The sequence below is a fragment of the Ambystoma mexicanum genome, chromosome 1p, assembly GCF_040938575.1.
Source record: "Ambystoma mexicanum isolate Mex_15411 chromosome 1p, UKY_AmexF1_1, whole genome shotgun sequence".
Lineage (NCBI taxonomy): Eukaryota > Metazoa > Chordata > Amphibia > Caudata > Ambystomatidae > Ambystoma > Ambystoma mexicanum.
This window is the reverse complement of record NC_090921.1, coordinates 240,855,619-241,432,334: the sequence shown is the minus strand read 5'-3', so window position 1 is coordinate 241,432,334 and position 576,716 is coordinate 240,855,619. Positions and strand designations below refer to the sequence as shown.

Sequence of the window (576,716 nt, the reverse complement as noted above, 5' to 3'; positions counted from 1 at the left end):
TGTCTACTGTGGGCAGAAGGGATACTGTAATACCCAAATCCACGGCCGCAGAATGTTTTGGATGAAGCACATGTGTGACCCAAACCACTCAGGCACACACACCCTCACCTGGCACTCAATCAGAACCCGTCACACACACAACATACACATGGATTACACACACATGCATGGGCACTCACCGGACAATGCCTCGTAATCTGGTAGTTCTCCCACACCTTGGATCTGTTCCTCTGTGACGTAGGTCCCAGCAACATACTCATGTACAGTGAGTTTGTTGTCCTTTGGTGGAGACCCACCGCCAGTCACCAGAGTAGCGGCATGATTTGAGGCCAGCTTTTTCTTTGCCCTGCGTTTCAGGTAATTCCACCGCTTGTAGCAATCATTAGCTGTGCGTCTCACAAATCCAAGGGCACTTATGCAGTCCGCGATGGTCTGCCAATGTGCCCTACGCTGACCAGGTGTGGTCTTGCACCCTGCAGTAATCAACATTTCGCGGTCATGTGTCGACACATAGTCCACAAGTGCATCACGTTCGGCCTCATTAAAGCTAGGCTTCCTTGACGTGCCGGGCTGTGTAGCCGTGTCTGGGGTATCAGCCTGTAGTGGATGAGCACTCTTCTTCTTTCTTTTCGAAGGTGGTGGGGCTCCTGAGTGGCTTACGCCGCTCTGGTCACTAGGGGCAGGAGCACCGGTGGACTGGGTAGTAGGAGTGTGCGAATGCACACTGACCATAGGACTTGGTGCAGGCATTGGCTGAAGTGTGATGTTGACAGGGGGAATGTTAGCATCATGGACCAGGACCAACACTGTCCTGGCTGGGAGAGTCAGAGCTGGGGTGGATGGAGCTGCAGCTGCCCCTGCAGCCTCCCCACCCTGCCTACTCGGGGCAGCAGATGACATAGCTGCCCCAGATCCACGTGGCCTGGTGACACCAACTTGCACCGCCACACGTGGCCTAGACTTGCTGACCTGGAAGTCAGCCTGGGATTCATCCTGTGCCAGGTCAGGTGCCACAATGGGCCGGTCCAACAAGGGCTGAGCTGGGATGGTGTCAGCCACGTTTCCCTCAACCATGGGGGGGGGCATGGGTGTCCCTGATTGGTCCTCCACAGATGGGGTGTTAGGGGCACCCTGCAAATCCCGGCCACGTCCCCTACCACGCCCACCACACCCACCTTTTGAAGCTCGCCCACCTTTGCCTCCCTTACCGCTTGGTCGCCTCCCAACCATGGCACTGATGTTGTTGTGCGTATGGGAGTTGCAGTAAACTATTGTCCTGGGCAATTGGGGGTCAAAGGGGTAGGGTACTAGATGTAATTCATACCCTGGTGCTCTAGCAAGGCTGTCTGTGACCCCTGGGGGAAGATGACGGGTCACGGAACGCACAGGCACCCGAAAAACAGAAAATAAAGTGCAAGCAACCCTTCGTAGACCACGTGCGTGTAAAAATGAACCCGCTCTACGCTGTGGCACCCAGAAACATAAAAATAACTGTACGCGTGTTACACGCAGCCTACAATGACCTCTGAAGGGGTACGCGACACACGGGGCAAGCACATTTGGTAAATACGTGCGCGACTCACCGTCTGCCTGGAAAATGAGCGTGAAAAAGACACGCGTGTGCGCGTTGGCAACACCCCCGCCAAAAGAAGAATTGTACGCTGTCTGAGGTGACAGGACAAAAGAAGAAGTGAACGCTGTTTGAGGAAACAGGCCCAAAACACTTGTAACGCGCCTTGAAACACTTGTGTATAGGCGCGTTACAAATGCCATATCATATCATATCATATCCTAAAAAATAGCAATGAAAGCTGTCAGAGGTAACAGGGAGTACGAACTCGAAACGCTGTGAAGTAAATCGCGTGTGAACCGACAAGAAGTACAGAATTCACCCACTCGCTCTCCACGAAAAAAGCACGTACAAGGAAATGGCGTCCTACACATCCGGCCCACACATCCAACGTCACTTCCGCGTGTACGCGCTAAGGCCCTTCCCTCCAATTACACGAGCTGACACTCGGACGTGCAGTTTTTGCACGTGTACGATGAACATGAACCTGTGTTCAGGGAAACGCCCGCGCACGTCATGTCACAGACGTGCTTACGCTCTAAGGGCATTTGGTCCAATGAAATCACGTACGTGTGCTGACGCCCTTACACGCTAAAGGCCTTTCCTCGAATTACACGCTGACGTGCACTTTTTTCACGTTGCAAATCACTCCGTATCAAGCTGGCCACGCGAAAACACACGGAAGACCACGCTCCTGCCCTGAAGGCCATTTTCCTGACCCCCAGTGCCCCGAGAACGCTCCCACCTGCCATCTGCTACTGCCTGACTGCCTGCTGCCCACGTGTCCTGCTATTTGGTGCCTGCACATGAGCCATCTGCAGGGGTCCAGTTGCTGTGTCCACCCCTGCTGGAACAGAAGACTCCCGACTGGGATACCATCGCTCCACAGCCCAGCCCCAGGACACAGTTGCCCACCCACGCCTGCCTCGGGGGTCGCCATGTCGGGGCAAACACTATCTGAGACCACTGGCAACCCCCAGCCAGAGGGTCAGAGGGCCACCAGCTTCAGTCAGGGGGAAGTTGGTGTCCTGGTGGAGCATGACCTGGGGCATTATGATGCCCTCTTCGGAACATCATGCGCCAACAAGGCAGGACGGGATAGGATCTGAGACGATTTTGTGGTTGCCATCAACGCGGAGGGGGTGGCAACCCGCAACATCAAGCAAGTCCAGAAGCGCTGGGAGTACTTGAGGTCCAGGAACCTCATAAAGGCCTGGCGCCTCGTGGAGGGGGGCCAGGGCAGCATGAGTACCATCCAGATGAGGGTCCTGGAACGCGTAGGCCCAGTGCTCCACACCCAGATCCTTCGGAGGCAGACCCGTCTGGAGTTGAGCGGTAAGTGGCCAAGCATTGCTGTGTGTGACAGGGCATGTTGCAGGGTGCTGGTTGTCTGATACTTGCCTGTATGTGTGACATAGGCCATGAACGTGTGTGTGTGTGCAGGGACAACATGGTCATGCATGTGAGACCAGTAATGTGTGAACCACATGCTTGGTGCATGTGTTACAATGCAACATGCCGAGCAGCATGCGGAATGCACACATGAATGCATGCCTGTCTCTGTTATTGGACATGGATGGGGTGTGAGAGATGGGTGCTGGTGTCATGGACATGTATGGTGTCCATGTCTGTGTGTCTGACTTGCGTGTCTGTGACTTGTAAATGCCATGGATGCATGATACATGTCTGTGACAATGTTCAGGTTCACTGATGCAGCCTAGTCATCCTTGTATCCACTGTGTCTGGGGTGTACGAGGCCAGATGGATGAAACTACGGTGAAGTGTGTGCATGTGATAGGCATGACCCATGATGCATGTGAGTTTCAAACCAACATTTTATGTTTCAAGAGTCCCTTGGACATGTATGCTTTTTTTTTTCTTTATCATTTACTATGATCTATTTTCCATATTTATTTCTTATGTTTTCTTTACTTCGTTTTGTGTATATCTATCACACTTTTGTCTAACCATACACTAAAATATGTTTTGTTTTTTGAAATTCAACATATATATTATATTATACTGGCATTTAACTAGTATATGGCATCTGGCGTGTATATAACAAATCCTACTTCTGGGAACAAGAACTATGTACCAATATGAATTATGCCTCCTCTCTGAAATATATCTATTCGCAAAAAAATGTTTCCATGATTATCAAATTCTTAGCCTATCCAACTTTGTCACGATGAGATCTTCACGGCTTTTACAAATCTAAATTTAGTCATATTTACCTATAACATTTAGTTTCGTACCATAAGGAGGCTTCGGTTTTGGCCTCTGTGTTTATTCATATCTAATTTAGATACTTTTTAACACAACATACTCTTTAATCAGAATATACCATTGAATACATAGGTGGCCCTGGGTTCTTTCCCAATCCAACATGGCGTCATGTTAGCTGTAGCACGTTGAGAGTTCATGTGATATATGTGTGAGAGTTTTTTCTCACGTGATCCGATCCAAATGCGATAGCGCGAACCACAGTTTGCTAGGCAATCGTACCGCTGGAGTATACGCTGTACACACTACAGGATTTTGGGAATACATAGGTAAGATGCATCCAATCTTTTCAATAGTTACTTGGATAAGCACAATAACTAAACATTTATCTTCCATAAATGGAGATTCTAAAAACGTTTTGTTTCTATTTACCTACATATTTTAGACTTGTTATGGAGACACCATGTCAGAAACAAATTTGAGATTTAAGAAGTACCACATTTTGACTTACAGACTACACATGTAAGTCTATTGACCTTTTTTCGCTCGACCACTTTATTACTTCTAAAAAGCAGCCGTGAAGTTCACATCATGATTGTATTTGAAAACATTTACAGCCTCTTATTCATTTGTTTTTCCATTTCTTTTTTGCTCCATTAGGATTGCAATGTCTAATTATCAACCTTTATGCAAGAGAATAATGAGTATGATATAGTGAGAACCTTCAGCCATTAAAACCCCTGAGGAACCGCTACACAATAGGCGGGGAAACACGTGTCGGGACAAGGCTGGTTAACAGAAATGTTATTATTATTTCTCTCAAGTTTGAATGAGCCTTTGAATTCAATTTGAAGTGACTTTCTTTCAACTAATAATAAATCAAGGCCTGGAAGGCTAAGAAAACCAAAACAGTTGTTGTATTCAAGAGTTTTCTGTGTCTATCTGGACATATACAACGAGTAAATTTCCAAAATTTGCAATTTCTGTTTTGAGCGCAGGCTAGAATGAGGTCTAGTTTGAAGCAGTACTAATTTTGTTCTCTCTGCAGTCTGAGAGATTTAGACCTATGCCTTGCTGCCTCTACACGCACATTAAGTTCAACTCAAGAGTAGCGCCGGAATCAGCTGAAGACTGTGCTTTGTCTGTTTAATGTTCATAGCATGCACCATGCCTGTTACTGTATGTGTTTTGCCTGCATTGACCCATGTGTTTTGGAGGGACATGATGGAAGTGATGTTTGACAGTGCCACTCATCTGCTATTGCTTCCTGTCTAGGGGACCATTGTACAGTACCCTGATGCTTGTGTTCTATGTCTCCCTCTACACAGCTGCAAATGTAGAAGAGGGCAGAGACGGTGCTGTGGAGCAAAGCGGCGGGGATGCCCCCACCAGCCGGTGACGCAAGGCCCAGTCACCCTCCCAGAAATTACCATCGTCCGGGAGTGAGGGGACTGGTGCTGCGTCTGCCCCCAGAGGGGCTTGCAACGGCGTAAAACGGTGTGGAGCCATCCAGGTTGGTGGTTTCCACAGAGGAGGAGGAGGCTGCTACTGAGCCGCACATGGGTCCTGGTGGGGATGGTACCACTGGTGCAAGTGGTGCAGTCCAGGGGCAGGGGCAGGGGGCAGCACAGGTTGCCGTGGAGGGGCCTGTGCATGTCACTGTCCCTGATACTGTGACTGCACCACCATGCACCAGCAGGGATGCCCCATCCCAGGCCCGTCCGCAGGTAGGGGGGATGTCCATGTCATCTGACACTCCTCTACCTGCGGACGAGGGGACCCCTGACCCGATTGGTGTCGCGTTGTGCATGCGTGACATTCGTGATGACGTGTGTGCTTCCCGGGGGGAGCACGCACGTCACCACGAAGAGCAGCGTGCTAACGTGGGCCAGTTGGGAGTGGCCATGGTGGGGGGTTTTGCACATGTGTCGACCACCCTGGCGGCCCTCTCCTCCTCTGTGGAGACTATTCGCCAGTCATTCTCCATGCCGTCTTCTGGCCCAGATGCCACCAGGGCCCCCTGTGGACCTGCCCTGACCAACGCAGCCAGCTCGGTGGGGATCCCATCCCTGCCACAGTCGGGAGTCGGAGGTCCAGCAGGGGTGGACACCCCAGCAACTGGACCCCAGCAGATGGAGGTTGTGCCGGCATCATCGAGCAGGGCACGTGCACGACGGCGTTGGTGGATTCCATCAGCCTGGATGCCGTCGTGCTGGCACAGGCAGTTGCGTCGGAGGCAGCGGCAGGCTCAACATGGGAGGCATCATGGCTCAGGGCCATCTACATCAGAGGGGCAGGCATCGGCCGGAGGGCAGGAGGACCCTGGAATGGGAGTGTCTTCCGTGCGGCAGCGGTTGGGCCAGCGGATAGGTGCGGAGCGGCGGCGGGCGGAGGAGGCACGGCTCACAATGGTCAGGGCGGAGCACTCCATGCGCAGGACGCTGAGGCAGGCTGAGTGCCTCGAGGGTGGCGTGGGGTGGGATTTGGGTGGCCATCAGAGCCAGGGATCGGGATTGTGATGACGTGTTGGCTGGGGGACATGAGTGGGGGCCTGCCGGCAGGTGCCCCTGACTGCTGGGTGGTGGGGGTGCTGTGGGACATGAATGGGGGCCTGCTGGCAGGTGCCCCTCACTGTTGGGGGGTTGGGGTGCTGGGGGACATGAGTGGGGGCCTGCTGGCAGGTGCCCCTCACTGCTGGGGGTGGGGTGCTGGGGGACATGAGTGGGGGCCTGCTGACAGGTGCCCCTCACTGCTGGGGGGCATGAGTGGGGGCCTGCTGGCAGGTGCCCCTCGCTGCTGGGAGGTGGGGGTGCTGGGGGACATGAGTGGGGGCCTGCTGGCAATTGCCCCTCACTGCTGGGGGGTGGGAGTGCTGGGGGACATGAGTGGGGGCCTGCTGGCAGGTGCCCCTCACTGCTGGGGGGTGGGGGTGCTGGGGGACATGAGTGGGGGCCTGCTGGCAGGTGCCCCTCACTGCTGGGGGGTGGGGGTGCTGGGGGACATGAGTGGGGGCCTGCTGGCAGGTGCCCCTCACTGCTGGGGGGTGGGGGTTCTGGGGGACATGAGTGGGGGCCTGCTGGCAGGTGCCTGTCAATGTTGGGGGGTGGGGGTGCTGGCGGACATGAGTTGGTGATCATATTGCAATGTGACATGTGGCTTGGCTGGGGGGCATGCCCATGGTGGATGGGCTGCCTGCGGGACATGACCAGGGGTGCAAGTATTTCACTAAATACAACTCACTAAAGCAGCAACAGAACAAACTAATTCTCAAGACACATTGTTTACAATACTGTGTTTAGGAATTGAATAGTAGCTATTCTTAATGAAATTTTAGGACTAGCAAATAGCTCATGCCATAATTCATCATTTGAACGTGTGATCGTGTTAATTTATTAATAACAACTTCTCTCTGTTTTCCCAAGGAAACACACTCAATTAGTATGTCTTAGTGTTTCTTTGGTTTCTGCTACTTTACAAAAGCGACAATGCGAATTTTCCACACGAATGAGACCTCTTCTCAATAATATTTGGTTTGTAGGCCATAAATTCAGACGAAACCTTAATATCTGATTTAAATGAAATGAAGGACATTTCAATAAGTAATCACAGCCTGCCGAAATTCTTTATGTCCAAAAAGTGCTCTGTCAAAATCGTTCAATTGGAGACATCTTTTTTGAGTGAGATGCCAATCCAGTTGATATAATTTGAGTTTGGCTTTAGTTGAATTGCCAAGCAAGAGATCCAACAAAATGTTTGCTTCAATCATATCTGATAATACCGCAGCTCTCCATTTCAGTGGGAATGGATGCTCAGATCGCATTAAGTAGTTTGCTAATACTGTAAGCAGGTTATTATTATCTAGACCCAAAACACATTTTTGGAAAAGACAACATCTTTTCCACGACACTTGCATATGTATAGATAAAGTACCCTCAAAATGAAGAAGAACAGTTGGAACCGAGTTAGGAAGATTCAGTACTTTTTCCCAAAACTTTGCTTCGATTTTATTCCAATAGCAAAGATTTGGGGGAAGCCAAGCCTCAGCCCCATATGTAATAACCAGTCATAATGTTTCCTTTGCTTCATTTGTTTTTTTCCCAACTCCATAATTTGAGTTTTCTCCAAATTTAGAGTTAAGTTGTTTTTGACGACATAATGGTCTAATTTATTAAGCATATTCTGCAGGCCACTCGGCGTCTGCGATATGAGGACCAGATCATCGGCATAGAGAAGCCATGCAATAACCTGGTTTCCAAGTTTTGGCGCATCATTCGTTACTTCCACAAATTCAATTCCCAAATCAAATATGAACAAATTGAATAGGGTAGACGCAAGTATGCAGCCTTGTTTCAGGCCGCATTCAGTATGAATTGTTTCAGATAATAACCCGTCCAGATTCATTTTAACCTGCATGGAGGTGTTTGAGTGGAGCAGGTTTATTATTGATACAAGTGAAAGAGGACAACCAAATCTTATTAGTTTTTGTAAAAGTAAATGACGATCTACAGAGTCAAATGCAACTCAGAAATCTACGTAAGCTAGATAAAGAGGTTGGTTTTTCATTGCATAAAGCTCTTTAATTGCATTAAGTGTCGTGATGTTAATAGTGGTGCCAAGACCCGTAACAAATCCAGTTTGGAATGGATCACGACGGTTCTCATTCTGCGCCCAGGTATTAAAGTCTCTTAAGATAATTCTACTATAGATCTTCCCAGGGGCATCAAGGAGAGCTATCGGTCGATAACTTGCAGGATTTGTTCGGTCGCCTTTTTTGTATATCGGCACCGTTATGGCTTTACACCATGATGGCCGAATACTTTGTTTTATTTGTATGGCTTGAAAGACAGCATATAAAATAGATGCCCACAACACCGGGTTCTGTTTCAGGACAACATTTGATAAGCTGTCTGGGCCAGGAGCTCTTGAAGAGCTGGCCTTATTTATATAGAATAACACATCTTCTTGATCGAATTTAAAGGAAAAAACAGTGTTAGCCAGGTCAAAAGACAATTGTGCAGTGCTATTTTGTGGAAGAGCATAGATATTTGTAAAATAGCTAACCCAGCTCTTTTCAGAAACACCATTAAGCTGTGATATTATCTGTGGGCGTGTTGAGCCCACATTTAACAACTTCCAAATTTGAGAGGTTTTTTTATTCTTAATTGCTTGAAGCCACTGTTCGCCATCATTTTGTTTCCGAAATAACATCTTCCTGAGTCTAACAGATTGATCAAATATATGGACACATGGGTGATTAGGCTTGTTGATACCAGATGCAGAAGAGGATGCAGATAAATGTATTTTGTCATTATACTCAGGTGGAACAAGGCCTCTCTCTAATAGGTATTGATCTTCTACTAAACTGCAAGCAAAAGCTTCTAGCGCAGGACTAGTCCAATGTAATCTGTTCTTCTGAGGGTTTATTATTACATTTCTCCGCTTTTTTTGTTGAGGCCGAGAATTATTTCGGGAGTGAATCATAAATTCAACCGTCAACATCAAATGATCACTAAGGATAGTTGGCAATATAGAAAACTTGGTGATTTTAGCGAATAGTTCTCTATCCAAATACACATAATTGATAGTTGCCCTCTGTGACCCACTTATCCATGTATGAGAAGGTGGATTGTCAGTCTCCAAAGCTCCATTTAGCATTATTAAGTCCCATGTCTGAACATACTCAAGCCACTGAGTGACCCGTTCTGAATTTCTTTTTTTAACCGGTGCTAAAAGATGAATATTAAGTCACCGGCTAGAATAGCATGCTCAATGTTAGGGGTAATGATTATCTTTTCCATAAGTACATTAAGGTGTTTAAAAAAGGTAGAGGTTAGAATCGCTATCAGATTCCAATAAATGTTAACTATTGCAAATCTTATCTTTTGAATCACTATTATCGAACATTGTAAAAAAGAATTCGGAGAGGGCCAGTCTGCTATATTGCTTGTAGTAGTTATGTTAGAAATGATTGCAAGACCAGACATTGGTCTTCCTTTTTGACCTTTTACAGCAGGAACTAGATGAACATAATGATTATCCCACGATAATAGGATACTTAGCCATGTTTCCTGCAAAAGCACTAGATCATAGTTTTTTAGAGCACAGTTGGAATTGTTCGATAAGTGTTTATGTCCTCTGGTATTCCAGCTCACAATTTCTATTTTGTGAGTCAGAGGACAAGGTTCAACAGGTTCTAGTTAGGTTTTCTTGCAATGACAAGCTGGAGCCGAGGTACAGTCACCAATATCACCTTGTTCTCCAGACTGTTGTGAGATCTCACTTGGAATGCTCTCTTTTGTAGTTGGAATTAATATAAATCCCAAATCATAGAGAGCAGATCTTGCGGACCAGATTGTATTGAAAATAATACAAGATTTTATCCAAAGACAGGATACAGTTGGATCATTATCATCTGGAAATTCTACCTGCTGGATGTCTCCTGTAGTTAGATCTTCCAGACTGGAAATGTCAGAAAATAGCTGCAGAATACTCATTCTATTCATGGTGTAAGATGGAAATGAACCACCACGGCAGCTGAGAAATAATGAGTACATTTTAGGCAGCTTTTTATTCTTAATATTCATTTTGGAGCTTGCCTCTTTTTTATTACATGTAGTATTTGTATGCAAACTGCAATTCTTTTCTTCTACTGGTGATTTGAATGAAACATTCTTGGAATTCACTCTCACATCGGGAGCAATTGTAGAGTTATATTTATTACTAATAAAAGTTTTCATAGAGGATTTAAGTATCTTTTGTTCCGTAGTTAAAGCTACTAAGCAGTTGGGGGCGCTGTTGCGCACGAGAGAAAATGGTCGCTCTCGTGTGAGCTCCGGCGTGGACCAAGGCTGTAATGCCGACATAAGCGTTTGCGATGACCGGTTCCTGACAGAAACTGTATAGAATGTGCGGCAACATCGGCGGAACAAACTGGGAAAGTTTGGTGTCTGGCAATTGCAAAATCTCAGAGGAAAACCGGTATCCGTATCCCACGTGCGGAGAGAAGCGGCGCCTGAGGACAGCCGAGGAGCGAGAGGAGGAGCCTGGCGAGCGGCAACGCGGATACTCGCTGGCAACGGATGGCGCAACAATCAGCTTGGAAGGCCGTGGGCGCTCCGCGCCTTGTTGTGCGCCCGCGAGTGGCCCCCCTCAATACCCCCTCGTCCCAGGCACTCAGCGATCATCAGGCTCCTGCGGCCACGGCCCGGGAGGGTGTCACACGTGGAGCGCACGCGGGAGCTGTGGTGTCCGGCCCGTGCGTACTGTGGAGCCCCCGGGGAGTGAACTGCAGAAGACCAGCCAAACTCGATCAGATAAGTGGGGTGGCCATAACGGGAGGGAGGCACAGCGAGCAGTATAACCCCCTGTGTGGGTTTATGCGTACCCCCAGAACGCCGGTGATCCTCCTATCTTACCCTCCTCCAACAATACCTCCGTGATGCACACGGATCAGATTCAGGCCAACACGGACTTTCCGTGGACAACTGTAAATAACAGACACAACTCCCTATAACCACGTAACTCGACGGCGAGGCGCGGGCTGATCTTGTTGGTGCGGGGCCATGGGATCACTTTATAGGGGGGCGAGCGGCACTCCTCCACTCGGCGCGCTCCGCCAGAAGTAAATCAGTGTATCACGCCACAGATCCGACGCGTAGAAAAGGGCACATTGCAGTTCATATCACAGACTAACTGGCCCGAGAGAACAATGCCAAAGGGCTTCGGCCCAAAGAAGAGTAAGGGTTCTATTGATAAGTTCACGACACCACTGCAGAAAGAACCTGGTGTGATGATGGCAGAGAGCACGCTCCCACACGAACAACAGACCCCCCCGGCAACGATGTTGGAACCCCAAGCAGTCTTCATCGCCATGCAACAGGGCTTTTCGGCCCTCAACGACAAACTGGATGGGATAACGGCGAACGTGGCGGCCATCAAAACGCAACTGGACAAAACTACTTCACGCATGACCGAGGCCGAAACAAGAATCTCGGCCAAGGAAGACACACTTGAAACCCTGAAGACCACGGTCTCGAAGATGGCAATCGACCTGGGGACTGTGAAGTCCAAATGCGAGGATTTAGAAGCGAGATCAAGACCCAATAATATTCGAATAATTGGTGTTCCAGAGGAAGCGATAAAAGCGCCCATGGAAAAGACAGTGGAGGAGCTCTTGCGTGCCCTCCTGGGTGACCCGGGATGGTCACCGATGTTCATTATTGAGCGGGCCCACAGATCCCTTGCCCCGAAGCCAGGAGCCTACCCTAGGCCTATAATTGCCTGAGTGATGAACTACAGGGATAGAGATTTAATTCTGAAGGCTGCAAGAGAAAAGAAAGAATTACGTTGGGAAGCTAATACTATACGCATTTTTCCAGACTTTACCCTTGCGGTGCAACAGGAGAGGAAGCTCTTTACAGGGGTCAAAAAACTGCTACGGGAAAGACAGATTCAGTATGCTATGTTGTATCCAGCGACACTCAAAATCCATTTCCAGAACAAGATCCACTTTTTTACGTTCCCAGAGGAAGCTGCACATTTTGTGGAAACACATATTCCTGCTTTGACTGATCATCCCAGGATAGGGGAAACTTAACGAAATTTGTGATTATGTGAAAATGGGCATGTTTCTGCGATGTAATGTACAATTCCCGAAGCAATAGCCGCCCCCCCGGGGACGGCCTTTATAGGGGGTATATATGACCGAATTCACAGGATTTGTTAAATTGTGATGCCCCCACAGGTTTCAATATATGTGTGAGCAACCAAGTTGAACCGGTCTACCTTTTACTAGCCTCAAGATGGCATGGGCACTGGAACATGCCGCAGGCCCCCCCCCCCCTGCAGCAGGTGCACAACCAGTGATGGGAAGGGAGGGTTGGGATCCTATGAGCACCGTTAAAGTTGGGGGAACTGAGAGGGTGGGGGGAGGGGACAGGTTGGGAATGTTGGGTTATGGTTATGTTAAGGATGGTAGTAAAATAAAACGCGCACAGGTAATGAACATGATGACCAACAAGCTCCTAATAGAAACATGCTTCTTTGAACACATTGATAACTGCTTCATAGGTTATGGCTGGAAATAACGATGAAAGTATCAAAGTACTAAGTTGGAATGTCCGAGGCCTGGGGTCCAGAGTCAAGAAGAGGAAAATCCTGGCATATATCAATAGACTGGGCACTAAGATAATTTTTCTACAGGAAACTCATGTGGGACCTCAACAGGGGGGACAACTAATTCCGAATTGGGTAACGCACCAGTACTTCACAACATACTCTAAACGGGCAAGGGGGACCGCGATTCTAGTACATAAAACCCTCCAGTTTAAATGTATAGAAGTGAAATGTGATCCTGAAGGGAGGTTTGTCCTACTCCATGGCACACTTTGCAATAAGGAGATAGTTCTCCTAAACATATATGGACCAAATGTGGACGATCCAGAATGTTTCTTCCAAATATTCGAGAGGTTGGCCGCCTACCCCACGGCGCACTTGATATGCGGTGGGGACTTTAACACTATTTTAGATGTCCATAAAGACCGCACATCGACACAGACCAGGGCACTGACCAAAGCAGCGCAGACTATAACTACACATATGGTAGACCTAGGTCTGAAAGATGCCTGGAAAACATTAAATCCTACTAAGAGGGAATATACATATTACTCGACGGTGCACGATATGCACTCCAGAATAGATTTGTGGTTGGTAGATAATGTAGTCCTTTCCTGGGTCCTAGCAGCACAGCATTATCCCAGAACATATTCAGATCACTCCCCAATCCAGTTAACATTACGAATTCCAGGCACTGTAGTAACGCGACCAATGTGGAGATTTAAACCTGCAGCATTGCGTGACTTGGTCTACAGGAACGCTATGGAACAACAAATACAGGAATATTTCGAAATCAATGAAAACTCGGTGCCCAGTCAAGCAATAGTATGGCAAGCATTTAAGGCCTATATAAGGGGAAGCTCCATATCGACAGAAAATGGAATTCTTAAAGACATCAGGGGTAGACTGAACAGATTGGAATCGCAAATAGCGTCACTGCAATCTCAATATGCACAAACCCCATCAGCTCACCTCAGTTCCGAAATGAAAGCCAAACTAGATGAATACAATGAGGCAGCAGATCAAGATATCCGATTTTTTGATAAACCAGTTGCAGCACGCCGATATGGGGAGGGTGAGTGCCCCGGGATGTTACTGGCCAGGACAGTGAAGGGATAGAGGGGACCAACGATCATACCGTGCATGCAAAGCCCAGATGGTTCGGTTACCACTGACCGAGACAAGATTGAAGAAACGTTCCATACATTCTATAAAAATCTTTATTCCCCGCAATCTGAGTCCACAGACGATGAAATTGATCGATACCTGTCACAAATACCGACAACTTTGCTGGCCAATGACACTAGGGAATTGTTAGAGATGGCAATTACCAAGGCGGAAATGTTAGAGGCGATAAAGGCATTACCCAACGGGAAAGCACCGGGCGCTGACGGTCTGGGGGCTGAGTTTTATAAGGAGTTTGGTCCCCTACTGGTCCCCAGATTAATGGCAGTATGAAGTGAGGCCCTACATAAAGGAGAACTCCCCGAAACCACTAGGGAAGCAGTGATTACACTGTTACTCAAGCCGGGGAAACCCCCTGAGGAGTGTGGGTAATATAGACCATTGTCATTAATAAACACCGATGCAAAGATCCTGGCAAAAATACTGGCAACAAGACTAACACCTTTGATGCCGTATATGGTCCATGAAGACCAGGCAGGGTTTATTAAGGGAAGGTCGACTACAACCAATGTTAGAAGGTGCCATAAAATTTTAGCCACAACACCCCTTGAGGTCCAGGCCGTGGCTGTTTCCTTAGATATGCATAAGGCCTTAGACACGGTTTTGTGGCCCTTTCTCTTCGGGGTTCTGCGCAACTATGGGTTCGGCCCCAATTTTCTGAAATGGATAAAAATACTGTACACATGCCCACATGCAAAAATAAGAATCAATGGGGTTTTAACAAACAAACTGGAACTGAAGGGGGGAACACGACAAGGATGCCCATTATCGCCATTATTATTTGCATTAATAATTGAACCTTTAGCAGACATCCTTAGGGCACGGTATAGCTCAGCAGGACTCAGGCTAGACGGTGAATTACACATTATAACTTTATATGCAGACGACATTCTGTTATATCTAAAAAATCCGGATCGAACCTTGGGCAAGGTACTGGCTGAGGTTAAACGGTTTGGGGAACATTTGGGTCTACGTCTTAATTCTAGCAAATCAGAGATATTCCCAATCACAGAAAATACACCGCAACCACATGACCTATATGGTCTCGTCTGGAGCCCTACTCATATACTTTATTTGGGTGCACACATTGCCAGAACAGCACAGCTCTCCCGCACCTTGAACTATTGCGTTCTCACTGATACCCTGTGCGTGAAAATAAAACGCTGGGGCGCCCTCCCCATATCATTGATGGGCAGGATAGCACTAATTAAAATGATCATATTACCAAAGCTTTTTTATTTATTCAGCACTATACCTGTCTGGCCGGGCCGATCTTTATTTACCACACTGACTGGTGCGTGCACCTCGTTTGTATGGGGAGGGCATCCGAGAGTGAGCTGGAAAAAGCGGACTGATACACACTCTAGAGGGGAGATGATGGCACCTGACTTGGAGTTGTATTATCTGGCTGCACAGGCACACTACGCCTCCCAATGGGCTACACAATTCCTCAACCCTGTGACCCCGATGCCCGGTTATAAAGAGCGCGAAGCGATAACGGCACTCCACAAATTGAGCAGATCAACCCCCAAGCACTATAACACTATAGAACCAGCGAAGGTGACGACCACTGCATGGGCCAAAATAGCCGATATGTTCTAAACCAACAGGCATACCATCCGAGTATGCCACTCTGGGGAGACCCACAAACACCCTTCAGTGCAGATAGTCAAATTGCGATGCATTGGACATCCAAAGGGATCACCCAGTGGGGACAACTCTTCCCTGAGCAGAGCTTTGTCCAGTGGATAGACATCAGAGAGGTTGTGGGAGACACGAATAGACATAAACAGCAGTATACCCAAGTGCGAATGGCCATACAAGAAGCATGCCCCACATTCCCCAGCGAACCAGCGATAAATATAGGTCTGGGCTACATATTCACAGGGGGGACACAAAAAGTCTCGGCGCAGCACTGTATATGCTACTACTTCAAACGCGCCCTGCAGAGAATACCGCAGCTAAGAGTCAATGGGAACAAGACCTGGGACAGCACTTTGATGACCAGGAATGGGCACAGATTTGCTCGCTCACCAAGCAAATATCATGTAATTCCAGATATGAGGTAATTCACTACAAAATAGTGTAGAGAACACATTATACCCCAGCAAAACTTAAACGAATATATCCCAACATGTCGGGGACCTGCTCTAGATGTCAGACAGAGGATGCAAATATTTATCATATGCTATGGTCATGTATAAAGCTAAGGGGCTACTGGGAAGAAATCTGTGCCGCCTTAGATGAGATGGCTGACCGACCACTGGAATGGTCACCCAGGATATGTTTGCTGGGAGAAGTGGGGAAAATGAATCCGACTTGGCGTAGACTGTTGAATTTGAGCCTACTAATGGCCAAAAGGGCAATTTTGATGAAATGGAAGAGCGCATACCCCCCAACTAAGGCTGATTGGGATAAGGACATGGTGTGGACTAATGATACAGAGGAACTCTACATAGACTTGGTGCTACCCCAATCCAGATCAAGGAACATATGGGGACAGATACCTGTTTGATAAGGCAGAGCGAGATGACTCAGGATCGGAAGCTAATTGAATTTGTAAAATGTAATGAAGCAATGTGCAATATATGTAAACATTGATGTTACCTGTGTGCAAGAAAAATAAAGTTTAAAAAAAAAAAGCTACTAAGCAGTCTTTAATTGAGCTTAGAATGTTGTTTTGCAGATTATCCTGAATATCAGTGAATGCTGATTTTTCAGGCAATTTTTTATTCGGAACCTTAATTTCAGGAGTAATTGGTGTCCTCGCAGAATTTACTTTTGTTTCAGTACCCAGTCCTGGCTTTTTCGCAATTGAAGAAGTCAATTGCGTTAGCGGATAAATCACGATCGGAGCTGGATGAAATTGACTCATATAATCATCTACAGCTTTCCTAAGTTCTTGTCTATTAAATATAAGTTCAGATTTTTCACCATTGTTCACTGGCTTGATTTTAAGTGTGGGAGCAGGTTGAGTTTTAGACGGTAGACTCTCCAGGCTATTTTCCAAATCCTCTTCAACCTGCACCAACTTGTCCAATGGAGAATTCATTAAGACAACTTGAGGAATACTGGCTCCATTTTTTACATTTCTTTCTCTTTCTTGAGTCTGATTTTTAGATATGGTATTAGCTGCCAACGTAGAGCATCTCACTGGTTTGGACAGTGATTTAAAAAACTGTCTTGTTTGTCCACTCGAAATCACAGCTTTGGACTTTTGGTTTTTAGATTTCTTTGTATTTACATTATATTCAGGAGTTTGGATTTTGGTATTTTTCGCAAAAATCGTATAGACGTCTTTGCAAAGATGTACATTTTTTGACTTAGATGGAACAACATCAGAAACCGCAGCTGACATCTCAGCAGAAAAAGACTGAGGAGGCAAAGGTATTATCGCCGCCACTTCCAAAGGTAGCTCGCGTATAATACCTTCAACACAAGGAACCGCAGTCTCAGAGCATTACAGACTGCCTGTGATCCCAACTGCAAATTCAGTTGTTCAGTTAGACTCTTGTACATTAATAAAATCTCTGCATATTGTTTTGACACAAGTGCCAAATCTCTATCATCAGACACTTGTCTCTTAGCCAAGAAATCGCTGCATGTTTTTTGCCAACCTGCCATATTTTCTAAATTAGTGTGAATTAGATTAACCTTTGAATCCAAAGCTTCAAATAATTTGGGATGTGACATTAATGCTGTATTTATTATTTCAAATGTTATCAAAGGGACTTTCTTGAACTGAGAACCCGAGCTTACAACCAAATTATTTCTAATCGGTCTCCTAGGAGTTGGAGGGATGAAAAATATAGAAGTTTCAGATTCTGAGACATTTCCGTTTTGAAATAATGCCGGCGATTTAGGGAAGTTAGATTCATCTTCCTTGGCCGAGAAACAAGAGTTCGATGATTCCAGATCAATAACCGCATCATCTATAACATTATCTAGCTTAGACTTATTCAGCAATGATCCAACAATTCCAGATCGAGCATTTTGTAACATCATAGTATCTGATAAAGAAATGTTACATAGTTGTTTGACTGCCTCATTACCATTGTTCAAGTGCAATGCAGTCGGTGAGCTCATTAAAGGTTGCTGTACCGCTAAACCATCTTGATTAATGGGGAGAGGTTGTGCCTCTACATTCTAGACGCTTAAGTTTGTCAGTTCCTGCATGAGTGCCACAGAACCGGGGGAATGCAGTGCAGCAAACCCAAAATCTCGCAGATCACCAGTTAGAATATTGGAGCGTGTCCGTTTTTTCGCCGGGCATTTGACCCAATGTGCGCTCTTCGCAAAAGGACGTGCTGATTTTGGCGTAGATGCAGGACTATCTTTAGATGTGAAATCAAAAAGGGCACATAAGCGTCCAGGACAAGGCATGTCTGTACATAAAGTGCACATTTATATCCTTTATTCCCACACAATATAGCAGAGTAAGTAAATAGTAGGACTTGTACTCCACCAAAGATGGTTGTATAACGCTGAGGCTAACAGTTCAAAAATAAAAAGCAAAATAGCCCTCGCTATGCTATGCTTCCCGCGATGCCGCGGCGAAGCGGCAAAGCGGTACTTAACTGGGCTTCAGTGGTGTGCGCGCGGTGTGCACGCAACCACGTATATATAGCCCCTCCCCAGTAAGCGTATAGCAATGGGCCTGCTGGGTCTTGCAGTTTGTGAATAATCCACAATAGCGCTGAAACCGGATCAGTAGACAGTGGCTTAGAAGTCACCTGCGGCAAAGCAGGACTTAACAGGGCTTCACGGGTGCGCCCCTATGGTAATCTTTATCATATTGTGGTCTCTCCATTTCTTGGAGAAAAACACAGTCTCTCTGCTAAAGGCAAAAAGATTGAATTAGTTGAAAAGTTGTTAAAGAACCAAAGTCTAGGGAATGGGTCTTTGATGCCTGACTCTCTAGCAAATGTGGAAAGTATTGAGGATTTTGCTATGTCTGTTAATGATGAGTTGGAAGAGGTAGATGTATCTCTTAATGTAGGCCTCTCTGCCCCCTTGCCTGCTCAGCAACCTCAACCCTTATCCACTGGGACCCCCACAGGTCCTACACTCAGTCCTGAATTCATTGCTCTGGAGGGAATGAGGTTTGAACTAGAATTCAAACGTTTAAATGCTCAAACTGAACAAAAACACCAAGAACTTAAGCTCAGAGAAATGGAGTTGAATCATGAAGTTGAAATTAAAAAATTGTCTCTTGAAAATGCTTCTCTCCCAGAGTCGTCTAGGTCTTCCAGTCCTAAGAGACCCCGTATGCCTAAAGAAATTGTGGGTATGTATGAAGTTAAGCTTGATATTTTAGATTGGTTGGTAATGTTTGAATATAACCATAGTATTCAAGGTCTCTCAGAGAAAGAATTGCTTCCCTGGCTCTTTTCTAGGCTACCCACTGTTGTATCTGATGTTGTGCTGGAGTTGGGGGAGGTGGATAGGATGGATTATGAGTGTGTGAAGCTAGTTGTAATTGCTAGATTTGGGAAGACCCCTTCTCAGTACCTTAAGAGGTTTAGGACCCTCAAAAAGCATGATGGTACCCCTTGGGCTACCTGGGTATGTGAGTGTTTGAAAAACTTAGATGGTTGGATTAAAGGTTAGAGAGTGAACACTTATGAAGGAACGATAAATCTTGTACTGTTGGAGGCTATTTTTGATGTCTGCTCTCATGAGTTCAGACAGCACTTGGCTGATGCTAAGGCGATAGATCCAAAGAAACTAGCTAAGGCTGCTGACTTGTGGGTTGCCAACAGGGCCACTCACAAGGATTTTGGGGCTACTCAGAAAAAGGATGAGGGGAAACAGCCAAAGAAAGACATCAAAGAGAATTCTAATATCTCCCATCCAGAAGAGGTCCCCAAACATAACCAGGGTAAGACACATGGGAGACCAAATAGGGCTAGTGAATCCTCTGGTGCTCAACCAGAGGGAGGTTAGCAGAAGCCCCCATTCCAGAGACCATTTAGTAAATGCTATGTCTGTGGGTCAACTGACCATATCAAAGGAGATCCCAGGTGCAAGGGTAAACCTGCAGGGATCAGCACTGCCTCCTTAGCCTTCTCCCCAGAGGATGAAGTACAAATGGCTAGTGCCCACTGTGAACTATTTGCTGAAGCACCCTTGGGTCTTCAGGCCACTGTATCCTTAGAGTCCATGGGTCTGGGTAAGAAACAGAAGTTAGATGTCTATAACTCCATTCCAGAAAACTCTAGAGAATATTATATGGACAATGTTCTTGTCAATGGCCAGGGTACTCCTGCCAGGAGAGAGACTGGGGCCAGCAGACCAGTAGTGGATAAAAGCTTTTTCAAGCCTGAGGATGTTGCTAAGGCACCCAAAGGTCCCACTAAATCCTCTGGAGGCCTTGTCCAGTTCGTTCCAATTCTGCCAGCTCATTCAGTGTAATAATATGACAGTGAGGATCCCTGTCAGTGTCCAGAATGAGGTGCCTGGGTTAGTCCTGCTGGGGAATGATCTAGAAACTCTAGGAGTAGTATCGAGTACCCCCTAGACCTCCCAGTGAGAGAAAACAGAACCACAAGAAATTGGCTAGAGGGGCAACCTTAAGAGACCCCTCTGAGCCTGTGGGAAACTCTACAGAGAACCCCACTACAAGCCCTGGTGTTACTAAGTTCATCTCTAACCCAGGCAAATCTGATGCTAGTATAGTAGGGAAATGGGCGTCCCAACCAAGCTCCATCATTGCCCATCCAATTGTAAATCCTTGACTCCCCCTGCTTCTGAGGAAGATGTGGATAGACAAATTGGACCCCTCTCTAGGCCTGTGAGAACCGGTAATTTTCAAAGCTGGTGGACAACCAGGAAAAATAGGTCTAAGGCTAAAAACCTTAAGACTATTGGAGCTTCTACTGAATACCCCAATGAAAATCCTAGTATTAGGAGAGAAACTTCTAAAATAGGTAAGGTCAGATCTCAAAGGAAGTGGCAACATGTACCTTGCTTAACCACAACACCTCCAAACAAGATACCTGAGACCCAACCTGCTCTGGTGAGAGAGGTGGTGAGGAACCATGGTGGCCCCACCAGATCTAAGGGATTCCTTTCCAAGGGCCCCTTGAAAAAGCCTATTGTAGGTTCAGAGGTTGTTGCAACTTCTGAGGGACTGTTAGAACAGATCCCATATACAGTTAAAAAGAGAGATGTACCACAACAGGTTTGTAGGTCATATAGTCTACAAATGAAAAACATTGGAAAACAATGTCCTAGCAAGGGTTACAAAAGGTTGCTGGTGTACTCAGCAGGCCATTTAACTGACTTGCAACAGGAGATCCATCCTGGTGGGTATTAGATCCTCCTGACCCTTAGTCCGGGGCGGGGGGGAGAGTATTAGGGACAATTCTCATAAAAGGCTAATTTCCCTTACCTACTGAGTCCCTCAGCAGCTTTGCTGGATTTCTAGGATTTATTTTTTTCACCTGGTAACAGTGTGAACCTTTTTCCCACTCTTACATGTGTTTTGACATGTGTGTTTTTACCATTTTGTGTGTTCTTGGGCTCTGGAGCCTCACCTACTCCATGAGTACTACTTTTCATGTGTGTTACACAGCACCTTCAGTGCAGTAACACAGGGTTGTCTTTTAGACTTCCCTCTGACTCCATTTTTCTGGGACTGACTACTGTCTCCCAGAAACATGTAAAGTTCCATTAACTTTATGTAGTCTCTTTAAACCACGGATCCAGTACACCCCATCTTACATGGAGTATTTGAAAGGGTTAGTTCTTATCCCTTTATATCTGTGCCTCTTAGAGTCTTGTTTCGCTTGGCTGGTGGCAGTGGTAACTACCCTAACTTTTCTACCGCGATTATCTTATATAAACGTGGTTTTGTTTTAGGCTATTATAGTAGTATTGAACATAAACCCGCTTGACCAAACATATTTGATTTTGGCTCTGGCTTGGTTTATTCACCATTTCTTTTTGTTAAAGTCTATCTCGTGTTTTTCTCTGCGCACCAAACCGGGGATGATTCCTTTGTTCGCTTTCTTTTCGCAGGCTTCTGCAAAGAAGCCCTCCTTAAGGCGCCTGAAAGTCCAGGTAACTGGATGTGAAGGAAGGGGTCTTCGGACCTCTGCCATGGGTTACCTTGGTAACGCAAGTCGCACTCTTGTCTGATTGGCTTAGGGGACTGGCCTTGCCAGGCCAGCCACCCTGCTGGGTGATTGACAGCCAGGCTGTATGAATGGGGGAAAACTGCATAAAAAGCAGGTCTTTGGGATTGCAAAGGCAGAGTCGCCACTGGAACGAAAGAACCAACGAGGAACTGGAAGAAGAGGACCCCTACAACGAGTGAAGCCCCGCTGCAGGTCCGAATCTTCAGAATCCGACGACAGAGAAGATCCTCCAGGAAACTTCTTCCCTTGAGCTGGTGGGACCAACCAGTTTGCCCAAACTGCAAGCCAGGACCCCTCCTCTGGTCGAATTCGCTGTACAGAGCTACAGTGGGCCGGATAGCCAGGAAGGTCGGACCCTGCTTGGTTTAAAAGGAGCGCACCTTTTTTTGTTTGGCGCTGCTACTGGCTTCTTCCCTGGGTGGTGCAGGACCCTCCAGCCTTCTTACTTCATGTCAGTCCGACAGTCGCTTCAGGAACCGTGAGCCTGCAGGAACCACCAGGAACGTCCGCCGCAGCTACAGCTCCCTCTCTGTTTTAAGGTACTGTGCAAATCCGGTTGTCCGTTTTGTTCAACCGCGGTGAAAGTGCTTGAAATCTTTTGCCAATCCGAGGGCTTGTCCTTCTCTTCTCTTTGAACTAACTTTTTTTAAATTAGGTTTTTAAAACATTGTATTTGAAATTTAGTAAAAGTTTAATAACTAATTACAAATAAATATAACAAAAAATATGGGATACATTACTCACCGTAATCGTATTTCTGATGCTTGTATCTGCTTAGATTCACATGCTGTGCATAGGCCAACATATATTGGAAGCTGCTGAGTACTACAGTTTGTTTTTCGAAACTCGAAAATGGGCGTCAACACAGGGCGTGCCAGTAATACTATCCCTAGTGTGACGTCCACTGTACCCATGATCCCTCACGCGTCTAGGACCCTCAGATTGTATTTTTTCTGACATGATGTAGCATGAGGAGTAGCGTGAGTACAGATAATCCAAGCAGATAGATAGAAAGGTAAGACTACAAACATCCATGCGCCTTCTCTCAGAGGGGAGGAAGGGTGGGTTGCATGTGAATCTAAGCAGATACAATCATCAGAAATACAATTACGGTGAGTAATGTATCCCTTCTGAGGCTTGTGGAATCTGTTTAGATCACATGCTGTGCATAGATTAGCGAGCAGTACCTGAAGAAGGAGGTGGGATGTGAGAAGGGTCATGAGCAAATAAATGTCTTAGAACCGCTTGTCCCACTTGCGTATCTGTCTTGGAATGGGTGTCAATGCAGTAGTACTGAGTAAAAGTGTGAATAGAGCTCCAAGTAGCTGCTTTGCAAATGGTGTCAAGGGGTACATTTGCAATGAAAGCCAGAGTGGCCTCATTGTAGAGTAGGCTCTCGGCGTGAAAGGCAGAGTTTTTTCAGAAAGGGAGTAACACAGCTGGATACAGTTAATAATCCACTTAGAGATGGCACCTTTAGAGACACGATCCCCCTCTCTGCCTGTAGCTACGGAGACAAACAGCTGGTCTGTTTTCCTTAGCGGTCTGGTCTTGTTTACATAGTAGAGGACCACCCTACGCACATCTAGGGTGTGTAGTTTCACCTCAGCCGAGCTTTGTGGATCTTGGAAGAAAGCCGGAAGCTCGATGGACTGGTTCATGTGGAATTTGGAAATAAACTTAGGTGAGAACCTAGGGTGTGTGCATAAAACCAGTTTATCTTTATGGACAGTAAAGAAGGGATCTTGCACTGACAGAGCCTGAATTTCACTGACCCTTCTTATAGATGTAATTGCTACTGAGAAGGCCGTCTTATAAGTCTGGTGTTTGAGACTGCTTTTATGCATGGGTTCGAATGGGGGGCCCATGAGTTTAGATAGCACCACGTTAAGGTCCCATCCTGGTGGTGGGTTTGAAACAGGAGGGTGAAGTCTCTTTACTCTTTCCATGAAGGCTTTAACTACTGGTACTCTCCACCACAACACCTTGTTATGGAAGTGGTGTATGCCGACAGAGCTGCCAGGTGTACCTTCAGTGAGTTAAAAACCAGTCCTGCATCCAGCAGGTGGAGCACGTATGTAACAATAGTGGAAGGAGTGCAATCAACTGGGTTGATTTCTTTATTCTGGCACCAGATAACAAATCTCTTCCATTTGTCAAAGTAGCAGTGCCTCGTGTTTGGCTTCCTAGATTCTTTTAGGATGTCCATACACCTCTGTGGTAAATTGAGATGTCCGAACTCTATGACCTCAGGAGCCATGCTGCCAGGTTCATTGAGTTGGGTTGAGGATGCACTGTTTGACCTTGGTGCTGGGACAGTAGGTTGTACCAGCCCGGAAGTTTTATGGGGTTGCACACTGCTAACCTTTGTAAGTGTGGGAACCACGGTTGTCTCGCCCACATAGGAGCAACCAGGACGAGCGTCATCGATTCTCTGTTCATCTTGTTGACACCTTCCTCATGAGGAGATTTGGTGGAAAAGCGTACGCAAACATCCCTGACCAGTTCATCCACAGGTTGTTGCCCTGGGAGTCTGGTTGGGGGAACCTGGATGCAAATCCTGGGCATTGTCTGTTTTTGCTTGTGGCAAATAGGTCTATAGTGGGGAAACCCCACTGAGAGAAGATATCTTCTATGACTGCTTTGTGTAGACACCATTCGTGTTCCTCTGGGAGGGGGTCTCTGCTCAGAGCATCCGCTAGAGAATTGAGATCCCCTGGAACATGTTGCGATGACAGGAAGATGTTCCATCTGAGTGCCCATATCCACATTTTTTGGGCAAGCTTGGACAGATTTGGCGAACGAGTCCCTCCTTGCTTGTTCAGGTAAAACATGGCTGTAGTGCTGTCCGTCCGGATTTGCACTGTCAGACTTAGCAGGTAGGGCTTGAACGCTTGAAGCGCTCTGAATACTGCCAGAAGCTGTAGCAGGTTGATGTGATTCTTGGCCACTGAGTGAGACCAGAGACCCTGAGCTGTGTGGTGGATATGGTGAGCTCCCCACCCTGTCAGGCATGCATCGGTAGTGACTACCGCCTGTATCTCGGGATCGTAAAAGCGTTTCCCCTTGGACAGATTTTCTCTTGTCCACCAGTGAAGGCTTTGTACAAATGTTGGCGAAACGACCACTAGACTTGCCTGAGACCAATGTTTCGCCAGCCATTCCTGCATGGGACGCATGTGCAGGCGTGCGTGGGGACCAGGTAAATACATGACGCCATCATGCCCAGCAAACGCATTGTTTTGCGTACCGTTATCTGGCGACCGGACTGATATTGCGGAATTTGCAGCAGTATATTCCAAATTCTTTCCTCGGAAGGAAAGGTCAACCCCTCTTGAGTGTCTAGGATAGCTCCTAGGAACTGTTTGGAGGTTCTTGGCATCAGACTTGACTTTTTCTCGATTATTGAGAAGCCCAATTCGAAGAGGAGGTCAATTGTCCTTTGAATGTTTGTTCTGCAAATTACTGGGGTCTCCCCCGTGATGAGCCAGGTAAGGGTACACCGGGATTGCCTCCCTGCGAAGGTGTGCTGCCACCACTGCCAGTACCTTGGTGAATACCCTTGGAGCCGAAGCTATCCCGAAGGGCAGTACCTTGAACTGGTAGTGCCGACTGTCCACCTTGAAGCGCAAGTACTTTCTGTGCGCTGGGAACATGGAAATATGAAAATAGGCATCTTTCATGTCCAATGTTGCCATGTAATCCCCCTTTTTTTAGGAGGGGGATTACCTCCTAGAGTAGTCATGCGAAACATTTGGGGCTTGAAATACTTGTTTGCAGGCCGTAAGTCCAATACTGGGCGCATTGTTAAATCTTTTTTTGGCACAAGGAAATAAGTTGAATAAATATCCTTGTTTACCTGGTGTCCCGGGACGAGTTCTATCGCGTCCTTTGCTAGCAGATTGACGATCACCTCGAGGAGGATCTTCTGGTGGTCCAAAGAATGTATTTTTTGTCATGGAGGAGTGTTTCGGGGACGCTCTAACAGTTTTATGCAGTACCCTGCGGATACTGTGACAGCACCCATCTGTCTGATGTGATCCCTTCCCAAGCTTGGGTGAAGTTGGAAATGCATCCCCCTACTGGGGTTGCGTGAGAAGGGACCATGAACGAGCGTCACTGTTTAGGTGGAGGCGTGCCACCTCCTCTACTGGGGCTGCCTCTACCTTTACCACGTCCTCTTTTATTACCCCTGCCGTAAGCCTGGGTAGACTGTTGGTTATTATTATTCCATGGTGTACCCTGCCCCTGGGAATAGTTAGATCCTCTCTGGGAATTTTGGCCATGTGGGCAACGAAAATTGCCATTCCCTCTCTAATTAGGGGGTTTATTGGTTAGTGGGCCTAGGGATTTGAGTGTCTCATACTCGTCCTTGGCATTTTTCAGTGCGTCCTCGACCGCCTTACCAAACAACAGATCCTGCTCCACCTGTTTATCTAACAATGATGCTTGGGTTTCAGCTTTGAATCCAGACTGCCGTAACCAAGCGTGTCTCTTGATAACAGTTCCTTCTGCTATCAATCTGCCGGCGTTATCTGCAGCATCAAAGGTTGCTTTTAAAATGCAACCGGACACGGCTCTTCCCTCTTCCAAAACTCGTGCCAACTGGCTCTTTTTGGGGCGGAGTCTGAGTGCTGCGACTTCTTTCCACTGATGACAGTTGTAGCTGGCCAACAGGGTGGTGGAGTTGGCAATCCTTGCCTGGTAGGCGGAAGTGGAGGCTACTTTCCTGCCCAAACCATACAGTTTCTTGCTCTCCTTGTCTGGAGGAGCTTCGGACGATGACAAGGGTGTTCCAGCCCTCTTACGGGTGTTTGTAACAACCAGGGAGTCCGGCTTCAGATGTCCCCTTATATACAGTGGCTCTGATTGGGCTGCCCTGAAAAGTTTCTCAATCCTGGGGTTCACTGCCCTGGTGAGGTTAGGATTTACAAGTGACGGGTCTATTCTTCTCTGAATAGACTTAAGGATAGGGATGGCCTGAGCAACAGGCCTCCTTTCTCCCACTAACTCCTCAGCGAAGTCCCTCTCCTCTTGAGCACCCTGGGTGTCAATGTGGAAATGTTCTGCTGCTCGAGACAGAACTTCATTCAGGAGAGGTTGGCTGTCGACAGGGGAGTCGGTAACCAGGGGTTCCTTCTCTACCGGGGAATCTACTCTGTAGGTTTCAGGGTCTTCCTCTTCCTCTTCTTGGTCCTCATCATCCCCATAGTAGCCCGTACCAGTTTGCTCTTCCAACATGCCCAAATCTGGTTCCTCACAAAAGGATGTCTCTCCTTGATACTGAGAGTAGGGCTGTACATAGAAGGGGTCCGAAGACCGTGTTGGTGTTTCAAACCGGGACTTTTTACTTGGAGGTATTGGATCCTTAGAGCCTGAGGATGCTCACCCGTCAGGAGTATAAGAGAGAAAGTGTTCAGGGTTTTTTGCGTAAAAATCTGCCAATGAAGACATCCTTGACATAACCCTGTCTATGTCATCACTAGACCATTTTCTAGAACTGGGAATGACCCTTTCTGTGATTTTCTCTGTTTTATCCTGACTAGACTTACTGGTTTTAGCAGGGGTCTTAGGAATAACAGAGGACTGGGACTTGTCTGTCTGTTTGTGTGGAGTGGAAAGTTTTAGAGGTATGCAAGGATGCTGAGACTACTTCCTTTGATGTTTTCCCCCCTCCCCGTGGGCGGAAGAGTGTTTCCCTGCCCTTTCGCCCCTTCGGAGCCTTCCGACGCCTGGTGTCGAGGTTCAGGGGTAGTGTCCCTATCTTTAGAACGTGGAGGTAGGGACTTGGGAGCCGCCGTTACGCAGTTTGCGGGCGCCGACTCCTGGAGTGCAGTCTGGGGATGGAAGTCGGCTTCGTCTTCCGACGATCGAACTTCCATTTCCTTGCGGAGCGAAGCACTCTTGGCAACAGTGGATGACTGCCTGGAGTCATGCGGCGATCTGGATCGAGAACGCCCAGAGGACACCGATTCGGAGTGTTCTCCATTTGCCTCTTTCCAAGAATTCGACGTGCGTGTCGAGTCTCGGTTGGACTTCATGTGCTTTGTGGAAGTGCTGTGGGTAGCGCTTGTGTCGCCGGGGGTCTTCCCCATAGCCGCCCTGCCGGACGACCTTCCGAGGTCGGGGACTTGCGCTCGGCTGTCTCTTGACGCCACGTTACCCTCGCCGTCTGAAAGCACGGCGTCGCTGCCATCGCTGAAGGCGCCCTCCGCTGCCATGGCCTCCTGATACCTGGCGTGGTGGGCCCAACGCTTGATTGAACGGTCCTTAAGTGTTTTTAGTTTAAACCTATTACACGCTCTGCAATTCGCCTCGGGATGGTCCCTCGGCAAGCAGAGATTGCACGTGGCATGCCTGTCGACCCAAGGGTACTTGCGGTTGCACTTGGGGCAGAATTGGAAAGGGGTACCCTCCATACGCACCTTGTGGCAGCGGGCTGATAGGTGTAGGAATATATAACAATGTACCTATATACCAAAAGAGTGTAGAGTATGTCCACCCCCCACTCTCCCTACTTGCAGGGCCGAGGCCAGAGGCTTTCCAAGGCCCGGGCTGAGGCCAGAGGCCTTCCGAGGCCCAAATCCATCGTGCAGCTGTCGAATTCTTCTCCGGGCCGACGTCGAGTGTGGAAGTTCGGTGACTCGACGTTTGGGTGGAGAAATGGGTAAATATAACAATATTTAGCAAAAGTATGCTTAAGGCCAGGGAACTCCGCGAAATGCTTCCGACCATTATGGCGGAAAAAACAATCTGAGGGTCCTAGATGCGTGAGGGAGCATGGGTACAGTGGACGTCACACTAGGGATAGTATTACTGGCACGCCCTGTGTCGACGCCCATTTTCGAGTTTCGAAAAACAAACTGTAATACTCCGCAGCTTCCACTAGATGTCGGCCTATGCACAGCATGTGATCTAAGCAGATTCCACAAGCCTCAGAAATATATATATATATAGTAATAAAGGATATGCATGCAGCTCACAAATATATATTTTTGATGAAATATGGCAGAGCACACTTGTACTACCAACACCCGGCATATCTGCAGCACCTCTAATTTTCATCCTGAATATACACACGTTCACATACCACATACACACAAGCAACAGCAACATTTTAGGGATGCAAAGTCACACAGGCTAACAATGGAAGTGAATTGTGGTGTCGCCAAGGGGGTCGTGTGCTGCCACAAGTTGTGTGATGCTGGGCCCATGGGCAGTAATGTGATTATCCCATGGCTTCTCCCACCATGTCATATAAATATGCAGGTTCTCATTTCAATAAGGCATCCCAGGATGCTATAACGTTAAGACAGAATGTTCTAAATCTCTTTGCCAACAGTGTTTTTTCACTGTAAGTACAGTTGCCCCAAAGGGAAATACACAGACAGAATGACAAAAATGTATTATCACATAGTAGCTCAGACATTGAAGGGAAGCTGGACGGTTGCCATGGACCCCTCTTATGCACAACAGAGCTGTGCTACATGGGTGAATAGTCTAAATCCAAGGTGATGGATCAGGGATATGACAGCTTGTTATGCAAAAGAGAATGTTGTTGAGGTAGGGTCTCCGGAGTAACCGCAAACTACCAGAAAGAAACCAATCCCCTATTGGGGCATCTAAGGGCTGACACCTGAAGGTTGTGGGTCGGGGACTGCCCCAGGGGGCGTGGGTAAGCTTGTACATAAAGGAATAAGGTGCAGAGAGACTTGTAGGTGTTTGTACAAGGAGTAAAAAGTGGTTTTGAGGCAGTCGGAGAGACTTGGAGCAGGAGATAGCAAAAGAGGGCCTTCAAGGATTGGACAAGAAGAGAGAGGAGAGAAGATGAAAGGAGGAAAATCAGAAATTAAGAGGAGAGGAGCAGGGTGAGATGAGGGGAGTAAAGGCGGAATATCTGACTCGAATAGAGAAGGAACAGTGGGACATGAAGAGTTAGAACAAGAAAGAGGAGGTTGAATAGGGAGTAGTTTGTAGGAGAGGGCATTTAATGCCCTAAGAAGACCAAGGTGTTAGAGGTGAAAAAGGCAAGCATAACCCTTAAAAGAGCGCCCCTGTGGAGGATGGAGGAATGGGAGAGCAGGGGAGCTTCGAGAAGGTGCAGGTGACCCATCAAGTTAGTGAGAAGGGGATGAGAAGAAACACCAGGAGTAAATGGGAAGCAGATGAAAAAAGATGGTAGGCAGTTGAAGGAGAACAACGGAAAAGCTGAGCGAGGGAATCACACCGGTTCCAAGGTGGTGTGACGGAAGGTTGGGTGTTGGTACGAGAATGCGGAAGAGGATTGATATAGTGGAAAGGAGTGAGGAGAGAATAGGTGGTGCATGAAAGCTCACCTTAGGTACGAGACCATTGTAACTCATCGAGGAGGTTGACAAGGATGGTGCATTGAGGACTAGAGTCAGGACATCAGCTGGTTCTTATGGACTGGAGCCTTGTTATTATGTTTTTTCCACACTGTAATACCTCATAAAGTAGGCAAACATTAGTGTATCAAGCAGCATGGAAACGGAAGAAGCTCTTGAAAGCAACATTTTAGAACTGTCTAACCAACTTATATAGTTCCACCACAGTGTCACCACAGCGTCTACAAAATGGCCCCATTGCTCCAGAGTTGTTACAATATGCACTATTTCCACATCATGGAGCAGCTGATAGACACCAGGGCCACTCTACAAACATTTCTGATTAGAGAACGGTACAATTAAATGAAAATGATCGCATTGGTTTAACCCTGATTTACTGGTCCTGCAGCAGACTTATAAATAGCATAAAGCTAAATAGAGAAATTCATGGGTTTTATAGTTCTTGTGACTATTAAAGCAGGTCCCCACTTCTTACAAAAAAGCTATTTATCAGCTAAGAAATGCTTTTTTCACAATACAATAATCACAGCTATTCATAGCCCATAAATTGTTTGAAGTCATCCTGTATTTTCTCCAGTCTTCTTATATGATATATGATATGATATGATATTTTCATAATAATCCAACTCTCTGGGCCAGGTTGTTAGAAATATATTTCTGAAAAATTCTTAAGTCTGGCTTAATACCTGACAGTTGGTGTCAGTCTATTCTGATGCCGATTCGAAAGAAAGGGGATAGACTCATCCCATTTTCTATCGCCTTCTGGCAATGATGGATACAAGCCAGAAACTATTTGCCAATGTATTATTAGAACAGCTAAATACCTGAATAGAAGCAAATTACATTCTGAGTATTTTCCAGACAGGCATTAGGAAAAAATACACCACGACTTCTAACATCGCCACATTACAGTACCTGAGGGCTTTGAGGCCCAAAGGGAAGAGTAAGCTATATTGCTGATATGTTGACTTTTCAAAAGCTTTTGACTTGGTTTCTAGAGCTTAGGACAAAACTTAAAGACTGGGTCATCGATCCTGTCCTGCTCTACTATATCCAACTGCAATATACGAGTACATCAGTAGCAGTTTGTCTTAGCCAAGAGGGGCGCGTCTCAAAATATACATTACTTACCAGGGGTTAAAACAGGATTGTGTCTTGGGACCTATCCTGTATAATTTATATACAGCTGACATGGAACATGCTTTCAAGGCTACAAAAATGATTCCCTCAAGCATAAATGGTGTCAACATTATCTGCATGTCATATGTTGATGACATCATAATATTTGACCGAACACAGGTTGGCCTTCAGCGTACACTGGATGCCCTAAATCAATACACAAAAGAAAACCTTATGGTCATAAATAAAACCAGAACTATGTGCCTGGAGGGTTCACAAATTGCGGCTAGAAAACCACAGTGGTATTTGGATAAAACAGCCTTAGTGAATGTAAAAGAAGTCCTGTACTTGGGCTTTCCTATATGGTCTAGGCCATCCGCCTCTCATTATGATGATCACATACATACAAAAGTAAGCAAGAGATCGCTGGCCATAAAAACCTATATTGAGCAACGTGGCAGAAGCAATGTAGAAGGATTTGCCGAAATATATAGTGCTAGCATAAGCCCGGCTATTCTCTACGCTGTTGAGGTTTTGCCAGACACGGAAGTAGCCTGGCTAGACAAAATGGAGGCTAAATTGTTACGCTCAATCATCAATATGCCCAAGGGGGTACCAGTTGAATCCATGAGATTGAAATATGTTTTACAGTCCCTGTCCTCATGTTGGTCGGTCAAGAAGGTCCTATTATACTTTAAATTAGACAGGGGGTTTCCGGTTCGAAGAATTTATTACAGCCATTGAGCAAAGATTTCCAGAAAGTGTACCCGAATAGGTTTTTTGAAAATCTTGTAATTTTTACAAAAAAATACTTGCGCAATTTGGGCTTCACCCTCCAAGTGGTTTGCGACCGCTCTGACCTTGAAATACTCAAAGAGAAAAGCAATTGAGTTGGATATGGTCAGGGCGATTGACAAATTGTATGGCTTCAAGAGTTACAGAGAATATGCTACTCAGGGTTTCAAAGGTGGTAAGCCTCGGTCCAATCTGACTAAATGGTCTAATCCTGGGCTCAGGCGATTTACAATGCAACTCTGCTTGGATATACTCGAAACAAAGGAGTTCACAAGCAAATGGAAAAAAACAGAGGTGCAGGATGAAATCTGTTGGCACTGCACTTGTGAAGTCGAGACAAGTAGAAACATGCTTACCTCCCGTGCTGCGCTGACGGATCATTATGTAATCAATTGTTATGAACGCAGCAGCTTTTTATATCTGGAAACAGGTAATGTATTAGGTAACTGCACCTAATTGTTTTAATTTTGCATTGTAATGTATATTTTATATCATTTAGGCTTTTATTTTACTTTTTTGTGTATAAAATGTGAATTTCTTTTTCCTTAAATGTGCACAAAGTTGTTATTGTATTGGAAAAATAAACTAAATGCACAATAAATAAAAAATATAAAAGATGATATTTTATTTATAGCGCGCCTATACACAGGTGTTTCAAGGCGCAACGAATTATGGGAAGGGAACAAGGGGGAACAACACAACTATCTTACTAGGCCAGGTGACATTGAGATTGTGCAAGAGCAGGGGATAAATAAGGGAGAAGTGCCAGGGGAAGGGGAAGGGGAGGGTGAGAAGTGCAGGACATATTATCTACAAAACACGACAAAGCAAAAGAAAATATAAATAAAAAGGAAGTGCGGGCAGCAAGTGGCAGTGCAAAGGATAAGTGCAGGCAGCAGGTAATTGGAAAGTTCAGGTAAGGGGACTATAGGGTACAGTACAGCCTCAAAGTGCAATGTTGCCAGGCGTCAGTGCAGGTGTGCAACTAGGGGGCAGGGACCTGGACCCGAGGTTCTGAGGGTAGCCAGGTGACCAATGCATTGACAGACAGGAGATCAGCAAGGAAGAGGAAGAGAGAAGGCAGAAGCAAAGAGGAAAGTCATGAGCAGCTTCCGGAACTTGAGATGGTTCTGCTCAAGTTTCAGAGAGGCAGGGAGGCTGTTCCAGAGGGAGGTCGCCTGCCGAAGAGAGAGATCTGCCCCCAACTCGTTTCTTGCAAAAGCGACTGACCCTCAAGGAGGTGGAGGAGCAAAGTGCTCAAGAAAAAAGAAACCTCAGAACAGAAAGCTGGAGATATTTTGGTCCTAGGCCCCAGTAGGCCTTGTGGACAATGCAAAGGGTCTTGAACTCAATCCTTGCAGACACTGGGAGGCAATGGAGATATTTCAGTGCTGGAGAGATACGATCCCTGGGCTTGAGGCCAAGGACAAGTCTCCCAGTCCTGTTCTGGATGAGTTGAAGAGGTCGGAGAGTAGAAGCAGGAATATTTAAAAGGAGACAGTTAGAATAATCAAGCCTAGAGAGAACCAGAGGTCTAGATACAGTGAGCTTCTGGGGGAAGGAGAGGAAAGGAAGAATACCTCTGAGGAGGTGCAGTTAGACTTCTTAAAGATTTCAGAAATGTGAGGAGAGAAGGAAAGAGAGGAGTCAAAGATAACACTGAGGTTCTTAGCCACAGAGGTGGGAGCAGGAGGAGGGCCAAGGGAGGCAGGCCAGTGAGTGGCAGGAAAGAGGGGTGTGAGTGTGCCAATGAGGAGGATCTCAGTCTTGCTTGCATTCAGGCAGAGACCATTGGCGGGGCACCACTCATGGAATGCAATCACACAATCTGGGATGAGAGCGGGAGAGGAGAAGGCAGAGGGGAGCCTGAAGGCAAGCTAGGTGTCGTCCGCATAGCACTGGAAATTGGGGCAGAGAGCAGCAATGCAGTGGGCTAGAGGTGCCAGGTATTGGTTGAACAACCAGGGAGAGAGATGAGACGCCCCTGAAAGTCTACAGGTGGAGAGAGAGATAGAGGACAGGAAGGACCCAAGTTGTACCCGGGAGGGTCGGTCAGAGAGGAAAGATGTCAGCCAGGTCAGTGATAACCAGGTTATCACGAAGCCGGTTGAGCAGGATGGCATGGTTGACTGGATCAAAGGCAGAAGAGAGATCAAGTAGGATGAGGACAGAGGGGAGATTAGAATCAAAGTTAGAGACCAGGTCTTCACAGATGTTCAAGAGAGCAGTTTCCTGCTCTGAAGCCAGACTGATGGTCATGGAGACAACCAACAGATTCAGTGTGAAGATTTAGCTGGGAGATGGCCAGCTTTTCCAGGAGTTTGCCCAGGAAGGGAGTGATGGAGATTGGGCGGTAGTTAGCTGGAAGGGAGGGGTAGGGTGAGGGTTTCTTGAGAAGAGGGTGCACAAGAGAGTACTTCAGGGGGGAGGGGAAGGTCCCGGAGGCAAACGAGTGGTTGCAGAAGTAGGCCAAGGCTGAAGCGAGGGTGTCAATGTGGTCCTTGATGGTTTTTGAAGAACAGGGAAGAACCTGTTTAGAAGAGGTTTTCATAGATCAGACTTGTCTTGAAACCTTTGTTAAGGACTTCAATCAGGCGGCACACACCTTGGTCTCAGCCTAGTATGTAGCGCACAACTGAGATGCCTTTCTCTTTATTTTATGCAAATTCAATTTGAGATGGTACACAACTCGTATCAGAGCTCCTTTTTCAACTACCCTGGGTCACAATGGACCATGAACCAGGCTGGTTGGTGAAAATGCAATATTTATTTATTTTTTAAAATCAAATGAAATCAGACAATTTTAATTTGGGGCAGAAATCACCAATGGGTGATAATTACAATAGAAATGTAAGCAATGCACTTAATTAACCTTCTCCCAGAACATATACATTGCACAATTGAATAGGAGCACTTTTTGATTTTAGGAAAGGTAGCACCCAAGTTAAGGCTTCCCCCTGCAATGTTTCATTAGCCCACAAATAAATCGAATTCTGAGTGGATAGAAAGAAGCATAATTCAGTCAGGAATAAGAGGCAGAAAACAGAATCACAATCCGGCCTTCCCTCACAGAATAAGAGGCAACATTAAACCCTTTGCAAAGGCCTAAAATAACACTCAAATTTTACAAATAATTAATTCATGTGTGGTTAAATTATAATATACATATGTTTTATAACAATAGCAGCTATGTTATATGACTGGCAATCACAAGGCAATGGATCAGCAAAAGGCATACAATTCGAAAATGAGTGGAAAGTTTAGAGCATGCTGCAGCCAAATGACCCGTTGGATAACTTGCAATTTTCTCAATTCCTGCTTTAAATTACCCAAGCAGTTTTTAATAAAAACGGGTGATATACTCTGATTTGGAGTGCAGTCTTTGGGCTGGGGAATAGATATATATCACAGGGACAAAATAGAGGTGAAAATAGGTCTCTAGCTGGTGAATTGAGAGAGATTTGGAAAGTAGAGAGAGGTTCGTTTTTAGGAAAATAGAGCAGTTAAAAGTGAGAAAATCGGTTTGAAAGAAAGGAAAATGTTACTTATACTAAATTATCTAGGCTATATTGTTAAGGAGGAACACAGTAAGCTCCAAGGTTGATTCGCGAGGTCAACCTTGTCTCCCCAGTGCTCGGCCCCAACAATAAAATATATGGCAATTAGTTTGATTACTCCAGATATAACTAAGGGCTTATAATTTACACCAGACAAAATTGAAAAGAGATGGCGCTAGCACTTAAACATTAAGGACAGGATACGAGGACAATTCTAACAGTTTCAACAAGTTACCAGGGTATAAATATGACTACTTAGAGAGTGGGATAAGGACAAAGGCAAGACAAGATAGGCTATTTGTTTCTATGGGGTGGGGATTATACTCAGTCCACTTTTTAGATTTGGGATTTTTGGACAGTCAACAGGATCTGGTCACCACACGGCGGCGTGCCTGGCAAAAGTCAGCTGGGTAAGGTCTGGTCACCGGGTAGCAAACAGCTGGGCAATTTGGGTCACTGGATGGCACAGGTACCGCTGGATGCAGTTAGCAGGCAAGCAGTTAGTGGGCAGCAAGCCGTTCTGATTTCAGGATGCAAAAGGTACCACAGCTCTCCCCTTTTTAATGGGAGATGAGTGGGTTGATTCTGGATCAATGGCCTTGCTGGGAATAGTATCAGCAATGCTTTCGCCTTACAGTGGGGTCTGGAATCTGGCAGGATAAATGCAGAAGATCAGGAACGCAGGAGCAGGTAATTCAGGAACAGTGTGTCTAGAGTCCTGTCATGGACTCTTATTTATTATGCATAGTGACATCTGTTAGGCAGAATCCTGTGCAGTGCCCTTAGGGACCACTAAACACAATTAAGACTACAGGTGGCAATACAAGTTTTACCTTTGGTACAAGCCTGTACTACTATGTTAAAGTGGTAGCAGTAGCGGAGCAGCCAGGCTTATCTCAAGAGTATATGAGCAGTAGCAGAGATTACACAAAGGGACCGCAATTACTGTGACTCAAGCAAACACTGACTCAAGGTTTCAGGTAAAAAATATAAGTACATTTATTTTTAAACCATTTGTTATCAACATGACACTTTTATTAATTCAAAAACCACATGTAAAATACACTACAACTAACCAATTCACTTTGTACGGTATTAATCAAGGTAAGTACCCTGTGTTTGAATGGACCGGTGTTATGAAACAAGACACGTTACCGTCAATATGATTGCGATCACTTTTTGACAGTTCGGTCTACTAAATAAACGCGTATCCGCGGCAAGAAATGCTACCGGGGTAAAAATACACTTAGCACCTGAGATACCCAGAGAGAGTTGGGGGCAAAAATCATAGGCAATACAAGTTAAGCAGACAGAATCGGAGAACACTCATAGGCAGGAATTCAAGAGTCAAAGGGCCAGAGCCAAAGTCAAGTGACACCGGGTGTCTGTTGTCGAGGATCACACAGTCAGACAGTTCACGATTCAACGTAGCCAAGAGTACTTTGATATTGTCAATGTTCGGAAGCAAAAGTTATAAGAAGGAGGGAAAAGTAAGGACAAGCCTTAAAGAAGAGAAATAGGGATTCGCCCAAATTCCTCAAGCATGACACAGTACCTTTGTCAAAGAACGAAGCTGGTGCCACGGCAGTTGTTCCTGGTAGTTTCCTGCAGACCCACGATTCCTGGAGCTTTGGCACGAAGGAGGACGATGAGGGGGTCTGCACCACACAGGGATCAGGCCAGCAGCAGCGACAATGAATAAAAGGTGCGCTCCTTAAAAACAGGAGAGGCTCTTCAGGTGGCTATCCGGACCACTATAGCAGTGTGCAGCGATTTCGACCACAAAGGAATTCCTCTGACTGAAGAAGACGAGCTGGTTATCCCCACCAGGCTCACGGGAAGAAGACTCTGGACTGGATCTTCTCTTAGTCGTTGAAGGGTAGATAGCTCAGGACTGCAGCATGGCTTCACCGGTATGGGATAGTTGCAGCAGTTGACCTCTGCTCCGCTTCTCTTTGGTTCCTTGTACTTTCAGTGGCGACTCTCTGACTTCCAGCCCAAGAGACCTGCCTTTTATGCGAAAATCCCCCATTCACACAGTCTGGCTGTCAATCACACAGCAGGGGGGTTGTCCAGCCCGGACAACCACCTTGGCCAATCATGAAAAAGTGTGACTTGGGTTTCCAAGGATACCCTGTGCAGGGGATGACTACACCCTCCCTCACATTCAGCCACCTAGACACCCAGGCGCCTAGAGGAGGGCTTCTTGGCAGAAGCCCGCCAGAAGACAGTGAACAAAGAAGGCAAACCTGGTTTGTCGCGCAAAGAAAAACACAAGAAGGAGTTTAACAAAAGGAAATGGCGAATAAACCGCACCGGAGCCAAAAGAAAAAGTATTTGGTCAAGCGGGTTTAAGCTCGAGGCTAATACAATAGCCTACAATACTACCACGTTTATATAAGATAACTGCGGTAGAAAAAGTTTAGGGTAGATACCACTGCCACCAACCAATTCTAAATGTTAACAGAGCGAAACAATGCTCTGGGAGGTACAGATAAAAAGGGCTAAGAGTTAACCCTTCCAGTACTCCATGTAAGATGGGGTGTACTGGATCTGTGGTTAATTTGACTAAGTAAAGTTAATGGCAACTTTACTCTTTTCTGGGGGACAGTAGTCATCCTCAGAAATGGAGTCAGTGGGAAGTCTGAACGACATCCCTGTGTCACAGCACTGAAGGGGCTGTGTAACACACAAAAGAAGGAGGCTACTGAAGTGGTGTACTCCAGAGTCCACAATCACAAAAACAGATGAAATACACATGGCAAAACACAGGTAAGAGTGTGAAAAAGAGGTACACTCTTACCAAGTGGAAAAACAAACTCCAGAAATCCAGCAAAGCTGCTGGGGGACTCACTAGGTAAGGGAAATTAGCCATAGAATGAGAATTCTCCCTAACACTCGCCCCCCCGCCCCCAGACTAAGGGACAGGAGGATTGTCATGAAGCCCGCTCCCGGGGAGCCGGTTCAAGCCCTGCGTCCCCGAAAGCGGACATCCAACCCCATATAGGGGCCCTTTGGACAGTGTCCTGGCGCCTATGGCGCCAGGCTCATAAAAGACATCAGTCCTGGCGCCAGAGGCGCCAGGCTCATTATGGATGTGCTTGGGTGCACTTACCTGATGCAGACCATGCTGCAGGATCCCGGCCTCCTTGAGGCCTGAAAGGAACTACTTTACCTGTGGGACTAATTTACCATCCGGGCGTGGTCGGGGAAGGATACATAAGTGATTGGAGGAAGGATACATACCTGGAACTTCTTCCAAGGCTATTTAAACCCCACCCGAACAGCCACACGTGCTTCGCGTTGTTCTGCATCTAGCAGCTGGACGCTCACCGTGTCTGCTCCTGCATCCTGACTTCTGCCACGCCTGCCAGCATCCTGGATCACCTGCAAAGGAAGAGAAGAAGAGAAAAGAAGAAGGAAAAGTCCTTACCTGCTAAACCCGCATCCCGGAGACATCTCGCCGACAATCCTGAAAAGGAAGACTTTTATTTAAAAGCTCATCGCGTCGATCGCTGCAGCGCCGCATTCCACTCACCTTTACTGGGCGCCTCCATGTTCAGCAGCGATCATCCAGATTCGCAGTCACGCCCCAGCGCCTAGGGAGAAAAAGACCAGAACAAAAGGTGAGAGAGAGAAGGGAATAAGGAAAGCTAAATCTCCATGTTAAGACTTACCTGTTGATTCATTCCCTCTTCATTTTGGGTCCGCGCCGCATCCTGGCATTTCCGGACCCCGGCCCCTAAGGGGAAAAAGGGACATCAGCGTTAATGAGCGAATGAAAAGACATTACCAAAAAACGCTCATTAAAGACTTACCTGATTTCTACAAGGATTTCACCTCTCATCTCGGGTCGGTGCCTGTTCCCCGGCATTCCGTACCCCGGCCCCTATGGGGAAAAAGACACTAGCATTAGTACATTAATGCATGGACACAAGGGGAACCTCTTATCAAAAAACTTACCTGGAAGCCAAGCAAGTTTGGTTCTCACCAATCCGAAAATCCAGTGAAGTAACTGGATACCAACGCGCCCCTGCATCAGAAGCAGGATGGAGAGCTCGTCCTTCCAGACCCTAAGGTGAGACAATACGAGGAATCACAAAAGGGTTTTGAGGAGGGTGAGAGGGGAAAGTGGGAGGCTGATTGCATTACCCCGCAGACAGTAATCCCCTATTTTCGCCTACAGAAGCATACTTCTGCGAGCCAGACAAGCCAGATTTGGGGGCCCGGTCTAGTCCGTCTTCCGAACCCTGCGCATCACCTTAGAAGAGGTCAAAGCAGTGCGAACCAGGCCAGCGCCTCCGTGGGAGTCAGGTGAGCGTTACAGAACGCGAAGCCTTCCTACAAATTCCCACCCAGGCGCTATGGAAAGTTCTGAGACTGATCAGTTGGCCCAATTACTGGGGGAATTATGGGCCAAAGTACATGCCGCTCGTCAAGAGACTAATGCCCTCAGGAGGGTATTAATAATATCAAAGGAAAGAACTGATGACCTGGCCAGACAGCTTTTGCAAGGTCAAGCTGGGCAAACTCCTCTACCCGGTTCCGGAGGGAACCCCGCTCCTGTGGTTTCCAGTAACCCTGTGCAGATTAATCTACCTGGAAACATGCCGCTGGCCCCACCCGAACGCTTTGCTGGGGACCCCAAACGATTCGCTGTATTCATGAATCAGTGTCGTTTGCACTTCCTATGCAGACCTGGGGCCTTCCCTAATGATCAGACCAAGGTAGCCTTTGTATTGTCATATCTCAGAGGCTGCGCTGCCGATTGGTCAGTTCCACTGGTTACTCAAGATGACCCGATTCTCCGTGATTTTCAAAGGTTTCAAGCAAGCATGGAAAGGTTATTTGCTCAACACTCTCAGGGGCAGGCTCTGGATGACGAACTTCTATCCCTGCGACAGGGCAATCAGGACCTCCTATCCTATATTGCAATCTTTAATAGACTAATTGTGGAAACGGGATGGCCAGAGGATAAAAGAGTCACGTTGTTTTATCGAGGCCTACGCGGAGAACTTAAAGATGTCTTTGCCCAAGTTGTAAATCCGCTCCAAGAATGCACAGAGTATATAGACTTAGTGGTCCAATTGGATCACAAACTTCAAAACAGAAAAGCAGATCGGTCCAGGTTTGAGACCCGGGTGTTCGTCAAGACCCATGCTAATCCCAAGGGAGTTGATGTCTCTGAGCCTATGCAAATTGGAGGGGTTAAAGGACCCTTAACTCAAAAGGAACGTGAAAGGAGGCGGCAGTTAAAATTATGTCTTTATTGTGGGAATTCTGGACACTTTCTACGAGATTGCCCAGCAAAACCGCCCCGAAAGGCGGTAGGAGCCGCTGATAAAAACCATGAAGACTCTGTTTCGGGAAACGACTCCGCCCGACAAGTGTAGGGGTCCGCTTGCCGAGCATGAAGACTAACTCTCAGACCTCGCATTTCATTGTGCCAATGGTTCTCGTAGATCCAGAACAGCCTAAGCGGTTGCATGCAATAAAGGCATACATCGATAGTGGGGCTATTGGAAACTATGTGGATCGTGAATTGGTCTCTAGGATTAACCTCCCTCTCCGTCCTAAAACCAGCAAAGATGTCATCACCACAGTCGATGCAACTGAAATTGCCTCTGGACCGGTAACACATTCCACTACTGAGGTGACTCTTATTGGTCCCGACGGCCATCGGGAGGGTGTTGTGTTTGATGTAATCAAGGCTCCACAATTTCAGGTTATTCTTGGAATCCCTTGGTTAGAGACACATAATCCTGGAATTGATTGGCGAGCTAAGAGAATAACCTTCCCGGATTGTACACAAACCTGCTACCCAGAAAACCTGAAGATTAATCTAGCATCTGTAACCTCTGCCTCCATGCAACTACCTCCGGAATACCAAGACTTTCAGGACGTCTTCCAAAAGGAACAGGCCAACACAATACCTCCTCACAGATCGTACGATTGCCAAATCGATCTGGTGCCCGGTGCACAACCCCCTTGTAGCAGGATTTATGCCCTTACCGAACCTGAGAATCTGCATTTGAGACAATATTTGGATCAATACCTAGCTAATGGTTTTATTCGCCCGTCAAAGTCCCCAGCATCCTCGGCTTTGTTCTTCGTGCCCAAAAAAGAAGGCGACCTTCGAACTTGTATCGATTACCGCGCATTGAACCAGATAACGGTTAAAAACCGTTATCCTCTGCCTCTGATCCCTGAACTCCTTGACCAGGTGAAGGACGCTTGCATATACACCAAGTTAGACCTCCGGGGGGCTTATCATCTGGTACGAGTTAAAGAAGGCGACGAATGGAAAAATGCCTTCCGTACTAAATACAGATTATTCGAGTACCAGGTGATGCCTTTCGGATTGTGTAACGCGCCGGCTGCCTTCCAATACTTCATGAATGATGTCCTTCGGGAACTCATCGATGTTTGTGTTGTCGTATATATCGATGACATTCTGGTGTACTCCTCTTCGGAATCTGATCACAGAAAACACGTCAGGGCAGTACTTGAAAAACTGCGCCAACACAAACTATTTGCTAAATTGGAGAAATGTGTTTTCCATACCACAGAAGTTGAGTTTCTAGGTTTCCTCCTGACACCCAAAGGAGTCCGAATGGACTCAAGAAAAGTGATGCCATCCTCAAATGGCCATCACCTAGCTCTGTAAAAGGGGTTCAAAGCATGCTCGGCTTTGCCAATTTCTATCGCAGGTTTATCCCGGGATTTCCACGCGTGGTACAACCCATTACTGCACTCTTGAGGAAAAATAAACGTTTTGAATGGTCTGAAGAAGCCGAGCAGGCCTTTCAGGATTTAAAAGCTAAGTTTACCTCCGCACCTATATTGAAACACCCGCGTCCAGATCTCCCTTATGTCGTCGAGACTGACGCATCCAGCCTAGCCATGGGAGCTGTCCTGTCCCAAAGAGATCCCGAAACCAACCAACTGCATCCCGTAGCATTTTGGTCCAGAAAATTCTCGGCACCCGAGGTTAATTATGCAATCACGGACAAAGAACTGTTAGCCATTAAGTCAGCTTTTAAAGCCTGGCGGCATTATCTGCTTGGCGCTCGACATACCATCACAGTGATCACTGATCACCGGAATTTACAGTATTTGAAAACCGCCAAGGCTCAGTCATCACGGCAGCTCCGATGGGCTTTGTTTTTCGCTGAATTTGATTTCGTGATTACCTATCGACCTGGCTGCAAGGATGGCAAAGCAGACGCCTTATCCCGAATTGGAATGGGAGAATCTGATACAAACTCAGAACCAGTACCAATAATTCCCGAACAGAGGATTCTTGGCATGATTTTGTTACAGACGCTTGAAGACATTCAAGCCAGAGTGAAACAACTTCTGGACACTACAACCTTACAGGATTGGATACAAAAGGGATCAGACTTTACCATAGATAATGGTTTACCTTATTTTCAAGGACGCTTATTCCTGCCACATAAGGAATTACACAAACTAGTTATTTCCGGTTATCATGATGCATTAATAGAGGGACACCCCGGTATTGCCAAAACAGAGGAAAAGGTGAAACGACAATTTTGGTGGCCCTCTTGGCGAAAAGATGTTAAATCTTTTGTGATGTCCTGTGGTGTTTGCGCCCAAAATAAAAGTCAAAAGAAAAGACCAGCCGGTCTCCTTCAACCTCTAGACATACCGCCAGCACCCTGGCACACCCTATCAATGGATTCTATTACGGACCTGCCTCCTTGTTCGGGGTACAATACTATTCTGGTAATTGTGGATTTGTTTTCCAAAATGGCCCACTTTATTCCTTTGAAAGGTTTACCTTCAGCTTCTGTCCTAGCCAAAGAATTCCTCGAAAATATTAGTCGGCTACATGGATTCCCATCTATACTAATCTCTGACCGGGGAAGCCAATTCATTTCCCACTTCTGGCGCAAATGTTGTCAAATGGCGCAGATCGACGTAAGATTATCGACCAGTCACCACCCTCAGACCGATGGTCAGACCGAGAGGACAAATCAGACCCTTGAGCAATACTTACGGTGTATGTTACAGCAATCTGAAAGCAACTGGAAAGACATTCTTTGGATAGCCGAATACGCATATAATAATTCGGTACACTCTGCAACTGGCCACAGTCCTTTTTATACTTTGTTTGAGCATCACCCTCGAACCTCAAACCTTGACTCTCCTCAGAACCTCGGAATGCCTGCAGTAGAACATCTGCATTCTACAATTACCCAAGCCTTCAAAGAGGCAACTACGCATTTACAACAAGCCAAGAGAAAATACAAGGAGAATGCTGATCTACATCGGAGTGAAGCACCTCCGTATCAGATTGGGGATCAAGTGTGGTTAGCTACCAGACATTTACCACTCAAAGGGCCTCGAACTTTTAACCCAAAATATCTGGGACCTTATTCTATTTCGGCAATAATTAACCCAGTGGCTGTTAAACTTGATTTACCAGCTAGTATGCAAATTCACCCTGTTCTTCATGTGTCACTTCTGAAACCAGTGGTACCCGGAACCCGACTACTCAAACCTCCAGAACCTATTCTAATAGATGGGGAGCCCGAATTCGAAGTGAAGAACATTTTAGACTGAAAAATGTTGAGGTCAAAACTGTTCTACCTAATTGATTGGAAGGGGTACGGACCTCAGGAGAGGTCGTGGGAACCCAGCGACCATGTGCATGCACCTCGATTAGTCAGGAAATTCCACCGACTCTTCCCAGACAAACCAAAACCCCCGGAGGGAACAACCTTGGTAGGGGCCTTGGGGGGGAGTGCTGTCATGATGCCCGCTCCCGGGGAGCCGGTTCAAGCCCTGCGTCCCCGAAAGCGGACATCCAGTCCCCAAGGAAGGACCCAGCAACCCCATATAGGGGCCCTTTGGACAGTGTCCTGGCGCCTATGGCGCCAGGCTCATAAAAGACATCAGTCCTGGCGCCATAGGCGCCAGGCTCATTATGGATGTGCTTGGGTGCACTTACCTGATGCAGACCATGCTGCAGGATCCCGGCCTCCTTGAGGCCTGAAAGGAACTACTTTACCTGTGGGACTAATTTACCATCCGGGCGTGGTCGGGGAAGGATACATACCTGATTGGAGGAAGGATACATACCTGGAACTACTTCCAAGGCTATTTAAACCCCACCCAAACAGCCACACGTGCTTCGCGTTGTTCTGCATCTCGCAGCTGGACGCTCACCGTGTCTGCTCCTGCATCCTCACTTCTGCCACGCCTGCCAGCATCCTGGATCACCTGCAAAGGAAGAGAAGAAGAGAACAGAAGAAGGAAAAGTCCTTACCTGCTAAAACCGCATCCCGGAGACATCTCGCCGACAATCCTGAAAAGGAAGACTTTTATTTAAAAGCTCAACGCGTCGATCGCTGCAGCGCCGCATTCCACTCACCTTTACTGGGCGCCTCCATGTTCAGCAGCGATCATCCGGATTCGCAGTCACGCCCCAGCGCCAAGGGAGAAAAAGACCAGAACAAAAGGTGAGAGAGAAAAGGGAATAAGGAAAGCTAAATCTCCATGTTAAGACTTACCTGTTGATTCATTCCCTCTTCATTTCGGGTCCGCGCCGCATCCTGGCATTTCCGGACCCCGGCCCCTAAGGGGAAAAAGGGACATCAGCGTTAATGAGCGAATGAAAAGACATTACCAAAAAACGCTCATTAAAGACTTACCTGAGTTCTACAAGGATTTCACCTCTCATCTCGGGTCGGTGCCTGTTCCCCGGCATTCCGTACCCCGGCCCCTCTGGGGAAAAAGACACTAGCATTAGTACATTAATGCATGGACACAAGGGGAACCTCTTATCAAAAAACTTACCTGGAAGCCAAGCAAGTTTTGTTATCACCAATCCGAAAATCCAGTGAAGTAACTGGATACCAACGCGCCCCTGCATCAGAAGCAGGATGGAGAGCTCGTCCTTCCAGACCCTAAGGTGAGACGCTACGAGGAATCACAGAAGGGTTTCGAGGAGGGTGAGAGGGGAAAGTGGGAGGCTGATTGCATTACCCCGCAGACAGTAATCCCCTATTTTCGCCTACAGATGGATACTTCTGCGAGCCAGACAAGCCAGATTTGGGGGCCCGGTCCAGTCCGTCTTCCGAACCCTGCGCATCAACTTAGAAGAGGTCACAGCAGCGCGAACCAGGCCAGCGCCTCTGTGGGAGTCAGATGAGCGTTACAAGGATTTAATCCACTCCTGGATAGTTCTCATACCTCTAGTCGGTTACAAACATCCTAGAGAGATCATCAGCATTTGGTGGTGACTTCCTGCTCTGTGCTCAATGGAAAAATCAAATCCTTACAGGCAGATTGACCATCTGAGTAACTTTGGGTTTTACCCTTTCATTTGCATCAGCCATCTCAAGGGTTGGTGGTCAGTCTGAATGATGAAGGTAGATCCATACAAGTATGGTCTAAACCTCTTCAGTGACCACACAATAGCAACACATTCACGTTCTATTGTTGCCCACCTTGTTTTAGGATCCTTTAACTTCCTGCTAATGAAACAAATTGGGTGTTCCCTACCTTTCTCATCCAGTTGAATAAGGACTGCACCTATACCTACATTTGAAGCATCAGTTTGTACAATGAAGGGTTGGTGACAGTCAGGAGCTCTTAGGACTGGAGCTTGAAAAAAGGGCTTTCTTCAGCACTTCAAAGGCTTGATTGCACTCCTCATTCCACCTCACCTTTTAAGGGAATTTGGGAGAGGAGATGACATTCAAGGGAGAAGCATATTTCTTTATGAAGTTCCTGTAGTACCCAGTGAGATCTAAGAAGGCTCTCACTTGGGTTTGAGTAGTAGGGGTGGCCCAGTTTTGTACAGCTTGTACTTTGCTAGGCAATGGCCTTATTTCACCTCCTCCTACCTCATGTCCAAGGTAGACCACTGTACTCTGACCAATCTGACATTTGCTTGCCTTTATGGTCAGCTGGGCCTGCAATACATAACCTAGGTGTTCTTTCCATGTAGGGCTGAACACTGCAATGTCATCCAAGTATGCCATGCAGAAGTCCTCCATCCCATTCAGAACTTGATTAACCATCCTCTGAAATGTAGCAGGTGCATTCTTTAGTCCAAAAGGCATTACCTTGAATTGTTAGAGGCCAGATGGGGTGGAGAATGCAGTTTTCTCCTTGGCATGGTCTGTCAGGGCTATTTGCCAATAGCGTGACGTTAGGTCAAATGTGCCGATGTACTTGGCTGCACCAAGTTTGTCCACCAGCTCATCTGTCCTAGGCAAAGGATGGGCATCAGTCCTGGTGACTGCATTTGGAGCTCTGTAGTCCACGCAGAATCTCAACTCCTTGGATCCTGCCTTTGGTACAAGCACAAATGGGCTAGAACATGGACTAGTAGAGGGCTCTATAACCCCGAGATCAAGCATCTTGTTGACCTCATTCCTTATATGGGTTCTTACATTGTCTAACATCCTGTACCCACTGCTTTTGACAGGCAAACAGTCACTAGTGAGTATATCATGCTGTCCCCAAGGGGTTAAGCCTGGTGAAAGTGAGACCAGATAGGAAAACTGATTTAACAGTAATTTGCACTCATCCTGCTGGTCAGATGTGAGACTGGAAGAGAGATTAACTCCTTCCACTTGCTCAGCGAAAGGTAAGCCTCTGAGGAGGTCAAGCAGAGGTTCACTCTCCTCCTCCTCCTCCTCCTGAGCTGAAGCTAGAAGCAAAGCTCCTATATCAGGTCTAGAGACATAAGCCTTTAAACGGTTGGTGTGAAAGACTCTGGGAGCCTCCTTAGGATTGCCTAAGTCCACCAGATAGTTCACCTCTCCAAGTTTACCCACAACTTTGAAGGGTCCTATCCATTTGTCCTGCAAGGCCCTCTGCCTTGTGGGGATCATAACAAGAACAAGCTGGTCTTGAGTAAGCTCAACCATGTTAGCCGTCTGGTCATGCCAATGTTTGACAAGCGCTTGACCAGCCTTCAAGTTATCAGTTGCCTCTGCCATCATGTGTGACATTCTCCTCCGGAGACCTATCACATAGTCAGTCACTCTGACTGGCTTGGGGGAAGGAGCACTCTCCAACCCCTCCTTAATCAGGGCCAATGGACCTCTGACTGGATGGCCATAAAGAAGTTTGAAGTGACTGAATCCTACTCCCTCCTGAGGGACTTCTCTATATGTAAAGAGAAGGCATGGCAGTAGAAGGTCCCACTTTCTTTTAAGGGGTTCTTCTAAAGCACCTATCAGGCTCTTCACAGTTCTGTTAAACCTCTCCATCAACCCATTGGTCTGGGGATGGTAGGCAGTTCAGAACGTGTAGGTAACTCCACAGGTTTTCCACATGGCTTGCATGCAGTGGGACATAAAATGTGATCCCCTGTCAGATATCACCTCCTTAGGAAAACCTACCCTAGTAAAAATACCAAGTAGGGCCACAGCCGGAGCCGTAACAGTCCTCATAGGTATGGCTTCAGGAAATCTAGTGGCATGATCCACTACAACCAGGATAAACCTGTTGCCTGAAGATGTGGGAGGGTCAAGAGGACCAACAATGTAAATCCCAACCCTCTCAAAAGGAACTCCCACCACTGGGAGAGGCACCAAGGGTGCCACATTCTTGGCTCCACTCTTGTCAGAGGTTTGGCAAGTGTGGCAGCTCCTGCAGAATTGATCTACTTCTGAGCCCATTTTAGGCCAGTAGAAGTAAAGAGAGAGTCTTTCCTTGGTCTTTTTAAAACTTAAGTGACCAGCCAAAGGTATCTCGTGGGCTAACTGCAGAAACTGGAGTTGGTTCACTAGAGGTACTACAAGTCTTTTGCAGTCTCCAGGGGTTGACTCAGTTGGTTCACTGTAGAAGAGGCCATCTTCCCAGTGCAACCTATACTTCCCAGGCTCAGTCCCATTGAGCTGAGAAGCTGCCTGTAGGCGAAGACCTTGCAAGGTAGGACATTCTCTCTGTCCCTTGCTGAAATCCTCCCTGTTGGGTCCACCTTCTGCCAGTAAAGACTGCAGCTCAGGATGGTCAACAGGGTCAAGATCTCCTACCAGAGTAAGATCTTCTTCTAGATCTGATTCCTCAGTATCTAGTTGAACCATACAGGGTTGAACCTCACACTCAGCCTCAGCTGGTGGAGGAGTCACTGATGTGACTTTGGACAGTCTTGGAGATGTCCTTCTGGGCACAGGAGTGCTTGCTGGTTTCTTGCTGGCAGACTTGGGTTCCCCTTTGTCTTTTCTTTCCCTGCAATGGCAGTAAGTAAGTCCTGTGGTCTTGGGGTGATAGCTTCCTCTATCATGTCCCCAGGAGAGCCTCTCAAGGTTCTCTCCCTTGCAGACCTTGTGAGCTCCTGCTGCCATCTGCTGGGGGTACCAGACACAACTCCAAGAGATTTAAGGTCATTACCCAGCAGGACCCTCCCAGGTACGTTATTTTTCACACTTACAGGTATCCTGACAGTCATGTCATTACACTGGATGAGAGCTGGTAACTGGGGATCCATTTGCACAGGGCCTCCAACTAACTTGGCTAAGTGTTTAGGTGCCTTAGCAACATCCTCCAACTTGAAAAAACATTAATCAACCACAGTTATGCTGGCTCCAGTGTCTCTGATAGCAGGGGTCTCCTGACCCCATTCACAAGCACACTATCTTTGTAATACTCTTTAGTATTATCTGGGATTGAGTTATAGACATCTAAGTTCTGTTATTCCCAAAGACCCAAGGACACTAAAGAAACACTAGCTGAAACTCTCATTGGTTCGTCAGCTAGTAACTGAAAGTTTCCACTGGTCATAGATACTTCATCCACCTGGGAGAAGGCTAAGGAGACAGTGTTGACCCCTGAAGGTTTACCCTTACATCTGGGATCTCCTTTCACATGGTCAGGTAGCCCACAAACAAATCATTTTCCAAATGCTCTCTGGAATGGGGGTTTACTCTGACCTCCATCTGGTTTGGGATTCGGTTTCCCTTGTGGCTTACCCTGGTTATGTTTGGGGCCCTCTTTTGGATTGTAATTAATGGAATTCTCCTTGTTGTCTCTCTTTGGCTACTTTCCCTCATCCTTCTTCTGAGTTGCCTCAGAATCCTTGTGAGTAGCCCTGTTGGCAACCCACAAGTCAGCAGCCTTAGCTAGTTTCTTAGGATCTATCTCCTTTGAATCAGCCAAGTGCTGTCTAAGCTCAGGGGAGCAGACATCAAAAATAGACTCCAACATTACAAGATTCCTTAAACCTTCATATGTGTTCTCTTTGTAACCCTTAACCCAACCATCTAAGTTTTTCAAACATTCACACACCCAGGTAGCCCAAGGGGTACCATCATGCTTTTTGAGGGTTCTAAACCTCTTAAGATACTGGGAAGGGGTCTTCCCAAATCTAGCTATTAATGCTAGCTTCACACACTCATAATCCTGTTTATCCTCCTCCCCCAATTCCAATACAGCATCACTTGCAACAGGGGGAAGCCTGGAGAAAAGCCAGGGAATCAGCTGATTCCCTGAGATACCTTGAATCCCATAATTGTACTCAAACATTGCTAACCAATCCAAAACATCAAGTTTAGTCTCATACATACCAATCATTTGCTTTGGCATACAGGGTTTCTTAGGGCTGGCAGACCTAGAAGACTCTGGGAGAGAAGCATTTTCTACAGACAATTTCTTCATCTCTAGATCATGATTCAGCTCCATTTTGTCTGAGCCTTAACTCTTGATGTTTCATGGCAGTGTGTGCATCAATATGTTTCCCAGTGGACTGAGGTTGTGCTTTCTGAGCAGGAAAAGGAGTTGTAGGGTTTCCTAACAAGGACTCATCTACTTCTTCAAAATTAACACTCTCAGAATCAGAAACATCAGTATCCACATTTGCTGGTGGAGTAGGCCCTTCTGACCCACTCTCCAGACTTTGTTTTCTCATTAACTTTGCAATCAATTCAGATTTCTTTCCTTTACCAGAGAGACCCCTCTCCCTACACATGGTTCTCAAAACCTCAGCAGTGTAGTTCAAGAGACCCTCTTCAGTGTAGGTTTCCATATTTGACATGATTTCTTAGTTAAATAGAATTAGTGGTGTTAGCCTTGTGGTTAGTTGAACCCAAGCAATAGCAGCACTCTAAGTGTAATCACTCTACTTCCAAATCCTCACCGCTGTACACCAGTGTTATGCAGAATCCTGTGCAGTGCCCTTAGGGACCACTACACACAATTAAGACTACAGGTGGCAATACAAGTTTTACCTTTGGTACAAGCCTGTACTACTATGTTAAAGTGGTAGCAGTAGCGGAGCAGCCAGGCTTATCTGAAGAGTATATGAGCAGTAGCAGAGATTACACAAAGGGACCACAATTACTGTGACTCAAGCAAACACTGACTCAAGGTTTCAGGTAAAAAATATAAGTACATTTATTTTTAAACCATTTGTTATCAACACGACACTTCTATTAATTCAAAAACCACACATAAAATGCACTACAACTAACCAATTCACTTTATACGGTATTAATCAAGGTAAGTAACCTGTGTTTGAATGGACCGGTGTTATGAAACAAGACACGTTACCGTGAATACGATTGCGATCACTTTTTGACAGTTCGGTCTACTAAATAAACACGTATCCGTGGCAAGAAATGCTACCGGGGTAAAAACACACTTAGCACCTGAGATACCCAGAGAGAGTTGGGGGCAAAAATCATAGGCAATATATTAGTTAAGCAGACAGAATCGGAGAACACTCATAGGGCCTCATTACACGGACGGCGGTAAGGAAATAACGTTACCGGTAATTGAATACCGGTAATGCTAAATTTCTTATCCAATTACGACCTGGACTTGCCGCTATTAGCGCCATCATTAAGTACGGTGGCACTAATAGCGGCAAGTCCGTGGGCGCGCGACCCCCAGGCCGGAAATAGCGGCATGCCGATAATAGCATCCCATCACAAGGTAGGCGGACATGGCAATAGCGGCATGGAAAAGACCCCAAAACCCCCTACCGGCATGGCGCAAATACCGGCATCGCGAACCACCCGTTAAGAGACCTGAGCAGTGTGTCCACCTGCCACAGGTGGACACATCCAGCACAGGTGTAGTCGATGGAGACTGTGGCAGCACAAAAGGGCACACCACACCCCTTCCCACACAAAAATGCTTCCAATACTGCCCGCATTACATGGCCTAGAGGATATGATTGCAGTGCGGCAGCATCAACAACAGGCAGCACAGAGGTGATGCAGGAGGAGTATGAGTAGGGCAAGACAGGCGCAGCAAGCACCAGCAGGGCACCCAGGAATACCACAGAACCAGCAGGAAGAGGACAAGAAAATTGCACATAGCTGTACCAGCGCTGTGATGGACCAGGCATCTGGCCTCTACAACACACAGCACCGGTCCCTAAGCGTGCCGGGCGAAGCCCTCCTGTACGGCCATGACAAAGTGCCGAAGACAACCATGGCATGTGTGATGCGAGACTAAATTTACATCAGACGGAATGTGCCTATGCCACCTGACATGCAAGCGCAAGATGAGGATGATGTGGATGGTGATGAAGATGGCCGAAAAGGCCCGCAGGGACATGCAAGTGGCAATGTCCAGGAGGCACACGATGTGCGTCAGCATCTGATGTATCAGATTCCATGACATCCAAGGTATGACCATTATGCATAAAGATGGGTATTACTGCCCTGATACATGTGGTCAGTCCCACAAAGAATCATCTCCCCAATACAGTACACAGACACAATGATGAAAACCAAGCCAGTGTAAACTTTTCAACAGTGTATTGTGAACAAAAGACAACAATAAGTGCATGGGCCCAACTGTGAAAACACCCATACCCCCCTCCCCCCACAACACTCCCAAAAACACCCCTACCCCACTCCCCCCACAACACTCCCAAAAACACCCCTCCCCTCTCCCCCCACAACACTCCCAAAAACACCCCTACCCCCCCCACAACACTCCCATGTGACCCTCATGGTGTGAACGTGTCCTTCTCAACATGTTGCACCTAGTCCTTGCCCTAATTGTCAGTTCCTGCCCTGCCATTTGGTGGTTGTGATGTGGGGCGCCTCAGGTTGCGCAGAGACCAGCGTAGGGGGCTAGTTTGCCGGGAACACCCAGAGGAGGTGGTGGCCGGTTCATCCTGGGTTGTGAGTGGGCATCGGCGCTCAATTGCGTCTGCTATACGGTGCATGGCGTGCCTGAGTTAGGCCATTTCGTTGCAGAGCCTGTCGGTGCATGCCTCCATGCCCTCCCTTGTCTGCTGTGCAAAAATACTGAGGTCCTCCCTCAGACGGCCTACCTCAGCCACATGCTGCCCTACTAGCCCAGTGATCTCCGTCTGCATCTGAATGATGGCTGTGAGGTCATGTTGCATGGTGGGTGCTGGTAGGATGGCTGATGCGCCTTGTTCCATGGCACTGGCCTCAGGTGAGAATACCTGGGGGCTCCATGACCCTTCAAGGGTGGGGGTGGGGGTGGGTGCCCTCCTTGGCTACCCGGACCTGTAGACAACCTCGGGCTTGCCAGTATGGAGCGTGTTGGTCTGGGGCTCTGGCTTAGATCCACAATGCCAGGTGCCTCCTCCTCATCCGAAAGTGGGGCAGTGGCTGCTGCCTCATCCGTTGAACTTGTGGCAGCAGAGTGCATTCCCTCAATGCTGCCTTCACTTGCTGGGAGACACACTCCCGGGGGTGCCGCGACGGCAGCAGGCATGGCCTCTGGCTGTGTTGAACTGGTGCCCCTGCTGCCTTTGTCCCTCTGGTCATGGTCACTCCTCCTGGTTCCCCTTGAGGATGTGGCGGTGTCCCCTGTGGCATCCCTCCTGGCTTTTTTGCTGGATGTGGGAGCAGGTGTCACAGTGCGTGGCTCATCAGTTTCTGTGTGTGATCCTGTAGGGGTGAGAAATGGGGATATTCATCATTCATGGGTCGACCTGCCTTATGCTGAATGATTACGTCATGACGTTCTATGCATTTGGGGCTCTTTAGTGTGGATGCAGGTAATGGGGATGTTGGGTGGGTCATGCATAAATGGATCTGGGTTGAACGGATATGTGGTGATGCATGCATGTCTGTTGGTGGCTGGATCCACGACATTCATATGGACACATGATTGGGGGGCCCATCACACTTCACTGTGCATTGTTGGATGCATACACTCACCTCCATCGGACGAAGTGGGCACGCCATGCTCCATTTCTCCTACTCCCTCTATGCATTCCACTCCGATTGTGGATGCACAGGTCTCCTCCCACTCACAGAGCTTAATAGGCGATTCGCTGCCTCCTCCTGTGCCTGTAGCCAGGTTGCGGTTTACGGCCAGGATGGTCCTCACACGTAGCCGCAGGTCGTCCCACCTCTTGCGGCAGTCTTTAACTGTGCGAGTGGTGGTGCCTACCGCGCTGACCTTGGTGGCTACCTCTGCCCAGATGGCCTTCTTCTTCAGGACGGCCTCCCGCCGCATGTCGTTGCAGAAGACCACCTGTGCATTTGCCGCCAGTGTCTCAGTCAGCATTACAAGCTCCTCCTTGCAGAATTTCTCCTTGCGTTGCTACTCTGTAGATTTTTTCACGGCCTTGGACAACTTTAGGCTGTTCTGGAAGGAGTTTTGTTCGGGTTTTCTGGTAAGGTGTCCTGGATAAGGAGGATGGCAATGGATTTTGTTTTTAAAGATGGCCGCCGTGCTCTTTCCCGTTCCTGTGCGATGACGCTATTTCCGGTTCTGCAAAATAACAATAGCGGTGACCACTAATGGCGATGACTGCTATTTGCATGTGGCGGCAGGTCGGAAGTGCTATCAGCGCTTTCGACGATGCCGTTAAGGGACTTTTTGGGGACTTTTGCGGCATGGCGGTAAGGTCATTACCGGCATGGCGCTATGCTCGTGCCCGCGAACTCGTAATGAAACGCAATTGGCGGCCTCTTGCGAGGGCGGACACGCTAATTGCGCCATGCCGGTAATTGCCAATTTTTACCGCACAACGTGTAATGAGGCTGATAGACAGGAATTCAAGAGTCAAAGGGCCAGAGCCAAAGTCAAGTGACACCGGGTGCCTGTTGTCAAGGATCACACAGTCGGACAGTTCACGATTCAACGTAGCCAAGAGTACTTTGATATTGTCAATGTTCAGAAGCAAAAGTTATAAGAAGGAGGGAAAAGTAAGGACAAGCCATAAAGAAGAGAAATAGGGATTCACCCAAATTCCTCAAGCAGGACACAGTACCTTTCTCAAAGAACGAAGCTGGTGCCACGGCAGTAGTTCCTGGTAGTTTCCTGCAGACCCACGATTCCTGGAGCTTCAGCATGAAGAAGGACGATGAGGGGGTCTGCACCACACAGGGATGAGTCCGGCAGCAGCGACAATGAATAAAAGGTGCGCTCCTTAAAAACAGGAGAGGCTCTTCAGGTGGCTATCCGGACCACTACAGCAGTGTGCAGCAATTTCGACCACGAAGGGATTCCTCTGACTGAAGAAGACGAGCTGGTTATCCCCACCAGGCTCAAGGGAAGAAGAATCCGGACTGGATCTTCTCTTAGTCGTTGAAGGGTAGATAGCTCAGGACTGCAGCAGGGCTTCACCGGTACGGGATAGTTGCAGCAGTCGACTTCTCCTCCACTCATCTTCGGTTCCTTGTAGTTCCAGTGGCGACTCTCTGAATTCCAGCCCAAGAGACCTGCCTTTTATGCGAAAATCCCCCATTCACACAGCCTGGTTGTCAATCACACAGCAAGGGGGTTGTCCAGCTCGGACAACCACCTCGGCCAATCATGAAAAAGTGCGACTTGGGTTTCCTAGGATAACCTGTGCAGGGGGTGACTACACCCCTCCCTCACATTCAGCCCACCTAGCCACCGAGGCGCCTAGAGGAGGGCTTCTTGGCAGAAGCTTGCCAAAAGACAGTGAACAAAGAAGGCAAACCTGGTTTGCCACGCAAAGTAAAACACCAGAAGGAGTTTAACAAAAGGAAATGGCGAATAAACCGCACCAGAGCCAAAAGAAAAAGTATTTGGTCAAGCGGGTTTAAATTTGAGGCTAATACAATAGCCTACAATACTACCACGTTTATATAAGATAACCGCGGTAGAAAAAGTTTAGGGTAGATACCACTGCCACCAGCCAATTCTAAATGTTAACAGAGCGAAACAATGCTCTAGGAGGTACATATAAAAAGGGCTAAGAGTTAACCCTTCCAGTACTCCATGTAAGATGGGCTGTACTGGATCTGTGGTTAATTTGACTAAGTAAAGTTAATGGCAACTTTACTCTTTTCTGGGGGACAGTAGTCATCCTCAGAAATGGAGTCGGTGGAAAGTCTGAATGACATCCCTGTGTCACGGCACTGAAGGTGCTGTGTAACACAAAAACGAAGGGGGCTACTGAAGTGGTGTACTCCAGAGTCCACAATCACAAAAACAGATGAAATACACATGGCAAAACACAGGTAAGAGTGGGAAAAAGAGGTACACTCTTACCAAGTGGAAAAACAAACTCCAGAAATCCAGCAAAGCTGAAGGGGGACTCACTAGGTAAGGGAAATTAGCCATAGAATGACAATTATCCCCAACAACATCATGGAAGTATATGGCTGGGCAGGCTTAGCTAAACACACCTCTACCCCGATGGATTGGTCAGGGGTGCTATTCCCCGCCTCGCCTGCAGCTGGTTTGATTTCAAGGGCAGGATGTCATATTTATGATGTGAGTTTTACAATGTTCAAAAACCTCCCACAGTTACTTTAGCTAAAATCCGATTTTTCCACAAATGGTACATTTATACAGTTGAAGGCTCTTAGCAAATTACATAAACAGGTTACATATTTTATGCAGACCATTGCAGTCCAACTCTGCAATCTGTGAGACATTGTTTTGTATGTTTAATAATCTTTGGTCATTTTCAAGGTGAAATGTTCGGCCTAAAATACTGTGACTATACACGTTCGTACATGCTATCATTGGGCCTATTTCTGTTAATTTTTAACATTCCATCATGTGTCCTTTCCCCATGATTCACATACTTCTGGCGTTCGTGTCCCATACATGCTATTGACAGCCAAGACCTCTTATTTGAAAGCCACAAAAATCACATTTAAACTACTACATTTTTACATTTTTCCAAATTCCTGTTGCAAAGATAACCGTATTCAAAGTTTCTTAATAAAATAGTCTTTTGAAACAAAAGGGCATCCTTTGTCCTACACTGGCCCATTTTTTTCCTTTTCAGCTACCACCAACTGTCACTTCCCCCAGAGGGAGGATGGGGTTTTCCCAGCTTGATTGAAGGTTTATTGCCCCTTATCCACTTTGCACATCGGTGTCCTGGAAGTTCCATTGTTAGAGGGGTCAGCCCAGACCAGATTCTGTCCAACCTAGTTATTATTACTGGGGTGTTAGTATCTACTGAGAGGGCCCCTTTTGTTTCTGTCATCCTCTCAGCAGAAACCTGTCTTGGGCTCATTCCTCCCCCCTTGCAGCCACTGAAGTTCGATTTAATTCTATTTATTTTCTGAATTGGAAGAAAACCTGCTGAACAGAACCATCTAATCCATGTATTGTCTCGCCACAATCCCCTTTCACATTGTTAGGCAAGAAGAAGTTTTTGTTCAATATAGTACTCTCAAACAAGCATTTTTCTTCTTTAGTTTTCACAGCCCATTTTTACACATGTGGTGCAAGATGCTAGCACTTTCAAATTCGTTTTTTAACTTTCCATCTGGATTCCAACACTGTTTTGCAGCTTTAGTTATTTTCTTTTAGGCAGTAGTTTATTTGAACCACCTATGCACTGAAATTGACATGGCACAGAGCTGGAGTTTCTGATCCTTGACACTTTATAACTTAAAGGTGAAGCTTTTTCTCGTGCGGCGGAAAATGAAGTTTCTTTGTTGACTCTTCTCAGATTTGGTTTGACAGAGCCTGTCAATCAGGGGTCATGCTTGATTTTGCTGAAGCACAATGGGGATAGGAATGGGCATGGCAGGGCCTTATTACTAACAGTAGTTTGAGGAAGAACAGATGAAAATAGCATCAGAGCAGCATCATTTTAAGGTAAAATACCCCCTTTTCAATGGGGACTTTGGTCTGGCAGCAAAGCAGCGCTGCTTTTTCACTCTATTTCTTTTGTATATGTAAGAACATACTAGAAAGCTCCCTCAGTGTGACCCCTTGTTCCATCCTGCCCAATATGTGCTTGGCAAGGTGGTGGAGCCATGTTTTTGTTGCTGCAAAACGCAGTTTGGGTGCAATGGTGCTTACTGGAGCCAGCACAGCCATTTTGCTGTTTCTGCTGAAGCACAGCTTGGTTATGGAGAAATTCTGTTCAGTGAATGTAGCCCACAAATTCCACCCCCCCCCCCGATTCATCTGAGATCCTTGTTGAGGGAGAGTAGGGCAAAGTGGGCTTCATCAGTTAGGAGTCCTTCTTCCATCAGGGAGCGGTACAATACGATCCTCCCGCTGTCTCTTGTTGGAGCGTGGAACGACACCCACAGTTTTTCCTTGGCTCTTTACTTTCCCGGTCCCCGGGGAGGTCCTCCTTGGTAGTGAAGGTGCAACCAGTACAAATCTATGAAATAAACACAAACCGGTTACTACAATTTCCCACTAACTGCCCTCCAATGGGGTTGACAGCAGTGGGACACGCATGCATTCAATAATGACAATTGATAGTGACGAAAAATACTCCATGTTACATAATTATACTTATAAATCCATCGTTCCCTTCTGATTCTTCTTTTTCTTATTCTCACGCTTCAGATGTCTCTCTATTTGATTCTCTCTTGGCTCCTCAATTTGTTGCAAAGTGTACCTACGGTGACAACTCTTTAGCTGATTAATATGGATCCATTTCTCTTCTGTCAGTTCGCCTTTAGGGATGCGGATTCTGTAGGCGACAGGTGACATTTTCACCATGTCACCATGGTGCTATTAGCGCCATGGCTGCCTCCAAAATCGGTCCGGGTTCTCAGAATGGGGACTTACCGGGTCATTCCAACCTTGGAGGACCCGGTAAGTCCCCATTCTGAAAACCATTCCCCATTCCCATTTGATCCCCCATTGGGCTCAATGGGAATGGGGAAGGAGCTAATAACGGGCCCGCAAATAGCGAGCCCGTTATTAGCTCCCTGATCCCTTAGCAGCTCCCGCTAAGGGGGGCTGGTAAAACCAGCTGGCCTTAGTGGGACCCGCTAAGGGACCTCGGAATGCGGCAGTAAGGGGTTAATGGCACCGGCATCCTTACCGGTGCCGTTAACCCCTTACCGCCAGGGTCAGAATGAGGCCCTTTATCTACAATTTGAAAAGGACCCCGCCAGCTTAGCAAAAATGTACGCTCTTTGGTCTGATTCCTATGGAAATTGTACAAGTAGACCCTGTCTCCTACTTGGTATTCCTTGTTGGTTGTTTTTAAATCATATTGAGTCTTCATACCCTCAGCAGATCTTTACAGATTCTTTACAGATTCCGCTGACCGTACGCAAAAGCATGTTGAAGGTGTTTATCAGTGTTAGCACCATCCTTCGCCCAGTCATCAGCTCAAATGGAGACATCTTGGTAGCAGAAGAAGGTGTAGATCTGATGGACATCAGGACAAGCGGTAATCAGATGTCCCGACTTGGCCCAGAGTCTGCCACAAACATTTTTAGAATGCTCACAATGGTTTTATTGTACCTCTCAACTACACCACTAGAGGACTTGCGGTATGCAATGTGAAGTTTCCTTTTTACCCCAAGTATATCCCACATCTTTGTCATCACTTCACTGGTGAAGTGACTACCTCGGTCTGACTCAATCCTTTGGGGTAGGCCAAAACGTGAGAAGATGTGGTTGATCATGAGGGCAGCTGCTGTTTCTGCCTTGCAATTTGGGGCTGGGAGACATTCCACCCTTTTGGTAAACAAGCATGGTACGGTTAACATGTACTTGTTCCCCCTAGAGGAGTGAATCACGGGCCCAATGAAATCTACTTGTAAATCTGGCCAGGGCAGTGTCATCCCCCTCTTCTGGAGGGGAGCTCGGTGTGTGAGGTAAGTTGGCTGAAATTGTGCACACACAAGACACCCCTTCAAGTATAAGTTGAGGTCCTGCCGCATGTGTGGCCAGTATGCAACCTCTCGCAAGATTTCTAAAGTAGTGTGAAAACCCTGATAACCAGCTGTGGCCGCATCATGGGCGTGACTTAGCATCAGGCTTCAGAATGAGGTAGGGACCACCCACTGGTCACAGCCAGATTTGGATCTCCTTACCAACAAGCCATCTTGGGTTCTGAACATTTTTGGACTTTTCATCAACACCCTGAGGTCCTCTTTCCCAATGTAATCGATATCCGTCAGGGGAAAGTTCTTAGGGTCCTCAATGTGTTGATAAAATGTACTAATAATTGGATCCCCTTTTTGTGCCGTGATGAAATCAGCATATGGGGTCTCCTTATTCCACTGGGCAGTTGAGAGTTAATTGTGAACATTTGTCTGGGACCTAGTGATAGCAGTGACCTGGATTTCCCCCAACAGGGACTCGATCTCAAGGAGATCCCCCTGGATGGCTCCGGTTTTGGGATGGCTCTGGTTTTGGCCAACTGATCAGCTAAATTGTTTCCAGTTTTGTCTGGCCCCTCTATTCTGGAATGACCTTTGATCTTCTTCCAATAGATGGTCATCCCACTAGAGGTGACCAGATCATCAATATTTTGGATTAGCTTGCCATGTTTAAGCTATTTGTTGTTAGCACATACCATGCCTCTGGTTTTCCAATTAACCAGGTGCTCCACGAACCCGTTCCGGACATAATCTGAATGAGTGATTATGACCACTTGGAGTTGGTGTTGGACGGCAGTGAGGATGGCCTGGTGAACTGCCATCAACTCCGCCACCTGACTACTGCGGGGACCGATTTTGTACCCAGCGGAGTGTTCCGGGGTATCATTCACCCAGGCATTCCCAACGCCGGCCACCAGTTCCTTTTCACCGTTGTTATCACCATGGTAGGAGCACCCGTCCCATAAACTGTGGGTATTCCCTCGCACTTGGCCTCTTCATAGACTTTGTGTGGGGAATTCAGGTACGCCTCCATGTTGTCCTGGGTTTTAAGGCTTTCGTCCTCGAGACAGTTATCTCTTGCACAATCATGCAAGTCAGCCAGACCTTGCGCTAGGGGACTCTTCTTGTTTTGGCCATATCTGATCTCCACAGGAAAGCCTTGCATTGACAGAATCCATGAAGTAATTCTGGAATTACTCACATTTCCGGCACAGATTCTGTCACTTTGGAGGTATTGCAAAGGCTGGTGTGGAGTCTCAACTATGATGTGTTCCCCCTGGATGAATGGACAGTAATTCTTCAAAGCCCAAACCGTTGCCAGGAGTGCCTTCTCACAATCATTGAATTTTTCCTCCACAGAGGATAAAGTCTTGTTGCATAGGAGATGACTTTATTGACCTTGTCATGCTTTTGATATAATACTGCTGTCAAGCATGTATTCGAGAACCCAGGCTCCAAGAAGAACTCTTTGTTTTTGACAGGGTAAGCTAGACAAGGCGCTTGTGCGAGGCTTCTTTTGAGTTGCTTTACTGCTTCTGCTTGTTCTGGACCCCACTCCCACTTGACCCCCCCGTTCAACAGATGGATCAGGGGTCTTGTGATCTCTGCGTAATCCTCAATGAACTTCCTACTGTAATTAGTCAGTCCAAGGAGGCTTCTTAGCTTCCGCAGAGTTGTGGCGTCTTTAAGTTTCAGGAGTGTTTCCACTTTCTTCTCCTGGGGACAGAGACCCTCAGGAGTTATCTCATGCCCCAAGAAGTTGACACGGGTCCTGCACCACTGCGCCTTTTGGAAGGATAGTTTTGCTCCGGCAACCCTCAACTGTGTCAGAATATAACGGATTTCCCCTATGTGTTCCTCCACAGTTGAGCTTTTTATCAGGACATCATCCACATAGGCCAGGTTATCCCTTTCACCCAAGTTGGGCATGGCCTTATGTAGGAAGATGTTGAATTTGTTGCCGGAGTTGATGTATCCAAAGGGAGTCCGGGTCCACGTGTACTGCTGCCCCCCAAAGGTAAAGGCCAGCTTGTATTGGTCCTCCCTACTGACAGGCACGATCCAGTACCCATTGGTCAGGTCAATGGCAGTGTATACCTTTGATCTCTGGATCTGGGCCAGCCCCTGGTCAATATAGGGGAGAGGCCATCGAGACATGTGGACCCATTTATTCAACTCCCTCAGGTCAGCACAGAGCCTCCACTGGCCGTTCGGTTTTAAAATCCCCAGCACCGGATTATTAAAGGTGCTGTGGACTAGACAAATTATCCCACGGTACTGAAGGTTTTTGATGATTTCCGTCAGGGATTCCATGGATGCAAGAGCCAAGCAGTATTGCTTCAAAAACACTGGAGTCATTCCAGGGTCCGTGGGAATTGTTGTTGTATGGATTTCGGTGCGACCACAGTCATACGAGTCCACCGCAAAGAGATCTTGAAAATCTAAGAACACCTTTTTCAACTTTTGCTTTTGCTCCGGAGTCTCATATGCATCAGCTAGGTTGACCCTCTCTTCAACCATTTGCCTGAAGCCTGGAAAGACTTCCGGTTTTGCTATCTCAGCGGCCACCTCCAGCTGGGTGGAGAGGTCTCTGGTTAGAGTATTGATCTGGACAGAGGGTTTCAGGTAGGAGAGGCTGTCATTGTGGACCTGGAAGATCACCTCATCCTGCCTGATGTCACAGGTCACCTCTTACTCACTGTAAGGGCAGGAAGAATACACCAGGAAATTCCCCCCTTGCCGGGTGAAGATCCTGTCTGGTGGTAAGTCATTGTCACTATCATTGTCAAAACAGTCGTTGGGGATTGGTCCTATCTGTTCATTTCCTAGATCCATGGAAAAATGTCGGTCATCAACCGCCGTTCCAATAATGGTGCCTGCGCCCAGAGTGATACTCTAGGGTCGCTGTTATCCATCAACATTGGAATGGTGTTGTGTTCTACATTGACTAATGGTGTTGGGTTTAACCCCAACCCCTGCTGTTGGAGATGGGCATTGAGGTGTACATATGCGTCAAGGATTTTGCAGTTTCTGTCCTCTTTTAATTTTTAATTCAAGTGGGAATAGTCGTGTCTGCCGTGGGATGGTGACCTCCTCTCCAATTTGAACTTCAATTGCATACGGCAGCAATTGGGCTGACCAAAATGCATTTTCTGAATCATCAAAGCCCATGAGATTGCCCTCTGGTCGGGACCAGGCTTTGTAATTTGTCAGGTCCAAATTAATGGCAAAACGATTGAGAATGTCACTGCCTAAATAAAATGCAGCAGGGACATCTCGCACGACCCAACAATTATGTTCTATGCTTTTGTTACCTATAGGAATTTGGAGCATACACCTGCTAGGCAGGAGATGTTTGGAATTGGGCGTTTCCAGGCCCATTTCCCACTTATCGATCAATTTAAATGTGGGAATGGCTGGATCTTTTGGAAGCTTTCGGAACAGGGCTTCGCTTATGAAGCTCTTACCGTTGTTCCTTTCCCTCATTTAACTGCATAGGGATGAACAACTGTTCTCTAATTTTCTGAATATCAGCTAAACTTTGAGCTGGTTCCTCATCACTTTTGACTATAGAATTGGGGTTTTCCGATTGTGAATCAGTATAAAATTTCAAAGTATTTCCTTCCAGTGTGGAATTCCACTTGAACCTGGAAGGAAGGTTGATTTTCAAGAATGGAGAGGAGTTTTCATCACCAGTTTGTTGTCCTACAGCAATTATTGTCACGTCAGGTATTTGATTGTTCAGGAAATGAAACTCAATATGATCAGGTTTTTGTTCAACCATGTGGCATGTGCCATTTAAACTAACATGGTTGACACTCTGTTTCAATTTGATTGACCTGTTAGTCTGAGTGCAGAGGACCTTATTCACACAGTCTATTAGGGGGGACAACCTACGCAGGATGTCATTCCATTGTAGACAGTGTGTGCACTCTGGAGTCACGACTATGACTGGGTGTTTCACTTTGTGTCGGCAAATTTATATTTCTAAATCCGCTCTCCCCTCGACAGGAATTTCATTCCCGTCGAAGTTTTGGAGTTGTCCAGGAAGAGGGGTGAAGGGGATCTGGTATCTCTCCCCCCTTCCTGAATTTACCTGATCAAAGGCCCTTTTTGACAGAAGAGTGCTTGGGATCCAGTGTCCACCAGCGCTGCAAATGTACATTGCCCTTGCACTTGGACCGGGGCATAAAATCTACTGTCTTTCTCCTCCAATGGGCAAAGGTAATGTGCATTCCGGGCAAGCTGGGTGGGCAATTTGTTTATTTTAGACTCTGACACAGGGGTAGTTTGGGCCTAATCCTGTGTTGGAGTTAAAGTTTGGGAATCTGAAAGAAAAATTTGACATTCTGATATTAGGGGACTGTTGGGCTCCCCTTTTTCTGATTCTGGGCTGCCCCCACCCGTTTTGGAGGCAGTCACCAGAATTGATTCGGGAAATTTTGGAATCCTCTTTTAATGCTTGATTCCCTTGATGCTCATTCTGGGGTTCCAGGATGGGCTGTTCTGAATCAGCCCCCACATCCACCCAGTCTTCATTTAGATCTCTTGGGACCCATTTTTCTTTGGGAGGAGTACCCCATCCCTGAAGGAGAAGATTTTTTTTTCTGAATCCTCAAAGGATTCTTCCCCTTCAAACTGGAGGAAACTAACCTCCTCCACAAAATGGGCCTTTTTGCTGTCTTTATTTCTCCTACCCACCCTCTGTTCTCTGGGTTGCAGATTTTCGGGGGCAAGAGATTCGGGGGCAAGAGATTTTTGTTCCAGTTCCTGGGTGTCCAGGGGCTTTTCACGAGTGAGGAAGGAAGCTTCCCCTAGGGCTTTACACCCCCTTCCCCCTGTGCCTCCTCCCCCGGAACCGGTGAGTTGTCAGGGTTATATAATCAGGGGAGTTAGGGGTCCCATTGGTGGGATTACCTCCCTGACCGCCACCTGTTTGTGATTGGCCAGAAGGTCTTCTGGGTCTCTGATTTTGCTGATTTTGTGTAGGTACATTTTTAGGCTCCCCTGTCTCTAGGTCTAAAATGGGGGCAACCTTCACCTCCGCTACCTTCGCAGCAGCAGGGGTGTTGGCTGGTTTGGGGTTTTTGGCCAGATTTGTATTTTTGGCAGGTTTTTGGACTTCATAAATGCAGGTCGCCTGTTCTATGACCCAGTCCAGAGATCTTTTATCGTGGAAGTCCCTCACCAGCTGGGTCATAATATACTTTGGGAGCGCATGAAAGAAAGTAGTTATAAACTCCCTGCTATCAGTGCGCCCCCTCCTAGTGGTTTGTGCGAAGGTACGTTTTAGCTCCTGCACAAATTCTCGTGGGGCCTGATCTTCCCCACACTGCAGATTGTAGGCCGCTTTGCGAGCCTTTGGGGGTTTCTGTGGGTGGAAAAGTGTTTCAAGATGGCCGCCCTGTAGGTGGAACATCTTGAATGGTTCTGGTCCTCCAGTCCAGCAAAGAAGCTGGAGTACTCTTGAGAGAAAGTCCATTTAACATACCCTATGCAGTTCTGGTTGTCTTTCAGGTGGAAAGTGGCCATCATCTGCTTATAGAGTTCCAAGTGTTCCCAGACAGAATATTTTACGTTTTTGTTGTATGGGGTTATGAAACTCCTAATGGCCTTTTTCTGCCTAATGGGGTCTTTTGTCATTACTCTCTTGAGTTTATTTGCCTTCTTTGGCTTAATCACCCGAGTCCACCCGCCCTCAGACTCAGAGGCGCTGCTACTTGAGGTCCCCTCATGATCATCTAGACGCTCCCTGATTCTTTGAGCTTGGGAGAGGCTCGCAGAATGGTGGGGCCTAGTTTCTACTCACCTGTGGCACACAGGAGAGTAGTCTTCTGACTCCTCCCTGCTTCCAGGGTTGGTGGAGGATCCCCCCCACTGCCCTGATTGGGTTGAGATATTCAGGATGCCCTTATGGGGCCTCTTTTCCTGTAGTTCCTGAGCAAATGTAACCAACCGGTCCCTTTTAAAGGTAGTGCTCCTGTAGGTCTGATTCCCTGACTCTCTCCTCATAGGGGGTTTCCCCGTCAGAGACATCAGCCTTTATATTTTTGTACATGCATAGGGACACCCTTCTATCAATTTCTGGGGGGCGCTGACCTGTCAGTTCCATCATGCTTGGCCTATTAAATTCTGATGGCCTCATGGATTCCGGCTCATATGAACCGGTAGCCATGAAGTCAGTAGTGCGCAAAAGATTAAATGGGTGTGTGTCCCTTAGTATAGAGGTCATCATGCTATGATCAGGGGTTGCCCTGTCCCTCTCTACCTGTTCAGGGTCCCTCCAGTTTGTATTAAATCTAGCACACTCTTTCTCCAACCTCGCTAGTTTTTCTTTTTCAGCCCCTATCTCTTGATAATATGCTAAGGTCTGAGCCTTTTGTTCAGCTATCAGGGTTTTACTGGCCTCTATGACCCACTCTTGCGCTGCCACTTGTTTATGGAGCCCATCATTCTCTACACAGAGGGCCTTGTTGTCTCTTTGTGTTGCCTGTATAGTTTGAGCAAGCTGAGCCAATTTTTGTTGCAGGAGACTCACCTCCTGAGTTTATGCATCTTTGGTTTGGGTATTCTCTTCCAGAGCACCTTCTATCCATCTGGCGTGCTCCAGTGGATTCCCATATTCTGTTTTGAGTTCATTTAATTTCTGGAGGCCTAACTCACTTCCCTGTTACTCTGTTTTTAATGTACTTACTTCTTGACATAGGGCATCTTTCTCCTGATTTAGGGTGCCTCTCTGTTCAGCCAGGTCATCCCTTTCTTGTTTGATGGTATTTAATTTTTGGCGCCCTTGATCAAATTCTGCTTGAGAGTGGAGGTCTCTCATAATTAATTTATTATTTTCCTCTCTCTATCAGATCTTGTAGGGTAACTATCTGCTCTGCGCAGGCTCTATTATAATTTATTTGTTGATTTAACTTCTGTTGACTCTCTTGCAGAGAGTCAACCTTTTCCCTACACTCCTCTTTCAATGCCGCTAATTGGGTGTCTTAATCTGCATGATTCTGCTGTTGGAGAGCCAAGTCCTCTTTTAATTTTATGATGTAATTTCCAGATTCTACCTCCAGCTCTTGGTTCTTTTGTAATTTTTTTCTGCTAAATTTAGATCAGTCTGGATTTCATTTAATAGTTCAGATTGATTCTGCGCCAGAGTTGTATTTTCCTCATGCTTTCCCTGCATCACTACCATGTGGAGATACATGTAGGCTGCGATTCTGGCAATTTTAATTTGCTCCTCTTTAATTTTTGGGGTCATATATTACTCACTCAAAGCTTGAGGTAATAGGCCACCGTCCTGCCATGTATCCAGGTTCATGGCGGTGACCTGTTGTGTTATTTCTTGTAGCCAGACTTTTTCATCCTGTTCTGGGCATTCACCTCTGACAAATAGCCTGTGCAGAAGGTGGTCCCTAGCCATATTGACTTCTACTGTGGTCATTTTGGACATGTTCTTTCTTTATTAATTTATTTATGTAAGGGTAACCTGTATTCTATTGCTTTTAGTCTATTTTGGGGTTGATTTAGCTTTAATTTTTAGATACAGGCCTGGTACTTAGAGTATTTGTTTTTGGGGGGGTGCGCTACAGCGTAACACAGTGTTCCAGCCACCCAAAGTATTCCTACCTTGGAGGTTAGTCTGCTGTGTTAGGCTGTCACGGATGAATAAACAAGCTCAATCCCCGATTCGAGCCCCCAAGTTTGTTAAGGATTTCAATCAGGCGGCACACACCTTGGTCTCAGCCTAGTATGTAGCGTACAACTGAGATGCCTTTCTCATTATTTTATGCAAATTCAATTTGAGATAGAACACGACTTGTATCACACCCCCTTTTTCAAATAACCCGGGTCACAATGGACCATGAACCAGGCCGGTTGCTGAAAATGCAATATTTATTTATTTTTTAAAATCAAATGAAATCAGACAATTTTAATTTGGGGCAGAAATCACCAATGGGGTGATGATTACAATCGAAATGTAAACAATACACTTAATAAACCTTCTCCCAGAATACATACATTGCACAATTGAATAGGAGCACTTTTTGATTTTAGGAAAGATAGCACCCAAGTTAAGGTCTGCCCCTGCAATGTTCCCTCAACCCACAAATAATCGAATTCTGAGTGGATAGAAAGAAGCAGCAGGTAGTCAGGAATAAGAGTTAGAAAACAGAATCACAATCCGGCCTTCCCTCACAGAATAAGAGGCAACTTTAAACCCTTAGCAAAGGCCTAAAATAACACTCGAATTTTACAAATAATTAATTAATGTGTGGTTAAATTATAATATACATATGTTTTATCACAACGCAGGTATGTTGTATCACTGGCAATCACAAGGCAATGGATCAGCAAAAGGCATACAAATGCGAAAATGAGTGGAAAGTTTAGAGCATGCTGCAGCCAAATGACACGTTGGAAAACTTTTTCTCAATTGCCGCTTTAAATTACCCAAACGGTTTTTAATAAAAACGGGTGAACTACTCTGATTTAGAGTGCGGTTTTTGGGCTGGGGAATAGATATATATCAAAGGGACAATATAGAGGTGAAAATAGGTCTCTAGCTGGTGAATTGGGAGAGATTTGGAAGGTAGAGTGAGGTTAGTTTTTAGGAAAATAGCAGTTAAAAGTGAGAAAATCGGTTTGAAAGAAAGGAAAATGTTACTTGCACTAAATTATCTAAGCTATATTTTAAGGAGGAACACAGTAAGCTGCAAGGTTGATTTGCGAGGTCAACTTTGTCACCCGAGTGCTCAGCCCCAGCAATACAATATATGGAAATTAGTTTGATTACTCCAAACATAACAAAGGGCTTAAAATTGACACCAGACAAAATTGAAAAGAGATGGCACTAGCACTTAAACATTAAGGACAGTATAGGAGGATAATTCTAACAGTTTCAACAAGTTACCAGAGTGTAAATATGACTACTTAGAGAGTGGGATAAGGACAAAGGCAAGACAAGATAGGCTATGGGCCTCATTACGGCCATGGCGCTCCCGTAATGAAGGGTGCCGGTACGGGACCAGTACCCTTCATTACGGGACACCCTATTACAAGGTTCCCTTGTGGGACCCGGTAACGACGCCTGGTAAAACCAGGCGTTCTTAGCGGGTCCCGCGAGGGGACCAGGGAGCTAAGAACGGGCCCGTTATTAACAGGCCCGTTAGTAGCTCCCTCCCCATTCCCATTGAGCCCTATGGGGGCTCAAATGGGAATGGGGATGGGTTTTTCCAATGAGGATTTACTGGGTGCTCCATGGTTGGAATAGCCCAGTAAGTCCTCATTGGAGGAACCCGGTACTGGGACCCGGTATGGAGGCAGCCATGCAAGTCCATACTCATAATGAGGCCCTATGTGTTTCTATGGGGTGGGGATTATACTCACAGTCCACTTTTTAGTTTTGGGGTTTTTGGACAGTCAACAGGTTCTGGTCACCACCGTGTAGCGAACAGCTGTGCAATTCAGGTCACTGGATGGCACAGGTACCGCTGGATGCAGTTAGCAGGCAAGCAGTTAGTGGGCTGCAAGCCGGTCTGATTTCTGGATGCAAAAGGTACCACAGCTCTCCCCTTTTTAATGGGAGATTAGTGGGTTGACTGGATCAATGGCCTTGTTGGGAATAGGATCAGCAATGCTTTGGCCTTACAGTGGGGTCTGGAATCTGGCTCGATGAATGCAGAAGATCAGGAATGCAGGAAATTCAGGAACAGTGTGTCTAGAGTCCTGTCATGGACTCTTATTTATAATGCATAGTGACATCATAGAAGTATATGGCTGGGCAGGCTTAGCTAAACACACCTCTCACCCAATGGATTGGCCAGGGGTGCTATTCCCCGCCTCGCTCTCAGCTGGTTGGATTTCAAGGGCAGGATGTCAGATTTATGATGTGAGTTTTACAATGTTCAAAATCCTCCCACAGTTACTTTTGCTAAAATCCGATTTTGCCACAATAGGTGCATTTATACAGTTGAAGTCTCTTAGCAAATTACATTAACAGGTTACATATTTTATGCAGACCATTGCATTCCAACTCTGCAATCTGTGAGACATTGTTTTGTACGTTTGATAACCTTTGGTCATTTTCAGTGTGAAATGTTCGGCCTAAAATACTGTGACATGGGGCCTATTTCTGTTAATTTTTAACATTCCATCATGAGTCCTTTCCCAATGATTCACATTCTTCTGGCGTTCGTGTCCTATACATGCTATTGACAGCCAATACCTCTTATTTGAAAGCCACAAAAATCACATTTAAACTACTACATTTTTACATTTTTGTCCTGTTGCAAAAATAACCGTCTTCAAAGTTTCTTACTAAAATAGTCTTTTGAAACAAATGGGCATCCTTTGTCCTACACTGGCCCATTTTTTTCCTTTTCAGCTACCACCAACTGTCACTTCCCCCAGAGCGAGGATGGGGTTTTCCCAGCTTGATTGAAGGTTTATTGCCTCTTGTCCACTTCGCACATCCGTGTCATGGAAGTTCTATTGTCAGAGGGTTCAGCCCATACCAGATTCTGTCCAACCTAGTAATTATCACTGGGGTGTTAGTATCTACTGAGAGGGCCCCTTTTGTTTCTGTCATCCTCTCAGCAGAAACCTGTCTTGGGCTCATTCCTCCCCCCATGCAGCCACTGAAGTTTGATTTAATTCTATTTATTTTTTCTCTGAATTGTATTTGTATTTGTATTTTATTTATTTGATAAGTGCACCAGGCCCAAAGGCATCCGGGCGCTTCACTTCAGTTACAGCACAGTATGAGCAAACAGAAACATTTACAAGATTTACATAATTATATACATAAGCAATAGTACAAAGCACTTAATTACATATTTACAAAAGAGTAGATAGTAGGCTATCATATAGGTGGTAGCTAACGAGCGGTCTGAGACAGGGGCAGGTCGTGAGCGGACAACCCATTTTTGGCCATGTTTTTGAAGGTCTGGAAAGATGGTTCAGCTCTTAGTAGGTTGGGAAGCGAGTTCCAGAGTTTCGCAGCCATGACTGGGAAGCTGATCCCGCCGGATCTCTGAAGGTTAAAGCGGGGTATGGCTAGGCAATTGGTCTGGGTGCTTCTGAGGGGTCTGTTAGAGGTGTGGATGGAGAATCTATTGGCCAAGTAGCTTGGCGCTTGGTCGGTGAGGCATTTGTGAGTCAAAGCAAGTGTTTTCAGAGAGATTCTTTGTGTAACTGAGAGCCATCGAAAGCTTCGTCTGGTGTCCGAGATGTGTTGGTTCGTGGGTACATTTAGTGCAGCCCTAATGGCATTATTTTAGATGATCTGTTATTTATTGCTGTTGCAGAGGTTAGTGCCAAGATAAAGGGTGTTGCAGTAGTCTATATTTGACATCACCAAAGTCCTAGCTAGTGTGGTACAGTTGACTGGAGATAGAAAAGGACGGCAGGCTGTGATGAGCTTACAGGTGTAAACTGCAGCAGAGGAAACTGCGTTAGTTTGTCTGGCTAGATAAGGTAGAGGCAATATAGATGCCTAGCGTTTAAGTCTCCTTTGAAACCTTAATGGTGTTGCCATCAATAATGAAAGATTCAAACAGAGGGTCTAGTTTGTTGAGTCTTTGGTGAGAGCCTATGATGAGGAGCTCTGTCTTTTCGTCAATCAGACAAAGTTCGTGTTGCACCATCCAAGCTTGGATGAATTGGTAGATGGCATGAACAGCATATTGGTAGATGGCATTAACAGCATGGGAGACAGTTGTATTATCACCTGTGATAGGGATGAGTATCTGGGTGTCGTCTGCATAATTAGTGTAGGTGACACCCAGATAGTACAAGATATCGAATAGTGGCTTTGTAAATACGTTGTACAGAGTAGGGGAGACACACGATCCTTGTGGTACCCCACAGGTGACTGGTGAAGGTTTTGCAGCGGCCGAGGGAGAGAAACCCCTCATGGATCTGTTGTTCAAAAATGATTTGATCCAGGCCGTTGCTTTGTCAGAGAAGTGGGCAGCTAGTTTGAGGTGCCAACAGAGTATTTGGTGATGACAAGGTCAAATGCCGCAGATAGATCTAGTAAGAGTAGTAGGGCAAATTTGCCCTTATCTTTTAGGTCTTCAATCTGGGTTTTAAGATCCATGAGGGCAGTTTCAGTACCGTGCCGTGGACAGAACCCGGATTGCCTCAGTCCCAGGAGTTTGTTGGATTCCAAGTAACCTTGAATCTGCAGGTAAGCAGCACGATCAAGCATTTTTTTAGCAGAAATGGCACCCTTGTGAAGGGCTTGTAGTTGGTTGGTATGTTAGGATCCAGTAAAGGTTTTTTAAGGAGTGGGATGACCCAAGCATCCTTCAGATTGGCAGGGACAATCCCGGAGGTGAAGGAGGAGTTTATGAAAGTAGTAATGAAGGGAGCTAGACCGTGTGAGGCCTCCTTAATAATGTGAACGGGGCATAGGTCACCCTGACAGTTAGAGGGTTTGAGGCTGTTGATGATATTTTCAACTTCAGTGATAGATAAGGGTGTGAAGCTGAATGGTTTCAATGAGTCAATATTAACGTTGTTTTTGACTAACAGGGTATTAGGTTGCGGGTTACTCAGCAGACTAGTTTTTTTTATCATTGATTTTGGTTTGGAGAGAGGCTATTTTCCCAAGGAGGGCATTTTGAATATTGGAACACTAGGTGCTGTCTTTGGTGCAGGTGTCAGGTGGGGTGACAGGGGATTCCAACTCTTTCAGTATTCTAAACAGCTCTTTGGTATTGGATTTCGCTTGTTTAATGCGCTTGTTATATGTGTCTTTTTTTGCCTGAAGTATGGCTTCTTTGTAGTTGAGAGTGGCTAGGGTAATGCTGGCTTTATTTATTTCAGTGGGATTACTTTACCAGCGCGCTTCAAGGTTCCGTTTTTCTTTGCGCAAGGTTCTCAACTGGGGTGTAAACTGGGGTGTAGATTTCATGGGTGCAATGTGGTCGAGGGCATTCAGCATGGTCTGATTGAATGTGTCGACCAGGACAGTTGGGTTGGTGCATGAGGATGCGTGTTCCTTGAGAACTGGGACAATCAGAGGGAGTAGTTTCTTGCAAGTTATGTCACGCTAATTTCTTGTGGAAACCGCAGGTGCAACATCTGGGATGGTACTGATGATTCTAGCAAGGATGTTAAAGGTGATTAAGTGGTGGTCTGTCCAAGCACATGGTTGGTTAGAGTCCACGTTAATTTCGCAATTAAGGTCAGCTATCCAGTCAAGGATTCTGCCCTTGGAGTGTGTAGGCTCGTTAATATGTTGCGTGAAGCCTGAGCTGGAGAGCAAATTGTTAATATAGTGGGCAGCGGTGTCATTAGTGTCTAGGAGACCCAGGTTAAGGTCACCTTGTACGATGATTTGAGATTTGGTTTTGGTGTTGTCGGCAAGAATGTAGGATAGGTCTTCAGCGAAGGTGGCCTATAGAAAAGATGGGGTTAGAGCTAGTTTAGCTGTCAGTACTTCTGCTGATGAGATTTGATGTGCATGGGAAATGCAAAAGTTAGTCAAATGTATATGAATGATGGCAATACCGGCTCCTTTCGATTGACTGGTATTACGATCACATCTGATGATAGTGTAGCCTGAGGGGATAGCTAATGAGAGAGGTGGCCCTGATGCAGTGTGGAGCCATGTTTCTGTGATGGCGATGAAGTCAAGATTATGTGTTATGATAAGGTCAGCTATATCCAATGCATGAGCCGTGAGGGATCTGGCATTGATAAATGCCTCCTTGATTGTGTTTTTAGGCGCTGGTGGTGGGGAGCTCTCATCTGGGTTTACCCATCCAATGATAGGTGTAAGTGGAGTGGTGGTGTCGGTCGTTGCCGTAACCAGAGCATGGTTATTAAGTCGAATAGAATTCAAGTGTTGATGGGAGGCGTGAGAGAGTTTAGAGCCCAGTCTGGAGTTCCTAGCTGGGACCGTGCATGGTTGGTTAGGTGTAGGTCTGGTAGCGAAGTGTTGGATCCAGAGGGAAGGGAAGTTGAGGTATGGGTTGGTAGAGTTAGTGAGGGTGGCCATGACGGAAGTAGTGTGATGATGTGGTTTAGTCAGCGGGGCAGTGCTTAAGTTATGCGCATGTGAAGTAGGGGGTGAGAGATGTAGACAGGATATCTGAGTTAATATGAATAACTTGAAGAGGAGTGGCAGAGCAGAGAGATTAGCCACTATGGTAGGGCTTAGTCTGTGCATAGTGACCATGCCCTCAGGTGAGTCCACGGAAGGGTAGGGGCAGCGTACAAAGTATTAAGGTCTAAATGAAGCAGTAATACCAGTAAATATTCAAAATTATTGATTTGACTGGGGAACTAAGTGGCAGGCAGATCACAAGATTGCAGGGTAACGGCAAGTTAGCTGGCACTTTCGTGTCGCGGGTACAACAAGGAGGTGTGACATTAAGGTAAGCAATAATACACTTATAGAGTAAAATGATAAAAATGCAATTCAGAACAAGCTAACACTGATCAAATATTAAATGCATATTTGAGCTAGTGACACTGGTCAGATCAGATGCAATTCATGCTAGGTAGCACTGGTCGGATGGAAATACAGTTATATGCTAGAGGGGTAAAGTGTGCAGGTAGCTGGTAGTATATCAATGCTTTCGGAGTACAGTAGTGAACAAGGGCTATCTGTCAGTCTGTGCTTGGGGGCTTAGTGTTGCAGAGACTTTTACCAAGAGGGCAGGGGGCATGAGGCCATTACGGAGGCGACTAATATGGGCTGGTAATAATAATGACCAGTCAATTGAGATATTGGGCATCTATGAAACAGATATTAAGGCAAAGGAGTCACAGGCATGATACCATGTAACGTGGGCAATTTATAGTAATGATCAGCATGTAAAGCCATAGGGAGTAAGCAAGCGGCTACTTGATAGAGTCTCGAGTCGTTAGGTGGAGTACACAATATAGTGGTACCAGGCATACATGTTGTAGTGCGGGTGCAATAAAATAGGCCTTCTTCTGTGGGCTGGCGAGTAGAGATTGGCTATGAAGGGGCAGCCAATCCAAATGGACCTATGGTTGTTGGCTCTGGGTGGCGGAGGTCACAAACAGGAGGTGGCCATCTTGGAGAGGAGTGCACCTCGTGTGCTGAGATGGCAAACGGGCTCAGATAGCGCAGGTGGGCACGTAACTTCAATAAACAGAGCAAGTAGATGATCCTGGTGCTATCCAGCGGTACAGCATAATAAAAAGAGAATAAACGGCTGGATGACGCACGATCATGAGGGCCCTGGGGGCAGCTGCAGAATATGCCCAGATTGGAAGAAAACCTGCTGAACAGAACCATCTCATCCATGTATTGTCATAGCGCAATCCCCTTTCACATTGTTAGGCAAGAAGAAGTTTTTGTTCAATATAGTACTCTCAAACAAGCCTTTTTCTTCTTTATTTTGCACAGCCCATTTGTACACATGTGGTGCAAGTTGCTAGCACTTTGCTTTCAAATTCAGTTTTTGACTTTCCATCTGGATTCCCACACTGATTTGCAGCTATAGTTATTTTCTTTTAGGCAGTAGTTTATTTGAACCTATGCACTGAAATTGACATGGCCCAGAGCTGGAGTTTCTGATCCTTGACACTTTGTAACTTAAAAGTGAAGCTTTATATCGCGCGGCGGAAAATTAAGTTTCTTTGTTGACTTTTCTCAGATTTGGTTTCACAGAGCCTGTCATTCAGGGGTCATGCTTGGTTTTGCTGAAGCACAATGGGGATATGAATGGGCATACCAGGGCCTTATTACTAACAGTAGTTTGAGGAAGGACAGATAAAAATAGCATCAGAGCAGCATCATTTTAAGGTAAAATACCCCCTTTTCAATGGGGACTTTGGGCTGGCAGCAAAGCAGTGCTGATTTTTCACTCTATTTCTTTTGTATATATAAGAACACACAGGCAAGCTCCCTCAGTGTGACCTCTTGTTCAATCCTGCCCAATATGTGCTTGACAAGATGGAGCAGCCATTTTTTTGTTGCTGCAAAATGCAGTTTTGGTGCAATGGTGCTTACTGGAGCCAGCGCAGCCATTTTGCTGTTTCTGCTGAAGCGCAGCTTGGTTATGGAGAAATTCTGTTCAGTGGGTCAATATAGCCCAAACTTTATCAGGGGAGAAGAGAGGAAAGACAGAGAAGGGAGTGGGGGCTGCCGCAGTGGGGGCAGAGGAAGGGGAGAGGGTGAGGGGGAGGCAGGAGAGGTTGAAATGGTGGACAGGATGTCCTGGGTTTTAGAGATGAAGAGAGAAGTCAGGGCCGTACAGAGGGCCTGGGAAGGGAGAGGAGAGATAGAGACTGCAGCACTTTTGTGGATCTTACACCTTATGCAGAGAATATTGGGATCCTGAATAGTTTCTTCATAAATAACCTTGTGGACGCCCCCCCCGCCGGAGTGGTGTCCTCGAAGCCACAGCAGAACCTATCCCTTGGCCGGATCATGACTTAGTGAAGGTTAAGATTGAGGAACTCCCTCCACACAAGCCGGAATCCAGGTGGTCTTGTAATGACCTACTGCTTCGGGACAACGAATGAGCGCTAGTGGTACTGAAAGCGATTAGGGACTTCTTTGACTTGAATGACAACGGGGAGGAGGAGACCCAGGGAGTCTGGGAAGCCTTTAAAGCCACATTGAGGGGTATGTTGATAGGTATGGGGGCCAGGAGGAAAAAGGAAAAGGTAGCAGAGGAGAACGCACCGAGCAAGAAAATTGAAGCCCTGCAGCCGGGTGGGAAATTGAAAACCCAGTTGTTCCCAGGCGACCTGAGAAAACTCCAGGAGCACAAGGCCAAACGTAAAGCCTTACTGTTCAGTCAAACAGAACGCAAGCTTGCTTTCCTCAAACAGAATTATATGGAGAGGTGGGAGAGGGCTGATAAAACCCTGGCCTGGCGACTACGGGAACAGAGAAACAACAGAAGGCTGGCAGTGAACCATTTGATAGGGGGTAGACGGCTTCTGGAAGATGCCCACATCGTGGAAGAGTTTAGAGTTTACTATGAGAGCCTCTACCTGTCTGAGTACACGGGTGACGGATCCCACATAGACCGATTCTTAGAAGCCCTGCCAATTCCCAGGCTGCCGCCTGACAAGGCAGCAACCCTGGAAGCACCTATATCTGAACAGGAGATCATTGTAACTATATCTAGCATGAAAAGGGGTACTACCCCGGGAGATGATGGCTTTATGGTTTATTTTTACAAACGATTTTGATCTATGTTAGTCCCTTTTAATGGGCAAACATTTAACAAGGCGCTGGTATCGGGTTCCCTCCCTAGGTCAATGCTCTCGGCCCTCATCGTAGTAATTTCCAAGGAGGAGAATGATCCTGCTCAGTGCCAGTCCTACCGTCCCATTTCCTTACTCAACACAGATGTTAAGATCTTGGCTAAGATACTAGCCAATAGGCTTAGTCACCATATGACTTCCCTTGTTCACGGAGATGAGGTGGAGTTCATACCGGGGCGTCAAGTCGCGGATAATGTGCGTAAAACAATCGACCTGATGCACAAAACCGACGCCAACAAGCAAAGGCCTACTTCGTCTCCATAGACTCAGAGAAAGCATTCGACCGGGTTGAGTGAGACTATATGGGTAAAGTCCTCCAAATAATGGGCTTGGGTAATAACTTTAGGTGGTGGATCGCAGCCCTCCTCGATGGCCCCACAGCAAGAGTGGCAGTAATCGGTACGATCTCTGGCCCCCTCCACCTCTCAAAAGGTACGAGACAGGGTGTCCCATTTCCCCTCTCCTTTATGCCCTATTGATGGAACCCCTGGCTATCGCGATTAGAGGGAACACAGACATCAAAGGAATCCGGTGTGGGGCAACATAATTCAAGCTCTCCCTGTTTGCCGATGATATCCTTTGCTACTTAACGAATGTGTAAGTGGCCCTGCAAGTGGCCCTCCCCGAACTCCTCAACCAGATTAATACGTTTGGCGTGTTCTCAGGCCTGAAAATTAATATTGCCAAATCCAGTGTCATGCCAATAGATGAGAAAGACGCCACCATCAGCGGTAGAAAGACCCTTTGGGGGAGTTTGAATCGAAAACTCTGACAGCCCATATCTGAGAGTCCATCTGCCCAACAACATCTCACGACTTGAGGAGGTAAATTTCCCCCCTTAATGGAAAAAAATAGGACTGGATCTGGCATGGTGGGTTCCCCTTATGCTGTCATGGTTTGGACTAATGGTGATGGTTAAAATGAATGTCCTCCCCCACCTGCACTACCTGTTTACTGTGCTCCCGGTACCGCTTCCGCAATCTTTCTTCGATAAACTGAAGTGCATGATTCTAACATTCATATGGCCGGGCAAAAGACTGAGAATTAAATACACAACTTTAACCCTCCCTAGAGACCAGGGCGGATTCGGCCTCCCTGACATCTGGCTTTATTACAAAGTGTCCCCACTACGGGTTCTCCTGGAGCATCGGAGAGATGAGGGTATGTATTGGACCTACTTAGAGGATGATGATGCTACCCACCCGAAAAAAGGAAGAGACCTTTTGTGGTCCCAAAAAAGAGCGATCCCAAGCCAGGTTAAAACTCATCCAAGTTTAGCCGTGCGGTGGCTTCTAAGGAAAAAAACAAAGCCAACCTACTGTGGAGGAGCCCCTCTACTGAGGACGAATGTGGTTCAAATAACCTGTTGCATGGGGTGCACCCCAGTCAGGAAGATCTACAACCACATTCACCTCACTGATGTGGCCCAACAAGGGGCTCCCTCTCCTTTTGTAATATTTTTAAGAATACCTAAAAATTCTTTTTAAAAAGATATTTTCCGATCTTATCAATTTTCCATTATTTTCATCCCCCCAGCTCGGCTCTGTGTGTGGCACACGTGACTTCCTGTTTATTATATACTTCCATGGTTGTCTAATTAGATCTTCTCCCCATACTTGCTTCAAATTTGGCAACCATATGTGGAGCAGATCTTACTAGCGCAACATTGCTTTTTACTTTCTGAGCACTCCAGTCCTCTGAATGATCCAGCCTACGCCCTATGTAGTCACATTCTTTAACTACCTCTATCTGCACCCCTAACAGGTCTAAGGTTAACGGTTTAATTTTCTTATTTTACGTGCTGCAGACCATAGGTTTGGATTTTGCCACATTAATCTCTAGCCCCTTCATATCATATACTTTTTGAAAGGAACTTCTCTAGTCACACTGGGGTTTTAGAGATAAAATGGGCATTATCGGCCTATATTAAGATACCTATTTTCTTCCCCTTTTTAACCATGGCCACCGTCTCCAATCTACTGATTTTATATAATTGATATATTAACTGAATAATGTAAGCACCACAGTACCTTCTTGCGATGCGCCACTCTGAACCGGAAAGTCATTTGTCACCTCCCCTTTTGAGCCATATCTGACACATGCCTTATTATTATCCTACAGTTCTTTAATATTTCTTAAAGGATCTGTGGGTAATTCTATGAAAGCCTGGCATTACCGTAACGTTGATTGAGGTACACTGTCAAATGCGTTTTTCAAGTCTAAAAATGAAGGATTCAGCACTTCAACTGGTGTACATTTTTCTGGATTAATAATGTAATTTTTAATATTTGCTCCACACAACGTATCCCTTTTTTTATATTCTATCTGGCCCTGGGGCCATAACCCTTCTTTGGAAACCCAAGGCTTTGGATATTTCATCTATTTGAAATAAATCATCATCTAGAACAATTTCCTGACCTTTGCTTCCTAGAATTTCAGAGTTTACCTTTTCTTCAGTGTCCTGATATATGGTACTTGTGTAAGTAATCAATGCACTTCTTTACTCACACTATCCTCTGGGCTTGTCCTAGGCCCAGAAATAGTTATTTACTAACCTCCAAAATGCTTTGGTGTCTTTATTATTGATGACCTGTAAAATTAAGTTACATTTTGACTCCTCAGATTTCTGCTTTTTATAATCAATCATTACTTTAAATTCTCTTCTTGCTTTCTGGATTGCCCCTGTGCCACCCATGTATTTTTTTTGTTTAAGGCACTTCGTATCCTTTTTACAGTCTTTGCCATACCAGGAATTACTAGCTTTGATATCCCTTCTTTCTGAGGTGGAGGAAACAGTGAAGAGTGGATATAGTACTTTTACAGCAGCTTCATGCATCTTAATAAATTCCATTGGCCTAATCTCACGACTCATCATTACTGTCTATATATATCTATTCACCATGTTATTTATAACAGGTTAATTGCCATGAACCTTTAGTCTCTCCCAGGCTACTCCTCGCCTAAGGTCATGGCAGTTATCTCCAGAAAAGTCTTCATCCAAACCATTTATTGCATAAACGTCCAGCCACACGATCCCAGGGTCATGGTCACTTTCCTCTCACTCTTTAATGTAACGTTTTTTAATATATGCCTATGTAGGCTAACCAGTATGTAATCAATAAGGGAGCAATGCTTACAGTTTCCAAAATTATTTTTGGCCGGGTTGCCATTATCGATCCTCCCATTACAGGCTCTTAATCCAAGCCTTAGTATACTAATGGCACCTCCTGTCGCCTGGACATGTATCCTTTCTGCCACCATAGCACTAGAATTGGGGATATTCTAAAGATGATCCTCTGCTTGAGCAAAATCAACAGTAATGGGGTGTGGTTCATATTGTAAATTAAAACCCCCCTACTACAATAATAAGCATTTATCTCTCCTTTGTATTAATCATTGTATAGTCATTTATACATTGTTCAACTGTTTTGACAGTGGTCAGTTTATTACATCCTGACAATCTATTGTACATATTTACTGGGTAAATATTTCTATTATTTTTTAGGTTGATCCTGAGAGCTTGTATATCAGGGGTTTTTACTTCTATTACATCTATTTTTAACATCTAAAGAAATCTTTCTGTAGATTGATTTGCCACCACTATGTCTACCCCTAACTCATTTCATGGCTAGCTTACAATACCCCCAGAGATCCATCCAAGTGCTGATCACTCCAACTCCAGGTTTCTTGCAGGCAAATTATATCTACAGCACCCATATAATCTAAGAATAATCTGTCCAGTTACTATCCTCCAAATATTTACCCACCACTGCAATATTCCAAGTCATGATCTTGAGATAGAATTAATATCTTCCTGTGCTGTGTTTATTGTTTCCTGTTTGGTTATTTTACTCTGATGTTTCTCAGAGTGCATAATTAACTCTTATCTTGCACGAGGACGTTAGATTATGCTAATGTGCCTGGCAGGGAAAGGAAAAGGGTTCTAAACACCTCAGGTACACAGGCTTTTGGTTGTAGTGAAAAGACCCATTGGGAAAGGCTTCTAAACTCTATTGATAGTTAATAGGGATCAGGGAGACACAAACAGATGCAGTCATAAGGACCTGTAGGGCCAGGTACACACTGGACATCTATGATGTCCTGCCACACTATCAGCAAAGCCTTTTAAATGTCTTAGCCAATGTATGGTTTTATTTTTGAGGGATTCCTTGTTTTCATATAGGTTCCTACACAGTCTGTGTCCATTTGTCATAAATACAGCATTCACTCGTGCCCTCCTTGCAGCATTAGAGTCCTGGCCACGTCTATCTGGTAAATTATTACTGAACCGAGTCCCCCTTCCAGTAAGATATCTATCCCTTGCATATTCTCACCTCTCCTAGGTCTTCTATCACTAGTCATAGGAAGCACATTAGTTGGTTGGGTGAGCGGGTGGTTGGAGTTGTGTCTATCAATTAGCTTCCATTGTATTATTTCTGACATTCACTGCCTTTTCTGGATCCATGTTATTTTGCGTCATGATATCTCTATTCCTCTCCAGCACCGTGTTCACCTACTGATGCAGCCCATCTTTCATCTGTTCTCTCCAGTGAATCATTGGTTTTTATTTCATTTACATCTGTTCCAATAGTCGCCATTATAATTATAATAGTTATTTTATAAAACGCTTAATACCGGAGACCAGTTTCTAAGCGCAAGACCGGGAATCGACCCAGTTTTGCTATGCATTGTCGTTGCCCCTAATCTATCCTTCCCGTCCATAAACTTTTTTTTATCAGCCTCAGTATTTTTACAGGGAGCAACTGTCCATATTTACCCCATCAGTGCTATGATAAGTTCTATAAATCATCCCAGAAGGGTGGTTCTGCACTGATGGGCATACGTCCCTGGGGACATCCTGCTCCATAAGGTGTGAGAATCTGTTGGCAAATACTAATCCCTCATCAGCTGGAACCGCCGGCAGGCGGATTACGCCGGCGGCCAGCTCGAAGGCCATTCTAAGGCCTGTTGGGTGCCTGCTAACCCCCCACTCCACCCTTCCTCATCGTGGGGCGAGGGCAGGAGCCCCCCCAGCACCACCAGCCCAGCAGAGGAACCACGCGCCGAGCGGGGAACTCGGACAGGGACTGCCTGACCCTGTCCCCACACGGCGCCTGACTCGCCCATGCCGGGCGCAGCGCGGCGTGAAACCGAGGGTAAGCCTCAATTTCATCAGCTGGAACCGCCGGCAGGCGGATTACGCCGGCGGCCAGCTCGAAGGCCATTCTAAGGCCTGTTGGGTGCCTGTTCGGAGCCATAGGAGCCAGGGGCCAGAAACTCTGCCCTTACCAATCCAGAGCCACCATGAGCAGGAGCTCCTTCCATCTACTGCTGGAGCTGCTGACACCAGGTATGTCACGAGTCCCTAGCCACAGCACGAGCGTGCGTCTTGAAGGCAACACGCGGCAAATTATTTAGTAATATCCGCACTGCTCCAGCGTTGCCCAGTGCGGCCTTTCCTGCCAAGATCTGCCCCATTAATGCACTCAAAGTGCATCCAGCCACCAATCGAAGCCCCGAGGTCCACACCATTTAAAGATGGCTGTCCGCCGCATCTTTAGCCCTCCATCCGGCCCCGCAACCCTGCAAACATCGTGATTGGCCCCTCTCCTCTATTGGGAGCCAACCACAAGCCAGCAGGTTCCGAACCGGCCCACCTCGAAGGCACTGTGCACTGTGCCTATCTCTAGCCTGTATACGCCACCAAGCATAGGGCTAGATCCCCTGCCCATCTCCTCTGGGGTAAACATACCGCCCCTTACAGCAACCTTTTTTTAACTGTTCCAGCCAGCAACCTGAACTGTTTCAAGCCTTCACTGAACCCTGTTCTCGCAGTACGGTATAACACAGACTACTGCTCACATTGTGTAGTGCCTTATGGTCGCTTAGAGACCACTGTGACCACTTGTGTTGTACCTTATGGTCGCTCAGAGACTACTGTGACATTGTGTAGTGCCTTATGGTCGCTTAGAGACTACTGTGACATTGTGTAGTGCCTTATGGTCGCTTAGAGACCACTGTAACATTGTGTAGTGCCTTATGGTCGCGTAGAGACCACTGTGACCACTTGTGTTGTGCCTTATGGTCGCTTAGAGACTACTGTGACATTGTGTAGTGCCTTATGGTCGCTTAGAGACTACTGTGACATTGTGTAAGTGCCTTATGGTCGCTTAGAGACCACTGTAACATTGTGTAGTGCCTTATGGTCGCGTAGAGACCACTGTGACCACTTGTGTTGTGCCTTATGGTCGCTTAGAGACTACTGTGACATTGTGTAGTGCCTTATGGTCGCTTAGAGACTACTGTGACATTGTGTAGTGCCTTATGGTCGCTTAGAGTACACTGTGTATTAGTACTGGGTATCAGCACTGTGCACTAGCATTTCTCCGATTCTCTGCGCTAGTACCCTCACTGCAGCACCATTGTGTACTAACATTGCGCACTAGCTTCTCTCTGACGATTTTGTGCGTCAGTTCCCTCTAAACTCAGACATGATAACCTGGACCTTCCTCATTATGTTCCCATTCTGCCTGGTCCCCCATGACACCCCTTGTACAGGGCCACACTTTCGCTTACACCCCAACGGCCTCAGCAGACTAGCCTGCCCCAGACATTATCCCATACCCTGCCCCACCCCCTTCCTACCCAACATCAACCCCTTCCAGCCTACCTCCTCCATTGACTCTCATCGCATAGCAGACACCCCCAGCCCCCAAGAAGCATCACAAACTACTCCCATCGGCCAACCCACTATCACGAACCTCACTACCAGCAGATCCTATCCCTGCTCAGGATTATCGAGATTCACCCGCCTCAGATCCAGAACACACACACCCGCATCCTTCCCCAATCTAGGCAACAAACAAAACATAACCTTAACCAAATCTGCCCCTCACTGCACACGCCCTACACTTCCGACAGACCAGATATCACACGGCCTGATCGCACCCTCCCCCCGCACCAACACCAAAAAATCATGCATCACCACCGAAACCATTAAAGGTGCACTCATCAATGCGAGATCTGTAGTCGCCCATGCCTTAGACATTGCCGACATTATTACCGTCAATGATCTCGACTTCATAGCTATTACAGAGACCTGGCTCCACCCAGCATCTGGCCCCTCTCTATCACTCGCTATACCCAATGACTATACCATCTACCGTGCAGACAGACAAACAGCTAAAGGTGGTGGAGTAGCCGTTATTGCAAAAAGTTCCATCAACATTAGACACATACAAAACCAATCACTGACATCAGCGGAATTACTCACCCTCAAACTATCCACAACGCACACAAGCACTATCACCATCCACCTCATTTACAGACCGCCAGGCCCCATACTATCCTTTAATGACGACATAGCCCTTCTACTCTCTAACAATATCAAACCTAACTCTCGACTACTCATCCTAGGAGACTTTAATCTAGGTCTCAATGATGAGAAAGATGACAAAGCTCACACTATCGCCAACACTATCTCAGAATTAGGACTCACCCACCATATCGCACAACCCACACACAACAAAGGCCGCATCCTTGACTGGATAGCTGACCTCAATTGCAACACTACCATCCTCTCCAACACTCCATGCGCCTGGACCGATCACCACCTTATTACCTTCACCATCAACAAAGGCACTCAAACACCAGTGCCCTCCTCCAATGCCCCACCCACACTCACAAGAAACAACAAAAATATCACACTAGAGAAACTCCTCCCGCTACTCCAACCCATCATCGACTTCTCACCCACCATGACCAACCCTACTGAATTAGTAGATTTATACAACACAACTATCCTTAAGGCCATAAACACCATAGCACCACTCAAGCTTCGGAAAGCCAAACCACGAGCACACCTCAATTCCTGGTTCACCCCCAAACTAAAAACACTCCGCAAAGCCAAAAGACAAGCTGAATTAGCATGGAAACAGTCACCATCCACTATTAATAAGACATCCTACGCACTGGCATCGAACATCTATAAATCAGCCATCATCCAGTCTAAAAAAAAACATGTACAATGAAAGAATCAGCAACGCCAAATCTAATACCAAAGAGCTCTTCAATATCCTGAGAGAACTCGAATCACCCTCCCCCATTCCAGACACTTGCAACAAAGACATCCACTGGTGCACGAACATCCAGGAAGCACTCCTAGGCAAAATTGCCACGCTACAAGCCAAAATCCTGACAAAGAAAGAAAGCCTCACCCTCTCCGATAACACCACCCCCTCTACACACACCCACACCACCCCCCAAAATGATGACAATAACCTCTTTGAGTTTTCCACCATAACCATTAAAGAGGTTGAAGAAATAATCTACTCTCTTAAACCGTCCAAATGCCAAGGCGACACTTGCCCAGCCCCTATCATTAAAGATGCAGCCAAACAACTTGCTCCCTTCATCACCTCCCTCATCAACGCATCTTTCACTTCCAACATAGTGCCCAACAACCTCAAGGACTCCTGGGTTCTTCCTTTACTTAAGAAGCCCACCCTTGACCCTAATGTCCCCACCAACTACAGACCCATAACGACTGTACCCTTCCTACTAACAATCCTCGACAGAGCTGCCTATCTCCAGATACAGAACCACCTTGAGAAAAATAACTTACTAGGACTCAGACAATCAGGATTCCGCCCCAAACACGGCACTGAGACCGCCCTGATTGACCTTAAGACACAGATGGACAACATTAAAGACAATGGTAAACTAGCCCTCCTTCTCCTCCTTGACTTATCGGCCGCCTTCGACCTGGTCAACCACGACATCCTCTGCAAACATCTATCCTCAGCAGCCAAATTTTCAGATAACGCCAACGCATGGATCCATTCCTTCCTTAACAACAGATCCATGAGAGTCTTCGCACCCACAGCCTCTGCCATCCCAGCCCCAGTCACTTGCGGTGTCCCCCAGGGCTCCTGCGTCTCCCCCACTCTATACAATGTATTCACGAAACCCCTCTTTGACATACTGGACCGCTTGGGTGTCATCTACACCAACTACGCAGATGACACCCAAATACTGATCCCTTTAACAGGCGACTACTCCACCGACCTCACTGCTCTCAACAACATTTATTCCATTATCCAAGAATGGATGGCCAAGCATGGCCTATGCCTTAATGACGACAAGACCGAGCTTCTTCTCCTAGGTTCCCAACCCAGACTTAATAAACTCGACAAACTCTATCAAGCATTCACTATAGACGGCAATAACATCATCGTCTCTAACAGCGTCAAAACCCTAGGAATCTACCTCGACTCCTCCCTCACATTGACAAGACAGATCAATTCCATCTCATCAGCCACTGCTTACACTTGTAAACTCATCAATGCCAGCAGACCTTACCTCTCACCATCCAACTGCATCACCTTAGCCAGAGCGCTAGTCCTTTCCAAAGTTGACTACTGCAATGCGCTATACTTGGGAACCAGTCAGAAAAACATCAACAAACTACAAGTCATACAAAACAACGCCTTGCGAGCAGCCCTGAACATACCCAAACATGAACACATCTCGGACGCCAGACGCACCTGCCATTGGCTATCCATACCACAAAGAATTGAATATAAAACCATCTCACTCACACACAAATGCCTAGCTAACCAAGCACCCAGATACCTATCCGACAACCTCAAGCACCACACCCCAGCGCGCCCTACCAGATCAGCTCAAACACACTGCTTAAATATCCCAAGATTTAAGCTCCAAAAAGCAGGTGGCTCCAGCTTCCCCGTGCTTGCCTCCAAACTTTGGAATTCACTTCCACTCGAGCTGAGATCAGAACCGTCCTTTCACAGATTTAGTCACAACACCAAAACTTGGCTTCTATCCAAAGAAACTGCCTAGCCCTACCTCACTAGCATGCACCAAGACTGTAAATTTGTAAATATGTAATCGATTTGTACATTTCTGCTGCATTATTCTTGTTGTATTAATTATTCTTGTTGTATTCACCGCAAGCGCCTGGATGCCCTAGGGCCAGGCGGCGCTATACAAATAATAAACTAAACTAAATCAATTAGGAAAGTATTTTGTACTAATTTTGTACATTGATTGTTCTTGTTTGAGATACATATTTTTGGGTATGTAGTGGGTATTATGATGTTTGAGCAGCACCCTATCAACCGTGAAATGTTCCTTTAGCTCATGTTGCTGAAGGAACAAGTTACTTACATGCAACTTACCTGTAACTCTTGTTCTCCAGCATGGGTCTTGCATGGATTCACATGCTTCTGAGTATTCCCTGTCACCAGGCTAGGAATCCTTGGTAAAAGAAAGCAGTTTTGTTTTATACTGAAACTGCTTGCCTCATTTATATCCTATCATTCTCCTTTGGGTCATACTGCCGCCAGCCAACGGCACTCGTCCTCCTAAGCTCCACCCCTGGTGGCCCTCTACGATTACACAGCAGTACATATGGACTCCCACGGGAGATGGCAAGGCTCACAGAAGCAATACACATACCCCTGGAACAGACTCGCCTCAAACAAACAGGTTGCGTATCACCGCCTGGCCGACCTGGCACTCGTCCCTGGAATCCCTGTCAACGCAGTAGAATTTCGTGACGGTGTGAGTAGACATCCACGTAGCAGCCTTGCAGTTGTCGAACAGGGGAATACCACAGAGAAATGCTGTGGTCCCTGCAATGTCTCTGGTGGAGTGGTCTCTCGGACAACATGTCTGAGAAACATCAGAGTACAATAACCAAACAGGAAACAATAAACACAGCACAGGAAGATATTAATTCTAACGACGACCATACAGGTAACAATAAACGCAGCACAGGATACTAACAATTCTAACCACAGTGATGTGGAGCATGATAGGAGGAATTGACAAGCTCTTTTGCTATGCTCAGCTACAGGGAGTATAGCTCACCAAGTACCTCCTTAGGAGAAGGCTAAAGTGCAGAATAAATATCTCAAGATCATGACTTGGAATATTGCAGTGGTGGGTAAATATTTGGAGGATAGTAACTGGACAGATTATTCTTAGATTATATAGGTGCTGTAGATATAATTTGCCTGCAAGAAACCTGGAGTTGGAGTGATCAGCACTTGAATGGGTACCAGATCTGACTCGACCATGAACTAGATAGGCAGAGAAGGTCTGGGTACCAGATCTGTCTCAGCCATGTCGGCATGATAAAAATCATCCTGCAGTTGCAACATCTGACTGTGTTGATCACACGTAGCAGTAGAGGAAATGGAGGGAAGGCATACAGGAAGATCCCCTCCCAGGGGAAGGAGAAGGCATCTCCGATACTCCTTGGCTGAGGGTATCTGCTGACAAATTGCAAACACTTGGAGTTGGCAGCCATCGCAAAGAGGTCAATCTGGGGAAAGCCCCACTCGCTGAAGAGGCGCAACACTTGCGCTTGCTGCAGCTTCCACTCGAGGCAGGACCACAGCTCCCTGCTGAGAAAGTCTGTGATGGTGTTCTTTACGCCTGTCAGGTGAAAGGGGATGAGAAACATGTCTTGAAGAATGGCTCAGCATCAGAGGGACTGGGCCTTCAGGGAGAGAGCAGGGGATGCCCCATCCCCACTGTTTACTGATGTGGTCTCCATGGTGGTGGTGTTGTCCATGAAGATCTGCACCACCTTTCCCTGAAGATGAGGTTGGAGTGACCGGAGGTCCCATAAAACTGCCCGTTTCTCCACGGCATTTATGTGCAAGTCCTTCTCCTCTGGAGTGGGAATGGCCTGTGTGGGCTCCCCAACTTTCCAGAGAGACATTCGTAGTGACTGTAGCCTGGTACAGGCAGGTCTGGAAGGGAGCTCCTTGAGTGTGATGAGGCCGTACCGACAGCCATTGAAGAGGGTGATTCTGTCTGTTCATCCGATAGTGATCTCACATCAAGAAATTCCTAGAGGGGTTGCATTTGGAACATCCAAAAGGGGACCAGATGGATGCCGGAAGACATCATCCCCAGCAGGAATTTGATGGCTCAGACTGTTGCAACAGATGCTGTCGACAGCTGGTGGATCTTTCCTAGGATGGCTTTCACTCTTTCTTCTGAGGATGTTGCAAGATACTCTACTTTGCTGAGCTGGGCGGCCAGGAACAGTGCATTCTGCGATGGCACTACACAGGACTTTGAATAGTTTATTGAGAATCCTAGCAAGGTCAGGAGTTGGATGGTCTATGCTCTGTGCTGGGTTGCCAGTGCATGGGAGTGAGACCGGATGAGGCAAATGTCCAGGTAAGTGTAGACATGAATCCCCTTGCAGCGTAAATGCACTGCTACTGGGGCCAAACATTTGGTGAATACCTTGGGTGCTGATTTGAGGCCGAATGGAAGGGCCTTGAGTTGTTAATGCTGCCCCTGGATGAGAAAACACAGGAACTTCTGGTGCTTGTGATGTATGGGGACGTGGAGGTTTGTGTCCTCCAGGTTGAGAGTTGCCAGAAAATCCCCTTGCTCCAGTTGGTCAAAAACCTGCTGTAACGTGACCATACTGAACTTTTGGGATTTCAGGAACTTGTTTAGGTGTCGCATGTCTAGGATTGGCTGCCACCCTCCCGACTTTTTTCTCACCAGAAAGGACCAGCTCTATTGCCATGCATAGCATGGCCTAAACATCCCACAGCAGCTGGGCCATGTGTAGTTATGTTATGTTAGTTACATTTGTAGAGCGCAAGTTCACCACAACGGTATCATGGCTCTGACCGACAGGAAGGCAGAGGGTAAAACGAATTTGAATAGGTAGGTTTTTAGGGAACCGCAAAATGCCAGATGGTTGGGTTGTGAATGCAAGACATGAGGAAGAGTGTTCCAGAGAATGGCGGGCGTCACAGAGAAGGCGCACCCCCAATCTGACAAAGCCTGACCCGGGGGACTTGCAGAATACATGCCACTGCACACCGCAAGGCACATCCTGGGACATACGGGTGAAACATGGCCTGCAGAAACTCTGCACCAAGACCAAAGAATGCCTGATGAACCAGGCAGTCAGACTTAATTAAGACACACTGTTTTACCAGCAACCAAGGAAGAAGATGTAAAACAGGGGAAATGTGAGCACAGCGAAGAGTAAAAGCAAGGTGAGCAGACTAGTTTTGAAGAACCTGAAGATGCCGAAGATGATAGAGAGGCTGAAATAAAAATAATGAATTGCAGTAATCAATAGCATAAAGCAACGCTGCCACCACAGGAGTACTAGTCTGAGCCGGGAGGAATGGCAGGACTTTCCAAAAAGGTTTAATCTGGAAATAGCTGCGTTGGCAGATGCTGCTAACCTGCTGTTCCATAGAGAGATAGAGAGGGTAGAAGAAATGTTTACCCCCAGATCCTTCACCACCATGGTGGGGACAGGGAGAGGACCAAAGGAAAGAAGCCAGAAATCAGAAGTCCATAGGGCAGAGGCAGAAGGGGGGCCAACCACCAGCACCTCCATTTTTCCCTCATTCAACTTGAGCCAGTTGTCTGCCTCCATTCGCCACAGCCTCCAGACAAGCCCTGAACCTGGTGGACAACTCAAGAAGGTTATGGCCAAGGCGCACCAGAATCTGGGTATCATCAGCATAAGTATTACACATGAAACCATGGGAGAAGATCAGCTTTGACAGAGGTTGAACGTAGACATTAAACAGAACATTTCAGATGGAGGACACCTGAGGGACACCAGAAGTGATGGCCATGGTCTGAAAGAGAAAGGGCGGTAGGGAAAGGGTTTGGCAGTGGTCAGAAAGAAAGGAAGAGAACCAGGCCATGACAATCCCAGAGAGGACGGCCCCAGACAGGACGCGTGATCAATGGTGTCAAAAGCAGCAGAGAGGTCAAGGAGAACCAAAGCGCCAACTCCGCCTTGATCCTGAAGTCGAGTCACATTGTCTACCACGGAGACCAATACACCCTTTGGTGCCCCGTCCAGGAAAGTACTTATCAAAGGACAGACCAGAGATTCCAAGAGTTTCATAAGATAAGGGAGCAGTGAAATAGGCCGGAAGTTAGCAGGGAGAACAGCATCCAAGGAAGGATTTTTGAGTAGTGAGATAACAATAGGATAACAATAGCATGTTTAAGAGAGGCAGGAATAATTCCAGCCCTAAAAGAGTGGTTGACAGAAGCCTGGAGCAAGGAAGAAATATGAGGCAGTATTTCTTTCAAAATACCCAGATGGATAGGGTCTTTAGGAGAGGCTGACTTGAGTTTAAGGACAAAGAGAACTGGTGGCCAAAGTCACTTAAAGTCCACTGTGCTTGCAAGTTCAATTGGGGGTCACTAAGGCTGCAGGCGACTGTAAAGGTATGGATACTTAGTCAAAGTACACCATTGAGTTTAAGACAGCAGCAGAAATATCATCGGCCGAAAAAACTGTAAAAATTGACCAAACGTGTTGAGCGGGAGACAAATGCCAGTACGGACCAATGCCAGTACGGATTTACAAAGAAGATGGCCAGAGTCACATAGACCCTTTGAAGGATGGATATTCTCTGGATGAACCGGAGAAAGCGTGTGCACTAATTTAAACAACTACTTGTAGTGGTTAATGGAACCTACAATATGCAATGGGAAGTGGGCCGACTTGGCTAAAAAGATAGCATTGTGGTAGTTGGCTGAGGTATTCTGAAAGGCCACTTTGCCAGCCTGGATATAGTTCCAGAGCCATTTACGCTCGGCTTGTCTGCGTATAAGCCACAAGGCATGCAGTTCATAGTTTTTGTCGTGCGACAGGAGGAATGCAGGGGCACCTGATTTGGAATTCTAAAGTGTCCCCCTGCTGAAGAACGTCCAGCACCCATTGGCCCGTGGTGATTTACCACCACTATTTGACAAAGTTTGATAGTCGGCCTCCCACTCTGGTGCGAAAGTAGGGGCGTGAGTCCTGGCCCGGATCAGGCTTGCTTGGGCACCTGTGTCTTGAATGAGGGGCGATGATGACGCTGGGTGCCATTGCCTTACGAGTGGTAGCAACCCCTTTAAGCTTCCTGGGTGGTGGAATGGGACGGGTGACGATAGGGGGTGGAGTACCCCTTGGACAGTCTGGAGGTTCTCTCTCTCTTGAGGAATGAAAGGATGATCTCCTCTGTTGCAGGATCCCCAGAGAGCATGCTGTCTCCATGTCGGTCTTAATGGCCTGGAGTGTGTAATCTACCGCCTTCCCAAACAGGTTGTCCCCATCGAACGGCATGTCGATGACTTTGGTTTACACGTCTGTGCAGAAAGAGTGGCCTTCACCCGTCCTTGGTGTTGGAGGGCCACACCATTCCCCATTTGGGAGAAGTCGGGGTCCGCTATGTTGAGCGTGACAGTGATGGCGTGGTCCGAAGCCACTTCTCCTTCCTGGAATAATGTAAAGGCTTATGATTTCTTTTCATCAGGGAGGAAGTCCAAGATGGGCCCTAGCTTATATCACAGCTCCCTGTCGCACCTTGACAGGATGGCAAGGGCATTGGCAGCCTTGATGGTGAAGGCTGCTTTTGTAATGGTCCACTTGCCAGCAGAATCAAGCCTCCTGCCTTCTAGGTCTGGAGGCACCATGGATGAAGAAGAGGGGTTGGATGAGCTCTTCCTGGCGGCCCCTGACACCACAAAATCTGTCAAAGGCAGAGACCTGAGGCAACTGGGTACCAAATCTGCAATGCAGCATTTCTTCTCCACATGGTCCTGCTTGGCAGGCGTGGTATTTGGAGCCTTCATGGCTGCCAAGCCCTCCTCTCATATGTTGTCTAACAAAGGGATAGATACAGCGGACTTCCTTGTGGACTCCTGCAGCAGGAAAATTAATTCTTCTTTCTTCTTCTCTTCTGGCACTAGCCTGATGAGCCCGTCACTATCGACATCATTGAGTAAAAGGAGCTTATTTCGTCCAGCGGGCTGATCCACATCCGGGGGTTCCCATCCATGGGAACGTAATCCTCAAACTCATCTATGTGAATGCTGGTGCTGTTGGTGCCTGTGGTGGTGTCAACTGACTCCTCTGCCACAGGGGGCAGTTCCCCTATCACTGGCTGAGGGGCCGCAAGTGTCCTATTTGGCAGTTTTGGCTGCTGCCGAGGAGGCCTTGAGGGACTCATGGCTGGAGCAGGCATTGGGGCAGCGGGCATCCGCTGTTGTATCTCTGCCACCAACATATGCAGGGTGGTTAGGATGTCCAGTGATATGTCCCTGGTCTAGTTGGCCTCCTATCTGGGCTTCTTGGAGTTCCTCTGCACCCTTCCTGTCTGGGCTACTTGGAGTCTCTTCTACTTGGTTCTGTGTTTCTAGTTTAAGCTGCTCCTGCACCCTTCTTCTCCAGGCAATGAGGTGACAAGAACGTTGCAGGAAACTCAAGATTGAAAGGCTCTGCCATTTTTCCTGGTTGTTGACCACCTCTATATCTGCTCTGATCCTACCCCCTCAACATCACTCACACCATGTGCTTGTTCCTCATCACACCATGTCCTTTACTTCTCTAGGACAGGGTCTCACTCCTAACCCTAGCCTTCAGCCAAACATGTCCTCTCATGCTTTCCTGATCGTGATAGCTATGACCCTGCTAGCCATCTCCACTTTCTCCTGACGTTTCTCCAACATCCTTCTGGGGTCTCAACCCAAACTCCTCTTGATGTCTCTGAGCAACCACCTCCTGATGTCTCCAGGAAAGCTCCTCCTGATGTTGCCAATTGAAATCCTGATGTCTCCAACCAACCTCCTTCTTATGACTTAACCTGATCTCCTCCTCCTGATAACTAAAACTAACCTGCTTCTGATGTCTTCACCCAACCTCCACATATTGTCTCCACACAGCCTTGTCCTGATCTCTCAACTAACCTCCTTGTGATCTCTCCAGCCAAACTTCTCCTGACATAATTTCCCTCTTGCGTCCAAACTCCTTCCTGCCCCACTATCCACCCTGCATCCAAACTTCTTTCTTGCTCTCCATATTCCCAGTACCAGCATCTACTCAAAACACCCACACTGCATGACTGGCACTTTGAGCTTATACAGCCCTGCAAGGGCTAGGCTAGGCTTCATGGTTGTGTCTGCACCTGTGGAAGTGAATGATTGAGAAGCCTTGTTCGAGTAATTTTAATTCATTTACCTGGGTGTAATTTAGAGTATTATAGCCTGGCCAAACCTTTAAAAGGTTGATCCGCCATTTTGGATTTAAATTCCCTGAACTCTGCAGGCCCAGGTACTCCATGCAGTGCTTCTATTGCCAGGTGCAAGGGTGTGGCTGCTCATGCTCCATGGGCGTATCACAAGAAGGTGAGCTAATTAAAAGAAACATTTTGACTTTGGCGATGTTTGCCCACTTTTGTTCTTTCACTTTGTGCAAAGTTGGTGTTGGCTATGAATGTTGAGTTTAAATCCTTTGCAGAATGGTTTCCTTCAGTCGTAGAGCGCCACCCCGTTAAAGGTGCAGTACTTAAAACATCTGATCTGATAAAGATCTTGTGTTTAAGGACAGGAAGTCAATGTATCCCTGAGTCCATTCTTATTTAAGTCCTCAAGTGTGGGAGTGGGCTCCCTTAGACAGGCATTTACTACTAACAGAAATAGTTACCATAAAGTCGATCGATGATACCCTTCACATCCTTGAGAATGGTAATTAGTGCCTCCTGGTTCTCCTAGAGTTCTCAGCTGCTGTAAAAATAGTAGACCACCAGACACTCACCAACATTCTACTTTGTCGCATGGGGATCAATGAGACCCTCCTCAACCATGTACTTCCCCCTATTACTTGTGAAGCACTCCCGAGCTTCCCGAAACTAGGTCCACGCTCAGTAAATAAAATAATAATAATAATAATAATAATAATAATAATAATAATAATAAAAGAGCATCTAAGGGAGAGGAGTAGGAGATAGAGACAACAAAGTAATAAGGAGAGCAAAAGGTAAGGAGGATTGCTGTGCCATTTCCTGGGATGATATGTTAATTACCTTGAGGTGGGTGGGTGTCAGTTAATGATCAAGCCTGGGGTTACAGGCTGCTTACAGGGCCATGAGGAGATTTGGCTTGAGTTTTGGATAGGGAAGTACTGAGAGCGCCTTGCTGTTCTGTTGGCCAGCAATCTGCCACCTCCCTTCTACTATGCACCATACACTACTGTTTGCTCTGACTAGAATGCACGGATGGCATACCCTGAGCATGCAGCCCAGGGATGGCCAGAATCCTTTTCAACTGGACGTTACCTTTTGGTGGAATCTCTGTCCTACAGGAACACACCTGACTTTTGTGGCCCCTTGGTGAGGCACGGTCATATGCATGTAGTTGGGAATGGGAATAGTAGTTTTGGGGCAGGGGGAAAAGTATGAATAAAAAAAACAGAGGGGTTTTGGGAGGCTGGGGGCGAGAACAAACAAAGAAAAAAAAGAGTTATTTATTTTAGGTGTTTTTAGGTCGTAAAAAATTAATTTGTTGTTTTGTGATTTGTTAAAATCACCTGTAACCGTGCGAATTGTAGCCTTCCTTCCCTATAATCTGTGATTGGAATTATCCAGAGATATTCGAGCTGACCTTCACCAAGGGAAGTTACAGTTTCATGAAATGGCTGTGGTCAGCTCTCCAGGATGAGACTGATAGATCGATTGAACAAACTGGTGAAATATTCAAATCAAAAGACAAGACTCTCCAGCTTTACAGTGGGTCCTGTGTAACAGGCAGTCTAGCATTGGGCCCCTGTGCCCAGTGGCCTTACAAATGCAAAACAAATAATTATTAATATACAATATCCCTTCTTGCTGTGATGAAGTGCCATCAATGAAGACACTGCCAGCACCATAGTGTAATATCCATAAAGTACTACATACCTCTAAATGCCACATGAAAATGTACTTCTTCTAATGTAGATCTATTACCTGTAATGGCCAGGGATCAACAGAAAACATGAGACTCAGAAAGTGTACTGCAAAGAGGTTTCTTTCACAACATAAGTATGCCACGGATTTATGGTGGACTGGACTCAACAATGGGGCACATTCAAAGAAACTAAGCTTGTGCATTCCTGCATGCTTAGGGACTGAAATCCCTCTCTTCCCTTAAAATCCGCCTCCTGGCAGGCAAGTAAAAGCCCCTCTTAGTGCTTAGGGTTTCAAGTGTCTCTGCACTTCTTTTGTGGACTGGCTCAGTTGTCACTCTTTCGTTACTTGGTCAGGACTTTGAACTTTTTGGTGGTTAATGCCACCTGTCAGAGATTGAGGGGCCATTGGATCGTCAGACAGGATTCCAGATTTTCTGGGCAACATCTCTCTAGGCTTAGCAATGGTGGGGTACAGGTACCACAGTTCTGTTGCTAGACATTTCCTCAGTTTCAGCAAGAACATGGCAGCTAACCAGGCAGGTCTCCCTTGGGCTGGACTCCTGTCTCCCATGCTTTCTTCTCTCGCTGCCTTACAACAACCATGCCCTCTCCACCTCCTCTCTTGACATCTTGCACAGTCTTCATACTTCCTCCTCTTTCTCTCGTTTAACCCCATTCTCCTCTCCAGATGCTTTAGCACTAGTAACTCTGTATCAACCGCCTTTGCTCTTATGACATCTTTTCTCTTCCTCTCCTCCTCCATCCACTCAAATATCCACAAATTATGTAAAGGTCACCTTCACTGGTGTTCAGAATATATTTATATATTTCCTTAATGTGACTTCAACAGTATATTAACCTTTAACATACTGCTGGAGTATCTAAAATACAGCTGAAGACACATTACGGAACTGGCACCGCATTTCCTATGAATACATGCACATTATCGGATCGGTTTAGTTATTAAACTGATCAGAAAATGTTCATGTATCCATAGGAAAGTGCTGCTCCATTTCCATTATGAGCCTCCAGCAGTATATTAACTTTTAATATACTGCTGGAGACAACATGTTTCGAGATAAGTGTCTCAGACATGCCAGTTTATCCTCTTCACCCTATATTTTCCACTATTTCCTTTCACATTTTCTATTTGTGCATTCCATGAGGGATAGTTAATGCTCAAACTACTTATTGTGGCCACTTTAAAAGTGTTCTAAATTGAGGGAACAAGCACATCCAGAGTTCAGGTGAGTTCTAGTTCAATGCTACAAAGAAGAGAGTGTGCAAGAAGAGTGGCGAGATTAAGGTATTGGTGAAGTTAGAGTTCCTGACTCTTTTTATAGGTCTGTTAGCGAAAAGATTTCTTTGGGGAGAAGGGGGACTTGACAGACCTGTCCAGGCAAAAAAGGACAAGGAAGTGTTAGGCGGAAAAAATGAGTTTTGGTAATGTTTGATGGGTGAGGTTGTATGTGTGGATGGAGCCATGGGTGTGTCCGACAATGTGGGTGGGTGATTGATTCATTGGTTTAGGTTTGGGCTTTAACATAGGGGGGATAGCTCAGGGGCAACGCGTTTGTCTTGGAAGCAAGATAACACAACACAGGTTCAAATCTCGATCCTGTGCTTAGAAACCAATCTCTGGTATTAAGCGCATTATTATAATTATAGTTGAGAAATTGAGACGCCAAGCTATTGTTGGTGCAGTCTGACTTTCACTAGTTTGCAGAATGTATTTTTGCTGACAGAGGGTCTCCAAGGATAACATCAGTAATCAGCACACCAGTGAAGGTGGCGTTTACATAAAGAGGCTCAGAGGCACGTTATGTAAACACGCCTCATGGAGGATTTGCTTTAGAGAAGCTCCATGAGCAAAATACATTCAGCAATCATCACACGAATGAAGGTAGCATTTACATAACATGCCTTAAGCAGAGGCACCTAATGTAAACACCACCTTCACTTGTGTGCAGAATATATTTCCATAAGGTGCCTTTAACAGTATATTGAGCTTTAATATACTGCTGAAGGCAACGTGCCTGTTGCAGTATCTATACTGTGAGAGTCACGTTATGGAAATGGCACTGCATTTTCCTGTGGATAGATGCAGATTTTCTGATTGGTTTACTTATTAATTAAACTTTCATTGTAGCAGTGGGGTCAAGAACCACAATTTGGCCCATAGTGAATTATTTGGCTGCCTTTTTGGCTTTGGCTGAATACTTGGACCATCTATTCGGTATTCGACCGAATAGTGATTTCACTATTTGGTACACCACATCAGTTGCAACAGGGGGTAGCCTAGAAAAAACCGAGGAATCAGCTGATTCCCTGTAATGTCTTGAATACCATGGTTATATTCAAAAGCAGCCAACCAATCCAAAATATCAAGCTTCACCTCATACATACAAAAATCTGGGTGTAATTCTATCGGCGTCTCTCTCAGTGGCTAATCAGGTTGCGACTGTATGCCAGACGGGGCACTTCCAGCTGAGAACTTTGAAAAGGGTTCTTCCCCTGATTCCTGCGACCCTCCGCCCCCTGTGGTGGCGGCGCTGATTATTGTAACTCCTTGTATTTATCCCAACCCAAAGGCCTTATCCAAAGATTACAACGCCTGCAAAATCTGGCTGCTCGGATGGCTACTGGCACTCCCTATGGAGCCCACATATCTCCAGTCTGCGTTCACTACACTGGCTACCTGTTAGCCAGCGTATAAGATTTAAGGCCTTATGCATAGTGCACAGAGCCACTCATGACCTAGGCGCGGAATTCTTATAGGCTAAATTTGTGCGCTATCATCCTAATCAACAACTTCGCTCATTCTCTTCTGACATGCTCATTGTACCCCCTTACCTCCGCATGAGGATTGGCGGCAGAGCTTTTTCTGTGGCCGCAGCCAGACTATGGAACGACCTACCTACTTCCACAAAGAAACTCCCGAATCATATAGCCTTCAGGAAGGCGATTAAAACACTTCTGTTTTAGCTGTTGGCTTTTTTCTGGCTTCATCTGAATGGTCCTTCACTCTCCAGCGCCAAGATGCTTTCGGGCGAACATTGCGCTTTAGAAATGTCAAAATCAATCAGTCATACTTACTGCATCTTTGGGCATGCAAGGCCTCTTAGGACTGGAAGACCTAGAGGACTCTGGGAGAGAACCAGTTTCAAGAGACAACTTTTTCACTTCAAGTGCATGATTCAATTCCTTTACTCCAAGTCTAAGCTCTTGATGCTTTGTTTCAGTTTCAGCTTGGATTCTTTTAAATTCTAACTCCAGTCTCATCTTTTCAAGTGAGACGAATTCAGGACATAGGTTTGGACCTGATGGGGTCCCTGTGGTCAAAGGTTGAGGCCTATTAGCAGGGCCTACATTCTGAAACTCTTCTGCCTCATCTAACACATCCACAATATTAGAGCTGGGCTCTGACATATTATCATCCACATCAATATTTTCCACATTTGCTACAGGTGTGGGGGTTTCAGACCCGCTCCTCAGACTTTGGTATTCTAACAACTTTTCAATCATTCAACCTTCTTGCCTTTTACAGTGAGATTCCTAGCTTTACACATATCTCTCAATTGATCAACAGTTAAAGTCACTAATGTCTCCTGTCTATAGCTTTCCATAGCAGTCATGATAAACAATTGCTTTACTAGTGTTGCTTAGTCTTGGGAGGATTATTTGAACAAAGGTAAAAGTAGCACTCTAAATGTAACAAGTATACTTTATCCCACCGCTGCCACCAGTGTTTGGCAGAATCACCTGCAGTACCCTTGGGGAACACTACAGGCAATTAAGACTACAAGTGTCAGTACAATTTCACCTTTGGTACAAGTCTGTACTATACAGTTATGTGGTAGCAGTGGCTGAGCAGCCAGACTTATCTCAAGAGTTGAGTGAGCAGAAGAACAAGTTACACAACCAGCTAATACAGTGATTCAAATATACACTTACTCAAGGTTTCTTGGTAAAATAATATACATTTATTTACTCAGTCAGTTAGAAAACAACAAGGTTATAAGAAAAGACAGCCCAAATACATTCATAGACAGGGTAAAGGGTTTCAGTTAAATACAACCAGCAATTCTTCTCAATAGGCCGGGGCCAAAGTCAATGGTTCAGAGTCTTTTGTATAGGATAGCACAGTTCTGGTATGTAACGGTTAAGTCTTTGCCACAGATATTTAAAGGATTTGGCTAGGCAAAAAGTTTGACGAATGTTTAGGGAAGAACAAGCCTTCGAGTTTGAGGAAAGTTCCACGAACTTTCGCGATGGCCGAAAAGATTTACAGACCGCGTTTGCACAGTACCTTGTCAATGAAGAAGAGCTGTAGCTGAGGCAGTTGATCCTGCAGACCTCGCTGTTCCTGAGCTTCAGTCGTGGGGACAAGGAAGAGGACGTCGGGAGGTTCCTGCACTGCCCCGGGAAGAGGCCAAAAGCTGTAGCAAGACGTTGGTTTAAGGTGTGAGTGCCTTAAAGTCCACGAGCTGGTTTCCTTCCCTCTGGCTACCCGGTTTTCAACAGCACCGCTCGGGCGGTTGGGCCGGCAATTTATGATGGATAGATGTCACGTGATCCGTCGCCTGTCCGGAATAGGGACCGCCCCCTCCAGGAAGCAAGTGGAGCAGAAAGAGCTCTGCTCTGCTCGCAGTGCTGCTGTCAAGTAAGTAACTGCAGGCAGGAGCAAACGTTCACAGGATAGAGCGCTCCTTCAAAGTATCACAATACATCAAAGAATACATATTTATTTACTCAACGGTTGTATAACATTTCACTATTCTAAGCAAGATCAAAATCACAATCATAAATACACCACCCCACTTCCCTTAAATTCCAGACAAGTTAAGCTCACAAAAATGAAGTGGGAGCAAAATGGCACTCCAGCAATTTAAAAGGGAGGGAAAAAGAATAGAATTTAGGCAAAACCAACAGGTAAGTACTCTGGGCAACTGAACATGAGAGACTACAGTGAGGAGACCAGCTAGAAAAGGCTTAGGGCCAAAGTCAATGGGTCAAAAGTCTTTTGCTCAAGATCACACAGTTCAGGGTAGGTCGTGGTAAAGTTTGTGGCACAGATTCCGGACGAGGTTGGTTGGTAGAAAAGTTAGTTCAAAGAGAAGAGAAGGACAAGCCCTTGGATTAGAGAAAGATTTCAAACACTTTCACTGCGGCTGACTGAAACGGACAACCGGATTTGCACCGTACCTTAAAACTGAGACGGAGCTGTAGCTGAGGCAGATTTTCCTGGTAGTTCCTGCAGGCTCACGGTTCCTGAAGCGACTGTCGACTGATCAGAAGTAAGAAGACTGGAGGATCCTGCACTACCCAGGGAAGAAACCAGCAGCAGCGCCAAACAACGAATAAAAGGTGCGCTCCTTAAAACCCAAGCAGGGTCCGACCTTCCTGGCTATACGGCCCACTGTAGCTCTGTACAGCGAATTCGACCAGAGGAGGGGTCCTGGCTTGTAGTTTGGGCGAACTGGTTGGTCCCACCAGCTCAAGGGAAGAAGTTTCCTGGAGGATCTTCTCTGTTGTCGGATTTGGAGATTCTGACCTGCAGCAGGGCTTCACCGGGCAGTTCAGTCGTGGTAGGGGTCCTCTTCTTCCAGTTCCTCGTTGGTTCTTTCGTTCCAGTAGTGACTCTGCTCTTCCAGTCCCAGAGACCTGATTTTTATGCAGTTTTCCCCCATTCATACAGCCTGGCTGTCAATCACACAGCAGGGTGGCTGGCCTGGCAAGGCCAGTCCCCTTAGCCAATCAGACAAGAGTGCAACTTGGGTTACCAAGGGAACCCATGGCAGGGTCCGAAGATCCCTCCCTCACATCCTGCCTACCTAGACTATCAAGCGCCTTAAGGAGGGCTTCTGTGCAGAAGCCTGTGAAAAGGCAGAGAACAAAGGAGTCATCCCCGGTTTGGCGCTCAGAGAAAAACACGAGAAAGACTTTAACTTTAACAATAAGAAATGGCGACTAAACCCAGCCGGAACCAAAATAAAATGTATTTGGTCAAACGGGTTTATGTTCGAGGCTAATATAATAGCCTAAAACATTACCACGTTTATATAGGATAATCGCGGGAAGAAAATTTAGGGTAGATACCACTGCTACCAGCCAAGTCTTAATGTTAAGGGAGCGAAACAAGGCTCCAAGAGGCACAGACAAAAAGGGATAAGAGTTAACCCTTTCCAATACTCCATGTAAGATGGGGTGTACTGGGTCTGTGGTTTAAAGTGACTATATAAAGTTAATGGCAACTTTACCTGTTTCTGGGGGACAGTAGTCAGCCCCAGAAAAATGGAGTCAGGGGGAAGTCTCAAAGACAACCCTGTGTCACTGCACTGAAGGTGCTGTGTAACACACACAAAAAGTGGTGCACATGGAGTAGGTGAGGCTACAGTGCCCAAGATCACACCGAAAGTAGAAATACACATAGCAAAACAAATGTAAGAGTGGGAAAAAAAGGCTCACACTCTTACCAGGTGAAAAAAATAAATCCTAGAAATCCAGCAAAGCTGCTGCGGGACTCTTTAGGTAAGGGAAATCAACCATTTATGAGAATTCTCCCTAACAATATAATTATAAACATTTCATAGTTTCATAGTTTTTTATTGATATACATATAACAAAACAAATGTTTTATATATCATTGCTTTCGCATGTACATTTTAAAAACAGACAGTTGATCTAACATTATTACAGTTAAAAACATCTCAGTTGCTATTACATTAGCAATTCAAAAGTGCATTTGGATAGTACGAAATACATATGGTGTCACTTAAAATTGTCTCACATGATCAGACAATACACTGTATAATTAAAGCAATTTTAGTATAGAATAGCACCATAAAATACATTAGGTTTATATTGTTTCCACTCATAAATAGTGACCATAATGTCTCAATTTCATCAGACTTAAAAGTGTTATTATATGATTTCATATGTCGATACCGAAGGGCTTGTAAACTTTCACACACAATTAACAAGTGGTGTAACGTCTCTGTGACATTATTACCACATAAGCGGCAATATCGCTTGTCACGGGGAATACCCAATTGAGAGCCTTTTACTTCCAATGCCTCGGATATATTGAATTTCAATAGGAGGTATTGCCGTACTGTTTGTGGATTGGGGTAGGCATGGATGTAGTTTGGAGTCTGACCTCGGGACATGCGCTCATTGCAAGTCCCGCTGTGAGTTTTAGTCAATAGGTCTGACAGCTGTCTGACAGCTGTTGTTCATAGCTTACATCTTTCAATATATTTTTCAGGGTGGATTTCACAGAGTACAAGCTCATTTGGCTAAATGAGGGAATTGAACTAGTCCACTTATTGTGAAGTTGTTTCAACTCACCCATTATTCCAAAAGCATTGATGTTCGCGAGTTTCATGTATGCTTTCACATATCGACAAGTGATTGTATCAGTCTTGATACGTAACAACTTTTCGTAATTTAGTACACGATGGTTAATGAATACATGCGATAGACCTATCAGATTGAATTCTAGGTACATATATTCGACACTTAAACATTGTGGAAGACGAAACAGTTTCCGAAGTAACAAGGCTTCAAATCGCACAACCAGTTTAATCAAGTTGTGCCCCCATATTATAATGGCGTACAGTAATATTGCTCTAATCTTAGCTATGTAAATGGTCAATATCGCAGATACCGAGTAGCCGCTATTTCTTCCAATGAAGATACTCAGAGCGTTGGTAGCAACCAGACAGCGGGCCTGTAGTGCGGACCACTGAGCGTGCCATGCTAGGCGATCATCAACGATGATGCCTAAATATTTATAAGTTTTAACTTGTTCTAAAGGCTCACCGTTCATTGACCACACATATTTTTTGGGACAGCGTTTCTTAGTGAAAACCATTACCTTACTCTTGTCGATATTAATCAGCAAACCATTGAGAGTGCAGTAACTGCTGAGTGCCTCTAACATTAGCTGGAGACCAGCAGGTGTATAATCAAGCAAAATAAGATCATCGGCATATGCCAGCCATCCGATAATCACCTCCGAGATCTTTACGGGATTTGCTGCGGCAATATTGAATACATTATCCATATCAGCCAAATACAGATTGAATAATATTGCCGCAACCATACATCCTTGTTTAACACCACTGGATGTCGGCATTGGCACTGACAGTCTACCTGCAGCATTCAAACGGATGCGTACGGTGGTGTCTGAGTGCAATAGCATCAGCATCCTTAATAAGCCCAACGGTATACCCCAGTCAGACAACTTTTTCCATAACCTACCTCTCTGCACGGTATCGAATGCTGCAGAGAAGTCGATATATGCGCAATACACATTAAGGTTACGCCTAGTCCATGAGTGTTCAATTGCAGTAGATAAGAGCAAGAGCCCATGCATTGTACTAGAATTTGCACGGAAACCGATTTGATTCGGGGGTAGTATTTTTTTCTCAGTAATCCACAGATTTAATTCTAGTAGTAGGACTTTTGCAAATATTTTCGATGAAGTATCTAACATTGCAAGCATCCTAAAATTACCTGGACAGTCCCATGCTCCTTTTTTATGGACAGTTAGTATGTGACTAGATTGCCACGACGGAGGTATTACACCTGATGTACCTATATGGGTAAATAATTTGTATAGAGCAGCGGCCCATAGGTCAGGTTGTTATTTTATTAGTATGTTACAAATCCCATCAGGGCCAGCAGCTCTTGAGTTCTTCAGCTTAGATATAATCACTATTATATCTAGTACATCGGCTCGACACTGCCACGGCACAGTAGGAATGGATATTACGGTCTCTAAAGAGATGACCCGACCTAAAGTGTTGCTAATATTACATTGCCATTGTGCTTCGGTAATACAGTTAATGGTGAGTGGGCGCTTTTTAGACTGTTGGAGTAATTGCCATATACCGACAGTGTCACCAGATTTAGCTTTTATGGCAATCTGCTGCCACAAGTGGGCACCACATGCCGACCTGTGTGCAGATAGCCATTTTTTATATTTCCTTTTGACAATTTTAATTTGCGAGGAAACGCCCTGTGGTTTAGGATAAGTAACATTCTCCATTAACGCAGTCTTGATCTCAGTTCTCATTTTTGTTTTTGCCGCGCTAATTGCGGCAACAAAACGACACGTCGCTTAAACGGCATATTGGATTGCTCACTCATACTGATGTGTCTACGTTTCTCGGTTACTTCTGCTGACATAGTCGATATGAGCGCAGAGAAGTCGGACAACAAGTCTCCAGAGTTATCACCACCATATATTGTCTGAATAAAACCAGGTAAAAGGATTACTGTGACATTATTGGCTTTGTCTATGTTTCGCGGGTGCCAGAGAATACGATTTCCACCTTCATTAATTAATATTTGTCCATTTTCATCATGGTCGTTTTCCAGCTCCTTTGAGTTAGGCAACTTTGAGAGCCAACACATGGGGAGATGATCACTCTCATCTCTGACTACTACGCCCATATCTGTAATATGTACAAGTCCACGATTATTAGAGAGGGCATAGTCGATGGTGGATGCAGAGCGACCATCAACTCTGGTAAATGCCATATCGCGATCACTTGGCGTGATACCATTTAGTTTCACAATTCCGTGAGAGGCTAACATAGTATGCCATTTAGTGCCTTGGCGGTTAACTTTCTGTGCAGCAGCTGCTAACGGAAGAAAATTACAATTGCCCTCATTCCCTAGTGGAAGGTTTCCAATGATACCATTAAAGTCACCTACAATCCATACTGGTAATACATGGTTATATTGTGATAGTATTGTATTAACAATCCCAATGTTCACCGTTGACATTACCATGTTAGGGGGATCATACACATTTATCAGGACAATATCCATTGTAGATATGGATATCTTCGTGGCTAAGATGTTATCAGAAGAATATTCGAGTTTTACAATCCGCCATGGGAAGAGGACAGATACTAGAAGCCCTCCCGACATTTTTCGATTCCAACGTCATTTGTGCTTCTTTCGGGTAGAGGATCTGTTTAAGGTCTTTTTGATTCAGATCCAATAGTTAGTAGCAGATTGGAGGACTGGCATCCGATTAAGTCGGGGGAAGGAAGCCTTTACCAGTTAGTTCATTTTCTCGAACCCCTGGAGTATATCATGTGTCGTGAAAACGGCAGTGTTTTGAGGCACAATCTAAATATTCTACTCCAGCTTCTGCCATCACATCTCTTCTCCACTAGGAACATGCTTTAATTTTAGGGTTTGTATATAATACCCAAACACTTTATCCACCACAGTACATGCAGTCTAATAAAATCCTCACAGAGCCAAATACTCTAAAAGATACCTCATCTAGATTTATACTGTCCATAAGGATCTTGACGAGGGCACTCTTGTACATATTTTTATTTCTATGGAATACCCCTTTAAAGGTACAAATAAGGCTTGTTTTCCTCCATTCATCCAAAGGATCCCGCCTCGAGGTAGAAAGCAGTACTTGCCCTTGCTCCATTATCTTTACCTGTTTTAAGGGTGAAAACTCTGCACACGTGAAAAGGAGGCTGAGCTTCAGCAGCCCTTGATATACTGTTGGTGTTAACAGTAGGAACTTTAACATTTCTCAAAGTCTCCTGAGTGGAGGAAGATGTTGCTCATGATTCCACAGACAGATCTTCACAATTTTGACCAGGCCCTTCCAAAAAGATGTGTAGTTACCACAAATGCTATGGTCTCCAGAGACTGAGCTAAACCTATATGGGTTCTTTCTAGAACATATATACATCCGCCAACATCTTGGTTTGCAGCAACCTGACTTCTTAATTCCCTCTCACTGTGCTTAGAGAGGCATCAGCTTCACCTCACTGATGATCCCCAACAAGGGTGAAACACGTGTATGGGGTTGCTGGTGGTACTCTCGTTCAGATTGGAATTGCCATTGTATTTCGGTGCTGGACTGCCCCTGGGCAGGACAAAGACTGATATGCAAATGGATATTTCCCATCTGTGAAAGGCACAGTGAGTAAAAGCAGTGGCTGCGAACTCTCAAGTGGTTAATAACCACTGAACAGGTTATCATGTCTGTTCTTGCGAGAGAGGGGCGCCCGCTACCTTTGTAAAACTATTTGTTAAGGAACCTGGGATTGGTAACCCTAGGTCTCCTGGGGGCAACCAGACGTGGTCTCCCTCTCACTGTGCTTAGAGAGGCATCAGCTTCACCTCACTGATGATCCCCAACAAGGGTGAAACACGTGTATGGGGTTGCTGGTGGTACTCTCGTTCAGATTGGAATTGCCATTGTATTTCGGTGCTGGACTGCCCCTGGGCAGGACAAAGACTGATATGCAAATGGATATTTCCCATCTGTGAAAGGCACAGTGAGTAAAAGCTGTGGCTGCGAACTCTCAAGTGGTTAATAACCACTGAACAGGTTATCATGTCTGTTCTTGCGAGAGAGGGGCGGCCGCTACCTTTGTAAAACTATTTGTTAAGGAACCTGGGATTGGTAACCCTAGGTCTCCTGGGGGCAACCAGACGTGGTCTCCCTCTCACTGTGCTTAGAGAGGCATCAGCTTCACCTCACAGATGATCCCCAACAAGGGTGAAACACGTGTATGGGGTTGCTGGTGGTACTCTCGTTCAGATTGGAATTGCCATTGTATTTCGGTGCTGGACTGCCCCTGGGCAGGACAAAGACTGATATGCAAATGGATATTTCCCATCTGTGAAAGGCACAGTGAGTAAAAGCTGTGGCTGCGAACTCTCAAGTGGTTAATAACCACTGAACAGGTTATCATGTCTGTTCTTGCGAGAGAGGGGCGCCCGCTACCTTTGTAAAACTATTTGTTAAGGAACCTGGGATTGGTAACCCTAGGTCTCCTGGGGGCAACCAGACGTGGTCTCCCTCTCACTGTGCTTAGAGAGGCATCAGCTTCACCTCACTGATGATCCCCAACAAGGGTGAAACACGTGTATGGGGTTGCTGGTGGTACTCTCGTTCAGATTGGAATTGCCATTGTATTTCGGTGCTGGACTGCCCCTGGGCAGGACAAAGACTGATATGCAAATGGATATTTCCCATCTGTGAAAGGCACAGTGAGTAAAAGCAGTGGCTGCGAACTCTCAAGTGGTTAATAACCACTGAACAGGTTATCATGTCTGTTCTTGCGAGAGAGGGGCGCCCGCTACCTTTGTAAAACTATTTGTTAAGGAACCTGGGATTCGTAACCCTAGGTCTCCTGGGGGCAACCAGACGTGGTCTCCCTCTCACTGTGCTTAGAGAGGCATCAGCTTCACCTCACAGATGATCCCCAACAAGGGTGAAACACGTGTATGGGGTTGCTGGTGGTACTCTCGTTCAGATTGGAATTGCCATTGTATTTCGGTGCTGGACTGCCCCTGGGCAGGACAAAGACTGATATGCAAATGGATATTTCCCATCTGTGAAAGGCACAGTGAGTAAAAGCAGTGGCTGCGAACTCTCAAGTGGTTAATAACCACTGAACAGGTTATCATGTCTGTTCTTGCGAGAGAGGGGCGCCCGCTACCTTTGTAAAACTATTTGTTAAGGAACCTGGGATTGGTAACCCTAGGTCTCCTCGGGGCAACCAGACGTGGTCTCCCTCTCACTGTGCTTAGAGAGGCATCAGCTTCACCTCACTGATGATCCCCAACAAGGGTGAAACACGTGTATGGGGTTGCTGGTGGTACTCTCGTTCAGATTGGAATTGCCATTGTATTTTGGTGCTGGACTGCCCCTGGGCAGGACAAAGACTGATATGCAAATGGATATTTCCCATCTGTGAAAGGCACAGTGAGTAAAAGCAGTGGCTGCGAACTCTCAAGTGGTTAATAACCACTGAACAGGTTATCATGTCTGTTCTTGCGAGAGAGGGGCGCCCGCTACCTTTGTAAAACTATTTGTTAAGGAACTTGGGATTGGTAACCCTAGGTCTCCTGGGGGCAACCAGACGTGGTCTCCCTCTCACTGTGCTTAGAGAGGCATCAGCTTCACCTCACTGATGATCCCCAACAAGGGTGAAACACGTGTATGGGGTTGCTGGTGGTACTCTCGTTCAGATTGGAATTGCCATTGTATTTCGGTGCTGGACTGCCCCTGGGCAGGACAAAGACTGATATGCAAATGGATATTTCCCATCTGTGAAAGGCACAGTGAGTAAAAGCAGTGGCTGCGAACTCTCAAGTGGTTAATAACCACTGAACAGGTTATCATGTCTGTTCTTGCGAGAGAGGGGCGCCCGCTACCTTTGTAAAACTATTTGTTAAGGAACCTGGGATTGGTAACCCTAGGTCTCCTGGGGGCAACCAGACGTGGTCTCCCTCTCACTGTGCTTAGAGAGGCATCAGCTTCACCTCACTGATGATCCCCAACAAGGGTGAAACACGTGTATGGGGTTGCTGGTGGTACTCTCGTTCAGATTGGAATTGCCATTGTATTTCGGTGCTGGACTGCCCCTGGGCAGGACAAAGACTGATATGCAAATGGATATTTCCCATCTGTGAAAGGCACAGTGAGTAAAAGCAGTGGCTGCGAACTCTCAAGTGGTTAATAACCACTGAACAGGTTATCATGTCTGTTCTTGCGAGAGAGGGGCGCCCGCTACCTTTGTAAAACTATTTGTTAAGGAACCTGGGATTGGTAACCCTAGGTCTCCTGGGGGCAACCAGACGTGGTCTCCCTCTCACTGTGCTTAGAGAGGCATCAGCTTCACCTCACTGATGATCCCCAACAAGGGTGAAACACGTGTATGGGGTTGCTGGTGGTACTCTCGTTCAGATTGGAATTGCCATTGTATTTCGGTGCTGGACTGCCCCTGGGCAGGACAAAGACTGATATGCAAATGGATATTTCCCATCTGTGAAAGGCACAGTGAGTAAAAGCAGTGGCTGCGAACTCTCAAGTGGTTAATAACCACTGAACAGGTTATCATGTCTGTTCTTGCGAGAGAGGGGCGCCCGCTACCTTTGTAAAACTATTTGTTAAGGAACCTGGGATTGGTAACCCTAGGTCTCCTGGGGGCAACCAGACGTGGTCTCCCTCTCACTGTGCTTAGAGAGGCATCAGCTTCACCTCACTGATGATCCCCAACAAGGGTGAAACACGTGTATGGGGTTGCTGGTGGTACTCTCGTTCAGATTGGAATTGCCATTGTATTTCGGTGCTGGACTGCCCCTGGGCAGGACAAAGACTGATATGCAAATGGATATTTCCCATCTGTGAAAGGCACAGTGAGTAAAAGCAGTGGCTGCGAACTCTCAAGTGGTTAATAACCACTGAACAGGTTATCATGTCTGTTCTTGCGAGAGAGGGGCGCCCGCTACCTTTGTAAAACTATGACTTCTTAATAAGCAAAGGATCATCAGCGATCGTGGCTTTTCCAGAATATAAAACAGACTTTAAGTCACATGTAGAGACCGAGCCAGACATTTCACTCTCTAATTGTTCTTGTATCATGCAGGTATGATTTACATAACGCAGTGGTAGTAAAGAATTGATCACGTCAAAGCTTTTCTCAAGAAGAATTTGATCTTTAATTCGTTCCTCTCTCTGTTTTATTGCCACTTCTAACCAAAGAAATTGCAGGTTGGATGTTTTCATTGAAGATGATGATAGCTCATGGAGGCTCATATCAAAAAAGTGATGGGGTCATCATGAGTTAGCTTTACAGGGATAGAGAGAAGGGAGTTAAGGTTTTTACTGTTGACTGACTGTACAATACCCTTATCACTCATTAGCGCTTGACGAGCTCCTTGGAGTAGCAGCAAGGCATCTGATTTTATATGCCCTATTGTTTTTTGACTTAAAAGCAATGTGTCCCAGGTTTTGCTTTGTGCTATAGAGATCACCAGATGGTCCAGCAAATCCTCCAAATAAAGCGAAGAATAATTGGCTGCAGTATTGGAATCACTTGTAAATAGTGGAGCAGAGATCAGGCTATCATCAGGTAAAAGTGAAGCAAGCTCTATTCTTTGTAGATAGATTCAACTGGTAATAATGGGATATTGCAGATGGACAGTTAGCTGTAGAAAGGGGCTTTGCCTATGGTAGTCATCAAGTTTATAGTGGTGTTTTGAGAGGGAACCTGTGGAGTATTGCCTGAGACTAAATGTGCAGATGATAGCAAAACAAAGCTGATAGCATCTACCCCCTCAGTAAATGGGTTATCTTTTTTAGAAGAAACCACAAGAAAGTTGGAATATTCAGCTTCATCAGGGGCTTCCTCTAGAGATGAGCGATAGTCTGTCGTGAAACCTTCCCAAGTCCCTCACATCCACCAATAGTTGCATTTACATTGTCAGGCGCCAATGAGTTTCTTGAACTACTCAGAACCCAACGTAGGAGAGTGTGCTTTTCCTTGGATGGGGAGGTAGTTGTGCCAGCTTCTTTGAGCATGCTTATCATTTTGATCAGTGCCCACTTCGGCTTCTTCAAGAGGTCTTAGTCTCTGGTAACTAAAAGCTTGAGGAGAGCCATCTTCCCTAATTTGGACAGACTATATAGCTTTTGTGCAAAAGGGTCACAGTAACTGCAAAAATATCTGTGCCTCCCGAGTGGACACCAGTAAGTGTCTGAACAGTCAAGGAGGGCAATAGGTTTTAGTTATTAGTTGCTAGGAATTAAAGATACCCCTGAACAGACTAAACAGAACAAACCTCACAGGCATCTCTAATTAGACCTCATTGAAAATGTATTGCTGAAAACTCTTAAAACTAACTAAAAAGAAAGGAGGGGCTGCAATCTCCAGCGGGTCACTGGGGTAACTTCCTTGTTTGAAGTTCCTCTCCTCAGATAGCTGGTATGTCATGCTCTTGGATAGGGAAGGAGAAGGACAGAGACTGAGGCCCTTAGAGGCACGAAAACAGCACAAATGCCTGACTCAGACGTTGCTGTAGGGAACCATAGTAAGGAACCGCTCCAGCACAGGACAATGAGAATCCGTCAGGCTGTCAACAGCAAACCTCAAGCTGATTGGCCACCACTGACCCCCTATGAACTCTGTCCACTTCCCCCATGAGCCTCCAACCAGATGCCCCACTGCTCAACGTTGCTCCGATGATTTTGCCAAACCTTATGCCCAAAGGTGAGACACAGCACACTGCATGTCTTCTCTTACCATTTTGGGAATCAGCCACAGCCAGCTACTAACTACCTCGACACTAGGGAATCAGTTGCCCAGTTGGGCAAAATAAGCAAGGAACTCTCAACCCACCAATTGGGAGATATTTCGGAAATAACCTCAGAATTATTTCCATGCTTCCACCAGATGGTTGAAGAACAAATCAGTATGGCTGATGCCTGTGAGACAGAGGTGCAAAACCAAAAACTAACACAAGTATTTTTAGATTTTCAGAAAATGTCCTATATGGCACCAGTGTTTGCTAGACCGTACCAGTTATAATTAGTGTCCATGTAAAAAAATGTATCCTTCTGTGGCATTATTTAACCAATTCACAGTTCCTTTAACAAAACAGTACCAGAAATGTTTTAAATTGAAACCCAATGCGCAATGGAGACTATGGGCCTCATCACGAGTTGGGAGGTAGCCCTTAAATGCGGTGCTAACACTATTACTGCTGCATTTAAGGGTCCACGCAATCTCGAGTTGGGTGGAAATTTAGGAGTTTTAACTCAAATTTTTTGCTGGAGGTAAAATCCAACTTTCCACTCGATTTCAGCTGTTTTGGGCACTACTACTGACTCTTAAAAAATGGGGAAGTACAGCTTTACCACTACTCGTGATCTGATGCAAATTGCGTCAGACCGAGTAGCAGTAACGCTATTTGTGTTGGCAGTATCCTGGCGTTATTTCCGCGGGGATACCGCCAAGGTCATAATCGAACCCTATGTGTAGAGCTAATGGAATTGAATAAGTGGGTACACATGTCAAGGTGGGCTTGTCTTGAGATCGATAAGAGCCTGGCACAGATCCAGGGTTCAAAAGTATATACTGCCCTCTAATTGACTAATCGGTATTGGACTGTCTTTGTACTCCATTAACACCCATATAAACTTGCATTTACATTTTGGGGAAACAATATGCATTTGGCAGAACTCCATTTTGCTATATGAATAGTGAAAATTAGTTCAATATATTCCTAGCTAAAGACGTGCCTGATCTTGTGAAAAAAGAGAATTTGGCTTTTGTAGATTATCTCCTTATCAAAAGTGAAACTGTAGCAGAACGCCTGGAGGAGAATCACCACGTATGGACTCAACTAGGTAATGCAGGTGCAAAGTTATCACACCAGAAAGGAGAGTGGTGCAGAACCAAAGTCAACTTTTTAGGCCATTAAATCATAACCAAGGGTCTCAATCCCCAGAGAAAGAAAGTTGAGGCTCTAGTTGAATTGCAGAACCCCACAAACCTTAGTGAATTTCGAAAGTTTCTTAGGATTGACTAACTAAATTTGTAAATTCATGGTGAACTATGCATAGATCAATCAACCCTTGGTCTATTTTTTTAAATCAGTGGTTGGTCTATTTTTTTAAGGCAGTGGTGCTTGTTTTATCCTATCAAGAACAGGGAATGTTTCTTGGAAAAAGGATTTTCCAAAACCTATTTATCTCTGGCCTTATATCAAAAACATGACCAGGTTAATAAAGTGATCTCTTATGCAAGCAATTTGAGATCAAATTTAATAACTGTGGGATATCACTCCTGGCAATGGTATGGGTGTTGAAAACCTACTATCTGTTAATCAATGGAGTACACACAATGGTTGAGACCTCCCACCATCCTCTACAATATTTGCAGAGAAACCGAATACCAACTTTCAATGTAGGGTTATCCTGTATAAATCAGAGATAGTCAAAATAAAGAGTTTGATGGCAAAATGATTAGTCGATCTACATGATTGTGTCCAAGACAACTGTCTATATGAAGAAGAACTCAGAACAGATAGCTGTTCCTACCATGTAAAAGAATATGAGGAAAAGGAATTAGTTGATGTTGTCAGGAATGCTTGGGTGAATAACATCCCTGAACACTCCACTGCTCACAAAATTGGTCCCAGGTGTAGTGAGGTGGTAGAACTCATTGCAATGCCAGGCCTGTGATCCACCAGAAACAAGGAAATGTGCTGACTTGAACTCTGACGGTGCAGAAAGAAAAGAACCAGAAGACAGGGATTTTCTCTCTATGCTCCAAGACTCTGGAGCCTTCTCCATGTCAACATCAGACTTGCCCCATGTCTTCTACAGTTCAGGACAGAGCTCAAGACCTTCAGCTTCAAGGAATGGCTCTTGCCTAATGCTTAGGTCCACACACCCTGCATTCCCCACCCTATTAGAGATTCAGTGATCTGCTTCCCACTGTCTGCGCCTCTGTTTTTCTGTAGATCCCTTGCTGCCAATTGCCCAGCCTCACCCTCCTCTGTTAGCTCTCTGCTTCAAAACACAAGGTGAGATTTGTGCAAACAACAAATCCTTGAAACACTGGAGGTTAACGCAAACAATAGATGATTTAGTGACATAAAAAGATATGACCATATTCTGCAAAAGACAAAGTTTTATTCAAAAGTTGAATATCCAGGTAAGGCAGGAAATGTTTCCAATGATCAATCAGCCAAAACTGGATCTCTCCAAGAGGAATGCATTGATATGGAATATCACTTTGGAAATAATACAGATAACAGCCGTAACTCGATCACAATCCCAAGCTACAAGTGAGCATTTGACTGAGCAATGAAGTAGAAATGCTCCAGATCAAGATCTAATTACTGCACAGAAGGAAGCCAATACAGAAAGATTCTACCAATATCTGTAAGACTCCGAAAACGTTCCCTTATTTGAACCAGATTGGTGGGGAATAGAAGATCTTCAAGTTTTAATGAAATTCCACAAAATGTTCAAAATTCCAGATGGACTTTTGGTTAGGAACCCCCAATATGGTTATGATCAATATGTGGTGCCTACCTAGTTTCCAAGCATGTTAAATGATGCCAATGACATAGTGACAGTTGGTCATCATGGATTTAAAAAGATAATGTAGATCGGTTACTGGCCTCACATGGGTCAAGACTTTAATTAATATTATAATTAGTTATTTATAGAGGGCGCTAGAGGGCCAACCAAGAGGGCCGCACTCTAACAAGCTCCTGCATGGCCTACAATTAATCCGCAAAATTCCTGCTTGATTCGGCATTCCAGCGCCTGAACCGCATCCCATCTCAACTACGTGTGCCCCACCGTACCACCTGGCGAAGTTTCAGCTAAAATCGGGCCCCAGCAGCCCCGAACACATACACCCGGGCCTTATCCCCCTGAGACTCCAAACCGGCAACCGAGCCCTGCGGTTGGCGGGGCATGACAGGAGCCCGCATGAGACCCAACGAGAACCGGGCGAGAGGAAGTGGCCGGGCCCTCACTCACCCCCGAAAGAACAGATCTGTGGGTGTACAGGCGAACTACAACTGTGAGCGGCAGAGGTAGCCCTCCCCCCATGTCAACCAGCTCGCAACGCGGCGCCAGCAGCAGAGGCGGCCGCGAACAGCCAAAGGCCCCTGACAGCACCAGAGAGCCACGAGTGATCCTGGACCAGCCCTGATTGCAGCGAGCGAGAGAAGAAAACGGGACATTACATAGACATCGGAGCCATCCTGACTCACTCTCCACCCTGACATCCAGCCCTGCACGGCACGCGAAACCCGTGGGCCCCCTCCGGATGGCAGAGCACCACAGAAGCGCCGGAGAGTGAAGCAGAAGGTGGAGGCGGACCCCCCACAGCCCTTCCATCTTTCAGGTACGGGGTGTGCCAGGGGGAGCCAAAACCTATCATCACCAGAATCTCCTCCCCTGCCCAGCATCAACCTCCAGCTCCTCACCGTAGCCCCCACGCACCTGCCACAGGGGATCCCCAACTTGACGAGTGCACAACGCTGAAAATATCCTGCGCTCAGCAGAGGGAGGCAGAAGGCACCCACGGCGCACGTACCTCTGCCCAATCATCCGGAGGAACAACTCCTTGTGCCCCGCCGCCTGAGAGCGACTCTCCTCGCTCCCTCACTCAGCCTCCAGAAACCGTCAAAACAGCGCGTGCAATCAGGGAGGAGAAGCCAGAGCCCCATTTTGATCACTGCAGACACTATCACTTCACTGATCATTCCAGCACAACGCATACAATCCCCATATCAAGGATTCAACCGGCATCTAGGCAGCCACCTATCAGTATTACATCCCAAGCGGCGACAGCCACCGCGCCAACTCAATGGGGAAAACGGACAGATCCCAAAGAAAGCTGACATTTGAATCGGGTGCACTCCCCAATACCCCTAGACTTCAGGAGGACTCGGAACCCATGTCTGCCGACACTCTCCTGACAGAGGAAGGAACCACCTCCACAGACATTAAAAGCCTCCTACTAGATCTAAAAGCTGACATAGGAAGCCTTAACAGCAAAATGGACGGTCTCGCCTCAAAGGTAGATCTCCTGCAACACAGAATAGACACCCACACAGAACGCCTTAACAGGTAGAACAACATGTATCGAACCTGGACGATGGCACGACATCCCTGGCAGCCAAGGTCAGCCAACTGGAATCCCAAATGAAAGCGGCCAATGCCAAATGTGAACATTTAGAAGGCCGCTCCCGAAGGAAAAACATCAGGATTGTCGGGGTGAGGGAACATCAAATGAAATCTTAAATGGAGGACTTCGTCGAGGAGCTCTGTACCACCTTCTTCAGTCGGGAAGCCCTCTCCCACCTATTAGTGGTGGAGAGAGCGCACAGAATACCAGCCTCCAAACCCATTCCAGGAGCACCCTCCAGACCAATAATAGCTACGCTGCTCAATTATAAAGATCGAGACACAATTCTCCCCCTAGCCAGAGAAAATGGCGAGTTGCATCATGATGGAGATAGAATTCACTTTTACCCGGACTTCTCCCCAGCAGTCCAGTCACAAAGGAGATCATTCACCTCCGTCAGACAAAGACTCAAAGACAATCAATTCACTTACTCTATGCTTTTTCCAGCTTGACTCAGAATCCAACACAAGGGGAGGGTCCATTTCTTTCAGTCACCTGAGGAATCCAATGCTTTCCTAGACGGAGCGGGATGTCCCGGGCTAAACCCCAACCAAGCACGGGCACAGAGGGAGAGAGCACACAGAAATCCTCCCTAACCGGCATGCGGTTACCGGCACGGTATCCGTATACAAAAACACTGCAATCTGAACGAAATATATGCAAGAGTAAAGCACTCTAAGGCCTTGCATCTTGGGAGGCCCCTAGCACCCCTTGCACAGCAAAGTTATTTGAACAGTTCACAATTAATGGGTGGGAAATCAGGAGACGATCACGTGCTGTTGCGTTTCCGACTCTGATAGCATAAGCCACCGGGCCAGTTGGCGGTTGCCTGTGCAAGGAACGAAGTAAGAGAATGGGATTGGGAAAGTGCCTCAGATCCACTACCCCCAGCTACACCTTCCAGTTACCATGCCAAACTAACCCCCCCCGAACACAGCGGAATCCACCGGCAATCAGCAAGATGCGCCACACACAACACCCAGAGACCCCTCAAGTCGAACATAACAACATCAGCCTAAATATCCACGCCAAAAGAACAATTCAAAGTCGCCACATGGAACATTAGAGGAGGCAACCTCCCCTCTGAAACAAGAAGGATCCTCCAATATCTGAAGCGCCACGAAGTGGATGTGGCTATGATTCAGGAAACACACCGGCTCCCAAGAAAAGAACATCAATGGGCCAGAAACTGGGGGTGTCAGATATTTCTCCTAGTTCTCGTCATATGCCAGAGGAGTGGCGATCCTGATCAACCGGTGGACCGGCTTTCGAATGATAAACACCGAGAAGGACACTGAGGGTAGGTCGCTGTTAGTGAGAGGGATTATTGCAGGCAAAGAAATCACTTTCATCAACTCTTATGGCCCCAACGTCGATGGAACAAACAACTTCGACTGGGTGATCATACACCTTTCGACCCAAACCTCACCAACGATCATCTGGGGTGGCGATCTCCACACTGCCCTGGACCCTGTAAAGGACAGATCACGGAGCACGACACTACCGATCTCCAAAGCCAGCCTCCAGGTGCAGGAAATATGCAGAGCCTACAACCTTGTAGACGCCTGGAGACACAGCAATGGGGCGCAACGAGACTACACGTTTCACTCGGCAGTCCACAACACCAGTTCGAGAAGAGACTATCTGATGGTCTCCGCTAGCGGCCCCCACCAATGGGAACAATGTAGAGTTCTACCTAAAACCTTCTCCGATCACTCGCCAGTAACTCTCATATGTAATCCGTCTATTACCAAATCTAGCTTGATGCACTGGTGCTTTAATGCCGGATCCCTACAAGACCAAGTGTTCTCATCCGAACTCCGAGATGAAATTTCAACCTTTCTAGACATAAACATGGGCACAGTGGCTTCTCCAAGCACGATCTGGGAAACACTAAAATGTTTCGTGAGAGGTGTCTGCCTAGCTAAAGAGAACGGAATCCTCAAGCTGATCCGTCGGGAACTCTCCACGAGTGAGGAAAGATTAAAACACCTCAAACTCAAGCTCTCCACCACGAACGACCCACTCACTCAAGCAGCACTCAAGGAAGAGCTACAAATGTTCAGGACCTCAGCGGAACGCGAACTGAAGTTCCTGGGCCGAAACAACCAAGTCCGGCAGTATGGCGAAGGCCAAAGACCCGGAGCCCTACTGGCGAGACTGATCCAAGCTGACAGGAAACCGACGACGGTCGAAGGGTTACGCTCCAAACAAGGCACGATGGTGCACACAGATGAAGAAATAGCTGAAGAATTCCAAACCTCTAGCAAGACCTTTACGCCTCTAAATACAACTCGGACACAGATGCCCTAAACAGTTACCTCAGTGACACTGAACTCTACTGGGTAGAGAGGGAGCTACGCAAACCTCTTAACGAAATCATCAGGCCAGAGGAAATAGTGGAAGCCATAAAAACCCTTCCAAACACCAAAGCCCCAGGGCCGGATGGTCTAACAGGAGAATTTTACAAGGCTTTTGCAAATACCCTTACCCCCTTACTTGCAGAGGTATACTATGAAGTGTTCCTTCCACGGTCATTACGCGAAGCCAACATTATACTTTTACACAAATCGGGCAAACCCCCAGAAGAGTGTGCATCCTATAGGCCCATATCCCTTCTTAACCTGGATAACAAAATTCTGGCAAAAATACTTACAAATAGGCTGCTACCGCTGATGCCGGCCCTCGTGCTTGCAGACCAGGCCGGATTTGTGCCCGGACGCTGCACGACGTTCGGCATCAGGAGACTGTTTGGCGTTATAGAGGCCCTCGACCCCACCAGCCAGGCCGTCACGGTCTTACTCGATGCCGAAAAGGCCTTCGACTCTGTGGAATGGCCCTTCCTTTTCGCTGTACTCACACAAATGGGCCTGGGCTCCCGCGACATTAAACTTGTCTCCCTACTGTACAGTAAACCCAGGCTACCATATTAATAGGGTCAGCAAAGTCCTCCCCTATTAAATTACAACGAGGCACCAGACAAGGGTGCCCGCTCTCTGCATATGTTTTCGTATTAATAATGGAGCCCATGGCGTCGAACCTGCGAGCCCAGCAACTCCACAGGGGCCTCACCATAGGTCAACACAAGCTGATTATATCCCTATATGCGGATGATGTAGCGCTATTTGTACGTGATCCCATAGACAATCTCAACCCATTCATGAGAGAAGTGATTAAATTCGGAGCAGTATCAGGACTAAAAATCAATCACACAAAATCAATTATATTCCCACTCACCCCAGTCACCAAACCATTCACCGACGATTATAACTTTGTTTGGGAGACCTCGAGGGTACGTTACCTAGGGATATTGATGTCACTAAACTACACCATGTATTCCAAGATAACTACGAGGGAGTAGCAAAAACGTTACAAGAAAAAGTAAACCGATGGAAGTCCCTCCCATTAAGAGGGGTAGATCCGCACTTGTCAAAATGGTGATACTGCCGAAACTACTATACCTATTTTCTAATATCCCAATCTTAAATCCGCAATCCTTCTTAAAAAGAATCAAAAGCCTAGTTTTAGACCTACTATGGGCGGGCAAACCAGCCAGGGTCGCCCATTCAACACTGATACTTCCAGTGTCCAGCGGTGGACAAGCCCTCCCAGACTTAGAGAGATACTTCTGGGCAGCCCAAGCATAGTTCCTCAGCTTTTGGTATGCTACGAACTTCATTAGACCACACATGCAAATAGAGCGGGCACTAGCTACCCCCAATTTATTAAGAGCCGTCATCAGTAGTCAGCTCCCTGTACCTGTCAACACTATGAATGTGGTTCTCGCGACATATGAGATATGGAAAAAACTAGCACAAAAATACAAAGTTCAGGTGAGATACTCTCCCCTTCTTCCAGTCAAATTTATCCCTGGGATCCCCCTGACATCTGAAAGAGTCTTCCACCAGTGGGTCGAAAAACTACAGATAACCTTGCTTGGAGACCTGTTTGACGCAGGCACCTTCATTACACCCAAACAAGCAACAGAGAGAGGGGGCAGCACACCCCTAGACAAGTTCATATACTTCAGAACCAGATACACTCTGCAGGCTCTATTCCCCACTTTCCCCCAACAACCTCCGACATGGCAACTGCTACACAATGTGATCCAAGTCCAGGGCGAAGGCAGACTAGTCTCACTAACCTACAAAGCCATCTTAACAGACACGGTACCCATGAACACTTGCACAAAACTAGATGGGAGAGATCCCTCCAGATAACGATCCCGGATGAGGAATGGACTTATATACTACAACAAACCCAGAAAATAGCCCTCAACGCACACCTCAAACAGATACACTTTAATTACCTACACCAGACGTACTTAACCCCTGTTAAAAAGAACAAACAACACCCGGACCAACCAGCAAAATGTGAAAGGTGCGGAAACACGATGACAGACTTCGTCCACCTCGCCTGGGACTGCCCCAAGCTGACTCCGTTCTGGTCCCAGGTTCTTCAGACCACAGCGGCAATAATAGGTGAGGAAGTGCAGCCCATCCCAACGGCGGTACTGCTTGGAATGACGAAACAACTTTCACCGGCAATAAGGAAACTAGCAGGGTTACTGCTGATCCTAGCTCGCAGGAGAGTCGCCATGTCTTGGGGCAGAGGACCAGCCCCGTCGGCGGCAAAATGGCGTAAAGACATCCTCTACTGTCAAGATGTTGAATCAGAGTTCATCAAGACACTCCCCCAACATGCACGGCCCCCCGATATTTGGGGGCCACTTGTGACATTTCTACTTAATGAGACAGATGAAAATGCATCTACTTCGTCGGGAAGACGCAGTTCTCAGAACTCACAATGCTCCAGAGAATAGAAATCAAAGAATAGGCGGATACACACTTAGGTGGTGACACTACAACAATGACCTGAGTAACCTAGGGAGGGGGAACAGACAGGGAGGAGGGGGAGAATGGGTTGGGAAGGCACAGGGGTTACTCACCCCAAGATGGGAGTGATTGTTCTGCAACTGTTTTTCTTTTGTTCTTTGTTTTTTGTTAACAAATTCTAAAAATAAAGTTTTAAAAAAAAAAGAAATTAGTTATTTATAAGGCACTTAATACCCAGAGGTTTTTAAACACAGACCTAGGGATCGAACCTGCATTGCTCCACATCGTCTTGTTTCCAAACCGAGTGCATTGTCCATAAGCTATCCTGCTGAGATAAGTAAATACTTATCTAAAATGGTGAGTGGTGTGTACTCAGCTCCAACTGAGATCTCCCACTCACTGGGCTCCTCTACAAAAAAGAGAGGAATGACATTACTATGGTTGTATCTTCAGTTTGACTTTATTTGACCAGTTTTTCATTCCCCACGTGTTAACAAATATATGTTGATTAGGATGTGGAAAATAAAATTGTATATTTCCTACCACCGTGCTTCTAGTGGGGTGGTATGGGTGGAACAATATAATAAGATAATCGTGGGAGGTTTGTGGTGGATTCTGGATCCAGTAGGTACTTATGAATACCATTAGTCCTGATGGCTCTGAGGTTTACCCCTACTGCTAAGAATTCCACTTTTGAACTCATGACCACTAAAAAAATGGGCTTGCCTCAACATCTGTTGTATCAAACACAGCAACAGACATTGATCAACGCCTCTACCACTCATGAATATGTAGAAAACCTCTGAAAACACCTCCAACATTCCTCTGTAAAGGCCCAAAGGAATCTGGAAACGTCTGTGGTAACTACAAAGACCTACTATGACCTCTGAATGTCCAAAAAGGTCTGTAAGGTGTAATCACGTTTAGGAATGTCCAAAGGCATCAATCTAAACAGTGCAAATTCCTTCCCAGCTGGGACAGGGCTTTAGAGAACACAGATAAGATCTCCCCCAGTGCCGATCTCATTAAAATACCAAAAAGGGAACAGACAAAGGTTTGCTGGATCCACATGAACAGGCTGAAAACTGTCATCCCCAGATTGACCTTCATATGATTGAGGAATCAGTTTCTCCTTCTGATGATACAACCTCTGAATGAAAAGGAATTGCGTAAAATGGTAAGTACAGATATTTGGATGAAAGGATGAAAGTTTGTGTAATGTTTGAAATAAAATAAAAATTATATATGTAGTAATATTTGTGGAATTCTATTTAAAGATTAGAGTAGGAGATAGGAAGCATGAGGAATATATGAAAAGTATAAAACCCTGTAATTAGGCTATATTAAGCCAGCCTTTTGGCACCTCTCGTCTAGTAACTTATCCAAATTCCTTCCAGCCTCCCCGGCCAAAAACAGGAAGAGGGAAGGGAAAATGGAGGAAAATGTGCCAATGAAGGAAAAGGACTTGATGCCCAGTAAAAATGCAGTAATAAAACATGTTCAGACTGGTTGCACCAATGTAGGGCAATCTAACCATGTAATACCACGTATAATGTTTGCTTTATCCTTGATGCGCAGTAAAGAAATGCAATGCCACACTAACAAAATATAACCAGACCAGCTGACCAATGTAGGCTGGTCTAGTCATGGAATAACCCCTATCATGTTTGTTTTACTTTTATTGCCTAGTAAAAACATTCCATGCCACAGTAAGAAAACATTCCCAGACTAGCTGCACGAAAGAGTTCATTCTAGCCACATAATGACAGTTATCATATTTGCTTTACATTTGATGCAGAGGAATAAATGCTATGCCATAGTAAAATACCATAACAAGACAGCCTGGACTGGTGCAGCCACTGGTTCAACCATATAACATACACTGTCTCAATCACACATGGGACAATACACCCTACACTCTTTCATTCACTCACAACCATGCATGCATAAAGACATTACATAATTTTATTTTCTATACCTGCAGTCCCCATCCAGAATCTGCTCTGCCTGCTCTCACAGTGGCTATTCTTTTCTGGCACAGCATGAACAGGGACCAGGAAGCAAAGTGGGGATCCTCCTGGTACATGCACATGATGGTGGATCCTGAACAATATTCCCCAGGCTTTTGAGTTTTTGTAGAGATGCAGGAGCACCCCGTATGGCCATTCAGGTGCAAGGGACCTGAGTCAACCTCCTCAATGGATAATGCAAGGCTAAGGAATCAGAAATCCTGGGCCTTGCATGGTCTTTTTGACATGCTCGCTTCGGTCCTAGAACATTCAAAGGGAAACAGTGTTTTTCTTTGATAGTTAAAGCCAGCCCAGGAATGCTCCCTTTCTGAAGCTAGGGGAATGCTCAGTGTTTTTTTACTGGGTTGGCTTGGCTGGTCCGTAATGTGTCATTGTGCTGTAGCACATTAGGAATGAGCCATCACTGAATGGGTGCACTCGACTGACTGAACTCCGACTTGACCGATTGAAAAGTGCTAAGAATCTGGCTCAATGCTGTTGAGCCACCTTAGAAGAAGAAAAATGTACTTAGAGTTTTTATTTTCCCTTGGTATGAGGGCCCTAAAGAAATTTAGGACCACATTTTCTACCTTTTAAAGACATATCCTTTGAAGATGAACATTACTGCAGAGACTATTGCCTGCCTACCTATTTCTTCAGACCCAGAGTTCTGCCTTTCATTCAAACATCAGCATATTCTTTGTCTTCATTTATTTTGTGTGTGTTTTTTTTGGTTTTAATAGTGTGCTTTATATTTTTAGTCTCATTAAAGACTCCTTTTTTTTATTCTGTGTGGGCATTTCGGTTATGTTGGTATCACAGTACTTTTGTTATTCAGATGATTCATAGCTAGCTGGCTGTCCTGAAGAGTATAGCTTGCCCTCGGTCGACATGACCACAAGAAACAGAATAGATATACCTGTCGGGTTGTGCCTGTTTCACCTTTATGACTGGGATCATCGATGGATTAGTAGTAGTGTAGGGCCAAGTAGGAATTTCAAACACCACTCCTCTCTGTACTTTTGCAAAGCGGTATTTTACAAAACCATAATTCACACAGCAAAACAATATAACAATGCAAAAATGAGAATTGGCAAAGTGCTGTGCCAAGTGCAGTTGGGCTGTAGACCTCAAGGAGAAAGCCGTTTTGTCTGGTTGGAGCAGAGAGGTGGAGCACCATCGAAACAGCGCGTGGTGGCTTTAAAAACCACCTTGTGCGCAATGTGGTACGTCAAGTGCAGTTGGGCTGCAGTTTGGCAGTAAGATCGGTGAGCTGAAGAGTGCACAACAGCAAGGTAATATCTACTGTCTCCTTTCTAGGGCTTGGGTAATTTTCAGGTGGAGGGAAGAAGGATAATGAAACATTAATAGGTTCATCAAGGAAACATCCCCAAGAGGCACTACAATCTTCTGCTATCCTCAGGACCATTAACATTGCTGGCACTTCGTTTAACCATCATGACTCTTACATCAATGAATATAAAAAATAAAATCCCTGACTTTTTCAAAACTCACAGTGCAAGTGTGCACTTGCGTTCTTCCATTCCAGCTCCTAATCAAGTACTTTTAGATGTTAATTTAGGCAACAGCATTTCAATAATGGAATCCTTACTGACCTGCTACCACAGTCTCGGTAGGAAGGTTCAGGGCTCCCAGAAAAACCCACAAAATGTACTCATTTGCTGAGCACCCTATCAGATAAACATGCCCTTTTCATGACTTAACCAGATGAATTAATGGGCTCGTCTTTCGACCCTTTCCTCCCAGACAAATTATCAGTACCCTATTTCCAAAGAAACAAAATATCTGAATGTATCATCCAAATCATGTCTTAACTTTGTTCTTATTCCACTTGTCAAGCTTTATGACCTGATAAACATTGAGGTAAAGTCAGACACCAGCAAGCTTAATTTAATTTGGGAAAAAGTATGCGAATGTCTGGAGACCATAAAGATAATTACATCACAAGACACATGCTATCCTGTCGAAATTTTTTCCCGAGACACGAGGTGCACATACAAAATTTGTTTGATCATCATATCTCAGTTATTGGGCCTGACACAACAACCTTAAAGGAGTTTTTGAATGAATTTGAAAAACTAAGTAAACTCCCATGTGCCGATGAAGCGTGCATGTAACACTGCTTGCCTCGCTTATTTGTATTCAGTCAAATAAAACTGTACCAAAGAAAAAACAGCAGTTATGACAACTAAGCCAAATATTTTTTTAAAAGAACAAGCAAGTGAACCAGAGCTCATCATTGACATTTTTCAGAGCATTGTCTCTAAATGAAAAGTAGCTTCCATCTCAACGGCACAGTTACCAGCAGTAAGTGCTGAGGCAGAAAACAATAGTTGTGGGAAAGAAGCTTTCTCTTACTTGCCCCAAAAAGGGAAATAGAATCAAGTTGAAAAGAATGACAGGGTTGGTTAAGGAGTCCCCTAAACAACAGAGCTCCAAGGAATCTATGGATGTTAGCTCTCAGACAGAGACCCAGGGTTTACAAGACTGTGAGCAGTGTCCTTCGAAATACATTTGAAATCTGGGTGAGATGGACGTCAACGTCACTTCGCAAACAGTTGCGTGGGAAACCAAGTCCTGGACGCCTGTATTAAAAGAGGCTAGAACAAGCTCTAATGATTGAAATCAAGCACTATATAGAGGAAATAACATTGGCACTGAACTGCCTAGCCCTGATACATTTTCACAGAAATCACATATTTTAATACAGTCTGTTTTCCCCCTGCAAGGGAACCCGGTTCTGAATTTTGGAAGAAATTTGACCCTTTTTCATGAAATACCTTCCTTGTACTTGATCAGCTCAAAGGACATTGAGCAGGTGGAATTTATCAACGATTACAGAACAAATTTGGTGGCTAAAAATTTCCTATTGCGTATAAGTGAGATTCTACTAGCTGCAACTGATGGCCTTCAACAAAGGAGTTTAGATGTGTAGCGGGAACAAAGGTGGATCATTTGCACTTACATTTTCACTTAGGGGGATAGTCAAAGAGCTAAGTCACTTCCTTCTGAGCCACTTAAAATAACATGTGGGCTAGGCTCTCTACAAAGCCGTAAGGTGCATGTAGCGGGCTCGAGTCTGTCCCAGGAAGACCAAACTAAAACATTGGTTATGGAAAATGAGAGCTTTAACTAAGCCAACCAAGCAAGCAATGGTCATGTGACTAGGTTGTTTGCAGCACTTCCACTTTGGGGGTCATTTCTTGGAACTCGAGAGAGCCTGCAAATCTATTACATGACTCAGGTGTATACTATATACTTAGGAAGCACAATATTATCTTTATACACGAATCGTGACTTCTATAAGAAGTTACTTTAGATGGATATTTTATTAAGTTCAACAGGCTACCTGAGGCCTTAGAGTTCCCATCTTTGATGATAAAATCACAGGCATTTTAGCTTTACATATAATTTCATTGAGGGATCGGATGGACGTTGTCTTAGTCAATTTATATTAGAATGATGCTTGATCCACTTTAAACATGTTAATTTTTAATCTTGCTAATGTTTTTATTAGATGGAATGACCAATTTCATAATAGCTAGTAAGATACTTTTGAGAATAAAATCTATCAAAATGAGGGTGAACCAATCAGTGATCCAAGAAAACCTGATTTTTGAATCACTTTGGATACATTAAATTTCAGACATATTCGGCACAAGCTAATGCTGTAACAAAAGAATGGCGTTATGATGGCAAAAAAAAAAAAATCAATTAGACAGAGAGGTTCCAAAGTTCCAGACATTCTTTTAATATGGTGGACAGTCGACACGTGTTTCGACCACTGGTCGTTCTCAAGGCAGCCTAATATAAGTATCGAGAACACGCGTCCTAGGTAAATTATCTGGAAAATGGTATCATTCCTAGGAGTTTACGGATTCTGATAATTCCCAACTTTGAAAATAATGAAGATGCAGATCTAGCAGAAGATTGGTAAAAAAATCTTAACCAAAGCTCTAAGATTATTTTGGAATTACTCATCACACATGCCACGAGAGAACACAAAAGGATTATAGCACAAATTAATGCACTAAAAGAAGAGATTAAAGGTATGCCAAATGCAGAGACCACTAAAGATAAAAATTACGAAATGATGCATGAAATTCTGTGTGATTATCAAGATGAAATTAAAATGAGGAAATTAAGAACGTTTTTTAGGGATGATAAAGACTATAGGCAGGATCGGGTCTATACTTTCCAGCCTAAGTATGACAATGTAACTCCAAGAACCAAAATTAGTTCTAAAAATACTGCACCTGCCAGTGCAGATCCGGAATCAGAAGAAGATACTATTGACACTAGCTCGGCCAATAATGATATAAACCATGCAGATAATGTTACTACAAACCCCGCGGATAATGATACTACAGAACCCACCTTTAAATCAGGCAGGAATTTTTTAGATCAAATACGCAGACACAGAAAAGGAAATGCCCGCTCAGCAAACTTCAAACAGGTCAGATATACCCACGGGTCCTATAGTAACACCAGGTGTCACACCAGGGGCAGGAGAGGGGGGAAACAGAAGTGGTAGTAGAAGTTCCAACGAGGACCAGGGCCGACTGGGAATTCTGACCAGGTCAGTAACGAAGAAACGGCAAACCAATTAATGCAACCTGATCTGGTAACAAATCTGTCTGATAGACATCTAACAAATGCAGAAATCTCTGTGCTCAATATAGGTTTTTCTTTTGCACCAAGTGTGGGTACGAATTATGTCAACTTCCAAATTGACTCATTTAAATTTCTAAGAAAACTCAAATTGAAAAAATTCTTTTCAACACAAGTGCAATTTTTTAAGCCTAAAATCACCTTGAACCCGCTTATCACATATTCTCTTGCAGATGTTATTAATATTGAAACCTTAACAACATTGAATCAGGAAGTAGTCACGAGCTTGGATACCATATGCAAAGATTTAGATATGAGACCAAGACATTTGCCAATAAAAGAACTCAGAACTAGATTTAATTTCACACCGCAGTTGGGAACAGATATTGTTATAGAAACCTTTCACAAAGCAATCACTAAAGATATTCACAAGTATTTGGACAGTAACCCCAATAATAGGAAGAAATGCAGATTGAACCTCACTAGGGATGAATTACAAGCTTTAGAAAATCTGGGTAAAGATAAATCTATTACAATTAAAGAGGCTGATAAAGGGGGAAACATTGTAGTTTTGAACAGAAAGGACTATATCTCTATGGCTAAGACACATCTGAATACACCTGACTGTTACATGCCCTTGAAATCGAATCCAACCAAATAAATTGTGGGAGATTTACTTACTCTGATTCAGATGTGGTATGAAAAAGGGTTTTTAAGTGAGGAAGAAAAAGCTTTTCTGACCAATACGGATAGCACTGTACCCACCCTTTATTTCTTACCTAAGATACATAAACATTACGATACTTTTTCATCAGTGAGACCAATAATGAGCGGTATAGGATGGGTGACGGAGGGTCTTTCTCAATATTTAGATGAGGCACTTAAACCCCAAGTTCTCAAAATGCAATCACATATCAAAGATAGTGCACACGTATTGCAATTCTTCAAGACACTAAGATGGGAATCAGACTACTTGTTGGCTACACTAGATGTTTCAGCATTATACACAAGCATTGAGCATGACATGGCAATTCAAACAATAGATTATGCCTTTAAAGATGTATCAGCCTCATACTTACAGCATGTCCAGATGCTTAAGAGTTTTCTGAGATTTACATTGGATAATAATGCATTTATTTTTAATGACCAGTATTATGTGCAAGCCAAAGGGGTGGCAATGGGCGCAAAATGTGCCCCTCTTTGGCTAACTTGTTTATGTCACAATATGAAGAAACTCATATCTTTAATCAAGAATCGTTCAAGACAAATCTCATTACATGGAAGCGTTATATAGATGATGTTTTGATTGTGTGGAAAGGTACTTTGACATCATTTGATTATTTTGTTATGCATACCAATACAAATCGTTTTGGTATTAGTTTCACAGGTTCAGCGAGTGCTAATGCAATTGATTTTTTAGACTTACATATTTTTGTTGAGAACGGATCAATTCATTTACGATCATTTGAGGTGACAAACACTATTGGAAGCAGTGATTTTCGGTTTGGGCCCTTGGAAGCCATAAGACAACTGGTATAAGGAGAAGAACGTAATTTCTCATGGGCATCCACAGTACTTTGTGGATAAATTTCTAGAATAAACTGCTACACATAATTGACGACAATTAGCTATTTTACTCAGTCTACAATGGGAGTTATAAATAAACAGAATATTAGGCTGCCTTGAGAACGACCAGTGGTCGAAACACGTGTCGGCTGTCCACCATATTAAAAGAATTTCTGGAACTTTGGAACCTCTCTTTTTGAATGATTTCTTTTTTTTGGCATCCTAACGCCATTCTTTTGGACTTTATTAGTTATTAGGGTTTGAGCGCGGGTTTTGACAGTCCTCCCAACTTCTATTGACCATGTACCAAGTACAGAACTTTGTGGGAAGCTCTGTAGGAGCGGGTTTTCCACAGCCACCCTTTCTTTCTTTTCTCCTAAACCTATACAATCCCACATCACATAGATATAGGTAATGCTGTAACAAGGGATGCCAATTGACCTTTGATGTGGAAGATATAGTATCCATGATCGATCTCTCAAGACACAGGGCCAAATGGCTTGTGTGATAGGATTCTTAAAAATAGATCAATTATATGGGCTAATACCCTAAACATATTATTTAGAAAAATGCTGAATCAAAGGCTAACCCTAAATTCATAAATTCATGCAAGACTTCACATGTGGTAACAATTTTTAAAAAGGGAGAAAAACTTGTCCAGTTATTTTTGGCCCTAATTTTAAGGGAACTTGACCGATGGGCAAACGAAAAGGGGCATTCTAAGAAACAAACAAATGCAGTAACAAATTTAAATGGTTATATCATCAACCAACAATTAAGATCCTACGGGAAAAAGAATTCCCAGTCGGTTTTTATGGCAAGTACATATCTTTCACTTACATTTGATAAATAGATAATAGAAATCTGTTTTGGGCAAGGTTGAAGCATTGGAGTCTACCTAACCACCTATTGAGCATTTTAGTCTACTTTCATACAGATACAAGCCTAAAAATAAGACTGAATTCACAAAGACACTTTACAAGATAAAGCAGCACTTAAGTCAGATGAAGACAAGGTTGCATTTTAGCACAGAGTTTCTTCATTTTATATTTAGCAGATATGGGTGAGACACTAGAAACAACTGCTTTCATTTACCCAAAGGTGGACGGGATCAAGTTGTTTGGGATTTTTTAAGCAGATTATATTGTATTTGACTGTACTCGAATAGAACCACAAAGATTATTGACCACATTCTAATACTATATGTGCACTAATGACCTATTAATAGGAATAAAACATTTTCCATTTTTCATCAGGCCGGTCAACGACTAGTTACAAGTGGTGGCTAGGAAACCAGAAGTTTGAGAGTCAGAAATTTGAAATATCTAGGCTTTAGAATTACTGATAGACTGATTTAAAAGTAATTATTGATAACCTAAAAAAAGCACACACACATACTAAAACTAAGTCACTTCCTTCAGTCCAATCTTCTTACAGGGAGGCAGCGACATTTACAGGCTGCCCTATCCGATTTTAGAGGTATGTCTAGCTTAGTTCTGCCCACATAGTAAAAATCCTTTAATGTCATCCGGCCTATATAAGGTGGAGACATTCAAAGTTCAGGACATTCAAAAATCCAGACATTCAAGAATCCTTCATTCAAAAATCAACATCCAGAGATCCAGACATCCCACATTCACCCTGCAAGATTCCAGATTCCAGATTCCAGTGCCAGGCCAGAGGTAGCAGATCCAGGCAGAACCACTGATCCAGAATCAAAACCCTACAAAATCCCAATAATTCAGGGAGAGCCCAGCTGATGGACCCCGCTGTCTATTGTGACCTGACCCAGTTGCCCTGCTGTGTCCCTAGAGGAGAGCCCAACTGTTGCCCAAGTGACGTGATCTTCGTCCCGTGTCCCGAGGACCGGCTGGTTGTCCAAACTACCCCATTCAAGTGCTTTTTGAAAGTATTACCCCTCCCCATATCAGAATGCTGCATCCTTTACTTTGTTACCTTGCCATTTGTCCAACCCTATAAGTAACCCTATAAGAAATACTATATGTGTCCTAGTAACTTCTTAAAAAATTGTTAGACTCCTCTGTGTATCCTGTCCTTAGAAAATCTGAGTTAGTCTCTATGTGTTTGCAATTCTTCCCAACTCATTCAGTTATCTGTGTAAGTCCCTAGTACTATTTGAAGTAAATCAATTAATGTCCCAGTTGAAAATTCACGTTAATTATTGTTGCTATTCTAAAACAACAATTTTGTCGAGTGTTTTTACTAACTATAGTCACTAAAATATAGTAACAATGGAATAAATCCTTTTTTTCTGACCAAACCGAGTTGCCCGCAAAATTGTTTCCCTTTTAAAACCCGGTTTTCTTTTCTTTAAAGAATCCCATACTGTCACCCATCAAAAGTCACCCTTCCACTTTCATATCATACCTGTCATGTGCCTTTGTACCTTAGCATTAAAACCGCATTCCGATTATGTCTTTTTAGCTTATTTTTCAAGCCATTTTGCTATTTTAATCCCGTGAAACGAAGCAACTGCTGTTTTGCCACGTGTGATTCTTGCTGCACTGTTTTTCCTTCCAAAGTCGATTTTCTACACTGTATGCCCGTAGTTTGGTACATTGCCTTGTAGTTTGCGAGTTTTCTTGCTTCTTTGAGACAGCCATACACATTCTTGCCTTATTCATTCAACCGCACATGTAAAATCACCATTCTGTAAATCCGAGTGCCATTTTTCTCATTTTTCAAGGGAGCTCAAACCGATTTTTGCCTCCGATTCAGGGGTGGTAGGTCGGATTTCCAATCCGATTTTTGCATATTATACCTGACTCCTTGCTACTCCTCTCCACCCACACACAATTTGGTTAACAGGGGTTTGAGGGAGTGTTGCAGGGTGAATGCCTAACTGTGGTGCTATCTGAAAATACTGCCTGAAAAGTAACCTTGCTTTCATTCATTTGTGCATTGTGTATGTTATGTTAGAAGGTTAAACTAAGTATATTCTATCATTTCACAGTGTAATTATCAACACAATGGTGATTGCTGCCTATATTGAATGGTTTTATTCATAATTAAAAATAAATAAATATTCAATTATTACACACCGGCCTGGTTCACGGTCCATTGCGACACGGGGTGTACGTTAAGGGGGTTGTGAGACGGGTTGGCTGCCTTCTCAAAGCTGAATCCAAATTCATAAATTTAAAAGCATTTTTAGTGTGCACCACATCCCTTACCGAAAAGAAAAGAGTCCCGGTCTGGAGTGTGAGGCCTCTTTAAAATCCTTAACAAATTGCATGCAGAGTACTTATGTACTTGCATATTCTTTGCTCTGGCTGTCTCATACACAATCATGCTTTTGGGAAAGGATGAACAAAGGGAATTCTACTGCTCTCCCTTATGCACTTCTGTAATTTTTGCACATACTTAATGTTATACATTCATGAATTGAAACCTATTTATGTGAATTGAAATACCATATTAGTAATGCATTTAACTGTGTGAAGTTCCTATTTTAGGTGATCGATTTTCTGGAATAATTTGTTAGTCATTTTGATGATTTGTGTATCGAATTATATGTGATATTTTAAACATATATTGTTAATGCCATGTCGATACCATAATAATGGATTGTGTGGATTACGGGCTTGATTTTAAATTGTAAAAGATTTGTATTGGTTTATCATGTTTGGTGATTTAAATGATGTGTAATGATAGTGTATTTTGTGTATGGTTTGTTGTTAAACCATGAGCACAAATACATACTTTTTTAAAGAATGAGAATTGTACATATTCACTTAGATGTCCACATGGAAAATAGAAAAAAATGAAATTTAAGAAACCAATTATACATACTCCAAAAAGATTTTTGTTCATAAATGAATTAATTATATACATTTTTATAATCTTACTTCAAATACAAAGATCCATTCATCATCATTCATATCACAAAATACTGGGGGCAATAATCCCATACCATTCATACAAATTCATAAGAAATATTGAATTTGGAATTATGAATTAAACGTTTAGGGGTATTTGTATGAATAGTTAGGGATTATTGTATCCTGATATATTTGTGAAATGAATGTTGATAAATTGATCTTTGCAGTTGATGACAGATTTTTAACATTTTAAAACATTACACTTTTTGTGAGAATGAATAATTAAATTAAGAAATACATTTATTTTGTTTTATTTTAATTGTTTCTGTGTGTTGCTTTTTTACACTTGGGCAACAAAGGGAATATGTAAAATGTATATTCTTGTAGTTATTTAGATTATTTTGCCATGTGGGTTTTTGTTATGGAAAACACGTTTGGATGCCTCTTAACCTAAACGAGGAAAAGTTTGCATCCCATTATTGGAAATGTCTCCTGCAAAGCAGCAGTCATTTCGTCACACACAGGTCACCATACTTTCCCCTTGTAAAGGAACACAAGACAAATCACCTTGGCAAACTTAGTGCATTTTGTCCTCCAGTAACTAGTAATGATCGCTACTAGTGAGCAAGAGCCTCTATCACTAATTCCAAAAGAGGCGGTCAACATAATGATAAACCACCACACTTGCTTTAAAATAGTTTTTATAGAACAAGCCCAAATGGAACAGTGGGTAACACATCTTTACACATCTTTACATCGTGCATTTGGCTTGGTAAAAATACCCTGGGCCATAACTGGAACACACTGGCACCACCCACCATCCCAGACCAGCTGAGGCACTGTGCAACCTGCAAATAAAATGGTGTATACAGGAGATGGGCTACACCCTGAGGTCTTAGATGACCAAAGGACACAGACACCAGAGTGACCCCTCTTTTAGTAATCAAGCATATTTGTTTTTGTTTCTCCCTCAGAGTCCCCTGGCGTGAGCTCCATCTAAATGGGGCCCGCTATGACAGCTTACCCTTCCTTAGAGGGGGTTCAGGAACCCTTAGGGTGAGTCTGCCTCAACTGACCCCTTACCTAACCTCAGGTATTCCATATAGTGTGAGGCCAGAGGGTGGCCTCTGTGAGTGGTCCCAAAATGCTAGGTGGCTTCAGGCACACTGCCATACCATCCTGCTACCTCACATCAGATCGACCCCCCCCCCTCTACCGCCATGTAAACAATGGCCATCTGTATAATTTCCTATTCCTACATAACATTTACACTACATAATATTCCCCCTAATTTACCCAACTCCCTAACTCCACCTACTTACCAATTAACCTACTTAACAATAAATAACTATATACATAACATACATATATATGTACATAATACATAAATACGAAATACATTATGCCACAATGGGGTGACTGCTGCAGTCAGTCACCCCTTCACAATACCTTGCTGACGATACATTGGGTGCAGGCTTCATGCAGAAAGCTGGTTAGGGGTAATGTTGGCTTCCCCACTGGCTGATGAAATGTCCAGATAATGCCTGGGGCCTGGCCCACTCTTCTCTCCGGGTGGCCCCGTCCACCACGTGGGATCACCACACTCACGTGCAGCTCGCACTTCACTGACTGTCCTGGGTGGCCCCTTGCATGCGTGGAGATCTGCTCACAATCACAGCCATACCTGCGGTACTGATAATATTACAAGAGGGCCCCATAGGCTGGGGGCCCACCCAACCTTACTGCTGTGCCCTGTGGCACGTGTTGATTACACTGTGTGGGCCCTGTTGGCTGGGGCCCACCCGACATCAATGTCACAACCCGGCCACCATCTTGTATTCGGACAGCTCCACGCTCACCGCTGTGTGCCAAGGCCTCCTCCTGGCCCGCCCCCAAAGCAATGCGTGTTGAACACAGTGGTTGAGCTGCGTCTTCACCCGGGCCGGTCCTCTGGGCTGCCTGGGATTTTCTTCACCAGGCCGTTCAAGGGAGAGAACCCAAGACTTCACTGCCTCCTTCACCCGTGTTGCCCACTGAGGTCAACCCAGGAATTATACTGGGCTTCCGCTGTGCCACTCTGTTTCACCTACCGGGCTGCACCTAGCATTTGCAGCCCGGAGGACTTTATTGATGACAGGCCCTGCCTCGCTGACAACAAGGCAGGCATTTGAGGGCACGGTTGGGCAGCCCGGTCACTCCCCACACGATGTCCTGGCCAGCCTGTTGGTAATGAGTCTAGGCAGCCACCGCCATACTGCCTATGCCACAAATGTCTCTGGACCTGACTGGTCTGGATCTTGGGTGGGCCAACAGGTGCCATGGCCCCAAGCCACTGTGCTGCCCCTGACGACCCTCCACAGGTAAGTCTCCTCTCTCCTTTCCTTTTTCTCATTCCCAGCTGTCTTACATGTCTTTTCTCTTTTTATCTCCTCTGGGTTCTTCTCTTCCCCTCCAGTCCATTCTTGGGCAGGGGAGTTCTTTTCTATTGTTCCTTCTTTTTCTTCTTTCTCCTGGCATTCCACCCAGCCCCCTGGGGCGCTGGATGGACTCCCCCAAACAAAGGTCCACACACGGAACACAAATAAACACACAACACATAATCAACTTTTTATTTCCCTGGTGCCTGTGTCTTTCATTTCTGTCAGTGTGTTCCCTCAAAGGGGCAGCATGTTGCCCCGCTAGCCAGGCCTCGTGGAGCCACGGGCTACATAGGGGTATAGAAGAAATGAAAAGGCTGATAGAAGAATGCAAAATGCATAAATGCTCATTCACAGATGCATGTGCAGAAAGCACGTGACATCAGTCCTCTAGATAGTGATGCATGTGCAGAAAGCTGTAGCTGCACAGATAGTGCTGTTTTGTGGCAGTGACGTAGTTGCTAGGTTAGTTTAGAAAAAGGCAGTAAACTTGTGCCTGACCCGACGTGACCTCCCATTGCCAACAGATTCACTATGAATGAGGGTGTTTGTTGGCAGTGCAAAGTGACTTTGCACCACTGCGAAGTCACTTTGCACGGCGCAAAAGAATTCCATGAATCAGCCCTTAGTTAACTATATTTTTGCTCGCCTAAAAAATACTCCTGTTGGAAATCGCAATGACTTTTTTACTTACATATTTGTTTTTATTCTCCACTTCAGATAATACGTAGTTGAATACTCCAGCTTTAAAAGTGAGCCCTGCCTACAATATTTGTCAAATACAGGAACGGCGACTCCTCTGGGTCCGTTCCAGAAATGTGTCCCAATAAACACTGTTTGAGAACTGGGCCAACCCCCTGGGAGGGAGGTGGGGGGGCAGTGTAAGAAAGCACCGTTGAGCTCCTTGGCGAAGTCAGAATCCTGCTCGCCATCAGCCCGCAGCTGCTGAGACATGGCTCGCTACACAGTGCAGGTGAAGACGGGCTCGTTCCTCGCAGCCAAGACACGTGACAACATCTCCATCACCCTGGTGGGAGCCCTGGGGGAGAGCAAAAAGAGGACTCTGGACAACTTCGGCGTGGATTTCCTGCCGGGGGCTGTAAGTGCAGTGTGTATGAGTGCGTGTGTGTGTAGAGCAGAGCTTGCGAGGAGGTAAAAGGACCACGTTCCGGGGTGCATGTGCACTCAGTGTATAATCTGCATTATGCTTTGGGTGTGGGGCCCGCTGCCACGGCCGTCAGTGCGTGAGGCTGAAGGCGTAGGGATACAGAGTTGAACTTCCAGCCATCCACGCATGGGTTCCGACTCAATACCAGTTGAAATGAGTGGCAGGGTCAAGGGTCTACAGGCTCTTTGCCCAGGGTGTACCCTGGATTGTGTGGGGATTGCAGTCTTTAGATCAATTCCTTCCTTCATGTCCATAGACTGAGTAGTGTGGGTTCCCCTTTGCTCTTGTTCCTAGTACCCTGGCTATGGAAATAACAGGACAGACAGGTTTTTGTTCGAGGAAAAATTATAGGCCGTAGGCTTGTTTATTTTCTACCGAAAATAACACCAAACAATTATCACAATAACAAAAAATAACACCAACTCGCTTTTGGGCACTTCGTGTCCAGGGGTTGTAGATGCCCAGCCTTCTCCTCGGCTAGTCTTCGTTACCCTGGGGCATCCGTTCCTGGTCACGTGCCGCCGCCTACGACTTTCTTCTACCGTGTACCGAAGAAAGTACTCGGCGTTCTGGTTCCTCCTTCTTTCTTTTCTCTGCCTTTTTGCTGGGTGGGTTGGGTGGCAAAACGTTTCCTTCTCCCCCTTTTCCAGGCCCTGGGAGCTTACCCGAATGAGGTGAGCTCCTTACCTGGTCGTGCTTTCCTTGGTTTCTGACGGGATACTTATACACCCCTGCCCCTTTGTTGTACCCCTGGGGGGGCCGGACTTCCTATTGCCCCCCTGTTGCTTTTTCCTCACACCTTTCCCCGTTTTTGTTGTGTCCTCTTGGGCAACGCCGGGGGTGGGGGCGCCGCTTTGGCTGCCCCTCCCCTTGTTTTTCGCGCCGTTTGTCTCCCCCACCCCGTGCCTAACCCCCCAGGCCCTCCATCGTGCCGACGGCATGGGGCCTGGGACATTTCTCACCTCAAAAGTTCCTTAACATTTGTGTTATCTCTTTCTTTCCTCTGCAGTCCTTCCACTCGCTGAAGCGTTTCTTCGAAACACGTGCCTCTCAGGTGGTCTCCCTCTCCCTGTTGTCATTTCTCTTGCCAGCACTTGACACAACAGCAGTTCCTTCATTCAGGCCTGACGGGACTCTGGAGACTGCACTGTAGGCGTCTGCACCCTGGGCCTATTTGCTGAAAATGTGCAGCATGGGGCCACTTTGAACATTATTTCCACCCCTGCCTTCATTCACAATTTCCACCTAGCCATGCTCTTCTTTCCTGCCTTCTTGCCAAGGGAGGGTTGGCGTCTTCCCATCAAAGACACCAACAGTATAACCACTTCACCCAGTTTCCAATTTCTTAAACACTGTGGAGAAATCTTTCACCCATCAGCTCTAGCATTGGACCTAAAAACTGTCAATCACGCATCCATCCGCTCAAGTGATGTGTTACTGGTACTTGACTAATGCATGTGCCATTGGTATGAACCCTATGCCTACATGCTCTAGATAAAATGATGTTCATTATAGTTGCCCACACTGTTCTCCATCTCTGGGCTTCCTCTGGCACCATTAACCCCACCCACTGGAGCCAGGCCCTCATTAAGTGTATATCCTTCAGGGGAAGGCCTACAACTAATCCCATGTTGTATGCATGGGTTATCCCAGTCCCGGGACCCCCAAGAGTCCAACCTTTCAGCTCTCAGACTTTCCTTTCCTCCTTAGTACCTTTATCCCAGCCAGCAGACAGTTGATCAGTGCACACATAGACCCTCCCTCCCCCTCATACCTCAACTGCCTCTTGTGATTGCTGAAAATATCAGATACAAGCTTTTTGGGTAAAATCAAAATACGATTAACAAACTGGCCCTACTCAGAAACACCACTTGGCTGTCGACCGGCTCGTTTCCCCTGGATGCTGGAGATCTGCATCCTCTCATTCCTCTCCACCACATGTCGCTTGTTCATAGACGAGGCCCTGTCAAACCCTAGATCTCCCCTCCCACACGTATCAGAAGCAAAGTTAACCCTGTGTGCCTTACACAAGACCCCACCCCCCAACATTGAGTGCCCCACCTGGCAAAATAAACCACCTCAATACACAACTGCTGTATGGACAGCCTTATCCTTTTTTTTTAAAAAGCTCATTATGCCAAAGCCACCAATCCAATGAGAAATGTTCTAAAGCAGTGAGAAAAATCGGTTGGACTGGGTGCAAAGCTTATGGTTTCAAAAATGTCAAAGAATTCTGGATGAGGCTAATATAAAGGTGGAGACTTTAGTAGCGAATCCAGATGCAGCAAAATAAAAACTATGGCTCTGGGATTGGACCCAAACAGGAAAAAGACAGAGCCCGATATAAGCTATATGAAAATCTATCAGTGAAGGTCCTCCCTAAATACCTGCGCAAATTTCCTAGCGCTCAACATCGCAATCTCTTCATGCACAAATGAACTCTGACGGAACTGAGGCCGGTACACTTTGCAAAGCCACAGAAGAGACATTAAAACATCCTACACTGTGTTGCTCGAAACTCAGACCACTAAGAACTAAATATCTAGGGCCTCTAATATCCGACATGCCCTCACGGGGCACCTCTGATTGTTGGGGGCTCATGTGTAGAGGAAAACGTTATAAAATGACATTTGCATTGACGATCTTTTTAGACATTGTATTTCCCCAAGCGTAATGATTTTTCCTTTATTTTCTTCTCTTAAACCTAACACACTATATGCAAAGAATTTAATATTGTAATTGTATCTATGTTTCTTATTTTTCAAAAATCTTCCTTTTCTATTATTTTGTTCTTAGTTATTTATATCTTGGTTTCTGTCTTTTATTTGTGTAATTTGATAAAATGGTAAAGGTTTGAAATTAACCATATAGCAATAAAAAAAGTTTAAAAATATTATTATTATGATGGTATTTATTGAGTGTGGACCTAGCTTCGAGAAGCAACGGAGCACTTTTCAGAGGTAACAACAGAACAGATATACAGCAGGAGGTGGGATATAGAAGGACACAGAGGAGGGGTGTAGATGTACCGGGTGGCAGGGAGAAAAGGGGTGGGCGGCATCTAGCGAGTTAGGTGGAGCGAGGGGCGATGGGATGGCATAGGTGTTGAGACAGAGAGATTCCTTGAAGAGGTTGGTCTTGAGTTCTCTTCTGAATTGTAGGAGCGAGTCTGATGCTGACAGGGAGGAGGTTCCCTATTCTTGGGGCGTAGGCAGAGAAGGCTTGCATCTGGTCTTTGCCTTTTTGCAGTGGCGGATTTCAAGTCTGCACGTATCCCAGCTTCTGGTGGTTCACTCTCCACCAGAGATGCAGATTTTCTCCACAAGGTAACTGGGTGACTTGAGGGTGACTGCCTTATGGATGATGCAGCCAGGCTTGAAGGTGATTTGTGCGTGAAGTTGGAGCCAGTGAAGGCCGATGAGGGCTGGGGTGATGTGGTCGTATATGCGTAGACCCACCTTATAGTCATAGTTTTCACACATCATGGTGGTCGGTATGCCACACCCGCACACGTCTAATCACCCGACATTTGCACTTCTTAATGGGAATTCCGCTATCGATAGTCTCTCCCAATTATTCACTCTCTGCTTTGTCTGCAGCCAATTCAAGTTAATCCTTTCCTGTGCAAAATGTTCAGGAGAAATAAAAATGTTTCCAAAAAGCGCACCTGAAACACCCTGTGCCACAATTGTCTTTCTTTGTACTTGAAATGCAAAGGATCAAACACAAACAATCAGGAACAGTGCTCTTCCAGTCTGAGTTAGTCTTTTGTGCGCACTGGCAACATATGGTCCACACCCTGAAAGTACCAGCTCCCTAAGAAGGTGCTTTCAGCCATCCAAAGAAACGGCTCTTTGCATTTTACCCTTTGTATGAAAGGGACTCTGGCCCACACTTCACCACTTCCCATTCCAAAAGACCTAGCATGAAGAGGCTGCTAAAATGGCAGAAGTTGTGCTATACAAAATCACTTCGTTACATCTTGCTTAATGGTAAATCCTGACACATTCTCCCAACCGGTCAGCGTGGACAGCAAATGCCCACACGTTTGCTATACAAGCAAAGAAAGCAGGATTGAGTTACCCTGTGGCCATATAGAATTCAATGTAAGGGGCTGTATGATACAAATGTGCCTCCCAGTGTTAAATTGGTTAAAAAAGGTTCGGACAGAATGAAAAAATGTGGCACCGAACAAAGCAGCACAGAACATGGTTCCCTTTCCTAAATCTACCTTGGCTTTCATGAGTGTGGCAGTCATGCTGCAGCCACTCTTGTACATATGCCCATATTGGTGGTGGTCAGAGTTGAGCAACGCCTATCACACTGTGGTGTGTGAGCCTCCTTGTGTCCGTTCAGTGACCATCACCAATCCTCCACATTGAGTGTGCTTGGGCTGAGGCATTGTGACCCGCAGATGGACATGCAATCACTGGCTCAGGCACGGATTTGTAGTATATGACACTGTTTTGAAAGCAGCAATATAGATAAAGTAGCATAATGCTTCGCATAAGAACACAAGTAAACGTTTAACAATCTGAGGGACCACGACGCGTGAAGGACCATGGGTACAGCAGATGTCCCACTAGGGATAGTATTACTGGTACGCCCTGTCAACATCCCCTTTCGAGTTTCGAAAACAACTGTAATACTCTGCAGCTTCCACTAGATGTCGGCCTATGCATCACATGTGAATCTAAGAAGATAGGAGCATCAGAAATACGATTACGGTGAGTAATGTATCCCTTATTTGGGACAAACTGTAAATAAACATTGGGACATATACATATTTATAAGACATTTAAAGCATGACAGGTCATTAATAAGGGACAAATTATAAGTTTGCATTTTATCTGGAAGTTAGATTTGCGGAACGCTATGCACTAGCACCTCGTGTTTCAGTGGTAGCTCCTGGTCACTGGTTAATGGTGGATACCCAAGAGCTGGTTTTAATTTCTGTTTATCCGGTCTCAATTTCGGTCCCTGGAAAAAGTATCAAACTTTGCAAGATACTCATCTGGCTACATTCAAACCCGCATGCCATGGATGTATTTATGTCATGTGAAAAATAGAGTTTTCCTGTATTGAGTTTTCTGTTAACCCCAAAAACGTCCTTTTGAGTATTTAAAGGAGTCGGTTTACCATCTGGTGTGTGTACTATTTTGTTGTGACTTCTTCCCTTGTCCAGAGAGGGACACCAGTGCCTTTGGAAGTTTGCCGTCGGGCGCCAGAAAAAGGGGCAATGACTATGGCCCAACTTTGCTTTAATAGATTGGCGAATGTTCTGCTTTTTAATATGGTGATATGCCTTTGAGGGCCTGTTGAGGCGACACAGTCATCTTTACATCACATGCAGCCTGCTGCCGTCCGCTGCAGGCGGAGAAAGATGCTTTCAAGGCCATGGTGCTTGGATGTACCTGCTGGCGGCTGTGGCCCAGCCTTATCATTAGAAGCAAGCACTCAAGGTTTGCATTCACCAAACATTTTCCAACTGATTCCCCAATGCTCCACAACCTTTAAGCTGGGCCACCAATGGTCCCTGAGCCATTGATGAGTTTCAAAGGACTTCTATGAAGACAATCGCTAGAGGTAAGTTGATCAATGCTAGCTTAATTTCATTCCCCACAGCCATGTGACGTATCCCACTCCCCTTTTCTGAAACTTTAACCCTCAGCTAGGAATCCATTTTACAGCCTCTTAAAGAAACAGCATTGTGTGGTGCTCATTTTTCTTGCAGCATCCTGTTTTTAGTTTTAGATATGAGATGGCAGTTTAGCACCACTAATAAACCAAAGCTATTGCACAGTGTACAGCTAAGAGGGTGAGAACACGTGAGTAGGGGCTTGGGATTGTTTGGTCCTGCCAGAGTTCTTTCTAAGGGCTTAATTGCACCTGTAAATCACTACTGGTGTAATGTTTTGTTTTGTTAACTTATACCGCTCATCACTACCACCCAGGGGCAGTTTCCAGGTGCTCCCGTGGCTATGCAAGTTAGGATATTTCCAGAACCAGGTGAAACTGGCGTTTGTGTGTGTTGGGTTGCTTGTATGCACTGGCTTGTATCCATAAGGGTGGGGCCCGGTGCCTGTGTTGTTTGATGTATGTGAATGTATGTTATGTTTGGTGTGTGTTTTATGTGTAAATTGGCTGGTATTTAAACATTGGCTGGTGTTTAAGGTTATGGTTGCGTGCACTGGCGTGTTGTATCTGTAGGGGTAAGGACCAGTGCCTGGGATTTTTGTTGTATGCAAGTGTTAGTTATGTTGGGTGTGTGTTTGTGTGTAGTTTGGGTAGCCCATGGGCATGTATAGTACTTGGGGTGTGTGTAGGAGATGAGCAGGAGGAGGTGGGTTAGTACACTGGGTACTCTCAAAGTTCTTCTCGATGGCTAATCTTCACGATTCTATCTGAATGTGACGCATGGCTAATCTTCACAATTCCATCTAAATGATACTCATGGCTAAACTTCACAACCAAGTGTACCTTCAGCCACTTGATGTATACCTGTCCCTTGCCCTGCGGTCCTGTAAGAAACAAGCATTGACAAAGCTAACATTTTTTGATTCTGTATAGCTAATAGGCATGTACAGGAGCACAACACCATGCCCAGGTAATCAAAAGTGTCCAACTGTTGCCATCGTATAGTCAGTTTGCACCATTAATGCAGTGCCTGGCAAATACTATGTCATCCCTACACAAAAGCCAAAATAGTTGACGTTGCCAATGTTTGTTTCCAAGGCTTTTTTAAAGGGCATTGTTACCGCCACCTGTAAGTGTAAATGTTTTGGAGATCCTGCTCAATGCAGGGGGGTTGCCTCGCCCAGTGTGCCGGCTATGAAAACCGAGCAGTGGGGAGCTGTAGCTTTATGCTCTTTGCTGGACACTAGTCGAGCGTGCCTTAATTCCTTGACATCCGCATTTTGACCGGATGTTGACCTTTGAGGGCCCACTTCTCCAACCATCAATCTCGCTGAATCAGCAACAGGTACACAGCCTCTCAGCCCTCACCCCTCCCCGACTTGCAAGCCCCAAATATGTGCCATTTTATGAAGGTTGCACAACAGCACCATGGCATGCTGCCAGGAGGAGAGTGTGATTGCAGCAAACACGCCCGTATCCACCCTGTTTGCCCTGCACCAGCACCAGCCAGCTGCAGCACTTTGCATAAGGTATTAACTTCCTCACCTATCAGCTCCAGGCAGGTGTTGATACGCCCGCAGCAGGTTTAGTTTTCCTCCACTGCGTTTCAGCATCAAAGGCGCCAACACAGAAAATCAGAGTACATTTTCTTCATAAGTAAAAAGTAAATATCAGAACACAGAGTATTGTTGACACATGGGGCCTCATTACGAGTTTGCAGGCAAAGGAAAAAACAAGTTGTGGCAGAAACACCCCGAGGCGCATTATGAGAATGGCCAGGTATAAAAATGTGGTGCTAAAGGAATAACTGCCTCATTTATCGCACTGCTATACTACGAGTTTGGCAGTAACATGGAGGGCATTCATCAAGCACTTGGCTGGAGGTATTGCCTCGACATGCATTAGCAAAGTGGAGGAATCACTGAGGCAGAATTAGACACAATCCTTTAAAATTCCCATAGGATCCCGTGGTACCAAAACTGGGGATTAACACCGCTGTCCTGCGGATGTTGCCTGATTACAAGTGGCTGTAACAGTAATTGATTTTGGAGGTCATTTTATATTCTATCAAGAGGAATCCTGGTAGAGTTGTGTTAATTATCTATCATGTATAGACGTGGACATTTGCAAAGCACTCTTAGCGCTGAGGTTTGATACACATTGTGTAACACAATATGTTATTGTCGCCGGGCTGCTTGTCAGTCACTACTGACCTTGGCCATTTTGCTGTGCCTGATCTTAGTGAGCACAGTACCAGATTAAAGGTCTACCTTTTCTGAGCAAACATGTCCTGATCTACGCTGGTTCGATTTGAATGGCTTTGGCTCCTTTGGGAGTGAGCCTATTGTTTATTAATCAGTGTATTGCATTTTTTTTTAGAAAATATGATCCATTGCTGTATATTTGCACAATACCTTGAAGGTACATTTATATGAGAGCTGTTGTGCTTTAACAATAGATGAACGACATTCAGGGAGGAACCGTTGGGGGCTGGTACATGCTGCTGCCATGGGAGTGAGGGGGACATCCCAGGTGAAAGGGGGTGCAGAGGAGTGGGAGGACATTTTGCCATAGGAGAGATGAATGATACTACCAGAGGTGTTTATTAGTTTGGCACAGGATGGCAGTCTAGCACCAACTTATGCCAAAACAGATTTTCACAGAGAAGAGCAGAGGTGTTAATAACCAAAATGTTGATTGGCTTGGAAACTGGCAAAGCAGTTGGCATGTATTGGATGCATCCCACATTGTTATTTTGTGTGTCCTTAAACTCAACATTCTTTCCTTTCGTCTTCTGTTTTAGTCTTTCTGATCTATCCATCTACCTAGTCATAATCCTTTGTCATAGTCCTTTTCCTTTGACATTCTCCTTTGTCATCGTGCTACTTTTGACATATTTTTAGTCATAGCCATCCTCTTCATCATAGTGTTTTTCCACTGTTCTAGTCCTTTCTAATCGTCATAGTCCTTCCTACTAGCCATTCCTCTTTGTTCCAGTCCTTCTCCATTATCTTAGTCCATCATAGTCCTTTGTCTTATTCCTTCTCTTACATGTTAGTCCTTCATTGTATCCCTTCCCCAAAGTCATAATTCATCATCACAGTCCTCCTTCTTGTCCTGGTACTTTTCCTTTGTCATAGTCCCTATTTAAACAAAGTCCTTTGTTATAGCCATTTTACTTCCTCATAGTACTTTGTCTGAGACCTTAGTATTTCCTGCGTCATAGGCCATCTCCTATGTCAAGTCCTTCTACTTCATCATACATAATCTCTTTCAGTATTAGACTTATCCTTATCCATCATCATGGTATTTCATGATATTCCCTTGTCATAGTACTTCCCATTTGTTACAGTCCTTTGCCATAGTCCTTCATCAGTCCTTCACTCTAGTGCTTTTCCCTAGTTCTTCACCCTAGTTCTTTGTCCAAGTCTTTCAACCTATTCCTTTTCTATTATGATAGTCTTCCATCATAGTTACACATCGCAGTCCTCCATCATTGTCCTTTTCCTTCATCACAGTTACAAATGTTCATCATAGTCCTAATCTGTCTCCTTTGTAATAGTTATTCTCCTTCACCATAACCTTTCATCCTAGAAAGACCTACTCCCTCATCCTACTCTTTCATCATAGTCCTAATGTTCATTATAGTCCTTCCTCATAATCTTTCTACTTCAATATAGTCCTTTTTCCTAGCTCATTGCTTTCTTTCTAGTCATTCACCCTATTCCTTTTCTATGGACTGTTAGGCAGAATCTTGTGCAGTGCCCTTAGGGACCACTACACACAATTAAGACTACAAGTGGTAATACAAGCTCACCTTTGGTACAAGCCTGTACTACTACGTTAAAGTGGTAGCAGTAGCAGAGCAGCCAGGCTTATCTCAAGAGTATGTGATCAGCAGCAGAGATTACACAAAGGAACCACAATTACTGAAGCTCAAGCAAACACTGACTCAAGGTTTCAGGTAAAAAATATAAGTACATTTATTTTTAAAATATCAGTAAAACACAACACTTCTAGAAATTCAAAAACCACACCTAAAATACACCACACACAACCAATTCTCTTGGCACAGAATAGCTCAAGGTAAGTACCTTGTGGTTAGGCAGACTGGTGTTGTGAAACAAAAGCGTTACCGTGAATACAGATGCGATCACTTTTTGACAGTAATGACAGGTCTGTCTTACTAAAGATACGCGTATCCGCGGCAAGAAATGTTACCGCAGAAAAAGCACACTTAGCACCTGGGCTAACCAGAGAGAGTTGGCGGCAAAAATCATAGGCAATACTTTTGTCAAGGCCGACAGAATCAGAGAACACTCGCTGACAGAAATACAAAAGTCAATAGGCCGGAGCCAGTGTCAAAGTGGAACCGGGTTCCTGTTGCCGAGGATCACACAGTCAGACAATTCAAGATTCAACGTAGCCAGGAGTACTTGGATATTGTCAACAGAGGAAGCAAATGTTATAAGAAGGAGGGAAGACAAGGGCAAGCCTTGGAGGCGAAGAAAAGGGATTCACCCTAATTCCTTAAGCAGAGCACAGTACCTTATTTCAAGCAGAAGCTGGTGCCACGGCAGTTGTTCCTGGTAGTTTCCTGCAGACCCACGGTTCTTGGAGCTTCAGTCATGGAGATAAGGAGGACGTCTGGAGGGATCTGCAGCACACAGGGATGAAGCCAGCAGCAGCGACGGTAAATAAAAGGTGCACTCCTTTAAAACAGGAGAGGCTCTTCAGATGGCTATCCGGACCACTACAGTAGTGTGCAGCGATTTTGACCACAAAGAGGATCCTCTGGCCGTAGAAGATGAGCTGGTTATCCCCACCAGGCTCAAGGGAAGAAGACTCCGGACTGGATATTCTCTAGTCGTTGAAGGGTAGATAGCTCAGGACTGCAGCAGGGCTTCACCGGGACGGGGTAGTTGCAGCAGTCGTCATTCTCTCCGCTTCTCTTCGGTTCCTTGCAGTTCCAGTAGCAACTCTGACTTCCAGCCCAAGATTCCTGCCTTTTATGCCAAAATCCCCCATTCACACAGCCTGGCTGTCAATCACGCAGCAGGGGGGTTGTCCAGCCTGGACAACCACCTCAGCCAATCATGGCAAAGTGCGACTTGGGTTTCCTAGGATACCCTGTGTATGCGGTGACTACACCCCTCCCTCACATTCAGCCCACCTAGACACCCAGGTGCTAAGAGGAGGGCTTCTCTGCAGAAGCCCACCAAAAGACGGTGAACAAAGAAGGCAAACCTGGTTTGCCGAGCAAAGTAAAACACAAGAAAGACCTTAACAAAAGAAATGGCGAATAACCCCGACCGGAGCAAAAAGAATGGGTATTTGGTCAAGCGGGGTTATGCTTGAGGCTGCTAAAATAGCCAAAAGCAATACCACGTTTATATAATATATTCGCGGTAGAAAAGTTAGGGTAGATACCACGGCCACCAGCCGATTCTAATTGTTAAGAGAGCAAAACAAAGCTCAGGGAGGTACAGAAAAAAAGGGGTACAGATTAACCCTTTCCAGTACTCCATGTAAGATGGGGTGTACTGGGTCTGTGGTACAAGTGACTATGTAAAGTTAATGGCAACTTTACCTTTCTCTGTGGGACAGTAGTCAGCCCCAGAGACATGGAGTCAGAGGGAAGTCTCAAAGCAACCCTGTGTACTGCACTAAAGGTGCTGTGTAACACACAACAAAGGGGCTCCTGGAGTGGTGTGTTCCAGAGCCCAAGATCACACAAATAGCAGAAACACACATGGCAAAACACATGTAAGAGTGGACAAAAAGTGTACACTCTTACCAAGTGAAAAAAAATAAACTCCAGAAATCCAGAAAAGCTGCTGAGGGACTCACTAGGTGAGGGAAATTAGCCCTAGAAGGAGAATTCTCCCTAATATGGACATAGTCCTTTGTCATTGTTCTTCATCATAGTCCTTCTCCTTCCTTCACTCCTTGTCATAGGCATTTCTCATTTAGTTATGTATTTGCTTGCATACATATATACAGGGAAACAAGCTATTTTGTTCACAAAGGAGCACACAAAATACAAACTTAGAACAAGTAAGTGTCAATGGGTAGGCAGTCTAGCCAGCTAACCATCAACTGTGACCTCAAACTATTAGGTGCTTTTGTGTGGGGGGCATAAAGGAATTGTCTGGTTAACGATAGGGAGGATGTAGGTAGTAGGCTGGAGAGATGAGTCAAGAACATAGCTCAGAAGCAAGAAGGTGGGCTTTCAATATTCTTTAAATACATGGATTTGGACCGTGTTTCAAATTGCAGAGGGGAGGGAGATCCAAGTAAGCGGAGCAAGAAGAGTGCAAGAGCAGAGACGAGTGGAAGCACATGGTGGGTGAGGTGGAGAAGGGAGAGCGAAGTGTGTAGGGGTTGATAGAAGAGGATAGATACAGCAGTGACTTACTGTGGATGGATTTATGCACTAGTGGGAGAAATTTGAAATTGACCCTGTTTGTATAGTAAGCCAGCCAGCCTGCCGGTGATAGGAGGAAGTAGGATTAAAGCGAGGGAGTTCAATGAGAGTCCTGGTAGCAAAGTTAATAATCTTGTCAACAGGACAGAATGCATAGGTTGGAAGACCAAAGAGAATACTGGCACAGTAGTCCAGATTAGAGAAGATAAGAGCGATTCGGAGATGTTTGGTGGTTTTAAGGAGGTGCCTGATTTTCTTGATATTTAAGAGGATGAGGTGAGTCACCATTATAGTTTTAGAGATGGGGTAGAGAATGCGCCTGAAGGGTCAGAGTGACACAAAGGTTTCTAGTTGAAGAGAGGTAGGGAAGAGTGCCAGATGAGAACTGGATAGGCAGCAGAAGAAAAGAGAGGGATATTTTGGCAGGAAAAAAAATCACCTCATAAGTCTGTGGTCGTCCAGTATTTAATAGCAGAGAGATAGTCAGAGGTTTTAGTAGATAGGTCAATGGAGAGTTCAGGGAATGAGAAAAAGACTTGTGTGTCATCTGCCAAGAGTTGGTATGAGAATCCAAAGGAGGAGATAGGTGCCCCGAGAGCATAGGTGTGCATTGCGAAGAGTTGGGGGACCAGGACAGACTCTTGCAGAACACCAACAGTAAGACTAGTGAAGTGAGAGGCTGAGAGATGTTGCTGTTCCAGGAAACAGAGAATTGATGCGGTGCAATGTAGGACAAGAATCAGGCAAGTGCTTGATCATGAATCCTAAGCAGAGAGTATTGAAGATATCAGAGTGATTGACGGTATCAAATGCAGCAGATAAGTGGAGGAGGATAAGGTTGAATGTTTAGCAGAGGCAATGCAGTTGAAGACATCCATGAGAGCAGTTTCAGTGGAGTGGCAGTTGGGGGAACGAGCTTAAAGGGGGTTCCTAAGGCGCTAGAGTAATGAGGAAGAAGTGACACAGGTCGAATGTTGCCATGAGATTGTGCCCCATATGTGTGTAACCCCCAGACATCCCCCATGTACTCCCTGCCATACTTGCTACTTTCTATGTTTTACCCTTCTTCCTGCCCTGCATCCTGACAGAATAGTAGTAGCAGGAAAGAAAGTACTTCTGCATTAGAAGAATAAGGAACAAGAAAATGATCAGACATCCAAGATTTGATGGACAGGAGACAAGATATTAAGGTATCATGAATAACAGAAGAAAAGGAAGAGAAAGATAGAAAAAGTTGTTTTGTTATCAGCATAGAAATGGTGAGACAACCCAAATGAAGAAAGGATAAAAGCAGGAGAAGTGTGAAGAGAAAATAGAAAGGGTCCCAAGATAGAGCCCTGGGGAACACCATGTGGAAGACGGAAGTGCATTTGCCAGCCCAGGAAAGCGAGTAAGTACGGTTCAACTAATAAGATTGAAACCAAGAAAGTACAGAGCTGGAAAACCCAAAAGTGGAAAGAGAAGAGAGAAGCAATATATGATCAACAGTATCAAAAGCAGCCGATACATCCAATAGAAATAATAAAGAAGAATACTTAGAATACCATGCTGAAAGTAGCAAGTCACAAACCGAAACAAATGCAGTCTCAGTGGAATCAAGAGAATGGAAACCAGATTGAAAACGAGGAAGAATAGAGTTAGCAGAAATAAAGAGCGAGACTTGAGAGTAGACCAGATGCTGCAAGAGCATAGAAAGAAAAGGGAGAAGAGATATAGGCCTACAATTGGAAGGAAGAGAAGGGTCAAGGGAAGGCTTTTCCAGGATAGGGAGAATGGTAGCATACTTGTCGGATGAAAGAAAAGTCAAAGATTGAAGGGAGATATTAAGGAGAGAAGTAAGATAAGACAGCAAGGAAAGATCGACCTTACATATAAACGAGGAATGTATAGGGTCACAAGGTATAAGATCAGAAAGAGCAGCAGTAGGATGGGCTCTGGCCAACAGGAGCACAGTATCAAAGGTAGACAGAGGAAGAAAGGACGATAAGACGAAGAATAAGGCAGAACAGGAGAAATAGAAAAATGAACAGAGCAGAGCAAAGAACAGTAACATTCAAAGAAAAGTTAGAGGCAATGTCAGTTGCCAAAAGTTACAGTTTTTCAACACAGTCCTGCTCCTTCATCACAGATCTGTGGCCTAGTGGTACTCCTCTTTCATCATAGTCCCTCTCCTTCAGGATATTTCTTCATCATAGTCCTTTTCCTTCTTTATAGTATTACATCATAGTTATGTTCCTTCATCATGGCTCTTCGTCCAAGTTCTTCTCCTGGTTCATCAAAGTCCTTCTCCTTTGTTATATTCTTTCATCATAGTCTGCCATCTTAGCCAGTCCTTCATCATGCTCTTACATAGCAGCCCGTTATCATAGTCCTAATAATTTGTCCTGTTCCCTCTCTTTTATCACAATCTTTTATCTTCATCATATTCCTTTGTCACAGCCATGTTCCTTCCCATTGTCCTTCATGATAGTCCATATCCTTCATCAGAGCCACAGTCTATATATTTGTTACAGTGTTTCTCCTTCATATATCACAGCCGTCCTTCCTTGTCTTTATGCTTCATTGTAGACTTTCAATATAGCCATTCTCCTTTATTTTAGAGTTCTCCTGCTTTTATCATTTCCTCCTTTGGGTTGTCTCACCATTTTTATGCTGATGACACCCAACATTTTCTATCTTTCTCTTCCGTTTCTTCTGTTATTCATGATACTTTAATATCTTGTGAAGGAGAAGCATTAGAATGAAGAAGTTGAACAATTATGAAGAACTATGAAAAAGGGATTATGACAATGGATAAGGTCTTTGATGAAGTTATATGATGAAGGAGAAGGACCGTGATGAAGGACTAGGCCAAAGGACTACGATGAAGGAGAAAAACAAGTGTGAACATTTCTAATAAAGAAGAAGAAACATAGACATTCATTAAAGTCCTTTTTCTTTGTCATATTACTTCCTCACAGTCTTTCTCCTCATCATAGTCCTTCTTTGTTGTCATAGTCCTCCATCAACGTCCATCATCCTGCGCCTTCTCCTTTGTTCTCATCCTTCTCCCTTGTCATAGCCCTTCATCATAGTACATTTATTTAGTCACAGTCCTTCTCCTTTGCCATGGTACTTTGTCCTAGTCTACCTCCTGCATAATAGTCCTTAATCTGAGTCCTTCACTTTTTTCATAGTACTTAATATTTTCACCCTAAACATTAATCCTTGTCCATCTCCTTCATCATAGTTCTTAATCATAGTCTCCCCTTTGTCATAGTCATTCTCCTTCATCATCATAATCCTTATCTTCATCATAGTACTTTGGAATAGTTATTTATATTACTTGTCATCCTTCATCGCAGTCCTCCTACTTCGCCACAGTCTTAGACCATCTCCTTGATCATATTCCTTTCCCTAGCCCTTCATCATGCGTAGTAAGTGGGATGAAGGACCATGATTAATGGGAAGGATTTTGTCAAAAGAGAAGGCGAAGAACTAGCATGAAAGACTAGGAGTAAGGACTACGATGCTGAAGTAGGACTAGGACAAGGACTAAAACTTAAGGACTAGGACTAAGGACTGAAATGTAAGAGATGGACTAAAATGAAGAACTAGAACAAAGGACTAAGAAGACAGAGAAGGACTGGGTTGAAGGACTAGGACCAAGTATTAGGAGGAATGAGTGGGAAGACCTAGGATGCCACACTGGGATGAAAAAGCATTAGTATGAAGGAGGAGGATGAAGGACTAGGATAAAGAGAAAGGGCTAAGATGATCAAGAAAGTCTGGGATGATGGACTAGGGAGAATGACTAGGATACAGGACTAGAACGAAGGAGTAGAATGAAGAACTAGGAAAACGAAGTAGGACTAGGGAAAAGGAGTAGGGAGAAGGAGAAGGACTTTGACAAAGTGCTATGATAAAAGAGAATGGACTGAAATAAACAAACATTATGACGAAGGACTATAATGAAGGAAGGAAGAGGACTATGATAAAGGGCTGTAATAATAGAGAAGAAGCACTAGACAAGGACAAAGGACTATGATGAAGGGGAAGGAATGGCGAAGACTATGGGAAGTAATATGATAAATGAAAAGGGCTATTATGAAGGACTGTGACAAAGAAAGACTATGACAAAGGAGGATATGGGTTGTTTGACCTAAAATAAACACTTGACCTACTGCCCATTTGACCTAATTTATTTTACCTAATTCTTTTGGATCTACTGCAGAAGGAGACCCCCTGCAAACACCACTAAAACGGGGGGAGACTGCCCCACACCCCCGGAACCCCGCACCTCAACCTATTCCATTTCCCCGCCCCATGATGAAATAGAAAGACCATGACAAAAGACTATGATGAAGGTCAATGACCATTGGCTAAGATGAAGGACCATGATAAAAAAGGACTAAATTAAAAGATGAACATGATGAATAACTATGATAAAGGACTAGAATTAAAGACTATTATGAAGGGGAAGGATAATGATGAAGAACAAGAATTATCATAAATGACTATGATGGTGGTTTATAATGAAGGTGAAAGACTGGGCTGCTCTATGGCTGTACTACCTTTTAGGTTTACACAAGGCAAGCATGTGTGATAGTTAACTGCTTGTAGAGCTTGTTTGACACAGGAAAGTGCCTTGTTACTCTGCACATTATGTATTCCATTTGTAAAGCTTACAAACAATCGTATTGACCCTTTTAACAGATGGCCAGTTAAAATCTCCTACTACTCAAATCATTGCAACACTTTATTTGCCTTTGTTTTTAGCTGCAGAGCCTTTCTGCAGAGGCAACCATTGCTTTCCTTTGTATCAGAGGGTGCTATGTGAGAAAGGGCTTAATACAAATGGATGTGCAGCGCCTGTGCACACTTATAAATTGCAGAACAAACGGCTATAGTCCTGCAGTCAGAGAAGGAAAATACTGGCCAAAAACATGAAATTCAAACCCAGCTATGGCATGTACAGAAACAGGTATGAACATTGCATGTCATCCAGGTGTGTACTGGGAACAAAATGAGGCCCCGCAAATAATTTTCAAAGTGGCCCCATATAACACATTTTCAGCAAGCCCAACCCTTTTCCTATGACAAAAAGTAGAAATAAAAGAGGTTACCACACAAAACAGTTTCCTATAGGCCAGTCCAGTCCTGGTGTCATCTAATGGAGGAAGCCTGGCTAAAGACTGAATCCTGGGGCTGATTGGACCCCTGATTTCATGTTCTCCTTCCCCCACTGCTGCTCCCTGTGTGACTGTGTCTTACCTTCGTGAGTGTTTTAGATTATGTGTACACTCTGTGAGCAGTTTTTTTTTTAACATATGAACAGCAGCAACTGCTTGCTTAACGCTCATCCCCGCCCCCTTCCCTGCAAGTTATGTGGCAAGTTGAGCCCAGCTGAATTGAAGACAGGCCTTACTCAACTGGCCACATCCTATCTATGCCTTTGCCGTTGTTCTTGTGTAACTGCCAAACTGCTGCAGACTACCTCCTATCAGCCCATCACGCATATGAAGGCACGCATGTTTACCAAATATAAAAAATAGCCATTTATTGTGCCATTGTGTTCTATACTAACAGGCATCGACTGGCTCTTGCAATCAGCAAGTAGGTTAGTTATAAAGATGCCTCTACTTAAGTTCCGCTTCATCTCACTTTTAAATGTCATTGGAGGTCATTACCTACCCTGGCGGTAAGGGGTTAACGGCGCCGGTAAAGGAGCCGTAGCCGCCAACCCCTTACCTCCTCATTATGAGTTCTGCTTGCGGGACCCGCTAAGGTCGGGTCCCGCAAGCAGACCAGGGTGCTAACAACGGGCTATTGTTAGCACCCTCCCCATTCCCATTGAGCCCTATAAGGGCTCAATGGGAATGGGGATGTACCGGGTCTGGGTTCCTTGAATGAGGAATTACCGGGCCCTCCAACGGATGGCCCAGTAATTCCTCATTCAAGGAACATAGACCCGGTACCCAGTATGGGGGTAGCCATGCCGCTAATAGCGGCATGGTTACCTCCATATTCGGAATGACCCCCATTGTGTTTTTTCAGAGAAAATGGGCCTCATTAGGACCCAGGCGGAATAGTTTACACGGCAGCGGTAAAGGTGCCGGTGCCGTTAAACCCATTCCGCCCTATTATGAGGTTCCCTTGCGGGACCCGCTCTGGACGTCTGGTCAGACCAGACGTCCTTTGCGGGTCCCGCAAGGGGACCAGGGAGCTAACAACGAGCCCGTTATTAACGGGCCCGTTGTTAGCTCCCTGCCCATTTCCATTGAGCCCTATGGGGGCTCGAATGGGGATGGGTACATTGAATGAGGAATTACCGGGTCCTCCGAGGTTGGAATGGCCCGGTAATTCCTCATTCAAGGAACCCGGACTCGAGTTTGGAGGCATCCATGCCCTTATTAAGGGCATGGCTACCTCCAATCTCGTAATGAGGCCCAATGTCTCTGTACTGCAATTTGTAATTTATATTGTCTTTGTTCGGTGTGCCCCAGGGGTCGATACGGGAATTTGTTTGACCAGAAGCAGAAATAAGCTCCTGTGTGTAAGGCCAGGTACGTCATTTCACCAAAATGCCAGGGGTGGTGGAAGTGACATCACATGACCCTTGGCCTCTGAGGACATCACAGGAAGTGATGTTATTTGACCAGCAAACCCAAGCGACATCACAGGCAGTGATGGCACACAACCTTTCACCCATTGACAAAACAGGGGGTGGCATCACATTGCGTTGTTCCTCAGTGCACTAAAAACAAGCACTGGCAATGCGAACAGTTTGGGCTTTTGTATAAGCATGGCAAAGGCATTTGAAAGGCACTGCCATAGTGGCATTAACTGGTCATCAGTGGTTGCAGCTGCAAAATGGTGAAAGTACCAGGGGAGATAATAGCAGTGCCTGGAAAATGGCTAATACTTACATGCAGCGCCTTGAAACACTTGTGTATAGGCGCGTTACAAATGCCATATCATATCATATCATATCATGCCAAAACAGTTGGCTTTGCCAATAGCCGTTTGTAATAAGACTACAGTAAAGGGCATGATTGGTGCTTATGAAATAGACTGGTTGAAGGCAGACCTTGTTTAGACATTATTATTACACCAGTAGCGCATTAACAGCTGCAATTAAGTTATTAACTCCCAGAAGACTGCTTTGAATAAACACTGGCAGTCACTTCGAGTGCAAAGTTTGATTGTAAGTCTGTGTTAAAACGAGCTCTAATTGTTCCCATGAGGAGGTGTTTTGGGCAGGGAGGGGCAGGGACTAAGTGGGAATGGCCTTAGGGATTTGCATGGCCATGGGCAGTCAATGTGTGGGTAAATAACCAATTAACATCCACAAGCGTCATGTCCCTTCTCATATGCCCGTGATCCATCATAATTGACTGTGCCTGCTAGGCTGTAGGAGCTGTGGTCTAGAACATCTGGACAACCAAAAGGTGGCAGGCTCCGGCACTGCTTTCCAAATGCATGTCTGGGCGCAGCTTTGGGTTATACTATAGTATGGTCCCTAGTTGAAGACCGAGCTGGATTTTCTCAGATTGCTATTTTAGTCTCTTGCCCACTCATTGCTTCATGCATGCTTGGCCATGTTCTGACACAAATCAAGTTGAACAATTCTTCTTGGGCCTGCTTTGACCGACTCCTATAGGGATCCTTACGAAGCCGGCACCAGATGCAAGAAGACCTGAATTCTGGTTCTGATCATTGAAATGCTCATTCAAGGGAAAGGTTTGTTTACCTGCCAATATTACAAATGCACAGAGATACATCTCCACGACCATAGTGCTTTGGATGCCTACAGGTTGGCCATCCACCGTTTTTTCTCTGTTCCCATCATATCTTAATCATAATTGGTTATTTTTAACACACTTAATACCCAGAGGTTTCTAAGCTCGGACTCAGGGATATAATCTGTGTTTCTCTGCATCGTCTTGCTTCCAAGGCGAGAGTGTTTCTCCTGAGCTATTCTCCCAAGACCAATGGTAGAGTAGAGCACAGGGTGGAGGGAGTGGGCCAGGCTATGATCTAGCTCATCCCAGAAGAAAGAGTTGTTTCACAAGCTGTCACAGAATCTCCTGTACCAGAAACAGATCAATTCCCTGCATAAAACACTTTGGCAGCCTGCTTCCATTCCTTCCATCACCAACCCCCCCCCAGCGGTATACACGCATTTCATCGATGTACTTTTCATCGTGGGACTTTTCATTGCCAACATTTTCATCGACCAAAACTCGTTTTTAAAAAAAATATTTTTTGGTGGGTGTTTTGTTCGGCTTGGGGTATGATTATTTAATTAAGGGGGGGGTCTGGGGGGGAACCCCCCATAAATAAAAAAAAAAATAAAAAAAAGTTTTGGTCGATGAAAAAGTGGCGATGAAAAGTCCCACGATGAAAAGTACTTCGATGAAATCATGTAGAACCCCCCCAGCTCCACTACTCGCCTCACAAAGATGATACCCTTTCAATTTCAGAGAATGGGGAGCTAAACAATGAGTTTCTACAAGAGACCCAGAACACATAACAAGGTACTAGATCATATTCTTTAAGAATCTGTTACAAATGCTGGTGCGCTGTGACACTGGCCTGGCACCATTTCCTTTGTTGGTGCGCAGGGAGGGAGAGGGTGTTTGTGAAATCTCTGCTGTGTGATCAGTGCAGAAAAAAGTTGTGCATAGGAAGAGCCATATGACCTTGTCCTGCCTAAGCAGGGTTATGTTCTCACAATCCAATTAATACGTTACTCTTCTCGGGTTACCTTACAGAGCACAACCAGAATTCATTTTCCGGCTTCGTTGAATTCCTTCAACAGCATGGTGAAGGCTCTGGAAAAAGCTACTCGCCATAAGAGCATAGCATCGGAAGCGGCTGCAATGCAGCGTGGCTTGATGTGTTTCCATTGCCTTGTAGGTGCTGGTGGGTCCTTTCTTCTAATCAGCCCGGCGTCTGTGTCCCTCCACATTGCTCGTATCCTGTTCCTGTGGCCAGCGGCAGAAGGTCTGCACTTCATTCGGCTTTTTATCATCTGATTGTCGATTGGGCGTGCAGTCCTCTGGGCTTCCTGTTTCTTCTCCGGTGGCGAGCTGGTTCAACGGCCCGTCCCATGGTGTGGGGGGCCACATTTCACCTGATAAATCTGACCTGCAGATACTCGCATGTTTGGTTTAGCGGAGTAGTCCACTCCATTCTTGCCTCCTCTGCAGTGGCTGATTCTACAGTGGCTGTGCCCTTCTGTGTCAATTGTTTTCTATTTATTTCTCCTACGTTATAAAATCATCCAAAATTACTAAACTCTTAATCAATATTCTTTTTCTACATCTTGATATTGTTTAATCTGAGATCCTGAACCCAAACCTGATGGCTGCGGTGTCATCTTCAAAGGGGGGGCCGCCTGTCTGAAGTACTGGCTTTAAGTACTCGCAGAAGGCAGAGAATTTGCGCCAAGGGAACGGAATTACCACCTGATATTAACGGCCACTGACATGCTTAAAATGCTTGCTGATATGGCTCAACCAATGAATACATCCATAGCATTTGGGGTTACAAATCTGAAAAATCTCTTAAAAAGTAATGGTGTACCCTTGATTTTGACCTCTTCCGTAACACAGCCACGAGAGGAAGGGTGGTCCAAGTCTAATGTTTCTTCTCCCATACATTTCCTGACTGGGTTAGATAGAAGCAGTACCTCAGGGTCCTGGAGGCAGGCCAGGGCTACCATCATCAAAGAACTAAATAGATGTGATACCTCCCATGACTTTGATGCGTGGCTGGCCTCCTTTGTTCCACTTGTTAAAAGATATAGGGCCTCATTACGAGTTTGGAGGTAGCCATGGTGCAATTAGCGCCATGGCTGCATCCATACCGGGCTCCAATACCGTGTTCCTGCAATGAGGAATAACCGGGTCATTCCGACATAGGAGGACCTGGTAATTCCTCCTTGCAGGAACCATTCCCCATTCCCATTTGAGACCCCATAGGGCTCAATGGGAATGGGGAGGGAGGTAATAACGGGCACATTACAAGTGGCCCGTTATTACCTCCCTCTTCCCCTCGCAGGATCCGGAAAAGACGTCTGGTTTTACCAGACGTCTGGTCCGGGTCCCGCAAAGGGAGCCTCGTAATCGATGCTCCCGTAATGAAGGGTGCCGGGCCCGTACTGGCACCCTTCATTACGGGAGCGCCACCCTTGTAATGAGGCCCATAATGTCCAGAATACTGAAAAATGTAGCCAATCAGCTCCGTTTGATTCACCTATGGCACTCCCGATCATTGTCAAAGCAAACTGTTTCTCCCAAACAGCTTTGCCACCTAAGTGTATTGATAATGAATCTCAAACTACATGGGTTTTACTCTTGCAGCAACACTGGCTCCGACCACTTCAAGAAGCCTGCAATTAAAGATCATAATGTGTATCTCCTGCATCTGATTTCTCCCTTGTTAAACCTCACCTGGATAGCTTCCTCAGACCTATAAACCGTGGATCTAAATCAGCTAACTTGCGGACTCTTCGTTTAAGAAATACTCATATGTCACCACCTAAGGATGGATATATTAGAGATCTGGTGTTGGACCACAGGAACTTCATCATTACAAATGTGGCGAAACCTACTGGAAAAGAACCACGAGAAGCCTTACGAAATAAAGTACTTTCATGGCTTTGGGCTAGATCTGGGCCATGGGTAGTGCGATGTTCTGATCTAAAGTTCCTGCGCAGAATAGAACTCGATGACTGGTGTTCTCAGAGGAACCGGGACTGTGTGCTGGTGGGGTGTGAAAACAGTAACCTGCTCAACTTTCTAAACGTGTGTAAATATCTACCTATGGGTTCCTCTAATTTAAAACTAGTAGTTTGACACTTATTCTTTGGGGGTCATTACGAGTTTGGAGGTAACCATGGCGCTGTTAGCGCCATGGCTGCCTCCAAACCCTTACCGACTCCGCCCTGGTGAATGGAGCTATTACTGCCCCATTCCAAGGTTGGCGGGGGCGGTAATTCCCCATTCACCAGGGCCCTTCCCCATTCCCATTTGAGCCCCCATAGGGTTCAATGGGAATGGGGTAGGCGCTAATAACGGTACCGCAACTTGCGGTACCGTTATTAGCTCTAAGGTCCCTTTGCGGGTCCTTAACGCCTGGTAAAATCAGACGTTAAGGGAGGACCCACAAAGGGAACTTGTAGTAGGGTGGTAAGGGATGACCGGTACTGGTGCCCATAGCGGTTAGCTCCACTGGCTCCTTCCAGTGTGTAAGTTGTCATTTGTAACTGTTGTTTTCTTTGTAGTGCTCTGAGGCCTGTGGGCATGTAGCGCTTTCTAAGAATTCTAAATAAATAAATAAGACCTTTCCTAGGATGCTAGTATCTCTGCTCCACAAATGCATGTGTGCAGGGAGTGGGCAAGGGTAAATATCCAAGCACTGTGGATTTCATGATCATGATAAACGGGTGGTGGGGGGAGGGTTGATTATCTTATAAGCTTGCAACAATTTTAAAAGCTTGTGATCTTAAATGCAACCTTAGTGCACCAACGACCTCTGACCTGTGGGGAGGCGGGGAGCTGGAGAGGGGGAGAGATACTGTAGCGCGTTCCGTATGAAGTATCAGAAACTGGGCATGAAGGAGATTGTGCGCCCTGAGACCTAGGAGTGTGCAGTGCGTTATCCTTAGTTGGATACATTCTTAAGTTGGACCTTCCTGGCAGAGGCAGCATTTCATTTGATGGTCTTCAATTCAGCCCATCTACCGAATACTTTTTCTCACAAGTTCGATGATTGGGGTATTTGAGATTGAGATATTTTGCTGCATAACCAATGGTCTCACATTTACACCTAAACACTTTGCATTCAACTTCAAAAGGCTGGTCTTCGTTAAAATAAAATTAAAAAAAGTAAAGCCTTTAACATGGAAATGTTTGGCAGTAAATGCGGAGCAAAGTAGTAGACACCCACATATTCATTGTGTGGTGAAACGGTTGCATTTATTATAGTTAATTTCACAGTTTAAAGATCGAGACACATATAAACTTGAAACAATTTTCAGCTGCACGCTGAGCCCCAAGATGCTCACGAAGTTCCCAGGGTCCGCAGGAGACACCCTGCTGCAGGGTCAGCTTGTTCATATTATTCCACGATCACTTCCGCCATGGTGGCTGTCACACTTGGGTTATTGCATGTGTCGGGGAGAAGCAGCATCTGTTTTTGGGTCGGGGGATAGAGGGATATGACACCTAGTTCTCTCCCAGCTTACACAGCACGGGCAGGCAAGCACTTCCGACTTATGCTCTGGTCCGCTCGGCTCATACTGCTGCTGCCAAAGAGCGCCTTAGCATACTTACAAGATGGTGTCCATTAGTAATGCTATGAACTCAACAAAACAGGGTTTCAGAAAGATTATTTAAATTTCACATGTGGCTTTTTGAAAATGATAGTTCCCTTTGGTGCAAAGAATTTTATTAATAGGTAAATACATCAAGCACATTGTAAGTTAATACAAATAAAAATAAAATCTGCTGCAGTTCGGGACACATTTACTTAACACAGCAGATTTCTACTTTTGTGAAATAATCTTCATTATTATATCCAATACGGGAAATAAATAACTATATAACCGGCTGCACGGTAGTTGCCTTGCAATGTGCATGTGTGAACTGTATCCAACATGGCCGTCACCATGGAAGAGCTTATAGTTCAAAGAGTTCCGAGATGGGCAAGAATGGGAGGGATCAATAACCAAACAACACTTAATACACTGTGTGTCCTTCCTCAAATGTGATTCTTGTGTACCCCTTGTCAGAAGCACCATTCCCTATGTAGGTATGATTCAGTATTTGAATGCAATAGTTTGAGCTATTACAGATTTCGCAAGCTGCCCAAACTAAAAATATGGTTACGATATCACTGTAATATATTAAGAATAGATCACCAAATGTAGCATTAATATCAGTGTGTATAGGGCCAGATTACCAAATTATTTTGAATATAAGCATTTGCACCTACCTTGCATTGCCCACAGTTATGTTCATCTCGAGCTACCGGGCATGCCAATTTCTTTTTTTTTTTTATTGCAAACGGTTTAAATTAAACCTTTATAAATTGATATTAGAAAAAAACAAACTAACAGTTAGAAACAGGACACATCAAATAGGAAGCAACCATATTACAATATATCAGAACATATTCCAAACAAATTAAAGTTGGACAAAAGACGTATCATAAGTTCATGTGTTTACGGGGTAAAAAGTCAAAATGGACATTCCATCATTTCATTGTTGCAACACGGGGCTTACCCAGAAAAAAGTAAGAAGGAAGACATTTTTTTTAAATAAACACATGTACATAACTCAAGAGGGTAGGTACCAGGTCACTGAGGAGCTTTCCCCAAACAGGCCGAACCAGCTATTGGGAATTTCTTTCTCAGATCTTCAAAATCATAAGGCTTTTGATAAAGCCTGATAAAGCCAAACCTTCATGTACATTCTGAATGCTAATGCAGCGTTTACATACAGTATATTCACTAGAGCCTATTGGTAGTTCTGCAGAGCCAGCAGATATTTTGACCTTAATAATATGCTAAGTGAATCACACTCCAGCACTAGATGTTTTAACGACTCAGGTTTAAAATTGCAGAATCTACATCCCACTTCATCATTAGCTATTTGATTTGTCCTAAGTAAAACTTCCTTGGTTGGTAGTAGATTCCACCGTAGCCTGAGTAGCAGCCGAAGATAATAGCGGTTGGGAAATTGTAGAAGGATAGAGGAGAAGGATCCTCAACGTGTGTGCTCATGAGAAAGGTGGCTCATGGATGCATATGAATGAAAGGCATCCATTGTCAAAGTCCAATCAGAGTCAAGCAAAGACCTTTTTATTTACAGGGGATTCTTAACCAAGGTCTCCAATTTCGAGCCAATATTGAGTAGAATAAGTTCACATTTTCCCTTAAGGTCAGACTTATCAACAGAGGAGTTCACATTGTCGCCCAACATCCGATATAAAGAGTCTGCAATTGGGGCCATAAGCTTGGCAAATAGTGTCAATGGACGCCACTGCACACAGGACCATAATGATATGGCCCCTAGTTCGTACCTTATTGCTGCTAATGGCACTGCATTTGGGACGCCAAGGATCCTCCTCCAAATCCTGCCCTCAATTTTATCCAGAGTTTTCGATATTCTGTCCATCATCAATTCAAGGCTGTAAGTTATTTTGGGCACAATCTTCCCTTCAAAGAATATTATGGCCGGCTTAAGTGAGAACCTGCCAAACTTGCAGTACATTTTTACCATCTGGAATTCTAATAGCTTGGCCTTTTGCATTAGAGCATCAGTGCTGAGTTTTGACCCTTTATGCGCTCCGAAATTGAATCCCAGGTGTACAATGCTCTCAGATAGCTTAACGGGCGTCCCTTTGATATGCCACATTCTATGGTTGCTCTTTATTCCCCTCCCCATAAATGCCAAGATTTTTGTTTTTTTGGGATTTAAAATTAGGCTGTTCTCTTTAGCATATCCCGCAAATATGTTTAGCAGCCTCTGCAGACCGCCCCTTGTCAGATCAAAGATCAAGAAGTCGTATGCATAGGCCAGTCATGCAATTTTAGACTGCCCAATTTAGGGGCTATCAATCCTCCTTTAGCCAGGCTGATTGAACAGCCACGGAGCTAGAAAGCATCCCTGTCTGACCCCCTGATAAGAGCAAATTCTTTGAGAAACATCCCCTTTTTGGCTTAGACAGACTTGGATCACACAGTTCTCATAGATCACACAGTTCTTATAGACCCCATTAATGAGCCTCAGAAGGCCAGCAGGCATTCCCCGTGCAGACAATGTGGCCCAGAGTTTACTGTGGTCTACACAGTCAAATGCGAAAGGTCGATTGAGGCCATGAACGTGCAGCCTTTGGGCCTCCGCCACGAGTCTTTCTGGATACATTTGACAACCAGCCCATTAATGTTGGTCGGATGGCCTTTCGAAAGCCTGTCTGTAGACTATCAAGGGGTGTACAGTCTCAGCCCACTCTTCCAAGTGTGTGAGTAGGAGGGCCGAAAAATTCTTACAATCGGCATCTATTAGAGAGATTGGCCGATGGTTCTTTTGGTCGGACCTACTTCCACTCTTAAAGATCGGAATCTCCTGGCCCGTGCTCCAAGACGATGGAGTAATTGCTGTGCGAATGATATCTTTAAATTCCCAATACAGAAGGTTCACCCAAATATTCCAATCAGCCTTAAAGGTATTATTAGTTAGGCCGTTAGGTCCAGGTGCATGTGACTTTTTGCATTTTGTTAGCAAAGTGTGTATAGTACAGAACTCTAAGGGAGGTTCCCACTTACTAGTGTCCAACATCCCAATAGTCTCTTGTTCTACCTCATGATCTTTTGTTGGGGATCCAAACCTGCCTTCAAAGAACTCAATCCACTCCGACTCAGGGATCGCATTTAATTGGATAACTGCGTGGTTAGGGTCTTGGCCATTAACTAGTGACCAGAAAGCACTCACCTGAGCGTTGATCAGTACCCCTAGCATAGTCTCAGCATCCCGCTGAAATAGGATATGTTTTACTGATTTGCAGTAGTTGTCATATTTCTGCCTGATTTTCCTAGTGAGCTCAAAACGAGTGACCCCCATCTAAATTCAGTCCCCGAATGCATCTCAGTTTCCTATGCCATGCTGACTCATTAGTTTTTGGGCACGACTTCCCAACCAGAGGTTGCAGGCCAAGTGCCCCCAGTCCCACATGCCAAATGTTCATTGCCTGTCGTTTCAAGGTAGCACCTACAGAGTCCAGATGCAAGGCACAATCAGCATTTAAATCACTGAGAGCTATGATTCTGCCATTCAAATGCATCGCAGTCCATTCATCTATTGTGTGACACACTTTCTCCACAAAGGAGTCAACCGCTGAGATACCTTTATGCCAATAGATGTTGACTATCAATATCTTCACAGAGCCATCCCGGGATGTAAGGTCCAACTCTAGTGCCCCAAAGGGTAGGCTTTCAAAGGTAGTACCACTGAGGCCCAGAGCATTTTTCACTGCAATAAGCAAGCCACCTGACGGCCTCCCGCCGGCGCTCACTTTTCCCGGATGAGAGAACATTTTAAAACCATCCAAGATAGGTACAGATGTCAACCAGGTCTCTTGTAAACAGACACAGCTGGCCTCCCTTAAATTGGGCAGACAGATTGGGTTGGTAAAGAGATGTGAACTACCACGGTTGCTCCTGGATTTTAGGCACAGGGAGATCGTTCTCTGCTCAGTGCCGACACCTTTTGGCCATTTAAGGGACTGGTTTCCGCCACAGAGTTGAGGCAGCCCAATCTATTTTTTTCTCATACACCAGCTCAGCCACTAGTCCCATATTTTAACTCAGATTTTCCATTGATCGAACTAAAATTCTCAGATTTTCTCTTTGGCCCAGAGAGCCCCCCTCCTCCATATGCACCTGCTTAATATCAAACCCCAGGTTCAGTAGGTTAGCTCGCTGTGAGAGGACAAGCTCTTTTACTAATGTAGATTTCAGGTAAATAGTGCAGATACCTGGATGATCTCTATCAGGAAAAGCCATTCTCACAATATCAGAAGAGCTTATCAAGGCCAAAGCTGGGTTTTCTGCATATATCGTCAGAATATTTGATCAATTCAACATGGAACACCTGGCTCAAAGACGTGTCATTCAACCTCCTAATCGGAGTACTCCTCGCCTTTGCCACCAGGGGCTCAGCTCCTCATGCATTATGTAAAATACTACAGTTGCCCCAAGCTGGGGCATATTGATCACTAGGGTCGTACCTTGGTACATAGATTGTAGGCGAGTGAAGACGATGCAATAGATCCTATGCTTCCGAAGCAACATTTGTATAAAGAGACTTCGGGAGCTGTTCCTGGGCTCTGTAATTCCCAGTCCCACAACCCTCTCCACAAGCCATCTGCCCCAGACCGGCTTTAGCAGTAGATTGTTTTAAGTTAGACACTCTCTACGGCTAGAGGACACCTCCTCAGTGCACTTCACGCCCAGCCATACTCCCTCCACATTCATACACATGATAGTTATTTAGAGAATGCTCATCCCCCTGAGTGTGAACAGCAGAGAGTAGGGGTAATACCACTCCTCCCCATTGTAGGTGGGAGCTGGTGCCCAATTACAGGCTGGGCATGGATCCCCAAATGTACCCCACCTTCAACCAATCCCAAACCTGAGGGGGATTCCTCTCGGGTATTGCCCACCCCAATAGAGGTTTGACCAGGGGCCCACAGCTCCCCCTGACTAAGGTTTGGTTCAACCTCAGGGAGGCAGACCAAAGAGGCCTGATCATTTTGTACGGTGGAATCAACAGTTATTACTTAAGTAGGCACCGCCACCCTTGGGTTTCCAGCTGCAATAACTGGAGACGAGTTTGCTCTAAATAGGGATATTTGGGTGGCTCCAACACTTATTATGAGCCGTTTGCGACACTGGTCTCCTCTTTTAGTTTAGCTTTTTCCCCTTGATTTGGGTTTTTTGGAGGTTGCTCCACAGGAGCGTCTACTATGGCAGGCAAGCCCCCCCTCCTCCCAGATCAACAGAGTCACCCCTCCCGATAGAGACTGATCAAGTGTCAAATCGATTGGAGGACCCTGCACTGTGTTCACTTTCATCAGTGAGCTTGCTGGTAAGAGCCCCAGATTCAACCTTAATGATATGATGTTAGTTGGGCAATACATTTGAGTCAGAGATTTCAGTTATTTCTGAATGGCTTTCAACATTAATAGGTTTCAACTGTTCCCCCCGTCCCACGTTGGCAACCACTTTAATTGGCCCAAAGCGCTGCTCAGACCCAATACCATCTGATACCATCTGATTTACTGTTCACTTCGGCCATCAACAAGTTCGTAGATTTCAGCTCTGCCCAGATATTGTCATATAACAAAACAAACGAACTCAAGACCATGAGTGCAGAGACCGTTGGATGGGTCAGACGTATTCTCTCATCGATCACCTAAGGGTATGGTGTAATGCAGGGGAATCATGTTTGTCGCCAGGTTCCCCTGCGCCATCGGATTGCATCTGAACATGGCCCAATGTCATACCTGTCAATTAAATTAGTAAGATCGGTAGGTGAGTCCTGCAGCAATGCATTGCAGGTTTGCTGTACCACACTGTCTGCATTATCACAGGCAACCAGCTCTCGATTTACCTCCAGCTCTGCTGCCTGGTCGGCAAATTCAATGATGCTGATATCAGTAAGATCTTTTGGACCAGCAAGGTTTTACAGCGCGGTCATTACAGAGTGATCCAACATTGATTTTCCTCTTACTGCAGGAAAGAGTTTCAATTCCGTACTAGTTGTAGCCGATTTTACAAAATAGTGGTCCATGTCGTTCTGCCCTGAAATCGGGCAGGACAAAGAATTGCCCCTATGCGTTTTAAATGGGGCTGGAGAGTTGTTAAGTGAGTTGCTAGCAAATGCCTTCCCAGCACTGGCTAAAGCGGCTAGTGGCCGTGCTGGCATAAGAGGTAAGGGTGCCGGGTTGAATTGATCATCCATTTTTAATGTCAGTTGTGACACTAGATGTCCATCATTATTGCCTACCTCCTGACTCTGGCTCTCCCCAGTTCTGTTTGGAGGAGAAAACCTGCATAGCAAAGTCGACACTAGCGGTAAAGCTTGGTTATGGCTACCCAGCACAGCAGAACACCCAGTCAGGTTCAAAGGTTCTGGGATAATAAAACTTCCCGGTTGACATTCTTGTCCCGATTCACTGCGTAGGCCAGAGTGCATTTTGACAATTGGTTTTCAGTAGGCAGATAAAAAACTCCAATCGAAGTGGCCTCAAAAAATACAATTGTTACCAACCAGTGTAATCCAGGACACATCCAGAGCAGATGCTGCCTAAAAATCAGTAAACTGCTGACACTGACCAGTATCTTACCCGCGAATGCAGAAAGAGGGCACACCGTTCCCAGGGCGCTTAGCAAGATAGAATTGAAATAACCAGATCAAACGGCAAACCGCCTAAAGGCAGCCCCACAGTCCCTGGGGAGGCAACTGGCAACTAAGCTTTACGCCGTTTACCAGAGCACACACCAAACAGAGATGGCCCCCAATCCCAGATCAAAGTGAAAGCCACCTAGTGGCAACCCTGCATTCACTAGGGGAGGGCGGGGGCAGAGGTGGCACTTAGTCTGTGCGCCTTTTTTCAGTGCCATTACCAAGTAATGGTAGTCTCCTGGCTCCGTTCAGAGGATACAAACACTATAGGGAAAAAGACAGAATATAGCTGCTTGCTGGCCCGTAGAAAGAAGAAAAAAGTAAGCGGAAAACCAAGTCTTTATTCGTATCGTCACGTAGCTTCAGGGAGGAATATTAATAAGAGTTTGCCATCGGCAGTCAGACAGACGTAAGCAGAGTACCAGGATAGGGGAAATCAGTGCCGACCTGCTACTTACCAATGCCGCACGTACCAGTGTCCCGTGCTTCAGGTTTGGTAAAGCGTGTCAATATAGCAGATTGTGGCTCCGACTCTAGCTTCGCGCCACGCACTCGGTACTGCAGACTGCTCCCTTAGCTCCTCACTTCGTGACCCGCTTCGAGGGGAGAAGTAGTTTAAGTGAGTTTGTTGCAGTTACGACCCGCCTCCAGCACAAAGAAAAGAGCAGAAACACTGCCAAAATCCTCTGCATACATTGCAGACTGCTCTCTTAGCTCCTCGCTTCATGACCCGCTTCGCAGGGAAAAGCAGGTTAAGTGAGTTTGCTGTCGTTAGGACACGCCTCCAGAACGAAGAAAAGAGTAGAAACACTGTCAAAATCCTCTGCATACACTGCAGACTGCTCCCTTAGCTCCTCACTTACCGGGCAAGGCAATACAAGTTGCTTCTGTTTGCTGTTGGTGTGCTCTGGCCGTCCTGCTCCCAGTCCTGTACAAAAGGATGCAGAAAACTTACATAGATGAAAATGGCACTGCTTGGTCAGGTTGCACAATTACACTTAAACTAATGCATCTTGCACCTACCTAACGAAGAAAAGAAGCAGGGCAGCATGCAGCAAAAACGACAGCAAATCTTGACTATCTGTAACCCCTTGGATTTGGTAGGGAATTTTGATTACAAAGGGTTCTGGTGAGTCCTGGTTGACACGTACAGCAGCAATACTCATAAGATATTTAGATAACAAAGGAAAGTCAAATTAATGAACAACTTCCCACCGGACCCTGAGATAGCCTAAAACCCCCAGGATTCAGCATCCACAGGACAGACAGGACAAACACCCAAGGAGGCGGAGTCGCCCTAATAGCTAGAACCACCTTGCAAATCAGAACCTGCCAAATGGAACAAATACAGGGCAATGAACTACTACTAGTAAAATTCACGTCCAACCCTAAAACCACCATCAATTTCCTGGTTGTGTACAGATCACCGAATAAAAACACTCATCCGAATTTGGACATCCTTCTACTATTACCACCCATTATCAAGCCTAACACAAAATGTATCATTCTCGGAGACATCAGTTTAGGCTTCAGTGATCCCCTAAATCTTGACGCATCAGCCTTCCAAACAGCTAATTTAGATATGAATTTCGCACAGCTGATAAATGAACCCACCCATTCCAAAGGAAGAACTCAGGATTGGCTCTTCACTCTTAACTCACAAGTCACTATTGACTCTATCCTCCCTGTTGAGTGGTCAGACCATTTTGTTATCAATTTTACACTGAATAACAACATCACAGACCACACTATCCCCAAAAAACCTGATACCTATGAAACCAGAAACATCAAAAAGCTCTCAGCAGATAACCTCTCCAAAGCCCTGAACGCTGCACTAGCCAATACAACTCCAGGCACCAACAATCCTGCTTACCTAGCAGAATGCTACCAACAAAGTCTCACCCACACTATTGATCTACACCAAAACTCGAAGGCCAGATAAAAGATATCGCTTCTGGCTCAACGAGGAACTAGTCTCCCTGATACGCACAAAGAGATCGCTCAAGCACCTCCACAGGAAAACTAACACCCCAGAATCAGCAAAAGCCTTTGATGAAGTTAACAAAAAATACAAATCATCTATATTCACCCAAAAAGCCAATGCCTTTAACCTTTGCATCACCAATGCTTCCTCAGACAGCAAAGAACTGTTCTCTATCCTTCGAGAGCTAGAAAATCCATGTCAAGTTATAGCACCCACCAATGCCAGTAAAGCCTGGTGCACCACAATGCAAGACACCCTAGTATCTAAAATCCTACTACTTCAAAAGAAAATTGATAGCAAAAAAACACTCAAAAAACTCCACCCACCATCACATCTAACCCATCTAACACCACTCCTGGCACTACATTTCACTTCACATGGTCACACACAAAGAAGTGTCAGGTACCATAGCCAAACTCAAAGCCTCTTATTGCAAAGAAGACCAATTCCCATTTCATCTAGTCAAACTCTGCGCCCATACCCTCACACCTATCATCACCAAATGTGTTAATGCTTCCTTTCACACCAACACAGTCCCCACCAGCATTAAAAAGGCATGGGTGACCCCCCCTCCTAAAGAAAACGACCCTAGATCCATCAATCCCCACAAATTACTCACCTATCACAACTGTCCCGTTCCTCCTGAAAATAATTGATAAAATAGCTTACTCCCAAATACAAAACCAACTAGAACATCACCAACTACTAGGGGACTGACAGTCAGGATTCCGCTCTAATCATAGCATGGAGACAGCCCTTCTCAACCTGAAGATCCAAATGGATGCCACTAGAGAAGCAGGCAAACTCTGCCTACTAATGCTACTGGATGTCAGGAATCACGGGTGGAAACTATGGAACCGATGGAGGCACTAGCAGCGTTGGGCTACTCTATAGTCCTCATCCAATATGGCGGAATCCTCTATAAAGGCTGACTCTGCCCCAATTTCCTGCGTTGTATCTGTGTGATTACACTAACGCTCTGTTACACTTTGTGTGTTTGTTCCTGCTTTTGGCTTTTAGCCGCCTTCTTGACCGCCTGAGTTTTTTTGCCTTCTACGTCCGTTTTCAGACTGCCGCTTCCTCCCTTTGTCTTTCCTCGTTAGGGCTCCGCCTGGCTTTCTCTGTACTTTCGTACCTTTAGTTCCGCCTTTTGGTTTCACGGTTCGCTTTACCTTCTGCGTCTTACCTGTGTCGGCGTCTGGCCATCTCTGCTTCCTGCTTACGGTCTTCTGCCCATAAACAGCTCCATCCTTCTCTTTCTGCTCGGCTATCTGCCATTCAATTCCTTCCGCCAGAAGCCTTCTTCTGTGCGCAGCTTTAAATTACTCGCCTCATCTGCTGTCCGCGTTCTGGGCTGCCTTTCGGCTCCGCCGGCAGTTGGAACGCGGCACCTTTGTTCTTTCACTCTAAAGCTATTATCTCAGCACCGCGGTATCTTGCATTTCTCTATTCCACCTGGATGCAACTAGCTAATTTCTTTCTTCGGTTATCAATCTAGAAATTCCTATTTTCCCCTGGCAGTTTCTCTTCCTTTAGATCCTTTCTGTGTGTCCTTCCTCTATTTTCTGCTAGTTTCTAACAGACCCTTCATTTTTGTCAGGGTGTTTTCTTTGAATTTCCAATACCACACCCTTCTACAACATCAACCACTGTCAGTGCTAACTTCCAGCTGTTGAACTCTTGAAAAGTGTTTCCTACAACCTGCCTGGGTTCCCAAGACTGTCCACCTCGTCTCCTCAATCAAGAACTACAGGGTTTTTTCTGCCTTTGGCTTTTTCCCTGGTTGTGAGGCTGGCCCCCCTGGAGGCGTCCAAGACAGGTTTCATCAGCTGTCACAGTGGCCTCCGGAGGGGATAGACCTTATCTACACGAGAAGAAGGTCCGGATCTCCAAGGACAAGACATCCAGCAAGAAGAAGAAGCTACCAAGGACCAAGTTTCCCTTCCAAGGGCCATCCTCAGAAGAATCAGGTGAGGAGCAAGGGGAGGTGGAACCGGAGTATGACAGAATACAACGCCATTTATTAACCATGGCGTCCTTGGAGCAGTACTAAGAATTGGTGGCTGCAATGCAGAATCTTACTGCGGAAGTCCAATCTCTACGAAGAGAGAACATTGCTCTCCGACAGCAGGTCGTACTGCACAGAGATGATCACGGGGATCTACCTGCTATGCCACTATCTTTTGGTAAATACGATGGCCATCCAGGTGGGTTTAAAGATTTTTTGGATGCCTGCAAGGTTTACTTCGCCTTCAGACCGCACGCTTATGGAACAGATAGGTCCCGAGTAGGTTTCATCATAGCCAATCTCATTGGAAATGCCTTGTCATGGGCCACACCGTTAGTCTCTAACAAAGATCCATCCCTGAATAATTATGACCAATTCACTTCAGCGTTCAAGGACAGGTTTGACAGACCTGAAGTTTTGTACTCTTCCTTGGACGCTATCCTAGATGTACGCCAGGGAAATACGGACGTCCAGACGTACATCTCCCGATTCCTGAGACTTGCCGCCAAGGCGGATTGGCCGGACTCGGCACAACAGACGATATTCCGAAGAGGACTTCAAGACGAACTTAAGGATGAACTAGCTCGAGTGGATCGTCCTACCTCTTTTCGAGACGTGATGACACTAGTCCTCCAGATTGAATTCCGGTTACAAGAACGTTGTCAGGAAAGAAGACGATTTCGCGGAAACCAACAGGTCACTGGTTTACCCACTCAGACTCCGGCTCAGAGAACGCCCCCCCTTAGCAGATAAACCCATGCAGATTGGAGCTGCTCGTGGCACTCTTACTCCGGAAGAGAGAAGATGTCATAAGGAAGCAGGTTTATGTATGTATTGTGGTTCTTCAAAACATCTTTTACGGAACTGTCCTGAGGTTCCTCCCAGGCGGAAGGAAAACTACAGTCCCCGAACTGCGGCAAGAGAAGTGTCGGGGGATCTACCAAACACCCTTGCTACCACGCTGGATCAATGGAAGACACAGAAGCTAATAGTTTAATGGTGTTCAAGGTCTTCCTTTGGTTACCTGATTCCAATCCCATCAAAGTAATGGCTATGCTGGACTGCGGAGCAGCTGGAAACTTCATGGACCTCAACTGGGCCAAAGAAAACCTGGTTCCCACAAGACCCAAGTCAAGGCCCATTCCAGTAGAAGGAGTGGATGGAACACCCTTGTCCTCAGGACCCATTGTAAGAGAGACAATTCCTCTGCAAATGGTACTGGGCCACCACCAAGAGATTCTGGTCTTCGACCAGATCAGAGCGGCTCATTTCCCTTTGGTGTTGGGCATTCCGTGGTTAAGGAAGCATAATCCATATATAGATTGGACTGCTAACAGAGTCAGCTTTAACTCCCAGTTCTGTAAGACAAATTGCATAGATCCTTTTGCCATTAAAGAAGCAACTAAGGAAGGGATGAGAGTCATCGGTCCTTTAATCGTGTCATCTATTCCTACTCAGTATCAGGAGTATTCAGAGGTGTTCCTGGATACCATACCTAGACAGCTACCTCCAAACAGAGCCGAAGACTGCGGTATTGACCTGTTGCCAGACTATACCGTACCCTTTGGTCGTATGTACCCTTTGTCTCTTCCTGAACGAAGTGCACTCAGAGACTATCTTGATGCCAATCTCCAAAATGGTCTAATCCAAGAATCCAAATCATTTTGTGGATCCTCATTATTCTTTATACCCAAGTAGGATTCCACTGAGTTACGCCCATGCATAGACTACAGAGGGCTCAACAAGGTTACCATCCGAGACCAATACCCTATGCCCCTGATCAGGGACATCTTGGAAGCAGTGCAAGGTGCTAAGTATTTCACTAAACTCGACCTCAGAGGTGCTTATCACCTCCTGAGAATAAGACAAGGAGATGGATGGAAAACGGCGTTCCAACCCCCTTTGGGTTGTTTGAATACAAGGTAATGCCGTTTGGCCTTGTGAACACACCGGCAGTGTTTCAGAGATACATGGACACAGTGTTTTCAGACAGGTTATTCTTGTCGGTCGTAGTCTATTTAGACGACATCTTGATATTTTCCAAAGAACTAACAGACCATCTGCAGCAAGTTAAGGAAGTGTTACAACGACTACAGTTCCATCAATTATTAGTAAAACCTGAGAAATGCCAATTTGAAGTCCCTTCAGTGTCATATCTAGGGTTCATCCTATCCCAAGAAGGTATTAAGATGGATCCCAACAAGGTCAAGGCAATAATGGAATGGAGGGAACCAGCCAACATGAAGGAGCTACAGAGCTTCCTCGGATTAGCCAACTTTTACAGAAGGTTTATTCCCAACTTTTCCAAGATGGTACTCCCACTGACTTAGCTACTAAAAAAGGGAGTCAAGTTCACCTTCGACAAAGAAGCCCAAGAGGCTTTTCTTTTTCTTAAGAAAACGTTCTCCACCGCACCCATATTAGCACAACGTGATCAAACAAGACAGTTTATTCTAGAAACAGATGCCTCGGTAGGAACGGTGGGAGCGATTTTACTACAACGTTCCGAGGATGAATATGAACATCCAGCTGCTTATTTCTCCAAAACTTTGACCTGTAGTGAAAGGAACTACTCTGTATTAGAAAGAGAACTGTTGGCCATTAAGTTGGTTTGCCAGGAATGCGGTCATCTCTTACAAGGCGCCACTCACAGCTTTATCATCAGCACTGATCATCGCAACCTTAAGGTCCTACAGCAGATGGAATGTTCCAACGCACGACATGCCCGATGGGCTTACTTCGTTCTGCAATATGACTTTGTAATTACTTACATTCCGGGAACAGAAAATAAGAAGGCGGATGCTTTGTCAAGGAGTCGTGGGGAAGGATCAGAGTTCCTTCAAGGACAAGATTTGATGTTTCCAGGACTTAAGATGCTGGCATCCACTACTTCCTTCCTCGAAGAGTTGATACCACATTATCGCTCTTGCACTGAGTTTCCTTCAACCATCGTCCAAGGAGACGACGGGTTGTACTATCACGAGAAGGCTTTATACATACCTACTAAGACACTCCAAAGCAAGGTTCTTTCTTGGTGCCATGACACACCCTTGACAGGTCACCCAGGTATAAGAAAGACTTGTGAGCTACTAAGGAGGGGCTTCTGGTGGCCAACTCTCAGAGCTGATGTATACCGGTATGTGTCTACTTGTGTGGTTTGTGCCTCCAACACATACCAGACAGGCATACCGTTCGGAGTGTTGCAACAACCTTCCATACCTGAACGCCCCTGGGAACACATCTCCGTGGACTTTATTAGAGATCTCCCCCAATTGTATGGCATGACTGTCATCATGGTGACTGTTGATTCTTACAGCAAGCTGGCTCATTTCACAGCCTTCAAACAGGTTCCGTCAGCTTCCGATATGGCAGTTGCCTTTCTGAGAGACATTGTCCGCTTGCATGTGTTACCCCGAACAATCGTGTAGGTTCGTGGATCCCAATTCACCTCCAAACTTTGGGCCACCCTCTGTCGCATCCTGAGCATCCAAAGGGCCCTTTCCTCAGGATACCATCCCCAGAGCAATGGCCAGACGGAAAGACTCAATGCTAGCCTGGAACAATATTTAAGGTGTTTCTGTAGTCATCAGCAGAATGAGTGGTATCACTTCCTTCCGCAGGCCGAATTCGCCTATAATAATACTCTACACACCTCGATTCAGATGAGTCCTTTTCTGTGTACTTATGGGTTTCATCCGCAACATCTACCCCATATTACTCCACCTACTACCAAGATTCCTGCTTTGGATGGAACGTTTAAAGACCTGCATGAAGTGCAGGATCTAGCAAAGAAGGCTCTATTGGCTAGTCGTCATTCATAAAAGAAATGGGCAGATAGAAGCAGGCGTTCCAACACAGGTTGGAAGCCAGGACAATTAGTCTGGTTGTCCACCAGATTCCTTCCGAAATGGGTCCATACCGGAAAGTTTTCCCCATGTTTCATCTGGCCTTTTTCCATTGTTCAACAGATCAACCCAGTGGTGTACAAGCTAAAACTCCCTAGCTCTTTAAGAAGAGTACATCCTGTCTTCCATGTCTCTTTACTCAAAGAGCATAAGGAAGACCCCTTCCAACGACCATTTCATCGAAGGCTTACTCAAGTGGAAGAGATACCAGATAAATACGAGGTGGCTCGGCTAATCGATTCCAGGTACCACAAGGGCAGACTACAATACCTGGTCCATTGGAAGGGCTATCCAATAGAAGAGAGATCTTGGGAACCAAAAGGCCACATCCATGCCCCTCGTTTGATAAGAAGATTTCATCAATTACACCCGGGCAAACCCGGGGAATTCCGAGGAAGAGGGGGTATACTGTCAGGAATCACGGGTGGAAACTATGGAACCGATGGAGGCACTAGCAGCGTTGGGCTACGCTCTAGTCCTCATCCAATATGGCGGAATCCTCTATAAAGGCTGACTGCGCCCCCAATTTCACTGCGTTGTATCTGTGTGCTTACACTAACGCTCCGTTACTCTTTGTGTGTTTGTTCCTGCTTTTGGCTTTTAGCCGCCCTCTTGACTGCCTGAGTTTTTTTTGCCTTCTACGTCCGTTTTCGGACTGCCGCTTCCTCCCTTTGTCTTTCCTCGTTAGGGCTCAGCCTGGCTTTCTCTGTACTTTCGTTACCTTTAGTTCCGCCTTCTGGTTTCACGGTTCGCTTTACCTTCTGCGTCTTACCTGTGTCGGCGTCTGGCTATCTCTGCTTCGTGCTTACGGTCTTCTGTCCGTAAGCAGCTCCATCCTGCTCTTTCTACTCGGATATCTGCCATTCAATTCCTTCCGCCAGCAGCCTTCTTCTGTGCGCGGCTTTAAACAACTCGCCTCATCTGCTATCCGCGTTCCGGGCTGCCTTTCGGCTCCGCCGGCAGTCGGAACACGGCACCTTTGTTCTTTCACTCTAAAGCTATTATCTCAGCACTGCGGTATCTTGCATTTCTCTATTCCACCTGGGTGCAACTAGCTAATTTCTTTCTTCGGTTATCAATCTAGTAATTCCTATTTTCCCCTGGCAGTTTCTCTTCCTTTAGATCCTTTCTGTGTGTCCTTTCTCTATTTTCTGCTAGATTCTAACAGACCCTTAATTTTTGTCAGGGTGTTTTCTTCGAATTTCTAATACAACATCCTTCTACAACATCAACCACTGTCAGTGCTAACTTCCAGCTGTTGAACTCTTGAGAAGTGTTTCCTACAACATGCCTGGGTTCCCAAGACTGTCCACCTCATCTCCTCAATCAAGAACTACAGGTTTTTTTCTGCCTTTGGCTTTTTCCCTGGTTGTGAGGCTCGACCCCCTGGAGGCGTCCAAGACAGGTTTCATCAGCTTTCACCCTGGCCTCCGGAGGGAATAGACCTTATCTACACGAGAAGAAGGTCCGGATCTCCAAGGACAAGACATCCAGCAAGAAGAAGAAGCTACCAAGGACCAAGTTTCCCTTCCAAGGGCCATCCTCAGAAGAATCAGGTGAGGAGCAAGGGGAGGTGGAACCGGAGTCTGACAGAATACAACGCCATTTATTACCCATGGCGTCCTTGAAGCAGTCCAAGAACTGGTGGCTGCAATGCAGAATCATACTGCGGAAGTCCAATCTCTACGAACAGAGAACATTGCTCTCCGACAGCAGGTCGTACTGCACAGAGATGATCATGGGGATCTAACTGCTATGCCACTCTCTTTTGGTAAATACGATGGCCATCCAGGTGGGCTTAAAGATTTTTTGGATGCCTGCAAGGTTTACTTCGCCTTCAGACCGCACGCTTATGGAACAGATAGGTCCCGAGTAGGTTTCATCATAGCCAATCCCATTGGAAATGCCTTGTCATGGGCCACACCGTTAGTCTCTAACGAAGATCCATCCCTGAATAATTATGACCAATTCACTTCAGCGTTGAAGGACAGGTTTGACAGACCTGAAGTCTTTTACTCTTCCTTGGAAGCTATCCTAGGTGTACGCCAGGGAAATACGGACGTCCAGACGTACATCTCCCGATTCCTGAGACTTGCCGCCAAGGCGGATTGGCTGGACTCGGCACAACAGATGATATTCTGAAGAGGACTTCAAGACGAACTTAAGGATGAACTAGCTCGACTGGCTCGTCCTACCTCTTTTCGAGACTTGATGACACTAGTCCTCCAGATTGAATTCCGGTTACAAGAACGTCGTCAGGAAAGAAGACGATTTCGTTAAACCAACAGGTCACTGGTTTACCCACTCAGACTCCGGCTCAGAGAACACCCCCCTTAGCAGATGAACCCATGCAGATTAGAGCTGCTCATGGCTCTCTTACTCCGGAAGAGAGAAGACGTCGTAAGGAAGCAGGTTTATGTATGTATTGTGGTTCTTCAAAACATCTTTTACGGAACTGTCCTGAGGTTCCTCCCAGGCAGAAGGAAAACTACAGCCCCCGAACTGCGGCAAGGGACGTGTCGGGGGATCTACCAAACACCCTTGCTACCACGCTGGATCAATAGAAGACACAGAAGCTAATAGTTTAATGGTCTTCAAGGTCTTCCTATGGTTACCAGATTCCAATCCCATCGAAGTATTGGCTATGCTGGACTGCGGAGCAGCTGGAAACTTCATGGACCTCAACTGGGCCAAAGAAAACCTGGTTCCCACAAGACCCAAGTCAAGGCCCATTCCAGTAGAAGGAGTGGATGGAACACCCTTGTCCTCAGGACCCATTGTAAGAGAGACAATTCCTCTGCAAATGGTACTGGGCCACCACCAAGAGATTCTGGTCTTTGACCAGATCAGAGCGGCTCATTTCCCTTTGTTGTTGGGTATTCCGTGGTTAAGGAAGCATAATCCACATATAGATTGGACTGCTAACAGGGTCAGCTTTAACTCCCAGTTCTGGAAGACAAATTGCATGGATCCTTTTGCCGTTAAAGAAGCAACTAAGGAAGGGATGAGAGTCATCGGTCCTTTAATCGTGTCATCTATTCCTACTCAGTATCAGGAGTATTCAGAGGTGTTCCTGGATACCATACCTAGACAGCTACCTCCAAACAGAGCCAAAGACAGCGGTATTGACCTGTTGCCAGACTCTACCGTACCCTTTGGTCGTATGTACCCTTTGTCTCTTCCTGAACAAAGTGCACTCAGAGACTATCTTGATGCCAATCTCCAAAATGGTCTAATCCAAGAATCCAAATCATTTTGTGGATCCTCATTATTCTTTATACCCAAGTAGGATTCCACTGAGTTACGCCCATGCATAGACTACAGAGGGCTCAACAAGGTTACCATCCGAGACCGATACCCTATGCCCCTGATCAGGGACATCTTGGAAGCAGTGCAAGGTGCTAAGTATTTCACTAAACTCGACCTCAGAGGTGCTTATCACCTCCTGAGAATAAGACAAGGAGATGAATGGAAAACAGCGTTCCAACCCCCTTTGGGTTGTTTGAATACAAGGTAATGCCGTTTGGCCTTGTGAACACACCGGCAGTGTTTCAGAGATACATGGACACAGTGTTTTCAGACAGGTTATTCTTGTCGGTCGTAGTCTATTTAGACGACATCTTGATATTTTCCAAAGAACTAACAGACCATCTGCAGCAAGTTAAGGAAGTGTTACAAGGACTACAGTTCCATCAATTATTAGTAAAACCTGAGAAATGCCAATTTGAAGTCCCTTCAGTGTCATATCTAGGGTTCATCCTATCCCAAGAAGGTATTAAGATGGATCCCAACAAGGTTAAGGCAATAATGGAATGGAGGGAACCAGCCAACATGAAGGAGCTACAGAGCTTCCTCGGATTAGCCAACTTTTACAGAAGGTTTATTCCCAACTTTTCCAAGATGGTACTCCCACTGACTTTGCCACTAAAAAAGGGAGTCAAGTTCACCTTCGATAAGGAAGCCCAAGAGGCTTTTCTTTTTCTCAAGAAAAAGTTCTCCACCGCGCCCATATTAGCACAACCTGATCAAACAAGACAGTTTATTCTAGAAACAGATTCCTCGGTAGGGCGGTGGGAGCGATTTTACTACAACGTTCCGAGGATGAATATGAACAACCAGTTGCTTATTTCTCCAAAACTTTGACCTGTACTGAAAGGAACTACTCTGTATTAGAAAGAGAACTGTTGACCATTAAGTTGGCTTGCCAGGAATGCGGTCATCTCTTACAAGGCGCCACTCACTGCTTTATCATCCGCACTGATCATCGCAACCTTAAGGTCCTACAGCAGATGGAATGTTCCAACGCACGACATGCCCGATGGGCTTACTTCTTTCTGCAATATGACTTTGTAATTACTTACATTCCGGGAACAGAAAATAAGAAGGTGGATGCTTTGTCAAGGAGTCGTGGGGAAGGATCAGAGTTCTGTCAAGGACAAGATTTGATGTTTCCAGGACTTAAGATTCTGGCATCCACTACTTCCTTCCTCAAAGAGTTGATACCACATTATCGCTCTTGCACTGAGTTTCCTTCAACCATCGTCCAAGGAGACGACGGGTTGTACTATCACGAGAAGGCTTTATACATACCTACTAAGACACTCCAAAGCAAGGTTCTTTCTTGGTGCCATGACATACCCTTGACAGGTCACCCAGGTATTAGAAAGACTTGTGACCTACTAAGGAGGGGCTTCTGGTGGCCAACTCTCAGAGCTGATGTATACCGGTATGTGTCTACTTGTGCGGTTTGTGCCTCCACCAAATACCAGACAGGCAAACCGTTCGGAGTGTTGCAACAACCTTCCATACCTGAACGCCCCTGGGAACACATCTCCATGGACTTTATTGTAGATCTCCCCCAATTGTATGGCATGACTGTCATCATGGTGACGGTTGATTCTTACAGCAAGCAGCCTTTGAACAGGTTCCGTCAGCTTCCGATACGGCAGCTGCCTTTCTGAGAGACATCGTCCGCTTGCATGGTTTGCCCCGAACAATCGTGTCGGATCGTGGATCCCAATTCACCTCCAAACTTTGAGCCACCCTCTGCCGCATCCTGAGCATCCAAAGGGCCCTTTCCTCAGGATACCATCCCCAGAGCAATGGCCAGACGGAAAGACTCAATGCTAGCCTGGAACAATATTTAAGGTGTTTCTGTAGTCATCAGCAGAATGAGTAGTATCACTTCCTTCCGCAGGCCGAATTCGCCTATAATAATACTCTACACACCTCAATTCAGATGAGTCCTTTTCTGTGTACTTATGGGTTTCATCCGCAACATCTACCCCATATTACTCCACCTGCTACCAAGATTCCTGCTTTGGATGGAACGTTTAAAGACCTGCATGAAGTCCAGGATCTAGCAAAGAAGGCGCTATTGGCTAGTCGTTATTTATAAAAGAAATGGGCAGATAGAAGCAGGCGTTCCAACACAGGTTGGAAGCCAGGACAATTAGTCTGGTTGTCCACCAGATTCCTTCCGAAATGGGTCCATACCGGAAGGTTTTCCCCACGTTTCATTTGGCCTTTTTCCATTGTTCAACAGATCAACCCAGTGGCGTACAAGCTAAAACTCCCTAGCTCTTTAGGAAGAGTACATCCTGTCTTCCATTTCTCTTTACTCGAAGATGAAAAGGAAGACTCCTTCCAACGACCATTTCATCGAAGGCTTACTCAAGTGGAAGAGATACCAGATGAATACGAGGTGGCTCGGCTAATCGATTCCAGGTACCACAAGGGCAGACTACAATACCTGGTCCATTGGAAGGGCTGTCTAATAGAAGAGAGATCTTGGGAACCAAAAGGCCACATCCATGCCCCCCGTTTGATAAGAAGATTTCATCAATTACACCCGGGCAAACCCGCAGGAATTCCGAGGAAGAGGGGGTATACTGTCAGGAATCACGGGTGGAAACTATGGAACCGATGGAGGCACTAGCAGCGTTGGGCTGCGCTCTAGTCCTCATCCAATATGGCGGAATCCTCTATAAAGGCTGACTCCGCCCCCAATTTCACTGCGTTGTATCTGTGTGCTTACACTAACGCTCCGTTACTCTTTGTGTGTTTGTTCCTGCTTTTGGCTTTTAGCCGCCCTCTTGACCGCCTGAGTTTTTTTTGCCTTCTACGTCTGCCGCTTCCTCCCTTTGTCTTTCCTCGTTAGGGCTCAGCCTGGCTTTCTCTGTACTTTCGTTACCTTTAGTTCCGTCTTCTGGTTTCACGGTTCGCTTTACCTTCTGCGTCTTACCTGTGTCGACGTCTGGCCATCTCTGCTTCCTGCTTACGGTCTTCTGTCCGTAAGCAGCTCCATCCTGCTCTTTTTACTCGGCTATCTGCCATTCAATTCCTTCCGCCAGCAGCCTTCTTCTGTGCACGGCTTTAAACTACTCGCCTCATCTGCTGTCAGCGTTCCGGGCTGCCTTTCGGCTCCGCCGGCAGTCGGCACGCGGCACCTTTGTTCTTTCACTCTAAAGCTATTATCTCAACACCACAGTATCTTGCATTTCTCTATTCTACCTGGGTGCAACTAGCTAATTTCTTTCTTTGGTTGTCAATCTAGTAATTCCTATTTTCCCCTGGCAGTTTCTCTTCCTTTAGATCCTTTCTGTGTGTCATTTCTCTATTTTCTGCTAGTTTCTAACAGACCCTTAATTTTTGTCAGGGTGTTTTCTTCGAATTTCCAATACCAACACCCTTCTACAACATCAACCACTGTCAGTGCTAACTTCCAGCTGTTGAACTCTTGAGAAGTGTTTCCTACAACTTGCCTGGGTTCCCAAGACTGTCCACCTCATCTCCTCAATCAAGAACTACAGGGTTTTTTCTGCCTTTGTTTTTTTCCCTGGCTGTGAGGCTGTCCCCCCTGGAGGCATCCAAGACAGGTTTCATCAGCTGTCACGGTGGCCTCCGGAGGGGATAGAGCTTATCTACACGAGAAGAAGGTCCGGATCTCCAAGGACAAGGCATCCAGCAAGAAGAAGAAGCTACCAAGGACCAGGTTTCCCTTCCAAGGGCCATCCTCAGAAGAATCAGGTGAGGAGCAAGGGGAGGTGGAACCGGAGTCTGACACTGGATCCCTTGGCGGCATTCGATTTGGTTGACCACGACAAACTCTGAGGCACACTAGCCAAGAACTTCCATCTATCTAATGATGCAACTGACTTTTTAGCAGACAGGACATCAAGAGTGTCCATCGGTAAAGAATCAGTCGACCCCATACCAGTTCCTGTAGGCGTCCCGCAAGGTTCCTGCCTATCCCTCACCCTGTACAATGCCTATACCAAGCTGCTCTTTGCAGCCCTGGATGCCATGGGTGTCATCCACACCAACTTTGCAGATGACACCCAGATCCTCATCCCACTAACAGGCAACTACGAGCAAGACTCACTGCTGATCAACCAAATCTACTCACTTATCCAAAACTGGATGGCTAACAATAGCCTTTGCCTCAATGATGATAAAACAGAGCTACTCATATTAGGCCCATCCTCCAAAATTGACTCTCTTCAGCCTGTTAACAAATCATTTATCATTGATGGCACCACACTCCCAGTACTAAAACAAGTCAAGACACTAGGTGTCTACTTAGACGCCACCTTAGCTATGTCAAAACAAGTAAACACCATAGCCTTTTCCACCTCCTATACCTCCAAACTCATCTCCATAAGTCGTAAATTCTCCCACCTGATAACTGCGCTACATTAGCAAGAGCGCTTATACTTTCCAACCTCGACTATTGTAACATCCTCTTCCTTGGCACCTCCAAAACCAATATAGCCAAACTTCAACTTATGCAGAATAAAGCTCTCTGAGCTGCCCTAGGCATAAAAACATCTGAACACATCTCCAACATCAGGAGAGACAACCACTGGCTCCCCATCCAAGCCATGATACTATTCAAAACCCTACGCATTACACATAAATGCATTGCCAACAAAGCTCCCAAATACCTCATCAACACAGTCGTGATGAAATCTCAGACCAGACTCCTTAGATCCAAGAACAACTCGTAACTCGAAAGCTCACGATATAATAGAGAGAAAGCGGGGGAAGCAGTTTCAAAGTCCTTGCTCATAGACACTGGAATTCCCTACCTCTATCAAGAATGAAACATCCTACCCACAATTCAAAAAATCATTGAAAACTTGGTTATTCAACCAATATTAAATTGAGCCAAGACCCATCCCGGCTAGACCTCCACCCTCCTCTTGTATATACACTGTATGCATCATTAACATTGTTTTATTGTGTTCTTCTGTGTTAATATATAGATTGTACTTTTATTGTGCTCTGCTGTTATAATATAAAGATTGTACTTACGCACTGTCTGTAACTACACCGTGATACCTCCGGGTCTGGGCGTATTATAAATGTAATAAATAAAATAAAATATAGCTACTGGTTCCATGACCGTCCAGCTGTTCAGGACGTATCCGTCCATTTTCTGGGCTAGCCATATGAAATGGGATGTGGACGCCTGCACTGTACAAGTATTTCACTACCACATTAGAGCAGTAAAAGCTCAGGCATAATCTAACAATGTCACTGCCATATTTGTGGTACTCGGGCTTGGACTGGCCTGTAGGGCCAGGGCTGAAGTGCAGGCCCAACATGCTACAGTGAGACATTTTATTTTGGTCGGAGTGGGACAGTTTTTTGGGCCAAAGTTGGCCAGGTTGATGAGTTACTTTTGCAGCTATTCGCTTTCATTCAGTATTACCAAACCCATTGTCTTTAAAACGCACAATTTGTAATACATTCATATCAACAACACCTTCTTGGGTACTGCTCAAACTGTCTATCACAAAAGAAATTGATTTCCATTTGCGAATGTGGGCGAAGCGAATTTTTCACTGGTGCACGAGCCACTGGTATGCCCCAGTCCAACCCTGGTGATAGGTTGTGTTTTGCCCTGCTATAAAGCTATGCAGTTGGAGTTTGCATTCCGCATGATCTACCTTGGTCAGATTGCACCTGATTTTGTCAGATTGCATGGTTATTGTGGCCTGTCCGATGTTGTTAGTTTTATTCAGCCCGATGAGAAGTCTCATCCCGGCTCAGTTTGTGGGCAGTTTCTAGTACGTGTTGTTTGGAGACGGATTGACATTTCCCGACTTTCATCCTGTGGTGACCCATTTCTCACTTCAGGGGGCAGTGTGATGTTAGTGAAGTTGTGCAATAAGGGAGGGCTGTTTGAGCGAAAGTTGGAGGTAAAAGTTGACGTGGGAGGAATTCAACAGTTGATGCAGACAGTTATGTATACCGTCCAGGGAGTTGGTGACTGGAACCAAAATATAGCAGATTGTTTCTGGTAAGAGGCTACTGAAGATGTGCCAAGACTAAGGGGATTCCTCAGCAAAAACTCTGGAGCGGAGCCCCAATATACAACACATCCATGCTGTGTCTTAGCTGTGTGGCTTTTTAGTTTCTCTGTTGTGACTTTCAAGAGGAAGCACACTTGTGGCTTAGCACACCTGTATCCCCTGACGAATTTCTGGCACCTGTGAGCTGAAAGTATGATGTTGAGAGACTCGCTGGCTGAGATGACTGTGGAAGGAAGAGCCGGTAGTTGCCTGGCCTTGCTTGCTTAAGCACCTGGCAGCGGCGCAATCAGTGTCTCCCCAGTGCTGCTTCCTGAAGAGCAGGGGTGAAGAGAAACCTCTGGGTATTAAGCGCGTTATAAATAACATATCATATCATATCATTACACAAGCGCAAGGGGACCTCCACCCCCCTACAGAAAGCCTGCAACTTAACTTCCTTAACCCACCACTACCTGAGGAAGGATAGCTCAGGGGCAACGCATTTGTCTTTGAAGCAATACGACGCAGTGTAACATTATAAAAGAACAATTACAACAATGACATGCACTGAGAAACTTACATGGTTGCAGAAGTTGGTAGATTACACCTGCTATTCAAGGTCAAAGTATGTCTAAATGCTGGTGCCACATTAAGAAGAGTGACCAACTACAGGAACAAATACCCATTCACACCAAAGATTAGCGAGGGTGTGTGTGTCACACACTGCATAATACCACACATAATAAAAGTCCTCGAAAGCCACCTGGAGAGACAGCTTGTGGGATACAATGCACTTGAATGGTTCAAATACTTGCCCTAGACTTCATGCTTGCAGGACACCTGGCCATGGTCATGGTCTTTCAGTAGGTTGGAGGCAGATTTGGTACTTGAAGACTCATGTGGGGGCACTGGTCAAACTTTGTGGAGGGGTGGGTGACTCGTGGAGGTGGGGGTAGTTGCCTCATGGAGGTGGGGGTGAGTCCACAAACTCCCCACCTCCCCAGGTTGTGCTACTGAATCTAAAGCTGCAGACCCATGTTCCCCAAATACATACTGTGTGTGACAAGAGGGTAGAAACCCGTCAAACACAGCGATCAAGCCTCTCCATGTCAGTATAAGTTGCTCATTCTGTCCTATGATACATTGCGTTCTGGGTCTTGGATTATCCATGTTTAACTTTGCCTTGAGGTCCTTTCTGATGCTCCCCGCTCATGTTTGCTGCAATCCCGTCCAGCACTTCAGGCTGAAGCCACAAGCAAAATTTGTTTTCCCATTGAAACCTATCCCGATTTCGAAAGGTTTTACCACTTAGGCGCTATATAAATAAACAATACCATACCATACCATACCATACATAGCCAGTCCCTGGTGGCCATGCCCACTTTAACCCCATTCCCGGTCCCTCGTGGTCATGGCCAGGAGCCAGATTGTCTGGGTTACGGTGTCCTGGACAATCTGGCCACTGGCCACGGCCACAGGCTATACCTCAGTCACCAAAGGTATATCACTATTTTTTGTATCTACATTTTGACACTTTTCAAAAAATAAAACAGACCCATCTGTGAAACCATGCTTGCGGGTCCTTGCCAATGCTCCTTGTACAAGTTTGCTGCAAATCCGTCCATGTTTTATTTTTTGAAAAATGTAAAAATGTACGTACATAAAATAATCCTACAATTTAGCACCCACTTGACAATATGCATTCAAACTTTGCACAAACATTCAAGGGTGGATCTATAAGGTGTCTGCAAATCTTTGTGCATATTCGTCAAACGGCACCAAAAGTATAAGCCATCTAAAAATGTTAATACCCCCCTCTAAGTTTGCCCCCTCTGGACAAAATCCCACCAAACTTTGCAAGAATATTGTACTTCAGGTCTACAATCTGTTTGCAGACCTTTGTGCAGATTCATCAAACGGCACAAAATGTATAAGCCTTTCAAATACTTTGGGCCCCCCTCTAATTTTGCTCCCTCTTTTCGAAACAGCACCAAACTTTGCAGAACATTCAGGGTCGGGTCATAAGCCTTTAAAATAATTTGGGACCCCCTCTAATTTTGCTCCCTCTTTTCGAAACAGCACCAAACTTTGCAGAACATTTGGGTCTAAAATTATAATGCACAATTTCATGTAGTTTCATTGAGTGGCACCAAAGTTATAAGCCATCCAAACATTTCTTTTCACCAACCCTATAATGCAGAAATATGCAGAAATATGCATGGATGTCCTCGAACATCTGAGATGTCTTCGAATATCTGAGATGTTCACGGACATCGGAGATGCGAAAACACCCAATTTTGGGCTTTTTATGGCCATATCCCTTCCCATCGTCATTAGCCCTCACCTCCCCAAAGAGTGTTTCATTAGCTTGACAAGTTTAATATTGTGTTTTTTAATATGTTTTTACTGCGATGTCAATAGACTATGGGCGCAGTTCATGAATCCAAAATGGCATCCATTTCAAGTTTTGACGCACTTCACATTTTTTATCAACCAATCAGCAAGCACGTACAATTGCTGCGAATGTCACTTCGCTCTCTGATTGATCCAGAGGTGTCAGCGGACTCCGAGTCAGGAAATGAGTCCGTGGACGGACCCAGATATATTTTTTTAACTACGTTTTGGCCATTTTAAAAAAACACCTGGACGGATTTACACCAAATTTGCAAACTTTCAGGACCAAGCCCCCGCTCCTCGCGCAAGTTTGGTGCAAATCCATGCAGCAGTTTGGTCTGTAGGGGTGAGCAAAATATTTTGACATTATGTCTATGTGGATTTGAAATCTTTTGGGACACCCCATAACTTTGCCCCCCTTGACAAAACCGCACCAAACTTTGCATAATCATTCAGAGGTGGGCATATCATTTTTTTGCAAAGTTTGGTGAGGATTCATCATATTGCGCCAAAGATATAAGCCACCCAAAAAGAGCTCTTACGCGGCTTCCGACAGTGGGTGTGTAGTGATGGTTAAGTTGCTCAACTCATAGGAAGAACACTTTTTGCGCGGCTTATAACTTTGCCCGTGCTGGATGAATCCTCACCATCCTTGTGGGCCGTTCCCTCAAGAATCTGGTTGCTCGCCACATAAAGTATGGAAATATGTGTATAGTTATTATTGGTACTATGAGGAGTATTCCATATTTGTAATATGGTGGAAGGATATAATTGAAGTGTATATGGAATTTATGATAGGACAATTGAGGATAGTGCTCCTTGATGTCTCCACCGCCTTTCACACGGTCAACCATTCTATCCTCATTAAAAAGTTACATGATACATTTAGCATTATGGACTGGGCACTAGACTGGCTGACCTGTTTTCCTCACTAACCACGCATCCCAGCTACAACTGGGCCGTGACTACTGCACCACCTCACTCTCTACCAGCAGCCTACTCCATGGTTCTGTCTTATCATTGTGGCTATTCAAAACTATCTCGTCCCTCTGGCTCACCTGATGTCCTTCTACTTTTCTCATTTCCAGTGTTATGTTAATGACACACAGCTTTCCTTGAAACTTTCCTCTACTAATGTTTTCTCTTCGTTTTTTATCCCCGATTGTTTGATGGTCATCCATGCATTGTGTACAGCTAATCATCTCTGTCTCAATGTCAGTAAGATGGAGGTCCTTCTTATTGTGACACAGCTGTTTTCCTCCTACCCTCTGGCCGCTTTCTTTGGGCCCTCTACTCTCACATCCTGTGAGGCCAAAAACCTTGGGGTCATCTTCAAGGGCTCTCTCGCCTTTACTCCTTAGATTTTGGAACTTGTAAAGAAGGCCCTCTTTCAGCTTCACCTCCTTACAGGCATTCCACTGTTTCTCACCTTCCCCTAGAAGCTCAACATTTCTAGAGCCCTGGTCCTCTGTAAGCTGGACTACTGCAACAGCCTCTTACTCAACTTTCCCCTTTGTTGTTTACGCCCTCTTTGGCTGATCCAGAATAGGGCTGCAAGACTTATCCTCGGTCTGAAGCCCAGATATTGTATCGCTGTAGTCCAACAATGTGGACATTGGCTCCTGGTGGCTGCAAGGATGAAAATAAAGATCATCTGTATCATTGAAAAGGCTTTCTGGGGCCTGGGACTGCACTATTTCCAATTTATGCTATCTCCAACTTTGTCTCCCTAAATACTCCACTGCTAGAGCCATCCACTCCTTCTAACTCCAATTCTCTTCTTGTCAAATGCTTTTCAAAACAGGGAGCTGGAGGCATGTATCTCTCTTCAGCCGGTGCCTCTCTTTGGAACTGCCTTCTTGCTCCTCTTAGACTTGAGCTGGCCTTTCCTAAGTTCTGGAAACTTCTGAAAACTGTGCTTTTGTTTGTCTTCCTGTTTCACTTAATCTCTTCTCTGCTAACTGATACTACTGACACTGAGACTGGTGGCCTGGTCCCTCAATAACCTCAGTGGTTCCAGGCCCTATACCTAGTTGACACCAATACACATCTCCCCCCCTTCAGCACTGCTCTTGTGAGTCTACCACCTGCCGACTATGTACCCCACCATTGGTACTCCTCTGCCCCAGCAGTTAGCCAGTGCCTTCCCACCTTGGCATTCCTTGGCACTTTCCTCCTGGGCCCCTATCCGCACATGGCAATCCCTACTCTCTTTCCATTCATGCTCTTCTCTTACTGCACAATGCATATGTGCATTTATAGCAGCAGTGTGTACAATTTGTTGGGATAAGCTATGGAAATGTAGATGCAAAAGATTTCGAGAACGTTGTTAAGTGTCAATTGGTGTGTGGAAGTTTAATATGCTGATAGGGTTATATGTAGAGTTTTTGGAAGTGATTGGTGGCTAGATGTGTCACTGTTTTAAAACAGGCAATGAGGGAGTGTTCCAAATTTAGCAGTAACAAGGGTAGAAGGGCTGTCCTGTGCAATGGCGTGCACATGAAATCCGGGTCTTTTAATGATGCGTGGCCTGGAAAGGGGACTGTGGAGACCGCGGATAGTCATAAAGGTGCACAGTTTCATCTACTATACAATTGTCCATTATTTCCACTAGCATCGTACAAAAATGCTAATGGAAATGTTGGAGAATCTTTTTGAGTCTAACTACTTTACTGAGAAATGTAAAGTAGATAGAGTCTACATGCATATTTCTTTTGTTCTATTTTCTTTATTTAAAAGGTGGTTCCTAAAGGAACCTTTTTCGTTAGTGTTTTTTGGTTTTGTATATTTTTTCGCAGAAGCCAGAAAGTAAGTTGGGAGAGGGAAATGGGGTAAGAGGCACCAACCGCAGATATGGAGGGGCAGGTGGACAGGGGATGATGTTGGTTGTGTGCTAAATCGAATGTAGGGGGCAGTGTTTCTCATGCTCCTTGATTACAGCCTCAAAATCAATTCAAAACTTCTACCCGCTGCAGAGTAGTGTGTTGCAGTATATACAGAGTACTGTTGTCTTGGAAAGATATGGATCAACAGCCTCTTTTATGACTTATCAGGTAGCTGGTGGTAGTTTGTGCCCCACAGGAGTAGCCTGTGTGGCCTCGGTATTGGTTAAGGAAGATGAGGTAGAGGAAGACAGCCTACTACTTGCTGAGAAAGGAAAAATCTTCCTGAGAGAATCCCGGTGGTTGTATTTAGTGTGGCAGCACATGGAGGTGGTCCCATAGGAGTACTGCCTAGTTTCTCTACGACTCCCAGCACATTTCACCTTGGTAGCCTTAGCCTTAAGTACACCCCCAACAATGGTAAAGAACAACCACACCCATGATTCTCTCTGGGTGCTGGAGGTAGGCATTTCCTCTATCTCATTTTCCGGGTCCACTTGATTCTTTTGTGCATCATCATGCTTTTCCGTTGTCCAGGCCCTCCAGCTGGTGGTGGTGGTGGCTCCTGGGGATGAGGGATGCCCATGGCTGGTGCCATTATTTAAGTTAAATAGCAGCTGTGCTAGTTTTCTTCCAAGCATGTGCTCTCTCCTGGATTTCAGGTGGAAAATCGGTAAGAATAGGTCTAGAAGCTGTGCAAGGGTACATTTTCAGCTTGAAACTTCCTAGATCAGCTGAAAATGCAGTTTTTAACTGTTTGCAAAGAACGGACCTGCTCGCTAAGCACAAATGCGTTCGTGAACACGTCATGACGATGCGTGCATTGTCACGTGACACTGTCCTGAAAGCCTGCAGTGACATCAGATGTTCATGAACATCGGCGGACAAAAATACACTGCAAAAAGTTGCAGAAAGTGTAAAGAAGTATTAAAATTTTTACCAGGAGGTGGGGAAAGGCACAGTTTTAAGTTTAAACTTTCTAGATCGGCCGAAAATGCTGCTATATTGGGGGTAAGTATGATATTAGGAAGTCATAGCAAATTAGAGTGCACTGGTAAAAACCCATGAAATTCAGTGGAAAAACATTGTTAAAGGGACGTTATGGATATAGTTTGGAGCCAAGTGTGCCCAGTTTTGGCGACAAGTAAAATCAAAAACACCCAGAAATTCGCCAGTAATGGTAAGCTAAGCACCCATAACTCAGACCACCACCGTGCACTGCTAACACTAACACATTTGTGATGTCATCTTTGATGTCCTCGGTGTTAGTGTTAGCAGTGCACGGTGGTGGCAGAAGTTATGGTTGCTTAGCGGTTTTACTTGTAACCATAACGTTCCTTTAACAAAGTTGTGTCACTGAATATATATGTAGCTGTTAGGGAGAATTCTCCAGAATGGCTAATTTCCCTTACCTACTGAGTCCCTCAGCAGCTTTGCTGGATTTCTAGGATATATTTTCTTTCACTTGGTAAGAGTTTGAGCCTTTTTTCCCACTCTTACATGTGTTTTGCTGTGTGTGTTTATCATTTTCTTGTGTTCATAGACTGTGGAGCCTCACCTACTCCATAGGCATCATCTTTTTACTGTGTGTTACAAAGCACCTCAGTGCAGTGTCACAGGGTTGTCTTCTAGACTTCCCAACTCAGACTCATTTTTTTGGGACTGACTACTGTCTCCCAGAACATGTAAAGTTGCCATTGACTTTATTAGTCTTTTTAAAATCTACAGACCCAGTCCAAACTATCTTACATAGAGTACTGGAAAGGGTTAATACTTATCCATTTTTGTCTGTTTGTCTTGGAGCATTGTTTCGCTCCCTTTTCATCAAGACTTGGCTGGTGGCAGTGGTAACTACCCTATTTTTCTACTGTGGTTATCTTAAATAACCTTGGTATTGTTTTAGGCTATCTTGGTAGCCTCAAACTTAAACCCGCTAGACCAAATACGTTTTTATACGGTTCCAGCTGGGGTTATTCGCCATTTCTTTTTGAAAATGTCTTTCTCGTGTTTTACTCTGTGCGCCAAACCAGGTTTGGTCCCTTTGTTCACCGTCCTTTAACTGGCTTCTAAGCAGAAGCCCTCCTTAGGCGCCTGAAAGTCTGGGTAGGCAGAATGTGAGGGAGGGGTTTTATTACCCCTGCCAAGGGTTCCCTTGGTAACCCAAGTCGCACTCCTGTTTGATTGTCTGGGTGACTGTCCCGCCAGGACAGCCACCCTGCTGTGTGATTGACAGCCAGGCTGTGTGAATGGGGGAAAACTGCATAAAAAGCAGGTCTCTGGGTCTGGAAAGGCAGAGTTGCCACTGGAGCGAAAGTACCGACGAGGAGCTGACAGAAGAGGACCCCTACAAAGACTTAACCGCCCGGTGAAGCCCTGCTGCAGGTCTGAATTTTCAGACTCCAACGACAGAGAAGATCCACTAGGAATCTTCTTCCCCTGAGCTGGTGGGACCAACAAGTTCGCCCAAACTGCAAGCCAGGACTCCCTCCTCTGGTCGAATTTGCTGTACACAGCTACAGTGAACCGGATAGCCAGGAAGGTCGGACCCTGCTTGGGTTTTAAGGAGTGCACCTTTTATTTGTTGCTTTGCTCTGGTGCGGGTTTCTTCCCTGGGCAGTGCAGGACCCTCCAGTCTTCCTACTTCATGTCAGTCTGACAGTCGCTTCTGGAACCGTGAGCTTGCAGGACCTGCCAGGAACGTCCGCCTCAGATACAGCTTCTTCTCCATTTAATGGTACTGTGCAAATCTGGTTGTTCGTTTCGTCCAGCCGCGGTGAAGGTGTGTGTAACCTTTCACCAATCCGAGGGCTTGTCCTTCTCTACTCTTTAAACTAACTTTTCTACCGACCAACTTCATCCGGAACTCTTGGCAAAGACTTAACCGCGAACTATCTGAACTGTGTGATCTTGAGCAAAAGACTTTTGTCCTACTGACTTTGGCCCTAAGCCTTTTTGATTTGATTCCATCACTGTAGTTCCTCTTTCTAGATTGCCCTCCTTACTTACCTTTTGGTGCTGCTCAAATTTAGTCTAACTTTGTCTTTCCCTCCCTTTTTAATTACTGGAGTGCCATTTTGCTCACACTTCATTTGGAGCTTAACTTGTCCAGAATCTATTGAGAGCGGTGTGGTGTATTAAGAGTGTGATTTGCCAAATGCTTTACTTTAGTGAAATGTTTTACAACTGATGTGTGAATAAATAAAACCATAAAAGCCCACACCAATCAAGAATAATAAAAATCTAAATGATGTATATACATTTCAACCACCGTAAAAGTACTTCCCTAACAAATGTATACAAACTATAGATGCAACTCATCTATCCACAAATTCATCCTAAGGAACAACACATCTGAATAGCGCCTAACGTTATGTGACATAAAATGGGGTGTTACACATTTACTATGCAACTCAGCATAACATTTACAAATCAATAGACAATGACTCAGATCTTCAAAAACATCTTTTTTCCATACATCTCTTTTCCCATTTCCTTGGCTCGTTATGAAGAAACGAAGTTCTGGACAGCTTCTGCCTCTGGCCCCTCGCTATAGGAAAGCGGGAGACAGGCAATAACGCCACAGGTGCCTGGATACAGTTTGGAGCCAAGTCTGCCCAGTTTTGGTCAGGGCTCATTTTATAACACATATGTCACGCAAAGTGGTTACCGAAAATATTCGGTTTGTTCACAAGGTGCGCTGTCGTTGTATATTTCGTAAGCCTTTCTTGGTAGCAGTTATAGCTATCAATTACAGGAAAGTATGATCACACAGGAGAAGTAACGCTGTCTAGTTTCTTAAAATGTTTCTCCTGAACACGGCTGAGAGGAACGGTCCCTGGTTTCACAACATTTCTCCTCTGAACAGTATTGCAATACTTGCTACACAGTGCCCAAAGGCAAGTGGCAGGCATGGTTAGGAGGCCGGCATGTGATAGCAGAGAGAGAGAAGGGCACATACAGGAGTATGGGGCACAGCTGTGCAAGTTAAAGGGAGCATATTCAGGTGGGGCACCAATACTAGTCCCCAACACCTGCAGATTTCCTTTCGCACAATTCCCCTCCTTGCACCATTTTCATGCAGAGGGAGGCATACATTTCCAGAGAGAAAAGGGTGTACCTTGTGTCTATTCATAGCCCTCTCTAGTATGATGCTTTCTGCTTAACGGTACCATTTAGATGGTTTTACAAAGTAAACCGCATGAAAGGGGCACACACAGGGATAAGAAGGCGAGGCAGGCAGTGTTCTGGAGCCCCTCAGTGCCGGAAGCAGAGCCCGCAACTCCAGGCTGACCCGGAAACGCTGCATACTGTCATTCTCTTCTCTGCTCCCCGGCAGCAATAAGCAAAAGCTACCCGTGAGAGCTAACCGAAACACAGGCAGCTGGTTTATTTTAGGAAATGGATGCCTCCTAGTCATAGAAAATCAGGACTTTGAGCATCATTTGCAGAAAATGTTACATAGGAACTTTTTGGAAAAATAATGGCAATTTATATTTTTTATAACGGGCAATATTTTTGAGCGACCCATCCCTTTGAGGGCATTAAACAGTATAACACCCCAACTTGCTAAAATGTTTCACCATTCCCTGTACCACACGTATGTATTATTTGTAGGTGAACCTACTATTTCCCGCAATGATAATGATGTGTTATTGTAAAAGCGCTATTCATAGAAACATTTTACATACAATATCACCCAACCGAAGTTGGTACTCATTTATCAACCCCAGACAGATGAAAGGTTGCATTGGCCATGCCGGCATTCAGACTTGTGCCCTGCAGATCACACACAGATCGTAGCAGCGAACAATCAATCTGCTGAGCTATTTTACCACAATACTTTAATCATATTAGGATTTTCTGAATATCCTAAATATATCTTGAGAAAATAGGAGCCAAACATCAGTTGTGCCTGTGAATCTCCAATCCTTAATGTACAGCACAGTTGGGTGTACCTGGCGGAAGGTCTAATAATCTTTTTAAATGTTTATTGTGTGTTACCTCAAGCTGAGAGCAATTTGAATGACCCCAGATCTCACTACTGTACAACAATAAGGTACACAACTTGGCTTTACAAAGAGTGAGGCACCCCCCGCCCTCCGCCCCCAACCTTGCTAATGCTTTCTCAGCAGTCATTTTAACAAGATTAAACCACATCCAATCTTTTGAGAAATGGAGGCCCTATAACATTATGAGTCCACCTCCTCAATATGTTCCCGCTTTAAATACTAAGAATGGGGATTAGGTTGGGGGTGGGGTGGTAAGGTAAAGTGTCATGTCTATCACAGCCTTGCACTGTTCTCCCTCTAACTTCCTTGTGTTCTCCTCTCACTACTCCCATCCTTCCAACTCCACCCTCCTCCACTCTTTTACTGCCTGCATTTGCCAACTCTGTCCCTCCGATGTCTCGTGCTCTTTTTAAGCCTCTTCTCCACCCTTTGATGTTACTACTGCCTCCCTGATGCTACTAAACCCTCCTCCAGATGACTACTGCCTCCTATACACTACTACTGCCTCCCTGATGAAACTAAACCCTCCTCCAGATGACTACTCCCTCCTATACACTACTACTCCCTCCTCCACACTTCTACTGCCTCCTCCACACAAATCCCTTATCACGCTACAACTATCGCACTGTCCACCCTCCTACTCAAAGACCCTTCTCTCACTCACAAACACTTCACATACACTCCCTACACTTTCCCTCCTAGCCGCACTTGCCACCCTCTCTAATGCACACGCAGAATGCAGTGCCACTTGCACTCACTAACCACCACTTGACCTCTAAATACCATCCCCACACTCCTCCCTTCTTCTGCTGGTCTCTTTGCCTGCCACCTCCTGTTTCTCTGACTTCCAGCTTCCTGTTAATCTCCTTTATGCTCCCCTTCCTCCTGCCATTGGTTCTCTTGCCCTAACCAATCTGAAATAACAAAATTGTTGAATATTGGGCGCAGCCATGCCTCTTTTCTCCGTGCAGTCCCGCTGTGGAATACTAATGGCAGCCTGAGGTGTTCAGAGCCTAAGTTCATGTTAAGGGGCTTAGTTCTGGGCTCCCCTACAGTAAATGTAGTCTGTTTGTTGGTCAGGGTCCTGTTGTTTAGTCCTTGGTGGTCTAGGGAATTAACCGCCAGCTGGTGTGGCATGCTGCTGACAGTAGAGGGCGTTGCGCAGCTTCTCTCTCAGCTTTGTAGTCGCTGGCATGCCAGTTCCCCCTTGACCTCCTGGGTCTCTACCTCTACCTCTAGCAGCGCTGGATGCTGGAGGCTGCTTTCACTTATTCGTGTCCAGGCCTCAAATGAGATGCTGCGAATTGTATGTGGAGCCAGAGGGCTGCACTCTATTTGGTGCTGTTTGTCCTGGCTCAGATCATGTATATTGACTCTAAAAAAATCAGGAAGAGCCTTGAAAGCATCTGGTTCCTCTGGCATGGTGTGAGACAAAGAGGTACTGCAAAACAGCATGCTGGCACAACAGAGAAATATGATATGATAAGGCATTTAAAGGCGCAGCGAGGCAAGGGGAGGGAGACGGAGGGAAGACAAAAACAGCGATCTTATTAGGCCTAGTGACATTGAGATTGGGCAAGTGCAGGGGAGCGGGAAGGGGAGAAGTGTGGGGGGGAGGATGGGCAAGTGCAGAACAAGGAATCAATACAAGTAGTGCAGCCAACAGGTGGCAAGTGTGAGTGTTAAAAGTGTAGACACCAGGTTTCTAATAAGTGCAGGAAAGGGGACTGTAGGGTTACAGATAGAGACACAGAGCAGGGGATGCCACGAGGCAGTTCAGGCATGCAGCTGGGTGGGCAGGGACCTGGGCCTGAGTTCAGAGGGTAGCAATGCAGTTTCAGAAGGAGATCAGCAGGGGAGAGGAAGAGAGAAGGCAGAAGCAAAGAGGAAGGTCTTGAGGTGCTTCCGGAACCAGAGATGGTTCTGCTCAAGTTTCAGAGAGGCAGGGAGGCTGTTCCTAAGGGATGGGCCAGCCGAAGAAAGAGATCTGCACCCAACCCGTTGCTTGGAGAAGCAACTGACCCTGAAGGAGTTGGAGGTGGAGGAGCGAAGAGCTCAAGTAGCAAGCTATTTCCAGAGAGGACAGAGAGTAGAGACAGGTAGATTTAGGAACTGGGACTCTCTCAACTGTCACTCTCCCCCTCAGCGGAAAGACTGGCTCTGGATTTCTCCCTGGTAGACCTCCCACCATTGTCTGAGAGGAGTTCCCATGCCCTCTTGATAACGGCAGGGCATCTTGTCATTGCCACTTCTATCCTAAGTCCAACCTCCATGCAGCCCATGTGAGGCATTTAGTGCTCACCAAACCCCAGCAGGCACTGTCCCGCACATGCTGTGTCTCTAACCTAATGGCTTCTATGAGCCGGTGATTATAAGCAGCATATTCTGCTTTCATGCTTAGGGGACCGTAGGCAGAGGGTGGTTTTGGTTGCAGAGCGATCCTCAACAGCCTGACTTGGGACCTGGCAGGCCCTGCACATCAGTAGAGGTCTAAACATAATGAAAGGCATTCACTGACCACTAACAGTGGTTTAGTGTGCTGTAATAAAACATGGCTCCTCAATATGGAAATATGAATTTCTACCCCTCTTTTAGCAGGGTCTATGAGAGGAAAGCCATCTGTCTCTTGCAGATCCTCACCGCAGTTTCCCTATTCAAAGCATTAGGATTAATTGCATGATAAATATGCACAATACTAACATATGGAGGGTATTATGTCTTGCTTCTCTCCTGTCCCCTGTGTTGTGAGCTTGTGTGCCTGGAATGTCTGTGGAATGTTTGTGTTTGAGTGTTCCCTGAGTGTCACTTGAAATCGAGCTGATTGGATGAGAGGGTGCCGGCGGATGTCTCTATATGTGTCCTAGTTAATGTAACTACCTGATACCTGCAATACTATTTACGTGTAACTTAAGATAATAAGCTACTTACCCCAGCATGGTATCTCTATGTCTTGAGTGAAGAACACATCTTTTCATTGGCCACAAGATGGCTGTGTGTCCCAGGACCCACTGCAAGAAGAAAAGAACAGAGAAGTTGTCACCAAGGGGGACAGAGAAGTAGTAAGTAGACGAGGAGACAGACACCCTCAGGAGAGAGACATCCAACGTCCACCAACCCCAAAAGAAGGCACTTTCTCCATCTTGAAGCAGCGGTCAGGTATAGCTGCTAGCAGTGCAACAGGCCGTTAGGGGGCCTTGTCAGGCCAGCAAGTATTGGAGGTGGCAGCAGTGAATGAAGCAAAGCGGATCTGTAAGGGGCGGCAAGAGTTGGGTCTGCAGGAGGCAGATCCAGAGGATGGGTCTACAAGGGGCAGATCAAAGAGGTGGGTCCGCGAACCTGCCATGCGACTCTGGCTGCACAGTTGGAGTGTTGCTGACTTTGGAGGGCATAATTAGCCGTAGAGGAAAGGACCGGATTGCCGGTGACGGATACAGGCACAACTTGAAGAGTGGTGTCCCTACCAGATTGACCAATAGTGAGGCGTGGAATGACAGAGTCAACCGGAGGCCCAACTTTGGAGCGTTTGGAGTCATGGCGAGGTCTGTTGGCCTCGGAGCTCTATACTGGACAAAGTTCTTTTACTAATGATAACGTCCTGGAACGTCAATGGGCTGAGCATTTGGCAGTGAGCCTGGCAGCAAGTATGGAGCATCTGCACGGTGCTGTAACGTTGTTGGGTCCTCTTTTCTCAACTTGTGTTGCGGCGAGTTCCAATAGAGAGTCTCTATGCGAGCCGCTCCATTAGGTAACAGCACTTAGCATGGCAGTTGGCCAGCATGGCCATGTCATGTCTCGTGAGGAAGAGCAGGGGTTACCCTAGTTTAAGGCAGTGAAGTGCTGTGTGAAGGAGCCGGGTCCTCTTCAGTAAGAGCCAAAGACAAAAATAGGAAAGTGCTCTGAGGCGGTAGTTGTTACATTCTGTGACAGTTGATTTGGCTTTGCTGAATCTCACCAGTTGTCTGTTATGGAGGATAAGTACTGGCGTTTATGTTTGGTGGGCGGTGCCATATTGAATGCCCTGTGTAGTAAGACTCTGAGGTCCTTCAAGAGCTGGACCCTTAACTTTTAGCATTTTTCCAGGACATATCAATTGGATCCAGGGAGGTGTAGTGATGTGAGACCTGTTACTAGAGATGGATGATTATCAAATGGGCTTGATGGAATGGTGTGTGGGGTGCCCTCGTGTGTTTGCATGCCATGTCCTCTGTTAGTTTGGAATTATCGAAAGCTCAATGTACATTTTGTATGTTTTGTCTAACTTGTCCCTCAACAGTTACCAACAGCTATGGTAGACTTAAGGTTAGGGCATGGACGCGGAATGAAGCAGGGTTGTTCAATTACTGTGTTCCTGTTCTTATTTACTGCAGGCTGTGTGGAGAGGTTTCAGGTGTGTGTGTGTGTGTGTTGTGTTGTAGGCTTGTCTGGTGGCTTAACAAACCACCAGGTTGGTCGGGCAGCCTTTGTTTCTGTGTGTGGTGGAGCAGTGCCAACCTCTTTGGGCACCAGCCTACCTACGCGCTGCCTCAGGGTTGTTGGACACCCGCCATGTTATGGAGTTCTGTGAACCCATGCCAACAATGAAATGTGGTATTGTAGAGGTGTTGGACACCCCAGTGTTGTGGTATTTTAGAGCTGTTGGACACCCAGTGTTTAGAGTTTAGAGCCGTTGGATACCGCACGTTTTGGTTTCAGTGGTGTTGGATGCCATATATTCACTTTTCCACCTGTGCCTTTGTGCTTTGGCATTGTGTGTAGGGGGCACACCCGCTACTCTCCGTGGGAGTGTTGTTTCCGGACCTTGGCTGTGGTGGTCTTAACACATGTTCTGTTGTTGATGTTTTTGTGCTCAGGTTTTGGGAACTTGCGGTGCATTATACCCAGCATGCGTTTGTGCGCTATCAATTTGTGTGGTTCTCTGCTGAGCCGTGGTGTAGAGTGTTGTTCATCTGCTGTGCTTTCAAGTGCTGCCAGAGTTGCAGTTTGGAGCATGGTTAGAGAGATGGTTTCAAGGAGACTGTGTTTGCCTAGTGCAAACAGTGCTTTTTGACCCTCCATCCCAGGTACTGATGGTACCCTCATAAATAAATGTCTGGAAAAAGCAAGGTACTCCCACATCCCTGACTATGTTGTCATCTGCACATCTGGCACCAGTTAGCAGGTTGTTCCTGGTTAGTGCTAATACTTGTTTTTCTTAGACATTCTAAATTAAATGGCAAGAGTTCTACACCCAAGTGTCTTCCACGTGTCCCTAAAGCACATCCGACTTGATACTTCATCAGGGACATTCCCTCTGTGGGTCAAAAGCAGCGAGTCCCCACTGGAGCAAACACATGAGTCAGCCCAGGCACTGTTGCCATATTGCTGCCCACTTGAGAAAGGTCCTGTTAATAAGCTCCCAGAGAAGGTATCTCCTCTGAAATCTGATTTCTTTGATCTCTAGATGATATAGCATGATAGGTTATTTCAGAGGTTTCTAAGCACGGACTCGGGGATCGAACCTGTGTTGCTCAAAGCTGTCTTGGTTCCAAGGAGAGCATGTTGCCCCTGGGCTATACTCTCGGGATGGTTAGAGTAACTAAAGAACTGAGGGAGTGTGTACCTGACAGCACCCCCAACTTCAAACACTGCAGGAACATATAGGCAAACGGTGTAGGTACTGAGGAGGATCCTTGCTTGGACTGCTCACTCTTGGCAACTACATTAGTGCACTCCTTGACTTCATAATCTGCCGTAACTCATTTTGCGATCACTCCCGATGCCCCTTCAATTTTCACTTTTCCTCCCAACATCTCTCTGCTACTCTTCCCTCCCCCTTTCACTCTCCCCGTTTCAGCATTTGGAAGCTACTATCAAGTGGTGTAAGTCACTGAAAATAAATAAATAACATAACAGCCAGTAAACATGGGTTTGAAAGTTAATCTTCCAAATGAGGATCAAGCGCAATCATCCTATTGGTTTCCAGGTCCCTGGTGAGGAAGGTAGGTGGTCAGAGCAGGTGTACAAGACCTTTTTTCAGTGGAAGCAGGTTAAGGAGCAACTCTGACAAAGGTCAGGCATTTCCAACCCTTTCCGGACACGCTGTTGCATTATTTTCTGCAATATCTCACAAAACAACTGTAGTTAGCCCAGTACAAAATGTATCATTTTTAATCACAAAATCAACAGGTTTCTTCAATTCAATAGATCCGCAGTATCCCAGACGCTCTTACAATCAATTAAATGAAAGAAAAAACGTACATGATGTATTGGTAGATATGATAATCATCCAAAAATACGTTTTGTGCACAAGGCAATTTAAAGAAAGTCCATCGACTAAAGAGGCACATGGTGGAATTGCAGCCTTCCTGTTAAAGAAGCAGAGGGCATGTGTCATTGACGGTCAACCCTCTACCTGGGATCTGCAACCTTTGGCTCACCAGATGTTTGACAACAACTCTCATCAGCTGTAACTGACATAGTCAATGGGGAGGGATCGTGGGAGTCATTGTCCACAACATCTGAAGAATGCAAATCTAGTGTATCAGCCACTAAAGGATTTGATTACCATGTTGCCTTTGAAGCTGGATGATATGGTGGCGAGTAGACTCACTCTGTCAATCTTACTGGAAGATATTCAAACAGTCAAAGAGTTACTCTTAGATAGAAAGGCAGATTGAGTAGATGGCCTACCCATCAAATTATAAAAAACGTGTGTGGACTCCTTGCCTCATTACAAGTAGGGCGGTAAGGCATCAACGGCGCAGGTATTGCTACTGGCACTGTTTCAACCGTACCGCCATACTAGGAGTTCTGATCGCGGGTGCCTTTGCAGCCACCATGTCTAACCTGGTTTGCCTGTACCGGCACCTGCGAGCAGAACATGATGGTTGCACCGGTACCGTTATTAACGGTACCAGTGCTACTACCCTCTACATTTGCATTGAGCCCAATGGAGCTCAAATGGGAATCGGGATGTACCAGGCCCGGCAGCCGCGAAAGGGCAATTACCGGCAATTACTGGATGCGAGTTTGGAGGTAGCCTTGCCGGTAAAAGCAAGGCTACCTCCAACCTCGTAATGAGGCCCTTGTCTACCATCTCGTTCTTGGTTTAGTATGAGGCACTTGAAGGAAGCTGTATTCCTCTGTCTTGCAGTCTGCCCACATTGTTAGTCATGTCCAAAGAAAAACAAAGAGGTGATATGATCCTCATTTTACCCAAGTTCTTCTCCCATTTCATCTGGAACGTATTCTGCATAAATCTGTCTCAGGCAAAAGGCTGACCCCCTTTCACCGACAAACAGCACAGCTTTAAATCGGGCCATCACTCTATGGGCCATGTAATCACTTTCTATGCTAACATTTCCAACTCTTGAGATCCGAAGCACAAAATCAAAGTATGAAGAGCGGGGGCACCCCATCCCATACATGCTGTTTCTTGAGGCTGAGAAGACCTTGTGTGAGGTGCCCACAAACGCGAGCAGCATTATGTGAGTCCTCTTCCACTGACTGCAAGCAACACTTTGCAACGTGTGAACCCAGGTATGGGTCTTCACCATTGCAAGGCTGCTAGTTCTCCGTGGCCACAAGGTAGAGCTTTAACAGTAAAAGGAGTGGAAATGTGACAGGGGCACAGATTGGGGTGTTAGCAAAGAGGAACTTGTTGGTTAAAGGGTTGGTGGAGAGTTCAGGTAGATGGGCAAGTGGGTGGGATCAGGAAACGAATGGGGTACACCTGGAATTGTTTTGAATTTGTTCTCTTTGCAGTACCCTCAAGAATTACACAACAGGCTGGCCTAAACCAGGTGTGTAGGAACCTTAGAGAGGATGTAGGTGATCGATCCCATAAATTCTCTGTTTTATGATTTTTCCACATCCTCACCCCTCACAGGGACGTAGACGGCAGGGGTGAACGTATGGGGCTTTTCTTTTTCATGTCACTATCCTGTGAATAGGGCTGTTTTCAGCAGTTCCAGCCTTGAAATAAAGACTGTGGCGCTCATTCAATTTTCGTGGTAATTCGGGAGTAATTCCACCAAATTAATGACAAAATCGGATACCATTATGCCACTTGGTCCCGTGGGTTCACCACAGAAATACAAGTGGTGGTAGGGCAGTGTTGGTCCGCATTTATGGGGATTCCGTCAGAATTACCACCATCTGCATTGCTGAGTGGCAATTCCACTGATTTTTGGAGGAAAAGTGGAGGACTCACTTCAAGTTGGAGGCGAATCCTCCACTTTTTCTTCAAAAATTGGTAGAATTACCTCTCGGTAATCACAACGATGGCAATTCTGCCAAAACATGTAATTTGGCGGTGTGGGAAAAATGAAGGTAACATAATTACTTCTACTTTTTTACAGCACCGCCAACCTCGGAATGAGCCCCTGTGTATTTAATTTGATTTATGTATTTATTTATTCATAGGAGGAACAATGCTCTTTTGATCACAAAAGAGCATACAATAGATCAGTGAGCTTCTTACAATGGGGTCAGGTTGAAGGGCATTCTGACCAGGTTATGGCGGGGAGCAAATGGAATAGTCAGGGGGGACAAAACTTAAGTGGACATGTATAGATTAAGGACAACCAACATTGGACATTTTTAAGTGCAGGTAGGGGGTACCGGCTGCTGTGCTTAGGATGTGACCATGGTGGGTGAAGTGCTAGAGTGGAGGCAGAGCAAGTAAGGGACAGAGGCAGGTTAGAGGCGAGGGAAAATGTTAGTTAGCAGGTGGGTTAAGAGGGTAGCTCAGAGGCGAGGAGTAGGCTTTTGGTCTGGTTTTGAACAAATCCATGTGGACTGTTTCTCGGATGCCAGGGGGAAGAGAATTCCATGAAAATGGAGCGAGAAGAGAGGAAGAGCGGAAGCGAGAGGAAGCACAGGGAGGGTGAGGAGCCACAAGTGTAGCCGAGGAGGCAGAGCGGAGATTACGAGAAGGCTGCTAGAGTTGGATAGAGGAGGATAGATACAGTGGTGTCTTACCGTGAATAGATTTTGTAACCAGGAGAATACATTTAAATCTGGCCTTGTTTTTTCAACTTTGACAATTAACGTCCATTTATGAGTGTTTGTGAAGGCCTAGAAGGGAGTGTCAAAGTTGGGAAACTGTGCTTACCACTATTACGGATTGACTTGCTGTGCCCACATTTAACAACGTGAGAATCACACTCCTTTTACCACATGCAGGCCATATTCTGCATGCATGAAATTGGAGTAAATATGCCAACCTGGTGGTTTTGGAAAGGAAGTCCTCTTTTGCAGTTTTGAGTAAATAAAGTAACCGCAAACAATTGCTTCGTTAAGTATCTATTACTTGGTTTCTGGAGGGTGCTCTATTTTACAAAATACACATATGCATTTTTTATTTAGTCCTGCTCAATTGATGTTGTGTATACAGGAGACAGACATACGAACAGTAGCAAAATAATTCGCTATATGCACTGAAAGATGAAATAAGTTATATTTTTAACAAATATGCATAACTCCTGCGAAACATGCTAATCACACACTGGAGAAAGACTGGACAGAGAGACATGGAGAGAGGCGAGCCAAATAGCAATGCAGTACTCAAATACCTAGGAATATGTACATGTTTATGAGGCCCTGGCACATGCAACAGACATGCACATGTTGTGTTGTGTTGAAGTGAGATCATTGAGTAGTCTTTGGCAAGTTTAGCTCTTCAACCCAGTGGAAGCTGGCCCAGTGGTCCACCTCCCATCAGCCACTGCCGTTAGAGGAACAAGGTGTGTGCTTATATGTGCATATATGTGAGTTTGTGTGTGTGTACTTGCATGTGGAGGAAGGCATACATCATGTTTACAGGACAATGCTACCATATATTGTGGGCACAGGAAACATGAAAAGGTTGTTTTACAATGGCATGCTGCCATATATTGGGCACAGTCAGCTTGAATGTGTTCTTGCAGTGAAAAGCTGGTATGTTCTGGGCAGAGCTAGCAGGAATGTGTTCGTACAGTGGCATACCTATGTGTTCGTACAGTGGCATTCCTGTATGAATTGGGCATAGCTAACATGAAGGTGATCTTACCGTGGTATGAAGGCATATATTGAGCACAACCAGCATGAAATGTGTTCTTACAGAGGCAGAACTAGCTTGTAATGTCTTTTATATTACAAATGATGGTGTATATTCTTTAAGCAGTTATCATTGTTTCCTTTGTATGCAGTCAGCATGAAAATGTGTTCCAGAATGCTCCCTCCTGTTTGGTATTCGTGAGATGACCTGGTATCTATTAGACATTTCACAAAATTGATTGTAAATTATTTGCTTTTTTACCCATATTCCTGAAATGTGTGCTGTAAAATGCACAGTTCAATCTCAATCTATTATGTAACGCACAATCCTGAGAGGAGAACCCCTCAAATCTCCCTAAAGAGTTTCTGCTATGCTTTTGCAAATAACAGGAACATATTTATGCAAACTTAATTTTGGGATCCCCCCACAGCAGAATTTGAGTGGCTTCTAACCCCTAGCCTAAAAAACAGAATTTATCAAGTTCTTGAAAGTGCTTTGCTACTCACCAGTTCAGCAGCTACCCAGGAGAAGCAATTATCTTAAGAAAACTCATCAAGTAAAATTAAGAGGCATGCTTCAATTTCTAAATAACACTTTTGGAAATGTGAAAGTCTTGTGCAAATTAGTAGAGCTATTAACAGCAAACGTGGTTCTTTCAGGTTTCCCACTGCAATATTAATTTTAAAAGTCACTGCTTTGGTTATTAATATTTTTGAGGTTGTCTGTGTTGAAATAAATCAGTAATGTCAGGTCAGATGCTGGATCCTTACATTTCCTCGCATACCGGATAAAGAAGTACATGGCATCCTAATGCGTGACTGGCCTTTTATTTCTCAGGAGGACGAGTATTACATCAAAGAGAAGACTGATCTTGGGGCGATTGTGCTCATCCGTGTCTACAAGGAGCGATTACCACTCTCACTCTTACCTCCGGACAACTGGTACTGCAGTCATTTTACTGTCATATCCCCTGGAGGAGCGACCTACCGCTTTCCATGTTACCGCTGGATCGAGGGCTTCGGGACGGTGGAGATCCCGGAAGGGACAGGTAATGCTACACTCTTACTATGCCCAACCAAAAAAGTTCTAACACCCATCTCCTCAGGATGTCAGATCATTTTCTTTTTTTGGTTTTGAAGTTTCTAATTTTCTTTGATCTTAGGGAAAATTACAAAATCCCTATTTTGATAAGTTTCCTGTGTGGTGGGATGTGAACGCAGAGATTATTTTTACCACAGTTTCAGGGGAGGTGATGCAGAAAGACATCACAACACGGATGATACCAACATGTGCTGAGCTGCTTTGGACGAGACAAACATCCACGGCTTTCACTTTAAGAGTGCTCTGTGGCAGCCATATTTGAGGTTGTTGGGTTGAGATCAGAGGAGGTGATAGATTTTATTACACAAAATCTTTACTCGTATCGGGCCTAATAATTGGAATTTCATTGCACAGCGAAAAGGGGGAAGCGGTTGTGCATGGCAGCGGTTACATACCAACAAAAGAGAATTTATGTGCAAGCATAAATACAGCATTGCTCAGAAAGAGTTCTAAAATATAGTAAGTCCTGGAACTAAACCTGCATTTAGAAAATGCCCAGCCCACATTAGCAAAAATGGTGACCTTCAAATTCCATGGCTACCTTGTCTGATATCTCCTTTTAAGGGTCGTATCATAGTACCATGAAGCACTTACATGTATCTATGTAGAATTGTACATACACACACACTCTGGCACAGCCATTGGGTTTATGACTAGATTCCCTGTATTCCTATTCCTTTAGAAATACAAGCTGCCATACTCCAATAATCTTTTCCACCTCTCTTGGCACTACTCCCAGATTCCATTATGCCAATTTATCCAGAACTCTAACATGATACAGCCCTGCTAATTTCCTCAATTCTGATCACCCACTTCCATCATTCCATTGGCACTTAATGAGTAAGCATGGGCGAATCAGTTCAAGCTATTCTTGGATCGCTTGAACTTGAGCCAATCTGAGCTAGTCATACTTTTACATTTGTGTGGGGATGTTCAAGTAGAAGAGCTTTGAGTGAGTTTAACCTTGCATTTACATAAAAGCAGATGCTCCAAAGTGCAGTCCTGTCTGTGCCATGTGATCTGTGAAGGAGGATCTGCGTTACCATAGGTTGGGCGCAAAAGAAGGGTAGGGAATGTATGTGGGCTAGGAGGAGAGTAGGATTAGAATTGCAGTAGAAGTAAAATTACAATAGGGTTCTAGATAGGGCTTTTTTAGGAAATGGGGATGAATTTTAGCATATATTTTGCATGAGTTAACATACAACAGGCTGTGCACATACATCAGGGGTGAGCGCTTAATTCGCTGTGCTATCTGACCAGCTTCATGCACATGGAGGAGAAACAACGCAAGAAATAGAAGAGTCCCCATCTCGAAATTCCAGCGAGTCACGACACGATGATGACCAAGATAGGGATTGTGTCCCATTCTCTGTCCCAAGGATACGAGACCCCCAAGGACAATGACACAGACCCAGGGCATGGAGGGAATGATGCAGTTCTGGAAAAGGCTGATCTGGAACAGTGCCAGTGAAGCAAGTGACAGACTTTTTGTCAACTTGCAGTGTAAAGTTTCTTCAGAAAATGGCATCAAAGACCTCCCAGTGCCCGTAGTCCGTGTGTGACATTCACATTACCACCACCATAAGAGTGTATGCACAAAGCAATGAGGGGACTTAAGCGGCCATTAGAGCAAAGAGACAAAGGCCATTTGTCGCCCACAATGGATACCTACTGTGTGGAATTACTTCACAATGGAACAATGGCAGAATGGTGCCACCTGTTCTCTGTGCAAGAAGGTGTACTGAGGACGACTGGATTCAATGTGTGTACCTCTGCACTGCACACCTATAAGAGGCAGCATTATCCACTTGTTTGAGAGCAAGGGGCTTCTACAACAGTCACCATATGACCAGCACTACCACCAGCATCCTGCAACATCACTATGAAAACGTCTGATGCCCCAATGGCGTACCCTGTATCTACCCCAATGTCACAACCCACAGCATCCAGACCTCCTTCCTGTGAGCCACTCTCCCTAAAGCATTAGCCCACTACTAAAAGGCACAAAAGATGGCATCCAAATGTAAAAGCCCATCTGATGATTTCTAATCTGGCAGTAAAGTTATCGATAGAGTTATTGCTCTAGTTGTTTGTTTGTTCAAATACCAGGGTTGAGGCAGGGGCTGAAAATAGGCAAACCCCATCTGGAAATTCCCAACCACGGGTACTTTTCATGGACTTCTGCACCCTTGTTAAACAATCAGTTTATTGATGCAGACAGAATGGCATTTGAACAGTATGAGGGAAACAAAGTCCACTTCATCGCAGACATGTGGACCAGTGGCCAAAGCACTGGTTGCATGGCCATCATTGTACATTGGGCCACCGTAACAGCTTCTACCATACATCAGTAATCCCTTGAGCAGCTATAGGAGTGTACTGCTAGCCAACAGGCTACCCTGAGCATTGATGAGCTTGATGGAAAAGCCCACGTGGGAGTTCACTCCCTGAAAGAAAGTGCAGAAGATGGTGGAGTTATGGTTTGCACTCCTGCATTTAGAATTGGCATTTGCGGTGGCTTCTTTGTTGCTCCACTCCCATTTCAGCATGTCCCAAATGCATCTGGAAAAGCGTAGGTGCCATCTAAAGACAGCTGCTCTGACCCAATGAAAGTAAAGTCTTCACATTTTGTAGTGTCCACATGAGTAGATCAACGCAGTGGCTGACTACTGCGACAGCTGCAACTCAGCATTGGATGGTATATACTTTACAGCTATTCAGTCGCAGATGCTAAGTGATTTGTGAGAAATGTGAAGGTGTCTCCCTGTTTAGTACCCGAGGATTTGGCCAGGACATGGGCCATCGCTTTTGGATCCAGTTCCTGGGGGTGGACCAGTGCAGGAGGATCATCTGGATGGGGGTCGTTGGGGAGTGGGAGTGGGACACCGATGGGTGAGACGCGGTATCCCCCTTCTTTAAACACCTTTTCCCCATCCTACCACATAGGATATTCCAAAACACTGCCTCCCCCTTTTCCGACAACAACACTTTCGCACGAAAGACAACAGACTAACACCAGAGCCGTTTACCTGACATGTTCCAATACAATGGTCAGGCAAAGTCAGGCAATTGACCAGTAACATACACACCTGAAAGCCCTTTCCCTTCCCCACAGGGATAAAAGATGGAGCACAACCGCACACTAGCCAGTGAGTCGAGGGGAGAGCCGATAAAGAAACCAAACTGAGTTGAACGGAAGTAGCAAGTGGCTAATTGAACTTTGAATGAACTAAGAACTATTGATATAAGGGAGGGGGAAGCCAGCACAAATCAAACACCACGTGGGTGTTCACTTGAGAAATAATGGGCGATTACCCTGTTGTTAAATTACAGTAACCAGAAGGCCTTACGAAAAGGCGCAAGGGATGAAAGTGGTCATGCTGGGGTATAGTCCGTACAGTCATAAATCTTCGATCGGCAGATGATTGCGAAACAAAGAGAAACAAATCCTGCATGGTAAAAAGAACTGTTAAAGGTTGGCAATAGTGAACCCGGCAGAGGGATGCTAACAAGAGGGGACGAAATCTGAGGTTCCGTGAACATTGGGTTGACAGAAGTGAACCAGAAGGGGGGAAGATGGCAACTGAAAAGGGTCAGAACCCAAAGGAGGGAGATCCAGGGGTGGAAAGTCATCACCCTAACCACTGTATAAAAGACACTGGCCCTCATTCCGAGATTGGAGGGAGCCATGGCGCTATTTGCGCCATGGCTGCCTCCAATACCGAGTCTGGCACCGGTCTGGTTGAATGGGGACTTACCGGGACATTCCGACCTGTGCGGACCCGGTAAATCCCCATTCAACCATCCATTCCGAATTCCCATTTGAGCCCCCATGGGGCTCAATGGGAATGGGGAAGGCGCTAATGACAGGCCCGCGAATAGCAGTCCCGTTATTAGCGCCCTGGCCCCTTAGGGGAACCCGTAAAGGACGTGTGGTCAGACCACACGTCCTTTACGGTTCGCAACTAAGGGACCTCGGAATTGGGCGGTAAGGGATTACCGGCACTGGTCAATTTACCAGTGCCCAGTATCCCTTACCGCCCAACTCATAATGACCCCCACTGTTTAATGGAGTTGTCAAGTACGACTGTGAAGGTTCTGTGCCCGGAAGAGGGGATCTAGGGGTGAAGCCATCACCCAACGCCATACGAGGAACAGAACATTTGTAGTTGTTTGTTGAAACTATCAGGCCCTTGAAGGCAAGAGACTTTTTATTGGAAAGAGACTTTAACCATCGAAGATCCTGATAGCTGGAGTGGAACTGTCGGCTTGTGCTGGGAAAGTTCAAGTGTGTGCTGTGCTCAGGAGACAAAATTTGCCCCATGCTAAACACGGGGAAAGGAGGAGACCCCTGGCAATCGCATCCTGCCTTATTATTTGTGAACACTTCTTTCTTTATTGAAAACCATATCCCACACTCTTTCTATATTTAGTTGTAAGGATTTGGCAATAGTTCTTTTAATATAGGCCTTTTTAGTTTGACAAGACGCCACAAGGACATTTGATGGTCGTAGCTTGCTCCCATCTTAGATTTAGGCTTAGGTTAAGCCTTTTTCCACCCTACATTTACAGTTTAATAAACACCCTTGAACTGTGATTACTTGTGTCTGTCTTTACTGTTGCCACCATGTGCTCCTTACAGATGTCTGTTCTCATAGGGAGTCTTTTGAAGAAGCACCTTTGCATTTTTGTCGGTTTGCTCCATGACTCAGTGAGGTACTACCACTAGTGTACCTGATGGAGTTGGCACTCTACAACTCAACAATAAAAATACTTTTCTGGCAAGGCATTACTGATTTAGCTGCTAAGGAATCTGCTCACAGCCTTTCGCGGGGTTAATAATAAAGGGCAACATTGAGTGCCTTCTGGCTTCATTCCACAACCAACTCTTTAAACTCATCTTGAGAAATTTCCACCAGCGTGTCAGTGGGGAAATCCTGGAAAACTCAGAGCAAGTTGTCCTCACACATTGCACAGATGCAATGATGAGGCAAGTGGAAGTAGAAATATCATAGTACACACTTTGTGCAGTGTACTCAAGCATAGCTGACAACATCAGGCAGTAGCAGCCCATTCCTATGTGCAAGTGACTGTGGTTTAGGAGATGGGAAGAGGAGACCTTTAGACAACCTTCTCTTCCACCTAGTTATGCTGAATATATTAGGGCCTACACCAAGGCAGTGGAGTTACTTTGCTGAAAATGTTGGGGGGGACATGACATCTGAAAAAAAGGTACCCCAGCCAAATGAATGGGGACAAAATGGTGTGCCATGAAAGTTGGGCGGACAAACACCCCTGTACCCCCCTAAAATTATGCCCATGCACCAAGGCGCTGCAAAGAGACAACCTTTGCACAAAAGGTGGATCCATGTTTCCATGGCACATGGTTGTTGGGGAGGGATGATGGTTTTGGGCTGGATAAGTGGTCCATGTGGCCATGACTATATACTCATTTGAGCACTGAGGGCCTGAGCTGCCCCCCTACCGGCTACTATACAGTTTGCAAGAATGTTTAGTGTTGCCAGAGCCATTGTGCCACAATGCAGGAGACGCGTCTCTTAGGCCTGTGTCAAACAATTGATATCAGAGATAACCAAGAACCCATCCAAGGTGACCATGCCAATAAATGTGCACATTGTAGTACAAGGCACTGGCTAGATGCGTTATGGATTGAAATGATGACACAGAAGGCACTGGGTGGTGGAAGTGGAATGGCTGTGCTGCTGTGTGGTGGTGAGTGACACTGAAAGCAGTGGGTAGTGCTGATGGTGGAGGAGCACGAGAAATGGACCGAATTGACTGAGGTGTTGGATACTGAGGTAGGCTTGGTAACATACATTGATCTTGAGGCAGCTTAGAAGCTGAAGCATGAACAGGACAGATGCATCATTGATTGATTGATAGTTTATTTGTATAGCGCCTTTACTCAATGTGTTTCAAAGTGCTTCAAGGCAGGGGAGGAAATAAGGGAAAATACAATAACCTTCTTACATTTGGCCTTGAGACATTTGGGAATTAGTCAAAACTATCGTACTAGGCCTGACGACATTTCTGCCAGTGTAAGTGCATTTGACAATCAATGAGGGAAAAGAGGGACGGGGTGCAAGGAGAGGAACAGACAGTGCCTATTGTACTAGACCTAATGACATTTCTGATAGTGCAAGTGCATAGTTAATAGAGAAGGGAGGGGGGTAGAGAAGTGTAGTATTTGGGTTCCTCATGTATGCAGGAACCAGACTGGTGACAGGTATGTATAAAAAGGAAGTTACTTTATTTAGTTACAGGGAAAGCTATAGTAAGGAGGTAGGAGCTCAAGGTATATACATCTTCTCCAGTATCTCTCCCATCCTGTCTGTCCTAACTGACACTACTGGAACCTTGGTGTAGTGTAGGATTCCAGGCTACTAGGCTACATTCTGATACTTGCATTTGTGCACTCAGCACAAGTCACATACTACAAGAAGATAAGCAGCGGATGGGAAGAAAGACAGAGACAGCGGGTAGGTGAGCAAAGGAAACAGATGGAGTGAACTCTGCCATGAAACACAAGTCAGAAATGAGACACATATGTTGCGAGAGTCCTGCAGGACATGCCATGATGCAAAGTCCTTGATGAGCACAATAAGATCCAAAGTCATTGTGATTACGTGATGGGCATGACAAAGACAAGGCTCCGGATGGGTGAGCAACTTGTGTCAACAGGCATTGCGAAGCATGAGCAAAAGGTGGTGAAGGTGCATCTATGGGTGGCTGCTTAATTGGACTGTGGGCATGGCGGGATTCAGTTGAAGCGGAAGGCATAGCAGCTGTGGTGTGCAGAGGTAGGGGAATGAGAACAGCTAGATACAACTTTCACACAGACAGGCACATACAGACAGGAGAGGGGGACAGCTAGGTACGACTTTCACACAGACAGGTACATACAGACAGAAGAGGGGGGATGTCATGACCCACATCCGAAAACCATGGGCCAGGAGAGGTCTTGGCTCGGGTCTCCAATAAACCTTGGCATGTACTGCCTAGGCCCTCCTGGAGCCAGTCCTGGCGCCAGGCTCATACACAGTAAAGACATGTGTTTGGGGAACTACCTTATCTTGAAGCTGCCAGCCAACATGGAGGCATCCATATAGCTTGGCTCCTAGGAACCAAGCTATGCGGTATAGTGTTTTGGGTGTGGTAGCCTAGGAACTATTTTACCTGGACTACTTTCTTGAAGCTATTTAAACCACACCCGACTTGGATAACACGCTATCACACGGGGTTACTTTGCTATCCTCCAACGTGACGTTCACCATGTCCAGCTACACCCGCAAACCTCAGAGAAACAGCACCTGTAAGGAGACAAAAGGAACATTGTTAGCAGCAGCATCTTACCTGCCATTTTCATCTTGACTGCCCACAGCTCCTGCGAATAGCTTCCTAGGATCAGCGCGTCTCCCGGACTGACAAATCTGCAAAAAAGAGAAGAAACAAGGTATTAGAGACATTATAACATAACGAATTGTGCCAAAAAGTCCACCAGCATCGCCTCGGAATTCCAGACCCTGGGTGAACACTGTGATATGGGAATAGAAAAGAAAACAGGTTAGCAAAGGCAAGGCATCACTACGCTGTGCATAGCGCTTACTTACCGCATCATAGCGCTCATTACACGCCATCATTTACCGGCGAGACCCAATTCAGCCAATGCATCACATTGGACTTCCGCATATCTAAGGAAGAGAAAGAGACATTATTAAACCAAGAAAGGCATGCAGGAATAACAACAATATACAACAGCAATAAGACCTACCTGAAAGACTTCAAACGGGCTGGCATCAGTGAAGTAACTAGATCGCATCCGCCCACAAAGGACAACGCGTCCCTGCCAAGAAGGCAGGACAGAGAGCACACCTGAATCAACAATAAGGTGAAGAGAGGCCCCAGAGGGGTTGAAGGCACACGGGGTGGTGGGAGGCTAATTACCCCAGTTGGCCAGTCTTGAACATAGCCCTCCTGTTTTACAAGCAGAACCTCCCCACTCGCCACGTCTGGGAACTGCAGAGAAGGATACCAGTGACCATACGGCTGGGTGGCGTCCCCGTGGATACCAGGTGAGCATAACAGAACACGAAGCCTGTCAAACCAATCCACCTGGGTGCCATGGAGACATCAGAATTAGGCCAATTGGCCCAATTGTTAGGGGAACTTCGTGCCGAGGTTCATTCTGCCCGACAATAGACTAATGCCCTCTGGAGAGACCTATTAGAGACCAAAGAGCGCACTGAAGAGATTAGCAGGCAATACTTGCAATCACAGGCAGGACAGACGCCTCTACCAGGAAGAAATCCAACGATGCAAAAACCACACCATACCATCCACTACCTCCACTCCGGTACAGATCACGTTACCGGGAACAGTTCCTCTGGCACCACCGGAGAGGTTTGCAGGCAACCCACGGAAGTACGCAGCTTTCATAAATCAGTGTCGCCTTCACTTTCTTTGCAGGCCAGGAGCAATCCCAAACCAGCTCGGGTAGCCTTTGTTTTATCATACCTGAGTGGTAGTGTAGCAGATTGGTCGGTGCCATTGGTGAACCATGATGATCCTTTGTTACATGACTTTGGGGGGTTTCAGAGGGAAATGGAAAAGCTTTTTGCTCGCCATACCCGAGAACAAGCAGTAGACAATGAACTCCTTTCCCTCTGACAGGAGAATCAGGACTTGTTAACGTGCATTGCTACTTTCAACAGATTGGTTGCCGAAGCTAGGTGACCTGAAAACAAAAGAACCACGTTGTTTCATCGGGGCTTACGAGGCGAATTAAAAAACGTTCTGGCTCAAGTGGTTGATCCTCCCAGAGACTGTTCTGAATTCATAAATTTGGTTGTGCAACTAGACCACCGGTTGCAAGACCGGAAAGCAGACTGTTCCAAAATGGACCCTCGGGCCGTGTATGTTCGACCAAGAGACAACGCAACTCGAGTGCAAGAAAACACTGTGGAGCACACGCAAATTGGAGGGGTACGACCTCCACTAACAAAACAAGAGCGTGATAAAAGAAGACAACAACAACTATGTCTGTATTGCGGAAAACCAGGACATTTCCTGAAAGACGGCCCAGTAAAACCCCCAAGGAAGATCGTCGGGGCAACAGAAAAAGATGAAGAGAAAGAATCAAAATCGGAAAATTACCCAGCTCGGCAAACGTAGAGGTCAGTTTGTCGAGTGAGAGGAAAGAGTCACTGACCTCACACTTTGCAATACCAGTGATCTTAATTAACAACCAACGGTCGTCAAGAATGCATGCCGTTGAAGCATACATCGACAGCGGAGCAGTTGGGAATTATGTAGATCAAGACCTGGCAGCAGAGATGGGGCTTCCCCTATGTTCCAAGCCAACTACCGACAAGGTAACCACGGTGGATGGGACAGAAATTGCTTCCGGACCGTAACCCAATGCACAGCCGTGGTAATCTTGCTGTGCCAGGACGGACATCGGGAACTTATTTCATTCGATCTCATCAAGGCACCTCAATTCTGGCTAATACTAGGGATGCCATGGTTAGTTGCTCACAACCCTTTGATTGACTGGCGGGCACAGAAATGAACTTTCCCCAGCAACTGCTCCCCACGCTGTTATTATCAAGAACAGAAACCTGCCTTCAGTATCTCTACGACTCGCGCAGCAACGGCATCAACCCTGGGAGTAACTAATACCTTGCCTAAGGAATACCACAATTTCCAGGATGTATTTCAGAAGGACCAAGCAAACACGCTGCCGCCGCACAGGCCCTATGACTGTCAGATTGACCTTGTTCCAGGTGCACAAGTCCCTTGCAGCAGAATCTATGCTCTTACAGAAACTGAAAACCTTCATCTGAAGTCTTATTTAGAGCAGTAGCTTGCAAACGGATTCATCCCTCCATCGAAGTACCCTGCAGCCAGTCCTTTGTTCATCGTACCGAAAAAAGAAGGGGACTTGAGAACATGTATTGATTACCGCGCATTAAAGCAGATCACTGTGAAGAACCATTACCCCTTGCCACTTACTCCTGAAATGCTGGACCAGGTCAAAGATGCCCAGATTTACACCAAATTGGACCTTCGAGGAGCATACCACCTGGTCCGAGTCAGAAGTGGAGACAAATGGAAAACTGCTTTCCGTACCAAATACGGTTTGTACGAATATCAAGTCATGCCCTTTGGGTTATGCAACGCTCCTGCAGCTTTTCAATATTTCATGAATGACGTCTTGAGGGAATTGATTGATGTCTGCGCCCTAGTGTACACAGATGATATCTTAGTGTACTCAACCTCGAAACAAGATCATATCAAGCACGTACGTTCAGTTCTCACCAAGCTCTGTGAACATCATTTATATGCAAAGCTTGAAAAGTGTTTTTTTCACATCACTGAAGTTGAGTTTCTTGGTGTTATCCTTACTCCAGGAGGCAGCAGGATGGACGTGCATAAAGTAGACGCCATTTTGAAATGGCCATCACCAACATCATTGAAAGGGGTGCCAAGCATGTTGGGCTTTGCGAACTTCTATCGCCGGTTCATACCAGACTTCTCTCAGGTTGTACACCCGATCACCGTATTGTTACGAAAAAACAATAAAAAATGTGCCTGGACCGAAGAAGCAGAAAAGGCTTTTCAGGAACTCAAGAAAAGGTTCACCTCCGCGCCAATCCTGTGACATCCTCACCCAGATCTCCCTTATATCATGGAAACTGATGCTTCCAGTATGGCAATGGGAGCTGTCCTCTCACAGAGAGATCCAGAAACTGGCCAGCTACATCCAGTGGCCTTCTGGTTGAAATAATTCTCACCTCCGGAGATTAATTACGCCATCACTGACAAAGAACTTTTGGCTATCAAATCTGCCTTTAAGGACTGGCGGCACTACCTACTGGGGGCCAGACACACCATTACAGTTATCACGGACCACCGAAACCTGCAATATCTTAAAACAGCTAAAGCCCAGCCCTCACGTCAATTGCGGTGGGCCCTTTTCTTCGCGAATATGATTATGTCATCACCTTTCCACCAGGGGTCAGGAATGGAAAAGCTGATGCACTATCTCGCATGGGTACTGATGACATAGTATATACAACTCCAGACCCAGTACCCATTATACCTGAAGACAAACTCTTGGGCCTCACGACAGCATTAACTCAAGTAGAACTGAGAAACGAGATTCAATGGACCATGAATCCTGATGCTTTCCTTGCATGGCAAGCACAAGGGGAACAATATTCCATCAAAGACCACTTACCCTACAACAACATATCATTTCAGGTTATCACGATTCACTGATCGAAGGGCACCCTGGGATCACCAAGACTCTAGCTAAGTTAAAACAGTATTTTTGGTGGCCTGCCTGGCGTAAAGACATCATCCAATATATTCAGTCCTGCGGGGTCTGTGTACAAAATAAGTCGCAAAAACAAAAACCATCCGGTCTTCTACAAACTTTAGACATTCCTCTCACCCCATGGCACACTCTTTCCCTCGACTTCATCACTAATCTACCTCCCAGTCAAGGGTTTAACACCATTCTTGTAGTCGTGGACTTATTCTCAAAGATGGCACACTTTATTTCGCTCAAAGGCCTCCCAGAGGCATCCACTCTAGCCAAAGTATTCCTGGAAGGTATTGTTAAACTACATGGCTTCCCATCAGTCCTGATCTACGATCGAGGTAGCCAGTTCGTCTCTAACTTCTGGAGAAAGTGTTGTGCAATGGCGCAGATTGACGTCTGGCTATCTACCAGTCATAACCCCCAAACTGACGGTCAAACCGAGAGGACCAATCAGACTCTCGAGCAGTATTTACGGTGTATGTTGCACCATGAACAAAGAAACTGGAAAGACTTACTATGGATAGCCGAGTATGCATATAACAGTTCCTTGCATTCAAGTACGGGACAAACACCCTTTTATACCCTTTATGGTAGACACCCACATACCTCTTAACTGGATCTCCCAGCATGTTTGGAAATGCCAGCAGTGAAAACTCTTCACACCACCATCACTCAGGCTTTCAAAAAGGCCAAATAACATCTTATGCTCATCAAGGAAAAGCAAAAGCAGTTTTCTGATCAACACCGGAAGAAAGCCCCTGACTATCAGGTAGGAGACAAGGCTTGGTTAGCCGCTAGATTCGTACCCATCAAGGGAACCCGGACCTTTCAACCCAGATACTTGGGCCCTTATACCATCAAGGCAATTACCAATCCAGCGGCCGTCAAACTAGATTTCCCACCTAACCTACAAATCCATCCGGTATTGCACGTGTCCCTTTTAAAGCCAATGCAGCCCGGTACACGGATTGGAACACCACCTAAACCCATACTTTTTAACGGAGAACCAGAATTCGAAGTCAGAGGTATTCTGGATTCCAAGTATTCTAGGGGCAAGCTATACGATCTAATCGATTGGAAGGGATTTGGACCCCAAGATAGATCCTGGGAACCCTGTGAGAACATTAATGCACCACGTCTGATCAATAAATATCATCGAAACTTCCCAACTAAACCTGGGCCGGACAAAAGAAACACCATGAGAGGGGCCTTGGGGCGGAGTGCTGTCACGACCCACATCCGAAAACCCCTCTGGCAAGCCCATGGGCCATGAGAGGTCTTGGCTCGGGTCTCCAATAAACCTTGGCATGTACTGCCTAGGCCCTCCTGGAGCCAATCCTGGCGCCTATGCGCCAGGCTCATACACAGTAAAGACATGTGTTTGGGGAACTACTTTATCTTGAAGCTGCCAGCCAACTTGGAGGCATCCACATAGCTTGGCTCCTAGGAACCAAGCTATGCGGTATAGTGTTTTGGGTGTGGTAGCCTAGGAACTACTTTACCTGGACTACTTTCTTGAAGCTATTTAAACCACACCCGGCTTGGATAACACGCTTTGCGTTACTTTGCAATCCTGCAACGTGACATTCACCGTGTCCAGCTATACCTGCGAACCTTGGAGAAACAGCACCTGTAAGGAGACAAAAGGAACATTGTTAGCAGCAGCATCTTACCTGCAATTTTCATCTTGGCTGCCCACAGCTCATGCGAACAGCTTCCTAGGATCAGCGCATCTCCCCGACCGACGGATCTGCAAAAAAGGAAAGAAACAAGGTATTAGAGACATTATAACATAACGAACTGTGCCGAAAAGCTTGCTTAGCAGGTCGCCCTTAGACCAGCATCGCCTCGGAATTCCACACCCTAGGTGAACACCGCGATCTATGGGAATAGAAAAGAAAACGGGTTAGCAAGGCAAGGCATCACTGCGCTGCGCATAGCGCTTACTTACCGCATCATAGCGCTCATTACACACCATCATTTACCGGCAAGACCCAATTCAGCCAATGCATCACATTGGACTTCCGCACATCTAAGGAAGAGAAAGAGACATTATTAAACCAAGAAAGGCATGCAGGAATAACAACAATATACAACAGCAATAAGTCCTACCTGAAAGACTTCAAACGGGCCGGCATCAGTGAAGTAACTAGATTGCATCCGCCCACAAAGGACAACGCGCCCCTGCCAAGAAGGCAGGACGGAGAGCACACCTGAATCAACAATAAGGTGAGGAGAGGCCCCAGAGGTGTTGAAGGCACAAGGGGTGGTGGGAGTCTAATTATCCCAGTAGGCCAGTCTTGAACATAGCCCACCTGTAAGCACCTCCCCACTGGCCACGTCTGGGAACTACAGAGAAGGATACCAGTGACCATACGGCTGGGTGGCGTCCCCGTGGATACCAGGTGAGCGTAACAGGGGACAGCTAGATACGACTTTCACACAGACAGGCACATACAGACAGGAAAGGGGGGCAGCTAGATACGACTTTCACACACACAGGCACACACAGATTGGAGAGGGGGGCAGCTATATACGACTTTCACACAGATAGGCACACACAGACTGGAGATGGGGGGGCAGCTAGATACGACTTTCACACAGACTGGCACATACAGACAGGAGAGGGGGTGCAGCTAGATACGACTTTCACACAGACAGGCACATACAGACAGGAGACATGTTTCCTGCTCCAGCATAAATCAGAGGAACTCTCCACCCAGAAACAACTGAGGACAAAATCACTCCTGCAATTTTACAGGTTTACCTACAAAGATCTCAACAGGCCAGAAGTGAAAAGTATATATGTTTTGGGGTCATGTCCCCCAATAATGGCAATATAAAAGTTGGGAAGAGGTGGTGTTATTTTCACGCCCCCAGAAATTTCATCAAAATATACTTACAGTGGTGGATTGTTAAACACGTTTTTCCAACTATTTTGGGCCGCAAATCTATACGTATTCAAGGCAATTGTGGTGGCTAGTTCTTGAAGCAATCACATTCTTTACCATCTATCACTGCTGTATCCCTGCCCTAATTCACTGCAACACAAACTACAGTTATTTACATGTCCGAAGAGAACTGTGCTCAGTGTATCTATCTGAGTTACATGGGAACCGTACCAAAATGTCGCCCTCACAATTACGACGGCCGAAAATGCCGACTTTTTTTATTGGACTCCCCCCATTACACCACATATATAGTGGGGGGGTATGGTATATAATAGTAATATGGCGGGGACTGCGGGGTTCTCCCCCACATATATATATATGTGGTGTAAAGGAGTTTTAAAACAAAAGTCGGCATTTTCGGCCGTTGCAATAATCACATAGATCCGAGTACATGTGCTAGAAGAAAATGCACACCAGAAAGAGTGTACTCGCGGATATGGCAGGTAGAATACCTGCATTTCTGCTATGCCCATCTGAGTTACTATGGCAAGCACAACATACTGACAGCACGTGTAGGTGATAGCATCATGTAAGAAAGCATTATGTACACATGAATGTCTAAATAAACATATGAATACATTACTCTCACGTAGAATGCAATTATGTTCACGCCCAGACACTCTCCCTCCTCCTTCTGAATTTCTCGGGACTAATTGCACAGAATGAAATGACTGTGGAGGAGGTGGCAGCATATGGCAACAGGCCTCATATGAATAGGTTACACAGGATGCCCTGGGCACAGGAAGCTTCACATATTCAGTAAAAGCTCATGGAAGAAGGTTTGCGAAAGAAATGGGGGTCGCCCTACAGATCTCTATGTGCTGGTGACACATAAAAGCTAATGAGCTTTCCTCATGTCTTACTTGCAATTGGGCTCCTCCTGTGGACACCAGCTGAGCAATGTAATTACCAGCCTCCTGCTCGTGAGAAGTGCTGTGAAGTGCACAGAGGTTTGGAGGGAGCGGCTGTCTTTTCCTCACGTCTTACTTGCAATTGGGCTCCTCCTGTGGACACCAGCTGAGCAGTGTAATTACCGGCCTCCCGCTCGTGAGAAGTGCTGTGAAGTGCACAGAGGTTTGGAGGGAGCGGCTGTCTTTTCCTGAAGTCTTACCTGCAGTTGGGCTCCTCATGTGGACACCAGCTGAGCAGTGTAATTACCGGCCTCCTGCTCGTGAGAAGTGCTGTGAAGTGCACAGAGGTTTGGAGGGAGCGGCTGTCTTTTCCTGAAGTCTTACCTGCAGTTGGGCTCCTCCTGTGGACACCAGCTGAGCAATGTAATTACCGGCCTCCTGCTCGTGAGAAGTGCTGTGAAGTGCACAGAGGTTTGGAGGGAGCGGCTGTCTTTTCCTCACGTCTTACTTGCAATTGGGCTCCTCCTGTGGACACCAGCTGAGCAGTGTAATTACCGGCCTCCTGCTCGTGAGTAGTGCTGTGAAGTGCACAGAGGTTTGCAGGGAGCAGCTGTCTTTTCCTCACGTCTTATCTGCAATTGGGCTCCTCCTGTGGACATCAGCTGCACAGTATAATTATGGGCCTCCCGCTCGTGAGAAGTGCTGTGAAGTGCACAGAGGATTGGAGGGAGCGGCTGTCTTTTCCTGAAGTCTTACCTGCAGTTGGGCTCCTCATGTGGACACCAGCTGAGCAGTGTAATTACCGGCCTCCTGCTCGTGAGAAGTGCTGTGAAGTGCACAGAGGTTTGCAGGGAGCAGCTGTCTTTTCCTCACGTCTTATCTGCAATTGGGCTCCTACTGTGGACATCAGCTGCACAGTATAATTATGGGCCTCCCGCTCGTGAGAAGTGCTGTGAAGCGCACAGTGGTTGGGAGGGAGCAGCTGTCTTTTCCTCACATCTTACTTGCAATTGGACTCCTCATGTGGACATCAGCTGAGCAGTGTAATTACCGGCCTCCCGCTCGTGAGAAGTGCTGTGAAGTGCACAGAGGTTGGGAGGGAGCAGCTGTCTTTTCCTGAAGTCTTACCTGCAGTTGGGCTCCTCATGTGGACATCAGCTGAGCAATATAAATATAATTACCGGCCTCCCGCTCGTGAGAAGTGCTGTGAAGTGCACAATGGTTTGGAGGGAGCGGCTGTCTTTTCCTCACGTCTTACCTGCAATTGGGCTCCTTTTGTGGACATAAGCCGAGCAGTATAATTGCCAGCCTCCCGCTCGTGAGAAGTGCTGTGAAGTGCACAGTGGTTGGGAGTGAGCAGCTGTCTTTTCCTCACATCTTACCTGCAATTGGGCTCGTCTTGTGGACATCAGATGAGCAGGCCGGTAATTACCGGCCTCACGCTCGTGAGAAGTGCTGTGAAGTGCACAGAGGTTTGCAGGGAGCAGCTGTCTTTTCTTCACGTCTTACCTGAAATTGGGCTCCTCCTGTGGACATCAGCTGAGCAGTATAATTACCGGCCTCCCGTTCGTGAGAAGTGCTGTGAAGTGCACAGTGGTTTGGAGCGAGCAGCTGTCTTTTCCTCACATTTTACTTGCAATTGGACTCCTCATGTGGACATCAGCTGAGCAGTATAAATACTGGCCTCCCACTCATGAGAAGTGCTGTGAAGTGCATAGTGGTTGGGAGGGAGCAGCTGTCTTTTCCTGAAGTCTTACCTGCAATTGGGCTCCTACTGTGGGCATCAGCTGAACATATAATTACCAGCCTCCTGCTCGTGAGAAGTGCTGAGGAAGCGCACAGGAGTTTGGAGGGAGCGGCTGTCTTTTCCTGAAGTCTTACCTGCAGTTGGGCTCCTCATGTGGACACCAGCTGAGCAGTATCATTACCAGCCTCCTGCTCGTGAGAAGTGCTGTGAAGTGCACAGAGGTTTGGAGGGAGCGGCTGTCTTTTCCTGAAGTCTTACCTGCAGTTGGGCTCCTCATGTGGACATCAGCTGAGCAATATAATTACCGGCCTCCCGCTCGTGAGAAGTGCTGTGAAGTGCACAGAGGTTTGGAGGGAGCGGCTGTCTTTTCCTGAAGTCTTACCTGCAGTTGGGCTCCTCATGTGGACATCAGCTGAGCAATATAATTACCGGCCTCCCGCTCGTGAGAAGTGCTGTGAAGTGCACAATGGTTTGGAGGGAGCGGCTGTCTTTTCCTCACGTCTTACCTGCAATTGGGCTCCTTTTGTGGACATAAGCCGAGCAGTATAATTACCAGCCTCCCGCTCGTGAGAAGTGCTGTGAAGTGCACAGTGGTTTGGAGCGAGCAGCTGTCTTTTCCTCACATCTTACTTGCAATTGGGCTCCTCCTGTGGACATCAGCTGAGCAGTATAAATACTGGCATCCCACTCATGAGAAGTGCTGTGAAGTGCATAGTGGTTGGGAGGGAGCAGCTGTCTTTTCCTGAAGTCTTACCTGCATTTGGGCTTCTACTGTGGGCATCAGCTGAACATATAATTACCAGCCTCCTGCTCGTGAGAAGTGCTGAGGAAGCGCACAGGAGTTTGGTGGTTCGTTGAGGCAGTGAGCATTTGTATGGACTTGATAATTTGAAGGTTACATGTGGTGTAGACTAAGCAGTGGTCTAACGATTCAACTGTGCTTTAGTTATACTAAAGAATCTGGCTACAATGGTGACTAGATCAAAGACCCGGAAATCAAAAAATAACATGCCAAAATGAGAAAGTGGCCTTTAAACTGAAATATGAGGGTGTTGCCAGCGCTGTAGTACCAGCAGAGCAAACACTGTCTAAGCAGAGCGAACTGAAAGCGAGAGTGGGGCCTGAGGTGATAGGAAAATCACGTCCTCCTTTTCAGTAGAAAAAGGGCACAATTCCAAGCGAGTAGAGGAAAATCCAATTAACACAGTATTGACAAATGTACAAGATACGGTCCCCCAGACATTTTTCATAGGGTTGGCCCAATGAAAATCTTGGGCTGGCACACCAAAACAGACACATAGAGGCAGACGGGCCGGTCGGGCAGGGGCTTTTTAATAAGGTTGGCGGTGGGCCCCCTTGGCCCCCCCTCTGAACACTCATTAGAGGTTGATAACAATTTGCTGCTCAATCTGTGTTACTCGCTTCAGCCGGAAATTGCTGCACAAGTACTAGTACCTCCCATGACTGATTTAATTACATCTATTACGAGAGTCATACACAATGAAGACTTAATATTGCTCTAGGATGAGACTACAGTGCCTTGACTAAGTGCGTCTTCAGTACTGCACACTAAGGGCCTCATTACGAATCCGGCGGTAACCGCGGCGGTAAAACCGCCTGGTTACCGCCAGACTCGTATTACCATTCCGCCTCAATGATCCCGGAATTACCGGGGCATTATAACCCTGGTTTTCCGGGAATCACGGAGGCGGAATGGTGTTAATCCCCATTCCCATTGAGTTCTATGGGACTCGATGGGAATGGGGATCATGGAAACACCGGCAGCATCTCGTAATGCTGCCGGTGTTTCCTCGTCCGCCTGCAGGCGGGCGGTGTTAAACCCGCCAGGTCAGACCTGGCGGGAACATCACCTCCCGCCTGCAGGAGTTGTGATCGCCCGAATGGAAACAACGGTGGCTGCGGGTTTACCGCCACCGTTGTTTCCATACCGGGCGATTTGTAATGAGGCCCTAAGTCTGTAGGAGAGTTAAACGTGAGCGTAAACACGACTCAGGAGACATCTTGCCAATTTCTACGATGCAACTTGCGTTAAATATTCTACTGAAATTGGGTTGCCGCCTGAATGAGGAAATGGCCCGTATTGGCGCTGCTTTAGCAAAAATTGAATTTAACATGCCACAACTATGTGAAAACCTTCTGTTGGGTGACCTGTAGCCCCCAAAGCTAAGAATCAACAGGGAACCGCAGAGTAAAATAACTCCAAAAATAACTAAATTAACGGAGATACAAACAGAATCTTTTTTATTTTTTAATTTTTTTTATTTGTATTTAATCGCTACGGATTTTTACAAAGAAAAAGGAACAAATGGTTAGTGTTGAAGGAAGTTTCAAGGACAATGTCTAATGTTCAAGTAAAAAGATGTTTCTCCATATCGATGAAGGATGAAGAAGGGTTGACCAAGGTGGTCCAGTGGGAACGACGGAGTCTCACCAAACGTCACCATGTAGACGCGTTCCAAGGTTTAGGCGATTTCGCCAGTTTGGACCCATGTGTAAACAGTCGGTGGGCGGGGATCAAGGATCGAAGCTTTTTAAGGAGGTGTCGAGTTGATGATGTGTTGCATGATGTTAACCGTGGCTAGGGCCCAGCCAGGTTTGTCGCCTGCGATCAGCTTGTTCCAACAGTTTCCCTCGTCTAACGATACAAAGTCAGAGATGATGCTCTTCAAGTAGATGGCACGGATGTCACGTGTCTTTGGACAGTTCAAGAGGAGGTGGCGAATTGTCTCTTTTTCTGTAGTCGATTTGCAATACCGGCATCGATTAGTTTCCGATAGCCCTCTGATTGCCAAGATTTCGTTTGTCGCCAGAAGATTCAAACGTATTTTCAAAAAATATAGACGCGCTCGTCTGCTTGGAGAAAGTTTGAGATAAGTTTGCAGTGAGTCCAACTTGTTGAAAAAGGGGGGAAGGTGACTGGTGAGCTTATATTTGTTAGCAGTTTCTATGGTTTGTATCCAGTCCCACTCTTTAATTTTTTTCGAGGTTTTGGCAGGGTTGGTTATCAGTTCTTCTTTGCTACTTTCAGCCAGGTGTAGCAGGTTGTGCATGTTTGATTCCCATTTCTGGAGTGAGTTACACGATTTCGATTCGAGTTCCTGGTTTATCAGTTGATAGGCATATGGCGACCCAGGCGTTATGCATTTCCTGTATAGTTGGACTCTGTTCAGTGCGACAGAGGTTCCCAGAGATAGAAGGCCTAATTCCCTCCTAATCGAAGCTATTGGAGTTGATTTAGGGAGACCAAGAATTTTCCTCGAGAACAGGGCTTCCAATTTTGGCCATAACTCTGACGGAAGGTTAAGCATGGCGTCAGTTCCATAAGTGACCGAGGGAATCACCTTCTTTTTGTAGAAGTCTCTTACAGGGATTAAGGAGTAGCGACCGAATTTGAGGTCGATTGCCTTTCCCTGTGTGGATAACTTCTTGACTTTGTCAATGAGGATTTCTTGCATGGCTTTGTCCTTTAAGGATGAATCTAGCGTGGCTCCCAGGTATTTAAAGCTAGAGACCATTTCGATTCGAGTAGAGCCAAGATAGAGGTGGAATGTTTCTGTTTTCTTAGGTGTTTTTTGGAACTTCATCATTTTAGTTTTGGACTCGTTGATTTCTAAGTTGTTTTCCGTCATGTACCTTTGTAGGCTGTTTAATTGCCGTTGGAGACCTATAAGGGTGTGGTCTAATAGAATGAGGTCGTCGGCATACAGCAGGCGACTAATCTGGGTACCTCCTAGCTTTGGAGGGAACGAACGGATTTGTTTTTCAAAGTCTTGAAAGTCGCCTAGATAAGTCCAGAATAATGCAGGAGCAAGTGGGCAACATTGCTTAACGCCTCTAGCTGTTTTTATCTCTCCCGAAAGTGACCCTTGTTGGTTTAACCTCACCCTCATTGATGTACAGGAGTGTAAAGCCTTGATTGGGTTCAGAATCTCGGGTGGGCATTTCCAGGTCGTTAATTTCTGCCATAGTCTAGCGCGATCCACTTTGTCGAAGGCCTGAGTTAGATCCACGAACGTGATGTAAAGTGTGGGTTTACCTTCCAGGATCTTGTTTTTCAGTGTGTTTAGTATCAAGATATTGGCGTTCGTGCCCAGGTTCTTCTTAAAACCTGTTTGGAGGTTATCATGACAGGGGGCGTTGTTAGCCCACTTAGTGAAGTGTTGTAAGAGAAGAGATCCGAATAGTTTGCCTATTGAGTCCAGGAGGGCTATAGGGCGGTAGTTGGCTGGGTCGGCCCTATTTCCTTTTTTGTAAATTGGAACTATGTTCGCTTTGGTCCATGATGGAGGTATGGATCTGGATGCTACACAACGGGCAAAGATGATACTCAGAAGCTGGGACCACGCTTCAGGATGGGTTTTTAGATCTAGGTTTGTTATCCCGTCTGGGCCAGGGGCGCGGGAGGGTTTTAGCTTCTTTATTTGTATTTGGATTTCATCCTGGTCAGTAATGTCTATCCATGGGGAGTTGGTTTCGATTGTTTTACCCTGAACGGGGTCTGTTTCTTTGAATAGGGCTTCGAAGTGGGTCTCCCAAACTGAGGCAGCAATCCCGTTTAGTTGGTCGGGGAGAGTGCCTGGGGTCGCTGAATGAATGAGGGCCCAAAAGTCTCTTGCGTGGTTGCCGTTTATTGCCGTGAGGATGTTTTCAGCGTCTTGTTGGTATAGGTTGTGTCGATGTCCTCTCAGCCAGTTTTTATAGGCTTTAACAGCTATAGGGACGGCTAATTGCATTGCGGGGTCTTTGCTTTTTAGGGCGAGTCTTTTGATTCTCCTTAACTCTTTCTTTTTTTCTTGGATTAGTTTGTCAAAGGTATGAGATCGTTGAGGGGGGTTCTGACTGGTCTTGCCACGTGGAACTCTATATACTGTCAACAGCGGAGTATAGTCGTTCGTCGACTGCTGGTTTCGTAAGGTGAGATCTTTGTAGGCAGTAGTTAAGGAGGTTATTGCTTTTTTGGTCATTTTTAATCTTGTGCCTTGCGTTGTTAACTCGAGGCTGGTTGGAATCGAGATGTTGTTTGGAGCTACCGAGACCCAGGTGGTTTCTAAAAGGTTATGGTCACTCTCCTCTGTTCTTTGGACGTTGAATGATGTTATTAAATTTAGCAGCTGCCGAGAGACGAAGATATAGTCAATAGTGGATTTTGAGTTGGCTCTCTCCCAGGATGGGAATCTCTTTGGATCGTGGAAGGTATGGTCAAGATTTGAGAAGGCTCTGGATTCCATTAACTTCTGCCATTTGGACGCCCTTAGGTCGGTGGAAGGGCCTTTCGGTTTGACAGCGGGGGGATTTTCCGGGTTGTGACACTTAATGTTGAGGTCACCACATATAAGGATGTGGTCCACTTGGTGTTTTAGGAGGATCCAATCAATATCTTGTTCCATTTCTTTGATGAATTTTGTTGTGTTTGTCGTGGCCGGGTTCCAATATACTGTAATAATGATCATCGGCTTTGGTTTAGTTGGGAGGGTCTCTGCAGTCGGGGACCAGTTTAGCTTCATCATTAACGTGTTGTCAGACTCTTTTAGTTTTTCTATGTTCGTTAGACCTCGGCAAGTTCGGATCGCTACAAGTAGGCCGGCGGTTGGTCTGCCTGTTGAGCCTTTCTTGGCCGCGACTATATTGGTCACGTACCCGTCTATAGTCGGTGGTTGAAGGAGCCATGTCTCTTGAAGGCAGATAATGTCGTATTCGTGCCAGTCTGCGGAGCTCTGGGAGAATAAATGGTGAGAACCTCTAGTGTTCCATGAGCACAACTTTATACGGTCGCTCGTCAGGCTGTGCGTGTCTTTGGTGATATCTCGGTAGAGCTTGGGTTTTGATGGCTATTTTATCCGCCGGGGCTTCAAGGCCTTAGGAAGCCATGACCACACTGTCTCGAGGGTGGAGGCTGGAGTGGGTTTGGCCACGTTAGAGTAGAGCTCATTTTGTACCGTCTTTTGGATTTTCATTGGATCGACCGTTTGTCGTTGTTTAGACTTGCCTCTTTGAGGAGCATGGGGGAGCTGCGTGTTTGAAGGATGGTCGCCTAACGTGGTCGAGTAGGCGATTTGTTTTATGGATGGCGTCAAGTGCATTTTATGAGAGGACAGATTGGCAGTTTCTTCCCGTAAACGGTTATCTCGGACATTTTATGTCAGACGATATTGGTATTGACTAGGTTGCTTTGATTCAATTTCTCTCTTAGAGGAGTTTGCAGTAAGCGTTGGTTCCTCGTTTTTAAGTGTTTTTATTTTCCTTGTCGATTCGCTTAGGCTGTAGCCCAGTATTAGCAGGTCTTCGGCCGCTGATCTTAGTAATTTGTTCGTAGACGAAGAGGAGATGTACAGATGGGAAATCGCCTTGTGGTGAATGTGGCTTGGATCTACTATTCGGATGTCCGCAGATTTAACTGCGCGTAGTTTTGGGATATAGCTGAAGAGGTCGATGACTCCTCTTCTATTCAGGGTTACTCTGTCTCGGTTTTCTTGGATTTGTGCTAGCTTAAGGATCCATCTAATTTGAGGTCTTTTTTGTGAAGGATCTCTGATTGTTCTGTTGTTTGTAGGAAGTCTATTTATGGATCTTTGCGGGTGGTTGGATAGTCGACCGGGATCAAGGGTAGAGCGTTTAGTGTCTTCGTGATGTTCTTTCGAATTGCTCGGACAGTTTCCACTTTTTCTAGCTTCTCTCTGTTGATGAGAGGATCTTTTCTTGGAGTTGTGGTTCGGGTAAGGAGAAGAGTGCTTTTTCGTGTCGTCCTGTCTCCTGATGGCTGACTTTCTACGGTTCGCCAGGGTGAGAAATGGCGAGTCGGAGTCAGAGTCTACTGGATTAAACCTCGTATGTTTGTGAGTAGATGACGTAACTGGATCTGGTATGTAGGTTTCATTCATTGAGTTGAGTGTCGACCTCTCTGTTAAGTGCTGTGTTAAGTTCATCAGGTCTTCTTGGTCTAAAGGTGCCTGGGCCCCTCTTGGCGAGGGGTTGATAGGGTCACTTTCTTCGCGTGTCGTCCTTTGCTTTGCTTCAGTTTTGGATGTTGAGGGTGGTTGAGTCTTCGGAAGTTTTAATAATGGTGAGAGTTTACCTCTGGTCGGGGCCTGAAATAGAAATACTGGTTTGAAAGTTTGAGCTGTCGTGGGTCGTGTAGTGCTCTTTGGAGGGTCTTTTGTGAGTTTTTCTGACCTGGTTAGTGGGTTGGACGTGATTGTTAGGTCGATTAATGCTGTTGTTTGGGTTGCTGTAGATTTTTGCAGGGTATGATTTGGCCGCAAGACCACTACTGTTGTGTTATCCTTTCCTATGACTGTCGGTGATGTCGGAGGGTGAGATCTGGAGGCGTCCTCCTGCTTTTGTTTCAGGTCTAGGGCCATTATGTACCCTTCAAGGAAAGTAAGTTTGGTTGACATTGCCGCCTGAATTGAGATTTGGTCTTTCAAGGTGTCTCCAATTGACTCGTAAAGTTTGGTAAAGGGGGCGAGGGCGATTGTCAGGGCCGACATCAGGGTACACATGTCGAGTTTTTTAGGGGGGGATCTTTTAAAGCTGTGGAACTTTGAGAAGAGGAACGGTTTCGTGGAGGGGATAATAGGCGGGTGGGGGTAGAATCTGTATTTATCGATCTGGTAGGATGGTCGAGCGAGAGTCTTCTTTGAATGTTGTAGTTGTTGAGGTTTGAGTAGAAAGAGTCTATGGTTCTCTCAAGTGGGGGGTTTGGTTTAGGCGGATGAGGGGTCATCTTGTTCCGAAGGCTGTCAATTGGTGATTTATTTGTTCTGTTGTGGGGGTCCCGTGCCTCAGGAAGGGACGTTTTTGCTGGTTCGTTCTTGTTGGTTAACTCCACGACTGAAGGGATGTGATTGTCTTTAGAAGTAAGGTCCTGAGGTAGGGTTTGGGAAGCCATTAGACCGTAGTTTGAGGATGTCTCGTGAAGCTCTCTTTCCGGTTCCATAGAGTCTGAGGAGGCAGATTCACTCTCGTTGCTGGACAGTATTTCACTATCTACCCGCTCTGGGACCGGGGCGTCCGTGGTGATGGCGGTGTTATTTGTGCGCCCAGGCACTTTATCAGGCACTATGTCAGCTGCGTTGTTGGGAACTAGGCCCGTGGACTGTGGAGCAGTTGTTGGTGCAACAGTTGCAGCTGAGAGTATGTATGCGCATGGCCCCCTTTCCTTGGTTTGGGGTTGCGTGGGGCAGTCAGTTCCTTTAGGGTTAGACAGCAAAGAGGGTTGATGTTGCCGGCACAGTCTACGCTGTTTAGTAGGGGGGGAGCATTCGCTGGCCGCTTCTAAGATTTCCTCGTCGGTCAAATCTTGGGTATTCCTTGGAGGACCTTTGGGTGCTTGAAAAAAAAGTCAGATAAAAGGCTCAATGGTTGTTGATGTTTCTCTGTTGTCTTTGTAGAGATTTTTGTTAGAGCCAATCTGCTTTTCTTATTTGTTTCACCACGGTTAGTATTAGTAGCTTGCTTCGTCAATGGGGTTGATGTTTTCTTTTTCTGTTTTTGGACTGTGTTTTTTTTTGTAGTTGGAAAGGCACTAGCAAGTCGTGACCTTTTTTTCAGGTTTAGCGTTGTACCTTTGCCGTCTGAGGTGGTGAGTGATGGAGGTTTCGATACGGCAATGAGTAGAGGCTGTGGGTTAGCCTCTTGTATTGAGGCTTGCTTTGCACTTTTGTGAATCTGGGCTGTTACCGTTAGTACGGTGGGGGGAGGCGCTTGGAACTGTGTTCTCTCCTGGGAAGCCATGTTGCGTGCGGCTTCGTGCAGCTGTGGTTCTGGAGGCGCGGTTTGAAGGCCCCTAATCATTGAGTCCGTCGCGACCGAGGCCCCACTCCCCTTCTGGGCGGGGGTGGCCACTATGGGCGTCTCGGCCTCGGCACCCGTACCGACGCGAGCGCCCGTCAGTCCGTCCAGAGATCTCGACGCCGTCTCCCCTCTGGGTGACGGCGGAGCTCCGGTCTCGACTGAAGGAGGCTGCGGGCGGGCAGAAGTCGCTGGTGGTTCCGAGCTTTGGCTTGAAGGCGAATGAACGTCGTTGAGGAGCGAAACCACAGTCATCGTCTCGGAGGGCGGAGGAATGGCCCCGGGCGAGGGACGACTGGGAGGTCGAACTGGTGTTCTCTTTTCTCGAAAAAGTGGAGTTGGTATTTTAAGTAGTGCCGAGGTTGTAGTCGCTGCACCTTTTAGGGAACGTTGGTGCGTGTTCTCAGAAGTGGAAGAAGAGCTGGACTGGTTCTGGACGGCGGAAAAGTCTGTGAAAACTGGTGCAGTGCTTCTTATGGTGGCCGTTGAGCTTCTCAAACAGCAGCCCAAGTCGACCTCTTGATTGACTGGTGTGGTTGGTGGAGTGGTAGTCCTTGCAGGCTTAGCCGGCTTGCCTGGCATGACTGCAGGACTGCCACTCACCGCCACTCCGCGTCCGCTCCGCGGAGACAATGAGTTTATGTAGTAAGTGGCTGGAAACACACCTCTCAGTAGAAGTTAGCACTGTAGAAAGACTGAAGTGATGATAGCAAGCTGCAGGACTGCCACTCACCGCCACTCCGCGTCCGCTCTGCGGAGACAATGAGTTTATGTAGTAAGTGGCTGGAAACACACCTCTCAGTAGAAGTTAGCACTGTAGAAAGACTGAAGTGATGATAGCAAGCTGCAGGACTGCCACTCATCGCCACTCCGCGTCCGCTCCGCGGAGACAATGAGTTTATGTAGTAAGTGGCTGGAAACACACCTCTCAGTAGAAGTTAGCACTGTAGAAAGACTGAAGTGATGATAGCAAGCTGCAGGACTGCCACTCACCGCCACTCCGCGTCCGCTCCGCGGAGACAATGAGTTTATGTAGTAAGTGGCTGGAAACACACCTCTCAGTAGAAGTTAGCACTGTAGAAAGACTGAAGTGATGATAGCAAGCTGCAGGACTGCCACTCACCGCCACTCCGCGTCCGCTCCGCGAAGACAATGAGTTTATGTAGTAAGTGGCTGGAAACACACCTCTCAGTAGAAGTTAGCACTGTAGAAAGACTGAAGTGATGATAGCAAGCTGCAGGACTGCCACTCACCGCCACTCCGCGTCCGCTCCGCGGAGACAATGAGTTTATGTAGTAAGTGGCTGGAAACACACCTCTCAGTAGAAGTTAGCACTGTAGAAAGACTGAAGTGATGATAGCAAGCTGCAGGACTGCCACTCACCGCCACTCCGCGCCCGTTCCGCGGAGACAATGAGTTTATGTAGTAAATCGCTGGAAACACACCTCTCAGTAGAAGTTAGCACTGTAGAAAGACTGAAGTGATGATAGCAAGCTGCAGGACTGCCACTCACCGCCACTCACCGCCACTCCACAAACAGAATCTCAAGCTAATTTCATGGACAGAAATAACTGACGAGTTTTTATCTCTAAGAAAGCGTGTTCTGTGAAAGTCCAGCCACATGAAAAGAAAGTTAGAATGGACACTAAAAAACAATTCCGTTAATGCAATTGACAAAACTGGCACCCTGCTTGCCGGGAGTCGGAGATCTAGAAAAAAGAGAAATCGTCAGAGAAAGAGGGAGGAGGTGAAGAAATGGGGCTCAGATACTGGATGGTTGATTCAGGATCATTTGCAAGCAACAGCTCTCATACAAGAGCCAATGGAGGTCTCTGAGAGCAGTCTGAAAGATGGCATAATAGGGGCGTGAAGGATAAAATGGTGCAAGAAAGCCATAACATCCACCTGCCCACCGTTGAACCCTTGATCATATTACTGACCAGCATTTACTCAACTAAAAGTGAGAATATGATCAATAGGGCGGTGCTTTTAAACATATTACAACAAATTCCTTCCCTTGGAGTCTTTGGCTCAGTGGACTTTGATTTTGTCGAGATTATGAAAAATTCTATAACATTCTCTTCGTGTGTCCATTGCATTTTGAAGGAGGTGGCGGACTTGCTCAGAGATCACAAAGCTCACTTTTTAAAAATGGGATTTCTAATTAAAGAAGTGGAACAGAAACCTTTGACATTCATGGAGCCCAATAGACCGCGGACTGGTCCTCGGTTGAATCAAAATAAAAAGGCCGATCCCTGTGGAAAGGCAGAGGCAAAGAATGACATCCAGGGCTGGGAGTGATTCACTATCCTGCTTCCCAAAGTCTTAATGAATCGAGAGTGAATCAAATTACTACCTCGGAACTCCCGCAGATTCACTCATCTGCTGGCTCATACTGGTTCACTGTCCCTGTTGCAATCCTCATCAATCTATCTATTAGAGGTAGCCCAGACGACTGGAGACTTGTTAGTCGAAGGGATTTCTATTTACCAAAAGAAGGAACTGAAAGGCCCTCTGGGGTGACCATTTGGAGGCCTAGTAAACAGCATTAAAAACAGTACCTGTACGAGTACGAGAGATGAGATGTCCCACAAGTAATAACAATGTTCTACCAGTTGAAATACGTCTGAACAGTCTAAACTGTGAACATAGAATTCTTCTTATAAATATCTATGACCGACCTCTCCCCCCCCCACTGATGGAATATTAACAATTCTAAAAATAGAATTAGTTGATCAGAAAAGAATCTGCACTGTATGTGCAATTATATGAATAAAAATTGGGCCATTAGAATTAAGTGAGCTGCGCGGTAAGAGTCCTGATGAGATTGAAATATGGATTGCACAGTTAACATGTAGGTTTGCCAGTGTACATTCATCTGTGGCATTCCAAATTAAGAATACTCAATGTGCTAAAAAGTTTGACATTAGCATCATGAAAGCCAAACACACCCTGAGATCGAAGATCAGGGTCATTTGCCATGTGAAGAAAGATGAGCAGTCCCGTTGCATTTCAATTAGGCACGCTAACAATGAATATACTAACTGGCTCAGATGGCAACAATATTCCCTGAAAAACACACAATGGCAACATTCCATTAAAATCCTGGCTGGTGGGAATATTAGGAAGATATGGGGTTCCCTGAGTGCATTTAAAATAAATGGCAAAAAAGTCTCTGTCAATCCTATTTCTGTTAATGACTGGACCTCATATATTGAAAAGACCTTTAAACGCAAGACTGCAAAGGTTATGACTCAGCAAATGCATCGTATTCCTTTTGGATTGACATATGACAAAGACAATTTTAAGAATGATGTAACTTGACTTAAATATTCACGTGCCCCTGGCCCAAATGGTCTTGCTAACGTTGCTTTAAAAGAAAATCCGGTTCAGTGGGCAGCCTTACTCAAAATATTCTTTGACAAGGTCGGTCTATCAGGGCAGATTCCTAAATCTTGGTGACGCTCCATATTAATTCCAATCTATAAAAAGAGAGGCTGTACCAACCCTGCCAACTAACATTTGTTATCAATGCTAGATCTTACTGGAAAGATTTTTGCAACATTCATATCAAAATCATTGCAACAATGGGTGAGGGCACAGAACATCTTGAGTCCGTTTCAAACGGGATTAAGGCCAGGCTCATCAACTACCCACAACCGTTTACTGTATGATGTAGTGGTGAGAGGAGCGTCCTCACGCAATATGCCCCCGTTCAATATTCTACTCATTGATTTATGGGTGGCATTCTATACGGTGGTCAGAGCAAGGTTGTGGGAGAAGTTATGCTTACTCGGAATACCGGTGGGTACTCTTGTCGGCCATTATAGACAGTAACATGAGCAAACCCAGGTGTCAGTACAGTTGGACGGCGGCAATGCCAGCACGGTACCCATCCCCACTGGATGTGGGGTTAAACAAAGTTGCTCCTCTTCAATCTCTACTTGGATCTTGTCCGGGGTCCAGCGATATTCCGCAAAGATCGGGAATACCTGTGTCGATTGACTGTCCTACGCAATGATATTAGAATATTCGACTACACATTTGTAGGTCTGCATAGGGCAGCCAGTGTTTTGGTGTCCAATCTAGAGGAAAACTGTCTGATTATAAACTGTGATAAAACTAAGTTCATGAGGTATGGTAAGTGTGGAATAATACCAACCTTAAGATTAATAGGGGGAGTGATAGAAAAAGTCACTACATACAAATATTTAGGACTTGAAATGGACATTGGTAAATAAGAGACAATGAGGGAGGGAAAAAGATACACCCATAATTCATACCCCCCCCCCCCCTTATAAAGACATTTGCATTGAATACTGCTGGGTAGAGATATGCTGGAATACTGAAGCTCTACAGACAAAGCCTCTGCCCAGCTGTATTATATAACTTAGTGGCAATACTTACGAAGGATCTGTAGTGGGTTAATAAGCTTAAAGGATGATTCTGGTGATCTCTTTTAGGCCTTCCCTGCTCGGTACCCATCGAGCGTATTCGTTTGGAATTAGGGTTGTTTGCACTAAGGTCTGAAGTTCTTAGGAGAAGAAGGCATGGAAATCTCCAAAGTGCCCACTACTCGCACTGTTGGGCCAGGAGATGAAAAAGGACCAGGTAATAACAGTGTATATGGTTGGGTAAAATTATCCTTGCCTTTTTTGAGAGTATCAATTGGTCACCAGATTTGGCTTTAGATTACTGGAAATTGAAAGACGATTTTACAAAAAAAGTCAAGGCATGGGACTGAAAATATCTTGAACGCCTAAAAAGGTATCAAAACATTACGAGATGAATTATACATTAATTTCCCCTCAGCAATATTTGATTAAATTTCCTGGTATTTGAATAAGACATTTCTACCTATTGCTCAAGCTTGATCAACTCGCAGTCTTGTCTGTAACAGATCCGCAACTGGGTGTGCCGAGAGAAATGCGCAATTGCCATATTAGTTTAAGGTTGGGTGTACAAGAAACCGTGCATCATGTAATGACTGGCTGTACTCATTTGGCTAAGACCTATGAGAAATGTATGGGGTCGTTTTGTCGCTTCATTGTCCAGTTTAGGTGAAGATGCCTTTTGGATCTATTGCATATATTCGGTTAACACAGCTTTAATGATCGCGCTATACAATGTTTGGAAGATTGTTGAGGATAAACTGGTGAAGGGCTTGACAGGCTGATTTGGATGCTATGTCATTTGTATGATTCTAAGTTGGTGTGTGGTATATTTTATTTTATCCAAATGTACATTCTGATTTAACAATAACTGTGTGTACAGGTTTTTAGTTTGTTTTATGTTTTTATGTTTATATGTATATGTGAAATAGTTCATTTGAACTAATATACACATTAAATTAAATGTGAAAATAAGCTACTGATTCTGGTGAACCAGAAAACCATACATAATATAGCATTAAATATACAGGACACAATCCACCTGGCAATAATATTAGTCACTTTGTATTTAGATGTAACTTCACCATGAGTAACAAATACATTATTAGTGCAGAGGAAAGGTCTTGTCTGGCCTAAGCAAAACTTCATAGTACTAGCCACATTCAAATTATACAGAGCTCCTTCTGCTGGAGAATTGTGTGGCCTGAGCTGACAACAGACATAGATGTCATGGTTTAAATAGTTTAGTTTAGTTTCTTTATTTATACCGTGCGCCGAACCCTGAGATAACTGGGCGCCAGAGACTTTGAGCGGGTTCAACAAATTACATGCATTTTCATATTATAGGACAATAACGATAAGTGCAAATGACCAGGTTACATGATGGTCCTAGAAATGAAACAAGGTGAAGTACAGTACACGTGAGAGACCGTGATAAGTCAAGCAGTTGAACAGTTCTTGTTAGCAAGCCAGGACTTGGTTTTTGCTCTGAAGGTCCAGAATGATGCTTCCATTCTGAGTTTGAGGGGTATAGCATTCCATTGTTTGGCTGCTAGGACCGGGAAGCTAGAACCAACTGCTTTTTTTAGGGTGAATTTGGGAATGGTGAGGCAGTGCGAGTACATTGTTCTGGTTGGTCTGATCGATAGACGTTTGATGAATTTATCTGCCAAGTACTTGGGAGCGTCATTCGATAGGCACTTATGAATGATGACAAGTGATCTAAGGGTGATTCTGTCATGTACTGGGAGCCAGTGGGCGTCCTGTCTAAAGCTGGAAATGTGGGAGTACCGTGGGATGCTCAGTGCAGCTCTGAGGGCATTATTCTGCAGAACTTGGAGTTTGTTCAGGTTACGCTCCGAAGTGCCAAGGAAGAGGGTGTTACAATAGTCAATTTTGGAGAGCACTAGCGCCCTGGCTAAGGTGATATAGCTATTGGGCTAGAGGAATGCATTACAAGCAGTGATGAGCTTGTTAGTGTAGGCCGTGGAGGAGGCTGTGGTGTTTTTGATGGAGAGAGTGGAATCCAAGTAAACCCCTAAAGTTTTAATTTATTTGGCCACTTTGACCAAGTTTCCATCTATGTTGATGGAAGCGTAATGAGGGTCAAGTTTGTTTAGTCGTGGTTGGGATCCGACGACAATCTCAGTTTTCTCGTTGTTGAGGCATAAACCGTGTTCAGCCATCCACGCCTGGATCTCCAGGTAAAGGATGTTAATCAATTTGGGGTCCTCTTTGTAAAATCCTGATAGCGTGATGAGAACCTGGGTATCATCAGCATAGTTTGTGTATGTGTCACCCAGGTTGGCGAGGCGATCGAACAGGAGCTTTGTGAAGATATTGTATAAAGTTGGCAAGACGCATGAGCCTTGAGGGATGCCATAGTGGATGGGGATAGGGTGAGCTGATGCCGAAGGTGAGAAGACCCTAGTGGTGCGGTTATAGGGGAAGGATTGTACCTAAGCGGTCGCCTCGCTAGAGAAGGCAGCTGCTGATGCTAAATGTTCAGTGAGGATCCGGTGGTCAACGAGGTCGAAAGCTGCCGAGAGGTCAAGCAGTAGGAGCATGGCTAGTTTGCTGCTGTCGTTTGCCTCGTCCAGAAGGGCTGTTTCCGTTCTGTGACTTGGCCTAAAGCCCTATTGTCTGAGGCCCAGAAGGTTGTTATCTTCCAGATGTTTTTGGATTTGTAGATTGGCCACTCTGTCTAAGATCTTTAGGATGTAGGGGACAGTGGTGATGGGCCTATAGTTGGTAGGTTTGTTAGGGTCTAGGTTCGTTTTTTTTAGGAGGGGCATGACCCAAGCCTCCTTGAGGCTTTTAGGTACTGATCTCTTTTCGAAGGAGGTATTTATTAAGGCTGTTATGAAGGGGCCAATTCGTTGGCAACTTCTTGAATGATAGTGACTGGGCAAAGATCCCCTTGGCACCTGGATGGCTTGAGGCCTTTGATGATGTTTTCTACTTCTTTGGCCGAGACTGGAGCGAAGGAGAAAGGAGGGCAGGTAGGGGTCTTATGGGTAGGAGGTGGAGGAGAGTTTGCGTTTTTAGCTAGACAGTTCTTTTTTTGCTCAATTCTTTGATTGGAGCAGGGCAATGTTGTCTGCAAGAGCTTTTTGGATTTTTTTCACACCAGTCTGCAACTTTCACATAAGATTCTGCAGGTGTAGACTGCGACTCAAGTTCTGTAGTGATATTAAAAAGCTCTTTTGGTCTGGATTTGGCATTGGAAATTCTGTTGTCATAGGTCTCTTTTTTGGCGGTGAGGATAGCTGTTTTATAGGTGGCAGCAGCTGCAGTGAAGAGTGCTTTGTTGGATGGGTTGGGCTTTTACTCCAAGCGGATTCCGCCGCTCGCTTGGCATTCCAAAGGAGTTTCAATTCAGGGGTGAACCATTTGTTGAGGTGGGCTGCCGGTTTAGCTTTGGTGAGTTTGATGGGAGCGATGTTGTCTACTGCTGCTTCAAGCATTTTGTTATAGAGGTCAACTAAATTATTTGCATCTAGGTCTGTGTAGATTACAGGGCCAAGGGTATTGTGGATTCGAGGGCGGAGGCTTTGCAGCGTCATGTTCCGGTCATTCATGGTCAGGGTTTGCGGTGCGGTGGCTGGAGTACTGTTGAAGTGCGCATTTCCTTGGATGGAGAAGGAGATGACGTGGTGGTCAGACCAAGCAGTTGGTTAATTTTTAAGGATGTGGTGGCGCAGTTATAGTCAGCCAACCAACCCAGGGTTCTGCCTTTATTGTGCATTGGGGTTGTGACCCTTTGTCTGAGACCAAGTTGGGAGACTGTATTTTCAATAGATAGGGCATTTGCGTACTTGCGACCACCGAGGCCTAGGTTGAAGTCCCCAAGCAGGATGATTTGAGATCCTAATTTGGTGTTGTTTGTCAGGAGGTCAGAAATATGTTCCTTGAATGAGGAGATGTGTCCTGGCAGCCAATAGATAAGGTGCATGCGAATTGTTTGTGATGCTGAAAGTGGGATCTTAACTGTCAGCAGTTCAGAAGACGCTGGCCGACGGGATAGCTCTGAAGCCTAGAGATGTTTTAGCAATGACGGCTACTCCGCCTCCTTTGCCTGTTTCCCTTTTGTTCCTTATTATTGAGTAGCCATCTGGGATGGCAAGGGAAAGAGCCAGGCCTGCTGCCTGGTGCAGCCAGGTTTCGGTGATAGCCAAGAAGTGTAGGTCGTTGGAGGAGATAAGGTAGGCAATGTCAAGCATGTGGGCGACTAGCGAGTGTTGATGAGAGCGCCTCTAGTCGTGGGGCGTTCAGCTATGCTGGGAGGTGCTTTTAAGGTTTTATCTGTATTGGGGTTTAGACTGGCTGGAGGCCAGTTGGGAGATGAGTGATGAAGGCGTTTTCTGTTGAGAGCCCTACAAAGAGGGAGCCGGGAGCAGAGTCTCAGGTTTCTGTCTTTCACTGGGCATGGATTCCAGGATGTCGGGGTGAGGCAAATCGGCGAATCCATTCTATAGGGCTAAGCAGTAGGTTGGCCGCACAAGCCGGTCTAAGGTCTTCACGACCCATAGTCACAGTGTAGGTGTGAGGAGGTTGTGGTGGCGCTGGTGGTTGCGATCTGGGAAGGAAGTAGGATGGTGTGCTAGAGTTAAGTAATGGTAGGAACGTTGCCATGGTTAGAGTGGTTCTGTAGAAGGCTGCCATGAACGCACTGTAACGTGCACTAGGTGTCTTGCGAAGTGTCAGAGCACTCAAATAATTCACTTTAATGCACTGAGCACATTCACTGGGGGCACAGTAGGCTACTTCAGTACAGTACAGTTCAATGCAATGGGCAGGTTTACTAAGGCACAATAGGCTAGTTCAATTCAATACAGTTCAATGCAATGGGCAGGTTCACTAAAGCAGAATAGGCTAGTTCAGTTCAGTGCACTTCTGTGCAGTGGGCAAGTTAGCTAAGGCACAGTAGGCAAGATCAGTTCAGTATAAATCACGTCAATGCAATGAGCATGTTCACTGTGGACACAGTAGGCTGGTTCAATTCAATACAGTTCAATGCAATGGGCAGGTTCACTAAAGCAGAATAGGCTAGTTCAGTGCACTTCTATGCAGTGGGCAAGTTAGCTAAGGCACAGTAGGCTAGTTCAGTTCAATACAGTTCAATGCCATAAGCTAGTTAACTAAGCAGAACAGTGGTCTAATTCTCTTCAGTAGGGACAGCCCCTAGGAGGCCTAATGCTAGACTGGTGCGAAGGGTAATTGGGTTAGAGATAGTGGCAGGCATATTACTATAGTTCAATAAGTTCAGGGTAGCACTTGAGGCATGCAGAAGATAAAGTCCTTTAAGCCGCTTCAGGATTTTGAAAAACTGCAAAGGGATACTATAGGGAGAATGGCTGTAACTTGGTCACTTTCCTCGCCAATGTCACTGTGACCAAGAGGGCAGTTTACCAGGAAGACAAGGTCCCAGAAAGCCATAAACTCAGAGGTTTTTCGCATAAGAGATTCCAAGACAAAATCGAATTCCCTCTATAAGAAAGTATCCTGACCAGCTTGCAAATCCAAGAAATTGTCAGTCCCGTAACCGGTCAGAATCTGATATAGAAATATTTAACCTTTCCACCAACTCAGTTTTCTGCTCTGCATTATTTTGAAGAAGTCCTGGAGAGGTCTGGTACCGAAAACCCAGGAAGTTGCTGTCTCAAGGACTGAACGCTAGTCAAAAACACAAAGGATACATACAGGTTGTCGTGAAGGTGACATCACGTGTACTGTAGAGAGGAACTCAACAGGAAACCAGGAAGAGAACCTAAAAATCCAATAAGGATTCCACACCTTCTTCAGGAATAACACTGTATTCTGTACTGGAGCGGAAATGAAAACTGTCAAACACAAACAAGACCACTTGTTGGTTCTGTATCTCCTTTTTATACTTTCTTTTCACATGGGAGACCATGGGCTTCTGGGGAAAGGAGAGGAAAGGAAGCGTACCGCTGAGGAGGTGCAGTAGGAAGTTTTACTTTGATGTGGGTGGAGAAGGAAAGTGTGGAGACACAGATGACCTGAGGTTCTTAGCCTCACCAGTGGGGGTAGGAGGAGGGCCAAGGGAGGCAGGGCAAAGAGTGAGGGGAAAGGATGGTGAAGGTGTGCCAATGAGGAGGATCTCTCTTTTGCTGGCATTCAGACAAAGATCATTGGCGGCACACCAATCTTGAATGGCATTTAGGCAACAGAGATGAGAGAGGGAGAGGAGGTGGCCGAGGGCAGCCTGAAAATGAGTTGAGTGTTGTCAGCGTAGCACTGGAAATTTGAGCAGAAAATGGCAATGCAGTGGGCGAGAGTTGCCAGGTATTGGTTGAAAAGCCATGGCGAGAGGTTAGGCCCCTGGGGAACACCACAGGTAGAGAGGAAGACAGATGATAGGAAGGACCCAAGTTGTACCTGGGAGGGTCGATTTTAGAGGAAAGAGGTCAGCCAGGCCAGAGCCTGATACCCAGGGTGTCACAGAGACGGTTGAGCAGGATGGTATGGTTGACCGTGTCAAAGGCAGAAGAGAGACCTAGGAGAATGAGGACAGAGGGAATGCTAGAGTCAAGGTTGCAGAGCAGATCTTTACGGTTGTTCAGGAGAGCAGTTTACGTGTTTCTGGCAGCTCTGAAGCCAGACTGGTGGTCATGGAGACAGCCAACCGAATTGGAATGAAGGTTAAGCTGAGAGATGGCCAGAAGACTGCAGCAGGGTTGGCCAGCTCCTTGCAGATTTTAAAGAGTTTGGTTGAGTTGTTAGATGCTGCAGAGAGACGGACTCAGCCTCAGTAATGTACTCAGGCTGGACTCAGCCTCAGTAATGTACTCAGGCAGACAGTTAAAGTGAGGATGTCGGTGGGCGGAGGGTGCTTTTCGAGACCGAAGGTGCCACTAGTAAATGTGTCCCTGTGTGGGTCAGGTAACCTCATCTTGCGCAAAGCAGGCTCCTTGTCTGTATTTATTTTGCAATGTGGAGTTCAGTGTAAAAACTGGGATATAAAGGTAATGCCAAATACTTATCCCACAAGGTTAGACTGGGTGGAATGCTAACGCTAGATGGGGGCTATTCCCATTGCTGGTAAATGTACATTTTGCCTCTTTTATTATTAAACATGAGCTGCGCTGAGTACATCCACGACTGAATAGCAGAAGACCGTCTATTCAGACAGTGAACTTCATCCATGGTAGAAACGTTTCGCAACGCTAGGTGCCGTGGAGTTCTGACCAATAGTGCTGCCCCACAGCTAGTTCCCCCTACCGATCCATAATGAGAGCTACCCCTTGCGGACCGGGTTGCACGCTTTCATTAAAGTATCTTTCCATATTCTGTTTTTCCTTTTACCTTTGTAAATGTCACAGTCTCTTTTTTTGTGCAGGGGAGCTGATTTCTGCAATCCCACCTAACACCATACTCCTGAAGCAGCGAGAGCTTGAGCTGAAACAGAAGCAAGAGATCTACAGGTGAGGAGTCCTGGTGTGGGTTACACCACGTTCATTTCCATTACACCGGAAGCCTACTCCCGGAAGTCAGTAAAGGAAACATCACCGTGCAAGCAGTTGAATGTGTCACACGTAGACCTCCTTCTCCTTCGCAGTACAAGGAGATATGTGCGTGTCTGTGTGTAGAGGCGTGGGGCAGGCTGTCTATTGGGTTTGTGCTGGGTTATGACTGAGGGTGTGCTCACTGATATGCAGTGAAATAGCTCCCAAGTGCTCGACAATCCGCATCTCTCCAGATATTTTGGACTAAGAATACCATGAGTCTTCAACATTGACCATACTGCTAGGGCAGATGGGAAATGCATTCCTAAACATCTGAAGAGCCATAGGTTGCAGACCCCAGAGAGGCTGGGTGGTGGCCGGGTCTAGGGACGCACTTAGGGGCATTTGTGGAAGTTGATGGAAGTTTCTCCTTGTATTCACTTTCAGTTAAGTTTCTTGCAAGAACAAGGCCCTCTGAGGTCAAACCCGCTTATGAGAAGGATAAGCAGATGCACGTTCAATCAAACACATCAGCGTGCAGGATAATTCTGTACCAGATCAATCAAACCAAGATGGGGCTGTTGCTAGGAGCACAATGTTTGGAACTAAAACCAGTGCTCTTAAAGGAAGTAATAAGCACATGTTAACAACTTCTCAAAACAATGTGTAGGCAATTGCAGCCCTCCTTGCCATAGTGGCATTCTTTTGGCACTAAAAAATACTGAACGTGGAAAGGTTTCAAATCCCTAAACCTAGGATTAGATGGCAGCCCTCCAAATGAGGATACTCTACTAATCAAGTAGAGGAACCAGACTAGAACTCAATATTAATCTAATTCCTTAGGCGGGGATAGGTTGAAGGAAATATTACACATAGCTACAATGAAGCTGAAAATCCATAAGCAAGTTATCTTCTGTATTGTTGCCTCATTTGTGATTGATTGCTATCAAGTTGCGAACATAAGTAGTGGAGGCATTTGATTGAACTCTCCCCCCGTGTGATGTTGCTTTTTTTTTGTATAATTTTCCCCTACCATGTGTCCAATGACCTCACTCACATTTGTCTTCTCTTTTAATACTAGGTGGAAGGTATACCACCCAGACTTTCCCAGGTGCCTTGATGTGGCCAACAGCCTGGAATTAGACTCTAACAGCAAATATTCCCTCACCAAAACAGTCAATTTCGTCAATAACATTAGTGGTCCGTAAGTATCTTGAACTTTTACTACAATGAATAGACCCCACCAGTATGAGAAACCTCATTTTTTAGATGGCTAAGTTGATCTGTCGAGAAAAAGACAATTCTTCAAAGTAAGTACTTGACAATATTGTTCTTTTACATTTCCAATTCGCACCAACTGAGATGAGTGAAGTAAGCATGGTTGTTAATTAAATGAAGAAATAGGTTACTTTGTGCTATCACAGAACTAAATAAGGAATATGTTACCTGTAACTATACTTCCCCATCATTGATATCTTTCAGAGATTTGCGTTCTTAGGATACTTCCCTGTTGTCAGTTGGGGGGCCCTCAGAATGCATTTTGCCACAGAAATTACACAGGAAGAGGCTTTCCATCTCAATAAGATTCAATTAACCCTTCACAGAGATATGTGGGTTTCCATCTCAATAAGGTTAATTTTACCCTTCCCATAGATGTGTGGCTTTCCACCTCATTAAGGGTCAGTTTACCCCTCCCAGAAGTGCACCTAGCATATGCACGTCCACAGTGGGCCGTCTTCAGATTTTGTAACAAGCAGTACAGAGTATTAAAACATCTATCCTGGGGAAGGGCAGGCGCATGTGAACCTATGAAACGTCACAGGAAGAGGCTTTCCATCTCATTAAGGTTCATTTTACCCCTCCCATAGCTGTGTGGCTTTACAACTCATTAATATTCATTTTACCCTTCCCAGAGATATGTGGGTTTCCATTTCATTAAGGCTCATTTTACCCCTCCCATAGATGTATGGCTTTCCACCTCATTAAGGTTCATTTTACCCCTGCCAGAGATGTGCGGCTTTTCCTCTCATTAAGGTTAATTGTACCCCTCCCAGAGATGTGTGGCTTTCCATCAGTTTAGGTTAATTTTACCCCTCCCAGAGATGTGTGGCTTTGCATCTCATTAAGGTTCATTTTACCCCTCCCAGGATATATGGCTTTCCATCTCATTAAGGTTCATTTTGCCCCTCCCAGAGATGTGTGGCTTTCCATGTCATTAAGGTTCATTTTTTTACCCCTCCCAGAGATATGTGACTTTCCATCTCCTTATGGTTCATTTCACCCCTCCCATAGATGTGTGGCTGTCCATGTCATTAAGGTTCATTTTTTTACCCCTCCCAGAGATATGTGGCTTTCCATCTCATTAAGGTTAATTTTACCCTTCCCATAGATGTGTGGCTTTCCATCTCATTAAGGTTAATTTTACCCCTCCCAGAGATGTGTGGCTTTGCATTTCACTAAGGTTCATTTTACCCCTCCCAGAGATGTGCAGCTTTCCATCTCATTAAGGTTAATTTTACCCCTCCCAGAGATGTGTGGCTTTCCACCCCATTAAGGTTCATTTTACCACTCCCAGAGATGTGTGGCTTTGCATCTCATTAAGTTTAATTTTACCCCTCCCATCGATATGTGGCTTTCCATCTCATTAAGGTTCATTTTACCCCTCCCAGAGATGTGTGACTTTGCATCTGATTAAGGTTCATTTTACCCCTCCCAGAGATATGTGGCTTTCCTTCTCATTAAGGTTCATTTTTCCGCTCCCAGAGATATGTGGCTTTCCATCTCATTATGGTTCTTTTCACCCCTCCCATAGATGTGTAGCTTTCCACCTCATTAAGGTTCAGTTTACCCCTCCCAGAAGTGCATTTAACTTAAGCACGTCCACAGTGGGCTGTCTTCAGATTTTGTAACAAGCAGCACAGAGTATTAAAACATCTATCCTGGGGTGGGGCGGGCGCATGTGAACCTATGAAACTTCACAGGAAGAGGATTTCCATCTGATTAAGGTTCATTTTACCCCTCCAATAGATGTGTGGCTTTACAACTCATTAAGGTTAATTTTACCTCTCCCAGAGATGTGTGGCTTTCCATCTCACTAAGGTTAATTTTACCCTTCCCAGAGATATGTGGGTTTCCATCTCATTAAGGCTCATTTTTCCCCTCCGAGAGATGTGTGGCTTTGTATCTCATTAAGGTTAATTTTACCTTTCCCAGATGAGTGTGGCTTTCCATCTCACTAAGGTTAATTTTACCCTTCCCATAGATGTGTGGCTTTCCATCTAATTAAGGTTAATTGTACCCCTCCCAGAGATGTGTGGCTTTCTATCAGTTTAGATTAATTTTACCCCTCCCAGAGATGTGTGGCTTTGCATCTCATTAAGGTTCATTTTACCCCTCCCAGGATATATGGCTTTCCATCTCATTAAGGTTCATTTTGCCCCTCCCAGAGATGTGTGGCTTTCCATGTCATTAAGGTTCATTTTTTTACCCCTCCCAGAGATATGTGACTTTCCATCTCCTTATGGTTCATTTCACCCCTCCCAGAAATGTGTGGCTTTGCATCTCATTAAGGTTCATTTTACCCCTCCAAGGATATATGGCTTTCCATCTCATTAAGGTTAATTTTACCCTTCCCATAGATGTGTGGCTTTCCATCTCATTAAGGTTAATTTTACCCCTCCCAGAGATGTGTGGCTTTGCATTTCACTAAGGTTCATTTTACCCCTCCCAGAGATGTGCAGCTTTCCATCTCATTAAGGTTAATTTTACCCCTCCCAGAGATGTGTGGCTTTCCACCCCATTAAGGATCATTTTACCACTCCCAGAGATGTGTGGCTTTGAATCTCATTAAGTTTAATTTTACCCCTCCCATCGATATGTGGCTTTCCATCTCATTAAGGTTCATTTTACCCCTCCCAGAGATGTGTGACTTTGCATCTGATTAAGGTTCATTTTACCCCTCCCAGAGATATGTGGCTTTCCTTCTCATTAAGGTTCATTTTTCCGCTCCCAGAGATATGTGGCTTTCCATCTCATTATGGTTCTTTTCACCCCTCCCATAGATGTGTAGCTTTCCACCTCATTAAGGTTCAGTTTACCCCTCCCAGAAGTGCATTTAACTTAAGCACGTCCACAGTGGGCTGTCTTCAGATTTTGTAACAAGCAGCACAGAGTATTAAAACATCTATCCTGGGGTGGGGCGGGCGCATGTGAACCTATGAAACTTCACAGGAAGAGGATTTCCATCTGATTAAGGTTAATTTTACCCCTCCAATAGATGTGTGGCTTTACAACTCATTAAGGTTAATTTTACCCTTCCCATATATGTGTGGCTTTCCATCTAATTAAGGTTCATTTTACCCCTCCCAGAGATGTGTGGCTTTCCATCTCATTAAGGTTCATTTTACCGCTCCCAGAGATGTGCAGCTTTTCATCTCATTAAGGTTAATTTTACCCCTCCCAGAGATGTGTGGCTTTCCATCTCATTAAGGTTCATTTTACTCCTCCGAGATATGTGTGGCTTTGCATCTCATTAAGGTTAATTTTACCCCTCCCAGAGATATGTGGCTTTCTATCTCATTAAGGTTCATTTTACCCCTCCCAGAGATGTGTGGCTTTCCATGTCATTAAGGTTAATTTTACCCCTCCCAGAGATATGTGGCTTTCCATCTCATTATGGTTCATTTCACCCCTCCCATAGATGTGTGGCTTTCCGCCTCATTAAGGTTCAGTTTACCGTTCCCAGAGGTGCATCTAGCTTAAGCACGTCCACAGTGGGCCGTCTTCAGATTTTGTAACAAGCAGTACAGAAAATCAAAACATCTTTCCTGGGGAGGGGCGGATGCATGTGAACCTATGAAACTTCACAGGAAGAGGCTTTCCATCTCATTAAGGTTCATTTTACCCCTCCCATAGATATGTGGCTTTCCATCTCATTAAGATTCATTTTACCCCTCCAGAGATATGTGGCTTTCCATCTCATTAGATTTCATTTTACCCCTCCCAGAGGTGTGTGGCTTTGCATCTCATTAAGGTTAATTTTACCACTCCCAGAGATATGTGACTTTCTTAATGAGATGCATTTAACTTAAGCACGTCCACAGTGGGCTGTCTTCAGATTTTGTAACAAGCAGCACAGAGTATTAAAACATCTATCCTGGGGTGGGGCGGGCGCATGTGAACCTATGAAACTTCACAGGAAGAGGATTTCCATCTGATTAAGGTTAATTTTACCCCTCCAATAGATGTGTGGCTTTACAACTCATTAAGGTTAATTTTACCTCTCCCAGAGATGTGTGGCTTTGCATCTCATTAAGATTCATTTTACCCCTCCAGAGATATGTGGGTTTCCAACTCATTAATGTTCATTTTACCCCTCCCAGAGATGTGCAGCTTTCCATATCATTAAGGTTAATTTTACCCCTCGATGTGTGGCTTTCCATCTCATTCAGTTTCATTTTACCCCTCCCAGAGGTGTGTGGCTTTGCATCTCATTAAGGTTAATGTTACCCCTCCCAGACATATGTGGCTTTGCATCTCATTAAGGTGCATTTTACCCCTCCCAGAGATATGTGGCTTTCCATCTCATGAAGGTTCATTTTACCCCTCCCAGAGATGTGTGGCTTTCCATCTCATTAAGATTAATTTTACCCCTCCCAGAGATATGTGACTTTCCATCTCATTATGGTTCATTTCACCCCTCCGATAGATGTGTGGCTTTCCACATCGTTAAGGTTCAGTTCACCCCTGCCAGAGGTGCATCTAGCTTAAGCACGTCCACAGTGGGCTATCTTCAGATTTTGTAACAAGCAGTACAGAGTATTAAAACATCTATCCTGGGGAGGGGCGGGCGCATGTGAACCTATGAAACTTCACAGGAAGAGGTTTTCCATCTCATTAAGGTTCATTTTACCCCTCCCAAAGATGTGTGGCTTTACAATTTAGAAATATTAATTTTACCCTTCCCAGAGATATGTGGGTTTTCATCACATTAAGGCTCATTTTACCCCTCCCATAGATGTGTGGCTTTCCACCTCATTAAGGTTCATTTTACCCCTCCGAGAGATATGTGGATTTGCATCTCATTAAGGTTCATTTTACCCCTCCCAGAGATGTTTGGCTTTGCATCTCATTAAGGTTAATGTTACCCGTGCCATAGATGTATGGCTTTCCATCTCATTAAGGTTCATTTTACCCCTCCCAGAGATGTGCAGCTTTTCCTCTCATTAAGGTTAATTTTACCCCTCCCAGAGATGTGCGGCTTTCCATCAGTTTAAGGTTCATTTTACCCCTCCCAGATATGTGTAGCTTTGCATCTCATTAAGGTTCATTTTACCCCTCCCAGGATACATGGCTTTCCATCTCATTAAGGTTCATTTTGCCCCTCCCAGAGATGTGTGGCTTTCCATGTCATTAAGGTTCATTTGTTTAACCCTCCCAGAGATGTGTGGCTTTCCATCTCCCTATGGTTCATTTCACCCCTCCCATAGATGTGTGGCTTTCCACCTCATTAAGGTTCAGTTTACCCCTGCCAGAGGTGCATCTAGCTTAAGCACGTCCACAGTGGGCCATCTTCAGATTTTGTAACAAGCAGTACAGAGTATTAAAACATCTATCCTGGGGAGGGGCGGGCGCATGTGAACCTATGAAACTTCACAGGAAGAGGTTTTCCATCTCATTAAGGTTCATTTTACCCCTCACAAAGATGTGTGGCTTTACAACTTAGAAAGATTAATTTTACCCTTCCCAGAGATATGTGGGTTTTCATCACATTAAGATTCATTTTACCCCTCCAGAGATATGTGGGTTTCCAACTCATTAATGTTCATTTTACCCCTCCCAGAGATGTGCAGCTTTCCATATCATTAAGGTTAATTTTACCCCTCGATGTGTGGCTTTCCATCACATTCAGTTTCATTTTACCCCTCCCAGAGGTGTGTGGCTTTGCATCTCATTAAGGTTAATGTTACCCCTCCCAGAGATATGTGGCTTTGCATCTCATTAAGGTGCATTTTACCCCTCCCAGAGATATGTGGCTTTCCATCTCATTAAGGTTCATTTTACCCTTCCCATAGATGTGTGGCTTTCCATCTCATTAAAGTTAATTTTACCCCTCCCAGAGATGTGTGGCTTTGCATTTCACTAAGGTTCATTTTACCCCTCCCAGAGATGTGCAGCTTTCCATCTCATTAAGGTTAATTTTACCCCTCCCAGAGATGTGTGGCTTTCCACCCCATTAAGGATCATTTTACCACTCCCAGAGATGTGTGGCTTTGAATCTCATTAAGTTTAATTTTACCCCTCCCATCGATATGTGGCTTTCCATCTCATTAAGGTTCATTTTACCCCTCCCAGAGATGTGTGACTTTGCATCTGATTAAGGTTCATTTTACCCCTCCCAGAGATATGTGGCTTTCCTTCTCATTAAGGTTCATTTTTCCGCTCCCAGAGATATGTGGCTTTCCATCTCATTATGGTTCTTTTCACCCCTCCCATAGATGTGTAGCTTTCCACCTCATTAAGGTTCAGTTTACCCCTCCCAGAAGTGCATTTAACTTAAGCACGTCCACAGTGGGCTGTCTTCAGATTTTGTAACAAGCAGCACAGAGTATTAAAACATCTATCCTGGGGTGGGGCGGGCGCATGTGAACCTATGAAACTTCACAGGAAGAGGATTTCCATCTGATTAAGGTTCATTTTACCCCTCCAATAGATGTGTGGCTTTACAACTCATTAAGGTTAATTTTACCTCTCCCAGAGATGTGTGGCTTTCCATCTCACTAAGGTTAATTTTACCCTTCCCAGAGATATGTGGGTTTCCATCTCATTAAGGCTCATTTTTCCCCTCCGAGAGATGTGTGGCTTTGTATCTCATTAAGGTTAATTTTACCTTTCCCAGATGAGTGTGGCTTTCCATCTCACTAAGGTTAATTTTACCCTTCCCATATATGTGTGGCTTTCCATCTAATTAAGGTTCATTTTACCGCTCCCAGAGATGTGCAGCTTTTCATCTCATTAAGGTTAATTTTACCCCTCCCAGAGATGTGTGGCTTTCCATCTCATTAAGGTTCATTTTACTCCTCCGAGATATGTGTGGCTTTGCATCTCATTAAGGTTAATTTTACCCCTCCCAGAGATATGTGGCTTTCTATCTCATTAAAGTTCATTTTACCCCTCCCAGAGATGTGTGGCTTTCCATGTCATTAAGGTTCATTTTACCCCTCCCAGAGATATGTGGCTTTCCATCTCATTATGGTTCATTTCACCCCTCCCATAGATGTGTGGCTTTCCGCCTCATTAAGGTTCAGTTTACCGTTCCCAGAGGTGCATCTAGCTTAAGCACGTCCACAGTGGGCCGTCTTCAGATTTTGTAACAAGCAGTACAGAAAATCAAAACATCTTTCCTGGGGAGGGGCGGATGCATGTGAACCTATGAAACTTCACAGGAAGAGGCTTTCCATCTCATTAAGGTTCATTTTACCCCTCCCATAGATATGTGGCTTTCCATCTCATTAAGATTCATTTTACCCCTCCAGAGATATGTGGCTTTCCATCTCATTAGATTTCATTTTACCCCTCCCAGAGGTGTGTGGCTTTGCATCTCATTAAGGTTAATTTTACCACTCCCAGAGATATGTGACTTTCTTAATGAGATGCATTTAACTTAAGCACGTCCACAGTGGGCTGTCTTCAGATTTTGTAACAAGCAGCACAGAGTATTAAAACATCTATCCTGGGGTGGGGCGGGCGCATGTGAACCTATGAAACTTCACAGGAAGAGGATTTCCATCTGATTAAGGTTAATTTTACCCCTCCAATAGATGTGTGGCTTTACAACTCATTAAGGTTAATTTTACCTCTCCCAGAGATGTGTGGCTTTGCATCTCATTAAGATTCATTTTACCCCTCCAGAGATATGTGGGTTTCCAACTCATTAATGTTCATTTTACCCCTCCCAGAGATGTGCAGCTTTCCATATCATTAAGGTTAATTTTACCCCTCGATGTGTGGCTTTCCATCTCATTCAGTTTCATTTTACCCCTCCCAGAGGTGTGTGGCTTTGCATCTCATTAAGGTTAATGTTACCCCTCCCAGACATATGTGGCTTTGCATCTCATTAAGGTGCATTTTACCCCTCCCAGAGATATGTGGCTTTCCATCTCATGAAGGTTCATTTTACCCCTCCCAGAGATGTGTGGCTTTCCATCTCATTAAGATTAATTTTACCCCTCCCAGAGATATGTGACTTTCCATCTCATTATGGTTCATTTCACCCCTCCGATAGATGTGTGGCTTTCCACATCGTTAAGGTTCAGTTCACCCCTGCCAGAGATGCATCTAGCTTAAGCACGTCCACAGTGGGCTATCTTCAGATTTTGTAACAAGCAGTACAGAGTATTAAAACATCTATCCTGGGGAGGGGCGGGCGCATGTGAACCTATGAAACTTCACAGGAAGAGGTTTTCCATCTCATTAAGGTTCATTTTACCCCTCCCAAAGATGTGTGGCTTTACAATTTAGAAATATTAATTTTACCCTTCCCAGAGATATGTGGGTTTTCATCACATTAAGGCTCATTTTACCCCTCCCATAGATGTGTGGCTTTCCACCTCATTAAGGTTCATTTTACCCCTCCGAGAGATATGTGGATTTGCATCTCATTAAGGTTCATTTTACCCCTCCCAGAGATGTTTGGCTTTGCATCTCATTAAGGTTAATGTTACCCGTGCCATAGATGTATGGCTTTCCATCTCATTAAGGTTCATTTTACCCCTCCCAGAGATGTGCAGCTTTTCCTCTCATTAAGGTTAATTTTACCCCTCCCAGAGATGTGCGGCTTTCCATCAGTTTAAGGTTCATTTTACCCCTCCCAGATATGTGTAGCTTTGCATCTCATTAAGGTTCATTTTACCCCTCCCAGGATACATGGCTTTCCATCTCATTAAGGTTCATTTTGCCCCTCCCAGAGATGTGTGGCTTTCCATGTAATTAAGGTTCATTTGTTTAACCCTCCCAGAGATGTGTGGCTTTCCATCTCCTTATGGTTCATTTCACCCCTCCCATAGATGTGTGGCTTTCCACCTCATTAAGGTTCAGTTTACCCCTGCCAGAGGTGCATCTAGCTTAAGCACGTCCACAGTGGGCCATCTTCAGATTTTGTAACAAGCAGTACAGAGTATTAAAACATCTATCCTGGGGAGGGGCGGGCGCATGTGAACCTATGAAACTTCACAGGAAGAGGTTTTCCATCTCATTAAGGCTCATTTTACCCCTCACAAAGATGTGTGGCTTTACAACTTAGAAAGATTAATTTTACCCTTCCCAGAGATATGTGGGTTTTCATCACATTAAGATTCATTTTACCCCTCCAGAGATATGTGGGTTTCCAACTCATTAATGTTCATTTTACCCCTCCCAGAGATGTGCAGCTTTCCATATCATTAAGGTTAATTTTACCCCTCGATGTGTGGCTTTCCATCTCATTCAGTTTCATTTTACCCCTCCCAGAGGTGTGTGGCTTTGCATCTCATTAAGGTTAATGTTACCCCTCCCAGAGATATGTGGCTTTGCATCTCATTAAGGTGCATTTTACCCCTCCCAGAGATATGTGGCTTTCCATCTCATTAAGGTTCATTTTACCCCTCCCAGAGATGTGTGGCTTTCCATCTCATTAAGATTAATTTTACCCCTCCCAGAGATATGTGACTTTCCATCTCATTATGGTTCATTTCACCCCTCCGATAGATGTGCGGCTTTCCACATCGTTAAGGTTCAGTCCACCGCTGCCAGAGGTGCATCTAGCTTAAGCACGTCCACAGTGGGCCATCTTCAGATTTTGTAACAAGCAGTACAGAGTATTAAAACATCTATCCTGGGGAGGGGCGGGCGCATGTGAACCTATGAAACTTCACAGGAAGAGGTTTTCCATCTCATTAAGGTTCAGTTTACCCCTCCCAAAGATGTGTGGCTTTACAACTTAGAAATATTAATTTTACCCTTCCCAGAGATATGTGGGTTTTCATCACATTAAGGCTCATTTTACCCCTCCCATAGATGTGTGGCTTTGCATCTCATTAAGGTTAATGTTACCCTTGCCATAGATGTATGGCTTTCCATCTCATTAAGGTTCATTTTACCCCTCCCAGAGATGTGCAGCTTTTCATCTCATTAAGGTTAATTTTACCCCTCCCAGAGATGTGTGGCTTTCCATCAGTTTAAGGTTCATTTTACCCCTCCCAGAGATGTGTAGCTTTGCATCTCATTAAGGTTCATTTTACCCCTCCCAGGATACATGGCTTTCCATCTCATTAAGGTTCATTTTGCCCCTCCCAGAGATGTGTGGCTTTCCATGTCATTAAGGTTCATTTGTTTAACCCTCCCAGAGATGTGTGGCTTTCCATCTCCTTATGGTTCATTTCACCCCTCCCATAGATGTGTGGCTTTCCACCTCATTAAGGTTCAGTTTACCCATCCCAGAGGAGCATCTAGCATAGGCACGTCAACGGTGGGCCATCTTGAGATTTTGTAACAAATAGCACAGAGCATCAAATCAACTATCTGGGGAGGGGCGGGCACATGTGAAACTATGAAACTTCACAGGAAGAGGCTTTCCATCTCATTAAGGTTAATTTTACCCTTCCCATAGATTTGTGGCTTTGCATCTCATTAAGGTTCATTTTACCCCTCCCAGAGATGTGTGGCTTTGCATCTCATTAAGGTTCATTTTACCCCTCCCAGAGATGTGTGGCTTTGCATCTCATTAAGGTTAATTTTACCCCTCCCAGAGATGTGTGGCTTTCCATCTCATTAAGGTTCATTTTACCCCTCCCAGATATGTGCGGCTTTGCATCTCATTAAGTTTAATTTTACCCCTCCCAGAGATATGTGGCTTTCCATCTCATTTAGGTTCATTTTACCCCTCCCAGATATATGTGGCTTTGCATCTCATTAAGGTTCATTTTACCCCTCCCAGAGATGTGTGACTTTGCATCTGATTAAGGTTCCTTATACCCCTCCCAGAGATATGTGGCTTTCCATCTCATTAAGGTTCATTTTTCCGCTCCCAGAGATATGTGGCTTTCCATCTCATTATGGTTCTTTTCACCCCTCCCATAGATGTGTAGCTTTCCACCTCATTAAGGTTCAGTTTACCCCTCCCAGAAGGGCATTTAGCGTAAGCACGTCCACAGTGGGCCGTCTTCAGATTTTGTAACAAGCAGCACAGAGTATTAAAACATCTATCCTGGGGTGGGGCGGGCGCATGTGAACCTATGAAACTTCACAGGAAGAGGATTTCCATCTGATTAAGGTTCACTTTACCCCTCCAATAGATGTGTGGCTTTACAACTCATTAAGGTTAATTTTACCTCTCCCAGAGATGTGTGGCTTTCCATCTCACTAAGGTTAATTTTACCCTTCCCAGAGATATGTGGGTTTCCATCTCATTAAGGCTCATTTTTCCCCTCCGAGAGATGTGTGGCTTTGTATCTCATTAAGGTTCATTTTACCCCTCCCAGAGATATGTGACTTTCCATCTCATTATGGTTCATTTCACCCCTCCGATAGATGTGCGGCTTTCCACATCGTTAAGGTTCAGTCCACCGCTGCCAGAGGTGCATCTAGCTTAAGCACGTCCACAGTGGGCCATCTTCAGATTTTGTAACAAGCAGTACAGAGTATTAAAACATCTATCCTGGGGAGGGGCGGGCGCATGTGAACCTATGAAACTTCACAGGAAGAGGTTTTCCATCTCATTAAGGTTCAGTTTACCCCTCCCAAAGATGTGTGGCTTTACAACTTAGAAATATTAATTTTACCCTTCCCAGAGATATGTGGGTTTTCATCACATTAAGGCTCATTTTACCCCTCCCATAGATGTGTGGCTTTGCATCTCATTAAGGTTAATGTTACCCTTGCCATAGATGTATGGCTTTCCATCTCATTAAGGTTCATTTTACCCCTCCCAGAGATGTGCAGCTTTTCATCTCATTAAGGTTAATTTTACCCCTCCCAGAGATGTGTGGCTTTCCATCAGTTTAAGGTTCATTTTACCCCTCCCAGAGATGTGTAGCTTTGCATCTCATTAAGGTTCATTTTACCCCTCCCAGGATACATGGCTTTCCATCTCATTAAGGTTCATTTTGCCCCTCCCAGAGATGTGTGGCTTTCCATGTCATTAAGGTTCATTTGTTTAACCCTCCCAGAGATGTGTGGCTTTCCATCTCCTTATGGTTCATTTCACCCCTCCCATAGATGTGTGGCTTTCCACCTCATTAAGGTTCAGTTTACCCATCCCAGAGGAGCATCTAGCATAGGCACGTCAACGGTGGGCCATCTTGAGATTTTGTAACAAATAGCACAGAGCATCAAATCAACTATCTGGGGAGGGGCGGGCACATGTGAAACTATGAAACTTCACAGGAAGAGGCTTTCCATCTCATTAAGGTTAATTTTACCCTTCCCATAGATTTGTGGCTTTGCATCTCATTAAGGTTCATTTTACCCCTCCCAGAGATGTGTGGCTTTGCATCTCATTAAGGTTCATTTTACCCCTCCCAGAGATGTGTGGCTTTGCATCTCATTAAGGTTAATTTTACCCCTCCCAGAGATGTGTGGCTTTCCATCTCATTAAGGTTCATTTTACCCCTCCCAGATATGTGCGGCTTTGCATCTCATTAAGTTTAATTTTACCCCTCCCAGAGATATGTGGCTTTCCATCTCATTTAGGTTCATTTTACCCCTCCCAGATATATGTGGCTTTGCATCTCATTAAGGTTCATTTTACCCCTCCCAGAGATGTGTGACTTTGCATCTGATTAAGGTTCCTTATACCCCTCCCAGAGATATGTGGCTTTCCATCTCATTAAGGTTCATTTTTCCGCTCCCAGAGATATGTGGCTTTCCATCTCATTATGGTTCTTTTCACCCCTCCCATAGATGTGTAGCTTTCCACCTCATTAAGGTTCAGTTTACCCCTCCCAGAAGGGCATTTAGCGTAAGCACGTCCACAGTGGGCCGTCTTCAGATTTTGTAACAAGCAGCACAGAGTATTAAAACATCTATCCTGGGGTGGGGCGGGCGCATGTGAACCTATGAAACTTCACAGGAAGAGGATTTCCATCTGATTAAGGTTCACTTTACCCCTCCAATAGATGTGTGGCTTTACAACTCATTAAGGTTAATTTTACCTCTCCCAGAGATGTGTGGCTTTCCATCTCACTAAGGTTAATTTTACCCTTCCCAGAGATATGTGGGTTTCCATCTCATTAAGGCTCATTTTTCCCCTCCGAGAGATGTGTGGCTTTGTATCTCATTAAGGTTCATTTTACCCCTCCCAGAGATGTGTGGCTTTGCATCTCATTAAGATTCATTTTACCCCTCCAGAGATATGTGGGTTTCCAACTCATTAATGTTCATTTTACCCCTCCCAGAGATGTGCAGCTTTCCATATCATTAAGGTTAATTTTACCCCTCGATGTGTGGCTTTCCATCTCATTCAGTTTCACTGTACCCCTCCCAGAGGTGTGTGGCTTTGCATCTCATTAAGGTTAATGTTACCCCTCCCAGAGATATGTGGCTTTGCATCTCATTAAGGTGCATTTTACCCCTCCCAGAGATATGTGGCTTTCCATCTCATTAAGGTTCATTTTACCCCTCCCAGAGATGTGTGGCTTTCCATCTCATTAAGATTAATTTTACCCCTCCCAGAGATATGTGACTTTCCATCTCATTATGGTTCATTTCACCCCTCCGATAGATGTGTGGCTTTCCACATCGTTAAGGTTCAGTTCACCGCTGCCAGAGGTGCATCTAGCTTAAGCACGTCCACAGTGGGCCATCTTCAGATTTTGTAACAAGCAGTACAGAGTATTAAAACATCTATCCTGGGGAGGGGCGGGCGCATGTAAACCTATGAAACTTCACAGGAAGAGGTTTTCCATCTCATTAAGGTTCAGTTTACCCCTCCCAAAGATGTGTGGCTTTACAACTTAGAAAGATTAATTTTACCCTTCCCAGAGATATGTGGGTTTTCATCACATTAAGGCTCATTTTACCCCTCCCATAGATGTGTGGCTTTGCATCTCATTAAGGTTAATGTTACCCTTGCCATAGATGTATGGCTTTCCATCTCATTAAGGTTCATTTTACCCCTCCCAGAGATGTGCAGCTTTTCCTCTCATTAAGGTTAATTTTACCCCTCCCAGAGATGTGTGGCTTTCCATCAGTTTAAGGTTCATTTTACCCCTCCCAGGATACATGGCTTTCCATCTCATTAAGGTTCATTTTGCCCCTCCCAGAGATGTGTGGCTTTCCATGTCATTAAGGTTCATTTGTTTAACCCTCCCAGAGATGTGTGGCTTTCCATCTCCTTATGGTTCATTTCACCCCTCCCATAGATGTGTGGCTTTCCACCTCATTAAGGTTCAGTTTACCCCTCCCAGAGGAGCATCTAGCATAGGCACGTCAACGGTGGGCCGTCTTGAGATTTTGTAACAAATAGCACAGAGCATCAAATCAACTATCTGGGGAGGGGCGGGCACATGTGAAACTATGAAACTTCACAGGAAGAGGCTTTCCATCTCATTAAGGTTAATTTTACCCTTCCCATAGATTTGTGGCTTTGCATCTCATTAAGGTTCATTTTACCCCTCCCAGAGATGTGTGGCTTTGCATCTCATTAAGGTTCATTTTACCCCTCCCAGAGATGTGTGGCTTTGCATCTCATTAATGTTAATTTTACCCCTCCCAGAGATGTGTGGCTTTCCATCTCATTAAGGTTCATTTTACCCCTCCCAGATATGTGCGGCTTTGCATCTCATTAAGTTTAATTTTACCCCTCCCAGATATATGTGGCTTTCCATCTCATTTAGGTTCATTTTACCCCTCCCAGATATGTGTGGCTTTGCATCTCATTAAGGTTCATTTTACCCCTCCCAGAGATGTGTGACTTTGCATCTGATTAAGGTTCATTATACCCCTCCCAGAGATATGTGGCTTTCCATCTCATTAAGGTTCATTTTTCCACTCCCAGAGATATGTGGCTAACCATCTCATTATGGTTCTTTTCACCCCTCCCATAGATGTGTAGCTTTCCACCTCATTAAGGTTCAGTTTACCCCTCCCAGAAGGGCATTTAGCGTAAGCACGTCCACAGTGGGCCGTCTTCAGATTTTGTAACAAGCAGCACAGAGTATTAAAACATCTATCCTGGGGTGGGGCGGGCGCATGTGAACCTATGAAACTTCACAGGAAGAGGATTTCCATCTGATTAAGGTTCACTTTACCCCTCCAATAGATATGTGGCTTTACAACTCATTAAGGTTAATTTTACCCTTCCCAGAGATATGTGGGTTTCCATCTCATTAAGGTTCAGTTTACCCCTCCCAGAGGAGCATCTAGCATAGGCACGTCAACGGTGGGCCGTCTTGAGATTTTGTAACAAATAGCACAGAGCATCAAATCAACTATCTGGGGAGGGGCGGGCACATGTGAAACTATGAAACTTCACAGGAAGAGGCTTTCCATCTCATTAAGGTTAATTTTACCCTTCCCATAGATTTGTGGCTTTGCATCTCATTAAGGTTCATTTTACCCCTCCCAGAGATGTGTGGCTTTGCATCTCATTAAGGTTCATTTTACCCCTCCCAGAGATGTGTGGCTTTGCATCTCATTAATGTTAATTTTACCCCTCCCAGAGATGTGTGGCTTTCCATCTCATTAAGGTTCATTTTACCCCTCCCAGATATGTGCGGCTTTGCATCTCATTAAGTTTAATTTTACCCCTCCCAGAGATATGTGGCTTTCCATCTCATTTAGGTTCATTTTACCCCTCCCAGATATGTGTGGCTTTGCATCTCATTAAGGTTCATTTTACCCCTCCCAGAGATGTGTGACTTTGCATCTGATTAAGGTTCATTATACCCCTCCCAGAGATATGTGGCTTTCCATCTCATTAAGGTTCATTTTTCCACTCCCAGAGATATGTGGCTAACCATCTCATTATGGTTCTTTTCACCCCTCCCATAGATGTGTAGCTTTCCACCTCATTAAGGTTCAGTTTACCCCTCCCAGAAGGGCATTTAGCGTAAGCACGTCCACAGTGGGCCGTCTTTAGATTTTGTAACAAGCAGCACAGAGTATTAAAACATCTATCCTGGGGTGGGGCGGGCGCATGTGAACCTATGAAACTTCACAGGAAGAGGATTTCCATCTGATTAAGGTTCACTTTACCCCTCCAATAGATGTGTGGCTTTACAACTCATTAAGGTTAATTTTACCCTTCCCAGAGATATGTGGGTTTCCATCTCATTAAGGCTCATTTTTCCCCTCCGAGAGATGTGTGGCTTTGCATCTCATTAAGGTTAATTTTACCTTTCCCAGATGAGTGTGGCTTTCCATCTCACTAAGGTTAATTTTACCCTTCCCATAGATGTGTGGCTTTCCATCTAATTAAGGTTCATTTTACCCCTCCCAGAGATGTGTGGCTTTCCATCTCATTAAGGTTCATTTTACTGCTCCCAGAGATGTGCAGCTTTTCATCTCATTAAGGTTAATTTTACCCCTCCCAGAGATGTGTGGCTTTCCATCTCATTAAGGTTCATTTTAATCCACTGAGAGATGTGTGGCTTTGCATCTCATTAAGGTTAATTTTACCCCTCCCAGAGATATGTGGCTTTCTATCTCATTAAGGTTCATTTTACCCCTCCCAGAGATGTGTGGCTTTCCATGTCATTAAGGTTCATTTTACCCCTCCCAGAGATATGTGGCTTTCCATCTCATTATGGTTCATTTCACCCCTCCCATAGATGTGTGGCTTTCCGCCTCATTAAGGTTCAGTTTACCGTTCCCAGAGGTGCATCTAGCTTAAGCACGTCCACAGTGGGCCGTCTTCAGATTTTGTAACAAGCAGTACAGAAAATCAAAACATCTTTCCTGGGGAGGGGCGGATGCATGTGAACCTATGAAACTTCACAGGAAGAGGCTTTCCATCTCATGAAGGTTCATCTTACCCCTCCCATAGATGTGTGGCTTTCCATCTCATTAAGATTCATTCTACCCCTCCAGAGATATGTGGCTTTCCATCTCATTAAGTTTCATTTTACCCCTCCCAGAGGTGTGTGGCTTTGCATCTCATTAAGGTTAATTTTACCACTCCCAGAGATATGTGACTTTCCATCTCATTAAGGTTCATTTTACCCCTCCCAGAGATGTGTGGCTTTGCATCTCATTAAGGTTAATTTTACCCCTCCCAGAGATATGTGACTTTCCATCTCATTATGGTTAATTTCACCCCTCCCATAGATGTGTGGCTTTCCATCTCATTAAGGTTCAGTTCACCACTGCCAGAGGTGCATCTAGCTTAAGCATGTCCACAGTGGGCCATCTTCATATTTTGTAACAAGCAATACAGAGTATCAAAACATCTGTCCTGGGGAGGGGCGGGCGCATGTGAACCTATGAAACTTCACAGGAAGAGGCTTTCCATCTCATTAAGGTTCACTTTACCCCTCCAATAGATGTGTGGCTTTACAACTCATTAACGTTAATTTTACCCTTCCCAGAGATATGTGGGTTTCCATCTCATTAAGGCTCATTTTTCCCCTCCGAGAGATGTGTGGCTTTGCATCTCATTAAGGTTAATTTTACCTTTCCCAGATGAGTGTGGCTTTCCATCTCACTAAGGTTAATTTTACCCTTCCCATAGATGTGTGGCTTTCCATCTAATTAAGGTTCATTTTACCCCTCCCAGAGATGTGTGGCTTTCCATCTCATTAAGGTTCATTTTACTGCTCCCAGAGATGTGCAGCTTTTCATCTCATTAAGGTTAATTTTACCCCTCCCAGAGATGTGTGGCTTTCCATCTCATTAAGGTTCATTTTAATCCACTGAGAGATGTGTGGCTTTGCATCTCATTAAGGTTAATTTTACCCCTCCCAGAGATATGTGGCTTTCTATCTCATTAAGGTTCATTTTACCCCTCCCAGAGATGTGTGGCTTTCCATGTCATTAAGGTTCATTTTACCCCTCCCAGAGATATGTGGCTTTCCATCTCATTATGGTTCATTTCACCCCTCCCATAGATGTGTGGCTTTCCGCCTCATTAAGGTTCAGTTTACCGTTCCCAGAGGTGCATCTAGCTTAAGCACGTCCACAGTGGGCCGTCTTCAGATTTTGTAACAAGCAGTACAGAAAATCAAAACATCTTTCCTGGGGAGGGGCGGATGCATGTGAACCTATGAAACTTCACAGGAAGAGGCTTTCCATCTCATGAAGGTTCATCTTACCCCTCCCATAGATGTGTGGCTTTCCATCTCATTAAGATTCATTTTACCCCTCCAGAGATATGTGGCTTTCCATCTCATTAAGTTTCATTTTACCCCTCCCAGAGGTGTGTGGCTTTGCATCTCATTAAGGTTAATTTTACCACTCCCAGAGATATGTGACTGTCCATCTCATTAAGGTTCATTTTACCCCTCCCAGAGATGTGTGGCTTTGCATCTCATTAAGGTTAATTTTACCCCTCCCAGAGATATGTGACTTTCCATCTCATTATGGTTAATTTCACCCCTCCCATAGATGTGTGGCTTTCCATCTCATTAAGGTTCAGTTCACCACTGCCAGAGGTGCATCTAGCTTAAGCATGTCCACAGTGGGCCATCTTCATATTTTGTAACAAGCAATACAGAGTATCAAAACATCTGTCCTGGGGAGGGGCGGGCGCATGTGAACCTATGAAACTTCACAGGAAGAGGCTTTCCATCTCATTAAGGTTCATTTTACCCCTCCCATAGATGTGTGGCTTTACAACTTATAAAGATTAATTTTACCCTTCCCAGAGATATGTGGGTTTTCATCTCATTAAGGCTCATTTTACCCCTCGGAGAGATGTGTGGCTTTGCATCTCATTAAGGTTCATGTTACCCCTCCCAGAGATGTGTGGCTTTGCATCTCATTAAGGTTAATTTTACCCCTCCCAGAGATGTGTGGCTTTCCACCTCATTAAGGTTCATTTTACCACTCCCAGAGATGTGTGGCTTTGCATCTCATTAAGTTTAATTTTACCCCCCCCATAGATATGTGGCTTTCCATCTCATTAAGGTTCATTTTACCCCTCTGAGAGATGTGTGGCTTTGCATCTCATTAAGGTTTATTTTACCCCTCCAAGAGATGTGTGGCTTTGCATCTCATTAAGGTTAATTTTACCCTTGACATAGATGTGTGGCTTTCCATTTCATTAAGGTTCATTTTACCCCTCCCAGAGATGTGTGGCTTTCCATCTCATTAAGGTTCTTTTTACCCCTCCCATAGATGTGTGGCTTTCCATCTCATTAAGGTTTATTTTACCCCTGCCAAAGATGTGTGGCTTTCTATGTCATTAAGGTTCATTTTACCCCTCCCAGAGATGTGTGGCTTTGCATCTCATTAAGGTTAATTTTACCCCTCCCAGAGATATGTGACTTTCCATCTCATTATGGTTAATTTCACCCCTCCCATAGATGTGTGGCTTTCCATCTCATTAAGGTTCAGTTCACCACTGCCAGAGGTGCATCTAGCTTAAGCATGTCCACAGTGGGCCATCTTCATATTTTGTAACAAGCAATACAGAGTATCAAAACATCTGTCCTGGGGAGGGGCGGGCGCATGTGAACCTATGAAACTTCACAGGAAGAGGCTTTCCATCTCATTAAGGTTCATTTTACCCCTCCCATAGATGTGTGGCTTTACAACTTATAAAGATTAATTTTACCCTTCCCAGAGATATGTGGGTTTTCATCTCATTAAGGCTCATTTTACCCCTCGGAGAGATGTGTGGCTTTGCATCTCATTAAGGTTCATGTTACCCCTCCCAGAGATGTGTGGCTTTGCATCTCATTAAGGTTAATTTTACCCCTCCCAGAGATGTGTGGCTTTCCACCTCATTAAGGTTCATTTTACCACTCCCAGAGATGTGTGGCTTTGCATCTCATTAAGTTTAATTTTACCCCTCCCATAGATATGTGGCTTTCCATCTCATTAAGGTTAATTTTACCCCTCTGAGAGATGTGTGGCTTTGCATCTCATTAAGGTTTATTTTACCCCTCCCAGAGATGTGTGGCTTTGCATCTCATTAAGGTTAATTTTACCCTTGACATAGATGTGTGGCTTTCCATTTCATTAAGGTTCATTTTACCCCTCCCAGAGATGTGTGGCTTTCCATCTCATTAAGGTTCTTTTTACCCCTCCCATAGATGTGTGGCTTTCCATCTCATTAAGGTTTATTTTACCCCTGCCAAAGATGTGTGGCTTTCTATGTCATTAAGGTTCATTTGTTTACCCCTCCCAGAGATGTGTGGCTTTCCATGTCATTAAGGTTCATTTTACCCCTCCCAGAGATATGTGGCTTTCCATCTCATTATGGTTCATTTCACCCCTCCCATAGATGTGTGGCTTTCCACCTCATTAAGGTTCAGTTTACCGTTCCCAGAGGTGGATCTTGCTTAAGCACGTCCACAGTGGGCCGTCTTCAGATTTTGTAACAAGCAGTACAGAGAATCAAAACATCTTTCCTGGGGAGGGGCAGGTGCATGTGAACCTATGAAACTTCACAGGATAAGGCTTTCCATCTCATTAAGGTTCATTTTACCCCTCCCATAGATGTTTGGCTTTCCATCTCATTAAGGTTCATTTTACCCCTCCCAGAGATGTGCAGCTTTCCATCTCATTCAGTTTCATTTTACCCCTCCCAGAGGTGTGTGGCTTTGCATCTCATCAAGGTTAATGTTACCCCTCCTGGAGATATGTGGCTTTGCATCTCATTAAGGTGCATTTTACCCCTCCCAGAGATATGTGGCTTTCCATCTCATTAAGGTTCATTTTACCCCTCCCAGAGATGTGTGGCATTCCATCTCATTAAGATTAATTTTACCCCTCCCAGAGATATGTGACTTTCCATCTCATTATGGTTCATTTCACCCCTCCGATAGATGTGTGGCTTTCCACCTTGTTAAGGTTCAGTTCACCCCTGCCAGAGGTGCATCTAGCTTAAGCACGTCCACAGTGGGCCGTCTTCAGATTTTGTAACAAGTAGTACAGAGTATCAAAACATCTATCCTGTAGAGGGGCGGGTGCATGTGAACCTATGAACGATAGCAGTGCTGGGGACCTATGATTACATATAAGAACATTTGATTCCCATCCATTTCATGTATCAAGAAATCAAAAGCTTGGAACAGGCTACAAAGCAGTATACAAAGAGAGGACAGCTTGTAGCGGCAATAAGAAGATCTCACCACTAGCGGGACCGTTCCTGTAGCCCCGTTTCGTCCACCACTGTCTCGCCTCTAGCATCTGCCTCTAGACAGTAGTATTTAGAGGACATATCTAACATTCTTCATGTGGCCACTTCACAGATAGCCTGGATCGGGATGCTGTTATAGAATGCAGTAGTGGCTGCTCTGACCCTGGTTGAACGAGAATGGAATCCCCCCTGTATATGCCTAATAGCAGTCGTAACAGAATTTAATTGAGGAGATGGCCCAGCTGGTGATATGATACATACGTTTATTTATATAGTGCCTATACACAATGTGTTTCAAAGCGCTTCAAGGCAAGGCAGGGAACAAGGAAAAATACAATGACATTCTCACAGGCCATGAACAGTAAGGATGTGAAATTAGCTATCGTACTCGGCCTGACGACATTTCAGATAGTGCAAGAGCTAAGACATAGATAAGAAAGGGACGGGAGAGTGGGAAGGAAATGTAAACAGACAGGCGACTACCATACTAGGCCTAACAACATTTCTGGTAGAGCCGGAGAAAAAGAAAAGGTGAGGGAGAGGGGTGCAGAAAGGGAGGGTAGGAACAAAACAAGCGACTTATCGTACTAGGCCTGACAACATTTCAGATAGTGTTGAAGGGTGGGGTGGAGGAGACAGACGAGGTTGCTATCATACTAGGTCGAGGGACAATTCTGATTAAATTCATAGAAGAAAGTAAGGGGAGGAGGGAAGGAGATAGGAAAGGGAGAAAGGGAGAGGAGGAGAGAACAGAGAGACGGCAGTCAAAAAGAGGGCAGAGCGAATACAGTTGCAGAAGTCAGTAGTAACACATAAGGCCTCATTACAGCTTTGCCGGTCCAGAAACACCGGTGGTGGTAGGCTTACTGCCACCGTTATTTCCGGACTGGCAAAGAACAAGTGTGCAGCCGTGTGCCGTCCTGTCCACCAGGGCTCCCCTGGTAGGCGGATCCCCATCCGGCCGCAGACATTTGCGGAAACACCGGCACCATTATGACATGGTGCTGGTGTTTCCATGGTCCCAATTCTGACTCAAAAGGAATGGAGACTAACGAATACTGCTGCCAGACTTACCGGACCACCGGGCTTTAATGCAATGGTGATTCTGGCAAGTTAGGCGGTGGTAATTCATTGCAGGTCCGGCGGCGACCTGTCGGATTTTCTGGCACGGATACCGCCAGACCTGTAATGAGGCCCATAATGTTGCAAGCTAGGATACAAGATGAAGATGAGAACTGCATGAATCAGGGCCACCATGAGTACAGGATGCAAAGGAAGTCCAGCATGAGAGTTGAGAAAGGGTGACACACCGTGAATCAATGAAGTCCATAAAGTCAAATCAAACATTGCCAGAAGACGGTGGTGATGAAACCAGAATGTATCAGGACAGACTCCTGCAAAAGTAGGCTGGAGGGGGGGGAGCAGGGTAAAAGACTCAAGCAAAACAGGCAACACCTGTGTGTAAGAAGGGAGGGGGCACAAGGGAACATCTCGGGGGCACCAGAGGGGGTGGGAATGGCCTGTGGGGACAGAGGGAGTAAACACATGTTGGTGCATGCTTACCTGCTGTCTGAGAAGGGGGTCGGACCCTGGGTCCTCCTGGTCTGAACAGGTCCAAACATGAATTTCCCTTTTCTTCATCTGCCCCAGGTCCAAACAGGAATTGCCCTTTTCTTCATCTGCCCTTCGCTTCGGACGCCTGGACGAGAGACGTCCTTGATCTAAGAGTTAAGAGCAAGAAGGAAGAGTTGGGTGGTGCTTAGTCCATGTTACCTAGATCCACTTGCACCTGCTCCCATCTGCACAGGAAAATAGGCTGGAGGGCTCCTTAAGTAGGGAAAAAGAGCGGCAACCAGGAAGGCACCCAGTGGGCGGGGCTTGCTAAATTGGGAAGAAGAGCGGCAACCTGGAAGGCGCCAGGTACTTCAACACAGAGCTCTTAGTTGGAGTTACCAAAAGCCATGATCAGTACATATGACCACCGAAAAGCAACCGCTAAGTCCACATAGTAACAAACTGCCCTTCTGGCATCCAATATATGCAGCATCCATTCAGCCGGGGAAGAGGTATTTCTGGAGAATGATGTTAAAGTGAAATGTAGATAGATAGGTCGATAGAGAGGATTGCTAGGTTTCCAGATGGCCTTTACACAATGAAATGTGGTGGTGGGTTCCTTTTCCAATACCTAAACCCACTCTTCACATGTCTGAATCATTCTTTCTCATCTGGAAGGCAGCGAGCTGCATTGGTCAGGGTGGAGAATCTTCCCCTATTCCTTCTCAAGGCTGTAAGGCGTTGGGCCAGTCTGTCATGAGACCAGATGGAGATATTGATAAGATCAGTCGACCAAGGAAACCGCAATCATTATGGAGCTATCTGTTTCATGATGAACCCTGGGATCAGAGGAATTATTATTATTGTTACTATTATTTAATTCTTGTAAAGAGCTGCATGCCCATGGGCCTCAGGGCGCACAAAAAACATTGAAGATGCACAGGAGCCTGGTCCCGTAAGTTCAGTGGGTGGTCAGGTAACCAGTATGCGCAGCAAACAGGGGCATCAGCAAGGGAGTGGGAGAGAGAAAGCAGAAGCAAAAAGGAAGGTCTTGAGTGGCTTCCGGAACCTTTGGTGGTCCTGCTCAAGTATGAGAGATGCAGGGAGGCTGTTCCAGATGGAGGCCTCAGCCGAAAATAGAGATCTACCTCCCACTCTCTGCCTGGAGAAGCGTCTGACCCCCAGAGGGTTTGCGGCGGATGACTAGAGGGCTTGAGAAGGAAGATGCTTAGGAAGAGAAAGTTGGATGTAGTGTGGTATCCGGCCCCAGAAATCCTTGTGGATGACACAGATGGTTTTGAACTTGATCCTTGCAGCCACAGGCTGCCAGTGGAGAGATTTCAGGGCAGCAGAGATACCATCCCTGGCAAGTACAAGTCTTGCAGTCCTGTTCTCAATTAGTTGTAGAGGGCGAAGAGTAGAGGCAGGCAGATTTAGACAGAGGCTGTTGCAGTAGTCTAGCCTAGAGAAAACCAGGGTTCTGGAGACAATGAGCCTCTGGGTGAAAGTGAGAAAACAAAGAATACCTATGAGGAGGTGCAGCTGATAGTGTGACCTCTTAGGCAAGTCAGAGATGAGAGGAGAGAAAGAGAGGGTGGATTCGAAGGCAAAACCAAGGTTCTTGGCCTCAAAGGAAGGTGCAGGAAGAGGTCCCATGGTGGGCGGCCAGAGTGAAGGAGGGAAGACAAGAGCAGATGTCCCAATGAGGAGGATCTCAGTCTCTCTGGCATTAAAACAGAGAACATTGGAGGTACACCATGCCTGAATTGTGGACAGACAGTCAGGTAGAGAGCTGGAGCAGAAGAGGTGAGGGGGGCCTGAAGGAGAGCTGAATGTCATCCGCATAACACTGAACGTTAGAACAGAAGGTAGAGATGTGGTTGGCCAGAGGTGCCAGGTAGTGATTAAAGAGCCAGGGAGAGAGGTTAGACCCCCGAGAACACCACATGTAGAGAGAGATAGAAGAGAGGAAGGATCCAAGTTGGACCTGTGAGGTTCAATCTGAGGGAAAGGAGGTCAACCTGACATACCCAGGTTGTCACAGAGACAATTGAGAGGGATGGCATGGTTGACCATGTTGAAAGCAGAAGATAGATCAAGGAAAATGAGGACAGAAGGAAGGTTAGAGTCAAGAATAGAGAGCAAGTCTTTGTGGGTGTTTAGGAGAGCAGTTGACATGCTTCTGGCTTCTTGGAAACAAGCCAGACTGGTGATCATGGAGACAACCAACAGATTCAGTATGTAGATTAAGCTGGGAGATGAGCTTCTTTTCCAAATGTTTGCCCAGGAAAGGAGTGATGTAGATCGGGCGGTAGTTTGCCAGAGAGGAAGGCTCGGCAGAGGGCTACTCAAGAAGGGGTGGACAAGGGAGTGCTTAGGGGTGGAAAGGAAGGTTCCAGTGGCAAAAGAGTGATTGCAGAAATTGGCCAAGGCTGGAGCAAGGGTGTCAATGTGGTCCTAATGTTTATTTTTATTTTATTTAATTGTATAATAGTTTAAAAGAAAGCTGAACTTTTACAATATTTACAATGACTAATAATGAACACACTTACCACATATTATCACAATTGATATACCATAATCCAATATTTAAAAACATGTGTGCAATTTAAACATAATAAAACGTCATATAAAAAAAATACCAAAACCATTAAACACAATATCCTCATGTCCCAGCTTTAACCCTTTCGCCCTGGCCCTTGCGGAAAGGAGCCAGGGGGCTCCCAATCTACCCCGCTTACCACAGGCAAGCAAGACCAAATGCTACATAATGTTCCTCCAGACCCTATAACAGGCCAATAATACTGACAAAGAAGTGGTATTTACACAGAACCCGTCACTTTTGTTAGGATCTAAATTGTGAACAAGATGCCCTAGTGCAACCATATAAAGGGGTCCTAGTCTAGGACATTCCGTCAGGGCATGCTTTCCTGTCTCAAAATTAGAGGCAATTTGGCAGATCATACAATATCTAGCTTTACAGGCATTCTTTTTTTTTTGGACCACATATTGATAAAACCAGTAATTGATTAATGCGTAGCCGTAGTAAGAAATCATGTGCTTTCGGATCTGGGCAAAGTTCTGAATACCACTCTGGCTTCATATACCGATGGACTACTCAGGTTACACTACACTCTGGTTACTCTTCAATGTTGAAAGATGATTATAATTACAAACCCAATCATATTTGAGTACCCTGCATTTGAATGCACCTTTCAAGGTTTCAAAAATGGAACAAGAAGTCGGGGGACCATTCCACCTTGTCACATAGATCATAACATGATTGGGAGTATAGGGAGGGATTTTTCCCTTTCGATTCCAACTCATAGCTTACTCTCAATATGCTCAGTAATGGGCAAGATGGCGAGGTTTTGGCTATCAACATCAGACAGCCTCTTCGCATTAATAGCTGGGCTCTAAGAGAAAGGAGTCCCAGTTCCAAGCGTATATATTCAACCGAGGTTGATCTTGGCAAACTTAATATAGCTTTCCAGAATCTAGCCTCCACCCAATGCAACCATTTCACATCTTTCTTCGCTAGAGCTTCCAGCCGATACAGTACTATCAGACATAACACCCCAGTTAATGAGAAACCCGAGTGTTTGCTTATAAATTTCCTACAGACACCTGTTATTTGCCTGGCCCTGCTTACCTTAGCAGCTATAATGTCAGCATAACCCGTAGTCCCAGAGATTTCAAGCCCTAGATATTTGTAGCAATCTACATACTCAATGGTCCCCATCAAGGTCAATAATGTCCCCCTACTGATTTTCTTGGCTGTCACCAGCATCGCCTTGGTTTATTGACAGCTTGTTTTTCTTTGCATAGCTGGCTAACTCGTCCAGCATTGTCTTAATACCAGTCAGCATACGGTCAAAAATAGCCAAATCATCGGCATATAACATACCTCCAATTCTAGAGTTTCCTATCTTGGGGGAGCAGCCTGCTTTCGCCAGTAACCTTGCAAGTAAATCTGCCAAACAGATATTAAAAAGTAATATGGCTACCATGCACCCCTGTCTCACCCCTCTGTTAATACGTATTGATTCTGACAAGGTCCCATGATCTCCCACTCTAATCTGGGCTGTGTCATCATCATGCAGCGCCGTGATGACTTCCAAAAACTAAATTGGACAACCGTACTTCCGAAGCTTTCCCCACAGGATACATCACCACTTCCGGAGCTTTCCCCACAGGATACATCAGTCCACCTGATCGAAAGTCAACGAATGCGATGTATACTGTGGGCCAGCTTGGATTCTTGCCTTTGTAATAAGCGTGTCCAATACTCAGAGATTATGAACAGCACGAAAACCTAGTCTAAACCAAGTCTGGCAGGGGTGTAAAATATTAGCTGCATTAACCCAAGATTGAAGATGTTCCAGGGCGTATTCCATAAATACCTTGCCGATGACATCAAGTAGGGACAATAGCCTATAAATGTCGAGGACCAATTGGTCAGCTGACTTAAAGATTGGGACCAAAATGGCCTTCCGCCAAGAATCTGGGATACTTTTACGCTGACATAGCTTAAAAAATAATGGATATAAGACTTCTGGCCACAATTCAGGCTCATTCTTCAGGACAGCTGAGTAAAGGCCATTAAGGCGGGCGCTCTAGAATTCTTAAGTTAGCGGGGGCGCATACAAGTACTATGCTGAGTAAAGCTAATAGGCCTTCTGGAGGCTGTATATCTAAGCTTTCCACCTGACACCCGAGATGTGAACATTTTGGTCTCAAGATGATCAATCCAAAAACGTTTTTGAATAGGGTTCACGATCAGCTGATCCATAGACTTCCTGGCTCCAGCCAGAATCCTCCACATTGCCCCCACTTTACATGTCAATAGGGCATGAATCAAATTCTCACATTCCCCCTACTCCCTTCCTTTTTTCTTCTCCTTACTCAATTTCAAAATTGGTTCTTCAGGCGAGATCTCTCCTGATTGACCATATTGGAGGATATATTAGTAGATGTTACTGCACGCAATTATCTCCTCAACAATCATTTGGCCTTATTAATCTCTGGGTCATACCCATATTTATGTACCTTCCCTGTTTTAGTCAGTATCTTAGACTTTCTATTACCTGTTTGACTAGACAAAAACGTAAGCCACCCTTCAATATTATCAGCAGACCATGAGTACAATTTTAACATAGTATCACCAAACTCCTTTTTTAGGATTTCACAAGCCCTACTCAGATTTCTGTCGGACCATTGGAGTCGGTGCCATAGTAGAAAGATACCAAAATCACCTGGCCTTTTTGTATTGATCTTTTACACTTGTATCCCCATTCCACAAATAGGGGGGCATGATCACTTGCAATTTGTGTTAACACTGACATTGACAGGACTCTCTCAGCCAGCATATTGTTACAGGTCACATAGTTCAGGGTAGCCCGACAATTCCCGATCCGCCAGGTAGGTTTCCCAGGTATATCACCCTTGGACCTGCCATTTAGGACTACCAAATCCCAGTCCCCCAGAAATGATAGCCATCTTTTATGCTTTGCATTAGCAGTATTTAACTCCATGCTGTTAACTGAAGTCCCCACCTCAGTGAATCCCTCTAGAGATGTTCACCTAACCCCGCATTCGGGTCCCCTCCCAGGATTAAACCCTTGTTCACATTTCATGCGGACCATTCCGTAAGTACCTCATCAATATATTCAAAGATGGTCACAGTAAGCAACCTACCCGGCAGATCGTACACATTGACAAAAAATACCCTCTTCAATTCTGATCGCCCTCCCCAAGTCACCTCAACTTCCAACACATTGCCCCATTTCTCAACTGAGGTAATCTGTCTCAAGGCCAGATCATTGGCTACCCCAATCATCAAACCCTACGTAGGGACGCCCCACTGGGCCTTTCCCTACATTAATGTGGCGTATATAAAACCATCCAATAAGAATTGATCAACCAGCCAGGTATCCTAAAGTGAGAATGACATCTGATGTTCCATACCACCATGGCCAGAGATCATTGAGATTGAGTTTCCGCTCCTGCAAACATGTCTTTCAACCACCGCCAACCTTGTGCATTTTCGAACTTGGGTACCACTATGTCCTTTTCACTTTTGGTACCATCCCTATTGAGAGCTTTAGGTTCCTTATTACAACTGCAACACAGTGGTTCACCACCCTGAATTGTAGGTTTGTCCAGTACATAACCCAGGAATGCAAGAGAGTCATAAAGGGCTTGTAATAGGGAGGCAGTTACTGGGAGACAACCAATGAGTCACCAAGTACCCCTGACCCCTTCAAAGGCTACTCAAAGTTCTAATCTGTGGAATTTAAAATCCTTAGAGACAGTATTTGACCACATATCGTGAGACCCTCACTTCTGTTAGTATGGAACTGTTTCTGCACACCCCTACTTCTCACAACAATCACTTTACGTAGCCCCAATGGAGCCGGCGGAGCAATTGGAATCCATAGGGGCACAACCTCAGAGCCTTGGCCATCCTGCTGTAACCCCCTCCCCAATAATACTCACACTCCTTTTTGGTTGGGGCATTGGGGTTTGAGGCATCTCATTATCACAAACACTATCATGGGAAGATTTAGAAGCCACAGATGGCAAAAGCAATTCCACTTCCACCTGTTCTTTTATCAGCCAACTTGACAGAGTGCCATCACCCAAGGTGGCACGCTTCTTTCAGCAAGCTGCTTGTTTTCTTTGGGGTTTGGTCAAATTGCGCAAAGTAGTCACAGATGCTGTAGGGGAATTCAAAGGGGAATGAGTCACTAGCGAAGCACCTGGAATTAATACCATGCTCTTGGCAGCCTTACTACCCGTCCTCTCCTTTCTTCTGTTTAAACAACGATGCTGTTTATGCGTGGGATAGTTTGCAGGGGATTGTGCCAAAACCTCCAAGATAACCTTATCCTGGTCCAGACTTTCTGAATGGATTGTGATTGGGCCATCATAAGCCAAAGCCCCTTCCGGCCCTCTTTGGCTTTGGGGACCAGCCTCCCTTGCTTTTTCTATCTTCTGAATCTCCCCCAGGCAAGTGTCCAGCTCCTCTTGCAGCAGCATCATTTGCTCCACATTTTTAATAGCTTCATTGTGGATAATACCACATAATTTGAAAAGGATTTTGACTGTGAAGTTTAAAACATCCCAGGATGCTCCTACTTCTAACTGGGTTATCTGTTCCATTGATTCCAAGCAAGTGTTGCCATCATCCCTCTCCCCCGAATGATCTTGAACTAAGCCTGGGGGCACGGAGAAGGAGGTGTAAACAATGTTGGAGTTGTTGACAATCTATCTCTGCGCGTTTGCACCACATCTTCTATCGGGTAGTCTGAGAGGATCTGACACTCCTCTCAGAGTACACCAAAAACACACTGTGCACATGGCGCGCTCTGCGTGTGCTGGGGGTTTTGTATCCTCCCCCTAGATGTCACGGCAATGGAAGGTGTAGAAAGACTTCCCTGTTCACAGAAATGCAAGCCCACAGGATTCCAGCCAAGCTCCAAGCAGTACAAAAATACAATGCGCACAGTGTGTGCTCCGCGTGTGCTGGGGGTTTAGTATCCTCCCCTAGATGTCATGGCAATGGAAGGTGTAGAAAGACTTCCTTGTTCAAAGAAATGTAAGCCCACAGGAAACCGGTCAAACTCCAAGCAGTACAAAAACACACTGTGCACACTGCAGTGTCCTAATGGTTCTGGAGGAGCAGGGAAGCCCCTGCTTTGACAAGACTTCCGTAGATCGGACTTATCTAGAAACATCGTCAGGGGTGAACAGTGAAAAGGAGGTGAAAGGAAGGGGAGATATGCCTGGGGAGGGGCCTGAAGTGTTAGAGAGAGAGGAGAGGAAGTAGAGGAGGAAGAGAGAGGGTACAGGATCTTCTTAGTTTTAGTAGTGAAATGAGACGCCAGAGCCATGCAAAGGGCCTGGGAGCGAACAGGAGGGGTGGATACTGCAGCAGGATTGGCCAGCTCCTTTCAGATTTTGAAAAGTTCGGCCTAGTTGTTACAAGCCGCAGAGATGTGGGATATGATGCAGGCTGTCTTCTTAGAAAGTACAGAGAGCCTGTATTGCCTTTGGATCAGGCGGCAGGACAGTTTGTCAGAGGATGAGCCTGATGCCCTTCACTGTTCAATGTACCATCATTTGCAGTTGTGGAACCAGTTTTTCTTACCATATGATCTTTATAGTCTCTTCATGTTTGAAGTCAGGTACATTTTGGACCAAGTCTGTCATCTTGTACCACATTTCACAGTTGTACCAGCTGTTCTGGTGCAGTTACTTGCTACCCCGAGCATAGGGGGTGCGGTTAGTCATACATTTTTACCCATTGTGCCAAAGTTTCTATGCTTGCTGTCTGGCAGGTTGCATATACTTTCTCCACCAAAAACGTGAGTTCCAGAAGAGTGTGCCATCTACCAACTTCAAGTTGCTTCACCCAGGCTTGGAGTTGTAGCTAGGTGTTTCCACTACCACTCTCTAGAGCACAGCCTCTTCTTTCCAGGTGGTACCCTGTGTCCTTCTGGCTTCCTGCCTCCTCACTTCTCTGATCTCCATGACTGGATCTTGTGGTGCTCCCTCCCCCTGCCCTTCCACTTGCCTTGGGCCAACACTGCCTCTGTTTACCTTCCTGCTAATGTTCTTATTACCTCTGACACCTGTTACCACCGCCTACAACTTTTCATCACCTTCCCTTGATATTAACTTCTCTTCCAAAATCTCACCACCTCTTTTAAACACCATCTCCAAGCCTTCACTTTCTCCTCTTGTTTGCACTACTTCCAAACTTTCACACCTCCTTCTGATGTTCTCTCCTACCCAAACTCCCACCTCCTCATCCTAATACCATCCCCTCCATCAAGTCTTCACTTCGTTCTACTGATCGTACATCCTCCTCCAAACTCTCACCACCACGCCCAAGTCTCCACCCCCTTCTCTTCCTGGCTCCTTCTTCCCATTCTGCCTCAATCAGCGTGTGTCCCTCCATGGTTGCTTGTAAAGGTTTCAGTCCTGCCACAGCCAAACACACCCTGGTTTAACTAGTGCTCCTCTGGTCATGGACAAGCATGTACTCCATAGTTTGGGCATGTAAGTGCCCTTCAGGAGGGTCAGGGTGAGACACAAATGAGTCATGTGTCTCCCATGCAGTTTGAAGTTAATGTGTGCATTCAGCATTTTCAAGGAACTCGCTTGAAGGATTCTCACCTGGGGGAGGGAGTGGGGTTTTAATGTCCCCCACTGAGGAATATGGCCCATATATAGCTGTCTCCTGACAAATTACATAGACCAAGGCGGAGTGAAATGGGGAAACGCCCCATACCAACTTCCAGGCCCATCATCCGCTGTCTTGGGAGGCACACAGCACCCTGAGATATTCTCCTGGAGGCCCTCGGGGGGGACAGGGAACCTTTTTCAGTGGGACCTTGTTTCGTTTTTCTACAATCAAAAATTTGCAGAGCGCACTTTATTGATAAAAGTGTTAGTATGATAAAACCAATGCAGTGAGTCAAGTGTTCTAACTGGATCAGTGTTAGAAAGCAAGGTTTCTGAGTAATTGCACACAGTACAAAATGACAAAAAGGTACTTCACAGTCTCAGATAGTTATTGTGCCCCCACACTTCTTTATCCTTGCTGTGGTCTGGTCCTACATGACTCTGGTTGTCACTTGTTGTCAATGCCTTGTACACATCACCTCCTGGAATGGTGAGATGTCCTCCAGTGATAGTTGGGCCTCTTGTCCTTGGGGACAATTTAGTTTTACACCTGGGCAAGGTTTATCGTTCCCTATCTTGCCTGGAAGTCTCTAGTCCTTGGTTGCACTACTTGGACGACTTATATATGTATTTCCCCCCTACACGGGTACTTATCATTAGGACTCTTTCACCCCTTACTGTGTTCTTGGTGTAGTTCTGATGGCCTCTCTGCTGCCACCTTAGTGTGAGCTCTGTGACCATGTCTCTGACTTAACTTTCTGGTCCTGGGAATATAGCACCCTGCTCGCTCATCCAACTTTCGGGACTGTAGCTATTATGGGACACATCATCATCCCAACCTTGCCCTACCAACCATTTCAAAACTTCTCCCAGAACCTATCCTTGTTGCGCCCCTTCCTACCACCTGCTAATGTCCCCTCTGCCTCCTCCAGGCTGCTGCAGCTCCCTCCCTGTGCATTGTGCTCCATCCCTGACTGCTGCGTGCACCCTCCATCAATGCTGTGCCTTTCTTCTGACTGCTACGCATCCCTGATTACCATGGTCTCCACCACATTGCTCCTGCTCCCCCATCAAGTATGTCCCCTTTTGCCCCTGGCACCACCATCTGATTCCTGCTGCCAGTATCTGCCATCCTCAGACAAACCCCAGGCTATCTCTTGCTGTGACCGGGGTTCCTCACAGGTGTTATCAACCAGGGAAACTGCGAATAGCCTGGTCATCTACAACAAATTGAAGGTACAGTGCTGGGCATGACAGTTTGCTCACATTCGTGCTCAATCCATTTTCCAAGTGTGCCTCTGTGCCATTCAATGTCAGATTGACTACTTACCCACAAGCCAGGTACACTGTCCTCTGTGCATTCATGTAAGCCACTAGGGTTCTGTTACTTAGTATCACAGAGTCGTGGGTGGCATCTGGCTATCGGTCGCAGCAGTGGCTGATGGTGAGATCAGCATTGCATGTCATCTGAATGGTCATGGAATGATATTGTGTCCGGTTCCGATATGTCTGCTCCACTGCCTCGAGCAGGAATGAAGTAATGCCACATAAGTGCAATCCAGTGCCGCACTGGTATTGAGGAAATGGGCAATGGTGTAGAAACGTGCTTTGGCTGCATGTACCTGGGTCTGGGTGGTGGTCAGAGAGATGTGCCGGTGGGCATGCATCATGAGCGCATCCATGATTTGCTCCAGCACTTCAGAGAACGTTCCCATGCAGCATCCCAACAGTGTGCTGGAATCCGCCAATGGCATAGAAGTGTAGGGCGGACACCAGATTTACCAGGGGAGGGGTGGCAGTTCTGATGGCATTGGTGCGTGGAAGGTCATCCTCCATCAGGGTCAGCAGGTCTGATATGGTGTGCCGGGCCAAGCGATAGATTGTGACTAATGGTTCGTCAGTCAGTTTCCAACATGTTGTGCGGACACGTGGTATGGGTGGCCACAGCAGCACACGTCTCTGCCGCCTTTGTGGTGCCTGTCGCCTCACTTGTGGTGGCCTTGCATTGCGAGTAGCAGGTTGTGGATTCCATATTTGACATTTGGTTGTGGCTGCATGTTGCTTGGATGGTTGTTTGGGGAATGTGTGAAACGTATGTACCCTTGCTCAGTGGATTGGGTGCACCTATGAAGTGGAGGTAACTGAAGTGCATTTTTGATGGAATTACAGCCTGTTTTAGCGGTAATTCAGCAGTATTTCACTTTTTTAATTTGGTGGAATTACCATTGTTTTCATTTGCGCTAATTGCGCGAATTACCACCATTACTCTGTTCTTGTGATGTGGCTGTGCGGTAACAGTGGCAGTAACCTTATTGCTGTTTCTTTTTCTACTGCACCGCCAATCTTCTAATGAGGCCCCTGCCCTTTTATCCAGTGCAATGATCGTATGTGAGATGGAAATAGGCGCTGATGTTCCAGATTCAATAACAGGCAGGGATGCTCGAGGATATTAACAAAAATAAACTTAGCTGAGGGCTCAGGAAAGGTCTGCTGCTCCCTCCCATCTCTGAAGTAAGTAAGCCACAGTGATCTAGAGATGCCAAACGTCTCATGATTGCAGGGGCACTTCAGTGTTGGATGACACAAGGATGCTCAGGATCTTACTCACATGAGTGATACCTTTACCCTGAGTAACATTATACAGATATAAATGGGTAAACAAATATCAGCTTCATATTGAGAATGGTACGACGTCCTTTCATCGCCTGCCTGTTCATCCCCAGGCTTTTTAACGTGCACATTCCATCGAATGTGCTCATCGAATTTATTTTTTGGGCGGGAAAGGGCAGATAAGGGTTTGGGGGGTGGGCAATAGCAAAAAATAATTGTGGGAGAAGGGCTTGGGGGGTTACCCCCCAATAAAAAACGAAAAAGAAACGATGAGCACTTTCGATGGCATGTGCCTGTATATCCACAGTCAACATACCCTCATTGAAGATTTTTCTTCTCTCCTTTTCCTGCTCTTCTGAATTACTAATATATTGGGCATGGACATCAACAATTTAAACTGTGACCTGGGCATTCGAAAACAATGATGATCTTTGGTCACCTTACTGTTTGAATATATGTTTTTTTCTGGAATAATACTGTTGGGATTACTGTTCGGACCCACAAATACATGGTATATCCACATTCTGGATGTCTACTTTGAAACATTGTATGTGTATTTTATTTTGTTTTTCAATAACTGTTATAGCCTTGAAAAGGACATTATAAGGTCGAAATACTTGCCGGCTACAGCAGCTATATGTGAAATGAGAGTTTTCCAACAGAAAAGACCACAGCAGTTATATGTACATTGTATTAAGTCGCCTTATTTGGATTGGTGATAGCAGCCATGTGTGTGATAAACTGAGAGCTGAGAGTATTACCTGCCCAATATTCACAAGTGGAACAAGAAGGGACCTTTGAGCTTTAAAACATGGGTATAAACTACAGATAACCCTTATCCTGTTACCAATGGGCATGAACAACTGCCAATGGTACGGCTCTCCACTCTTTCTCTGGGCAAACCTGTGGATCAAGTATCTTCAGCAGAGACACCTGTCATGGAAGCCTTCAATTGACCATCTCCTTTTTTGGCTCCTAGGGTCTCGGCCCTGCCCCCAAGGGTATCTCCCCCATGGCACTGTTGTATCTCCAACATCATTGGGTGAATCCACTTGGGGGGTGAGATTTCATACCATAGATGGCCTGGCACGGCAGCTCACCAACCTGGAAGAATAGCCCTATTTCAGTCTGAGCTCTGCTCTTTCCCTTGTCTGCAGGTGATATGATGTTGGTGAACTGCATACCAACAATCAGTCAGAATGTTGTGACATTGGGCAAGTTACATTGCAGTAGCTAAGTCCTGCGTCTGCGTTGTTGGGGTCGATGTTCAAATCGCAGCCTGATTGTTTGCGGCAATACCACAGTCATTATAATGACACTGATGTGTTTCCCCCTTTCTGCAGGCATGGTAGCAGATGCCTTATGGGGTCACTTTTCCTTTCCCCTTTCCCCCTCGTGCTCCGCGGCATTACCCTGACTGTACTGCTGTTTGAGGCCACTGAGTTCAGAGGAGGTTCAGTGTCAGACAAGTGTTCATGTTGAGTGGCTGTCACTAGGGTGGCCTGAATATTCCAGACACCACGAGAATACAGTATGAACGGTGGGTATGCATTGGGTAGGAACTTTTCCATTGAGCATCACTGTGCACTCCAGATTGTGCTTGGACATACCATGATTGGTCGGTGAAAAGTCTGCCATGAGAACACAATATGTGGCACGCCTGAGGAGTACACATGCTCCTTGAATGAAGATGCCAACCCACGTAGCACATCATAATCGCATCCTCTACAATATGTTGGTGGAGGAAGACAGGCAGTCATGATATCAGGTCAAGTAAGGTAGGTAAGAGATCACTGCATGTCACTGGGGAAACCATGCCAAGTGATCTTAGTTGCCTACAGTCATATTCTCCCTGTAGGCATTTGAACAGGCAATAGTGCAGATTCCATAATACACCAAGAAATGCTACAGACATAGTAGTGGCAAGGGGCATGCCTGCTGTCCTGATTACATACATGGAGACATCTTCGGGGCATGTGCACAGGGCAAGCTGTAGTTTGTACCCACTGCCTTGTGCAGAGTTGCAAGAGGGAAATGGCCGAGGGGGGGACATTGCATATGCCACATATGGTGTTGCCAGATGTATGTGCTGATAGTGACTTGACTGCAAATTGGCAAATGGCCCTGTCCACTTGCAGGAGCTCACTTCATTGCTTTGTGTTGCACTTGCAGGCGATGTACTCACCTTTCACCGCGGTCGCTACTCCTCCAATATCTTATGAGCTGCTGATTCGATTTGATTGGATTTTAGAAATCTATATTGTGCTACAAGAAGCCGGGTCAAATAAACTGCACCTGAGCGCAGATTGTATGTCTAATGAATAATATGAAGGTGAAAGTGAAAAGAAATAACGCAATTACTTAAACACGTGAGTTTAAAGGTTCTTCCGAAAAAGGGTTGGAGAATCGATTCTTCCAACAGGGAGATAGTTTCAAAATTGGGGACCCAGAAAAGAAAAACGCATGTCCCCTCTGTGCATATAGCGAGCTAAAGTTACATCCAGAAGGCACTGATGCACTAACCAAACAGAGCGCATCGGGTTGTTGAGTTGAATATTATCAAATAGCTGTGATTAAGGCAGAGCATGAATGCATTGAAAGACCAAGCTGTTTATCTTAAGCACACTTCCATTCTGGACGTCCAGACAAAAATGAGATCTCCAAAGGTGAGGGGTGGGACAGGACTTTGGTACATGACAAATAATTTGAACTATATCATTTTGAGCAACCTGTAAGTAAGAGAGTTATCTCTGCAGGGTACCTGCTAACACTCCCACCTAGCTACACTTAAACGTAAGTGTAGGGTGGCTGAGAGGAAATGCAGAGCTTCTTGTTCATCTTCTGACAAACTGGCCCGTCGCCTGCTCCAAAGGCAATAGCGACTCTCTGTCCTCACCAAGAAGAGATTCCACATTCAGGCCTGTGTCTCTGCGGCATCTAACAACTCGGCCAATCTCTTTAAAACCTGCAAGGAGCTGGCCAACCCTGCTGCGGTCTCTACCCCTCCTGTTGCCTCCCAGCCTCTTTGCAATGCCCTTGCCTCTCATTTTATTTAAAAAACCCAGGATATCCTGTCCAACCTCACCAACCCTCCCTCTCCTCTCCCCTCTCCATCTGTGCTTGCTGACCCTACTTCAGCAACCCCCCATCCACCTTCTCGTCCTTTCCTCTTTTCTCCCCTGATGAGGTCGCTAGACAAGTCCGATCTATGACAGCATCGTCAAAACAGGTTCATCCCTGTTCCTCTAAAACCATCAAGGAGCACATTGACACCCTCGCTCCAGTCCTTGCTGATTTTTGCAACCACTCTTTTTCCTCAGGATCCTTCCTCTCCCCTCTGAAGCACTCCCTTGTGCATTCTCTTCTCAAGAAACCCACAGCTGATCCTTCTTGTCCGGCTAACTATAGCCCAATTTCCATTACTCCCTTTCTGGGCAAACCACTGGAAAATCTGGCCATCTCTCAGCTTAATCTTCATTCCAATTCTGCTGGTTGTCTCCATGGCCACCAGTCTGGCTTCAGAGCTGTCAGAAGCACGGGAACTGCTCTCCTGAAAAACCGTGAAGATCTGCTCTCCAACCTTGACTCTAACATTCCCTCTGTCCTCATCCTCCTTGATCTCTCTTCTGCCTTTGGCACGGTCAACCATACCATCCTGCTCAACCGTCTCTGTGATAACCTGGGTATCACTGATCAGGCTCTGGCCTGGCTGACCTCTTTCCTCTCTGATCCACCCTCCCAGGTCCAACTTGGTTCCTTCCTATCATTTATCTTCCTCTCTACCTGTGGTGTTCCCCAGGGGCCTAACCTCTCGCCCTGGCTTTTGAACCAATACCTGGCAACTCTCGCCCACTGCATTGCCATTTTCTGCTCAAATTTACACTGACAACACTCAACTGATTTTCAGGCTGCACTCGGCCACCTCCATTCCCTCTCTCATCTCTGATTGCCTAACTGCGATTCAAGATTGGCATGCTGCCAATGATCTTTGTCTGAAAGCCAGCAAAATGGAGATCCTCCTTATCGGCACACCTTCACCATCCTTTCCCCTCACTCTCTGGCCGGCCTCCCTTGGCCCTTATCCTACCCCCACCGGCGAGGTTAAGAACCTCTGGGTCATCTTTGACTCCACACTTTCCTTCTCCGCCCACATCTCTGATGTCTCTAAAATGTCAAACTTCCTACTGCAACTCCTCAGAGGTGCTCTGCCTTTCCTCTCCTTCCCCCAGAAACTCATGGTCTCCCAAGCTCTGGTTCGCTCTAGGTTGTACTATTGTAACAGCCTCTTTCTAAATCTACCTGCCTCTACTCTCCGCCTTCTGCAACTAATCCAGAACAGGACTGTGAGACTTGTCCTTGGCCTCAAGCTCTGGGATCGTATCTCTCCAGCTCTGAAATCTCTCCATTGGCTCCCAGTGGATGCAAGGATTAAATTGAAAACCCTCTGCATTGTCCACAAGGCTTTCTGGGGCCTGGGTCCAAAATACCTCCAGCTATCCCTCCGCAAATACGTCCCCTCTTGAGCTCTTCGCTCCTCCACATCTAACTCCCTCAGGGTCAGTCATTTTTCAAAGAAATGAGCTGGGGGTAGATCTCTGTCTTCAGCTGGGACCTCCCTTTGGAACAGCCTCCCCCCCACTCTAAAATCTGACGAGAACCATCTCCGGTTCTGGAAGCACACCAAGACCTTCCTCTTTGCTTCTGCCTTCGCTCCCCATCTCCCCTGCTGATCTGTTCCCTCTGGGCACCATACACCTGGCTACCCTCTGTCCTCCGGGCCCAGGTACCTGCTCACCCTGCCACCCTCCCACACTGCCTCTGGGCCACCCCTTGCACTGTGATCTGTATGTGTACCCATACAGTCCCCCCCTTTTCTTCCTGCACTTATCAAACCTACCCTGTCTGCTACCTAAAACCCAGCACTTGCCACTTGCTGGCTGCACTACCACTGTTTGTTGCTTTTATTATTTATTTATTATTATTTATCTGTTTCTTCTTTGCTCCACACTTTCCACTTCTCCCCTCTCCCATGCACTTGCGCGTTGTCAATGTCACTGGGCCTAGTAAGATCGTTGTTCTGTTCTCCCCTGTTCCCCTCCCTTGCCTTGTCGCGCTCTGAAACACTTGTGTACGAGCGGGATAGAAATAAAATATCAATATCAATATCAATGGCATTTGCATAATCCAATTTAGAGCAAACTAAGGTGCCAATCACTGCTGGGTGGTTAACACCAGAATTGAAAGGTAAAACAGAGAGTAATAGCCAAAGTCTGTAAAAGATAGATCTGCCCAACTTGCTTTTCGCCTCCCAAGTTAGAGGGCCAAACAATGTTTACTTTGTGTGAAAGTTGTTGGGACATCAAACAGTGAAGGGAAAAAGGGGCAACCAGAGTTAACAAATGTTTAGGTCCAAAAAGGATCATCACTGGTTTTGAGCGGTTACGTTGAAGATTGCTAGAGATCATCCATTGCCTTACGTCATATGAGCAGTTGACAATGTTCTGAAAAGAATCTGTAGAATCACTGGCACGCAGATACATCTGCATTTCACCTGCATAAGAGTGATATTGAAGATTACATTCAGAGACGATAAACATAAGCGGCTGACGGTAAATATTGAAGAGCAGCTGAGACAAAGACGAGCATGAGATGCCCCATAGGAAATTGGGAATGGATCTCCTAGATATCAGATTAATAAGGTCTCCCATATCAAAGGCTGATGGAAGATCTAACCGAATCAGTGAAGTAAATGCACACTCAATGACATATTTCAGGACGTCATCCCAAACAGCAAGTAGAGCGGTTTCTGTTTTGTGGAATGCAACAATCCCTTGAAAAATAGAGAGATTAATAAGTGCAGTGATCAAATTAGGCCAGTCTGCAGACTTGTGTATCCAAAAGTTGTGATGGAACAACAGTCAGAAAAATACGCAAAAGCAAAAGTAGCCTTGGTGATGTGATATGATATCGCATTTATAGCGTGCCAATACACAAGTGGTTCAAGGCGCGAAGTGTTTCAAGGCACGAGCTGGTGAAAGCTGGTTCAGGAGGAGAAGGTTTAAGAGTCAAATCATTTTTCTAAAATCCTCCTTGATTGTTAGAATTTTGGCTATGAAGAAGTTATTTAATTCATTTGCCAATTTAATTGCTGGTAAAAGAAAGAAGGAGGATTATAAAACGCATCTTTGGTATCAAAAATTTCTCTCGATTTCTTAATGGCACGATTTAATTGATTCTGAAAAGAAGTGGATTTTGTAGCAAATATAGCCAATTTATAACTACTTAATGCTGCTTTAGTAGAGGTAGATGAGATTCATTGTCTGCTCCTCCCACAGCCGTAGGTCCAAAAGAGCTGGTGGTGAGCAACCTCCTGAGGCTAGTCTCTCCATGCGTGATCAGCAGATGCACACATATGTTAAGGCCCCATGAGCGCTTCTGGATTTGGCTTAACCTGCAGAGAGTGGTCAACATGGCACTGACATTGGCCAGGAAGGCCTTCCACAGTTTGTAGCGCTAGTGGTTTTAATATATTCCAAACATATGAGGCATGACGCCTCCTTTACCCCTCCTTTACAACCCTTTCAAAAGGGCCTTGAGATCATCATCAGGAAACATCTAACCTTTGGTATGGTCCTAGTGGACAATGGTGTTTTAGAGCCAAGGGAGGGCCAGGACCCCCATTTAACACCCATTCGTACTGCTACAGGCGAGTTTCAGGCGCTTCCACCATACAGGTTGTTCCCTCATGTATAGCCCTGTTAAATCAAAGTGAAATGCACAATGCTGCACTACACGTCCATACAACGGAACATTCCACTGCATCCATATGAGGACTATTCATCCCCTGGCTCCGATGACGAAGACATAGCAGGTGACATCAGGCACTTCAGGACATATGTGGGGAGGTTAAAGAAGGATGCATAGTCTGCCAGGACCTAATGGACAACTAGTCTTGATTCCACACATATTCACCTATCTCAGTATTGGACTGTACTCTTTCGCAACCTCTGCGACTCTCCCTCACTATTCTCCCCTCTGGCCCAACTCACTCAGCAGGGCACACTCTGGATGTTCCGATCACCTCAGACCTTCCCCTCTCTGTTCCTCTCTCCAGTCCTCTCTCCTGGAGTGATCACTTTATCCTCTCCTCCCACCTCACCCTCCCTACCCCACAGGCCAAACCATCTCCATCACTTCATCCGACCCATGAAGCGTGTGTCAGTTGAGGCTTTCCCCGCCACTTTCTCTCCCCCTTCTCCCCCCTTTGGCTGACTCTCACCCTGACACAGCCCTCTCCATGCTCCACTCTGCTATATCTGATACTCTTGATATCCTTGCCCCTGTCATGAGAATCCTCCTGAAGACCAAAGCCAAGTGCAACTCCTGGTACGACTCAGACCTCGTCACCCTAAAATGCAAGTGCAGGGTGGCCGAGAGGAAATGGCTTGCTTCATGTACATCCTGTGACAAACTGGCCTGCCACCTGCTACAAAGGCAATATCGGCTCTCTGTCCTAACCAAGAAGAGAGCTCATATCCAAGCCCGCAACTCTGCGGCATCTAACAACTCGGCTTGACTCTTTAAAATCTGTAAAGAGCTGGCCAATCCTGCCGCAGTTTCTACCTCTCCTGTCCTTTCCCAGGCCCTCTGCACGGCACTGGCTTCTCACTTCATCTCTAAAACTCAGGACATCCTGTCCTCACTTTCCTCCTATCCCCCCTCCCTCTACTCCCCACTCTCCCTCTGGCCTTTCTGCAGCCACCTCTCCTCCCTCCTTCTCCGCCTGTCCTCTGTTCTCCCCTTCGAGGTTTCTCGACGAGTCTGATCTAGAAAGTCTTGTCTAAACAGGTCCACCCATGTTCCTCCAAACTATCAATGACCACATTGACTCTCTGGATTCCTACCCTGGCTGATTTCTGCAATCACTCCTTCGCCAGTGGAGTCTTCCCATCCCCCAGAAGCATGCCCTTGTGCACCCTCTTCTTAAGAAACCCTCTGCCAACCCCTCGTGCCCGGCTAACTATCGCCCAATCTCCATCACTCCTTCCCTGGGCAAACACATGGAGAACTGGCCATCTCCCAGCTTAATCTCCACACTGAATCTGTTGGTTGTCTTCATGTCCATCAGTCTGGCTTCAGAGCGGCAAGAAGCACGGAAACTGTTCTCCTGAACATTCGTGAAGACCTGTTCTCCATCCTTGACTCTAACACCCTCTGCGTCCTCATCCTGCTCAATCTCTCTTCTGCCTTTGATACTGTCAACGATGCCATCATGCTCAACCATCTCTGTGAAAATCTGGGTATCACTGGTCAGACTCTGGCATGGCTGACTTCTTTCCTCTCTGACCGACCCTCCCGGGTCCAACTTGGGTCCTTCCTTTCTGCTATATTTTTCTCTACCTGTGGTGTCCCCCAGGGGTCTAAACTCTCTCCCTGGCTGTTCAACCAATACCTGGCACTTCTGGCCCCAACTTTCAGTGCTACGCGGATGACACCCAGCTCATCTTCAGGCTACTCCCGGCCTCCTCCTCTATTTCCCTTATCTCTGACTGTCTGTCTGCTATCCAGAAGTGGTGTGCCGCCAATGACCTGAATCTGAATACAACAACCTGAAAAGAAGAGAGAGAAAGGCAGCATTAGAGAGCGTTTAATCACATTTCCTCCTGAACAACGAAAGCCACAAGATCCTTACCTGGTTAGTCGTCTCTTGGTCAGCATTATTTCGGGAACCTCACGGCGCTCGACAAGGAACACAGCGGCCTGCGAAGAAGGGAGAAAAACACAGGTTAGCAAAAACAGGACAAAGCAGCGCTGCGCACCGCGCATTACTCACCAGACAGCATCGCGCTCATCGCGCCTTCTCTTGCTGGCTCATGCTCATCACCAATCTGCACGACAACGCCGAAACATCTTTCATACCTAAGGGGAAGAGAAAAAACAGATATTATTCTTTAAATACAGAAGGACAAGAAAGAAAGAACTAAATACAAAGGGCCTCATTCCAAGTTTGGAGGTAGCCATGGCGCTATTAGCTAAATCGGTCCGACTCCGGTCTGGTGAAGGGAAAACTTACCGGTCCATTCCGAGGTCGGTGGGACCGGTAAGTCCCCATTTGAGCCCCTACAGGCGGTTATTGATCCCGGAATCCCTTAACGGGTCCCGTCCATAACGCCCAGGCATTAAGGAAGGGACCCGCTAAGGGACCTCGGAATAGGGCGCAAAGGGATTACTGGCACCGGTGTCCTTACCGGTGCCGGTAATCCCTTTGCGCCCACCTCGCAATGAGGCCCATAGACTCAGAATGCTTGTCCTTAGTGAAAATGCAATGAAAGGACACTGAAAGACTGAAAAAGGAGATAAAAAATGTCTACAAATATATAGCTCCCACCACAGTTCTTGGCAAGAAACAGATGGTTTGATCACAACACAATTATTTTATTAAATTAATTAAAGGTGGCCCCAAGGTTTATGTAGGGTAAGTCACCACAATATTACACAATCTTAGGCAGCTTGTCCCCAAAAATAAAAAATATAAAGTGTTAAATCACAATATGGCTTCTCATTTCAATTTCACTTTTTGCCGCTCATCGGCCAATATATAAACACATTCTTTGCATCAAAACATTTCTAGGTTACATTTGGAGATGATACAAAAACATTGCTTTCCCCAATGATATGAATACATGCTAGAATCAAAAGAGCTGTTTCATGTCTCCTACTTCCCATGTAAATGGTGTAATCATGTTTCTGTGGGCCACTACCATGTGTGCAGTTTAAAATATGCTTACAATAACTTTCATTAGCATTATGCAGGTTTTGGTTAGAGAACCTGCATTATTGATTGAGAACATGCAGAATTTCGGTTCACCCACCCAACCTGAGAAAATGGTATTAGGATTTTCTTCAACCTCACCTCACTAATATTGTCCCACTATGCAGTTTTAAGAATGAAGGGTATATGGGATTTCCCATTTGCATAATTTTTCAGAGAACGCACATTATCTAGACAAATCTTCATTACGATCTGCTATGGACGTCGTTATATCACAGCCCAATTATTTTCAAAGAATGGCACTTCAATTGCACATAAAGTGCTGTCATCGTGCACATCATTGTGCACATGACTCAAAAATGTATTATATGTTGGATTGTATTGACATCTCATTTAATTTTACATGTAGTATGATTTATTTTTTATGTTTTTCCTTTATTTATTTGTGTCTTTGGTTATATAATCTTTACATATACATACAAAGGAAACACCTCTTAAAAAATATTGCCACAAAACCCATCAATGACAATACAACCTACTTGCTTCCATACTTTAAACAGTTGCCAAGCATTGGTCACATTTTTAAAGGGGAAAAATGTCATTAACAGATTTTAAAAGAGTAACAAAAATAAATAAGTAGTATGATTTCACAACTCCCCATTTAAATCAATGTATTTTAACCTTTACAAAGCAAGCCCTTTTCTGGGACTCAACAAAAAAATGAAATGATGACACAAAAAGAGTTATCACTTAATTGGGGGATTTATTGTTCTCACTTTGGATGAGTCTTCTGAGGCTTGGAGCCAGCAGAAAATCTCAAGTGTTCGCAAGGAAATCTTGGTCAGCAGGTCTACATCTGGTTAAGTATGTTCAGCATTGTTCATGTGCAAGGTCATCATCAGCAAATAATATCCATGTTCAGCATTTTTCCAAAAAGGAAAAGCTGTATTCTTTCCTTCATCTTTTCCAGAGTCTGACCTAACCCCTCTATACTCACACCTTTGAAATAGTCAAATATTTTCATGCATATGTCATAATTATGTCACACTATGTAATTGGCCCGATATTTCCATTGGCCTGCCTCATAGTTAGAGATTTGTATTGAATACACGCAACCAATCTTCTCTTCATTGGATGATTAGAATTTATATATATCTGAAATCTGTTCACACAGACGCACCTCTGTATATGCGGTTCCATGTGATAATATCCCTGCAAAAATATCGCCATACAAATATTTCGCCATATTTTTGCGGCAATATTACCGTGGAACCTGCGGGGGACACCCCCGCAACCTCCCCACCCATTTACCCCATAAATTATCCTCACTAATAATATCGCCTATGGCCGTTCCTGACGACCATATATCTGGCGATATTATTGGTGGGGATAATATTACCTGATACCGTATATGCAGCATTACCTTGTTCAATGTGAACATTCTTAATGTATTCATTAATACAAATGGTAATTAATGCATATTGGGTTCAGATCATAGGGAAAGAACTTAGCTTCAAAACACACCCAGTCCCATATTTCTACAGGGAATGGTTCTAAAGTTATATGCCAAAATCATTTCCATATGTAACATGTGATTACCACTAATGGTGCCTTTAAAATATAAACAGATTCTTGCACTTTCCAGGATCGGCCACTGATGACAGGTTCCTTTGGCCTGCTCGCATTTCTCTCAGCAGATCATTTTTATGAGGGGCAAGGTTGAATTGTGCCAGGTGATGAAGATATGAAGACCATAGACTGCATTTTCTTGGTATGGTTAGGCTGCTGTTTTATAACAGTATCACTTGGAAGACTCCCAAAGGTGGGGGCCGGTTTACTCTGTTGAAACCAGGGTCAACTTGAAGTCAGCACAATGTAGAACTGTCATGGATACAAGTGTTATTCAAATCAATACAGAATCATACCTTTTTGTACATTTTATGATATTATTTAAAGTCCACCATATTATTAGAAGCTTTGTGCACTACTCTGAAAGATGTGGGAGAAAAGAGTACACCTTAGGTTTGGAATATTGTTGACACTTTGAGGCTTTGAATACAAAGAATTTGCTTTAGCTTCAATTTTTCAGGTAAAGGAGGGAAGCTGCATTTCAAAATGAAGATATCTGTAGTACAGGGCATGTTCGAAGATCTATAAAGAATGAACAGCATCTTTTGAAATGTATAAATGCTGCATATCTCTCCAATACTTCAAGTTTGTATATTGCCGTCAGACATATTTTCCAATATGGCAGGCACAGTTCCCCTGTTATCACTTTCAATTGGTAAAAACCCAGCATTTTGGCTCAAAGGTTCTCAAGGGAGATTGTTGTTCCTGAGATGGTTTAGTCTGTGGTACTATCCATACCATGTGTCATGTGCTGTCTCTCGGGTGTGCATATGAATACCTGTATCCCACAGGTTCACCAGATGCAGAGCAATGGAAGAAATGTGATGCAAAAACAGGGTACTATTCCAGCACCTCTCACTTTGAACTCAGGCGGGCTTAATTTGCCTTTAATTCTACTCACAAGAGCACCACTGAAAGAAAATAGAGACTACACTATGCAAACTAACTTGTCTCATTTGCTACCTGCCACCGTGGAGGTTCATTCGTATGGTGCACTTTTTACTTTGGGGAGTGACATTTCCCCTAGTCCAGCTCATGTATGCACATGCCACAGGCACATTTGTCCTGCCCAACTTGGTGCTACGACTACTGAGAATCCCCATCTCTTGGCAAGAAACAATCAGAGAGTTCTGAAATTGAAAAAGGATATGCCAATAGCAGAGGTTATTCAGTCAACCAATACATTAGACTATTGTTTATTTTATGTATTTATTTACATTTATAAAGCGCACAAAATAGCTCTTAGGCATTGTGGTGCTGTTACAGTAGGCTTACTTAGTTGTGCAAGGAATACAGAGAATGACAATGACAACCAACCTTATGCTGAACAGATACAAAGAGATTTACACATTATATGATGGGGGTTAGCCAGGTGGTCATTGGTTACAGTGAAAACAGATGGTGGTGGCTTATGCAGACAGGAAGGCTTAGACAAGGAGAGACAGACAATAAAGTTAACTGTGCATTTAGCAATGTGTATGGCATGATGTGTCCCTGGTTATAGGGGATGCAATCAGCCTCACAGGCAATTCATAGAACAGTACTAGCTGGAGTTCCGAAGGGGTGCCAGGTGGTCTGGTGCACATGTTTAGTTGAAGAGTTTGGTCTTAAGAGCTTTGCAGAAGACGGTGTGTGAGGCTTCATTTCTGAGTGAGGTGGACAGGGCATTCCAATTTTTTGGTGCTAGATGTTGGAAGCTAATATATCTAATGTACCCAAACACTCTGGTCATGAATCCTGGGAGTTAAGCCTGAACAAGATCTTGATCTGGCTAAACGTTGTAATTGGGTTAACTACAGTATTGCACAGTGACATTGCATCTGAGTAGAATGTATACTCCAGAATAGTCTTCTCATACTGATTGTATCATCGTCGGATGCAGAAGATTCAATCTACCTACATTTTTGCATAAGCATGTTGACTGGCAACAGAAAGTATCCAGCCTTAAAATGGTTATTTAGTTACTCCTTCCTTTTTTTAAATTGAGTCTTTCTCAGTTTGTTTGTCTTTGTTAGATTTTCCATCTTTTTGCAGCTGTTATTTTTGGATTAATGGATTGGTTTTACACTTCGATACATTTTGTAAGCTGTAAAATCCTCACTAATTTACAATAAATCAATAAAACCTAAATCGCCCAATAACATAATGTTATGTTATGTTATTAGTATTTGTAGCATGCTCGTTCACCGAGGGCATCTTGGCGCGAGGATGTACACTGCACCAGTAGAAGCAGCCCTCAAGACTGGACAAAGAGCTCCATTTTTAGCAGGTTGTGAATAAGTAAATGGTTCTCAGTCATTCTGAGTTGAAGGGGAAGACTGTTCCGTAATTTACTTGCAGCCACTGAAAAGGCCCAACCGCCCATTCACTGAAGACGAAAATTGGGGACCTGAACCAGGCGATCATTGCCAGATCGCAGCGGTCAACCAGGTACATAGGGATGAAATTTATCAAAAGAAAGTCCACCCCTACCTGATGGTAGGCCCGATGAATGAGGCTAAGGGACTCAAAGGCTATTCTCAGTTTTATCGGGAGCCAATGCAGACGATGAAGTACTGGGCTGGTCTGAGAGCCTTATGGCGTGTCTGTGGCTACCCGGGCGGCCAGATTTTGAAGCAGCTGAAGACAATTGATAAGGCCAGCTGGTTGGGCCAGATACAGAGCATTGTAATAATCTAGACCACTGGAAACAAGAGAGGCAACAACCCCAGGACACAGAGGAGGGGGAAAAATGGGCAGACCTTGCACATAACCCTCAATAGGAAGCACCCGGTTTGACAGACAGCACCAACTTGCAGGGCCATGGACAGAGATGGCAAGAAGTAGACCCCCCAAGTTCTTCACCACCGTCACTGGAACCGGAATCTCACACATTGAAGTAGTCTAGAAGTCAGAGGACCAGGGACAGGATTTAGGAGAGGTACCAACCACAAGAACCTACGTCTTGTCCCCATTCAGCTTAAGCCAATTGGCACTCATCCAAACTCCCATGGCCAACAGGCAGTCCCTCAAACAAGACGACACCCCGCTCCAGTCAAAATCTAATCGGATCAGGAGCTGGGTATCGCCAGCATACAAGTAGCACCTGAAGCCAAGGGAGCAGATGAGGCCAATCAGTGGCTGAATATAGATGTTAAATAACATCTGGAACAAGGCGGAGCCCTGGGGGGCTCCACGTGAAAGAGAATACCGAGAAGAAAGAAAAGGGGAGAGAGAAACTAATTAACCCCTGCCAGTCAAAAAAGGGCTAACCCAAGCCAGAACCGGATCTGAGAGGCTGATGAAGGCAAGGCAGGCGAGCAGCAGGGGGTGGTCCATGGTATCAAAGGCTGTGACTGGAAGGAGTCAAGTTCAGAGGAATTCTCAAGGAAAGCAGATAAAAGAGGTGAAATAAGAGATTCCAGAAGTTTCATGAAAAAAGGGAGCAATGAAATAGGGCAAATGTTGGAAAGAACAGAAGCATCCAGTGACGGTTTCTTCAAGAGAGGGATCACAATGGCCTGTTTAAGTTCCTTTGGAATAACTCCCGAACCACAGGAGAAATTAATTGGGTCACCAAAGGGGTGGTTTTAGCCATAAAATCCTTTAAAACAAATAAAGGGATAGGATCTGGGGGTGCAGCAGATTTTAAATGGGAAATTGCAGCCAGAACATCCTCCTCAGTAAACACCAAAAAAGCAGACCGGCAAAGGGAAACAGGCACAGGGGTGGCATTAGTCTGTATGCTGCTCTGACGAAGCTGTATGTGGATACAAATATTTTAAATTTTTGGAGTGGTAAATGGTGGCTTAAGCATCTCACTGCCACTGGGAAGCCGGCACAGGGGGCAGAAAGCGAGCACTAATGAACATGACTTAACAACCAAGAAAAGCTCCTTAGATGAAGAGCTGTTTCTCACTGAGAGGTGAAAAACCACTGCCTGGTCATTTTAATAGCCAAGTGGTAGCTTTTGGACTGGGAGATAAAAAGCAGTGTGGCCTATGGGCAATATGAAGAACACCATTTAAATTCAGCCTGATGCAACCCTAGCTTGGCCAGTCTAGGTTTGGCAGTAAACCATTATTGCTTATTTAGGGTGCTGAAACAACTGTCTTAATGTACAACAGTTCTTTTAAATTCAATGGACTGGATTAGCCTCTATGTGGGTGGTCCTGCCACCCCCACAACCAAACTGTCTTTCCCTGGGTCAGCCTGAACAAAGGTTTTCCATGACGCCCTTTGAAGCCATGCAGTTGGGGCTGGGAACGGGTGTAGAACGAAGTCACACTTCTTGGTGAACATCCAGTTCCCCTTGGGTCTTTTGTTCCATTCTGCAGGGATGCCCACCAGTCTGACGAGGCTGCGAACTTCCACACTTTGGGCCTTTCATATGCCCATAGGGGCTGAGTCACTTGTGGAGGTAATTATTTTCCCATGGGAGGCAGGGCACCTTTGAAGTAAATGCCTGAGCAAAACCTGTTCTGCTGGTTTCCATTTTTTTTTCTTTCCTTCAACAGAAACCAAGTCTTTTTGGAAATAAATATCATACACATTTTATAGCACAACGCCCATCCAATGTACAATAATATGTCTGTGTGAACAAAACGCTATAATGTAACATTTGGCTTTTAAAACGGCACTTTCTTGATTTACAAAAGCACTGTTTTACATGTGGGTTCATTTTTCTTTTATGTCAAGTTACAACTGTGTTTCTATAAATCATAGGACTGTTTTCCATTAATCGTTGGTAGTGCTTTTGCATGCACTGTGAGTTCATGGACACAATAGGAGACTGTAAAGAATTTCTTTGAAATTTACTTGGGCCAGAGAAACAGCGCTATTTCTTTCCTTTGCAGTACTTTGAGTGCAATGGTTCATTTTAAAAAGGAAACAAAAAGCTGTGTTGACTGAAACAGAATTCTTTGCTCTTCATGGACTTTATCAGTGAAAACACCTCACTTCATGGCAATGAGATGAAATACCCACGCAGGGCTGTGTTTAAATGCAACAAAACTTTGTGGTGTTGGCAATGAAAGCAGGAACAAATTACAATTCCCTCTTGAATTCAGGTCATTTTCTTGTGCTTGATTTGAAGCAAAAACAAACGCAGCCATTCTTTGGGGTGGCAATGTTCAAAGCTCGCCACACATGGGCCAAGGAGAACATAACACAGCCACCATTGTGGCCTTGTTTCAATGCGTTTTGTGGTGGTAGGGGGATTCTGCTTTGGTCTTTAAATGTACCCCACAAGATGAATTTGTCAAATGTGTGAATTCTATTAACACTGTCAGAAGCTGATGTTAAATCAACACAAGCCATACAGAGTGGATTGTTTCCCTCCGTGGAAGCCTGTCGCTGAATATTTACAATAAGCCTGTTTAGCAAGCAGGCCCAGCCCTCCTTTGAAGCCTGTTTGAAACGTTGATATTATTTTCATGTCATCTGCCCATTCTCCAAGTCTTGTAAGAGAAGGAAAGCAAAGATTTTACTTGTCGAATTGAGTAAGGCGAAGGGTCGATAATTACCCGGTTTCTCCTTCCGGTTTATTGAAAAATCAGTACAATGTAGCTTTGACAACAAGAGGAAGGTATTATACAGTCCCTGCTTATTTCTTTGAATAAGTCACATAACATAATGGACCATAAGCGAGGATCTGCCTTCGAGGACCATTAGGTCTTTGCCAATAGTCCAATGACCATATATCAAGCATTCCTACGTATGCACATAGGTAATATATGTATGAAGGTATGTATTTATATATATCTATGCATGTATGGGATGTATAAAGTGCAACCTAGCTAGGAAGAAACAGAGCACGGTATGCAGTGGTTGAGAGACATCTTTATGGGAAGGCAAAATAGGCTTTTAAACCTGGGCCCCCACCTTCGGGGGAGGTAGGGGGCACATGGCTGCCTGGTTCAAAAAAGTCAGTGCCCATTGTTTACAAAACAAGATGTTTTATGGTGCTCTGCTACAGTGCTACAACTACTGCCTGGATTTTCTTTCACAACTTCACGTTGTTTAAATGAAAAGAGCGCATCCTCTGCACTTACTTCAAATGCACACAATTTCGGGAATGTTCACCAGTTTGTCCGTTCACTAATGCACAACCCCTGTAGCATTCTCACCCTTCTGTGTGCAATGTACTGATTACGTGCAATCCTGAAAATTGAAATGCATATTGATGAATTTAAATGCCACAATTTGTTTGAGATGGTAGCTCAGTGTGGTAAACAGGTATTACAGATATTTACGTTCCTATGCCAGATATCAAGTGCCGATTTCTGGCAAGGTACACTCAACCTTTCCAATGTCTGAGGTTGATAAATTCCCATGTATACATTTGTGATAGTAACACCTGCTGTGTCACAAAACAGTGTCCCTCATTAGACAGCACAAGCTATAAAAAGGAACATAGCATCAGCATGGCGCAGGTCTAGAGCTTCATTTCTCCAAAAGAGGGTTGTAAAAACTAGCACCCACCCAAGTAAAGAGCATAAAGTGTTAGTCGGGAAAGGTGATTAGGTAGTCAAATTCAAGAGTGTGAAGCCAAAGTGCTGAGGCTCATATCGTGGCTTGGCGAGACGACGATGCAGTGACCCTGGACAGATCATGTTATGCCACTACCTTCCGTGGGAAGGCCTGCCTTCTCATATACTGTTGCTAATGTTTAGCCTGTTGCCTGGTCGTTGTTTTTATGTAGGGCATTTGAGTGAAGGGCTCATATACAGAAGAGAGCTGGCCAAATGTCACAGGCCTCTTTTCAGGTGTGCATATTTAACACAAATAATGAGTTGCTTCTGTCTGAGTGTTGTTGTTTTTTTAAAGCTTTAAATTACAATAAAACCCCCAGATGAAATAGTTTAGACCCACATCAATTGATATTCTAGTACTTTTACACTAACCTTGATGATGGAAAACATGAAGCTGGAATAATTCTACTTTTGTGTAACGTGCTTCTATAATCTGTTTCTTCTTAAATATAGTCAACTCAGGTTATTCTGCGATTTGTGTACTTTCCAAATCAGTTGTTCAAAACAGGGTAGTTCATGAAAGTCAAACATTCACAAATAATTCTACCTTGCTCTATGGTAAGAACTGGGAAACAACGGTCCTCATTATACATTTTGCGGTGCTTAAAAAGTGCTGGTAAAAAGTTCTGGTAATTCCGTGACCGGCACTTTTACCTCATCGCAAAACTACAAGTTTGACGGTGGTCACTGATTTACCTCCAGCCAAGACCTGGAGGTAAATCAGGCCCCCACTGGCAAAGAACTGCCAATATTACAGGCACTGGTAATACCGGTACCGGGAATACCGGCAATCACCTCAACAGAGTCCTATGGGACTCAATGGAAAGGGTATCTGGAATATTCTTGAACTTTCAGGATATCAGGCGGTGGAAACGGTAAATCAGTTTGCTGGTATCCAGCCGCAATTACCGGCAGGATACTGGCAAATGTATAATGAGGCCCAATGTGTCAATTACAGAAACTGCAGATTGGCTAAAATCCCAGCTTCACATCATAACCAATATGTGTGATCTTGGTCAATTCGTGTATTTTTGTGGTGATTAACGTATCAAAATTGCCATGTCAAGTTGTCATGTCATGTCATGTCATGTCTTTTCATGTGGCTACTGATCTGTGTAGTGCATCCACAACTACCCCCTCCTCGTGGCTGCTATTATTAGTTGCATTGGAGTACGGCATGAAGGCAGATGGGATGTGAGGAGAGGGATACTCAGCCTGTAGGTGTCATTTAGTTATTTATTCACCCACTGCCTACCCTTTGCCATACTAATGCCTATGGCCATTCCAACCCACTACCAGCTCTTCCACTCCCCAAACTCATCCTCCTAGAATCTCTGTGAGCGAGCCTTTTCAAGCTGTAACGTCAAACTTGGGCTTGCCAGTGTTCTTTCTAAACAGTCTTCTGAGAATGAATATCTTACTTGAAATTGTAAATGTGTTACTGGTGCAATAAACATGGCTTACCAAATGTGCCTTCAGCCACTTGATTTATAAGCAGTATGCATAACCTCGCTCTAAGGGTCTGGTGAAAACAAGCATTGAAAAGTCAACAGATTTTAACTTGTTTATAGTTATGCACTGCTATTATATGCACAGCTACTCAAACCATTTTCCAGCTGTTGCCATCTTATGCCCAGGTGCTACCATTATGGTCGTGTGTGGCAAATGCCTATCTCATGACCACACACAACTGTTGACTTTGCCAATGCTTGTTAAAATGTGTCACATGTGTCCCGTACCGTCGCAGCGGACTGCTAATGTTGTCATTGAAATGCCTCTTGTTTATTATTCTGGTTCAAGCCAGTCTGACCTGGAGTGGAAGGGAGTATCCACGCAAATGTGTCTATGCCCAGACCCCAACATTCCTTAAAATGGCCCTGCAGGGGAATTCTGGGTCGATGATGTTGCATGTGAGTAGCCATGCCCTGGAAAACGCTAACCATTATTTCCCTTTTTGAGATTCAGTCTCCAGACTGAGCATCATAGTATGAGCATGTCCTTGAGCACAGGAACACTCTTCTGGGTGGGTCCTTGCTAAGGGAGGACCCTGCGGTAGCCCAACCCTGTTTCTATGCAACAGAACTTAATTGCTCTTCCCACTGCCTTGTCACATAGGATGGGGGCGTCAGAATAATTGGATGATATGGTCTCAAGATAACTCCCCTTATCAGCGATATTTGAGAACATATATAAAAATGTGTACTGTTTTGGTCATGCTATGCCAGGTCCAAATATGGACGGCGTCAGTAGCAACACACACACATTTTGATGCACGATATCAGAAACTGTTGATGTTGTTAAAACGGCAATTGAGCAATCATCCTGTTTAGCAGACTATATTCTGTGATGTGTTGCTGTGCAATCAATAATGGCTCTTTCTGTCATGTTTCCAGAGGGCTGGAGACAGCACTGAAAGGCTTCCTCCGACGCCGGGATTCCTGGAATTCATTTGATGAAATCAAGAGAGCTTTAACTTTTCACAGAACCGATGTTTCAGGTAGGTTGTGTGCACTGACCCACAACATGCACTGCCTTCCACACAGGCTGGACACATAAGGCCATCTTAAACCTTTCGCCAGTGCCAGAGATTGGTGCACGCCCCAATCAATCATTGCCATCATTTGATTAATCCCTCCCACAGTACCAGAGGCTTTACTGAGAATGTGTACATCCACGCCCTTTATCTGACACAGAAGGTGTTGTAAATGTTTGATGTGTTTAGGATTTGATAGGCTATACGTATTTTTAATACCATTCACTAAAACCTTAAATCAAAGCCTGCATGCAAATGTTACAATTTCAAAACCACATGCAATGTTGACATTCCAGAGAGGCTGAAACAAGTGACAACATGTATGTTTCCAAAAATCGATAAACGATCTGCATTCCTATTACGTGTGATAGCAATATACATCTAAATGTCTAATGCAAGCCCATGTGTGACCTTGAGCTCCATTCGGAGAGCTCATGACAACCTGACGAGAGAGCCCCATGGTCTGCAGACAAAACCACTGGGTGTCTGTTTCCACCACTGTTAAATGCCTTCACCTGGGCTTCACCTTTAAAACAAATATCCCATAGATGTCTGGTGGGTGCTGAAGGGTGTTTTTTCTTTTGTGCGGTCATCCCCCTTTTTTTCTTTAAAGATCAAAAAAAACAGTTAACCTTTCCCCCATGAATTGCCTTAGTGAGAGGAAATGACTGCCATTGTCTTGGGAGTTCATAAGTACCGTACAGGCAACGGCAACTGTGCCACCTCAACAATGGCCTGTTGTGCATACTTGAGGAGAACCATCTACCTCAAGACCTTCCTCTTCGCTTCTGCCTTTGCCCCTCTTCTCCCCTGCTGATCTGCTTTCTCCCCCGGCACCGTGCACCTGTCCATCCTCTGTCCTTTGGGCCAGGTACCTGCTCACCCTGCCACCCTCCTGCACTGCCTCCGGGCCACCTCTTGCACTCTTGCACTGGGGGCCTGTATCAGCACCCATACAGTCCCCCTCCCACTCTTCTTCTGCACTTATCAGATACACCCTATTTAACCAACCTAGCACTTTGCCACTTGCCGGCTGCACTACCACTGTTTATCGCCTTTATTTATTTATTATTATTTATTCTGTTCTCTCCTCTGCACTTTCCACTTTATCCCCCTTCCATGCACTTTCCTACTTTTCCCTTCTCCATGCACTTGCGCGTTCTCAATGTCACTGGGCCTATAGTAAGATCGTTGTTTTTGTTCTCCCCTGCTCCCCTCCCTTTGCCTGGTCGCACTCAAACACTTATGTACGAGCGCGATATAAATAAAATATCATTTCATACTCCGGGCCATATACATTTGCACTGGGCTGGCTTAGTGGATCTGATCTTGGGGGCTGACACATACAACCAATGAGCTACTTGATGACTATTGACACTGCAGAGAGCAGCACTGAGTAAGCGACGAGCATTTGCAGGCTGCAGTGTTGCGGATCTTTACAGAAGGACATGAAATTGACCTATCATATGTCTGAACTGTTTTAGGGATGATCTTCTTTACAAAGTTTAGTTGAGAGTTTATGCCACAAAAAGGATCTGTCCTCCCGAGCCTGTACCCTAGCCTGTATCATTTGAATCTAATGACCAGCAAAAACCTGCGCCCCATTATGCCACCACATACCACCTTATGGTCACAGGACAAGAGGATGCATTGTTGCAATCTGTGAAACTGGTTTTGCTTCCAGCGTCTGCCAGTAAATCAGCCAATCTCATCTTGTGGCTTTATTCTTAAAAACAGTAATATTTCTCTCTATTGTTCATTATTATACTTAAAATCTATAGGCCTGAAAAAGAGTTTGTTCTTTTTCCCCGCTAGCAATGCGTAGGCTTCTGGGCTGTTTTAATAACATAGCCCTTTTTCTTAAATCTCTAATATCGCCTTCTTAAGAAACCATGATATTTAGGAAGTATTTACCCCTTCGAATTGTAATCATGTTACTTAAGGAAGTCAAGGAAGTCAAGTCTATTTCATTTGGTGATGAAGCTGAATTCTTGGGAAATACTAGGCAACATCCCAAAAATGTACTGTAGAGGTTATGGGTTATAAGCCATATGTTATAGACAGAACACATTTCTGGTTGTAAAGCCTGATAATGGGAATAAGAGAAAATCTTCCAATTTTACCATCAATTGCATGCAGACTTGCTCCTAATGCGACCAATTTATTGCATCTGAAAGTTGCAAATGAATGTCAGACCTACCAGAAAATATCTCCAAACCCAAGTATTGGTTTTCTGGCGGTGGTGTGCTTCACGATTGATCAACACGTGCTTGCTCAAGAAGATAATTGTAATTTTTGCTGCATTAATCACCTAGTGATTAATGTTCACATAGCAAGATCATTTATCTAATGGCTTTGTATTCCAATAAGAGTGTGGACTAATATTACAATGTCGTTGCCAAACAACATATATCTGTGAGCCCCTGCCAAGAAGTTGTGTAGGTCGGCTAGATAGATGTTAATTTAAAAGGTGGCCATGATACACTGATGTTTAAGGACTATGTTTGTAGCAAATGTCATTAACTGTAAAAGGATTCTCATACTGTTGTTTATGCTGCTCTCAGAAAATGATAATGCCAGTGTAAACAAAACTGTTCTGTTCCCCCAAAATAAGTGCATGAAAGTCTTATAGTTTTTCCCCCATACACAAACAAAGAAGGCAGTGTGCTTTTTGGAACGCAAGAACTCATTCACTCTCTCAAACAGGTTATAAAACCTGCGCTTATCTGGCTGTTTATTAACTCATAAATGTTATGAATACGAAGAAAAATGTAGCAACGGTTATCTCGCTGTTGGCAAATATGCACTTCACTTCATCCCTGCTATGAATTTCACTAGACAGCTTCCCAACCCCAGGTTGGCAAAGAGAAAACCGACACAACGGGAACCGACTGGACAAGATACGTCTACCTTCTCTCAGCCCAGCAGAAGTGATTGTGTCTCTCTCTGCCAACCTCATTCAGTGTCCCTGAATCTCATGCAGGACACTCATTTTCCAGAGAGGTCAACTGCCAATAGCATTTCACAGATACCCGGCAAGTGTATGTGCCGAATGCCAGGACCTGTAAACAACCTCTGTTTCTCATGGGAGCTGAAAGAACTACTTTTGGCTCCTTGCTGAATGCAAAACAAACATTGACTGGCCCGAACTAAAAAAGGGTGGTTTTCTACTGTTTCAGAAAGCGCAGACGATGTTCAGAACTGAAGCTTTCACCGAGGCTTGGAGTCAAATGTCCACTGCTGCACCCAGAATGCATTTCATACAGACTCCATATTTGAGTCAAAGACATTACATTTTTAAATTCATTAGATTAACATTATCCCACTGGGATATGCATTTCTTCTAGAAAATGCCAGCATAATTATGCATATTGCTGATGCAACACTAGCACAGAAATGTATAAACAGACATAAAGATGTTCTGGCCCAATGTAGATGACATCTAAACTGTCTCCAGAAAACAGTGCTGCCAACCTCAATATATGCCTGTATTGCACCGATTAAGCACAGTGAAGATACGTACATTGTCATGGTGGCCTCTACACTTCCAATGACACTACCCCATGTCACACCACATTGTTCCTTATTTGCAACATGGTACGCTCCTTGTCCCTATTACTGCCACACACTCACACTAACATTCACACTCTCACTTCACAAACACTCGCACTCATACACACACCCTAACACTCTAACTCTGATACGCACACAGTCTCAAATGCTCAAATTCGTACACACTCACATGCATAGGTGAAACTCACATTCGCTATCACATGCACGCATTCACATTCATTCTAACACTGACAAACTCCCCACCACACACACTTTAGTCCTCGCTTGCTGTTACACTCATTCTCACATTCCATTACCCACTCATAATAACACCCATTTTCAGAAACACTCTAACACGCATACCCACATGCTCACACACTATCAATATATATCTGATGTCATGGCACGAGTCATGTCATGTTATTACTGGTAGGCTTGACATTTCCAGTAAGCTCCCATTTTGACACTCCAAGCAAGCTTGAAATTCCCAGTAAAGATCCACTTCAGCATTTCCTATAAGCTCCCAGTTTGACATTCCGAGTAAACTCCTAATTTGATGTTTCCAGTAAGCTTGCAGTTTGACATTTCCAGTAAGCTCCTAGATTGGCATTCCCAGTAAACTGCGTGTTTACACAGTTCAATTATACCCAGCAGAAATATTGCAATTAGCCCCAGAGAAGGGAGAAGCGCCTGTTGGAGATTCCCATCTGAAAGTGAAAAGACGCAACATGTATCGCTGAACCCAACATAACATAATGGCATGCGATGCGGTAAGGCTCGGGACCCATCTGATTGGGTGAAAGGTTTCTAGATTCATGGACAAACAAGTGCCTATGATCCCTTAAGCAGACATCTTTTCTGTTGGCTCCTGCGAACAGATAATTCTATGGGCGTCCATGCAATCCCAATTTTAGGCAGCAACATAAATAAGAAACAAAGATAGTATTTTTTTAAACAGAAACCCACCAACATCCCCAGCACTTCTGCAGTGAGTGTCTTGGCAAACAACAGATGTTTAACCTCATTTAACAATGCATCCTGCACATGTGTACATATCGGCATTCAGCAATACATTTAATGGCATGAAGAACTGTTAAGAGTGAGACTTCTTAAGGCAGCAGAGCTAAGGCAGATAGGTTTCTTTTTATTAGTTACACCATACAGGCCCATCAGATGGCAGGACAATGACAGGAGAAGAGAGGGAGCCCACTGGCTCCCACCACCCAGGCTACATGTATCAACTGCCATGGGTGGAACACACATCGAACAACATTCCAACTCATCCATCAGCATTCCACCTGTGCCATCATTCACTTCCTGACATCATTCACTCTCAGGATAGACATAACACATATCCATCCCCTTCACATACCAATGCACACAGACACAAGGCATAACACATCTCCTTCCCTTCACATACCAATGCACACAGACACAAGGCATAACACATCTCCTTCCCTTCACATAAGATACACACCAACCAAGGCATAACACACCTCCTCTACTTTATAGACTGGAATCACACCACACTATGAACACTTCACCACGCTACACACATGCCACCCGATCCAACAACACCAACAGCTAAGCACGGAGGGAAATCGACCAAAAGAGCCTAACTTAACTATCCTGCAGCAGGCTTGGGCCAAACAATGCAACAATTGCAAAGAACCCTCCAACAAAAAACTAACTCATTTTATCCATCACTGCCTCCCCCAGATACATACCCTGCTCACTGAGGCCCACCACACTAACACTCCCATACCACCCGTAACTCCAACCTCGTTATACCCCTTGCTGCCACGAGGAGTCTAGAGCGGCCACCCCTATGAACAACTTCCCACAGCGGGCACTGACACACAAGCAAACCACTCAACCATGGTGTACCTAAAAATCCACCGGAATCACAACTCACGGCAGGGCCATCACCGGCCAGTCACCATTCCACAGCAGCACACAGTCACAATACAGCACACATAATATGAATCATGACATACCAACAAAGATTGAAGCACAACCAAAACTCAAAAGATATTTCATGAACCACACAACATCACAAACAAACAGTGTGCCCTACAGGACAGCAAAGCTATACAACCACCAGTGCATGTTTGTTAGCCAGACAAACAAGCAACCAACAAGAACGAAACTACTTCCCAGGAGCAAATAAGTGGTAAACGGGTGCTGAGTGCCAACTCAACACCTTGATGTTCGCAAGGCATGCACCATAGGTATGTTAGTACCATACAGTGCTGATAACAATAAAAAGATTAAAGATGGACACAATTTGTCATTACATTGACAGCGTGAAACCTCCACAATTGGGCAGCTGGGCTACGAGTACGACCCTAACCCCGTCACCCTGAAATGGTATTAAGCAACGACCCCAGCAAAACTCCTAAAATTCCAGCAAGCAACAAAATGAGTGCTTTTTACCACTGGAACACCTCTGACCAGAACTCAGCAAGCTGGCATGCCTTTTGCCACTGGTACCCGTAAAACTAGTGCCTTAAACCACCGGCACTACACAACAAATAGGTCCCAAATTACACCAGGGTAACACTGCACATGCACACACAAGTTTTGCGTCCCCTAAACCCATGTACCATAATGGGAGACAACAGCTCTTAAAGAAAACACTCTCGTACACGCACACCAGGCGTGGCATATCAGATAACATCTCTGCCATAACACAAGTAGTATTGAGCAAGGAAAGCAGGAACGCTGACTCTGTGCAGAAATGAACAAACAATCATAGGAAACTAACAAGGTGAACACACCTCAAGCACGCCATGAATGCACATGCGTGGTTACCCAATTCATCAGGTTACTCAATGACACAGAACACAAATTGCACACTCATCACTCCAATATCAGAAAAGCATCCTATCAAAAACTTCACTTAAACTCGTTTAAAATACAATCTGTTGGGAACTTCACTAAAAGTGCTTATAACAGCAACCTGCAAATCCTCAAAAAAACATTAAATCTATTTTACTCAGACATACCACTGATCCACACCACACATCACTACTGTAAAAAATAATCTTTGTTAGTTCAGTCATGAGTCTATAAGTCCATGCTGCAGCATAAGTCTTGTCTCTCCTTCATCTCCTTCATCTGCTTAACCTCTTGAGCCCAGATCAGGACCACCTAGTCGCCAGTTGTTAAGATTGAGAGTCCTTCAGTCAGCACAGGTAAGGCAGACTTATTTAGTCACATCAAATAAGTACTTCAGTTAACAGGACAAGGACAGGAGCAGAGAGTGAGCCCACTGGCTCCCACTAGCCAGGCTACATGGTATCAACTGCCATTGGTGGAACACACACTGAACAACATTCCAACTCATCCATAAACATTTTACCTATGACATCATTCACTCTCAAGACAGACATAACACATCTCCTTCCCTTCACATACCAATGCATACTGACATAGGACATTACAAGAACTAAGCAATTCGTTGTGCAATCAGATTTATTAACCCACAATCTACTTCCAGAACCAATCTTCTGGGCTTTGCATTCATAGCTGAACGTTCTGCACCACAGACTCTATGCCTCCTTTAGGGAAGGAGCCCACGGATGCATTTATTTAAGAGAAAAATTGGGTTGTACTAAGTCGTCCATTTACTATTCCAGTGTTCTTCTTTGTCTCAAAGGGAACACTTTATGGGAAAGTGAAACATGGCTACCCCTTTCTGCCTTTCAACTCTTCAATAACAGGTGTTTAGTCAACCATCTTGGAAATCTTAATTCCCTTCAATTTCTACTGAACCTGCGACATGTTAGACTCATACACAACTGCTGATTCACATACTCCTCTGTGTATATATCATCACATTGAAAACCTATTTCAATTAGCACTAGTGACTCCTTCAGCTTTCGCATCCTAACTCATACAAAGTCCAATTGTATTTACATTAGTCAAAAGAATGTTGACTTTCTGTTTAAACTGCCTCTTCCTGACTATGTATCTCATTGTTCATTTTGAAATGGTTTCTTGGCGTCAGACATGCCAGGCGGACAGCTGTGTGTAGTTTTATCAGTCTTTGACATTTTATTTTAACCATGAAATGCAAACAAAACCTAACTAGGCCTACTCTACCAGGGAATTCCCACCTAGTCTAGAATCTAAAGCAACATCTCCTAGCATACACACACTGGCACTCACACTAAACAACAGAACAATCAAAACAAAACATAAACAACATAAATAAAAGACTACCAACTAACCAGTGTCTTGGATGACTTCTACTCCTCCTTGGTAGATCTTGTTCCCCTAGAAATGTCCAAAGTCAATTTCTCCCAAAGAAAAAAAGAAAGCCTTCAATCAGTTCTTGAAAAGCTCCAAAGAAACAAAAGTACACTCAAACAAAAATCCACTGGTAACAGTTCCTTCTTTGTTTGATGAAAAGATTCCCTTTCCAATTTCCACACAAAGAAGACAGCACCAATGGCATTCCTGAATAACCTCCTTCCAGGAAAGAATGGATAGGGCTCAGAATATACATACCATTCCTGCTCAATTACAACTTCTCTTCTTGTGATCTCTGCAGCGTCTTGAATACAATTTGTCAGGATGCTTCTTCTGAGGGATTGCTCTCTTTGCAACTCCCTTCTGCCAATCATCTGTGAGACAGGCTCCTTAGCCTCACAGTTTGCTACAGCTTCTATTACATTCAAATAATAATGTTCTGTCAAAAATATACACAACCACAGTTTTGCTGCTTCTGCTTCAATGTGATATTTATAAAGTATTTAGGCAACTTAAAAAATACTTCTTGGACCTCTTTAGGTTGGCAAGGCACTCTTCTTTCTTGCATGATGGGAATGGCAGTCTCTTTGCCTTTCCTATCCATCTTGCAGCTACCACAAAATCTGTCTTTGCGTCCAGACTGCTTTACTCTCTCAATTTTAACAGTATCAGTGCCACAGATTAAGACAAACACCCAACTCCCTTTCCCAGCTTCATATACACCTTCTTGTTTTCAGTAGTTACCCCAAAGCTGTAATACCACTCTTGGATAACCTTGTCACCCTTATATCAGAGGACTCTGGATGTACAACAGTTTCAACAATCTTAAAACAATAGTGTTTAGTTCGTAATTGGGTTGGTTTCACTTCAGTAAGGCTTTTTCTACTGGCTTGGGCAAAGCGTGTTGTCTTCGTGACTTCAGCAACTTCCACAACTTCTAAAATAAGTGTTCTCAATGTTACAAAAGGCAAGTTTCTCTGTAGAAACAATTTTAGGTACATGCAGTTTCATTTTGATGACAAACTTCCACTTAATGGTGTGCATTCCGTTTTATTCAGGTAGCAGTGTACGTTAATAGGAATCGGGAGACACAGTGTCGTATGTGCGACTTCTTTTTGATGTTAGATAACCTTGTAACACTACGGGAACTATTGCTTCTTCAAAGCTTGGCAGCACCGTTCCCCTTAACAGGAGACGCGCAACCGTTCGGCAACAGTTTAAATATAACAATGTGGAAAAGAAAGGCTTTCTCTTCAGGTGAGCCCATTAACTTCGGTGAATACAATTTCCTTGTTATAGTCATTTGACACAGCTGCAAACAACTTACTCGCTTTATACTTACATGTGAGCTTCAATTAAGCTGCTTAAAGTTATCGGCAAGGTATTCCTGATGATATGGAGTACAGAGCTTCATTCACTGACTCCACCATCAGAGCGGTTGTGGGTTGCTTCTACTTCGCATCTTTTTTTCTTCTGCTACTACTGCTACAAGCACTCTTGGGACCCACACCACTACACAGCGCAGGTGTCTACAGTCCGAGTTGATGATGGAAAGTCTTCCTTTCTCCAGTGAGGAGGATCTTGGTATCGTCCGTGTAGTTTGTCTAAGAGATACCCATAGCGTTGAGGATGAGAAAGAGTGGGCGAGTAAAGATGTGGTAGAGGGTGGGAGAGAGGCAGGAGCCTTGTGGAACTCCACATAACATGATGGTGGGTGAGGCGTAGGCCAAGTTCGAGAATACTTGCATGGTTCTGGCTTGTAGGAAGGAGGTGATCCAAGTCGTAGCGTCGGGGGTGAATCTGGCTGTGGTGGAAAGGTGGTGACATAGGACGTCGCGGTATAGGAGGTTAAATGCTGTGGACAGGTTGGGGAGTAGGAGTAGAGCTGGTTTGCCTAGGTCTCTGGCATCATCCATCTGTTTTTTTAGGTCAAGTAAGGCGGTTTCTGTTCCATACCTAGGGCGAAAATCAGATTGACGTAGCCCTAAGAGCTTGTTTTCTTCAATGAAGTGCTGTACCTGCAGGTAGGCTGCTTTGTCCAGTATCTTGGGTACACAACTCCAGGATTGGCACAGGAAGCATCTGCCTTGTCCTGGACCCCTGGTAAGAGACTTAAGGCAGGTTTTTAGTTGGGTATCCACAAGATTCCCCACAATTGTTCAGTGTGATTTTAAATATTAAATTGCAGGGACAATGGCATAGACTCTATTTCATCAAAGATGTCATCAGTGATTTGAACAATCGGGTTCATCAAACTGACCAATGGAATTTTTCCCTGGTTTATCACATAAACTAGTTGAAGGACTTTGACAACCAAACTACGGTGGCAACTGTTAGCTGTGAGAATTAATAGATTCTAGTCCAGTCCCAAGTCAAGATGATAATCCCAGAGGGTTTGTGACTCTACCAATCTCTAGTCCTTGTATAGGATGAGTGAAAGTTCTGGGCCATAGAGCAGAACATTGGTAGAGATAACTTAACAAGCCATCAATTAAACATTAGAAATGATTATCACAGTAAATTAATATATGGATGGGTTTGTGAACAAGATAGCTGAAATAAAGGTGATTTGGAGCAGTCCTTATTGCCACTGGGATGGAGTTCCAGAGTACTGGAGGATAGCATAGCATGAAAAGGTCTGTTTCCTAGTTTTCTTTTAGCGAGACAGTCTACTTTCCAGTTTGGTGATGGTCTTACTGCGAGATGGCCGTGTGCTGCCTGATGCTTTTACTTTGGCCGTCAGTTAGGCTGGTGTACCGATAGTGGTTGCCTTGGAGACTAAGCATGTGGTTTGAACCTGACCCCAGTCGGGATGGGGAGCCAGTGTTCTTTGAACACGCCAGCAAATTATGAAGAGGGCAATCCCAAAGATGTTGGAGTTACAAGTAATTCAGCCTTATGAGGTTACCAAACCTCGTTGTGAGGGAATCACCTGGAGTGTAACGCCTCTGTACAGACCACCAGATCTTTTACATTTTAGGTTTCAATGTCTATCCAATGTCCCAGTTGATGAGATGATTGAGAGAATATACAACTCTAAATATCTCTCGACGCTGAACCTAATTGACAAGTAAAGTCAAATCCAGAAGATAAGGAAATGGCCACCTTTTCTAACACAAAAGCACTCTTCCAATTTACAGTATTGTATTTTGTCTTGCATGGTGTGCTCAACACTTTCCAAAGACTAATTAACAAAGTTTTACAGCATTAACAATCCTTTGCCAGGGACAACATGATCACATATAGAGCAAGCACATGGAGCGCTTATATCTGCTTTCCCAAACCCTTGAGGAAGTATGCTTAGGGGCCAAACCAGCAAAATATCCTTTGGTCCAGCTCATCATAAAATATATGATCTTCCAGATTGAAAAAGGTCTTGTACAACCAGTGGAGCAGAAAGTCTTAAACAGCAGAAAAGAGTCCATTGCCAACCAACACAAAATAGTTTTGAGTTTTCCTGGGAGTTATCTGACACTATTTACGATTCATATCACTCAACCCCTAACAGTCCTAATCAAAGCATTACAACCCAGGACGGACAGCCCAAAGCTAGGAGGCTTTTGAGGAGCTGACAGATTTACTACGTCATCTGCCCCTCTTCATTTCCCCCAAACGTGTATACTCCAAATCAGTGCTTCTCTGATATATTTGGGGCCATGTCCTCTCCAAGGAGTGTGCAGGTGATGAATAAGTATGATCTCATAGAAAAACACCTCCAATCACTCACAGACTATGCAACTTTGTTCTAGCTAATCAGTAGAAAAGAAACCAACCTTGCATTATGAGTTGGTTCCTGGCATTGCAGCTCTGTACTTTTACAATTAAAAACAGAGAAGGTCGCCTACAGGTGAATGTCGATTATTTTAATTGCTTCGCTTTAGAAAATACAAGAAGGAGCACATGCCACAGGTGAGGAGCTACTGGATCGAATTTTAGTGACTATGTGTGCCGGGTACTGCCTCCCACTCCTTGATGTAGGCCCCAGAGGTTGCATAGAGTGGATCCCATCGGTAACCCGCCTAATCCATAGCCTTGTTTGTATGCAATCCACTGTATTACTGAGAACATTCCTGTCATCCAAAATTCTTGTATGATAGTGTTATAGAAAATCTGAAAAGCTTGCTTCTTGCAGACCCACATCTCAGAGAAGGAATTACTTTTAACATGGCCTGCCTAGGTTTACTCTGGGCCACAATCACCCCACAGTGGGAGGCCACAGGTGTCAGGCCAAAATTGAAAGTATAGAGAGATTGCAGTTAGGGGATCCGCTTGCCCGTGCACCGAGCTGGCCATAAAAAATACAAATAGCATACTTCTGCTGATGAACACGCACTGTGGAGCTGAGAGCATGTGAACAATTGAGAGGATGGAGAGAGAAGGTAAGTAGGAGAACAGGAGAGAAGATCAGGAGAAAAGCAAGAGAGAGAGTCTAGAGGAGTAGGAGAAATGTGGCGGTGAAATAGATGATGATATGCTCACTAGAGTAAAAAGAATCTACAAATGGATTCATAAAACTATTATGTGCCTCACAGTGGCTTTGCAACTTCGATGTTATGCTGATGATGCTTCCACATAAACTCATAGCGTGTCGTTTTAGGAGCTGGCTAACTGTCTGAGTGGTGGAGCTTTCGGTTGAATTAAATGTTGAAAACAGTGCCGTGAAATTGGGCTCTCTGTGAAACTGATATTATAATTTCTAAGAGATAGGTTTTGTAGAACTAATGTCCTATCACAGGAGCAAGAGCAACAATAATAAACCAGCTATACTTCTCTCTCCAGATGGACACAATCTTAGCCTCACTCTTTTATTCTCTGTGTCCTCAGATTATGTCGCTCAGCACTGGAAAGAAGATAAGTTCTTTGGGTACCAGTTCCTGAATGGCGTAGACCCAATGCTGATCAAGCGTTGCAAAAAAATTCCTACCAACTTCCCAGTAACGGACAGGATGGTGTCACCCAGGCTAGACGCTTCCACGACCCTCGAGGCAGAGCTTCAGGTAGGAACCATTAACAATGTATTGCAAAGGGAACAAGCTCCACCCTTTCCAAGATCGGTGCCAGGCAAAGTACTTTCCCAGCAGTTTCCCAGGGTGCTTGGAGGGCAGCACCTTGCTCTCTCAGAGGCTTGTGGGCATGTTGTGTGGTCTAGGTCACCCACAATGGTTGGAAATAAGTGAATTCCAGTCCATTGCTTTATGGTCATATCAGTCATTATTCCTCTTGTTTTCGATGAGGACTTGGTTTAGAAAGACAACTCAGTTAAAGAATCTGACAGAAATCTAAAGACCTTGGTTTTCTGATTCAACATAAGGGACATATATGTGCAATGGAACCCCCAAAGAGGGTAGAAATGTGAGCATATCAGATGCACACCTTCTCCCTACCTTTCTTGCATAATGCTCAGAACTCATTACTGACCCTACTCGGCATCCCTTTACATATGACAGTATCGGTGGGACCAGCTGCTACACACATCTATTTCCAGCCCCCCAAAAGGGGATGGAAATGTATCATTTTTTCAAGGTATCAAAACATAAAATGCAAAGCCTTTCAGAAAATCTGCATTTATTACTGCCAGTAAGCGGATAAACTCTTAATTCTATGGAGACCCTCAGATATCTGCATGTTGTAATGGTGATTACTGCATGAGGAAATAGGACGTGAAATTCTGCAGGACTCATACTGATTTCCAACTAAGTAGATTTAGGGATTCTAGCAAAAGTCTTTATTTAATATGTTCACCTCAGTCAAGGGAACCTTGACTATGAAGGTAAATAGCCTCTTGCGTCTATGGTCTATATCTGTGTCTGTTACCAGCATGGCCTCTAGCTTTATCCTTTTCCTGAATGGTCTCTAACTTTGCATGTCACCTGCATAGTCTCTAGCGTTGCATGCATCATCTCTATTGTTATTATGGGGGTATTTATTGCGCATGGATCCCGCTTGAAGCGACGGAGCGCTCTACAATCGTAGGGGGAACAACATAGTGAGGGGGCAGAGAAACAAGGGAGTGGGTAGCTAACATGGATGGGGATGGTGGAATATTTCCCAAAATGGTCAGGTGGAATGAGGAGTGCACGCAAGCATTTGAAGGACTTAAGAAAGCCCTTTGTCAAGCTCCAGTTTTAAGAGCTCCTGACTACAACCAAACCTTCATTGTGCAACCAGATGCTTCCAATACAGGTATAGGTGCAGTTCTGTGTTACCTGTCAGGAAGCTGAAGGAACCAGAAACAAGGTGGCAACCATTGCAAGAGAATGTTTTGCTATTCTGTGGTCACTGAAGAAGTTTAGACCATACTTGTATGGATCTACTTTTGTGATTCAGACTTACCACCAACCGTTGGGATGGTTGATGAAAATGAAAGGGGAAAATCCTAAACTATTGACATGGGCAATCAGCCTGCAAGGGTTTGATTTCGCCATTGAACACAGGTCAGGGTGTCACCACCAAAATGCTGATGGTCTCTCCAGGATGTTCGACCGACTGGAGTAAGGAGATTCATCCAGGAGTGGATTAAATCCTCCTGTCCCTTAGTCTGAGGGGGACGAGTGTTAGGGAGAATTCGAATGTGCTCATTTCCCTTATCTTTTCAGACCCCCAGCAACTTTGCTGGATTTCTAGGATTTACATTTTTTACCTGGAGGAGTGTGAGCCTTTTTTTCCCCATTCTTTCATGTATTTTGATGTATGCTTTACTTTTGTGTTCTTTGGATATGGAGTTTTAGACAACTCCATAGGCATCATCGTTTTCTTGTGTGTCACACAGCACCCTCCATGCAGTGGCACAGGGATGTCGTTCAAACTTCCCAAGGTTTAAATACCTTCTCTGGGACTGACTACTGTTTCCCAGTGAATGTAAAGTTAAATTGACTTTGCTAGTCTTTTTAAACTGCTAGACCCAGCAGACACTAGCTTAGAGCAGAGTGCTGGAGGGTATACCTGGTATTCCCTATGCCTAGAAAGCTCATGTAGCCTTCAAAAGCAACCCTTTCTTCTCAGAATGGCTGGTGGCAGTGGTATTACCATGATTGTCCCGACTGCGACCCGTTTAAACTCTCCGGTAAATAAAATCCACCGGAGCTATGTTTTTCAAGATGGGGTCTGAGCCCCCTCTGTAAAAACATGTTCCGATTGGCTTTTTTTGCCATTTATTTTTGGAAAGGTCCTTCTAGTGTTTCTCTATGTGCACCAAACCAGGTTTGGTCCCTTTGTTCGTTCAACTTTGGCGGGCTTCAGTACTGAAGCCCCCCTCTGGCGTCTAAGTGTCTGGGATGGACAGGATGTGAGGGAGGTGACCGAAACTCCCTGTGCTTAGTCTCCTAGGAGACGTGAATGCACTCTGGCGTGATTGGCTGACTGACTGTCCGGCAAGGACAGCCACCCTGCTGGGTGAGTGGCAGCCAGGCAGGAATGAATGGAAGCAAACTGTTAAAAAGCAGGTCTCTGGGAATTGGAAGGAAGAGTCGACCACTGGAAGGAAAGAATCCAAGACGAGCTGAAGGAAGACGACTGCTGCAACTCCTGGACCGTTGGTTTGCCCGGTGAAGCCCTGCTGCAGGTGCGAATAGCCTGAAACTCCCTCGACAGAAAAGCCCCTTCAAAGACGACTTCTTCCGTTGAGCTGCTGGGAACCATCTCCATACTGGTCGAATTTTCTTCAGAGTGCTGTTGAAAACCGGATTGCCAGTGAGAAGTATACCAGTTTGTGGACTTTAAGGAACTCAAACCTTAAACTGATGTTTTGCCAAGCTTGTGGATCCTTCCCCATGCAGTGCAGGAACCTCCTGACGTCCTCCCTCTTGTCCCCATGACTGAGGCCCAGGAACAGCGAGATCTGCAGGAACTGCCAGGAACAATTGCCTCAGCTACAGCTTTTCTTCTTTACAAAGGTACTGTGCAATCGCGGTTGAGAAATCCTCTCTGCCGCAGTGACATTTCGTGAAACTTTCCCAACTTTGGAGTCTTGTTCGCTCCTAATCCGAAATATAACTCTTTTTCGTGCAGACTACTTTTAAGAACATTGGCAAAGACTTAAGCGTTTTCTACCACAACTGTGCTATCCTATCCAAGACACTGATCCATATACTTTGGCCCAGGCCTATTGAATTGAATTGCCTCTTGTAGTGAACTGAAACTATTTGCCCTGCCTAAGAAAGTATTTGTGTTTAATTCTTATAACCTTTGTCTTTTTACCCCTTTTAAAAGTTACTGAAGTGCCATTTTGCTCCTACTTCAGGGGAGCCTAACTTGTTCAGAAACTTATTCGTTTGGTACTTGAGTGTATTATAGTGTGATATTGAGCTGCTTATTGATAGTGGAATGTTTTCTAAATGACTGTGTAAATAAATTAATATTGTTTTACCAAGAAACCTTGAGTAAGTGTTTGTTTGAACCATTGTGTAACACGTTGTACTGCTCACGTCCCTCTTGAGATAAGCCTGGCTGCTCAGCCCTGCTACCACAAAACTGTGCAGTACAGACTTATACCAAAGGTGAGATCGTGTTACACCTGTAGTCTTAATTGTGTGTAGTGTTCCCAAACGGTACTGCATGTAATTCTGCCTAACAGATATGGCCTCGGATCCCTAGTGCAGCTTTCTGTCCAGGGCCACCCCACCTCCCTGTGGGGGCATTTGTTTGAGGTGGTGAGGCGCTCCGCCTGAGATCGAGCGAGAAGGTGAAACATTGTAGGTGCCACCAGCTGGGGATATACCTCCCGTGGACTCAAGGCAGTACCATCAACATAAGGGCCGGATAGGTACAAGGAAGCATAGACACTGGCAGTGTCATCCATACAGAACCCGGCGTGTGCACAGTGTCGCTGACACTGATCCACGGCTGGACTTGTGCCCCCGGCACTGGGGAGGCTACCCGCACAGGCCCAGTGCCCCCCTCCGCAGTGGGTGCACTGCTACCTGCCTGTTTTGTAGGCGAAGCAGTGGGACGCTGTCCCAACATGCAGTGAGTCCTGGAGAGGGGCTCTGGGGCGTTAACTACTATCTCCCCCCCCCGGGTGGTTTACAGCCATAAAGGGACAACTCCTCTGACGGGGCCGACACTGTCAGGCTCCCCCGTTTGGCCTGGCTGGAAGGGAGACACTTGGGAACACAACAGCTCTGGCCCCAGGGCCGGCCCTGGAGACAGTCCTGCATGGCGTTCCACTCAACCTTCTGTTGTAGGGCCTGCTGATAGAAGCAACCGCTGGTATGGGGGAACGACTATTTTAGGCGCAGAGCTGACCGGAACCTGAGTCCATACCTTGCATTTCACCTGGTGCTCACCCACGTGTATGTGTGCCCCAGCACCTACCCTCACTGACCCCTCCTTTCTGCACTTGCACTTTCTGAATACTCACAAGGCATAGTAGGGTTGTCCTTTTTTCTCTCCACTGTATTAATATTTGTATGTATCTTATGTGTCTCATTCCCATGTCCCCTCCCTCTTGCCCTGTGGGCGCTTTGAAACCGAATTTATTTTCTGTATAAGCGACTAACAAGATAACAATAAATACATAAATATTGATTTTGTTTTAGCAGTATAGACGTTGGAGTTCATGTCTACAGACTGTGCTTTGCACATCTTTGTAAAACGCATAACACCCCCTGCCCCCCTGGGACTGTTTCATTCTGGTGGGTTGCTTTTTTAAATGCTCACCACCGGTTAGACACAGATGATCAAATCCCTCGGTAGTCAAAGGCAGTCACTCTCATTATGGGATGTTCGTTACTGTACATTGTAAATTACATAGGGCCTCATTATGAGTTTGGAGGTAGCCATGGAGCTATTAGCTCCATGGTTGCCTCTAAACCGGGCTCCATTACCGGGTTCCTGCAATGGGGATTTACCGGGTCATTCCTACATGGGAGGACCCGGTAAGTCCTCCTTGCAGGAACCATTCCCCATTCCCATTTGAGCCCCCATAGGGCTCAATGGGAATGGGGAGGGAGGAAACAACGGGCACATTACATGTGTCCCGTTGTTACCTCCCTCTTCCCCTCGGGGGACCCGGAAAAGAAGTCTGGTTTTACCAGACGTCTGATCCGGGTTCCGCAAAGGGAACCTCGTAATACGCGCTCCCGTAATGAAGGGGGCCGGTCCCGTACCGGTCCCCTTCATTACGGGAGTGCAAGCCTCGTAATGAGGCCCATAGCCTTTTTTCTTACTGTTTAGGCAAACAAGTATGGCTTATTTCGAGTTGCTTATCTGTAGGTTGTGTTGATTCATAAATGCTGCGTATTCTGATATCCGTGCCAATAATACAGTATCATCTGCATATGCCAGGACAGGTAGTGGAATATTACCAATTTTAGGCACGTCTTCTCCTATACAAACCAAACTATAATAAACAACATCAATATGTAAGGAGAACACAAGAGATGCCAGCACACATCCCCTGTATAACACCTGTATAACTAGGAAAGGAGGGTGTGCATCTGCCCTAGTCACCATTTCTAACATTTACCTTGGTGTCCTGGTGGATGTCCACAAGAATATTTAGCAAATCCACCAGACAATATAATGGCCTGAGCACAACCCAGAGTGTGGCTTTATTGACCTTGTCAAAGGCTGTGCTCAGGTCCATGAAGTCTAAACAAATAGGAAATGTTTTGGTGAGTGTAGAGTGTGTGACAATCAGATAGACAGGGCCGGTCTTACACCAGATTGCACCCTAGGCGGAAAGCATTGATGGCGCCCCCCACCCCTGACCCCTAACAAATGACAACCAAAAAATGTGTTACAAGTGTTGTAAATTGGGTACTACATTAAGAACCAGATAGAAATACAAATGCAATAGAAAATGCATACACTAGACACTAGGTGACAGTCTTAAAATGTTACCTGTATTATGTGTTCAAAAAGTAACTTTTCTTGACTTTGCCCTTGCGAATTGAAGCACAGCGTCGGATAGATCCAGGGATTGGCCAATGTCATTTTCGATTGATAAAATAACAAGCAATGTCAATCTTTCATTGGCCATTGTTGATCGAAGTAGAGAGTCGTAAAGTGCATAGGCGCACCAGGTATGTGTGCAGCTGGTGTGGTTGTTGCATTATAGCTGCTTCTTAGCGGTAGGTGTGGTGCTGAGGAGATCAGTTGAATGTGTTCAGTCTGGAGGGTTGACATCCAGACTCAGTTATGGCTGCGTTAGGCCTGAGGAGACGCTTAAGCTAGCCGGTCTGTGCTAGCTGGCTGTGTTTCATTAGGATGATGGGTGGTTTGATGGGTCATGTTAGTATGAGAACAGCTTTACTGAATGTGTCATAGTACTGCTGTGTTCTAGTTGAATGGTGGTGTATAGGAGAGAGTAAGGGTAGTAGTGTGATTTTGTGGTAATCAGTAAGTGTATGCAATCATGGACAATCAATGATGTTGGGAATACCTTCTAAATTTAACTTTTAACACAGTGACGCTATTAGGGCACCTTCATTGCTGTTGGTAATACTATCTTAATTCAACTCTAATACAGTGACCCTATTAGGGGATGCTTCTAGGTTCAACATTAACACAGTGACGCTATTGGGGCACACTCAATGATGTTCGGAATACCACCTAGATTCAAAATTAGCACAGAGATGCTAGTAGGGCACGCTTTCTAAGTTCTGCTTTAACACAGTGACGCTAATAGGGCACACCTTCTAAGTTCAACTTTAACACAATGACGGTATTAGTGCACACTTTCTAAGTTGAACTTTAACACAGTGATGCTATTAGGGCACACTTTCTATATTCAACATTAACACAGTGACGCTATTGGGGCACACTTGCTAAGTTCAACTTTAACACAGTGAGGACGTTAGGGCACACTTTCTAGATTCACCTTTACATAGTGACGCTATTGGGGCACACTTTCTAAGTTCAACTTTAAACACAGTGAGGCTAGTAGGCACACCTTCTAGATTCATCTTTAGTGCAGTGATGGTATTGGGCACTCTTTCCAAATTCAACTATAGTATAGTGCCTGTGTGTCGCTCTGTTCCCTGCCATCCTGTTCACGTGCCTGGTCTTGGGCACTTTAAAGATAACCATCATATCACATCAATACGCTTACTCTACTATACACCATCATTCAACTAGAACACAGCTATACCCCGGATTAATTCGGCCTAGCTGTTCACATAGGAATACGACCCCATGAACACCTCATCACCCTAATAAAACGCAGCTAGCTGAGCACATTCCAGCCTAGTTGCTCACATATGCGTTTCTCAGGCCTAACGCAGCCAGAGCCAAGTCTGGGTGTCCATCCACCAGACTGCACACATCCAACTGATATCTCCAACACCACACCAACGATAGGATTCAGCTATCACCCGGCAATTACATCAGCTGCAGATATCTGGTGCACCCACGCACCATATGACGCGATCTCTCTCTGACCAGAACTGCGGTTCCCGAGAGCATTCAACCTACCAGCGCTTTGAGGTCATACCATTGCTATATAGAGCACTATATAACATAACATTGACTACGGTCACCGAGGGCGTTCCAACCACAAAGCACAGAGTATAACCAAATACAATACTTTCAAATTGACATAACGCATTTATCAAAGACACCCCCCCCCACATTTCCATAGAAACATCAGCATCGAAACATTCAGGGTGCCTATAAAATCTGATTCTACTCTGTTCAAGGGTTGGACTTTCCAGGACCCTAAATACCTCCCTGCTTAAGTCCTCCAGTCCTCTCTAGGTCCAACTCTGCAGAGCAGATGTTTTTCTTCCAAGCAGAGAGTGTGTGTGTTTGTGAGGGGGAGAAGAGATCTCTTCCGCAGGAGCCTCTCTGCACATCTGTCTTGATCAGGCTCTCTGGATGCTCTTAAAGACCTTCCAAGTCTCCTCCTGCCGCTACATCTGGATGCATGTGTCCCATATGAATCTCGGCAGTTCCGGTCATCCCTCGTCCAGTCTCCCCTACTCACCCCTTCATAACAGCACTTGCCCTCAGGCTCTCTTCCCTGGTTAGCCTTCTGAGGCTGCCCAGACTGTCGCATTGTCACCCTACCCCTGGCACTAGCCCTCATGGGAACACCTTCACACTTGCCAAGCCCCCTGGGCTCCCTACCCCTATACGATCCCTTTTCCCTACCCTTCTCCCCGATACCGCACTTGCCAGCTCCGAATGTCACAAAGCATAGGACAGTTGTTTTCCACCTATGCCCACCGCCTTGTGGCGACTGGAAACACTTCCTACTGTATAAGCTCCATACAAATGTCCAATAAATAAATAAAAGCTTGGTTTTGGTCATGCCCCTTACCATCCAAAGGGACAGACATGAGCAAACTGGGATGAAAGGCAAAGAGTATTGGCAAAGCCAACTGTTTTGGTATTGGTGAGGCACTGCTGCACCAGTATGAACTAGACATCAATGGTGTGTAATACTTGCACACAAGCCAAGAGTTGGTTTTGCCAATGCTGGTTTTTAACAGGCCTTCAGTGAACGACATGCATAGCGCTTCTAAAGAGTGGCCCGTTTAGTATTGAACTCAGTTGACTGCTTTGAAAAAACACCAGCAGGCACTTAAAGCACAAAGTCTGATAATGATCAAGTTAGCTCAAAGAGATCCCAGGATTGTGCTTTGGGTTGGGAGGAGCAGGAAGTGGGTGGGAATGGCCATAGGGATTAGCATGACCAGTCAACAGGATGGTCCAAACACTGACAAGATGTGTGCCCCTCCCTGTATGCCCTTTCTCCATGCTGTACTTGAACGCAATAGGCTTGGCTTATAGGTGGCGTAATGGCCACAACTAAAAAAGGGAGGAGGGGGGCGAATATAGCAGGAGGACTGTGCCTCAGCACATGCAGACCCATCTTAATTAAACCCATTCTGCGTGAGGGCTTTACAAAGCCTTCACAAGGTGTTACATTGCGGCCGTCAGACTGTCAGGCATGTTTTTCCATTCACCAGCACCCGGGTGACAAGGACCTGCTGCTGAGTGATGGTGATATAGGACAGTCTGGGCCTGCACACCCTTGGTGTTTAGGGCCTTCAATCTCTCCTACCCCTCCTCTTGTCCTTGTGCAGCTGTTATGTGGGCTGGGGTACAGGCTGATGGGCGGCCTCAGGTGGTGGCTGCAGTGCCATGGGTTCAGTGCTAGAGTGCAGGCTGGTGGGCTTTTAGGGGTGGGTATTTGGGGTGCAGGCTTATGGCTACTGACTGCCTTGCATCAGGGCCGGGGTGCAGGCTTGTGAACTTTTGCAGGTAGGGGCGAGGGTACAGGTTGATGGACTACCTGGGGCAGAGACTGCGGTGCAGGTTGATGGACTGCACAGGGTGTGGGATGCTGCTACTGGGTCAGCTGTGCCTGGACGAGGGCTCTTCCTAGCGGTCTCAGTTGAAGGGATATACATGCTCCTCCTGTCTTGGCACTTAAAAACTGGTGCTATATTTGAACTGTGGTTTATGTGCTGGTCAGCGGCCTTAATTTGCTCCATGTGTACCTGGTTCTGGGTGCTGACATTGCTTATTTTTGCAGATTTGACCCTGCTGTGTTGTAATCTGCTTCAATGTTATGAGTATCTCCTGCTCTGAGCAGGTAGTATTTCTTTAAGCAAAAGTTGGTGCTAAAACAGTATTACAGCAAAAGGGGTTTTTCAAAAGGCATACAAGTATGATGGTAACTAAGGTCGCTTGTTTTGCTGCCTTACACGGATGGTGTTAACGACTGTTTTTTAAGACTTGGGTCCTAATTCACAGAAGCGTTTTATAATGGCAAAACCCCACTGGTAAACGCTCTGTGAATTAGGCAGCACTTAGTCTGCAGGATTTGGGGCATTTGAAGGAGAATCTGGCGGGCATAAAAGGTAAAATCCTTATGCCTTACTCTTACGCAATGCTTTCCCACACCTGGGACTTGGAAATCACTCTGTTTAAGGAATAAAGAGATGTTCATGAGCCGCTTTGCAATATCAGTTACTGCAATAGAGACACTTCTGTTTGCTAAGAGTTTCTGCTTAAACAGGACATTTTTTTTTTAGATTCCTTTCCTTGTCAGACAAGGTGAGAGAAAAAGGAGAAACAATCACTTAGTTGCAGAATTATAGCATTCCGCTTACTAATTACCGGCGCATTCTCAGCATTGGACCATCACATTAACAGTTGTTAATGTATGCTTCCAGGATTCTGGACAGATATTGAATTAGCACTTAGATAATTCTCTGACTGTAGCAGAAATAGATCCAGAAACGTGTGATTTCTTTTAACCTTGATACAGCAAAAATCGCACTGATTGCCCGTGGCTGGAACATTTAGCATATGGAGCTGCATTTCATAGCCCCCGCCGCCCCCCACAGCCGAGCCACGAGACACACGACATGGCCCGCCCTGGGTGCTGCATTAATGGAGTAACAGCACCCAGGCCGTGTGTCTCGTGGCTTGGCCCGGGTCAGGTGTTAATGGAACAACATGCCTGGGAGTCTGACGGCCGCGCATATCACTTGAAGTGCACACAGTCACTTGAAGTGATATGCGTGATTGCGGCCGTCAGACACTCGCGGGCATGTTGTTCCATTAATGCAGCACGGCACCCAGGCCGTGTGTCTCGCGGCTTGGCCCGGGTACTGTATTAATGGAACAACAACATGCCTGATTATACAGCACCCGGGCCGTGCGCAGCACCGCCGCCACATGTTGCATATTAATGCAGCTAGAAAATGTGTTATAGTGCGACGCCCGCCCCAACTCCCCAAGCCTCCAACACAGTAGTATAGTACTGTATTTACCTGATAGTGATGCAGCATGTCACGTGCATCCACACTCGCTCGCTCCTGTTTTCCCCTGATGTCAGGCAGCCGCCTGAGCTGATTGACACAAAGACCGGCCCTGCAGATAGATATTCAGCGCTTGCTCGCTTGTCCCGAGCCCTGATCGGAAGCCCAGCTGGGTTTTAGTTAAGCTATTAGGTCACTGACCCAGTCTATTTAGTAGAGCCCTGCCAAATAATTTAAAATGGCACGACGTTGTTTCATTGAAAGGGCATATATGGGGTTGGTGGGTCCGGAACAATTAAAAATAGGTGGGGAAAGCAGGTGATGAAGAGGACCCCCCCACAAAATAAAATGTGATGACTTTTTTAAGCAAAATGTTTTCATAAAAACACCCGTCATAAAAATTACTGTGGATGATATGGCATAGAACCTTTAAAAGCCGAGTCCAAAAGTGAAACAGGGCGATATGCTACTGGTTGTTTCTGTTCCCTTTCTTAAATCTGGGTTTAATTACTGCCTGTTAAAATATGGTGTATTCCGTAGGGTCATATGAATTATAGTCCGCAACAGATCTATTTTGATTTAGCAGTCAACTGGTGCCAATGGTGCTGTCGGAAAACAATATGAGAAGAAATGCGTTACCCACGTCTCGTCTTCACCCTGTGCCTTTATGGGTATACCATGGGCAATTTATAGGCAGATTCCAACATTCCAACATTTCTTTGTGTGTTTGTCTGTGCATGCCTTAATTAATTCCAATCAAACATCATTATCAAGTTTAATCTTGCGTTTTTCAATGTCAGATTTATAGATGGCACGGGCGTAGGCAGCATCTTTATTTGCAATACAGACAGGAAGCTGGTTTTAGCTTGACTGCATTCCTTTTTGAACCAACCAGCGTGTTTTAATCTGACTCGATTTGAGAATGTAGCAAAAAATAATTTGAAACCTTTGTCATTAAAACGCCAACTGGTCTGCAAGATTACAAGTCTCTGGGCCTCATTACGACTTCAGCGGTAGCCATGCCGCTATTGTCGGGTCCGGGTTCCCAGAATGGGGAATTACCGGGCCATTCCGAGTTCGGAGGACCTGGTAATTCCTCCCTCCAGGAACCCTCCAGGAACCCCGGCCCGGACCTTCCCAATTCCCATCTGAGAGCCCATAGGGCTCAATGGGAATGGGAGAGGGTGCAAACAACGGGCTGATTACGAGCGGCCCGTTGTTTGCTCCCTCTTCCCCTCCCGGGACCCGGTAAGGACGGCTGGATTGACCAGGCGTTACTTACCGGGTCCCGCGAGGGGAGATTGTCATGAGGCGGAACGGGTTTAATGGGTCAGCCTCCTTTAGTGGAGCCCGTTAACCCGTTCCACCTCACTCGTAATGAGGCTCTCTGTGTCTAATGGTTACCTGGCCACCCTCTGATCTCGGGCCCAAGACCAGGTGCCCTCCCCCACCCGTCGCACTCCTGCACTGCCTTCCTGGCAAACTCTGCACTGGGGACTGTTCTCTGTATCCCTACAGTCCCACTCCCAGCACTTGACACCTGATGTCTGCACTCACCCTTACACTAGCCACCTGCTGGCCGTACTTTTACTTTTGTTATTTGTTTTATTATCCCATGTGCTGCACTGTCCCCTCTCCCCTCCCCCCGCCCCGCCCGCACTTCCCTCCTTCCCATTCCCATGCACTTACGCAATCTGAATGACACCTGGCCTAGAAGATCGTTGTCTGACTTCCCTCTGTTCCCCCTCCCTTGCCTCGTGGCGCCTTGAAGCACTTGTGTATAGGTGCATTATAAATGCCATATCATATATCATATCATATCACAATATGGCCAGATTGTGTAAATTGGTGGTATAAATATGTTATAATGAATTGTGGATTCCCGTTGTATTCTCCAACGGGTGAATGTTAGTTGTCCTAGAATGGTAAATCATTAGAGACTGGCAAGGAGTCATGCCAGTGAATACATAAATTAATCGGGTGATGATCACAAAACAGGGTTTCAACAACATAGAAATCTGCAATATGTATCAATTTTTAAGCATGGAGACACAAATAATAAAAATTAGAGCTACCTTGGTGCCCCTTAAATGTGGCTTTGCCAGTGTTATCATGTTAAACTCGACCATTAGTGGAACACGTGCCCCATTCCATTAGCCACAAATAAAATGTCAAGCCCTCTGGGCATATACGAGGGTCTAACATACAAGGCACAGGAATTCTCAGCCGATTATATTAATTTTCACCCAAGAAAATGCAAGTGGGTCCATTTCTCAATTTTAGCCTCCACCCAGTATGGTCCAGCTTGTGCTTGGCCATTCATGTAAAATGTTATCCTTAATACACCCGAATAAATCCTTGGAGACTATTAGCATTGTCGTATTTATTAGGACTTTTATCAAAATGGAAAATCAATATGGCATTCCCATTTCTGAAAGTTAATTTTATCACTTGAAGAAAACTCAGTGTAGTGTCATTGGGAGTAACTGTGCAGTCCAAAGAAGATTTCAGGAGTATAGCCAGGCCACCAACATGCCTACCCTGTGCTTCTTTGGATGCCACCAATATCAACAATAGTCATCCAGGAGAATCTCCTCTGTGGCCCATGTCTCTTGTAATAAGATTGTCAAAATCTTTCAGGTAGCTTGCCACATTCCCTTCCCCTAGTTTCTCAGTGACTCCCGCAATGTCCCATAAGAGGAGGGACAAAAGGGTTTCAGTAGGGTCTTGGTCATGTGTAGCAATGTGCTATTGCCCTGTTCACTACAATTCATCATTGCAGGAGAAGCCTCTGCCACTACAGGTTTAATGGGAAGGGTAGTAAACACATCAGTCAGCCATTCGACATCCTCAATAGTAGATAGATGTCTTTACCTAGAATGGACCTGGTTTGATTTGGTGCTCTCATATTTAAGGAAGTGTTCCCTTGACCTAGATTCCTAGTGGTATTTCGATAAGATGTGTAAAAGGTTTGTAATGTCTGTGCACCAGTAAGTTGGTTATGTTTGCTTGATCTATTCTGCGGGTACGCATTCCAAAAATAAGAATCTTGTGGATAGAAATACGATAAAGGTAACAATTTGGAACTCTGAAGCAGTTGGACGCCCCACAAATGAAAGATGAGATAAGCTGAAGATGATGTGTTGACAAGGAAAACCACAAAGCAATCATCCATTGTTGTTTTCGGGGGTTGACCTACACAATTTACTCTTCTTGCCATCAGGATTCCTTGTGGGTTGAGTTTTGAACATTTTAGTCTCCTATGAATCCATTTAACTTGTTTTTGTGAATAAAGAAGCTGTTGACTCATAGGCCGCTGGTTCAGCATCTACAATGGCACCCACCAGTGGAAGAGCTGCGGATGGGAGAAAGGTATCTATGATATTTAGGGGACCTTTCTGTGTCCTATTATTCAGGGTAGTCTTATTGTTTGTATTAGGCATTCTGGTGGTAACAGCATTGTGTGTCTCTGCCTGGAGGGGTATAGGCCTGTGAATTCACCTGAAACTGGACGCTCGTATTATGTTTACATATTTGACATCAGGCAGTAGGGTGGGCTCTATATGAACTTCCTGGAATGTGGAGATCATACTGGTGGACACCATGGAGACCATAGTGTCTTCCTTTAATTCTATTATTATATTGTCCATAATAAGGAGTGAGTTAATTATCACATTTTATAAATTAGACAGAAAGTCCGGTATGAACTGTAGTTTCTCCTTGGTCTCTGTGGATGTTGATTGCATACATTTGGAAAGGTCCTTAATCAATGATAATAGAGCATTCTCGTTCTCAGAGGTCAGAAAAAGGCAGGTCAATGGGTCATTGTGAAGGTTATTAAATCTGTGATGGGGACGCTGTTGCATGGCTGAGAAATGGGCGCCGCCTGAGTGGGCTCCGACGGAGGCTGAAACATCCTGCAGAATTTATCCTGCCTTTATTGAATCTATCTTAGCTGGAAGCAGTGCATCAAAACCCTCATCAACGCGTAGCCACCACAAGCTTTTTTTGCTCCCGGGCTCCTATTCTTTGAGGAACGACAGCTATGAACCACTGAGGCCTCTGGCGCCGCACTCCTGAAGGGCAGACGGAGCGCCCCATGACACTGCATGGCACGGCTTGCAGCCTGGCCCGTTAAACATCCCCAACCTCAGGGAACACAGAACATTATCGTATCCCCGTCGCCCCACAGGTGCCACACGAGTCACAAGCCCGGCAGACCGGCCGGAGGGTGCAGGATACGACCCCTGCGGTGCTGGAGTGAGCGGGCCCAGAGCCCTTTGCGGCCAACGGGCTGTCAGAGCACCAATGTAATATGGCCTTGGATCCCTGGTGTAGCTTTCTCTTCAGGGCCACCCAAGCTCCCTGTGGGCGGCATTTGTTTGAGGTGGTGGGGTGCTCTGCCTGAGATCGAGTGAGGAGGTGAAATATTGTAGGTGCCACCAGCTGTGGATATACCTCCCGTGGACTCAAGGCAATACCATCAACACAAGGGCCGGATAGGTACAAGGAAGCATCAACACTGGCAATGTCATCCATACAGAACCCGGCGAGTGCACTGAGTCGCCGACACTGATCCATGGCTGGACTTGTGTGCCCCGCGCTGGGAGGGCTACTCGCACAGGACCAGTGCCCCCCTCTGCAGTGGCTGCACTACTACCTGCCAGTTTTGTGGGCGAAGCAGTGGGACGCCGTCCCAACATGCAGTGAGTCCTGGAGAGCAGCCCAGGGGGGTTAACTACTATCTCCCCCCGGGTGGTTTACTGCTGTAAAGGGGCAACTCCTCCAATGGGCTGACGCTGTCAGGCTCCCCCGTTTGCCCTGGCTAGAATGGAGACATTTGGGAACACAACAGCTCCGGGCCCAGGGCCGGCCCTGGAGGCAGTCCTGCATAGCGTGCTTCTCAGCATCCTGATGTAGGGCCTGCTGATAGAAGCAACCCCTGGTATGGGGGAAGGACTATTTTAGGCGCAGTGCTGACCGGAACCTGAGACAACTATCCCCGCCCACCCCATGCGACAGTGGACCCCCTCCCGCCACACTCTAACTGTGTACACCGTCAAATCCTATATCTGGTCTCATCTATTTGTGGCAGTGAACCCTTGTCCGCGCTGCAGAGAAAGCTAAGGGTTGCAGACTCTGTGTATCTGCATACAATACCCTAGCCACATGACCAACGTGGATGCCCCTGGGGGTCCACAGGCACACCCTTCAACTAGCCGGTGTCGTCCAACATGAGGTAACAGTCTGCCAACTTCACCAAAATCGCCAGTGGGCAAGAAGGGAGGAAACAAAAAGAAAAGGGGGAGGAAAGATATGAAAACACAAAATATGAAAGAGGGTCCGCAGGGTGCCCCAGGAGTGGCCAACAATCGTCACTTCAAAATGAGAAACTCCAAGAAGCAGGCTAAGATGGACCAGTTTGCCAAATCCGATCAGAACCCTCTCACACCAGCGGAAATGCCAGGTCCTTCCTACCTCGATGTTTCTGCCCTGAATCAGACATTATTAGCAGTGAAGAACAGTACAGACAACCTTGGGGCCAAGATAGATGCCCTGAATTGCAAGGTGGATGTATTTGCGATCCAGATTGACAATCTGTGGCCGGATGTTGGAAGCCGAATAGAGTATCGGCGAGGGGGAAGATAAGGTGGCAGTACTCCAACGCGAGGGAGACACCCTGCAGCAAACAATTAAGAAGGTGGTGGCTAAGAATGATGACCTCGAGGGGAGATCTAGAAGGAATAATATTCGGATTACAGGCATGGCTGAATATACATTAACAACAAATTGGAGTCAGAAGGTGGTCGCCTCCTGTCTATACCCAAGTTTATTAGCACATAAATGACAGAAGGATGATTAATAAAAGTTATTCCTCTAGCTGAGACCCTAGCGATAGTTGATTGGCCCTGTGTCAGGTATCTCCTACAGTAAAAATGCAGTCTGAACCAGCCCTAGTCAGTACTGGTGTGCCGACTACAAGTGAGATGTAGAGGTCCTGGCCCTTTCTTCTCTCACTACTTTCCTAAGTTCTACAGTGTAAGTGCATACCTAGTGGGGGTCGGTGTTGTCTTTAATAGTACCGCCTCCAATGTGTATGTCTTATAAAAGAAATACAAAAAACAAAAAATGTGCCTGAAATAATCAGACAAAGGATTAAAATGCATAAAGAGCTAATTTTTATGTTCAACAGTTAGTTGTTCAGTTATGTATTGCTGTGATATTTTGCTTTTAGACGAGCCCTTTCATTTTTATATGTGGGGTATCGGAGCCTGGATTATCAGTCCAAAGCTACTTAAGAATGAGTCAACCGGTTTCAGCGGGATTAAGTCTTTAGCCGCTTTCTTCAGGACAGGTGCATTGATTTTGTAGTGTTCTATATACAATCTCCAAATCATGCAATTCTACAAGGATATCTTTGGGTATCCACAGAGCTAGTAGGTCGTTCCCTTAGTCCTAAGGGATTGGAAAGACAAGAAAAGACAAATGGAAACTGCCATCAGTCTAAACGTGCTTCTGACAAAAGATTCTCTGTTCACATATCTTAAAAATAGATAAATCCTTACCTGTACCCTAGTACTGGCGGTGGATTTTCTATATCATCTTGCTACAGTGGAGCAGTGCCTGCTTCTTTCTTGTGTTGTGTTTCAAAATGGAGTCTGTGAAATACAGGGGTATACTAAGGCACCAGGACTGAACCCAAACAGCCCCCAGCCGGGGCTGTTGGGGTTTTAATAAGTATCTGGATGCCTGCTCCCGGAGCTGATGGGCTTGGTCCTGATGCCCGGGGTAGGTATCATGACAGTACTCCCCCCCCCCAAGGCCCCTCCTAAAGTTGTTCTTCCCCTTGGCCCTGGTTTGTCTGGGAAGTCCCGATGGAATCTCTTCACCAACCGAGGTGCATGAACGTGGTCACTAGGCTCCCATGACATTTCTTGTGGTCCGTAGCCCTTCCAATCGATTAAATAAAAAAGTGTTGATTTAACCATCTAGGAGTCCAGGATATTTTTTACCTCGAATTCAGGTTCTTCATCTATCAAGATGGGGTCGGCTGGTTTGGTTAATCTTGTTCCTGGTTGAACTGGTTTTAAAAGTGAAACATGAAAGACAGGATGAATTCGCATATTAGAGGGTAATTCCAATTTGACGGCCACCGGGTTGATAATGGCCTTAATGGTGTAAGGTCCCAAATATCTAGGGTTAAAAGTCTGAGTACCCTCCAGAGGTATGTGTTTCGTAGCCAGCCAAACTTGATCCCCAATTTGGTATTGTGGAGTTTCACTTCTATGTTGATCAGCATTTTTCTTATATTTCTATTTTGCTTGTTTCAAATGTTCTGTTGCCTCCTTAAAGGCTTGTGTAATAGTAGAGTGCAAATGACTAACTGCGGGCATTTCTAAGTGCTGAGGCGAATCTAATTCTGAGGTTCGAGGGTGATGTCCATATATGGTATAAAATGGGCTTTGTCCTGTTCCTGAATGTACAGAGTTATTGTATGCATACTCGGAAATCCATAAAATATCTTTCTAATTACTTTCGGTCTGGTGCAGCATGCAACGTAGGTACTGTTCTAGGGTCTGGTTGGTCCTCTCCGTCTGTCCATCGGTCTGGGGATGGTGACTGGTTGATAACCTCACGTCGATTTGCGCCAATTGACAACATTTCTTCCAAAAATGTGAAATGAATTGACTACCTCGGTCAGAGACCAATACGGAAGGAAATCTGTGTATTCGAACTATGTTTTCGAGGAACTCCTTGGCCAGAATTGAAGCAGAAGGTAATCCCTTCAAAGGAATAAAGTGGGCCATCCTGGAAAAAAGATCCACAATAACTAGAATGGTGTTAAATCCATTACATGGAGGTAGATCTGTAATAAAGTCTAAAGATAAGGTGTGCCATGGTGTAGGTGAAATATCCAAAGGTTGTAAAAGGCCAGCTGTTTTTTTCTTCTGACTTTTGTTTTGGGCGCAAATGCCACAAGACATCACAAATGACTTCACATCTTTTCGCCAGGTGGGCCACCAGAATTGTCTCTTAATTTTAGCTTCAGTTTTTTCGATACCTGGGTGCCCTTCCATCAGGGTGTCATGATAATTGGAGATGACTAGTTCTTGTAGTTCCTTGTGTGGTAGAAATAGTTGCCCTTGATAATAAGGCAGGTCATTGATGACTGAGTAGTCCGAGCCTTTCTTTATCCAGTCCTGCAGGGCTGTTGGATCGAACAGTTGTTGGATTTTTACATGAATATTCTCTAGTGTCTGTAGAGTAGTTATGCCAAGAATTCTTTGTTCTGAAATTATAGGTACCGGCTCCGGGTTCGCATATGCTTCTCTCATCCATATTCGGGATAAGGCATCTGCCTTGTCATTTTTACAGCCTGGTCGATAAGTGATCACAAAATCCAATTTGGCAAAGAACAATGCCCATCGAAGTTGTCGCGACGATTGGGCTTTGGCTGTTTTTAAATACTGCAAGTTCCGGTGATCGGTGATTAGAGTAATGGTATGCCGGGCACCAAGAAGATAATGCCGCCGAGCCTTGAAGGCGGATTTGATGGCTAATAACTCTTTATTGGTAACCGCATAGTTTAACTCTGGTGCCGAGAACTTTCTGGACCAGAATGCGACTGGGTGAAGTTGACCGGTTTCAGGATCCTTCTGGGACAGGACAGCTCCCATGGCTAAACTGGATGCATCAGATTCAACTATGTATGGAAGTTCAGGGTGTGGATGCTTTAAGACAGGTGCAGACGTGAATTTCGCTTTCAGCTCTTGGAAGGCCTTTTCAGCCTCTTCGGTCCACAAGAAGCATTTGTTTTTTCGCAAAAGGGCCGTGATGGGGTGTACAACATGTGAGAAATCCAGAATGAATCTGCGGTAGAAATTAGCAAATCTGAGCATGCTTTGTACCCCTTTAACTGAACTGGGTGATGGCCACTTGAGAATTACATCCACCTTTCGAGAGTCCATTCGGACTCCTTTTGGAGTCAGGATAAATCCAAGGAATTCAACTTCCGTAGCATGAAAAACACATTTTTCCAATTTTGCATATAACTTGTGGTGGCGTAGTTTCTTAAGGACTGCACGCACATGCTTAACATGGCCTGATTCTGAGGAGGAGTACACTAGAATATCGTCTATGTATATGACAACACAGACGTCAATGAGTTCACGAAGGAAATCGTTCATAAAATACTTGAAGGCTTCTGGTGCATTGCACAACCCGATTGGCATCACCTGATATTCGAATAATCCGTACTTGGTGCGAAAAGCAGTCTTCCATTCGTCGCCTTTACATGTACCAGATGATATGCCCCTCGGAGATCTAATTTTGTGTAGATGCGAGCATCCTTTACTTGGTCTAGTAATTTGGGGATCAGAGGCAATGGGTATCGGTTCGTCACCGTAATCTGATTTAAAGCGCGGTAGTCTATGCACGTTCTGAGGTCACCTTCCTTTTTAGGCACGAAGAATAAAGCTGAGGATGCAGGGGACTTGGATGGCCGAATGAATCCATTAGCAAGGTATTGGTCCAAGTATTGTCGTAGGTGAAGGTTTTCGGGTTCCTTAAGGGCGTAGATCCTACTGCATGGAGGTTGTGCACCGGGTATGAGGTTGATTTGACAATCATATGATCTGTGAGGTGGTTAGGTGTTTGCCTGTTCTTTTTGAAAAACATCCTGGAATTCTTGATATTCCTGAGGTAACTGCACGACTGGATTAGCGACTGTGGCCAGGCCTTTGGTCAAGGTTTTCTCCGGGTAACAGGTTTGTGCACAATCCGGGAAGGTTATTCTCTTCTCTCGCCAATCAATACTAGGATTATCTGTTTCCAACCAAGGTATCCCCAGTATTATTTGGAACTGCGGGGCTTTGATTAAATCAAACACAATAGTCTCTCGATGCCCATCTTGACCCAACAGTGTCATCTCTGTGGTGGAATGAGTTACAGGCCCAGAGGCAATTTCAGTTCCATCAACTGTGGTGATGACATCCGAAGAGTTTTTTTTTGTAGAAAGGTAGACTCATCCCAGAAGCCAATTTGTGGTCCATATAGTTTCCCACGGCCCCGCTATCAATGTATGCCCTTACTGCGTGCATACATGATGGCTGCCTTGGATCAATAAGGATCATTGGTATGATTAGGTGCGAGGTCTGAGTGTCCTTCTTCAATCTCGGCAAGCGAACCTCTTCGCTTGTCGGCGTGGTTGTTTCCCGAATCAGGTTCTGTTTGATTTCTATCAGCAACTCCGATTACTTTCTTGGATGGTTTTATAGGGCAATCCCGTAGAAAATGTCCTGAGGCCCCACAGTATAGACACAATTGCATCTGCCGTCTCCTTTCTCTTTCCTTTTGAGTTAAGGGTCCCTTAACCCCCCCGATCTGCATAGGTTCTGCTGCATCTGTTCCTTTGGGGGTGACGTTGGGTTTAACCAAAACCCGATTCTGAGCTTAGCTCGGTCAGCCTTTCTATTCTGAAGTCGGTGGTCTAACTGGACCACTAAGTCTATATATTCTGTGCAATCCTGAGGTCGGTTCACAACTTGGGCCAAAACATCTTTAAGTTCTCCCCGAAGTCCACGATGAAATAGTGTAATTCGTTTTACCTCTGGCCATCCGGTTTCCACCACCAACCTATTAAAGGTTGCAATATAGGTTAACAGATCCTGATTACCTTGTTGTAGGGATAAAAGTTCGTAATCCAGGGCCTGTCCCTGGGAATGTCTGGCGAATAGTCTTTCCACGCTCATTTGAAAACCCTGAAAGTCCCGAAGAAGAGGGTCATCCTGATTGACTAGTGGAATCGACCAATCAGCTGCACTGCCACTCAAATATGATAATACAAAAGCTACTTTGGCTTTGGCATTGATTGCACTCCTTCGAGACAATCAATGATAATACAAAAGCTACTTTGGCTTGGTCATTTGGAAAAGCTCCAGGTCTGCATAAAAAGTGCAAGTGACATTGGTTCATAAACACGGCGAACCTCTTGGGGTCCCCAGCAAAGCGTTCAGGTGGAGCTAAAGGAATAGCCCCTGCTGAAACCACTTGCGCCGGATTGCTCGATGAAACAGGAGTTGGATTCCCTTCGAGTCCTGGTAAAGGTGTTTGCCCTGCTTGGTTTTGCAGCAGTTGCCTAGCCAGATCGTCAGTGCGCTCCTTCGAGACAATTAGTTCTCTCCTGAGGGCATTACTCTCTTGGCGAGCGGAGTGCACTTCCGCCCTAAGTTCCCCCAATAATTGGGCCAGTTGGTCGGTTTCTGAGGTTTCCATAACGCCCGGGTGGGGATTTATCGAGAGGCTTCGCGTTCTGTTACGCTCACCTGGCTCCCACAGGGGCGTCGGTTGGACCCTGACGGCTGCGGTCTCCACCAACGTGATGTGTAGTGCAGAGATGACTGACTGGACTGGCCCTCCTAATCTTGTCTGCTTCACCCGTAGAAGTATTCTCCTGCAAGTGGAGGGATGGATTTAGCCACCCGTGGATTCAAGTGATGGCACCCCCGACAGTCCTTAATACTTATCACCTCCGAAGTGCCCTCTCAGCAATCTCACCTTATATTCTTGAAAGATGAGCTCTCCATCCTGCATGGATTGCAGGGGCGCGTTGATCCCAGTTACTTCACTGGTTTGAAGGCGTGGGAGAGTTCTGGAGAGTATTGACTCTGAGGTTCCTGGCGAGGACCAGTAAGTATCAAGTTCATAGAGTTCAGTATGTCCGATGTTCACTCTTGTCCCCCCTTCCTTCCTTGTCTTGCAGCTGAGTTTGTGAGAAGATGCTCTCGTGGCAGCTGGTGACGCTCAGGTAAGAGTCTGTATTACCCGATGCTGTCTGGTAAATGTTGCACGTGTTTAACGTGTTGTTTTCTCTCTCTTTGTAGGTGCGGCACATGAAGATGTGGAGAGTTATAGAATAATGGCTCCGGTGGTAAATCAGGTAAGTCGATGGTGATAAGAATTATATTTGTTGGTTTTCTCAGCTCACCTTGTTGTTTTCTTTTGTCCCCCAGGTGCCGGTGTTCGGTGAAGAAATGATGGAAGCAGCGCTGAATCGAAAGATGCTGCGAGGACTGGTCAGTATGGCGCGGTGCCGCAGCTGGAGATGCGACGCATACAGAAATGATGTTCTTTCCAGATCCGGAGGTGAGATGGATCTGGAATCAGGTGAGGAGTTCGAAAATAGTTAGTTTTCTAACCTTGTCCTTTTCTTTCCTCTTTGTTTTAGGAGCTCCAGATTCGAGAAGGGCGTGGCAGAAGACTGGATGCTGACTGCAGGCACGGTGAGTGTTAGGCTGCTGGATGCAGAATAACGCGAAGCTTGTTCTGCTGTTCGGGCGTGGTTTAAATAGCCTCCAAAGTAGTTCCAGGTAAGAAGTTCCCCAGAACCACGCCCGAGTAAAAAATAGTCCCTGTAATAAAATAGTCCAATCCAGGCCTCATGTTGGCTTGGACTCACTTGCAGCATGGTCTGCATGAGGTAAGTAAAGTCTATGAGCCTGGCGCCTATGGCGCCAGGACTGATTTCTATGATGAGCCTGGCACCTAAGGCGCCAGGACTGAACCCAAACACCCCCAGCCGGGGCTGTTGGTGTTTTAATAAGTATCTGGATGCCTGCTCCCAGAGCTGATGGGCTTCGTCCTGATGCCCGGGTGTAGGCATCATGACATTTGCTAGAATTCCTTCTATCAGTTCCTCTGCAAAAGCCATATATGTAGCCTCTGCCATTGTGGTCGTGAATATACACCTATAAACAACATGAAGCTATTTGTGGGAAAACTACTTATGGATGTCCTGGAGAACCCTCCGGTTACAAACATGTTTATGATAGAGCGCACACACCGATCCCTGGCATCTTAGCCCCTCCCCTCTGGGGCCCCAGAAAGAGCAATCATAGCACAGATTTTTAACTATCGGAACAGAGACATACTGCTCCGAGTAGCTAGAGAAAAGAAGGTACTGCAGTGGGGGTCAGCGTCCATTCGCCTTTTCCCAGACTAGTCAGCAAGTTCAGGATAGAAGAAAGACCTTCCAGGCGGTAAAGAACATCCTAAGAAGGAAAGAGTTACAGTACTCTATGATATCCCCTGCCAAGCTTAGGGTGGTGTACGAGGGCAGGGTTATCTTTTTTACATCCCCGGAAGCTGCTGAACGCTTTGCTATGGACATCCTGGACCTGAGGGCATCCCCCCAAAGGTCACCATGACTACTGTACAGTAAATACTAAGGCTTGTGCAATTTAATGAAGCACCCAGGCGCGGATGCGGGACTGTATTGCTCGCCAATAGTGCACAGACAGTAATTTATCACCAGTACAGTTGCAGAGCCAATACTTTGAACGCAGGTAGACGTATTGCTCTCCTCTGAAAAGTGCACGCAACTACCATAAACACCAATGCAATTATAGCGCAAATACTTCAACCCAAAAACAGACACAATAATTCACAGCCACGCACACTTTAGAAGATAATCAGCTCTTTACGGCTATTTATTCAAAGCTTACAGGTACATAGAAATAACTCATAAAACTAACATGGACATAGATCACAGAAAACATAAAGAAGTCAAAGAAAGAATACATCACCGTGGGTGTAACTTAACAAAACCTCATCTCGCCAGAAGCGGCTGAAAGACCCCGATAACAGCCAGGCCGAGAGCACAACAGCCCACATGTATGTCGGACCGAAGCGTCCCCCCTCCGACTGAGGTCTTTGTGCTTATCCCGTCTGACCGTTGAGGGGTTCCGCATATATGCCCTCCTCAACAAGGGGTGGCAACTTCTCGAACCTTCTGGCACTGCACTTGCGCATTGATGGGTGACCGTTGGTTGCCAGCTGGGTCAACTGACAGTAACCTCAAGGAGCAAAGCGCTTCCCTCTCCTAAACGCCCCGGAAAACAATTCCATAACTCATCTCAAAACCTTGGCGCAGGCATAGCAAACCAAAAAAAACTTCGCTATCAGGTACCAGCCGGCACCTGCGGATCTTAGCTTTCCCAGTGCCATGTCCTTGGCTGGGAAGGCCTGCATTCCAAGCCCATCAGCGAATAACGTTGAAAACATGTTGTTTCGCAAAGCAAGTGCAGCTTTCCACTGAGGCATGGATAAATATCCATTATGGCTCTGAGTGCCCCCAGAATGCACTGTACACCAGCACCATGTTTTAGCTCAACCATCACAGGGACCCACTGCAGGACCCACGGCATGGTTGCCGCTAGCTTTGGGTTATAATGCAACAAATATTGTGTTAGGCCTTCTGTCACTTGGAGTCGATTCAGCCGCCGGAAGCCCCCCGTGCCCAGTGGCATAGAAGGCATTGTTTTGGGAATTTGACTGAAATGTTTAGGGAGGGGGGGGGCGGTATTGGGAGGCCCGGTTGTTTGTGTTTATGGCGTGGGAGGTGGGGAGGATGCCGGGGGGTTGTTCAAGTCAACTTTTGTTATGGGATTGGGGGGTTGGGACTTACTGGGAGGGTAGGGTTTAGGGGGTTCGAAACTCTCCCAGGGCACACAGAATACCATTTGGACAAGACTTGATATGCTTAGAGTGCACTCAAGAGTGCCGAGGTTACCAAAATTGTTTTTTTCTTCTATACATAATCACAGTAGGTTATGACGAACACCCAAGTGGGGGCGGAAGACCAGGGCGATGATGTCACATTGTTAACTTGGAATATACAGGGGTTCACAAATGGGAAGAAGTCACGCCTGATCTCAAGCTAGGCTAGGAACCACAACGTTAATGTTCTATGTTTACAGGAACCTCATTCGGGGAAGAGGTGTAAGCTCACCAACCTTATGGGATGGGGAATTCATAGGTATTGCTCATCATAAAGCACACATTCCTGAGGGGTGGCTACTTACATACATCGCTCCTTGGAGTTCAAACTCCATGAATAGATTGGGGACAATGACGGACGCTATCTCCTGGTAGCAGGGGAAATTTCGGGATGCGGGTTCTCATTGTCAATGTGTATGCCCCTAATTTGGTAGCCCGGACTTCTTCCAAAGTTGCGCTGACCATTTGCGTACCTTCCTGAATTACGAAGTCGTATGGGATTTCAATATGGCTCTCTCACTGGACTTTGACAGATCCTCTTCCACTCAGACCAGGCTCTCAAGGACGGCTTAGAAATGGGCCACCATAGCGGGGAATTACAACCTTGTTGACAATTGTTGTCTCCTTTATCCTACCCATAGGGAATACACCTTTTATGCTGGGGTTCACGGTAGCTCCTCCAGAATAGATTACGTCATGTTGTCTCCAAAGTTGGCACACCTAACTCAACAAGCCCAGATCCTGCCTAGGACCTTATTCAATCACTCCCCAGTCTTGGTACACTTTGTCGAGCTATGCCGTCTGCCCGGACAGCTTCGGTGGCGATTTAGGGCCCGCGCCCTGAAAGACGTTGTCTTCCAAGATGAGATCCAGCAAGATATCTCTACGTTCTTTCAAATAAATGCACGTTCAGTCCCCGACCCCAGGGTGGTGTGGGAGACCTTCAAGGTATACATCCGGGGCTGTTGTATGTCTAAAGAAGGGGGGTTGTGAAATGTATTCGTAGGTCCATCTCCACCTTGGAGCGGGACATTAAAAGATTGGAGACCCAACAAGGCCTCCATGACTCCCGGGATAGAAGGACCTGACTGAGAGACGAACGTGAGGAAATGTGTATTCTGACGGCTAGGAAGGAACGCTTTCTGGGAGATCCAATAGCGACGGCCGCGTACAGTGAGGGGCACCGCCCGAGCAGGTCGCTGGCCTGGGACATTAAACAGAAACGACAACTAGAAACTGTAGTGGAAGTCAAAGAGGGCAATGGTGAGCTCACCAGAGCCAGCAGGAGGATCAAAGCAGCCTTCTGAGGATTCTATGCCCATCTATACACCACCCAAACTATCGCATGTCAAGACTCAATTACACAGTATTTAGACAGAATTGCTCTGGGGTGGCTGGACCTTGCTCAAGGTGCCCCGATGAAGAGTTCCTTAAAGTGATCCGCTCTCTCCCCAACAGCAAGGTCCCAGGCACAGATGGGATCACATTTGAACTGTATGAAGCATATCCTGTCCTACTAATTCCCAGTTTACGAAAGATGTATGAAGCAGCCCGGACCTCAGGGATGCTCCCGGAGTCTACTAGAACTGCTCTGGTTGAAATAAACACTGACAATAAGATCCTAGCTAAACTCCTGGCCGACAGGCTTCTCCCTTATGTGCACAGCCTGGTCCTTCCTGACCAGGCCGGATTCATCCCAGGGCGCTCCACTCAAAATAATCTCTGTGTATGTTGATGCACAATGTAAACCCAGAGATCCCGATTACAGTGGCTGCTTTGGATGCGGAATAGGCGTTTGATTCAGTATAGTGGCCATTCCTGTTTGAGGTCCTCTGCTGAATGGGCATGGGTACCCTCCTTTATACAGCAGATTTTTCTCCTATGCACTGCCCCCAAGGCCTTGGTGTACACCAATTGGTGCCAATCTATCCATCGTGAACAACCTGGCAGGGCTAACCCTTCTCCCCCATACTGTTTGTCCTGGCAATTGAGCTGCTGGCATGCACACTGCGTGTGTACCATGCACACAGAGGGGTAAAGATACACTCTCACAACTCTGTTGTCTCCCTGTATGCGGATGACATGTTGTTATATGTTAAACAACCCAAAAAGTATCTGCAACCCATGGTAGAGGAGATCACCGAAGTCGGAGAACTCTCGGGCTTGCAGATCAACTGGACTAAATCACCCAGCATGACATCGGGGAAGCCTTCGGTTGGTGCCCACAGGGTATTCGGTACCTGGGCATATGAGTATCCTCCTCCCCAGGGTCATTGTACAAGGACAACTATATGGCAGTGCTAGAGAGCCTGGAGCATAAAGTAGACGTGTGGATCCACTGGCCCATCTCCCAGGCAGCCAGGATTCCACTGGCTAAGATGGTGATCCTATCAACATTTTGATATATTTTTTAATAATATCCCGATCTGCCCCCTTCTGGGATTTTGGACACGACTCAAGGGTCTGATGAACAGGCTGATATGGGCCGGCGGTCAGGCTTGGATAGCTCTCGACACAATGTGTCATCCTTGTTCACAAGGTTGGACTTAACTTCCCAGACTTATTTATGTATTTCTTGGTGGCCCGGGTTCAATACTCAATCTGGTTGTTGTCCCCAGGGTTTGACCTCTATCATACTCTCCTCGAGAAGGAGACGTTGCTTCCCAATGACTCGAGGTGGCTGTTGTGGGGCATCCCAGAGAGGCAATTGAGTTCTGAGGTGCAGCATTTGGATGTAACGCTCAAAGCTTGAGACCATTTAGCCCGTTGGGTGGGATTGAAGCAATGGTACTCCCCTCTTATGACTATTTATTACAAATGGGGCATCCCAATCATTCACGAAAAGATTTTCCGGCAACACATTGTTAAACTAAACATTCACACTATGGGGGACGTGGCACCTGATGGCAAGTTTACCTCGTGGGTAGAATTGAAGGATAGGGTAGAATGGACCCCTAACACTATGCTCCTGGACTATTGGCTCTGTGAGGCAATCCGATCCAAATGGCTGAATTTCCCAAACACTCCTACATTCTCGCGTATAATGCAGTATGTTACCTCTCCCCCAACTACGAATAAGCTGGTTTCCTCTTTAAAAAATTATGCGGTCACAGAGTCCCACTCAGCCGGGCTCCTAACGGGGCAAGTGGGAAAATATTTTGGGGAAGACACTGACAATGGAACAGTGGGATATAGTGTGCTCGCAAACTAGAACTATATTGATAAATAACCGGTTTTGCTTGATACACTTTAAATTCATACACCAGATGTATAACTCGCCAGCCCAGCTGTACAGGTTTTATCTCGATAGGTCCCCGAGTTGTAAGAAATGTGGCCAGAACCCAGAAGACTATCACATGGTGTGGTCATGCGGTTTCTAAGATGCTGGGCACTAGGGTGTGGCACTCCATCGAATTATGGCGGCTGGCATTGGTGGAAGAGGGCCTTCGGTCTGAAAAATGCTTAGTGGGAATGTTGTCTATAGTGGCAAGATCGCTTAACGGTAAACATAGGAGGCGAGTGGGTGCCCTAACTTTCACGAATGGCTTAGCAACATGTCAATGTGCCAGAGGAGGGTAACGCAATATGTCCAAACGCTCCCTCTCAATAGCAGACCACTGGATATCTGGGCCCCTTTTAGATCATATATGTTAACAAGGGCGGAGGTCCCACCGGCCTCATCTATTGTACAGGGTGTAGCCCAGGGATGATTAGAAGCCTTGGTAAAAGGAATGACCTAGGATCGAGTAGCTCACCGGAAGCCTGGTATTCAAAGCAATGTGCTCTGGTGATAAGAAACACTTAACCAATGTTATAAGTCCTGTTGTGTGTCTATGTGTTCTGTAGCTTACCTCTGGAATGCAGATTAACTCCTGAAAGATATGTGTGTTCTGTTGCCTTCACATCCTTTTATTACTCCAAATGGTATTGAGACGGGGCGATGGGGAGGGCTTGTCAGACCCGGGCGTGTTGCCTTTGTTTTATGAATGTGCTTTGTTTTTATTTGCTTAAAATACCAATAAAAACAGTTTAAGGGCTGTATATGAACTTCATGGACTGTGCGGATCATACTGGTGGACACCATGGAGACCATAATGTCTTCCTTTAATTCTTTTATTACATTGTCCATAATAAGGACTGAGTTAATTACCACATTTTTAAAATTAGACAGAAAGTCACGTATAAACTCTAGTTTCTCCTTGGTCTCTGTAAATGTTGATTGCATACATTTAGAAAGGTCCTTAATAAATAATAGAGCATTCTCGTTCTCAGAGGTCAGCAAAAGGCAGGGTAACGGTTCGTTGTGAAGGTTAGTAAATCTGTGATGGAACTAAGTGATACATTGGCCCTCATTACAACACCGGCGCTAAACCATGGCACTTTTAGCACCATGGTTGGTGCCGGTATTGTAACGAGTCCGCCATGGTGAAATGAGGAAGTACCACCCCATTTCAAGGTTGGCGGGCGGTACTTCCCCATTTCACCATGGCCCTTCCCCATTCCCATTTTGGCCCCAAGGGCATAATGGGAATGGGGAAGGCGGTGAGTACGGTACCGCAAATTGCGGTACCGTACTTACCTCGGAAGTCAAGTACACAGGACATGTACGAGAGTTCTTGTTACCGGACATAATCGCTATAGTTTCCTACAAGCCCACAGTCACCCTAGGCACAGATGACAAAGTTTATGTTATCTTACTGAAGTGTGAGTTGAAAGGTTCTCCGTCCCCAGTTACTGCACACAGTAGGTACACAATAAGTACACAGTAAGCAATAGGTGATGAGGTTCAAAGGCCAAAGCCTGAAAGTGAGAAATGTTCCACGAATAGTTCAGAGAAGCTGAAAAGTGCAAGTGCAAACATAAAGCGATGTAGTGGAATAGTGCATTTTTTGCTAGAAACCTAATGCCTCTAAGCAGACCAGTTCTGTATTTTATAGCATTAAAAAAAGGACAATATAACTGCCCTTGTTGATCTCAAAAGCCAGATCGACGAACTAAAAGATAAAGGCAAAGTTGCCATCCTATTCCTCTTAGACTTATCAACTGCCTTTGACCTGGTAGACCATAAAATATGATGTGATCACCAATCATCGGCAGCTCACAATGGTCCAATCCTTCCTTGCAAATCGAACAATGAGTGTCTTCTCACTGACTACCGCGGCTGACCCTATCCCCATTACATACGGATTCCCACAAGGATCCTGCGTTTCGCCCACTTTGTATAATATTTTTACAAAGCCACTATTCGATAAACTGGACCGTCTGGGTGTCACCTACACTAATTATGTAGACGACACCCAGATACTCGTATCACTATCAGGAACATACGACCTAGACATTGCACAGATTAATGAAGTCTACACCATCATTCAGGCATGGATGGCCACACATGGCCTCTGCCTGAATGATGATCAAACTGAGCTACTCCTAGTCGGCTCACCTAAAAACCTTCTAAAATTGAGCCCCAACTGCACAAACATCCCCATTGATGGGAACAATATTCCTATCGCCAAAAACGTAAAAACCTTAGGCTTTTACCTTGATGCTCATTCTAATCTAACTAAACAGGTTAACATGACAGCATCCGCCACCGCCTATAACGGCAAACTGATTAGGGCATGCAGACCACTATTGTTCCCAACACTGCCTTACTCTGGCCAGAGCTCTCATACAATCCAAATTGGACTATTGTAATGGACTATACTTAGGCTCCAATAGATCCATAACAAACAAATTGCAGATCCTGCAAAACAATGCGCTTAGAGCAGCATTAAACATACCTAGAAGAGAGCATATTTCAGCTACTAGAAAGCACCACAATTGGCTCTCCATTCAAGATAAAATTGACCTAAAAACTATGTGCCTCACTCATAAAGCTCTCAACCACCAAGCCCCACCTTATCTCACCGACAAATTCACCTGGAAACTGGCTCCCAGAATCAATAGATCATCCAATACCTCCTGCCTGGTGGTGCCTAGGTATAACCTCAAAAGATCTGGCGGTGCCAGTATCCCAGTTCTAGCGGCACAGCTATGGAACTCACTCACACAGGACATCAAAACAATTCAAGTATTCCATAAATTCCATAGTCATGTTATCAAATGGCTACTCAACAAAAACTAACGTTGCCACGCCACGCCTCATCTTACTGTTCTTAACATTTTGACCTACCAACTAGCCCTGCATATTGTCTATTTAAATGTGTACTTCAACTTCATCTTGACTGTATAAAATTGTATATCTTGACTGTATAAAAATGTATTTCACCTGCATAAAATGTACCATTTAACCATTACTCTTATCCTAACGCCCAGATAACCTTGGGTCAGATGCGCTATATAAATAAAACAAACAAACAAACAAAAGGCTTGTATCACAGCAGTAAAATACAAATTAACACCATAAACTAAAATTACTTAAAAATTGTAGGTCTAGAAGCTGATTGTATATAGGTCGAGGAGCTCATTGGCCAAAAGTACTTTAATTGGGCTTTAAAAGTCTTAGTGGACCTCGTTGGTTGAGGAAAGTGGAGGGAGACAAACCCATTTTCCGTTTCTCAATCCCTCTTCATTGTGTTTTATGCATTAAGTGCTTTGTATTGATTTTGGTATTGGTATAGTATTCCTTGTGTTTGGCCTCCTTGTGACACCCCCCGCAAGTAAGTCAGGTTGGTAAGAGCAACAGGTAAGCTGCGGTTTGAGGAGACACGCTAGTAGAAAACGTGCGTGGAGTTAATAGCAAGTTCCGATACTTGTTCAGGTACCACAGAATGGAGCAAGGCAGGACAGCACTGAGGAGCTTGGCTTGTTCCCAGTTTGGTCTCAAGCCAGTTCACAAGAGGGCAATGCTCTGTAATTTATAAAGAGATGTAATTTAATCTTTGAAGACATCCTTACAAATTTTAAATACTTGGAACTTTTATGCAATATTCTTCTTCTCACTTGAGAAACTTTTATGAAATGTATTGCTATTTTTCAAATTGTTTTATAGCTCTGTATGGCCTTTGAATATAAATTGACGTTAAATGTAATGTAATATTGAAAGGTTGATTTAATTAACCAAAACAATAAAAATAAAATACAAAAAGGGTACAGTGATAAAAATACAGAAGTAGTCTGACACTAGCTTACGATCACAGCTGCGGTTACAAATATCAAGTAAGCAGAGAGCCTTGGTGGCAAGTAGTCGAACCTGGAGTTCAGCAGCATGCAATTAAGTGGTGAGTCCTCGGCAGTGACCTGCACTCCCAGCACAGGGCTATTGGATGGGTTAATTGGGGGCATTGACAACAGTATTTCCAATAATTTTATCTTTACAGTTCTCTATATTATTTTCTAATTCATAACTAATACCTTTTATACTTTGCCCATTAATTAACAATGTAGACTGTGTTTTATCAATCAAGGTGTTACATGCTATCACAGTGTCATCATCGTCGCTGATTACCACAGCTCGGGATGTGTCATTGCTCTGTTGAACACCCATGTGTGCCATCCGGCTATCGCAGTAGTGCGTTGTTACTATAGCCTGAAGACCAGGTGCATCCTCACAGTCCATAGCAATGCCGTTCGGCAGCGTAACACCCCCTGTCCCACTACTAGGCGCATATTTACTTCTTTTGCAGCTTCAGTGTGTCCCTTTAGACCTTGCCTCTACTTCAACAACATGTGCATTTGTAACATCGTTCTGGCCTGACGCACTTACATTTTGCGAAAGTGAACAGTTAAAACCGCTTTTGTATCTACACACCGGAGCTCTTTCTTAAGCTCAGTTGTTACCTGAGGCTTTTCAATGCTTTCCAAAGGTCGTTTTAAGCCGAAATGATCCATCGTCCTGCATGATGTTGTGGGATTTGCAGGTTGCCCCAAGTCCATTCCGACAAATCTAGTAACAGTTTGCACATGTAAAGGAACTCCCGATCTACAGTGATTGGGTATTTTGATCTTCAAGCACCAATCAGTGCTTGAAATAAAGGCATTGTGCGCTCCCTACTGGACCATCAAAGTCTACAGTGATAGGTGTACCAAATCCTACGTGCTTGCTACGCGACGATGGAACTGATCGCAACGGCCCTGAGGATCATTATGGAATCTCTCCAGTCTACCTTGTCTCGGATTAAAACACCTGTCTTCTTTCTCTTTTAGAGTATATCACGGGTCTTACTGCAAGGCTTGTCTACATTTTACATAGTGCAGAAATTCGCCTCCCCACTAATTTGATTTAATAATATTAACGTCTAGGATGGTGTATTCTTGCAGGTTAAAAATGCCTCCTACTTCAAATATCTATATATTTCTTTATTTTTTTATTAGAAATGCTCCCGGAGAGACCCTAATGTCCTCAGCAGGCACCATTTTACTGTAATGCTACCCCACACTCCCCATATAAATGTGGGTGCTAAGACTCGTTCATCGTCCCCAGGGCAGTGGTGTTTGGTCCTCCAGCCATGGATTTTCGGCCAGTCGTCCATGTGCACTCTGTGACTTTTAAATGGACAGGGCCTGCCCCAAGTGCAGGTGAACTCCTAGAAAAGAAATGACTGATAGAGAATGCATTATAAAATTGTTTGGGCTTAAAGGAAAGAACATAAAATCAATCATTATAGTTATTATTCATAGCACTGTGTCACTTTCTAATGCTCATGGCCTGTCTAAGATATGATAGTAGGATCCATCTGACTAATTTTGTTTGCTCTCTCAATAGGTAACATAAAGCAGGGTGACATTTATAGAAACCGGATCCCTTGAGATTAGACATAATGTTCTTGTTCTCATACTGTTTAAGCTGGGCAAAACAACATAAGTGCATACAATCTTTACAGCTGTCAAGGTTGTTTCCCCCATTGCAAAACAGGGTGTTTCCCCATAGTATCTTTCCATATTGCAGTTATAGATTTTAGCAGGAGGCAATTAATTCTAGCCCCTGTGATGAGATCCCTAGTATACATATAATTATTGTGAAGGTATCATGAAGTAAGACATAGACAACAGATTCACGTTTCTTAACAACATTGATTTATTTATCTTAATTGTCAGGATGGAGTAAGGCCTAACTTGCCCTCGGCTAAGGTGGGATGTTCCCTATCTAAAGAAACTAAGGGCAGTCTGTGTCATTAAATTCAACTCAAACGTATGTCTGTATCCAAAACCTATTCTTGCCCTCACAACTAGACATACAATGGGGGTCATTCCGAGGTATCAGGTAATATTATCCCCATATATATATGGTTGCCGTAAATAATATCGCCGGGAAAAAGTCGTGGCAATATTATTTGGGTGACCATATATATGGGTACAAGAGCAGTGAGGGTTGCGGGGGTTGCGGGGGTGTCCCCCGCTCCCCATGAAGAAAAAACAAAGGTTTGGGTGTTGCGCGGGTGTCCCCCGCATGTTCCATGTAATAATGTCCCCACAAAAAACGGCCATTTTTCGGCGATGTTTTTGCATGGCGATATTTTTGCGGGGACATTATTACATGGAACTGATTCCCAGTAGGGCGGTAAGGGTTAACGGTTACCAGTAATGAGACTGGTACCGTTAAACCCTTACCGCCCTACTACGAGTCCCTTTGCTTCTAGCAGGCGTTATGGACGGGACCCGCAAAGGGTCTCTGGGGTCAATAACGGCACCGTAATTTACGGTGCAATTATTGCCGTCTTCCCCCTTCCCATTGAGTCCTATGGGGGCTCAAATGGGAATGGGGAAGGGCCCTGGTGAATGGGGAATTACCAGTCCCGCCGACCTCGGAATGGACCGGTAATTACTCCATTCACCAGGCCGAATTTTGGACGCATTCGGAGCCAACCATGCCGCAAATAGCAGTGATTACCTCCAAACTCGGAATGAGGGCCAATGGGTAGTGATGTCCGCACACAAAAAAAACGTGTTCAAAAACAAACTTCTGAGCCTCTTCCAGTTCTGGCTTATTTGAAGCTTCACCATTCTCAAGATCGAAATAGTTCCACAGGGCTTCTGGGTTCCCTTCCCCAAGTTCAATACAGTTCCCAAAAACTTCAAAGTTCCCTTCCCCAAGTTCAAAATAGTTTCAAAAAACCTCAAAATTCCCTTTCCCAAGTTGAACACATTCCATGACACCTCAGGGTTTCCTTTCCCAAGGCCAACACAGTTCCAAGACACACCTGGGTTCCCTTCCCCAAGTTCAGCACAGTTCAAAAGATATCTCAGATTTCCTTTCCCCAATTTCAGCACACTTCACAAAGTCTCTGGGTCTTCTTCCCCAAGAGGGCAGCTTGGTCTACAGAACTGCTACCAGTTCAAGTCTCTTGATTTTCAATAATAGCGCCAGTTTAACGTTGTACTCCTCTAGGCTCCTTAATGGTTCCAACAGATGATTTCCTTCACTCCAGCATTTATTATACAACACAGCCTTCATATCTTGGCTTTTCCTAGTTCTTTACCCAGATAGGGGTTACTCAGTATAGGCGCAGTGGTCTGACCATGCCGTCCACCCATTACAGGTCGCGCAACCGATAATCCTTCCCACTTTGTGAGGCTCTTGGTTTCCCTTGCTCTTCCCAAGACAAAGAGAGGTCACTCGGACTAGGCGCAGTTGCTGAACCATCCAGTTCACACATTACAGGTGACGCCACGTATGACCAGCGATAATTGGTTATTAACTTGTGTATTTTCTCTGTTAATCCGTATCAAATGTCCACACTCAATGCCACGTTTCTTTAATAGTATCCTGGGTTTCCCACAACATGTTTTCTATTCCTTAGATACCTCTGTGCTCACGTTTGTTTCAGACCTTTCTTAATACAATTTGTGTTTCAGAAATTCTGTCAGGCCTTGTGTCAGCAAAGGCCGCCTGTCGGTATCTGTGTCACTAAACCACAATCACTATAGTTTTCTCCTTGGAAGTGATTTAGTTTTGCCACAATTTGTATTAAATTCATTTTGTGGTGTTCATCCTGTTTCACCACCCTGCTTTCACATTGCCTATTAATGTTCATCAACTTGATTTTCACACTTGCCACTTAATTCATAAGTGCTCATTAAGGCGCTTTTACTTTGTTCAAAAATGTTTCTTAACAGTTTTCCACTATGTTCATAACTGCACATCATTTGCCTTCCACTCATGCTGTACTTTCACATCAATTCCATATCTTTTCTTTAGTTCAGTATTCAAGAAATCTTGCTGTATTTCAAAAAGTACTTTGCAATAAATTTGGTATAAAATATTCTTCTCTTCAGTTTCCAAACCCCACCCTTAGAAGTTTCAGCTCAATCGGTAATTGTAAATGTCCAATTCCCCCCCCCCTAGGTTGAGTGTTCCCTCTCTTCCACTTGCCAGTGCTTGGCTGCTCCTATAGGGGTCTTCGCAGTATTCTCCAGCGTCCACTTGCTTCCCAGGTACGCATCAGGAGCTCCAGCGAGCAGCTCTCGCCACCTGTGAACCTCGCTGTAGTGGCTCACAGCAATACAGAGTCTTCTGTGTACCCCAGCTCCAGCTGGGAACATGCAGCACAGGGAACTGCCAGGGTTCTGACCCTCTCATGGCCCATTCGGATTGTGGAGTCACTTTCACCGCTCGGCAACACACAGCGGCCCCTCTCCAGCCTGCTCCTCGCCTAGCAGCTGCATCCTTCTCACCCGGCAGTTTTTCTCTTCCCCTCTGTTGGTCTCTCATTTTATTAACCTCTCAATTGTTTGCAAGTGCAAGTCTTTTGCCTGACGACAGTTGCACCTATTAATGGGACATGCCTGATCCTTGCAAAGCTTTTCCTTCGTAGACCTCTTCCTCGTCCCAGTAGCAAAGTGGTGAAACTGACTAGAAGTGTGTATTAGTCTGAGTTGCCTCTTCCTCGTCCCAATTTTAAAGGCATATGATTGTGGGACAGTTGGTGTGTAGGGAAGAGACTGACAATACCCTACGAAGGTAGGGGGAGGGGTGGGTGCCTTCTGACAAGGGAAAGGGGGATACCATGCCACACATTCTCTTCCCAAGTCATCCTTTCCCACATATTCACTCTCAGGGTCAGGATCTAACAGTGATAGCCCTTCCCTGGACACCTGGGAAGAAGCTATTAAGGGGAAAGAAGTGAGGACGCCCTCAGATTCCGCACAGTACATATAATTACTCCATGAGAGGGATTCCTGTCGTGTAGTGGAAGAAAAAACCAAATGCTTACGATTAAAATGTTTCATCATTTCTTTACGTTCTTGCTGTTCAAGCACATAGAGTTTAGACAATTTTTAAAACAACGTTTTGTTGTACAATCTAGTAAGTATGGTTCAATAAAATGTTTCTGCACTCCAATAGTTTTAGCAGCTTATTTATAGGTTTCCGCCAAAGAAGTGCAATACCTACTGCCTTGCTTAGCAAACCATTGATTAAAAGTCTGGTATGGTCCGCTCTCGGGTTGGACCAAATACAGAGCCATTGATAAACTGGTTCTAATACTAGCTCATCTTCTAGAAAGGTCGATTTAGTTTTAGCACTATAGACTTTCAAGTTCATGTCTGCAGACTGTGCTGCAACCTGTACTGCGGACTGTAACAACCCCCAAGGACTTTCATTCTTGTTTGTTTAAATGCTCGTTAGTTAAAAGCAGTCACTCTCGTTATGGGCAGTTTGTTACTGTACATTGTAAATGACGTAGCCTTTTTTCTTACTGTTTGGGCAAACAAGTATGGTTGAATTCGAGGTGCTTATCTGTAGGTTGAATTGATTCATAAATGCTGCGTATTCTGATGTTAGGAGCTGTAGTACATTTGGACTCTATGCTAATAATACGGTCTCATCTGCATATGCCAGGACAGGTAGCAGCATATTACCAATTTTAGGCACGTCTTCTCCTATACAAACCAAGCTATAATAAAGAACTTTAGTCCCAGGCGCGGGTTTGTCAGTCCCCACAAACAAACTGATTAGTTTGTTTGCGAGCCTTACCTGGTGGTAAGCCTTCTTATGCTTTTGTGCATCCCTCGCAACGTTTTTTCAGGCCACCATGGAAAGTGAGAACGGACTACACGTAGTCCCTTCTCCCTGTTCCATGGCCATTATTTTGTTTACTTTTTTGCGATTTACTTGAATGGTCGTCATGGAAGGGGAGAAGGGACTACACATAGTCCCTTCACCCCTTACATGGCAGCCATTTTCTTTGTTTACTATGCCCACCAGAGAAAGGGAAAGCGGACTATGTTTTCGGATCGCAGTGGCCATTTCTGCACTGTTTTTTTTTTCCACTACGCAACTGCATTCCTTTTTGAATCAACCAACGTTTTTGAATCTGACTTGATTTGAGAGTGGAGCAAAAAATGATTTTGCAACCTTGGTCATTAAAACGCCAACTGGTCTGTGGGATTGCAATTGTCTGTGTCTAATAATATGGTCAGCTTGTGTAAATGGGAGTTATATATATTATGACTTATCTAGAGACTTATCTAGAGATTCCCATTGTATTCTCCTACGGGAGAATGTTAGTTGTCCTAGAGTGGTAAGTCATTAGAGTGCACGCAAGAGTACCGAGGTTACCAAAATAGTTTTTTTCTTCTATATATAATCACAGTAGATTATGACGAACACCCAAGTGGGGGCGGAAGACCAGGGCGATGATGTCACATTGTTAACTTGTAATATACGGGGGTTCACAAATGGGAAGAAGTTACGCCTGATCTCAAGCTATGCTAGGAACCACAACGTTAATGTTCTATGTTTACAGGAACCTCATTCGGGGAAGAGGTGTAAGCTCACCAACCTTATGGGATGGGGAATTCATAAGTATTGTTCATCATAAAGCACACATTCCTGAGGGGTAGCTACTTACATACATCGCTCTTTGGAGTTCAAACTCCATGAATAGATTGGGGACAATGACGGACGCTATCTCCTGGTAGCAGGGGAAATTGTGGGATGGCAGGTTCTCATTGTCAATGTGTGTGCCCCTAATTTGGTAGCCCGGACTTCTTCCAAAGTTGTGCTGACCATTTGCGTACCTTCCCGAATTATGAAGTCGTATGGGCAGGGAATTTCAAAATGGCTCTCTCACTGGACTTTGACAGATCCTCCTCCACTCAGACCAGGCTCTCAAGGGCGGCTCAGAAATGGGCAACCATAGCGAGGAATTACAACCTTGTTGACACTTGTTGTCTCCTTTATCCCACCCGTAGGGAATACACCTTTTATGCTGGAGTTCACGGTAGCTCCTCCAGAATAGGTTACGTCATGTTGTCTCCAAAGTTGGCCCACCTAACTCAACAAGCCCAGATCCTGCCTAGGACCTTATTCGATCACTCCCCAGTCTTGGTACACTTTGTCGGGCTATGCTGTCTGCCCGGACAGCTTTGGTGGCGATTTAGGGCCCGCGCCCTGAAAGACGTTGTCTTCCGAGATGAGATCCAGCAAGATATCTCTACGTTCTTTCAAATAAATGCAGGTTCAGTCCCCGATCCCAGGGTGGTGTGGGAGACCTTCAAGGTATACATCCGGGACTGTTGTATGTCTAAAGAAGGGGGGGTTGTGAAATGTATTTGTAGGTCCATCTCCACCTTGGAGCGGGACATTAAAAGATTGGAGACCCAACAAGGCCTCCATGACTCCCGGGATATAAGAACCTGACTGAGAGACGATCGTGAGGAAATGTGTATTCTGACGGCCAGGGAGGAAAGCTTTCTGAGAGATCCAATAGCGACGGCCACATACAGTGAGGGGGACTGCCCGAGCAGGTCGCTGGCCTGGGCCATTAAACAGAAACGACAACTAGATACTGTAGTGGAAGTCAAAGAGGGCAATGGTGAGCTCACCAGAGCCAGCAGGAGGATCAAAGCGGCCTTCTGAGAATTCTATACCCATCTATACACCACCCAAACTATCGCATGTCACAACTCAATTACACAATATTTAGACAGAATTTCTCCGGGGTTGCTGGACCTTGCTCAAGGTGCGCTGCTTAATGACCCTCCCCCGATGAAGAGTTCCTTAAAGTGATCCGCTCTCTCCCCAACAGCAAGGTCTCAGGCACAGATGGGATCACGTTTGAAATGTATGAAGCATATCCTGACATACTAATTCCCCGTTTACGAGAGATGTATGAAGCAGCCCGGACCTCAGGGACGCTCCCGGAGTCTACTAGAGCTGCTCTGGTGATGGTCCTGTTGAAATAAACACTGAGAATAAGATCCTAGCTAAACTCCTGGCCGACAGGCTTCTCCCTCGCTCCACTCAAAATAATCTCTGTGTATGTTGATGCACAATGTAAACCCAGAGATCTCGATTACAGTGGTTGCTTTGGATGCCGAATAGGCGTTTGATTCAGTAAAGTGGCCATTCCTGTTTGAGGTCCTCTGCTGAATGGGCATGGGTGCCCTCCTTTATACAGCGGATTTGTCTCCTATGCACTGCCCACAAGGCCTTGGTGTACACCAATCGGAGGCAATCTATCCATCGTGAACAACCTGGCAGGGCTCACCCTTCTCCCCCATACTGTTTTTCCTGGCAATTGAGCTGCTGGCATGCACACTGCATGTGTACCATGCACACAGAGGGGTAAGGATACACTCTCACAACTCCGTTGTCTCCCTGTATGCGAATGACATGTTGTTATATGTTAAACAACCAAAAAAGTATCTGCAACCCATGGTAGAGGAGATCACCGACTTCAGAGAACTCTCGGGTTTGCGGATCAACTGGACTAAATCAGAGGTCCTCTCTGCGTCACCCAGCATGACATCGGGGAAGACTTCGGTTGGTGCCCACAGGGTATTTGGTACCTGGGCATATGAGTATCCTCCTCCCCAGGGTCATTGTACAAGGACAACTATAAGGCAGTGCTAGAGAGCCTGGAGCATAAAGTAGACTTGTGGATCCACATGCCCATCTCCCAGGCAGCCAGTATTCCACTGGCTAAGATGGTGATCCTACCAACATTTTTATATATTTTTTAATAATGTCCCGATCTGCCCCCTCTGGAATTTTGGACACGACTCAAGGGTCTGATGAACGGGTTGATATGGGCCAGCGGTCAGGCCCGGATAGCACTTGACAGAATGTGTCATCCTTGTTCACAGGGGGGGACTTAACTTCCCAGACTTATTTATGTATTTCTTGGTGGCCCAGGTTCAATACTCAATTTAGTTGTTGGTGTCCCCCGGATTTGACCTCCATCATACTCTCCTCGAGAAGGAGATGTTGCTTCCCAATAACACGAGGTGGCTGTTGTGGGGCACTCCAGAGAGGCAGTTGAGTTCTGAGGTGCAGCATTTGGATGTAATGCTCAAAGCTTGAGACCATTTAGCCCGTTGGGTGGTATTAAAGCAATGGTACTCCCCTCTTATGACTATTTATTACATATGGGGCATCCCAATCACTCACGAAAAGATTTTCTGACAACTTAAACTAAACATTCAGACCCTGGGGGACGTGGCACCTGATGGCAAGTTTATCTCGTGGGTAGAATTGAAGGATAGGGTAGAATGGACTCCTAACACTATGCTCCTGGACTATTGGCTCTGCGAGGCAGTCCGATCCAAATGGCCGAATTTCCCAAACACTCCTACATTCTCCCCTATAATGCAGTATGTTACCTCTCCCCTAACTACGAATAAGATGGTTTCTTCTTTATACAAAATTATGCGGTCACACAGTCCCACCCAGCCGGGCTCCTACAGGGGCAAGTGGGAAAATATTTTGGGGAAGACACTGACAATGGAACAGTGGGATATAATGTGCTTGCAAACTAGAACTATATTGATAAATAACCGGTTTCGCTTGATACACTTTGAATTTATACACCAGATGTATAACTCGCCAGCCCACCTGTACAGGTTTTATCTCGATAGGTCCCCGAGTTGTAAGAAATGTGGCCAGAACCCAGCAGACTTCCATCACATGGTGTGGTCCTGTCCCCAGCTACAGGTTCTTTGGAATAAGGTTAAAGATGCGGTTTCTAAGATGCTGGGCACTAGGGTGTGGGACTCCATCGAATTATGGCTGCTGGCATTGGTGGAAGAGGGCCTTCGGTCTGAAAAATGCTTAGTGGGAATGTTGTCTATAGTGGCAAGATCACTTAACACTACATCATGGGGCGCGAGTGGGTCCCCTAACTTTCACGGATGGCTTAGCAACATGTCAAGTGGCCTCATAACGACCCAGGCGGTAAGTTACCGCCTGGGTCGTACCTTTACCACCATGGCGTAAACTATGTTTACGCCATGGTGGTTGGCGGACTTACCGCCCCATTCCGAGGTCGGCGGGGCGGTAAGTCCCCAATCCCCATTTACCCTTCCCCATTCCCATTTTTGCCCCATAGGGCATAATGGGAGTGGGGAAGGCGTTAATTACGCCACCGTAAATTACGGTGGCGTAATTAACAACATGGTGCCTTAGCGCCATGGATTTTAACACCTGCTAAAAGCAGGTGTTAAATCCGCCATGGCGCTAAGGGACCTCGGAATCAGGCAGTAAGGGTCGGCGCTGTTTACGCTGCCGTAAACCCCTTACCGCCTGGGTCGTAATGAGGCCCAATGTACCAGAGGAGGGTAACGCAATGTGTTTTAACGCACCCTCTCAATAGCAGACCACTGGATATCTGGGCCCCTTTTAGATCATATATGTTAACAAGGGCGGAGGTCCCACTGGCCTCATCCATTGTACAGTGTGTAACACAGGGGTAATTAGAAGCCTTGTTAAAAGGAATGACCTAGGATCGAGTAGCTCACCGGAAGCCTGGTATTCAATGCAATGTGCTCTGGTGATATCCCAAGAAACACTTAACCAATGTTATAAGTCCTGTTGTGTGTCTATTTGTTCTGTAGCTTACCTATGGAATGCAGATTAACTCCTGAAAGATATGTGTGTTCTGTTTCCTTCACATCCTTTTATTACTCCAAATGGTATTGAGAGGGGGCGATGGGGAGGGCTTGTCAGACAGCGTGTTGCCCTTGTTTTATGAACGTGATTTGTTTTTATTTGCTTAAAATACGAATAAAAACAGTTTAAGGGCTGTATATGAACTTCCTGGACTGTGGGGATCATACTGGTGGACACCATGGAGACCATAGTGCCTTCCTTTAATTATCTTATTATATTGTCCATAATAAGGACTGAGTTAATTACCACATTTTTAAAATTAGACAGAAAGTCACGCATAAAATCTAGTTTCTCCTTGGTCTCTGTAAATGTTGATTGCATACATTTGGAAAGGTCCTTAATAAATAATAGGCATTCTCATTCTCAGAGGTCAGCAAAAGGCAGGGTAACTGTTTGTTGTGAAGGTTAGTAAATCTGTGATGGAACCAAGTGATACATTGTCTTTTGCAACAATGTATCAGGCTCAATCAAGAAAGATTGAGTTAGTGGATCCGTAATCTCAGCCCTAGCAGGCAATGGAGCTGTCGGACTGGCTAAGGAGTTGTCAGTCAGGCTGATTAGCAGCTGCTCACCAGGCAAAGTATCAAGATGTTTCCCAGAGTGGACATTTTCTTAGTAGCCTTGATGCCTGCTTGGTCACCATTATCCTTTTTTTGTAGTTGGCCTGTAGCTTCTATTAGATATGTATCCAGTAAGGATTGTTTATTCGAGGATATTTCAGTACCACCTTTCCGAGGTTTCTTGCCAGTGGCACAGTCATGGGATTCAAGCGCCTTCCGTTTCCCCATGATACAGAGTTCCAATAAAATCAAGTACACAGGACATTTGTGAGAGTTCTTGTTACCAGACATAATCGCTATAGTTTCCTACAAGCCCACAGTCACTCTAGGCACAGATGACAAAGTTTATGTCAGCTTACTGAAGTGTGAGTTGAAAGGTTCTCCGTCCCCAGTTACTGCACACAGTAGGTACACAATAAGTACACAGTAAGCAATAGGTGATGAGGTTCAAAGGCCAAAGCCTGAAAGTGAGAAATGTTCCACGAATAGTTCAGAGAAGCTGAAAAGTGCAAGTGCAAGCATAAAGCGATGTAGTGGAATAGTGAATTTTTTGCTAGAAACCTAATGCCTCTAAGCAGACCAGTTCTGTATTTTATAGCATTAAAAAAAGATCAATATAACTGTCCTTGTTGACCTCAAAAGCCAGATCGACGAACTAAAAGATAAAGGCAAAGTTGCCATCCTATTCCTTTTAGACTTATCAACTTCCTTTGATCTGGTAGACCATAAAATATGATGTGATCACCTATTATCGGCAGCTCACTTCTCCGTCCCGCAGTCACATGCATCCAATCCTTCCTTGCGAATCGAACAATGCGTGTCTTCTCACTGACTACCGCGGCTGACCCTATCTCCATTACTTGCAGAGTCCCACAAGGATCCTGCGTTTCGCCCACTTTGTATAATATTTTTACAAAGCCACTATTCGACAAACTGGACCGTCTGGGTGTCACCTACACTAATTATGTAGACGACACCCAGATACTCGTATCACTATCAGGAACATATGACATAGACGTTGCGCAGATTAATGAAGTCTACACCATCATTCAGGCATGGATGGCCACACATGGCCTCTGCCTGAATGATGATAAAACTGAGCTACTCCTAGTCGGCTCATCTAAAAACCTTCTAAAATTGAGCCCCAACTGCACAAACATCCCCATTGATGGGAACAATATTCCTATCGCAAAAAACGTAAAAACCTTAGGCTTTTACCTTGATGCTCATTCTAATCTAACTAAACAGGTTAACATGACAGCATCCGCCACCGCCTATAACGGCAAGCTGATTAGGGCATGCAGACCACTATTGTTCCCCAACAGCTGCCTTACTCTGGCCAGAGCTCTCATACAATCTAAATTGGACTATTGTAATGGACTATACTTAGGCGCCAATAAATCCCTAACAAACAAATTGCAGATCCTGCAAAATAATGCGCTAAGAGCAGCATTAAACATACCTAGAAGGGAGCATATTTCAGCTACTAGAAAGCACCACAATTAGCTCTCCATTCAAGAGAAAATTGACCTAAAAACTATGTGCCTCACTCATAAAGCTCTCAACCACCAAGCCCCACCTTATCTCACTGATAAATTCATGTGGAAACTGGCTCCCAGAATCACTAGATCATCCAATACCTCCTGCCTGGTGGTGCCTAGATACAGCCTCAAAAGAGCTGGCAGTGCCAATTTCCCAGTTCTAGCGGCACAGCTATGGAACTCACTCCCGCAGGACATCAAAACAATTCAAGTATTCCATAAATTCCATAGTCATGTTATCAAATGGCTACTCAACAAAAACTAACGTTGCCACGCCACGCCTCATCTTACTGTTCTTAACATTTTGACCTACCAACTAGCCCTGCATATTGTCTATTTAAATGTGTACTTCAACTTCATCTTGACTGTATAAAATTGTATATCTTGACTGTATAAAAATGCATTTCACCTGCATAAAATCTACCATTTATCCGTTACTCTTATCGTAGCGCCCAGATAACCTTGGGTCAGGCGCGCTATATAAATAAAACAAACAAACAAACAAAAGGCTTGTATCACAGCAGTAAAAGAAAAATTCACACCATAAACTAAAATTACATACAAATTGTAGGTCTAGAAGCTGATTGTATAAAGGTTGAGAAGCTCATTGGCCAAAAGTACTTTAATTGGGCTTTAAAAGTTTTAGTGGACCTTGTTGGTTGAGGAAAGTAGAGGGATACAAACCTCTTTTCCGTTTCTCAATCCCTCTTCATTGTGTTATATGCATTAATTGCTTTGTATTGATATCGGTATTGGTATAGTATTCCTTGTGTTTGAGCTCCTTGTGACACCCCCCGCAAGTAAGTCAGGTCGGTAAGAGCAACAGGTACGCTACGGTTTGAGGAGACACGCTAGTAGAAAACGTGCGTGGAGTTAATAGCAAGTTCCGATACTTGTTCAGATACCACAGAATGGAGCAAGGCAGGACAGCACTGAGGAGCTTGGCTTGTTCCCAGTTTGGTCTCAAGCCAGTTCACAAGAGGGCAATGCTCTGTAATTTATAAAGAGATGTAATTTAATCTTTGAAGACATCCTAACACATTTTAAATACTTGGAACTTTTATGCAATATTCTTCTTCTCACTTGAGAAACTTTTATGAAATGTTATGAAATGTATTTCTATTTTTCAAATTGTTTTATAGCTCTGTATGGCCTTTGAATATAAATTGACGTTAAATGTAATGTAATATTGAAAAGTTGATTTAATTAACCAAAACAATAAAAATAAATAAAATACAAAAAGTGTACAGTGATAAAAATACAGAAGTAATCTGACAGTAGCTTACGATCACAGCTGCAGTTACAAATATCAAGTAAGCAGAGAGCCTTGGTGGCAAGTAGTCGAACCTGGAGTTCAACAGCATGCAATTAAATGGTGAGTCCTCGGCAGCGACCTGCACTCCCAGCACGAGGCTATTGGATGGGTTCATTGGGGGCATTGACAACAGTATTTCCAATAATTTGATCTTTACAGTTCTCTATATTATTTTCTAATTCATAACTAACACCTTTTACACTTTGCCCATTAGTTAACAAAGTAGACTATGTTTTATCAATCAAGGTGTTACATGCTATCACAGTGTCATCATTGTCGCTGATTAGCACAGCTCGGGATGTGTCATCGCTCCATTGAACACCCATGTGTGCCACCCAGCTATCGCAGTAGTGCGTTCTTCCTATAGCCTGAAGACCAGGTGCATCCTCACAGTCCATAGCAATGCCGTTCGGCAGTGTAACACCCCCTGTCCCACTACTAGGCACATATTTACTTCTTTTGCAGCTTCAGTGTGTCCCTTTAGACCTTGCCCCTACTTCAACAACATGTGCATTTGTGCACATCCCTTGCACTGGCGAGAACTTGGAGACTGTCCGGGACTGCTTACGCCTTCCATGGTAACCTCCCTCTTTGGAACTTCCTCCCGAGGGTCCCACGGGTGTCGTCACTTACGGTCCGCCGCTGGGCTGAAGCGGGCTATGAGCTGCTGCGGGATGTGTTTGATCAGGGTATATTTGTCGAATGGTCTGATCTCCCACTGCCCTTGAGGAGCGGTCACAGTGTATGGCTCCAATATTCGTCTCTCCGCAGGACCCTTAAGCGCAACTACCAAATGTTCCCCGCATTGCCACCGGATGACCCTGCCATCGAGGAACTCACCTCCCCCTCGCCCATGAGAGGCAAAATCTCCAGGCTCTACACGATGCTGCAGTCCAGATCTGTCCCAGAATTTGCTAAACTAAAGCGTGCTTGGGAGGTGGACCTGGGTGTTGAAATGTCGGATGAGCGCTGGGCACACATACGCGAGCGCACACACCGAGTGTCGTTCAACTCCTGCTTTAAACTTATCCAGTTCAAAGTATTACATGGGTTCCACTACAGCCCGATCAGACTGCACCGCATGTCCAGTGATCATCCCTCTAGTTGCCCTAGATGCGGTCAAGACGATGCCGACTACATCCACATGATTTGGTCCTGCCCCCGCCTTTCACAGTTTTGGGCCGCAGTTTGCTCGACGGTGTCTGCTATGCTCGATCATCCCATTGATCCTTCTCGGCGCTATGCCTCTTCCATGACCTCCCTGGCCTTTCCCGTAACTCCAAAAAACTAGCTGGCCTCTGCATGCTTCTCGCGGTACGATCAATCCTGCTCTGTTGGCTTCGCCCCTCACCTCCCACTCACACCCAATGGCTAAGGGCAGTCACGTGGGCCTCGGACACCGAGGAAACCTGGGCCCACATGCAACCTACTCACTCCAGGCCTACGAACATCTGGCTCAGGTTCCGTTCATACATGTCTGATCTCAACACGACACTAGACTCCTCACCCCTGCCAGCTTCCTCCCACCAGCTCGGGTCCTCACCCCTTGCATAGCTCTCCCCCACTCCTCCTATTCCATAAATGTGCCCATTAATTGTGTTACGTGTGAAGCAACCTTTGAATGCCTATATTGTGTACACTGTATTCACATTGTAAATGCCTAGTGCTGTTCGCCTGTGTTTTGCTGCCACGCTGAATAATAAAAAGAAGTTTAAAAAAAAACATGTGCATTTGTAACATCGTTCTGTACCGGGGCTTGAGGCACTTATATTTTGCGAGAGTGAACAGTTAAAACCGCTTTTGTATCTACACACCAGAACTCTTTCTTAAGCTCAGTTGTTACCTGAGGCTTTTCAATGCTTTCCAAAGGTCGTTTTAAGCCCGAATGATCCATCGTCCTGCATGATGTCATGGAATTTGCAGGTTGCCCCAAGTCCATTCCGACAAATCTAGTAACAGTTTGCACATGTAAAGGAACTCCCGATCTACAGTGATTGGGTATTTTGATCTTCGGACACTGATCAGTGCTTGAAATAAAGGCATTGTGTGGCCCCTACTGGACATCAAAGTCTACAGTGATAGGTGAGCTAAATCCTACGTGCTTGCTACCCGACGCTGGAAATGATCGCAACGGCCCTGAGGATCATTATGACATCTCTCCAGTCTACCTTGTCTCGGATCACAACACCTGTCTTCTTTCTCTTTTAGAGTATATCACGGGTCTTACTGCAAGGCTTGTCTACATTTTACATAGTGCAGAAATTCGCCTCCCCACTAATTTGATTTAATAATATTAACGTCTAGGATGGTGTATTCTTGCAGGTGAAAAATGCCTCCTACTTCAAATATCTATATATTTCTTTATTTTTTAATTAAAACTGCTCCCAGAGAGACCCTAATGTCCTCAGCAGGCACCATTTTACTGTAATGCTACCCCGCACTCCCCATATAAATGTGGGTGCTAAGACTGGTACATCGTCCCCAGGGCAGTGGTGTTTGGTCCTCCAGCCATGGATTTTCGGCCAGTCGTCCATGTGCACTCTGTGGCCTTTAAATGGACAGGGCCTGCCCCAAGTGCAGGTGAACTCATAGAAAAGAAATGACTGCTAGAGAATGCATTATAAAATTGTTTGGGCTGAAAGGAAAGATCATAAAATCAATCATTATAGTTATTATTCATAGCACTGTGTCACTTTCTAATGTTCATGGCCTGTCTAAGATATGATAGTAGGATCCATCTGACTAATTTTGTTTGCTCTCTCAATAGGTAACATAAAGCAGGGTGACAATTATAGAAACCTGATCCCTTGAGATTAGACATAATGTTCTTGCTCTCATAGTGTTTAAGCTGGGCAAAACAACATTAGTGCATAAAATCTTTACAGCTGTCAAGGTTGTTTCCCCCATTGCAAAACAGGTTGTTTCCCCATAGTATCTTACCATATTGCAGTTATAGATTTTAGCGGGAGGCAATTAATTCTAGCCCCTGTGATGAGATCCCTAGTATAAATATAATTATTGTGAAGGTATCATGAAGCAAGACATAGACAACAGATTCACGTTTCTTAACAACATTGATTTATTTATCTTAATTGTCAGGATGGAGTAAGGCCTAACTTGCCCTAGGCTAAGGTAGGATGTTCCATACCTAAAGAAACTAAGGACAGTCTGTGTCATTAAATTCAACTCAAAAGTATGTCTGTGTCCAAAACCTATTCTTGCCCTCACAACTAGACATACAATGGGGGTCATTCCGAGGTATCAGGTAATATTATCCCCATATATATATGGTTGCCATAAATAATATCGCCGGGAAAAAGTTGTGGCGATATTATTTGGGTGACCATATATATGGGGACAGGGGCAGCGGGGGTTGCGGGGGTGTCCCCTGCGCCCCATGAAGAAAAAACAAAGGTTTGGGGGTTGCGGGGGTGTCCCCCGCATGTTCCATGTTATAATGTCCCCACAAAAAAACGGCCATTTTTCGGCGATGTTTTTGCATGGCGATATTGTTGTGGGGGCATTATTACATGGAACCCATTCCGAGTAGGGTGGTAAGGGTTAACGGTCACCGGTAATGAGACCGGTACCGTTAAACCCTTACCGCCCTACTACGAGTTCTCTTTGCGGGTCCTACCTTAACGCCTGCTTTTAGCAGACATTATGGACGGGACCCGCAAAGGGACTCCGGGGTCAATAACGGCACTGTAATTTACGGTGCCGTTATTGCCGCCTTCCCCCTTCCCATTGAGCCCTATGGGGGCTCAAATGGGAATGGGGAATGGCCCTGGTGAATGGGGAATTACCTGTCCCACCGACCTCGGAATGGACCGGTAATTACTCCATTCACCAGGCCGGATTTTGGATGAGTTCGGAGGCAACCATGCCGCAAATAGCAGCGTGGTTACCTCCAAACTCGGAATGAGGGCCAATGGGTAGTGATGTCAGCACAAAAAAAAAACGTGTTCAAAAACAAAGTTCTGAGCCTCTTCCAGTTCTGGCTTATTTTAAGCTTCACCGTTCTCAAGATCGAAATAGTTCTAAGGGGCTTCTGGGGTCCCTTCACCAAGTTCAATACAGTTGCAAAAAAATTCAAAGATCCCTTCCCCAAGTTAAACATAGTTTCAAAAAAACCTCAAAATTCCCTTCCCCAAGTTCAGCACAATTCAAAAGATATCTCAGTTTTCCTTTCCCCAATTTCAGCACACTTCACAAAGTCTCTGGGTTCTCTTCCCCAAGAGGGCAGCTCGGTCTACAGAACTGCTAACAGTTCAAGTCTCTTGATTTTCAATAATAGCTCCTGTTTAACGTTGTACTCCTCTAGGCTCCTTAATGGTTCCAACAGATGATTTTCTTCACTCCAGTGTTTATTATGCAACACAGCCTTCACATCTTGCCTTTTCCCAGTTCTTTACCCAGATAGGGGTTACTCGGTATAGGCGCAGTGGTCTGACCACACCGTCCAGCCATTACAGGTCACGCAACCGATAATCCTTGCCACTTTGTGAGGCTCTTGGTTTCCCTTGGTTCTTCCCAAGACAAAGAGAGGTCACTCGGTCTAGGCACAGTTGTTGAAACATACAGTTCACACATTACAGGTGACGCCACTGATGACCAGCGATAATTGGTTATTAACTTGTGTATCTTCTCTGTTAATTCGTATCAAATGTTCACACTCAATGCCACGTTTCTTTAATAGTATCCTGGGTTTCCCACAACATGTTTTCAATTCCTTAGATATCTCTGTGCTCACGTTTGTTTCAGACCTTTCTTGAATCAATTTGTGTTTCAGAAATTCTGTCAGGCCTTGTGTCAGCACAGGCCGCCTGTCAGTACCTGTGTCACTAAACCACAATCACTATAGTTTTCTCCTTGAAAGTGATTTCGTTTTGCCACAACTTGCATTAAATTCATTCTGTGGTGTTCATCCTGTTTCACCACCCTGCTTTCAAATTGCCTATTAATGTTCATTAACTTGCTTTTCACACTTGCCACTTAATTCACAAGTGCTCACTAAGGCCCTTTTACTTTCTTCAAAAATGCTTCTTAACGGTTTTCCACTATGTTCATAACTGCACATCATTTGCCTTCCACTCATGCTGTACTTTCACATCAATTCCATATCTTTTCTTTAGTTCAGTATTCAATAAATCTTGTTGTATTTCAAAAAGTACTTTGCAATAAATTTGGTATAAAATATTCTTCTCTTCAGTTTCCAAACCCCACTCTTAGAACTTTCAGCTCAATCGGTAATTGTAAATGTCCAATTCCCGCCCTGGGTTGAGTGTTCCCTCTCTCACACTTGCCAGTGCTTGGCTGCTCCTATAGGCGTCTTTGCAGTATTCTCCAGCATCCACTTGCTTCCCAGGTACGCATCAGGAGCTCCAGCGAGCAGCTCTCGCCACTTGTGAACCTCGCTGTAGCGGCTCACAGCAATACAGAGTCTTCATGCAGCACAGGGAACTGCCAGGACTCTGACCCTCTCATGGCCCATTTGGGTTGTGGAGTCACTCTCATCGCTCGGCAACACACAGCGGCCCCTCTCCAGCCTGCTCCTCGCCTAGCAGCTGCATCCTTCTCACCCGGCAGTTTTTCTCTTCCCCTCTGTTGGTCTCTCATTTTATGAACCTCTCAATTGTTTGCAAGTGCAAGTCTGTATTGCTCTCCTCTGAAAAGTGCACGGAACTACCATAAATCACCACTGCAATTATAGATCAAATACTTCAACCCAAAAACAGACACAATAATTCACAGCCACGCACGCTTTAGAAGATAATCAGCTCTTTACGGCTATTTATTCAAAGATTACAAGTACATAGAAATAACTCATAAAACTAACATGGACATAGATCACAGAAAAGAAAGAATACATCACCGTGAGCGTATTCTCATTCTTCATCTGAGGACCCTGAGGACAGCCAGGACGAGAGTGCCACAGCTCACAGGAAAGCCAGACGGAGCGTCCTTCTCTGGCTGAAGTCTCACCTGACCCCCCCCACCCCAGATCCTCCTTTATAGGCACTCCAAAAAAAGGAGTTAATTCTCGAATCTTCTGGAATTGCGCCTGCGCAGTTGAGGAACAGCCGTCGGTTGCCAGCCGGGTCAACTGAGAGCCCCCCCGCCAAGGAATGCAAGGCCTCCCTGCTCTAAAACTCAGAAAAAACATGCTCCACGGAGAACAGTAGCAAGTCATAACAACATTAGCCTTTCCCAGCAGAAATGGCCTTGACTGCATACCAAGTCTGAAAAAAACATGTTTGTCTCAGCACTGTGAATCTAACACTTCAGCAAAATGTGTGCAGCCTCTCACTGTGGAGTGAAGTAAATATCCAACATGGCTGCGAGCACTCCCAGAATGTATTGTGCCTGCGCCGTTTTGAACTAAACATAAATTGAGCAGAACAAAGTCTTTTGCCTGACGACAGTTGCACCTATTAATGGGACATGCCTGATCCTTGCAACGCCTTTCCTTTGTAGACCTCTTCCTCGTCCCAGTACCAAAGTGGTGAAACTGACTAGAAGTGTGTATTAGTCTGAGTTGCCTCTTCCTTGTCCCAGTCTTAAAGGCATATGATTGTGGGACAGTTGGTGTGCAGGGAAGAGACTGACAATACCCTACGAAGGTAGGGGGAGGGGCGGGTGCATTCTGACAATGGAAAGGGGGATACCATGCCGCACCTTCTCTTCCCAAGTCATCCTTTCCCACATATTCACTCTCAGGGTCAGGATCTAACGGTGATAGCCCTTCCCTGGGCACCTGGGAAGAGGCTTTTAAGGGGAATGAAGTGAGGACGCCCTCAGATTCCTCAAAATACATATAATTACTCCATGAGAGGGATTCCTATCGTGTAGTGGAAGAAAACACCAAATGCTTACGATTAAAATATTTCATCATTTCTTTACGTTCTCGCTGTTCAAGCACATAGACTTCAGACGATTTTTAACGTTTTGTTGTACAATCTAGTAAGTATGGTTCAATGAAATGTTTCTGCACTCCAATAGTTTTAGCAACTTATTTATATGTTTCCGCCAAAGAAGTGTATTACCTACTGCCTTGCTTAGCAAACCATTGATTAAAAGTCTGGTAAGGTCCGCTCTCGGGTTGGACCAAATACAGAGCCATTGATAAACTGGTTCTAATACTAGCTCATCTTCTAGAAAGGACAGGCTGACTTCTGTGTGTGCCGCGTAGTTAGCAGCAGGCCCTGGAGACCCAACTTATTTTTTTTAAAAACTGTTTTCTATTGTTTGTTATGGTGTCAGGTTCGAATAGCACCAAAGTGTTGCCCGATGTTTGGCTATCGATTTAGTTTTAGCACTATAGACTTTCAAGTTCATGTCTGCAGACTGTGCTGCAACCTGTACTGCGGACTGTAACACCCCCCAAGGACTGTTTCATTCTGTTTGCTTGTTTGTTTAAATGCTCGTTAGTTAAAAGCAGTCACTCTTGTTATGGGATGTTCATTACTGTACATTGTAAATGACGTAGCCTTTTTTCTTACTGTTTGGGCAAACAAGTATGGTTGAATTCGAGGTGCTTATCTGTAGGTTGCATTGATTCATAAATGCTGCGTATTGTGATGTTAGGAGTAGTGCATTTGAACTCTATGCTAATAATACGGTATCATCCGCATATGCCAGGACAGGTAGCGGCATATTACCAATTTTAGGCACGTCTTCTCCTATACAAACCAAGCTATAATAAAGAACATTAGTCCAAGGCGCGGGTTTGTCAGTCCCCCACAAACAAACTGATTAGTTTGTTTGCGAGCCTTACCTGGTGGTAAGCCTGCTTATGCTTTTGTGCATCCCTCGCACCGTTTTTTCAGGCCACCATGGAAAGTGAGAACGGACTACACATAGTCCCTTCACCCCTTACATGGCAGCCATTTTCTTTGTTTACTATGCCCACCAGAGAAAGAGAAAGGGGACTATGTTTTCAGATCGCAGGGGCCATTTCCTCACTGATTTTTTTTTCCGGCTAAGCAACTGCATTCCTTTTTGAACCAACCAACCTTTTTGAATCTGACTTGATTTGAGAATGTAGCAAAAAATAAATTTGCAACCTTTGTCATTAAAACATCAACTGGTCTGTGGGATTGAAAGTGTCTGTGTCTAATAATATGGTGAGCTTGTGTAAATGGGAGTTATATATATTATGACTCATCTAGAGATTCCCATTGTATTCTCCTACGGGAGAATGTTAGTTGTCCTAGAGTGGTAAGTCATTAGAGACCGGCAAGGAGTCATTCCAGTGAATACATAAGACAATCGGACAATGATCACAAACAGGGTTTCAGCAACATAGAAATCGGCAATACTTATCCATTTTGAAGCAGAGATACACAAATAATCAATAGTAGAGCTACCTTGGTGCCCATTAAATGTGGGTTTGCCAGTATTATCATGTATACTCACCCATAAGTAGAATACATGCCCCATTCCATTAGCCACAATTAAAGGATCAAACCCTCTGGGCATATACAAGGGTCTAACATACAATTTTACATTAAAACCTCCACCCAGTATGGTCCAGCTCTTGCTTGGCCCATTATGTAAGATGTTATCCTGAATAAACCTGTTTAAATCCATGGAGATTATTGTTGTATTTATTATGACTTTTATAAAAATGTATAATAAATATTGTATTTATTTATTGATTTATTGTATATAGTTATGTCAAGAACTTTTCAGTTAACAAATTTCGAATTTATTTCAAATCACAGGTTAAGATCAGCTATTTCACATTAAATCACATACATAACACATTTGACCTAAACTTTTCATATTTGTACATTTCATTAGTCAATTTCATTAAAAAATAAAACATAAATTCAGATAAAATACCATAGCTAATAATTCATTTAGTTTTACAATAGAATCTGAAATATTTCATATTAAAGTACTTTGGGACTTTCCCAATCTGTTTCTTTGCAACATGTATCACACTTTTAATTTAAACATCTCATTTAAAAACTAATTTCAGTGCCAAACCACAATTAAATAAAATAAGTAAAATAATCAATTTGGCATTCCCTTTTTTGAAACTTAATTTTATCACTTGCAGAAAACTCAGTTTAGTGTCATTGGGAGTAACCGTGCATTCCAAAAAAGATTTCAGATGTATAGGCAGGCCACTAAAATGCCTTGCCTGTGCTTCTTATGATGCCTTCAATGGATAACAACAATAGTCATCCAGGATAATCTCATCCATGGGCCGTGTCTCTTGTGATAAGATTATGTCATAATCTTTCAGCTAGCTAGACACATTGCCTTCTCCTAGTTTCTCAGTGACTCCTGCAATGTTCCATAAGAGGAGGGACAAAAAAGGTTTCAGTAGGGCCTTGGTCATGTGTAACAATGTGTTATCGCCTTGTTCACTACAAATCATCATTGCAGGAGAAGCCTCTGCCACTACAGGATTAATGGGAAGGGCAGTAAACACATCAGTTAGTCATTCTACATCCTCAATAGTAGATATATGGCTTTACTTAGAATTCACCTGGTTTGATTCGGTGCATTCATATTTAAGGAAGTGTTCCCTTGACCTAGATTCCTAGCAGTGTTTCGGTAAGATGTGTACAAGGTTTGTAATGTATGTGCACCATTAAGTTGGTTAGGTTTGCTTGATCTATTCTGCGGGTAAGCATTCCAAAAATAAGAATCTGGTGGATAGAAATAGAATAAAGGTAACAAATTGGAACGCTAAAGCAATTGGACATCCCGCAAATGAAAGATGACATAAGCTGCAGATGATGTGTTGGTAAAGGAAACCACAAAGAAATCACCCATTGTTGTTTTCGGGGTATGTCCTACCCAATTTACTCTTCCTGCCATCAGGATTTTTTGTGGGTTGAGTTTTGGGTATTTTTGCATCGTATTAATCCATTGACTTGTTTTATTGATTAAAGAAGCAGTTGACTCATAAGCCGCTGGTTCGGCATCTACAATGGCACCCACCAGTGGAAGAGCTGCGGATGGGAGAAAGGTATCTATGATATTTAGGGGACCTTTATGTGTCCTATTATTCAGGGTAGTCTTACTATTTGTATTAGGCATTCTGGCTGTAACAGCATTGTGTGTCTCTGCCTGGAGGGGCATAGCCCTGTGAATTATTATGTTTAGATACTTGGCATCAGGCAGTAGGGTGGGCTATATATGAACTTCCTGGACTGTGGGGATCATACTGGTGGACACCATGGAGACCATAGTGTCTTCCTTTAATTATCTTACTATATTGTCCATAATAAGAAGTGAGTTAATTACCACATTTTTAAACTTAGACAGAAAGTCAGGTATAGACTGTAGTTTCTCCTTGGTCTCTGTGGATGTTGATTGCATACATTTGGAAAGGTCCTTAATCAATGATAATAGAGCATTGTTGTTCTCAGAGGCCAGCAACATGCAGGGTAATGGTTCCTTGTGAAGGTTAGTAATGTGATGGAACCAATGATCCATTGTCTTTTGCAACGATGTATCAGGCCCAATCAAGGACGATTGAGTTAGTGGATCCGTGCTCTCAGCCCTAACAGGCAATGGAGCTGTTGAACTGGCTAAGGAGCTGTCAGACAGGTTGATTAGCAGCTGCTCACCGGGCAAAGTATCAAGATGTTTCGCTGAGTGGAAATCTTTCTTAGTAGCCTCCAGTCCTGCTTGGTCACTATCATCCTTTTTTTCTAGTTGGCCTGCAGCTTCTATTAGATATGTATCAGTAAGGTTTGTGTATTCGAGTATATATCAGTACCAACTTTCCTAGGTTTCTTGCCAGTGGCACAGTCATGGGATTCAAGCGCCTTTTTTTTTCCTCATGATAAAGAGTTCCAATATAATCAAGTACACAGGACATTCGCAAGAGTTCTTGTTACCAGACGTAATCGCTATAATTTCCTACAAGCCCACAGTCACCCTAGGCACAGATGACAAAGTTTGTGTCAGCTTACTGAAGTGTGAGTTGAAAGGTTCTCCGTCCACAGATACCGCACACAGTAGGTACACAATATGTACACAGTAAGCACTAGGTGGTGGGGTTCAAAGGCCAAAGACTGAAAGTGAGTAATGTTCGACAAATAGTTCAGAGAAGCAGAAAAGTGCAAGTGCAAACATACAGCGATGTAGTGGAATAGTGCAAATTTTGCTAGAAACCTAATGCCTCTAAGCAGACCAGTTCTGTATTTTATAGCATAAAAAAGAAAAGGACAACATAAAAGGCTTGTATCACAGCCGTAACAGAAACATTCACACCTTGAACTAAAACTACATTAAAATCATAGGTTTAGAAGCTGATTGTATTTAGGTCCAGAAGCTCATTGGCCAAAAGCACTTTAATTGGGATTTACAAATCTTAGTGGACCTTGTTGGTTGAGTAAAGTAGAGAGATGCAAACCTCTTTTCCGTTTCTCAATCCCCGTTCATTGTGTTTTATGCATTAATTGCTTTGTATTGGTATTTGTATAGTATTCCTTGTGTTTGGCCTCCTTATGACAACCCCTGCAGTGTAAGTCAGGTCGGTAAGAGCAACAGGTAAGCAACGGCTTGAGGAGACACGCTAGTAGAAAACGTGTGTGGAGTTAATAGCAAGTACTGATACTTGTTCGGGTACCACAGAATGAAGCAAGGCAGGACAGCACTAAGGAGCTTGCCTTGTTCCCAGTTTGGTCCCAAGCCAGTTCACAAGAGGGCAATGCTCTGTAATTTAAAAGGGATGTAATTTAATCTTTGAAATAACTAAGACATCCTAACAAATTTTAAGTACTTGGAACTTTTATATAATATTCTACTTCTCACTTGAGAAACCTTTATGAAATGTTATGAAATGTATTGCTATTTTTCAAATTATTTTATAGCTCTGTATGGCCTTTGAATATAAATTGACGTTAAATATAATGTAATATTGAAAGGTTGATTTAATTAACCAAAACAATAACAATAAAAAAAGAAGCAGTGCCAAAATGCAGAAGCAGTCTGACAGTAGCTTATGATCAAAGCCGCAGTTACAAATATCAAGTAAGCAGAGAGCCTTGGTGGCAAGTAGTTGAACCTGGAGTTCAGAAGCATGCAATTAAGCGGTGAGTCCTCGGCAGCGACCTGCACTCCCAGCACAGGGCTATTGGATGGATTCATTGGGGGCATTGACAACAGTATTTACAATAATTTGATCTTTACAGTTATCTATATTATTTTCTAATTCACAACTAATAACCTTTACACTTTGCCCATTAGTTAACAATGTAGACTGTGTTTTATCAATCAAGGTGTTGCATGCTATCAAAGTGTCATCATCGTCGATGATTACCACAGCTCGGGCTGTGTCATCGCTCTGTTGAACACCCGTGTGTGCCACCCGGCTAGAACAGTAGTGCGTTGTTCCTATAGCCTGAAGACCAGGTGTTTCATGACAGTCCATAGCAATGCCATTTGGCAGCGTAACACCTCTTGTCCCACTAATAGGTGCATATTTACTTCTTTTGCAGCTTCAGCGTGTCCCTTTAGATCTTACCCCTACTTCAACAACATGTGCATTTGTAACATTGTTCTGTACCGGGGCTTGAGGCACTTATATTTTTAACATAATTTTTAACATATTTCAACAACATTTTCCTTTAAAATAACAATCGTATAAGTAATGAAAAAGGGAATAAGATAAATAATTTAAAACATACAAAATACATCACACACTGGGCCAGTTTTGGCGAGATGCTTAGCTTGCTTGATATAATAAAAAAAATTTAAAAAGCTGTTTTCCTAACATTTTACCATCATACAATTTCTAAGTTAATTTTCGTATGTTTGTTCCATACCTCTGTTTCAATTATATCAACAAACCCACATAATTTGATCAAAAAAGAGGTTTTAGTATATGACAAGCACTTTGCCCATAACTTTTCTCTGGATAAAACAGTGTCTTTAACCAACAATGTCCCCAAAGTTGTAACCCTAACATGTTCAAAATATGGACATTAGATTACCAAATGTTTTAAAACCTCTGGTTGGAATTCATTTAGACAAAAACGGCAGCTTCTTGAGTCAATATTTGACCAGCTTCGAACACGCTCTAGTGTGTGGAGCTGGTTCATTCGAAACCTCATATATAAATCTCTTGATTTATTACAGAGAAAAATAAGAAGGTAACTTGCTCTAGGAATTCTTTTATGTACAAAATTCGCAAATTTCCTATATAAAGAATAAGAAGCTAATTTGTCTACTGTCAGACACCAATCTTGTTCATACAGTTTTTTTTTTTTGCAAAATGCTGGCCGTAAACAAAGATAGTCTTTCACAATGCCAATATTCAAGAGTACCAACTCCATTCTTTGTTGATAGAGTACAACAGAGCGAGGATTAGCATTGGTGGCCATTCAAGCAAATTCTTGATACAATGAATTCTGTGGGGCAGTGACCATTTTAGTATAAAAATTGAGCTGCCTCCATTGGAATCTGGATGCCAAACTAGACAGTCCTAATTCAACTCGAATAAATGGGTTTGGGATAGCTTTTGCTAATCTCAAAACACGTTTCCAAATTCCACCTTGGACTTAGTTCAAATAATCATTCATATCACATATACAAAGATCGAGGCCATACAAAATGACGGCCTTCACCTTAAGTATATAGAATTGAAGGGCAGGTTCAGAGAGAATTTGCAAAATCTTTTATATATGATGGAGAATTGAGAAGTTAGCGGGCAAATTTTCCCTTTAATTATTTTTTTCCAATTCTCAATCGAAAGATCTGTGGAGAGTTCATAACCCAGATATTTGGTGGATGGAACTGAAGTAATGGAATTCTCATTCAATGAACAGTTATAACGACATATTTTCTTACTAGCAGAGAAGATTAAGATTTTAATTTTTGTAGTATTTGCACATAGATTATTCTTCTTTGCATATTCTGCAAAAACAAATAGCTTATTTTGTAGACCAAAGGCACTGATATTTTGCGAGAGTGAACAGTTAAAACCGCTTTTGTATCTACACACCACAGCTCTTTCTTAAGCTCAGTTAATACCTGAGGCTTTTCAATGCTTTCCAAGGATCGTTTTAAGCCCAAATGATCCGTCGTCCTACATGATGTTGTGGGATTTGCAGATTGCTCCAAGTCCATTCCTACAAATCTAGTAACAGTTTGCACATGTAAAGGAACTCCCGATCTACAGTGATTGGGTATTTTGATCTTCGGACACCGATCAGTGTTAGAAATAAATACATTGTGTGGAGCTGTAGGGGCCCCAGTTTCCAGGGACCTTTGGTGAAATAACAAAGCTGCGACTGCAGCATCGCCATGATGCAGATCAGTGCTCATACAAAATGTGATCTGATCTGTTGTAGGGACCCCTATCACAAGGGACGTGGGTGAAATAAGGCTGCGACCAGCAGCACCCCTAGGATACAGATCAGCCCCATACAAATGTCGCTCTGATCTGCTGTAGGGACCATGTGTAACGCTCACCTGATTCTCGCAGAGGCGCCGGTCTTGACTGGGCGACTACCGTATCTTCAAAAGTGATGTGCACCACCCGGTTGGCTCTTTGGGCTGGACCTCTGTGCACTGTATGCCTGACTCGAAGAGTAAGATGTCTTAGGTAAGTGAACGCCGAGCTCTCCATCTGCCTCGGGGCAGGGTGCTGTAACCAGTTTCTTCACTGGATAGGTAGCGCAGGCCTCTTGACTTCAGAGGACTGCTGTCCGTCGTTTACTTCACGAACGGTGAGTTCCGAATATTTCAAATGTCTTTAAAAGTCTTTTGTAATGCTGTCTCGCTTCATGATGCGCACTAACTGTCCTTTTATTTTGCAGGTACCAGTTCGGAGCTGCTGAAGGATGCCGGAATGCCCACTGAGTTCGGCGTGGATGGAGTAATGGCACGTGAGTATTGAACGTTACCCAATGTCTTTAAACGCACCTTCTTTTGTCTTACAGATGCGGGATGCAGCGCCGAAGGCCTCCGGAGCGTGCGAAGAGTTGGTAAGCTTTTGTCTTTCAGATGCAGGAATGCTGCGCGAGGCGTTGATGACAGCCGATGGACCAGGTAAGAGATGCGCTGTCACTGAAGACCGTAGTGCTAACTTGTTCTTTCTTGTCTTTATAGATGTTGCTGAAGACTGGATTGAGGATGGTAAGCCTTTTTCCTTTAGGCCCAGGATCAGATGCAGAAGACACGATGAGCGTTCTGCTGCAGAGGATGCAGAATAACGCAAAGCAAGATTCATCCATCGGGTGTGGTTTAAATAGCCTCCTGTAGTGCTTAGGTGTCTCCTTCCACAACCACGCCTAGGTAAGAAAAGAGTTCCTGCTTTCCAGAAGAGTTCCAGTGTTCTGAACCTAGGGAGTGGCTCCTGCCCCACCCAACAGGAAAAGTAGTCCCAAACAGAAGAGGATCAGGGGTTCAACTGGCAGGTAAGTAAGCAGCATGGTCTGCTGCAGGTAAGTCCACCCAAGCATTATGAGCCCGGCGCTTGCAGCGCTGGGACTGGGCATATTTATGAGCCTGGCGCCACTGGCGCCAGGACAGGGTCCAAAAGGTCCCAATAGGGACTGGCTGGCACTCGGAACCTGGGTTATGGGTCTGCTTCCAAGGGAGTTGAGTAAGTCCTGGCCTTTTGGAAGCAGAGATCATGACACCATGATTCCAGGGGCCCTTGGTGCAACAACAAACCAATTCTGATCTGCTGTTACACTGTTATTACGGATTGATGTAGCATTTTCCACACTGTAGCTGGCACCAAGGGACATCAGTGTTACTCTTTGCCTTCTTTTAACAGATCTAGGATTGCTGTCAGCGGGTAGCCTAAGTTTCATGGTGTAAGCCCCACTCTGTGGATCCCCCACTTAAAGAGAGTACAAGAGAGTTTGGATTTAGAACACACTCTCAACAAGTCTATAAAACTGCTGTTGTTAAAAGTTTAAAATAACTATAGACTAATACCATAATCAATGGTCTCTGGCTATTTTAAGGAACATTCTCTTAATCATGCTTATAATAAGGGTGTCCAGTAGAGATGTAGTTCTCATGTCTTGCAGCCATGTCCAGTAATGTGGGCAGGTAGCAAGCCTTGTCTTTACACATGCGCCAGTGCTACGTCATGCACAGTGGTCAAATGCTCCGAAGACTTATTATCTTCACAGGCCCAACTTGGCGGCTAAATCTGTATGGGAGATAGCAATGTCTAAACATGAAAAAGAAGGTTTGGATTTAAAAAATGCAATCTCAACATTTCTACAGAGCAACTGTCATCAGAGGTTTAAAATAACTATAGCATAATAACACACGGCCAGGCCTCTGGCGATTTTAAGGATTATTGTCTTTCTCAGAGGAAGGTTTGAGCCTGGGTCAGGCACTGGTCAAGTCTTGCAGGGCCGTCCTGTAGAGGGGCTGCAATCATGTTTTATCTGTACATGTAATCCAGCAAAGGGTCGTGCCTTGAGCGCAGATAAGATATTGTTCTTCAAAGGGTCCAGCTCATCATTATCACAATGGGGCAGCCCAACTGCTGTCTCAGTGTGCCACCCCACGATCCCAAGTCGTATTTTAAAGGCTATGTTTACGCCCTGTTTAGGATGATCAGATTGTGCCCACATGGCATTCACGGGGTAGAAATTGTGCTGTCTCATGAGATCCTCTGACATAGCTTGAACAGTTTTTGTGTTTTTTTAAGTGGACCCCACCCTGTAAAACCTAAAGACTCAATGCGCTTCATTACACGTTGTGTGCTAAAAATCGTAAATTAGCGGCATGGCGCAATTAACGGGTCCGCCCTCGCAAGAGGGCGCTAATAGCGTAACATTACGAGTACGCGGACACTAGCATTGCGCCATGTCGTTAATGACCCTACCGCCATGCCACTAAAGTGACCAAAAAGTCCCTTACCGGCCTCCCCGAATGTGCAGATAGCACCTCCGCCCTCGCGCAGCATGCAAATATCGGTGTCCGCTATTAGCGGTGACCGCTATTAGCGGTGATCGCTAAAAAGCGGAACCGGAAATAGCGTCATCGCACAGGAACAGGAAAGAGCGCGGCGGCCATCTTTAAAAACACAATCCATTGCCATCCTCTGCCCCCTGGACCTGTACGTGTTACCCTGCTGCCTGGAAACCATCGTCACACCCTTACCATGCCCAAGGCATTGAAGAAATCCACAGACAGGCAGCGAAAGGAGAAGTTCTCCACTGAGGAGTTAGTCATGCTAACTCAGACATTAGCAGACAATGCAGGAGTGGTCTTTGCTAATGACATGCGGAGGGAGACCCTCCTAAAGAAGAAAGCCATCTGGGAGGAAGTGTCAACCAGAGTGAGTGCCGTTGGCAGGACCATGCGCACCGTACGCGACTGCCGAAAAAGATGGGACGACCTGAGACTCCGGGTCAGGATGATCCTGTCCGAGAATCACAAAACTGCCACTGCTGGAGGATCAGGGTCTCCCATCAAGTTGAAGGAGTGGGAAGAGACTTGTGCAAACCTCATCGGGGTAGAATGCATTGAGGGTGTCGGAAGGATGGAGCATGGCGTGCAAGACACATCTGATGGAGGTAAGTGCACTGATGCAAGCATGCAATGTGAATGTACAGGTCCCCACAAATGTCAGCCCGGGATCACTGCATGTTTGGCCCAGCACCCACACATGCATACATCAACAGAGCCAAGTGCCACACACAACACTGCATGGATGAGGCACTGAAATGACACCTCACCTGCATCCTCCACAATGATTTTGAAATGGGCCCAAATGTAATCATGATGTAGCCTGCATTGAGTAAATGCGACCATAACCAATGACATCCCCCTTCTTGTCCCCAACAGGTCGCATTCAGACAGCGAGGGAGCTACCCAGGCACACCCTGTGCAAAAGAAGCGAAAGAAGCGAAGGCCACAGCCCAGCGAGGATGACCCAATGACATCCAGGGGAAAAGGGCCAAGGCCCCGATTGCAGCCTCCAGAACAAGACCTGCGCGCCACTGCCAGTGCCAAGCAACACCCTACTGCCCCAGCTCCAGAGGTCCACTCCCCCCCCCAAATCCCCGCCACCGAGGGTCCACCCTCAGCTGCAGCCAGTTCGGCAGGGGAGGCTGCAGCAATTGGCCCATTGTCCGACGTGGATGAGCCCACGTATCTAGATCTGCCCATGCACACCCCAAGCCATGCTGTAACCACAGAGCAATCCCCCGCCCCCACACCTAGCTCACACGTCACTGCTGACGAGTCATTAGAGGCCTTCAGTAGCCCCCCAGAGGCGGCATCTGCAGACCGGATGCGCAGCAGACACACCACCACAGGCCGCCACTGCCCTTGACCGGGCCACCGTCATCCAGCGCCAGCAGGCTCTAACAGTGCTTGTTGATCAACATGTGGAGGAGGTTTCCCGTCTCAGGGCTGACCTCGCTGAGACATCCAGGCACTCCAGGGAGGGGATGGAGTCCTGCACGGACAGGCTGTGTGGCGAGCTAACACGCGTCCGGGAGGTGCTGACCCGCATCGCAGATGCAATGGAGCACCAATTTACACAAGGACAGTCTGCCACCTCTTCAACCTGCAGTTCGCAGCAGACGAGTCCACTGAGACGGTCTTCACGCACCACCAGGCGCACCTCCAGCCAGCCCCCAAATGCTGGCCCTGGTAATGAACAATAGGGCGTGAACGTCCATTGACCTTGGTGCATGCCAGAACACATGCATTGTTGAAGACTTATGAGGGACAGTTGTGGGGGGTGGGGGAAAGGGTGTGATGGGACAGTTGTGGGAGCTGGGGGGAAGGGTGTGATGGGACAGTTGTGGGGGGGAAGGGTGTGATGGGACAGTTGTGGGGGGTGGGGGGAAGGGTGTGATGGGACAGTTGTGGGGGGGGTGTGATGGGACAGTTGTGGGGGGTGGGAGGAAGGGTGTGATGGGACAGTTGTAAGGGTGGCGGGATGGATGGGGAGTTGCACATTTTTCTGTTTCTGTTCATTAATACACAGTTGTTTGAGCAAAACACAGGCCTGGACTCCTTCATTGTGTATGATCAATTTATTGACGCCAAGGTCCATTGTGAGCTAACAAACCGACACCAGTGCCCCACCAGCCATATACAGGTGACAGTATGACTACATGTAACTCAGAACAATTGGTTAATCAAATGCTGTCTCACAGCGCGTCCCTCCTGGCCATCCCCTCTTGCATGACCTGCATCCCCTTCACCTCCATCCTCATCCCCATCATCATCCTCATCAGGTGCCTCCATTTCAACCTCAGGGGGCAGTGGCACATTCCGTCTCATACACATATTGTGCAGCATGACACATGCCGTGGTGATCTTTGCCACCTTCTCATGGCCATATAGGAGTGCACCACCAGACCTGCTTATGCACCTAAATGGTGACCTCAGAAGTCCAAAAGTCTGCTCAATGACAAGGCGGGTACGGGTATGGGCACGATTGTATTCTTCTTCATGCCTGTTCTGTGGGTTCCATACAGGTGTGAGAAGCCACCTCTTCAGGGGATAGCCGGCATCACCTATACGGGGGGAGGAATTAGTTCCTGTTACTTTTCGGCACATGTGTGGCCTGTTCATGTCACATACTTTGACCTATCATTGAGAATCATGTGCACATTCAACTGCATCAATGAATATGGTCTGTGTGACTGCTTTGTGCAAAGGTGAGCGCAAGCATGCAAGTAGACATGCCCCATTGATGCCTCCTACAGTAATTCCCATGTCCTGGGTGAGGCCAGGTAATTGGTGTCCCTGTGGCCAGGCAGATTTGGTACCACACTGGTTGTGTACAGTGCTTCCGACATTGATCTTGCCATGCTGAGAGGCAACGCCTCAGTGGTGCCATGTGTTCGTGGTGCATTGCCATGGCTAGGGGGGTCCCAATGCATGCATCCAAGGGCACAATGCATTGTTGATGTTGTGCTGTAGGAATGCTGCATGACTATGTTGATGTCATGGATGACATATGTGCATTCCATGGCGTGGAGTGTCGTGCAATGTGGATGAGGATTGATCTTTAATGTCAATGGGTTTGGATTGGCAGCCATATCGTGTGTCATATACTTGCATGTCCGTTCATCCCAAGTGCGTTGCTGCCCTCACAGATGCCCATTAGCGTACATCTGTATGTGCATTTGTGCAACGGACTACAGGCCACACCCAGTTGGAGGATCTCTCAACCCCCCCATGCACACCCAGTTGGAGGATCTCTCTACCCCCCCCATGCACACCCAGTTGGAGGATCTCTCTACCCCCCACCCAATGCACACCCAGTTGGAGGATCTCTCTACCCCCCCAATGCACACCCAGTTGGAGGATCTCTCTACCCCCCCATGCACACCCAGTTGGAGGATCTCTCTAACCCCCCATGCACACCCAGTTGGAGGATCTCTCTACCCCCCCCATGCACTCCCAGTTGGAGGATCTCTCTACCCCCCCATGCACACCCAGTTGGAGGATCTCTCTACCACCCCATGCACACCCAGTTGGAGGATCTCTCTACCCCCCAATCACACTGCCATGTGCTTGCCCTGCTACTCACCAAGTAGCCACAAACGTTGTGCCGTTTGTCACTCCATGTAGCGGGGGATAGTTGAGTTCTGCAGGATCTTGGAATCATGGGTAGATCCGGGAAATCTGGCACAGCAATGTGTGATTATATTGTTTGCGTCACATACCATTTGGACATTGATTGAGTGGAATTGCTTCCTGTTTCAGTACACTATTTCATTGTGATGTGGTACAACCAATTCCACATGTGTACAGTCGATGGCCCCAATGCAACTTGGAATGCCTGCCAGTGTATAGAAGCCAACTTTGGTGTTTGCAATCTCCTGGGCAGTCCGTGGCATCGATATGTGTTCGGGTGCATGCTTCAGGAGGGCATCGAGTACCTGGTTCAGTGTGCGTGAGAATACTGGTTGGGAGATGCCATGCATCTGCCCCACTGTATGCTGGTAGGTTCCTGTGGCCAGGAAGTGGAGCACTGACACCACCTTCAGTAGAGGGGGGATGGCAGTTCTGATGTCTATGAGGCTCACAATGTGTCGTCGTGTATCATGTCCACGATGCTGGTGATGGTGTCCCGGTCCAGACTGTACAGGGTGTGTATCTGCTCAGGTGTTAGGTTGAATGGACTGGCTCTGATCCTGGGAATTGGTGGGTGCCTCTGTGGTATGAATAGGTGGCGTGGTGGTGCTTGCTGTGCCTGTCTGGCCCTCCTCCTCCTCCTGCGTCTCCTTTGTGCAGCCTGTTGTTGTAGCAGCAGCACTGCAATGAGGTCCTCTAGGCCATGTAATGCTGCCAGTATTGAAACCATCTTGGTGTGGGAAGGGGTGTGGGAAGGGGTGTGGTGTGCTCCTTTTGAGCTGCCACAGTGTCCATTGCCTCCACCTGTGCTGATTGTGTCCACCTGTGGCAGGTGGGAACAATGCTCAGTTCTATTAACGGGTGGTTCGCGATGCCGGTATTAGCATCATGGGGGTAAGGTGTTTGGGGGCCTTTACCATGCCGCTATTACCATGTCCGCTCGCCTTGTGATGGTGTGCTATTAGCAGCATGGCGTTATTCACGGGATGGAGGGTCGCGCGCACGCGGCCTGCCCGCTATTAGTGGCACCGTACTTAGCGGTGCCGCTAATAGCGGTGAGCCAGGTCGTGATTGGCATGGGGATTTAACGTTACCGGTATTACGTTACCGGTAACGTTAAATCCCTACCGCCTACCGTGTAATGAGGCCCAATGTTTTGTTGTCTGCAGTAACATGTATATCCACTTATTATACACCACCTACTGTCAATGTCGTTGTACTCTAAAAACTGTTAAAAACATGCATGTATTAACATACATATATAACAGCAGTTATAAAAGTTATGTATCGCTATAAAGAGTATTGATCTGATGTGAAATACATAAATATAGCTGTGCCCCGTACTATGAATTCTGTGTACAAATGTATAATATCCTTGACGTGGTGGCCGGCAACCAAATAGCTACACTACTGTGAAATGTTTCAGATGCTGGCAATAGTATGTGTTAAATTTGACTTTTTAATGTTATTGTTCAATATCAAACTGATAGGGGCACTCTCAAAGTTGTATTTTTGATAACAAATTCATTGGGATTCTTTTCAATTTATATCAGATTTGGGGGGCACTGTTGCGCAGCATGCTAGGAAGGACATGAGCTTATCAACTACGAGGCTACGAAAATCCTGCAAAATATCCTGCTTCCCCCGTACCCAACTGCTCCCGCTCCGCGCACGTGGGTGTCAGAAGACTGCGGACAGGTGCCAGCCCAGCCTATGCAGAAATTGGAGTCCTCTTACCCCTGCAAAATAGTCCGATCAGGACAGGCCTCGGACCCGCCGCCATCTTGGGTCGTGGGTATCGGCCAAGCAGCGCTGTTGTCGCACACCCGCATAGAGGACCACATCCTGCAGGGCACACCCCCTGTGGTGTATGATTTGCCTCCCCCACGCTAGCTGGGCAGGGGCAATCTTCTACTCCAGTGCCTGTTCCGCTCCACTGCACGGACAGACCTGCCAAAATGGGGAGAGGGGCCGGACGCAGCCTCCTCCTCCCCCTTTGCTGCAGCGGCGCAGAGCCTATCACCCGGCACCACTGATAAAGTGAAACAAGGGAGGTGCCCAGCCACCTTCATGCTGAACAGACCCCGGCTCAGGGTGACACACCAGCCCCAAGTGTAGACCGGGGCAAACTAGCCCAACCAGGGCTGTGATGTCCCAGGCTCAGGACTTACCACCACCTTGGGCGGTAAGTGCCGACCCAACAATGCAGCTGACACTGCCCTCACTACAGCCTTTCTCCTGTGCTAACATTAACGCTTCCTCCTGCTCTGGTGGGGTAAAAGAGTTGGAACCCTCCAACACGACACCTGCACGCCTGTGCCTGGCCCACTGAGACATTACATGTGAAAGAACTTTGGGGAGAAATGAACCTGCCCCCCCACCCCTCGGAGGAACACCAGTGATCCAATGTTATAAGCACCCCAGACCCTCTCCTGGAGACTCTGAGAGAAAAGGCACCTGAAACAAGGAAGGGCCCTGCCATCATAAAGTGAGGAAACCCCCTGCTCCCTTGTGATACCACAGGCCACTGATTGCATGCGACACGCGGGGGGGCTTGGGAGAGCAACTGGTGGCGCGGCTAAAATGAGACACCGCCACAGCCTGGACAGGCGCACACACGCTGCAGGCAACTGTGGTGTGGAAGCACACAGATGTTGGAGAGGCAGGGTGGCCATCATCAAAGATAAGTGCAACACCCAAAATGGTCAAAGACAAGGCCAAGAAGCCAATACTACAAAGCAGGATCGAGCAGTTCACCATGGGAGGCACCCAACATGCCACAACCCGCGCCCAGGAGATGTCAGTCGGGGGAGATGACACGCAAAGTGACCAGATCTCTCCCGGTGACATTATGACTGCCATTGGTGAATCTAGGTCATCAATGGAAGAAAAGATAGACGGCCTCTCAAAGGTAGTGTCCTTTTTGTGACAGGACCTCAAGAGCCTAGCTTCAAGGGTGGGCGAATCAGAGCAACAGATTTCAGACTCGGAAGATACAATTAAACAAATGGAGAAACAATTAGGGGTAGTCACCCAGAAACTCGAAAAAAGCAGTAGCTAGTGAGGGAAGGGCGCGACGAAACAACGTGCGCATCCTTGGAATGCCCGAGAAAGAAGAAGGACCATGCATGTAACTCTTCCTTGAGCAGTGGCTCACCGATCTATTTGCTCCAAAAAGCTGTCAAAGTTCGTTTCAGTTGAAAGCGCACACAGGATAGGCCATTCCCAGGTGCAGCACTGCGTACGATCATTGCAAGACTCCTAAACTACAGAGACCGTGATGCAGAGCTACTGATGGCCTGGGCTACCAGCCCCATTACATACAACAGCTATAAGATTGACTTCTTCCCGTACTATACCAGAGAGGTTCAAAAGGCATGACAATCGTTCAACTCCGTGAAGAGGAAACTACACTCGCTCAACGTGAAGTATGCGCTTTTCTTCCCAGCGCAGCTTAAGGTGCACCATGGGGGAGTCATACACCTTTTCCACAACCCTTGAGAAAAATGGACATGGCTGGAAACCCAAATTCTATCTGGACCGGGACCACTTCCGCCGGAGTGGCGCCCCAGACGGAATCCTTAACACACCCCGTCTCCGGCCCGGTGTGAACCAAAATCTCTGGATCCAGCCGAGAAAGGAAACAAACAGATGGACAATGGATGATACAGAAAGAGCAAATGAGACCTCTGATCAGAACAGATCACTTGAGGGGGGCTGATCACATGCGGCCGCGACCCTTGGACGCAGACCCACCATCGCGGCAACAGTGGTTACCCCGCAGAAGTTTGACTATGTTAGTTATGCACTAGTTGAGTCCACGGTTTGGGAAACAGGTGCCTCAATTTGGGGGGAATGTACAGGGTGGTAATGGGAACTTCTCTTTGTTTTATTGTGTTGCCTGTAGACACGGTTGTCTACAGGCTTGGAAATTTGGCTCAACTATTGTGGGAACCCTAACTGGACTCACACATTTAGACAACAGTTGCCCCAGGTTGGAACACAATACCGGGAGGGCAAAGTTTCTTTTGTTTCTTTTGCTTCTCTGCACAAACTTCCATCCAGTCATTGCATACATAACTACTCATACTGCTGTGCATGTAGCCCTATCACTGATTGGATATTCCACTGTGGTCACACCCAATCCCTGCGCTACACTTTGATATGCAGGGGAACAGAGTGAAAAACCTTAAACTCCTCACATGGAATGTGAATGATCTGGGCACTAGAATCAAGCGACGACTTGTCACGCAATTTCTCAATAGACACTCCTCTGATATTGCCCTTCTCACTGAAATGCAACTACTAGGAATATCTTGCACTCTGTTCCGCAGAACAAACTACCGGACAGCAATACATGCAGGCTTCTCTATGGGATCTAGGGGTTCCTAATTCTAATACATAAATGCCTTCCCTTTGAGCTAACGCTGGTGAGCCAAGATCGGAGAGGTAGATTCACGATGCTGACAGGTAATATATGGGGCGAGACCATTGGCGTAATAGAAGTATACGCCCCCTTCACTGCCAGGAGACCTACTTGACGATATCCTAGCCATGGTGACAAACCACAGACTGGACCTATGGATCAGGGGACAAGGCGGGCAAAATACTGGCCTAGTTTGAAAGACAAAATGAGAGACACAGATATGTCAAAAGAATCTACAACGAACTAGGTGTCACAGTGCAAACAAATCGAGAAATTGCTGAGACCTTTGCAGATTTCTATGCCACACTCTGAGAGCCCACCTCTAAGAGTCCACCCCCCTTAAAACCAAACACAATACTAGGCACCATTACACTCCCCAGCTTATCCGAAGCCCAGCAAACACAACTAGACACTGAAATCACTGAAAATGAAGTAGCAAACGCCATTGCCCAACTCCAGTCGGGGAAAACGCCAGGCCCCAACGGGTTTCCGAGCGAGACGTGGAAAAGAATAGGAGAAGCGGTTGTAGTCCCCATGCACAAAATGTTTAATCATTGCAAGGAACATGGCACTCTCTCTTATAACCTTTGGAAATCCAGTAAAGTAGTAATTCCCAAACCAGGCAAACCTCCAGAACTCTGTAAATCCTACAGGCCTATCTCACTACTTAATGGTGAAACCAGAATTCTCGCCAAAATACCTGTAAACAGGTTGCAGGCAGTAATCTCATCACTGAACCCCCAGACCAATAAAGCTTCAAGCTGGATAAGTAAACCCATATGAACATCCGTAGACTACACCTATCAATTGAACGGGCCCCTGTCATGGAAGAAACGCTGTCACTGTTAGCCATAGATTTTGAGAAAGCGTTCGACTCAATGGAGGCCCTTTGGTTTTGGTAAGAACTTTTTGGAATGGTTCTGATTACTGTACAAAGCCCCACTTGCGGAAGTCAGGGCAAACGGCTAGTCATCCAGAACCTTTCCGTTGGGCAGAGGGACAGGACAAGGCTGTCCCCTATCCCCACTACTTTTTGTAATAGCCACAGAGCCCCTTGCCGCATGGCTTCGTTATGAGGACTCATGGACAGGCTTTCCCTGGCCAGAAGGAGGGGAAGACAACATTTCCCTATATGCAGATGACCTTTTAATATACCTAAGCATCCCGTCCTGCCCAATGGTTACACGAATGCTGAAGAACTACGGAACCTTCAGCGGCCTATGAGTAAACCCGGGACAAGCTGTCATGATGTCTGCACCCGGGGAGCCGGTTCGAGCCCTGCGTCCCCGAAAGCGGACATCCAGTCCCCAAGGAAGGACCCAGCAACCCCATATAGGGGCCCTTTGGACAGTGTCCTGGCGCCTATGGCGCCAGGCTCATAAAAGACATCAGTCCTGGCGCCATAGGCGCCAGGCTCATTATGGAAGTGCTTGGGTGCACTTACCTGATGCCGACCATGCTGCAGGATCCCAGCCTCCTTGAGGCCTGAAAGGAACTACTTTACCTGTGGGACTAATTTACCATCCGGGCGTGGTCGGGGAAGGATACATACCTGATTGGAGGAAGGATACATACCTGTAACTTCTTCCAAGGCTATTTAAACCCCATCCGAACAGCCACACGTGCTTCGCGTTGTTCTGCATCTAGCAGCTGGACGCTCACTGTGTCTGCTCCTGCATCCTGACTTCTGCCACGCCTGCCAGCATCCTGGATCACCTGCAAAGGAAGAGAAGAAGAGAACAGAAGAAGGAAAAGTCCTTACCTGCTAAATCCGCATCCCGGAGACATCTCGGCGTCAATCCTGAAAAGGAAGACTTTTATTTAAAAGCTCATCGCGTCGATCGCTGCAGCGCCGCATTCCACTCACCTTTACGGGGCGCCTCCATGTTCAGCAGCGATCATCCGGATTCGCAGTCACGCCCCAGCGCCTAGGGAGAAAAAGACCAGAACAAAAGGTGAGAGAGAGAAGGGAATAAGGAAAGCTAAATCTCCATGTTAAGACTTACCTGTTGATTCATTCCCTCTTCATTTTGGGTCCGCGCCGCATCCTGGCATTTCCTGACCCCGGCCCCTAAGGGGAAAAAGAGACATCAGCGTTAATGAGCGAATGAAAAGACATTACCAAAAAACGCTAATTAAAGACTTACCTGATTTCTACAAGGATTTCATCTCTCATCTCGGGTCGGTGCCTGTTCCCCGGCATTCCGTACCCCGGCCCCTATGGGGAAAAAGACACTAGCATTAGTACATTAATGCATGGACACAAGGGGAATCTCTTATCAAAAAACTTACCTGGAAGCCAAGCAAGTTTGGTTCTCACAAATCCGAAAATCCAGTGAAGTAACTGGATACCAACGCGCCCCTGCATCAGAAGCAGGATGGAGAGCTCGTCCTTCCAGACCCTAAGGTGAGATGCTACGAGGAATCACAGAAGGGTTTTGAGGAGGGTGAAAGGGGAAAGTGGGAGGCTGATTGCATTACCCCGCAGACAGTTAATCCCCCATTTTCGCCTACAGAAGGATACTTCTGCGAGCCAGACAAGCCAGATTTGGGGGCCCGGTCCAGTCCGTCTTCCGAACCCTGCGCATCACCTTAGAAGAGGTCACAGCAGCGCGAACCATGCCAGCGCCTCCGTGGGAGTCAGGTGAGCGTCACAGAAGTCTATACTCTTCCTGATAAAGGGGATGACACAAGCAATCCCCCCGTACTGCCCATACCGCGTTGAACGAGAGCACTTTTGCTACTTGGGAGTTAGAGTCGAAGTGGACCTCTCTAGATGTCTCCCCCATAATCTACACCCGATTACAGAACGCTTTGCTTTTGATGTCCGACACTGTAAGACTCTCCCGCTCACCCTGCTGGGCATGGCGGCCCTCTTTAAAATGCTTGCCCTACCACGCTTCCTCTATATCATACAAAACGCTCCCTTACGGATCCCAGACCCAGAATTCCATAGGATCGACAATATCCTTAGGGACCTTCTATGGGGAGGGGGACAAACAAGAATCACCCTGGCCACGTTGCAACAATCAATGTGGGAGGGTGGAATTGTGCTACCCCACATCAAATCTTACTATTGGGCGGTTATTAATGATGTACTGCATGGGAGCCGGCCCTACCCTATGTACGAGCAGAAATCATGGGACTACAGGGCAAGACCCCAATTGGAAATCTATATCAAGGAGACCACAAGGGGGCACGGACGGCGATGGCCGCTAATCCACGGCTCCCGACCTAAAGGGGATTCAAGAGATGAAAGAGAGCACATATCGCTCATATCCGTTTACCAAACGCAAAAATGCAGAAGACAAGCGCTAATGCCGGTGAGTCTGCACAGATATCAAGAGAAGGAAAGCAGGGGGCGATTTTGAAGTTAAACTACGGACGGTGTATGAGCTCTCTCCTACCCCACTTGGCACCGTCAGCAGCGGCTCGCAGAAAAAAGGTGCCAATCCACTGGCAACCAGCCAAGTGACCGGGATCCGCAAGGAGGACCCTGCCCAAAGCACCAGCGCCCCCCCCCATAAAGAAGCAGGCCGCCTCCAGTCGGGGGCGAGGTCCACTCCCGGGAAGCCCCAGGCTACGACAAGAAGTAAGACGCCAGCAGCGTGAGTGGGGACTGCAGCGCACAGAGGATCCCGGGGACGATCAGGGCCATGACCCGCCCTGCAGAGTCCCAGAAGCCCATGCGGGTACGCCAAACCGAAACAAATAGGAGCGGAAAGTCATGGGGACCCGGCGGGAGATCCATGCCTTCCAGCAACAGGAATAACAGTGTCTCCGGTAGTAGAAACGAAGATCACCCGACCAGCACCATCCGGACCAGCAGTATGCACCCTTGTCCTCACTGAGCGGTGGTGATGAGGGGAAACCAGAAGCGACATCACCCCCCATGCAATAGAGCGCAAGACAAGCGTGGGATAACTATTATTAAGCCGCGCCAATTTGGACAGAAAGGGAGGAGGGAGTGGCCCTCTCAAGGAACTACATAGCACCCCACTTCAAATTCGGACCGACAACGAGGCACGGAGAGCACAGGCCCTGGACCCCACAGCGCTTCTAACTACCCAGAGCGACTGGCTCTGAGTGGCAGAGGCACCTGGGGTGAAGGTAAGGTGAAATCTCTGCGCCCGCGCTCTGCTACATTGAATTCCAAAGAAATGTCAGTGCCCTTGCAGGCCCTGTGGCTCCCAATAACAGGATTCATCATCAACGGGGATCAGTGCAGCAAGACACCTGCGACGTGCCCTACCCAGGGAGGGGGAGGGGACCCCCAATTGCAAGGCCAAGGACATTTCCCCCCAGCAGCACCCACAGGAGAGTTCTATCTGGGTGGGCCCCGAAAAACAAGTCAACAGCAAAAGGTGGCCAGGAGGCCCAAAAGGACCTTAAACACCAGGCGAGTCTCCCCAAAAACACCTGAGCCACATCACCGCCAACACTGCTTATAGGACCGGGCTGCACCCTGGACTAGGGAAAAGCAGACAACAGTGTCACCAAACTGCCCCCGAAAAGAATTTGCATCAGCTTACCCCAGCAACGTAAATAGCAAAAGCACATAGAGGGGTGTCCTGGCACCCAACAGACCCGCCAAAGGACGAGGAGAAACCTGGAATACTCTGTGAAAAAGTGGTGCAAGGACTAATAAGGCCACAGGCAGCGAGATGTATAGATAGGCTGCAACAGTATAGAAGAACAGAGGGTCTACACTCCATCCCGCCAAGATGAGTACAGCAGCCACAAAAGGCAACATTGCAGGAATCATGGCCGAAATCCGCGCACTGAGGTCCGACATACAAAGCTCCATCTCGGAAATCAGAGGGAAAGTTGAATACATTGAGAATAAGGTGGAAAACTTAGAACACAACCAAATCAACACAGACCTGTTGGAAATGAACCTCACCACAAGGATGACTAAAATCGAAATGAAAGAATAAGAATTAAACCTCAAGAGGGACGACAAGGAAAATAGGGAAAGGAGTATCTAATCTAGGAATAACCAGCCTAGTAGAGACAGATGGGGAAACGCCGGCCATCATTGAGAGAAAAGGTCAAGAAATGATTAACCAGCTCTTCACAGCAGATGGGGGCAGAACAATGCATATCAAAAGGGCTCACAGAGGAGGGCAGCCGTTTGCGGGAGGACCACGTTCAATAATCGTGAAGTTCCTGAGCTACAAGGAAAAGACAGAAATCCTCCTAAAAGTGAAGCAGACACAAGATATCTTGTTTCAAGGCTCCAAACTCAAGGTCTTTCAAGATTTATCCAACTTTACTCTCAGCAGAAGCAGTGTGTAAGCCCCTGATGACATGGCTGACAGAAAAAGCAGTGAGATACAGGTGGGGGTACCCCTTTGACCCGCCTTTTGAGGTTAAAGGAGAGGAATTCCGGGTGGTGACCCCAGAAGAAGCAAAGCAGGTCTTGAAGCACTTAAAAGAGCAAAACGACAGAGCCCCATCCGGGCCATCCCAAAGCCAGGCACCCAAGGAGCAAGAAGTAGTCATACCACACCAATGGCGAAAACGATCAAAAGCTGGTAGAAAATAAGCCAGACTAAACCCTGAATCACCAACGAAGCCACCGTGAATTCATCAAGGAGGTACAAGCTGCCGAAGTAACTAGACGCACATGCACAACACCAAGTAAAAGAATTTTCATGAGATTCTCCCCAAGGCGGGTGAGCCATAAACCTAGTGGCCCTCAACTTCAAGGGGGCGTCCCAACCCAAATAGCCTGGGTCACTCAAGATGACTGCGGCTCAGTTACTGGGAGACTTTACGCTTGAAGTTCAATTACAGGGATTAATTTGGGTAACAGTTCAGGGGTAGGGCAAAGGGAAGGAGATAAGAGAACGGGCATAAGTCTGGGCACAAATCCACACGCAAAACATGCCAATCACCGGGAAGAGAGATGGATAGCCGGGCAACATCTGCCATACCGAAGCGGGAGATAGGAACTCTAAAAGTAGGCACACTTAACGGTAAAGGGCTCAACTCACCCTTGAAGCGGTTGTTAGGGGTCCGTGAATTAGACAGAGCTGATCTTGACCTACTCTTCATCCAAGAAACTATGCTACTAGCGGGACAAGAAAAGTCACTGAGAGGGAAGGGAGTGGGACAAACATACTGGGCCTCAGCAGACCGTAAGAGAGGAGGGGTGGGCCTGATTCTTCACAAGAGATTTAGAATAGAAAACACAGTGGTGCAAACCATGATAGTACAGGGAGAATGGGGTAACAGGCCCATCAATCTTGCAGGGATTTATACACCAAATTTTGGCCAAGGAGAATTCAATGAAGAAGCCCTCGCATCCATAGGTGGTACTGCTAGGGGTCCCATACTAATAGGGGGGGGACTTTAATACTTGGGCTGACCCCCACATGGATAGACAAGCGACCAAAGCAAAAACCCAATGTACTCCGGGAGTTAATTGTAACAGATTCCAAACCTGCCTGAGGGAGACCGTTCTGGTGGACGTCTGGAGTGCATTCAACTCAGGAAAAAAAGGATATACCTTCAGATTCGCCATCAACGGGACCTTCACCACAATCAATTATCTAATGGACACTAGAGGAGTCTCCCTCACAATCAGAAATAGTGACATACGCCCAATAGGATGGTCGGTCCACAATATGGTCACGGCAACACTGGGAATGGAGGGGTTGTGCCAACGGGAGACCAAATGGCGGTGCAACGAATTCCTCCTAAAGGATAAGCTGTACTCGCAGGAACTAGACAGAGGGATACAGGAGTACTTCCAAATAAACTATACTGGGGAAACTGGGATTACCACAGTCTGGGAGGCAGGAAAGGCGGTCTGGAGAGGGCACCTGATGAGACAAGGGGCACTACGGAAGAGAGAAAGGAAACTACAGAAGGAACACCTGGGGAAAGAAATCTCACACCTACAGGGAAGACTGCACGGCCTGGGCTCGTACAATGAAGATCACCTGGAAACACTCAAGCAGAAGAGGGAAGAGTTGAGGTCATTAGGGATGTATGATGAGTCGACAAGATCAGAAGAGAGGAAGGGGGCTGGGTCCACTCCCCAGGAGGAATAGCAAAACACATTGCTGACTAATATGCAAAGCTTTATACATCAGAAGGGGAAAAAGCTGAGGTAGAGATGAGGGAATATATAAAGAAAGCTGGCCTGACCCATTTTACGCATACAGAACAGGCTCTTTTTGAATCCCCAATAACCCCCGAAGAAGTTGAGGCGGCAATAAAGCGTCTCACCCAGGGTGGGGCCCCAGGTGAAGATGGATACACCATGGGCTTTTATAAGGACTTTAGAAAGACCCTGTCCCCACATTTTTCCAAACTATTTAATCACATACAGGCCTCGGGCCAGGCCTGCCTTCCTTCTCAATAGCGCACATTGTGGTACTCCCCAAGGCAGACAGAGATCCCACATCATGCAAGTTATATCGCCCAATCTCGCTGCCGAACACAGACGCCAAGGTGTACACAAGGGTCCTGGCCATGCGCATGGAAAACTTAATGACCCGCCTGATCCACCCAGATCAGGTGGGCTTCATTAAAGGGAGGAAAGGGTCAGATGCGATGAGAAAAACCTTAGACATTATGGAACACTCTAGAAGATTGGCCGGGTTCATGCGCTCCTCAGTGTTGACTCGGAAAAAGCCTTTAACCGGGTGGAATGGGCTTTCCTCTGGGCCACCCTAAGATAAATGGGATTCGGGAAACCGAGCACTTCCTAACGGGAGTGCCAGCAATATACAAGAACCCCAGGGGTAGAGTAGTGGTGAATAACAACTTATCACAGGAATGTCCCCTATCCAGGGGTACCAGGCAGGGCTGTCCCCTTTCCCCGCTACTTTACGCCCTTTCAATTGAGCCGCTAGGCAACACAATAAGGAGCAGCCCAGCTATACAGGGCATTGCAGTGGGCGACACAGAGAATAAACTAGCCATGTTTGCTGACAATATCATGCTTTTCTTGGCCGAGCCCAGTGCGTCAATACCAGAATTGGTGTAAACACTGAAAGAGTGTGGAAAATGGGCTGGTCTAAAGGTAAACAAGGAAAAATCTTCTCTTTTTACATATAATGCCGCAGCAAGCCCAGGAGTCGGGCAGACCACCGCATGCGGTATACCTAACACACAGCAAAGTTTAAAATATTTGGGGATCAAAATTACCAATGACTTTGGGGACCTCTACAAAGCAAACTTGCCCCCATTACTGCTCGACCTGGCGAAGGACTTGGATAAATGGAGTAAACTCACAATATCATGGTTGGGCCGACTTAACGCCATAAAGATGGTAATAATGCCCAAACTCCTTTACCAATACCATATGCTGCCCATCGCTAAACCCACTTCGCACTTCACCAAACTGAAAGCTATGTTTATGGAGTTTCTGTGGCAAGGCACGAATCAACGCATCGCATATGGTACCCTGATCCAACCAAAGGAAAAGGGAGGAACCGGTCTGCTGGACCCCTACACGTACTACCGAGTGGCACAATACTGTTCCATCATCCCACACTTGAGAGGAGACAAACAGAAGCAATGGGTGGCCATTGAAAACTACCTATTTAGACCAGTAACATTGGCCGAGTGGCTCTGGGCTCCAAAAAAAGCATTCCCGAATAGTGTAATATGGGTACACTCCTGAACACCTGGTGGAACAAAAAGGAAATGGAAGGACTCACGACATGGCCCTCCCCCATGAGCTGTATCTGGGACCCCACCATCAGAGACAGAATCCAATGTCCCAGCCGCTATCAGGGGTGGTATGAAGCAGGCCTCGAGAGAGTCGGACAGTTTGTAAAGCAAGATTGGTGCATACCAATCCAAGACTTGGACACAGGTCCGCAGCTGGGATCTCTCCAGACGTTCATGTACCTGCAGTTGAAAGGGGTGCTCACAATGCTGGCATGGAAAGCATACCTTCAAAGAGACCTCACTAACTTTGAAAAGATACTCAGCGAGACCCTCTCGAGTAAAGGCCTTACCTTGCGCTTATACAGAGCCCTGATTACGGAACAAAAAAGCAACCTTGAAAACCTCAGGAAAAAATGTGAGAAAGACCTGGGACCATTAATTTTGGATCAACTGTGGTTAAGGATATGCAAGACAGCCCAAAAAGCTTCCATTTCGGCACAATACAAGTTATACGGTTTTAACTTATTGCATATATGGCAATACGATCCCCTGAGACTTTCCAAAATGTTCAGTCAGACTAGCCCACTGTGCTGGAGGGGGTGTGGATCCCCAGCTGACTACTGGCACATGTGGTGGTCATGCCCCGAATCACAAACGTTCTGGAGGGAAATGTTGGCGTGGATAAGGAACATAGAAGGGATACCAAGGGACATGGACCCAAGACTGGTGTTGTTCGGACTTGAAGAACAAGAGGGGAGCTGGGTCAAGATCCCCCACATGACTCACTTCCTTCTACTTGCAGCGAGGGTCTGTATCACAATCAGCTGGAAAGCCAAGTCCCTCCCGTCAGAAAAAACTTGGGCATGAAAAGCTAGAGAACTATTCGACATGGAAAACATCACAGGAGCCATCTATGGACTATCCCCAAGCAGGGAAATGGAATGGGCACCGTTTCTCGAGGCCTACAAAGGACTGGAATCCAGCTGTAGAACTGAAAAACATGCTGTCCAAAATTCATCTGACTAAATGATCACTGCTTAAAGCCAGTCGTATCTCTTGAGGAAAGGGGATAGGGGGTGGGGAGGGGAGTTTAATTTGTGTTAAAAAGTTGAGCAATAAACATGCTTGTTATTTTTCCTATGCTAACCAAATGGGCACGGATGTGCGGTTGTTTAATATTGTGCATATGAAAATGATCAATAAAGTCAATTTTGGAAATTCTATATCAAAATATGGGAAGGGCCCCTCCCCCCACACTGGCACTCCACATGACACACACATGGCGAGACGCCCACAGACATATCAGCTGGAACGGCACACCAACACTGGCGCAGCCCTTGTGGAAGAATGGGAATCTACCACAGGTGAACCAACTGCAGATCTGGCCTGGAGGATGCATCGGGAAAATAGAAGACATGTTTACAGAAGGGTCCCTTATCCCCTTTTTTCGGAACCCATACGCAGATTCAGTCTACCAAAAACAGAACACTATAATTTCCTGCAGATCACTCATGCCCTAGCCAAACATCTCCCACGCCCCTCAGACACACCACTAGAGCAAACGTCCTCCTAGAATCTATCACTACCAAGGTTTCATCCACATGATTCTATTCTCAACATGGTTTTAAAGCACAGGCAGGGATCAAACAGACTTCTTACTCTGTGAACATATATTTTTTATATACAAAAAGAAGTTCTATTTTCTATTAGGGTGTCGCCTTTATCTCTTCCCACATCAAGTGGAACATATCAATAATTATAACAAATTTTATTAATCATAAATCAACACATTTCATAAAACATAGTCATAAAAATGATCATAGTACATAAAACACATACAATGGACTAAAACAACACAAGTAGAAACACCATAAGTGAATCTCAATACAGTAATTCTTGAAGGATCAACATGTGTAACCAAATTGCACTTTGATTCCAATGCCTCACTGATTTCAGCTTGTTCCTTATTCTTATTGGTATATCTCAATAAAATCCGACTTGTACAAGTTTCTTTCCTTTGTGTACAACAATGTAGGACATTCTTCAAGGGAGTGTGTCTTGTGCCGAATTTAAAAATCTTCTTTAGTTGGGAAGAGTACCCTCTCTTGCCTTGTGGTTACTCTTGGACCTTTACTGATTTTTGCGACAGAGTCCAAATTTCTTATCGGAATTCTTGCTATTCCTCCTCTCCTTTCTAATCTGGCTTAGATTCTCCAATCAATCTTTTTTCTCTCTCTAAGTTAAAGCATCTCTGTCTGTCGGATAACAACTTTCACTTTGTGACTATTGGTATGGATATTAATTTCAAAATTACATCAAGAGAAGGCCCTTATTTCAATGGATGCCCGTGGCCTCGGTATTCCACTTCCTTATTCTTGGCAATCTTTTGATGTCTTGGCATAGGGAGCTCGATTCTTCACATCCACATGATACCAAGCAATCACAGCCTTTGCATCACCTGAACTATCCAACCTCAAAACGAAATGGGAAAGGGAAGTGGAGCCCAATGACCCGGAAGAATGGATACTAGCCATGATGCATCCGTGCGAAATCGCAATCTCCTCCAGACTCCGCTTGATACAACTTAAGATTTTCCATAGAATATACTACCCCAGAACTGGGCTGTTCCGCTGGAATAGAGCAACCAGTCCTAACTGCCTACGCTGTGGACAGGGTGAAGGTACATTCATCCATATCTTATGGGAATGCCCCCGGATCCATACCTTCTGGTGGTCATTTTGCAATAGACTGTCCGGAGTACCACTGATCCCTAAATTATTGTTGTTGATGCAGGTCCGATAGCACAGCGAATAGGGCGCTCGCTTTGACATCTGTGCAGAGCCTGGTGATGCAGGTTCGAATCCCGGCAGGGCCAAACTCAGCCTTTCATCCTTCCGAAGTTGATAAATGAGCACCACACACCGTGGGTAATAATAAGCAGCACTCAGATACCTGATGGTTTGTAGCACTATAAAAATGCTAAATTATTATTATCTGGGAGGACGAAAACTTTGGCAATATGAGACACTTTTCCTGTCCACTGTGATAGGCGTGATTAAACGAAACATTGCACTGAAGTGGGGGGATGCAGACCGCCCCAGGAATGCATAATGGGTTCCCGATGCAGAATGGCCTGCGTGCATGGAACTCCACATTTACACTGCTCGGTGATGCCTGGAGAAAGTGGCTAAGATACGCCACAAACGGCAATAGGGGTACGGGTGAGCCACTGCAGGCCTAACTATATGCAAATTGAGGGACGCGAAAGAATGGACATACACTTTCAAACTGTTAGGGATACTCTCCAACACTTGTGGGACTGCACTATCTCTGATCAAGCAATGTGATGAAGACAAACCGATGGAATGTTACTGATTAATTGTATGTTTTAAAACTCAATAAAATGTTATATTAAAAAAAATGTATATAAGATTTGTATACTATTAATATCAAATTTATTGTGGGGTAATTACATTTAAATGGGGCTCAGTTACATTTATCTCAAATTTTAAATACAGTTTATGGGGCTTCTTATAAAAAGTATATCAAATTTATATAAAATCTCTAAAATGTATTGGGGTCATCAAATATATTGGGGTTCAATTACATTTATAGGGGTTCAGTTAAATCTATACCAAATGTTCATATCAAATTAATTGGGATTCTTATCAAATTTATTTCAAATGTATATAAAATGTATTGGAGTTCAATTCAATTTATAGCGGTTCAGTTAGATCTATATCAAATTAATTTATTTGGTATATTTATTTAGTTATTAGGATGCCACAAACAAATGAACAACAGAAAACCCAAGCAAAACAATAGAGGACAGTGGGGAAGGTCATGTCAAAAGCAGATTCAAATTCATATATTGTTAGTACTTCTCAAAAGGCAAAGTTTTAAGTCGTTTTCTATCACTGAGAAACTAGATGTTACCCGGATGTTCAGTGGCAGTTTGTTCCAAAGAATAAGACCAAGTGAAGAGAAAGATTTCGCCTTGACCTCTATTCGGTGAACTCTAGGACAGGAACGCAATGCTTTAGAGTTAGACCGAAGAAGACGGGTTTATTTATAAGGCTGAATAGCTTCAGTTAGGTAGCTAGGAGCCAGACCATCTAGGCATTTGTAAACCATATTAAGCACTCTAAATTCAGCTCTTACTATTAGGATTATTATCATATTTATATAAAATGTATATTAAATGTTTTTTAAATGTATTGGGGTCATCACATTTATTGGGGTCCATTTGAATGTATAGGCATTCAGCCAAATGGATATCAATTTTTTTTATCAAATTCATAGGTATTCTTATCAAATGTATACATCAAATTTATATCAGATGAATTTAAAATGTGTTGGGGGTCATAATATGTATTGGGTTCAATTACATTTATAGGGGTTCACTTAAATCTATACCAAATGTTTATATCAAATTCATTGGAATTCTTATCAAATTGATATAAAATGTATAGGGGTACAATTACATTTATTGAGGTTCTGATAAATCTATCTCAAATGTGATATACACTACAATGGGGTTCTTATCAAGTTTATATCAAATGTATATACCATTTTTTGGGGGTCATAAAATGTATAGGGCTTCAGGGTGTGATAAAGGGGCGTGGCCACCTGTCAAATCGATATCAATTTTTGTTATCAAATTCATAGGAATTCTTATCAAATGTATACATTTGAGTTATCCTCTTAACCTACCTATTTATATCAAATGTATAAACAATATGTTGGGGGTCATAATTTGTATTGGGGTTGAATTATGTTTATAGGGGTTCACTTAAATCTATACCACATTTTTATATCAAAATCATTGGAATTCTTATCAAATTTATATACAATGTATAAGGGTTGAATTACATTTATTGAGGTTCTGTTAAATCTTTATCAAATATGAGATACACTACAGCAGGGTTCTCATCAAGTTTATATAAAATGTATATACTATTTGTTGGAGTGCCATCAAATATATAGGGGTTCAGGGGCATGATAAACAAGCATGGTTACCTGTCACTTGTAACGCTTGATGAAAGGTATCCCTTTTTACTACTAAAGTCCTATTATTTTTAATTTGAACATGGACTCTGCGACCTTCAGAATGTGTTTCCCTCCAGCACCTGGCCTTAACTGTTTTCTATGTTCGCAGTTCACAAAGGCTCCAAACCTATAACCCTAAGAAGGATTGGCTCCCAAATTGTATGTGCTATTGCCTCTGATTACATAATTCTAATTTCTCCATTTACAGAATGGAAACATTTACATTGCGGATTACAAGATACTGGACGGGATTCCTGCAAATGTGGTGAATGGCCAGCAGCAGTACATGGCCGCTCCCTTGTGTCTCCTCTACCACACTCCTCAGGATGGTATGATCCCTTTAGCTATACAGGTAAGACGGTATCTTTAATCAACCATCCAGCCTTCCAATAATTTACCGACATTAGTCAAACCAATTGCTAGTCATTGGGCCTCATTACGAGTTTGCCGGTCCAGAAACAACGGTACTGGTAAGCTTGCCAGTACCGTCTTTTCCGGACCGGCAAACTATGAGTTCTGTAAGAAGGTGCCTTTCAGCCCACCAGGTCTGACCTGACGAGCGGAACGGCACCTGCTCACAGACCTTGACGGATGCATCGGCACTGTTGCACACAGTGCCAGTGCATCTGTCCTCTCCATTCCTCTTGAGTCCAATGGGGAGGAAAAATTACTCCGGCGGGAGCCGTGCCGGTTTTTACCGGCACGGCCACCGCTAGAGTCATAATGAGGCCCATTGTTCTCAAAAAAGCAGTCACTCCACTGATAAGGTGGTTTGGCTTTTCTGCAGGTGCTTTGCTTCAGCCAGCATAAGGTGGCAATTCTTAGATCACAAGATACACATCTTGCAGCATAACCACACTTCTAGGTTCCCAAGGGACAGAGCTTGCATGTGGGTGATAGATCACCTGATTCCCATCTGCTACTCAGCTGAATGTTGATACTATTTCCAAGACAAGAGCCTGTCCTCACTATCTATAAAACAGTAATTGACAAACCCAACAGCTTTGGCATTTGTGTAAGCATGGGATAGGCATTTGCAAGGCGCTCCTGTGTACTACCTTGTCATAAGAAGGTAACCGCTGCAAATGGTGTAATTACATGGGCATATAAAAGCAGTGCCTGACAAATGCCTATCTAATACCTATACACAAGCCAAAACTGTTGGCTTAGTCAATGCTTGTTTTTAACTGGACCTCAATGCAATGGACAGATATAAGTCATGAGCCAAATGCACACTTGGTTAAGACATTTTTATTACACCAGTAGCACATTTACAGCTGTAATTAAGCCATCATTAGCTCTCAGCATATTTCTTAGAACTAACACTGGCAGGCCAAATTGTGATGCCCTGTTTGGTAGAGCTAGCAAAGAGGTCCCAGGAGGATGTATTTTGGGCACAGGGGGTGGGTAATAGGTGGGAATGGCAATAGTAATTAGCAGGGCCATGTATCCCTCCTCAGATAACATCTCCCTCCTAGCTGTAGTCCAGTGCAATATTTCCAGCTTATTGGTGGCACTTAAGCCAACTAGAAGCCTCACTGTGGAGTTATCTTCTTAACCTACCTGTCATCTGCCTTTGAGCAAACATTTTTCCCTCGTCTCTAACCTGCCTCTTTCCTTAACTTTCTCTTCCTCCACTCTTGCACTTTATCCATCATGGTCACATCCCTAACACAGCTGGCCGTACCGCCTACCTGCACTTAAAAATGTCTACTGTTGCTGTCTACTGTTGATTTTCATTAATACCTGTAAGTCCACCAATGTATTGGCCCAGTGACTGTTCTACTTACTTTCTCACCACAACTTGGTCAGAATGTCACTCAAAGTCACCCCACTGAATGAATCTCACTGCTCCCCTTCAAATCTCTTATCTTATCTACCGTATGTTCTTTTGCGATCAATAGAGCATTGTTCTTCCCTGTATATAAATACATATATTTATAAATATATAAATGAAAATAATAAATAGTAACCAAAACTGATGACTTCCTTGCCTAATATTTTGGCAGCCTTTCCATTTCCGGATGTTATTTGGTGTATCGGAGGTTTAAAGAATGTAAAATGTCGACATTTTCAGTCCTCCGGTGTTTACTTTGAAGAACATGCTGGGACTGGGATCCTCCCCCGCCTTCAACCATGAAATAGTGTTTTGTGACTCACCTTTGAGCGATTGATTGATGGGCTGGCTGCCACCAAGCTACGAGTACTGCCAATGTCTTTCTTCCTGCACAGATAAATCAGGCTCCAGGTCCAGAGAACCCCATCTTCCTGCCAAGCGATGAACTTGACTGGATACTCGCCAAGCTCTGGGTGCGGAGCAGCAACTTTCCGTTTCACCAGGGTCTTTCTCACTTCCTGCGCACACATGCCTTTGCAGAGGTGTTTTGCATCGCCACCTTGCGACAGCTCCCGATGTGCCACCCTCTGTACAAGGTAAGAACGTCGAATTTGACGATTGGGTTTGTGTCCGAGTCTGTGGTCTTGAATGTCAGGAGTTGATTCACTAAACAGCTCATAGCTCATGTGTTTGAATTGGACCACTCTTCCCGTACCTTAATGGGTACAGCGAGCATACGTTTCTTAGACCAGTGAATGATTCCAGAAGACAGTACCTTCAGGGGGGACTTTGGCTCTTGATGAAATAAGCACTTGGATCAATTCACCCACAACACTGGTGGCAGCCTCAAACATGTATCTGCATGTCTTTTTCTACAGCTCCTGATCCCCCACACACGGTACACTCTACAAATCAATGCACTTGCCAGAGATGTCCTTATTGGACCAGGGGGGACCATTGATAAGGTAAGATGATGGCTCATCTTTTGTATAGTTTCTTGTTTATTCCATAAACCTGCTTGCACTCAATGGAGGCTTCGATAAGCAGAGGTCAGGGGGTGGATTAGGAGAAATATGCGCCTTCGTAGAGGAATGCCAGACTTTCAAAAGGCCTTCTGGTGGTAGTGAGTGTGAGATGAGTCAATTACGTCTCTGCACATCTTTTAGTTCTTGACCGGACTGTAAATAAACAGCATTAAACTGCACAGTCATTGGACGCATTAGATCAGTCCATTTTTCTTTTGCAATTAAACGTATTATTTGACCTATTCTTATGCGAGAGAGAGTGATCCCAAAACTAAACAACATAGTCCATAAATGGGATCTTCAAATTGGAAACAGAAGAGGCAGCACGTGTGCTGTTACTATGGCCTGTTGCCCAAAATACCCAGAGCAGCAGTAGCCATCTCTGACGACAAGCACGCCAGAAGATCGGTTGATCTAACCTCCAATGCTGTTTTATTGCTATCTCACCATTTTTTGTGTGGCCTTCAAAGCAGGTAAGAATTGAAAGGTCATGAAGACTAACTCAACTCGGCTGCGGTGGGAACCTCTCTTTGAGTGGTCAGTGGTGAAGTATTAGGTGAATTAGACTACATGACTCCTATACAAGAGACCATGGGTAAAGGTCTACAGAGATGCAACTCCCCACTCCTCTACGGCATTGGCCCCTCAAGAGAGTTGGTCACGAGTTACAGGCTATTTGCATAAATTACCCTCTAGCAATCATCCATAAATGGAGAGTGCAGAATTATATGTGCCCATTCTACTGCATGGCAGTGTACAGGAGCGCTTCTGAACCATGTCTGAGAGGGTTGGAGCACTGTCATGCAACCAACATGGGACCATTCCTATCAGGTGGAACCCCTGGCTATAAATGAGAACATTGATGCAGGATGGCACCGCAAACTGATCTGTGTCTAGGTGGGCTTCAGAGGTAGGCTGTGGACCATGTAGGCAGCTGCGAATCTACAATAGACAGTACCACCCCTCCCACGCAGTTGGTTAAAACATGATTTTGGAGACTTTGACTATTAAGCTCTTACCTTTATGAGAATCACAAACACCAGAACAAAAACCTTCCTAGCACTCTATAAAGTTACCTCTAGCACTCTATTAAGTAATTCTCATCTTCAAAATGAGATGGTTACTTGAGCCCTTGTCCCTAGGTGGACACCACCATATAACCATTGTTTACATATGAGCAACGACATTGGGATGAACCCCTCTTGATCCTCGCCACATCTCCCATGATGATATGGCATTTATAACGCACCTATATACAAGTGTTTCAAGGCGCGACGAGGCAAGGGATGGGGGAACAGAGGGAAGACAGAACAACAATCCTACTAGGCCAGGTGTCATTCAGATTGCGCAAGTGCAAGGGAAGGGGGAAAAGGAAAGTGCGGGGGGTGCGAGGGGGAGGCGAAAGTGCAGCACATGGGATAATAAAATAACAAGATAAATAAAAGAACGGCCAGCTGGTGGCAAGTGCATGGTGAGTGCACACATAAGTGCTGGTGGGAGACTGTAGGGATACAGAAAACAGTCCCCAACTGCAGGGGACGGCAGGGAGGCAGCCCAGGCGTGCAACTGGCAGGGCTTGGGCCCGAGATCAGATGGGTGGCCAAGTAACCAGTGCAGTCTCAGTATACGCCCGGTGGCCAGGTAACCAGTGCAGTCTCAGTATACGCCCGCCAGGACTTCAGCAGAGGAGAGGGGAGGAGAAAGCAGAAGCAAAGAGGAAGGTTTTAAGGTGCTTCCTGAACCAAAGATAGTCCTCATCAAGTTTCAGGGAGACAGGGAGGATGTTCCAATACAATATAGGCATTCAACCCAGGGATACCTAAGGGAGTTGACTGAGATGTGTGGTGCCAGGGATGTACCACTGAGAATGAGAGGTTTGATTTGACAAATAAGTACTTTCCAGAAATGGCAATTATTTTCTTCCCAGTTTACAGCAGTTGGAGTCGCGGGGCTTGCTCAGCTGATAGCGAGAGACATGCAGTCTCTCACCTACGCTTCCCTCTGTATACCTGATGATCTCCGATGTCGCGGGATTGAGTCGTTGCCAAACTTTTACTACCGAGATGATGGACTAAAAACGTGGTCAGCCATTGAGAGGTAGGACATGCTCTGTTTGTTGCCTCTGTTGGTGAGTTGCTTGTTTCTCTAGTGTTGAGCAGTCAGAGCCATTGGTTAAAGGAACAGATCATCTTTTCTATAGTGCACAACATACATTTCATCCTAACTGACCACCGTATGCATGAAATAGTCTGTATACGTTCACAATCCAGCGATTCCTTAAAAGATGTATCCGTAGACATGGAGTCATAGAAATGAGCATCTACTCAGCCTGTCAATCCAGCAAGACATTTAGCCCAAGGGTGAAAGACTCTGAATCCCTAGACCAGGCCCTTGAGACGAACATTCTGGGTCTTCCTTTGGTTTTAGGAGTCATCAAGGATGAGTTTAAGGAAAGGATGACCCTTAAGGGTTATCTGGTATTCCCAGAGACGAAAATACTTGTCCAGCTAGAAAACTGTACCCTGTAATTCTTGGAAAAATCGAGGTAGTACCACGCCAAGAGATTGTCTATGGATTGCCATCCTGAGAATGTAATCTGAGAATGTAAGAGCTACAAAACCATTCAGCAAATCTTGAGTCTTTCCTCATTTAATCAGAGATGCAATGCCCGAATTAGGATCAACACAATCTGATAAATATTGTTCTGTACGTTTATTTACGTACAGAACCATATCAAATGTAACAATGATCATGTGACGCTGTACAGTACCCACTTAGAAAATCACTTATATTTACCATAGTACCCATTGGGCATTTCATAACTGGCTTCCACATCCCCATTTAGCAAATCACTGTTAGTTTACATTATTCTCACTTTGCACATAACTTCATTTAGGCTTCATCCCTCGGCCTGTTTCCATTCTATGCCTTAACTTATTGTTTTGTTTTCGGTCTGTAAATACCCTCTCCCAGCTGGTTTTACCTTTTGTTGCCAGTGCCTGGATGAAGGGAGGGCATTTCTCCACATTTTCCTCTCGGGCTTCCACGGGCAGAACAGTTGCAACTAACGAACGGTGGACACAGTAGTAAAAACACTGCACCCCACCGAGCAGTCTCCCATACCCCCCGCCGCCCCCTCCAAAAGAGCCCCCCTTCTTCCTTCCCATACTGTCCGCTATTAACTTGCAGGCTGGCTTTGACGGACGGAACTACCAGGCCCATCCTGCACCAGCAAACTTTGCATGGGGGAATCTGGCCTGGTCACACTTCCATATGGGAACTTCTTTATGGCACCCCTTACATTGCATGGCAGCTGATGAATTTTTGAAGGGGTGCGGCATAAATATTTTCCCCAAATTGGCTCGAGCAATTAACTCGGGGGTGGCAGTTGGATGGGTTATCCCCTGTGAAAACAGGGAGAAAGGGTGCATTTTACAGTCATAGGTTTTACAAGGAGAGGAGCATATGTAACCTACATTATATAGGAACATTTAGCTGCAGCAACCTAGGAACATGGCAATCTGGAAAAATACCAGAGAAACTCAAAATGCACAGTAGGAAACAACGTGGGGGAACCACATCGGAAAAAACAAATGGCGATTGTAAATGCCCTGTCCATAGAAACTACACAGCTTTTAAATATTGTGCCTGGAATTGTATTATGCAGTACACATCATCATTTCCTGGTTAGATAATACAATATACCAAACTGCTAGAAGAGGAATTGCAATGTGAATACGCTGCAAGCGTGTGGCCACCAGATACAAGGTTACTAAACACGCCAGCCTCTCCCTTTAAACAGTGCCATGCCAGTTTCCACTTCTCCAAGCCAGTTAGCAGCTGCCCCAGCTAATCACATATTATCAATGGTGTGTTCCTTTCGACAGTGCAATGCATGCTTGTGTCACCAGAGTAAAATCCATATCATGCTGGCATTTACATGAGCCACAGAAAACTATGATGGCTGTGTCAACATAGACATGCCAGTGGTACCTAGGTAAAACAAATGATTATGTCAGCATGATGATGTGTTTACTAGGACAACAATGACATGGCATTAAACATGCCTCACAATTGAATGGGAATAATTTGGACACATTAATATTGTCGAGAAAACTGTGCTGCCAATCACAAAAATGTCTTTCCAGCGTTAACCAAGGCCACTGCACCGGCTGCCAGGCATCTGGACTGCTTGAACATGGACTGGATTCTATACCGTTTGCCTAGCTTACCGTCTCACCAATGCCTGTAATTCGTCAATGTTGACGTTATTGCCCTGTCTGCTCCCTCTCTGCTGCCTGGCCGGGTCTGGGGTTCCTCCCCTACATCCCACATATGCATATGGAGGTTGAGGAGAACCTGCTCCACCTTCAAAGTGACTTTTTATCATCTCTCTGAAGGTTGCTCCCTCAACCAAAAGCTTCCATCCTCTACCTCCTCACTTGCAACTGTCCCACCCCTCACTCCATCTCACCTGGACTTCCACTCATACTTTCAACAACAACAAAAAACCTTGCTGTGCCCAGAGACTACTCTGTGCTTTCTTTTTGTCTTGCTAAAATCGAACTTAGTTGTGCTTAGCGGCTGCATTGTGTTTTCTTTTTTGTCCTGCTAAAATCGAAGTTAGCTGTGCCCAGTGGCTGTATTGTGTTTTCATTTTGTCCTGCTAAAATCGAATTTAGCCGTGCCCAGTGGCCACTGTTGGGGGTTGCTTGCGGCAGAGGGACCTGCCGAGTATAGCATGCTTACCAGCCTGGTGTCATCATCAACCACCTGGGCAGCCCGAAAGTACATGTCCAGGCAGTCCACCCACCTCCTCCATCTGGGCCCCAAACTGGAAGGCGGGCCCGATACATCAAACTCCGGGATGGGATGCAGAGCCGCCTGTGCACGTACCTGAGCCATGGCGGGGGGAATTTGCTGAACAACAGGTACTGCCGTGGGCTGTGCTGGAGGCAGAGGACTCGGAAGACCTGCCTGACCAACTGGAGGCTGCTGTGCCGGCTGCACTGGAGGCAGCAAACCTTGAAGTGCTGCAGGCGCACGTGGAGGCTGCTGCACCGCCTATCCGTCCTGGTCCTCAGTATCACTCATCAGTTTGAGCGCACAGGCACCCACAGCGTGGAAGACAGGGGCCGCAACTCAAACACCAAGTCCAAATGACTCCAGCATGCACCATTGAAGAACAGCTACTGCAACACACCTCTGTGATGATGAAGAGGATGAAGAGGATGAAGATTAGTGGGGCCACCAGTCTGATGATGAAGAGGATGAAAAGAAGCCTCAGCTTCCAACAGCTCCAAAAATTAGGACAAGAAAGAAATATGGGCTATGCATGCCCAGCCATTGTAGCCCTCCTCTTAGCTGTGCCCAGTGGCTGCATTGTGTTTTCATTTTGTCCTGCTAAAATCGAACTCAGCTGTGCCCAGTGGCTACACTGTGTTTTCTTTCTGTCCTGCTAACGTTGAACTTACCTGTGTCCACTACCCTGTGTTTGCCTCCTCTCCCTTGTGCCCCCCATCATCCTCTTCTGTGCATCAGTACTTTAGACTGGTAAGTGTCCTCCTCACCACTGCAGGCAGCTATGTTGCTATCTATCTCTCCTATCTTTGTTAACTGCTACACTATCTCCTATCCTTCTCCTATCACTAAATCTGGCCAGAAGAAACTTAAGAAGGACATACTGGGTTCCAACCCAGGCCTTCCTACTGCAGACATCTATGTCACGGCTTCCGCCAGAGAGACTCTCACTGACATCCTTTTCTTCAGTAACGCACCTGACCAGGATGACCCAGGGCCCGAACCCCTGCTCAGAGAGCAGGTAAGTATGCACCAACTTGTGTTTACTCCCTCTGCCCCCACAGGCCATCCCCACCATCATCAGGCAACGGCAGCATTAACTTCTCCGGTGCTGGGTTGAGGACAGGTGTTCTGTGGCACAGTAAGTTATGCCGGCCCCCCTCCAGGGCCCGTGATGTAAGGCCCCTGTCTGCTCTCTGTCCGCTGCCGTAACGCTGCCCGCCTCTGGTATATTGCCCCCCCATTGTATGCATGTGATGCCTGTATGCCTGCCTCTTGTATTTTGCTGGCCCCATGTTGTATGAATGTGATGCCTGTATGCTTGCCTGTTGTATTTTGCTGCCCCCCTGTTGTATGCATGTGATGCCTGTATGCCTGCCTCTTGTATTCCACTGTCCCCCCTGTCGTATGCATGTGATGCTGTGCCCATCTATGACTTGAACCCTCGCTTGAACTTGCTTCTCTTGCAACCTTTTGTGTTCAGTACTTGATATCCTCTCTCCACTTGCTTTTTTCACTCTATTACACTGTATTTCACCGCCTGTGCCTCTTCTTCTCTTCACCAAACTCACCACTTCTTATGTGTTATATTATATGCACTTTCTCTATCAGATATGTCGTTTAACCTAGTACAATCGTCGCTTGTTTGTTCCTCCCCCTCCCACACTTGTTTGTTCCTCCCCATCCCTCCATGTCCTCAGGCCTAGTTTGATAGTTGATTGTTTTGTTCCTCTCCTCCTCCCTCCTCCCCCCACTCGCACCTCCTGTCAATCTCTGGCACTACCATAAATGTCGTCAGGCCTAGTACGATAGTCGCTAGTCTGTTCTCATCTCCTTCCTTCCCTTACTCCCCTATCTTTGTCTAAGCTCTTGCACTATCTAAAATGTTGCCAGGCCTAGTACGATAGTAAATTTGACATTCTTAATGTCTAAAGGCCTTGTTAGAATGTCATTGTATTTTCCCTTGCTCCCTCCCTTGTCTTGAAGCGCTTTGAAACACATGTGTGTATAGGCGCTATACAAATAAACTATCATTCATTCATTCACCTATAGACTCGCTACATGGTCGGCTTTCTCTATCCTATTGCCTCCTCTCCCATAAATGGTGGCATTCGCTTGGAGGTCCGCCTTGACCTCTTCGCCATTTCCAGAGTCATCATTAATGTCCATTTCAGGGCCCTCAACCCAACCTTCTTCTCTTTGACAGGCTCCCACCGGCCAGGCTCTCCTGCCTTCCGTGGCTACTTCCTCCTCGGCACAGGCACCCTTGCCCACTGTGCCTTCCTCCTCCTTGGCACCGGCTCCCTTGCCCACTGTGCCTTCCTCCTCCTCTGCACCGGCTTCCTTGCCCACTGTGCCTTCCTCCACCTCTGCGCAGACGCCCTTGCTGTACTGTCCCGGCTCCCTTGCCGGCCTTGGCTCCTCTGCCATCCTCCACTATCCCTCTGGCCCTCGTGCCACCTTCGGGGGGGACCATTTTCCCCTGTCCCCCCTCCCCGGAAGACCTTCAAGGATGGCAAACTGCTCCACATTGCCACGCTTAACACTTGCTCCACTGTCAAACAATCATCTGACATTTGCAACCTCTTCAAATGGATCTTGATGTGCTCACCAAAACGAAGTCATGGTTCAAAGATAGCTCTATCACGAGCATCGACACACTCCACCCTGAAGGCTACAAAATCCTCCCTTCGGACCCACCAAAGAAGACAGGGGTGGGGAGGTGTGCTGAGCTTCTCAGAATGGATACCTGTGTCCTTCATCCCTACTCAAGTCTACTCCACCTTCGAGTGCCTAGTCTGCAGGCTCTCACTCTCACTCTCCCCTAAATCTTCTCTCCTTACGGCTACCTTCTATCGGCCACCAGGTCAGTCCACTCTCTTCCTCTCGGAATGGGCTGACCTGGCCTCCTCTCTACTTTCCTCCTCATCTCAACTCCTCCTGATGGGTGATCTCAACATCTATCTGGACTCTCCTGACTCCTCATGACCTTTCTGCAACCTATGCGACTCTCTCTCCCTCTCTATCCTACCCTTGGGCCCCACACACACCGCGGTCCACACTCTGGATGCTCTAATCTCATCTGACATCCCTCTCTCTATCCTCTCACTACCTCTCTCTCTTGGAGTGACCACTCAGGGACGTCATTTAGGGGTCTCGCTTGGACCTCTGTAAAAAAATAAAACTTTTATTTTCTTTTTTTTCGTTTTTTGTAATGCAACCTCCTGGAGTGGCTGGCTTTCTTATTCAGGCCCTTTTAAAAAAAAAGGAAGAAAAATAAGAACAGGAGTGCCACAAGTCTAACACTTTCAGCACTGACCCTAAATAAGAAAGAATAGGAATACCAAATAATGTGTCTTTCTGGAATTCTATACAATAATTGCTAGACTCATTAAAGGTTTATTTCAGGTACACTTCAGGGGGTGAGTCACTGATTTAGTCTGTTCTTAAACGCCTCAACTCAGCCTTTCATCCTTCTGAGGTTGATAAATGAGTACCGACACAGGTTGGATGATATCGGGTGTATATTTTTTCTATATAAAGCGCTTAAGTGTTAGTGCTATATAATAACACATCATTATCATTTGATCATGGACGTCTGCTTGCATTCACAGTCATTTGATAATATGGGCCTATACACACTGATCTTAACGCTACATATGGCGATCCATTCTTGCATGAAATGTACATCACATTATAGTGATATCGTAACCATATTTTTTGTAGTTTTGCGATATAACTTCAGGGTGGGGTGACATGACATCACTTCCTGTGATCCCATCAGGGGTCAAGGGTTGTGTGATGTCACTTCCGCTACCCCTGGCATTTTGGTGAAATGACGTCCCTTGACCACTCTCTTCTCTCAACACACTTGAGGCTCTCCTCTTGCAGCGGCACACCCGGCACGACCACTCAGCTTCAAAGTCACCAGACCCATGAATAAAGTGACAGTGGCTGCTTTTGCCTCCACCTTTTCTCCTCCTCCCATACCTTCGGCTGCCTCCCACCCTGACACAGCCCTTGCTAACCTCAATCTCTCTATCGCCACAAGTGTAGGGCAGCTGAGCAGAAATGGAATTCATCGGGCTGACCAACTGACAAACTGGCCTGCCGCCGCCTTCAGAGCCTATGAACTCTGCATCCGCTCCAAGAAAAGAGTCTTTATTAAAGGCTGCATCTCTGCGGTATCAAGCAACACAGCCAAACTTTTCAAAGTCTACAAGGAACTGGCCAATCTTGCAGCAGCCCCTTCTTCTGTCACACCCACCCAGGATCTTTTCTCAGCCCTGGCTGCACACTTCATCACAAAAACCCAAGACATCCTTTCCTCCCTCTCTTCCACTGCACAGCATACACCAACACCGGACCCTCCCTTGGCCCCCTCCTCCACGTCTCCTCTCTTCTCTCTCACCCGTCAGACCTGATGAGGTCATCAGACAAGTCTGGTCTATGAAGGCCCCATCCAAACAGGTGGACCCCTGCCCTTCCATTAAGGACAATATTTTTATTTTTATTTTTTAATTTTATTGGTTTAAATCAAACCTTTAAAATATTACACAGACAAACAAAACAAAACAAAAGTACAACCAACTCCGGTGTCCTTATCATTGCCCCCAACTAGGCTGCCAACCTTCTCCCCACACAATCAGACAGAACTCATCGCCCGAATTCCCTCTTAATGATCGTCCTTGAGAGCTCTCAACTCCTTTTAGCAGACTCAGTGTTGTCCTGGATTCTCTTTCAATTTATCATCTATGACGGCCAAAAAGGAGGTCAGGGGCAAGATTAATTTCATATCCAGTCCATTCCACATTCTCCGCCACCACTCGCACTCGCAGACTGATTATCATTGTACCATCGACCCAGATGAATTGATCTAACATCCTTCAACGCTGAGCAGAAAAGGACTGGATGTCTGAGGGACTCTGGCTCCTTGTTACAAAAGCGACAAGTAGAGTTTAGTCCCGCATTACACGCCCAATGACTGGTTCACTCTTTAGTTCTCAGTGCATTCAGCCGGAACAGCATAAATAGTCTTCTAGCATTCGAATTTGGAAAGCGAGTCAGATATTTTTGAAGCATGATATACCCTCTTGCTTCAGCAGGAGAATCTGTCATCGCATTGGCCGCCAAATGCTCTCGACATGTATTTATCCAGTCAGCACGCCATAATAACATTTTGGCAGCCGTTGGATTAGTGTGGAGAGTTTTTAAGCTGATGTTATTTATTGCCAAAAGGTCTTCACAACGTTTTATCCATTGGGAGAGAATATCTGGGCCTCCTGATGCAGCGTTGTGAAGTATCTGGAATTGAAATATTCCTTCTTCTGCTCTCGTTTTTCGAAACAATGCTAGTTGATTGCAGCATATCCTTGCATGTAATGAAATTAAGGCTAATTCATACCGAATGCAAGCAGTTGCGATTCCAGGTGGTAAGTTTAGGGTCTTACACCAGAACATATGTTCTAGTGAGCTCCAGTGTGTAGACGGGCAACCAAAAGCATTTTCCGCGCCGTAAGCCAGAATCGGCACGACTTTTTGTTCGTAAAAATGGCGTAATGGTTGCACTGAAAATTGCCCATATTTTTTATGTATCACTAGGCCCTGGCAGGCCAACTGGCCACATTTTCTTTTTGAGTCGGCCACCCAAGGCTCATCGCAGATACTAGAATTTAGTGTCATTCCAAGGTATTTTACACTTTTTGATATCTGCAGTTTCTCTTGATTTAGAGACCACACATACTTTGAGTCCCTTGATTTATGACTTGTTTTCAAGTTCTCGAACACCAGTATTTCTGTCTTAGATGTATTGATCTTCAAATTATTCTGGCAGACGTATTTCTGTACAGCTTCAAGTTTACGTTGGAGACCAATCAGTGTTAAATCTAGGATTACTAAGTCATCTGGGTACAACAGCCATCTTACCTTCGATGCATTGAGTTTAGGTGGAAAAGATCTCACTGATTGAATCGCGGCACCGATATCAGAGATAAATAGGCTGAAAATCGCAGCTGCTAACGGACAACCCTGCTTAACTCCTTTCGACGTCTTAATTTGAGTTGATAACGTCCCTGATGGATCTAACCGAATGGCAATTGAAGTATTTGTGTGGAGTTCTTTGATTGCCGCAAGTAAGTCAACCGGGCAACCCCACAATTCCAATTTTTGCCATAACAGTTCACGAACATTCATATCAAAAGCCATCGAAAAGTCAACAAAAGCAAGATACACTCTCGTGTTTGTTCTCAGGGCTTCCATTTTCAGCAGATTAAAAACCAGCAGGTTCAGAGAGCACCTGACAAATTTCACAAAACCTGCTTGTCGTTCATCCACTCTTTTCGCTGTTTTAGCCCAATTGGTCAGTTTTACTTGCAGGAGGGATGCAAAAATCTTGCCCAGAACATCGAGCAAGGCCACCGGGCGATAGTTTTTTGGTGATGCTCTGTTACCCTTCTTAAAAATTGGCACTATTATACCAGTCTTCCATGAGGCTGGCACTTGCTTTTGCAAATTGATTCTCACAAATAAATCAAAGCACATATCAGCCCATAGATCAGGAAACTGTTTGATCATACAGTTAGACAACCCATCGGGGCCGAGTGCCCGAGAGTTTTTTGCTCTCACAATTACCTCTCGGATATCATCCTTAAGGAAATGTAAATTCCATGATGTTATATTAGTAGTTGACACGATTGGAGCAAAGTCTTTAAAGTATAGGGCTGTAAAATGCTTAACCCACTCTGTTTCTAGAACTGGGCACGCTTGCAAGGCCACTTGCGAGGTTTCCATGCAGTTGATAGTTCGCCAAAACTCGCCACTGTTCTTATTCCTGAGGATCTTCATCATTGCTTCAGCATCGTTTTGATGTAATACGACTCGATGGCTTTTAATCCAGTTTTTGTAGGCTTGTTTGACTACTTTGTTTTTTGCTGCTATTTCATTTTTTGGGTCCTGATTATTTTTTTGAATCTCAGCTCTCATCGATCTTTTCCGTTGTTTTATCATAAGATCAAAGCTATTTTTCACAAATGACTGATTTTTGAGACCAAGACTTTTACTTTTGTACTGTGACAAAATTGGCATGTATTCAATCTCTTCCGTCGTTGACTTGAACTGATTACATATCTTAGCCACATCTTGTTCTTCCAGCTTTAAGCGAAGACGATTTGTTTCTACTAAAACTTTGGTGTTCCACTTTTTGCACTGCGGACCTCGTGTGTCATGGAATCTGAGTTCCAACATTTCGTGGTCACTATTGATCATAGAGCAAATTTTCATGGTCTTTATTTTTCCATGCAGCATATCGGAGACAAAAATGTAATCAATGGTGGAGCTTTGACCTTCTCGCTGCCATGTGGGCTTAGCCGGTATATGACCTTGCGTGCAGCCGTGTAGCATAGCGAGCCCTCTCACTTCCATCTCTTCTAACCATAATTTTGATAAGCGACCTTTGATGGAATTCTGAGGATTGAAAAAATCGATGTTTAGGTCGCCGCAAACTATCACTGCACTTCCACTACTTGATTCTAACAAGTTATCAAGGATTGCGGTGATCTGGTCGATGAATGGAAGTGAACCAGTCTGTTGGTGATTCCAATATAAATTAATAATATGGATCACATCACAAGGGTTAGAAGCGGCAGCAATTTTACGTATCTCACAAACTTGAATGAAGGCAGTGTAGTTCACTGAGTTATGCAGCCGGTAACCCGAGGATCTTTTAATCATTGTCAAGAGACCTGCTACTGGACGGCCCTTCTCGGCTTTAATAGCTGGATTTAATGCACACTCATAGTCTGTGATTGTTGGTAGTTCACACATCCAGGTTTCCTGTAAACAGATCAGTTGTAAGTCCTGTGCCCAGTTGTTGTTTAAAAGATGTAAATAACCACGCGTGTTCCATGAGGCAAAGGAACATTCCTGCTCTGCAGTGGGTTTCGGGCATTAGCTGTTCGTGTTTACATTCAGTGCCGCGACCATCCAATTCCAGACTTCCACCAGAGCGGGTTCCCTTTGGTTATTTGTTTTTGACGAAAAGGACTTTCCAAGTTGTATCCCATTTTCTATGGTAATTTTGATTTTCTCCATTGGATCTGTTCTGATCCGCGTCTCCTTATCAACTGCTACAAAGCCTTGGGACGGGAGAGGGAATAATTGGGCATTGCAAAGGAGACTGTTCTGGTCAGACTGGAGTTGCCAGTTTTGCTCTCTTTGATCCACTTTTCTCACTTCCTCAGATAATTTAGAAGTGCACTTTCTAGGGAACCAAGTGTCACCTAGATGATTTGCCATCTCTTCTTTTTCATGTTGTTCCGGGTCTCTCACTTTATACGTGTCGAAGCCCATTAACAGCAGCTCTTCATTCGCATCCAAAATTACGTTTGAGATTAAGTTGGAATTTAAATGTAAAATCACCTTATGAGTGCACAATTCCTCTGGAAATTCAATTATTATCAGATCTTTCGACTCCAGAGAGCGAAGACGGGGTACATGGTGAAGCAATTTTAGCACATTTGATCTGTTCAAAATGAGTTTGTCCGTGCCCTCCAATCGCTCAAACATGAATTTAATTAGCAATGACGGCTCTAATTTTCTTGCAACAGGCAGCCTTGTCTGATTTTTCAAATTTTGCACCGACAATGCAGCCTTATGAAAGACCGATTTCTGAAACTTAACTGCTTTAGCATCAAGAATTGCAGTTGTCTCCGGACGTATTTCTTTTTCGACATACGCCCCATTTAAATCACCCTGGCAGAGATCTTCAGATTTTTGAGACTTCTGTTGGCCTTGTAACCTTTGTCTTTCTCTTTTCTCTTGAAGTGTGACAAATACCGGACTCCTCTGCCCTCTGCTCACATCATAATCCTCAGCAACCTGTGGAATAATCTCGCACACTCTGTCTTTGGCTACTCGGGAAGGGCAAGTTGGTGGAATTTCACGCTTCTGTGGCTCCATCGGAGTACACCTTTGTTTCTCCGATGAAGTGATCTTAGGGACACTGTTCGGATTTGTGTCTAATGAGGATGCAGCAGCGTCTTGAGAGACACATATTTCAGCAATGGTTTTATTCACTTCATCATCAGGATCAATCTTGTCTTCATAAACTGACAAGTCCATTAGTTCTGCTTGTATAGCTAAATCCTCATCATTTGGCGGACTCTCCGTCGCCTTAGACTTTGGCTCTTCAGGTTCATGATGAACAATTTGAGTGTCCTTAATTGTGTCCGCTAATTTCAAGCTAGTAGATATAGCCTTGTCAACTAATTGGAACATATTTAAATTCCGCAAAAATTTTCGTGCTCCTTTTTGTTGCGATTTTTTCCTGGCTGGCATGTTCTTTTGCTTTTTCATTTGCGGATGACATAACTTTCTGCCAGCGGATAAAGATGGTTGCACTTCAGTGTCCGAGCTTCCAAAGATGGAAAACATGCCTGCGGGCTTTAGAGGCGCCACTGCCACGAGTTGCGGCTCAGGGGCCAAGTCTGTAATTTTCTGAAGTGGAGATGAGCCGGAGGCCATTTGAAAGTCCACTAAGGCTGGATTAGATGCATTTTTTGCTTGCAAAAAAGCTGTATTGAACGAAATGTCAAGGGAAGTTATTTGACAAACGTTTTTAGAACAAGGTTCAATGACAGTCGTTTGCTTTCGCACCTCGATTTCCGACAGAATCGAACTGTCCCTAGGCGCTTCATGTGAGATGTCAATCACTTCCTTTATTATGCCTCCAGATAACTTACTATCCTGGAGGGCTTGCTTCTGTGGTTGTGCGGGGTGTTGATGACGAGTCGGCATCTTGGCCAACGGTGAAGAACTTACAAGGGCGTTTGCATTGGAGGCTAAAGCTTCACTTCCCGAATCTTTCAAGTTATCGTCACTCAACAGATCTTCTCTTTTTTTAGTTGTATGTGATTTATGAAATAAAGACAAGGCTTCCTTTGCAACCTCTGCAAATAATTTTTTGTCAATCATGTCGTTCTTTTTAGCCTCCTTAACTGTTAGGATGCCACCCAAAACTTGATGAGACACTTCTTCATGTTTGTGTCTATCCATCTCCTGCATTGTTTCTAGATGCATCAATTTTGAATTCATCATGGCTAGTAACGTAGTGACATCCTTTACGTTGTCGCTCAGAGTTTCATTTAACTTGGTGAAGGGTGTCATAGAAATTGCCATTGCGGATGTAAGCGCCATTAAAAGTTCGTTTGAAGGCACATGAACACATGGAGCGGACCGCTCCTCTAATACTCTCCCCTGGGACTCAAGTGCAGATCGCCTACCACAAGCCCCTTTCCTCCTTATCTTTGGAAAGGGACGTTCACCCATCGAGGAGTCTGTCATTTCAGAGTCATCAGACGTCACTACACAAGCTGAGCTTTCACTTGTGCGGAGATGGCGCCTCTTATTATTGGGCTGACTGGTTTTATGTGGAATCGGCACTCTTTTCTGAGAGTCTGCCACGTTTCCCTCTTGAGATTAATCGAACCTATCAGGAGATTCATCAGCGCGTGTTTTGCATCTTTTGTAATTACTAGATCCCCATATATCACGATTTAATTCAGTGACACTCGTACAGGTTCTTTTCTGAGGGGCCTTCGAAGATAACTCATCAGTTAGGGTAGATACAGATAACCGATTACAAGATCAAGATTTGTTTAAACTGATCAAATTTTGTAAAACGGCAGAAACTACCTCTAGGGAATTTCTTTTATCATTATCCACAGAAGCAGGTTCTTTTACATTTTGAGAGTTCTGAATCGATTCCTTATGCCAGTCTGTGATCACACTAGAATCCTTAAAGGGGGTCTCAATAAGCTGTGGGACGTGGTAAGGAGTCGTATCGTTTTGAGAGGCAGCAAGAGATTCACACATGGTGACATTTGACAAACAAATCGGCGAAATAAGAGGCACAGAGGTTGAACTCACGGCATTGGTAACGACCAACCCAGGGCCGTCTATCCCACTGGCATCCCCGTGGTGCACTCAGGGCGAGCAAACGCGACTGCGCCCACCGCTACGTTCGCCAGGACCCCCAGCCGCTGCACTAGCCCTGGAGCTCCAGTGTTCCCCACACTGCGAGGTGCTTCAGCCGCGGCTGACGGCCATGCCCCCCGGGCCGGCCCACCAACGTCATCGGCGGGCGCTGCGGCAGGGGAGCCTGAAGCAGCCTCGGGCCGCCGGGCCACTGCAGTTTCCTCGAACGCCGGCACGACACCCACCGAGCCGGCGTCCCTTGCCGCACACAACGACGGCGGCATAGCAGCCCCATCAATCAGCACATCATGGTTAGTCTTACTAGTCTCACAAGTCGTTGCGATATTGATGTTGGCCATCTTCACTTCATTTAATATCGTTGTAACCATACACCCCCCTCCCTCCACCTGTTGCACTCGGAGAAGAGGAGTGGATGGGGGGGGCTGGAGTGGGTAGATTGAATTCTATCAGTGCAGGAGGTGCAGGAGACGATATAGAGATCTGCTTAACGGACAAACCATCCTCCACAGATTGCAAGGGTTCAAACACCTCTTCCGACGGCATAACCGCAGAATCCTCAGATAAGTCAATATTATCAGTTAACGACCCACATGAAAAATATTGACTCACTTTTCTGTTTCTCAAATTGTTTGTCTGTATCGTGTCAGTATTGGCTGTTTGCCTTACTTGGGCTCTAGTCCTTCGTATCACCTTAGAAGTACATAGATTAGATGGATCCATCTCTCTCGAAGAGTTATCCTGGACGACTTCGCCTTGCGCCTCTCGCCAAACAGCAAACAGCAAAATCCTCAGCCCTTCGGTCCTCAGGGTTTAGCGCCACAAGGGCGAAAGAGGCGGCCTTAAGTACCTGTGTGACCAGAGTCAGGTGACTAGGTCAGTTTGCAGTTAAAGGTACAGGCACACGCACCTCTAATCCTTCCTCCTCCTGTTTGAAAGAAAGAGAGAACCACTCGCCACAGCAAACAGCAAAATCCTCAGCCCTTCGGTCCTCAGGGCTTAGCGCCACAAGGGCGAAAGAGGCGGCCTTAAGTACCTGTGTGACCAGAGTCAGGTGACTAGGTCAGTTTGTAGTTAAAGGTACAGGCACACAGAGCTCTAATCCTTCATCCTCCTGTTTGAAAGAAAAAGAGAACCACTCGCCACAGCAAACAGCAAAATCCTCAGCCCTTCGGTCCTCAGGGCTTAGCGCCACAAGGGCGAAAGAGGCGGCCTTAAGTACCTGTGTGACCAGAGTCAGGTGACTAGGTCAGTTTGCAGTTAAAGGTACAGGCACACGCACCTCTAATCCTTCCTCCTCCTGTTTGAAAGAAAGAGAGAACCACTCGCCACAGCAAACAGCAAAATCCTCAGCCCTTCGGTCCTCGGGGCTTAGCGCCACAAGGGCGAAAGGGGCGGCCTTAAGTACCTGTGTGACCAGAGTCAGGTGACTAGGTCAGTTTGCAGTTAAAGGTACAGGCACACACACCTCTAATCCTTCCTCCTCCTGTTTGAAAGAAAGAGAGAACCACTCGCCACAGCAAACAGCAAAATCCTCAGCCCTTAGGTCCTCAGGGCTTAGCGCCATAAGGGCGAAAGAGGCAGCCTTAAGTACCTGTGTGACCAGAGTCAGGTGACTAGGTCAGTTTACAGTTAAAGGTACAGGCACACGCACCTCTAATCCTTCCTCCTCCTGTTTGAAAGAAAGAGAGAACCACTCGCCACAGCAAACAGCAAAATCCTCAGCCCTTCGGTCCTCAGGGCTTAGCGCCACAAGGGCGAAAGAGGCGGCCTTAAGTACCTGAGTGACCAGAGTCAGGTGACTAGGTCAGTTTGCAGTTAAAGGTACAGGCACACACACCTCTAATCCTTCCTCCTCCTGTTTTAAAGAAAGAGAGAACCACTCGCCACAGCAAACAGCAAAATCCTCAGCCCTTCGGTCCTCAGGGCTTAGCACCATAAGGGCGAAAGAGGCGGCCTTAAGTACCTGTGTGACCAGAGTCAGGTGACTAGGTCAGTTTGCAGTTAAAGGTACAGGCACACGCACCTCTAATCCTTCCTCCTCCTGTTTGAAACAAAGAGAGAACCACTCGCCACAGCAAACAGCAAAATCCTCAGCCCTTCGGTCCTCAGGGCTTAGCGCCACATTGGCGAAAGAGGCGGCCTTAAGTACCTGTGTGACCAGAGTCAGGTGACTAGGTCAGTTTGCAGTTAAAGGTACAGGCACACGCACCTCTAATCCTTCCTCCTCCTGTTTGAAAGAAAGAGAGAACCACTCTCCACAGCAAACAGCAAAATCCTCAGCCCTTCGGTCCTCAGGGCTTAGCGCCACAAGGGCGAAAGAGGCGGCCTTAAGTACCTGTGTGACCAGAGTCAGGTGACTAGGTCAGTTTGCAGTTAAAGGTACAGACACACACACCTCTAATCCTTCCTCCTCCTGTTTGAAAGAAAGAGAGAACCACTCACCACAGCAAACAGCAAAATCCTCAGCCCTTCGGTCCTCAGGGCTTAGCGCCACAAGGGCGAAAGAGGCGGCCTTAAGTACCTGTGTGACCAGAGTCAGGTGACTAGGTCAGTTTGCAGTTAAAGGTACAGGCACACGCACCTCTAATCCTTCCTCCTCCTGGTTGAAAGAGAGAACCACTCGCCACAGCAAACAGCAAAATCCTCAGCCCTTCGGTCCTCAGGGCTTAGCACCACAAGGGCGAAAGAGGCGGCCTTAAGTACCTGTGTGACCAGAGTCAGGTGACTAGGTCAGTTTGCAGTTAAAGGTACAGGCACACACACCTCTAATCCTTCCTCCTCCTGTTTGAAAGAAAGAGAGAACCACTTGCCACAGCAAACAGCAAAATCCTCAGCCCTTCGGTCCTCAGGGCTTAGCGCCACAAGGGCGAAAGAGGCGGCCTTAAGTACCTGTGTGACCAGAGTCAGGTGACTAGGTCAGTTTGCAGTTAAAGGTACAGGCACACGCACCTCTAATCCTTCCTCCTCCTGTTTGAAAGAAAGAGAGAACCACTCGCCACAGCAAACAGCAAAATCCTCAGCCCTTCGGTCCTCAGGGCTTAGCGCCACAAGGGCGAAAGAGGCGGCCTTAAGTACCTGTGTGACCAGAGTCAGGTGACTAGGTCAGTTTGCAGTTAAAGGTACAGGCACACGCACCTCTAATCCTTCCTCCTCCTGTTTGAAAGAAAGAGACAACCACTCGCCACAGCAAACAGCAAAATCCTCAGCCCTTCGGTCCTCAGGGCTTAGCGCCACAAGGGCGAAAGAGGCGGCCTTAAGTACCTGTGTGACCAGAGTCAGGTGACTAGGTCAATTTGCAGTTAAAGGTACAGGCACACGCACCTCTAATCCTTCCTCCTCCTGTTTGAAAGAAAGAGAGAACCACTCGCCACAGCAAACAGCAAAATCCTCAGCCCTTCGGTCCTCAGGGCTTAGCGCCACAAGGGCGAAAGAGGCGGCCTTAAGTACCTGTGTGACCAGAGTCAGGTGACTAGGTCAGTTTGCAGTTAAAGGTACAGGCACACGCCCCTCTAATCCTTCCTCCTCCTGTTTGAAAGAAAGAGAGAACCACTCGCCACAGCAAACAGCAAAATCCTCAGCCCTTCGGTCCTCAGGGCTTAGCGCCACAAGGGCGAAAGAGGCAGCCTTAAGTACCTGTGTGACCAGAGTCAGGTGACTAGGTCAGTTTGCAGTTAAAGGTACAGGCACACGCACCTCTAATCCTTCCTCCTCTTGTTTGAAAGAAAGAGAGAACCACTCGCCACAGCAAACAGCAAAATCCTCAGCCCTTCGGTCCTCAGGGCTTAGCGCCACAAGGGCGAAAGAGGCGGCCTTAAGTACCTGTGTGACCAGAGTCAGGTGACTAGGTCAGTTTGCAGTTAAAGGTACAGGCACACGCACCTCTAATCCTTCCTCCTCCTGTTTGAAAGAAAGAGAGAACCACTCGCCACAGCAAACAGCAAAATCCTCAGCCCTTCGGTCCTCAGGGCTTAGCGCCACAAGGGCGAAAGAGGCGGCCTTAAGTACCTGTGTGACCAGAGTCAGGTGACTAGGTCAGTTTGCAGTTAAAGGTACAGGCACACGCACCTCTAATCCTTCCTCCTCCTGTTTGAAAGAAAGAGAGAACCACTCACCACAGCAAACAGCAAAATCCTTAGCCCTTCGGTCCTTAGTACAATATTGACTCCCTCGCCACAGCCTTGGCTGATGTCTGCAATCTCTCCTTTTCCACTAGAGTTTTCCCAACCGCTCTTAAGCACTCCCTTGTGCACCCTCTCCTCAAGAAACCCAATGCTGACCCCTCCATTTTGGCAAACTACCACCGTATCTCTATCACTTCTTTCCTGGGCAAACTCCTGGAGAAGTTGGCTATCTCTCAGCTGACCCTCCATACTGAATCTATTGGTTTCTTCCATGGCCATCAGTCTGGCTTTAGAGCATCCAGAGTCACGGAAACTGCTCTTCGTAACACCTGTGAAGACCTGCTCTCAAACCTTGACACTAACACTCCCTCTGTCCTTATTCTCCTTGACCTCTCCTCTGCCTTTGACACTGTTAACCACAACATCCTGATTGCACATGACACCTTGGGAATCGCAGGTCAGGCTCTGGCATGGTTAACCTCCTTTCTCTCTGACCGCCCATCCCAGGTGGAACTCGGAGCCTTCCTCTCAACTATCGCTCTCTCAACCTGTGGCGTTCCCCAGGGATCTAATATATCCCCCTGGTTCTTCAACGGCTATATGGTTGCCTTGGCATGTGTGATTGCCATTTTCAACTCTAACTTCCAGTGTTACGCGGATGATATGCAATTATCCTTCAGACTACCCTCAGCCGCCCCCTCCTCCTCGCTCATATCTGACTGTCAGTCTGCAATTCAGTCATGGTGGGCTGCTAACGACCTCTGCCTAAACGGCAGTAAGACTGAGATCATTTTCATTAGGTCCCCTGCTCCCGCTTTCCCACTTTCACTCTGGCCGGCCTCCCTAGGCCCTGCGCCCGGACCCACTTGCAAGGCCAAAAACCTTGGGGTCATATTTGTCTCCTCTCTCTCCTTCTCTTAACACATTTCTGACATCTCTAAAAAGTCTAACTATCAGCTACACCACCTCAGAGGTACTCTACCTTTTCTCACTTTCCCCAAGAGGCTCACTGTCTCCAGAGCTCAGGGTCTCCTTAGGCTGGACTACTGCAACAGCCTCTTCCTCAACCTCCTTGCTTCTGCCCTGCACCCTCTGCAACTCATCCAGAACAGAACCGCAAGACTTATCCTTGGCCTCAAGCCCAGGGACTGCATCTCTCTAGCACTGAAATCCCTTCACCGGATCCGCGTGGTTGCAAGGATCAAGTTCAAGACCCTCTACATTGTCCACAAGGCTTTCTGGTGTCTGGGACCTACCTACCTACAATGCTGCCTACCTCAATACTGTCTCTCACGAGCCCTCCGCTCATCTACCTCTAACATTCTTCAAGTGAGACGGTTCTCCAAGGAGAGATGTGGAGGGAGATCCTTATCCTCCTCAGATGTCCCCCTCTGGAATAGCCTCCCTGCCCCCTCTGTCTTGAGCCTGATCTTCTTATGTTCCAGAAACTACTCAAGACAATCCTCTTCTCCTCTTTCTTCTCTCTCCCTCTACCCTGCTTAACTAGCTCTCTTTTCTTTCCCTCTCTCCCTCCTCTTCCTTACAACTTGCTGACTGGCCACCTGGTGTACCTCAGTCTCACAGGTCCTGGGCACCCCCGCCAGGCCTCTCTCGCACTTGCCTCAGGGCCCTGCACCCCCACCCACCCTCACTGCACTTATATAAAAACTCAAGAGAGTGGCTCCCTCTGCACTTACCCCATTCTCCACCGATTGGATGCACTTGGACCTCCCCCTCCCTGTGACCGTCTGTGCACTTGCACGATCCAAATGCACCATGCCTGAATATCGTCTGTCCGTTCTCCCTTGTCTTCACCCCTTAATTGCACTTGGTGAAACTGCAGAATTGTTGTCAGGCCGTTTTGCTGTGTCTTAGACAGTTAGATATATTATATGCACGTTCTCGGCCTGTGAAGACTATTATCGTCTCAGAATTTCAAGGGCTTTAAACGACTGTTGTTTTTCCCCATATTCCCACCCTCCTTGAGCACTTTGAAACACTTGCCTGTGTATAGGCGCTTTATAAATAAACATTATCATTACCAAACATTACCTTAAGCGCTTTCTTCCTGCACTTCACCTACAGCACTTGCATTGCTCTTGCATGCCCTTCCGCTCCACTACCTGTGCATTTTATTATGATCTGAATGTACCACGACTTGTGAATGATCAGTTCCTTGTTGCCCTCCCTGTCTTGTCTGCCCCTTCCCAGCCCCTTTTCTCAGGACACAACATACTAACTTGTTTTGCAGTTGGCACTATACAAATTAAATTCAATAAACATCCTGCATCACGGTCCTTGTCCCTTGGTCCATGTCATGTCGCATTGGCCATTTGATTTGCCCCATGTCACTCTCTTTGCCGTGAAACTTCCTCATTGCCCCGTATTTCTCAAATAACTCCCTCTGCCCCTTATGACACCAGTCACTTACCGCTCCCAGATCTGCCATATGCCCCCAGGGATGCCCTATGCCACTCATTTCCTCCTGTACTGTCACACAGCTACAGTTCTTTCACTTGTCCTTCTCATTGCCCCATAACTATCCTATCGTCCAATGATTTGCCTCCATGTTACACTCTTTGGCCCACAAACACACTCGTTGCCTTTATTTTTGCAATATGTCACTCTCATTGCCTCACAATTGCCCCATTGCCATCTGATTCGCTCCTCTGTCACTCTCATTGTCTCATGTTTGTGTCAAAGATGAAAGGGATTACTTTGGAAATGAGAGGGAGGTGGTAACCCCCCCACCCCGATCATTTTTCTCTACTTCTGAGGGACACTCCCTCTTTTTAATGTTATGTTATGTTATGTTATGTTATGTTACTTGGCATTTATATACCGCCTTATGTATCATTTGTATGATCTTAAAGCACTGGAAGGTTGAACGCCCTCGGGAACCGCAGTTCAAGTCAGTAGAGAGAGAGAGTGTCATATGGTGCGTGGGCGCACCGGATATGTGTGCAGCTGGTGTGGTTGTTGCATGATAGCTGCTTCTTAGCAGTAGGTGTAGTGCTGAGGAAATCAGTTGGATGTGTTCAGTCTGGAGGATGGACACCCAGACTGAGTTCTGGCTGTGTTAGGCCTGAGGAGACGCCTAAGCTAGCCGGTATGTGCTCAGCTAGCTGTGTTTTATTAGGATGATGAGGTGTTCGTGGAGTCATGTTAGTATGAGAACAGCTAGGCCGAATGTGTCATAGCATGGCTGTGTTCTAGTTGAATGATGGTGTATAGGAGAGAGTAAGCGTAGTAGTGTGATATGGTGGTTATCAGTAAAGCGCCTGCGACCAAGCACGAGAGCAGGACCGGGGGCGGACATAGCGGCATACGTATATAAAGCGACAGGATAGATAGGGTAAACATGTGATACAGATAACATGGGGATACAGGTACATAGCATATACATAGCTGTATAAATGTTCAGTGGCCCAGGCACAAGCTAGCATTCTACTGATTGAGTAGTTTTGTTCCAAATCATTTACGGTTTAGGGGGAAAAGTCAAAAGCTACCTTTGCATTGGCTGTTTTCTGCATCAAGATTGCTCAAACGCCAGAGCCGTTTGCATCCACCACAAGAACTGTGTGCTTCTGAGGGACAAACCATTACAGGCACAGTGACACTCTGTGGCAGATGCCATGTCCTGCTCTGAAGCAGCCCCGTGTGAAGAACTATGTCTTTGAGGGTGCTGTTAGAGTGCCATATATGTGGGCTTTCACAATGTTGATGTCAAATGGCTGCCTCTCCACACCAAACACTTCTATGTTACTTCGGTGTTAATGGACAAGCTGATGATTTGTGAAATGACTGAGGTTCTTCAATGGATATAGTTTTCTAATATTATGTACAGCAAGGCCTTGTAATGTCTCTGATATCAATGAAATGCCCTGTTCCATGGGACTGCGTGCCTGAAGGATCTTTGTGTGGGAATGATCTGATGTTTCTCCACACAGTAACTGTTCCATGGAGCCAGAGCTTCACCATCGACACATCCCCTTTCACTTGGGAAAGAAAGAGGAACATGAATTGGCTACTTTGGAGAAGGATGACATAATCAGGGGAGACTGTGGGCCCGGTTCTACGTTATTTCATCGCCTGATTTTTCATCGTGGGACATTTCATTGCCAATTTTTTCATCGCCAAAAACCCTGTTTTTTTTTTTACATTATATTTTTGGGGGGGTTCACCCCTTCCAACCCCCCCTACTTATATAATCCTACTCCAACCCCTATAAAACCCCCCCAAAATTTTTTTTAAAAAAAGGGTTTTTGGCAATGAAAAAATTGGCGATGAAAAGTCCCACGATGAAATGCTTGTATACCGTGGGCCCTTACCTTGGGTATCCCCATATTGGTGATGTGGAAACTAAGTGTCCCTACTCCCCAATTCCCCTTAGTTTGCATAGTTTGCAGTACAGGTGAAAGTGGTTATGCCAGCAACTGAGGCATTTCCACACACTGTCCTAAGATTCCTGGTCACTTTGCTTAGTGTCCCAAATGTAAGTAATGATGTCCTCATCTATGACAAATACACATCTGAGAACAATAGAGAGCACCTGTGAGAACGCCATCATACATGCAATTGCCACACACATGAGTCCATGAAGTCCAGCTTCATGTTTGTTTGGCTGTCTCCACAGCAAACGATGTGTCGGTGGAGCCCAATATGGCGATCAATGTCAAAGAGTCCTGCACCCCTACCACCGAGTTGATAAGTTTCCTGGTCATGATCGATTACTACACAAGTTCCATGCCCAACCTTGCTCCACTAGCATAGCTGCAACTGTTACAAAGACAGCAGAGTGCCATGGTTCTGGGTTGTCCAGCACCCAAAGGCATTTCAGGTCATAAATGGCGCTTTGATAACTCGTACGACAATAGCCATTTTCAACCCCACATTCCAGTCAGAATTAGGGGTGGATTCAGTACTCGTGGTCTTGAGGTTTCTTTTATGGGATGACAGCTGGGTCTGTAGACTTCATTTAAGCATATGCCAGCAGGGTGGTCATGGAGACAGAGGCGAGATGCTCACAAATCAAAAGGGACATCAGGGTAGTCCTCTAGGGTGCAAGTATATTCTTGTCTACATCTTTGGCAATATGGTTCAGATTCTTAGAAAGAGCGTGTCTATATTGCCAGTTATGAATGCCTCTGCTCCACAACCCATTGCATCAGTTGAGGTGCCTGAAAAGGGCGACTGCAGTGAAAGTAGTTGACTCAGTGAGGTCGGTCTAGCCTGTATGCTTTTGACCCCACTCGGCTGTTCAGCTCAACATATTCCCAGGGGAATTCATGAAAGCCACTAACCCTGATGAATGCCTGGGAGTAGTCAAGCTTCTTCCTATAATGAAAGTGGCATAGGATGGAGGCAGCATAGGCTGGCCTGTTGTGAATCATTATAATGAAGAATTAGCTGTTGGTTTCAGAGGAGGGATTGACCCTGAAGGGCCCCTGCATCCTTTTGCTTCATGTGCAGGAATATTGACTTATCAGGTTGGTACACATTCGTCACCAAGGAAGAAGACAAAGGCAACGTTATTTGAGACAATCTGGTTCCTGTCTCTAGGGAAGAAAGTGGTTGGCAGTTTCTTGATGTATGGGGCCCCCAGCATACCAGACAGACAAACACCAGTGGCCAAACCAGAGCAAATGGCTGGCTAATGGCAAAGGTTTGGGACACACCACAGACATTGAGGATACCATAGATTCTAGTGACTCCTCATATATCATCATCCCTCACCATCTATCCATAGGTCCTTCAGGAGGGTATTACCTCCTTAGGTTGGAGAGCCTGGTGCAGACTTGTTTGAAGGACTAGGCACAGGCTTGAATGTTGTGTCCTGGCATTCTGCTTCCAATAACTGATAGTAAAGAGGGAGAATTGTGTCTTGGTTAGATTTTGCAAAGTGACGCACAGCACTGCGTTTGTTGTACTATGGTACAATAGGCATTTATGCACAAATGCACACTGTAACGTCTGAGAATGTCACAGAGTTGATAAGCATGCTCAAATATCTACACATGAGCAGGAGATTCATGGCAACCCAACACATAAGAGTGTGCTTGCGAGTGATTATCTCCCATATTAGCTTCCTAAGGCTCACAGACAAAAACTGATATGTTCTTTACAAAATTACAAGTTCCAACATATTATTTTGGATTAACCACACCTTGGGGGTAGAGGGTAGCATCTGATTTTCCAATATACTGCAGATAATCTCAATGGGGCCAGGGGATTGCCAATGGGAATGTACCATATCCAGATGTCTTTGAAAATGCCCGGAAGTTCAAACAAGGACCCGTGTGAGCATACCAGCAACAGGAGTCGAGGTGGAGAGTAGGATAGGTGGGCTCCTCTGGGAGGGCTTATGGACATGCCTACAAATAACTGCTCTATGAAGAAGCATAGAGTGGAAATACATGATCTTCTTCAGCAGAACTGAATCTATCACTTCTACTACTTCTGTCCCAGATATAACTTGGGGCTCTAGAATAGTACAGCAGGCTATACTATGCAAGCACAGGTCACAGCATGACTGCCCAACATCACTTCCTCTACTATGGGGAGTGTCTATTGAAGTTTAAGAATGTATTAATGTAATGTGTGTGCAGGAGCTTAAAGGGTATCCAGCATTAACCAGTGAGCAGGAGTACCACTGCGAAACAAGGAGCTAGTACATAGTGTTTTGCAAATCTAACTTCCAAGTAAGTTGCAGACTTAACATTGTGTTCTTTATTTATGACCCCTTTTGCTTTATATGTCTTATAGATGTGTCCTAATGCTTATTTATAGATTGTCCCAAATGCACAAAGTTAATGGGTGTTCGTACGGCAAAAGTAGCTCCTAGTAGCTGTTTGTATCTAGCTATCCAGGCTCTTCTGTGCTACAAGTAGGAGCAACATTACTCCCTCCTCCCCTCAATTTCAAACCCTGATTGATGCATTTTAAAGCCAAATGGTTAACACTTAAGTTGTCTTTATTGTGTAAAGCTCACGTGAGCCTACTGGCACCTTTGCAGATGCATTTTCGGGCCCTTCAAATCCGCTCACCACTGTTCTATTAGGAGATTTCAATGTCTGTGGGGCACACTCAAATACAAAGATAATCATAAACAATCTGTAAGGTTTTAGGCTGAAATCAATTGGTCAATATCCTAACCCATAGGGGAGGTCATATTATTGATATCATGTTTCCCTGATATAAAAATACCTGGGTGTTTGTGCCTCACTTCCTCCTGTATACTAATTACTATAGAATCAAGTTTCATTTAAATACTTCTAATCAGTGTGGGTATCATAGGACTGGTCCCAAAGTGCTGTTGGACAATGGATCTAAATAGATCCGAATGACCATTTATGAATTCTGAACATATTCTTTCATTAATAAATACAATCTTCCAAAATGTCATGCTCTAGCTAAACCAAGCTCTGAATTAAACCTGAGCCATGAAAATCAGCAATGTATGCCTTGGGCCACTGATGTCTTAACCAAGGAAAAAATCCATTTGCTGCTCCCACAAGGGGGGATAGTTGTGTTAGGATGCACGTACAGAGTCACAGCCAGGCAAAAAGGTTGAGGAAAACCTATTAAAAATAAAGATTGTGAGTATGATATGATAGTTTATTTATATAGCGCCTATACAAAATGTGTTTCAAACTGCTTCAAGGCAAGGAAGGGAACAAGGGAAAATAAAATTACATTCTTACAGGTAGTGCAAGAGCTAAGACATAGATAAGGAAGGGGGGGGGAGTGGGAAGGAAATGGAAACAGACAGGCGACTACCGTACTATGCCTGACGACATTTCTGGTAGAGCCGGAGAAAACCAAAAGGTGAAGGAGAGGGGTGCAGGAAGGGAGGGGAGGAACAAAACAAGCAACTATCATACTAGGCCTGATGACATTTCAGTGCCGGGGGGGGGGACAAGCAGGAAGAGGGGGGAGGAGACAGATGAGAATGCTATCATTCTAGGTCCAGGGACAATTCTGAAGAAAGTAAGGGGAGGAGGGGAGGAGATAGGAGAAGGGAGAAAGTGGGAGGAGGAGAGGAGGAGAGGAGAAGAAAGAGTAAGCAGTCAAAAAGAGTGGAGAAGCAAGAGGGGAGAGCGAATACAATGAAGTCAATAAAAGCCAAATCTAGCATTGGCCACAAGACGGTGATGGTGAAACCAGAATTTATCAGGACAGACTACTGCAGAAGTAGGCTGGAGGGGTGGGCACGGGTTCGGGGGGTAGAAGAATCAAGCTAAACAGGTAACACCTGTGTGCGAGAAGGGAGGGGGCACAAGGTAGCATCACGGGGGGACCAGAGGGGGTGGGGAATGGCATGTGGGGAGAAGGGAATGCAGTTAGCGCATACATTGTATTACTTAGGTCTGACACATATTAGGTACTTAAAGCAACACATGTATTAATGTTGTAGTTGCAGAGGTCATAGGGCAGTATTATAGGCCCAGTGTTTTAGTTGAGGTATTGCAGTGCCATAGGATTGCGTGATGCGCGGAAAGGATTGAAATATGTGGAAGATGGAGTCAGCAAGGTAGAGTGGTAACAGAGAGGTCGGTGTGTAAATGTGACAAAAGTAATGCCATTTTAGATGTTAAGGCCTTACTCATGATGAACAGATAATAATGCAGACTTTGGTGTGGAGCTGCGACTCTGTTTGTTCAGCTTGAAAAATAAAGCCCTTTTCCATTGCCCGGGAGAAAAGCCAAGGTCAGAGGCACCCATGGTGCACAGATAAGTCCTAATTTTAGCCAGCTGCAGGCCTGAGCGTGATTGGAACAGAATGTTAGTTGGTAAAAGGGCAGGAAGGGATGCGGTTGTGGTTTGGTTATGTGAACCTTTGCGCAATCGTCTATACATTATCCGTATGCTTCAGTTTTTATGCAATAATTCGCAGATACGCACTGTTAAGTGGGTAAAGTAGTTTTTATAATTCAATTGTTGCTGTGTTTATACACTGGTGAAAACGTGTTTATACATACATTTTAAAATTGTGACATTGATGAAAGTGTGTTTATACATACTTATCATAATTGTGCCAACATAACTCCCCTCGGAGGCACATGCGTTTGTTTCGCCCCTTCTTGGGCTTTGTCAAGGCCCTTAATATTTATGGCTTGTTATTTACAGTTCGATTCAAGAAATATACATATTCAATTTTCAGTTCAACAATAGATATACAATTCTTCTCAGTGATCCTTTGGTGATTTGTTGCTTATTCTTATATATAGGTTCATAGATGAACACATTTCTGTGGTCCTAAAAGTTTTTGGAAGAGAAGGGTGAGAGTCGGGTTAGTCTCCATACTATTGGTGTGATAGGGGGAAACACCATACAGTTGGTAGTACTATGTAGCAGTTTATTTATTAAGTTGTGTGTCTCATCTTGCAATGGTGAGTGACATCCACTGTTCTGGGTTTCAATTTCTTATAGAAGATGTTGCATCAATGCACAGTTCATCCTCTATATTGGGTTCCTCTAGGTTTAGGTTCCTTGTGTATGGATATATTTGTCATTCCCTAAGAGTGAATAAAAGATGATTTCTGATCATTTTTATATATTATCTAGAGATAAACCGAACTGGTTGTTGCATTACTGCCCCCTGTCATAGAGTATTAGGTGGACGGTCTGTTATATTCTACATTATTTCCCCCGATGCCTTTATAAATCATTTTCCTGGGTTATGCTGACAAGGGTGCTTATATTGTGCTATACGTCTAAATAACTCAGGATGTGCTTTCTCTTTGGTGGTATGCGCATGCACGATGAGATTGGTTAGTCTTATTTGTCCAGATTCATCCTTAGGCTGATTTGCCAATTTATGAGCCTGCTTCCAATCTGTCGAATGTGCTTTACAAATACTTCTAAGGTTAAGGTGTTGGTAAATAGAAGTGCAGTTTTACATGTAGTTATTTAGCCTGCATGCGGTTAGCTATTTTGTATCCTTATGATTTCTATAATGGGTTTTATACATGGGGACTCATTACGAGAATGGAGGTAGCCATGGAGCTATAAGCTCCATGGCTGCCTCCGTTCTGGGCTCCATTACCGGGTTCCTGCAATGGGGACTTACCGGGTTACTCCGAGATAGGAAGTCCCGGTAAGTCCTCCATGCAGGAACCCATCCCCATTCCCATTTGAGCCCCATAGGGCTCAATGGGAATTGAGAGGGAGGTAATAACGGGCACATTACACCTGCCCCGTTATTGCCTCCCTCTTCCCCTCGCGGGACCCGGAAAGCACGCCTGGTTTTACCAGGCGTGCGATCCGGGTCCCATGATGGGAAGTACGTAATCGGTGCTCCCGGAATGAAGGGGGCCGGTGCTGTACCGGCCCCCTTCATTCCGGGAGTGCCAGCCTTATAATGAGGCCCATGGTGTTCGTTCTTGGCCTGTGCATTTGTTAGCATCATTTTTGCGTATTGTTAGATGCATATATCGTGCACTGGTTAAGTACGTAAGTGTTCAATGTCCGGTATTTGTGTGGAGTCTTGTCATTCTCTGTACGGTGTCTGTTTAAGTTAGATTTTGCATTGTGATTCCGTGTCTTACATCATGCAATTGTTTATCTTCGCTTCATTGTAGCCTTTGCCAGACTGTTCATTATTCATTACTTAATTATATTGCTTAATTTTTGTTACAAACAATTTAAGGCTTTACGTTTTCCAGTTTTAAGTTTTCAATGCCGGTTATAGTTCCGTTTGTATCTACCATTATATTTACATTAAATGGGAGTACATTCGTGCTCCATAAGCCAGTGTCTCGCAACAGCTAGAATGTTTTAGAGTAAGGTGGACTAATCCGTTAGTGTATTTCAAGCTGGCAATCATACATTTGGCTTTCAAGTATGCGCGTACGGTCGGGTTCCATTAGCTGTTGCACCACAGTATCTTCAAATTTTTATAGAGTAAAGCGGGCCAAACCGCGCTCGGTTCCGACGTTTTATTTCTTACCTATTGGGATTCCCTGGTATTCTCCAGTCAGCGCGATTACTCCTTCTCCTAGGATGCTTCCTGCTCGGTGTTGCGTTGTCTCTGTGCATGCCGATATGTAGTCGCCGAGCACTGAGGTCACATAAGGTCACGTGCTTGGCGGACTACGTGTCAGAAGCAAATGCTAATTTAGTATATTCTGTTTTAAGCTTCATGCTTGCTTTCCTTCAACTGTTGATTGTACGTCCTTGGTAATACATGTGTTAAATGATTTTCCAAGGCTATCCCTTTTGCTTGCAAAATGTTTTGTCGTTTTGTTGCTGCTTTTATTAAGGAGCTAGTTTAAAAATGACTTTAAGTCTTCACAGTTTTGGTTCATTATGAGCCTATAGTAGGCAAAGAACACCTCTGTTCAGGAGGCCTGAGGCCATACATTTCTACTTATTGGTATATGAGCATGGTGGTCTAGTCTTCATTAATATTGTCTGCATGTGTTTTAGTACACGGCTGTGTTTTAAGGAGTAAGGCCCTTTAACAAGTTGATTCATAGCTAGTCATGTATTATTAGTTCAGTCATTATTGGCCTGACTATATCAATAAGTTATAGGGCCCCTGTGGGTCAAGTCAGATCATGAACTCCTAGATATTTTCTGAGTGTGGGCTATACTGAGACCTTGAGGGTTATAGTGTTAATTCTAAAATGTGTCCACATTTTAATGGTTAAATACAGCCCCCAGTGTTCTCACAAAAAGGCCCTGGTACAATTTGTTTTCATCTGGTTTCTTGTATCTCAAAGAAGTTGATGTAGTATTTCTATGAGAGCAGGTTAGATGCTTATTTGGGTGAGTCTCGTGTTGGACAGCTCCTAGGTCTCATTTTCATTTGTTCATATGTTCACAAAATGTGATGCATTTCTGTGTCAGTGTTTAAACCATCTGTTATTGACCTCAGCTCATAAATTAATCTACATTAATTCTGACAAAGACATTTCTCTCGCACCCCCATTCTTTCATCAAGGGATATGTGTTTATTCTCTTTGTTGTCATTCTGGTGGTTCTTGTTCCAGTGTTCAGATAGTGCTGATGGGTTTTCTGTGGTTGTGATTGTTCCAAGGCGTTCTCTGATTCTCGTTCTCAGTTCACGGATAGTGCTCCCAACATATATTTTATTAAAATACAGATGATTATATAGATTACAAAGGTTGTTCTGCAGTTGATAAATTAATTTATTGTTACTTTTCTTCCATTGGCAGTTTTATAGCTTTGTCTGTTAGTAAGGGCATATTTGCACATGCTACAATTCGTACATTTAAAGAAACCTTTCAGCTGTTTGCCAGTCATAATATTGGTCTGGAATGTAGGTTTGTCACCTTTCATGAAGCTAGGACTAAGCTTGGAGTGTCTGTGCTCTGGTATAGATTTGTCTCAGGTTTATCATGTAGGTACTCCACAAGGTCTGAGTCTGGTTTCAGGAGGTGCCAATCATTTGAGAAAATGTTTTGTATCAGGGCATTATTTCCTGTACATTGCGTTATTATTCTTACTTTGTCCTGTTAGGGTAAATTTTTATTCTTGGGTTTCAGGTAGTCAGTCCTTTACCACTATCTACTTTGTTCTTTGCCTGCAGTATGCAGTCTTTCTTTTATCCTCTTGATTCAAACCTTTCTGTGACTATTGCACATTCTGCTTTGTGTGTGTTCATTTGACTACAGTTCCTTTTAGCGCGTGTCAATTCACCAATTGGAATATTCTGTATGGTCTTTTGAAGATGGCAACTACTAGCTTCTAGTGTTGCATCCACTTCTGTCTTTTTCCGGTACGTTCTGGTTACCAATATGCTGCCCTCTATACATATATGTACAAGTCCAGAAATGTTACCACTGTTCTGGTGGTTTCGATTGTGAATTCTAGTCCATAGCTGTTATTATTTAGGTATTCACAGAAGTTCAGTATTTCTGTTTCATTACCATCCCATATGATAAGGATGTCATCTATATACCTTTGCCATTTAACCACTTTGTGTGATAGGTCTGGGTGTTTGATGATATGTTTTAGTTCAAATTCACCTACGAACAAATGTGCCATTGATGATGCGAAGCCGGTGCCCATGGCTATGCCTTTGGTTTGCTGATACAAGGTTTCGTTTAACATAAACATATTGTTTTCCAATGCAAAGTTTAGTAATTCTTTGATAATTTCCAAGTACATGTAATGTGATGCAGAAACATTCTCGTACAAAAAGTCAATAGTTTTGATTGCTAGATTATGTGCAATGCATGTATATAGCGTTTTTACATCCATGGTTGCTAACATGTAGTTGTCATTCCATTCTATGTCGTTAAGGATTTCCAGGATGTGCATGGTGTCTCGTGTATATGATTTTAATTTGTTCACCTGGTCTAATAATCTTGTCAATAAATTTAGAAACATTTTCAGTTACCCATCCTATTCCGCTTACTATGGGTCTTACTTGTCCTTGTGTACTTTGGGTAGAAAGTATATAGTGGGTATCTTGGGTTTGGTATTGCTCATGAATGATTTTTCGTCGTCCGTAATTAGTTGTTTCGCCTGCCATTTGTTTGTTAATCTCTGTAACTCTTTAATGCTACGGGTTACAAAGTTTTTTCTGGACTACTTTGTAGAAACCTGGTGTTGCTAGATGTTTGACAGTCATTTCTATATAGTCCTTCTTATTTAGAATGACAATATTGCCCCATTTGTCGGCTTCCTTTATTATTATTTCTTTGTCTGTTGATTAAGGGCTGATTGTTCTTTAATGGTTAGGTTTCTATTTCTTCCCTTTTTGTTCCTGTCCCTTGCTAGTTCAATGTCTTTTAAGACTGCTTTCTGAAAGGCATTAATGCAGTTTCCTTGTTGTATGATAGGTATGAATTTGGATTTATGTTTCAGTCCGCTTTCTCTTAGTTCGCTAATGTGTACTCCCAAGAACCCTACTGCCTTCGCTCTGGTGCGCACACCACATATGGATTACACCTAAAAGTACACAATTTAAGCAAACAAATACTCGAAATTCAGACTCAAGAGCGGTGCCCTGGTCACGTCATCCCAGCACACCTCGGGTTGGGAGGAGATAGGGGGGAACCGTGTCTTGAACGTCTTGTAATTTGGGACAGGAAGAGCATAGGTGATGTCAATAAATTTAGAACACGGTCAGGGTTCAGCTTGTGTACGCCATGGTGTCTGAATTAATGAGGAAGCCTATTGCCTCATCAACAGCAGGGTTGGCCTCACCAAGCTTCTTTCTTCTGGAACAGGAGGGTGCACATCACGTGATGGTCCCAAATGTACAAATTTATTGATAAGAACCCACCAATCACACAATTTGGTTCAGCAGTGACATTGTAGGGAATATTTGTCTAGGGAAATGGGAGTGCATAGATGTGGCCAATCGGTCAAGGGACTATAGGGGGAATTAGCATTTTCTATAGGTGGTAGCCAATGAGGGTGGTGGTATTATGTTGTACTCATTCTTTGTTTTATTATTTATAATGCGCACCAGACCCGAGGGTATCGTAGCGCAGATAGCACCAAGAAATCTTTCAGCTTCGGTTACAGTGCTGTACAATTATATAGAGAAGAAATGTACAGAGTAAATACTTACAGTTTCGGTTACAATGCTGTATAATTATGTACAGAAGAAATATACAGAGTAAATACACAAGATTAGAAATATACAGAATGTATACACAAGAAAGGGTATGGTAGGTGCAGAAAGGCAGGTGCCTAGAAAGAGGACACAATAAGAGGTATATACAGGAAAAATGGTGCAGGCGTGAGTGTTGAGGTAGTTAACTATGTGTTAGCAGTCATTCTCCTTGGTCCAGTGAATGATGTTGTACCTAAAAGTGGATATGTTTGATCTACCCTTAAGGCGGGAGGGAGGGAGTTCCAGAGCTGGGCAGCTTTCACCGGGAAGCTGCTTCCTCCAGTTTTGGATCATTTGAACCTAGGTACTGTAAGGAGGTTTGAGTTGGCAGTTCTTGTGGGGCGGTTAGAAGACTGTCTCATGAATCCGTCTATAAGATATCATGGGGTGGCATTGTTGAGGCACTTGTGTGTGAGAGAGACTACTTTTAGTGAGATTTTATCCTTTGTGGTGAGCCAGTTGAGCGATCTCCTTATGTCAGAGATGTGAGCTTTTTTAGGGATGCTCAGAGCTGCTCTGAGAGCATTGTTTTGCAGGATCTGGATTTTGTTGGTAATGTATTTGTTTGCCCCCAGATATAGGGCGTTACAATAATCCAGTTTTGATAGAATTAAGGCTCTTGCTAGCGTGGTGCAGCTGTTGGTGGAGAGGAAGGGATTAGCCGCTCTGATTAGCTTACATGTGTAGGCAGTAGAGGAGGCCATAGAGTTGACCTGTCTATTGAAGGAGAGGGTGGCGTCTAGGTAGAAGCCTAGTGTTTTGACTTCTTTGGGTACTTTGATGGTGTTACCATATATTTTAAAACTCGTATAATTATGGGCCAGTTTGTTGATGTTAGGGGTGGTGCCGAGGATTATGAGCATGGTCTTGTCATCACTCAGGCATAGGCCATGAGTGGCCATCCATGCCTGGATGATGAGGTACACTCTATTCACCAAGGCCAAATCCTTGTCATAATCTCCCGTCAACGGAATGAGGATCTGGGTATCAGCTGCATAGTTGGTGTAGGTGATACCAAGACCATCGAGATCATCAAAAAGGGGGTTTGTGAATATATTGTACATGGTGAGGGAGATACATGACCCCTGGGGCACCACACAGGTAATGGTGATGGGGTCGGCGAACGCTGCGGGCGAGAAAACCTACATAGTCCTGTTATTTAGGAATTATTGTATCCAGCCTATTGCTTCTTGTGAGAAGTGAGTGGCCGAATCCAGGTGGTTACAGAGGACTTTGTGGTTTACTAAATCAAACACTCTGGATAGGTTGAGGAGTAGTAGCAGGATGGTTTTGCCATTGTCTATAAGAGTGTCAATTTGTGCCTTGAGGTCTATCAGCGCTGTTGCAGTCCCGTGTTGGGGTCTGAAGCCTGATTGGCGGAATCCTAGGAGATGGTTCAGTTCTAAATTTTGCTGAAGTTGGAGGTATGTTACCTTGTCTAGGATTGTGAGGAGGAAGGGTATTGTGGTGATGGGTCTCGAGTGGGTGGGTATTGAGGGGTCTAGGGTTTGATTTTTGAGTAATGGGAGAACCTAAGACTCCTTAAGGTTGCTCGGGATGGTACCTGTGGAGAAGGAGGTGTTAATAAGATTTGAGATAAAGGGTGATAGGTCTCTGGCTGCGTCTCTAATAATTTGGGAAGGGCATGGGTCTCCTTGGCAGTTAGACGGTTCGAGGGTGAGTTTTACTTTTTCAACCTCTACGATGGATATTTTGGAAAAGCTGACTCGGTTTGTGGGTTTTTGTGTGGGTGTGGAAGTGCTGACTGGAGGGGTTGAGTGGTGAAGGGTTTCTTTTTTATTGGCATACTTAACCTGGAGGGATGCTACTTTGTTGAAGAGGGCATCTTGGATGCTGGTGCACCAGCTTTTATCCTTTACACATGTATCAGGTACTGGGATAGGAGTTTCCAGTTCTTAACGGAATGTGAACAGCTAGTATAATCTATTTCTTGTAGTGGGAGACTATTCTGGTAAGGTTGGCTTTATTGATGTCTGAAGGTGATTGTCTCCATATCTGTTAATTTTTTCCTTTTTGAAGTCTGAGTGATTTGAGATATGGGGAAAACCATGTGTTCAGATGTCTTTTGGGTTTGCTCTTTCTTAGTTTAAGTGGTGTGATGGAGTCTAGGGCTACGGTCATGATTTTGTTGTATTCATCAACAAGGATGGAGGGATCGGTGGATTCAGTAAGTGAGTTCAGTGTTGGTAGGATAAGAGGGAGGAGTTTATCGGCAGTGATGTTTCTTTTGTTCCTAGTGTGAATGGCAGAGGCCAAGGGGATGTTAGGTAAGGTTTGGGTTAAGACCTCTAGTGAGAAGGATAGGAGGTAGTGGTTAGACCATGGTTGAGGCAAGATTGAGGTGATGGTGGCATGGCAGTTGTATTCCGCCACCCAATCAAGCGTTATGCCTTTGTTATGAGTGGGAAGTGTTACTTTTTGATTGAAGCCGAGTTCAGTCGCGGCACCAGCGATTGTTGAGGCATGGTGGTCTTTGGGGTCTTTTAACCCCAGGTTGAAGTCGCCCAGAAGAAGAAGAAGTGGTTAGGTCCTCCTCAAATTATCCCAGAGGGACGGGGGGTCTGTATAGAAGATGGATGGTAAGGGTTTGGGTGTTGGTGATGGGTAGTTTGGCGGTTAAGGATTCACATGATGGGAAGTTGTGTGACGGGGCAAGTCTCATAGCTAGCTCATAGCTAGCTTGGTTTTGGCTATTATAGCCAGGCCTCCACCTCGTGTTTTGGTTCTGTCCTCTCTAAGTATTGTGTAGTCATTGGGAACTGCTAGCGTGAGGGCGGGACCAGCTGCGTTGTGTAGCCAGGATTCAATAATGGCTAGGAAGTTGAGTTTTTCTAGTTGTAGGAGATCCGCTATTTCTGCGGCGTGTGCTACTATAGAACGGGCATTTATTAGGGCACCTCTGATGTGTTTTGTTTTAGTTTCTGTGGGTATTTTTGAGGAGGCCTGATTTTTTAGATTGTTCTTAGGAGGTGCGTTAAATGGTTTACTCTGTTTGAGATTTTAGAGTGATAGCGGGTAGGATTGGCCGGTTTGGTTTGTGTACATGATTTCCTAGTATTTCCTGTTCTGGTAGGGGGTGTTGACCTAGCGAAGGGTTCCAACAGTTTAGGTAGCCTTACGCGGAGTCTAGTGCTTCTAGTGGAGGGGCTAGGCAGACAAATTGTTTTGGGATAGTTCTGATTGTGGGTGTTGGGGATTGATGGGTGTGCGAGGGTCATGTTGTTGGGTACTAGTAGTACTACGGTGTCAAGGGGTGGTGCGAAGTTAGGGCATGTGTGACTAGTTGTGCAGAATAGGTTGAGAATGGTCTTTAATAGGACTGTGTATATGCCTGGTACATGTATAATATAGTCGGACTAGAAGGGCTAATGTTGATGGCAGTGCCAGCAGGAGAGGAGGCACAGGGTTTGCAGATAAGTTCCAAAACAGGCTATACTGGATTAGTTCCCAATAGATAGCAATGCCATCACTAGACAGGCTTGGCGGGCAATATGTAGCAATTTGTGGGTGCAGTTCAGCAATGGTACCATGCGAATTGAGGTGGAGGGTTGATACGAATTACACTAAGATAAGTACTGTTAAGGTACAGTTACTATGGTAGGCTAATTCAAATACAAGCTAGGATGCATACAGTAAATGCTGCAGATGTGGTAAGATGCAGTTGAGTCCAATTACTGTGGTCGGCTAGTTCATTAGCAAGCAAATGTGTATACAAAAATGCTGTAAATGCAGTAATAAGCAGTTGAATACAATTACTGTGGTCCGGTAGTCTGATACCCTGCAACATTCCAGACCAGAAATACCCAGCTAGGATGCATATAATAAGTACAATAAATGCAAAAGATGCCAGTTGTTGTGGTGGGCTAGTTCGATTACATGCTGAAGTGCACATAGTACAGCAATGTAGAGATAGCATATTGTGAGAGGCTGGTACAAACAAAGAACAGCACAGGCATTGTGACAGACGGTTAACATAGTATGCTAGTCAATCAGTAGGAAACCGACACAATGGGCAGGGTCTGTGGTAGTGAGATACGCAGTAGGCGTGGCGGCTGAGGGGAGCTAATCAAAGAAGATGATAACAACAGATGATAATACAGTGTAAGGAAGCAGTTACAAAAAGTACAGACCGGGTCAGCGAGCCAGGCACAGCGAGCATAATTTGCGGTAGTCAGATGTGGCCGTTGTGGTGATTGTGTCAGTCACAAGCATGTGTCTTTTTGATGATAGAATACACACGTGGAACACTGCTCAAGGTAGTTTCAGTGAGGTACGAGTCAGCTCAAGGTTCGGTGGTAGGTAGCAGCAGTGTCTGTAAAGTAGGCAGTCTGGCTGAAGGAGATGAAGCTGGCTTTATGACTGCAGGCTGTGTTCGTGCTGATCAGGGTTTGCTCTGGGATGGAGGCAAGTCATAGGGGTGGACGTGCTGCGGTTGGTGACTGGCTAAGGTTTTGGGTAGGCAGTTGGAAGTATATGGACCCTGCGAAGCGGGACTTAAGGAGAGGTTTTGAGACCTTGCAGTAGTGAGGGGTTATGACAGCAAGACAGAGGGTACTGGCGACTACAGTGCGGGTCTGGAGAGTTACAAGATTGTGGATCGAAGGACCGTCTATGGATTGGCACAGATGTAGAGCTGATCAGCCAATCCAGTGTAGTGGTAGGATGGGTTGGGGTTCGTCGGGACTCTGATTAAAGTTACAAGTCAGTGGCAGCTAAACCCTTACACGGGTTGTCCTCGTGGTGAGCGATGGCAGATACTTGTTGCCCCAGGCTGGCAACAGGCGATATTTCAGATGAGATGCACAGGATCAACTTATAACTGACAAAACGTTTATTATGCATAGGCTTGTTAATTTGCAGTTCTTCCACTATAAAAGGTATAACGTCTTGAGATAAGACAAGCTCTGTGTCAGTTTGGTTCTAGAGAAACGTTGGAGACCCATTTTGCTTGTAATCAACCATGTTTTTCCTTGCAAAGTGGTGCAGTGATTATTTTGGTTATTTGGATTGTTTTTATTCTACAGTTTTTGGGCTACCATCTGCTCAATTTGGTGACCATAACGTCATCCCAGACTCTCCGTGAGGTCGGGGTCTCATAGCTGTGCATCTGGGGTGCAGCACCCATCTACACCAACCACTCACCCATGCATGATTTGAAGAGAGGTTCACAGGTGCCTTGTTGCAGAAGCCCTGTCTGCTCTTTGGAGCGGGGTGCTGCGCTCTGTGAGAAACCAGAAGCTGTCTCACCCACTTGTCCCAGGGCATCTGTCACCCAGGTGCCAAGACACGGCCATCGCTTTTGGATCGAGTTCCTGGGGAGGATCACATGGATGAGGGGCCTTTGGGGTGTGGGAGTGGGACACCGGATGGAGAGACATGGTATCCCCTTTCTTGTAACACCTTTAACCCCAACCTACCAGGTACGATATTTAGGAACTCTACCCCACTCCCCTATTTACAACACAAACACTTTCTCATGGACAGCCCGCTATGAGAGAAAACAGATTAACACCCGAGCAGTATAACTGAGATGTCCCAATACGATAGTCAGTCGAGGTCAGGCAATTACTGACCATCACACACACCTGACTTCCATTAAGCCTCCCCACACGGATAAAAGGTGGAGCACAAGAGCACACTCTGCTCGAGGCAAAGCCCACAAGGAAACAGCAGTTTCGTGACGGCAGCTGAACGACAGAAGAAAGATGGCAAAACAGAAGGGGAACGCAAGAAGGGAAGTTCCCTTGACCTTTTTCGACAAGGAATCCTTATTTTCCAGAAACCTCGAGAATAGAAAGCGTAAGACCAGGTAACCAGACTGAAGAGTCCTTTATTGTGTGTCGGAGATAGCCGGGGCCCACCTGCGTCAAAAATGAAGATGAGTAGAACCGCCGGCTGCCTTGGCACCAACCTTGGCTCCAAGAACAAAGCAGGGTCAGTGAAATCAACACAGCCGGTGAGTTGCAGAGACCGATAGAAGACCAGTCTGTGTTGAAGCCAAGGTTGCAAGCTGCAACATTGTATGGCGAATGCTGGAATGAACATTGTTTGAAATAGTGTGATAAGAGACGCAAGTAATGTTGATCTGCTGATGAGTGATTGAACTTTAAAAGCAAGATAGAATACCTTTGACAGAGTGGTCCGGCACCATGTGGGTCCTCAATCGAAAGTCTATTTATGATATCCAGCTGAGAAGTGGCAAAAGTGAAAGTGAGGAAAAGGTTATATCAAGAAGAAAGTTATTAATTGTGAATCGTAGTGGTCCTGCGACGGGACGAGCAAACTCCTGCACACCGTTGAAAGTCTTTGATTTTGATGAAGTAGAGAACGTTTGGAAAAGTAGATACATTGGTCCGAGCCCGACGGAGGGAGACCAACTGAAGGTTTTGTGTTAAAGTGGGTCTGAGCCCGGCAGAGGGGGAGTCAGGGTGAACAGTAAATCACTTGGGAAGTTGTACATGTGAAATCCTGAGAAGAAAGGAACTTTAATGTTTGTCATGTTGCATCAGGCCCTCTGAAATAAGAGACTTTGAATGGCAAAGAGACTTTGGCACAGAAGGCTCTGATGTTAAGGTTTTGAACTGCACCCTCATGCTAGAGAAGCCAGAGAGTGTGCTAAGCTTGTGTGTGCCGCCTTGCCCGTGCTGAAAACGTGGGGAAGGGAAGCCAATGGCTTGAATATCCTGACATATCATTTCTTGAACACTTTTCTTTTGCATAACATTGTTTCCCACACTATTTGTATTTAGAAGTAAGGATTGGTAATAGATTTATTAGTATAGGCCCTTTTATTTTGACAGGATCTGTTGTGCCCCTCCCAGCCCCTCCCTGGTCCCCGTGAGGTCCTTGTGCGCCTGGCCCCACACGATGTTTCAACCCCCCTTTACTTTTTTTTTATATGCACTTACTCTGGGCCTCATTACGACCTTCGCGGAACAGGTTAACGGGCTCCGCTAATGGAGGCGGACCTGTTAAACCCGTTCCGCGAAATTACGAGGTCCCCTCGCAGGACCCGGTAACGACGCCTGGTAAAACCAGGCGTCGTTACCGGGTCCCGCGAGGGGAAGAGGGAGCTAACAACGGGTCGGTCGTAATCGGCCCGTTGTTAGCTCCATTCCCATTCAGCCCTATGGGGGCTGAAGTGGGAATTGGGAAGGTCCGGGCCTGGGTTCCTGGAGGGAGGAATTACCGGGTCTTCCGAATTCGGAATGGCCCGGTAATTCCCCATTCTAGGAACCCGGACCCGATTTTGGCGGCAGTCATGCCGCCAATAGCGGTATGGCTACCGCCAAAGTCGTAATGAGGCTCTCTGTCTGAATTGTCCCAGGACCTAGTATGATAGTAACAAATGTTTGTCTCCTACCCCCTCTCCACACTTGTTTTCCTCCCTCCCCTCCAACACTATCTGAAATGTTGTCAGGCCTAGTACGATAGTCGCTTGTTTTGTTCCTCTCTCTCCTTTCTCCTCCCCTCTCCCTCACCTCTTGTAAATCTCTGGTACTACCAGAAACGTCATCAGGCCTAGTGCGGTAGTCACCTGTCTGTTCCCATTTCCTTCCTATCTGTGTCTTAGCACTTGCATTATCTGAAATGTCGCCAGGCCAAGAACAATAGTTAATTTCACATTCTTGTTGTTCATGGCCTGTAAGAATGTCATTGTATTTCAATTTTTCCCTCCCTTGCCTTGAAGCGCTTTGAAACACATTGTGTATAGGCGCTATATAAATAAACTATCATATCATAACATATCATAGCTTGCTCCCATCTTTAGATTTAGGATTAGATAGGTGTTTTTCAAAGCCAATTGAAGATCAATAAACACCCTTGAACTATGATCACTTCTGCTGTCTTACTGGTTGATACAATGGGCCTCATAACACGGAAGGCGGTGATCCAGGGTGCTATTAGCACCCTGGACCATGCCGGTAAATTACCGGCACCGCCTTGGCGGAAAGGGGATTTACCGCCCCATTCCAAGGTCGGTGGGGCGGTAAATCCCCCTTCCGCCATTGCCCTTCCCCATTCCCATTTCTGCCCCATAGGGCTCTATGGGAATGGGGAAGGCGCTAATTACGGCACCGCAATTTTGCGGTGCTGTAATTAGCTCCGAGGTCCCTTAGCGGGTTGGTTTTAAACGCCTGCAAAAAGCAGGCGTTAGAGCACCAACCCGCAAAGGGACCTCGTAGTACGGCGGTAAGGGTTAACGGTCACCGTTGCCATTAACGGTGACCGTTAACCCTTACCGCCGTGCGTGTAATGAGGCCCACTGCCTTTCTGACATCCCAGAGTATGCAGGCCATTGACAGGACCCCGTATCGAGAGAACTCGGGAGAACGCATAGATGTAAGTGCACCTCTGCAGGAAAAAACAATAGGGAGAAGAGTGGATGTGTTTGGAGTGGTTTGTTTGTGAAGGGATGGAGTGTGTAAAGCCATGTGGGAATATATAGTTATTTTTATAAGGTGATGTAATGGTATATATGGTTACATGTGGTTTTATCGAATGAGAAAACAAAGAATTAATTCTGAACAAAAATGTTTTAAAAAAAATGTTTTTCGTTGTTTTGGGGGTTACCTCCCTCCCAAACCCCCTCCACAGCCCCCCTTTATTAACCACCACTTTTCCCATTCCCATCCACATTTAATTAGTATTCTATCATTTGTTATTTTTTTTCCTCAATGTTTTGGGTTCGTCTAAAATTGCATTCTTTGTTATCTATTCAATAACATCACTGCATACCGGTGTGTATGTATGCATATCAATGTTTTGGGTGTGCTGAGTGAGGGTGATGTGGGCAGGACAGGATAACGGGAAGGGTGGATAACAGTGGGAGGAGGATTGACACCACTGGACGGTGTGTCGGGGGTGAAATAGCATTATGAGGTTAGGCATGGCGTCACTCGAATATATGCGTACAGACATTCCGCGGTAGCGGGACAAAATAATGAAATACCACAATGAGAGTGTGTGGTGGATTCGAGCAGGGGGGGTGTATAAGCCCTGGCACAAAGAAGGAACAAATAAGAACAACGTTTTAGGGCACATGTGCACTTATTTGGCAGTAAAATATAAGAGGAAAAAGTTGAGGAATAGGAAGAGCATTTTGAAGCTGTGGAGAATATGGAAGAGGTCCCTGAGAATCCAATGAAGAGAAAATAGTAATACAAGCGCCTTGTGCCACTCCCGTACACAGCGTGCTACCCATGCCAAGTGAACAACCCACAACGCCCACAATAACTACAACCTTCACAGCTTCGCCACCCCCAAGCGGTGTTACCCCATGCAAGCAGCTGCAGAAAATACTAACTCCAAGTACGTGGCCCATGCAACTCTGTGATAGCAAGTCCTCACAATTTATGAAAATGTCCCACAGCCCCTAACATCAAGTGCTGCATGCAAACCATTAGTGATGGAAACATAAAATAGGGCACAAAGAGACTTAGAAACAGCGCTCCAAAGGACAGAAGCAGAGCTCATGTGAGTAATGTAGGAAAGGGCAGAAGGGCAGAAAGCACCAATAGGTACTGATGCGTGGAGAGCCAGCAATATTTTATGTAGGATTGACAATACCACAATTAGAGATGTACATGTTGAAATGAGGGATGAGGGTCGCAATGATGAAGAGTATAGGGGAGAGCGACAGCGATCAGACAGTTTAGATTATAAATCTATCCAATCAGAAGTTGATGCCTGAGTAGTGGAGGAGGAGGAAGAGTGGGGGACAGATGAGGAGCAGGGAGACGAGGTGCCAAGAGAAGAGAGTTTGTGGGGCCCAAGATTAAGAGAGTGACTAGGTAATATGGCAGTGTTAAAGAAAAGTGAGGAAAAGTGAGGGGGCAGAATGTTACCAGCGATGCAGGTGGGAACACAGTTTCTGTTGCTACACAAAGGGACCCGGCAGAGCACAGTATCTGCCCTTTCCATACATGCATAGGAACATTTTGATTAAGGCGTTTTACCTCGCTCGTTGAATGAGCTGACAAGTGGATCCATGCGCTCGAGAAACAAACTGCAGGTATTACATTGGCAGTAGGAGCTTGTTTGCTGAAGTATTGGGGGATCAAGCAGATAACATTAGGAAGAAGGAAGGATACCCAGGGGTACGAACAGGTGACAACACTCGTAATGAAGTACACTATCAGTTGTGGGGCTTGAGTGTGTGCATTGAGAACAGAAATTCCTGATGCACCTTTTATAAATATATTGTTTTATTGGTTATGGGCCAAAGTAGTATTTTTGATGGTATGAAAAGTGCACTTGGCTCATAACCAATAAAACAATATAATTATAAAAGTTACTTTTGAAAATGTCTTTATAATTCAAAGGCCAAGCGCAAGTAATCTACCATCCTACTTCTTTTACTAACCATATTTTATCAAACGAAAGAAGGGACTCCCAAAGGAAGGCAGAAGGATTAGGATAAGGTAGTGGGGTTTGAAGCAAAAGAATGGGCAGAGCTACAGGTGATTATAGTGCATCATTGTAAAAGGTGGCAGAAAAAAGTAGTAGCAGAGAAGGCAGAGGTAAAGTTAGTGCAAATGAAATTGCCAAAGTTGAACATAGAACGAGTGGTGATTACAGGGTCACCCACACAGCAGGTGGAATAGAAGACAGCCCCGGTAGAAGCGTGATGGCACTGGGATATACAGAAGGGGGGTATCAAGGGTATCCAGACAACCAATGGTACCAGCGAGGAGGATTTTTCCGGATTGGGCTCAGATTTGGTAGTCAGGCCTGTGTTCGTTGTGTGGAAAAATGGGTCACTTTGCATGAGCAAGTAGAGGCAGGCAAGCGTATGGATATAACCCAGATCGTATGCTTGTGGACCGACAGCACCTGTTACATATCAACAGTAGTATTGGATGATGCCCCCAAGCATTTCATATGGCGCGATATCTGCACAAGCACCCCAGCAGATACAACATCCCCAATAACAATATCAATTTCAAGCAACAGCACCCCAGCAGATGCCACCAGCAGCACCCAATAATGCACCAGTGTATGCGCAGCAACAGACACAACAGCCAGCCCCACAGGTTTTGGACAAAAAGGCTTTGCCACACGGCACAGTGACAATGTACACAAGGGCAAGTGTATTGGGCAGTAACCCTTTCCTATTCCCAGGGTCAAATACATGTCCCAATTACGACAGCCCACAGAGTGCCCTGACGTGCCCAGTACTGCCATTAACTGATGACCCAGAAGAGGCAACAAATCATTTGTTTTTAGGGTTGACACAGGTTCAACAAAATCATGCATAAAGAAAGGGCGCTTCCCCTTATCAGGTAAAATAATGGACACAAAGGGATTCTGTGGGGCAATAAATTCAGTTCTATTCACAGAAGATTTGCCCATCAAGGAAGGTAACTAAAAGGTACTGGTGCCACTATTGTTTTCAAAGATGACACCAGTGAACTTGTTGGGAAAGACTTTGTCAATTAAATTGAATGTGACCATTTCATTCTCAGAAGAAGGGTAGTGTGTTCAATACCAGGAATATGTTACGCCAGGGTTTTGGCAATAACAACAGCATTGTTTTGTGATGGTGCTACTATGGGAGTACTGTGCACCCAGATTTGGTTATGCATGGTGTAACCGTGTTATAGAAGTGGGTGCCAGGAGTTCAAAGCAAGCCATGGATAGTGCCGTCAGAAGTTTTGTTCTGACCAGCTAAGCCCCAAGACCATGTCCCTGGTAATACTATTACGTTAGATTCAGAGAGGGTGCTTATTGCAGATTGCAAAATAGTGCTTACAAGGACAGATGAAGAGGGAGGTGAGTGGCGAGCAGTGTTGTGTATTGACCCTGTTCAGCCATTGAGTGGGGTATCGGACGGGCAATTGTTTGAAGATGCTGATAAAGACGGGAAATGATATGTGAGGTGTGCGTTCACTGTCAAATAATGATTCAACATAGGAATGTCCCATGTCCTGTACTTATTGCTAAGAGCATGCCTGCACATTTACAAGATGACCTGTTACAGGTTCCAATCACTTTATGGGCAAACACCCCTCATGATGTAGGGCTCTTAAAGAGCATAGGAGCAGTACGCATTGAGTTAAAGCCAGAAGTAGTGTTTCCCAGAGTACAACAGTATCCACTGTTGAGAGAAGCAGATAAGGGAATACATGAGACCATTGTGGCACTGTGGCGGGCATTATAGTATCCTCAGATTCCCTGTTTAACACAGCGATATACCCTGTGAAAAAAGCAAAGGGGTACTGTTGGGGGTTCATACATGATTTGCGCCCATTGAATAGTGTAGTGGAGGAAGAATTCCCACCTGTACCAAATCCTGCCACATTTCTTTGTGACATACCCAAGGAAGCCACACATTTTACTATCAGCAATTTGAAAAATGCATTCTTTTCTATACCACTAGACCCTGATTTTCAATGTCTTACTGTGTTTATTAACCATGGGCAGTGATTCGAACACACCAGAATTCCACAGGGGTACTGTGAGTCAAAGAGTTTTTTTAACACTTGGATTTAGACAATATACATGTACCAAGCACAATCATTCAGTATTTAAATGATCTTCTGGTATCTAGCACCATGAAATAGATGTGCAGGGCAGTTTCCATCACACTATTGACATTGCTTGCAGACCAAGGGTACAAGGAGAAAATGCAATATTGACAGAAGGAGGTTGTGTATTTGGGACCAATGATATCACCAGCAGTGAAAAGAGTAACTCCTGAAAGAGCTGCTGCAGTGCAAAATATACCACAGCCCACTCCAGTTAAAGAGATGCAATAGTTCCTCGGTTTGTATAATTAAAGCAGAGCTTGGATTTTGGACTATTCTAGCTATGCAAAACATCTCCTGCAGGGACTAAAAGAAGCACAGAAAAGGAAGCGGTCATTGACATGGACAGGAGAAATGGTGAGACGTTTTACAGAATTGAAAAATGCAATAAGTAATGCCCCACTACTAGCAACCCCTCATTACAAGAAGGAATTTTATTTATTTTCACTTTCAAATGGACAGGTTATGGCTGCTGTATTGCCTCAGCAATTCTCGTTGGGGCACAAGCCCCCTAGCATTTTACAGTTGTAATTTGTATTCAGTTATGCAGGGTCAATTCCCTTGTGAACAGGCATTAGCAGCAGCAGCCTTTACTATTGATAAAAGTTCAACCATCACTATGGGATTCTCAGTTACATATTATGTAGAGAGTGATGTGTTTACTATTCTTGAATGATCAAAATCCACATTAACAACATAGAGGGCCTCTGCCTATGAAGTCATTATATCCAGGCCATTATTCGTATTATAATATTCTGCACAGTAAACCCTGCCACGTTTATTGCTATACCTATTGAGCAAGGGGAGGAGGTACATGTTTGTTTGACATATAAATTCCCTGAAGATGATTTAGTGTGGGCACAGGACAACACACTGAAGGAAGTGGTTGTCTTTCCCATTGATGCATCATTGATGATTGATCAAGAAACTGGCCAGAGACAAACTGGGGTAGTGGGGGTAACCCTTGTAGATGGGGAATATGAGATTATTGTCCAAAAAAGGTTACCAACAATTGCTTTAATTGAAGCGTTAGAAGCATCTCAGGGTTGTTTGGTGATGGTTGACTCAAATTCAGCATAATTCAGCATACGTCACCACCCCTGTTCATTCAGGGTTGTCCAGATGGAAATGGAGGTTGTTTTGCAGGGCCGATGGTAACCCTGAGCAACATGCAGCCTTATTGGAAAGATTCATTTATGCATTGTCCCGAACCTCTGTGGTAGCGGTGGTTAAATGCTCGACCCACACTCAAAATACAGACCCAATTTCACTCAGCAATGATGCCGCGAAAGGCGGCATACCTACAAAACCAAGATGTTGCCATATATCCTGAGGTAGCAACAAGCAGTTACAGTTAACAAGTCCATACACTGCTGTACCAGTTACACAGATAATTTAGTTGCAGGGGCAGGAACCCCAAGAGGAGAAAGATGAATGGGTGAAGATTGGCTGCACACAGTTTCCGACTGATCTTTTTTGGAAACAAAACACTACAGGTAAGATGGTAATGCCATGGGAGTTGCTAATGGTTGCTTTTGAGCAGCTGCACTACCCGAAGCATATTTTTAGAAACAGCACATCGCCACAGATATTTAAGAGGACTAGTTTTTCCCCAATCTGCAAACATTTCTTAGTACTTTTGTGGCACAATGTATAATGTGGCACCTCTACAATAATGGCCAGATGCTCTGGGCGCTGCATGGTACATTGCCACACCCCACATGGCCATTCTGGGAGCTTCACATTGACTATGTGTATATGTCTATATATGTAGTAATTACGGTTAACTTATTGTTGTGGTATGCCCCTTCTCCTGAGGGTTGAGGCTGGTTCCTGTGCATACCCAGATGCACAAGATGCAGCAACATTTCTTGTACGCAAGGTATTTCCTCGAAGGGGAGTGTGCGAAATCTGACAACGGAACTCACTTTTTCGATGACTTATTTAAAGAGATTGCATCTCTGTTGGGGATACGGCATAAGATGTGCTCCATATACTACCCCCAGGCCAATGGGATTGTTGAAAAGATAAACAGTCTCTTGAAAAGTGAACTGTCTAAGTTATGTGTAACTTTAAGCAGGAACTGGGTGAGATGTCTCTGTATGGCTTTCTTTAGCCTGCAAATGCACCCCAGCAAAGATATCAACTTGTCCCTGCATGAGCTAATGATGGGGAGAAGGATGCACATACCTCTTACTCCTACACGCACAGCATAAGATGCTCACAGGGCAGCAAGATTTTTTGGGAAGGTGTTTCATGGGCACTTCCGTGAATTTACCATATGCGTTAAAGCTTTCTCCCAACAGATTGCTCCTAGAAGAGAAGATGCAGCAGCAGCATCTGCAATGGATTAGTTGAACTTGTAGCTGTTGCAGTTGTTTCTGGGGGACAAGACTTTCCTAAGTAACCTTGTTCACCGCTGGAACAAGCAGAGGATCCAAGGGTCTCGCACTGTAGTGTACGCTACACATTTTACGTTTAAGGTGATGGAGTTGCAGTACTGGGTTCACCTGTTCGCTGTTTGGAAGGCACCCAATACCACTCCACAGTCTCATGAAGCCGACCCAATTATTGACCCAGAATAAAGCTGCATATTAAAGTATGGTTCTGTTGTCCTATTAAAATCTATCTGGCCCAGTTATTGTCCCACTACAAGGTGTATTGTGCATAAGGTATTTTATTGATTTATAATTAAGCACTACATTCCCTTTTTAAAATAGTTAACTGTTGACATTAAAAGTGCACCAGACACTGCGGTCCCTTTTTTTAAATTGGTGCTCATTGCAGTGCTTTTGTTTTTAATAATTATGGACTTGGGATTGTTTGCATGGATGTCTGCGTTTTCCCTCCTTCTGCAGATCCAACACCACGGACGTCGTATAATATATATATATTATGTTGTATATGTTGTTTTTTCTTTGCAGGTTATTGTTATGTGATTATGTTACATGGTGGGGCATATAAAGGGGGCTAGGGGAATTATGGGATGTTTTTGAGAACTAAACACATTTGCGGTTTACAAGAATTAGGAGGGAAACTGAGGACGAGATAGAATACAATAAGTATAAGGGTGTTATATTTGACACTGTGGCCGATGTTCACTACCCTGAATTGGATAACGTGTTATAATCACATGCGTGATGTGGGGAGGGAGAGGTCAAATGAGACCTGCTATATATGCTCTTTGATACCATGTGAGATGGGCGCAACAGAGTTGTTAATACCCCAAGAAATTCCCAGTGCCTGGTACATTTAACCCTGTGCATAGTACAGAGTCTTTTCCAAAGGCACACTATAAAGGCAGTAATCATGGACTGGGACGATGAAGAATGTGCCAAGAAGAAAGAAAAGGAGCGGTTCAAGATGTGACCATTGTTGGAGCTGGCGGAAGCATTGTCTTCTAAAAATAGATGGGTGGAAGTGGTAGTGAGCTGTGAAGCAGGGGGCTTACTGGGGTTTCCAGAGGACGTGGTGGCACGCTTGAACAAAAACTGTAGCAGCATATGAGTTAACTACTGTAAGTGATTTCAATCTGGCACTTTACCTAAGTCAACGCCTAGCGTGTAATGCCCAACTAAAATCCTTATTCACTTGTGTCTAAAAGTTCTTTTATTCTGAACGATGTACCACTCATATCGCGCCCCTCTCCTGGAACCCCCCTGGTTACACTGAACCAGGAATCAGGCTGGTTTGCAAAGTTAAAATATTTATTTATGTACTCACAATATAATCACACTATGTTTAATGGGTATACAATAATCACCAATGGGGTGATGTAACACTAAGCAATCTCTTTAATCACAAGGAGTAATAGTGAGAAAAACAATTCAGCACAGAAATAATACTTTTGTGTGTGTGTTCAGAACGGATAGCAGTATGGTTACTATTTCCCCCTGCACACCTCTCAATCCCCCCAACAGGCAATGTAAAGAGATTGGAGAAGAGAGAGACGGTATTCAGGAATGCAGAATTCAAACAATGTAACAATCCCACTTTCCCCCCAGCAACACAAGTGAGAAAAAGAATTGATTGGCAAGCTGTCAAAATTGTTTTAAAGTTATCTTGCGAATGGATTGGGTAAAAACACTAAATATGGTGTAAATTGCTGGAATTGTTTAAATTCTTATGGGAGCCGCTTTAGATAGTTGCAGACAAACACTAGCAATTATTTAATACTAAGAAGCAAGGTGAAATCTTAAAACTGAGGTCGGAAGCAATCAAAAGCTGTTTTACACGTGACAGAATTTCCCTAAACGAAAATTTGTGGCAAACTTTTCAGCGCGCAGTAATCGCGATTGCGGTTGAACTATGTGGATTTAGAATGCGGTTTTAGGTTCTATGGAAAGCTGAGGATGTTAGCTACAAGCAGACGTTTAAATATTGTTTCTAGCATGAAAAATTGAGAAAGTTATGGACGTTTTAGTGGATGTCGTTTTTCTGAGATAGCTGCAAGAATGGGAAAACAGGAGTGCGCTTTTAAAGACAAACAGGATTTTTTTACACTAGGGATGACTATGAAGAAGCAAATATAACACGGAAGCACAGCCACGAGATCAGGGCGACTGCCTGCCGAGGAGCTTGCCTTCTTCAGATGAAATATATCAGCGCAAAGATATTGTTAACAATACTAGTACAGAATGTAGGTAGGAGGGATAAGGTAGAGAGTTCAGGCAATTCAAACAGATTTCTAACAATGCAGGTTCTGAAAACAAGATAGGATGTATTTAGATAGGGATTGGACTAAGCCAGGAACATAGGCTAGTGACACAGTTCTATACTATGGATACTCACTATATATGTTTTAAATGGAACCGACAGGGATTCTGGTCAGGACGGACTGCTGGGCACACCGGACTGGACTGGGTCTTTTCACAGCACGGCACAGGACTGGATTGGGTCCGCAATGGCTCTGGTCACAGCACGGCACCAGACTGGATCTTTTGGTTCTGATGATAATTCTTTTAGCAGGCAAGCAGTTACAGCACAGCCCGGCTGTTTCTTTTTGATGCCCCCTTAGGTTTCAGGGGTTGGTTCTGGAAATGTAAGGCCTAGCTGAGAATGGTTCAGCTATAGAATGGGCCTTTCTGCTTTGCCAAGTTTCTGGAGTCTGGAGCAAGGAAGATGGATGGTTCTCTAGCAGGGTGCTCCGCCAGCAATCGATTAGTGGGTGGATCTGTGTGTCTATCTAAGTCCTGAGCTGTCTCTATTTATGCTTATGATAAAGGGGTGTGTGTGCTGGTTTCTCCTAAGCGCACCCCCTTGCCAGGGATTGGCTAAAATCTCCTCTCATCCTTGATTTGAGGAGAAAACATTGTGTCACCATGATGATGTGGGTTTACGAGGCCTAGAGTCCCTCTTGCACACAAAATTTACGTTTAGTACAATACATATTTCCATGTGTGCAATCTCTATAACAATCATATATACAGTTTACATATATTGTGTAGCAGATATTCCTCCAAACCCCATTGCTGTAAGATCTTGTGTCTGCTTTTTACAGAATTTCGCCCTTTCTATCAGGAACACCATATCCAGTTTATCAGAAAATTTGTACAAATGTGCACGTTGAACATGGGCAATAAGTGTATGAAGTTTCATGCTTCTATCAAAAATACATTTGGAGTAATATCACATTTTCTGCTATTACTTCCCAGAACATATCACATACTTCTGGCGCCTCTTAAAACGTGCCACCAAAAATGAGATTCACAAATCTGTTGTTTACATATTTTTCACAATTTTACGCAGTAAATTATCAGCCTTTTTAAAATGTGCTTTTGGCCTTTGTTAAGCAACAAATGGTGGTTTGTCTCTGCCTCCTCCTTCTCCTTGCAGCTCAGAAGCAGTCTCCTCCCAGTTCCTTCTGGGCCCCGGCCATTTATGACTCTTCACACTTTGCATTTCATTTCAGCAAGAGGATGTCCATTGTCTCCTTCCCCTGCAGCCCAAATTCTCCTCCCCTAATCTAATCATCACATAGGTGTGATTTCCTGGTGGAGGGAAGCAGAAGGGAGATGCCTGGCCTCTGTGGGGGAAGCTGTCATACTGGTGTGGTTCCTTTTACTCAGGCTTAAATTCAATGTCATTCTGTTGCATTTATTTCTGGGTTTAAAACAAACTTGTAATTTCAAAACAAGCAGCTAGAACACTTATTCCAGATTCTAAACCATGGGATTAATCAATTACAATCTAGGTTACCCTCAATAACAGGTTACTTAGTTTTCAGACATTAGATTTCAGTATACAAGTTTAAATTCTATCATGCAAACTTCTGACAGCTGTCATTCAGGCGGCCGAGGGTACTGCGCCCAGATTTTGACAGATTTCACAGGCAATCAAATTTTGCTGTGGGTGTTTTGATGACAAATTCAGCTTTTCAGGACATTGTATGTTCATAATGATTTGTTGAACTAAGTAAATTGTAGCATACAGCAAGAATATTGGATGGTTGAGGGTGTTTTGTACTGGCATTCTGCAGTTTCGGCAACCAAGAAAAAGGATTTAAACGCAAGATTTTGGATTTCTGTCAGCAAAGCCCTGCTTTTCCCTCTGTGCTCCATTTTCACTTGTTGTGAAGCCCAGTGACATGTTTCAGGAGTGAGATCTCCGTTTCACCACTGACAACATGCATTGTAGATTTGGCAGCCATCTTTTCATGTTGTAAAGCGTGATTTCCATAGGTTTTGGCACGCACAAGGGTTTTTAGGCCATTTTGATAATTCTGGCACCATCAGAACATAGTGATGTCGCAGGGCCGAGCATAAGTGGGTCAATACATCCCACGCTATGTGCAGACATTGACATGGATTGAACTAAATGAGACCCTAGCCAAAGCACAAAGATCAGCAGAGCATTCTCTTTGCTTTTGAGGGAATGGAACTGTACCCATAGGAATGAACATCCATTGCAATAAAACTTTATTCATGCCCAATTTGACTGAGGGCATAGTAGTGTTGATGGACGTGTATTGGGTGTGTGGACAATATGCTTACTTACACCTGCCACCACCATGATCACCCTACAATCTGCGGTTCTCGTAGTTCTTGCTTATCATTTATCACTTATAAATGTTCCAGCCCCAGAACCAACGAAGCCCCCCAACTGTTAAGAGTGCTCATCGCTCACTTACAGGTCGTCATCAGAAGAGATCTAGTTACCTATCCAGTGATTCCTCTGAGAAGCTAAAAGAAAAAGAAAAAGAATTCTGGATCAATGCCGTTATTTTTAGCAAAACAGAAACTATTTTTGCCTCCCCCTTTGTTCCAGGTATCCAGACTGCAGACAATGCGAAATGGCTGCAGATAACTAAATGTGAGATGATTCAGATGGTCAGATGGTGAACCAGACAGAGCAGGGCCTTAACTCTATAAAGACTGAGTTCAGAGTCATTAGCCTTATGACCCTCCAGAACCGATATGTTCTGGATTTACATACAGCAATAGAAGGGGGCATCTGTAAGAAAATTGGACTGTCTTGCTGTACATTCAACCCCCAAATGATGCTGACAACGGATCATTGTGCATTGCGATAGGAGCCCTTTCAAAGTGGAGGCTTGAAATGGAAGAAGAGGCTAGAGTAAAGGGCAATGATTGGTTTGATGCCATGTTCACCTGGGCCCCATTGTGGTTAGAAATAGCTGTAAAACTGCTGGTTCCCATCGTAGTATTTTTATTAATACTTCTTTGTTCATGTCAAATGATCCTGAGGTGCTGCTCGAAGACCTCGCTGAACAGTGCATGATGATGATTTCAATAAGGGGGAGGGGGTAAAGCATCTCCTCTCACAAAACATAAGTGTACCCCAACAGAGAGATGAGATGGAGTTGCAAGGCCAAGAATGGTAATAATAGAGCAGCATTTGGAACCCCAAGGGACACGGACCACACCCCACAAGACCCAAATAACTATACTATGTGTTTGGGTAGATTTAGCAGGAGATGCAGGGTACTGCTTCATGACGGGCACCCTAGAAGATAATGCATGGGGAGGAATGGGGGGTTAACGTCATGTGTGTAGGTCATGGGTACCTAAAATAGATTCATTAGGGGAATGTGCGGATGGACGTACAGCGTCCCAATCAGGCTAAAAGGTTCAGGTTTAGGAAAACATATTATAAAACAACCTTGTGAAAGCAGAGTGACCTTGTGAGAGGTTATGATGTGGACAGCACATACATTGTATTAATTAGGTCTGAAAGATATTAGATGCTTACATATAGCAACAGAGGAAGAACAATGTATTAATGTTGTGGTTGCAGAGGTCGTCGATATGGCAGTATTATAGGCTCAGTGTTTTAGTTGATGTATTGTAGTGATGTAGACTAGCGTGATGTGCGAGAAGGATTGAAATAAACAGAACATGGAGTCAGCAAGGTAGTGTGGTAACAGAGAGGCTGGCAAGTAAACAGAAGTAATGCCATTTTAGATGTTAAAGCCTAAGACATGATGAACAGATAATAATGCAGGCATTGGTGTGGAGCTGCAGCTCTGTTAGTTCAGCTCCAAAAATGAAGCCCTTTTTCTGCTCCCAAGGAGAAAAGCCGAGGTCAGAGGCACCCATAATGCACAGATAAGCCCTAGTTGTATCAAGCTGCAGGGACTGACCACGATGGGAATGGAATGTTAGCTGATAAAAGAGCAGAAAGGGATGCGCCCTTTGAAGGACACATTCATGACACTAGGGCATGAGGCTCTGTGATGCCATAGAGCCAGGCAAAGATTTAGAACATGACTGCCCTCACTCTGGGGCGGACATCCCATATGAATTACACCTAGACACATAACTGAAGCAAACAAATCCTTGAAATTCAGACTTGAGAGTGGTGCCGTGGTCACATAATCCTAGGGCACATGGGGTTGGGAGGGAGGAGATAAGGGAGAGCTGTGTCTGGAAAGTGGAACATCTTGAGATTCAGGAAAAGAGGAGTAGAGGTGATGCCCATAAATGTAGCACAAAGTAGGAGGTGCAGCTTGTATGTGCCATGGTGTCTGGGTTAATGAGGAAGCCTATTTACTCATCAAAAGCAGAGTTAGCCTCACCAAGGTTCTTTGATCATGTCTGGAACAGGAGGGTGCACATCACGTGATGGTCCCAAATTTACTAGCTTATGGGTAAGAACCCACCAATCACACAACAGGGCAGTGACAATGTTGGGGACCACGTGTCTAGGCAAATGGGGGTGGCCAATCGTTCAAGGGACTATAGGGGAGGATTAGCATGTTGTATAGGTGGTAGCCAATGAGGGTGGTAGGATTATGTGGTACTCATTATTATGCATAGTGTTGTTAATTTGCGGTTCTTCCGCTATAAAAGGTGTAACCTCTTGAGATAAGACGAGCTCTGTGTCAGTTTGATTCTACGGAAGACCCTTTTTGCATATAATAAACCTTGTTTTCCCTTGCAAATTGGTACAGTGATTATTTTGATTTTTTTTTATTGTTTTTATTCTACAATTTTTGGGCTACCATCCTCTCATTTGATCAATTCAAAGTTCCTTCGTGGTATCCTTCCTATTCAATTTGTGAATGTTGTTATATGATTCAGATCTACGTTGTAGTTGGCTTGTTCTAGAATGAAAAAACCTGAGGCCTGTTGGTATCAGTTGCTCCAGAGAGACAGAGGAGGGAGGCTGTTTCTTTTCTGGCCTAACGTGGAATAAGAACCTGGTGCCCTTTTGCTTCCTCACATAAAACATAGAGGTGGTGTTGTCTATGTGTATCCTATCCATTGTTTGCTTGAATAGTGGCAGAAAGGATCTGAGGGCCAAACAGTTAATAGATGCAGGGCCAGTCTTTGCATCAGGCAGTGCAGGCGGCTGCCTGAGGTGCCAGCCCTGTAGGGGGCCCAATAAAACTCCAACCATGCATCATTTATTTGCATTTGTACAAAAAAAGAGGTATGAAATCTCGAACTCTGAGCACTGCAGCAGTGACCAGTAGCACCAAAGGCCAGCCAAGTTGCTGCTGCTGCTGCTGTCAGCACTAAGACGGGCGATGCCTAGCACCTGATCTCTGCAAGTCCCAGATCTTCATTTTTATCTTAAAAGCAACATTTGTTGCTTATCAGACAGTTCCCAGGCCCAAACATGGCCCGACCGCCCGTGCATCCCGAGTCCCCAGCACATGCACTGCGCAGAGTTCGTGGTTGGGCTCCGGAGGATAAATGAGGCCCAGGCAGCAGGCAAGCCACTGCTAAGCCCACCCACCACATGCAACTGAACTGGTCTGCCCTGGCCTAGGTTAAAGAGGCCAGACCGGAGTCTGGAAGATCGAGTGCAAAGAAGATATCAGGCCGGCCAGTCAAGAGGCTCTGTTCTTGGTAAATCCACTCTGCATTATAATTAATATATGAAGTAATGCCATTGCCTTTGTGAGACTGCATGCTGTCCCTATATGAAACTGCAAGCATCCCCTTTCTGAGACTGATGGGGGCTTTTTTTAGCCAGCGCAATGTCCCCTCTGAGTCAATGAACTGCCCCCTCCCAGAGCCTTTAAAGTCTACAGCAGCTACCCCTTTCCTAGTTTACACACAATGTCCCTAATTAATCCGATTAATGCATTAATGCGTTTATGTATCCTCATTCTGGTGCTCCATTTGCAAAATAAATGCACCTATTTAGGAGCTTTTGCTGCAATGTATTATGTTGCATATTATGTGCAGCCCCTTGAATATTTCTGTGATTTCCAAAGTGTTAGATTTATTGTTTTTGCTCTTTTCTGTTTCGGAAAGGGACTATTTGAGTTTCAATTTAATCAAACTGCTGTGCTCATCCTGAAAATGTATTTTATTTGTTGTGATTTATGAGGGGCCACTTACAAATAAGTTACTTGTGAATCCCTATTCCCTCTGAAGCATTTGCTGATCGACTGTCCTGCTACCGTTTTGCTACGCAATACTCATCTCACCGTTTTTCATAACGCTCGAGAGTCACCCGAACAGTCATTAATGTGAGGTTGTACTTCCACCCACAGCCCCTGCCTTATCCCATCTCTCCCCATTTCTGGGCGCAAACAGAGAGTATATGGGCTCTGTTTGCCAAGCCGACTCTCACAATATGGCCATTTGTCAACCCCTGCTCAGGGATCGTGTGCAAATATTGCCTCCTTGCAGTAAGGAGAGAGAGGTCTATAGGCGAGAGGACTGGCCTTGCCTGCACCAGTGGCAGCCACGTAGGGGGGGGTTATGGACACAAGGTTTGAGGGCATGCCAGTTTGGGATTTCATGGGAGATGCGAGTGTTGGCTTGGCATTGGGGAAGGAGGGAGACAGGCATCAACTTAACTTGTGTCTCAGTGCCTGTAACGTGGGCAAAGTCTACAAGTGCCAGAATGCAATTAACTAGAGGTGCTGATAGCAGTGGCACAACAGCCATTGTTCAGCTCGCCTATCCTCCCTGAATTTTGGGTTATGTTGACTTGACCTGACCGACTTACAGACCAGTGGCTGGACGCAGACATTAAACAGCACCTGCGGCTGCACAAAGAGCCGGCAATTACTACTGTAAAGTGTGTCATTGTTAGCAACTGCATTCATATGCATACTTTGTTAGGCAATTGAAATCGTGATAGGTTGTTAGTACTTCTTGCATGTCAAGGGAGTGATTGCAAGAGTGTAGGGAGGACAGGGGACAGCTCATTCTCAGAACAGCTCTTAATTGTCTGGTTTCAGACGAGAAGGAAAGAGTTAACGGCTTGTAACATTGTAAATGCACTAGACTAGTCTCATTAATGTGTGTAAGGAAGACACCCCCACACAAATAAGTTTGCCACTCATCTGCAGTTTCTGAAGTTTCTCTCCTCTTCCAAAATTTGAAAGGTTAGCCCTCCTGACATTTTAGTGTAGTTGCACTCCTGGCTGCTATCCTAAACCCAAACCACACTCACTGCCTCTGGAAAGGAGGGCTTGCTGGGGGTCGTGCAGAATTTAATGCTGATTCAAGGTTTACATACATTTAAACTGAAGGAGACGTGGCCTAGCCTTACATTCCTGACCAACTGTGCATCTATGCGCTCCATATCCCGGCACCCCCACTTGACCGACATGTGTGATCCACATCACATTGTGGCAAAAAAACATCTTTATCTAGCGCTGTTTACGTTTATTACTGCTATTTGCTGATTTAGTTTGCTTTCTGTGGCATTGCATTTTATAGTTATTACTCTGTGTTTCACAAACACATGCACATACATTTTTAAAAAAAAGGGTAATAACTAGAAAAGTGGTATTGGCATTTTCTAGTTATTGTAAAGATAGGTTTTTGCAACAATGTGATGTTGCCCGGATCACACATGTTGGTCAAGTGGGGGCGCCGGGATATAGAGTGCCTAGATGCACAGTCGGTTGGTAATGTAAGGCTAGGCCACGTCTCCTTCAAAAAGTTTAATTGTAGGTAAACTTTGGCTCAGCATTAAACTCTGCACGCCTCCCAGCCAGCCCTAGTTATTATAAAGCAAAATATCAACAAATATATGTATAAATATAGGCTTTTTACATGTAGATAAGAGAAACGCTGCCAGCTTGTGAAATGTTTTGAGAGGTGCCTTGCCCCCAGCCCCCAGTCCCAACACCCTTTGTTAATATTTACGAGGATCGCATAACTTAAGGTACTCTGCTTTCCTTGTATAAACCACAGCCAGGAAGAGCCTGTGTAATTATAAGGGAAGGGGGCGGTGGTTAATTGAAGAGGACCTTCAACAAGCACCACACAGGCATGGACATTTCAGAAAAAAACATTTTGCTCACAGGAGGTTTTGGACATTGGAAATGAAAATCTCACAAAATGCTTTTAGCATTTCAAAAATGCATTTGTGCCTTGTGTCAAGCCAAACTGCGTAAAATGCTTGCTGCTTTTAACCTGACAAAACTCACAGAAGGATCCGAAATTACTGTTGTTTGGTGCATTGTGGATTTTCAGTCCCATGGAAATAAAACATTGCCACCCATCAGGCACAACCAGGGTCTATGGCCTGTCACCTTTGCTGGGAGAGCGGAAACACCTCATTGACACGTTCTCCTACCTGTAATATAAAAACCAACACTAACTAATGACCTTTCTTTATGGTCAGTGTCCTGTTGTGCACTTATCATAAGAACACAATGAAAGTACAGTGATTTCGGTTTCAGTTTGTAGTACATGGAATGGAATTAAATGTGACCTTTAAACATTGCTTGGCTGTTACTATTAGTTTAAGGTTAACAAATAATGTCAATTTCCACTGAAATACACCGGGATAGTTCTAGGTATTGTCAGGTGCTGTGTGGCAAAGGACGTTCAGGTTGCCCTATTTTGCATATGTATTTACATCACAGAAAATTATCGTACAATGAGTGACCTAATTCTTTCATTCTAGAGGCACCAGAGAAAGTCAGTCACATTGCATGCAAGATGTCATCAGTAAACTAAGAAGCACATAACATTTTGATGTGCATTTTTAAATGGCCACTGATAAGGATTGTTGCAAGGCCTGGAAAAGAACTGGGGCTTTGCTAATGTTGGGACTGTCGAGACTCTGGGCTATCTAGTCTTTTGATTATAGCCCCTGAGCTTCTATCTGGGGCTACAACCAAAAAACCCAGATCTATAGCCTCTTCACCCCACCGCCCCCCATCGCCTCTGGCCACTGACGTATACATAAAACACAGTGGCCCTCATTACGACCCTGGCGGAAAGTAACTGACCCGACCGCGATAGCGTAAATAGCGTTTCCGCCATTGCACGATGGAGTAAAGTGCGGCTAATTCTGACCCATCGGGCACGAGCATTACGCCATGGCGGAAGTGCAAAGTCCGCGATGGTGGAAATGTCCCCAAAACGCCCCTCACCGCCGTCGTACGGCGCCCTAGGTGCAATTCGGCCACCCAACATAGCGGTCACCGTAATGAGCGCCAATCGCAAAATACGGTGACCGTAAATATACGGAAACGGAAGTAAAAACATGGGGCCGGAACGGGAAACAGCACGCCGTACACCTATAAAATCAGAATCCCAACACAACCATTAAAAATCCGACCCTGAGACACATCCCAACCCGTCAGCCACCCTAGTAAAAACAATCAAAATGGGAAAAGTTGCTAAAAAAGCGTGCGACCGCAAGCGGCAGGTCCACTTCTCCCATGAGGAACTCACCGTGCTGACAGAGACCCTCCAGGAGAATGCTGGCGTCGTCTTCTCGACGCAAATGACCAGGACGGCACTTGCGAACAAGAAGGCCATATGGGCCCTGGTGGCACAGCGGGTAAGTGCGGTGGGGACCGCACCCCGCAACCCACAGCAATGCAGAAAGCGATGGGACGACTTGCGGATACGCGTACGGAGCATACTATCAGCCAACCGTAACATTGCCACAGCTACCGGGGGAGGATCGGAATCACCCATCAAGTTGACCCCCTGGGAAGAAATCTGTGCCTCCACCATTGGAATGGAGAGTATAGAGGGAGTCGGAGGGATGGAGAAAGGAGTGCAGACATCCGAAGAATCAGGTAGGTGGGCCAAATAAAACAATGCTAAATCCACAATGTCCAATCATGTGAAGTACCATGTGTCCACATAGTGCAACAGAAACACATGTCCAGGAGAACGTCCACATACATTGGCCTGATAGCGCACTTTAAAAGTCACAATAAATACATAAATAATTAAAAATCCTAAAAACACCCTCTACACGTGCAGCATGCACACCCTAACTGCAGGCTGCAAAAAAACTGCATCCTCAATCCACACAGAAATGAAACCACCTCCAAGGCCCTGACCCAAATCACCCTCAGGTACCACCCCAATGCATGTGATACATTGCCATTCCAATTTCCACAGACCCATTAATAACGCTCGCCCTCCTTTACTCCACCACAGGGTCCGAGTCAAACGACGAGCTGCAGGACACCCCTACCAGCACACCTGCAAAGAGGGCCAAGACCAACGGCCAAAGACCCTCCACCTCAGCTGCACGGATCAAGACACGGCAGCAGCACAAATCAAGTGGCAGCACACAGGAGGGGACTTCAACAGGCACCCCAGCAGCCAGCATGCCCACACCAGCAGCACCACAGGTCCCGCCAATGGATGCCACAGAAGGCACTGCTTCTGATGGCAGCAGCACCATAGGTGACACTGCATTAATGCCAGCATGCTCCGACACAGACAACGGTGCTGTCGATGTAGGACCCATCCATGACCTGTCACAATCCCCCTGTTCGTTTCATCCCGTACACCATGAGGATACCACGCAGGGGCACCCACAAGACGACGACTGGCCATCCCCCACAAGCCCTGTGGCAAGGCAACATGAGGTGATCAGCCCCTCTGTGACACCACCGCAAATGGCCATGGCCCAGCAGAGGCAACGGTCCCTCGACCAGGTGATCGTGCAACAGCAGCAACTGGCCACGCTCCTCAAGGAGCATGCTGATGAATGTGGGGCTTCTAAGGCAGCCATAGAAACATCTACTGAGACACTTAGGGCACAAATGGAGCGAAGTACAGAGACACTTAGGGCAGAAATGGAGCGAAGTACAGAGACACTAAGGGTACAAATGGAGAGAAGCACCGAGAGCCTGAGGGGGGAACTGCATGCGACGTCCAAAAACGTATGTGGTGAACTTGCCGCTGTGCGCCGTGTGCTCACTGAGCTCTCACAAACCCTTAGGGACATGCATGGACGTGAGCAGGCAGAGACATCATCCGTTGCAAGTTCCGTCCAGGGCAGCCCCCAACGTAGATCTGGGAGGAACCTGCGCTCCACAGGCAGGGGTGCCCCTGATACCCGGAGAGGGGGCTTGCAATAGCGTCTGCCCACTGACAATGAGCATCTTTGGACACTGGTGTTCGGGGGGGAGGTAGGAGGGTGGAGGGGGGGTGTTGGGCTTACTTGGGTGGCGGGTCGATGGGGTGTGTAACATAATTTCACATATGCTATAAACATTACATAATCATCCAATGAGATGTGTGGACATTGTTCCTTGTGTATGAGTCCTTTATAGGCGTACAGTCCACATTGTGCATGTTCCCGACACACACAGTGCCACAAGTCCCATGTCCATGCATCAGCCACCAGGCGTGAGTGCTAGAAGCATGAATCTATGATATTCTGACGAATTTCACGGGCCTCCTGTGCCTCGCGGACTCCTTGAGGTGCCGCCACATCCCCAACCTCATCATGACCATCTTCAGGTGCTTGCAGTTCTGCGTCAGGGGGCATGGGCACATTTCTACGTACGCACATGTTGTGTAGCATGACACATGCCATGACTATCTTTGCAACCTTCTCATGGCGGTACAGGAGTGCCCGCCGCCAGACCTGCTGAGGCAGCGGAAACGAGCCTTCAGTAGGCCGAATGCCTGTTCTATGACTACAGGGGTACGTGAGTGGGCATGGTTGTAGTCCTCCTCATGCTGGTCCTGTGGGTTCCGGAGTGGTGTAAGGAGCCATCTCTTCAGTGGATACCCGGCATCACCTGTATGTGGACAATAAAGGATGTTTGTGGGATGACATTGCTACGTACGCATCCCCCCCCCTTCCTGCCAGGTCATTGCTGCATCACATACCCCACATTATCATGCATGGATTGAGACTCACCGAGTAGCCAGGATCTGTTCCCTGCGTGTCGCTCCATGTAGCGTGGTATTGTAGAGTTCCTCAAGACCATAGAATCATGGGTTGATCCAGGAAATCGGGCACAACAATGTGTAAAGATCCTGTTGGAGTCACACACCATTTGTACATTAAGAGAATGATATTGTTTCCGGTTGCGGTACTGGACCTCCATGGCATGTGGGACAACCAATTCCACATGGGTGCAGTCGATGGCACCAATGCAACCCGGTATGCCGGCAAGTGCATGGAATCCCACTTTTGTGTTTGTAATTTCCAGCTCCGAGCGTGGTAATGAGATGTAGTTGTCTGCGTGCTTCAGGAGGGCATCGAGCACTTGCAATAGTGTCCGTGAGAACAGTGGCTGTGAAATGCCATGCAACTGTCCGACTGTGTGCTGGTAGGTGCCTGTGGCCAGGAAGTGGAGTACAGACACCACCTTCAGTAGGGGTGGGATGGCGGTTGGGCTATCTATCATGCTGACAAGGTCAGCGTGTGTCATGTCCACAATGGCGATTATGGTGTCCCGGTCCAAACGGTAGAGGGTGTGGATCTGCTCAGCAGTGAGGTTGAACGGATGAGCTCGGAGGCGTGGGATTGCGGGCTGCCTGCGTGGTGGTAGTGGCTGTGCTGGTGGGCCTTGCTGGCCCTGCCTTGCCCTCCTCCTCCTCCTGCGTCTCCTCTGTGCGGCCGGTTGTTGTAGTAGTTGGTGTTCGTCTTCTTCTTGGAGTTGGAGTACTTGCAGTGCTATCAGGTCCCCCAGGCCCAACATCGCTAGTCCTGCCGGTAGCATTTTGGAGTGGGTGTGGTTGTGGGAGGGGGTTGGGTGTGCAATTTATGTGTTTTCAGGCTGTATAGCCTCCACCTGTGGTGATTCATTCCACCTGTGCCAGCTGCAATCCCCTTTGGGCGAGCACTGTACCGAGGTTGACCAACGGGCAGGGCGTCCCATTTGTGAGTGAAGCCAGTTGCCATTTTCACACACTGCCGCACTACATGGATGAATTTGTGATTTCGAGCGGTCACAGATGCCTTTTCGACGTGATGTTGCAAATGAGGAATTCGAAGGACAGCGCTTTCGGTTTTCAGCTAGCGGCGAGGAGACGCCCACAGGTCTGACTGCGAATATAACGTTCAATTGTTTAATGTCCTTGGGACAGGGGCCATGGCGAGAATGCAATGATTGATATGAATAGTATGGGATGCGCAATAGCGTAGTGGACGATTACTTCACAACACTATTATTCCGGCCTGGAGCACAGTGGATTTTGCAGGCTGCATTACGCACAGACTCCATGGAGATTTCAAATGTTATGTGAGTAAATAATCGGGCGTTTTTATACCGGGATGAGGGAATGATGTATGGATGCATGGACAGATGATTTAATTGAGAGTTTGCCATGTACATGGCTTATTGGAATCTATCCCCTTCCCCTGCGCTATGTGATGCAGAGCTGCCATAGTGGGACCATCGTCTATTTGCCCTTGTTGAACCCTCCCTGTCTCGACGCGCCTTCCAACACTTGTGTCTATGCACGTGACTAATCCCATCTAATGGATTCTGTTTTAACAGACGCATGCACACAAACACTCGTTTGTAATAGTGTTTTCACCTCGATTTATATTGTTATGATTGGCAAGTGATTTATGGGTGGAAATAATCCTTTTGAGTGGGCTAGCATGCATATGGCTGTAGATTTAGTGTGATCATTGAAGTGAGTAATACTAATGAAGTTCTGATGCCCATACTATTCTTTTTCATTTCATTTGGGTGACAGGTATCTCCTCCCCTTTTGCCGCTGCCATCTGTATGCCACTCCTGCAGATGGCTTTTACTCCCGACACCTGCTGCTTCGAGTTAATCAGTGGAGCACCATTACGATCTTATGGGACGATCGCCAATGGGCCACATGCCCTTACGCAGTACTAGTGGCTAGGAGCAACATATCTACCTTTCTGCTGGACTAGTGCCTACCTAATGGGACGGCCCTGCGGTTCTAGGCGCTTCCATGTTGCCTTTTTGAACGTGAATGTAGCCCCTGTGTACCATGAAGGAACAGGGCGTCACACAAGGAGTAGCTGGTCATTTATTGCGGTTGCAGCCCACAGTAATGTAGATATTTTGGGGTTTATGACCTAATAGCTGTATGGGCTTGGTGAATTTGATGTGCATTAAAATTTCATTCTGATGTTAACCGTGTAGCGTTATTCTTTGCAAGTAATGTAGCATATTCCTATTTGTGGAGCGATGTATTGTGAGTAGATCTGCATTGGGTTCCGGCTTCTGAGTATAGTTGCGTGGTACTGTACTGGCCGCGTTTGCCTACGAAGCCCAGTAAGGTCAGGGATAGGGGCTGCCATTATGACTGTTTTAATGATGTCATGCTTAGGGGCGGGGGATTAGCTTTTGTGTAACAGATGCCGGTCAGCCAGGTGGATTGGTGGAATGACGTGATTATCAGGAAATGGCTGGTCACAGGTGCCTGTGTTTGCGTGCGTTTCTTGGAGGGAGACTGAGGTCATGTCCATTGGAATAGCTTCTGTATTCGTGCCATCTGTGCCCTGCAGCTCCCATTGGCCCCTCTTGAGATGAGCCTGGCTGCTCAGTCACTCTGCCAACTTGTGTGGTACATGCTTATGCTGATGGTTGGTTTGTTTACTGGCATGTGTACAGGGCTGGTGCAGTCTCCCTCAGGATACTGCTTTGGATGTTGCCTTACACTGGTGTCAGGCGATGGGCAGGGCTTTAAGTGGGGTAAGAAATCGAGGGGGGGCCCTCATTTGGGTGCGTGGCTTGTGGGGCGTGGCCTAAAACGTACGCAAATCGTAAGGTATGCACACATATATATATGCATATTATATATCTGTGTGCGTACCTTACTATGGTTTGTGTACTTTGCAAGCTATCTTTTATAAACATAGAAATATGTATTTCTATGTTTAGAAAAGATGGCTTGCAAAGTACACAAACCATAGTAAGGTACGCACACAGATATATAACATGCATATATGTGTGTGTGTGCATACCTTACGGTTTGCCTAGTTTTCAGGCCATTTTTTTTTTTAAACATTTCGGTTTTATAAAAGATGGCTTGAATTGTGTACTTTTCAAGCCATCTTTCATAAACCTCGAAAAATATCAAGAATCCCCAGGTTCGCCGAGGGTTAAAGACGCCTCGGCGACCTGGGGAAACAAAGGGACAGTAACTGCCTCTGGTGACCCCTCGCGCGAGAGGTCACCAGATGCAGTTACTATGACTTACAGAAGTGGCAGCCAGGCACAGCATCGCTATGGTTGGCTGCCACTTCTGTCAGATCGCCTGACTTCATGGCAGGCGCATCTCCCGTCGCGCCTGCCGCCGCAACGGGATAATGTATCCCGCCAATGTTGCCTGCAGTGGGACGGGGGCCCCGGCAGGGCCCCGGCTCAGCCCCACTTTTTGGAGACTGCCGGGGCCCAGCCCCGGCAGGCCCCGGCCCACTTAAAGCCCTGGCGATGGGGGCCTGTTGTTGTTTTGTCTCATCTTTCAGTTCATTTTGCTGTACTTGAACCTTCGCATGCCTGTGCTGCATCAGTACGGCAATGGTGACATGCCAAATATGGATGGCCACTCACAAGGCACTTGGAGCCCCTACATTCATTTGTTCGTTGGCATGCGTGGGTGACTTGTGCATTTCACTGGTTGCATTGTGTAACTTCATTGCACCTACGAGGAGTTGTGCAATGTGGCCAGGGAGTCGTGTACAGGCACTCAGTAGGGCCATTTACGGTTGGTTCACGATGCCGTAATTCTCACCATGGCGGAATGGTACTTTCCGCCATGTTTGATGGCGTTAAGTGAATGTCCGCTGGGGTCAGAATTCGCGTACCGTTGCGCCATGGTGGTAATTACGGTTTTGCATGGCGCGCGTGCGCGTACTTGGTGCAGTTAGCGTTGGCGTTCACTACGGTGTCGCTAATGGCATCGTACTTTACGGTGACGGGTCGTAGTCGCACCGAGCGGTATTCGATGGCGGTATTGCATTTCCGCCATCGTTTTTCGATTCCCGCAAGGGTCGTAATGAGGGCCAGTACCATGAATAAGCCTTTTTTTAATAGCGTACACCATGCATGCCAACATATCTATTCCATTCAACAGATGCTGGTCCATTTCTGGTTTAACTTCGCTTTCTGGGACTTGTAGTTATGGTTTTCCGCATTATAAATCCAGGACTACAAGTCCACGATTGCAAAGTTAAAACCAGGAGTAGACTTGCATCTCCCTAATAGAATGGATAATGTCAGCAAGTATGGTACAGCGTGAACTGAATAACTTCTAGGCTCTTCTAATGTTGGCAGATAAAATCATGTCTCCAGGATCAAACACTTTGTGGGGAAACTGGCATTTGAGACCAGTATATAACTTCGACACTTAAACACATATCTGCTCATGTCTAATTGGTAGAAATATGTGCTTATGCCTGGCTTTTAAGAAAACTCTGTTTGATAGAAATTAATCGAAAAAGTGCAACACGACAAATCCATGCATACATATTGCCCAGCACAGTTGCAAGTGGTAAGCGCAGCTTTGCTAAATTGAAGCTCATTAAAACGTACCTCCGATCAACAATGAAAGCCTGACATAACTGGCTATTCTATCAATTGAAAATGACATTGGCCAGTTTCTGATTCTATCTGACGCTGGGCTTCCATTTAAAAGGGCAAATTCAACAAAAGTTACTTTTCGAAAACATAATACAGGTAACATTCTAAGACTGTCATCTATGATCTAATGTATGCATTTTGTATTGCATGTTCATCTAGTTATTTGAGTGCCCTATTCACAACATTTGTAACATGCAATTTTTGTTTTGATTTTTGGTGTTGGGGCGCCAAGGATCCTTTCTGCCTGGGGTGGAATCTGGTCTAAGACCGGCCCTCTTTTTTGCGCAGAGGTCATTGCTCTTGATTCTGCAATTTGTTGAGTTGACCCACCAACCAGAAACAGAGGAATTCATCCTTATTGTGTGGGTTGGGCTTGGATCTTTGGGAAGTTTATGTCAAAGTTGAGGGAGCAAAAATCATCACATGGCCTTGTGTAAGTTCATGTCCCCCACATCTGGCCCGGCCCCCCTCGCATTGTTTGAATCACCTCAGATTCATTAAGTTCTTGCAATGGCCTTGTTCTTAATAAACAATGCAGAACCAGGCCTATGCATGAGGACAGCAGTGAGTTAAACTGTCTTGACTTCTCTGACTCAATTTGTAACCATTGCCCAGGTGTCATTGGCTTTTCTCTGATCATCGAACGTTTGGTATGCTGGTGTCCAGCTGGGCTCCTAAGAAAGATGCCTTCTGCTTTTGTTTCAGGTTGGATTTTGCCGTATTGATGGACAGGCCCTCACCATCCAATCGTCCAGGTAGGGATAGACAGATACGCCACTTTTGAGAAGGTGTGCGGCTACAGGTGGTAGGCATTTAGTAAACAACATGCGAGGCTGACAATAGTTTAAATGGTAGAACTTTGAATTAAAAGAGGTTTGAGCCCCTTACAAATCTCAGGAATTTCCTGTGGGCCTAATGTATTGGGATATGAAACAAGCATACTCTAGATTGATTGCCGCTATGAGGTCCTCTGGTCTGAGTTATGGCAGCGCCCTTTGCGAGGTGGCCATATGAAAAGGCTGCTCTTTAATCTATTTGTTGAGGCTGTGCAGATCAATGATCTCCCCCCACTTGAGGTTCTCTTGAGTACCAGGTAGTGCCTGAAGTAGAAGTCCAGGCCTCACTAATTCCAGGTCACCCTCTCTATTGCCCCCTAGTTGAAGAAGTTCACCACCTTCTGACATGGGATTGCAACGTCCGTGTTGTTTTACCTTGAAGGTAATGGTAGAGGCTTCATGGTGAGTTTCAGGGTATCTCAGTCTCAAACAACTTGAAGCTCCCATCTCTCTGATGTTATCTTCTTCAGAATAAAGTGTTTTGAATACATCAGAACCAATGGCATTACTCTAGGCAACCCTCAAGACTAGTTATTGCTCGTCAGTCTTGCATGCCATTACAGAAGATAAAAACAGTGTGGAAATTGTGGTTTGTGCCACCCAAAAAGGGGCTGTACAGTTCAAACTACTTGAACGCATACCTTCTGTATGAGACCACAAGCAATCCCAGACATGTATCAGTGTCATTGGTGAGGTGTAGATTTGGCCTCTAGGAACAGCAATCATAGGACCTATGCCTGGGCATACCCATCCCACTCGGGTGACTTTATGAAACCAGAAGAGTGATGGTTGGAAGCTTTTGAATTAATTATAACCACTGGCAATTGTTCTGGGCAACCCACCAGAACAACGGTGTTGAGCCTGCCATGCTATCACAGAAGGAGAAAGGTATCTGCAGAAATTATTGAATTCTAAAATACCTACTGCAAAATGATTTTTGAACATTTTTAGCAATAAAAAGATGGAGGTGGGGTAAGAGTATAAGGTAAGGAAGGGGTAGGCGGGAGGGATGTGGGGGTCTGCCCCCTCAAATATTAAAATAATGTGCCCAAAAAAAATGATAGGTATTTTATTTTCAATCATTTCACAGTAGTCCAAAGGAGAAATACTATATGCAAATCAGGCCCCTCTCAAAAAGAGAAAGTGCAACCCTAGCTGCTTGGTCACATCCCATTCACAGGAAACACAAGTAACACCAGGCATATTTCGGCCTAATTAGGCATCATCAGTGTGGTGTAGCTTGAGTCTCCTGATACAACAAGGTCACTACCGACTTCCTGGCATACCAGTCTCATTCAGAAGAGATTAGCAAAACTGAAGACTAGTAGCTGAAAGGTTCTGATTGAATCACATTTACTGACATTGCTCTAGACAACCTCCATATCTGCCCTGCCATTAAAGAAGGGAAAAGACTATATGCAAATCATGCTTTGTCCCACCCCAAAATGGGCAATTACTTTCCCCACAACCCTGTGAAGAAGGATATCCTGCCTCCCACCGGCGTGCTGAATGTGGCCCGAAGACATTTCTTGATGAATGGGACTTACTCGTGACCCACAACTCTTCTGGGATAGTGATACCAGTTATAACCCTTCTTTGCCTTTCTATATTGGTACAGGAGGGTATTTATTTCTAGTACTTGCAGGTCAAATTGAGCTGAAGAGTTACTGATCATTTGGATAGAATGTGACTATACCACCCAGAGGTGATGCAGGTGAGATTAGTGAGGTCTTGTTCACCCTTGTAACTTAGGGTGAAATCCCAGTTTGCCTACATTGTCAAAATTGTGGGAGCTCTAATTTTGATAGCTACATGTAATTGGAACATATTTGGCACATAAACCTCCCTGGAGTGCCACTCAGAGGGTCATTTCAGGACCTATCTATAAGGTTGTTGAAGCCTCGCTTAAACTCTGTTGTGCCTGTTGAGGCCTATACATAAGGCCTACATAACATCTAGTAACATAGGTCTTTTCCCACCACTCTCTTTTTAGTTATATCAGTGCCCTCTTGGTTCACCACTTCATCACACTTGCCAGGGATAAGTTCCAGATTATGAATCAGGCTCAAACTCTAGGGGCCTTACAGAAGGCAAATTAGCTTCCACCTTCAAGATGCATAAATGCATAACTCCATCTGGCACCCTAAGTGAAGTCCATGCATTTGTCACTACAACCGGATGCTGTCAATTCAAAGTCCTTCATATTGGTCTCTTCACAGCCCCAAGGTTCTTTACAAAGATGATGGGGTTGATCACAGCTAATCTATGGTAAAGGAGAATTCACATTTACCCTGATTTAGACTGGTTGATCCGGGCCTTTAAGTCAATTGCAAATATTATTGTTTCCTTCCCAGTCAATTCACTAAATCAGCCTCTTTTAGGACTCCCTTCGAGAGAAGGTTGTCCCCACATAGGTACACCTACAAGCAATCCTGCCTAACGGTTCTCAAATGCTGACGGACGCCATGATCCCACCCGTGATTTTAAAAGTATGCCTTTGTGTGTTATGACAGTTCTCTTAGGAAGACTTTTTATGAGGAGCTTGCAACTTCACTTGATGACCTCTTGGAAAAGGGGTGTGCCATCCATGTGGCAATTTCAGGATGGCCGACGCCGTTGTGGGGAAGAAGAGGCCACTTGCAGTGCCCTCTAACTTCCTCCTGCACTTTCCATTGGCCAGCCAGAGCTTTGAAAAGCCACCAACCCGGGACCGGCAGGCTTTAGCCCGCACCCTGCTCAAAGGCCCATTCCTAAGGTCCCTGTCTGCTACCTGTCCACTGCCAGTACGCTGCTTGGGATTTCCTTGCACCCCGGCACATGCGCTTCAATTATGCTGCTGCTACCTCACACCTCAAAGAAATCTGGACTACCATCCACACCTCCTTAATTATGGGTTAGTTCCCTCCTTCTGGACACACTCCTACCCTCTCTTGGCTTCACTTCCTTCCCTGCTTGTATCCCATATTTACACTCTTGATTGCATTGCTTCTTACACCCACTGGTAGCATCTGAATCTAGCTGTAATTTCAATTCTAGCTGTGTTTTTGCATTTAGCCTAAAGTCAATTCTAGCCGTGTTTTTGCATTTAGCCTAACATCAATTTGTGTTTTGCAAACTTGCTGTGCCCTTTGCTTGTACTGCGTGCTTTTTCTGTAACCTGCTGGCCCAGTGACTGCACCGTTCTACTTGTTCTGCTCTCACCCGCTGTCCCCCCTCCGCTTCTACACCCCTTTCTTTCTACCTCACCCATGGCGCTTTCTGTTTCTCCTATCTTCTCTAACTGTTTCTCCATTGACTACTGTTCCCTTCTCATAAAGTCTGGAGGAAGAAGTTAAAAAGGATATCTTGGCCTCCAACCCTGGTCTCCCTATCGCTGAGACCTATTCCAGCGCTTCCTCCAGACAGACCCTCACCGACATCCTCTTTGTCGTTTCTTCACCAGATCTATGGACTCTTCGTATGATCTCTGTGCTCTGTCCTTTCTCCTCCTCTCCGTATAATGGTGACACCCCCTGGGAAGCCCTCATGGCCCCCTTCGACTCCTCTAAGGTCATCATTAATGTCTACCTAAATGGCTCCGTCATGGACCAAGGCCCTCAGGCCATCTCCTCTTTGATAGGCGTTTCCCTCATTGTTAAGATGGATTTCTGAAATCTGACCTGGTGGGCAGAGGTTCAGAAGGCCAACCTAGTTTCTTGGAACAGGGTAACCTTCTAGACAAGCCAGACCAATCAAGGTAGCATTGGCAGCGGTCAAGACTAGGTCTCAGAAGGGGTGAGGGTGACTGAAAGACCACAATGAGCACAGAGAGTCAAGGACACTTACAAATCACTCCCAGTCTGGTGTGTGTGTATATATGTGTATATATTTATATATATATATTTCTGAGGCTTGTGGAATCTGCTTAGATCACATGCTGTGCATAGGCCGACATCTAGTGGAAGCTGCGGAGTATTACTGTTTGTTTTTCGAAACTCGAAAATGGGCGTCGACACAGGGCGTGCCAGTAATACTATCCCTAGTGTGACGTCCCCTGTACCCATGATGCCTCACGCGTCTAGGACCCTCAGATTGTTTTTTTCCGCCATACTGGTCGGAAGCATTTCACTGAGTTCCTGGCACTAAGCCATAATTTTGCAAAATATTGATAAATTTACCCCTTCTCCACCCCAACGTCGAGATACCGAATTTCGACACTCGACGCCGGATCGGAGAGGATTTCGACCGTCGACTGCACGACGATTTTGGGCCTCGAGGCTTCCGTCTCGGCCCGGGCCTGGGCCGCTGGCCAAGGCCCTGCAAGTAGGGAGAGTGGGGGGTGGTCATACTCTACACTCTTGTAATATATAGACACACTTATATATTCCTACATTTACCAGCCCGCTGCCACACGGTACGTATGGAGGGTACCCCTTTCCAATTCTGCCCCAAGTGCAATCGCAAATACCCTTGGGTCGACAGGCACGCCATGTGCAACCTCTGCTTGCCGAAGGACCACCCCGAGGCAAATTGCAGAGCCTGTAGTAGGTTTAAGCCTAAAACACGTAAGGACCGTTCAATCAAGCGTTGGGCCCACCACGCCAGGTGTCAAGAGGCCATGGCAGCGGAGGGCGCCTTCAGTGACGGCAGCGACGCCGTACTTTCGGACGGCGAGGGCTTTATGGCGTCGAAAGACAGCTGAGCGCAAGTACCCGACCTCGGAAGGTCGACCGGCAGGCCGGCTATGGGGAACACCCCCGGCGACACGAGCGCTTCCCATAAAACTTTCACAAAACACACAAAGTCCAACCGAGACTCGACGCGCACGTCGAGTTCTCGGAAAGAGGCACGTAGAGAACGGTCCGAATTGGCGTCCTCTGGGCGCTCTCAATCTAGATCGCCACACAACGCCAGGCAAGCATCCACTATTGCCAAGAGTGTGTCCCTCCCTAAGGTCACGGAAGCTCGATCGTCGGGAGACGAAGCCGACTTCCACACTCAGGCCGCACTCCAAGAGTCGGCGCCCGCAGACCGAATTACTACAGATCCCGAACCCCTACCTCCACGCTCAAAGGATAGGGTCAAGACCCCCGAACCTCGACGCCAGGCGTCGAAAAGCTCAGAGGGCCCTAAAACACACGGGAAACACTCCTCCAGTCACAGGGAGGGAGGAAAACAGCAAAGGAAGCAGTCTGTGCCCACTTCCAAGCCCGTAGAACACTCCACTCCTCAAACACAGAAAGACAAGTCCACGTTTTCTAATAACACCAAAACCCCTGCACAGGCTACCAAGGCTAGTCAGGATAAATTTGAAATACTCCCAGAAAGGGTCATTCCCAGTTCCAGAGAATGGACCAGTGTTGACATAGATAGGGTAATGTCAAGAATGTCATATTTGGCAGATTTTTATGCAAAAAACCCAGAGCACTTTCTTGCTCATACTCCCGACAGGTCAGCACCCTCTGGCTCTAAGGATCCTATACCTCCAAGTACAAGGTCCCACTTTGAGACACCAACAGGGTCTTCAGACCCCTTCTACGTCCAGCCCTACTCTCATTACCAGAGAGAGACATCCTTTGTTGAGGATCCAGATTTGGGCATGGTGGAGGAACAAACTGGGACAGGCTACTATGGGGATGATGAGGATCAAGATGAGGAGGAGGAAGACCCCTACAGGGTAGACTTCCCAGTAGAAAGAGAGGCCCCCATTACCGACTCCCCTGTCGACAACCAGCCGCTCCTGAATGAAGTGCTGTCTCGAGCAGCCGAACATTTCCACATCGACACCCAGGGTGCCCAGGAGGAAAGAGACTTCACAGAAGAGTTAGTGGGGGAGAGGAGGACTGTTGCTCAGGCCATCCCTATCCTAAAATCTATTCAAAGGAGAATAGACCCGTCACTCCTCAATCCTAATCTCACCAGAGCAGTGAACCCTAGGATTGAAAAACTTTTCAAGGCGGCCCAATCAGACCCACTATATATAAGAAGGCATCTGAAGCCGGACTCACTGGTTGTTACTAACACCCGTAAGAGGGCTGGAACACCCTTATCACCGTCCGAGGCACCTCCCGACAAGGAGAGCAAAAGACTGTATGGGTTAGGCAGGAAAGTGGCCTCCACTTCCGCCTACCAGGCAAGGATTGCCAACTCCACCACCCTGTTGGCCAGCTACAACTGCCATCAGTGGGAAGAGGTCGCGGCATTCATAGACTCCGCACCAGAACCCTTAAAGAGCCAATTGGCACGAGTTTCAGCGGAGGGAAGAGCCGTGTCCGGTTGCATTTTAAAGGCAACCTTTGATGCCGCAGATAACGCAGGCAGATTAATAGCAGAAGGAACTGTTATTAAGAGACACGCTTGGCTACGCCAGTCTGGTTTCAAGGCTGAAACACAAGCGTCACTATTGGACAAACCGGTGGAGCCGGATCTGTTGTTTGGTAAGGCGGTCGAGGATGCACTAAAGAATGCTAAGGACGAGTATGAAACACTCAAATCCCTAGGCCAGCTAACCACTAAGCCCCCTAATCAGAGAGGGAATGGCAATTTTCGTCACCCACGCGGCCAAAATTCCCAAAGAGGTTCTAACTATTCCCAGGGGCAGGGTACACAGTGGAACAATAATAACCAGCAGTCTACCCAGGGTTACGGCAGGGGTAATAAGAGAGGAAGTGGTAGAGGTAGAGGCAGCCCCAATAAAGGAGGCGGCACGCCTCCACCGAAACAGTGACGCTCCGTTCAGGGTCCCTTCTCACACAACCCCAGTAGGGGGACGCATTTCCAACTTCACCCAAGCTTGGGAAGGGATCACATCAGACAGATGGGTGCTGTCAACAGTATCCGAGGGGTACTGTATAGAACTACTAGAGCGTCCCCGAGACCATCCTCCACGACAAAAAATACATTCTTTGGAACACCAGAAGATCCTCCTAGAAGAGATCGTCAATCTGCTAGCAAAGGACGCGATAGAACTCGTCCCGGGACACCAGGTAAACAAGGGTATTTATTCAACTTACTTCCTTGTGCCAAAAAAAGATTTGACAATGCGCCCAGTATTGGACTTACGGCCTGCCAACAAGTATGTCAAGCCCCAAAGGTTTCGCATGACAACTCTCCAAGAGGTAATCCCCCTCCTAAAAAAGGGGGATTACATGGCAACATTGGACATGAAAGATGCCTATTTTCATATTTCCATGTTCCCAGCGCACAGAAAATACTTGCGCTTCAAGGTGGACAGTCAGCACTACCAGTTCAAGGTACTGCCCTTCGGGATAGCTTCGGCCCAAAGGGTATTCACCAAGGTACTGGAGGTAGCACACCTACGCAGGGAGGCAATCCCGGTGAACCCTTACCTGAACGACTGGCTCATCACGGGGGAGACCCCAGTCATTTGCAGAACAAACATTCAAAGGACAATCGACCTCCTCTTCGAATTGGGCTTCTCAATAAACGAGAAAAAGTCAAGTCTGATGCCAAGCACTTCCAAACAGTTCCTAGGAGCTATCCTAGACACACAAGAGGGGTTGGCCTTTCCTTCCGAGGAAAGGATTCGGAATCTACTTCTGCAAATTCTGCAATACCAGTCCGGTCGCCAGATAACGGTACGCAAAGCAATGCGTTTGCTGGGCATGATGGCGTCATGTATTTACCTGGTCCCCCACGCACGCCTGCGCATGCGTCCCATGCAGGAATGGTTGGCGAAACAGTGGTCTCAGGCAAGTGGTCAGTGGGACGATCTAGTGGTCGTTTCGCCAAAACTGGTACAAAGCCTTCACTGGTGGACAAGAGAGAATCTGTCCAAGGGGAAACCCTTTTACGATCCCGAGATACAGGCGGTAGTCACAACCGATGCATGCCTGACGGGGTGGGGAGCTCACCATCTCCACCACACAGCTCAGGGTCTCTGGTCTCACGCAGTGGCCAAGAATCATATCAACCTTCTAGAGCTTCTGGCAGTATTCAGAGCGCTTCAAGCTTTCGAACCCTACCTTTTAAACCTGTCAGTGCAAATCCGGACGGACAGCACTACAGCCATGTTCTACCTGAACAAACAAGGAGGGACTCGCTCGCCAAATCTGTCCAAGCTTGCCCAGAAAATCTGGATATGGGCACTCAGACGGAACATCTTCCTGTCATCGCAACATGTTCCAGGGGATCTCAATTCCCTAGCGGATGCTCTGAGCAGAGACCCCCTCCCAGAGGAACACGAGTGGTGTCTACACAGAGAAGTCGTAGAAGATATCTTCTCTCAGTGGGGTTTCCCCACTATAGACCTATTCGCCACAAGCGAAAACAGACAATGCCCAGGATTCGCATCCAGGTTCCCCCAACCAGACTCCCAGGGGAACGCCCTGTGGATGAACTGGTCAGGGATGTTTGCGTACGTTTTTCCACCAACTCCTCTAATCAGGAAGGTGGTCAACAAGATGAACAGAGAATCGATGACGCTCGTCCTGGTTGCTCCAATGTGGGCGAGACAACCATGGTTCCCACACCTACGCAGACTGGCGGTGTGCGAACCCATCAGACTTCCGAGCTGGGACAACCTATTGTCCCAGCACCAAGGTCAAACAGTGCACCCTCAACCCAACTCAATGAACCTGGCAGCATGGCTCCTGAGGTCATAGAGTTTGGACATCTCAAATTACCACAGAGGTGTATGGACATCCTAAAAGAGGCTAGAAAGCCCAACACGAGGCACTGCTACTTTGAAAAATGGAAAAGATTCGTAATCTGGTGCCAGAGTAAGCAAGTCAACCCAGTTGATTGCACTCCTTCCACTATTGTTACTTACATGCTCCACCTGCTGGATGCGGGGCTGGTTTTTAACTCACTGAAGGTACACCTGGCAGCCCTGTCAGCATACACCACTTCCCATAACAAGGTGTTGTGGTGGAAAGTACCAGTAGTTAAGGCCTTCATGGAAGGAGTAAAGAGACTTCACCCTCCTATTTCTAACCCACCACCAGGATGGGACCTGAACGTGGTGCTATCTAAACTCATGGGCCCCCCATTCGAGCCCATGCATAAAACAAGTCTCAAACACCTGACCAATAAGACTGCCTTCTTAGTAGCCATTACATCCATAAGAAGGGTCAGTGAAATTCAGGCTCTGTCAGTGCAGGATCCTTTCTTTACTATTCATAAGGATAAGCTGGTTTTACGGACACACCCTAGGTTCTCACCTAAGTTTATTTCCAAATTCCATGTAAACCAATCCATCGAGCTTCCGGCTTTCTTCCAAAACCCACAAAGCTCGGCTGAGGTTAAACTACACACCCTAGATGTGCGTAGGGCGGTCCTTTACTACGTAAACAAGACCAGACCGCTTAGGAAAACAGATCAACTGTTTGTCTCCGTAGCCACAGGCAAGGAGGGAGATCGCGTATCTAAGGGTGCCATCTCCAGGTGGATTGTCAACTGTATCCAGTAGTGTTACTCTCTTTCTGACAAAACTTTGCCTTTTACGCCCATAGCCCACTCGACAAGAGGCATTGGGGCCACTCTGGCTTTCATTGCAAATGTTCCCCTTGACACCATTTGCAAAGCAGCTACTTGGAGCTCTATTCACACTTTTACTCAGCACTACTGCATTGACAACCATTCCAAGACAGATACTCAAGTGGGACAAGCGGCTCTAAGACATTTATTTGCTCATGACCCTTCTCAAATCCCACCTCCTTCTAACACTGTTCGCTAATCTATGCACAGCATGTGATCTAAGCAGATTCCACAAGCCTCAGAAGGGATACATTACTCACCGTAATCGTATTTCTGATGCTTGTATCTGCTTAGATTCACACGTGACCGACCCTTCCTCCCCTCTTAGAGAAGGCGCATGGATGCTTGTAGTCTTATCTTATCTATCTTCTATCTGCTTGGATCATCTGTACTCACGCTACTCCTCATGCTACCTCATGTCAGAAAAAATACAATCTGAGGGTCCTAGACGCGTGAGGGATCATGGCTACAGGGGACGTCACACTAGGGATAGTATTACTGGCACGCCCTGTGTCGACGCCCATTTTCGAGTTTCGAAAAACAAACTGTAATACTCCGCAGCTTCCACTAGATGTCGGCCTATGCACAGCATGTGAATCTAAGCAGATACAAGCATCAGAAATACGATTACGGTGAGTAATGTATCCCATATATATATATATATATATATATATATATATATATACATACATACATATATATTTATATTAAAAATACAAATACATTTATTCAAGGCCTTTGCAGTTCAACACACAGTAATAATTGCAGTAACATTTTTAAACCAACACAATCCTATCAAAATACATATATACAAGACCAAGTGGCCTAAAGGATTATCCCTCCGCAAATACCTCCCCTCTCAAGCCCTTCACTCCTCTACCTCTAACTCCCTCAGGTTCAGTCGTTTTTCAAAGAAACGGACTGGGGGTAGATCTCTGTCTTCGGCTGAGGCCTCCCTCTGGAACAGCCTCCCTGCCACTCTAAAACTTGAGGAGTGCAATCTCTGGTTCCGGAAGCATCTCAAGACCTTCCTCTTTGCTTCTGCCTTCGCCCGCCCTCTCCCCTGCTGATCTGGTCTCTTGGCACCGTGCACCTGGCCACCCTCTGTCCTCCGGGCCCAGGTTCCTGCTCACCTTGCCTCCGGGCCACCCCTTGCACTAGTGTCTGTATCTGTTCCCATACAGCCCCCCTTTTTCCTTCCTGCACTTATCTGACTTACCCTGTCTGCTGCCTTAAACTCAGCACTTGCCACTTGCTGGCTGCACTACCACTTTTGTTGCTTGTATTATTTATTTATTTATTATTATTTATTCTGTTCTCCTTTTGCTCTGCACTTTCCACTTCTCCCTTGCACCTTTCCCCTCCCCCTCTCCCATGCACTTGCGCGTTCTCAATGTCACTGGGCCTAGTAAAATTGTTGTTTTGTTCTCCCTTGTTCCCCTCCCTTGCCTTGTTGCGCTCTGAAACACTTGTGTATGAGCACGATAGAAATAAAATATCAATTCAATGCACGAAAATGGGTCCACAACCTAAAAAGGGAAGGAAGCAGGTAGTGCAAAGAGTCTGTAGGCAAATTTGTAGTAGTCACAATCCTAACAGGAAGGCAGACCGATCCCTACGATGAGAGGAGCCTAATGCTCAAATGTACTTGCAATGCTGGCGCACGCAGAAGTACATATGGGCGAAACAGGGTCTTTTGTAGGGTCTGTAGCAGCTCAGGAAGGCAGGTGAGGTGATGCAGAATAAGTTCACACTATTTGAGGAGGGTAGAGCAGGTTTCACGAATCGGAAATAGTTAGATATCTCAGGCTATCTGTGGAAAGGATTGGGACCTTGTTAGGAAAGATTCCCATTTATGTGAAGTTTCCCTCCAGTGGTGTACCCCCCAACATTTTTGCTTTGTTTAAACACCATAATCTGACTTTGCCAGAGGAGCACCACCTTCTGCTGCACTCCACTGGGCTTGCGCTCACATTTTATGGGGAAACTGGCATGCCCTTAAATACAGTCAGTACTGGGAGCCTTTGTTTCACTTAGTCCTTGGCAACCTTGCAACGTTTTCTGCAACATTACAAGTGCACAATGTACCTTACAGTACAGTGCGCCTGGGTCCTCTAGTCAATTTCAAGGGCCATAGACACTCTCAAAGGGGTTTTTCGGAGATGTGCGGATATGCCTTGGACAGGGCTGGTGGCAGCTTATCTATTCATGTAGTTTTAACCCTTTCTTGCCATGCAAACCGCGTTTGGCACAAAAAGGTGGCTTGGCTCTAAAATGGCCATGCCACAAGGTTCTTTGTCCTGTCCTTTGGCCATCTTGCTCCTTCACCTTCCCCAGGTCGAGTCGACCCAGGTCAGTCCTTATTTGGGCATGCATTTTCCCACAAGGCTCCCAGCTTTCGCTTGCTTCTGCATGCCTTGTGTGTCTGCCCCCCTGTGTCTGAGCTGTCTGGTTGCAATCCACATCCTGGGTGCCAGAGAGTCTGGTGTGCTTTGAATGCCTGGGACGACCGTGGTCCGTGATTTGTCCACGTATGGTGTGCCTGTATGTGAGCAGATCCCCCATTGGGTCCTCTTCGTTTTGGCACGAAGGAGATTTTGGATAAGAGAAGGCTCCAAATACCCTTACCATGTCGATCTCTGGAGTTCTCACTGAATGAAGGATAGGATCCAAGTGGTTTATAGTGAATATGTCGAATGACATTTTTTTGACTGCCATATTTTCGAGGTCTGGTGTAAAGAGAGAGAGCCCGAACCGAGTACTCACGGTTACTGTGTCGCCCAGCCATGGTGACGAACTTTGCAGGTACGCTGCTGCTGTGCACCGCTTACCCCTGAAGCCTGCTTGAGTGAAACTGGCCTGATCCATCGACCAGGAGTGGAGAAATCAACACTGTCCCATTTGGGAATCAACGCTGTAAATTTGTTGCGAAAGCCGAAGAGCCGCAGAAATTGCTGCATTTGTACATGCAACCGAAGTGGAGTCGACTGATGAAGTTTGGTCTGGAGTGTGCCAGGGGTCAGTAAATACTAACAACCCTTATCGGTGGCCCCTAGCGCATCCATCCATTTTTATGCACAATCTTTACTCCAGACCTGGGAACGCCAAATGTATGAAATTTGGTGCGAGTGCCATGAACACAGAGCTTACGGTGTACCAAGTTTTGAGAGCTTCCTCGAAACGGCGTCGGTTACAGAGCAAAGGTCCTGTGCAAGCTGGTCAGCCCACTGGTTGGACCAGGGACACTTCCGAGAAGGCTTACTTGCAGGGTTTGATGAAGGTGCCGAGAATAGTTGGTCCCACTATTCCAATGGGTCGAAGCGTCTTCGCAGACCTTCTAGTTCGATCAGATGCAGGGACAACAGTGGGCTCAGGGTGCCAAACCTTCCAGCGGGTCACCAGTGGTTCCTCAGCTCGGCTTCTTAGTTTCAGGATACTTGGATCCTATCCTTCGTTCAGTGAGAACTCCAGAGATCGACATGGTATTGATGTTTGGATCCTTCTCTTATCCAGAATCTCCTTCACGCCAAAAGGAAGAGGCCCCAATGGGAGATCTCCTCACATACAGGCATACCATACATGGACCAATCTCGGAACACGGTGGTGCCAGGCATTCACAGCACACCAGACTGTCTGGCCCGCAGGATGTGTATTGGAACCAGACAGTCCAGCCCACATCCTGGGGACACACACACAAGACACGCAGAAGCCAGCGAAAGCTGGGCACCTTGTGGGAAAATGCATGCCCAAATAAGGACTGACCCGGGTCGACTCGACCTGGGGAAAGTGAAGGAGCAAGATGGCCAAAGGACAGGACAAAGAATCTTGTGGCATGGCCATTTTGGAGCCATGCCACCTTTCTGTGCCAAATGCGGATAAAGCGGTTTGCATGGCAAGAAAGGGTTAAAAATACATGAAAAGATAAGCTGCCACCAGCCGTGTCCAGGGCACATCCGCACTTCTCAGAAAAATCCCTATGAGAATGTCTATGGCCCTTGGAATTGACTATAGGGCCCAAGCACACTGTACTGTAAGGTACATTGTGCAACTGACTGACTTTAAGGGCATGTCAGTTTCCCCATGAAAAGTGAGCGAAACCCCAGTGGAGTGCAGCAGAGGGCTGTGCTTCACTGGTAAAGTCAGACTATGGTGTTTAAACAAAGAAAAAATGTGAGGGGTTACAGAACTGTAAGGAAAACTTCCCATAAATGGAATCTTCCCTAACACTCGTCTCATCAATTTCCTTTTATCTCCTGCTGTCCCCTCTCTCCTCCCTCCAGCTCCCCTGTCTCCTCCCTCTGCCCCCCTTGGCTACCTTGCCCTCTCTGCCCTCCTCTTCTGCCCCCCCTTGGGCTCCTTCTCCACCTCCGCAGGGCTTACCTCTGATGTGTACCCCTACCCGGAAGTCCTTTAAGGCTGGCAACCTTCTTCATCTTGTCACTCTCAACTCTTGCTCTGCTATCAACCACTCCTTTGATATCAGCCGCCTCCTCGAAGAACTCAACCTCCTCGGTGTCACTGAGACTTGGTTCATGGACAGCTCTATCACGAGGTTTGATATTCTCCTCCCTGCTGGCTACAACATCCTCTCTGCACCCAGATCCACCCGGCCCAGAGGGTGTGTAGCCCTGATCTTCGCTGAGTGGATTCCTGCCTCTTTCATTCCCACGGAGACTTACTACCCTTTCGATTGCCTTGTCTGCAGGCTTTCTTTCTCTCTCCTGGCCACTCTCTTACCGTGGATTACTATCTATCGGCCTCATGGTCCGATCACCTCCTTCCTCTCTGAGTGGGCGGACTGCTCCTCCTCCCTCCTGGCCTCAACCACTCAACTCCTCCTTCTTGGGGACCTCAATATCCATCGAGCTTCTCTCTGTTCCTCCTCTGTGCTCTTTTGTGACCTCTGTGATTCTCTCTCCCTTTCTGTCTTCCTCTCTGACCCGACTCACTCTGCACTTGATGTTTTGATCTCCTTTGACCTCCCCCTCTCCATCTCTCTGACCACTCCTCTCGCCTGGAGCGATCACTCCCTCCTTTCCTCCCATCTCTCCCTCTCTACCCTGCAGGCCAAGCTAACCCCAACACTGCCACCAACCTTCTCGGACATCCGGCCCATGAAGCGTGTCAGTTGAGGCTTTCACCACCACCTTCTCTCCCCCCCTCCGCCTCTGGCTGACTTACATCCTGACGCAGCCCTTTCCATGCTCTGCTCTTCTAGCTCCAATACTCTCGAAGCTCTTGCCCCTGTCATGAGGATCCGTTTGAAGCCCAAAGCCAAGTGCAATTCTTGGTACGACTCTGACCTAGCTACCCTTAAACGTAAGTGCCGGGTGGCTGAGAGGAAATGGACGACTTCTTTTTCATCCTCTGACAAACTGGCCTGCTGCCTGCTCCAAAGGCAATACCAACACTCAGTCCATACTAAGAAGGGAGTCCACATCCAAGCCTGTGTCTCTGCAGCATCTAAGAACTCAGCCAAACTCTTAGAAATCTGCAAGGAGCTGGCCAACCCTGCTGCAGCCTCTACCTCTCCTGTCGCCTCCCAGACCCTTTGTGCGGCCCTTGCCTCTCACTTTATCTCAAAAACCCTGGACTTCCTGTCCACCCTCTCGTCCCCTCCCCATCTTCTCCCATCTCCTTCTGCAAACTCTGGCACTCCTGCTGCCGCCTCCCCACCCTTTCTCTTTCTTTTCTCTTTTCACCCTTGACAAGGTCTCTGAAAAAAGTCTGATCTATGAAAGTCTCATCAAAACAGGTCCTTCCATGTTCCTCCAAAACCATCAAGGACCACATTGGCACCCTTGCTACTGTGCTGGCCGATTTCTACAACCACTCCTTCACCTCAGGAGCCATCCCCTCCCTTCTGAAGCACTCTTTTGTGCTCAAAAAAGCCTCCCTAAACCCTACCATCCCAACTAATTACAGGCCTATAACTTCAGTCCCTTTCATTCTCAAAATTATTGATAAGGCAGCCTACCTCCAAAACCAGTCCTACCTAGAGATCAACAATCTCCAAGGGCTCAGACAATCCGGATTTAGACCCCTTCATGGAACTGAAACAGCGCTACTAGATCTAAAAACGCAAATAGACCTAATAAAAGATAACAGACAATGTGCACTTCTCTTACTATTAGACCTGTCAGCTGCCTTCGATCTGGTCGACCATAACATACTTTGCAAGCATCTATCATCGGCAGCGAACTTCTCCACTGAGGCTACAACCTGGATTAAATCCTTCCTAAATAACAGAATGAGAGCATTCTCCTCTTCAGACGCAGCCAACCCCATCCCTATCACCTGTGTAGTTCCTCAAGGCTTGTGCGTCTCCCCTACACTATACAATGTGTTTACCAAACCCCTATTTCATATCCTAGACTGTTTGAGTGTCATCTACACCAACTATGCAGATGACACCCAGATACTAATCCCACTATCTGGCAACTACAACTGGGACTACGACTCGGACAACGACCTACTAAATAAAATCTACCTCGTCATTCAGGCATGGATGGCCACCAATAGCTTGTGTCTGAATGACGATAAGACTGAAATTCTTATACTAGGTGCCCCTATTTATCTAAAAAAAACTCAACCCCAAATACACCTCGTTCAATGTAGACGGCAACCTGATTATTACGGCCAAGTAAACTAAAACCTTAGGTTTCCATCTCGATTCGACCTTAAACCTCAAGAAACAAGCAAACGCCACTATGACAGCTACCACCTATACTTGCAAACTGATTCATGCATGTAAAAACTATCGGTCTACCAACAGCTGCATGATCCTGGCACGAGCAATAATCTTGTCCAAACTTGATTACTGCAATGCTCTTTATGCAGGTGCAAATAAACAAGTACTAAACAAACTCCAAACCTTGCAAAATAATGCACTAAGAACTGCATTGGGCATCCCAAGAAAGGACCACATCTCCAAAACAATAAGTCACAAATGGCTTTCTATTCATGATAGAATCTACTTTAAACTTGTTTCCATCTCCCATAAATGTCTTCATAATGCTGCCCCCAAATACCTTATAGACAAAATCGCTCTGAAAACATCATCCAGACCCTTGAGATCAGCCAACTCCTGCTGCATGATATCGCCGCGCTTCAACCTAAAAAAGAGCTGGAGGTACCAGCTTCCCGGTACAAGCAGCCCTGGCATGGAATGCCCTCCCATTTAACCTAAGTACTGACCTCAACCTACACAGCTTCAGGTCTAATACCAAAAAATGGCTCCTTACCAAGGATAATGCATACAATGCTTGAGTTTATAAACCAGACGTTTATAAACCAGATGTCACAGCCCCTTAATGGCTTTCATGTATAACCTCTCTCTCCGACATATGAATCTATGCACACCTAGTTTTCTTACTCCTGTAGCCTTTGTATTGTACTGCTATGTTGCTTACATTGCTTTTATTATCTGTCTATATACTATTCTGTGTTACTGTCTTCTCATATTTATTTATGTATCTTAAGCTGTCTTGCATAGCGCCCAGATACCCCAGGTTGTGGTGCGCTGTATAAATAATAAACAAACAAACCCTCTCCTCAAGAAACTCACAGCTGACCATTCTTGCCCGGAAAACTATCTCCCGATCTCCATCACTCGTTTACTGGGCAATCACCTGGAAAGGCTGGCCATCTCGCAGCTTAACCTTCACTCTGATTCTGTTGGTTGTCTCCATGACCATCAGTCTGGCTTCAGAGCTGCCAGAAGCAGTTTCTCCTGAACATCCGTGAAGACCTGCTCTCAAACCTTGACTCTAACATCCCTTCTGTCCTCATGCTATTTGATCTCTCGCCTTCAACACGGTCAACCATACCATCCTACTCAACCATCTCTGTGACAACCTGGGTATCACCGATCAGGCTCTGGCCTAGCTGACTTCTTTCTCCTCTGATCGACCCTCCCAGGTCCAACTTGGGTCCTTCCTTTCCTCTATCTCCCTCTCTACCTGCAGTGTTCATCAGGGGTCTAACCTTTCACCCTGGCTCTTCAACCAATACCTGGCAACACTTGCCCATCGCATTGCCGTTCTCTGACCCAATTTTCGGTGCTATGCAGATGACACTATGCGGACGCATTTTCAAGCTTCCCTCGGCCACCTCTTCTCCTTCTCTCATCTCTTACTGCCTGTCTGCTATTCAGGAGTGATGTGCCGCCAACAATCTCTGCCTTAAGACGGAGATCCACTTCATTGGCACACCTTCACCCTCCTTTCCTGTCTCTGTTTGGCCAGCCTCCCTTGGCCCTCCTCCTACCCCCACCTGCGAGGCCAAAAACTCCAGGGACATCTTCAACTCCACGCTTTCCTTCTCTGCCCACATCTCTGATGTCTCTAAAAAGTCAAACTTCCAACTGCAGCTCCACAGAGGTATTCTGCCTTTCCTCTCCTTCCCCCAGAAGCTCACTGTCTCTCGAGCCCTGGTCCTCTCCAGGATGGATTACTGCAACAGCCTCTTTCTAAATCTACCTGCTTCTGCTCTCCGCCCTCTGCAACTCATCCAGAACAGGACTGCAAGACTTGTCCTTGGCCTCAAGCCCTGGGATCGTATCTCTCCAGCCCTGAAATCTCTTCATTGGCTCCAAGTGGCTGCAAGGATTACATTTAAGACCCTTTGCATTGTCCACAAGGCTTTCTGGGTCCTGGGTCCAAAATACCTTAAAATCTCCCTCCGTAAATACCTTCCCTCTCAAACTATTCGCTCCTCCACCTCAAACTCCCTCAGGGTCAGTCGTTTCTCAAAGAAACGAGCTGGGGGTAGATGTCTGTCTTCGGCTGGGGCCTCCCTCTGGAACAGCCTCCCTGTCTGAAACTTGAGGAGAACCATCTCCGGTTCCGGAAGCACCTCAATACCCTTCCTCTTTGCTTCTGCCTTCTCTCCTCCTCCCCCCTGCTGATCTGTTCTGCTTCGGCATCGTGCACCTAGATACCCTCTGATTTTGGGCCCAGGTAACTGGCCCACCCTGCCACACACCCGCACTGCCTCCTGGCAACACTTCCACTTGGGTCTGTATCTGTAACCCTACAGTCCCCCTTTTTCTCTGCACTTATCAAACACCCCCTGTCTGTGCCTTAAACCTGGCACTTGACACTGGCTGGCTGCACTACCACTTGTTGTTGTTTTTATGCCTTGCTCAGCACTTTCCACTTCTCCCCTCTCCACCTGCCTTTCCCTCTTCCCTGCACTTGCGCGTTCTCAATGTCACTGGGCCTAGTAAGATCGTTGTTTTAGCTCTCCCTTGTTCCCCTTCCTTGCCTCGCTGCGCTCTGAAACACGTGTATGAGCGCGATACAAATAAAATATCAATATCAAAAGCACCATCACCCTCAGTCAATGCTAGTGTCTGTCCCACTACACATTAAACAGGATTTGTTCTGGCGGATGTGAGAGAAGGTACTCTTGTTGGGCATGCCCTTTCACCAGGAGGGCCCTGCCATAACAACAGATTCTGCCCTTTCCAGATGAAGGGTGATCTTGAGTTCTCTGCAAATATGATTTGTCATCCCCAATCAAAAGAGGCAAGCACATCAGTATCCTGAAGATGAGGGCCATCTTCCTGGATATAAAGAACTGTCTACCCAAGATTGATTCAACTCTATAGTCCCTTTTTACTTGAGCATACAAGTAACACACACTTCCCTCTATTATGCAAGTTCATACAAATAATTTGGATATAGTGCATCCATAATGGGATCTTGCATCTTGTAGGGTCTTTTAACAGTCAATTAACCTATCTCACCAGGATTTGGTATGCGTTCAACAAGGGGGACTCGCTCAGGTAGTGGCTCACTGAGTATTCATTCGATGGGGTTGCCTCCCAATGGACCTGTTTGCGACAGAGAACCACAAGGCATATCCTATTTTTGTATCTTTTGGGATGGGAGACACTCCCCAGGGGATGCTTTCATATTTCCATGGGATGCCCAGTTCTTATATGCCTTCCCATTTTCTCTGTTGCTAAAAGGGAAATCACAAGCACAAGAGGTGAGCTTGTAAATGAATGATATTGGTGGTTCCAATGTGGCCTGGTTTTCAGATCTTATTGCAATGGCGTTGTGTCCTCAATGGCCTCTCCTGACATACAGAACATATTGGCTCAGCAGGATGGACTGATCCTCAAACCCCCATCGTTATGGAGCTTAGCAGTCTAGTGCATGACGTCTTAACATTTGGGCATCTTAATCCTTCTCAGCTGAAGCCTAGAGGTCTTCAAAGGACCAAGGTTATATTCAAGCGGGTGGCTAGGGTTCTGTCAATCTTCTACTTCATAAGGACATTAATCCCCTCTTTTCCTCTCTGGATAATAGCCTATTCCTCATGATATATTTGGCAGAGTTTGGTTTGAAGCTGGACTCCTGTAGAACACACCTCAATGAGGTGTACAAGTGGTCAGATCATGCCTGCTTCTCTCTGTCCAACCCAGCGGTTAAACACCATTTCATTGGCTTGAGTCATTTGTTTCCACACATGACGCCCTGTCACCTGGTGTGGGATTTAAAAACGGTAGCCGTGCCTGAAATTCCAGCAAGTTACCGCAGGACTCGTATTGCCATTCTGCCTCCGTGATTCCCGGAATTACCGGGGCATTACGACCCCGGTGACCCGGTAATTCCGGAGGCGGAATTCGGTAAATCCCCATTCCCATTGAGCCCCACAGGACTCAATGGGAATGGCGAAGTGGAAACACCGGCACCATCTGGTGATGGTGCCGGTGTTTCCATGTCCGCCTGCAGGCGGGTGGTGTTAATCCCGCCAGGTCAGACCTGGCCGGAATGACATCTCCTGCCTGCAGAACTCGAGATCACCCGGTATGTAAAAAACGGTGGCGGCGGGTTTACCGCCACCGTTATTTCCAGACCGGGTGACTCGTAATGAGGCCCATGGTCTCTTGTCTATCTGAAAATCCACTCATGGAAAACAGCATTTTCAATGGTCATCACCTCTGCCCACAGAGTGAGCGAGTAGCAGGCTTTCTCCTTAGAGTATCCCTTGCTGATCTTACACAAGAAGAAGGCAGTACTCTGCACACATCTTAATTTTATGACGAAAGTTGTCACTGATTTTCACTAAGGACTGACTCATTGACAGACTTTTTCCCAGATCCACTATTCCAACTAGAGAGGGCTCACCATTCAGTGGATGTAGCCGGGGCTTTGAAGTTCTACCTAAAATACATGAAACATTTTAGTTCCTTCAATCACCTTTTGTAACATATGGGGGTTCTTCCCCGGGATCATCAGCTGAAAAAGCCTCTTTTGCACAGTGGTCACTTTCCTGCATTGTAGGGGTTTACAAGGTGTCTAATTGCCCCCCTCAAAAAACGTTCATGCACACCTAGTCAGAGCCAAGAGTAGATCAGTGGCTTTTTAGAGGCATGTAACGTGGCAAGAAATATGCATGGCAGCCACGTGGGCCTCTCCTCATTCTTTCTGTCGACTTTACTCACTAGATTTCAGTTTTAAAGCAGATGCTATTTTTGGCTTATGAGTCTTCTAGAACATTTTTAGCTAGTGCTCAAAGTCCTCTGATTGATGTTTGTTAGCCACTCTTCTTCGGTAGGACGTGCTTCTGGTCTACCGAAATGCTTGTTAATCTCCCAGCAGTATGAAGGGACGGGGGCAGGATGTAGGAGTAAATGAACATTACGGTGAGTACTGCAATTCTAGTTCATACTCCCCTTTCCTACTTTCTGTCCTCCTTTTATCCCCCTTAAAATGTCACTATTATGTGTGGTAATCTGAAAAGGACTGGCAAGTGCAATCAGCAGCATGCGCCGGGGAATCCCAACAGGGCATGCCACTCATGCGCAACAGCACGCCGGTCTAAATTACTATATAAGATGCTTCTTCACAACACACTCTAGTCCTGTCATCCCAGGAACGGAATTTCTATTAGCACCCGGAGCGGGGAAGCCAGCCACTTAGGTTACTTGGATCACGGGCTGAATCTACCGATACAAGCTCACGTTCCAAACAACCTGATTGCTGCCCCTTCACCCTGCCATCTTCCGCCCACCTTCTTCTTCCCTTGGTCCACGTTACGGCCCCTTGCAACACCCTACCCTACTCACCTTATGGTTTTTGGTAGCGGCTCAACCGTCGCTGCAACCTCCTGGGCCGCCATGTAAATGGAAGAAGGGCTCCGCTTGGAGACCTGTCTTCAACCTCTGTGGTGGCTATCTTGCTGAAGTATTTCGTTTGATTGAATAGGACGCCGCCTTTCTTGTAACATGGCTGTATTACATCAAGCTGAAGGGAGAACAGTACTGTACTTATGTTTTAAAACATTAGCAAAGCCAATCAGGCTGGTTTTGTAAATGTAGTGTATAATTCTGTTTTGTAAAGCCAAGACAGGACAAAAAGGCTACCCTCTAAATAAGCCAGACATATTGGCTTTGTCAACGCTTGTTATTGTAGATGTGCCCTTAAAGAGAATTTCTAATTCGTACACTCCATAAGGTCTGCCAGATTGCTGAGCTCCTTATTTTATTTGATTGTTTATAGTGCATACCTAGCTCCAAAGCAGCGGAGCACTTTCCAGAGTTTGGAAGCCAGCGTTGATCATGGCATTTTTTGGCAGTAGTGCCGTCCTGTTGGCAGATGGCTGGAAAAACATGCATTTAGTCAGGCAGGAGGTATTGCTGGAAGGGCCTGGTTTTTAGCGTTTTGCAGAACTTGACGATGGTCGGTGGCGTTCCAAGGCTGCAGCAGGATAGGGTTCCAGAGGGTCGGGCGTGGCAAGAGAAGGACTGTTTTCGGTTCTTACCTTTGCGGGCTAGCTTTGACTAGCTTGTTCATTTCACCAGGTAATTTGTGTTTTAATTTCTCTAACCAACACCTTTCATACATGCTACCAAAAACTAACCAGGTCTAATTTTCCTACCAATGTAGCCATGTAGCATTAATGAGATATTGATGCTTTCTTCCTGTAAATCATGTTATATTTTCCAAACATGATGGATTAGAAATGGTTGAGTAGAAAGTTGAGTGGATGGATAGAGGTGTGAGAATAAGCATAGTCAACCTAACTGTGAAATGGCAAAGAAATTGTGCTATGCATAATGCTCTGTTCTACTTTAATAGTGTTTACATACAATAGAGTGGCAAATTCAGCTAAAGGCTGTAACAACAGGTTTGCATGTCACTGCCCTCAAAGCCCAGCCGCCTTGTACAGCTTCACTGAAATAATTGGATTGCCTTACAAAATGCTCATATGTATGCAGAAAGCTTTTCGTGTAATATAATGCAGTTTCAATTACTATGGTTTGTGGTTTAAGTATGCCATCTCTCAAATGCGTAATGCACACAGTCGAAATGTTCTCTGAAGATTCATAGGTCAATTCGCTATAATATATTAGCACATGGAAATCGTTATTGATCTCCTCTCAGCCAATCAGAATGTTTAGAGTGCAGTCAATAACTACTGATACTGACTACATTCTGAACATTCTGTCTGCAGAAGCAGACAGGGAAACAGCAATGCAATTTCCATGCAAGAGTTTTTTTCAAAAGACACTCTCAGGCAGGACCTTTTTTTGTTGCAACATGCTATTTAGCACACGAGAGAAAGATAAACCATTAGAAAATGCTTGAACTTTCTTACAGAAAAATCGTGTACTTTTACATGACACCTAATGCATGCTCATGTTTAGCCTGTTGCAGTTCAACCAAGTTACAATTAAAATGCTTAATGTATGAAGGCAACTATGTTATTTGACTACTGCAGAATAAATCTGCATTTAATGTACTAACTCAGTTTGTCTATTTACTTTACTCACTCTTAAAGCATCCTTTTTTCTTCCCCACAAAAACTCTAAAACATATATTGCTGCTGCCACTATATGCTAATAGCCCTATATACCTCGTGAGGGGTCATAGTCGCTTGGAATAATGACCCTTCTCCGACATATGGCCCTTGGCTACACCTTCGGCCATAACTTGATGGCGGGTCATTATCCCATGATAACTACCCCTCCCTCAGTCTATAAGGCCACATTGTTACAGGCAGCAGCTCAAGGCACACACAAGGAAAACCGATTCTGAATATAAACATCACCCCTGAGATGACCAACATTAGTAAATGAAAACATTGTCAGTCCTGTTCGGATACATACATAGAAGAGACTCAATACAAGTAATAAAATCTCATTTACGGTTGATGCTTTTCTCTCTTAGTTATGTGTCCAGCATTGTGGAATACTACTATAAGAGTGAAGAGAGCATCCGAAGAGACTCAGAGCTCCAGGCCTGGGTGGGCGAAATCTTCAAAGAAGGCTTCTTGGAGAACACATCCTCTGGTAAGATTGGATAATATAGTGTATAGTTTGCTGTGTATCAAGTCTTGCACTCATGATGCACCTGGGTATCTCTAGAGGTGGCAATTGCTGAGGACTGCTATGCAAAACCTGTCATTAATCAAATCCCACTACTGATCTATTAAAAGTATGCCTTTACATTTTGTTTGCTTGATAGCTGAGTGTTTGTGCCAGTTATCAGTTTTTATTGATATGTGTACCTATCTGAGGTAATAGTAACATAAAGATTCTTCAACATTAGAGGTCAGAGATCATTCATTGTAACTTCTGGTGATGTCATTGAGGAGTCAATGGTAATGTGATAACCCTCAACACTAATCCTGTGATTTTGGTGAAATTATATCCCCATCTGTTTAGACTCAAAGCCCGAACAATCGGCCCAGGAATTCAAGAAGTTGTAAATAGCTAGATCATTATCAGACAGATAGAACAGGCCAATTCCCATGTCATGTTTGAAGAACTAGGATTATTTAACATGCTCCATACTTATAAATAGTTCTCCAAAAGAGCTCTTATTTTCTAGATCTTTGAAGCAACCATCACTACAGCATAGTAACAAACTCTGCTTAATCTCCTCTATCCTGAAATAATGGCAATGCTGTTGCCATAGAGATACACATCATACAGCCATGGTCACAAGACGGCACTTACTGCAAGTTCTAGAGTGCACACACACCTGTCATTCAGATAAAATGGCCTCTGACGATGTTAAACATGCACGCACAGTTATTGGTGTTCTCCCGATTAATTCCAATAGGTGTGCCTTCTTCGCTGGAGACCCACTCAGAGTTGATTAAGTTTCTGACCATGGTGATTTTCACCTGTTCTGCTCAACATGCTGCTGTCAACAGTGGGCAGGTAAGTGAGAATGTTCTCCTTCTATTGTAGGGAATGTGGAATATATAGCACCACCTGTGGCCACCAGTGCGATTACCTTCCTTCTCCTGCTTTGTGGGTCTAACCTCTTCCAATGGTTTGGGGAGTGTTGGATTTGACCACATACCTTTACGCACAAAGGCAGACAGGCTTTAGAGAAGACCAGACATACAGAATTACAAGCAGACTGACTTCGATCAATAAGGGTTTGCTATATGTTTTCTTGACTCACAATTTTAGTATTTCTATTTGCAAAAACCATGTGCATGTATTGCACTTTGCGTTTAGAAGGGTGTCAAAAAATGACAGTAGTCATTGTGACCCACCGCTCAAAAGGCCTCATGTAAATACACAAAACAGATTCCAGCGAGAGATAAGGGAAAAGCTGGAAGCTAAATCTAAAAATTAAAAATGGAATAGTCACAGCAATGATTAGCAAGCTGAAGAATTGTATGTTTTTCTTCATTGGGCCAAGACGCATATATTGATGACATAATGAGGGCAAAGCATTTCTTTAGGCCCTTGTACAAGGTCAAATGTTTTTCTTTGTTCTGCATGCTAAATGTAAGATGATTGCTACGCTTTCCACTGAGCTGATCATTTGGGGCTGTAGCCTCACCCTTTAATTAATGGATAGCATATTGGATATATTGTGCAACAGTTTGTTTTTATCAAATGTCATTTCTGTAATTCACTCTAGTTACTAATCTTAGAAACATTATCTCAGAATCACCCAAATTAACACATAGCCCAAGGCTTCTAATCTTCTGGGGAACACTTCTGTACATACATGACCTACAATGGGGATGATTGAGACAAGGTTAGGTTTGGTGGTCCTATTAAAAGGGAGTGTAATAAAAGTGACTTATCTGAAAAAGCATGACTCGAGAAGAACATCTCCTCTTACCCATCATGGTCCGCTCACCCGGCAATGTCTTCCTCACCTGTGACTTTTCCATAACTGATGTGAGCTCACTCTGACATCTTCAGCTTGTTGACATGCATGTTTTCTCTCTTTTTGGCCATGTCCACTGTAGTTTGATTTCCTCTCCTGGATGCCCAATGGTCCTAGCACAATGCGCAAGCCTCCTCCCAAGTCCAAGGGGACGACACCATCACTGGAAAGTGTCCTGGACATATTGCCTGATGTTGGCACCACTGCCAACATAATGACAACTGTCTGGGGCCTGAGTAAGGAGCCTGGTGACAAGGTAAGGGTTGTCTTCTCTTGTTATCCTTAGAATGCGCTTTCATCCTGCTCTCTCCCAAGCCAAACTTGAGTAACTTTGGGTGATGCTGTGACTGGATCAGGAAGACAGGCTCTGAGGTTTAAATACCATTTCAAACCACTCTATTTGTCCTAGGTGGCACCTCATAGTCTGTATAGTGGATGTGCTCCGGTAATTAACATGGATCACATCAAAGAGTTCAGAAGTCCTTGCTTACATGTTTTTGTTTAAAAAAAAACAAATCCATGTACAATAACAAGTCATAATAACCAAAACTTAACTTCCCTTTTCATTAACTTAAGTGCCTTCCTCGTCTCTATCAAGATGAAATATATGCCACTCCCAAAATGCTCCTTACACTTTCAATCCACTCACCCTACCCTCTGCCACATCCTTAAAAATACTACATTCCTTTATATTCAGGGATGAAATGTGCATATTACACCATGCCAGGAAATGCAGTGAGTGAGGCCAACCCCTCTAAGGGTGGTTTGGGGGGCTTCTGCAAAAGATCTGTTGGGTATAATGGGTACGAATAGTGAATCACATTTGTCCATACACATGGATTCAAAGGTAATAAAACATTACAGAAACCTAACATACAACATCTATTACTGGAAGCTTTGAAACAAATTCCTAACTGCAAATGGTTGTGTGTGATGAGGAGAGTGGGAAGGAAGAGGTGCGGGTGCCTTGGGGAGAGGGTCCCAGAAGGGCAGGCAGCATCAATCCTAGGTTGATGATGTTGCACCTAAGAGTGCTGAAGGGAATAAGAGAGCAGAGGGAAGTCAGAGTGAATGCCTACAGACATGCCTTTATTAAGCAACAGGCCCCTCGCAGTGGGGGCATTACCACTTCAGGTAATGCCCTGGGCCCATAGTTAAGGAAGGCCCTGGGGCATTACCTGAAGTGGTAAAGCCCCCTCTGCGAGGGGCCTATTGCTATTAGCACCCCGGCCCGTAAGACCGGGGTACTAATCAGGTTTAAATACTGACTGCCTTTCTGGCTGCGTGAGGGCATAGACTGAGGGAAGCATACGGCAAACCCCATGATAATAACAGACCGACAAGGGACAGAGTCTACGCGTCGGAGCAGCACGATCACTGGTGCGGGCTCTGCGGAACAGGACAGCAACACACCATGGCGTCTAAACCTCAAAAAAGCCAGGGGAAGCAGCTCACTTTGGAGGCATGTACCAAAACGGTGCGTCTTGTCGAAAGCCCTGCTCCAACAACCTCAGCACCTCAAAAGGAGAAGCCACTAGTGAAAGGAGACCAACAGATCTTTGCGGCCATGGTTTATAGTCAAAATGTTGAAAACAAAAAGGTCGAAAACAATAATGTTGGAAAAAAAAATGTGCAATTTTTTTTTGTTTGTTTTTAATGCCCCCCCGTTTATTTTTTATACCTAAAGCCAAAAAAACATACAAATAAAAAAAACACATTCGTTTTTTTTTCTACATTTTTTTTCGACATTATTGTTTTCGACTTTTTGCAGACATTATGACTGCACACCTGCGAACATAGCATCTCTGAAAGAGTCTCTTGAAGCTAAAATAGAGGCTATCAGCGTAGTTGTGAACTTGTGAACTTGTGAACTTGCTCAGACAAGAAGTGGGGGCACTCGCTGAAAGCACAGGTACTCTGGAAAAGTCAGTGGCAGCGAATACCAGTGACCTTAAAGACACCTCAGAGAAGTCAGTATACTGCAACAATGGGTGCGTAACCTGGACGACAGGGCAGAGGATGCGTAAAGTAGGGCTCGTCATAACAACATCAGAATTATTGGGCTGCCGGAAGGAGAAGAAGTGGCAAACCTGACAGAATACGTTGAGACCCTGCTGCAACAAGAAATTGGTCTGGGTGCCCTCACCCAGGGCTTCACGTTAGAAAGAGCGCATAGGTTGCTTATGAGAAAAACACCGCCCAGAGCCCCGCCGATGGCAATATTAGGCAGGATTCTGAACTACTGTGACAGGGAAAAGATCCTGGAATACTTTTGTAAAGGGGGCATGATCCAACGAGCGTCAGCCACTATTACAGAGTACCCGGATTATACCCTACAAGTGCAAAAGCAATGGATGAACTACATATCAATCAAGAGGGGACTACGAGCGGCTAACCTGAAATATATGTTGTTGTATCCAGTGAGATTGAAAGTGATCCACAAGGACCGCGCCGTTTTCTTAGATAACCCTGAAGAAGCAAGCAAATGGATGGACTTGCAAAATATGACAACCGGAGCAGAAGCTGGCCCGAGCAGAGGGGATTAACCACACACAGATGGCTATGATGACCACAAGGCAGCAGAAGTCGGCAGTTATGTACCTTTAAACACAAGAATCGGTAAATGCAGGAGCCCACAGCGTGGTGCATATTTTAGAGCACACCACAGAGGAGCGTCCTTCACCTAAGAACGGATTTGTTTAATAGTAGTGATATGGGTGGCACCGTCAGTACACTTGTGGGTGCTTGAGACATTCCAAGATGCAGAGGGCAGGATGTCGGTGTTGCGAGGTCGAGTGGAACATACGGAATTTTGCATTATTAACACACATGCACCTAACCAGGAGGCATCGGCTTATTTCCGCACGTTATACTCGCTAATAAGTTCCCACAAGGATGACACATTGATATGAGGTGGGGATTTTTATTGCATGCTCAACCCTACATTGGACAGGTCGGATGACAAATGTACGCATCCGGCCCTTGCAGCCAAGGCCCTGGCCCGTTTGTTGCAAGCATTTAAACTCTTGGATATATGGTGGCGTCTACACCCACAAACCCGTGGATTTTCGCATTACACTGCTCCCCTGGGCCTGCATACGAGATTGGATTATATCTTTACAGGGGAAGACACCTTAGGTGAATTTGATAGGATGGAATATAAAGCATGGGTGTTGTTAGATCATGCCCCATTGGTGGTAACATGGCCTATCTCCCCTCCGAGGTCACGCATCCTGACATGGAGACTCCTGAGTGAGGGTCTGAAGGGCGGCGCATTTCATGAAAACTTAAGAGAACGGGTGCAGGATAATTTTAAATATAACACCAGGAGCGTGGAGCCACCGGGTATGTTATGGGAGGCCTTTAAGGTGGTGATTAGAGGGATTGCAATCACTAAGGCAACAGGCAATAGAAAATGATTCAGGCAAGGCGGAAACAAAATTAGAAGCTATGAACGATCAGAAGAACCTATCTAGTGAGAGTGCCCGGGAGACTAGTTCCCTCCAGCAGGAATGCTTAGTACACTGAGACAGATTAGGTAAACTGAGTTATAGGAAATATGTGGAAAAGCAACATGCCGAAGTGGAGAAACCAGGGTGCTTGCTGGCCTGGCTGTATAAAAGCGAATCAGAGCGTAGCATGATTCAGGCAGTCACAGCTAAGAATGGAGAGATATGTGAGACACAACAGGTAGTTTCTATGAGTTTTATAAGACGCTATACAAGGAGACAGCGGAAACCCATGAATCTGAGATAGAATAAGCCTTAGTGTTGATAGATGTCCCATAGCTTGAGGCGGAAGAGGCGGAACCATAGAGGAGCTAGAACACACCATAAGAGAGTTGCTGACTGGTAAGGCTCCAGGTGCGGACGGTCTGCCAAGTGAGTTCTACAAGGAATTCCTGGCAGAGATCACACCCTCACTGTTGGCTATGCTGAATGAAGCATTAGATAAAGGTGTCTTGTTGCTGTCATTAAGAGAGTCAATCATAGTCCCGTTATGGAAGCCTAACAAACTCGATGCCGAATGCTGTTCGTACAGACCCCTCTTGCTGCTTAACCAAGATGGGAAGATACTGACGGCTCTGATGGCTAACAGGTTGAAGCCAGTTATTCATAAACTCATACATCCGGATCAGTCTGGTCCCAAACAGGAATTTCACTTGTAATTTAAGACGCTTGCATCATGTCATTGACCACACCAAGACAGCACTCAGCTTATGGTGGTAACCTCGCTCGATGCAGTCAGGGCATTTGACTCGATCAGATGGCCATGGTTACTGGCTGTGCTGAAGAGTTATAGGATAGGCCCCACATATATCAAGTGAGTTAAGATACTATACACTGACCCAGTGGTGAGAGTCAAGACAGGCCCCACTATATCAGAGCAATGGGGGTTAAGCCAAGGCACTAGGCAAGACTGCCCCTGGTCCCCTATGTTATTTATATTGGCCTTGGAGCCGCTGGTGGCATATTTATGGAATGAATACCACAAGGCCAGCATTAGAATAGGAGGCAACACACACCTAATCTCCCATATGTGGATGATTGGCTCCTTTACTTACAACAATCAGAGACTAATTTACAGTACATATTGGCTCCCTTCGCTCTGCCGATCAATTCCTTCTCACTGCTCCTCCTCCCCTTGTGCCTCATCCCGTTTCCACTCCTTCCATCTCCTAGCCCCTCTACACTGGAACTCCTTACCTCTCTCACTCCAGTCTATGTCCACCTTTTCCTCATTCCGAACTTCCCTCAAATCACTCCTTCATCATTCCCCGCCTTGAAACCCCTCCCCCTTCCTGCTCCCCTCCCTCCTTGCCTTATCTCCTTGATCTTCTCCTTCCCCCCTCCCCTTATTTTTCCTTCCCTTCACCCATTCCGTTCCCTTCCCCCACTCCCCCTCCCCCTCCTCCTTTCAGTTCTACTGCACTACTCTCCTTCTCTCCTCCAGTTAATTACTCTACTTATTGTTTTGTTGGCCTGATTCTCAATGGTTAATTGCTTCTACTGTTACTGTTATAATGTTATTATCATGTGTATTATCATGTGTATCATGATATTCTAATGTGCAGCGCTTTGGTGTAAAGCGCTATATAAACAAAAATAAATACAAATACTTGAGCGCTATGAAGACCTTTCAGGGATTACGGTGAATGCACAGAAGTCGAGTTTGTTCCCCCTGGCAGGTTACAAAGGGAGGGCTAAGAGGGAGTTACCAGAAATTGACAAATTCAGATACCTTGGGGATCCCTTTTGCAATGTGGTCTCCCATGACCCTAAATTAGAACATGCATAGAACACGGTAAAGGCGGTGAATAAAATGGAAAACTCCATGGAATTCTGGGCCAGGCTAATGTTTGCATTCATGCGAAGGCCCGCGTTGCTAAAAATGGTAGTGCTCCTGAGGCTGCTTCATTATTTTACGAATGTACCATTTAATATTCCCAAGGCCTTCTTTAAGATGCTGAATACTACTTGTCAGAGCTTCCTGTGATGCAATTCTAGGTGCAGGGTGTCTCTGGAGAAATTATAAAGACCATACGAACAAGGGAGGATTAGAGTACCAGATTTTCAGGGGTACTTTATTGCATGCCAATTGCAGTTTGCTACATACTGGCTGTCAGATGAACAGATCCAAGACACTGGGGTAGTACAAGCGGCATGCACTCCATTCTTTTTAAATGAGCTCCTAAACCCCCTCTGTTCTTGAAACTAGGCATGATGATATGGCAGAGAGCTTGCCGCTTTCTGGGCCTAGAAACACCACACTCACCCCAGATCCAATTGATGATGCTTAAAAAAGAAGATGCGCAACTTAGGCTGCATGTTAGGAAATATTGGGAGACTAGTGGTATGGTGACATTGCAAGATATACAGAACGAGGAATGGCCAATGACCTTATTGTTTCAAAATCAGGAGTACAAGTGGGACAGAAAATGACCTATGCTTCACTTCTCCATGGAATAAAATTGAGATGGCCATAATCAGAGGGAGTATTGGTAGAAGACGATAGGATTGAAACACTTTGTGTTTAGGGGGGGAACGCAGTGTGTCGGCTGTATGAGATACTAACTGTGAGACCGGATAACCATCTAGATCAGACTAGGCAATGTTGGGAAGCAGATTTGGGGGAGCAGCTGACAGATTCAGCTTGGAGCAGGACCATGGGATACCACAAGAAGGTGTCCAAAAATGCAAGATTACAGCTGATCCAATTATATGTCACTCACAGAGCATACTTGACTTCGCAAAAAAATGCCAAATTTAGAAACGCTGCAGTACAAGGTTGTCCGAAATGTGGCCTGATCAGTGCAGATGTGATACACATGTTATGGGATTGCATGGAAATACGCCAATATTGGGAAGGGGTAGCGTGTACCCTAGCTAATGTGGGCTTGTCGTCAGATTCAGTCTCCTCCAAAGCGTGCTTGCTAGGAATCTTTCCTAGACTAAAGCATGCCAGACCTGTCAGCAAACTAAGACATTTAGCATACATTTTAGCGAAGCGCAGGATAGCGGTGGGGTGGAAGGCAGGCCATGGCCCAGTGATAAGTGTGTGGCTGAGGGACCTTCAGAAGTGGGCAATGGCAGAAGCGGCGGTATGACAGGAAGCATCTTGTTGTGGCCAAGATGAGAAAAACATAGATTTAGGAGCCTGGAGACACTTGATACAGGAGCTGATTCCCCCTGTGCTAGTGGACACTCAAACCCATATACATGCACCATCACAATTTACAGATTAGAGTTCTCATGAGTAGTTCAAGCTATCAATGCACTACATAAGTAGACGTGGAATGGGCAGGGGGAGGGAGGAGATTGGGGGGTGGGGTTGAGGGTGAACAGACAAACAATATTTTGTACCATTGGTAGTGTTCTGAAATATCTGTTATTTTGTTGGAAAAAAAAACAAAAGTAATAAAAATTGTTTAAGAAAAAAACATCAGAACTCTAGCCCTAGTCTGTTAGTCTTTTATTGTTCTTTTGTTGTTCCAAAGGGTTCCTGAGCAAAGAGGTTATTAGTCAGGAGGGCTCATTTAATAAGTGCAGGTAAAGTACTGAAGTTCAGTGTGTGCAGGGCAAAGGCAGCCATGCAAAATAGGGCCTACAGGGTATAATGTCCAGTTCCAATAACAGAAGGCGGAACTACCATCCTGGGTACCTAAGGTGAACCCACAGAAATTCTGTCTTGGACACCACCCCCCTTGGTCATCCTCAGAGGAAGGTAAGCAGGAATTTATGCTCAATGCAAAACCAATCCAGAGGGTGGCGGTTTTAGAGATATAAAGGCTCTCAGGGACACAACTCCCTCGAAAGTTAAGAACAGTCTCAGTTGATAGTAAATCGCTGAGAAAAACAAGGCTCACTGCTTTGGTCACTGATCAGAGTTGTTTGGTATCAGGTTCGAAGTCGTTCACCGCCAGTCCTCTTTAATTTCATCTGTAGACCTCAGACTGTACCGAGGACATTCAGACTGGGTTCTGCAACAAGGAAGAGACCCTCACAGAGATCTTCGCAGAGGCACTCTTGTTTTGACCCTGGACAGGGTCAGTAGGCACTCAGCAATTCAGCTGTTGAACTCTTTTCATCCTGGGGGCTTGTCCCCTGGTGGAGGGCAGCACAGTGGATTTCCAGAGTCCCAGCAGAGCCTTGAGGATGTTCACAAAGAGTTCCAGTCTTTTGGATAACCGGATGTCCTTGCAGAACAAACAGCTGGCTCCAAGCCCTGCACAGCAAATGCAAAAGTGCACACTCCTGCAACCGAAAACTGGCAACGTTCCACCAGGAGGAGAAGTGACTAGTTGGTCCCACCAGTCTTAGGATGGTAGACACCTCACAGAGTTCTTCCCTGTCAATGTGAAGGTAAATGGTTGCTAAGCGGTGGTCTTGGCTGAGCTAATGCTGGTTTCTGCAGTAGTCCTCTGGCATCCCTCAGGCATCTTATTTTTCAGATCTCTTCAGCACCAGTGGTCAACTTGATTCCTGGTTTCAGGTTGTTTCTTTATATCTAGAAAATTGGCTGGGGAGCCACAGCCATCCATTAAAGACACTCAGCAACATTCGTGCTTGGAGGTTGCAGTACAATAGTGGGAAGCCAGACTCCCAGAATCTGCCCAGTAACAACCAGCCCCCTAGAAGAATGGGGATGGGGCAGACAGCTTCTCCCCACTTTTTGCCACCACACACACGCTGGAGAGCCTTCACAGGCTTCTTGCAAGGAGTCCGTCAAGTTACATGAGGAAATAGAGCCCTACCCCACCTGCAAAGGGAGAAAGAGGGCTAACAAGGACAGGCCATCTTAAACAGGACTAAAAACAGAAGCAGACATTTTGAATATATGGCCCCCTTTAGAGCATTAACACGGCTGCAGTAGCAGCCCAGGACAATGCATCAAAAAAATAGATCAAAAAGTAACAACTGCTAGCAGAGTGTTCAGACGATGACAGGAAAATAGGAAACATGTTAATCAGAAAAAAGATAGGGGAATACAAAGAGTACCGACAGCACTGCATTGAAGATGGCTTGTGCTGCAAACAGTAAAACACACTAGTCATAAAAGGGAGATGACCAGTCCTGTATTGTGTGTCTAGGGATTCACCAATGAGCCCAAAACAACATTGCAAAAGGGATCCCTGGCAGCACACAACATAAGGTAGGGGGATGTTGCCATAGGAATGCATGGAACCAAAACAAAGGGGAGAGGTCAGCCCACTATGGCTCCTTGGCAGAAAGGTCATGTGTTCCCAGGAGAAAAGTAAATGCAGAATGTGAGCGAGATAAAAAGAAGGTCTCTCTCACATTCAAAGTCAATGAAAAATCCAAGTTAGTCCAGTAGAAGTGCAAGGACAGATTTACCAAAATACATTCTCCCGACCATCTTCTTAAAGGGAATATCCTCTAGATGTTTCCACCATATCTTTGATAACCCACTCATTATAAGAGTCTTTAGTAAATCTGATGGTCGGGCCAGTCACATGCATTTCCTCAACACGTCAGAAAACATTAACCTTGATGCAAATTGTAAGTTGGTTTAACATGTTTATATCGGCTCCAGCTGGTTCCGCTACTTGACTCAATCCACTTTCCCATTACATCTTTGTAAAGTGAAACTTTCTGGGAATGTGGTCAGCGTCATCCAGATATAGGATTTGTATCTGATTGGGTGCAAACCTTTGTCAGAGTGGAGTAGTATTGAGGGAGTTCTTTGCAATAAGAGACACTTCAAGAAACCATTCATAAATCTTTCGATAGTATTGGTGCATGCATACTCCCAATCTCAGAACCATAACGGGCATCTGATCTAGAACAAGATTTATATGCATCAATGGATGGGAGAGCTGCTCGACCCCCCAAAACATCTACCAAATGTGGCTCCAACATATTGCTAATTACTGAGTTTGATTTTCCAAATGTGAGGTAGCCACGAACATTTTGGGGAAAATCCAATTCCCAGAGAAACAAACGGTCTACTTGTTAAATGATATTTTCACCAAATTTACGATTGACTTGATCGATTTTGTCCTATGACAGGCCAACACTACAGTCTTTTCAGTGTTACTACTAGACCGCACTCAGTACAGAACTCATGCAGTTCTCTCATTTGCTTCTTAAAACCTAGCAGAAGTTTAGAAATTGTAACAGCGTCGTCTGCAGATGGCAGATACCTAGACACAAGCTGCCTATTTTAGGGCCATTCCTTATCAGCTCGTCAATTTATGATGAAAAAAAGGTGGGGGCCATGACACAGCCTTGATGTAGATTCAGTAGGGAAAGGAGCTGTGGTTTTACCTCCCTGCCCATATCTCACAACTGCTGAGTTATTATAGTCACATAATTGGTCTTAAAAAGAGTGCAGAACGCCTATCTCATCAAGAACCCTTACTAGTTGGCCTCCTACTTTGTCAAGTGCTGTTTTGAAGTCTTTGAACAAATATAGATTTTCTCTTTATGCTGAATAACTAATATTCGCTAAATCATTAAAGAAAATAAATGCCTGATCTTCTTTGTCAATGCCCTTATAACCGGCCAAAAACATGGCGATTGCACAATGTTCTTCAGTCCAATCTTCTTCGCAGTTTAATAGGATTGTGCCACAAACTTTTGCCAGCCTGTCTCTCAGAGAAATGGGGCGCTACTTCCCTGGGCATCCACAATCAACCTTTTTAAAACAAGTAGAATTTCAGATTTCCTCCAACTTGAAAGCACACAATGTTCAGCATTAGTATTACCTGCCCTTTGTGAGTGTAAAGCCTTACTTACTGCGACTCATGAAAAGCTGACTTTGAGGATTCTTGAATTAAGTTAATTCATAGGACTTTCTGACAGGTAACAGAAATGTTAGTTTATTAAAAAGACTGTGATTTATCAGCCACTCTTTCTCAGCTATAGCTGTCTCCAACTCTGGAGAATGTGCATCTATCTTCCAAAACAACTGATGATCTTTACTTATAATGAAGTAATTTCTAGTTTCTCGATACAAACTCCTTTTTATTTGCTCTTCTCGGGCTTTTATAGGATGCCCTACGTTTCAGAATTTCAGTGCCAAATCAGCCCTATCAAATGTCACTGTATGTAGCAATATAGCTTTTGACATTTCACATATACATCACTGCTAGGTCAATTATTGCATATTTAGATCGATTGTTTCATAACTATATGGTTGTTGTTCTCTGTCTACACTAATTGATTTCACCTCCATAATCCATATCCAGCCCTATTATTCCATTCTTTGACTTTGTATTGCTCAAGTAGATTAATTGCTGCATAACTAGATCAGACATTGTTTAACCAGAGTAATTGCTGCCTACCTGTATTAAAATCATAAATTACCCAGACTAATTTGTATCACCTTAGATACATTTTTGCATACCTAACTCATTACTGCTTAGATAGATTAAGTTGGGCATATTCAGATTAATTGCCTCACACCTTGTTTACTGATTGCACAGGTATACTATCCTTTTAAAGCTAAACAAATGTTGTCTCACAGGTAGATACATTATTGCACAATATAGATTAAACAGAAGATAGCTAGATTAACTGGTGTACACTCGCATTTTATTTTGCACAGCCCCATTAACTGCTGTGCTGAGTTGCCCGATCATTGATTGTCCATATGAATTGTTTCACCTCCAGATTTATTGCTGCATAGCGAGATCTGTTGTTTCATAGCTAACCTATTTTTTTCCAACTCTACCTTGCTCCCTCGTCATTTACACAAACTGTCACCTTCGGATCCGTTACTGTTAAGCTATTTAATATATTGTCTAGCTAAATTAATTATTGCATACATTTGATTATTTTTGCATATGAACATTCACGTGTTGCATACCTTGATTATTTATTTAATCAGTAGATGTTTTGTGTTATGGTTTATTTAACTGATGCAGTGCATAGGCAGGTAATTGTCCACATACATAGTTTAATTGTTGTATAGCTACATTTACTACTGCAAAGATATACACATTAATGTTCAACTGTATTGCACTCTCTACTTTGGCCCAGATCACGTGAATAAGTTGTGCATCAATAGTTGCATAGCTAGATTCATTGTTCACCAAACACCTTGGTGGCCTAGATACATTGTTCACCCCTTCACTAATTACTACACTGCTTTATTCATTTGTTTCAGAACCTCTTTAGTATTGGATAAGTATATTCATTTTGCATATACAAAGTAATTATTACATTCCTTAGTTTCTGCCTGTTTGTCCCTGGTTAATTCTTTCACTACCACATTCATTATTGCGGTACACATTCAATAGCCCTTGGATTCATCTTTTTACACTAGATCAACTGTCACAGCATCTGATTCATTTGTGACATTCCTAGATGAACCATCAGATACATTTGTGACATTGCCATCTCAGCTTTCCCTGACTTTTCCTTCTACGATTTCCTGTGATTATCAATCATGTAAAGCCCCTCTACAGAAGTAATCCCTTTCAGGTAGGTGCACATCCCTTATCTGTGAAGACCACAACCATTTGCCTCACAGAACGTACCAGCCGGTCACCCAGCAAGAATGTATTATGCCCAACAGATGAAAAGATAGCAGAATTCGGGAGGAAGAAAACCCCAGAAAAGCTATGGCATCTGCCTTAGTTATGCAAACAAATCAAATCAGCATAGGATGGTAGAGGTTGTCTTAACTACCCTAACAGACTCCTGACTGTCTTCATCTGAAGACACCTCATCACACAACATCCTGCTCTGGTAATTTATGATAAACGCTCTTCAGAAGTCACCAACTCAACACCCAGAGGACAAACACAAGATACTATACCAACTTCAACCTTCTCCTCTACTGGTCCTACACCTCCAAGAAGACTAACTACCAGAAGCATTGCACTTTAATTGTCATCACTGTTTAGACCTTTCAGCCCAAGACAGCCCATCATCCCCAATCATTGATGGAACTATGGCAACTGACCTTTACAAATAATTTCCTCATCCTGTTTAAGGTGAATGCAATCACTTAGTCTTCGGAAATCTGCCACCCAAGAAATCAATAACTCAGCATACTTCCATCAACACAAAGGGCCCACAAAGAAATTTCTGTAACCATGTGCCTTGTTATCAGTGCCCGCTTTACTGCCAAACACCCCTCTGACATTTCTGATCTACTCTATGAGGAGTAAATACATTTGATTTTCATCAAGCCATGTAAAGGGCAATCCCCCACGCTATAACATTACAAACAGAACAACCAAGAGAGCAGAAGATGCACTTGTGCACAGAGACTCCATTAAAGGCAAAAGGTTAAACTCCAACAGCATCCCGGGCTGCAACTCCCTCCACCTAATCTGCTCATCCTCACACATGTCCACTTAAAACCTCTTCCTTATATACATAGATTAGCTTGTTACTGCCCATCTTTCATAACACTCGACTATATGATGAGCCGTCTACATTTGGCTAGAGCATAAGGAAAAAGCAGACGCCAAGTCCCCCTCTGCAAACATTGGTGCACTTCACCCCAAATATCTTGTTAAACGGCCTCTACATGAAGCTGTACTCACCTTGTATGGCATCTTCTGTAATGAGAATATCGGAATCGTCTTGCCCCCCAGTCCACCTCCACTGGGGAGACTACCTCTTCATCCCATTTACAATCTGCATGCCACCTCTTCCAAAATCAACCAAAACAAAAACTGCGCTAACCTGACTATCGAAAGAAATCCACCTAATCATACTCACACCACACATATAACTGAAAACCAAATTAGGACATTGGATGACCAATTTAGCATTATACACACCTGAATAACCAACACACTCAACAGTATAACTCCAATAAAGCGTTTCAAGCTCTCACAACAAGTCAAAATGGAATACTGCCAAGCCTAAAATCATCAAAAAAGAAAACTGAGGTTTTAAGGAAATCTGGAGAATAACTTGAACTCCTATAGAAGAGCCCAGAAGAGCCCAGAAGCACCCAGGCACCACAAGAAAGTAGAACATTGCCATGCAAACAAAGGGAACTCTCATGTCCATAAGAGATATATATATATATATAGATATATATATATATTTATATTTTTTACTGTGTTTTATTGCAGTTTTTAAAGAATCAGAAACATAAAAAAACGGGCAATAACTCTGGTGTACAAACATTCCCCCCAACCCCATATTCCCACCCCATCTTTAACTGCTTTTCACCCTTCCCCCCCAATGAACCGGGTCTTCATCTGCATAAAAAACAATGTGTCTAAAGTTCAGTAGTGGCGTGTGAGGAGCCTTTCCACAGTTCAACACTCAACCTTTGACTTTGGCCGCCTCTCTGGAGTTTTCTGCCAGTTTACGGTAGTTTCCAGTATAAGTGAATCTAACCTAGGTGGAGGAAAACCATCTCAAGACATGGGTTTACATTTATCGAAGGTTGCCGTCGGCCATTTAGACCACCCGCTCTTTTAATCCTTAGTCACATATTTAGCCATGAATTCCCCCCACATTATTTCATGCAACACTGCTTTCCCATGGATCGCCACGGTTATCCTCTCCATTGTACATATATTCATAGCAACATTAATCCACTCCTCCTTACCCAGCACTTTGGAACCCTTCCAGTGCATAACTAGAGAGGCACTTGGGCCAGCAATAAAGGGGCAGCTCCAGCCCAAATAGAATCAGCAAGGGTGTATTAATACGGTGGGTCCCATCATGATCCTTTATGCAGTCCAGGACTTCGGCCCAGAACACCTTGATACAGGGACATCCCTCCACATATGCCAGTTATCGGTTCGCTCCCCACACAAACGTCAACACCCCAGGCTGGCCGATTGAAACATCTTTGAGAGCCTGACTGGGTTATATTGCCATCTATGTAGCAGCTTAGTGGCGTGTAGTTTATACTGACTGGCTAGGGAGATCTGTGAGTCCCCTTTACATATTGTCCCCCAAAGTTCCAGATCTATATCCACCCCAATGTCTCTTTCCCACCTTTTCCAGAAGTTTTCAGTTGACCCCTTTCCCTCTTCCACCAGTGCACTATACATTGCTGAGATCAGGCCTTTCGTTCACCTCCATTTGTCCAGGAGCTCTTCAAAGAGGGCGAGGTCTCTCTGAATCATCTCCCTCCACTTCTTGTCCATCAGGACCCCCTTCAGCTGAAGCTAATGCAAACCCCGAGAGGGGGCCTATACCCATTGTCTCCTCCAGGTTGTTGATTGAGATAAAAGTGCCTGCTTTCCAGAGTTGGCCTACCCTCTCCTACCCTGCCTCAAACCAAGCTTGGAACTTGTCTGGGTACGAAATAAAGTCCCGGACCCCGGGTGCCCATATATGACTCAGGGGAGATGGCCATGAGGTCACTTCCTGCATGTCAGTCCGCTCCCTCCGTACCTCTAATATGGTGCCCAGAATCGGGTAGTCCTGGATCCTACGTATGAGCTTCCTTCTCGCTACCCACAGCCATTCCACTACTGTGGCAGGCGCTAAATTATTGTTGTCAAGGGCCACCCACTGAACCCCCTCCTGCCCTCACAAGTGGGGTATAAGGACCCTGAGCTGTGATGCTTCATAGTACTACTTCAAGTTTGGAAGACCCTACCCCCCTTATCCTTGGGCAGTGTGAGGACGTCATATGCCACTCCTGCTTTCTTGCCATCCCAAAGGAACTTCAGCATTAACCACTTTACCTGCCGAAAAAAGTACTATGGGAGAGCAAATCGGGAGCATCTGGAATGCATTTAAAAATTTAGGGAGGCTAACCATCTTCAGGGGGTTTGGCCGCCCCAGCCAAGATATGGTCAGCTTCCCCCACTTTTCAAGATCTGCCCTCAACTCGGCTACTAGAGGAGAGAAATTAGCAACAAATAGGTCCTCCAAATCCCTGGTGAGATTGATCCCTAGATACTGCATCGTGTCCTCCTTAACCGTTACACCCACTGGGACAAATCTATCGTCATCACCCTCCATGGGTCCCTTCAGCGGGAACAGGATCGACTTGGCCCTGTTGATCTTAAAGCCGGATAATTCACTATGCTGTTCGATCAAACATTTCGCCCTGTGTATGGCGGTCATGGGATCCCTTGTATGCAGCAGTAAGTGATCCGCTGTCATGGGTGCCAGGCAGGTATTTGGGGCAAGTTGGGTGGAGGCTTGGCAGGCCTGGCATAGGCACACAAGAAGCCCATAGCAGATACCTTCTTTTCATTCCTTCCTGGTGTTTGTAGTAACTTCCTGGTTACCACTTTCCTTTTGCCAAACAGGAAGTGCATGACAATTCATGAGCTCTCTAGTGTTCGGATGTGGCTGGCTATATAAGCCACACCCAAGATCCTTCCAGTGCTTCTTGTTGCTTACTGTGAGCTGCATCAGCAACACACTCGCCGTGCTTCAGATCAACCTGCTTCTACTTACCTGCTTCAGATCATCTTGCTTCTACTTACCTGCTCCGGATCATCCCGCTTCTGCTTACCTGCTCCAGATCATCCTGTTTCTGCTTACCTGCTCCGGTTCTACCCTTGTGCTTTCTCCACGCCGCAGCCTTCTCCGGTCAAGAGGAGAATACTACACCGGCACCTGTAAGCACAAAGAAGAACTTTGTTAGCGCGTGCACTTCCATAACACTGTGCATCCTCACCGGATCTTCTCGCTACGCTGGAATCCAGGTCAGTGGTCCGAGCACTCAAAGCCCTGCAAAAGAAAGAAGAGACATTATTCATTGCGCTCGCTCCAATAACGCAGAGACATTATTCACTGCGCACTCTCTAATAACGCTGTGCATACTCACCTCAGTTTCTACTTACCAGACCACCAAGTCTCCAGAAACGCAGAACCCAGTCTCGAGGCACTAGCACTCCATAAACCATTCCTGCAAGGGAAAGGAGAGACATTACCAGGTGCGCTTGAACCAGTGACGCTGCGCATACCTACCAGCGGCTGACCTCTACACGCAGCGCTACTCACCCAAAACATACCTTGGCAAATAAGGACAATACGGACAATTCCGGACACTCAACATCCACCGCACAACGTTCACTTTGTGGACGGACTATTTAGCTAGTGAAGAAACTGGCACATTGGACACTCTGCCTCGCTGTGAAGGCACATAACAGTGTGTGGCATCAGAACTCAGCCAACAGATATTGACACCACCTCTATGAGTGAATCGCAGAACTGCGCGTGCAGGATGGAGTGCACACCTTACTAAAACTCAAGGTAAGCCCTTAAGGGACATGACAGCACAAAGAGAGAGAAGGGAAGGGCCCAGGGGAAACAGATGAATTCTGGTCTGAGTGTACATCTTGTATTTGACAGGTGTTCCTCTAGGTGAAACAGGGGAAGTGAAATCTCGGGTCAAAGGAGGCTTATCCATCGCTCCTGCAGAGACACAGGTGAGTGTGACATCCGCATAGAGGGCCACCTTATAGTCTACACCCCCCAACAACAAGACCTTCCACTTGGGGATCCCCCTGAGCGTCTGCGCCAGCGGTTCTAGGGAGAGGGCAAATAAAATCGGCCAAAGGGGACAAACCTGCCTTGTCCCCCTGCTTAAATTGAACCACCTTGAGTGGGCTCCATGATGGCCACTGACGCCCTGGTTGTGGTGTACAGTGCCATTATCCCCTGATTTAACTTAGACCCCAAATCTATCGTGTCCTCAGAAAGCCCCACTCCACCCAATCAAACGCCTTTTGGGCATCCACTGAGATAGGTGCCAGGTCTCCCCCCATTCTCTGAGACTCATAGATTAAGTGCAGAGTTTTCAGCATCATATCGCTCACTGTCACCCCATTATAAAGCCGACCTGGTCAGGGTGTATGAAACGGGGCATGTATGTTTCCAATCTCGCGGCCAGTACCCTCGTATAAATATTAGCGTCAATGTGCAGAAGCGATATCGGTCAGTAGGATCCGCACCTCTTGGGATCCCTGCCTTCCTTGGGAATAACTGGGATTAGCACCCATGAAAAAGACTCAGGGGCTACACCCATCTGCAAAATATTGTTGAAAAGTTGAACCATAAAAAGGAGAAGGGGGAGAGAAATGATTTAAAGAAGCCAGCCGTATACCCATTCTTCCCGGGGCCTTCCCCAATGGCAGGCGTGAGAGCATTCTCTTAATTTCCTCTGCGGATATTGGGGTATGAAGTGCGCCAGCCTCCTCTCGAGCGAGTCTCGGCATCTGCGTGTCAGCTAGGTAGGACCCCATATGTGCGCTCCCCGCCTGTACTTCAGATTTGTATAGGTTCTGATAGAAGGTTGCAAATGCCTCTGGTATCCCTTCTGACCCCGGGTCCAGGGCCTTCCCCACACTCATCTATAGTCGCTATCCACGCAATCTAGCAGCCAGCAACGCATCTGCCTTGTCTCCCCTTCTCATAATATGTCTGCTTTGGCCTTCCTCAAGTAATCTGAGCTCTTCCCTTTTCTGTCTGGCCTCCAGGACCCTGCCCTCTCTATCCACTGTGGCTTCTCTTGCCACCCGGTCCAAGTGGCCAATCTCCCCCCTTAGTTTGTTCTCTATTAAGGCTCACTCCCTCTTTCTGGTGCCCTCCCAGATCAGGATCCCTCACCACGTCGCTTTCCCCGCTTCCCACACAGTCGTCCTTGGGAACTCCCCCCTGTTGTTGATTCTAAAGTATTCACCTATTTCCTCAGCCATGAAACTGGGGAGATCTCCGAGCCCTGCACCACATTGAATAACCCACCCGAAACATACAAATAGTCAGTCAATCCTTGTGAAAGTACCATGTGGGGCTGAGTAAAAGGTGTACCCCCTCGTGTTCGGGTGATGACTCCTCCATACTTCCCTGAGCCCGTAAAGCCCCAACATCTCCATGCCCCCCGCTCTCCTCTTTCCCTGAAGGTCCTGTGTTCCGAGCCCCCTCCCTGCCTGTCTAGCTTAACATCCGCCCACATATTAAAATCACCTCCCAAGGTAATGTGCCCGGAGGCCTCCAGCATTATTTTCAGGATTGTCTTTTGGAGGAACCGCTGCTGGCCCGTGTTAGGGCAGTACACTGTTGCCAGAATAAAGTTCACATTCTGTACTGAACCGACACCATTAAGACCCTGCCCTCCACATCTGCCCACACTTTTGACACCTCCATTTTCAAACCCTTCCTGATTAGAATACCCACCCCCGGCTTCCTCTGGAGGCCAGAGCCCCAGTATTCCTGTCCCAGTCCCCCCTCAGAAACCTCCTTTCCTACCCCCTGGCATATTTAGTCTCCTGGAGAACCATCACGTCCAACCCTGACCTACGGAATTCTCTTGCCACTAACAATCTCTTTGTGGGGGAAATCATTCCTTTGATATTAAGCGTACCCACCCTAAGGTGGTCACCTCTCGCTGCACCTGGAACTACTGCCATTCACTTTAGCTTACCCCTCTCTCCGTGCCTCCCCCTCTGGGCGGCCCTACCCCATCCTCCAACTCCCCACTGCCACTTGGATTCAACTTTATGAAAACCCTTTTTCTATCCCCTACAACAGAGCCCAGCCCATCCTCCCCTGCCCACCCCCCCCGGAAGGCGTCCAACCCCACCCGGTTTACCTCACCAGGCCGATTCAGACCACCAGCAGGGACCGTTGACTGCCCGGTGCCTCAACTTTGGAATATCCTAACCATTGAGCCCTCCCCCCCTCTGAACATGTCTTGCCATCACAATGCTTCATTGGGTACCACCGGCCTCATATTCCCCTCCATGAGGCATTGCATACTTCGGTCCCATCTGGGACCCCCTTCAAGAAAAAAAGGAAAAACCTTGCCCACCATTCCCCCACAGCCCCACATCTAAGTATAAACCCCTTAAGACCTTTGCGTTCAAAGTGAAAACATTACATTGTACCTGGTGCCCTTCAGGAGTCCACCACAGGTGAAGCATTCATCCTCCGGTACTTCCTGGAGCCCGGTATATGCCTCTGTCTCGGATCCTGGATGTGCAACTCCCTGTCGCCGTACGCCCTTTTGTCACTGTTCGGACCACTTTCAGAGTCCCCCAGCAGCTCGGACATATACATGCCGATAGCCCTCTCCAACCTCAATCTCTGTTTGTGTCCATCCAGTTCAAATGTCAGTGAGAACCGGATGTCCCATCTATAGCACACTCCTTTTTCCAGCAACCACTTCGTCAGGGGCATGCAAATCCTTTTCCTGGCCAAGGTCAATGCGGAGAGAGCTTGGAAGATCGTCACCCTCATTGTTCCATAGGTAATTGGGCCCTTCAGCTTTGCCTTCTCCAAGATCTTGGTTTTGTCTCCATAATTGTGAAAATGGGCCAGGACCGTCCGAGGACCACCGGCAGACCCCCCTGCTCCACGTATTCTCGTCACCTTCGCCTCATCAAAGGAATTGTCTTCATAGACCAATTCGGAAGCCTCATGGAATGTTCTTTTCAGGTCCTGCTCCCTCTCTCCTTCCTTGTCCAAAATACCGAAAAATGTAAAGTTGTTCCTTCTTTCACAGTTTTCCAAATAGTACATCTTTAGAAGGAATTCCTCTTCCAGGCTTTCCATTTCCGTCATTCTTAGGTCCATTTGTGTTTCCAAAGTATTCAATAAGGTCTGATTGCCTTCTACTTCCTCTAGCCTCTCCTCCATCTTATCTATTCTCTTCGTGATCTTATCAACCCTACCTCTGATGTCAGCCCTCATGCTCCTTATTTCATCCATAAGGGCCGCCACATCGCCCTTGGTTGCGGCTTATTCCTTCGCAGATGCCACCATTTCAAAGTGGAACGGAGCCCCAGGCTCGGGACGTTGGGGCGTGTATTTATAGGTGGCCAGCATCTGCCTTGCTTCCATAAACACCCTTTGACAAGCTCTGCGTGTTCCCCAGGTCGTCTCGTTGACATCAGCTTCCCTCAACGAAGGTAGTGGGACCTCCCTCTTATTGCTTCCTCCCATGGCCCGTTGTTGTCCCTGGTCGTGTGTCATCCTCCTCTGCCCAGGTGACGGGCACACGACCCTATGTAGGGGGCCCACACCACTCCAAAACGAATCTGGGCGGGAGACCGGTCAGGCTACACCTCAGCAAAGCAGTGTTTACCACTGTATTGTCTCGTCCGTATAATATGCTTCCTACTTTGGGGGGATCTTTTCAGTCCAAGCGGTCTGTCCCTGTCTCTGCTCTTCGCACACTGTCTCTGGGCTGTAAGACCGGTAAAGTGGGAGCACCCATGTCCAGGACCCAGGAGGGCACAGGCCACAGGACTGTGGGCACACCCCTCCCTGATCATATTGGTCACCTCTGTGTGACTTTTTCCGGGGCTGTGTCCGACCCCGCCACCTGAAGTTTTCAACCCGGGATGTCAGTTTCACTCCATGGAGGGTGTCCAGTTATGAAGTAGTTGTGGAATATGAGAGAGACAGCAAACAATATGTTTGGGGCAGTGGCACGAGGGCCTCTGCTGCCGCCCCAGAGTGACGTGCACCCACTCGCGTGCCCCTCCGTTTGTATTCAAGTTGGGTCTTTATCCGGGTGGGACTCCGATGTGGACCCTATTCTGACTCCTTACTGAGGGCCCAAGCGCCACGGCTCTAGGTCCGCCGTGGTCGTTGCCCCTTCACTTCTCAGGTCAGAGATGGCGGTGTGGAGGAGTTGCCACCCACCACTCAGTGCCACAATCCTCTAGTGGGTTCATGGAGACAGTCCACAGGCACTCAGCAGCTGCTGCCACCTCTGTCATGGTCAGAAGTGAGGCTGGAGTAGGGCTGCACACTGCAACGAGCTAATAGTGCAGAGGCACCTCCTCAAAGGCTCCTGGAGATCCCATACCAGAAGCCGTCAGCCTGCCGAGGACTGCTCCTTGATGCTGCTTTCGCAGATGGCTAGTTGTTGCGAGCCAGAAAGAAAAAAGACCTTGGCAGTGTGGCCAGCGGTGCGGGCTGCACACCCTTATTCCACTATTCAGTGGCGTAGTTCAAAAATAATAATCGTAGAAAAAATTCTTGAATTGATTCCTTTTCTCAAAGAGAAATTTTTAATAAATCAAACTTCATTCGATTGCTTTAAATCAAAGATAAATTATAATGACAGAATTCATCACATCTGCGGCCTATGCATTTCGGGTCGAAAAACCCTTCTTCAGGGCCTGTGATTACACCTTTTCTTATAATACACGGTCTCAACTGTCTTCACATAATTCCATATTGCGAACAAATCGACATTGCATTAAACAATCAAACACAGATATCATAATTCACCAACATCAATAAAACATTTGCATATCAACATATCAGGTGCATATGTCAAAGAAGAAAAAACACAGTAGCAATAGTACATTACCCCATTTCCATTCGGATGATGCAAATCCCATGAACCATGTCAAGGTCGGAAAATGTTGAAAATAAAAAATAAAAAAATAATAACAGAAAACGAAAAAAATGCAAAATCATAATAAAGAAAAAAATAAAGTAATCATCAGTGCGGTGTCCACAGTATAGCTCAATGTATCCATAACAATATTTAACTCTCAATACGTCTGCCAAAACGGTATCACTAACCTTCAAAACGTCAGAGCTCAAAGAAAAACCAGCACGTCCACCCGTGTGGAAAGAATATCTGATCAGCAGTCGTCTCTGTAACGAGAACGGCCGCGTGTTGGTTAATACATTCCGGCTACAAATTCAAAACAATACAATGTCTTCAAGTGCACCAGTTACTTACATATTTCGTTAACCAACTATATTCTTCAGGGCCTGGTTGGTCCGACTGTATGCCTGCCACTTTCCCATGCGGTCATGTCCGCAGGAGACTAACGCATGCAACTCGGTCTCTGTAATGAGATTGAGCGCGTATAAATAGACAAATTATTCTGCGTGCTATCCTATTTCTGTTCCTATTCCATTTCACTTACTTGTAACTAGAATAGCAGCAATCTGCCGGAGCTGAGCGCGTTGACACGCTTCCTCGGCAATGTCTGTGGAAAAGTGTTGTGGCAGCAACCTGTTGCTAAGGCAACCATTGCTTTGTATAGAGCGGCCATTTTAGAATCGAACAAATGACTAGCTTTCCTCACGCTTGTTAAGCAACCATATTGGAACAATGTGGTAATAGATGAAACCTAATGTTGTAATAAAACGGAATTAATTCCGATTCATTTAAAAGACGTAACATAATGCTTTTGGACAAAATTTGCCACTTGCTGCAAATTGTAGTAAAATAAAAATTGTCAAAAATTTACAAAAATTAATAAAAATAAAACCACAATAATACAAATAATAATAATAAAAAGTAAATAATAAAAATGAATAATGAACATAAATATCAAAACCAAACAGAATAAACGAAAATAAAGCTCAAAGATTCATCAAAATGCAAAAGCATTTCCCTTCCTGTATTCATACTAATGTGCCCAAATATTCACATTTCAGTGTTACTCAACCATAAAACACAATAGAATTGTTCATAAAAAACAGCTCAGATCTAGCTCCTCGTTCATTCCATCTGGAGCGATCGACCCCATCCTTTCTATCCATTGCGCCTCTTTCTGGGCTCTCAATTTCTTCATGATTCTGTTTTGGCCTTTGGTTGGTATAACTTCCAGAACTGCAAACTTGAGTTGAGCGACAGTGTGTCCACTGTCATGAAAATGTCTTGTTACGGATGATGCTCTGTTGTTAAGTCTGATACATGATTTATGTTCATTAATGCGAACCCATACTTTGCGTGCGCTTTCTCCTACATAATACTGGGCACAAGGGCACTTGATGGCATATATAACGTTCTCTGACAGGCATGTTGCATGATATTTCAACTTAATCTGCTCTCCTGTTCGAGGGTGGAATATGATTGGTCCTTTCATTATGTTATTGCAGTTTCCACAGCTCATACACGGGTATGTACCCGGATGCTTATCTTGCATTCTCTGTTTGTCTTTTTGCTTCCCATGCTTATCAACTAGTACATTTCTTAGATTGTTACTCTTTTGGTAGGCAAAAACAGGTGGATTCTCAAACAACAAATACATAAGCGACTTGACAATCCGCCTGGGAGACCCATCGTAGCGGCCACTGGGGGCATGCTACAACCCCTAGGGACATACATAGACTACTTTCTACAGCCACTAATACAACGAACATTTACCTATGTAAAGGACACTTCGCACTTTCTACACATTTTGTATCAAGTCACGCTGACACCTGAAGATATTCTTTTCACTATAGATGTGACAAGCCTCTACACGAGTATTCCACATGACCTAGGGCAAAGGTCGGTAGAAAAGTTGTTGTTACAAACTGAACCAATAAGGGCGAACAAAGAATACCTAATGTTGTTGTTGGATTTCATTTCCACACATTCATATTTTGAATACAATGGAGTATATTACTATCAGTTCTCAGGCACGGCCATGGGAGCGACAATGGCACCAGTATATGCTAATAGCTTCATGTTTGACTTCGAAATCACTCATATCATTAATAATCCACAATGGAGTAAACAACTTAAGAAGTGGGTCCGATACATAGACGACGTCTTTGGAATCTGGACAGGGAGCAGAGATGAGTTAGTGTCATGATCTCTGCTTCCAAAAGGTCAGGGTTTTCCCAACTCCCTTGGAAGCAGATCCATAACCCAGGTTCCGAGGGCCAACCAGTCCCAATTGGGACCTTTTGGACCCAGTCCTGGCGCAGTGGCACCAGGCTCATAAATGTGCCCAGTCCCAGCGCTGGAAGCACCGGGCTCATAATGCTTGGGTGGACTTACCTGCAGCAGACCATGCTGCTTACTTGCCTGCCAGCTGAGCCTCTGATCCTCTTCTGTTTGGAACTACTTTTCCTGTTGGGTGGGGCAGGAGCCACTCCCTAGATTCAGAACACTGGAACTCTTCTGGAAAGCAGGAACTCTTTTCTTACCTAGGCGTGGCTGTGGAAGGAGACACCTAAGCACTACAGGAGGCTATTTAAACCACACCCGGTGGATGAATCTTGCTTTGCGTTATTCTGCATCCTCTGCAGCAGAACGCTCATCGTGTCTTCTGCATCGGATCCTGGGCCTAAGGAAAAAGGCTTACCATCCTGAATCCAGTCTTCAGCAACACCTATAAAGACAAGAAAGAACAGGTTAGCATTCCGGCATCTGAAAGACAAAGGCTTACCTACTCTTTGTGCGCTCCGGAGGTCTTCACACTGCATTCCGGCATCTGAAAGACAAAAGCTTACCGACTCTTTGCACGCTCCGGAGGCCTTCGGCGCTGCATCCTGCATTTGAAAGAAAAAACAAGGTGCGTTTAAAGACATTGGGGAACTTTAATACTCATGTACCATTACTCCTTTCCACATCAACCCCAGTGGGTATTCCGGCACCCTGCAGCCGCTCCGAACTCGTACCTGCAAAATAAAAGACAGTTAGAGCGCATCGTGAAGCAGGCAACAAGCGCTTACTTAAGTGCTTCCAGGCGCTTCTATTCATCATACGGACTCCATCTTCAACTCACTTCAGCCCGTCATCCGCCATCGCCGGAACCTGCAAAACAAGAGACATCATTGCTAAAGACTTTAAAGACAATAGAATTACTCGAAACTTACCGTTCGTGCAGTAAACGACGGACAGCAGTCCTCTGAAGTCAAGAGGCCTGCGCTACCGATCCAGTGAAGAAACTGGTTACAGCACCCTGCCCCGAGGCAGATGGAGAGCTCGGCATTCACTTACCTAAGGTGAGAGCGTTAACCTTTGGGGATCTACAGGAGAGCAAAAAAGGGAAGAGATAGGGACACCCCAATAACCCCAGTTCATTAATCCCATATTTTCTGTCTGCAGACATCTTACTCTTGAAGTCAGGCATACAGTGCACAGAGGTCCAGCCCAAAGAGCCAACCGGGTGCTACACATCACCTTTGAAGATACGGTAGTCGCCCAGTCAAGACCGGCGCCTCTGCGAGAATCAGGTGAGCGTTACAGAACGCAAAGCCTACCGCAAAACTCTCGCCCAGGCGCTATGGAAACCTCGGATACTGACCACCTAGCCCGGTTACTTGGGGAACTAAGGGCAGAAGTGCATGCAGCTCGTCAGGAAACGAATGCTCTAAGAAGGGAACTAATTATTTCCAAGGAGAGAACAGACGGTCTTGCTAGACAATTGCTACAGTCACAAGCCGGACAAACCCCGTTACCCGCATCAGGGGCAAATCTTCCTTCAACATCCTCTATGAATCCAGTGCAGATCAACCTACCTGGGAATGTACCTCTGGCTCCGCCCGAACGATTTTCTGGTGACCCAAAGAGGTTTGCAGTATTTATCAATCAGTGCCGGTTGCACTTCTTATGCCGGCCAGCAGCCTTTCCAACTGATCAAGCTAAAGTAGCTTTTGTACTTTCGTACCTTAGTGGCAATGCGGCAGACTGGTCGATCCCTCTAGTTAATCAAGATGATCCGGTTCTCCATGATTTTCAAGCCTTTCAGCTTAGTATGGAAAAACTGTTCGCAAGACATTCACAGGGGCAGGCCTTGGACAATGAGCTTCTTTCGTTGCGACAGGGTAATCAAGACCTTTTGGCTTATATTGCATCTTTCAATAGACTAATAGTGGAAACTCAATGGCCTGAGGACAAAAGGATTACGCTGTTTTACAGAGGTCTACGTGGAGAGCTCAAAGACGTTTTAGCCCAAGTAGTGAATCCCCCACAAGACTGTTCGGATTATATAGACTTGGTCGTTCAAATAGATCATAGACTGCAGAACAGGAAGGCCGACCGTTCCAAGTTTGATGCTCGAGTATTTTCCAAACCGCCAACTCCTTCCAAAGGAGTAGACTCCGGGGAACCCATGCAAATTGGGGGTCTGAAAGGTCCTCTAACACAAAAGGAGCGGGAAAGGAGAAAACAGTTGCAATTATGCCTACATTGCGGAAACTCAGGGCACTTTCTTCGAGACTGTCCAGTGAAACCTGCCAAGAAGGCAGTAGGAGCTGCAGTTACCAAAGTTACAAACTCTGAGCAGGGAAACGACCTCGCCCGACAAGAATAGAGGTCCTCTTGCCGAGCGTGAAAACCAGTTCCGTGACCTCGCATTTCGTGATACCTATGGTCCTCATTAGCCCTGATAATCCGGATCGATTACATGCAATTGAAGCTTACGTCGACAGCGGTGCCATCGGCAATTATGTGGATCATGAAATGGTTTTGAGGATGAATCTAACTCTTTGTCCCAAGGCTGTAAAGGACGTCATTACTACAGTGGATGGTACGGAGATAGCCTCCGGGCCAGTAACGCATACCACTCAAGAGGTGACGCTAGTAAGTCAAGATGGACACCATGAGAAGATCGTGTTCGATGTGATCAAGGCCCCTCAGTTTCAGATTATTCTAGGAATACCTTGGTTAGAGAAACACAATCCTCTGATCGATTGGCGAGCAAGAACGGTCCAGTTTCCAGAATGTGTCTCTACTTGTCACCTTCCACCTGGTGTTGCACTGGCAGCAATTTCTTCAGAGACTCCCCAGTTACCTCCCGAATACCTTGAATACCAAGATGTTTTCCGGAAGGATCAGGCTAACACTCTACCTCCTCATAGGTCTTATGACTGCCAGATAGACCTGATACCTGGATCTACTCCTCCTTGTAGTAGAATTTACGCTCTCACCGATTCTGAGAACCTTCACCTTCGACAATACCTGGATCAATACCTGGCGAATGGGTTTATTCGTCCTTCCAAGTCCCCTGCTTCTTCAGCTTTGTTCTTCGTTCCAAAATAGGAAGGAGACCTTAGAACTTGTATCGATTATCGCTCCCTGAACCAGATCACCGTTAAGAATAGATATCCGTTACCTTTGATCCCTGAACTCCTGGACCAAGTCAGAAAAGCATGCATATATACAAAGCTGGATCTTAGAGGAGCTTACCACTTGGTACGAGTAAAAGAGGGCGATGAATGGAAGACTGCCTTCCGCACCAAGTATGGGCTATTTGAATATCAGGTCATGCCCTTCGGACTTTGCAATGCCCCGGCCGCCTTTCAATATTTTATGAACGATGTCCTCAGAGAGCTCATAGATGTGTGTGTTGTTGTTTACATTGACGACATCCTCGTTTACTCTTCATCGGAATCTGAACATCGGAAACACGTGAAAATGGTCCTCGAAAGATTGCGTCAACACAAACTTTTCGCTAAGTTGGAAAAATGTGTTTTCAACGTGACTGAAGTTGAATTCTTGGGATTCATATTATCACCTGGCGGAGTATGTACGGATTCAAAGAAGGTCGATGCAGTTCTCAAATGGCCATCACCATCCTCCGTAAAAGGTGTGCAAAGCATGTTAGGCTTCGCTAACTTTTACCGCAGGTTTAACCCCGAATTCTCTCGAATAGTCCAGCCCATCACTGCCTTGTTAAAGAAAAACAAACGTTTTGAATGGTCTACCGAGGCGGAACAAGCTTTCCAGGATTTGAAGACTAAATTTATCTCTGCACCAATCTTAAAACACCCTCGCCCCGAACTCCCCTACATCGTGGAAACTGATGCTTCAAGCCTTGCCATGGGGGCAGTTCTATCACAAAAGGACCCGGTAACCAATCAGTTGCATCCCGTGGCATTTTGGTCCCGCAAATTCTCGCCTCCTGAAATCAATTACACGATTACTGACAAGGAACTTCTAGCTATCAAGTCTGCCTTTAAGGCTTGGCGGCATTATCTGCTGGGGGCCCGACACACCGTTACTGTGATTACGGATCACCGAAACCTGCAATATTTGAAAACCGCAAAAGCCCAATCCTCTAGACAACTCCGTTGGGCATTATTCTTTGCCGAATTTGACTTCATAATTACCTATCGACCTGGTACAAAGAACGGTAAAGCTGATGCCCTTTCTCGGATGGGAGTGGAAGAACACTTGATCAATCCTAAACCTGTACCAATCATTCCCGAACAAAGAATTCTGGGTGTAATCGCCACAGAATCCATAGAGGAAGTTAAGGATAAAGCCAGGCAACTTGTAACTCCAGCAGACATACAGAATTGGCATCTGCAGGGAAAGGACTTTGCAGTAAAGGACAACTTATTGTATTTCCAAGAACGATTATACCTACCCAGCACAGATTTACAGAAAAAAGTAATCTCCTGTTATCACGATTCTTTAATGGAAGGTCATCCCGGTATGGCCAAGACCTCAGAAAAGATCAAGCGCTACTTCTGGTGGCCGTCTTGGAAAAAAGATATCAGAGACTTTATAATGTCTTGTGGAGTATGCGCCCAAAACAAGAGTCAAAAGGAAAGACCAGCAGGCCTCTTACGCCCTATTGACATCCCACCTCGCCCTTGGCATACGCTTTCTATGGACTTCATCACCGATCTACCTCCATGCTCCGGATACAATACGATTCTAGTAATCGTGGACTTATTCTCCAAGATGGCGCATTTCATTCCGCTCAAAGGCTTGCCAACAGCAGCAACTCTGGCCCGAGAATTCCTCGAAAACATCGTCCGACTACACGGTTTTCCTTCGGTTCTAATTTCGGATCGAGGTAGTCAATTTATTTCTCATTTTTGGCGAAGTTGCTGTCGGTCGGCTCAAATTGATGTGAGACTATCGAGCAGTCACCACCCTCAGACCGACGGAAAAACCGAGAGGACCAATCAAACTCTGGAACAGTATTTACGCTGCATGCTGCAACAAACTGAAAAAACTTGGAAAGACATCCTTTGGATAGCCGAATATGCCTACAATAACTCTGTCCATTCGGGAACTGGGAAAACACCGTTTTTTCTTTTGTACGGCAGTCACCCTCGAACCTCGGAATTGGATCCCCTCCAAGATCTTGAAACACCAGCAGTAGACTACCTGCATTCTACAATCACCCAAGCCTTTAAGGAAGCTGTTTCTCACCTTCAAAGGGCTAAAGAACAATACAAGAAAGGAGCAGATCAACATCGGAAGGAAGCCCCTCAATATCAAGTAGGGGACCAAGTCTGGTTATCCACCAAATATCTACCTCTAAAAGGGCCACGCACATTCAACCCAAGATACCTTGGTCCCTATTCCATCACTACCATAGTAAACCCAGTAGCGGTCAAGTTGGACTTGCCCCCTCACATGAAGATACATCCGGTCTTCCACGTCTCTCTATTAAAACCCGTGCAACCTCAAACCCGACTAACTAAATCTCCAAAACCCATCCTAGTTGATGGAGAACTCGAGTTTGAAGTCAAAAGCATTCTGGACTCCAAGATCTCCAAATCTAAACTATTTTACCTAATTGACTGGAAAGGCTACGGCCCCCAAGAGAGATCCTGGGAACCTGCTGAATATGTCCACGCTCCTCGCCTAATCAAAAGATTTCACCGAACATTTCCTGACAAGCCAAAACCCCCGGAAAAGCCCGGTTTGGGAGGGGCCTTGAGGGGGGTCTCTCTGCTTCCAAAAGGTCAGGGTTTTCCCAACTCCCTTGGAAGCAGATCCATAATCCAGGTTCCGAGGGCCAACCAGTCCCAATTGGGACCTTTTGGACCCAGTCCTGGCGCCAGTGGCACCAGGCTCATAAATGTGCCCAGTCCCAGGGCTGGAAGCACCGGGCTCATAATGCTTGGGTGGAGTTACCTGCAGCAGACCATGCTGCTTACGTGCCTGCCAGCTGAGCCTCTGATCCTCTTCTGTTTCGAACTACTTTTCCTGTTGGGTGGGGCAGGAGCCACTCCCTAGATTCAGAACACTGGAACTCTTCTGGAAAGCAGGAACTCTTTTCTTACCTAGGCGTGGCTGTGGAAGGAGACACCTAAGCACTACAGGAGGCTATTTAAACCACACCCGGTGGATGAATCTTGCTTTGCGTTATTCTGCATCCTCTGCAGCAGAACGCTCATCGTGTCTTCTGCATCGGATCCTGGGCCTAAGGAAAAAGGCTTACCATCCTGAATCCAGTCTTCAGCAACACCTATAAAGACAAGAAAGAACAGGTTAGCATTTCGGCATCTGAAAGACAAAGGCTTACCGACTCTTCGCACGCTCCGGAGGCCTTCGGCGCTGCACCCTGCATTTGAAAGACAAAACAAGGTGCGTTTAAAGACATTGGGGAACTTTAATACTCACGTACCATTACTCCTTTCCACATCAACCCCAGTAGGTATTCCGGCACCCTGCAGCCGCTCCGAACTCGTACCTACAAAATAAAAGACAGTTAGAGCGCATCGTGAAGCAGGCAACAAGCGCTTACTTACGTGCTTCCAGGCACTTCTATTCATCATACGGACTCCATCTTCAACTCACTTCAGCCCGTCATCCGCCATCGCCGGAACCTGCAAAACAAGAGACATCATTGCTAAAGACTTTAAAGACAATAGAATTACTCGAAACTTACCGTTCGTGCAGTAAACGACGGACAGCAGTCCTCTGAAGTCAAGAGGCCTGCGCTACCGATCCAGTGAAGAAACTGGTTACAGCACCCTGCCCCGAGGCAGATGGAGAGCTCGGCATTCACTTACCTAAGGTGAGAGCGTTAACCTTTGGGGATCTACAGGAGAGCAAAAAAGGGAAGAGATAGGGACACCCCAATAACCCCAGTTCATTAATCCCATATTTTCTGTCTGCAGACATCTTACTCTTGAAGTCAGGCATACAGTGCACAGAGGTCCAGCCCAAAGAGCCAACCGGGTGCTACACATCACCTTTGAAGATACGGTAGTCGCCCAGTCAAGACCGGCGCCTCTGCGAGAATCAGGTGAGCGTTACAGTTAGATAACTTTCTAATCTTCGTAAACAGCATTGACAGTCGTTTGCAGTTTACAATGGAAATAGGCAATCCTAACATCCATTATCTGGATGTACAGATCATTGTCACGGATTTGGAGATCTCCACAACGGTATACACCAAGCCTACAGACAGAAATAATTTGCTTCACAGGATGAGTTTTCACCCGCTATGCATTCTGCGAAACTTACCGTTAGGGCAAATGCTGCGCATTAAGAGAATTGTAAGTGACCCAGGGGAGTGTGATATGGAACTTAATAAGTTACATGAAAAACTTAAGGAAAGAGGGTATCCAGACAAAGATCTTCAAAAAGCAAGAGAAAAAACAGACACACGAGATCATGCACAATTGTTAATTACCAAACGTAAGAAAGAGAGTCCAGACTTGGTATTTGTCACTAAGTACTCGATACAGAGTCGACACATCAAGGACAGTATCCTGAAAAGATGGAGTGTGTTGCAGAATGACAACAGAACCAAAGAGTTGTTTGAGAATTCACCTGTTTTTGCCTACCAAAAGAGTAACAATCTAAGAAATTTACTAGTTGATACGCATGGGAAGCAAAAAGACAAACAGAGAATGCAAGATAAGCATCCAGGTACATACCCATGTATGAGCTGTGGAAACTGCAATAACATAATGAAAGGACCACTCATATCCCACCCTCGAACAGGAGAGCAGATTAAGTAGAAATATCATGCACGTTGAAATATCATGCAACATGCCTATCAGAGAACGTTATATATGCCATCAAGTGCCCTTGTGCCCAGTATTATGTAGGAGAAACCGCACACAAAGTATGGGTTCGCATTAATGAACATAAATCATGTATCAGACTTAACAACAGAGCATCATCCGTAGCAAGACATTTTCATGACAGTGGACACACTGTCGCTCAACTCAAGTTTGCAGTTCTGGAAGTTATACAAACCAAAGGCCAAAACAGAAAAATGAAGAAATTGAGAGCCCAGAAAGAGGCGCAATGGATAGAAAGGATGGGGTCGATCGCTCCAGATGGAATGAACGAGGAGCTAGATCTGAGCTGTTTTTTATGAACAATTCTATTGCGTTTTATGGTTGAGTAACACTGAAATGTGAATATTTGGGCACATTAGTATGAATACAGGAAGGGAAATGCTTTTTGCATTTTGATGAATCTTTGAGCTTTATTTTCCTTTATTTTGTTTGGTTTTGATATTTATGTTCATTATTCATTTTTATTATTTACTTTTTATTATTATTATTTGTATTATTGTGGTTTTATTTTTATTAATTTTTGACAATTTTTATTTTACCACAATTTGCAGCAAGTGGCAAATTGTGTCCAAAAGCATTATGTTACGTCTTTTAAATGAATTGGAATGAATTCCGTTTTATTACAACATTAGGTTTCATCTATTACCATATTGTTCCAATATGGTTGCCTAACAAGCGTGAGGAAAGCTAGTCATTTGTTCGATTCTAAAATGGCCGCTCTATACAAAGCAATGGCTGCCTTACCAACAGGTTGCTGCCACAACACTTTTCTACAGACATTGCAGAGGAAGCGTGTCAATGCGCTCAGCTCCGGCAGATTGCTGCTATTCTAGTTACAAGTAAGTGAAATGGAATAGGAACACGAATAGGATAGCATAACTTAAGTGTACTTATACGCGCTCGATCTCATTACAGAGACCGAGTTGCATGCGTTAGTCTCCTGCGGACATGACCGCATGGGAAAGTGGCAGGCATACAGTCGGACCAACCAGGTCCTGAAGAATATAGTTGGTTAACGAAATATGTAAGTAACTGGTGCACTTGAAGACATTGTATTGTTTTGAATTTGTAGCCGAAATGTATTAACTAACACACGGCCGTTCTCGTTACAGAGACGACTGCTGATCAGATATTCATTCCACACGGGTGGACATGCTGGTTTTTATTTGAGCTCTGACGTTTTGAAGGTTAGTGATACCGTTTTGGCAGATGTATTGAGAGTTAAATATTGTTATGGATACATTGAGGTATACTGTGGACACCGCACTGATGATTACTTTCTTTTTTTCTTTATTATGATTTTACATTATTTTCGTTTTCTGTTATTATTTTTTTATTTTCAACATTTTCTGACCTTAACATGGTTCATGGGATTTGCATCATCCAAATGGAAATGGGGTAATGCACTATTGCTACTGTGTTTTTTCTTCTTTGACATATGCACCTTTATATGTTGATGTGCAAATGTTTTATTGATGTTGGTGAATTATGATATCTGTGTTTGATTGTTTAATGCAATGTCGATTTGTTCGCAATATGGAATTATGTGAAGACAGTTGAGACCGTGTATTATATGAAAAGGTGTAATCACAGGCCTTGAAGAAGGGTTTTTCGACTCGAAATGCATAGGCCGCAGATGAATTCTGCCATTATAATTTATCTTTGATTTGAAGCAAGCGAATGAAGTTTGATTTATTAAAAATTTCTCTTTGAAAAAAGGAATCAATTCAAGAATTTTTTCTACGATTATTGTTTTTGAACTACGCCACTGAATAGTGGAATAAGGGTGTGCAGCCCGCACCGCTGGCCACACGGCCAAGGTCTTTTTTCTTTCAGGTTCTTTCAGGTGCAGTATCACGGAAGCACCTTCTATAGTGGGTTTGCACCCCAAACTTATAATATTGAATTAACATTAATTACAATTGACTGTAAAAACAAGGAGTGCCCGACTCACCAACACCAATAGTTGTTGCAAGCCCTCACATCCCCCTGTAGTATCAGCGATCCGTGCCTCCAACCGGGCTCCCCAAGCTCCCGTGTAAATTCAACCGCTAGTGTGGGGGAGCCCATCTCCCAGCTGATCCCAGTGTACTCCTGGGCACCCCGTGCTGGTCCATGTACCTTCCCTCGTTCCGGAAGCTCCTACCTTATTGGCCGGTTCTCAGTGGACTTGTGGGCCACAAGTCCCCTGTCCTTTCCCCTTCACTCCACCAGCACGGGGGTGGGGAGTGGGTTTGCACCACAAACATGGCCCCGACGCTGCTTCCCCAGGGCGGTTGGGAAGGGATGCGCCTCCTCTCATCGCCGGGTCCGCCGGTATGAAAAGCCTCGCCGGCACACCTGCCAGTCCACTACGTAGGGTCCCGGCTCCACAAGAGTGACACTCCCGATGAGAGCGCTCCTGCACCTGGTATCCACGTCGCTGGGGATACTATGGGCCGCCTGGCAGTCCTCCCACTGCCCTGTCTTGGACATGCTGGTCCGCGGGTCACTTCACAAGCTGCGCCAGTGCCCGCCCGCCTTTTTCTGTCTCCCCACGGAGCACCTCTGCAGGCGTGCCCTTAATTTCATTTTGCACGCTGTGTTCAAGAGTTGATTTCAGGGGGATTCCGGGGCCCATTTCCTCCACTCTTCGATGCCGACGTGGTTCATGCACCTCACTGTTGGATTATTCTTGGGGTAGAGGGGTACGAAGTGGGGGCACAAACCACTTCAAGGGACCGTATGGCGGGAGGATCATGCAGAGGCAGCCTTCAACTGAGCGCCCCCTGGTGGCCTCCTCATAAGATATGTCTTTTGGTAGCTTTTGGAACCAGTTAAAAACTATGTGAACAACATTCTCTGACATTCTTCTTCAGGCACCATACCAAGTTGTGTAAAAGATGGGAATGCAAGAGCACAATTCAGTCATCCCCCTTGTACTGCAGAAATGCAGCCTCTATGCCCCGTCAACTCTTTTGAAGTGTAAATAGGTGATAATGGATGAGGTGGTGCTTTCCCCACTCCAGAAGACCCCCTGTGTGGAACAGCTCAGAATTAGTGCATTTGCCAATCTCTAAAAGCACCTCCCTTTCCTGGGAAAGACACCCTTAAATCCTAGATGAATAAGGCATTGCTGTTTTGGCCCTTGTTAGATTATTTAGCTGTGACTCAAACCTTTGCAGAGGCATCAGCCATATTGAAGTGCTACCTCAAAACCTGGTAAGTTGTGGGCATTGGGGGAGGTAGAAAGTTGTTTTGACCTGTGCAAGAAGAGCTTTGGGGCTTGTGGGAGGCAGAGGGTAGACTTCTAGGAGGAACACCCAGGGATTTGGCCCCTGCCTCAATTGCCTGATAATGCTGACAAGCCCCTTCTTGCCCTGCCGAAGACAGGCCCCGCCCTGATGGATAAATGTCCCAGCAGGCCACCAAGCACAGCACTGCAGCATTCTAGAGTGAGGCCCAAGTGAGGTTTGAGGCATCTGTATGCTTGCCAACTAGCATACCAATGAAGGAGAAATGGGGACTGCATCTCTCAATTTTCTAGTTTCCCTTTCTCCAAACTAAATGTTTTTACCTCAATAACCCTTAGCTGTAGCTTACGGTAATGAGCAGAGTTTCCAGACTGCCTCTTTCCCTCCCCGCCTGCCCACCTGCAAATGCTTGTTTTGTTGCACATGGGAGGGAGAGAGAGAGAGACAGAGCAAAAGAGTGAGAGACAGAGAGGGAGCAGTAGAGAGAGAGTGGGATTGTCAATAGAGCGAGAGTAGGATTGTCAGTGGCGATATGAGCTAGTAAAATGGGACCTGTCTGCAAGACGTCAGTAGTGGGAGTGCCTGGTTGCAGGTAACAGGTACCCTTGTCCATCCACCAACTAGCCGACTTCCTTCTAAGATCTCCTACCACCCCACACTACACACAAACAATCCTCATTTGAGACAGCCACCACGACCTACCCATGAAAACATCAACATTAATCGAACCATGACTAAGCTCTCCTCTTTTGCTCTCTCGCACTCTTCCTTCCACATCAGAGGCTAACCACGACCAAACCACTGTAATATATCAGATCTTGGGCTCTTCCCTATGAATAACATATGCACATGTTTCTCTGACAAACACATAGAAAGCAGTTCACCACACAGGAACTGGGTACTTCCAACCTGCATCCATCAACACCACAGCCTTCGCGTCTGCTGCTCCACCGGTCCCACCAATGACCCCCCTTTTTCTGACAGAGCTTTGCAAAACTAGGTCACCAATGGTGGCAGAAGGGCAGTAAACAAGACTAGTCACATTACACTTCTAGTAATTTAGACAAATTGGGCGACACCCAATTTCCGTTTTACAAAAAGGAAGCAAATATGCCATTTACTACATCGAATAGAATCAACACAACCAGAAGCACGTCTTCAAAATCATCCACTGGATGAAAAATCCTACATTATGCAACATGACACATACTCCATCTCAAGATCTCTGCAACTTCATCATGAAACCCTTCAGTAAACACAGTTTTAAAATCCCAAACTACCTAGGCAGGTAAGGCACAACCACGCCATGCAACCTACCCACCAGCAACTAGGGTTACCGGACTAACAAACAACTTTCTTGACACTAACAGATTTTCGTCCCTTCTGGTCCACAGTCAACTAGTAATTTTTCTGGCTCGCTGGATGCCCTGTGCCCACCTAATCTCTACAAAGCAATAACCAAATAACCACCTGGAATCCAGGTGCTCCTGAACACCTCTATCACAGATGGGAATGTTCCTCGAGCTTCAAAACATCCTTTGTCAAACCCCTCCTCAACAAATCCTATGTCAGATCCAAAGTATCAAACTACCGGCCGATATCCACTATGACTTGTACCACCAAACTATTTAAGAAATTAACTGGCTGAAAGCTACAGAATTGTAATAAAAACAACAGCCTCCTCTACAAGTCGCAAAGCGGACTAAGGCCAATGAGAGGAACTGAATGCAGTCCAGGTTCCTAATGGGCGTCCCAAAGAAACGCAGATACCAACTCAGCAAGGGCACATATACAGTCAGACATCTTTGCCTCCATTGACGTTACCAGCCACGAGATTCTACTAAAAAGTCTGGAGGACATTGGAGTGAAACGAACCACCCTGTGCTAGATTCCCTCATTTGCGAGTGAGCAAGCAGCTGCAATCCACATTTTCAGGTCACTCCCTCTCAGAATTACATGCAGAGTAGCCCAAGGATCCAGCCCATCACCGTTATGCTTCATGATGTACATGAACCCGATACTGGAACTTATCAACTACTCTGGCATCACATGCTCCAAACCTGCAAAGACATTCAAATTATTTAAAAAATCACTAACTAATCCACAACAAGCATACTGAACCGCAGCATCTGCCCTGAACATGCGTATTCAAGGCTCACTACAAACAAACTTAAATTCAACTCAATAAAAGCAGGGTTCATGATCTGCAGCACAACTACACCACCAAACATCCCAACAATCCTTTGGGCGGGCTCAATTGGTACATGCCCCCTGCAACTGTCAGAAATCCGGCAATCATGATGGACAGCAATCTCACACTGGAACCACATGTCAAAGCTAAAGTAAAACACTTTTTAATCCAGCTCTGCATTATCTGGAACATCATTTCCTACCTCACTTTCACACACTCAGGACAGTTATATAGAAGTGCTTGAAAGCAGCCAGCTTGGAAATCATCATCATATGCTATGTAGTGTTTACATAGCTGCCCTAGACATGGTGGAAATGCATCTACAGAGCTTAAGAAGTCTGGTAGGTCTGATATATAAAAGTTAAATAAAACGGAGCTAAAAAGCAGCCCTGCCTAAGACCCCGAAATATATCGATATAACAAGTACAGTTATCATCTTTGTCTGAACATATTTTAATATTTGAATACAAGTGTATTAAAATATTCAAGAGATGTCACAAACAACCTTTATTATTCAATTTACTCCACAGTTTATTACAGTTAACCTTATCAAAAGCCATCGATAAATCAATAAAAACCATTTAAATCGGGCGTTTTGATAATTGAACTTGTTGGTTTAGATGTGCCCACTTGTTTTTTTAAAGCCAAATTGATTCCCATCTACTATTCCAACAGTTAAAACCCACTTATATAGGTCTTGTAAAAGTCTATCTCCTTCTTTAAAAATCTGCATAATATTTGAAATCTTTCAAGACAATGGAATGGTTCGGGAAGATAAAATGTTCCTGAATAAGATCTTCAAAATTCCTGCCCATAGGTCTGGTTGAGATTTAAATCTGGCATTGGAAAGGACATCTGGGCCAGAGGCCCTAAGCGGTTTGCATCTTATAATATAACAGAATATCCTCTTCATTGATATTAAAAGGCAATTATCTAAGGCATTACAGTAATGATATATGTATCTGTGGTGAATGCAAAGCTACTTGAGGCCTTGTGTTGGCACTACAGTAATGATATATGTACCTGTAGTGAAGTGAAAGCATAAGCTTTAGTATATTCCCATCTATATAAACCCCACTGTTCTAAACTGGCTCTTGCCAATCTACATATGAGAGTATGCATACCAGGTGTCACATATATGCAGTGCACAGCTCTAATCACCCAGTTGTCCTTATATACTGCCTGTGGCTTTGAATGAATCCCAAAAAGAAAAGGAAACCATAAAAAGGAGCACTAGACGCGCAACAACATAAGAGAGGTTTGTGTTGGGTCTTGACAGATGAAATGCTTGGAGTTGGTACAAGTATCTCAGAAACCATTTTTACTAGTTTGTATTTTGCCTGTAAACCATTTTTACTAGTTTGTATTTTGCCTGTAAACCATTTTTACTAGTTTGGATTTTGCCTGTTTGTCATACAGTAGTACCTTTGATGAGGAAAGGGGTTCCATATCTACATCCACATTAAGAAATGTCTTTGTCCTGATGAAGGGCCCTGCTTGAGACTTAACAAGAGCGTTCGTGGACAGACCAAATTACACCAGGGGCCGAACACAATTTGTCGACTTGTAGTATTACCAGGGAGATATACTAGTCTGCAGTCTAGTGAGAAAAATGATTTGTCTCTCGTTCCACATTGTACCATATATCTATACAGTATAGATAATGAAGGGATTTGTAGAGAGAGACAAAAGAATCAGATACAGAGTATTGAAGTGCTCTCTGTAGTACATGAGAAATGGAACTTGTGGGTTTTGTTAAAATTGAAAACATGTTATAATGTTATGTGGTATTAAATGATTTAGCTTTGACATTTGAGTGTAATCCTTTTTAATAGATGTATGGTGAATGTGCAGAGGATTTAATTATATTTTAGCACATTATGTCATGACCCACAGTTATTAAAGGCGTGCAAACGAAGGTGTAGTCTGTTCTCTCTGTCTTTTTCAGTGTATTCATTCTTCCCTTTATGAGAAAGGCCCCCTGTGACCAAAAAAATGGGAAGCACCCATAAAGCATTTAATTGGTTACCATAGATGCATACCCAAACGTTGCAGAAACTATACCTCATAATGTCTAACGCCAGGCTCCATCAGTTGTTCTTTATTGTACTTTGGGATCCTGGAACACTAGAGGATTTATGCATCTTTTTCAGACTCAGTGGTTAGACGAGCTGGACATAGTATGTCTACAGGAAACCTGGTTAACTGACTGCCCGATTCTGGCAGGTTTTGAGATTGCAGTTTATCCCGCCATAAGACAAGTAAAGGGAAGACCAATGGTGGGTCTTTTAACCGCAGTTAAACAAGCATCTGGTCTTAGGCTTGTGAAATCTGTTAACATTTCACCTTTCATTCAGGTTGCTACTGTAATGAGTGTAACAAGTCCTAAGGGCAATGCTGAACTCCTGCACATTATTAATCTATATTGGAATCACTCGATGGCAGGAACAGGTAACTGAGACCATCGATGCTCTATTAGAAGATCCCAGCACCCAAGATTTAATCATTTGCGGTGACTTAAACATTGAATGTGTGAATACACAGAATAAACAAAAAAAGATGAACGGCTCTCACACTAAAAACTCAGTTGTAGACCAATGGCAACTTGAAATGGACTTGAGAAAGTTATCCATGCTAAATGGCAATATAACTGGTGATATTCCGCCGAGCTCGACATGGAGACGGCTGAATCAAAGCTCTACTCTTGACTATATTTTCGTCTCCGAGACTGTCCACATAAAAGTCAAACACTTAGAGGTTAAACCAATGACCCACAGTGATCATGATATGATCAAACTAAGGATCTGCAACACATGCAAAGAGAAGCCTTTGGTTTGGTCGCATGCCTTGCGAGTTGATTCTAGTAGAATAAGGCTAAACTTCCAGGAAATCGAGGTCAAATCTATCGCCCATGGGCTGTGCCTTGACCAAAATAAGATTGAATATCAACATCTGCTAAAACAATTCACGGAAAAAAAACCAAGGGTTGAAACACTGGAAATTTATTGCCAAACACAAATTTGACCTCGAGATTCAACAACGCAAAAGACTGATGCGTACAGCAATACGAAACATCTCAAGAACTGATATCAGAGCATTTCTAACCACAAAGAGGCTAATCAAACAAAAATATAAAAACTGGATTCTATCTCACAAAACAACTATGTTGCAATATGAACTTTTGGAAAAAATTAAAAATAAAAACTCATCAGAGTATTGGAGAATTATTAATAACAATTCTGCGCCTCAAGCAGCACTACAAAACAACACGGTCTCTGAAGTATCATTGTTGTCATTCTATACTGAGCTGTTTAAAAAGAACTGTGACACTGCCGAATGGAAGCCACCATTATTCAATCAATGGGACCTCGAGTTCTAAAGAGATGACATCCTAACAATAATCACTAAAGCTAGCGCCTCAAGAGCTCCGGGCCCTGATGGCTTGACAAACCATACTCTGAAGCAGAATCCAGAAATATAGGCCGACATCTGTGTAATTCTGTTCCGTAGAATTGTCATCAGACACGCTACTCCAAAGTCATGGAAGAGCACGGTAATTGTACCAGTCTTCAAAAAGGGAGACAGAGCCAACCCAAAAGACTACAGACCAATAGCCCTTCTTGATGTCCTGGGGAACGTTTATGCAACGATTTTACAACAAAAACTATGGAAATGGGCCACAGACAACAATCACATGGACATCCCACAGGAAGGCTTCGTGAAGGGGGTGGGTTGTGCTCTAAATCTCCTATTACTAAACTTTTTTAAAATGGAAGCTCTTCAAACGAAAACTAAATGCTTTTGACAGGATAGACCGTGATAAGCTGTGGGAAAAACTATCTAACTGGAATTGTCCACCAAGCCTTCTCGATGCCATCAGGGAACTCCACATTGATACTTCCATTTCGATTAGACTTGATGCAAACTGAACTTTGTCAACACTGATCTACACTTACAATGGCGTAAAGCAAGGATGTCCCTTGGCAGCCATTATCTTCAGTATTTTTCTATCTGACATTGGTGATATGCTCAAAGAAGGTCACTCATTTCCACCAAAAATACACGAGACTCATGTGAGTTGGCTTCTATACGCTGATGATCTAATTTTGTTAGATCTGACTCCAATTGGACTGCAGCGTAAACTAAACATTCTTGAAGCATATGTAGTAAAAAACGGCCTGCACCTTAATAAACACAAATGTGAGATAATGATATTGCAAAATCTTGCATCGGACAACATGAAAAAACATCAGAAATGTGTTTGGCACGTTGAAAAAGAAAGCCTGAGGACTACTACAAATACAAGATACTTGGGCATGCGACTTAATTTGAATTTAAACGATGGCCCTTGGGTCATGACGGCAAAAAGCAAATGTCGGCAGCTGGCTTGTCAAGCCGCAATTATAAATAAGCAATATGGGAAATTTTCCCTAAGTCTTGTTATTGCTTTTTATAAACAAAAAGCAGTACCTTCATTAATCTATGGTGCCGAAAATGCCTTTGGGTGCTCAGGAGACTTGTGGGCAACTCTTGAGAACATTTTTTGGACAAGAGTACTTCAACTACCAAATGGAACCCCAACTGTAGGTATAAGATATGAACTTGGCCTTATATCTATCGAAAAACGGGTAAAGTGGAATTTGTTAAGCCTCTATAGGAAAACTATATTACAAACTCCTGCTTCTCAATTTAAAGTTTTACACAATCCTGGGGACAGTAATCCAAAGTATATGCTGTTAATTTGGAACAAGTGTTGTATTGAAGTCCTGAAAGAACATGGCATTGATCAAGTCACATTACAAGAAAATCCAAATCTTGCGAAAATTAAACTATGGGAATCTGATTGGATAAGGACTTGTGATTCAAGACAAAAATTAAGATTAATGAAAGATGTTCCGAGTGAAGCAAGAGCACTGGAGCAACCGCATGAATACGTTTCGAGGTTTCCAGATCCGCAGGAAAGAACACTGTATATGTGCTTTACACTTAATGTATTAAGAACTGAAGAGCGTCTAAGTACATGGTCCCAACATGTAACTTTAGAGCAAACCTGACGGTTCTCTGAACTCCATACGGAAAATCTAAAACATCTAACATTATTCTGCAGCAGCTTTTGTGACCTAAGAACACGGCTCCTAGGATCACTTACTTGTAATTACCAAACACAAAGTGTTGAAAACTGGTTGCAGCTAATGTTCATTGGGCCTGACAATAAAACTTATATTTGCCTTAACAACCTCTTTAAAAAAAATTTAAAGTAGCCTAGAAGCTAAAGATATATGATTGAACAACACATACTCGGACAATAGAGGCGTTAGTCTATCGGTGTAAACTAATAAGACTGCACATTAAAATCAGACATGCAGTTGTACATATTTTTGACTTAAGGAAACAACAACTTAATGTATGTAACTTGCCTCAACAATGATATGTACTGAAATGCATGCTATGCTAAGAATATCCTGATCAGTTTACTTTTGATCTGTGTTTTTTGAAGGTTTATATATACCAATAAAAAAATTAAAATAATAAAAGAAAACTATATCTCATAATTTATGTGGGATCCCCTGACACACTCTACTCAGAGAAAACTCCTTCCTTGCAAATTATATAAACATTCTCAAATTCACATCAATACTCAAAAATCACCATTCATATATTCAATTAAATTATTGCAAACCCAATTTATTCCTTTAGATCAAAAAATCATTCTCTTTCAATTAACATACTTTATTTACTTTTTATTCACCATTTTTTCTAGATTCATTTTTTTTTGTTACAGTAATATCAATGAATTCAGTATCTGCAATTCTGTGATTCTTCAATTTCTTTAGCTGTTATCAACCGATCAAAAAAACAGAGGAATTTATCATTTTTCCATTCAATTCCATTTTCTATACGTTTCGGACCAGTTGTCCTTCTTCAGGATAACTTCTGTTTTGCCTTCCTACAATAATTAATCTAAAAAGTCTTTTTTTCTTATTATATCTGCCAAATATTCAATTCACTTGTATTATTTAGTTACCTTATTAACTCATCCTAATGCAGTATTTCCAGTTGTTTCTCTCCTTATATCCATACATCTGTTCAATCTGTATAGATTAATATTGCAAAATGATTACCTCCTAGTCCTCTATGAATGTTGTATACATCTCATTGGGTTTCATGTAATTTCCACAAAGTAAATTACTTTGTGGTAATTTGTTTATGGAAATTAATTTGACAGTTTACATTGAAACCCCCCTTCACTACAACCCTTACCCCAACCTCTGCCCACCCCCTCCTTTGTATCTTAACCCACAAATAAATAAATTTCGATGTAAACTGTTGAAGTAATTTCCACAAAATAAATTACCACAAAGTAATTTACTTCATGTAAACAACAGGAGCCCCTCCGTCTTCATCTCAAAGTACACTTCCAACCATTGTTTCCCTTTGGTTAAAGTATCTACAAATATATCACCAAATATCAATCATCCACCTCTCTCGTCAGTATATTTCCCAACTTCTCCGCCTACCGCATTCTGAACTCAACTTCACCACAGTCTGATTGACTATCCCTCTCGAATACCAAATGATTACATTAAAAGTCTCTGCATTCTCTTCGCTGTTTTAAATACACTCTACTTACGTACTACATGCATGTCGACGTTCCCCTTATGCCTAACGTTCTGATCGTGACACTGCACATTACGTGATACACGTTGATCTTAAGATCATTGAAAACGTTTCTAATATACTCACAATATGGTGTTCCTTTTGAGTAATGCGTTGTTATCCTCACTCTCATTAATTCTCTCCTAACCAATTCAACTTAATGAAACTATATAGTGTGCAGAATCTCACCCACTCCTCTTACATGAGACATCATGATCATGTGTAGATCTAATACGGAATGCTTCTCCCATATATCCACAATCGGATGTTCTTTTCAAGTTATAGGTTGTTCTCCTTACTACCATCCTGTAAATCTCCCAACTCAAATCCTCCCCTGACTCACTCACCTTGTTGAATTTGTACAGTGTACAAACTTTCAACCGCTTCCTGTATCTAAATTCATATATTGTATGTTACTGCATCCCTAGACTAACTGCTTAGCCCCTTTTCAATATCCTATGCGATATTTTCCCGACATTCATGATATCCACCATCACTGTCATGTGTACACCCTTGATTCTCAAATATAACAACATAAATTCCATTCCATTTTCAATCCTTTTGGTTCTAATGATGCCAATTTCTTCATCCAAAACAGTTCCCTCTTCTACAGTATAGTTTGCAGATTTTCCCCCCTCCTGGGCAACTTCACGTGGTAGAAAATGATGAAATGCAATTGTACCACTGAGTGTCTATTCTTAGTGAAATGCACTGCCACCTGAGATTTCTCAATGTTCATACGTGCATTGGTCTTGTGTCCATTGTATTTTGCTTTCCTCATTGTTAACCCCACAAACTAAATGCCAGAAGGGCATTTAATCCCGTAAAACACGTTGTGTGCATCACCACTCACTGAATGATTCAAAAAGATAGTTTTGCCTGTATACGCGTGTCTAATATGGTTCCCTCTGATAATGTTATGACAATGTTGGTGGTTGTTCTTGTTTTTCCTAAGTTCATTTATATTGGCCTGTACAGGTAAATATTTCAATGACTGACTTTTTTCTATAGGCAAACACAGGAGGTTCAGTGAACAATCTTTTCAATGTGCCATCTAGCCTTAATCCCTCCCACTGTTTCATAATGACCTTCTTGATCATGTAACTTTGACTGGAGTATGTAATAACATACTATATCAGGGCGCCATTTTATTGGTTCCTGACCCCAGCAGATTTGTTTTCTGCAATTGTATCACACTCTGTGCTGCCTCTTATCTTCTTCTCCTCATAACCAATTGCTACGTATTTATTTTTCAATTATCTACTCTTCAATTTATATTCCTCTTATTTTGATATAATCCATTTGTACCGTACAAATTGACTATATGGGATCCTCGTAATTGTTCTTCTCGGATGGAAACTACTAGCCATTAGTGTGGGGTTTCTATCTGTCAATTTGGAATAGATTGTCTTTTGCAGTTCCCCAATATCCCAATAAACTTCAACATCAAGAAATTGTATCTGCGCTTTACTGCATTGACCTGTAAAGTGAATTCTTAAATGTATCACATTTACATGATATGATATAATATGACTTTGATAACGCACCTGTACACAGTGTTTCTAGGAATGACAACACAAGGATGGAGAAATAAAGGAAGGACAAAACAACAATCTTACTAGGCCTTGTGTCATTTAGATTGTGCAAATGCAGGGGAGCGGGAGGGGAGAAGAGCCGGGGGAGAGGGGAAGGGAGAAGCGCTGATAACTGAAAAGTGCAGCCAGTGGGTGGCTCATAAGTGTATAGAGAAGGGACTGTAAGGTTGCAGATACAGATCCTTAACTGCTGGGAGTACCCTGAGACAGTGCAAGGGCAACTAAACCGGCAGGAGTCTTGGCCCGAGTTCAGAGGGTTGCTAGGTGACCAGTGTGCACAGCAGTCAGGGACATAAGCAGAGGAGAGGAAGAGAGAAGGAAGAAGCGAAAAGGAAGGTCTTGAGTTGCTTCCGGAACCAGAGGAGGTTCAGCACAAGTTTGAGAGAGGCAGGGAGGCTGTTCCAGAGGGAGGCCCCAGCCGAGGAGAGAGATCTATTCCCTACTGTCTGCTTGGAGAAGCATCTGACCCTCAGAGAGTTCGAGGTGGATGAGCGGAGAGCTCAAGAAGGAAGATGTTTAGGAAGAGAAAGTTGGAGGTTGTGCGGTCCCAGGCCCCAGAAAGCCTTATGGATGATGCAAAGGGTCTTGAACTTAATCCTTGCAGCCACTGGGAGCCAGGGCAGAGATGGCAGTCCTGGAGAGATACAGTCCCTGGGCGTGAGGCCAAGGACAAGTCTTGCAGTCCTGTTCTGAATGAGTTGCAGAGGTTGCAGAGGGCGGACAGTAGAAGGAGGCAGATTTAGAAAGAGTCTGTTGCAATAGTCAAGCTTAGGCTAACGAAACAAGAAGACGTTCGATGCAAAAACATTTGGAGAAAGGAAGATAAAATCGAAAGACAAGAGAAAACGATCATGGAAGAACTCCCCACAGTACTTTCCCAACTAGAAACTTTCCAAATCGTTGTTAACTCTCCCTGCAAAGCCAAGGGACGGAGTGTTGTTCCTTAATTTCATGGAACACAAGAGGATTTTTACACTTATTTCAGGACAATGAACTAAGAAAAGACCTATTTACAGTGTTATGTCTACAAGAAACCTGGTTAAGGTCAGTCCCAGTATGCGATGGGTACTCTATGATGTTAAATCCAGCATTGAAAAACGTGGCGGGTTGCCCATTTTCAGAGCTTTTGACAATGGTCAAAAATGTCCCAGGGTGGTCACTCCTAAAAACCCATGATCCAAACGCTTTTGTGCAAGGAACCACAATTCAAATAATTTACGGAACATCCATACCTAACACATTTATATTGATGTTGAACATCTACTGGAACCCCGCCAAAATCTCTTCAACTAGCTTTATTTCATCAGTTACAGCTCTGATCGACGAGTTTATGCATGAACACCAGAATTTCGACATAATCATCTGTGGAGACTTGAACTGTTCCTGGGTTGACTCAAATGGGATCATCAAAAAGCTAGATCAGGATCCAATTTCTGGCCAATGGAAAATCTGGATCGACAAGATGCTCAGTTGAAACTGTCAGATGCTAAACGGTCAAACTACTGGGGACATTCCGGTAATGCCCACAGAACCCTTGATTACATATGGATTTCGAGAGAATTTCTTCCAAACATAATTTACCTGGAGGTCCTAAAAATGAAGAACAGTGATCACAATGCTGTGAATTTACGATGGACAACTGCCTTGAGAAGAACGAGAGATGTTTACACAACTCCACTTTAGATTAACCAGGGACTGAACCGGCTGAAGATAAGGAACTAGGAGATCTCAAGGCTTACAATGGCCTTGAATCACCGAACCGCAGATGGAGAATCTACTGTCGAGTACACCCCGTTACTAGCCCAATTTACTACTTCTCAAAGCGGATTTAGTGTCAACCATAAATAACAAATATCTATTCAGCATGCAAATAAAAGAGAAGAAATGAACATTAAAAGAAGATCTAAAATCTCTGAAAAAGTCCTGCACAGTCAACTTGTTCCAAGATAAGAAAAGATAATTAAAACAGAAATATCGAAACTGGATACTCCCCTTTAAACATCATTCCAAACAAGACCAAGCAGAACAAATGATGACACTGATTTGTTCTTGCAAGAGTCGCGATGTCTGGGCAATAATAAATGCCGGCTCAGGAATCCAGACAGCGAGTTTGTTAATTGGAGTAAATGCCATCTCTTGGGTGAATCACTTTAAATCGGTTTTTAAAGTACCCCCAGCGTCCAAATCTGAGCAATATATTGATCCAGCAATACCCTGGAACCTCGCTTATAACACCTCAGACATCGAAGTCATGATTGGGAAGTTAAAAACATCTGGTGCACCCGGTCAGGACGGCCTCACAAATCGAATATTAAAAAAGAACAAAACTGAATGGACAGTCTTTATTGAAACATTATTCAGGCAAATAGCTAGATGTCATCGGGAAGATCTACGCATCATTCTTGCAGAAAAGATTAGCCAAATGGGCAAGCGAGGCAAACATCATTGACGATAGACAGACAGGCTTCACGAGTGGAGTAGGTGTAGAGTTAAACTTAACCCTACTCAACCTCCTAAAACTAGAAGCCTTAAAAAACAAAAAACCTCTATTCCTGGCATTTATCGATCTTCATCAGGCATTCAACAGGGTCAGTCGTACGACCTTGTGGAGAAAACTGGAAAACTGGAATTGTCCAGCTGACATCCTGCAGATGCTAATACGCCTTCATACTGAGACATCGATCAAAGTCAGATTGACTGCAAATGGAGATCTAACAGACGATATTGTGACAGAGAGGGGCGTTAAGCAAGGATGTCCCCTGGCCTCTTCAATTTTCAAACTATATATTGCAGATTTACTGCTAGCTCTAAGGTAGTGTAACATCTTTCCGCCTAAAATCAATGGTCATGGGATTAGTTATCTAACCTACGCCAACAACCTAGTGCTGATGGACTTGACACAAATTGGCCTACAACGGCTCTTAACAAAGTTAGAGGCCTATTTAAAAACTAACAGCATGGAGGTTAACGTAGACAAATCAAAGATCATAGCTCTGGGATGTAACTTGGGTGGAGAAATAAAAATTTCAAATGGTTTATCAGTGGTAAACAGCTGGAAAGAACTGAAAAAAATCAGATACCTCGGAATACTATTTAAGAAATCTATAAGAGAATAGGAGGGGACCGAAGAGTTGAAATCAAAAATGTCCAAATTAGCCTTACAAGGGGTGAAACTACATCGGGAGTTTGGTAAATTCACACTTATACCGGCCATCTCGTTTTATCGCCAAAAGGTGGTTGCCACAATCATGTTTGGCAGTGAGGCAGGCTTCAACATTGACTCCGACATGTGGAAATTATTAGAAGGTCAATATTGGAGAAAGGTGTTACAGCTTCCAAACAACGTCTCAATCACTGCAATCGGTTATGAGCTGGGACTTGAATCTCTTGCCGCATCCGTTCTTTGGAAATCATTTTCCCTTTATCGAAAAATTATTGATCCCGGATCGGCTGCTCCATATATGATTCTGGAAAAAACTGTGATAAGTCACCTCTAGGCCTAATGGACGAGTGGTCATCTAGAATTCTGGAAAATCTTGTCGACGTGGGAGCTACTCCCCAATTGTTAATAGACAAACCTTGTGCTGTAAAAAAAAAGTGAGCACCACAGATTGGATTACAAACACGAACAACAGACAAAAGCTAAAATCGAGCTTACCTCACACTGGAGATGTCCATGTCGTAAACTAGGTACCTAAATACCTAAGAAAATTCCCCTCAAGATACCATCATCACCAGTTTATGAGGTTACGCCTGAACAGACTACTGACAAAAAAGATGTTATTACTAAAGTTCGACAATAGCACTACTGACAACTGGTGTCGATTTTGTAAACAACAAGTGGAATCCTTACATCACCTAGTGACCGAGTGTCATTCCCTAACAGATGATAGAACACTGATCTTGGGAAAGTTCCCTCCCCTAACCGATGATATGGACAATTGGTGGTCAGCATTATTCTCAGGAACTAACCACATGCTGACGTGTGCTACTGTTGACTTTCTAGACAGACTTCTAAAAGAGATGTGATGTTCTCAAAGATTGAAGGAGTGCTTTTTTTCTTTTCTTTTTCTTTCAAATGATAAATGTTATGGTAAGATATTTGGAACATTGTAAAAAGTTTTGTAAGAAACTAATACATTAAACTATTTTTTTAAAAATAGTCCAGCCTAGAGAGAACAAGAGCTCTGGAGACAGTGAGCTTCTGGGGTGTGCGGAGGAGAGGAAAGGAAGAATACTTCTGATGAGGTGCAGCTGGTAGTGTGACCTCTTAGAGACGTCAGAGATGTGAGGAGAGAAGGAGAGTGTGGAGTCGAAGATGACCCAGAGGTTTTTAGCCTCACAGGTGGGAGCAGGAAGAGGGCCAAGAGAGGCCGGCCACAGAGTGAAAAGAAAGGAGGGAGTGGGTGTGCCAATGAGGAGAATCTCGGTCTTACTGGCATTAAAGCACAGATAATTGGCGGCACACCACTCCTGGATGGCGGACAGACAATCAGAGATGAGAGAGGGAGAAGAGGTGGCTGAGGGTAGCCTGAAAATGAGCCGAGTGTCATCCGCATAGCACTGGAAGTTGGGGCTGAATGCGGCAATGTGGTGGGCATGAAGTGCCAGGTATTTGTTGAAAAGTCAGGGAGAGATGTTAGACCCCTGGGGAACACCGCAGGTAGAGATAGAGGAGAGGAAGGACCCAAGTTGAACCTGGGAGGGTCGATCAGAGAGGAAAGAAGTCAGCCATGCCAGGGCCTGACCAGTGATCCCCAGGTTATCACTCAGACGGTTGAGCAGGATGGCATGGTTTACTGTGTCAAAAGCAGTGGAGAGCTCAAGCTAGATGAGGACACAGGGGGTGCTGGAATCAAGGTTGGACAGCAGGTCTTGTTACGCTCACCTGGCTCCCACAGGGGCGTCGGTCGGACCCGGACAGCTGCGGTCACCACCCACGTGATGCGTAGTGCAGCGATGACTGACTGGATCTGCCCTCCTAATCTTGTCTGCTTAACCCGTAGAAATATTCTCCTGCAAGTGGAGAGATGGATTTAGCCACTTGTGGATTCAAGTGATGGCACCCCCACAGTCCTCCCCAACTAATCACCTCCGAAATGCCCTCACAGCAATCTCACCTTATATTCTTGAAAGATGAGCTCTCCATCTTGCGTGGATTTGTAGGGGCGCGTCGATTCCAGTTACTTCACTGGTTTGGAGGCTCGGGAGAGTTCCAGAGAGTATTGACTCTGAGGTTCCTGGTGAGGACCAGTAAGTATTAAGTTCATAGAGTTCAATATTTCCAATGTTCACTGTTGTTCCCCCCTTCTTTTCTTGTCTTGCAGCTGGCTCGTGAAAAGATGCCCTTGTGGCAGCTGGTGGCGCTCAGGTAAGAGTCTTTATTACCCGGCGCTGTCCGGTAAAGGTTGCACGAGGAAAACATGTTGTTTTGTCTCTCTTTACAGATGCGGCACATGAAAATATGGAGAGTCACAAAAGGATGCCTCCGGTGGTAAATCAGGTAAGTCTATGGTGGTAAGAATTATATTTGTTGGTTCCCTCGGCTCACCTTGTGGTTTTCTTTTGTCTCCTAGGTGCCGAAGTTCGGCAAAGAAATGATGGAGGCAGCGCCGACCCAAAGGATGCTGTGAAGACTGGTGAGTATGACACGGCGCTGCAGCTGGAGGTGCAGCGCGTGCAGAAATGATGTTCTTTACAGGTCCAGAGACAAAATGGATCCAGAATCTGGTGTGGAATAGAAATAAGTTTGTTTTTTAACCTTGTCCCTTTCTTTCCTCTTTGTTTTAGGAGCTCCAGATTCGAGGCGGACGTGGCAGAAGACTGGATGCAGGCCGCAGGCACGGTGAGTGTTACGCTGCTGGATGCATAATAACACTAAGCATGAGCTGCTGTTCGGGTGTGGTGTAAATAGCCTGCAAAGTAGTCCCAGGTAAGAAGTTCCCCAGAACCACACCCGAGTAAAAAATAGTCCCTGTAGAAAAATAGTCCCTTTAAGGCTTCATGTTGGATTGGAGTCATTTGCAGCATGGTCTGCCTGAGGTAAGTAATGACTATGAGCCTGGTGCCTTAGGCCCCGGGACTGATTCCTACTATGAGCCTGGCCCCTAAGGCGCCAGGACTGAACCCAGATAGCCCCTAGCCGGGGCTGCTGAGGTTTTATTAAATGTCTAGATGCCTGCTCCCGGGGCTGATGGGCTTGGTCCGGATGCCTGGGAGTAGGCATTATGACAGGTCTTCACGGATGTTCAGGAGAGCAGTTTCCAGCTTCTGGCAGCTCTGAAGCCAGACTGATGATCATGGAGACAACCAACAGATTCAGTGTGAAAAATTAGCTGGGCAATGGCCAGCTTCTCCAAGAGTGTCCAGGAAAGGAGTGATGGAGATTGGGCGATAATTTGCCGGGCATGTTGGGTCGGCAGAGGGTTTCTTAAGAAGAGGGTGCACAATGGAGTGCTTCAGGGGGGAAGGGAAGACTCCAGTGGCGAAGGAGTGGTTGCAGAAGTCGGCCAGGAGCCAGGAAGTCGATGTAGTCCTTGATGGTTTTGGAGGAAAAGGGATGAACCTGTTTTGACAAGACTTTCATAGATCAGACTTGTCTGGAACATCATGGCCCGATGTTGGCTGTTTATGACCTCTAAATCTACATGTCAGTTATTTTATTAATGCAATCTTATTAATCATTGAATTGAGGTCTCAAAAGTGTATTATATCTCACTTATACATTTAGGAAGAACTAAGGACTTATAAACATTTGATTATAAGATGTTTTGTCAGACACGCTTAACAGAAGATATCCTTGCTTTTAAATGATATGACTCAGGGTTGTTGGTCATAATCTTCTACTCTAAGCAGCCTCATAACAATTTGAATTGGGATTACTCATTACAACTTTTAGTTATTAGGCATCAACTTACAACCCATTGGCTCCTCTTTCCTTTTGTCTGGAAAGCTTTGGTTAGACCCCTCCACCAGGATGGGTTTTCTAGCCTGGTAGGGTACTCATTTCTGTCCTCTCCAATTCCCACTTTGGTTTCTCTGCCAATGGATTAATATTTAAGGAGAATTATGTTTCTGTTCCTGGACCATTATATCCCACTGTATGGATTTTCGAGTGACCCAACAATGAACAATGCCTGCTGACTGATCCGGGCTCTCTCTGCGCATATCGACGTCTGTGTCGGGGTCTGGTGGATCCCACTGCTGACACCACGTGTCATAGATGGCCCACCATATGCTTTGAGACTCAATGATGGTTCCAAGATCTTTGTGGCAAATGTTGTCAGCCGTAGGCCCTCCCTCTCGTTTCCCTTTGTGTTACCTCCCTAATACAGGAGTCTGTAACCCTGATTAGTGCTTCTAAACAGTAGTGCCTACTGTCTAAAAGGTCTTCTTCTCTTCCCTGGTAGAGTCTGCCTAAGACGTTGGTTGTCTAACTCCCTGGGTCTGTGCATGGGTGACATAGTAGATTAAAAATAGGATAAGCCCCCTTCCACAGCACGTGCCCGGTGAAGGTATCTGATGTTGGCCCAGAAAGCCCCTCTCCCCATTGTCTCTGGTGGTCTAGGGAGTCTCTCCCATAGTCCGGGGGCCCACCCATGGGCTTCTACCATTCCGAGGCACAGGTCATGAGTTGGGGCGATCAGCTGCTGTGGAAGTCATCTCATCTCCCTGGTAGCGCACGGCAGCCACGCATCCATGCGGCAGTGTCCAAGGATATCTCCCTATGTCGCTTCTTGGGGTCTTGACTTCTCTCAGTTCAGCAGCCACAATGTTCCCTCTACTGCTGGCTCCCTCTGCTGTCTCCAGCTGACATCAGCATGAGTTCTCTTGGAACCAAAACAGTACTCCTAAAACATCATAGTTGTGTTCTAGGAATAGTTGGTTAATGCACTAAATGCCTTATTAGCAGGAAAGGCAGGGTATAAAATAGCATTAGGCTGTATGCCCCAGTGGTATAATTCAATGCCAGCAACAGAAAAGCTGGAGACAAATTAAAAAATTAAGCAGACCTGATGAGCCATTAAATGCCATCAAATTCTATGAGTGCAGTGCACCAAATATAAATTCTGCTTTTGGTGTGAGCTATATTATTGGGAGATATTATTCTTAAAATGTGCCAGTAAACACGACACATTTCCTGTTAAGTAGTCAACTTGATTATTGAGCAATCAATTTAGCTAAATGTCTTCTTTGAAGAAAGATTGTGCAGTTTATAAAGACGAGTCTCCAGAATACTGCATACTGGCATAAAAGTATTACTAGTAGGAGAGAGCGGACTTATCTTTGGATGCGATTTTCTTTCAGACCAGACCTAAACAGTCATTGGACACAATCAGAGGTAGAAATGTAACAAAACAAGACGTGGAACTGGGATTTGTGCGGGGCTGCTAGCCTAGAACAATACACGCGATAAGGCATCTGGGATAGCCAAGTAGATAGCCAAGTGGGTGGCATAAGCAGTAGAAGGGCGTCTTCCAGAATTGGTTTTCCTACATTTTGCATTCTCTTGAAGTCGACCAGACGAAATCTTAAAAAGAAGATGATGGTCATAATAGATTTCAGTCGATGTGCCTGCTGCAAGGGTTTGGGGTATTTTTCCTGCACTGCACAGGGTATTCCACATTGTTTTTCTACTTACCAGCTCAGGCTCAGGAGGAGTCCAAATGAAGTGCTTAGCCGGAAAGCAAGGTGCATGTCAACGACACTGGGTGGGGTGCAATGTGTCTGTGTGTTTTTCCCTCTCAGTTGACATGGCAAGAGAGGTTAGTGAGGGCAGGAAGAAGGGGTGCGGACCTAAAATGGATCACGAAGTTGAATAAGAAATACATGCACCAATGGAGACAGTGAGACAACAGTAAAGTCAAATCATACATAAACCTAGAGACCATGCAGTGCTGGTTGTTATCGTGCAAATACTAGGCTCAGAAGACAAAGCCCCAGAAAAAGCCCAGACCTTTTACAGAACAGCTGCTGCTGAAACCACCCACTCTCTACTGGAAGAAAACCTGACAAGCCCTGTACTATGGGATACCATACCTATGTACCATGGGATACCGTACAGGACCGCAGGATGACTAGTTGTGATAACCAAGTGTTGCTGGTCCGAGGAAGCATTTTCTCCTCAAAATTGGCAACACATCAGCCACTTCTAACTCACTCCCACCAAACAAAGCATGTGCAGATTTGTATGTCTTATGCAACGCTCAGAAATCACATACAGTCCCGCTATTAAGCTTGGCCAGGCTTGCTTCAATGGTCCACAGGAACCAGATCTACAACAGAAATGGAGTAACAGGGGCACGGTTGCCTTGATTTTTCAGGAGCTGTTTTGTGTTGAGCATTCCTACATTCAGATTTAATCTGGCGCTGCCAGACCAGGGTCAGAAAGAATGTGATCACCTAGAAGGGAAAAGCAAACCGAACTGCCGTATCCTTACACGAACAGATAAAACTCACACTACAGAATTATTTTGGCTAGGGTGGAGTAGCCACCTTTCAGCCACAACAAATAAGGCTGAAAGCTAAAAACAAGCCCTTTAAACACTAGTAAAAATATAGACTATCTGAATCATACAGATTATCAAAAGCCATGGCAGACACTGCAACATGACCTTCCTAATGATCGTGCTATGAACATTTCCCCTCTAGTAGTAGTAGTAGTAGTGCGTCATTTGTATAGCGCCTTTCCTCATTAGTATGGTCACAACGTGTAGGTTGAACACCCTCGGGGACCAGAGTCCAGGTATGGAATGTTGAGGCGGTGCTAGTATGCGTGTGTGCATATTGGCCAATATGAAGATATGAAGGGGTGGCTAAGTCCCTGCCTGACACCCATGTCGAGATGGCGGGTGGTGAGAAGTAATCTAGAGAGGTTATGCAAGAGCGGGATAGTCATTATGTGTGCAACTACCGAGCTACTTTGTGTTGTGAGCAGAAGCTGCATTCTTATGGCAGAGATGTTGTGTGAAGAGTCTTCCAGTGGTCTATGGTGTTAGGTGCAAGCAGGTCGGTGGCCGTGTCTTCGGCTAGAATCCCAAATGCATGGAGTGTGACAAGGTACAAAACATTGGTGGCTAATTCTAAGTTACCTAGATCAGACATGTTGGCTACACCCCAAATCACCTATGTTGAATCAGAGGATAAATTCTACAGACGCTTGGATTGGAAATGCTACATCTTGGCTAACGTCATAATTCTTCTAAGTGCAGTACATATTGGCTAACCTACACGTTTCCTTTAAATAGCATAATGGCTTACCATCACAATTCTTCTAAGTGCGATACATAGTCTTACCTTCACCATTCTTCTAGGTGCAACATATTGACTAACCTTCACAATTCTCTAACGCATTTCCCACCCTCAAAATCCATCTATGTGCAACACATTTCCCACCCTCAAAAATCCATTTAAGCGCAACACATTGACAACCCTCAAACATCGATCTAAGTCTAATGCATTACCTACCCTCTGTAATTCACCTGGATGCAAAACCCTGTCTGTCCTTCAAGGTTCTCCCTGTCCGAGACTCGGGCGACCCCTCTGACTCCTTTGTGTGCAACATCCTGGTCTCTTAAGCTGAGGTTTAGTGTCACCTCCAACCTAAAACCTCACACTAGTTCAATGTGCCTTACAGAGCTTACCCTTGGGATCATTCTGAGTTTAACACATTGCGTACCTCAGGTTAGGTGCAAGTAATGGGAATGAGGAGTAGCATGGTTTTAGCAGAGCACAGTAATGGCTGCGCTCCCCACCCATACCACCTTACCTGTGGTGTTTGGTCCTGCGTCCATGGTCGAACAGGGGCAAACGGGGAACGGGAGCTGCCTAGGCGGGAGCTGTCATTTGCTGTAGCCTTTTAGCCGGCCACCCGGGTATGGCTGCCCTTAGGAAGTTTGTGAACTTCAAGTATTCCTGTAACATGGGGTGCTGTGCGGCCAATCCATATTGTACTGGGTGGGAGGAGGGAGTGTAGGGGGCAATTGGGGCGGGTGGCAACTCCAAGTACCTCTTCCACAGACTATGTTAGTTGCTTGCACACTACAAACTGAATCAACTCTACTGTAGGAGCAACAATCATGTGGTGACTATGGAAAAAGGTGGGAAGGTCATAGAGAGAGGGATCCAGCAGGGTTAAAGCGAGTGTGGAATCCTTAGAGGTGCATTATTAGAAGGATAACTACCTGATAAGGAGTCCTGCGGCATTACAGCAAGACTAGAAGTGGGTAAGACTAAAAATCCAGAACTGCTGTGGTTAAAGCAAATGTTATGATATCGGATGGAGAAATGTTAGGAAATTGTGATTGGACTGTGCTAAAGTTAAGCAAAGATTATGAATTGTACATTATAGAGTCCAAAAACAGTCTTCATTGTTCTATAGTTCGACTGCACTATGAAGATTAGTTTTATTGCTTTTGTTTGGGCAATATTTTAAGAAAACAATATGACATTTTCTGTTGTTTGTCTGTTTTCTAGAGACCTCTCGGCACATTCCCTGATATACATTTCACGGAGGAGGAGCCAAAACGGTACATCAGGGCCTTCCAGTCACGTCTGTCTGAGATATCCGCAGAGATTGAGCGCAGAAATGAATCCCTGCCTCTCGAGTACTCCTATCTGAACCCCAAAGTGATGGAGAGCAGTGTATCCATATAACTGCAGCAAGCCAAGTATTGCTTAATTTGTCAACAAGCTCACATAGTGCACAATACCAGTAAAGCAGTAGCTCATGTCTATTCAGTTAACCATGCACCTCTTATAATTAATAGCTGAAAGTGAATATTGAATCATAATGTGAGAAGATATTCTTGTCATTGAATAGGCATATTGTCCCAAGGTGGCTCAACAAAAAAGTGTTGGCTCAATGATAACATTATAAGCGAGGAAGATCAAAAAAATGCTTGAACATGAGTGGCGTAAAAATCTGTCCCACTCACATTGAACAAATACAAAGAATCTGTGCATGCTTTCAAAAAAGCTATTTTTAAAGCAAAAATGGAAAATACAACTTATGAATTGACAATGCTAAATCCAGTTCCATTGAATTGTTTAAAATTCTTAAAGAATTTGAGAATCATACCTCTTCATTACCGCCCATCATTAAAGATTTGGCCTGGTGTCTGACTATACAAAAACATTTCTGACCAAAACAACTGGTCACCAACTAAAAATTGTCAACCAGCAGCCTTTTTTAACATCTAACAAAAGTCAAGAGGTTATCACCACTACCACTGGGAACAATAGGGACTCCTCGATTCCCAAATTTGACTTTTGTGATTGCTCAGAGGCAGATGTTGCTGACATAATTATGAGGCTCAAATCTATATATAGAAGACTGATGTCTCATTGACAGATATCCAAGTTTGAGGTTCAGAAAGAATCTCATAACCTCTGGCTCCAATGGGTTTTGGGAATATTTGCACTTCTTATATTTTGGTCACTGTGCTTCACCCTCCCAGATTCTTTAGAATGAAGCAGTACTCATCATCATGTTGACAGATAATTGTTCATTCATAATATTTTCAAGACTGATTGTGGCGTTGTCTCAAAGATTTTCAGGACCTGTAGCCTATTTGTGGTCCGACCTCATACCTCATGATCTTTGGCTCTGTAGGATGCATAGAGGTATATCCCTTGTGGAAACCTGCAACTTAATCGGACTTTTGGGGCACTGACTGAAATGAAATTGAAGGACAAACATGGAGGTGACGTTTTCATATCTAGCGAGAACCATCATCGACTAGCTCTATTTGATCTTATCTTATGCACCCAGAATGGAAATTAGTTTTATAAAAAAAAAACAATCACCTTCGTTATATTTATATGTATTTTTGGATTAGGTTATGTACAATATGTGTCTATTGCAGGGAAAGAACATTGTAAATCCATAGGGTTGGTCAAAAATATTGAGTATTATCTGCATACGATAATGTGGTTTATTGTGTCAAAAAGTGTCTGAGGAAATGCCCTTACTAACCTATACAGCGTAATCTATCTGTAGGATGACTAGCAGAGCGATGCTAAAATGCATCTTTGTCAGAGGCCATTTGGAGTCAAGATTAGTTTTGAGCTGCTGGAGCTTCACTCACTTGTCAAAGGGGACTGCAATTTTCACAAACCTTGTAATCTTGTTTGAGTTCGGGAACATAAGGAACTTAAATAGGTATGCATATATATTACATACTCCTCAGCTGTCTTCCGTGCAAGTCCGGGCTTCAGATTGTAATTTTTCATGATACACAAGAGAACACTGTTAGCGTAGGTTCTGCACTGAGATCCAGTAACTGTTTTGTTTATGTAAAAAGACCCCAGTGTTCCCATAAATGATAAATAATGCACTCCAATAATGCACTCCAAGTCACAGGATGCACTCCCAATATGTGAACTGGGCATGGACAAGGTCGAGTATTCTCGCACAATATGTTTTGCTATTCCTTCAGAATATGTTATGTAAACATATTCTCAGGGAATATTTTGATGAAGCTAGTGGAAAATGAAACAAACAATCCAGGGCCAGAGTTGAGCTGAGGAACCAAGCATGCTGAATAGCTGACTCCATGCTAGTCTATGGAAAAGGGAGGGGCTATTATTGCTCTTTTTTCTGACCTGGGATTTTGCCGCACAAAATTGGATTTTTGAAGGCAGAGCTTCCAAAAGATTCTCTTTTTTGCTTTTTGAGAGACCTATCGTTTTTCATGGAGCTTTATATGAAAGCATCAAGTAATTAACCACAGCAGATCAAATCCATTGAACTATCTTATTTGAATTTGGCTCATGTTTGCATCATGGTTATCCAATTGACACCTAATCTCTTTTAAGGCTTTTGTTATAGCCATTAGAGACCATGGGGCCTCATTACAGGTGTGGCGGTTTTCCGGAAATAAGGGTGCTGGTAGCAACGTACCAGCACGCTTTCTGGACCGCCACACTACAAATCTGCCTGCAGGGGCCATTGCGCCCGGCAGGTCTGACATGCCTGGCACAATGGTCCTGGTAGGCAGACTTGTCACAGAAGCACCGGCATCATTAGCAATGGTGCCAGTGATTCTGTCTGCCCACTCCCATGGAGTCCTATGGGATTTGCACGGGAATGAGGAAAAATATTTTCCAGCGCCCAACTCCCCTATCTGCCGGGACTTGTAATATCCCGGTGGCACCGGGATATCAGAAACAGGAAAAGTGTTACGAGTCTGGCGGGTTACCACCGGACTCATAATGAGGCCCACGTGATGGGTTTTCGTAGGGTGCCTTTCCATTGGATTTGCTATTTTTAGTGCTTTTTGGGATTGTACAACTCAAGCTTTTCTACAGCTTCCGGCTGACAGCTCATCTTCCAGCTCTCATCTGTCACAGAGGGGTGGTTTGAGATATCACATTTAGAAAGGGAAGAGGTATTGGAAGAGTTACTGAAAGAAGTATTACAAGAGACAATTCAATTGAGGGGTCATTGATCTGCATGAGGAATTTTAATGAGAGACAATTAGCATTCAAATTGCCCCTAAGAAGCCTTTTTGATTTGATTGATTTATTATAAGTAGGGATACAGGGTAGGAAAATGATAGTAGTGTTTTCTTTAATAAGCATTATTATATTGACTGTGCTATGTTTAATTACAGTGATGCTTGCTTTGATTTTTTTATTACTTTTTCTTTTAATAAAAATAAATGAACTTTGAAGGAGAGTGTGAGTGAATTCATTGAGTGTTTTTAATTGAGAATCTTTTCATGAACATATGTGCATGTGGATTAAGTGTGTTGCATCGATTTCTATTACAGTATATTGTTTTATAGTATATTGTGCATGTTTTAAGTAATGGGTTGGTAGGAGGTTTACCAGAAGTCCCTATGTAAATTTAATTTACATAGGTAAATCAGTCCTGTCTATATGCGTGAGGGTTGCTAGCCCACTGCAGAGGTTTGTCTACTCTCTCTTTGATGCTCAGTGACAGGTTTCTGCTTTTCTTTACCTCTATACCTACCACAACCAATACTGCGGAGGTCCAGCCTCCCTGTGGGTTGGAGAAAAGGCTCTGGTTGTAGAGGTGATAAAAATCACATCTGCTTGGTGTTTAGACTAAAATCCATTATCTGCTGGTTGACAATGTTAGGTCTTCTTTCGATCGAAGGCTAATAAGCATGGTTGCTTTGATTTAGGAATCCCAAGCGGGACCCAGTACTTCTTGGTGTAATACTTTGTATTGAGGTTGCACACTTCTTGTAGACCACAGTTTGGCTTTTTAGGATGGCAAATCAAAGCTCCATGTTGTTTACTGCTTTCCGGAAGGTCAGGAGTTCCTCTAATGTATGTATTCTCCTGGAAAGTGAATTCCAGAGTTTTGTTGGAATGTATGAAAGGCTGGGTCGCCATATTTTATACGGTTTGGTTTAGAGATGTATGGCATTTCGAGATCTCGATCTGTAGATGGAGATTCTTTCGTGCAGGAATTCTGCCCCTTTGCCAGGAAGTGCTCTGTAAACAATGCAGAGTGTTTCTTGACTGGAAGCGTAGGGGTGTTAGTGCTCGTGTGATATGCTCTCGCTTGCAAAGTCTGAGGAGGAGTCTTGCTGCTGCATTATGTAGCTATTGCAGTTTTTGGGTGATGTAGTTTGGCATTCCAAGGCAGATGCTTTTGTAGTAGTCTATTCTTGACATGAGAAGAGCGATGATGGCAAGTGTTCTGTGTGAGAAGATGAAAAAGGGTAATATCTGTTTCATTGTAAGTAGATGGAAGAAGTATTTTTTCCCTACTACTTCGACTTGGGATTCTAGTGGTAGGTGCGTGGTCCATCCGAATTCCAAGATTTCTAACACTTTTGGATGCTTGCGGTCTGTTTTCCATTTGTGTAGGCCCTGTTATATGCTATTGAATGGAGAGGTTATTGGGCTTGATTATGATCTCATTATGGACCGGGTTGAGTTTAAGGCTTGTTGCTGCTCATCGTTCCACTCATTTATGAGAATCAGTTGGCAAGGATTTTTGTTCTGTATTCGCTGGTAATAATTCTGTGAAGGATGCGATTTCGCTTTGTCAATGATTGTTTTTTTACAAATTGTCAAACTATTACTCACCAACTATTGCTTCAGGCTTCAGCTAAAGGGTGTGTCAGACTATAGCCGCCAGTAGGTATCCCACTACTGAGAATTTTAACTCTTTTGTGTTACGAGTCTTTGGATTTCAAGTTCATATATTTTCATCCTGACATTCGCAAATGCCATAGAGGTAAGGGCATAGGAACCAGTTGGAATGGGGGGGGGGACTTTTCCCTCCTACTTTACAGGGGGCAGAAGGTAGACAAGGGTCTTCATTATAAGTTTTGCCGTGCTGGTAGAAGTGCTGGTAATACCGTGACCAGCACTTTTAACGCACTGCAAAACTACAAGTTTGCCGGTGGGGGTTGTTAGGGAGAATTCTCATTCTATGGCTAATTTCCCTTACCTATGGAGACCCCCAGCAGCTTTGCTGGATTTGAAGGGTTTGTTTCTTTTTTCCTGCTAAGAGTGAGACTCTTTTTCCCACTCGTAGGCATTTTTGCTATGTATGTTCTAGGCTATATTTGTGTTTAATGTCTATGGGATTTTCTCACCCCCATAGGAACCATCTTTATTCACTTGTGTTACACAGCACCCTCCGTGCAGTGACAAAGGGGTTTCGTAGCGACCCCAAAACATAGACTCCATACCCTGGGACTGACTACTGTCTCCCAGGGCATGTAAGGTACCGTACAGTCCCTCTCTCCAAAGTTTCTGGCTGGTGGCAGTGGTTACTACCGTATATATTCGACCGCAAATATTTTCCTATGGGATTATCCCATTGTTCGAGGCTACCACATTTTCTGACAGCCTCTAACAAACCCCCAGTTTATTTTAATATTAACTTTACTCCGGTAGGTTTTATTTGCCAGAACTTTAATATAAATTCTTTCTCATGTCTTTCTCTAAACTCCTAACCCAGGTCGGGGATCCTTTGTTCGTCATTTTGGCGGGCTTCTGCCGAGAAGCCCTCCTTTCGGCGCCACTGAGTCTGGGATGGGTCCGATGTGCGGGAGGGGGCGTAGGACCCCTGGATAGGGTTGCCTCAGCAACCCAGGTCGCACTCTATCCTGGTAGGCTGGAGGGTCTCCCGCCAAGATGAGCACTCCACTGTGTGAGCGACAGCTAGGCTGTATGAATGGGGATCTTTTTGCATAAAATCAGGGTCCTGAAGACTGGAAGAGCAAGACGTCACCACTGGAACTAAGAAGCCGACGAGGCGAGAAGCCAAAGACATCTGCAATGACTGAACCACAGGTGAAGCCCTGCTGCAGCGTCTTACCACTTTTCTCCACACGACGAGAGAAGATCTTCATCTGCAAGATCCTTCTTCCCTTGAACTGGTGGGGCCAACCAGTTTGCCAATCGCCTTCCCGGACCTGCCTTGGTCGAATCTCCCGTACCCTGTACTCGGAGGCCGGATAGCCAGGCACCAGTCCACCCGGACCGCAATTTAAAGGAGCGTACTATTTATTTGTCGGGCAGCACCGCGGTTGGTTTCATCACTGGGTAGTGCAGACTCAAACCTTCCTCCACGACGAGAGCCTCTCTTCCTCTGCTGGATCACCCGAACTGCAGGAACTACCAGGAACAACTGCCACTGCAGTAGCCACTTCTTCATTTAAAGGTACATTGTTCCGCCAGGCCGCCCTTTCTTCGCGGTAGCACTAAAGGTGTTTTAAATCCTTTACCTACCTCTTTGGTCGGCCGCCCCCTCTCTCTTTACATTGTTGTTTCAACTTCTGCATCCACCTTTTCAAAATCGTTAACCAAAGACTTGACTGCAGCTACAAGAACATTTTGCTTCTGGGCCCTTGCCCTGTACCACTGACTGGCACAGGCCTACTGACTCTGGCTACATTTGTTAGAACTGCCTTCTTTAGATTGATTTTCAACTAGAACTGTGTTGGTGCACCTACTTCTTATAACGACCCTTTTCTTCCCCTTTCTAAACCTTGTGAAATGCTATTTAGGTCAGTTTTCATTTCAGTATTGTCTATACTGATGCACTGTCTTGCTTAAACTTGTTCACATACTTATGGGAAGTGTTGCTAGGGTGTGTAAGAAGCTACTTCTATATAACTTCTGCTTTCCCTCCCTTGTGAGAAATTGATAGAGTATCCCTGGTGTGTGATTTCGACTGTGCCGTTTTGCTCAGTTTTCACTCTGGTTCACTTGGCCTACAATTTAACTAGGGAGTGTGTATATTTTTCCTTTGACTTAATTTAATTTGCTTGATCACTGTGATAAATGTGTTTTACTAGAAGTGTATACAATAAATATATATCTACTTTTTAAATACAAAGCTTTGTTCATTGTTTCCTTGTGCCGTAGTACTGCAGGCCTATTGTGTAAACCCTGAATACTGCTCATCTCCCTCTTGAGATAAGTCTGATTGCTCAGCCACAGCTACCAACTAAATCTTTGTGGTACAGACTGATACCAAAGGGGATTGCTTGCTCTCACCTGTAGTCTTAATCTCCTGTAGTGCTCCCTAAGGGAATTGCACAGGATTCTTCCTAACAGGGGTCACTGAAAACTGCTGGTATTACTGTCTCCGGTAACACTGGTGCGGGTAATACTGGCAATCCCCTCCATGGAGTTCTATGAGATTCCATGGAATGGGGATTTACTGCCCTTTCCGCCACATGAATTATCCTGGAAATTCTGGGATTTCAGGTGTCGGAAAACAGTAGGTCAGTTTGCCAGTATCCAACCGGAATTATCAGCAAGATACCGGCAAACATATAAAGAGACCAAAGATCGTATCCACCTCACTTTCCAGAGTAGAGGATGGAAGGCAAAAGGGCTCGCATGGATTTCGTTAATGTACTGTTATCCCAAAGACACTGGTAAACCATGAGTGTTGAAATCAGCTATTGCAGTCATTGCAATGCAGAGAATATCCGGCGGCTGCCCTACAAATGAGCAGATATCCTTTATTAGTGAGAAGGAGAAAGGTGGGGTTTTGGGGAGTTTGCAAATTGATCGACTCACAGTTTTCTCTTCGCGTTCAAGCATATACTGCCCATTTTCCTTGTGTGAGGATGATGGTAATGTCCCTAATGTTTAATGATGGCCTGGGGTGGTAACTGTGCTGTCATAGGATAAATGAAAAATGCCAGCTAGAAACAAACATTTGTTTAAAATTGTCATTACAGATTGCACAACATGCGAATAAACAGCAATTAAGAGTAATTATTTTTGTAATACTGGCATACTTTGCTTTTACCCCAATAAATATTACAATATAAATAGGACCTTGCAGGTGCACAGAAATAATGCAATTTGGTTTAGGTTAAGATGGGCTGTGCCAGTAGTTAATCCCCTATCTATCATGTGTCCTAAACCCTCCTCCCAAACCCCGCCCGAAGATATGTTTGTGTCTCCTATGCTTCTGCTTTGCAGCTGGCATTGCTATAGTCCCCTGGGCATAGGTGTACAGCAACACAAGTATTTAAAGAGTCGAAATCTGTATTCAATGATGTCAATGTGTGTACAGTAACCATTGTATGGGTGGAAACATTTGAGTACCTTGACAGATGTTTGAATAGTAACAAATAGAATGAGAATTAATATGTGTGCATGCAAATACACATATATGAACATGTGCCTGTGTGTTCTTATCCCGCAACACATAGAAGACAGAAATTCTACCACTGGACAATTATTAAAAGCTGAAATCAGGCTAAAGAAGTGTCACACCGGTATATTTCACTGTGTCATACGGAACAGATGCTCACGTTTATTTTAGCTCTACTCCCAACACTTATGTCAGACTGCACAGCGCCACCTATTAACAGCTTCTGGTAGTGCACTGCCAGGCATGCAATGCTGGTGCCCAGGGTCAAGGCACTATGTTCTCCAGTTGATTCCTACAATAGTTGATTTACTCAGCTGGGGCAAAAGCCAGACCAAAAAGCTGCACAGATTAGATAACCCTAAGTTTCTCATGGACAAAAGTGACACAAGGGTAGCCTGTCTTCAGCCACATTACTTTGAGTGACTGTAAAGTTCCACCTTTTAACCAAATGTGTTACTTGACCTCTGAAGGCAGGTGGTAGTGCACGATTACATAGTGGCACCAGTTAATCGCCTACAGGACTGCAACCTCGCACATCCAGTGTTGGTGCAGCTACACAATGCTGCATATTAAAGCCTGTACTAGAGCACTCCTATGCACCAATTGCTGGTGTGCGGCTCTACAAACCTGCACAATGTCGCAGTACATAGAGCAAAACGGCGGCCTACCCACACACATCAGAATTCCCCCCTCACCAAATATGTCTCATTATGTAGCCATGCATCATGGAGCAGCAGCCTGCTCTCGCAACAAACTATAGATAGAGCACATACCTATGCGGTGCATAGGTCCATGCAATGCATTCAAAACACATTGGCCCTCATTACGACCCTTGCGGAAATCGACTGACCGGAGCTCCACAGCGTAAATAGCGTTTCCGCCATTGCACGAAGGAGCAAAGTGCGGCCCATTCCGACCCATCGGGCACGAGCACCACGGCATGGCGGAAGTGCAAAGTCCGCGATGGCGGAAATGACCCCAAAACGGCCCACACCGCCGCCGTACGGCGCCCCAGGTGCAATACCGCCACCCCTCTTAGCGGTCACCGCAGTGTGCGCCTACCGTAAAGTACGGTGGCCGGAAATATACGGAAACGGAAGTTAAAACACGGGCCCGGAACGGGAAACATCCCGGCGTACACCTATAAATACACTAAAACCACACAACCACTAAAAACACTACCCAGAGACACACCCCACCCCGTCAACCACCCTAGCGAAACCAAGAAAAATGGGAAAAGCAGCGAAGAAAGCGTGCGACCGCAAGCGGCAGGTCCACTTCTCCCGTGAGGAACTCACCGTGCTAACAGAGACCCTCCAGGAGAATGCTGCCGTGGTCTTCTCCACGCAAATGACCAGGACGGCACTTGCAAACAAGAAGGCCATATGGGCTCTGGTGGCACAGCGGGTAAGTGCGGTGGGGACCGCACCCCGCACCCCACAGCAATGCCGCAAGCGATGGGACGACCTGCGGATACGCGTCCGCAGCATACTCTCTGCCAACCGCAACATTGCCACAGCCACCGGGGGAGGTCCTGAATCACCCATCAAGTTGACCCCCTGGGAAGAAATCTGTGCCTCCACCATCGGAATGGAGAGCATCGAGGGAGTCGGAGGGATGGAGAAAGGAGTGCAGACATCCGAAGATTCAGGTAGGGGGGCCAGATAAAACAATCCACACAGTCCATCCATGTGAAGTACCATGCGTCCACATAGTGCAACAGAAACACATGTCCAGGAGAACGTCCACACACATCGGCCTGATAGCGCACGTTAAAAACCACAATAAATACATAAATAATTAAAAACCCCTAAAACACGCACTACACGTGCAGCAGGCACACCCTAACTGCAGGCTGCCAAACAACTGCACCCTCACTCCACACACAAATCAATGCACCTCCAAGGCCCCGACCCAAAACACCCTCAGGTACCACCCCAAAGCATGTGATACAATGCCATTCCAATTCCCACAGACCCATCAATAACCCTCGCTCTCCTTTACTCCACCACAGGGTCCGATCCAAACGACGAGCAACAGGACACCCCTACCAGCACACCTGCAAAGAGGGCCAAGACCAACGGCCAGAGACCCTCCACCTCAGCTGCACGCATCAAGACACGGCAGCAGCACAAATCAGGTGGCAGCACACAGGAGGGAACATCAACAGGCACCCCAGCAGCCAGCATGCCCACAACACCACCACCACAGGTCCCCCCAATGGATGCCACAGAAGGCACTGCCTCTGGTGGCAGCAGCACCATAGGCGACACCCCATTGATGGCAGCATGCTCCGACACAGAAAACGGGGATGCCGAAGTCAGATCCATCCATGACCTGTCCCAATCCCCCTGTCTGTCCCATCCCGTACAACATGAGGATACCACGCAGGGGCACCCACAAGACGACGACTGGCCATCCCCCCCAAGCCCTGTGGCAAGGCAACATGAGGTCAACAGCCCCTCTGCGACACCCCCGCAAATGGCCATGGCCCAGCAGAGGCAACAGTCCCTCGACCAGTTGATCGAACAACAGCAGCAACTGGCCACACTCCTCAAGGACCATGCCGATGAATGTGGGGGCACCAAGGCAGACATAGAAACATCAACTGAGACACTTAGGGCAGAAATGGAGAGAGGCACAGAGACGCTAAGGTCACAAATTGAGAGAAGCACCGAGAGCCTGAGGGGGGAACTGCATGCGACGTCCAAAGACGTATGTGCCGAACTTGCCGCAGTGCGCCGTGTGCTCACTGAGCTCTCGCAAACCCTTAGGGACATGCATGGACGTGAGCAGGCAGACACATCATCCGTTGCAAGTTCCGTCCAGGGCAGCCCCCAACGTAGATCTGGGAGGACCCGGCGCTCCACAGGCAGGGGTGCCCCTGATACCCGCAGAGGGTGCATGCAATAGCGACAGCCCACTGACAATGAGCATCTTTGAACACTGGTGTTCGGGGGGGAGGTAGGAGGGTGGAGGGGGTGTGTTGGGCTCACTTGGGTGGCGGGTCGATAGGGTGTACAACATGATATCACATATGCCATAAACAGTGCACGATCAACCAATGAGATGTGTGGACATTGATCTTTGTGTACTAGGCCATCATAGGCGTACAGTCCATTTTGTGCATGTTCCAGACACACACAGTGCCACGTGTCCCGTGTCCATGTATCAGCCACCAGGCATGAGTGCTAGAAGCATACATCAATGAGATGCTGACGAATGTCACGGGCCTCCGGTGCCTCGCAGACTCCTTGAGGTGCTGCCACATCCCCACCCTCATCATGACCATCATCCGGTGCTTGCAGTTCTGCGTCAGGGGGCATGGGCACATTTCTACGTACGCACATGTTGTGGAGCATGACACATGCCATCACCATCTTTGCAACCTTCTCATGGCGGTACAGGAGTGCCCCGCCAGACCTGCTGAGGCAGCGGAAACGGCCCTTCAGTAGGCCGAATGCCTGCTCAATGACTACACGGGTACGTGAGTGGGCATGGTTGTAGTCCTCCTCATGCTGGTCCCGTGGGTTCCGGACTGGTGTGAGGAGCCATCTCTTCAGTGGATATCCAGCATCACCTGTATGTGGACGAGAAACGTAGGATGTGGGATGCCATTGATACGTACGCACACCCCCCCCCCCTTCCTGCCAGTACATTGCCAAATCACATACCCCACATCATCATGCATGCAATGAGACTCACCGAGTAGCCAGGATCTGTTCCCTGCGTGTCGCTCCATGTAGCGTGGTATGGTAGAGTTCCTCAAGACCATGGAATCATGGGTTGATCCAGGGAATCGGGCACAACAATGCGTAAATATCCTGTTGGAGTCACACACCATTTGTACATTCAGGGAATGAAATTGTTTTCGGTTGCGGTACTGGGCCTCCATGGCATGTGGCACGACCAATTCAACATGGGTGCAGTCGATGGCACCAATGCAACCCGGTATGCCGGCAAGTGCATGGAATCCCACTTTTGTGTTGGTTATTTCCTGCTCCGAGCGTGGTAGGGAGATGTAGTCGTCTGCGTGCTGCAGGAGGGCATCGAGCACTTGGAATAGTGTCCGTGAGAACAGTGGCTGAGAAATGCCATGCAACTGTCCGACTGTGTGCTGGTAGGTGCCTGTGGCCAGGAAGTGGAGTACAGACACCACCTTCAGTAGTGGTGGGATGGCGGTTGGGCTATCTATCATGCTGACTAGGTCAGCCTGTGTCATGTCCACAATGGCGGCTATGGTGTCCCGGTCCAGACGGTAGAGGGTGTGGATCTGCTCATCAGTGAGGTTGAACGGATGTGCTCGGAGGCGTGGGATTGCGGGCTGCCTGCGTGGTGGTAGTGGCTGTGCTGCTGGGCCTTGCTGGCCCTGCCTTGGCCTCCTCCTCCTCCTGCGTCTCCTCCGTGCGGCTGGTTGTAGTTGTTGTTCGTCTTCTTCTTGGAGTCGGAGCACTTGCAGTGCTATCAGGTCCCCCAGGGCCAACATCGCGAGTCCTGCCGGTAGCATTTCGCTGTGGTTGTGGGAGGAGACTGGCTGTGCAATTTATGTGTTTCCAGGCTGTATGGCCTCCACCTGTGGTGATTGATTCCACCTGTGCAAACTGCTCTCCCCTTTGGCCGAGCACGTCCCGCGCACAACGCTGCAAATCGGGTAATGGTATCTTGCTATTGCAATCATGTATTTGTACCCGATGGGCGTGTAAGATTGGTTGATATGTTCATTCTGCTGTGGTCCCATTGTTTCCCATACTATCTGTGCAGTCGCGAACGGACTTGTGAAGGGTCAGTGGAACGTAGTACTCGAGTAACGGTGGGCCCTCATGCATCACTGTACCGAGTTGCAACGACGGGCGGGGCGTCCCATTTGTGGATGAAGGCAGTTGCCATTTTCACACACAGCCGCACTCGATGGAATAATTAGTGATTTCAAACGGCCACAGATGCCTTTTCGACGTGATGTTGCAAATGAGGAATTCGAAGGGCGGCGCTTTCGGTTTCCAGCTAGCGGCGAGGAGATGCCCACAGGTCTGACTGCAAATATAACGTTCTATTGTTCTATGTCCTTGAGACAGGGCCCATGGCGAGGGAGCAATGATTGATATGAATAGTTTGGGATGCGCAATAGCTACGTGGGCGATGAGGCCGGCCATTCCCAAATACATGTTACTTCACAACACTGGATTTACGGGCTGGGGCACTGTGGATTTAGCAGGCTGCATTACGCACAGACTCAATGGACGTTTCTAATGTCATGTGAGTAATTATTCAGGCGTTTTGATCCCGGGATGAGGGAAGGATGAATGGATGCATGGGCAGGTGATTTGATGCAGAGTTTGGCATGTACAGGGCTTCTTGGGATCTATCCGCCTCCCCTACGCTATGTGATGCAGGGCTGCCATAGTGGGACCATCGTCTATCTGGCCTTGTTGAGCCCTCCCTGTCTCGACGCGCCCTCAGACACTTGTGTCCATGCACGTTAACATTCCCATCTGATGGATTCTGTTTTGGCAGACGCATGCACAGGTACACTCGTACGTGATGGTGTTTACACCTAGGTATAGATGGTTATGAGTCGCAAGTGGCTTTGGGGTGGTGATGATCCTTTGGAGTGGGCTAGCATGCATATGGCTGTGGATTTCGTGTGCTCATTGAAGTGAGTTGTTCGAATGTAGTTCTGATGGCCATTCTGTTCTTGTTCTTTTCTTTTGGTTGACAGGTATCTCCTCCCCTTTTGCCACTGCCATCTGTATGCCACTCCTGCAGATGGATTTTACTCCCGACACCTGCTGCTTCGTGTTAATCGGTGGAGCAGCATTACGATCTTATGGGACGATCGCCAGTGGCCCACATGCCCTTACGCAGTACTGGTGGCTCGGAGCAACATTTCGGCCTTTCAGCTGGACTAGTGCCTCCCCATTGGGACGGCCCTGCGGTTGTGTGCGCTTCCTTTTTGCCTTTTCGTACGTGATTGTGGCTCTGTGTACCATGATGGGACAGGGCGTCACACAAGTAGTGGCTGGTCATTTCTTGCGGATGCAGCCCACAATGGTGAAATGTGTTTTGGAGTTCATGGCCTGATGGCTGTATGGGCTTGGTGATTTTGTTGTGCATTAAATTTCTATTCTGATTTGGCCCGTGTAGCGTTTTTCTTTGCAAGTGATGTGGCATGTGCCTATTTGTGGGGCGATGTATTGTGAGGAGATCTGCATTGGGTTCCTGCTTCGGGGTTTAGTTGCGTGGTACTGTGCTGGGCGCGTTTGCCTACTGAGCCCGTGAGGTCAGGGATGGGGGCTGCCTATATGACAGTTTGGATGTTGTCATGCTCAGGGGCGGGGGATTGGGTTTTGTGGGACAGATGGCGGTCAGCCAGGTGGACTGGTGGAATGATGTGATTTTCGGAATGTTGCTGGTCACAGGTGCCTGTGTTTGCGTGCGTTTCTTGGTGGGGGACTGTGGTCATGTCCATTGGGATGGCTTCTGTATTCGTGCCATCTGTGCCCTGCAGCTCACATTGGCCCCTCTTGTGTTGCTTTTTTTCGTTGGCATGCATGGGTGCTTTGTACATTTCAATGGTTGCATTGTGACTTCATTGCACCTACAGGGAGTTGTACTTTGTGGGCAGGGAGCGGTGTACAGGCACTCAGTGGGGCCGTTTACGGTTGATTCGCGATGCCGTACTTCTCGCCATGGCGGAATGGTCCATTCCGCCATGCCTGATGGCGTTAGGTACATGTCCGCTAGGGTCGGAATTGGCGTACCGTTGCACCATGGTGGTGTTTGCGGTTTGGCATGGCGCGCGCGCGCGTGCTTAGTGCAGTTAGCGTTGGCGTTCACTACGGTGTCGCTAATGGCTTCGTACTTTGCGGTGACGGGTCATAGTCGCACCGAGCGCTATTCGATGGCGGTATTGCATTTCCGCCATCGTTTTTCCCTTTCCGCCAGGGTCGTAATGAGGGCCATTGTGTTCATTTCTCAGGCACTTCCAAGCTTCGTCTTTTTTTTGCATGTGTCTCTTTTTTTATTTTATTTGTGTATGGTTTATAAAAACCTTTACAAAAAGATACACAAAGCGAGATAATAGAAAGAGAAAAAACAAACCAGAAAAAAGAGGAAAAATAAGAAGTTGGGTTACATCTTAAACGCAGAACAAAAGTTACTTATTAAAATGGAAAATAAAAATCACTTAATAGTAACATCATATAAACATTATGTGTACATTATAGGGAAGCAGATTACATGTTTCTAAATAGTAAAAAGAAAATTTTTTATGACTATTCTTTGAATATTGGAATCTGCCGTGCTTTTACAAATTCAGCGACTGCCACCGCTTCAGCCCAAGATGTCGGATTCAATCACTGTTCCACGGTTCGAATAGATCAGAGTTTTTACTTGCGCCCACTATTTTATGGAAGTAAGAAACCCGTTCAAAATGCAAGCCAGGACAATCCATGAACAGGTGTTTTATGTTTTCAGCGATTTCAAGATCATTACAGCATCTGCAAGCAAAGTCTGAAGGGTCGGAGTCCCCCCTCCTGATCAAGATCTCCTTAGTATGAAATAGGTTCAAATGTAGGTAAAGTATCATTGTACGGTAATGTCTATTTGGAAAAGTCAAAAGGAAGCGGATAACCGTACCTCTACGTTTGTGTTCATGTGACAAATGTTGCGTGGACACAAAAGCGTGTAGTGAATCACTTGTTTTTAGCCAGTCTTGATTAAATAGAGCGGTTTTAACCCTTGATGGTGTAGATGTTAGGGTTGCTGTGTCTAAGCCGAGGTCTGAAAATATTGTATTACAATAACATTTCATTTGCTGCAAAAAGCCAGACGGGCAGGATACGATAAGGAGTTGGCAAACCTCATGAGCTTCTGCATAGAGAGAACCTGCAACAACAGGTATAAGGATTTTATAGCATAGGAGTAGTATCTGCCAGCGAACCTGGGCTTTTAATGAGACACGACCCAGTTAAAATTGTAAGGCGGCAGTTGGAACCACATTAGGGAAATGCAAAATCTGTCTCCACATTTTTCCTTGTAGGGTGTCTAGCCACAGTTGGGGTTTGGTGGGCCATTGTTCCAACCCGAATGTCAATTTTGGAATTAACTTCCCAATATAGATTTTTAGGGTTGTTTTGACAGTGTCTTCCAAATTTTCTGTCGATGGAAGCCAGTTGATTGGTCATGTTTTTTGCCTTACAGATTGCGGAGGCCTGTATGGTTGCAAAACTGGGTCTTGACGAGAAGTGGAAGCCGAGATATGTCAGGTTGGAAACCACTTCCAATTCCTTTGACTGCAACAGCCATTTACCTTAGTTGGGTTTTCTAGCCCTAGACAGAACCATCATTTTGGTCTTTTGTGGGTTGATTGTTAGTGCATTCTCCTTTGCATAATTTCTAAATGCTAATAGAAGCCTGCCCATACTGACCTTAGCTTGAACAAATAGTAAAGAATCATCCGCGTAGGCCATGCAAGAGGTTTTAAGTGTGCCAAACTTAGAGGGAATTAAGGCGGCTAGATTAAGAAACACGCCAATGTCAGACATATATACATTGAAAGGATAGGCGGCTTGCACGCATCCTTGTCTAAGGCCTTGATTGATAGAAATGCTGCGTGAAAGATGGCCTGCATGACTTAGTCGAATACAGATGGTAGTGTTAGAATATAAACAAATGATTAGATGCAGCAGGCCCTCGGGAAGCCCCCATTTGCAAGTTTTGACCACAGCGGGTTACGACCTACTTTGTTGAAAGCAGCAGAGAGGTCTATTGACGTAACTAGATATTTTTGTTATGAGTGCTCCCGGCCGCTTCTTGTAGTTCTAGAAAGACCACTCTGCTTATATTAGTCGAGTGATGGCGCCAAAAGCCAGTCTGGAAGCAATTTAGTCTACATGTCTTGTTTGCCAATTATTCCAAATGGCGTAGGAGGACTCCGGAAATATCTTGCTTTCGACATCCAGTAGGGGGATGGGTCTGTAGTTCAACGGGTCTGGTCTCGCGCCTCTCTTGTAAATGGGAACAATGTGCAACAAGCCCTGAGAAGTTGGAATCACTGCTGTGTCGATGATGCTTGCAAAGAGGATACTTAAAATGATAGACCAGACATGTGGATCTTTTCTCAGTACATTTATAGAGAGACCATTTGGGCCAGGTGCACCAGAGGATTTTGCTTTCCTGATCAGTGTCAAAATCTCCTCAGGATCCGGTTTTGAAAGGAGGGGGCAGACACAGAGAGGAAGGAATCGCATAGGTGTTTGACCTAACAGGAAACCTGCTTGTATACAGAGACTTGAAATGGGAGACCCAATGGGGCTCTGAGACAGCATTCGCCTGGTGTCGAGATTGAGGATTAGTCGCAGAATTCACTGTGTCCCAAAAGAGACAAGAGGCTTTCCCTTTTAGGATTGATAACATTTCATAGTCTTCTGTAGCAGGTTAGCTTTTATCCGTTTACAAAAAATTCCTATGCTTCATCTTTATTGATCTTATCTTTCCACTCTTGATGGTTAGTTGGATCTGGGAGTTCTTGACTAGTCTGATGGCTCCTCTGAACTCACATTTTTGAGGCCAGAAGATCGTTCAACTGATGTAGGTGGACACTTGGCTTGGTGTCAGTCTTTCTGGGCCATGTACTAGATTGTTAGAGAGAGATTGAGATATGGTATTACTGTAGTTCTCAACATCAAAGCAGGTGATTTTTGTGTCATTGTAGGTTTTTTGCAAGAAGACATTAAGATCTCTATTAAGATTGGTTGCAGTGTTATGTGTCCACCGCAGCATTTTACCACAAGTGCTAACTTTATGGTCAAACGGACCCTGTGAGTAGACTGCTGCATATGTCACATCTATGGTAATCTTTATCATATTGTGGTGTGGTCTGGGCACATGTTCAATAGTAGACGATCAACAAATATATAGTTGAGGGTCGAATGTCTGGACCCTCTACGCCATGTGGGGGCTTTTTGACCGGACTGTAGATCAATTTTGTTTGTCATGAACATGTCATAGTGAGTGCCCAGTCCAGGCCCGCCCTGGCCTTTAAACTTTTAAGGAGGTGAGGAGCGGAGAGTTTTTTGATCTCATCATCAGGCAGAGTGCCAGGACAGTCCGCGTTAAGATCTCCGGCAACTATGATGGAGCCCGACCTGTGTAATAGTCTCCAGCGTGTGAAGATTGTGTTACATGGACAGGAAAAAATCATCAAGCTTGGCTATCCCCATGTGCCAATATATGTTCACCAGAAGAAAAGGGGCAAGTCGTTTCTCAGACTGAATCTTAACTGTCAAAATGCCAAACGGGGAGTTTATGATCTTCGAGGCTGAGAGAGTATGTCCAGTTCGTATTGCTGTGATTAAGCCTCCAAAGGGTCTACCGAAAGGTCTTGACATGGCTACTTGATGGAATAGATCATACCTGTCTAGGCATAGACTTTTGCTTAGCCAGGTGTCTTGAAAAAACATTACTGTACTGGCATTGAGGAGGGACGAAGCTTCAGTGTTGTTGATCAGATATACAAAGCCGCGGGGGTTCCAGCAAACAAGTTCAAAGTGCAGACTGACAATTCTCTCAATTTCCAGTCTTAGGTTAACTACGATTTTGGCCCCACCACTTGGGAGACAAGTCGAAGTGAACATAGTTTTGGGTGTTGGTAGTCACGTTGCTCACACGTTTTCCCCCTTTGTACCAAACTTCGGAGTTACATGGATTTGGATATGTTGCAGACTGTTGTAAGGCACTGTGGAGAGAAGTTGACTCAGAGCATCAATCTATATCAAAGCCTAGGCCTTCAAATTTAGCTTTTTCCTCAAGGACTAGGCCCATCACTACTCGTGAGGCAAAGTGGATGAAACACTTGTTTGAATGAAGACGATTTGGAAAATGAATCTTTTCGATGTCAAAGTAATAAATACTACGTAGTGTGAGAATATCCATGAATATGGTTAAAACCTTAGATGTGTTGAGGCAAATTTCCATTGAACCGGGAAATTGACAGTACATATAGAAAGTTTTTAGAGTCCTTTTTGTCTAAATCAGCTGAGCAGAGAATAGATCGAAGAGCGGAAGCTTGTGTGATGAAAACTGGCACTGGCTTTATGTGTTCCTTCAATAGGTTTGCAAGAGCAGTCAGAGAATCAGGAGAGGAGGCTTCGGATAACTGATGGACGGAAAAGGTTGCTATAGGTGGAAACGGAGCGAGGTTGGTAGGTGCGCCAGGTAGGTCAAAGGCCATGGAGTCAATGAGGTTTATCATGCTGAGATCGTTCACGTGAGAGTGTTCAATCGACTCAGCCAGCCTCTGTCTTTCGAGAGACTTCATTTCAGTACTTGACACTGATTTGTTTTTAAAGTGAGTGATAGGGTTTTGTGATGACAGAGAGCGTTTTGAGCCTTTTGTAAGGCGGAAAATAGGTGCCAGTGGGCTCAAAGGTTTTCTTTCAGAGATCTTTAGCGCAGGAGAAGACACAACGCAATGCACAGGATTGATTAGACCTTCTGCCACAATCGAAAAGAGACACCATTTGAAGCTGATTTGGAGTGAGCGTTAAAGGAGGACTGGCCTCTATCTATTTGCACATGTTTGTTCAATAGGGCTAATTTTGTTTTTCTCGTGGAAGCCTTATCACCACCTTGACTTCTTAGCCCAGTCCGGCCCGTTGTAGAAATGTAGGGTTTCTATAAATCAGATGCAACAATGCAACAAGCAAATGAGGAGATCACGTTACCTGCAGACATTGGAGCTGGATTCAGGCACGGTCCACAATCCGCCAATCCACTGCCGGCAGACCGTTACATTTTTCGGTCACTTTGCGGCCACTTCCCAGGGTCCCGCCATATTTCACCAGCTGAAGGAGAGCGGAGGTGGAGCAAAGTGGAAGGCAGGTACGTGTTACCAAACAGGAGCAGCAAGGCAGCACAACCGCACACCATTACACTTTCCAGTCACTTCACGCATGTGTCTCTTTAACTTTGTCTGCTAATCTGATCTGGCATGGAAGGAGGACAATGTTGCATCGTTTTGTGGTCGCAAAATATATTTGTCAGTGTTTAGCTATGCATTACTTGTGCCAGACTGCACAGCACCATTATATGTGGTATTGGATTCTTTCAATGGAAGCAGCACGGAAAAAACATACTGCTAAAAACTTAATTAAACAAATCTTTTCCCAGTGTAGACAATACCACTAGCAGCACAAATTGAAAAAAACGTCAATGAACCAGACAGAATAAAAACAAAACGTAAGCCTTTCAAAACAACATTCAGCACCTTTACAAAATTGATCACACATATGAATGCAACACATAGGCGGAAAACATATCAGTGGACTTGGCAGGGTAGAATAAAGCTGCTCTAATAGGCAGCATTCTACAATCCTAGCCCCAACATGCACAGTAGCCCAAGCATCTAGGAAATGGCTGATCCTGTGCACTTAGAAGCCACTTTGCTCATTTTCCCGGGAGTTGCATGCTTCTACTTTGTGTTAAAGCATGCACCTAAAAGCATCCTTCCACAAATCGAAAGCTCTCCGCAATGTAGACAGTTCCACTACCAGAAGAAAAGTGAAGAAAATATCAGCATACCCGGTAGCATGAAATCAAAATGCAAGCAATTTAAAGCAACATTTTGCACATTTCTCACCATCTTAAACCGTTCCACCGGCACTTGCAAAATGGCCCCCGCTGTAACAGAGCTTTGAGCAGGATGAACCGGATAAGCATGACAGAGAGGCTGACTGACACCAGAGGCCCTCTCTATTTTTTTGTTAGATTTATATTAGCAATTATGTATACAAGAGGTACATTCATCAATTATGCTCTTTAATTATTTAACTTAACAGGATCCCACAACTGTGTATGTCCGGTACGACGTCCTATCATCGCTTGCTTTTTCATCCCCAGGCTTTTAAACTTGCACATTACATCGTATGTGCTCATCGAATTTATTTAGGGGGGGGGGGTGGGAAAGGGCATATAACGGTTTGGGTGGGTGAGCAATAGTAAAGCCCCCCAAAAAAAGAAAACGATGAGCACATTCGATGGAATGTGCAAGTTTAAAAGCCTGGCGATGTAAAAGCAGGCGATGAAATGACATTGAACTGTATGTCCATCCCCCAGTTTGCTTCCTGACCTTCCTTCTTTGAATGCACTAACCTGACACACAAAGGTTGTGAAGACATGGGGCGGGGTGAGGGGGAGCCGAACAGTAGCCAACATCCGCTGAAGCCTACAGTACCCTGGATTGTGAATAATGCTCAGATCTCCTAACTGTATTATCCCCTGTTCAGCAGGAATATATTAAAATACACATCCAATCTTCATTGGATGAATATAATGTCTATAGTGATCAGAGAAGGAGAGAGCATTAAACCCCTCCTTATACTTTTGACAGAAAATGTGTTCATATTTTATAATACATGGCAGCAATATGGTAATTCAATGAAATCAAAATGATTTGCATCTTTGTTTGCAGACACATGCATGGATATGCAATAACTATTTGGCATATTGATTCATAAATGTATGCATTTTTCTAAGGTTATTAAATACAAATTTGTTGCCACAACGAAGAGGAGATTTATCTTCGCAATGGGCCCAGCCACATATTTCAAATTCTTATCACTCAAGAGCTATAAGCGATATTTTCTTTTGCATATATATAGGGTCAATGGTAAATGAGACCTTTACATGCATAGACTTGCCATGTAATTCAACTTGGAGTCTTGTGTTCAGCACATGAGTTAAATAAACAGCTCTTTGTGAGGCCTTGCTTTATGATTAATGTAAGTAAGTTGTCCCGGGAGGATAGCTCAGCGGCAGCGTGCGCGTCTTGGAAGCAAGACGACATGAAGCAACACGACATGAAGCAACACAGGTTCGATCCCCGGGTCCGCGCTCAGAAACCTCTGGGTTTTTAAGCGCGTTATAAATACGTAACTAAGACAAAAAAACTATTCCTCTAACAGCGCCTCGATGCCTGCGGGCTGTGTGAGCGCTTTATAAATGTAATTTAAAAAAAAAAAAAAAAGTTGGCAGTGCCTTTCTTTTCTGCTTGCATTAGACAAACACACATGTGGGATTTTATGATGATGGATGCTTCAACCCGCCATTTTAAGTGCAATGAAATTGTTCAAAGCTGGCAATAAAAATAAACTGATTTTTTATGAGCAGATGTTAATATCTACTGTTAGGAACCTGAGGCCATCCTCACTTCTTTTCCCCCGGCATCCTCTGCTCAGGTGACCAGGGAAAGACCATTGCTTTTGGATCCCGACCCTGGGGGTGGATATGCGAGGGAGGATCCCCTGTGTGGAGGGAACCTGTGGGGAGTGGAGAGAGGACATCTTTGGGGGAGACATGGTATCCCCCTATCCCTTGCTTAAGTGAACCCTATATTCCCCTAGCCTTTGTAGGCTATTATCAGTCTTTGTCCCTTTCTTCCACCCAAAAGGTCCTACAGCCATTTCATCTTAAGACTGAGACAAGGAGGAAACAACCGGGAGTTATGCATACTTCCATTCCTTCACACCACTTTGGTACTGAGACGAGGAAGAGGGCTTTGGAGCAGTTCCATTGTAATAGGCAGGCATGTCCAGCTAAAAGGTTTCACCATTGTCAGGCAGTTAAAGTGAAGGACTAGCACCTGCATACATTTAACAAGTCCCAAGTGTATAAGAATCGGGGCTGCCCAGCAGAGGGAGCGAGACAGCCTGGAGAGAAGCATGCGGCTAGTAGAAGTGGAGCGGGCTGGAGAGGAACCGGCTTGAGGGAAGCCAAGCTAAGCAGAATTGCAAGAGATAGGCCGGGGCCAGAACTGGCTGTGAGAGGATAAAAAATCCTTCTGTTTTCACTGCCCGACAGCAGGAGCTGTGTGACATTGAAGGCTCCCGATCACTGGAGGTCACTGAGCGAGTGCGAGGTGCCCTCAGTAGCTCCTGCTGGAGAAGAGTGGAGCTAGGCAGTGCAGAGGATGGCGAGAACTGCTCGCTGTGACTCCCGTATGGAAAGGCGGGGCAAACAGAAAACGGGAAGCTGAAGCCCAAAGGAGTGGCCGCATACCGGTGCGTGTAAAGAAGGGGACACTCGTACCGGGGAGCTCTGGAGGCTGGAAACAAGCATGTCAGAATGCCGAACAAATTGAAAAATATTATAAGTGCTATGGGAGGCCAAAGCAAGTACTTTTGTTTTTGAATACCTAATAAGCTGCAAGATATTAGAAGTACTTTTTACAGTTGCAACAAGCCTTATTAAATAACAAACTAACCAAAAGATATGATGAGCATATTTGAATACAGACAAAAGCAAATGATGAATACTTATGCATGAAGTGAAAGTAAGGTGGTACAAAAGGGTAAACGCCACGGAATGAGTTGTGTGAAGCACACGTTTTGGCAAAGCGAAAATAAGTGTTGGGCGGAAGTCCAGGGAACTACAATTTAAGAGAGAAAACCTGTGTTGGCAAAAGCCTGAAGAATACAGAATCATAACAACGTGCATAGAGGTATCGGTTACATGACCTGTAATGGGTGGACTGTGTGGTCTGACAATTGCGCTCGAACTGAGAAGGGAACCTCGAGACTTTGTGAACTGTGTTGAATTCTTGGGGAAGGGAACCCCAAG

At 45.5% G+C, this 576,716-nt stretch overlaps 1 protein-coding gene across 1 annotated transcript; it reads left to right on the top strand.

Moving 5' to 3' along the window:
- Positions 1-136,789: 136,789 nt before the first annotated feature.
- Positions 136,790-556,164, top strand: LOC138568611 (polyunsaturated fatty acid lipoxygenase ALOX15B-like). The gene is made up of 14 exons (XM_069646447.1): positions 136,790-136,986; positions 206,415-206,625; positions 244,140-244,224; positions 245,327-245,449; positions 300,184-300,287; positions 312,957-313,129; positions 398,515-398,658; positions 400,539-400,739; positions 401,022-401,108; positions 403,096-403,265; positions 493,957-494,078; positions 494,854-494,954; positions 496,010-496,183; positions 552,965-556,164. Exons 1-14 carry the CDS (start codon positions 136,840-136,842, stop codon positions 553,142-553,144), a joined length of 2,022 nt encoding a protein of 673 aa, XP_069502548.1. The 5' UTR covers positions 136,790-136,839; the 3' UTR covers positions 553,145-556,164.
- Positions 556,165-576,716: the final 20,552 nt, after the last annotated feature.

Coding starts and splice junctions, on each gene's coding strand:
- LOC138568611 (XM_069646447.1), top strand. CDS start 136,840: ATGGCTCGCTACACAGTGCAGGTGAAGACGGGCTCGTTCCTCGCAGCC. Junction 206,626..244,139: donor GGAGATCCCGGAAGGGACAG/GTAATGCTACAC, acceptor TTTTTTGTGCAG/GGGAGCTGATTTCTGCAATC. Junction 496,184..552,964: donor GTAAGGAGCCTGGTGACAAG/GTAAGGGTTGTC, acceptor TCTGTTTTCTAG/AGACCTCTCGGCACATTCCC.